Here is a 576,716-nt window from a genome sequence, read left to right as displayed (position 1 = left end):
CTCTCTCTCTGCCATTTTCTGCCATGTGAGACCCCTGCATTGCTGTAAAGCCACCACCAAAGAAGACCCTCACCAGATGTATTCCCTGGACTTTGGACTTCCCAGCCTCTGAAACTGTAAGCAATACATTTAGTTTTCTTATAAATTACCCGGTTCCAGGTATTTTGTTATAAGCAACAGAAATGGATTAATACAGATTGTTATATATATATAACTGTTCAAAACTATTTCTCAAAGAAAATTTAATTATGAGAAAAAGTTGTTAAAACATAAATGAAGGAAACAGGATACTCAGGTTTGATATGATCTCAATTTGTTTTTTAAAATGTACAAACATACATGCTACCACATGGATAAGCCTTGAAAACATGATGCTAAATGAAGGAAGCCAGTCACAAAAAACCACATATTGTATGACACCATTTATATGAAATGTGCAGAACAGGCAAATCCATAGAGACAGAAAGCAGATCAGTGGTTGCGAGGGACTGGGCTGGGGGTGGAGAGTGACTGTCAATGATTCTGCTAATGGGGTTTCTTTTGGGGATAATGAAAATATTCTGAAATCAAATAGGGGTGAGGGTTGTACAGTTCTGTGAATGTACTAAAAACCACTGAGTTGTACACTTTAAAAGGGTGAATTTTATGGTATTTGAATTTTATCTCAATAAAGCTATTATTTAAAAATGTACATACGAGGATACTTCAAAAAGTCTGTGGGAAAATGGAACTGAAAGATAGCATGAATCTTTCCATGAACTTTTTGAAGACCCCTCATATATGTAATTGAAAAAAGACTGGAAAGAAATACAATAAAATATTGGATGGTAGAGATTTTTGTTTTGTTTTTCTAGCTATTCATTTTCTTCTGTGCATTCTATACTTTTCGAAGTTTCCACGTGGGAATGCACTATTTTTTTTCATCGTTACTCACACCCATTGTTTAAGAACCTCAGTCACTGTGGTAAATCTGTAAAAAGATAAAGAAAAGGTGCAAATACTGCCTAGAACAGAGCCTTCTCGGGGACTTCCTGTGGATGTCATCTCTCTCCCAAGATAGATTCATGTGGCAGTGATCTGCGATGTTTGCCCCAATTTTCCATTCTCACCTCTCCCAGCATTTAGCTCAATCTGGTTCCTTGGGGTCAGGTGGGACCATGTGACTAACCCTCCAGTGATTTGTGAGTGGAAGTGACATGTCACTTCTGAGCCAGAGCATTTAAAATGGCCAGTGTGAGAATCCCCCCGAGCTCTCTTTCTGCTGAAGCTGCCTGTGAGCATTTAGGATGGCAGCGGCTCTGTTGTCCCAGGTCCTAGAGCGAGGGCCACACAGAGCTATCTCAGCAGACCTGAGATGGTGTGTGTAATGGCAACGAGATAGAAATCTTTGTTGTTCTGAACCACTGAGTTCTTGTGGGGTGGGGTGGTTGCTGTTGTTGCTGTTATTGCAGCACAACCTAGGCTGTACTGACTAATGTAGACAAAAGCTGGGATCTGTGAAGACTTTGTTGCCATTAGCTGTCTGTAGCTGCAGTGCAAAATGAAATAAAGCACTAACTACACCTTACATTACCATAGGGCACCCCACCTCCTTTTCTTTTCAAAATGCCTTTATGTCTATCTTTGAGCTTCTTTATCTTTATATCTTCAAAACCAATCTGGGAGATAGGAAAATCAGATATTTTACCCATTTCACAGTCCAGGAAACAGAGACTCAGACAAATCAGGTGATTTCTTTGTGGTCTCAGACCCACTTAGTGGCATTATCCAGGTCATCTAAATCTCTGCGCTGCGCCCTGGCTGCAGTAGCCCCTCATGCTGGTCTAAGAAGATCTGATCATGTGGCCCTCCTGTGGACTTCCATCTCAATCCAACTAAAAGCCAAAGTCCTGTTGATGACCTGCAAGGCCCAACACAACCTGGCCCCACCCATTTTTCTTTCCACCTTGTTCACTCTACTCCTTGCACTCATCAGGTACAGTTCCACACCAGGGCCTTTGCACTGGCTATTTCCTCTGCCTGGAATGATCTTCTCTCAGCTATCCCAGGGCTCTCAGCCCCACCTTTTTCCAAACTTTACTTAGCCTTTGCTGTGTGGCCTTCCCTGGCTATCCTATTTAAAATTCCATGTCTCCCTGAGCCTGTTGACCCCTTTCCCTACTTTATTTTCCTCAGAGCACTCATTGTGAAACTAACATACTGTTAGGTTGAACTGTATAAAGTTGTCTATATTTGGTCACATTCAACCCTAAGATGATGGAAATTAATATATGTTTTACTTATTAACTTTTGTTTTCTGCCTCCTGCCATTAGAATGTCAGCTCCTGAAGGAAGAGAGTTTTGTCTGTTCTGTTCCCTGCTGCACCTAGGACTGTGCCTGGCCCATAGATGTCCAGTAAACACTTGTCCAGTGATTCTTTTTCAGTAACTTGCTTTCCCCCTTAACACATCATGGTCATCTTTCCATGGCCATTCAAATGCATATTCCTCATCTCTTCTAATGCCTGCCTGTCCCTGAGAGCATCTCTACATCACCAAATATGTTCCCCACCACCAAGGGAGCTCTGCAGGCAGTGGGCACAGACTTGGAGTGAAGTAACTAGCCAAGTCATCCTGGCCATGTTTCTTAACCTCTTTTGTTCTCAGTTTCCCCATCTGTGAGACAGAGAAACCCCACCTTAGCTCTGGGAGGGTTGGGGGATGTTAGTAAGGTACTTGGTAGAGTGTGTGCTGAATAAACCCTTCGTGTTTCTGCTCATAATCACTTAAAGAAGCAAACACTTAAAAATCATATATATTTCCAGAAACATTTGCTACCTTATCTTCATGAGTCAGCTTTCTTTCAGAGGTTTCTGGGGATAAATCACCCCAGGCCACCCACAGCCAGTCATGCCATTAATAACTCTTGCGCTCGCCCTCTGAGATTCAGTAGTAGTTTTGTTCTACGTCCTTCCACTCTGGGTTGTGCTTTTTAAACACTATTCTGTTCAAAGCTTAGGTTCCACTGTTCTCCCCACTCCACCTCCCACCCCCCAGTTGCTTGTTTTTTGCATAGGAGCTGATGATCCCTCCCATTATCACCATGTACCTGGTGTCACTCAGGGTGTTCTCTAGACGACAAATCAAGCAGAGGTTCCCATCTTACGCCAGGAGATATCCCAGACTTAGAGGACTCACCTGGGAATTGTATCAGTTACCTACAGCTGCATGACAGACCGCACCCTCAATGTAGTAGCTTAAAACATTGACTTATTTGCACGAGTGTGTGGGTTAGGTGAGTGGTTTCTCTCTGGGCTGGGCATGGCTGATCTCAGCTGGACTCTTCCATGGATCTGAGGTCAGTTGATGAGCCGGCTGGTCTAGGATGGCCTCACTCTCCTACGTCTGGAGATTGGCTGGCTGTTGGCCAAGGCAGTGGAGACAACTGGGCCATGTGTCTCTCATCCTTCAGTCAGCTGGCCCAGGCTTGTTCATAGGATGACCACAGGGGTGCAGGAGTGTGAGCAGAAGCCTAGGCACACAACTGTCATGGTGTCACACTGCCATATTCTTGTGACCAGAGCAAGTTGCAAGGGTAGTCCAGATTCAACAGGTGGGGAGTTAGACTCTGCTTTTTGGCTGGAGGATCTGCAAAGTCATGTAAAGGGTGTGGGAACAAGGAGGAGTGAAAGACTGTGGGCATTTTTAGAATCAGTGACTACAGGATCTTTCTCAGAAGTGGGCAGCAGAGCTGCCATATTCTGGGTTATCCATGTAGATGGGATCCCCGTCCCCACTGACAGTTGCAGAGCGCTGACCTTCCTCAGAATTGAGACCCTGCAGTGACTGGCTTCTTAAACTGGGCCAGCTACCAGCTCACACAGAGCTTCTGTTTCAAGAAAATTGGAGGAAGCCTCTTGGTCCTACAGAATCCAGCCCCACCCCGTACCTGTTCCTACAGGTTCCCACAGCTCACTCTGCCTAGGCCACTCAGATTTGTCTCCCCCTCACATCTCTCTCCACCTTCTTGTCTCCCTCCCTCTTCCCCGTCCTCAGCTTCTTCCACCGACCTCCCCTTTCACACAAAACTCAAATGTCACCTCCCACTAGAAGCCTCCCTTGACCATGCTGGTCCATACAACCTCTACCTTCTTTAAATAACAATAAATAATCAGTGCTGCACATATTAATACTTAGGTTTCCAGAGCTACCACACAGGAAGTTTTTATCAGGTGTGAGGCATTTAATCTTCCTTGAGTCCATACTCTTATCACCATATTACAGCTGGGCAGCTGGGTTGAGAGGGTGGCTTTCCAAAGGTCTTGCAACTGATGGTAAGGGGTGGAGTCTGTTTTCCAAGCCTGGCCTGTCCTACTCCAAAATGCACCTGTGTCAGAGGCCATGTCACCCACCATGTCACCTTGCCCTTATTACTTCAGGGCATGGGCTGGCCCAGCTGCCAGCTGTCAGCGCCTGCATTCCTTTGCCTGAACACTTCCTCAGTGAGGTTCATGTTCTCCATGTGGAAGACTCCAGAGCAGAGGAATTAACCTCCTGTGGGAGCAGCCTCAACAAATGAGTGTTGAGTGGTGTGGAGCTACCCCAGGGCAGGTGACTTTAACTGCTTGTTCTGCACTGGTTCCCAGAATGGCCCTGCAGGATCGAGCATGGCTGCCCACAGTAGTAAACAGTGAGGGGCCACCTTTACTGGCCTCCTTCCCTCCCTGCCACACTCTCTGCTCCTCTACCTGCATTTTGGGCACCATCTCTGAATAAACCACTTTCACTCAGACCCTTGTCTCAGGGTCTGCTTCTGGGAGAGCCCAAACTAAGTCATGCCTCCCAACACTTTTGCTGTGTGACCCTCCCTCCTCCCAGTCTCCCGTTATTAAGTTGTAAGCTCCTGGCCAGAGAAATACACACTTACTTCTTTTCTCCTGCCTCTCCCACAGCACCTAACCGCACTCAAACCCTTAGACACTCCAAAAATATGAGTTGAAATCATTTATTGATTCACAGACACCTCCAAACTACAGATATCAGGCTAGGAGGAGGGGTCCAACCCCTCTTCTTTGTAGGCATTTCAGCTCCTGTTTAAGATGCTGGTCAAATTCATGACAACTGATAAATGTTCCCAGGCACCAACCCTCTCCCAAGTCATTGAAACAACTGCCCTGCCCAGTAGAACGTGCACCATTGGCCGGGCTGAGGTCTTATTTGCAAGCCTGCTCCTCTTTCTTGCACATCCTTTAAAACGCCTTTGGGGATCAGTGAACTAAAGTAACCCCATAAGATCATGGTCAAAATCTGAAATAATTAGGTTTTAAGCTGTTGTCCTTTCTTACCCACTCATTAAAGAGTGTATAGGTTCTCCTAACAGTCATACAGTGTCCAGTACTCATGTGTTGGGACAGAACTGGACTAGATTGGATAAGCTGATATCTGGGCTCTCTTCCAACTTGCAGCTGTGAATTCTCTCCCAAGTGCTGTGAAGGGACCAAGTGCTCAGGGGGCCAGGGTTCCAAGGAAAGTGATAAGAGCAGGGGCAGTGATTTATCAAGGTCTTACTTCATCACGTACTTTACATGTACTTTTTTCATCTACCTACCCTGCAAGGCAGGGTTATTACCCTCTCTCCCCATTTTACAGATGAGGAAACCAAGGCTCAGTGAGGTTAAGTAGTTTGCCCAGGATAAGGTGGTGATTGGTAGAGCTGGAATTCACACCCATGCCTGGCTGGCTCCCAAAGCAACTTTTTTTCACCACCCTGGGCTGCTTCTCCATCTGAGAGTTGGGTTGGACTTCACTGTGGCACACCTTGGCAGGGTAACGACATTTTAGACCACAAAGAATGTATCGGTTAGATATTGCTACATAGCAAACTGTCCCAAACACCAGAGATCTCTCTCAGATCACCAGCTTTGGGGGAAGCCAGATGCCATGCCATGAACACCCCTAAGGAGAGTCTCATGTGGTGGGGAACTGAGGTTGCCTGTCAATAGCCATATGAGGGGCCGTCAGCCTTCAGATGACTGCAGCCCGACTGACAACTTGTTACCTCATGAGAGACCCTGAGACAGAACCAGCCAGTCAAGCAACTCTGATTCCTGACCCTCAGAAACTATGTGAGATAATATTGTTTGTTGTTTTAAGCTGCTACATGTTAGGATAATTTGTTATGCAGCAACAGATCACTAATACAGTGACAAAATTTAATTCCTGTTCTTACATAAAAGTATCCATTCTTGTATATAAATTTTTGCTGAGAGATATTTGGCATGATATTCATCTAAGGTAGATATGCAGTTTCTGGGTAGTGGGTTTGGGGATAATTTTTCTTGTGTGCAGCCTTTTTGGTATTCTGGAGCTACTTTTATATGATGCAGGTGCATTGTTAAAGTTAAAAACACAAATCACAACTTGGAGCCTGAGTGCAAGCGGAGAAGGTGTCATTTGCCCAGGGTGGAGCAGTGAGATGGCGTCTACAGGAAGCAGGCACACCACTCCTTCAGACAGTTGGAACTCTCCCGGGCCTCATACTCGGTGGCGCCACAGCAGCGAATCATCCACTTCTGGAACTCGGATTCATTCTTGTGCATCAGAAGGAACTGTCCCAACAGGATGTAGGCCTGGGGCCGGGGACAGGACAGCAAGGAAAACGGGAAAGGTTGTCATAAACTGGCTCAGATGTACTCTTCCTTCCCCAACCACTAGGACTCACGTGAGCATCAAAGGAAGGGGTTACAGGTCAGATGCAAGGGAGACTGTCAGTCCTGAAGCCCTGATGTGGGCCAGGAAGATTGGGGGACAGGCTCCTGGGGAGTTGTAAGGCCAAGTTAAATGCCCGTCTCCCAGTGCTGGTTTGGGGTTGTCCAGCCTGGAATGAAGCAGACCGGTCCTCGCAAACTTTAATGAGCACCTGAATCACCTGGGACCTTGTTAAAAGGCAGGCTCTGACTCAGAAAGCCTAAGTCTGGGGTGCACCTGATAGTCTGTACTTCCAGCATGCTCCCAGCTATTGCTGGTCCAGATGATGTTTTGAGTAGTGGCGGCCTAGCATACCTCTGAGGCTCCCTTCAGGCCTCTGATCTAGTATTTCTCTTTGGAACACACACACACACACACACACACACACACACACACACACACACACACACACACACACACCAACATGGGGTTAGAGACACTCCTCACCCAACTACTTTCTCAGTTGCTGTAGCACAGGGTTTCTAAACCTCAGCACCGTTGACACTTTGGATAGTTCTGTTTTGTTGGGGCTGTCCTGTGTACTGTAGGATGTTTAGCAGCAGCCCTGGCCTCTACCCACTGGAGGCCAGTCACATCCTCTTCACCTTCCCCAGCAGTGGCAATCATAACCATCTCCAGACATTGCCAAATGTTCTCTTGGGAACAAAAATGTCCCTCAGTTGAGAACCACTGCACATGGGGCTAGTGGATGAAGGGCATCTTCACACTGATTTGTTTTTGCAAACCTCTTATGTGATCTCAAGCAACGCACTTAAGCTGAAGTAAGAACCTGTAGACCCTGGGTTTCAGTTTCTGCACCTTCCTAAGGCACATCAATGGACCAGTCCTGCAAATTAAATTAAGTGAATAAAATGGGAAAGCATTCAGAAAATGCAAATTTCTCTTTTGTACTGGGAGATGTAGCCCTGTGGGAGGAGGATAGAAGGTCTAAAACCTGCTAAACCTTGCCCGTCTTTCCCTTCCTAGGAGCCTCTGTAGACAAAAAAATACATATAAGATAAATACTAAGTGCACGATGATTGATATTTCTATGATGTGCTCTAGTTTTCTAACTACTTGCCCCCACAGCTTTTCATTTATCTTTTGCAATTGTATTACACCGTTATTGACAAGGAGGAAAGACCACATGGAGAAAGGAACCTTCCAAGACCATGTGACCATAAAGTGGCCAAACCACTAAATGGTGGAGGCTGGAGATTTCAGGTCACACTGAACGCCTGTCTCTCAGGGCTGGTCTGGGGGCTCTCCAGCTCAGAACGAACAAGAACCAGCGTCCACCCACACCTCTGAGTTCTGGGCCCTTTCCAGAAAACTGGCTGGTGTGTCTGTTAACGCTTAGTTAGATACAACAAAGCAAACTTCTACTTAACCAAAGGGAACATATTTTTTAAACGGAGAAATCAAATAAAAATTGAATCCCAAGCATTGGCGTTTGGTGAGGTTTTATTTTTAGTCATGGTCCAGCTGTTGAAAAGAGAAAAAAGCCAGGGTTTCACGGTAATTTTAAGCTGCTATTTAATCGCTTTTTAAAAAAGCATTATAGCTTAGCACGATCCCATTTTACTTTATGAGTATACCCCCATTTTCAGTGGTGCATTTCACTGAGATGTTTTTAAATCAACATTAAAAAAAAATTAACGTTTATTGAGTGGTAATTGAGCCAGTTGCTGTAGGTGTGGAAGGTACCAAGGTGAATACAACAGGATCAAGAGACACAGGTTTTTGTCCAAGGAAAGAAAACATTAGTTATAATAATTAATAATGATTAATAGTAAATGGCTTACACAGAACTTTGTCCCAGGAGAAAAACATTAATGATAATAATTAATAATTAAGTGACACGGGGCACTTTCATGGGCCATTCTCACACGCTGCTGGGGACACTTGACACAGTTTGTTCCATCTGATGCTCATGTGTGCCCCGCCCATCCCATTCTCAAGACAGAGTCACTAAGAATCGGAGAGGTTAAGACCCTGTTTCTCTCTCCTGTTCCTGTGTCCCAACTGTCTGCAGTATGGCCTGGAGGCTAAGGTGCCCTCACAGCTGGCATTGGCTGGCCCGGTAATCAGAGCCTCCATGTCCCCACCAGGCTTAGCAACCAGGCAGCTGGGGAATGTGTGGCACGTAGGGCCTGAGGCAAGCTTTCCAGGAATGCCACAGGAAGAAGGGCCTCGGTCTTGCCAAATTGCAACCTGACGCTCCCTCCTCGGCTTTCCCTCCGGTCTCACTCTGGTGTCTTCCAGCGGGCGGAAGGGAAAGTTGGCCTGTCTTCTGCCTTCATCCCTAGGGGATCTGCCCTGCTCCCTAGGGAAGCTGGAGTTGTGGCCTCTTGCCGTGGCCCTGCCCGCTGTCCGCTTGGTTTCTCTGCCAGCTCCAGAAATTGAATCTCTATCCAAAAGGAAAAGACACTGCCCCTCTTCCTCCCTAGGCCAAAGCTCCCAAAAATCCAGCTGCAGGGAGGATGACGTGGAAACATAGAAACCCTGAGCATCTGTCCCTGGACAGTGGCCATGACCCAGCCAGGGAGTGAATTCCTTCCTGCAGTCATAAGATGAGAAATCAAGGGCAGACTTACCCTCAACTCCAAGTCCAAACAGTGAGGTTCACCCAGAAGCTTGCCCCAAGCAGGGTGAGAGTCACCCTCCTGTTTGCTGAGTCCACTCCTTGCTAAACAGCAGCAATTTGAAACTGCACCAGCATGACCCGCGTTGTCACACAGGGGTCCACACAGAAAAGCTCTCAACTTGGTTTAATGCTCTGTTGCTGCTGTCTTGAAATTCTCAATAAATTTGAACAAGAGGCCTCATATCTTCATTTTGCACTGGATCCCACAATTAGGTAGCTGGCCCTGGTCTGCACTCATTAAAATTTTCAGTCTTCACTGTGCCCCCCGGCCTTGTCAAAAGAGACAAGTTGGCTTGACTTCTCTTACTCCCTTGTACTCTTGCTTATTCGCAGGCTTCTTACTCTTCCCTGCCTAGGTCCCCAGCTCCGTAGCACCCATATGGGACACACCTCATGTCGCCCTGAGACTCCTTGGTTCAATGACACAACTTTCTGTTTTTCTCTCACCAGGCATTGGCCCTTAAGCCTTTATGTCCACTGATGGCCAATGGCAACCTTGCAAATCCAATATCTCTCGGTCATTTCAGGTTTAAGACTCTTGCCTTCAGCCTGAGTGCTCAGTCCAGTGCTCCGTCTTTCTCCTCCTTCTCCCTGGGATGTACTTATTCTAAACAATTATGTTTACCTGAAATTGAACTGGACCCCTCGCATTTTATGTGGCACCCTACACAGGGACACCCCAAAACTTATGTGGCTGGTTCTTTGCGGGGCTCAGACGTCAGGCAGTGGGGCCTGGTGCTTCACTGTCCATGCAGCTGAGTGGATGGACAGGAGCTGGGGCCTTCAGCAGCTCAGCCTTGGGGACCTGGGAACCTGAGGGAGGCGGGGGCTGACCACACTGGGGCCTCTGGTCCTGAGCAGCCTTTGCTCCTTTTCACCAATTTTAACGAAGTGACTTTGGGAGGAGGTAAGAAGTCCCTAGAGTCTGGAGAGTCTAGAGGTGAGGAAGGGGTGGCAGCTGGCAGACAGGTGCAGGAGAGAGCGAGCCTCACAGGTAAGGAGGGAAGGCAGCCGTGTGAGAGGCTCCTTCCTCACGACTTCAGTTGTAGGAGGGCAGACAGCACAACAGAATAGTGTCCAGACTCTGCAGTCTGCCTGCCCAGACTCAGATTTCATCTCTGTCACTTCATATGACTGTGAGCAAGTCACACATGGTCTCTCCATGCCTCAGTTTCCCCATCAGTAAAATGGAAATGAATACAGGCATACCTCAGAGATTTTTGTGGGTTTGCTTCCAACCCACTGCAATAAAGCAAATATTGCAAGAAAGACATAAATTTTTTTGTTTCCCAGAGCATATAAAAGTTATGTTTACACTATACTATAGTCTATTAAGTGTGCCATGTTAGTATTATGTCTAAAAAAAGCACATACCTTAATTAAAAATATTTTATTGGTAAAAAAATGCTAACAACCATCTGAGCCTGCAGCAAGTCATAATCTTTTTGCTGGTAGAGGGTCTTTCCTCAATGTTGATGGCTGCTGACTGGTCAGGGTGGTGAGCGCTGAAGGTTGGAGTGGCTGTGACAACTTGTTAAAATAACAGTGAAGTTTGTCGCTTTGATTGACTCTACCTTTCATGAAAGATTTCTCTGTAGCATGTGATACGGTTTGATAGCATTTTACCCACAGCAGAACTTCTTTCAAAATTGCAGTCAGTCCTCTCAAACCCTGTCACTGCTTTAATGACCAAGTTTATGTAATATTCTAAATCCTTTGTTGTCATTTCAACAATGTTCACAGCAGCTTCACCAGTGGTAGTTTCCATCTCAAGAAACCACTTTCTCTGCTCATCCATAAGAAGCAACTCTGCGTTGGTTAAAGTTTTATCATGAGGGCCGAGCCCGTGGCGCACTCGGTAGAGTGCTGCGCTGGGAGCACGGCGACGCTCCCGCCGCGGGTTCGGATCCTATATAAGAATGACCAGTGCACTCACTGGCTGAGTGCCGGTCACGAAAAAACGACAAAAAAAAAAAAAAAAAAAAAAAGTTTTATCATGAGATTGCAGCAACTCAGTCCTACTTAATACGAGTTCTCTTGCTATTTCCATCACATCTGCAATGACTTTCTCCACTAAATTCTTGGACCGCTCAAAGTGTTCCATGAGTGTTGGAATGAACTTCTAAACTCCTGTTCATGTTGACATTTTGACCTCCTCCCACGAATCATGAATATTCTTAATGATGGCATCTAGAATGGAGAATCTTTCCAGAAGATTTTCAATTTACTTTGTCCGGGTCCATCAGAGGAATCCCTATCTCCCGCAGCTTATAGCATTATGAAATGTATTTCTTAAATAATAAGGCCTGAAAATTGAAATGATACCTTGATCCATGGGCTGCAGAGTGGAGGTGGGGTTAGCAGGCATGAAGACAGCATTCATCTCCTTGTACGTCTCCATCAGAGCTCTTGGATGATCAGGTACATTGTCAATGAGCAGTCATATTTTGAAAGAAATCTTTTTTTCTGAGCAGTAGGTCTCAACGGTGTAAGCTATTCGGTAAACCATGCTGAAAACAGATGTGCTGTCATTCAGGCTTTGTTGTTCCATGTATAGAGCACAGACAGAGTAGACTTAGCAAAGTTCTTAAGCACCCTAGGATTTTCAAAATGGCAAATGAGCACTGGCTTCAACTTAAGGTCATCAGCTGCATTATCCCCTGACAAGAGAGTCAGCCTGTCCTTTGAAGCTTTGAAGCCAGGCACTGACTTCTCTCTAGCTATGGAAGTCCTACATGGCATCTTCCTCCAGTATCAGACTGTTTCATCCACACTGAAAATCTGTTGTTTAGAGTCACCACTTTCATGCATTATTTCAGGCAGGTCTCCTGGATCACCTGCTGCAGCTGCTTCATCAGCACTTGCTGCTTCACCCGGCACGTTGTTGTTATGGAGACGGCTTCTGTCCTTAAACCTCATGAACCAACCTCTGCCAGCTTCCAGCTTTTCTTCTGCAGCTTCCTCACCTCTCTCAGCCTTCACAGAACGGAGGAGAGTTAAGGCCTTGCTCTGGATGAGGCTTTGGCTTAAGGGAAGGTTATGGCTGGTTGGATCTTCCATCCAAACCACTAAAACTCTCTCCATATCAGCAGTAAGGCTGCCTCGCTTTCTTATCATCTGTGTGCTCACTGGAGCTGCACTTTTAATTTCCTCCCAGAACTTTGTTGCATTCGCAACTTGGCTACCTGTTTGTCACAAGAGGCCCAGCTTCCCGCCTGTCTCAGCTTTTGACATGCCTTCCTCACTAAGCTTAGTCATCTTTAGCCTTTGATTTAAAGTAAGAGACTCTTCTTTTCACTTGAACACTTACAGGTCATAGTAGGGTTATTAATTAGCCTAATTTCAATATTGTGTCTCATGGAATAGAGAGGCCCAAGGAGAGGGAGAGAGCCTGGGAATGGCTGGTTGGTGGAACCGTCAGAACACACATGACACCTACCAGTTAAGTTCACTGTCTTATTTGGGCACTGTTTGTGGCACCCCAAAACAATTACAACAGTCACATCGAGATCACTGATCACAGGTCACCATAACAGATAAAATAATAATGAAAAAGTTTGAAATTTGCCTGAATTACCAAAATATGACACAGTGACATGAAGTGACCACATGCTGCTGGAAAAACAATGCTGATAGACTTATCCAATTTAGGGTCTTTGCAAACCTTCAATTTGTAAAAAACACACTACTGGAAAGCACAATACGATGAGGTATGCCTACAGGGTACCTCACGGGATTTTTTTGACAATGGAGTGAGACTAAATGAGATAAATATATGCAACACACTTAGAAGTGCCTGACGTGCAGCAAACACCCTGTGCCACTTCTGTTAGCAGAGACTGGGGAGCAGGTGAGCGCCTAGGACATTCATGCCACTCTGATCCTGCAAGTGCCTCTCAGGAAGAAGACTTGGGGTCAAGACTATGGCTTTATAGTGTCTGCAAAGTGCACTGAGCCAAACCGGATTCTCTGCGATGTTAAACTGACTTCTATGCTGTAGAGAACTCTGGAGTTCTCCCCACAGTAACACCCTCCCACAGGCACTGCCCCACGATCTGAATGTCTGGAAAGTCACCCTCTCCTGGGTGAGGTTTTCATAGGGAGAGGAGAACACAGACCCATCCTATGCCTCAGAGGAGTTTAGGGAGAAAACCACAGGCAAGCTGTACCCCTAACGTGGGTGTGGGCTCTCAGGCCACGGGTCGAAAAACTAGAGTCGGCAGTACAGATGTCACAGTGAGGGGCTCCCACCCAAAACTCAAACTACTTAGAAAAAGGAGTCTATTGGGTGGGGTGGTCAGAGGGAAGGCTTCCTAGAGGAAGGGGGCCATAAGTGGGGCCTAGAAGGGGACCAAAGCCCGTTTCAAGAGGGGCCCCATTGGCAGGAGGGTGGTTCCCATGTTTGTGACTCACAGACCATCTCTCTCTAGCATGGGAGCAGTGGGAGGTGGATGGGGTGGGACAGAGAACATAAGACAGAACTAGAGCTGGGCCATGCCGATGTGTGCACCATGGGCTTCCCATTTCCAGAATTCCTTTCATCCTTGCAGCCCTTCCGCCATTAAATCTAGACCCGTGCCATCCAGGAGAAGCTTCAGGTGAGCCGGCTGCTTAGATAATTTTTAATTTTCTAGTAGCCACAGAAAAATGAGGAAGGAAATAGCTGAAATTAAATCTGATATATATATTTTTCTTACATCTCCAAAATATTATCATTCCAACATATAATCAGTAAAAAATTACTGATGAGATACTTCACATTCCTTTTTGGGGGGGAAGTACTGTCTTTAACGTCACAGTGTGTATTTCACATTTCGAGCACATCTTGATACAGACAAGTGCTCAACAGGCATGCATGGCTGGTGGCTACTGTACTGGGTGGTGGAGATCTAGATCTTCAGGCCGAAGCTGACTGCCCCAGGCAGACAAAAAATAGCCCAGAGAGAATGTAGTCACATTTTTGGCTTTTGAGCTCCGTAGGAGGCTTGGGTGAATTTGGAGCAGAAGCAATAGTTGTGAAAGTCATGACTTCCACTGTGAGACAGAGACCGGTTCATGCCGTAAGTTGTAGCTCTCAGGAAGGTGGGGAAGGATGTAAGAACAGCCCCCTCCCAGCACCCTGCACCTTCTGTGGAAGGAAAGATGAAAGACCTGTGGGAGACAGGGAGAGTGGAAAAGGCGCCAGATGTAGGGGCTGGAGAGCTTCAGGGGGTGCCTGCATGCCCAGCCCTCCTTCAGGGCCATGCCCCGAGAGAGGTGATGGAATACCCAGATTGATCCCAGGGGCGTCCCGGGGCAGGGGGCTGGTGCCTCATCTTCCCTGTGCATCCAGCATCCTGGTGTCTCTGGAGAGAGCTGATGGCCGAGCAGGTATGAGTGTGGCTCACAGGTCTGCATCCCAGTGGGTGCTCAGACAGGGTGAAGAAGGAGCTGAGAGAGCCAGTGCCCATGGGACAAGGCCCAGGAATCTGTCACCAGCAAGGGTGGGACCCTAGGCAGTGTTTGCTCACAGCAAAGAAACTGAGGCTGAGCTGCAGTCTGGGGTGGAAGGGGAGCAGGGGAGAGGGGCAGCTACTCCTCAGTAGAGGCCAGCTCATCATGTAGGGACCACATCTGGGTCTCCTCCAGGATCTTACTACAGGCCCAGCTACGCTCCAGGTCCTGATATGGGGTCTCACCACCAAATCTCAGTCTAAGCCCCTCCCTGCAGGGCATAACCACCTGGCCACGGTCTTCTTGTATAGTTTAGGGCAGCGGAATCCACAGCCGTTCTCATCTGCACTCGGGACCTCAGTTAAGGCACTAGCAACCCCAGAGCCTCTTTCTCCTCATTTGTGAAGTGGAGATAGCAACGCTCACCTTAATGGTGAAGTGGAGATAGCAATGCTCACCTTAATGCTATCCAGGTGGGAGAGGCAAAAAGCAAAGGCTAATGGTGAAATCCCCAGTGTCAGTGCCTGGAATTAGTGGCTCCAGCAATGCACAGGGTCTACAGAGGAGTGCTGGTCATTGGGCTGGCCTGGAGGTCATGAACACAAGAGGGGCACGTCTCTAGGGACCAGGCTACACACGGCTAAACTGTCCTTACGGCCCTGATTCTATGTAGGCAAGTCCTCAGATGCCTGAAAATTTTCCATTACTCATTCATTCCTTTTTCTTAAATGTGTCTATCATCCCACTTATAATCCTCATTTAAAACACAGTTTACTGGGCCGAGCCCGTGGCGCACTCAGGAGAGTGCGGCGCTGGGAGCGCAGCGACACTCCCGCCGCGGGTTCGGATCTTATATAGGACTGGCCAGTGCACTCACTGGCTGAGTGCCAGTCACGAAAAAGACAAAAAGTAAATAAATAAAACACAGTTATACTGAAAAAGGCAAAATTATAGGGGCAGAAAATAAATCAGTGGTTTCCAGGGACTGAGAGCAGTGAAGGTGAAGGGCATGGAAGAACGAATATCTTGGACAGGGGATTGTTCTACGTCGATTGTGGTAATGGCTTCATGACTGTATGCATCTGTCAAAACTTGTAAAACTGTGTATTTTAAAAGGTGAAATTTACTGTATATAAATTATACCTTAATAAAAATACTTTTTAAATGATGAGTATAGATAAACAATAACAACAAAACCCCACAATTATAGAAACATCAAATCAGTGGTGGTAGATGACAGAATAGTGGTTGCCTCTGGGGATAGGAAATGGCATTGTCTGGGAAGAGGCATGAGGGAACCATCTGGAATGTTGGAGGTGTCCAATCACTGGGTCTGGGTGGTGGGTACATGGGTGTATATACGTGTGAAAATTCCTTGAGTCGAACCTTTCATGTCAATGCCTGTCCCCATAATTGTGTTCCAACACAACAGAAAAGTAAAAGGAACAGTCATTTCTTTTAAAAAATAATTTTTAATTTAAAATTTCTCCCCTAATGAGACTTGCCAACTTCACTACCTGCTTAGGAATGGCCCTATCTCCCTTACCTGGGAGGAAAGAATCAAATCTGCCTAACTGCGGAGCTCCAGTTTCCTAACACTACCGCCTGTTAGATATTAAATTGGCTGGTAGATTGGTGTGGTATTCCAAGTATTTAACAACTGGTACAGAGTAGCACATCAGGTAGAAAATCAGGTCCAATAGTTTAGGTGTGGGTACAAACCAAACTGACATTCAGCTGTGCATGCAGCAGTTCCCAGCCTGTCTGGGTGTTTCTGCAGCATCTTCCTGCCTCCTGGTGTAGACTGTCTTGAAAACTGCTGGGTATTAACAGCAACAGCTCCAGCGCTGGTCTTGACTGGGTGTGCAAAGCTCTGTGTCAGTTCCCAGCCCCCTTGTCTGTGCTCACTTTCTTTGGGTTCTCTTTAGGACTGTCTCCCATTCTCTCCTGAGGTTCCAAGCAGCTTTTTAATAGCCCCATGAAAACAAATAATTACACAGAAAAGAATGTTCAGTTTCCACTGGGTATCCTTAAGGCCATTCTCAGGCTGGAAATAGCATCTTAGAATAACTCACATCCCCTTACCCTGGTACAGACCCCAGGCTGCCGTTACTCCTCCTGCTGTTCATTGGGTGGGGAGTGTATCGATGTCATCTGTCCTGACAGCTCTGCCCTAGATTCCGACTGCCGGCCCACTCCTGTCCACCCGAGTGTTTGAACACCAAGCGAATCATGCCCAGCCCAGCTGCTCTGACATGAAGTGATTCCATTTGCCCATCATCTGCGAGCCCTTGAGGCTGACCAAGCATGTGGGGTCAGTAGCCCTGAAGCATGTGACACCCTGCCAAGCGGCAGCTTTGCTCTCTGATGAACCCTTGCAGGAACACATGGCAGGAGCTGCCATCTGGCAGGACGGGGGAAAGAGAAGCTGGAGAAGTAAGAAAAACAAATTACCTTGTTGAAACCTTTGTTGACCAAATTGATGGCCAGCTCACGGCTGATCCCGTCCACACAGCCAATATCCTTTTCTCCAATGGGTTCATAGAGGAAGGCTCTCAGCCTGGGAGACATGTGACCCATCTCCTGCAACTGCAGTGGGGAGGAAAGAGGATTAGCAGGTGTTCATGGTGTGGATGGATACTGGGGGCTCCCTCAGCCTACTGAGGGACGGGGAAAACAGATGGCAGAATTCCTTCCGTCATCCAAAGCTGCTGGGGACTTGTAAATGCCAGGTGCACTGCCCTACACTGAAGGTGGCCTTTACCTCTCCATTCACACAAAGAGAAGTGGAATGATGGCCGCAGATGAATCAAATAAACCCCCAAGAAATGGTGTGCTTAACGTTAAGAACTGCGACAGTTTCCTTTCCAACTCTTCCCACCCTCAGTGCTTAAAAAAGTGTCCCACCCCGACACTCTTGTCATACTTTTATTTTAGCATTTATCACACTCTATAATAGTTTATTATTTGGTTGCAAGTAACACAAAACTTCAAAATGACTCAAATATTAAAGAAGACATTATATAACTCAAAAGCCCAGGAGTAAGGGAGGGTGTGGTACAATCTGGGTCCAGCTCCATTTCTCTGTGATTCTTTCGACTTTCCCTCCTTGTGTTGGCTTTGGTCTCAGTCGCTTCTCATGGCAGCACTCGTATGTCCCAACAAATCCACACCAAAAGAAGGAAGAGAGAGAACTCATCTCTCAGAAGTTCCAGGCAGATGCCTCATCCATTCTCTAAGATCTACACAACGTCACCAGCATGAGCTTAGTGTCAGCCAAATGCCTCAGTCCTAGATCTGGGAGTGGAGTTAGCTTCACTAAGCCGTACAAGCTGTGAGTTCTGGTGTAGTTACCTGAACAAAATCAGGATTGTTATCCAGAGAAGGGTAGATGGGTGTTCGAGTGGTTACCATAATGTCCCATAACAGCCCACCGCCGGCTACCCAACAGCCATATACTCTCCTTCCCCTAAATAATCATCACAAATACCCACACTTGGTTAAAACAGCCTCCCCCTCTCTCTCAAAGGGTGCAGCTCCGTGATTCATCCAGTTACTAGATTTGGATTCAAGGTCATATTTCGGGGGAAGGTGCATCATACTCTCCATTGTGTCTGGTAATCAATGAACTAACTTCTGAAGTTCACCACTATCAATAGAGCTGGTAACCTGGAAAGAAAACAGCAAAGGATATTCGCAGTAAGAATTTCCATTTGAAGAAGAGAATGGGAAACGTTCCATTGTCGTGGGCTACCAGCACACGCAGTATCTTGCTGGATGTAGATATTGAGGATTCCCCGCCCTTAGGGTAAAGTAAGTTCCTCAGTCAGACAATGTGGCAGTCCCCGGTTCTGGATTCGGGTATATCTCCCTTGTCCACTACCTTGTCAACCTCTGAGTGGCCGCGGGGTTGAAGCCTTTCAGGAGTCAATGTTTTAGCGCCCCACTTCTTGTGGCTACAAGTTCAGGGATTGCCCTGAGGGATGGGTGATCTCAGGTCAGGTTTGGCCACTTTCTTTCGCAACTCAGCTCCCTTAAGAATTTAATGCATTTCTTCTATTCAGATCTATGGGCTGGTAGCTAGAGCTGGAGATCTTCCCAGGTCAGAATCCTCAAGCTGGCCACTGGCCTCCGTGCCTTGCCCAGTGCCTGCTCCTTAGATTAGTGGCATCTTCCTTCATCTCTGAAGTGGGGAGTCACCCCAGATTTGCCCCTTGCCTCCCAGCTGTTTCCCAGATATGTCTTCACAAGTCAAGTGACCCCTTTATCAAGCTTGATGTTCTTAAAATGCTTGGGAGAGACCTGGGAATTGGGGGAACTGTTTTTCTGGGGCCCCAATCTTTCCTCTTGATGAGTCCCCTATTTGTTGCCTATGTTCTGACTTTAGCCAGGTAAATCAGCTTTTCCAGCCCAGCAGGACTTGCTTGTCAATTTCCGGTAACTTCAGATTGCAGACCACAGGCAGAAAGGTGTTCTCTTAGCAAAGCTTATTTACCTACCTCTCCACCTTCAAATGGGCCACCTCCTCCCTCAATTTGAGCCTTCTGGGACCTTAATGAAGACTGCAAGAAGAAGCCAACATCCTATTTCCTTTAAGACCTCTAAATGGCATGGTCTCCATGGGCATGCAGTCTGCCTCCCACCTCCCTGGCTGTTTCGCTAAAGAAGGAATATTGTCTTCCTAGTTTGAGTACAGACATCCTTGCTGCTCTCTGCCTGAACATCTCTCCTCAGCCAATCGCATGTTGAAGGTTTGTTCATTGTACCATCCCCTTCCTGGTACCTAATTCTGTGTCACTTTGGAAAGTTTATGATGCAAGTAACAGAAAATCCCGTTCAAACCAGCTTACACAATAAGGAGGTCTTATTAGTACTTGCTACCAAAACGTCCAGAGGTAGATCAGATGTGGTTTGATCAAGGCTCCAGCTTGATTTCTCTGCAGCTGTCTTGAGTCTGCCTTCCTTTGCATCTGGGCTCAGTCCTCAGCTTAACTCCGTTATGGAAATAAGCAGCCACAGCAGGGCCTGGCATCACTTTTGCAAGACACTCTCCTCCCCCAAAGGAACACAGAGCTCTTTCCCTAGAAGCAGCCAACAAATGCCTTCTCCAGTCCAAATTGTTATGTGCCAGCACCCAACACAAAAATTATGGTCTGATATGCATGTCCTGCCTCTAGGTTCAGAAAGGGAGCGAGTGGCCCTCAAAGGTCACAGGCTGTAGAAGTGGGAGTGGGGGTACAAAAATTGGGGTAGTTGCCCTATACCATAAAGTGGGACTACACTAGGAGAGCAACCCAGTGGCTACCACATAATCCCCAGTAGATTGCGAGTCCCCAAGGGCTGCAGCTGCCTCCTAATGGCCTTTGCTCCCCACCCTGACGCCAGCCCCAGTGCCTAGTAATGTGCCTGGCACATGGTGAGCACTGGGCAACATACATGATCAGATGCACCCAATGCCTCCCTTTCACAGCACCTGTCCCCTGTCCCCTCCCCTGCCCCCACCCTCCCAATCCTCCTCCATACTTTTCTATAAAGTAGAGATCCTCTTGTAAGTCTTCCTGTCCTGGAGGACATTTTGGGACACTTCAGATAGAACTAAACTCTCCGAGAAGAGACGAATCTGAAGGCACTGATTTTAGAAGTCAGGGGACTCCCAAGGAAAGTGGTCTTGAGGTGCTAGCAGATTCTAGGAAGGGAAACACAAGACAAGAGAGGTTGGTCAGGGTCCTCTGACTCTGTGGGTCTCAAATACACATATGTGTGAGCTGTGAATACATGATTATATGAAGGGAAGGCATCGGCCTCTCTCTTCAGCAGCTAAGTAGGAAGCTCTGTCTTCATCTGTGAAAATGTTTCATAAAGACAAAAGGGTGCTCCATGGCCCTATGGGACGATGAATCGGAATTGGTGGCCCGGCTCAGGGCTGGCCCACAGAAGTGCAGGATTTCCAAGTGAGAAACAGCCTGAAAGTCTCACAGGCCACACAAACTTTGCTGAGGGAAAATTCCGTTCACTATCCGTGCTGGCCATCTGTTACGTTAAACATCTCTGCCTATTAAACCTTCTGCGAATAAATAGAAACAGCACGGTTATCAATGCTCGGCAGCATCAAAGACATAGTGATTAGTAACACCTTGCGTGTGTTTGCTTTTCTCACACACCTGATCTCACTTTGATCCTTAAAGTGCCTCAGGGGAGGGGAGGGAAGCAGCGATTTTTACTTTCCTAAGGACCCACAGCAGCGTGAGGCGTCAGACTTAAAGTTCTTTGCGTTCCTTGGGATGACATTGGCAGCAACAGTGGTTCTGAACTGGGGGTGATTTGGTCCCCCAAGGACCATTTGGTGATGTCTGGAGACATTCTTAGTTGTCACAACTGGGGGAGAGAGAATATTGGCATCTAGTAGGCAAAGACCAGGGATGCTTTGAAACATCCTACAATGCACAGGACGGTCCCCACAACAACGATTTATCTAGCCCCAAATGTCAATAGTGTCAAGGTTGAGAAATCCCAGGCTACAAGTAATAGAAAATCCTACTCAAATGGTCTTAAACAATAAATAAATTTTTAATCTCACACAGCCAGAAATCCTTTGATGAGGATTTTGTCCAGAATGTTGTCAGTCAGTGGCTCTGTGTTATCAAGGATTGGGCTAGCTGCTTGCAGGGTCCCAAGATGTCTACAGAGTTTGCTCTGGTCCCGTCCTGATGTGAAAACTTCCAAAGTGGCCATTTCTTTTGGGGTGTCCTTAAAGGGAGCCAACCTTTCCAAGAAATTCATTCCTTAGTTTTATTGGCCAGAACCAGGCAACAGTCCTAACAGTAAACCAGTAACTCCAGGGGAGTGGGACCACCGTGGGGCTGTGGATGAGGCCAGCCTCCCCTGAAGCATACGGCTGCTCGGAAAATGTAAGAAGGAAGAGAGGTAATGGTGTGGGGTAGGCAAACAACAGTGTCTGCTACATCTTCTAAACCCTAGTGTGCGCATGGGCCACCTGGAAGATTCTTGTTAAAAATGCAGGTTCTGATTCAGCCCATCTGGGATGGACCTCAGGTGCTGCAGTTCAAATCAGCTCCATTTTCTTTTTATGTTATTTTATTTTTAATTGCAGTAAAATGCATATAACATAAAATCCACCAGCTTAACCATTCTTAAGCATACAATTCAGTAGTGTCACCTGTATTCACATTGTTGTATGACAGATTTCCAGAACTTTTTTTATCTCACAAACGTGAAACTCTACCCATTAAACAGCAGCTTTCCATTTCCCCCTCCTCCCACCTCTGGCAACCACCATTCCTATAGTCTGTCTCTGAGTTTAACTGCTCTAGGTACCTCCTGTAAGTGGAATCACAATATCTGTCCTTTTGCGTCTGGCTTATTTCATTTAGCATAATGTCCTCAAAGTTTATCCATGTTTCAGCATATATCAGAATTTTCTTTCTTTTTAAGGCTAAATATTCCACTGTATGGACAGGCCACATTTTGCTTATCCATTCTTCGGTCAATAGACACTTAGGTTGCTTCCACCTGTTGGCTATTGTAAATGCTGCTGCTATGAACATGGGCGCACATATCTCTCTTAGAGACCCTTTTTCAATTCTTTTGATTATATGCCTAGAAGTGTGTCGGGAAAATATAGGAAAATGGTCAGGGCCCCTCAGATGTTCAGAATCTTGCCAAGCATTTGATGGAAATAGGCACGTGTGCCCAGTGTTCCTTGGTTATTGTCTAATGTAATTGTGCATGTGCACCCAGGTGTCCTGGGATATGACTTAAGTATAAAGGACAAGCAGCTCTGATCCATCGCACCCCACTGCCCCCGCAATGCCCCCGGGGGAGGATGGGGGGGCCACTACTGCTGCTGGAGGCTGTGGCTGTAAGCTGTTGCTGCCATTGCTGAGGACTGAGCTCATGTCATCTGCCAACGGCTCCTGGGATCTTTCCCAGTTACCTTAACATGGACCTGGCTGTGAGGGGTCTGGTGACCCAGTCTGCACAACAGGCTTGAAGGGTTGTGAGCCCTAGCCCTGACAATACAAATGGAAACTTAGTACAACTGAAATAACGAAATGTTTTGGCTTTAGTTATGAAATGCCTAGCCATACAGTTAGCATAGCTATTGCCTCAGCCTGACAACTGGCATAGTTGTGTAGTCTTACAAAGTGGAATTGCTGGATCAGGTGGTAATTCTGTTTAATTTTTTGAGGAATTGTTATACAATTTTCCAAGCAGCTATACCAATGCCACTTATTCTTAAACTCGACAGCACATTAGACTCACATAGGGAGATTTACAAATTACTGATGCTTGGGTCTCTCCAGAGTTTAAGTAGCATGGGGCGTGGCATGGACATCAGAACTTTTTAAAACTACCCAAGTGATCCAATATGTGGTGAAATGTGAGAACCACTGCTTCCTTGTCATTTTCTTCTTTCTCAGGGAATTCTGAGCAGGTTTAGTAAGATGATGAGATTCCAGCTAAGTGGGACTATGGTGGGATCTGTAACATCTGCATCGCCATATGGCATGTGCTCACCAGCTCCCAGGCACTGTCGATCCCCCAAATTACCAGGCACATCATGTCCTCATTAGCCATCAATAGGATGCCTTGACTATGACCCCTGATGTCTTTGAAGTCAGAGAACTTCGGAGATAGACCTCACTAACAACCTGCTCCCTTTTTTTTAATTAAAAAAAAGGGGGGTCTTTACTTCAAAGGAAATTTTTACCTGGAAGCCCTTTATATAAAATAGATCAAAGCAGAATTACTCTGTAATCCTTGAGAATTAGGTGAGGGCACGAGAGCCTATCCTCACCCCAGTATACGGAGGCATGCCCATGGTCCCCCTAGTACTCCCCAAGACCCCTCATTTCACCCGTAAGAAAACTGAGGCCCAAGAATTTAAGTGACCTGCTCAAAACCTTGCACTTACCAAAGCACACTCGGCTCTCTGTCTCCCAGCAGAACATCCCTCTTCTAAGGCACATGGAATTTCCTGGGTGAGCTGCAGGGTTGGCTACATTACCGTCAGATGAAGCCACCACAGGACAGAACTACTGCAAATGCCTCAATACCATCCTGCCCTGTGAAAGATTCTCAGTGACTTTATCCTGAACCACCAAGTACTACTTGGGAGGACACACTGGTGGGGAATGACCTCACTCAGTTCTGGTTTTAGATGTTTAGAGAGTCACCCGTTTAAATAAGGAATAAAGGAATCAAAGGAATTTAATCATAATTTCCAAAGGAATGACCTCCCAGTTGCAAATGTTTGACGTCCTTTAAAGGCCATTTTAGAAAGTTATATGATAGGTCTTTATGAGGAGGGGATCACAAACATGCCCCTAACACATAATGGGGTGGGAGTGGAGAGACTGCTCTAATGCCATACAAATGGGTATTCGGAACTTGGGGTACAATTTCCAGTGCAGAAATTATGCACGAATTCATAAAGTGACATCCCCAAACAACTGCTATTAGCCGTAAATGAAATTGTTATTCTCTGAAAATTACAAAATGACAGAAAAAGTGACTCCTATTAGAACACCATTGTTTTCTTGAAATGCAAATGGGAAAAAGTACAATATTTCTAAATACGATATTTTATGTAATATGTGATTTTAAATGTGAATTTGATGTAAATGCAAATTATGAAATTAAATGGTATATGTAAGACTATTTTAGCTATATCCCTAAAAGTTTGTATATTTAAACGGCAAAACAAACAAACAAACAAAAAAACACCATCTTTTGGGATTTTCTTGCTGAGAAAATGAGGGATTCTTTAATTTTTGTGTTTTCTTTAGACTGGGACATGTGTGGTGTTGCCGACCCCAGGGAACCAAGGTGCTAATCTGTAGACTTCTTGCTTTGTCCTCACGGTTTATTGAGGTTGGCAACAAGGGGTATGGCGGTGGTGGGTGGGGAGGGAGACTCTGCATATGTAGTAATGTTGCTGAGAATGCTGCCACCCGTATTTTGTTCTATAAAATATCCTGCATGACATATTTCTTTTAGAAGTTAATGCCAAGAAAAAAGTATACCTTTCAAAATTGGTATATTTCTGCCTTTATGATAAAAATAATTTATAAACATCCTATTTTCCTTTTTACTCAGCCTGCCAGGAAGCTGTGAGCTAAATATGATGTCCATATTAGAGAAACGAACAAGGATTAACCAGCCTCTCCCCCACTTTGCAGTTATATTTGCTTCTTTTGTGGAATGTCCTCATTTCCTCTTTCTACCTGTTTTAAAACTTAAATTCATGTATTCAAAGCACTCACACAACCTTTATTAAAACCTGCTTTACTATACAGCCAAAGCCTCAAAGATATGGAGAATATAAATATCTCCCAAACCAAGCAGATTTATGAGAAAAGTCAGAATCCATCCCTATGCCCTCAAAACACTGCAGCCTTGTAGCACCAAGGGAAGGGAGGAGAACGACACTGAGAATGGTCCCAGGACTGTCCCTACAGAGGCCTGGTGTGCATGAGGATGAAGGACACAGGGTCACTTACCCACTTGTCACCCTAGCAGGACTGAGGCAATGTTGTCTGTCAACACCACTTCCTGGCTCTTTGTACCTCTGTTCCCAGTCCTCAAAGCTATAGCTTCTTCCTTCAAATGACCAGTCTTTCATAGAGAAAGAATAGAAAGAAGGGTGGTGACATTCCTGTGGCACTGAGGTCTGACTCTGGGGAACCTTCTCCCCCTTAACCTGTTAAAGGCTGTGCTTGGACATTAGGAGAAGAAACGACTCCCTTTTTAGATGGAAGCTCATGGCCTCAAGAGCTTCCAAAGGGCTCCATATTCTGTAGCCAACTCAGGAACTACCTTTCAGGGTGCACTGGAGTGTCTTGGGGATGGCATGGGACCACTTTATACCTTCTCAGGCCACGAGAGTGACCTTCTCTGTGAGGATTGCTCAGGTGGGATCTGAGCCTGCTGGTGGCCATCTTTGCCACCCCCTGTGGGTGGCCCATCTGGGAAGAAAGCCAACCTGGAGGAAGGAGCTCTGAGAGAAGGAAAGGGACTGATTCCCCAATAATCATTTGCAGGCCTGCATCTAGCCATGCCTGAAGTCTTCTTCCCTCGGACTTCTCAATTATGTCCTAACTAGTAGACCCCCACAATTCATTTATTCACTAACTCATTCAACAAGTGTTTGTGCTGCACCTGCTACGGGACAAGCGCTACGCTAGGCACGGGAACATCCCCGTTCCACCCACAGACCTGGGGTAGGATTATCCCATGGCTTAGGCACCAGGAATGGGAGAAATCATTTTTCAATGATCATTAATGCTCCTTTTTCAAAAACAAAGGTAGTATTTGCTCTCCTTGCCCTTAGCTCCAATTCTACAATGGCAAAAAAGATCTTTTATTTTTCTGCTTGTTGGCTGTCTTACAAACCATCCTTTAATTATAGATCTTTCTCTCGATGGTGATAATAACCAAATAAAGTCAATGATTCCTCAGACCTTCACTCAGCACCGTCTGTATGCAAGGCCTTGAGTTAAGTCTATGAACCCATAAAGAAGGCCTTTTGCAGATTACTTTCCCAGAGAAAACTTAACTGGCCCATGGCAGGGCACACCAGGCAGGATGTTCTAGCTATACGAGGGGCATTCCCAAAGGTGAGGGCTCACCTCTTCAGGGGACTTGGAAAGAGAGAGGGCGGGTTGTCTTCAGGGACTCCAGACTACTCAAAGGGCCATCTGGGTCTGAAGGCCATGGCTAACCCCCCCTTTTTTATATATATTTTAACTTCTCAATATACATTGTAGTTGATTTTCATGACCTTTCACCCATTCCTCTTCCTCTCTCCCTCTCTCCCCTCCCCCCCACTACATCATATCTGTTCACTTGTCTTAACAAGTTCAAGGAATTGTTGTGATTGTCGTGTCTTCTTTGCCCCCACCCTTTGTTTGTGTGTTTATTTATTTATTTATTTTTAGCTTCCACAAATAATAAGTGAGAACATGTGGTATTTCTCTTTCTGTAGGCCATGGCTAACTCCTGCTGGAGTGGCTGGGCTGGTGGGAAGGAGACCCGATGAGAAATCAGCTCTGCCCATGACCAGCTAAACAATCGCGGGCATGTCACTGATTTTATAGTATTTATTAAATCAGAGTGTTGATTTAGCTGGAACTAATCATTCTGTTTTCTTCCGACATTTTGTCTCTTTGTTCATCTACAGTCTTTAGATGGTGCAAAATTCATACAGGTCCACAATCTCTTTTCTACCATTTTCAGATCCAAAAAGCTCTGGAAACCAAAATTCTTTTTTTTTTTTTTTTTTTGGCAGGAGGGGGGCACTTACTTGGCAGCAAAACCTGGCCTGAACGGACATGAGGCTATTTATAGTCTTTATTATCCCTCTTAGTGTGAATATTTATACATTTTGCCAGAGGAATATTAATGGGTTTGTTTACAGGGTGCTAAACCAGATTCCACTGGGAATGCTCTGTAATATACAGAGTAGGCACCATATTGCCTTTCTAAAGTTGTTTTTTTTCAATCTGGATTCCCTAAAACTTCTGGCCTCAGCAGTTTTAAGTAAGGTTTTACAGACCTTACTGTGCCTGCAGCCACGACAACCTGCAACGATCCACCCAAGAAGCCACCATCTCCCCAGCTTATCCTTATTCCTTCTCTTCTGTCCCATGACTCCAGGTCTCCCAGCCCCTTTCTCAGTATAATCCTTCCCCTTTCTTATAAAATCTTATCTAGGCTGGACATCCTTGTCTGGAAAGTGGTTTCATCTGGGACTATTTCCAGTTGCATCTTTCCCCCGTGAAAATATTCTCTTTCCTTTGGGGCCCTGTTCTCTGCAAGGGGCAGGAGCTGGTCTAATAAAATAACTCATAGAAAGAAAGGATGAGTGTATTAGTTTACCCTCCATGGACAAGACTTCTCTGCATTTGTAACAGGTATAGGCTTCTTCACTATTTTTAATTGTGGTAAAATACATGACATATGATTTATCATCTTAACCATTTTTAAGTACACAGTTTAGTAGTGTTAAGCTTATTCATGTTGTGCCACCAATCTCCCGATTTTTTGTGTGTGACTTTGTCATTTTGTGACTGGTTTATTTCACTAATGTTCTCAAGGTTCATCCAAGTGTAGCACGTGACAGGATTTCTTTCCTTTTTAAAGCTGAATAACATTCCATTGTGTGGACGTACCACATCTTGCTTATCCATTCGTTTGTTACGCACCCTTGGGTTGCTTCTGCCTTTTGGCTTGTGAATAACGCTGCTATGAACATGGGTGCAACTGGAACAGATGCATTTTTTAACCTCTTGGTTTATAATCTCTGGTGAATGGAGCATTCTGATTCCTCCTTTCTCTGTCACTACAGCCTAGAGAGGAGGGGAAAGCAGTGTTCTTGGGAAGGAGAAGGCATTTCCCCAGAAGAAAGAAAGGGGGAGGCAGGATCTACCTTTTCTGCCCCATGGATTCTAGAAAGAGAAAGGGGAGAGCTCACCCCATTATCCACACCATCCTTCCCAGGAGAGTGGAAGAGAAAGCATGGATGTTCGGGAGGTAGGTAACGGGGCAGGGGATTTGACCTTCCCTCTGGGACAAAAGTCTGAAAGTGAGCAGCCATGTTAGATTCCAGAGGGTAGGGTCTGGAACTCTGGCTGGCCTGTGGGAATGGTGCATGGGACTCAGTGGCCTGCCTCCCTGGGCTTACGAGCAGATGACAAACAACAGGGCCACCTCCAAAGTGTCTGGGGCAGTGGTGCAGTGACAGCCAACAGGGCTAGGTAGATGAGCCTGAGGCAGTGTCCTGGGCTTTTTGCAGTAAAAAGTGCACACATCCAGGGCAAGACAGGGTAGAAGATGCTTCGAGGGTTGATGGGTGGGTAGACTGAAGCTTTGAGTCAGGATGAAGAGGTCTCGTGAGTGGGGACCTCAAAACCATAGGCAAATGACCAGACAGTCTGCAGCAGCGGGTACTAAGATATCCCTAAAAGACAAGAAGGGGCACCCCTCTGTGGCAGCGAGCAGACCAGAGCAGCCACACTGCCACAAGGCTCGACTCCACGAGTACTCAAATTTCCTTCTCCCACTGCCGTGAAGACACAGTAAGCACCTGTCCCCACCCACTCCCTGACAGCCACATCACTCCTTAGAGAGGATCGAGAAGAGGTAGAGCAGTCCCTAAGGAGACCACATCTCCCAACAGAGACTCTCTAAAGCAGCCTGGATAGTGGCTGACAATTCACACTGCAAGGAGACAGCCTGAAGCTGAAGAGACAGTGTAGTGGTGCTGTTGGTGTCATTCCCAGGTCCCCTTGACCAGCCAGTGCCCCCATCCCCAGCTGCTACTGGTGCTGTAGCGAACCTCAAGGCAACAGTGGTTTTCTTTGGAGCTTGGCCTCTGTGATGGCAGCTGCCACACCTGGAGACACCTGGGAGGTCACGAGGTCCAGCCCCCTGCTTGAAGACAGCTAATGGCCTGGCCTGTGGACTGGGAAGTACAGAAGGCTGATCCCTTTGTCTCAAGGGTGGGGGCAGCTCTCTGGCACCATTCCTGCTCCGGAACCCTCGGTGGAAGGCTCTCTGTGGTAGCTAGTCCACCTGACACCACACCTCTTGGCTCCTTCCCTGCCCCTCCTACTTCTCTAACTAAGCCACGTGAACCTGAATCCTGGTCTCAGGCTCCGCTTTCAGGGAACCCCACCCAAGACAAACGTTTTGCCAGCTAGTCCACATGTCCCCGTCCCCATGGGGTGGAGACGCCTACGAATAAAGAAGTATATTTTCCTTTGCACATGTAAGTGTAGTGAGAGTGAATCTGTGACTGAGTCCCTGCGTAGTTTAACAATGCCTTAAGGCAAAAGTGACTCTAATGAAGGGTTTGCAGGCCCTGGAATAAGGCCCCAGGAGAGACCACCTGGGGGCAGGTTGCCTTTCTGCATTCCCCTGCAGGGCTGACTGAGGGGTCCCAGGAGGTTTGTTCCTGGTTCCCCTCAGACTAGGGATGCCAGACTTAGGAAATAAAACTATAAGATGCCCAGTTAAATTTGAATTTCAGATAAACTCCAAACTTTCTACTGTAAGTATGACCCAAAAATTTCACAGGACATACACTGGTTCTTTGCTGGGCATCTGAAATTTAAATTTAACTGGGCATCCTGATTCTGTCTGGCAAACCCTCTCCCACAGACTGACTCAGCAGAATCCCCTAGATCTGCCCATACTCCCGACCCTGGGCTATAGGGTGAGCTGCAGGGGTCAGAAATTCTACCTGTTGGGATTTTGCTCCCTCTCAGCCTCTGTCAGGCTGGCCACTTATTCCTCCCTCTCTGGATCTGATGAAAGCCACAGACTCAAGAAGCTTGAAAGCTAACAGGAAACAGTATGACAATATGTAGCCAGGGAGATCGTTGCGGCAGGATGACATGCCACTCACAAGTCGCCTTCCAGGCAAAGACTAGTTTGGATGTCAGCGTGTCCCTGTTCATCTGGAAAGACGGTCTGGTGCCAGCCTGGGCTCATGGTGGGACTAGAAACAGAATGAGGATTGTGGGCAGGCAGGAGAAACAAAACCAAAGTGCACTGGTGAGTCTGGGTCTCACACTTTGTGCCTGCCTCTTTATGGCCATCGTCACACTTAATCCTCAAAATTAACTTGGCAGCCCTGGAGAATTGTTCCTATTTTGAGAGATGGGGAAACTGAGGCCCAGAGAGGCAAAGAGGCTCACCTATCTAGTAAAAGGCAGTGAAGGGCTGCCAGCTCAGGTCTAGGGGGCTCCAAAGCTGAGCACTTTCCTCTCTGGACAGGAATCAGAAGAACAACGGCAATTTTAACAGATGCTGTCCCTCCCTGCCCATGTCCTGTCAGGGCTCAGGGTTCCCCTGCAAGCACCTGTGGCTCTTTGTACTGCCAGTGGGTGGGGCTAGAGTGAGACACCCTGGGAGCAGCCCAGGGACAAATGTGAGTAGATCGATAAGGCTCCAGCCTCACCCCCTCAGGTGGGACAACTCTGGGGCCTGTCCTGGGTGGGGTGGGCCTGCCACTGCTCATGGCAGTAACCTGCCCATCGCACCTCCCCTCCCCATCTCAGTCCCTCATTCCCCTACTCCTGTGACCTGGATCCCTTCCCAAATTAACCATTTGCACTTAAATTAGGTTCGCAGGGTTGGCGATTGGTAAACCCAATCTAAGAGAGCAGCTAATGTTTAGTCAGACTTACTAAGGCACTGTGCTAAGCAATTCACATTCTCTCATCTCATCCGCCTGCTCATGTGATGAGGTGTGTCCACTTCACAGATGAGATACATAACCGGCCCACGGCATGGCCAGGCCTCAAACAAAGTGAGCCTTAGACAGCGCCCCCCCCCCCCCTGGCTCCACATGTCTCGGGCTGGGAGGGTCTGGGCATGTGCATCTGTGAGTCTCAGTTCAGAAATCAGCTCCAAGTGACTTGCCTGATCCTCCCAAATGTGAAGACTTATTTAAGACTCTTTCAAAAAAATCACTAGGTTTGTTGGCTCTGGCTTCAAAAAGGGTGCCTCAGCGAGAGAGTTCTATCTATCTAATTTGCCTCCATTGGAAACCAGATTCTCAAGGCAGTAGGAGAGGGTTTCCCGAAGATTGCTTTTGTTTATTACAGTCTCTTGCAGAGACTGTAGGAAGGAGTTTCAGTAACTTCTTTTGATGTTTTGTAGCCATCAAAAGGTAAGCTTGTTCATTTGTATACAGGCCCTTGGTCAGAGAACATAAACACATTCCTTAGGAGGGAGAGAATCTGTGTGTCCTGGCCTGGGCAGGGCATTGTTGTGCTCCTGCTAGGGATCAGTCTCAGCATCGCATTGTCAGGGAAGAATTTAAGCTAGAGGAGATCTTAATTACAGTGACCTTTTTGAAACCAGGCACCCTCCTGAGTGTCTATTACAAGTTCAGATCAAGGGTTACAAATGCAAAAGCCGGACGGACCAGACAAATGAAAAAAATAAATCCATGAGGAAGAACAGTGCAAGGGCACTGATAAACGAGGACTGACATTGGCATTCATTGGAGGTTGCAAGAGTGGTGTGGACTGTGGCTTACTGGGGTCCCATGCACCATCTAAAGAAGGTAGACCCCTCTCCAGGATGTAGATCCCAGGTGACCAGATCTTGTGAGTTTTTTCAAAGTAAGCCCCAAATTTACATTTTTATGTTTAATTATGGGCAATAATTCAAATATTCATAACACTATGTGGACCCAACAAAACAAAGCCACACCACCAGTTCGCCTCTCTGGCTATAGACCTTTCTTCCAGAAAAATGCCCACTTGGACATATAAATACAATCTGGCATCACATTTTGGGTGTGGAGAGGCCCTTCAGGTTAGGAGACTCTGCAGTCAAGTTTCAACTCTTAGGAAACCTTCATCTTGGGCTGAGTAGTTCCCATCATCAGCCTTAGGTGTGGCTTCCTCGGGACATGTCCTGCCTTCCCCACTCAGGATACCTGCAGACAGCAAACCACCCTTCTCACCTCTACTTCTGTCTTCCCACTAAGTGGCCATACTCTACTCCTTGCATCTTCTCATTAGTTCCTGCTGGGATTTTCATCTCCAAGCATCCCCTGCTGAAGACTTGATTTCCAGTGCATGCAAATCCAGCTGAAAGTGCCAGGTGTGATCTCCAGTCTCTTTCCTCCAGGTGGCCTGTGAGTACTGTGCCATGTAGATGTCCAACCAAGTCATGCTCGGCCATGGCTCTGCTCTGCAGGGTCAGGGGCACACACCCCACCTTGCTCATAGCTAGCCTCTGTATTAGTCTGTTTTTGTTGCTTTTAACAAAGTATACTGAACTGGGTGATTTATAAAGAAAATGGAATTTATTGCTTACAGTTTTGAGACTGGGAAGTCCAAAGTCCATCTGGTGGTGGCAACAGTGACCCAGGAGTCTCACATTGCAAGATGGTGGGAGCAGAGAGAGCAGAGAGAGAGCAGAGAGAGGGAGACAGACTCTTGTCTTCTTTTAAAGCCCTCAGAACCACTCCCCTGACCACCATTTTTAATCCATTCACTACAGCATGGTCCTAAAACCCAATTATTTCTTCAAGGCTCCACCTTTCAATTACTGTAATAGGATTTCCCACCCTCTTAACAGTCACAATGGGGGCTAAGTTTATGATACATAAAATTTAAGGGGACACAATTCAAGATTCAATGAATTTGGGGGGGGGGACATAATTCAATCCACTACTGCCTCTATTTCTCAGCATGGACTTTGGATTGAGTCATCTGGAAGTGACCAAAGAGACACCCGTGCCTCCCCTCCTCCTTTACAGAGAAGACTTGAGAAAGCCCTTTGTAGCATTCTGCTCCAAGCCATGGCTGGCTGCTCACTGAATGCCATGGTGCTCTGAGTGGCCGTGCAGCTGGGTGGCTGGACCTGGGGTTGATCTTGGCTTTGTCCCTTGCCTACCAGACACCTGGACTTGATTCCACCTTTCCATTCCTGCTCCCACTTAAGGAGCCCTTACTCTGGGTGAGCTAGGCGCATTGCTATTTCACAGACATTATCTTATTTAATCCTCATAATAAAGCTATAAAGCAGGAACTCATTTAGCCCCATTTGCCAGATGAGGAAACGGAGGCTCAGAGAGCGTGATAACACACCCATGATTGTGTACTTGGCAAAGAGAAGAGCCAGAGCGTGAATCCTTCATGATTAGCTAATACCTGTGAGTTTAGCCATCTAACCAATGGCTGTTTTTCTCTTCTCGATCTATGTGGGTCTTAATAATGTCTGTGTCAGGTCACTGTGGCTTAAGATGAGCTTATATGAAGTGCCCATACTAAGGAGGTTCTCAAAAACAATGTTGTTATAAACGATCACCCCCATGTCAGCATGCCACCGCCGTGACGCACAATCTCTCTCCGGATTTAAAGTGCAAACTTGGCTCCAGGAATATTCCTTTCCCCCTGGCCTCCTGCCTGGATTTCTCAGCTTCTGACTGGTTCTGACTCTTACAGGTTTGGCCAAACTTCGAGCCTCTTCAACCTCATCAATGTGTCATCTTGCTAGTTGGGTGGCTGTGTTTTCCTAAGTCCAGACCCACGGGCCTTTCTGCACTTTTCAGTAATTCCCTCAGACCTGCAGCAGCAAGGGGCACATCCCAGGCAGGGATCAGGCACTCCGGGAGCCTGGCCCCCCTCACAGAGGGTGTGCCCTGGAAGTCCATTGAGCTGTTGTGCAGAGATGTGTGCGAGAAAGGAAAACGAACACCCTCCAAACAGAAGGAACACAACCAGGAGACAGGGCCACCCTGAGGTACAAGGGCACGCTTCTACACAACAAGAGGTATGTCACTTTTACAGTACTTGGGGTTAATCCTAGCACTAACTAGTTGCATAACCTTCCCAAGTCACTTTCCCTTTCTTGGGCTCAGCTCTTTCATCTATAAAACGGCGGAGTGGAGTTAGGTTAATAATTTTTCAAACAACATCCCCTAATCCTCTCCCATTCTTAGAAACTTACAGCGTGCTCGAGCTTATTCAAGGCTCTGACAAGTCCTGCACAGCAAGGGAATGCTGACTTGGCCTAATCCACCTGCCTCCTAACCTTTCCTGACCACACAGGCTTTTAAGTGACATCAGTTAACATCCTCTGAGCCAGTATTCTGTGGAACATGCTTTGGCTAATGATTGAATTTTTTCTGGTGCTAAAGTTCTTCTTTAGTTCAATAACCCCTCTGAGTCTGTGCTGGGGGTTGGGGGCCTGGCTAGTTGTGGGCCTTCTGGATTGATAAGGCCCCTACCCTCTGCTTTCTCAGCCATCACAAGAGGACACCAACCCCTGTTCTCACGGCCAACTGGGGTAAGTTTTTGGCTCCCCAGCAGCTCTCCCTCCTTTCCCATTTTCCATGGAGAATCATGCCTTTCCTGCTTTGATTCCATGTGGCTTGGCTGGGGCTGACCTTACCACTTGGCTCCAGGGGTATACACAGGATCCAGGCTTGGCCAATGAGGTAACGCATCTTCTTGGCCACAGTGACTGCTTCATTGTGAACATGTGACCCCAGAAGGGCCCACCAGAGAGAACTCTGGCACTTTTGCTGAAAAGATTAGGAAAAAATGGTGCCTCTATCCTGCCAGGGCTGCTAAGTGGGGGGTCATCTCTTCCTCCACTTGGGGGAAACCCTGCCAGAGAGATCCTGGGCGAAAGCAGAACTGAAGATGGTGACAAATAGTTTCTTGACAACATCATTTGAGGGCCTGGATACAGCCAGTCCTGAAGCTATAACATGATTCGATCCATTCTTTTCCTTTAAACTAGTTTGAGTCTGGCTTCTGATCCTGTAACTAGAAGCTTTTATAAGGGGCATGATGAGAATCAAATGTTAAAGAAAAGAAAAAAGGGGCTATAAAGCTTGCTGAAGCAATGTATGGGAAGGGTTTGGGAGGTGGAATGAGATGGCTACCCCATGGCATAGTATGGGCACAGGCCTGGGTGCCAGAGGAAAAGGAACTGAACACATAGACCTCAGCAAGAGTGGGTGATGCTTAACCCCATGGAATGACATCCCCCTAGTAAAATTTGGGGCACTGCAGTGGCAAACCTAAGCTCAGAGTCAGCCCTGAGAGGATGTATGCTAATACAACCTTGCTACTGCAAATGTGGTCTGTGGACCTGCAATCTTGGCATCTCCTTGGAGTTTTTTAGGAATGCAGAATCTCAGGTTCCACCCCAGACCCCAGGTGGTCCAGGTGCACATTCAAGCTTGAGAAGTACCACTGCAGAGCTATTCACAGCAACTGCTGTGGCATGCGAAGGGGGCCGCCATAGATTCCTTCTTCCATGTGTGTATGAGGGTGCTTCAAAAGTTCATGGAAACATTTGTGTTATCTTTTAATTCTATATTTCCACAAACTTTTTGAAGTACTCTCGTACATGCAGCCCCACCCATCAAGAGGTGGACAATTTCCCCTTCCCTTTTATCTGGGCTCGCCCTGTGACTTGGTTGGACCAACACAATGTGATGGAAATGGTGCCATCAGTTCTAGGCCTGGCAGCTTTCGCTTCCTCTCTCAGCAGCCAGCTGTCAAAAAAAAGTCCTACCCTAACACCTCCCTGCTGTAAGGAAACCCAAGCTAACTGCATGGAGATATCGTGTGGAGGGCCTGAGAGTCCTGGGCATGTGACAGGACTTCTTGGGCTGCATTGTCCAGCCCAGCCCCCAGCTGAGCGACCCCAGCAGAGGGAACAGCAAAAGCAAAAATCAGGAAGTTCAGAGCATCCGAGAGGTGAATGCAGAGGGGAAGGGAAGGCTGGGGTAGAGGGGATGAGATCAGATATGAAGTCATAAAAGTCTTCAGGGGCCAGAGCTGCACTGTCCAGCTCAGCAGCCCTAGCCACATGTGGCTGTGTAATCTAAACTTAAAATTTAAAAGGCAGCTCCTTGGTCCCGCTAGCCACATTAAAAAAAAAAAAATTATTGAATCAAAATTGATTATACAAATTTTTGGGCTTCAACATTGAGATATGTTGATCAAATCAATATTACTAGCATATATATTGTTACAAATCATAATTATTATTTATGCCCCTTGTCCAATCCCTCCCCATCCCCCTTTCCCTCTCCATCCCCCCCTCTAATCACCCTAGATTTCTTCTCACCCTCTGAAAGAGTAATGGTTACTCTGTTGATTTGTTTCCCAAATGATCTGTCCAATGCTGAGAGGCATGATCAGGTCCCCCAATATTATTGTAGAGCAGATGCCTCTTCCGTCACTCTGAAATGGGCTCTGTGGAGAGAGACATCCTCCTCCTTTCTTTATCTCTGCTGGTGACTTACCTTGTGTAAATGCACTCCAGTGGCTGGCAGATAATCTGCGTGGTGGTTGTGGTGTCTAGTCACCTTCGTGGCAGCCATGGTTATCGTGGTGGCTCTGGTGGGCCACCCACAAGGAGGAGATGTTTTTGGCATGCTCCTTGGTGCTGGCGGTGTGCCTGGTTGTGGAGGGTGTCCAATCCCTGGCTCCATACCCCAGGTCCATGAGTGGGTCTCAAGGCGCTGGCATGGTGTGCCTGGTTGTGGAAAGGGGGTCTGGTCCCCTTCTCCATGCTCTGGGTCCCTGGGCAGGCCCTGAGGTGCTGGCACGGTGTGCCTGGTTGTGGGAGGGAGTGTCTGGTCCCCTTCTCCATGCCCCGGGTCCCTGGGTGGGCCCCGAGGTGCTGTACTAGCCACATTTGAAGTGCTCGATAGCGACATGTGGCTGTGTAATTTAAACTTTAAATTTATCTATCTATCTATCTATCTATTTATTTAAGTATTTTTTTAATTGAAAAGCTAACAAACAGTCTAGTTACATTTCTCCCCTCAAAAAAACACAAACTAGGTAGTAACTGAGTCTCCAGGCAATATATTCAAAGCTGAGAGGGTTCAAAGTAAAAAAAAAAAAAAGTCCTCAGGTCCAATTAAGGGAGACCTGCTGCATACGGGCTAATCAATACCAGTGGTACTCTTTGACTCTAGGAGGCTGGAAGACATCCTAATAACCCCAATCAGAACATTTACTTCAAGTTGACTTTTTCCGGTTTCCAACTCATGAATATAACTTTTAGCAAGTTGTTTTATTTACAATGCCAACTTCTAAAACGTTATTAAAGTTAAATGGACAATAAACTAGGCAGAAATTGCTTTACAAAAAAGAGGGAAAGACCAAAATGTCACTTTCTATAGAGAACCCACACTTCAGTTTTATTCAAGTAAAGAAAAAAGAAACTTTTGATCACACTAGAAGAAACTCTGCCACTGGTTTGGAATCTGTACTCAAACTACACATGCAATGAGGACAATATTCCACTAATGCCATTGATTTGCTGCTGCATTTGTCTACTGCTTGTCTAATACGAACAATTATAAACAGAGCAGTGCAACTAGTATTTGGAAAAATCCTTACAGTGTTGCAGTGTCAGGCACAACCTATCACTTCTCTTCACACCACTGGTTCTCTTTGCATACCTGGGCTTCCTTCCCCGTGAAGTCATTTTTGATATTGAAGGTCTTGCGAATCTCCTCAGCAGTTTCCCCCTCGATTACATTGGCAACAGTCTTGCATGTGACATCAGGCAAACCTTTGATGTCTAAGTAGTTTGCAGCCAGAATAAGTTCAAAAAACGTTCCTCGGTCAACTTTCAGGAATTCTTGGTCCCAAACAGGGATATCACCTGTTCACTTTTCTTTGTTCTCACCCTCCTCAGGAGGAGCAGGGTCATCCTCGTGGTGGGTGCACTACTGAATGACCTTTTTTAATACTGCTGCATTAACATTTGGTAGAGGAACTGGGTCATCTCCTTCATCATGCATTCCCAAATCTTCCAACATGGTCTTGATAGTCACAGATTGTTCGGGGATTTCCACATCCACTTCAAATATCTCTCCATCAGAACTCTGCAACTTAATTGAAGGCATAGCGTTTGGTCTCAAGGAGACGGCTGGCTGGATGCTAACGAGAGTGGGGCAGCATCAGCACACGCTAAAGAGAAAGACCAAGGACAAGGCCGTTCTAAACTTAAAATCTAAAATGCAGCCCCTCAGTCCCACTAGCCACCTTTGAGGTGCTTGATAGCTACATGTGGCTGGTGGCTAGCACATTGGACAGTGCAAATTCAGAATACTCCGATGAGTGCAGAAAGGTTTACTGGCCAGTACTGGCTCTACAACAAATCGGAAGACCAGGATCAGAGTTCAAGGTCAGACCATGTGCTCTTAAGCTTGGTACTTCACTAAATCCCTTGAGGTTCCAGTTTATCCCAGGGTTAAATGAGGTTCTTCCAGCCTAATAGTGGATCCCAATTATCCACAGCAAGAGGCCAAGTCCACAAACAGTTGAAGCCGGGCCTTACCCAAAGGGCATCATCAGGTCTCATCCACAGTCACAGGCAGCAAAGAGGTCTGTTTAACTGACTTCTCTGCAACCTCATTTAAACTGCCAATTCGGGGCTCCCTGATGTGAAAGAAGACATGAGCGTGGCTACTATTTCAGGGCAACATGGAAGGGAAATTGCCACAATTAGCTGAAGCTGATCTCGACTAGCATATCTTCTTCTTCTGCACATAACATCTGTTGGCATGGAAACGGTCGCTCTGTCTTGTCCCGTCAGAGCAAGAGGCCTGGGGAATGAACCAGGCGAGCCCACCGGGAGCCCAACATCATCCAGGACAAAGTTCAGAGGGGCCTGAGCGAGCTGGGAGGCTCAGATGGAGAATGCAGGTTCTCCATGGGGTTAGTGAGACCTGCTCTGTCATTTAGTGTTTGTCACATCTCCACAATATCCTAATCTCTGGGGTGGTTACCTAACTGTCCTCATCTGAGAAATGAGGACAAAAACACCCACCTGATGGGGTTAGAGGAGGAGTACATGAAATCATCTCTGGGAACACACTTGGTGTACAGGACGTGCTCAGTGGTTGAGTCAATCTGGATAGGAAAGAGTCTTAGGAGAAGTAGAGAGGTGGGCATAGGGATATTTGATTAGCACTCAAGCTAGGTCCTTTTTTCCTTCATATTGACTCTGCGAATTGGCCCTGTGGCCTGGAACTGCTCTCTTAACAGCCTGGGCTCCTGTTTCCTGCTGGGGCCCAGCCGGGTGACCCAGCTGATCTCCACAGTTCCTTCCAGCTCTCTCTGCCTAACAAAGTCTGCAGCAGCCCTGGAAGGCCTGACCCATCACTGTTCAAACATGGAGAATTAGCAAGGCATTGAGACCCAGAATCCTACAATCTGGATTTGGAAATGGCCTTTAAAGACGTTTTGGTCCAGCTTCTGACTGATGGAAAGAGTCCTGTCCCAGCCCTGCTGGCAGGAGGCCCCGCACTTGCCTGCACACTCTCGCTGCCTTGCAAAGCAGCCCATTCTATTTTCAGAGTGCTCTAATGTAGGGGATGGTTGATACGGAGTGTATATACTTTCCAGGTCAATGTCCCTCTTTGAACGCAGTGTTCAGCACAGAACACAGCTCTTGGTTTCCATATATGTAAAATAAGTGCGAGAAAACAACTTTGCGGAGCGGTGGTGGAACTGAGAGCAGTGACGCAGGTGGTGGGTCTGGCACGCGGCAGTGCGGTGTTGGCTCCCTGCTCTGTGAATGAGGCTGCCACCAGCTGAGGACCTCAAGCCCCTTTAGCTCTGGCCCTATACTGTTCTTTTCCTTCAGCAGGGCCTAAGATGGAGCTCAAATGTTCTCAGCGTGCCCTGTGAGCCCCTGGAGTCCTGGACTCTTGTGTGTGAGTAGAGGTCAGCTTCAGTCCATTGCACACAAGATGGAGGGGAGATGGCACAGCCAAAGGGAAAAGATTTCTCCGGTCCCTTCCCTCCCTTCCTGCTTTACACAGTCAGGTCAAGCCAGGAGCCTGCTCAAAATCATGGGGTGCCCAGAAAAACCACTCCTGCGGGTGACGGGGTATGCTGCTGCAATGGCCAATTGCTCATCTGGATGCAGGGAGCCCATGGATAGACAGATGGGGGAGGCTGGCTCTATCTACCTCTCGTGGCCCCCGAGCCCATCCCCATTGTCTGTTTTAGAAGCCCCTGGGCCTCAAAGCACCTCAGCAACTGCTGGGGGCCTGGCGGGAAGAGCCAGCAAACTCCCAGCTCGATGGCTGTGGTCCCTGCCCCCACCCCTACCACCTTCAATTTACCAACTTTTCGGTGTTCTAATCCATCTACCCACTTCCCATCACCATCCCAAAGCTCTCCTACTGTTCCAAAGAGGATTTGATACCCCAGAGGGTATTGTGGAGCTGTATTTAAAAGCAACCAAAGCAAGACGACAGTCTACAAAAGGCAGGGCAGTCGTGCACGTTTTGGTGGGGAGGTGCCTTAGGCACTGTGAAGCTACCTCTGCTCACACTGCTGCGAGGTGTGTCGTGTGGCCAACGGCTGCCTCTGACCTCTATTAGGGCTAGGGATGGTGCTCTAGTGGATTTGCCATCTGAGAGCTTGTCCTCTCTGCCCCTGAGTGTATATCAAGAATGCAAGTGACTTCTGCCCTGGGAGCTGGCACAGGTGGCGCACTGAGCCTTAGAGGTGGTTAGAGTGCTACCTCCTGCAGGTGGCTACCCAGCAGGAAGAGGTTTGGAGGGAGGGATATATGCATTGGTGAGTCAGCTTTCCTAGCTAGCATTTGGGATTTGTCCTGGCACACTCTCAGCCACCAGTTTGGCCCATCCAACCCTGTTGTGAGTATGAGACCCCAAAGTGCTAAGCCAGCCAGCTATTAGCTGTGTCTCCTTCCATAATGCTTGGGAAGTTCTGAATACTCACCAGAGGCACCCAATAAGTCAGTGGCTGCAGGTGGTATCTCAGTTGCTGTGGGTCTGTGACTGCAGGCCAGCCCTAGTAGATTAAGCTTATGTCCTGGCCCCATGGGGCAAATCAGTCCTAAGATCCTGAATGGACCACATTATGATGTCACACAACTGGGTGGCCCCACTGCTGTGACTGCTGGAGTCAGAGGACAGGGTGGGGCAGGAGTGACTATCCTCCAGGAGAAATGGACACATCTAGGTGCTATTCTTGGCCGGCACTGCTCAAGCAGTGAGGGGTGTCTACGATCAAGAAAACATCAGTCTGGGAGACGACTGATGAAACCACCCACTACCGTTCCTAGCCCGCCTGGCCTGGGTTAACTTGATGAACCCAAACCCATCTTTTAAACAGTTTTCCCACACAAAGTGACTTACATGGGTACCCACCAACTCTTTGCACATTTTCTATGATCGATTTAAAATTCCAGGGCAGCTTTTTCTTCTACTGGTATACCCCTGACTTTTCCCCTACTGCCTACGTGGCGTGGCCTCAAACTAATTTAAATATTAGCTCAGGAAAACAAACAGGAACCAAAATCCACCCCCCACCCAGTTAGATTCAACATAGATAACTTTTAGGTTATCTTCTATATGTGCCTGGGCTACTTTTCATTGTTGGCATAAAAATAAAAAAAGAAAAACTCACAAAAGGGTGCAAAGTATAAACTGTTTCTAGAAGTTTCATTCCCTTTTTCCTCTGCGGTTTAGGGTTGGGGGGAGGAGCATTCTAACCAAAGAGCAAATGGTTTCACTATGGAAACTGTTGGGTTGCCTTAAATTTTAGAGTCTAAAACAGTTGGTCTCTAAAATTTTAGGGTGCATTAGAATCACCTGGGGGGCTTGTTACAGATTCCTGGGCCCAACCTCCAGAGTTTCTGATTCAGTAGGTCTGGGGTAGGACCTAAGAATTCCCATTTCTAATAGATTTCCCGGTGATGTTGCTACTGGTCCAGGGACTACACTTTGAGAACATGTAAGGGGTGCTAGTCTCCTGGGTTTGATACTACAATAATGCTGCCAGATGATGGCAGTATTCAGGGGTTGCTGGAGAATAAAAAGGAGCTGTAGCTGTGGGGACAAAACTAGCTGAGCCCTCTGGGTCCAACCAACATGCTTTATTGAGGATCTGTTCCAAGACTGAGCCTGGTGTTGGGGTGGCACAGATGACATTGCCAGTGCCCTGTCGGAGTCTCTCAGGCTTACCACTTCAGTGTACAAAGGTAGCCTGACTTCCAGCCACCAACGCCTGCATCTCTTTGCTTGGGGGCTCTCTCCAGCTGCTGGAGCCTACCCTGCCTACAAGCAGGGTAGCTGCATGTGCCAGGAATTAAAGCCTCCCAGGAACATCCTCAAACAATAACTAGTAGCAGTTGGTGTATAAGTACCCCAGCTCCCTCCCTGCTCGGGAGGGACAACTTGGAGGCATGCTCTGCACCAACTCACAGAGGTCCCCACAGGACTGAGCCTTGGGGGCATGCAGAGGTAACTGGCTTAACAACGCACCTCACACTGCTGCCCCCCTCCCCGTCTCCCGTCCCCACCCCTCTACCTGTGTTTCCTGGGATCAACCCCCAAATAAACTACTTCCCCTCAAATCCTTGTCTCAGGGTCTGCTCCTGGGGGAATCCAAACTAAGATATCATTAATAAGGAATTGTGTTTGTCCTTGATAAGTTCAAGTGTAGAGAGGGAAAGACATAAACCGGCTGGGTACATTTGGGAATTTCTGGGAATTGCTGGTGAGTGTCAGGACTCAGGGCAGATGGAGGCGTTCAGCTGTTTGCCCTTTGGAGTGTCATCCAGAATGCCTTGAGGAAATGCTGATATGCTCACGGGGAGGCCTGGCCACCTGGCCCAATGGCCTTTTCTTCCACGCAGGAGGCCTGAATGTGCTACCTGCAGGGGACTGATTTGCTACATAAATTCCTCCTGCTTTCCACTTCCCTGGACCATTCCTCCTGAAATAAGACAATGGAGGCAAATCTTGCACAGTGGCTCTTCTTGTTCATGCATTTAGGGAGTGGCAGATGCTTGCAGAGAGGGGTTGATAAGGGTTTCTGCTAGCCTGGTGGGATTAATGTGCTTTTCTAGGTGCCTGGCCTAATGCCATGGCTATGCCCAGCCTCACCCCTGCATGGTGGCAGGATTCATCCAGCTCTTCCACTGCCTGTGCACTGGGCCCTAGTTGCCACCCCAACTCTTCCCTTATGCTCCTTCCCATCATCATTAGCCTCCCAGAGTCCCCCCAAACAAACGTACAATCTGGATGAAAATACTGCTCATGGCAAGAAAATCTCTTCCAGTTCCCAGCCCCCTCCAATCAGACACTTCACATACAGAAATTCTGGAATTGCCTCTGAATGGATCCAATCGCTGCTTGACTGTTCACCTTCACAGACCGACCATTCTTCAGGGGCCAGCCACCCCAGAGTTCTTTCCCCACATTTCAACTTAGCTGGAGAGAGAATGAAGCCTGTTGTCCCAGAGCATTGTGTCAATAACAGTATTGACCTTTTCAGCATTACCCAGGGCTCAAAAAATACAGATGACAGATGCTCCTCGACTTATGATGGGGTTATGTCCCTCCTGATGAATCCATTGTAAATTGAAAATATCATAAGCCAAAAATGCATTTAAAACACCTAACCTCCTGAACATCAGAGCTTAGCCTAGCCTGCCTTAAACATGCTCAGAACACTCACATTGGCCTACAGTTGGGCAGAATCATCTGGCAACAGCTGCAGCTTGCTACCACTGCCCAGCATCACAACAGAGTATTGCACCGCACATCGCTAGCCTGGGAAAAGATCAAAATTCAAAATTTGACGTATGGTTTCTGCCAAATGCCCATCACTTTTGCACCATCATAAAGTTAAAAAATCGTTGTCAAACCATCGTAAGTCGGGGACTGTCTATAATTGGCTACAAACAGCTATTAGCTCTGCCTCTAGACAAAAGGATCACATTAATGAAAGGGGCCCAATTCAGAGACCTCAGGATAGAGCTAAGAGCTGAAAAAGGGAGCTTAGCTTGTGCTTTGGAAGACTAACAGTCTCAATGTCCATCTCATATTTTATACTCTCAAGGCCTTTCACCTAATTTCATTTCTGTGATTAACTTACAGAAAATAAAATAAAATATGGGGGGGATAATCTAAAATATGGGGGAAAATATATGCACTACGATTTTAATGCCAGTGTTATTTAGAATTGTGGTAAATTGGAAATAATTTAAATGTCAGACAGAAAAATGATTAAATAAATTGTAGAGAATTCTCTTATTGGAATATTCAGAGTCTTTAATTTAACAGTTATAAATACTGGATTGAATGTCCCCCCCAAGATCATTGAAGCTTAAATTGTGTCCCCCAGAGTTTCAAGTGTTGGAAACTTGGCCCACACTGTGACAGTGTTGAGAGGGTGGGAAATCCTATTGTGATGATTGAAAGGTTGGGCCTTGAAGAGGTGATTAGATTCTGAGTACCCTGCTGTAGTGAATGGATTAATAATGGTGGTCAGGGGTATAGTTCTGAGGGTTTTAAAAGGAGAGCACATGAGAGGCTCTCTAACTCTCTGCTCCACCATTTTCTGCCATGTGAGACCTCTGCATTGCTATAAAGCCACCACCAAAGAAGACACTCACCAGATGTGCTCCCTGGACTTTGGACTTCCCAGCCTCTGAAATTGTAAGCTATAAATTTCATTTTCTCTATAAATCACCCAGATTCAGATATTTTGTTATAAGCAACAAAAATGGACTAATACAAAGACTATGGGGTAACATGGAAGAATGCTGATATTAAGTGTAAATTTAAAAAGCAGAGACTACAAAGAATCACAACTATGAAAACACTTGCCTGTGAAAAAAATGCCCAACATCATCAGTGATCAGGTGTAGTGGATTGAACTCGGTCCCCCCCAAATTCCCTGAAGCTTGAATTTTGTCCCCCAAGTTTTATGTATTAGAAACTTAGTCCCCTCTGTGACTGTAAAGAGGGTGGGAAATCCTACTATGGTAATTGTAAGGTGGGGCCTTGAAGAGGTGATTAGCTTACAGGGCCATGCAGTGGTGAATGGATTAAAAATGGAGGTCAGGGGTGTGGTTCTGAGGGCTTTAAAAAGAAGAGGGGAGTCTGTCTCTCTCTCTGCTTCCACCATCTTGCAATGTGAGACCCCTGGATCACTGTCACCACCACCAGATGGACTTTGGACTTCTCAGCCTCAGAACCTGTAAGCAATAAATTTTATTTTCTTATAAATTACCCAATTCCAAGTATTTTTTATAAGCAGCAGGAATAGACTAATACATCAGGGAAATGCAAACTAAAACCACTATATGCTCACCAGAATGGCTAATATTAAAAGAGCAACAATACTGGCTGGCAAGTATGTGGAACAAGTGGAACTCTCATGCAATGTGAAATATTCTAACCACTTTGGAAAACTGTCCAGTAGTTTCCTATAAAGTTAAATATACTGACCTACCCTATGACCTAGCAATTCCACTCTTGGGGATGGGTTAAAGGGCACAGGAAACTTTATGGGGTAAAGAAAGTATTTTAGATATTTATCATGGTAGTTACTCAGGTGTATACACTTGTCAAAACTCATTGACCTGTACACTTAAAATGTGTAAATTTTAAGGCCTGTAAATTATACCTCAACAAAGGTGAATATATACATATATGCGTATGTGTTTGTGGTGTCTGTGTACATATGATACATGTACACACACACATTGCTTGCCTAGAGGGAAAAAACTGGAAGGAAATACACCAAAATGCAAAAAAGTTATTGTGTTTCACGGATGAGCTTATGGATAATTCTTTTTCTCTTCTTAAATTTACCAAAATTTTATCTATATGGTTCTGTTTTTTATGTAATAGAATGATAAATATTCTTTTTTTAGTTACAAGTTGCTGGAGGCAAGTGCTTCTGATGGTCTACTCATACTAGGTTTTTCATGCATATTTGTGTAATGAAGCCCTGTGGATTTTCCCCCCTTTATTTCCCCCAATCTAAGTCTTCAAGCCAGGCTCAAATCTCAGGTCCTTTACTAAGTCATCCATAATGTGCTCACCAATGGCTGAGATAATATCTTTATTCTTTTATTTCCAACAGCCCCTAGCATAGAAAAAGCACAGAAATTTGGAGAAAATAGATTCGACCTGGCTCAGGGCCCCTATGTACAGTGGCACAGGCTGTTCACTGCAAAAACTCTAAACAGTAATACAATGGCTCCCCTGCTGTGTGGATGGTGTCCTCTGGAGTTGTGCAAACAGAGTTCCTCGTTATTGTCCCTGTCCCACCACTTCCTAGTTTTGTGACCTTGAGTTAGTTATCTCGTGAGCCTCAGTTTCCTTATTTATGATAATAGGGTTACTGGGATAATTGAGATAGTGTATATTCAAAGCCCTCCGCAAACTATAAGCACTCTACAAAGTTAGATGTGATGTTTCCTGTAATAAATCATCCCCTGTTCTTCTTTCTGGCCTCTTTACCCCTTGCTCATGACCACTACTTTCTCATCAGCTTTCACTCGGTTCCCTGAAACTGCCAAACATGTTCCTGCCTCAGGGTCTTTGTACGTGCTGTTCCCTCTGCCCGAAGACTTCTATTCCTGCCTCTTTCTGCAGCTGGTTCCTTTGGGTGATTCAGATTTCAGCTCCAATGTCACTCAAGGCTTTACCTAAGCATCCTAAAATAGGGTCCTCCCTACTGTTTCTACCCGATCATGCTGTTTCACCAGTACTTGAAATTATCTTGTTTGTTTAGTGCTGACTGTCCACCTCCCATGCCAAGTCTCCTTGTACAGACGGTTTATGTCTGTTTTGTTCACTGCTGTATCTCCAGCCCCTGGAGCACGGTAGGTGCTCACAAATCATTTACAGAATGAATGAACAGATACTTATTGACAATTAGGCCACACATGGTATGCCTTCAGTTTGGCCCGCCAACTGTTTTGCAAAAAGGAGAGACTGTAAGGCAAATGCTGCTTGTTCCCACCCCAATAGCTGAAGGAATCTGCCCAAGTCGTGCCCATCAGCCACAGATCTGAACGTTTGCCATGGCCAGTAGGGCTCCAAGTCAGCCACGGTGTCGTGGGAACTCGGGCAATAACGAGGGCATTGTGCTGCCTGCAAAGACGGATGCGTTCTGAGACCGGCTGGGAAAGTGTCTCCTCGGACTGGACACACCTCTCCCAGCCAGAGGCTTTGTTCTTCTCTCCTTTTCCCCCTTTTCCCACTGTGAGTAAGGAAATCAGACCAATCTGCCTTACCTTCACTCCTCTTAGCTTTCAGTATGGGGTGTTTTCAAAGTTCTAATGCTGGTGTGAACCCTGCCAACACCACAGTGGAATTTTCTAAACCATGCCAAAGACAGAGCTCATTAATTTTTGTGCCTGAAAGAAAGAAAACACTTCTTTAGGAATTGGCGTGTTTAGCGCTCTGCTGAAGAGGGCGAAGCCTTCCTGCAAGGAAGATTAATCTAGGTTTGCAGGTGGGTCATTCAGGGAAATACCAGCACACTGCAAAGTGTGTTGCCCACACCGGTGGCTGCCCGCTGCCCCTGGGAGGCTAGAGCAGAGGCAGGAATGCAGCCTCCTCCCCCCTAAAGTGCCCACCAGTACATTTCCATAGAGTTCTTCTGCCCTGTCTCTTCCCTCTTCTTCTGAAATGTCCGCGGTTCCTGGAGGAGTCACACCTGAGTCCCACCTTCAAACTAGAGACCAGTTTGAGCCAATGTCCCAGTGCCTGGACCGGATGCCACCAGATAAATAGCCAGAATCTTTTTACACAGTGGTAAGTAATTTAAAATCATTTTACATTAAAATAAGCAATGTATCTTTATAGACAGACAATAGTGTAGAAGGGAAAAAATTTAAAATGTCACATCAGGAGATGGGACTTCAAGTGATTTTTTACATTTTTCTTGATAACTTCTCCTGTATTATCTGCAGTATATATTCATATATATTGATCTTATGTGCTAAAAATAACGATAAAACTATTTGCATTTTGAGAAAACCTGCCTATGTGGACATATTTTGGAGAAGAATGCAAAAATCACATGGGTGTTTAACATAAATCTTAACGTCTTCCTGGGACAGATGGTTTTGAGGCCAGATCCTCCAGCCTCAGTGTCCACCTTCACTCTCCCCTGCTGTTAGAGGCATTACATGGTAAGTCAGTAAAGCTTTAGTGTAAATTAGTCTTTCTGAGTTCATTTCTCTGTCATACACACACACACACCCCACAGATGGCACATAGAACTCCACGAGAATCTGTGGATTCACAAGGAAATGACACTGGAAGGAACAATGAAAGTTGCCTAAATTAAACCTGCTAACTACATTCTGCCCAGGCCTGAAGTTTTCTGACCACAGTGACCCTCACCAGTCTGGAGAAGAGTGTCAATGGGACTAAGTTCTCATTCTTCCAAATCTAATTTTTTTGCAGTGCACATTCAGATCAGAGGCTGGGACCATTGTTGTGCTGAGCTGGGACAGTCTGCCTGATCTATTAGCTGGTTGAAGGGCCTGCCAACCAAAGGCAGAGAGCTGAACTCAATAGTCCTAGTGGGCCCTTTTTGAATTTTATTATACTTTTGTTTTTTGCTTCTGGTTTAAGGACCTTCTTCAAAACTCTCACTAATGATTAAAAAATAAAGAAAAAAAACCCTGATTATCAGAGTTTGAGAAGAGCCACATGATGATTAAGTGGTTGGGGAAGAAAGGTTTAAGAAGCTGCAGTTTTTCAGTCTGGAGGGAAGAACCTGGAGAAGAAAAGCGAATAATGATTTTTAAGTACCAGGCACTTACTAATCAACTGACACGTACTTCATGAACACTCGGCAGAGACCTAGCTTTGAGCAGAGTGCCTTGGCTTTGACCTAAAGCTGTGAAGAATAAGACTTTAAGAATTAAGTACACAGTGAGGTAGGAGTGATTTAAGATAGACATAAGAGAGGACTTCCTGAAGCTAAAAGCTCCTCATTGTAGAACCAAAATAACAGGGAATTCAGAAGGAAAAAAGTACAACTCAGGCCTTTTATAAGATTTTATTGTTGCTGAAGAGTCATGATTCCTGTACACAGAATCTATCAGTGAACTATAGTGCCCAGCTGTGTTGGGGCAGCCTCCAATGAGAGCCAGCGGTGGAGGGAAAATATATTTAGAGGTTTTGTGGAGGAGACGGTTCTGTGGGCTCTTCAAGGGCAATGAATAAGCAAGTTTGATCCAACTTTGCATCCCTGCCAATGAAAGGGTGCCTGACAAACACAGCACCAGTTACAGAATGAATGGCCAAAGGCAGCACTTGAAAGATGAGAGGGCAAGGTTGGGGAAAGTGTGATTTGGACAGAGGCACAGGGTGGGTATAGACGGGAAGAGGTGGAGCTTGGCAAATGGAGGCAGGCACCAGTAAATGGGAGTCCACAAAGTTAGGCAGAGAAATGGGAACTTGACGTGGTGGGAACAATTTTAGCCTCTTACGGGGGAGGCAAGACAATATAGAAGTAGTAGTTTTGGAAGGTTAATTTTGCTAAAGGTGAGCAGGATGGATTGGAAAGAGAAAGAGGGAAAAAAGTCAGCTAGGTCCTTCACAGTTCCTGTATACCAACCTCACTCTGTGAATTTACTTTGGAGTACTTGAAGCTGAGCGTTAATCTATCAAGTGGTTGATTGCCTGTGCTCCTCCCCACATCTCCTCTAGACTGTAATGTCACTAGGGCAGGCATCCTATTTTTATTGTTCCTTGTTGAATTCTTAGAAGCTAATGTAGACTGTAGCAAGCAGCAGTGCTCCGTAAATATTTATTGAAAGAATGAGTAAAGTAAACCAGGAGTGGGGGAAGAAGTTCTAGACCACAGGTCAAAGTCCTGAGCTCTTCATCTCTGGTAATCTTATAGAAGAGCCAAGATGTCTAACCAGCTAGTCTAGTTGAGGATGCTTTCTGCTCAGGGATAGAAAGATGAAGGCTCATTGTGTCTTCCAGTCCAGTGGCCCTAGGATTTTGTCCCAAGATGTCCAGTGCGAGGCATCTAGTCATGCCAAGCTGACCTCTTGGCCATGAAGTGTTTCTCCTGACTGGTACTTCCCATTTGAGATAGAGGGGTGTGGTTCCAGAATTCCTAGGACATCATGGCTGGAAAGCACAACTGGACAGTGTCTTTGGTTCAAATCAAACATTTTTGGCAGCTTACCAAGTGCTTGCTACTATCCAAGGAGTGGCTGAGGGAAGATGTGTGGAGTCCTAGAAGGACAGTGGGAAAGAGAGTGGTTTTGTTAACTCATGTAGGGTCTGTTATACCTGCTCATTTCTCCACTGGCATTTCCAAAGGGGAGGCAGAGAGATGTATCCCGTAAAGATACTGTTTTTGGAGTCTTCAAGGTATATTTAACCTTTTCATTTATAAGAGTGAAGCCTTGGGCAAGCTACTTCACTTTTCTGAATCTCAGCTCCTCACCTGCAAACTAAGGATAACAATATAATACTTCCTTCTCATGGTTATAGTAAGCATCATTTGCAAAGCACTTTAGAAATGGAAAAGTGGCAGAGAAACATTACCTATTATTTTGGTTTTTTCTTGTTTTCTTTGGGGACTCACAGCCAGCCACTGGGTCAATCATTGTCTTTTTTATAAAAGCCCCCATCTCTAAGGTCACTTCCAACATCACTCATACAACAAAGCAAATATTTTTACCCAAGTTATTTTTCACTACCTCTAGCAATCACAATAATTGGTAACTTGGGTTCTCATTTACCACCTATTTTCTTTGTGTAAGTTTAATTTTTCTTTTGACAGTTACTACAATCTATAGAGATTTTTCTTTAAGTATACAACAACATTACTTTGGTTCTGAGTAACACTATTACAGAATTTAAATTGTCTAGGATATCACATAGTTCCTCTGCTCTAGATTTTGCAAAAGTACATGATACATGTGCTTACTGTGGAATGGAAGGATCTTCATTCTGTCTTGAAACTTTTAAACCCTAAATTTGTGTTTAAAGGAGCTCAACAGGCCCTACACTCATTCATTCATTTGTCCATTCATTCAATAAATATTTATGAGTTTTGGAGCAGACACTGTTGGTGCCCTGCCCATATCCCCTCTGCCATTCCTGTGCATATCAACAGCCTGTGATTGCAAACACCAGCAACCTAGTTCCTAAGTGCTTTCTCTGGAGTGTGGGCTGGAAATGCCAGGGAGCTAATGCTTTCAGGAGCAGCCTTTAACCAGTAATGGCTAGGAGTTGGTGAATAAGCACTCAGGCTTCCTTGCTTCTCAGTTTGGATAACTGAGGCATATTCCATACTGTCCCCCAGAGCTCCTCAGTGGGATTGCTCTTCAGCTGCCTACAATGGTGACTTGCAGATAAAGCACTCTTTTCTGGTTTTCTTTTCTTTTCTGTCTTGCTTCCCCACTCCCCTCCTGGTGATCCCTGGGATTGCCTTCCAAGTAAACTGATTTCATTCAGGTCTTTTTCTGGGGGTCTGCTTCTGGGTAGATACAACCTAAGGTGAGCTCTTATCAGAATCAAGGCATTGGGCTAGGTGTTCATAATGAGACATTGTACAGGGCCACTGACCCCAACAGTTCAGACAGGGAGATGAGATGTGGGCAGAAATGTCAACATGAACATGCACAATATGTTCTTTTTCTAACATTTTAAAATCCTGGCGGGTCTATGCACCACCCCCCCCACACACCCCTTCTCTCTCTCACACACACACACTTCACTCTGGTCCAGGTGACTATTATATTCAGTGGTATGGTGGAGCCAGCCAGCCTGCTTTCGAGAGCTGATAGTTACATTTTTAGGAATTTTTTCAAGCAGTTTGTTAAACACAGCCATTATTAAAGATTTAATTATATAAACTTACTGAAATAGATTTTATTAAAAACAAATGTAATAAATACTCAAAATCATCACTTCCTAATTATTTTACTATATTTATTGTCTACACTTGTGAGGTTATGTATGTCTATTGTGTATACTGCTAGAGACAGGATATAGTGGTATGTTACTGCAAATTTCTTCCCATCTTTACCTGCAGTGACTCAAATAGCTTGAAATCAACAAGCTCTGACCAGAGTGTTTACACCATAGAAACTGGCAAATGCTATGAATCAGGGAGTGCCCTTGCCCCTGTCTCTGAGAGCCATTTATTAAATATTTCCCAGCACATCAACCATATCTTGCCTGGAATCTTGCAATAGCCTTCTAACTTATGTCCCCCAAATCCTCCATTACTCTGTCCATTCTACTCTGCATCCCACGGTTGAAGTGATCTTTTAAAACGCAGGTCTGATGGATTGTATTACTCTTCTGCTTAAAGTTTCCCATTGCATCCTGTAGACTCCCTGATTTGGGACCTTCCTGCCTGCAGATCCCAGGGCTTTCTCTCCTTTCTTCTTGAGCTTGGCCACATAACCTTCTTTCTGTTCCCTGGACCAGCTGCTCAGCTCTTCCTTGTCCCAGGATTTTTGCACTTCCTCTTCCTTAAGTCTCAACTCAACCATCCTCTCCCCCAGAGGGGCTTTCTCTGACCATCTTCTTGACGTCCACTGCATTCCCCATGTCCAAAGCCCCTGCCCTTTTCGATCACATGAACTGTTCTCTCTCCTTGCAGCCCTCTGTACCACTTTAATTCATCTTGCGTATGTATCAATTGAATTATCTGCTGTCTCTCCCCCACTAGAATGTGAGCTTCATGAAAGAAGCCCTTGGCCTTGTTCACGGCTGTCTCCCCAGCACTCCCCAGAGCAGTGACTGACATGCCGTGGGTGCCCAGCCGCATTCGTCTATTGGATGAATGGATGCGCCTTGCTTCCACCTTTTCCCTGCCATTCATGCCTTGGCCCTCCACAATCTGGTGGCCACCTCACTGCCAACCCCCTCTCTAAAGCTGTTTCCCCAAAGTCCCTGGTGACTCCTGAAGAGTTGCCACATTGAACACACACCGCAGTCTTTATCTTGCTGGATTTCCAGACTACACTGAACGGTGCTTACCATTCTCTGCTTCTTGAAACTCTCCCGTCTGTGAACCAATCCTCTCCTGAGGGACCTTTTCCATCACCCCCTCTTGACTCGATGCTAGATTGCATCACTGGTGCCATTTCTTTACTCCTGCCTGTATTTCCCCTCCCCTTGAATCTGGGTCCACCTAAATGGCATGCTTTGGCTGACAGAATGAGTTGGAAGCAACACAGTTCTGAGCCTAGGCTTCAAGACCTTGTGTATTTCTGCTTGTTTTCTTTTGCTTCAACCATCATCATATGTAGAAATGTCCCCTCTAGCTTGCTGATCCCACAAAGAGTGGGTGAGCTAAGTGAAGCAGAGCTTCTAAGGTACCCAGGCTTGAGGCGAGCCTCCAGCCCACCCAGAGACCTATGAGCAAAGCAGCCAAGATCAGCTAAGCCCCAGCTCACCCACAGATACGGGAACTCAAATAAGAAACCATGCTTGTTTTATGCCACTGAGTTTTGGAGTGATTTGTTACACAGCAAAAGCTGATTGATACAGATCCTTTTGTGGATTTTCCTTTTTGTCCAGGATTCAAGCATTGGATTTCTCCTGTCCCTATCCACCTACTGCTCTCAGCTCTATATGCTGCGTATGATCATTTGTGTCCCTGGGGTTTGAATCTCCATTGGCATGCCTAGGTTTCCAAACTATATCACTAACCCTGGCCTCAACCCCTGCGCTTCAGAAGCACAGAAACAATATCTCCACCTAGACTTCCCACAGGCTCCTCAAATCAACATATCAAAACAAAATATAACATTCCCAATTCCTGTTCCCTACCTATTCATTCTTCTGTGTGTCTTGCCCCAGCAGTGACATCACCATGCTCCCTGTCACTCAGGCCAGACACAGGGGCTCACAGGTGGCCCCACCCCCTCCCTCACTTAGTGGTCACCAAGCCTCACCTACTTTACATCCTAAATGCCCATCATGAAGGACCCTTGTGCCTCCCACCCCTGCCACTGCCTGATCAAGTCCTTATCACCTTTCACCTGAGTTGTTGTGATGGATGGTCTTCCAGTCCAGTGGGTCCCCAATCTAGCTAAGCATCATAGTCACCCAAAAGAGAGTGTTGAGAGAGTGATCACGGCTGTCATTGATCATAAACCCTTCCTTCAGTCACCACCACCAGAGGATTAGGCTCAACACCTGCTTCCGACAGATAGAGCACACCTTCCAAAACCTGGTACTGAATGCAGTGGTTATTCGCATGGACCCTGAGGCCAAATGCTCCTCCTGTGACTAGCCCTGTGATGGTGGGCAGTTTACTCGCCTCTCTGTGCCTCAGTTTCCTCATCTGTAAAATGGAGATAAGAACTTTACTTCCCTTAGAGGGTTTTTCTGAGAGTTAAATAACTTTCCCTATTCACAAGGCATCTCAAATGGTACGTGGCATGTGATGAGACCTAAGCACGTTATATATTGTTATGATAACTTATTTTTTCATGACATTTTATTGTTTGTCATTTATCACCCTTTCTTAGTTGTTGATAAAGCAAAACCTCTTTTTAAACTGGAAGACATAGTCTTATCTTTCTGCCTACTCTTTAAAAGTAATATTTTTAACTTAGTAAGAGTAAGCAAAGCACTATCATAAGTTAATGGGCCATACTAGATAATTATTCTCGTATGTTTAATTTTTAAGAAATTCTAATAAGAATGATTTACTTGTTTTTGACACATAACAAAAACCTAATACATCCTTTTTTTGGAGTCAGATTGAAGTAAAATTTGCTTACAAACCAAATTCACCCTCTTTAAGAGTGTACACTTTGATGAGTTTTACCACAGTCATGTAACTAATCATCACTATAATCAAAACATGGAACATTTACATCATCCTAAGAAAATTCCCTTGTTTCCCTCATGCCCACCTCTGGAGACTCGCCTTTGGGCTCTGTCCCCATGCATCACACTATCTCAGGTCATCCTGCCTTTCCTTGTCCATGCTGTTCCTTGTCTGGTGTGCCCTTTTTGTCCTTCAAGCCTCTGCTGTCACCCCTGCTCCCCTCAGTCTGGCGTAACTCCCCTGCCAGGAGCTCCCAGAGCACCTTGGGCCTCCTCCTCTAACCACACTGTCCACTTTGTGCTGAAATGACCTGTTCTCACCTGAGAGCTCCTCACTGGACTGCCATCCATGGGATGGCAGGGGCCTGTTTCCTGGGTGCTAGCCTGGCTCCTTCCCATCCCGCTTCTCTACCAATGTTTCCTATGATCATTCCCCCAAATGAACCACCTGAACCAAACCCTCCTGCTAGGATGTGCTTCTGGGAAAACTTAAACCAAGACAGTGAACAGAATAAAGGGGGTCCCTGCCCACAGACAACTCCTTGAGATCTGTCAGGTCATTACTGGATCTATGTATCACTCTAGGCTGCTTGCCCAGCTTTGTAGTGTATACAGGCACTCAACAAACACCAGCGAATGAATGAATGAATGAATGAATGAATGCATTTTCTTCCTAAAACCCAGAAGAGGGAGGGTGTGTCCTAGAGGAGTACTCCTATGTTCAGAGAAGTGAAACGGCCTACTTGTGGTCAAGCAAAACCGGTTGGTAACAATTGCCAGCCAGAAGCTGAGATTCTTGACTTTTAATTCTAGCTGGGACTCACTGCTAGAAAATGACTGGGTGTTGAAAGCTAATCCAGGTTAATTCCTGTTGATTAATCATTAATACGCTAAGGAACTGCTGGGATTAAAAATAGGAATGAATGGTCTAATTTCTACCCAATCCCTCTTTATTCCCTCATGAAGGCTTGTATTTTCCTTTCTAACAAAAATTAGTAAGGTACATCTTTCTAACAAAAATTAGTAAGGTACCAATGACAAATGGGGGGAGGGTGTTGAAATTGTCCAATAAATAGATACTATGCTTGGTGTTGGTATTCTTCAGCCACAAGGGCCAGGGAAGTGGTATGGAGGGCAGATCAGTTAGCCACAGCCCGTTCTGCCTCTCAGAAACCTATGTTTCAAAGAAGCTGGCTTTGGCTCAAGTTCAAAAGATTAGCTTTAAGACAGAAGCCTAAAATTATTTTAATTGAAAGATTATTTAGTTATGAAGAGAGAATGTTGGCTAATATTGGGGGTAAAGTCATGTAATGAGAAAGTACCAACTGCTCAGTTTTCTGGAAAATAGGTGAGTTTTCTTAGATCAGAACCTTTCACCCTCACCATTACAGGGAATAAAACATCAAAAGTTCAACTGTAATGATTGCTCTGCCGGCTGTGGTTTGAACGAGTATCTCAAACAGACCCGTGCCTCAGTTTTACCCTCCCTAACAATGGGTGCAATGACGTCCGCCTCGATTCCTCCTGCACCTTCTGATTTTTCCACCCCAATTCTTTCATTTATTCAAGGAAATTCTTTCTGGTGCTGATTGCAATCTCTTTGAAGATAAGAAATTGCCCTCCCAGAGCTGGCCCCTAGCAGAACTTGTCCTCACACCCGGGGGCCTGAAGGGGCGCTGCTTAGGGGGAAGTTAGCTGGGCTTAAATAAAGCATTTTCTCTGGCTGTTCGCGAGTTGCGCAACTCTGCTCGGGGTAACACCCACTGCCACCTCAGCACGACAGTGCCCAGAGGGGCAGGCCAGGGGTCGACGGGATTCGAACCTTCCGCCACCCGCCTAGGTAGTGTTGGCCCCAAGTCTGTGACTGCGAAAAGCCCGGAGGGCCCGGAGTGGGCGGGACCGGCCGGCCCTCGGTGGGCGGGGCGTCCAGGCCCCGCCCCCGCGTAGAGCCGAGCACCGCGCAGCGCGGCCACGCCCCTCCTTGGCCCGCCCCCCGTGGCTAGCCGCAGCTCCTCCCCTCTCCCATTGGCCGAGGCGGAGACCCTCCTCTCTACCCAATGGCCGCCGCCGCAGCGCGGTCGCTTGCTTCCTGACTGGCCAGAGACTGGCAGAGTGGCGGGGCTCGGGCCAATGGAGAGAGGCGGCTCGATGAATGGCTGGCCCGGGTGGGGAAGGCAGGAGGCGGCGATCCCGGCGGAGGGGGCCGTTCGCCAGCTCGGAGGCAGAAAGTGCCACGACTCCACACGCGCGCACGCAGCCAACGAGCGGCCGGAGCGGGTGGCGGACGGGGCGGGCGGTGTCGGAGTCGCGTTGCCTGCAGCAGCTCGGGAGCGGCTTCTCGGTGGAGGCTTGGTCGGCTCTTCTCTCTCGGTTCCGCGGCGGCGGCGGCGGCTCCTCCTGCTCTCTTGCCCTCCCTCTTGCGTCTCTGGCCGCAGGTAAGAAACTTGGCCCGGCCCTGCGGTAGCGGCGGCGGCGCGCGGGCCGGGCCGTCGGGGGCCGGAGCCGGCTGCGCCACGCCGCGAGTGACACGTCTCCTTGACGGCCGCTTCCCCGGCGGCGTCGGCCCGCCTGCCCGCCGCCCGCCGTCGCCGCGGCCGCGGACCCTCGGGGTCGGGGTCTGGCTCGGTGTGGGGTGGGGCGTGTGCCGGGGCCAACCCGCGTGCAGGGGCGTCGGCCGAGCGCTCCCCGCGGTGCGGACCTCTCGCCCCTTGCGGCTGGGGGACCTGCAGCAGCCGGTGGCGCGACGTGGCGATGCCTCCCTCCCGGCCGGGCCGTCGGGCCGGCCCGCGCGCTCCGAAGTTGGGCGAAGAAAGTTGGCTGCGGGGCGGGGCTGCGCACAGCTGGCGGAGGAAGGGGTTAAGTTTCGGGAAGCCGCCGGATGACGTTGCCGGGCTGGAGTCCGGGCCGGAGGGTTGGGGGGGGCGGAAGGCGGCGGAGGGCGGCCGGGGGGAGGAGGGCGGGATTGAATGGGGCACCCGCTGGCCCGCGGCCCGGTGGCGCGGCAGGGGGTCGGGACGGCCCCGACGGGGCGGGCAGGGGCCGCGGGGCTCGCCGTGCGGGCCCCGGGTGCCGTCCGGGTCACGGACGCCCGGGCGGCCGCGGTGGCAACTTCCCGGAGTGCGGGCGGCGGCTCCCTGCTCCCCCTGGCGGCGGGGCCGGGGTGCCGTTTCCCCGGCTGAGCCTGGCGCGGGGACGGGGACACCCCGGGCCCTGCCCAGCTCTCCTCCGGCCACGATGAATGGGCCGGGGGTGCCAGGTCCGGGCGGAAGCGGACACCTCCGGCCCGGCCGGCCAAGCGTGCTGGCACCCGGCCTGACGCCCGCTCCGGGTGCGCCCTGGGCAGGGGAGGGCGGCTGGGGCCCGCGCTGCCAGTGGGGCGTCTGGGATGCCTCAGGGACCCCTCCCCGGGTTATACATCACAAGCTGTAGCTCTGTATGGTGTCCTGGCACCGTTGAAGGTGACATAGGCCAAGTTGTTTCGCCCGGGGTCTCCATTTACCTGTCTGAAATGTGGGCACCTCATCGCTTCCACTTGAGAGAAGAGTTGTGGAGATCTAGCACACAGAGGAAGTAGTCAACAAGTGTGGGCTTTTCCTGTTGGGATGCGTTTTTAGGGCATGCGGGATAAGGGGGAACGGGGGCCTGGCTTCAGCTTGCCTGCTGTGGACGCAGGGCTGAAGAAGTCACAGAGTCCAGATTCCACACCGAGGCCACTCTTACTGACCCGCCTCTGGGCTTAGGTCCCTTAAGTTGTCTGAACCTAGATCTTCTTGTCTGTATCCTGGAGGAAGCACCACCCACCCATGATAGGGTCGGGAGCCACAGAGCACGGGGAAGTGCAGGGACCTTGTACAAATGGAAGGCAGTTTGGTAATAACTCTGGGAGGTCAGAGGTCAGGAGAAAATGGGAAGCACCAAGGAAATGAAACTTTGGAGGCTCTGGGAGGCCTCCCACATCACTGTTTGCTCAACTGTTCACTCAGCAAGCTGGAACCTTCGGAGTAGGGGCCATCTGGATGGCATTTTCTGGAGTTTGGGGAAATGGGCCGAAGAAAGCCTCATATCTCAGGCTAGATATCTGCACAGAACTGCGTGTCCCTGGAGACCTGTATCTTCTATCCAGCACTCCCAGGAAGAACAACTGCAAACTTTACACCAGCCCTATGCAATTGGGGAGCATTCTCCCACCATCCCTGTCTCCCTCCTTATACTCTTTGTTGGTCTTAACTTCCTGTAAGTTAATTTGGCACCCAGAGAAATCTCCATGATCCTGCACCATGCTACTTACTGTGGTGATGTCTTAAGTTGTTTGTGAACTTTCCAAAGGTCAGTCCCACTATAGTCTGCCAACCCGTTTCCCTTCCAGAAAGAAGCTTCCGTTTCTGAGGTCCTGGAGATGCCACTTCCTTCTCTGTTTAAGCAAAGGAGGAAAGGTGGGTGGGGGCAGATCTCCTAGTACATTCAGTTTTTCCTCTACATGGAACGTTGCAAACCTGGCTTATAGGGCTCCTGGGACAGTTGAGGCCTGCAGGAGGCCAAGATTGGGAGGGGTGTGTGTGTGGTGGGAGTTGGGGACACGAAAGAGATCTTGGGATTTGGAAGCAGAGGATTTCCAGTGGGTAGAGCCGTAGGCACAATGTTATAACAAAACTCTTGTCCTTTAATACATAGCAATTGGCCTCTGATCATCTACAGTGAGATTAAGAAGTTATAGTGGTACCATGGTGTATGAATATTTTTTGGTGATGGGAGAGTTTTAAATAAATCCTGAATCCAGTCACATTTGGGTGATTATGCTCTTTGCTGAAATGAACTCCAACTCAGACAGGCTGCAGTTATTGTATAGCACCAAACTTGGCTTAAACGTTTGAATGCAAATGATTTAATTGGAGTATTGGTTTATTATGTAGCAAGAACACCTTTTAAAAGTATCAGGACTCATCTTACTTGTTCTTTTATCTGTGAGAATTTTTTATTTTTATTTATTTATTTATTTATTTTTTATTGACACATTAAAAATAATTTATTATGATCAAGTGAAGTTTATTAATAGATCTAATGAGAAAGATGATATTATCTTTTCCATAGGTTCTGAAAAATTCATGCAACAGTACCCAATACTGATAAAAAATATTCAATAAAATAAGAATTGTTAGTTACTTCTTTTTTTTTTTTTTTTTTTAATCTGTGAGAATTTTAATAGATGCATGACACAATGGCAGAGTCAACAGTTCTTTTGAGACACTAGGTTTTTCTTTGCTAAAATCTTGTTTCAGGAGAAAAAAAAATAATGATCAGAATTAAGGAGGCAGGGACTGTACTATTCGTCATATATCCTGGGCCTGGTTAAGCCTGGCCTATAACATAATAAATACTGATTACATGAAGTGGACAACCATACCTGTTCATATATTCTCAGTAGTTATCCAGCTTTCTCATTGGATGAATGAAGCCGAGCCCAGCTTGATTTTTAAGGTTTATGGTTTAGAATCAGATTCCACAACTTTGACGTACATTTAGGCCTGGCAACAATTCTGTAGAGTAGGTATGGTTGTCACCTGTTTAGTGGATGAGATCATGGAGGCCCAGCAGATCTGGGGGTTGTCGGGCCACTTCCTGTTGCCCAGCTGCAAGGCAGTGTGGGCTCAGCCTTCCCAGTGTTCACCTGTGGGCCATGTGATCCCACCTTCCTTGGATAGTAATTACGTGAGGGAAGACACAGAACTAGGAGATTAGAATTAAGAACTTCAGTGGCAAGAAGGTGGGAAGCCAGTTGAAAAGGTGGCAGTGCAGGCAGGTATTTTTCATTTCATTTTTTAATCAAGTTATCTCTTGTGTGTTGGGGCTTCGAACACTGTAAATACAAGAGACCTAGTTCTTGTCTGAATAAGCCGCTGTCTAGAACTGTGTTGTCAAATACAGTAGCCACATGTAGCAACTTAGATTTAAAACAATTAAAGTTAAATAAAATAAAAAATTCAGTTTCTTATTCACATAAGCCACATATCAAGTGCTCTGTAGTCACATATTGGTCAGTGTGTATTTAGATAATTTCTGTCATCACAGAAAATTCTGTTGGACAGCACCGGTCTAGAGGTAGCTGGTATTCTCTGAACATTCAAGTCTCTGTTCCTCCTGATCAGATAGAAATATTATTATGTTGAACCATGTGAAATTGCCCATTTTGTAGGTCAAAAACAATTGACTAGTAGCAGTTCATACACTTCGTCCTAATAAAATATTACCTTTAGAAAGCATTAGTCCCAACTTTTTGTGTGCATTATAAACTACATTCCAAGGAAAAAGGGGGCATGAGGGGGCAGCACAGATAGTGGTCCTACCCTGGAGAGATTTTTGCCTAATACCGACAGTATCAAAATGGCAAATGTACCAAACACGGAAAATAAATAGGTACTGGATAGAAAGCATATGGCTTGTAAGGAAAGCAAATATTTAAATGAAAGAGCTTGGGTAAGGAGGGGCCACTTAGTATTATAGAAAATTAACTCAGGGGTTTCCTAGGAGACCACTTAGTATTATAGAAAATTAACTCAGGGGCTTCCTAGGAGACTGTTTTTCTAGGTAAATCCAGAATGAGTCTTCTGAAACAGGCAACCAGACTCCCAAGTCTAAAAACCAGACACAACTGTGTTTCTTTTAAGTGCCTTAAGTAACATGTATCTCTTCCCACCTGTCTAGCAATGGGCAGCAACTTCAGTGTATAAGGGGTGTTTTGTAATTTCCAAATTAGATTATCTTGGCAGGACTGTAATACGTGCCCAATCTCCAAACCTTACAAGTTCCAGTAAGTTCCCAATGTACTTGGTTGTCATAAATTGTGTCCTACGCCAGTGACTATTTACAAGGCTCTGTTATACTCTGTATGACTTTGAAAAGATCATTGGGTAGTGCTTGGGAAGAATTTTTGAATTCTTGGTTGTACTAGTGGGCTTATCTTAGAACTCTGTATAGAATAGCATAAAACCAAAGCTTAACTTTAAACGAAGAATCTGAGTGATGGACAGCTACTTAATCTCTTGTTGGCTGGAAAGGAGGCTCACTGAGACTGCCGGAAGTTATCTGCTGTTTATAGTGATAATGAATATTGTCTGCTGACTCAAAAGTTGGAATAAAAAGCCATCTTGAACCCAAACCTTTAATTCCGTACCCTCACCTTGGGCAAGGTATGTGCAAGCAACGTCTGTGTTAGGCTGTCTTGAGACAAGTTCCAAGCTGGTGCCTTGTGTGGACTGAACTTGGTCTACACATGAGATTTGTTTGGCCAACCTCATGTTATTGAACAATTGAGCCACCTTTTAAAAATGGAGACTTTTTTATCATCAAAATCTAGATTTGGAGGTTCTTTTGGGAAAAATGGGAATTTCTGGCCACACCAGCTTGACTTTCTTGAGTGGCAACTGTGGACTGTGGTTGCCCTCTCTGGGCAGGGCCTGTGCTCTGATCTACCAGCATCCTACTTTACGTGACGTGCTTAGGTATTGGCAGCCCCTTGGGGCTGGAGGGCATCTGGCTGTGACCTGGCTAGCCACCAGTGTCTCCCACTGACCTGTGGGAGGGAGGGGGGAGAAGCACCAGTTGGGGGTTCTAATTCCAGAAATGAGTGGTGTGACCTTGGACATAACTTTTCTCCTCCCTGGGCTTCAGTTTCCTCTTCATGTAAAGTGAAACGAGGCCAAATAGCTCTGTCTTTCAGGCTGCAAACCTCGGTTTGTCCTTAATTCTCTGCTGTCTCATACTGGGTCCCATACACAGCAAATCCCATCAGCTCTACCTTTGAAACAGCCCCAGAGTTGACCATTCTCACCACCTCCGCTGGTACCACCCTGGGCCAGACTCCTCTCACCTCTCTCACCTGGGTTATTTTACCAGTCCCCAAAGTGGTCTCCCTGCTTTTGCCCTTAGCTCCTGCCTTCTAGTCTGTTCCCAGAGCAGATCACGTCACTCTTCTGTTCATGATCTTCTTTGGCCAAAATCTTTATGGTGGCCTCCAAGGCCCCACTCTTGCTCTGATTTCACTCCTACCATCTCCCTGTCCACTGCTTCAGCCACATTGGCCTCCTGTCTGTTTCTCAGGCATGCTTCTGCCTCGGGGCCTTTGCATGGCTGTTGCTCTACCTGGGGAGCGTTTCCCCCATCTCCAGCAGGTCCATGACCACTCTATTTAAAGTGACAACCTCTGACACCCCCCCCACCCCCACTCCTAGTCCCACTTCTCTGCGTTGCTTTTTCTTCATTACCACCATCTGATATGTCCCATATTTGACTGGCTGTGTCATCTCCCGCTCTGGAGAGGTTTTAGTTTTGTTTCCCAAGGCATCCCCAGTGTCTAGAACAGTGACAGACACACAAGAGATGCCATTCTTGCAGAGCTAATGGAGAGGTGGATTTTCTAGAACTCATATTTTGTGAGTATATTGCTATTTAGCCTGAAGTAGTCTGGATTCCTAGAGCATCAAATATAAACACAAAAATATATTCCAGAGCCAAATGCAATTGAATTTTGGATTACTTCCAGCCTGGCTCCAGTTGAGAAATTGACAGTCATGTTGTGGAGGGATGTGGACAAATGTGGACCTGCTCTGCCAGCACAGTAGAAGGCTTTGGTGTCTGCTATCTCCTGGGCGCCCTGAATCTCCAGGCTGGTTGGATTTCTCTCCAGCTGCCTGTTCCTCCACAGTCTGTCATCCACAGCACTGACAGGACTGGGCCCTGCCCAGTTATCGGTGCCAGCTCAGGGAGGAGAGTGGGCAGCGAGTGTCCTGTATTACCCTGTATGACTGATGTATGACTGATGAGCCTCAGGTGAGGCCTGCAGAACGACCGAGAATATCAGCAATGACACGCTCACCAGGAAACATGACGTTAGCTTGGTTTGAACATTGTGCTGGCTTGCTCTGAAAAGAGGTGGATTTTGTCTTTAGTGAGCAAAAGTGTTCCTTAGTAGTTGGGGGAGAACTCTTGTGTAGCATTACATTTTCTTTTCTCTTGGTCAGACTAAGGAGTGAGAGGAGTTGGTAAGGTTACTCTCCTACCTCACCTCATGGGGGGTGTCTCATCTCAGAGGACTTTTGCGTGGAAGCCAGGTGGGGGGCTGGGGGGTGGAATGATGGTTGAGGCAGGTGGTCTGGCCATAAGGAGGCATATGTTCAGCTTTAGAAGAAAGTTCCTGACCTTTTTCCCAAAGTGCTTTATTATTTTTTTATTTTTATTTATTTATTTATTTTTTTGTCATTTTTCCGTGACCGGCACTCAGCCAGTGAGTGCACCAGTCATTCTTATATAGGATCCGAACCCGCGGCGGGAGCGTTGCCGCGCTCCCAGCGCAGCACTCTACCAAGTGCGCCACGGGCTCGGCCCCCAAAGTGCTTTAGAGTCCAAGCAATATGAGTACTTGAAATATGTTATAAAATGGCTGGCTTTAAAAAGGAACCAGAATTATGTTTGAGTTATCTTTGATAATAAATGAGAAATAACTTACTTATGCTGAAGTTCTGTTTTGTCATAGAGGTGGGAATGTTTGGCCAGCAGAATTTGTTAATCAAAGGTGGGCCTTTGCAGAGGGCTTGTGAGAGTGGGTCAGATTTTATTGCCAATGAGCAAATGCTATTTCTTAAATCCACGTGGAAAAGTGGCTCCTCTCTCAGGAGTTAAATGAAGGGAGTTCTGCAGAGCTCTGATCTTGAGTTTTTCATCAGAAACTCCTCCCTCCCCCCCAAGGTGGAGTTCCAAAAAACAAAGGAAGCAACAGTTGCGGACCAGACCTCATTCAGTTGTCTCACAAGTTTGTAATTAGATAATCTGCCCACCTCCAGGGGTTAGTGTTGTGATACTCCTGAAGGAGCTCTTCCTCCCCCCGCCCCCAACCTGGTATTGAAGTATATCCAGGTCCAGTTTGGGAGTAGTCTGCTCAGAACAGGTAGCCCTCCAGTCACATAGCAGTGATGCTCTCCCTTTCTTTTTAAGAGCTTGGTTGGCTGGGATTTGGTTTGGTTATGAGTGGAAACAATGCCAAATCGATTAGCTTAAAGATGGAAGGGGGCACTGGTTTCTGGTGATAGGGTAGGTTGTGTTGTCTGGACCAGTCTTCTGACTTGGATAGACTAGGGCAAATGCTAGAGAACACATAAAAAACACCTATTGAAAAACATTGAATGGCCTGGAAGATACTGAGGAAAGTGGTGAAAGATGTAATCCAGGAGGGTAAACACAATCCTGAGGGCCTTTGGTGAACTGGGCAAAAGTTTTGATGGCAACTTCGGGCACAGGGGGCAGAGATCAAAGTGGACAGCATGAAGGGAGATGCTCCCCTAAGAATAGGAACCACAGAGTCAGAAGTAAGCACATTCCCCGTCCTAGAGCGAGGGAGGATGGGAGGGCACATCCTGAGAAGTGTGGGTATCATAAGTTGTCCCTCATGCAGATCACATGACCTGAGTGCTGGGAAACTCTCCAGCTGATTTAAGATTCTTTATTTTGAAGTCAACCTGGACAGAGTGCTCCTGGGTCAGTCCTTGAGCAAGTAGATCTTTGAAGGACTGTGCCTTTATCCTAGGCTCAGTGAATCCCCAGGTATAATTATCAAAGGAAAATGAACGGTCCATAGTTATGAATAACTAAACAGAAAGGATACAAAGCACCAGGAGTGAGGACCAGCAGGAACAGATCTGTAAAAACGTGATAATGGAGTTGTTGACACAGATTTTAAACACCAATTCCTATACTTATTAGGCAAGATTGAAAATGTCTACAAGGAACATGAAAATATAAGATGGCATAGCAGATTTGATAAAGGAAATAGGTACAACTTGTAGGCATGAAAAGTTCAATAATGGTAATAAAAATCTAACAAATGGGTTTCAGCAGATTAGGCAAAACTAAAGAGAATAAATGAACTAGAAGATAGAGCAGAAGAAAATGTACAGAATTCATCTTAGAGAACCAAACAGACAACTATTTGGAGACCAATGAAGAATGAGGGAGAATAGACTGAGAAGTGTGTTTCATTGGGGTTTCAGGAGAGGAGAGAGGACAGAACCAGTATTTGAAGAGATAATGACTGAGAATTTAATAGAATGAATGAGATACCCATTCCAAAAACAAAATAAAAAGCCAAGCAGGATAAATGAAAATAAATCTACACTTGGACAGTTTAGTGATATAGCAACTAGAGGGAAAAATTCAACAGTGAGGGTGAACAGGAAATCATTTTAAGGCATAAAGTGAGACAGCTACTGACACATCTTCACTAAAGGAAATTCTCAAGGATATTGTTGGGAGGAAGGTGATGCCAAATGGAATAAGTAAGATATAACAAGCACTGAAGAGTAAAGAAGATGGTAAATATTTGGACAATTCTAAACAAATGTTGGGGAGGCTGAAACAGGATAAGATTAAATACATGAAAACAATTGTATCTAAGTGAGAAGGATTAATGGAATTAGTGGGGGGATGAAGTTTTGTTTAACTTTGAATTTTGTGAACCCTGAATGTTGTTATTTTTTAGAGGTAATTACTGAAGGACAGAAACCATGAATTACTTCTGTAATAGTAGAGGAGAAAAGTGGAATGATTTTAAGCAATACAAAAAGAGATGAGAAAGGAGGAAAAAAGAAACTCAGGAGGTGGGAAAATAGCACAAAACAAGATTACAAATTTAAACACAGATATGTCAGCATTCACATTAAATGTAAATTGGTGAAATAGCCCACTTAAAACATAAAGATATCATATTGGATTTTAAAAATCCAACTTTAGTGCTGTCTACAAGAGACAGAAAGGGTGAAAATAACAGAATGAAAGAAAATATACCGTTGAAATACTATTAACAGAAAGCTGGTGTTGTATTATTAATGTTATATACAATAGACTATAAGGGGAAAAAAAGAAGCAGCATTATGTAGAGAGAGAGTCACTTCACAATGATAAAAGTTCGATTTAGTCTGAAGATTTAGCAGTTTCAACTTTGGGTATATCTACTAACATAATCTTACTATATAATGCAGAAATTGACAGAACTTATAAGAAATGGTCAAACCTACTATCATAGAGAATTTTAGTGCATCCGTAATTGATAGCTAAGCATACAAAAATCAGTAAGAATTAGAACTTTTGAACAAAACAATAAGGAATGTGGTTTATATATTACTATATATAAAAAAAACACTAGGGCCGGCTGGTTAGCTCACTTGGTTAGAGCATGGTGCTGATAACACCAAGGTCAAGGGTTCAGATCACTTTACTGCCAGCTGCCAAAAAAAAAAATATATATATATATATATTCATAAATATGCATATGAATAAAACACTGCTGCCAACTCTAGTGCATACTTCAGAATTTTCAGATTGGGCATATCTGTGGCCTTAAGTCTCACAAATATTAAAGGATTGAAGTTATACAGAGCAGGTAGTCAGACCATAGTTCAGTTAAACTATAAATATGAATAAAAAGAAAAATAGAAAATCTCTCTATATTTGGAAATCTAAAAATGCTTCTAGTATTTATTAGTAGGTCAAAAAAATAATAATGGAAAACAAGATGTTTTGAATGAAAGATAATGAAAATATTACATATCAAAACTTGTAGGATGTAGCTAAAATTTTACAGGAAAATTTCTAACTTTAAATGCATTTAAAAAGAAAAAAAGATGAAAGTGAATTAAGTATCTATCTTGAGATGTTACAAAAGGCAAAATAAACCTCAATCAGAAGGCGGTATCAATGAGAAAGAATTAATGAAGCAGAAAACAAATATACTTGTATAGTAGAGAAGCAACAAAGCTAAAACTTCATTCTTAGAAAAGGTGAATAATGTTGACAACTCTCAAGCAAAATTGGATCGAGAAAAGGTACAGATAATTAATATCAAGAAAGTAAAATGGGACTTTACTACAGATGTTGTAGATATTAAATAGATAACTGGTTAGAACTTGTGCTAAATAAAAATAAATTTAGAAAATGAATGCTATTGGCATTTATTAAAAATATTTCATGGATTGAGGAGAGGGGGACTACTAATACACATCATACATAGAAAATTTTTACATCTCAATATGGCAAAAATTTTGCAAGTTTTGACAACATTAATAAATTTCTAGAAAAATATAACTCATCTACAATGAATCAAGTAGAGATAGAAAACCTGCATAGTCCTACAATTATTAAAGGAATTGGATCCATGGTCAATACTTCTCACAAAGAAAATACCAGCTCCAGATGGCTTCACTGGTTAGCTCTGCTAAACATTTAAAGAATAAGCATTCCAGTTGTTCTCAAACTAAAAAAAAAAAGATTGTGCTATCTATCTCCTCGTTTTGATGCTAGCCACCTTGTTACAAAATCTGAAAAGAATAGGGGGAGGGAAAATTATCAGCCAAATCTCATACCTGAAAATACAAATCAAATCCAGCAGTATGTATAATAACTAAATCATATTTATCCCAGGAATACAAACTTGGTTTAACATTTAAAAATGAATGTATATGGGGCTGACCAGTTAGCTCAATTGGTATAAAGCATGGTGTTACAACACCAAGGTCAAGGGTTCGGATCCCAGTACTGGCCAGCTGCCCCCACAAAAAGAAAGAAAAGTTTATATTCATCTCCCACGCTAATAGATTACAGGAGTAGAATAGTATGATTATCTTACTAGTATGATTGATACAGAGGAAGTATTATATAAAATTCAGCATCTATTCTTGCAAGCTAGGAATAAAAAGCAACTTCTTTAACCTGATAAAGTGTGTCTACAAAAAGTCTACAACAAACATCACACTAAACAGTAAGACACCAAAATCTTTCCCTTTGTAATCAGAAACATCAGGATGCTTGCTGTCATTGCTTCTCTTTAGCACTGTGTTGGAGGTCCTGCCCTGTGCCTAAATTCAAGAAAAGAGAAGCAGAAGGTATGAATATTGGGAAGAAAGGAACAAAACTGTGATTCATAGGCTTATATATGTAGAACATTAAAAAAAAAAAAAAAACTATATAAATGTGTTATTAGAATTAGGCGAGATTGCTGGGGAAAAAACCACCCTACTGGAATCAATTACATTTCTGTATACCAGCAACAAACAGAAAATGAAACTTAAGAGAGACATCATTTGCAAGAGTGTAAAAACTGAAGAACCAATAAATAACTTTCCCAAAATGTGTAAGACTCTACTGTGTGCATTATTGTCCTCCATCAGGATACCTGTGTTGTTTTGTTTATGTTTGGCTCTTATAACCGTGTACATAAGCTGATACTGTCCTGATATGATATTTAGTAGATATTCATTCAGCAAACACTTGGAGTTCATGTCTTGAGGTTGGATTGGCTGCAGTGTGGATCACGCTGATCCCTGCTTTCTGGGAGATGAATGTCTACTGCGGTAAGAATCTGTTGTGGGCCAGCACATCTGAGCTGTTCATGCCCACTCTGAGAAGCCAGGGTTCTTGATTCCTAACCTTGTAGGCATGTTTTCTTCATTAATAAGCGGAAGCCTGTAAGCTTCTTGTAAGCTCTGAGACGATTTAGGTCCATTTAAGTACCCACTTTTCCAAAGACTGTAATTTTGGAGAAATACAAAAACGTGTCAATTTATTTTTTTCCTCAGGCATAGAACTTGAATCTGAAATGGCTGATGAATAAGCAAAGGCTTATAATAGAATACGTTTCTATTTTTAGTGTTTCAACTCTTCTTTAAAATGAGTAGCATTGTTTCTTTAAAGTAGGAAGTCAGTTATTTCCATCCTCTCAAAACATGAAATAAATTATTTCAGAATCCATCTTTTACTTACTGTGTTTTCTCTTAGTTTCTCTGAGTAAAATAAAAAAAAGAAATTACACTTAAAATTTTAGATTAGGTGATCTGAAACCCTCTTCTCGAAACACTTAGAAATGTTGGATGGTTAATGAGCATTCTTTACAAAGCAGAGCTGTGCTTACGAGGTAGTGAAAGAGATTGTCAGAGGCCGTAAACTGAGGGTGAGGGAAGTGACTGAGGCCCAGTAGAGGCTGATGGGGATGGGGGTGTTGGGGATATTGTCAACCACCATTGTCTTGGGTCTTTGACTTCAATGTCCAGGGGGACCAGGGATTTGTTTGAGGGTGGGGGTGGGAACTGAGCCTCCCCTCACACCCCCATGTAAAATCTGAACCCTTGGAGGGCTCAGACTAGAAAACATTTCCAACTGGCAAGGGGAGATGACATTTTAAAGCCTGTCTCTTTTGTCCTGACGCAGGGGAGGCCCGTGCCTCTAAAAATTAGGTCTTGGCTGTTGATTCCCTGATGGACTTGCTGAAGCAAAGATAAAACAGCTCTCTATGGGCAAACAATTTAGCTCATAAAACCCTACTGAAGATATAGTACAAAATCACTATTAAAGGTAGAAAAGAAGGTAATGAAAAACAGAAAAGGAAAAAACCCCATGAAAAAAAGCCAGGCACACTAGAAAAAACAGAATAACTCAAAGGACTAATTATAGAGCTGGTTAGAGTCAGCTGAAGAGAGAATTGGTGAGTGGAGCATATGTCTGAGGAATTTTCCCGAATGGTAGCACAAAGAGATTGAGGTCTAATTAGGAGTTCTGACATGAAGGAATTAGGGGCAAGACCATTTGCAAAGAACTAGGTGGCCAGAGATTTTCCAGAATTGATGAAAATCAACTCCTCAAACTCAGAAAGCACAGTGAGCCTAAATTAAAATAGATATACACCTAAAAATATTTTGTCAAATCCGTAGAACCCTAAAGATGGATCTTAAAAGTAATGAGAGATAAAAAAGATATTACAGAGGAATGACAAATTGATTGGCAGCATTTTTATCAATAGTAATCCTCTTCCCACCAAAAAAAAGGCTAGAAGACAAAATAATAACTTCATAGCAGTGAGAGAAAACTGTCAGCATGTAATTCTTTACTCAGCTAATACATTAATGAAGAATGGAGGCAAAATAAAGAAATTTTTTCAGGGCTATGAGGACTGAGAAAGTTTATCAAGGAGAGATCATTGCTGAGAGAACTAATCAAGGATATACTTTGTCAAGTCCTTAAAAGAAGGAGCCAGATGCTGGAAGCAGTGAGGAGTACATGGCAGATATTTGGGTCACTTAAACAAGTATCTGTTGCCTGGGACAAAACAGCGATGACTAGATCCTGTGTGTGTGATGGGGACGGGGGTGCAACAAGCTGGAAGAGGGGCTCATGTCAGGTGGAAGGGCACCAGGCTGAAGGCCTTCTAGGTTCTTCTACTGTTGGGGAGGAGACTGGAGGCATTAGTGAAATTTGGGCAAATATGTTTGTTAGAAAAATGTAAGGGTAAAAACATTTTAAATTATAATTTTTAAAAAGGGTACTCACTAAAAAAAATAGAATGTTTAACTTCCAAACCATTAAAGGAAAAAGGGGTATGTTTAAAGAATCTGATAGAGTACAGAAAAGGGGAAAAATAAGCAAAGAAAAAGTGTTGTAAAGAGGAAGCACAAAATAAGGGTCCAATTATATAGGGTCACAAAATAACTGAGTCCACTTATATAGGAGATCACAATAGATGTTGGTGGACTACACCTATTGATTAAAAAGACAAATTGCCAAACTGGTCTTGAAATTAAATCCAGCTATATCCTTTTTTTTTTTTTGGCAGCTGACTGGTACAGGGATCAAACCTTGGACTTTGGTGTTTATCAGCACCACGCTGTAAACAACTGAGCTACCGGCCAGCCTATATGCTATTTTTAAGAGCTCCACTTAAAACATACTAACAGAGAAAGGTTGGAAGTAAAGAACAGAAAAAGATTCAAGGCCAATATTACACCCCCAAAGTTGATAAAACTTTTTTTTTTTTTTTTAAAGATGACCAGTAAGGGGATCTCAACCCTTGGCTTGGTGTTGTCAGCACCACGCTCAACCAGTGAGCAAACCGGCCATCCCTATGTAAGATCCGAACCCGTGGCCTTGGTGTTATCAGCACCGCACTCTACCGAGTGAGCCACGGGCCGGCCTTAAGTTGATAAAACTTTTAAAATAATCAGACAAACCAGACTTTAATAAAAAAAAAAAAAAATCATTAAGGCAAGGAGGGTCACTATGTAATAGGGGAGAATATGTATAATAGCAGGCACTTTACCAGGAAGATGTAACATTTCCAGTTTTGTTTGCCTAATGAAATTGCCTCCAATTAAAGCAGAAATTGACAGATTCCAAGGAAATGTTGCTAAATCCATGGTCATAGTGGGAGATTTAAGAACTCTCAATAGCTGCTGTATTAAGCAGACAAAAAACTAGTGAGGTTGTATAGATTATGAAGGTTGAACTAATAATGATCCATGTAGAACCCTGTACTCCATAGAAGACACATATATTTATAAAAACTGACCAAATCTACCAAAATTCACGAATTATCATATAATCTAATTCAGTGTTTTTCAAACTGTAAGCCCAACCTGTTGTGGGCCTCAAAGTCAATTTAGTTGGCTGTAAAAAACCTTTTTTCATTTTTTGATGGTGTAGAAAATACCAATGCATCACACATACTAAGACTGGGTTATTTTTTCATGAGAGTTTTGTTATTTATGTGTATGTATACATATGGGATACATAAAAATTTATTTTTCTGCATCATGGTTAAAAATCTGAAAGCTTTGACCTGTATCACACAGATCACATTCTCTGATGACAGTGCAGTTACATTAGGATTTATCAATGATAGTTCAAACCCTCCTATGTCTTAGGAAAGTAGAGGACACTGCCAACTCACAAGTCAAAGAAGAGATCATATGGGAATTAGAAAATAAAACCGAACAATAATGAAAATACTGTGTACTGTAGCTTGTAGGATGAAGCTACAGCAGATCTTAGAGGGAAATGTATTGCTTTAAATATTTGCTATAAGAAAAGAGAAAGGACTGAAAATTAGTAAATGTCCATGTCAGGAAGTTAGAAAGAATAGAATAAACCAGTGGAAGATGGAAGAAAAAATAATGAAAACTAATTATATAGGCTGGATCACAAACCCAAAAGTTGGTTTTAGAATCCTCATTGAAATTGAATCAGCAGTTAAAAATCAGCATTCTACCCACTCTCCTCCCCCCAGGAAAAGATCTCAAAACATCGATCCTGACAGTTTTATAGGCAAGTTCTTCGAAACCTACAAAGAATGGGTAACCCCAGTTTTATTCTAACTGTCTCAAAGGACAGGGGGAAAAAGGCTGATTCTCAGCTCACTCTATGAGACTCGAGTGACCCTGATACCAAGGCCAGCGAACACTCTAGGAATGACCTCTTAATTTTTCTCACTGTAGAACACACACAGAAATTCCACACAAAAATGTCAGCAAACCAAATCTAGTGATGTGTTAGAAAAGAACCTTCATCAAGAAATGTTATACCATAGAAGCCATCTGTGAGTTAAATTAGAATGCATATTATTGAAATTTAACACATTTCAGGTTAAAGGAGAGAATGTCAAGTGATAAAGAAAAAGCATTTGCTAAAATTCAATACTCAATTGTTAAAAAAAAAAAAAAAAGGTAACTAGGAATATAGGACATACTGCTTAACCTGATAAAGATTTCTACCAAAAACCTACAGTTGGTACATGTGATAGTGGAAGATTACAAGTGGAAATTTAGGAATACCGCAAGGCAGCCCCCTGCCTCCCTGCAACTGTCTGGGAGTTCTCAGCCAGCTCTGTTAAGCCAAGAGAAAGAAATGAGATAATAGGTTTTTTTTGTTTTGTTTTGGGCAGCTGGCTGGTACTGGGATTGAATCCTGGACCTAAATGTTATCAACAGCATGCTCTCACCAAGTGAGCTAACCAACCAGCCCTGATAATAAGGTTTAGAAAGCAAGAAACAATAGTCTTTTTTTTTTTTCTTCAGATGATTTTTTTACCAAGAAAATCAATGAGAATCTACAAACTCTTAGATTTGACAAGAGCTTAGAATAATAGCTGGGTAAGTGATACGCAAAAATGAATAACTTTGCTGATTATAAATAGGTAGGTAATAGAGAAAGTAGTTTGCAAAAGATCTTTTTTCCAGCATATTAAAAACAAGCAGTAATCTTACCACCACCAACAAAAAGGCATTTAAGGCTTTTGTTGAGAAAATTATATAAACTTTCCAAACATGTAAAAGAAACATTTAAATCAATTAGTGCTATAGCATATTGTGTTCATTGACAGGAAGCTTCTATAGTTACAAATGTCAGTCCTCCTTGTATTCAATTGTAAGTTCAGGTTGACTCAAATAAGAACCCCAGTAGAAATTTTGGAGGGGATGCATAGGCCAAATGTATGGTATTGATGAAGGGCATAAATAAGTACAGTAGAAAAAAGTATAGAATCCGAAATGGATCTACTCGATGGCACCGAGACAGCCATGCAAGTCTGAGGGGAAGGGAGAGACCAGTCAGGAAATGGTGCTGGGTAATTAAATTGATGGGGAAAAGTTATATCACTATTTCCTGACATTTATCATCGTAAATTCCTGGTGGTTGAAAACCTAACTTCAAAAAGTACTAAAGTTTTTTAGAAGAAACTAACTTCTACACGGTAAAATGACTTTGTCACAATGGTTGTCTCCAGTTGGGTGGCCGGGTTCAGGGGTGTAAAGGAGATTTTTCACTCTGTGGTAGACATGTCACACTATAGCTTTGTGTGAATAGCATACATTTAAAAAATCTAAATGCATAGGTGTATGGATAATACTTTGTGATCTAGTTATGTGATATAGGAGTTTAAATGAATGAACCAAAAAGCTATGTGTATATATACGAGTAAATCTCAAAAAAGAGTTTAGTCAAAAAATGTTGTCAAATAACACCCAGAGTAGTGTCACTTACATAGTGTTTCCAGCACACAAAGCAGTGATATATTTTGTTTGTGGAGACACACATTTGTGATCTAAGCATAAACATGTGTAATTGGTAATTGACCTGTTCAGGGTGTTGGTTCTTTCTGGAAGAGAGGTGATACATATACATATATACAAATATAAAATATTTCAAGTAAATATGGCAAAATGTTAAGATTTGATAAACCTGGGTGGTGGATAAATGGATGTTCGTATTTTTCTTCTTATTCTTTTGTACATTTGAACTATTTCATAATATTTTTAAAATAAGATGATGTCAATTCTGATGCAGCCAGATGTGTTAGGGTCTCTGTTTTATTATTCAGTCTTAGTTCTGTACCTTCCTGGTAAGTCACCTTGTGCCCAGGAAATCGATCTGGAGGCTTGTTCGCTCTGACTGCGTGGCCTATGCAAACATCCCATGTGGTCTACGGTGGAGTAGCTGGTTAGTGATGATACCAAGCCCCAGGAATGCAATTGAGGGTCCTTTCACAAAACCTACCCAAATCCCATCTGCCAAATGGTCTAGCCATGTGACTTAGCAGGTGTATTTATTCCATGTCTAAAAAGTTTGGGTCTTCCATTGCTTTTGTTCCCCAAATCCTAAGAACAGAAGAAAAGCCATTCCCTTGGGACCTGAGCGGTGGGCCAGTGAGTTTCAGTTAGCCCAGTGCAGGAGTGGCCCCGAGCCTCTGGCTGGCCTCCTGTATCCTCCTCTCTTGGGCCTTTGTCTTTTTGCCTTTCATTCCGAGCATACTAGCAGTAAAGTGAGTAAAAGTACATATTTCACAAAAGTTTCTAGAATTGACAATATAGGTTCCCTGTGATCAAACCATATAGGGTACGGGTGGGCATGCATCTGGCCTAATTCTGTGCCCCTCGGGCATGGCACTGGCAGAAAGTCCTGGGGGAGGTTCCAGCTGGAGGGCCTGTTAGTGAAGCACTAGGAATGCTCTTGAGAAGATGTTCAAGAGATATCACTGGCTTTATCACTTCTGTGAGTCAGGGGTCTCTCAGGATGATGTTTTCCCACCTGAATTGACTCTGCAAAACCACAGAAAGGTGGTTTTTCATTTTGATTTCTTTGCTGTCTGTGGTGGTATTGCCTCAGCTTTAAATGTTTTGTTGTATTGCTACTTAAGACTGGGGCTTTTCATTTTCCTATGAAAGATTTCTTGTTAAAAATTCTTACTCAGGAATTAGTGGTGGGGATGTAATTTCTTTTTTAAGGCAACTTGTTCTACAGAAGTTGGGAAGACACATTTGTGCTACTATAAAACCTATGTGTGTGCTGCAGAGGAAAAATACTCTCCTAATTTTGTTTTTCTCGATTCTGTGCTCCTGACAGAATACATTTTTGTGTCTTGTGTTTGCCTATGTTGACTATGATTAAAGGCTGATCTTCTAACCTTGGCTTTTCTGCTGGAGTTTGGAAGTTGGAAACCACAAGGGTGCAAAGAGCTCCACAGTCCTCGGAGGCAAACAGGCCCTGCTTTGTAGATGGCCGTTCACTGCGGCAGGGTCTGGTGACCATTGCCAACTGCAGCTCCACAGAGACCACCCCTTGAGTGCTTAGGTGTTGGGAAGCTATTTAGGGTTTACAGAGCCTCAGCCAGGGTGACCCAGGCCCCTGGTGTTGGTGTGCTTCTGGAGAAGGGGAGTTTTAGAGGCTTTTTGTCATCTGAACAGACTGAATATAGTGATTATAATGTAGATTTTGTGCTTAGACATGTCTGTGTTGGCCAAGTTCTGAGAGGTCCTTGTGAGGACCCAGAGGAGTTTCAGTGGTGGATGCCTACCAAGAAACGGGGTTGACCAGATAACGTTCCATACCTGCTTGTCCCTGCCCTCCCACCCACCGGATCCATCCCAGACTGAGCAGGCTGCAGTCTGCTTTTGGCACCTAGCTTGTGAGTGTGTTCCTGGAAAGGCTAATTTGTGACAGCCTCCTTGGATTGTGGTGTATGACAGCACCCTGGCTGTGGATCACGCTGTCACTGCCCATGGCCAGAGGTCAGAATCCACGTGGAAATATAAATGCCTCCTTGCCCAGGATTCAGATGCCTCAGTGAACTCACTTGAGACTTTATTTGCAGAGGTTACAACCAAAATGGAAAGTTGTGACTTGGTCTGGCCCAAACCAGGGGGATGTTCTGTGGGGGAATGATAGAGTTCTCACCGTGGACAGCATGTGCTGGGAAGTTTTTGTCATGAGTGTATTAAACCCTCTTCCTGCAAGGGTCTTATTGCAAAGGCATAAAGAAATCATGTGTTTATTCTGTGATGAGAGCGATTTTCTTAGAATATGATGCCAAGATATTTAAAACAACCTCCCTTCTTTAATGTGTCCTAATGACAAAATTTGGATTTTTGATTGTTGTTTATAGAAACTCCCACTATTTCCCTCCCTCACAGCCACTCAAGAGGAATGGGAATCTTAGTGTCTAATCCACTAACCAGCCTGGACCCAGCCTCCCACAATGTCCAAAGATTTTGGGGGGGCAGTCCTGGGGGAGGCCTGTTCACTTCTTCCCCTCCTCTTCTGTTCCTCCCTGCCTCCCCTTACTCACCCTTTCTCACACTCGCCTGCTGTTCAGTCATTCTCTTGATGATCCTCTTTAAAGGAGCTGGACTGTTTCTCACTCTCTCCAGGTCAGGGGACTGGGGATTGATGTGAGCATCAATATTAGTTAAAAGTTGAGTGTGTCCAAATAAATACACCTCTTGGAGTTTCTCAGTGAGCTCAAGTGAATCGTGGCCTGGACTGTCAGCTGGGAAGGTATGGACCTGGCTGTCTCTGACCCTTTGGACTTTGGTCCATAGACAGTGCGAATGGTGGGTTCATCCTCCTGGTTTGGGATGTATTGCCCTACAAAGGGCCTGGTGACACTGTCTCTCCTCTCCCTGTGCAGCCTCCAGATGTGAAATTCCAAACCTGGGGTCTGGTGGGCTTCCCAAGACTGATTCTTCCTGTTTTCCAGCATGCAAATTGCAGGTTCCATAACTCTTCACGAACTATTGCTGGCAAAAGGCCATTTTCCCTCACCAAATTCTTAGTCGCTTTTAAGGATTGTAATACAAAGGTTATTGTTTTGTGTCTGATGCTGGGTAGCTATGTTTATTGGCAGTGGGGAAAGGAGAGGCCACAGAGTAGAGGTGGTACTCCAGGGGCCTGCTGGCCAAAGTGCACACGGCTGAAAGCCTACAGACATGTTTGGTTTGGCACACATAGTATTTTTCAAATCAGTCAATTTCACACTGAGAGAAGGAAAACAAAAGATTTCTGGCTTAGTACGAAAAATCAAAAGATCTCTCAACCTCGTGTTCACATTTCTAAGCAATCGGCTATGGCTGAGTGGTACCTACTCCTTAATTTAAGTGGGCATTTTTGCCACAGCCCCCATTGCTCCCCATCACTCACAGCCAACCTATGCTTGTGCTCATGTGCATCTTTGACCCCTGCTGTGGGGAACATCTCAAATTGGGATCATGGCTTCTGAGTCTCCTGGGTATATAGACCTGCATTCTGCTATCTCTCTACTGTTGCTTTGTATCTCCCAGCACTAATAGGGACTGATCATATCTTGGGTAAAAATTGCTCACTTCTAAAGAGGGGCATCTTTAATGTGTGACATCAAAGATTGCATGTTTGTTTCTTCTCTGAATTTATTAGTTTGAAGAAAGAATTAGTGAAACCTTAAGTTTGGTGACTGAATGCCTCAATTTCTACAAAAAGTAATCTATGTGTATGTGTTTGGCAGGTGAAAAGAAAGCAAGCCAGGATGGATATTTATGACACTCAAACCTTGGGAGTTGTGGTCTTTGGCGGATTCATGGTTGTTTCCGCCATTGGCATCTTCCTGGTGTCGACCTTCTCCATGAAGGAGACGTCGTATGAAGAAGCCCTAGCCAACCAGCGCAAGGAGATGGCAAAAACTCACCACCAGAAAGTAGAGAAGAAAAAAAAGGAGAAAACAGTGGAGAAGAAAGGAAAGACCAAGAAAAAGGAAGAGAAACCCAATGGGAAGATACCCGACCATGAGCTGGCCCCAAACGTGACCATCCTTCTCAAAGAACCTGTTCGGGCACCTGCTGTGGCTGTGGCTCCAACACCCGTCCAGTCCCCCATGGTCATTGCCCCTGTAGCCACGGTACCAGCCATGCCCCAAGAGAAGCTGGCCTCCTCCCCAAAGGACAAAAAGAAGAAGGAGAAAAAAGTGGCAAAGGTGGAACCAGCAGTCAGTTCTGTAGTGAATTCCATACAGGTTCTTGCCTCAAAGTCTGCCATCTTGGAAACCGCTCCCAAGGAGGTGCCTATGGTGGTTGTGCCCCCAGTGGGTTCTAAGGCCAGTACCCTAACCACCGGCACTGCTCAGGGCAAAAAGGCCGAGGGGGCCCAGAACCAGGGCAAAAAGGCCGACAGGGCCCAGAACCAGGGCAAAAAGGTTGAGGGGGCCCAGAACCAGGGCAAAAAGACTGAAGGGGTCTCAAACCAGGGCAAAAAGGCCGAGGGGGCCCAGAACCAGGGCAAAAAGGCCGACGGGGCCCAGAACCAGGGCAAAAAGGCCGAGGGGGTCCCAAACCAGGGCAAAAAGGCTGAGGGGGTCCCAAACCAGGGCAAAAAGGCCGAGGGGGCCCAGAACCAGGGCAAAAAGGCTGAGGGGGTCCCAAACCAGGGCAAAAAGGCCGACGGGGCCCAGAACCAGGGCAAAAAGGCCGAGGGGACCCAGAATCAGGGCAAAAAGGCCGAGGGGACCCAGAACCAGGGCAAAAAGGCCGAGGGGGCCCAGAACCAGGGCAAAAAGGCCGACGGGGCCCAGAACCAGGGCAAAAAGGCCGAGGGGACCCAGAACCAAGGCAAAAAGGCCGAGGGGGCCCTGAACCAGGGCAAAAAAGTGGAAGGGGCTCCCAACCAGGGCAAAAAGGTAGAGGGGGCCCAGAACCAGGGCAAAAAGGTGGAGGGGGCCCAGAGCCAGGGTAAAAAGACTGAGGGGAGTCCCAACCAGGGCAAAAAGACTGAGGGGGCTCAGAATCAGGGTAAAAAGACTGAGGGGAGTCCCATCCAGGGCAAAAAGACTGAGGGGGCCCAGAATCAGGGTAAAAAGGCAGAGGGAACTCCTAACCAGGGCAAAAAGGCAGAGGGGGCCCAGAACCAGGGCAGAAAGACCGAGGGGGCCCAGAATCAGGGTAAAAAGGCAGAGGGAACCCCTAACCAGGGCAGAAAGGCAGAGGGGGCCCAGAACCAGGGCAAAAAAGCAGAGGGGGCCCAGAACCAGGGCAAAAAGGCAGAAGGGGCCCAGAACCAGGGCAAAAAGGCAGAAGGGGCACAGAACCAGGGCAAAAAAGCTGAGGGGGCCCAGAACCAGGGCAAAAAGGCTGAGGGGACCCAGAACCAGGGCAAAAAGGCTGAGGGGACCCAGAACCAGGGCAAAAAGGCTGAGGGGACCCAGAACCAGGGCAAAAAGGCAGAGGGGAGCCCTAACCAGGGCAAAAAAGGGGAGGGGGCTCCCAACCAGGGCAAAAAGGTCGATGCAGTTGCTAATCAGGGCACAAAGGCAGAGGGTGTTTCAAACCAGGGGAAAAAAGAGAGTCCCAGTCAAGGCAAAAAGGCAGAGGGAATACCAAACCAGGGCAAAAAGGCAGAGGGGTCCCCCAACCAGAGCAAAAAGGTAGATGCAGTTGCCAGTCAGGGTAAAAAGATAGAGTCAGTTCCTCTCCAGGGCAAAACTACAGATATGGTCCAGAGCCAGGAGGCACCAAAGCAAGAGGCTCCTACAAAGAAGAAGTCTGGTTCAAAGAAAAAAGGTGAGCCTGGTAAGTCACTCTGATTTCTTTATGAACTTGGAGGGAAAGCTCTCTTTAAATGGCTTGTGGATTCCCTTTGGGGGTGCCATCTGCATCAGTCAGCTACTGCTACAATAAGGCTGCATAACAAACACTCCAAAGTCACTGTCCTACAACAGCAGTCATTTATTCTGGCCCATGCTTCTGAGGGTTGGCTGGAGATTGACTGATCTGGGTTGTCTTGGCTGGGTGGCTCTTCTTCAAGCGGTGGTTTAACCAGGTTGGCTCCTTGCTACAAGTTGAACTCAGGTCTCTTCCATATGTGTTCATTCTGGGGCCCAGGCTGATACTTCAGTGGCTCTCCAGGGCAGTGGCCCTCCTTGTTGTTACAGCAGAGGCACAGGGGCATTTCAAGCCAGCACATTTCAAGCTGGCATCCCATTGGCCAGAGTAAGTCATGTGACTGAGCCTGAGTCAAGGGGCAGGGAGTCCACTGTGTCTCCAGTGAGAGGGACTGCAAAGTGACGTGGGAAAGGAGAGGTGAGGAGTTAGGAATAGCCGAGAACAGGTCAGTGCCTTGGCAAGTCTTTCTTAAACATCTGGCTGTGTTCCATCTGCCTGTTTTGTGTTCTTACCTCACCTGCTGGTTTTGAGTCATTTTATTTGTTTATATATGCCAGTTGAACAATCACATTCCTCCATGCACCCCCTATCCCCCATTTCCCCTCTTCTCTGACCCCACCTCGGTCATTTAATGAAGCATTATGGAGCATTAATATAGATATTATGTTAGATAGATAGATATTAGATAGCATAGGGCATTGATCTGCCTTGCCTTTTGGTGCATATTACTATAGAAATTGGGCCAGGGAGTTCCTGACTGATGTTCATCACTCGTGTGATTTCATTTATGCTTTCTTTTTCCTTTTCTTCCTTTTAAAAAATTTTTAAAAAGTCTTTTGGTAGCTATTAGCTGATTTGGAATATTAATTGCATTTGTCTTGACAAATGACGTCTTAGGGGGGCCTGAAATGATTGGACCTGTGCCAGGTCGTTTTCAGCTGGGTTTCCCTATTTTGCCATTCTCTCTCAGGTTTCCTGCTCCCCCAGCTTCTGATGAGGCATTTGCTCAGGCAGAACCTTGCCCCAGGTGAGGAGACCTGTCCCATATGAGCGGCTGTGGCTGCGAGCTCCTGGGAGTAAAGGACCAGTTCACCCAGCCCTACCAGGTCAGGTCGGCCCCTCAAGCGCTTTGAAAACCCAGACCCCTGGCCTCAGCCCTGCTTCTAAAGGCTGGAGGGTGGCCACACTGCCTGTTATTTAACATGCTATTCCACTTGACCCAGAGACAGGGATGGAGCTGAGAGCTGGCTGTTCTCTGGTTCTCCCACAGCAGCTGTGTTAGAGCTTCCTGCATCCTGGGTCATTATTATCTCCTGGGGTTTTAGACATTTGAAATAAGATGTGAAACAGAAATGAAGAACCTTGCTAGGCATGAGACCTACATGTGACTTGTGTGAACCTATGTAACAGCTTGATTGAGGTGATAAAAATAAAATTTGAACTAGGAAAGTAACTACCATGTTCCAGAATAAGAAAGATTAGATATTGTAGCTGAAATGATAGTTATTCCCAAGTTAACTTAGTGGTGTATCATTATTCCAGCCAAACTTTCAATGGGGTTTCCCCCCACTAACCTGACAAAACTGTTCTAAAATCTCATCTGAGGGAAAAATAGGGAAGAATATTAAATAGATTTTCTAAGTGGTTTTGGAAGGCCAGTCCTATTTGATGTGTGAACATGTTCCCAACTATTGTAATTACAGGGAGGGGATAGAGTGGTCCTGATATCCACAGCATCACACCTAGAAACTTAAATGAGAAAAGCATAGAAAGATGAATGCTCAGTGAATGGTCTTAGGCAGCATCTTCATGATTTGGAAAAGTCTACTTAGACCCTCCCAAGCACTTACCTCTCTCTAAAAATTTAAGATTTGGATGAAATAGATTTGATTTTAAAAGAAAATAATGTTAATCAGCCCAGATATTGGAAGAAGATCACTCAGAGGTTGTAGTCAGAGGAAATCACCAAAGGCAATGTGGGGGAGCTTGACCACACAGACAGCCACGTGGGACTGTCAGACGGGACCAAATGACAGGACAAAGGCACAGGGGACTGTGTGCAGTTGATATGACACTGGAAAGGCAAATTTCTTTATTCCTCAGTGTCGGAAAGTCTGGAAATGTGGGGATTTTATTTATGTTGTTTATTTTTCATTTTCCTGAGTTTACACTGTGTAACTTCAACCCTGTTTCACTGTGGTTGGTGTATAAAGATATCTTCAGGGCCCTCCGTGGTGGATGTAAGCCACTCCCCCAAACCCCTAAACTCCACGGAGATCCTGGAGATTTCTCCTCCACGTGCTTCTCAAACTTTAATATGCAGATGCATCACCTGGGGATCCTGTGAACATAAAGATTGTGATTCAGCAGGTCTGGGGTGGGGCCTGAGAGTCTGCGTTTCTAGCCAGCCCCCAGGAGGTGCTGACACTGGGGGTCCCAGGTCCATGCTTGGGATTAGTAAGGATCTAGGGAACGCTTTCATGTAACAAGCAAACAATTTTGATAATTCACATTAAAACAAATAAACTTTCTTAAAAGCTAGTAATATAAACAAAACATGGATAGGACTAAAAAAGTGGTGGCATGGTAATAAGTGGCGGCATGGTAAATTGTGTGGCCCTTTTGAAAAGCAATTTGGTGAAATGTATCAAGAGCTTTAAAAGGGCTGGTAGTTTTCCTTCTACTCCTGGGGCTCCTCTGAGGAAGAGTGCCAACTGTGGAAGCCAGGGCTGTGGATTAGTGCAGCGGTGTCCTTCAGACCACCCAGGCACCGTGCAGCCACTCATAGTGGTGGTTGTGAAGATTCCATAGTGACGAGCAAAGACCTGCTCACCATGTGACTTTTAGTTGAAAAAGGAGGATACCAAGTTTTTTATACTCTGTGTGATGACAGCGAAAGACACAGACATTAGGTTAGTGATGATGGTATAAAAAAATAACTTCAGGAAATATACCAGATGAGAACTCCTGGTGTTTTCTGATTTTTTTTCTTCAGTGTACTGATATTTTGTCCTTCAAAAGTCTAAAAAGCAACCTCAGAGGCAGCACTGAATCTTGTGGCTGAGACAGGGCCCCCCGGAGGTGGAAAGGCCTGTTTGGAAGCCTCCATAGTGCTCCTCGGTCCCGTGTGAGCACGGCTGCATGAGCCGTCAAAGTAGATAATTTCCTATTAAACCCTTCTTCTTTAGTGGTCTTTGGAAACTATTTTAGGGGGGGACATAAAATCGGGTCTTGATATCTTAAATACTCTGTTCTTCATTCCAAAAAGTAAAGCAGTAATGACACTTCCTTAATTCCAGATGTTGATACAACTGAGAAAGATACCTGGAAGTAGGAACTGAGGAAAGTCCTGCTCCTGTGTTCTGGATACTCCTGGATGTAGCTCAGTGTGTCAGGCTTCTTCCTGTGCATTCATCTCAGTAGTTCTGGGTGAAATTCAGGAAGGGACCCGAGAGCAGGAGCCACCAAAGACAGACCTAAGAGGCTGAGGGCCATATGTAGGCTGGGAGGGGGTTACTCAGGACTGTCTATAAGGGAGCATGGACTTGGTGACTGGGTCCCGAGCTCCAGCCACGGCGAAGAGATCCTTCATGATTCTTAAGCAGTGTTAGCTCAGGGCAGATAAAAGGAAGTGTTCACGAACATAGAAGGGAGTCATTAGCTAATGAACACGGTTAGGTGGTAGGGTCTGAAATTCCGAGTACTGCCCAGTTGACATGCATGTATTCAGTCTATTCTTTTTCCCTAGAATCGGCAGTGTGTATTGGTAAGGCTCCAAGTTTATCCACAGAAAACCTTTATGTCCTTAATGTGTCTGAAGTTCCATGGTCCCAAGTGGAAATCCTCTCGCTGGGGGAGCCACATCTTTATGGGAAGGAGCATTCAGGATGCTTGCTTTTGATTCTCAGAATTCAGCTCCTGCTGCCATCATCCCTGTAATGGGGGCAGGAACTCCCTCAGCTTTCTGCAGTGGGATTACATCTGGGCTGTGGGGGGACTTTGGGTCCTTTGAACAACTGAGGCTGAGTACCTCCTGGGATGGTGGGTGGGTGTTGGCCACTGGTGCATGAGGAGTTGGGACATATGTTACATGTAGGTGTCGGTGGCCAGTCTGCGTGGATGACGATCTATGTAAAGAATCACGTCCTTTCATTGTGTCCTTTGGTGCAGCAGGCAGACCCTGTGTGGCTATTGTCGGACCAGAGCACACTAGAACATGTTTGTGAGTTAGTATTTTTTATTGCACGATGTACTTTTCTCTGGTGGCTGTCCTTGGCCAGGTGACCCATTTGGATTTGCCTCATCTGGACTCTGTCACAGTCTGCTTGTTCCCTAGCATGAGTGTATTTTTCCATTCTTTCTAGCTGATGGGCTCCAGGGACATTTCTTGACTTCCTTGTGGCTACCATCTTGCTGCTACTAGGATAGGTGGGGGACCCAACCCTTGCACAGGTGATCTGTGAAGGACAGAAACCCCGAGGGCGGGCCCAGTGAAGCTGTGTGTTTGGGTGTTCCCATGTACAGATAAGCAAGTGCAGGAAGAAGTCCCAGGGCACTGGACAAGGTAAGAATGTTGCTGCTAGTGACCTAGAGTTCCAGGTCAGGCCTCGTCCTGTGAAGACCCATTCCAGAGTCAGGTGTTGGCAATGTGCTTCGGGTTGTGGGCTGTTTTGTATCGTGAAACCGTTCTCCACTCTGGGAACTCGGTCATGTGCAGCAGTGTTCCTACCTTGTCCAACGTTCCTGTGGCCTTTTCTCTTCATTTTCAACAGTGCTGCGTTGGCCGTGATGCCTGGGGTGACTGAAGGTATGAGGCACAAATCTGTGAATTGACGGCATAGATTTCCACCAGGGGCTTATGGAATTGGTCTCACACTTCCTTGTAATTACATCATGTTTGTGGAGTTTAGCATTCCAGAATTAATCTGATTCACACTTATGATTTGGGCTGGGGCTGTGTTGCCAAGTGAGCAGGCCCGGGTGAGAAGCAACCTCGATGTCTTCATGCAGTTAGTTCTAGTTTTCCTCCCTTTGTTGGAGGCAGCCCCAACTGGTCTAGGCCTCCTTGCCCCTTGGCCGGGGCTGAATTTTTCTGTCTGTCCAGGGCCTGCCAGCCTCCAGCTTCTCTGAGGACCATGTATGCCCATCCCAAGGGAACTATGGGTGGAGTTCCCAGTGGGCTGACTGGCCCAGGCATCCAGAAACTCGGGGCCTAGAGGTATGCATGTGTTGGGGGAAGTGAGTGAGGTGGCCTGATGGCCTTGCTGCGGGATCCGGAGATGTTTAGGGAGTGGGTTCCACATCACTGGTGTGGAGCAGGCTGGGATAGGAGCTCCTCCCACAAATTGAGGAGACTTTGACTTGGGAGGGGGAGGGCTCTGGGGTCATGAGGTTTTAACAGTAGGCAGTAGAGAGTGAGGGTCTAGGGCTGTGCTGTTCAGTATGGGAGCCACTGGTCACATGGGGCCATTTAAATTGTCATTTGAATCAGTCAGAAGTAAAAAAAAAAAAAAGTTAAAGATTCCTCAGTCATACTAGCCACATTACAAATGCTTGGTAGTCGGTGTGGCAAGGTTCATTTATAGGCTGGGAGGGGTCACCCAGGACTGCCCTTTTGGACAGTGCAGAGGTAGAACATCTTCATCAGAAAAGGAAGTTTTATTGCACAGCCTGCTCTGAACAGGAGCCATTTGGAGGAAGGTGGCCTGTGAAAATGGACTTGACTTTGCAGCCCTGTGTTGCATTACATGCACACGACAGATCAGCAAAATCAGCACTGGAGCTGGGGTCCACCGGAGTCTGGTGTTGCTTCCTTAGTCTTCCAGGCCTTTCCTGCCACTTGGTCAGTCCTGTGGGACCCTTGCTGACAGGTGCCCCAGACGGAGATACAGCAAGGGTGGAGGCAGGCGCAGGACTTGCTTCTACAGGCCCAAGTTGGAACTATTTCAGAACTTCTGCTCTGATTTTCCTACAAATGCAGATCGGAGCCATGCAACAGCTTTTTACCACTTGTCTGTGACTGTCTTTGACAGAGAACACCTGCCTTCCTAATCCCCGCTTTATAAAAAATTTGTTATTGTATAAATACATGTTTCCGACAAAATTTAGACAGTATAGAAGCATGGAAGGTGAAAATTGAAAGTTTTTCTTCCCACTCCATCCCAATCACCACCCACTTCTTCTGGGGACCTCAGAGACACTGTCACATGGTCACCCACAAATGGGAGCTCTCATGCACACAGCTTAGGAACTGCTCTCTTTGCTTAACAGTATTGGTAACATTTTTCTGTATTATACCTGCAAAAGCTGCCTCATTCAACTGCACAATATTCCATAGCATGAATGTATTGTAATTGATTTAAATGACATTAGTGTGCAGTTGTTTTTTTGTTGCTAAAATTAATGCTGTAGTGATGTACATATTGTTATATGAATGTCTCTGTAAATTCCTAGATACTTAATTACTAAGTCAAAAGGTGGGTACATTTTTAATTTAGGAAGACAGTGCTACATTGCTCTCCAAAAACAATTTCACAATTTATGAGAGGCCCACATGATTGTTTTCTGATTTAATCATTGCTCCAGGGTTTTAATGTGGGACTATGGAAATCCTTGTAACTTCAGGGGGGAGTATTTTAAACCCCCGTGTGGAATAAGGAGACAACATTTGCTTATAAAAAACAAAAGGCGTGGATTCTTTTCTAAATGTTTGGAGAAGAGAGAATTGATGGAATCATAGAGAAGTGGAAATCCCCACAACTGAATTTTCCCAGGCTTTGGGGGGCCATCAGCTGAGGCACTGTCCAGGACTTGGCTGGTTCATTCTCAGCACCGTGCACAGTGTCTATTAGGAAAGCCAAGTTCTTGCACGGGAAGCATGTGCATGTAGTGGCGGTGTTTTTTAAAAAATCTATTTTTAGTCTCAGATTTAGTCTTTGCCCATGTAATTATGCCAGTCTGCCTCCCACCCTGAGCTGCACTGATGGCGTACTAATTGGCATCTTGGTGTTACACTGTCAGGAGAGCTGTTCCATCCTAGCACCTGGAATTGAGTCCAGATCATACAGCATGGGCCTGGACCCCGATAAGCCAGAGACTTCGCCTGGGGCAGTGCAGTGTGTACATTCTGGATATTCTACAATTAGCATGAGCTCTGGAACAGTGCACTTTACCTGGAGCTCTGTTCACCCTGTGTTGTTGCTGGGTGAGGCTGAGACCAGGTCACAGGCATTTCTTCTTTAACACTGCCACTGTGCCATTTGGGGGGGATGCAGAGTCCTTGTTGGTTATAGCCCACCCAAGGACCTGTGGCCTTCCTGCCTAATGGCAGAGGGGTGGGTGCTCCCACGGGCATGGCTCTTCTCTTGTGGACTGGAGGTTGGCATTCTGCAACTAGGATGAAGGAAGGTAGAGGCCAGTTCTCAGGCCTCCAGCACAATGCCAGTGCCCGTCTCAGCCCCTGGCACATAGGCACCTGGTGAGTGTTGATGAACTGAGGTGAGATGGGAAACTGAAGGGCAGCTTCCTGGGGTGGGGGGCTGTGAACTCCATGTCTGTGCAGCCTTGTCGAACCCCCACTCTCCCTCCACCAGGTCAGGTGGAGATGCACAGTGGGAAATACAGTCTCAAGTCTAGAGTCATGTTCTGTAATGGGGCAGGGGAAACAGGTCAGGAGTATGGGGAGGAGTTCACAGCCCTACCAGGAAAACTTTATTCAAGGTGTCTACAGCACAGAAGGGCCTCATCTTCACCATATTTGACTTGATGGTGGTAATAGCCCTTCCTCCTCTTGCTAGCTCACCCCGCCTGTCCTTCATGCACATGGGCTGCCGTTTCCTAGGCCTGGTGCTGGTTACCGCAGGGAGTGGGACACCACTGCTCCTCAGCCAGGGCTCTGTTGAAATGTGTGGTTTGTGAAGCTGCCTTCCATGCATCTATCCCCAAGTGATTCTGTAAGGTGGATGTGTATTTTTACCTGTTTTATGAAAGCAGAAACTAGAGCTTAGACTTCCCAGCCGTCACATGGCCAGCAGATGGCAGAGCGGGGTCTGTCTGTGGTGGCCCCTCCTCAGCCTCTGCCCTTCCTGCCACCGAGGCACAGAGAGATCAAGTCTGATACTTTTTCTTTTGAACTTAACTCAGTTTCTCAAGGTCTGAAGCTCTGAAGACAACTCTGGGCCTTTGAGCCTTTATTCACTTTTCTGTGCAAGTTCTTCAAACCCTGCTTTTCTTCTTGTTTAAAAGAAGAACTAAAGCATCCCCTGGGGAAGGAGCCAAGTCTCAGTGTGAGAAGCTGGTAGATGACGTTCTTCCAGAAATCTCCAGTTACTTTAAATCATGGCAACATGGAGCTCCAGTCGCTGTCCCCAGGCAGCTGTGCTCTGAAGGCTCATGCTTTAAGTCCCTCGTCTTTTTCTGCAGGCATTAGGTAAAATCTTGATTGTGATTTCAAACATGTTCTCCTTGCATCAGCCTTGTTGCCTGAGGAAGCTCAAGGAAGGATCTTGCTGAGGTCCTCTAGAAATTCTTTCTTTAAAAAATACTGTGATGTGAGTTTTTTTCCAGGTATAAAATTGTTTTTGTTGAGATTTGGGGTAAGAAACAAAAGTATAAAAAGGAAAAAAAGTTATTTAGTCTATAGGATTTTAAAAATTCTATTAGATACCTCTAAATGCACAACCTCCCAGTTTGGTAACAAATTACCTTTTCTTCCAACCAAAGGAAAATGCCTAATTAAAAGGCCCCAAATAGGATTGCTCATGACAGTATTTGTATTTAGCTCCAGTGCACTTAAAACTGCAGAAGTGATTGTCCGTGGCAGTCAGGGGTAAAGTACACCCGCTCCTCCTTGGCCTGCATCCTTTTGGGAGGGCTGACCTGCACCTGGGCAGGGCTTGGCTTCGTGGCCTGAGCTGGGCTTGGAGTCCACCATTCGCATGTTGCCCAGGGCTGCCTCAGCCCAGTGGGCAGATGAGCAGTGAGGGAGGACGGGAGGAGTAACAGTTTGCTGCCTGGTGCATTTGGTAGATCTTCACTTCTTCACGGGCCTCATAAGGGTCGCTTTCCCCCAGGCTCAGGAGGACCCTTCACGGTCACAGTCCACAAAACGTGCAGTTAGGGAGAAGCCAGCAGTGGTGTTGGCCTGAGTTCTTCGTTCCTAGAGATGGCACTGCCTGCCAGCTCAGGGCAGGACTCTGAAGGGAGTTGGCTGATCTGATTAAGAGGGGGGATGCCCTCTGGACTCCGGGTCAGCAGGAGTAGGAGCTTGTCTTCAGTCTCTAAATCTTCAGCTATAGATGCTGATGATTGCTTGTGCAGTGCTGGGCTTTGAAAAGGCACAGGGAAGCCCCTACCTGGGGCCTTTGCCTTCTTACGGCAGACCCGAGTTTGGCTGGAATGATGGGGAAGGCAAGGCATGGACAGCACCCTGAGTTTGAGATCCTGGCTTCCTTTGAGCAAAGCTGTGTTGGGTCCCCTGACCTGCACTGTCCAGGGTGGCCCCTGTGTGAGGCCCCAAGGCAGCAGCTATTCAGCCTGTGTCTGTGTCTGAGACCGAAGGCCTTCAGAATTGGTCCGGACATTTCCGAAGAAAAAGAGTGTCTTTGCCATTGGAGTTCTACCCCCAACCCCAAGACCATGCCTTGTATCTGCTTCCACTGTTAGAGAGTACCCAGGTTGACACCTGGGCCTCTCCCATCAGCTCAGCATCCTAAATACTTGGGTCCAGACCCTGGTCCTGGGCTCTTACCTGGGCCTGTCTCTAGCCTTGTCCCTCTGGGCATCCTGAAATCATTTTCCCAAATGCAAACCCTGCTCCCTTGTAGGCGTTGCTCTTTGCCTAGAGGACAAAATCTGGATTCCTGGGGCCTGTGAGGACTTGGACCCTCTCCAGCCTCACCTCCCTCCACTCCCTCTGCAAATCCGATTAGTGAGGCCCCGCAAGCCCCGCTGCCTTTTCTGTGCTGTTCTCCTTCCCGAAGCACCTCACTGCCTCCTGTCCAGTGGTGCTTGGTTTCACCCCTGCTCTATGCCGTTTACAGAGTCGCTGCTGTAGTTTCTTCCAGGTCCCCTGTGGGTCTCTCTTACATGATTGTCACGTGTCATCTGCCTCTCTCAGCTGCAGTCCCACCTCTCACTTTCCAGGTCCAGCATTTTGCAGACTGCTGGGTACACAGTGGGTACATACTTTGTGTCTGGAAACCACCTGGACCTGCTGGCCCTGGGCAGAGCTTTTGGCACCTGCAGCGACAGCTGGAATTGAGCTAGAGCCTTTGACAGCCCATCCCTGGGCTGAGGCGATAATCTCCTCACGCTAACCAGCAGCTGTTGCAGGCGCCCGGGAGGCAGTTCCTGGAACAGTTCCGACACCCTCCCTGTTGGTCGAGAAAGCCAGGCATGAGCAGCATGGGAGCATTTCACTAGATGGACACTGGAGGGGCAGCTGCTGAGTCCTGTGAGTCCCATTATGGCTGAGACCTGGCCACTGGGGATGCTGGTGATTATGCAGGCATAGAGAAAAGTCTCCCCCACAGGACCCCACAGTTGATAGTGGCAAGAAAGGGACTCCTAAATGCCTCTTTGTGAGACAGGTTTAATTTTAGATGATTAAGCTTTCCAGTGAGGTTGCAAAAGGGAACACACTTTTGAAATTTGGAGTGTTTCGCATGTTATCTGAGCCACTGTGTGCTGCTTGGCTTGTGTTCTGGGAGGCAGGGGGCCCCTCTCCAATGGAAAGAGCTGCCCCTTTAGCATCTTGAGAGAGGGCAATGGCACGAGGCAGGAGCAAGAGGGTTGCCAGGCTTCGGTGTTCTGTCCCAGCCATCTCCCTGGATGGGTTTGTCCTTGGAAGGGCTGCTCCTGAGTGCCACCTTCGCATGACTTTTCCACTCCATTGATGAGAGCAGAGAAAGGGCACTTGCTGTTTCTGCTCAGGGAGGGGTTACGGTCTGGTGATGGGGCCTTGAAGGCTGGCCGTGTTGATGTATTTTGCGGTGCTTTACCCTGTGCCAGAGATTGTTCCAAGCATGTTGCAATTTAGTCTTATTACCTCCATTTCACAGACAAGGAAACAGAGGCAAAGGGAGGTTAAGCCACTTGTCTGAGGCAGGAAGGAGCTGAGCCGGAATCCCAGCCCAGGCCACCCATCTCCAGAGGCCTTGCTGTGACCATGATGCCCCATTGCCTGAGGGCAGAAATGACTTGCAGACTGGACCCGGCCTACAGACATGTTTGTTCAGCTGCACAGTGGTTTTATTCATTTATTTCATTTTTATTGTGTTAGCTATCTGCACTAAAGGTCAGGAGATGGCACTTAAAGATCCCATTTCCAGTCTTTTGCACAAGTCCGTGGCTTTGACGGTTCTGGCCCTGCTTCCCCTGTGGGAGTCATCATCTGGAAGTGAAGTAACGTACCCAGGGTCACCCAGCTCAGGAGAGGCTGCCCCCAAACCCAGGCCTATGTGGTCATTGGTCACAATGCCTGACCTATCCCTGTAGGGCCTGGCCCCTGTCAGACAGGGGTGTGGATCGTGCGATTGCAGTGACACTGTGGCCTGCCTGGCCTGCTTCTCCGTGCTTCACTCTCCTCCCTCATTCCTCCCCCAGGCCTCCTGGCCCATCCCTTCCTGGTGTTTCAGACCCACCAAAATGGGCAAAGCATTGGCTGCAGGAGCAGATCCCCAGGAAGCTGACCTCTTCTAGAATTCACCATCTCTTGGTCTTTTGAAGTCTGTGGTTGAACAGATTAGATGTCGAGTCTTTGACATATTTATTTTAGCTTTCGCAATACCAGGGATTACTGGAATCTGCCAGTATTTGCTGGAGACATGAGTGGTGTACCGTGCACATATTAGGCTCCTGTTATTATGTTATTTAAATGCAACTCACCCAGAGGCCCAGAAGTCTCAGTCCTACTGCTATGTGCTTTTCTTTATTCTTTCGGTTATACTTCCCTTGATTTGGGGAGAATAGAGATAGCACGGTTCTCACCTAAAAGATTTAATGAAAAGGGTTTTGTAATGTTATATGGCTCTCTAAAAATAATTTAAAAGATAGTGTTTGTCCGAGCATGGAGAAGGCCATGGAAGTTTTTCCTGGCAGGTGGAGGGGGATGGGCAGAGGAGAGTTAAATTTTGCTCTTCATAGCTTTGGATTTGTTTCACTTGTTACAAGTTTTTATTACCTTTTAAAATTAAAACAGCTAATAAAATGGAATGTAATTACATTAGAAAGCTACAGTAAAGATTTATTAGGATGCTACTCTCAGAAGCATTCTGTGGACAGAGCATGCAGGAAGGAGAGCACACGGTTGCTGAGACAGTGCGGGGAGCATCTGGCCGGGGTGACGCCTGTGCAGGAAATGACATTCAGTCGTGAAGTGTCCTTCAGCTGCATTATCCAGATGTCTCCCCTCCCGGTGGTGCACTAGGGGCCATGAGGCCTGGAGGGGTGGTCTTTAAGGAGAGAGTTCATGAGAGGCCAGAGCCCTCAGTCACTCTGGGGCCTTTGCAGGGACAGGGGCTGCCAGGATTTCAGCAGGAAGCGCTTTGGGGATCCCCAGGGCTGGAAAAGCAGACCAGCCAGTCCAAGAGAAATACAACATGAGCTGCATGTACGAGCTGCTCATGTCAGCCGCGTATGTAATTCACATGTTCCTAGTTAGCTAGCCACATTCAAAAAGGCAAACCAGAAACAAACGGGAAACATCTTAATGATATATTTTATTTAGCCCAATTTATCCAAAATATTATCATTTTGATATGCAATTAATATATAAAATTATTAGATACTTTACGTTTTTTTTTCATACCAAGTCTTCGAACTCCCTTGTGCACTTTCTATTGTAACACATCTTGTATTGCACTAGCCTTATCTCAATTAGTCTGTCGCCACATGTGGCTGGTGGCGCCTGTGTTGGAAGGTGTAGGAGTAGGCCTTTCTGTCAGGAAAGGGAAATGTCTGTGCACCTGTTAGCTGGACACAGTCTTAGGAAGTTAAGTTGCCCTGCCCCCTCTGTAGCTCCAGTGGTATCTTTGAAACTGTGGTCTCCCTCTCCTGGAAAGTATTGGCAAGAAACATGTCTGTGCAGGCTGGAGTGGGCGCAGCGGGAGCAGGAAGCCCAGAAACCAAAATGTTAGCATGGGGTTTTCTCCTGAGAGTGAGCTCATGAGGGGCTTTTATCTTCTTTTGACTTGACTAAGAATTTTCTCTAGTGTACATAAGTTTATCATTAAGATCATTTTATATACGTGTCAATGAAAAGAGAGAAGGCTGGCTGGTTAGCTCAGTTGGTTAGAGCATAGTGTTTTAACACCAAGGTTCAGATCCCTGTACCGGCCAGCTGCCCCACCAAAGAAAACAAAGGCTGAGGGGGCATGCTCCCCAGTACCTCTTTTTGTGGCACCCATGAGCTCTTGGGCCTTCATTATCAATGCAGTTAATCTCCCGAGCTGCACCAAGGTAAGAATTTATAAAATAAAGGAGCTAATAGCAACCAGCTCGCCCACATCCCACATTGCCCTTATTAAGGTATCATGCTAAATGCTTTGACTTGAAATGGAAATGTTGTGACTAGTAAGTAAAAATATTGTGACAAGCCAGAGAATTCAGGGTTGCTATGGAAACCCTCCCCATTGATTGTCCTCATGAGGTGGGCTTAGCTGAAGGGGCCGCTGCAGGCAGCTCTGTTTTCTTTGTTTCAGCTCATTTTTGGCCGTGTGCTTTGGCTATGGGGCAGATGCAGGCCTCAGCAGAAGGCATGGCCAGGCATCTCAGGCACGGCATCTCATTAAATCCTTACTTGCCTTCAAGGCTACATGAGAGCCACAATGAGAGCGAAGCCATGTGTGCACAGGGTGGGTGGGAGGGTGGTCAGTTTTTCAGAAGGGACGGTTGTTGGCAGGTGGCTCTGTGTCCTCCAGGCAGACACTCAGGGATTGGCGAAGGGACATGCCTGTTCTGGAAGAACCCAGCCCAACCCTCCCTCACTCTAGCCCTGTCACTGCTGAATCTTCACCAGGGAGAGCTGGAGATAAAGGGTTTGAGCCTGGGTGTGCGGGAAGCAGCCCCCTCTTGCCTCCTGTCCTTCTCCCATGTCTGCTGGGGTCTGTGTATGGCGAAGGATGGATTCACTGGTCAGCCAGGGCCCGATGGGCCACAGGGCTTCAGCGTGGCTGGGTGGGAGAGCCTTGCTGGGCCATGCAGGGCAAGAACTGGACCAAGGCATTTGCTGGAAAAAGAAGGAAGGAAAATACCTTCAGCAAAAGTATGCCTTGCTTTAGCTCTGCTTGGGGTCGTGTTGATGATGGAAAAGGAGGGATGTAACTCCCAACCCAGGCTGGGGCTTTCTTTGGGAGGATTAGGAGGATGGCACAGGGACACCTAAAGCGTGCTCGCTGCCCTTGGCCTACTGGCCTGGGAGTCAGACAGAGTTCTCCTGGCTCTGCCCTAACCTTCTCTGCCGGGGCTGGGCGCGATGGACTTTGGTGTGTGAGTGTAAGCCCCACTCCTTCCCTCTCGCTGCACAGCGCCCCTGGATTCCGACAGCCCTCTCTACCTCCCCTACAAGACGCTGGTCTCCACGGTTGGAAGCATGGTGTTCAGCGAGGGCGAGGCCCAGCGGCTCATCGAGATCCTGTCGGAGAAGGCTGGCGTCGTTCAGGACACCTGGCATAAGGTGGGCCTGCCCTCCCACTGGCCATGCTTAGGGGCCATTGCAGCTGGCCCCACGGTTCTGCCTTTCCCTCCCCTCCCCCTCAGGGAGTTGCATGATTGCGGGACCTGGAGCCCCAGTCCTTCCAGGAGGTGCCTGGCAGGTTAGCCACACCCGGCCTGCCAAGCTGCAGAGAGAATGTTCATAAAAGAGCATCCCCTGCTCCTTCCTTGCCCAGGTCAGGCTACATGAATCACCCTGCAAATGCTTTGGCTTCTGCCACAGCCCAGCCACTGAAACAGGAAGGCTGATAAGGTATAGGACAGGTCTCTGCATTCCAGGGTGTCCTGGGGTTGGAACACAGGAGCTGAGGCCCAGCTGGTTTGCGGTCAGAGCTCAGGGTGTAGGAAGGAAGGTGGAGGGACACATGTGTGAGGGAACCCTGTGAGAGCCCAGAAGTACCTCTGTTTTCCCTCCCTGTGTCGGGCAAGGTCCGAGGCTAGCTCCCAGCCTCTGGTGCCTCTGGCCACTGAGCTGTCCCCAAGAAGTGATGGTTGGCACATGTTCGTTCCTTAACTAGAGTTGGAATTCTAGGTAATTTTGCTGGAGAATTCAGTGGTTAGAGATTTCGGGGGGTGTCTAGAGAGACAGGCTGGGGGCCTCTGCCTTGAGGCCAGTGGGAGCCACTCCCCTTCTGGCTGTGACTCGGTGTGACACACATCATGCACAGGCCCAGCTGTGCTGGGAGCTCCTCTGTCAGCAGTGGAGGGTCTCCTAGGCATGAGTGGCTGGAAGTGGTCAGGATGACCACAAGAGAGGCCCCTGCTCAGCTCAGGCCATTGTCCCTACTCCTCTCCCCCAGCTCCCATGCTGCAGGCCAGTGACCTCCAGCCTGGCTCAGGGTGGGCTCCCAGCCGGAAGTGTTGGTCAGCCGCTCCTCAGAGGGGTTGGGATCTAAAACTTTTGGCCCCAGAGCCCCTATACACACTGGGCCTGGGAGGCCCCAGCAGGCTGGGCTGCTTGTCCCCCCAAAAGGGTCTGGAGTCAGGATGGAACCACTCATCTTTGAAGCCCCGGCTCCCACTTCATCAGGTGCTCAGGCCTCTGCTCTTGTCTGATTGCTGGGGGTGGGGACAAACCAAGTGTCTGTCCAACCCTTCTGTTAATGCGGCTGTGTGGGCATTTCCAGGCCACTCAGAAGGGTGACCCCGTGGCGATTCTGAAACGCCAGCTGGAAGAGAAGGAGAAGCTGCTGGCCACAGAGCAGGAAGATGCGGCTGCTGCCAAGAGCAGACTGAGGGAACTCAATAAGGTACACCCCGAGCAAGCAGCTCTCCCTGTCCTCTGAGCTCTCACCCCTGGGGCTGTGGCCGGGGCTGCCCGTGGATCACAGGATCATAGGGTCGGCTCTGAGGTGTGCAGCTTCCCCACACGGGACCTCAGTTTGTGATGAGGTGGACCAGAGCTGGCTTTCACTGACCAGTCCCATGATGATGGGCCATCTCTTGGGGGCGCATATGCCTAGAATAAGGATGGGCACAGCTGACCTGAGGTCGAGCATTGGAGCACACACTTGGGGGACGGGCTGTGGGGGCTGCTTTCCTGCCTGTTTCTGTCGTCAGTGGGGAATATTGTGCAGGGAAAGGCCTGGCTCCTCAGTGTCAGCTGGCAGCTTGGCAGGTGAGACTTGTACTCTGAGTGACTATCGGTGATGGGTAGGGCTGGGGCATCGTTGAGGGTGTGCCAGGACCTGAGGCCTAGGGGGCTGCTCTTGCCCCTGCCAAGTTCACTCCCTTGCCTCTGTCTTCTGAAGGGTGAGTCCTGGTGCCCCATCCTTCCCAGAGGAAGTGCGGGGCAGGGCAAGGGACTCCTGGCCCCACGGAGCTGGTTACACTGTGTTGTCATGCTGTCTTTTCCCTGCCGTGCTATGGGTCTGCTTGTGCCTCTCCCCGCTTACCTGCATCCTCTGTCTTGGGCCAAGCTTGGCACTGTTGGTAGTCCTTCTTCCTCTGGGCACCTCTGATGCTCGTTTATGAAGAATGGGAAGTGAGACAGCTGACTTTCTGTCCCAAATTTAGGCGAACTGTACTCTGAGCTCTGAGCCAGATGGGAACGTTGGCTGGGTGGGGGAGGGGCAGGAGCAGAAGATAGGCCTTGGGATGTTTTTTCTTTGTAATTATTATGCCCAGGAACAGAGAGAAGAAAGACAGGCCTCGGGTGGCCTTCCCTAGAGCTCATGTGGGCCTGTCTTATCTCTCAAGACGTGCCCACATACGGCCTTCACTGGAGCCGTCCTTGGTTATAGGTTGAATGCAGGGGCTGGAGCAACTTGCTCATGAGAGCCTTTGATGCACGTCTTTCCCTGACACCACGCTCAGGAGCAGCACACTTGGAGTTAGGCATAGGCCGTCGTAAAAGTGTTCACAACACAGAGATTGGGAAATGCTACAAATCAGAGCCCTCCCACCCCCTAAGAGCCGGCTGACCAGCACACCACTGGTTAAGAGTCCACTGTTTCAGGGAACCATTCTTCCATACACTCCTTTCTAAACAAACTGAAAAATCACTGTGAAAATTTGTCCACCCCCGAAGTCAAGTGAGCATTTGCACAGCTGCTTGGTTGTATGGGCCTGGTTAATGACTTGTACCTGCCCCTTTAACTTAGAATGGGCTTGCAGTGTGAGGACTCAGTAGGTTGCAACCTCTGACTGTGGCTTGTGGCCCCATCTCGTCCCCACTAGGGCAGTGTGGCAGGTGTGAGAGAGGGAGAGCCCTTAGAGGCGGTCCCTTGTGCTGGTCACTCGGTAGGCAAGCTCTGCCTCAGTGGTGGCCACATGGTGTGACTTCCAAAACCACAATGGCAGTTAACCCACTCAGGGCCACAACTGTGATTGTCATTTCCCAGTTCTCCCTCCAGTGCTGGGCCTTGGCTCAGAGGCGAGAAGTTCAACAGAGCATCCAGCCACAGCCTGCCCTCCCCAACCCACATCCTTCCTGCAGCAGGGAGGTCCTCATGGGCTGTCAGTGCTAGTGCCAGTGGCTCCTGATCTTCAGACCCAGGTCTGCGCCCCCAGCACCGCCTCGCCTGCCTGCCCTGCCTCACCCCTCCCTGCACCCTGCCGCATCCAGCGTGCCCTGCCCCTTCTTGCTTCCTCTGTGCCTCCTCCTACTCTTCCCTTGGTCTCAAATGCCCTTTCCTGCTTAGCTGTCCAGAAATTTCCTTCTTGTACCTAGAGACTCATTTATTCTTCCTCCCTTGGGAACCTTCTGGAGCTCCCCAGATTCCTGTTCCACATGGAGGTCACCTACAATTAGGCATCATGTGTCGCTGCCTGGCACCTGTTGGATGTGAGTCCCAGAGAGCAAACACTAGCCACCCTGCTTCGCCCAGCCTAACAGTGCTACCAGCAAGTGCCACCGAGGCCCTAAGGCCGGCTCACAGCTGAGAGGAAGCCTTTGTTGGCATTTTACATCTTCCTCTTGTAAATAGTTAAATGTTTGCAGTTTATGCATTTGGCCATTTTCTCCTCTGTGCTCCTGGAATTCAGGGACATTGGGTTCCAGTAGCTGTCTTTTGAAGTCCTGAGCTGAGCTGATGTGTTTACTTCTTTGCTGTGTCACATCTCCTAGCCCGACACCGTGGAGGGAAACTGAGAAAATAAACGATTGAGAATGTAGAAGTTCTTACCTCAGTCCCCACAGGAGTTGGTGAGACCGATAGGACCTGCATTTCGTGTTCTAGTCTCTTCCACATATTTTATTTGTACTTGAAGAGAAGTTTTATAGTTGAAAAAGAGGTTTTGCTTAATTTCATTTCTTGGGATCCGATGCTGAAGGCACGATTTGGATGCACTGAGATTGTTTGGGTCATCTCCTGAACGTGTGAAGTCCCAGCAGAGTGGGGTTCAAGGACCAGTCCAGGCACCTTGAGAGTCTTCAGGGCCCAGTGTGTGGGTGTGAGGAATCCATGTAGGGCTGCAGTGTTGTAGCCAGGAAGGCACAACCTTCTGGAAAGCCTTTCCAGCTGTCTCTTCTACAGCCACGCTCCCAACTAGACCCATCCTGTGCTCACTGGGATACTCAGCTTTAAGGCCTGGGAGGAGATCGGGCCCTGAATCAGGTTGCAGTTAGGGAGCCCGAGGCCCTCTGGGATACTCAGAGCGTGTGCTCCTGGGGTGGGAGGAGTCCCTGTTGTCAGCTTTCCTGGTGGAGGCTGCTTCCTGTTCAAGCCTCAGCTAGGCCTTGTCTTTTTTTAAAAAAGCCCAGAGGCCAAGGAAAGGGGTAAGTTCCATTGAATTCTGGTGGCCTTGGAACCCTGACCCCCAGGAAATTGGGACCTGCATGCCTTGAGCTGGGTGGATTCCCAGAAATGCGTGAGGCCTGCCCAGGGCTGGGGCAGGGTATTCCTGGGTGTCTGGCATGTCGAGTAGAAGTGGACAGAGGACAGTCCGTGTGTGGCTCTTCGCCTGCCATCTCTGTGGCTATGGGCATGCCAGGGCCTTTCTGAACTTTGGTTTCTTTTTCACAAGGGTGGGCCATCCACTTTGAGGGACTGTTGTGTGGGAAACCCAGCAAAGAGAGGAGCCTTCCTGCTTTGCTGGTGTGTGGGGGCTTCCAGCCATCCCCACCACACCCGTGTGCCAGTGGTGGGCTGGCAGGGCCACGTGAGTTAGAGGAGGAGGAACAAAGGAGCCCTGGATTCACCGCTGACTTGTCCTCTGCTGCTTGCCTGGAGGCCTCCCCAGCCGGGACAGAGGAGTGGGCATCATCGTCACCCCCTGTCTGGGAACCTCTTGGGCTTGCATAGTCCCAGGTTCAGGCCCTGCCCCTGCCACTTGGAGCTTCTCCCCAGCCTTGGACCATGTATCCTCTCCAAGGCTCAGTGACCTCAGCTTGCAATGGAGATCACAATCCTTGTCTTACTAAGAGAGTTCAGCGAGATCATGCTTGTCCTACAGTGGGCACAGTGTTAGCTACCCCTCCTGTTTCTGAGATAATTGGTGGAGTTCTTGTGGACTTCTCATGCTGGGCAGAGCCAAAAAGATTGTCTTTGAAAAGTGGGGCCATTGGGTCCCAGGTGGTTCCAGGGGGTGCCAGGCACACAGTGGGAACAGCACTGACACCTGGTGGGCACTGATCAGCTCAGCCCTCTCCCTGGGACTCTTTCTCATCTCAGGCAAGGGGACAGTCTGGCCTTTGGGAGGGGCTGCCCTATAGCCGTAGCAGGGGAGGGAGAGGATGTCTCCCCTCCTGGTTCACTGCCCAGGACAACAAGCAAGGGGCAGGGCCTTGAATCTCGTGGGACACTTGTACCCTGGTTGTCTAGGCCAGCTGTGTTCTTAGTATATTTTCACATCAAGTAGGTGCTGGTTGGGCCAGAGGCCCACTAGGCAGGGAGTTCTCCTCCCCAGGGGCACGTTATGTTGCCCCTTCCTCGAGTTGTCACCCCTGCTGCCACATGGCATCCATCCATTGCCATTTCTCAGGGATGACAGAGACCACGCCAGCCCTTCCCACCCTGCGCTCTACCCCTGCCTGAGGCACCAGGTCCCCAGACTTGGCGTCCTGTGTTCATCCGTGGGCATCTGGTACTGAGCAGGGCAGAAGTTCCCCTGAAGACAGACAACTGCCCATGGAGACCCAGGCCCTCCAGGAATGGGGCTGATCCCTTAGCCACGGTGGGACAGGCAGCTGTCCCTGTCCCCACCCCACCCCACCCCAGCCATCAAGGTATGCCACCTTCTCAGTCCTAGTAAAGGTGCTTGAGTAGAATAGGCATTCCAGAAACCTGGATGTTGGTGACTGAGCCAAGCCATGGTGGTGTAATCACAGGAGGGCTGAGCCAATGCCCTGCAGAGCCCAGGGACAGCACAGCATGTCTTTCTGCTGTGTCCAACGCCTCCACTGTGGCCAAGGCTTGACATGGAGCCCACAGCCGGCCAGGGCCAGTAGGATTTCCCAGGGATCCCCTGCCACCACTTGCTGCTCCTGCTGCCACTGCCCTGAGTCTGTCTGAGAAGTCAGCCGGCAGGAGGGGTCTGCGCTCTGCTCTCAAGCCTCCTCCCAGCCCCGCTCTGGCAACGTCTGATGAGCTCCCGCCCCCACCCAGCTCACAAGCCTCTCTCTGCTGCTTTCCTCCCAGGAGATGGCAGCAGAAAAGGCCAAGGCAGCAGCCGGGGAGGCCAAGGTGAAAAAGCAGCTTGTGGCCCGGGAACAGGAGATTGCAGCCGTGCAGGCGCGCATGCAGGCCAGCTACCAGGAGCATGTGAAGGAGGTACAGCAGCTGCAGGCCAAGGTGGGCAACGGCCGCGGGGGGGACGGTGAACAGGGGTGCCAGGGCGGGGGCGAGGAGGGGTTGAGGATGTCCGCAGGAGGGTCTGCAGAGTCTGGTTAGATTGTAGAGGGGCAGGGGCTGTTGGATTGGGCTGGACAGTGTCAGGCAGCTCATTGTGTGTGTCTAATGTTAACAACCAGGAAGGTATAAAAGACATTTTCAAGAGCCTATCCTCAAGTGAGTAACCAGCCTGTGTCCCTTGCTCCTGGGTGCCTGTGGTCTAGTTGTCAGCCTCCATGTGAACCAGGAGTAATGCTGGCTCCACCCTCTCCACACATGGTTGGGAGGATCCCATAAATAAGAGGCCTGAAAATTGCACAGCTCCAGCACTGGGCTTGAGGCCAGCACTGGTGGCCGCCCGTCCAGACCGGCTGCCATAGTCAGAGCCTGACACTGTCTTCTGAGCCTCTCTTGTGTTCATCTTCATCATCAGCTGTGGCCTCTTTCCCGTTGCACGTCTCTGGATGGGCCATGGCAGATTAGAGGGCAAGAAATGAGTCTTCCTTGGGAGAGGTACAGACTGTGGCTGTGACCACGAGCTTTATCTGAGAACAGAGCCCGTGTGACCTCAGAGGCAGCTGTGCACAGAGCGTGTCTGAGGCTCGGAGCCAAGTGCTCAGTTGTGGGCAGGCCATGAGCAGTGGGGGAGAGGGGGCGTGTCACTGGGAGGTCACATTTGGCCTCAAGCCCCTGACACGAGCTGTGTGATTTTCAGGCCCCTTGTTTTATGGGATCCTTCCATAAAGGAAGGTGGAGCCTCCTGGGGGTTTTCTGTTGTTGGGCTGTGTCCTTGCTGACCCCAGTTGAGAATCAGTTCTCTTTGTGAGGCTGAGCAGCACTCTGATGTCCTTGTCGATGAATTTTCAGATCCGGACTCTGCAGGAGCAGCTGGAGAATGGCCCCAACACTCAGCTGGCCCGTCTGCAGCAGGAGAACTCCATCCTGCGGGACGCCTTGAACCAGGCCACAAGCCAGGTGGAGAGCAAGTAAGCTGAGCGTCCCCACTCAGACATAGCCATAGCACATCCCTGAGGGGCTTTGGAGCCAGCAAGGGGTCCCCAGGCTTCTTTACTGGGTGTATGGCCAGCATGGCAGCCATGCGTGGCCATACACATGTACATACAGGGCCATGTGTGTGGTTCTGCTCCCTCCCTGTACAGTGTCCCTCCATCTCCTGTGTGGGTTCTGAGCAGCTGAGTGTTCTGACAGGTGGCCGTGCTCCAGCCTGCAGCCTGTGCTTGCCATGCCTGGTGTGCATGGATCTGGTGTCCCCCAGGTCCTGGCTGGTGCTGCCATCTGACTCTCCTTGAAGAGCGATGATGCTTTCCCCATGTTATGAGAGGTTTTTAAAAACTCCTGCTTGTGGCCCAGAGTATAGAGGCCCAGCAGTTTGTCCCGGATGCGAGTTTGTTGGTGGTTAGGGAGCTGCTATGGGCTTTGATTCCGCACTAGGAACAGTCTCCTGCAATGGAGGGGACGTTGCTTCTGATGTATGGACTGAGTGTTGTTTCACAGTGCATGGGCCACCTTGCTTAGCACCGTTCTCCATCTCAGTGTTCCCCTGAGCAGCTGACGTGCTGGAGAGTGCACAGAGAGTTGCCAACCCTGCAGTGGTGCTGCACCTCTGGTGTTAAGTCCAGCTGTGCTTTCTTCTGCCTCCCTGTTTCAAGCATGACAGTCTCAGCAGGATGGCCCCCAAGAAGCCCGCTGCATTGTCTTCCCAGACACATTTCTTTGCCTTCTGGCCTGAAGTGCCCTGCAGGGACTTTCTGGGGTTCTGGTGGGCTGTGTCTTGCTAACGCCGGTCTAGAAATCAGATCTCTTTGTAAGGCTGAATGGCACCCTGATGTCCTTGTCAGTGACTTTGGAGCATCTGCCCTCACCAAGAGGAGGAGTGACTGAAGTGGAGTGCGTCGGCACCCTTAGTCCTTTGGCTGCGACTTGGGCAGAGAGAGCCCAGCACAGGAGCTGGACAGGGAGGGGAGCCTGGGCCACACGTCTGTTTTTCTGGTGGCCCCCCTGGTATGAGGTGAGGTCTAACGGTCCACCTCCCCCAGGCCAGTCTCTCTGTCCAGGTTTGCTCTGGGTGTGTCTGCACAGATCTTCATCCCTGTCTGATCCATTGGCGGGTTGGAGGTTTGTGGCTGCCGTTTCCTCAGAAGCCACAGCAGAAGGTGAACACAGACTGAGGAATGCTCTGGCCTCTCATGTACTCTCTTGTGACCTCCTTACTGCAGAAAGCTCTAAAGCCTGGAGACTTGTCACCCCAAGGTGGATGCTGCTGACGCATGTCAGTCTGGGAGCCCTGACCAATGTGGGGTGCTCAACAGCAGGGGTTTTCCCAGGCCTGAGCTCAGCTCCAGGTCAGTCTGAGGGGCTGCCCACGCAGGCTCCCACCTTCATCCCAGCTCGCTTGAATCTTGGCATCATAAAGCACTTGAGCTGACAGCCCTGCAGAGAGCTCTGAGGCAGCCTCCCCAGTGTAGACTGAGGCAACCAGCGTCAGAGAGTTAAGACCTGCCACCTCCACCTGGCCTGGTGCTGTCCCCCAAGGTTGTGGACAGTCTTGTCTGTACCCTTCGTCTTGGTGGTGCTGTCCCTTGGCTGGATAGTCAGTTCCCTGCCTTGAAGAGGGGGTGTCTGTGCTAGTGAAGCAGCCGGCATACTGGTTGTGCTCCTCCTGCTAGAAAGGCAGGCCTCCAGCTGCCCCACTTTTCCTGTCAGTCGAGTGTCCTGTGACTCCAGAACATTCCTCTTGCATCCTGAGGCCCAGCTTTTGAAGTGCTGGGCAGTGTCCCCGCCTGGCCATGGTCTCTTCAGGCAGTGAAGGGGGCTGTAGACTCCCGCAGCTGCTGCTGTGGCCCTGCAGAAGGTCGAGGCAAGTCGGCCTGCATCTCAGGGCTTGTTTGCCCCCAGAGCAGCAATAAAGAGAACAGCATCTGGCCTTTTGTTCTGTCTGAATTTCCAGATGCTTCTGAAATGGGCTCCTGTGGGATGCTTAGTGCACACTTCACTCTTTACTTCTCTGGTCCATATGCTGGTAAAATAACATCTTCAGTAAAATACACCCCAAACCCCACGTGACGGTTAATGCAAAAGGGGCTTTGGTAATGGCACCAAGACTCGGGTAACTACTTACAAAAGAGTAGGTGTGCTGGTGGGAAGGCTCTGACCACGGGTCCCCATCACCCTTTTCTGTCCATCAGTCAGGGGCTGATGACTGTCTTGCAGGCAGAATGCAGAGCTGGCCAAGCTCCGTCAGGAGCTCAGCAAGGTCAGCAAGGAGCTGGTGGAGAAGTCGGAGGCTGCACGACAGGAGGAGCAGCAGCGGAAGGCTCTGGAAACCAAGGCAGCCGCCTTTGAGAAGCAGGTCCTGCAGCTGCAGGTGAGTTTGGGGTGGCAGCCACTTCGGTGCCCTGTTCACCGCTCACCAAGCCTGTCTGCATAGTGGATTTGAGCTAGGACTTCCCCACCCACACTGGGTCGTCCCTTTGCAGCCATGACTGCGACAGCTGGAGATGTAGGCTGGGCTAGGGCTCAAGCCCTTGACCTGAGCCTGGTTAGTAATAGCGATAGCTAGCATTGAATGGGTGCTTTCTATGTCCTAAACATTGTCCTGGGTATTTTACAAGCATGAACTCAGCTATTTCTCATTGTAACCCTACGAGGGTACTGTTAGTGCCTGCATTTTACCCATGAGGAAGTTTGAGGCACAGAGGTGTTAAGCAACTGCCCCAAGTTCACACAGCCAGGACGTGGCAGAGGCAGAATTTGAACCCCTGAGTCTAGCTCCAGAGCTGTGTTCATCCTCCCGTACTTGCCACCACCATGGTACCTCAGCTCCCAAGTAGCCAGCCCAACTAGCTCTCCACAGACACAGCCCCTGACTTCGAGGCCAGGTGGTTATTTTCTTTTTTCTCAGCCTCTGTGGCCTCGAAGCCTGTTTTCCCAGGAGAATGCCCATTGTCCTTCAAGAGAGGAAAATTGTCCTCCTGTCTCCAAAGTGCACTGGGCAACCTCCAGCATGTTTTCCTCAGCCCAGATGCCTTGGTGCCATTGACCTGATGACTTGTGATCCTCCAACTGGCCCATGTCAGGGCAGGTTGACCAGGCATGGGGCGGCTGCCTCAGGCATGACAGTCCTGGGTGTCATGCAGCTTTGGGTTTGGCTTTTCTGGATAACGAGGAGATCCTTGTGACTCAGGGGCTTTGCAGCTGTTCCTGCTCCGTCACTGAAACCAGGCAGTAGTGCGTGAGGGCACTGGGGCTGTCTCTTAGAAGGGACTAGACTACCAGGCACAAAGTTGTAAGGATGACATCCAAATGTGTATAAGGGACTAAAAGAGAACATGAACAAGTAAACAGCCACTTGAATTTAGGTGGAATTGAGATGGGTGATGGGTTTCTGATTTTCATGTAGAGAAGATCCACCCAGACCAGTGAGATCAGACCTTTGGGATGGGCCAGGCCGTGGTTATGATTTAAAGGTTCTCAGATAGTTCTGGTGCATCTGGGGCTGGTGAACTGCTGCTCTTGCCAATGTGAGTGTTCACTATCACGTGACCTTCCTATGAACAACCCAGCCTGGGCCAGAGGCCTGGCCCTGGCTCTCACCAGTAAGCCACAGACTCCCAGCATCTCCTGCCCTCGCCAGGCCTCCGAGCTCTCATCCCCTGCCTGCAGCTGGACAGAAATCCATTCTTTCCGGTCTAATAACAAAGATTCTGTGACTGCGGTGGTGAGGGAAGCCAGGGGCGTGCAGCTGCCTCTTTGTCCCTCATGGTGATGACAGTGAGTCCTCTGGCATCAGCTGCCGGTTTCAGAGCCTCAGTTTCCCCGTCTATAACATGGGCATGACAGTAGTACCTGTCCCATAGGTGGCTGTGGGGATTAACCGTGCCAACACATGCAGAGTGCCTAAAACTAGAACGTTACCTTGCACGGAAAAAGAGCTCAGTGAATGTGAACTTCACAAGGTCCCGTTCAAGAAATCTGCAAGTTAGACTAGAAGATTAGGTTGTAAGAAGCATCTCTCCACGTTAAGCTGAAGTGAAAATGGGGCTGTTTCCATTCTGTGACTGTTCTTCCTTCACCTGAGGCCACCGCACTGTGAGCCAGCTATTTGGGGACCAGGGTGGGCGTGGCCACCTACGCTGACCTTGGATCCCAGAGTGTTGGCCTCAGAGAAGGGACCCTCACTTCCCGACCCTCAGTGCCTGTGTCCCTTTGGATGGCTTGGTGGGCCCTGCTTGGGAGAAGGTGACGATTGAGGGCACTGACGGTATCTGTCCTGGCTCCTTATTCCAGTGGATGAACTGGATTTTAGAAATCCAGGAGGGTTTTTATAAAAGTCCCCAGTCAGCCTGCCCAGCCTGGGTACCAGCTTTGAAACTGTTCAGTATAATGGCTGTGCTAACCACGTTCTTCTCCCATGCACAGAGAATTGTCATCTCAGGTCCTAAGATGTATGCAGCTGGTTTCCATTAAAGATTTTAAGTTTTTGGTTCCTAAGGGTAGGTAGGTTTTCGTTTGCTTGTTGCTAGAACCCGTGTTCTAATTAATGCTGGTAATGAATGGAAAAGCATGTGTAGTCAGTCTCCCTGCAGTCTGAGCTGGAGTCCCTTTTCTTAAAGAAAAAAAAAAGAGAGAAAGAAGCTGGTGGTTTTTTCAGTTGCAGATGTCCCTGCCCTATCTTAGTCGCTGCAGAGTTGGGAGGGCATTGGAGCCAGTGGGAGGCCGGAAGTTCCTGCGCATGATGCTGTAGAAGAGGAGAAGCAGGGTCTGCTCTCTGGGGAGTGGCTTACAGCCATTCCTCCGTTCATTTCTTCCCTTGGAGTTGGAACTGAACTGATCCCCTGCTACATTCTAATGTAGAAAACTGCGTGTCCTAAAGCCGCTCTGATTTTCTACTGCACAGTGCACATTTATCCACAGCCTTGGCAATGGCGTCACTGGTTCCAGACCTGCCTCTGCCTGGATAGCTCTTATCAAAGCAGTTAGCTTAGTGCTGGGTTCTGTAGCAGTTGCTGTAAAAGAGATTAAAAACTGGGGTGTGGGTAATATCAGCTCATTAAAGGTGTTGAGAGGGCTGGCCAGCTAGCTCAGTTGGTTAGAGCACAGTGCTGTAACACCAATGTCAAGTGTTTTGATCCCTGTGCCAGCCAGCCGCCTCCATACATACATACATACGTAAGTGAGTAAATAAATAGTAAATGTGTTGAGGGTCAACTTAGAACTTCCTTTAGTTAACAAGAATCATTGGTTGACTGGCCACTCTTACCCTGTCCTGCCCCTAGACAAGCTTGTTGATTAAATAATCAGTGATCTATCCTTTTGGGGTACTGAGTCCTTCAAAGGGCTGCTTAAATGGGAGGCCCTACTAGCACATCTGCCCCAGGAGCCCTGTGTATGGGAATCCTTGCCATATGGACTGGGATGCTGATTGGGACTGCCAGATGTTGGGAACAGCCTGCCTGCCTTGCACGTCAAGGCTCTGTGTGACTGTTAAACAGGGGCGAGGCAGACTTGCCTGTGCAGATGTGGAAATGTCTCCAGGACACTAGATTGGACCATTCGAGGTTGCCATTGCTGTAGGTCAGAAATGGTTGAACGCTGGCAGTTTCTATGTGGTTTGCTTTGGGTTGAATGTACCCCCAAAACTTAATCCCCACTGTAATTGTGGAGAGTGGGAAATCCTATTATGGTAATTGAAAGGTGGGGACTTGGAGAGGTGATTAGATTCTAGGACATGAAGTAGTGAATGGATTAATAATGGTGGTTGGAGGAGTGGTTCTGAGGGCTTTAAAAGGAGAGTGTAAGCGGAGGCTACTGTCTGCTCCACCATTCTGCGATGTGATACCCTGCATCACTGTCGCCACCACCAAGGCCTTCACCAGCTATGCTCCCTGGACTTTGGCCTTCTCAGCCTCAGAAACTCTAAACAATAAATTTTGTTTTCTTTATAAATTACCCACCCAGTTTCAAAGCATTTTGTTATAAGCAACAGAAGCAGACTAATACGAGGTTCAACCTAAGATTAAGTGAAAGAACTAAGAGAACTGCTACATAGAAGGATCTGGATCATCTGCCCCACATGTGTGCGAGGAAGCATCTAGAGCTGCGGGCAGCAGCCCACCCAACTGTCTGCCTCTGGGGAAGGAACAGAGGGCCACATGGGAAGCTTCGCTAGTGTACTCTGAATGGGTATCTTTGCAACAAGCACGCATTCTTGAATCACTTGAGAATGTAAAAGTATCGAAACCCAAAGAAGTGGGAAGTGAGTTTAGGTCCCTGGTAGCTGCTTCTCTCTGAAAGAATGTTGGCTGGGGTGAATTTTGTGCAGATTGCAGAGCATTAAGGAATAAAGTTCCTTCTTGCATAGACAAACCAGAGACCACACAGGGCTTTGGTAGGTGTAGCATGGTCAGTATATAGAGCTTTGTCCTGACCTCACCGCTACTGAGGGGCCCACCTCCTGCTCTCTTCATGGCCCTTCTCTCTGTGCCCCCTGCAGGCGTCTCACAAGGAGAGTGAGGAAGCTCTGCAGAAGCGCCTGGATGAGGTCAGCCGGGAGCTGTGCCGCACGCAGACCAGCCACGCCAGCCTCCAGGCGGATGCCGAGAAGGCCCAGGAGCAGCAGCAGCAGATAGCGGGTGAGGGTGGCGTCGCGGTGACACTCAGCTCTGGGAAGGTCCCAGATGGCCTGTGCAGGGGGCGGTCTGTGCACCCTCCCAGCCCCACTGCCAGGGCCAGAACTCAGTGTGCCAGCCCTGTTGATGAGAAGCCAGCACAGATCCCTCACTGTGCCCCTCAGAAAGTCAAAGAGGCAGGAACTACACGTCCTGTTGGGACCAGCTGGAGGCACGGGGTCAGGCCAGTAGCACACTGTCCCTTGGGCACGGAGGGTGGAGCCTGTGAGGGCTGAGCTCAGGGGCGGGACCTGTGAGGGCTGGGCATGGGTATGTTGGGGCGTGTACATCACCCCCCTCCCAAGCTGGGGCCCTACCTTCCTTCATGCCCATGGAACCCTATGACTGCGGGTGAGGCCAGGCAGCCCTGAGGTTATAGCTGGTCTCAACTGAAAGTGTGTTTATTCTGGGCCTTTCTGCTCTTCTGGCTCAGTCAGTCCAAGAGGCCAAGCCAGGTTTGGAAGGTGGGGCCTGTTGGTCCCCCTGTGCTTCATGGAGAGGGTGGCAAGGATAGGGTGCCGAGGGCCTCTGCAGAAAGGGGGCAGACAGTGCTGGTGAGAGCTGGGCAGTCACTGGCTCACCAGTACTTCCTGAGTGACTGCTGTGGGCTGAGTACTGCTGTGGGCACAGGGCTGCCAGGAGTGCAGCAGCAGTGCCAGGACACGACCACACAGCAGTGCCCTCCACACAGGGTCTTAAGCCAGGGCAGGGCTGGCAAACATTGCTGCTGTGAAGGGACAGGTGGTAAGTACCTGTGGCTTTGTGGGCTGGACGGTCTCTGTCACAACTACTCAGCTGTGCTGCTGTGGGCTAAAGCAGCCCCGAGCAGTGTGTAACAAACAGACCTGGCTATGTTGGAACAAAGCTTCATTTATAGCAACAGGCATTCGGGATGGGGTGGCCTGTGGCCCAGATGCTGGCCCCTGCTCCAGAGGGCTGGGGTAGTCATGGAGGCCTCTCTTGAGGCAGGAGGGGTTGTTTAAGCCTAGATCTGAATGGTGGAAGGGGCCAGCCAGCACAGGCCCTGAGAGGACAATGAACTTAAATTTGGCCTATACAAGAAACAAGGTTAACGAGTGGAGCTGGAATGAGAAGTCTGGTGGCTGGTGTGGGGCGAGATGGGCAGGGCCCCGTCTCCCTCTCTTGGAGGAGTTTGGGTACTGTGTAAAGCATGATAGGAAGCAGTAGGGCAGGGGAATGACGTGATCTCATTTGCCTGTACACTGTTGGTGCTGGGCAGGGAATGGACCATAGTGGGCAGGAGTGGCCCAGGGAGACCAGGGATGAGGCTCTCACAGTTGTCCAGGTCCCAGGTACCAGGGCTTGGCTCAGGTGACCACAGAGGGTGCTGGTGAGGAGGAGAAAGATTTAGCAGGTGGTGGATGTGGAATCCACAGGGTTGGACATTGGGCGAGAGGTGGAGGCAAGAGGAAAACAGAGCAGCCAGGATGAGGAGACCCTTGGGGGGTCAAGAATGCTGAGTTTGAATTACCTAATTAGAGCTTCATTTGGAAGTGGCAGGCAGCAGAGCCTGGAGCTGGGATGAGATCAGGCCTGGGGGGGAGTGCATGTCATAGGCATGCTGGTGACACTTAGAGCCATGGGACTATCTGAGGTCACCTGGGGAGGAGGACACATCAAGAGGAGAAGGGGGCCCAAGGCAGGCCCTGCCAGCACTGAGAGGCCTGGGAGAGGAGGGGGACCCAGGCAGGGAGGTAGGGAAGGTATGGACCAGTGGTGTCTACAGTCACTTCCTAAAGAATTTCTGGCCGCATCACCCTTGCCCTTGATGTAAGCTTTTATGAGAGTCTTCTAGAGAATGAGTCTTTAGAAACTTCAACTAAAATCCACTTTAGATTTCTATCACTTTTCATTAGTGGTCTGAGGGCATTTCATTCTACCCTAATGGTCCTCAATAATGACACCAGTGTGTGACTTTCTTCCCTAGTCAATAAGAAGCCCCAGTGGTCAGAAGTGTGTCTTGAGACCCCCAGGCACACACAGGAGGTGGCAGAGGGAGCCCTGGGTGCCCCACGTGTGCTGGGGAAGGAGGGGCAGTGGGTGCGGTGTCCATCCCCGCATTTCCAGTCCCCAGCTTTCTCTCTTGTGTCTCTTCTGGTGCAGAGCTGCACAGCAAGTTACAGTCCTCTGAAGCAGAGGTGAAGAGCAAGTGTGAGGAGATGAGCGGTCTCCACGGGCAGCTCAAGGAGGCCAGGGCAGAGAACTCACAGCTCTCGGAGAGAATCCGGTCCATCGAGGCTCTGCTGGAGGCAGGCCAGGCCCGGGACACCCAGGACGCCCAGGCCAGCCAAGCGGAGGCCGAGCAGCAGCAGGCTCGGTAAGCTGACAGGGAGGGCTGCAGGCTCCTTACCCACTGTCTTCTGCCTCAGCCTGTGCAGCCGACAACCCCTGGGCTGTCAGCAGGCTGCTTGAGTCCCCTTACAGAGGCCCCATCCCTTCCCCCGTTCCTCCAGTGACTTTGAGGACAGGGAACAGGCCTAGGCAGGGAAGAAGGCAGCCTTGCAAAGAGCTCTTGCCCACTCTCAAGGAGCAAAACTGTGTAGAGAGTGGCAAGTGCCTCAGAGGGGTGGGCGGACCTCCTGCCGCCTGCATCCATCCATCCACCCATCTCTTCATTGGGAAGGACTGGCTGTCAGAAGGTTCGCTCCATGTCTACAAGGCGAGGGATTTTAGGGACTAAGGTCAGTAAACCAAATAGGAAAAATGGCTGCACAACCAGAATGGAGACCTGGGATGTTGCCCTGGCTTTTTGCTGGACCACAGGTTTGGGACATTGGTGCATTTTAGAGCTGATGGCATCGCAGAGTTTTTTCCTTCGTCCATGAAGTGACTTCACTGCTGGCGAGACCTTGTTTTCCCTCAGTGTCAGCAGCAACAGTGCCAGGCCATGCCTGGGGACTGTTTGCTGTTGCTAATGGTTGCTGTTGCTAAGGCCGGAGCCAACACCTTGGTAGGGCAGTTCAAGTTGGAGGCCAGAGTCCTTGTGACCATCACCTCTGGGGCATATGTCCATGAGCAGATGCCCACAAGCTCGGGAGGTGGGTCCTGGCTGCCGTGGCCGGGAGTCCATATAGCAGCCACATGGAGGAGAGGCGTGGAAGTTGTCCTCCATACCCTCGCACATGGTCAGATATGTCCTAGGCCATCACAAAAGAGTCACCTGCCTGTGTGCATCTTATCAGATGCAGCTCCCCAAGCCACAGCCCATGTTCACTGGCATTGGGCTCTGGTTTGGGGCCTGGGGAAGGAAGCCAGATGCCCAGAAAGCCCAAAATGCCTTGTGGAAGACCCATAACCAAACCCTTTCCACCTTCCTTTCCCAGAAAGCACCAGCAAACTTCATTTCTCATGGTATTTGTTGGGGTAGACGTCTTTGTTTTTGATTTTGAATTTTAAGATCCGATTCTTGGATCACACAAAGAATTACTAGGATAACTAAGTCATGTTTTGCAGATAGGGTCGATTTTAATTTCTTGCATCATGCAGATGTGTATTGGTTTTTTAATTTCCTTTTCAAATGGTTTATCTGCAAATTGTGTCTTGGCTGGGCCATCCTGTTCTGGAGTAGAGAAGAGTGATTCAGCCCCAAACATTTTGGAACTCGGGCAGCAGCTGCGAGAGGGATGATTGTCAGAGTTTCCTTGCCACTGGCCTGTGACTCTTCCTCCTCCGGGTTGTGTTCTTTTGGGGTTGCTCTTGGGATGGTCTGCTGGAGGAGCCTGTTGCATGACACAGGGCTGTGAGAAGAAAGTGGTGAGGGGCATCTTTGAAGGTCCCAGTGGAGCTTTGAGGGTGGTGGGGTCAAGGTTCTGTGAGTCTCAGACCAACACCCAAGATGCCAACAGCTATCTTCAAAGCCAAATGCAAACTATAGGATAAAAATGTGAGGCTGTGCTGTGGCCAGAGTCCATTACCAGACAGGGTAGCCGGGACAGCCAGCGTGGCCCATGCTGAGATCATGTTCAGTGTTAGTGTGTGCTATAATGGTGTTGTTCGTAAAGGTTTTGACCATGGCCTACAGTTAGAAATACAAATACATATGTCCCCATCTGGCTGGCAGTGGCCAGACCACACCTTGCCTTCCCCAGGCTGGTGGCCTGTGGGGGCTTCTTCCCTGCCTCTCAGTGTGGCCCGAGTTGCTCTGATTCAAGTCACCATTGACCACTTCTGGACGTTAGATTTGACATATCCTGGCTCCTCTCCCATCTGTTCCAAATTTCCATGTCCAAAAGTGTCCTTTTGCAGCTTATCCTCAGAGCCACTCATGCAATTCTGCAGCAGTGTCAACCCCTCACTTTCTGGATTGTGAGGGTGGACGAACCCACTGGGTCTCTGCATCTCGCTGGTCACATGGCATCTGGGTGTCATCTCAGGGCCAGTTCCTCAGATCCCAGGGCACAGAACTGATGGCAGGAGCCCTTGGGTCTCAGCAGACTAAGGTTTTGGGCAAAGGATGGTCCATCATACTCAGTGGGGAGTCGTGGCCCATTGTGAGCTGCCAAGAGCAATGGTGACAGTGACCATGAGTTTTTAGCTCGGGTGTCTACTGAGAAGGGCCAGTCCAGCTCTTCCGAAGGCCAGGTGTGACTGTGGAGAAGGGCCAGCTGACGTGTTCTGTGTGATAGGGCAGGAGCGGGTCTAGTAGGAGCTGCATGTCAGGCAAAGGGGCTCAGTTCACTACAATAAAGAAAATTCTGGACACACGACTGCATGGGGCCCAACCTACGTTGTTCACTGCAGCCTCTCTGGCCTCCTCCAGTCCCAGTGGCCAGTGTCACCAAGTGGGACTCTGGTGACAGCCTCTGGGGTCCTCTCCCTGGCCCCTGGGCACTCTGGATAAGAGGGAGGAGGGGCTGAGGCAGCTGCTCAGGCTTCCCTGAGGCCGCACCCTGCAAGGTGGGAGCAGAGGAAGGGGACTGTCCCCGGCCGAGTGGCTCAGCCTCACAGGTGCTCCTCAACAGAACGGGGCCTTGGGCCAGTTTGGGCCCTGGGCAGAGGAAGAGAGCCCCAGAGATGAGAGCTGTGGACCCTCGGAACCTGGGCAGTGACCTTGACCTTGCTGTGTCCCCTCAGCCTCAAGGAGCTGGAGTCCCAGGTGTCGGGTCTGGAGAAGGAGGCCACTGAGCTCAAGGAGGCTGTGGAGCAGCAGAAGGTGAAGAACAATGTGAGTGTCAGGGGTGGGGGGGGGCGGCAGGAGAGGGGGCCAGGACAGCACAGGCCAGCCGGGGCGCCTCCGAGGCTGCCCAAAGGCTCTTTTTGAGTGGGACCTGCCTGGGTGTTCCTGCTCCATGGCCCACCGTGCTGCTGTTCACGGCAGAAGGCCTGCCTTCCCCTGGGGTCCATCCTCAAAGTCCTGGAGCCGACTGCCCTTGGATCAGCTTGTGTCACGTGCCCAAGCGTGGAGCCAGTCCCTGTGATGGGGACACAGTATGCGGTTGGCCTGGCCTGGGTCACCTGGTCACCCCGAGCGGAGAGGTTGGTGCAGGAGGAAGGGGTATAGAAGCCGGGCAGGTGATATGCCAGCTGTGCGCGTCTCATGTGCAGAGCCGTGGGGGCCTCGGCCTCATCCTCCCTGCCTGCCCTCCTCACAGAGCTGGGGCTGGCCGCCTGTCTGCTCCTGCCTGTGGAGACCACAGCTTCCCAAGGGAGCTGGCCAGGGGGGTCGGTGCTCACTGTTTGGTGGCAGGAACCTCTTTTCTCTGAGGAGGCAGGCTGACCCAACCCCTCTCCCCCGCCGACTAGAGGAAAGGTGCTTGCCTCTCCATGCCCCTGTGCCACAGTCACCCCCATATCATGCTGTGGCACCTTGGTCTTGTGTTAAGTGATATCCAGGAGAGGCCACATGGGCATGGGTTGAGGGAAGGGCATTTGTCCCTTTGCAGGTCCCCTGTGGGGTCTGGAGTGAGGTTGGGGGTTCTCCAAGCCCTGCCTTTGCTGAGACTGGCTTGAGGCAGCTCGTGGGGAACATGTCAGCAGCTGCCTGGTGTGGGCCGCTGACCTCCCTCATGTCTCCCCCCAGGACCTCCGAGAGAAGAACTGGAAGGCGATGGAGGCGCTGGCCTTGGCCGAGAGGGCCTGCGAGGAGAAGCTGCGCTCCCTGAGCCAGGCCAAGGTCAGAGCCCCGGCCGTCTGCAGACGCTCCCTAGTCATGCCAAGACTCAATTAACAGCACCTGACTGGTCTAACCACAGACGGAAGCTATGCCAGCTGCATGCGGGACAGCCTGGGCCCCAGAGCTCCTCATAACTCCACAGCAGGGCCTGAGGGCACTGTGTCTTCCTCCTTTTGGGGACCACTGCCTTTCTCTCTATTCCCTCCCTGCCTTTCATTTTTCCTTAAGGTGGAGGGAAGATGTGTCCTCTTGGTTGATTTTTCCCTGCTGGGCCCTCTGTCATGAGGGTGCAGAGCCAAGCACAGCTGCCCTCTGAGTGAGCCTGAGGCCGTGCTGTCTTCACAAACTTTCTTTGTGTTATTTTTGAACTGTGGTATTTTGTCTGAATAGTCCTGCTTCTTTCTTGACGCTCTGAGGTCATGGCCCAGTAGGTCCCTTGAGTAATCCTTATAGTAAGTCACAAAGGGAGGACATCTTTAGCAGTGAGCAAGTCCTCACTGGTCCCATGCTTCGTGCTGCCCAGGTGCTGGTGGTGGTGGGGTATGCGGGCATCTCTTGCTGTCTGGGGCTCCCATATGCCTCTGGAACCCTGAGCTGGCCAGGAAGCCTGAGGGTTGCATTAGATGAGGAGCCCGAGATGGGCAGATGGTCAGGGCCGGCTTCGGGCCACGCTGTTAGAGCTGTGATTAGACTCCTGGAATCTTGGGCTTTAAGCCCCAGAAGTGATCTCAGAGACCATCTGGCCACCATGTGGCAAATGCAGAAGCTGTGAGTAGAGATGTCACCTGATGTGCTGTGGTCATGCAACCAGATAAAGACAGCAGGTGGCTTCTGGGTCTTCTGTGGCTTGCCTTGGACTCCCACAACAAGAGGGCCTGAATGGTGGTCATGAGGTCAGGGGGCCACTGTAGGCCGCAGGCATTATTTGTGGATAACTGGGTTCATCCACAAAGGGTCTGCTTCTCAGGTGTGCGTCCAGACCTCAGGGCAGGCTGTGGTCAGGCTGGGCGTCCATCTGTAAGCATCTTCCACGTACACGTTCCAGAGCACCTCTCCATCCGCTCTAACCCACTTGGTGTTCCTGATGCTGCCTGGGTCTTAGGCCATGCCCAGGTGGTGGTGGGGCTGGCAGCAGGTTCAGTCTGCTGGGGACAGTTAATTAGATAAAATTTAAAGTCCCCTGCAGCCACCTCACAATGGGGTCCCTGTTCTCTGTCCCTGGGGACACTGTGGTCTTAGGCTATGCTTTATGATCCTCAGTTCTTTTTTGATTCCTTTTCCTTTTTTGTCCTTTGATTGGGAATACATTGAGGAGGACCAATGCGGGCTCTGACCCAGCACAGCACAGGGATGCACAGTTGTGCTTTGGGAGAAACATGACCCCAAGCAAAGCCCCTTATCTTCTCTGAGTTGGTTTCCCCTGTGCAGAGAAGCAGTACTGATCCTTCTTCCCTCCAGCGCGCCTGGAGATGAGTCTCCCGGCCCGACTGTGGTGGCCGCTGGTTGAGGCACCACTTCTCTGCCTTCACGCCCCACCCCCATCACAGCTCTTGCTTTCAAAACATCAGGAGCCATGACTGTCCTCCCTCCGCCCTTCCTGCCCCAACTCTCTCACACACACACACACACACACACACACACAGAGAGAGAGAGAGAGAGAGAGAGTGTGTGTGTGTGTGCTGGGAAAATGAGAGCTGGTTGAGCCTCAGAACCTGCCGCCTGGGGCTGGCCTGTTATCCTCCTTCCACTAGAGCTTAGTCTAAAATCACCTGGCTCAGGCTGGCATTGCTGGGACCTGGCAGCTGGAGTTAAGCCCCTGTCCCCAAAGGCTCCTTGTCATCGTCTTTGGTTCTTGACCCTTCCCTGAAGAGCTGAGGATGTGCCCTTCCTGGGGTGGAGACGCAGCATCTCAGCACCCTTGGGGAGGTGGCCTGAACATCCAGGCTGAGCGCTGCCCTTCTCTCTCCCTCTGCCCCTCCTGCAGGAGGAGTCGGAGAAGCAGCTCCACCTGACCGAGGCACAGACCAAGGAGGTGCTGCTGGCCCTGCTCCCGGAGCTCTGTGTCTCTGCACACCAGGTAGGAGGGGAGCAGCTCTCAGGGACCCCACTGCTCCCGGCAACGTTCCCAGGCCCCACCTTGTATGTTTCGTTGCAGAGTTATGCCGAATGGCTGCAGGAATTCAAAGAGAAAGGCTCCAAGCTGTTGAAGCAGCCACCAGCTACCACGGAGCTGCCCTCGGTAAGCATGGCTGCCACTGTCACCTGCAAATCTCCTCTGCCCCCAGGACAAGAGGGTGCCCAGAATTATCTCAGTGAGCAGCCAGAGGACATTGTTGTGTTTGGCTCACCAGACGCCTGTTCATCCCTCTGCCCTCAGGACCTGGCCTCAAAGTTGAGGGAGGCCGAGGAGACCCAGAACTCTCTGCAGGCCGAGTGTGACCAGTACCGCAGCATCCTGGCTGAGACGGTGAGCAGTGACAGTGGCCCGTGCACCTTGTTGGCTGGGCGTCCTGGGGAGGTGCCGGGAAGGAGAGCTTCTGGGGCTGGGGCGGTGGAGGCACCGGGAGGCAGTGTGGTGTTTCGGTGTTTCAGAAAAGCCTATGGACACTGTGTGACTGACCTAGGGCAAGTCACTTCCCCTTTCTGGGCCCCATTTCTTTGAATAGTAAAGGGACTATAACAAGGAAGATTGGGGAGACAGTCGTGGGGAGGGCCAGGGAAGCATTTGGCTGCCTGTAGTTGAGAGCCCCGTTTTTGTGACTCTAAGAGTGGTGCTAGGTGACTCTGAACAGCCCCCTCCAGTGCTGCTCATCTCACAGGGCCGAGAGTCCTGATAGCCTCATTCGGGTCACAGACCTCATTTCCCTGAGTGGCCCTGCAGCCAGCATTTGTGCATGCACCAGAGGCCCCCACTCCAGGACGGTGGCCACCTTCCCTCCCCACGTAGCACTGACTCTGATGAAGTCAGAATAGGGAAAGCACTGGCATTCGTCATAGAGGGGCCACGGCAGGGAGATGCAGGTGTGTGTTCACGTGGTGTGGGGTCGGGGGGAGGGCCCTGCCTCAGTGCTCATCTCACACCCACCCCAGGAGGGCATGCTCAAAGACCTGCAGAAGAGCGTTGAGGAGGAGGAGCTGGTGTGGAGGTCCAAAGTGGGCACCACAGAAGAGGAGCTCCAGAAGGTACAGACGGGCCCCTGGCTGCGCCTGGCACGGGCACGCAGCCCCACCCCTGAGAAGTCCAGTGTGACCTGCTAAAGACACACAGCTGGGTTGGAATTCCGTAAAGGCCAGGGGGATAGTCGACAGGACTGTCTCCATCACTTGTGAGACTTGTGTGTCGCGGTTGGTGTTTTTCAGTGACACTGTATAAAGTGTGATTACAGAATGACAGCTGAGCTTTTCAGTCTTAAGGAGACCATGCCCCAGGCTCATGCTGGCCCCATGCACACCCCCCAGGAAGAGGCTGCTGGAGGACACAGGGCACCTGTCTTGGCTTCAAGGGGGTGGACACTGCTCAAGCTTCCTGAGCTCGGTCTGGTCCTGCTCGGGTCTCTGTGAGGAGACACAGCCATGCATCCTGGAAGGGGATCACCCCCCAGGTGCCCATGAGTGACAGGCCTTTCCCTTGCTTTGTAGTCACGGGTCACAGTGAAATATCTCGAAGAGACTATAGAGAAGCTAAAAGGAGAGCTTGAAAATTCAGATCAGGTAGGTGCGGGGCTCTGCTTGGACAGCTACTTTCTCTTGTCCCATGAGCCTGTTTGAAAGTGAGGATATTACAGAGACCACCATGTGTCTTAAGAGAGGCTGTTTTCTCTCAAGCCAAGGGATCCTGTCCATACTGTTTTTCCTTAATTAGAGACATTTACAATCTCAGAGTGTCCTGAGACCCAGCCGCAGGCCCTGTGCGGAAGTGCCCAGCCTTGGTAAATGGTGGCTTCTGTTGTGGCCTTCACAATCATGGGAGGTGCTCAAGGTGACACCCCTGCTCTATTCAGACACCACAGTGAGCCCTGAGCTTAGAGAAGGTACCCTGATACCCCTCTTTGCAAGTAAATCTGAGAGCTGTCCTCTCCCCGGCTGCTGAGGATTGAGAACATGTCAGGACTCAGCAGCACTGGAGCTTGGGGGACCATTTTCAGTAAGGGCTCTCTTGCCTGGACTGGGTTCTCGTTGGCCTTGGTGTACCTGGTAGCTTGTGGGCCTCAGAGGTCTCACAGCCCTTGCTTATCCCAAGGCCAGTCAGACTTGATGTTCGTTGCCCTATTCCCTGTGGCTAGTGCCCCCTGCTGGCCGGCTGGAGGCCACTGACGTGGGGGCGTGCCTGTGTATCCGTGCCGTGCAGGTGAGGGAGCACACCTCGCAGCTGGAGGCGGAGCTGGAGAAGCACATGGCAGCTGCCAGCGCCGAGTGCCAGAACTACGCCAAGGAGGTGGCAGGGGTGAGCACGTCCACTCCGTGGACCGTGGTCCCAGCTCTGCACAGCCCCTGCCCAGTGGGGTCTGGGTCCTCCCCAGAGTTGCCCTATAGAAGCAGTTCTGCTTCACGTGAGCCTGAAAGTCTGATTTAAACCTTGCAGACACCTCATTGGGCTGTCAGACCTGAGGTGTGTCTCAGGGCAGGTTTCAAAAACCATTGGCCTCGCCTGCCAAGAGAAACACATGGCATTCTGGGTTACCCCCTCAGCAAGGGAATCCTCTGCCTGGCTTGCTGACATAATTTCTGGTGGGGAATGGGTTTAAATCTGCACTGTTTTCTGACTGTTCAGAAGCAGAAAGCAAAAACCTAGCAACCCCAATTCTGGTTTAATCTTAGACTTTGGGTATTTTTTGCAAGAGATGATGGGTAAACGTTTGTGAAGGCCTGAGACAGACAGGCAGTGAATACCATCCTTCGTAAGTCTTCAGAAAAAAACTAGCTGTAAGGAGCCCAGCAGAGCCCTGCACCCTCCCTGCTCTGTGTTTCTCAAGTTTGGGTTGAATGGGTGTATTAGATTTTATGTAGAGCTGCTAACTAACCCACAAGAACTGGTTCTCTCTTCTCTTCTTTTTCCCCATCACCCGGCTCTGTTTTCCTCCCCAAGTTGAGGCAACTTTTATTAGAATCTCAATCTCAGTTGGATGCAGCCAAGAGCGAAGCCCAGAAACAGAGCCATGAGCTCACCCTGGTAGGTGGGCCCGGAGTTCCCGGGGCAGGGGAGTGTGACGTGGGGGTTATGCGTGTGAGATGCACTTGCCTGTTGTGTTTTTATATCTTCTCAAAGATAATGCAGCTTAGCAGAGAGAGACCATGTCACTGATTTAGCTGCGTGGGACAGGCGTCATGGGGTCTTCCTACATGTTTGCCCAAAGCTCCAAGCTGGGACTGTGGCTGCTGGGACCAGAATGCTCATGCTCCATTACCCATCTCCGCCAGCAGCCTGGTCCCGTTCAGGGCAGTGGGAGTGCAGGGCTGGGAGCTCTGGGGGTCTGCACTCCCTGGGAGCCCACTGCATCACCTGGGGGCATCAGGCACATTGCAGCCCCCAGCAACACAAGACCAGGAGGCCTGGGGATCCCTCAGGGCCTGGCTGCCCATTGCCCTGTGGCTCTCAGCAAGTCCCTTGCCTTCTGTGGGTTTTTCTCATCTGAGTAATGGCTCAGACCAGTTCAGTCAACCCCAAAGGCGTGCAGACACAGAAAGCCTCCTGAGCACCCAGCCGGCACCAGGGGTTGGCTGGAGAGAAGATCAGGCCCCACGTACAGGCACGAGGGGCTCTGGCTGTGTGGGCCTCAGAGCCCTGCCAGTCTTGCCTGGCTTTCCAGCCATGGTGTCTGATCCCAAGTCCCAGCCCCCGGTGAGTTTAGCCCAGCCTTACAGAGGCAGTGGGGCCTCGTGCTGGGCCTGGGGGTGGTAAGCAGCACCCCTCCCTGCTACAGGTCACAGGCCACAGATGGGTTCTGTTTGATCTGCATGTTCTTTTTTAAAGTCTTGAACCACTTGTTAACATTTAGAAATTGGGAGACTTTGAATTAAAATGTGCAGCTGTGGCTTTCTGAGGAGAGACAGTAGGTCTGGTCCATGGGGCTGGTGTTCCCCCCCGTAGCACCCACTGAGCCCGGCACCTGCTCCCAATGCCTTGGAGCCCCCTTGGTCATTCGGGCCTCACCTGGGACCACCACACTAGAGGACAGTGCTGCCCAGGCCAAGTCTCCTGAGTCTGAGGGCCACTCATCTGGGTGACAGGCCCTGGGGATGGCCCAGGCTGGGGGTGCCTGCCGAGGAAGCCTCCTGTTTCTCATCATCTTTCAACTGTGGCTGTTGGGAGTGAGGGAGGAAAGGAAGGCTCCATGCACTTGGGGTTGCTCCTTAGAGCAAGGGCCTCTTGGACGGGGCCTGAGAGCACACACATCCCCTGGGGAGCTCATGCCATGGGCCCACTCAGGCCTCCTCTGATTGGAACTTTCACTCTATCTTTTCGAGTGACCCTGCTTCCCTTCAAATTGGAGGCCCAGTGGCCTTGGGGGCCACCGGACGTGTCATCTGCCCCTGGTAATGGAGCTCAGAGGTGGGGACCTTGTTAAGTGAGAATGTCATCTCATTATCTTTTCTAAACCCCAGAAAGGGCTCTGAGCAGTGGCCCACATTCTTGAAGAAACTTGAATGTAGGCAGCATTGTTGGCCGCCTCTCTATTCGGTCTGGATCCGCTAGCCCAGCAGGGGATGTGTCCACCAGGGTCACCTTGCTCCGGCAAGGGCTCCTGCCCATTGGCCTGAGCAGAGCACACAGGTCTCATTAGCCCAGAGACTTGTTGACCTCAAGGCCTCGGTTTGACTCTGTTGTGGCCCTGGCCCCTGTCCCAGCAAACCTGCAGAGGTGGGGACTTGGACATAGGCCACAGTTACCAAACCAGGTCCCCTGTAGGGGCTTCGGCTGTTGAGAGCAGCCATGGTGCTCCAAGGGGGCTCTGTGTGTGTGAGTGCGTGCAAGGTGGCCATGTGACCGGCAGTGTATTTGCAGAAACCCACCCCTCCCTGTTTCAGGTGAGGCAGCAGTTGAGTGAGATGAAGAGCCACGTAGAGGATGGTGACGTAGCTGGGTCCCCGGCTACGCCCCCAGAGGTCCCCCCAGCTGAGCAGGACCCCATCGAGGTTAGGGCGGTGAGCCGGTCCCCAGACATGCCACTAACTGCCCACCCGCCTGCTCCCATGGGCTTCTTCCCCCCAGGAGGAGCGCAGGGCCCGCTGCAGCCTCTGCTCTGACTACACTCAACACTGTGCCACCACCTCCCCTCCCCACCCCACTTCGCCCAGATGAGGATCGCCCAGGTTCTGAGACAGATGTCAAGCAGAACAGAGGGTGGGGAAGGTGGCCAGGCGGAGAGGCCAGGGAGGCGGGGTCAGGGGGAGGCTGGAGGAACAGGCCCGTGACTCAGGACTGTGCTTACAGGGCCGGGGGAGCAGCCCCGGGAAGGGGTCTTCAGCCACAGGGGAGGACTTATCTCCATTGTATCCTCCACTGACATCCCTCGCTGGGACGTCACTAGTAGGACATTTGCTCTGCAGAGGGTTGGCCCAAGTAACAGCCATGGGAGCCCTCACAGGAAGCAGGGGCTGTCACCAGGGTGGTAGCGGGCATTGCTGCTGCCGGGGTCGCCCTTGTGGGACCAGCCTTGTGTGGTGGCTCTGAGGTCTCCTCCTTGTCCTGTGAGTTTCATTAATGGTGCCTGAGGCCCTGTCAGCATCTCTTTCAATGACATGAGGCTGAGGCACCATCTCCCCCAGAGGAGGCGCATTGGAAACGACCCAAGGGAGTTGTAGAAACAGCAAGAAGGCAGGGCCCGCGTGCTCAGCCTGCCTGGGAACCCTGGGACCTTTGCGAGATTCCCAGGTTATGTTTGTGGTGTTTGCACACAGCTGAAAATGCAGCTGGAGCGGACAGAAGCCATCCTGGAGGACGAGCAGACACAGCGGCACAGGCTCACGGCCGAGTTGGAGGAGGTCAGGCCCTGCCTGGTGGCTCTCAGCCCCATCCCTCCCCGCCGGACCCCCATGTCTGGGGTGGGGCTGGGCCCGGAGGCATCAGGGTGGGGGAGCAGTGGGCACACGCAGGTGGGCGCAGGGCTGAAGACCACCTTGGGAGCTGTGAGGTGGTCTGCATCCTCGGGACTCCTGAGGGGCTGGTGCTCATGGTCACTCTGCTGCCTCCTTGTCCATGTGGGTCTGACCTGCTCATCCTAGCCACAGGCTTGAGCTGTCACCCTCAGGCTGGGGGTACCCTAGTCCCTAAGCAGGCTTGGTTGGGGTTGACCGCTCAGCCGTTGGTGAGGTGTCTCACCCAGACCCCTGCTCCCTTCTCTCTGACAAGGCCCAGACCTCGGCGAGTCGGTTACAAGAGGAGCTGGAGAAGCTCCGCGCTCCCGGCCCCCTGGAGTCTTCAGAAATGGAGGCAGCCTCGCAGCTGAAGGTAGAGGGTGGGGCTGGCCGGGAGTCAGACCTGTGGAGTCTGCTTCCAAGGCTCTGACCACCCTTGACCTTGCAGAGGGGCCAGGAAGGAGAGAGTTGACCCCACCTGGGCCAGCCCTCAGCCCTGGCTTCTTGTCACCACCTGGGATAGGGGTGGGGATGGCTCCTCAAGCAAATCCATCCTTACTTAGGGTAAGGAGTGGGGTCCTAACCCTGCAGTGTTACATGGCAGCCACTAGTCAGCGTGGCTGTTTAAATGTAAATTATATAAAATGTGAAGTAGGTTCTTCAGTCACACCAGCCACATTTTAGGTACTTTGTAGCCACATGTCTGGTGGCTGCTCCGATGGCAGAGTAGAGGTTCCCATTGTCCCAGGAAGTTCTACTGCCAGTGCTGGCAGACAATAGGACATAGATTCAATGGTCAGCACAGGCCGTTTCCTCCCAACCGTCACTGCCTTTCTCTGAGTGACCAGGAGACAGACATCTTCCTCATGCCCCTGGAGGGCTTCAATCCCAGGGTGTCTGGGTCCTGTGCGCAGAGCCAGGGTGGCCTTCCTGCTGCTATCACATGTCACACGAGGGCTAAACCCCTGCAATCCTCTGACCCCCAGGAGAGACTAGAAAAAGAGAAGAAGTTAACGAGTGACCTGGGGCGCGCCGCCACCAAACTGCAGGAGCTTTTGAAGACAACCCAAGAACAGCTGGCAAAGGAGAAAGACACAGTGAAGAAGTTGCAGGAACAGTTAGAAAAAACAGTGAGTGCCCTGTGCATGCCAGGGCGCTGGGCTGGCTCCCATGCCCTCCATGGCTCGATCACTCTGCAGTGGGTCCTGTCCCACGTCAGGGTGGGTGGGAATCAGAGCTGCTGGGAGGGACTGGTCATGGTGCTTGGGAGGCCCGGGGAAAAAGGACAAGAAAGAGAAACAGCTGGGCAGAGGTGGTGGGGACAGAGACTTCCTAATGTGGCACCTGCCCACTGGGCCCAGCACCCACCCTTTCGTGGTTCCCTTCGGTGGGAAGTGAGTCTCTGACCCCCACTGCTGACCCAGGTCCTAACTCGGCAGCCTTTGTAGCCAGTGCCCTGCCCCTGGCCCAGCCCTCTGCCCACAGGACCAGTTTCTCACCCAAACTCAAGGCCATTACTCTCCTCTGCGCTGTCCCTGCTCTCTCTCCTTCAGTCCCTGGAGTTGGCTCTAGTTCTCCAAATGGGCTGGGCTGGGCTCCCTGTTCTCTGAAGTGACTGGAGTGGCTTGGGGCTGTTCATCCAGGGAGGGGACTGAAGGCCCCTGGGTGCTGAGGCGGGTGGTCTACCCCAGCCCCTGGGCACAGCCTTTCCCTCACCCTACCCTCTATTTTGCAGGAGGACAGTAGCAGCTCAAAGGAGGGCACCTCTGTCTGAGTCTCCTCTGCGGAAAAAGAAGTTACTGTTCAACTTACCAAAATGCCTTACATTCCTTACAAATAAATAAACCAACGCAGCGTTACCCAGGCCCAACTTCCGGTAGCTCCAAGAGAAGCCATTAGAGACAAGAGTCTCTTAGAACCACAGAAATAGATCTTCCAGATCCCCACTTTATAAAAGAACCTTTGTCACATTTGATAAACACTATTTCCCGGAGCAGCCCTGGACCACCGCCGAGCAGACGCCAAAGCCCTCATCAACTAACTCTAGGACAGGCCCGCGGTGCGTGCTGGGAGGCGGGCACTCTGGGGATCTGTGTGTCCATCGTGCAATTGTTTTGTCTTTTTCCAGTGGGGTGGGAGGGCGGGAGTGGGGCATGCCCAGGTGGTGAGTTCTCGGAGGCTGTGCAGCAGACTGGAGGCCACGGCCCAGCCCAGCCAGGCCGCAGCCCCTCACCCCACAAGTTGCCAGCTAGAACTGCTGGGGACCTCCTGGATGTTAATGCCATTAAACCAACGTTGCCCGGCGCCACGCTCTGTTTGCTCTTCTGCTGGGGCTCTCCCCACATATCTGGCTGTCAGGCCCAGGATGAGAAACCAAGAGGGGCCACCCCCTCGAGGGGGAGAACAAGTGTGATTCTCAGCTCTGAAGGCTGGGGATCAGCAGCTCCGTGTAGGGGGGCAGTGAAACTTGCTGCTCCTTGGTCCCCCAATGCCTCTGTCTGCCGCCTCTCAGGCCCAGTGCCCACTGGGTGGTACCCACCGCCTGCGCTCTGGAAGCACCTCCCTGCCAAGCCTTGGGATCCTGAGCGTCTGATCGGCCAAACCTGGCTGGGGGACGCTGGGCTCTTGGGTGGCAGGTCCTGCAAGACGGCATTCTGAGGGGAGTGTGGTAGCCCACAAACTGGGGTCTCCACAGCTTGCTCCAGGAGTACTTGGTCCGGTAGGCAGGGGGCTGGGCCAGGGTCAGGCGCACTGGCTACACAGCTTAGGCCCCTTTGGGAGGAGGGTGTGGCTCCTCTTAGGGGGTGGTTGTCACAGGAGCCTCCAGCCTCGGGCAGTATGCTGGTGCATGTGGGACCACTTGTCTCCTTTCTTCAATGTGTCCCCCCATCCCCCCCACTGGGCGTCTGCCAGGAGCTGGGTGCTGTTGACCTCAGCACAGCCATGCTCTCCTGGGTCCTGGCTCTCAGAGTGCCTTTCTGGGCCACCTAACCATGCTGTGTGGCACTTGTGTGCTAATGGCTGAGTTGGGAATGGTGCTGGAAATCCTGGGAAGACTCCCTGGAGAAGGGGGCTTAAGCCGGAGTTCTCTAGAGGAGATGTTAGGGGAGAGAGGAGGAGTCAAAGCCAAGGGGATAGCAGGTGCCGAGGCACAGGTGTGAGGCAAGGCCAAAATGGCACTTTGAGGCCAAGTAATGAAGGCCAAGGGGCTGAACCCAGTGAGGTAGTAGAAGCTACTGAGGGTGTTTAGGCAAGGAGAGGCGATCATACCCCTTCTAGAACTCCCTGGAGAGGAAAGAGAGCCCACAGATCTTGGGACATAGACACCACGATTTCTGGCCAGGGGACTGAGTAGGAGGAAGTGACTGATATGAACACCTGACGCATGCACATGCCTGGCTCTTTGCGTGGCTCCCCGGTGAGGTCTCAGCCCTCCATGTGAGGTGACCCGCCTGGTAAGAGGCAGGACAAGTTTCAAACCCACCTCTGTCACCTGGCAGTGCATCGCAGCTGGGGGGCAGGGGCAGGCAGAGACAGTGTTAGACGAGTTTAGTTTGGGGGTGTATGGAATCCCATGAAGCAGCCACTGAGACCCCTGACTACGGCCCCTCAAAACTGCACCTTCTGTGTGCCTACACAGTGAGCAGGCCACTCGGAGCTGGAGAATAGGCTGTGGGTGAAGGAGGCCCCAGGGGGAGCTGGAATAGGCCAGACCTGTGCCCTGCACCAGGACTCCTACTGAGTCACCCCCAAGGGCCTGGGAGCCTGCACGTCCAATGAGCTTCCCTCCCCTGCCACACTGCAGAATTGAGAGCCCCTACACTGAGTTGATGCTCTCTGAAGGCACAGGAATGGGGGTGTGCTCATTTTAAGCAGAGAAAAGGGGAGACCTCAGGGAAAGAGATGGGACGCTGGGGATACCACACTGCTGCCTCAGGCTCTAAGGTGCAGTGGCTTCCCCTGGATTCTGGCTGCAGCCCTACTTCCTCCTCAGACCACCTTGTGGGAACCCCATGCCTACCTGCAGGGAAGAAAGACAAAGGCACAGCCCAGGGTGTGGGGCCCCCATGGGGCTGGCCTGGGGAGTTCAGGGAAATGCCACTTAGGGGGGCCTTTCTCCTGCAGCTCAAGCTCCAGGGGCCCACCATCTGTCCTCCATACCTCCCAGCAGGGTCAGGCCGGCAGGGGGAGCCCAAGTTTGCCAGGCAGCCTGGCGGGCCTTGCCCCAGCTGGGCCAGGCCACCATAGCTGTTCCTGGGCAAGGTTCCATCATCAGGCTTGCGGGGTAGGAAAGAGCTGCTCAGGAAGGTGTCTGAGGCAGCAGCCCTCAGCAGGCCCCACGGGAGCCTGGCTCATTGGCCTGGCCATTCCAAGCTTTCTGTCCTGCAAGCGTAGCACTGCTCGAGCAGCACTGGATGACTAGCATTTGCAGTCACGTGGAATGAAGTAGTTCACCACAGAGGCAGGAATCACCAGGCTGGTGTGCTAAGAGAGGAAGCCTTGCCCTTCCCAGGCCTGGCTTCACAAGGCCATGGGCTGGGGGATTCTGCTGCATCTTATTTCGCCAATACTAGAGCTCAAAGACTTCTGAGAACATCTAGCCTAAACCATTTTTAGAGTGAAGAATACCAAGGCTCCCGGAGTGGCTATGAAGCTCCAGGGTCATGCAGCCCATAAACAGCACCACCAGACCTGGAAGCCCTTTTGAATAGCTTACTTTGGTCATCTGTTTGTGACAATGTAGACAGCTCCTACAGCACCTGGCAAAGGAAGGAGTGCATGAAGACAGGGAGGGCAGGGAACCGGCAAGGCCTTGGTGACGGACAGGATGGGGGAAAGTGAGATGTCACAAACCACTCTACACCCTCCACAAACACTTGCTCACTGAGCTGCTTCCTTCAGGTTTGGATCTAACAGGAGCTTGGGGCCCAAAAGAAATGTATTGTTTTCCTTCTTGCCCCTTTCAAATCTCAACCCTAGCACTGAACAAGATCTAACCTTTGAATTCCAGATGTTAGAAATGAAGTGGAACACTCCAGAGGCGCAGTTCAAATGGCTCAGAACCAGAAACCAGGAGATACAAGTTTTTGTCCCAGTTCTGCCACTTATGAGTTGAGTGACCTTAGGCAAGTTACTTTATACCTCTCTGGGCTAGCTACTTCGGGGACTGGGCAGAGCCCAAAGAAAGCCCTGGCCAGCCGAACACAGCTACTCAACTTGGGTTACTCAAGCCTGCCTTCCACTGAAACCCTGGTTCCTGGAACAACCACCACCTGCCCACAACTGCAATTAATGTCCTTTCTTCCAGCTGCAGCCCAGCTTGAACCCAGTCTACAGCCTGTTATATTTTAGGAATTCTCCGAATCACAAAAAGTGGTGTGTCCTTGGGCATATCCAGTCTCCGATGGTCCAAAGGGTAATGGAGCTATAAAGAAAGAGAAGTTGCACTTCTTATGTCTGGACCAGCCACCACTCTGGGCAGTAGTTCTGCAGAAAGGAAACCACTAGACCAAACCTAATTCTGAGTCACTGTGTTCACTATTTTCTCAGATTAATATTCCTTGAAATAAACTTCACCCAGTCAAGCTCTGATCGAATTCTGTTAGCAGTGGCTTTATTTGCTTCTTTCTCAGGGCAAGAGTAATCACTAGACAAACCCTAAGTCAGCATTCCACAAACACATTTCTGTAACATGTTAACACTTGTAAAGATGTAAATGTGTTCTCTAGAAGTAGAATATACCTGTAGTTTTGTTCCTGACCAACATCAGCTGAGGTCTAAACCTTAATTTTACACCAGAATCACCTGGAGTGCTTCTTAGCATGATTCTTGGACCCCAACCTCAGGAATCCACTAAAGACTTCTCAAAAATTCCCCTAGGTAAAGATAAAAGTAACTACTATCTTCCCAATTCCTGGAATAAGAGCAGGGTGCTGGGAGATGTTTACCTTACATCCCTGTATACTGTCTGAAATCCTTTACATAGCATGCATATCTCTCTCTCTCTCTCTCTCTCTCTCTCTCACGTGCGCACGCACTGGTGTTCCTGCAGCACGGGGTGGTGGTTACTGAAGTAGTGCCACACTTTACAAGCTGAAACCACAGAAAAGACTTTCTCCTTTTAAAACTCCTGGCTCTAACTACATGGCTGATTCTTGAGTAGGGCAGCCTTGGGCCAGCAATGCTTCCCTGGAGGCATGTTAATGTACAGTCACTGAAAGTACTCTGCAGTAGAGAAAACAAGAAATTCAGGATGAAAGACAGACAAGCAGCCAGCACAATTTTCTGGACAATTTTGAAAGAAATATTTTGATTAAAGCATCATAACCTATTTTGTCACCCAAAAGCCTGGCATCTGGATAAACATTTGAAATAACAAAAAGGTTCCCAACTATTACACGAAACTTCTAATTCAATCAGAGGAGTAAGGAGCCGTGATCTTTAACTCTATTTTTCAGAAATACTCAAACTTTGATGACTTACCCCCACATGGAAGGCAAAATCCTTCTCAATTCACACATGAATAATTACACGAGACAAAAGTTAAAAATGCTTCCTTTATTACATAAAGCCAATACTGCTACTTCTAAAGTTCAACTGTTGTGCATCTCTATATTGTTTAAAGTGGTACACCTGTGATGTTAATGACCATCACTTCCAAGTGTCATCAGGTAGTGGCTCCCTGTGAGTGTCATCTGTCCCCATTTCACACACTATGGACAAACTGCTCTAGGGAATTCAGTTCTCCTAGGCCCCAATGTTCTTCTACACTTTCTTGTACCAGAATGTTCATATACCCAATATTCTACACCTTATTGTACCAGAATGTTCATATACCCGATGTTCTTCTACACCTCAGTGTACCAGAAGCAGCAAAGTTCTATGAAAAACATGATTAAAAATGTTACAGGTGTCCTAGCTTGTCAATATACTGTTTTATCATTTTCATTAACAAAGCAAATCACAATGGAGCCCTAATTTGCATTATAATTAGTTGTTACAAGACATTGTACATTCTCCTGACGACACACCATGATTTCCAAGATGCAAGGTCACTCTCAGAACAATCTTCCACCCAGGGAGTGGCAAGCTCACCACAAGTGCAAGGGCTGCTTCCTGCATTCCAATGACATGCTTGAAATAGTGCTCTGCAAGATCAGTGTGGATTATAAATGGACATGATTTTGAGGCAGTCTCCACTACACATTTGCTAGAATTAAAAGACTGCCTGACAATCTTACCATTGTTAGTGTATTAGTGTTGCTTTATGTTATGAGAAGAATTATATTCCATTACTCTACTTAGTTCAAGGAAGAAAGAATTTGGGCCAAAATTATAACCAGATTATGACAAATTCTCTAAGCAAAAGAAAGAAATTAACTGCTAAGGTTAACAAAGATGTAATAATTCTCTTCACGGGCCTGGTACTGTTTAGTGAACTGTACTATTACAAATCCTGAGCTTAACAAAAATCTTTTAAGTCAACAAAACAGGCATTTGGCCAATAAGAATTTAATTTCACACCAATAAAACTTTAGATTTTAGATTTATTTAAGGCCATTTGCACATGTTTATGGAATATTTAGTTTACTCTAAAAGATAACAAGACAGTCCCCCTCAGTGAAATCCTGGCCTAAATATATTTGCTTTAGTTATATAGCAAGAGGATAACATTAAACATGGAAGCTTTCAATTTGTGGCACTGAATGATAATCTACACAGGGCATCCTTCAAAAGCTACAATTAAGGATCCACCTAGCTTTTCAGCAATACAAGCTCGATTGAGGTCTTCTGGCCCATTTGCTTGACATTCATGTTTTATGCCTAGGGAAGAAAAACAATTCTATTTAGAATTATGGCAGGAGCTTACTTATTCCTGTAAAATAGCAAACTGTTTTTAAAGACCAGTTCCAATATAGATATATAAGCTGTGGTATATACAAACAGCAGAATACTAAACAGTAATCAGAATAAACAATCTGTAACTACATGCATCAAAAGGATGACCCTCACAAACATAATGTTGACTGAAAGAAGCCAGATAAAAAAGCATACATTCTGTATGATTACACTTGCATAGCACAAAAATCAGCCCAAGCTAATTCATGCTGTTAGAAGCCAGGGTATTGGCTATGGCTGTAGGGGAAGAGGTACAAATGGAAGGGTGCACAGGGAAGGCTTCTAGGGTGCTGGTCATCTGATCAGTATTTCAGTCTGACAACTGATTGAGCTCCACAATAATTTTTGAGGCATACTTTTCTATAGATATGTTGTACTTCAATAAAAAATTAAAAGGCAGGTCTAGTAATAGTTTTCTCTGAGTTCTCAAAATATAAGTAAAAATATGAATTAGATGTTTTGATTGCACAGATGATTTAGTCAACTGAATGGAAAAGTAAGAATATTTACAAATAGCATTACTTCTGCTATAGAAAACAGCTAGCTCTCCAGTGGCATTACACACTTAAGAAATCTATCACAATGAAAACTACATCAATTGTGCTACTGATTGCTTTCTTAGAAAAATTACATCACTGAACTGCAGAATAAACTCAATTATGGGATTGTGTACAGTAGCTTCTCTGTAAACAACTGCTATCCTTTAAATAGCTGCACTGTTACTCCATCATTTTAAGATGCTAAAAGCACAGCAGGTCAACTTTTGGACCACTTAGTACTGATATGAGAAAGCCAGTGATGGTTTCACTAGAAAAAAAGCAACAAAGTGACTGTCAATGCTATCAAATCAAGTCTATATAGCAGTTCTCTTTACTAAAAGGCAATGCAGAATAAGGATGATGAGGAATCCACTGAATCTTTGTTGACTACACTGTGGATGTGCTGAATCTAAGGAGTCATTTTAAAACATCAGTTGATAGACTGGTGAACATGCTTCTGGGGGATGCCCCAACATCCAACCAAATGTATAAAGACCTGACAAGGAGATGAACTACCCCACAACAGGGCTCAGAAAAGGAAGCAAGAGGTCTGTTTTCCTGACTAAGTAAACCAAGCTAGGGCAAACCTGTTCTACTACAAGAATATAAAAACCAGTCACAGTAAAACAAAACGAAACAAAACAAAAACATTAGGTCAAGCCCTTGTGACCTTGGCTCACTCAGCTGTTTAGAAACAGCCATGGCAGGACGGTGGCAATGCAAACTCTTAGATAAAGCTCACATATGATCCAGACCAAGCCTCCCATTCTACAGCCGAGAGAATCAAGGCCCACTAAGGTTAGGAAGTTTTGGCCAAGGTCACAGAGCAGTTAGATGACAAGCTTAGCCCTCAGTGCAGGCCTCTGGGCACTTGCCCCATGCCCTTTCTTTTCATCATACCAACATTTCTTCCTGGCGGGAGTCTGGCCAGACCATCTCATCAGGATCCCAATCACCCAGTGGCAAATCAAATATAACTGGCCAGCTCTAGGAATCAGTACACTTTCCTTTGGACATAGATGAATCAATTACCTAAAATCATACCATTCAACAGTAAAGCTAGCAATAAAAGCATCCCTTCCCATTTACGAACATTTCCTTTTTGCAACTTCATTATATCAGCTGCATTCAAAGACAACAGCAAATTTATTAAGTTATAACCAATGTAAACTAACTCTCCATTTGTGACATGAGAAACTTGGCAGCACCCCAAACTAGTTTAAAACCAGCCTGAACAACAAGTGATACACAGAAAATGTTGAGGAAACAAAGTTATTAACATGGGCCGTGCAGACCCAGAGTGACCAGCACAAGGAAGAAGACACACGGAGAGCTGGGTCAACCTTCTGTTTTTTTTCTTTCTCAAAACAAGCAGTGCTTCTCCCTTCTTTGTGCCCAAAGCTCTCCAAAGAAAATGTGGTGCTTCTTAGGAAAGGTGCGGTCCCCATTCCGGGGGTTCAGCATACCTCTAAATATTTGGAGGTAAACCTAGCCCATACCTTGAAATTTCTTTTTGATTGCATCCTTGGAGCTTGCGTAGATCATTTTACTTTTCAGAGGTGCTAGTTCTGGTGCCCTATATAGAATGATGCCAAAAAACAAAACAAAACAAAACAAAACTGGTTTAGAGAAAGTACAACTTACATCTTGTTAAACATCTGCATCAGTCATGGGGGAGGCTCCTCAGAACCTCCTGATTTTTCCTGACTACACAATGTTTCTATTTCCCCACCTCCTCAAGGGTAAATGTTATAGATGGGCATATGTAGAATCACACAGGTTTAAAAAAAGTAAAGAAGCACTGATTAAAAATCAGATTAGCGTGGCCGTAATGATAAAAGAACCAACATTGCACAGTTCACTGTATAACCCAATTCTTTTTCTTTAAAATGATTTCTTTTGTTTTTTATTAATAAAGGCTTGGATGCAGGCTAATATTCATATCTACACAAGGTTTTTGACAGTTTTTCTGGTTGGAAAAAAGTTTCAAAATATAGAAAAGTACAGAGAATAATCTATAAGTCAAGCATCTGCCACCCAGAATCAAGAAATGCTAGTATTTTGGCATTTTTGCTTCAGATTGTTTTCTAAAGAAAATAAATTATAAATATAAAGGTCCCCTTCTTAACCCTTTCCAGGCCCTTCATTTACATCTATTCCAATGGCAGAGTTGGGCACAACACAAGTACCTGTTTTCCATCTTGGTCTAACATAACAATACCTGTTCAATTATCAAACTGGGAGTCAAAACCTGAGTTTCAATATTTCCCTTGATAAAGTATTAAATCCACACGTATAATCTCATGATTTTAAATACAGCTTTCACGAGGATTTCTTTTTTTAAGCTAAATGGGAAGTCAGCAACAATTATGTCTTAACTGTCAATATTACTATTATTACATATACAAAATTTTAGCGCCTTCTCCCTCCCTCTTGAATAGAAACATATGCTGGAAGCATAGCATATGCCTCCAACATTTTCTTCACCAGAAATATTGAAAAATAACAGAAATATTAATGATGGGACAGGAAAACCTCATCCATCTCCAACTGCTTATACATGAATGCCTTCTTTCCCTCCATACCACCAAACCTCAAGCCTGCCTCCATGCCACACTACCAAAATATCAAATAAAAAAGTGGAGTATAAATACTTTTGAGCATTTAACGATTGATTCCATTTAGATGCCATATTTCCCAGACATTCAGTCGTCATCAGCACGGGTGTGTGGACCTCACCTAGTCTACCCCTACCCCAGTGAGCACAGATTCTATTCTGGAGAACCAGGGAAAAGCAGTGTCTATCTCTCAGATACTTATTCCTCCCAAGTCTAAGGTCCAGTGACGGAGGCAAAGCCATAACAACCTCAGGACTGGCAGATGTTTAAGCTACAAAATTAAGTGGGTACCTTTCTTATGCAAATACATCAGAGACATGAAAAAGCATTAGCTGTTCTGATTTTTACTAACCAGACTGTTAAAATACTTCAAGAGCCTCTCCCTGAGCCCTGGAAAGAGCTTGTTATGGAAAATGCCTATTATAAGATTTTTATCTTTTTTTAAAATAAGTAATAGTGCAAAATAAACCACTGCACTAAAACTGAATTTTTTTCTTCTAGTAATTTTTATTTTCCAAATGTTCTTTAATAAAAATGTATAATTGTCAGTTAAAAAAAAATACATAAAAACCAGAAAAAATTGCGGATAAAGGTAACATTCACCAATTTAAAAGCTAAATAAACTTTCAGCTGCCATATCTGCCACTTAGCTGTTAATCCCAGAAGGGCAGGAGCTTCACCTGTTTTAATTACAACTGTTTTTCCAGATTCTAACACAATACCTGGTATGTAGTAGAAAGTTTAGTGAATGTCCCTTCATTCGAATCAAAATTGTGCTAATTTTAAGTCTTATCAACTGCTATCTTTAGGTACCAGCCTCAATGAACAGCAAGCTACCCTGACCTCCTATTTGCATTCCTCACAGCACTTTGATTTAATCAAGTGCAATAAAGCCTTGCTGAAATGGAAGAGAGGTGTGATCTCGAGTTACCTTCCTTTAAACCTCAATTCTTTTGACCTCCTAGCCCCACATCCCTTACATCTCAAGCTACTGGTGGCATACTGCTCGCCCTGGCTCAGTCCAAAGTATCAGGAGAAGCCCTCCCCCCACCCCCCAAATCAGAGAGTGTTACCATTTCCCCTTCCCCCTGGAGGCTAGAGAATATTCTCAGTATGTGGCTACCTGACCATACCAAGGAATGTAGTATAATATAATTAAATGAGGGATACAGGTGTGACTTTTATCTAAGCTTAATCTCAAATATTGACTTACTTTAAAAGACCAGAATAATTAATTTAAACAGCATTTCAAGAAAATGGCCATGTAAATTACTTTCTGTACTTTTTCACTATTTAGAGCAACACTAACCAATAGTGCTTTCTGTAACAATAGCAATCATGGAAATATTCTATATCTGTGCTACCCAATACGGTAGCCACTAATCACATGTGGCTACTGAGCATTTGAAATGTGGCAATTCATTCAACTAAGAAAGGGAATTTTCAATTTTAACTAATTTAAATTTATTTATTATTATTTTTTTAATTAAAAAAATCCTACATAAAGATGACCAGTAAGGGGATCTCAACCCTTGGCTTGGTGTTGTCAGCACCATGCTCAGCCAGTGAGCTAACTGGCCATCCCTATGTAGGATCCGAACCCGTGGCCTTGGTGTTATCAGCACTGCACTCTCCCGAGTGAGCCACAGGCAGGCCCCTAATTTAAATTTAAATAGCCACACATGGCTAATGGCTACTCTCCTGGACAGTGTGAACGCAGAGAAAATTATAGTGGAGAGGGAATGGTACCAACCTCTTCAAAAGTAGCAAACCACAAAGGCACAAGTAATGGATGTACATGCAAAAGAGTGGGAGGCTGGTTTCCGGCATGGCGTATTGGAGAAGTAGGGTTTTAGCTTATAAATAGGAAATTTTAGCAGAAGTAAGACATTTTAGCTTATAAGCAGTAAGTTCAGAGGATGCATAGAAACCTGTCTCTTGCCCTTCCCCAACCAAAAAACAAATCAATTATTGAAAGTCACATTCTTTTAAGTAGACAAAAAGTGGTCAATATTTAGTTTTGGTCCCACAATAATCAATCCAGCTAGGACCCTATGAAACCTTGTAAACAAAAATTAAATAACTGCAAATAGCTTTTTGTTCCCCAGAATCAAAATTACTTTGGTTCTGGAAGTGGTTCTCCAAGTGCTGACAAGAGATTAACTCCGAGTTTTACAGAGGCTCATTATCTTCGACATGCTTACCACAAAAAAAACATCAGCTCTTCTTTTCTGGATTCCTTGGTTTCAAAGCTTGCATCATATAAAGCATAGCGACAATCTTTTTCAGGAAGCATTCCCACAAAATGCTTGAAAGGATCAGTTATGGTTACACCAATATCTCCAACCAAGATCTCTTTGCCTTCTTCTACAATGATGCACTTTTTGTCTGCGCTGAGACAAAAAATGACAGCCTTCTTTCTTTTCTTAATTTCTTCTGGTGTGGAGCATTTCCGAACTTTCATATCATAAAAAATGCGACATACTTCATCAGCAACTTGCACTCCTGAGGCCTATAACGAGAAAAGAAATGAGAAAGAGGTTTATAATTTTTTGTCATGCCAAATAATAAAATACTAACTTTTGATTATATATTGGCATGCACTTAAACTTTTTAAGGTATATTTATCATCCAATAAGAAAACTAGAAAATCTGAGCTGTAATCACTATCAGTTCCAGACATCAAACTTTTTAAAAGACTTTATATAGGTTCCGGTCAAGATGGCAGAATAGATGGTCCCCAGCATCACTCTCTCCCACAAATCAACCAATTTACAACTATTAAAAAAGCAATGACAGCTGAGCTGGGGCCACTAGAGCTCAGGGGAAGAGAAGGAGAGACCTACGGAGTCTGTGAAGGCTGGAGAAGCCACAATGAGAGAAAGAAAGGATCACTCCCAAGCCTGGCCCTGATGAGCACACAGAGAAAGAGCTGGCAAAAGCTACAGCTGTGCCCTTCGGATGAAGTTGCTTGGAGGCTGCAGAGGAGAAGAGGGCCTTGGTGATGGACCCACACAGGCGCAAGGAGCCACAAAACTGAAAAAAGGAGCCACTCAGAGTCCAGTGAGTCATTGCAAGGGACTGGCACACAGCCCGTCCCATGGGAAGTGTTTGGAGTGCGGGTGGTGAGGGTGATGGGCCCACTGGGAGAACACCAGGGCACAGTACAGACAGTTGATCTGCCTTCCAATCAGCACACAACCACTCAGAGGAGACCGGCCAGGAATATAGAACTGTAGGGGGTGCAGTTTGCTGAAAAGTCTCAGGCCCTGACCAGAGTCTCCACACAACCCAGGTGTACCAGACCTCATAAGACCCGGAAGTGTGTACAAGGTCAACCACTAAAACCTGAGCTGCACAAAAGCTTCCCCAGAGAATCAGCAGCAAAGCAGCAATGTAGCTCAACCACAGAGCTCAGGTGCTGGTCTCCACAGGAAGTTCCCCCATTTTAGATGTAAGCAAAGGACAACAAATTACTTCCAGTGCAGAGTTTAAATGGTGGGAACAGCAAATAATCTAACACAGAAGTGAAAGAAAAAACAAAATACCCACAGACCAGAGAAAAAGTTTGATATTAACTAGTAAAGGTCTCACATCACCAAAGAACGCCTATAAAACCTACAAGGACTAAAAGCTCCCTGTGCTCCCATGCCAGGGAGAGGGGAGGGCTGGGGGCCTGAGCCGTGCCCCCAAACATCTGCAACCAGTCCAGCGATGGCCACCAAGCCACTGCAGGAAGTGCCCCGGGCTGCCGAGCTGGGGTGGTGAAGGGCCAAGGGCTTCAGCAACACTCCTGACATTGGCAGCCAGCCCAGCAACGATGGAGCTGGAAGCCCCCTGGTCTCCCCTGCCGAAATGAGGTGGGTGCCACCCTATTTCCTTCCCTTTCCCCCTCTCCCCCTCCCCCTCAATTGCTCTGCAACATCTTAGAATGTAAAAAAATAATAGTAAATAAACTTAAAAAAAGATTTTATATATATAAGCCATTCATCACTATTAGAAGGGAGTAAGGGAAGATTTGGCTATGGCAGCCCCTCTTACCCTAAAACCTAGAAAAAAGTGCTTCTTAAAGTACTGGATTATTTTCTCCTTATACAGGTTGCTTACAGCCTTGGTGGGCATAGGTAGATCATCTCCGCAGTTTGTATATCAATACCTGAGGTACAGAGCTTCTGGGCTAGGAAAATTCTACTCCTACAGTATCTCTTTCTCTAATAAAAGAAGAATTATTAAAAGATCTTTGTTCTACTCACACTTCAAAATTATGTCATCAATATTCAGTAACATATTAGTCAGTTGCCATTAAAATTTCACTTACAAGGGCCGGCCCGTGGCTCACTTGGGAGAGTGTGGTGCTGATAACACCAAGGCCACGGGTTTGGATCCCTATATAGGGATGGCTGGTTAGCTCACCTGGGAGAGCGTGGTGCTGACAACACCAAGTCAAGGGTTAAGACCCCCTTAACTGGTCATCTTAAAAAAAAAAAAATTCACTTATAAAATTTCTAAGTTTTAAATTAAGACTAGAATAAATGAGAAAATGTTTACTGCTATACCAGAGAGAATAGCTTATTTGGGAATTATACTGACAAGAAAAATAACCGTTTACCATGTTATACTTGTTATTCTGGGATGAAGGACAGATGAACAAGATTTTGATGGCAAAAGATCTTAAACCAGTTTTTAATCTTCTCATTTCCTTTAAGGAATGTGCTATTTACATTAACTTTACTATAGCCATAATTTTTTATGCTTTACTAACTACTTTGGTTTGCACGTTAGCTTTTCTAAAGCAAGAATTATAAACTTCATGGAATTTAAACACTAAACAATGTAAAAAATTAATGATACCAAAAATTAATGTTTAGTAATTTAAGAAATAAAAACATGTAAGATGAAAAGGTAACCTACAGAATGGGAGAAAATATTTACAAGTCATATAAAGAATACATAAAGAACCTTAGCACTCAATTAAAAAGACATAATCCAACTAAAAAACGGTCAAAGGATTTGAATAAAAATATCTTTTCCTAGAGAAGATATACAAATAGCCAATAAGCACATGGAAAAAATTCTCAATTCAATGCAAATCAAAACCACAATGAGAAACCACTTCACACCCACTAGGATGACTAAAATTAAAAAGATGAATAATGACAAATGTTGGTGGGGCTGTGGAGAATGAGAATGCTCATACACTACTGTAAAACTAAAATGACACAGCCATTCTGACAGTTTAGCAGCCACTCTGACAGTTTAGCATGTTTAAATTTTCCTCAAAAATTTAAACATGGAGTTAACATATGACCTAGTAATTCTACTCCTAGGTATATACTAAAATGAAAACATTTCCATCCAAACACTTATATACAAATGTTCACAGCAGCATTATTTATAACCAAAAGTGAAACAACCCTAATTTCCATCAAGTGATGAACAGATTTTTTAAATGTGGTATATCCATACAATGGAATTTTATTTGGCCATAAAAAATGAGGTACTGATACATGCTACAACACAGATGATCCTTGACAAACATGATGCTAAGTGCAAGAAAAAAAGACAGAAAAGGCCTCATGTTAAATAAGTATATTTATAAAATGTCTAAAGCAGGCAAAGCCACAGACAGATAGTAGATTAGTGGTTTCCAGGGGCTGAGAGAAAGGGAAATGGGAAATGACTGCCAATGGGTATGGGGTTTCTTTCTGGGATGATAAAAATGCTCTGGAACTTACAGGGATGACAGATATACATTCTCTATAAATATACTGAAAAACCACTGAATTATACTTTATGGTATGTGAATTATATCTTTATAAAGCTATTACTTAAAAATGTATTAAGAATTCTGGGGGTAAAAATATGCTAAGATCCTAGCATTTACTTAATATTAAGGTAACTAGGCCATTTAATCATCTCATTCATTAAAAGAACTCTAAATATAATATACAGTTGACCCTTGAACAAAGCAGGGGTTGGGGCACAAACCCCCATGCAATCGAAAATCTACATATAAGGTTCTGACTACCCCCAAATTTAACTACTAATAGGCTACTGTCCACCTGAAGCCTTACCAATAACAGTTAATTTACATTTATTTTGTACATTATGTGTGTTAGATACTGTATTCTTACAATAAAGCTAGAGAAAATACTATTAAGAAAATCATAAGGAAGTGAAAATACATTTTACAGTACTACACATGGATTTTTTTTCAGTAAATACTGTATAAGTGGACTTGTGCAGTTCAAACTCATGTTGTTCAAGGGTCAATTGTACTTTGACTCCATCTAATCTAATCCACATTTTCTGTTTGTAAACGAACATTTCACTCTAAATTAATGAAGTGGCAGATACAGAAAATTAAGACTAGAAAACTCAGAAACTACACAATCTTATTACATTCTCACTTTTAAAAAGCACTTTTCTTAAACCTTTTACCCTGGTAGTATTAGTCTTTAGTAGTAGTATTTTTCTGATCTTTACAATTTATCTATTTTAAGTTAAAAATCTTTATTTTTCAACAGAGATGAATAAAATGTTCAAAGTAACAAAAATTAATGAAGAACTAGAAACAGACCCAATTCCTCTAGTCTAAAATACTGATCTGTAAGTCACATTTGATCCAACGACCAATTTTTAAAAACATGAAGGCAACATTTGAAGACTTATATTCAACCAACCAATATTTGAATATATCTGTCAACATTAAACATCTTAAACTACACTCTAAATTCCAATTTGGAAATTAAATCAAATCAACCATATACGAGTAACTGAAAACAGAAAGTAAATATGTATTATGCAATCACCATGTAGCTAAATCTCAGCCAAATCTGGATTTACAGGTACCATAAAAGTCTCAATAAGGAGTTTGGGCTTTTTCCTATCAAAAATGAGATTTCTGATGAGGGGAATACCATTAGACACATGTGCTTGAGGAAATTAACACTGAAGACTATAAAGGAGAAACTGGCACAGAAACTAGAAGCAGAAAGACCAATTTTGAGACAATTACAAATATCCAGAGGAGAAAACCCAACTACAGCAGTGAGGCTGAAAACAAAAAACAAATCCAAGGACATGTCAAAGTCAAACCAATATATAGCTGAGTGAGACATGAAGGGGTGGCATCAAACACAGGAGACAAGACTGTGATGTATGAACAGAAGGTGGAAGACGGGAAAGTACAGCACATTAACTCTGATGATTGTGCAAGACATCTAGGTGAAGATGACCAGTCAGCAATAGAAACATAAAGCACGGATCTCATAGGAAGGCTGAACCTAACACATATTTTGCGCTAGCCCATATCATTGGGGCACCAACATTAAGCAGCGAAAGAGAAACCAATCAAGGAGACTAAGAAGAAATGAACAGAAAGTTAAGAAGAGAAAGAAGGGAAAAAATACAGCATCCTAGAATCCAAGGGAGAGTATTTTTTTTTATTGAAACATATTGATTGTAGGTATTTATGGGGTACAGTTAAATGTCAATATATGTATACAATGTGCAGTGATTGAATCAGGGTAATTAGCATATTCATCACCACAAAAATTTATTGTTTGTGATGAAAACATTTAAATTCGTCTCTTCTAGCTATTTGCAAGGGAGAGTATTTTGAGGAGGGAGGTCATGAATACCAAAAACTACAGAATTTGAGAATGACTTAAAACAGATCACTGGGACTGGTAATTAGGCCTCTGAGCATTTTAGTAGATTGGAGGAAAGGGACAGAAGTCCAGGCTAATGAGGTGATTACCTACAGGTAATTGAAGAGGTAAAGAAAGAAAACACAGGATGGCTAATGGTGACAGGAAAAGAGATTGAATGCTAACTTCATAAAGGTTGTCTTATGACTTGGGAGATGTGACCATACTAGAAGTTTAACAGCTTGAAGAAACAAGAGAAGCCCAAACATTAAAACAAACAAAACAACCTAACTAATACTGAGTACTTACTCTTGCCAGACACTTCTAAATCACAATTCTATGAAATAGGTACTATCATTATTTGCATCTTACAGGTGGGGAAACTGAGGCACAGAAAAATTAAGTAATTTGCCCAGGGTCACACACAAAATGATAGTAAAACAAATTTGAATTCAGGCAATTTGGCTCCAGAAGATACTCTCAACTACTCACATAATTAACAAAGTCAGAGATTCTAAGAGACCGATGAGATCCACGGCAGAGATGGGTGTTAGTGTTACAAAAAAACACATATTTTTTCTCTAAAATGGGGAAGAGAGGAGGATGACAGTTTAGAGGGAGAGGGAAGAGACACAGCCAAAAATCGTGCCTGAAAGGCTCTATTTCTCTGGGGGAGTACTCGGTAAAGATTTAGAAAAGCCATTATGGGAGTTCCAAAGGGAATCACCTAAGGACAAGAAAAAGGGCTATGAGGACCCCCTAAAGGTTCAGCTGAGGTCAGACGGGTGATGGTAGGGCAGTGTGGCAGAAAGCAGATGCTGATGGCAGTGCAGGTGGAAGGAATGAAGGACTGCATTCTCCCTAGGAGATTTTATCCAAGCTCAAGCTTTCAGTCATCGAATCCATATGACTCACACGTTGTTTAGACTTCTGCTTTTCTGAGCTCCCAACCTTTACATCCAATTTCCTACCTAACATCTCTGAGTGGATACCTCAAAGGCATCTGATGCTCACTACGTCCAAAATCAAAAACAGGCTGATGCCCTTCTAAGCAGTCTTCCTTTCTCAGTACCTTATCACCATCCTTCTAGTCACATAAGCCCCAAACCTAAAAGACATTCTCAACTCCTTTTCTCTCACATTACTTAGCTCTCTAGATTTCCATCTTTCTCTGAGACATTCACCTCATGCCACCCTCCCAACCCAAGCTCCCATTGCCTCTTACCTGAACTGTTACAATAACCTCCCAAGTGTAACCACACTGTTTTCTCTTCCTGGGCAAACAGGAAGACTACATTCCCCAGCCTTCCTTGCAAGTTCAGTTGGGGCCTTATAACTTGAGTTCTGTGCAGCCAAGGTGGGCACAGTGTATATATATAAAACCACTTACTGTGCTGGCCCTTTAAAAGTGATCTTTAAATATATTAAATATGTACAGCTTTTTAATATGTCAATCATACTACAATAAAATGATATAAAAATATCAAAAATTAAATTAAATTTAAAAATAAGGGCAATCTTAAGCTCTGTCTTAGTGGGATGGAAAGAAGATAAAACAGTCCTTAAGTAACTGCAGTTTATTAACATCTTGAAGGCCACAGGAAGAAAACTTGAAATTAGAGAACCAAAATTATCAAAGCAACAGTCCATCCAAGTTCCTCTTCTAACTAGCTGTGTCACCTTGGCCAAGTCATTCAATATCCCTGAATTAAATTAGTTCCTTCGACTGTAATTTAGGGGAGTGTGCTAGATCAGTTATGGTGGACTTGTTATTACAAATCAACATCATGGTGAATCTAAAAACAAATCAGTGTTATCAGTTGTGACACTGATACACAGAATCATTTGTTCTTCATCTTTACACTGTGCTTTTACTTTTAATAGAAAGATCCTCTCCCATCAGTCTCATTTTTCTTTATTTCTCTAAAGTTTTAGATTATTAAGACATTAACTGCTCAGCTGTCAAGAAATCTAAAGTTTATCTTAAAAAGCAAAATTAAATTCAGTTTTTATTTTAAATTTATTTTTAAAAGTTATTGATATTCAAATACATAGCTCAAACAAAGACCATTAAAGGATACTCTGAACATATCACCAAAATTTGCTGCATAGTTGGGAAGGAAACTCTTGAGAGCAAAAATAGATTGCCATCACAACAAGAGCTTTGTGATTACCTTAAAAAGATATGTTATCCACAACTTCAGTTTCTCCATGTTCTGTACTAGTGACCACTAGAGAATAACAGCTGCTCTCAGAGCTCCACCCTCATGTCAAAATAGCTGCTGTTAAAGAAATACTTCACTACATTTTATCTCTGGATTAGTCTGTTTGCTGTCACTGATTACAGAATGCTTGAAACTGGGTAATGCATAAAGAAATAAAATTTACTTCTTACACTTTTAGAGGCTGGGAAGTCCAAGGTCCCGGGGGCACATCTGGTGAGGGCCTTTTTCTTGGTGGGAACTCTCTACAGAGTCCTGTGACAATGCGGGCAGTCACATGGTGAGGATGGCCAGAGTGTTTTCATGTGCTCTGCTTATAAAACCACACTCCACACTCATGATAACCCATTACCCACTAATGAATTAATCCATTCATTAGAGCAGGGCCGTCACAACCCAATCACCTCCTAAAGGCCCCATCTTTCAGCACTGCCACACTGGGGATCAATCTTCCACATGAGCTTTTGAGAGGACAAACAATCAACTCATATCAATCTTACTTGACTACTAGTTTTTAAACTTGTTCACGCAGCATAATAAATCTCAAACCTGTCTGAGTCTCCTCTGGCATTTTTATAAAACACTGATTCATAGATTAAATCAATACATCTGAGGCACTGCCTTTATTTTTTTATGTTTAACTGATACATAATAATTGCACATATTTACAGGGTACAATAAAATATTTGGATAAATGTACAATACAATGTGTAATGATCAAATCAGGGTAATTAACACATCCATCACTTCAAATATTTATCATTGCTTTGTTTTGGGAACATTCAGAATCCTCTCTTCTAGCTATTTGAAATTATGCAATGTTATTTTTAACTATAGTCACCCTACAGTGCTATAGAACACTAGCATTTACTCCTCCTATCTAGCTGTAATTTTGTATCCATTGGTCAATCTCTCCCTATCCTTCCAACTCCCCTACCCTTCCCAGTGAGGAACTGCCTTCATATCCAAGATTCACTCAGTGTATGTTTCTTTAAATCACGTCACTACTCACACAGGGAGGAAAATATGCTACAGAGAATATGGAACACTAGGTATTTTAAAGCTGCAAATGACAGAACACAATTTAAATCACCAATTCCCTCAATTCTAGAATCAGAGTGGTAATCTTTGAAACTTGAGCATCAAGTTTTTCAGATTTGATATCTGTAAACTGAACTAGTCCAAAAACTAAATGCAATGATGACTTATAGCAATCCATCCTAAACCAAAATATCAGAAATGGTGGTCTACTTCTATACTACTAAACTCAAGTAGGACACCTGACCTTGGCTCCATAATTAATGCCAACTACACACTTAAACCCAATCCTCATTAGAGAAAACAGGGATGAAAGCTATTTTAACCAACTAAGAAAATTATTAATTTTTTTAAAGTATTTTTGTGAGCTAAGAGAGTCTGAAATATTTTAAAGCAGAATATTGCATAGCAGACAAATACAATTCCAAATTTACAAACTGGCAGAAAACAGTCATTACTTCCTTTCTCAACCTACCTACTTCTTCCTACTTAAAGGAGTTGGACAGTTCATGGTTCTCCTTTATTTATACCATGCCTTGCACAAGGGCTACGAGAAACAACAATGCCTCACAACGAACTATGTGGGCTTCTGGCTACTACAACTGATGCCTCTAAACAATAATGTTGAAACAAGTAAAATGAAAGTGACAAATGCTTCAGGCACATTTCTACACAGAAGTGGGTAAGGGCCTCACAGGTCCTGTGTTACAATGGGGAGCTGAATGCATACATCTAATTGACCTCCCTACCAAAACTCCACTGAAGGTATAAAAAGGGGATTAAGGGAAAAAAAGAACATAACCCACCAGAATAAGGAGAACAGAAAAAAATGTGTAAGTGCAAATATGTAAGAAAGAGTGAAATTAGTTTGAGCAATACTTAGACCCCTAGATCCTCTGCTGAACCCCACCCTGCTGCTGCCACCCTTCTCACTCTGACCCTCACCCTCACCCCCACCCCACCCTGGGAATTACGGAGTTTATTCACTGGAGAGAGTAAACAGTAGATCTTTCTGGCCTGGTCACCATACTGAAATGAGAAAAATAGGTGACCATACATCAATGAATGCTAAGACACTCTTCCCACTACCACCCTGACCATGAATTACTAAGTGCTTAGTCCCACTGTTCTAGACAGCCATGCTGTCCAACAGAACTTTCTAATGGAAATGTTCCTTTCCTGCACTAATACCAGGGTACTTCAAAAAGTTCATGGAAAAATGGAATTGAAAGATAACATGGATCTTTCCCATAAACTTTTTGAAGACCTTTCATATGGTAGCCACTACCACTAGTGGCTACTGAGCATCTGAAATATGGTTAATAAATTCAGGCACTAAATTTTTAATTTAATTTTAAATAATTTAACATAAAGTAACATAAAATTAACTCTCAATACTAAAATAGCATGTTATGGGTAAACAAATTTATAAAATGTATTATTTAGTTTTCTTCCTTGGAAAACAATATATTATTTAGCTTTACTGATGATTCATGTTGTCAGGAACTTAAGTTATTATAAAAGTACTAATGCAATGACAGAATAATTCCTCCAAGGGCAAAGATTTCAACTCTAGTTTACTTTAATAATTACGGCCAACTACTTCTTGGGGCAAGGAGGCAATCTTGGGAGAAATTCAGATAGACAGACTTTTTTTCAAAGTGTTAATTTGGAAGAGTTGAAAACAACCAAAATGAAGAACAGTCATAAAGTTTCATAGTAGAGGCCTGACTTTGAGCAAAGACTTATTCTTACTGATGGCATACCAAAAGTTTTTTTATTCCTTGAGAAAAAAGCCCTGGCTATTGGAGAAGAACTGAAATAATGAATTTAAAATATATGGTTTATATAGTAACAATAAAGACAACTTCATTTTATGTAATATTATACATTGGGCTATTCCAGATGAATTTTACAGTTAACTGGGAATATGGTTTTTAAATAAGTTGAGAAAGCAAGACACTAAATTTTTTTAAAAACTGCCTGTGTTCTCCTTCTCATAAACAGAATTTGGAACATTTAACCTTAGAAGACCTTTTTAACCAGAGGAGAAAGCATACTACAGAGTTGAATCAGACTTATTCAAATCTTATAACTTGAGCAAGTTAGCTAACTTCTATTAGTCTCAATTTCATCATCTGTAAAATGTGAATTATGATACTGCTAATTCAAGAGTACTGATAAGACAACACATGTAAAGCACCTGCAATACCTGGTAATGGTATCATTCAGTAAGCAAAGACTCACTATCATTAACCAGAAAATCCGGTTAGAACTTCTTCAACTTTTTCTAGTTACTAATGTGGCCAACTTTTATTGAAGCCATTGGGCAACAAAACGATATGAATAAAGAAATCCAGACAACCTAAAACTGATATTTGAAACAGTAATTTCTATTTGTTCTCTGATAACCAGAACTATAAATTAAAAAACAAACCTAACATTTGATATATATCTCTTCTTTCTTCCCATTAATATTAAGTGGTTAAATAGAAAAGATATGCAACAGCAAAGAGAAATATAACAGTCCTCTTAACGCTGTAAGATTCAATTACACTACCTCCTACTGTTCTCCTAGGCACAACTATCACCTGCAGTCACAAATCAAAATCTACACTGATGAAAACGGGGGTCTATGGGGTGAGCTGAAAGGTTTTGTCCTAAAGTCTGTCCCTTCCCAATATATATTAGTCATGTAAACACAGAGCAAATCCCCAATCTCTTGATAAATTCAAAATGTCTAGAGCTGCTGCATGTAGTTTTACAGACTATGCTTTGCTTAAGAGTGTTTGGCCATGGGGGCAAGACAGAGCTGAATTCAAGTTCATGTTCCACTAGCCAAGTTATATGCCTACAACTATTTGGCAGAGTGCCGTCTGCTTGTCTCCCGAGGCTGCATTATCCGGCAGGAGCACCATTCTCTAATTTGTACAGTCACTTACATACGCTATTCAGTGATCCAGAAAATGTTCCAGGTTAACTCTCTACCTTAATACACTGGTTCATTTCAGAAAACCAAGGTGTATCATGTTAAATTTCCAATTATAGAAATCCTCGTTCACCTTATAGCAAAGTACAGACAATGTCCTTGAGATGATAGCCTATGTACACCAAACAGCAATTCTACTTGCTATGTATCAATGTTTAAAGAGTTCCACTAAAACAATTTCATGGTTACACCTTGCTTAGTGGGGAAAAAATTAATTCAGTAACTATACTCTAAGAACAACCTCCCTTCCCCACCAAAAGGAAGGGGAAAGGGAAAACAAACCAACCAACTTTAACACAAGTCAGAAAAATAATCTCAACAGCCAAAGTTGATTAGATATAATAAAGTCCAGTTGCTAAAACTAATCTCACTCAGATTGTATGCAATCTTATTTTATAGACAATCCTAACAAGGTTTTTTAATGGGTTTCCCACCCCAACTGGGACAGGAAGTCAGAAAGGAAGGGTAGAAACAATAAGGAGTTTTATAAGCCTGACAAAGAAATACATATTCCCCACTCCCCACCCCCCAAAAAACACTTGATAGAAAAATGGGAAGGGAGAGGGACAAGCAACCTAGGAATGGTAAGCACACTGGCAAATAGTCCCATGCCATTACTCTTTTTTCCCTATGGTTTCCAGTTTCCTTCAGGATAAAATCCAGGCTCCTTAGCATGCCGTGCCAAGCCCTGTAAGCCCTACCTCTCTAGCCTGCTCTCCCACTTCTCCTGGACATGTATCCTTGAATTCCGGTTGTGTACAACTCTCTGTGATTCCCTGAATGCACCATGTTCTCTTGCAGGGCTTTACCTTCCTCCTCTTCACTTGGTTACCCAAATCCTTCAGGGTTCAGCTCAGACATCACCTCTTCTGGGAAGGCAACTCCAACTTAGCTCCCCAATGACCACCTCTAATCTAAGTTACATGATCCTTTCATGTACTAACAGAACACAATTATTTCTATCGTACTATTTAGTACTGCGATTAACTGTCTAGTTGAATCCCTTACTAGACTGTGCTCCTTAAAAGCAAGATCTCAGTGTCTTTATCAATTCCCCTTGCCCAACACACACACACACACACACACACACACACACACACACACACACACACACACACACACACACACACACACACACAATTCCCCATCTATCCAGAATTGTGAGAATTGTGAAGCTGCTGCTTACTCAATCAATAAAAGTTCTCTACATAGTATTTCTGTTTCAAAACTTGTGGATATGTACTTTTTATTTTTAAAAATGTTTAATATGTAAGCATCACTTAATTTCAGGATAAATGCTACTTAAGAAACGTTAAAGTATAATTTAATCAACATGCAGAGAGCATGACCTTTAAGAAATCAATATCCCATAAAACACATCGACACATTTCAAAATTTCTACAACCCACAGCCTTATTAAATAGCAGTTGATTCTGCAGTTGAAAAACTGTAAAATGTACTACTTAATAATAAGATGTATGTGTCTATTAGTAGTTTTATCCAAGATATAGAGAATGACTGTTTCAGGGATTTATCAATATTAGAAAAAGAAAGAAAATCTTTACAATATTCTGCCTCTTCCTTCACTAAAACAGGAAACAACTAAAATATACCCTCCACTGGAAAATGGAGTACTACTCAGCAATAAAAAGGAACAAACTGCTGAAACACTAATGTCCTATGCTAAGTGAAGAGAAGCCAGACTCAATGTGTATAACTGTACCCATTCAATTTATACGACATTGTTGCAAAGGTGAAACTATAGGGAATATACAGATCAGTGTTTGTTGGGGTGAGAGGGGGACTAACACGTGGGAATTTTATTAGGGTGAAGGAACTATTCTATATTTTGATTGTGGTAGTAGTTACACAACTGTATACATTTGCCAAAAGTTGCAGAACTTACACTAGAAAGGGTGAATTTTATTTTATGGAAATTATCCTGAACGGAAAAAATATACTAACATCTAGTCTTTCACTTCAAAGACAACAATATAAAAAATATTCTACTCTTCTCTGAAAAAGAGCATATTGAACAAACAATAAGCTAAAGGTAAAAGATTTCTCCTTGAGTTAACAAACTGTCTTAGTTCTCTCTGGCTGGTTAGCTAGCATGTCAATGAATAGGAAACAGATTTGATGTTGTTGATTAGCTGATCTTTGTTTCATAGTCACACCCAGTTTCTAAGCCCTACCAATTCCTCCTTAAATGTCTATTTCACATCTATTCCCTCTCATCTACTCTTAAAATCTCATATCACTCCCCAAATTAAAAACCTTTAACAATTTCTAAGCACCTACAAGATAAAGTCCATGTACATTAATAGAGCATAAAAAGCCCTTTATTGTCTGACTCACCTCCTTTTCCAGATTCATCTTCCACCACAGGCAACCCTGTTACTAATACCTTTCAGAAAGCAATTTGGCCGTTTATATCAAGAACCTTAAAATAATCCATGCCCTTTAACCCTTTTACCCAGTAACCCTAATTCTAGGAATTTATTCTGGGGAAATAATCCACATAATACTAAAACCAGACAGCTCAAATAAAAGCAAGAGAATTGCAAAGTAAATTATAGTATATGGACAGGATAGTTCCTGATGTAGTTGTTAAAATCATGTTTATGGAAATATTTATGATTTACATTAAGTGAACAAAGAAGCTAGATATAAAGTTATACGTGCAGTGTGATCTCAATTATGTAACACAGTATAGAGAAAAAGAAATTCTACAATTTTATTTCTAACACTGGGAATATAAGTGATTTTTATCTTCCTTCTGGTTTTCTGTATTTTCCAAGTTTTCTCTGATGAGCATATTTTTAAAATTAGAAATACATACACACACACCCTTTTTGATTCAGTGATTTCTTACCTAGGCCTCTATTTTGAAGAAATAATACAGACGCAGGCAAAAATTTACGTGCAAAATGACAGAACATTTCTTAAATGGACTTAACACAGAATGATTTAATATCAGTGTACATGGATGATATCATTAAAAAAATTGAAAAAAAATTAAATTGTTTAATCTATAAAAAGAATAAAGTTTTAAATAGTTTTTACAGATACATTTTATATAACATCAAATTCACCCATTTAAAGTGTAAGTTTAGGGCTGGCCAGTTAGCTCACTTGGTTAGAGGGTGGTATTGGTAACACCAAAGTCAAGGGTTAGGATCCCCATGCTTGCCAGCCACCAAAAAAAAATAAAAGTGTAAGTTTAGTGGGTTTTAGTACACTTACAAGGTTGAGCATCCATCATCACAACCTAATATTTGAACATTCTGAATACTCCATAAAGAAACCCCATACCCAGTAGCAGTCAATCCTTTTTCCCACTCCCACCCACCCAGCCCTGGGCAATCACTAATTTACTTTCTGTCTCTATGGATCTGCCTATTTTAGACATTTTATATAAATGGAAATATACAATATGTAGTCTTCTGTGACTAACTTCTTTCACTCAGCATGTTTTCAAGGCTCACCCATGTTGTAGCATGTATTACTACATTCCTTTTTACTGCCAAATAACATTCCATTCATTGTATGGATATACTGCATTTTATCAATCCATTCATCAGTTGAAGCACATTGGGTTTTTTTTTCACTTTTTGACTATTATAAATAGTGCTGCAATGAACATTTATGTACAAGTTTTTGTGCGCACATATGTTTTCATCTTGTTTGGGTATAAAGTAGGAGTGAAATTGCTGGGCCATAAGGTAGCTAACAGGTTTAACTTTTTGAGGAATTATCGAACTGTTTTCCAAAATGGCTGCACCATTTTACATTCCCACTAGCAATATATGAGGGTTCCAATTTCACAGACTTCCCAACATTTGTCTTTTTATTATAGCCAGCCCAGGAGATATGAAGCAGTGTCTCAATGTGGTTCTGATTTGCATTTCCCTAATGGCTAATGATAATAAACATTTTTTCATGTGCTTATCAGTTATTTGTATATCTCTAGAGAAATGTCTACTCAAATCCTCTACCCATATGTCTAGGGTGTCTTTTTATTCAGTCAAGAGTCCTTTATACAAGCATATTCTACATAAAAGTTCCTTGTCAGATAAATGATTTCCAAATATTTTCTCCCATTCTGTGGGTTGTCTTTTCACTTCCTTGATGGTGTTCTATGATGCACAAAAGTTTTTAATTCTAATAAAGTCCAATTTATCTATTTTTTCTTTTGTCACTTGTACTTTTGGTGTCATTGCCTACAAATGCCAAGAAAATTGCCAACAAAAATCGCCTAATGCAAGTTCACAAAGATTTATGCCTTTTTTTTCTTCTAGGAGTTTAATAGTTTCAGCTCTTACATTTAGATCTATGATCCACTTTGAGTTAAATTTTGCATATAGTGTGAAAGCAGGAATCCAAATTCATTCTTTTGCATGGAAATCCATTTGTCCCAGCACCATTTGTTGAAAACTCTACTTTTCTCCCAGTGAATTATCTTGACACGCTTGGCACATCAGGACACAGGAAATAAAGTTATACACCGTTTTACAGACAAACTCAACTATATGAGAAAAGTCTATATGGTAGTCTCCAGATAATCACTCTTTCATTTCCTTTTTCCATAAGAGTATGTATTAAAATCTGCAAGTATCTTATTCATTTGTTTACTTTTTTCTTAGCAGTCTCCCTGATTAGAGTGTATACTTCATAGGGACAGGGACTTTGACTTGTATATTGTTGAATCCCCAGGGCCTACAATAGTATGTGATTCCTAGACGGTACCTAAGAATTATTTACTGAAAGAATAAGCATACATGTAACTGCCATTATGACTAAATTTTTCTTAATGTTCTACAATTAATATACATTACTCTTACATAGAAAATTAAGATATTTTAAAGATTTGTATTACTTCTAGATCAATTTATTATTCCTTAAAGTTCTAAGAACCTCAGTTTTTGCCAAACTTTTATTTTAACTTTTTTTACAGGTCCCCAAGCACAATGACACCATCAGATACTTAGTAGCTCAGGTCTACATCTTAGGAGTCATCCTTGATAGTCTTTCTTTTCCCTTATGCCACATATCCAAATTGTCAGTAAGTCCTGTCAGATCTACCTCCAAAATATATATCCAATCTAACCACCTCTCACCATCTCCACTACTAACCAATTCCAATCCAAGCTACCACTATCTATTGCCTGAATAATAGCAATAGTTTCTTAATTGGTCTTTGTTCTCATTTATAAACCTCCACACATCAGCCATAGGGATAAATCATACCACCACCACAAACGCAATGGCTTCCTGGTGCATAATAATAAAATTCAAACTCCTCACCTTTGGCCTGACACTCTCCCTGGTCTAGTTCTTGCCTTCAATCCATTTCCTTATTTCCCATTTATTTACTGAATTCTAGACACGTAAGCTTTTTTTGTCCCTGGCATATGTCACGGTCATTCTCTTCTCAATACCTTTCTACTTACAGACTTTCTTCTGCCTGAAATGCGCTTCACACGGCTAGCTCTTTCTTGCCACTGCAAGTCTTAAGTCAAATGTCCCCTAAAAAGAGGCCTTCCCTAACAATCCTAGCTAAAGTAACCAACTCTTCTCATACTCCCTGTTGATTAACTTATTTTCTTCATACCACTCACCACTATCTGAAATGATCTTGTCTTGTTTTTGTCTCTTCCTCCACTTTAGAATTTAATTTCCATGAGGAAACGACTTTTTCAGTTCCGTATCATTCCTAGTGCCTGGACCAGTTTTTGGCATATAATAATCTCTCAAATATTTGTTGAATAAATGATTGCTATTCTAAACATTGAGAGCAATGCAGAACTGTGTTTGATTCTCCATTAATTACTTCAGGAAATATATAAGAGTGAAAGACAAGATATTTTTACATCAAGAATCAAGTCACCTGGAAAATCAAATTTAGAAGTTGATGATATATAATGATTCCAAGGAAAATAACACTGGTTTAAACAATAATAATTAGCTTAAACAAATAGTAACAATTAGTTTATACAAATAATAAAACTATTGGAACATATTCTGATGCACTCCTCCTACCCTTTTCATTTGATTTACAATTACTGAAGCACGCACCAGTGTAATCAGAATATAAAGATGAATACAGGATACAAAAATTAATAAGAACTTTCAACTATTCTAAAGATATATCTAGTTAGGTGGAGAAAACATGCACAAACAGGAATACCACGTGATTAATGCTATACCAGCAGCAAGAACTCCATGCTTTGACAGCCCAGGGAATGAGTGATTCTGTGTGAGGAGAGGTAACTGGAGGGAGAGTTGTTATGTTGGGGAGGTCTTCCCAGAGCTGGCCCCTGAAGGGCACACTGCCTTTTGATACACAGAAATCTCTTTTCAAGGAGTTAAGTGATTTTCGCTTTTTCCATTCAGATAGCAAGTAATGAAAAAAGACTATAAATGTAATTAGATTTAAGGTTGCCACTATTTAATATTATCATAGCCAACACTAATAAGCACTTTATGTGCCCAGCATTGCTTTAAACTAGTTATATGCATCACCCATATTGTGTGACGGTAGGTACTACTATCATTCCCACGCGGAAGAATGATGATATTGAGGCACAGAATAGTCAGTGACTTACCTAAGGTCATACAATTAGTAAGTGACAGAGCCAAGATTCCAAAAATCCTAGCAGCCATACTCAGCTCATGCTCTAACCACTCGTCAGTATAGTTTAATAGGAATGGTAATACCTACCTCACTGGGTTGCTGTAAGAACTGAATGAAATAAGGTAACACAATGCCTGACACTTTAAGTTATGGAAGATAACTTAGAACAAGCAAACTTCTTGTTCTTTCACTTGTTAGGCCTTCGAGTGCTTTTCTATGGTTCCGGATGCCTCAATGAGAATCAAATACCACTGTTTCATTTTTAAGGAAAGGAAGGAACTGGCATTTATTGAGGAATTTCCTATATGCCAGAATCATTTTAAAGGTATTATTCTAATAATATCTGCCTTATCCATCTCAAAGGATTTTCATTTTAAGAGTCAAATTAAAAATTGCAATGTGGTATACAAAAGGGAGGTCCTATCCAATTAGTTCAGCACTTAAAACTCAATTTCTATTGTATTAAAAAGAAAGGTATGTAGCAATAGAAGGAATAAAAATTAAAGTAATCCATCTCCATGGGAATCTATCATTTATCATAATTAAGAATGCTCTCTCATTCACTCACATTCATTCAGTAATACCTGTACGGGCTTACTATGATAGTAGCCATCTTGCTATTGAAATATACAAACCATCTTAAAAGAGTTCAACAGCCTAGTTTCACAAAACATCTTAATGAGTGGTATAAAAGAAATTCATATGCTATCTTAGCACTGTTTCTTAGACATGTGCAGAAATGTAGAGAATTAAACTGTTGTGCCCACACTAACTTCCCATTACAAATTAAACAGGCCAATCCACAAACTCTAAAGCTGTTCCAATAAGGTAGCCATTAACCACATGTGGTTTAGTGAGTCCTTCAAACGTGGCTAGTGTGACCAAAGAATTGTATTTTTAATTCATTTAATTAAATTTAAAAATTCATTCTCAATTCTTTTACTGGAAAACAAGTAAGTATGTATGGAGCAACTTGGATATGTGAATCTACTTTTTCAACTGTAAATTTTACTATCTCTAAATACATATCAAATATTTCCAGTGAAAATTTAGCATTTGAATTGATATGTACTTTAACTATAAATACATGTACTGCATTTCCAACAATTTGTATGCAAAAAGAATAAAATTTCTCCTCAATTTTCATAGTGATTAAACATTCACATATTTTGAAAAGATTGGTTTAAATAAATTTCACTTTTTCTCTTTTCTTTTTTAATGAGGCTACCAGAAAATTTAAAGTACGTACATATGTAGCTTGTATTTTCTTTTAGTTTTATTTTTGATTGACAAATATGACTGTATATATTCATGGGGTACAAAGTGATATTTTGATACATATATACATCATGAATGATCAAATCAGAGTAATTAGCATATCCATTACTTCAAATATTTATCATTTCTTTGTGGTAAGAACATTTAAAATTGTCTCTTTTAGCTATTTTAGAATATACATTATTATTAACTATAGTCACCTCCCTGTGCAATAGAACACCAGAACTATTCCTCCTATCTGTTACTTTGTGCCCTTTGACCAATATCTTCCCTTTCGCAGTTCCTCACACCCCCAAGTCTTTGGTGACCACCATTTATTCTATACTTCTATGAGTCCAACTTTTTTAGATTCCACATGTAAATGCGATCATACAATATTTGTTTCTCTGTGCCTAGCTTATTTCACTTAACATTATGTCCATTCAACAACACTAATCTAAAGATTAAACATTCTTACAACAAAGCTTCAATGATTTGAGAATTCTTCAAAGCTCCTGAGCTTCAGCAATTGACTTAAAAGATAGCTCCAGAGCAAGTTGGAAGACTCTTACTTGTATTTGCCTGTGCTTTATCTTTAGCTCCTACTACATAAAAATGCCACCACCAACAACAAAAATATGAAACCATTTTAAAACAAATGCTAATTACATTTATAAGCGGGCTATTTTCTGAAAGCAAACCAAGTTAGGAATAAGGGTAGAAAATTAATTTTGCTTTTCTATAAGGCTATGGAATGTGCATAAAGCAAATGTACTTCACAGGGCCTGGTTTTCCAAAGCCTTGTAGTTTCAAATATTGACCTTGCAAAGGGCACAAAATTTTCCCCAGGCTATAGTCTCTGTTGTAAGATAAAGAATTGTAACACAGCAAGGTTGCTGGCTCCAAGACAGACAGGTTACTGACTGATATGTAAAGATACTGGGAAATTGCTGTAAGAAGAGAATGTTTGCTAAAATCAAGGTTTTGTTGCAAATTGCATTATGGAATGTCACCTTGTCTGTCTTACTGAATGTTACCAGCTTCTATTGTTAAGCTTATTAAACTATACCTAGCAAAAACTCCACCTATATTCTCTTCCTGTAACTTCCTGGTCTGGAGAATAAATGAGGGAAGAGAACCCCAATTTGTGGTTAATTTCCCAAATGGAAGGAATGCCTCTATCTTGAAGGTTCCGGGAGATTAACCCCTTTTCGAGGCTTCTCACTGCTCAGAAGAGATGGGTTTTGAGTAATCTTTGGCAGCTCCATCACCCAGGGGAAAAGGGGTGACAAATCCGTGGGAGGCAAAGCAACATAAGGCAACCAGAACTAACAACCTATAAGGTAATGTAAAAATGCTGAAAAGAATAAAGTCTTCCTTCGATGTGCTCCAAAAGCACAAACACAATGATAAATGACCTTCCAGCTGTGGTACCCACTGAAGTTTCTATCTTTCAGCAAGCTTGTCTACAACTTGCTGCAACAGAATGAGTTCTCAGACTTTTCATAACTTCAATTAGAGATTAAATTCTTAATTAAAAAAAATTAATGTATTTTTTACTTAATTGCTTTTTAAAAAACCTACATAAAAATTGATTCTTCAATTTTAATGTAACAAAGCAAATTATGGAATAGAATAAGCAGCACTAAGGATTACAATGTCAGCCACTAGAAAACTAATCTTACGAGCTCCGAATCACTCTAGACCAAAAACTACTCAACTCCATGGGGGTCCTTGTACAGCAGATTTCATGAGGAATGTAACAAGTTTGTCCAAAGTATTACTGAAATAAATGAACCCAATGTTAGTCTATACTTTTCCCACTGTAAAATTTCAAGAAAAATGAACAAGTGATAGCTCAGAAGCACAATTGCAAGAGAAAACTTCTTACTTCTAACATCAATGCAAGGAGACAGGGACAGAAGAAAAATTGTTGTTAAAATGTTTCTGAAGTGTTAGGTGTAAATCTTTGAGTATGACTTCATGGACAATCTAGAGAGGAATATTATGTTACAAGTAAGCTCAAGAAACCTTAACAATCTTCTATTTATTATACTCTGTATTTTATGTATACAAATAGCAAACAGTACAATAAAGAGACTACGCCTACTAACTCAGAGACTAAAATGTTGCTCTGCAGATAAAAACAATGTATTTATATGTTAAATTCAGTTTTTTGAGAGTTTCAAGCTTTTTTCACATTTCAAGCTTTTTTCAGATTTCAAGTGTGGAATGCTTCCTCTCAAAGTATTTAATTATTACTGAAAAAAATATAAAGTTACATTAACATAAAAACACAAATGTATGCAGGCTTCCTGTATATTAAGTTAAACACCATTTTGACTTAAACCAATTCTATTTATGAAAAATAGTCATGTTTATTTGTTTTGTATGTTTGTCTTTTAATAAACTTTATTTTCCAGAGAAATTTTATTTCACAGCAAATCTGAGCAGAAAGTACAAAGCTCCCATGTATCCCCAGTGTTTATTTTTTAACATTTTGGCTCAATGAACTGAACTGCCTCAAAAGAAGAGAGGAATAAATATAAAGAGGAAGATGTTAATCTCCATGGCCCTTGGCAAAGAAAAAACTCTATCCTGAATGACTCTACACTCTACCACTACCAGTTGTCTGAAATTGGCAGGTGGCTAAAATTAAGAGAGTATACTGAACTTCTGTTATTTAGCAGTTTAAGAGAACTGGAAAGACACTATGAGCCAGAGAAAAGGAATATTATTCCTCAGTATAAGGTTCTATCATTGACAGTCGTGTTCTTGTTAATTTTTTTTTAATGCTAGATTTATTTTATAGCTCCACAAATAAGCTTAGATGAAGACACAATGAGTATCACAAAATGTCAGGTTCACAGGATGCAGCATGTACATAAAAACATAAGATGCAATAAACATATGAAAAGATAGTCAACTCACTACTAATCAGAGAAATGCAAATTAAAATAATGAGAAACCAGTTCACACCCACCAGACTGGCAAAGATTTTAAGTATCATAATAACAAGTGGTGAAAGGAAATGGAGAAATATGCTATAGATGATAAGATGCAAACTAGAACAAACTAGTAGAGTAGAAAATACATATGGCATGTCCTTCAACCCCAGGCTTCCACTCTAGATATATACCAAGGAGAGACACACAATGGGGCTAGAGTAGTAATATATAACATGAAAATTGCCTACTGTGAAAACAGTTTACATAGACAAAACAAATAAATAAAAGAGCAAAAAAACAGGGTGATGTCCAAATGTCGATCAATAAAGTCACAGATAAACCTGTATAGGATACTATGGAATATAATTCAGCTGTAAAAATAAAGAACAATGCACCAGCCAGCTGCAAAAGGAAAAAACAAAAAAAAATCCAGAGCTACATCTAAACCAAAAATCAACCCCCTCCCCAAAAAACCCACAGTTTGCTTTAAGAAAAAAAAAAAGCCACAAAAGGGTCAAGAAGCACAACATTCATATAAATTTTAAAAACACGTTAAGGCAATACATATTATTACAGATGCACATATGTATAGCTAAAAGTATGAAAATATCAATAAGAATGAAATATATCAAATTCAGGTGACCATGTTGAACTTTACCTAAGTCTTATGCTCCTGGAAAGCAGTGGATTAAGAAATTCAGCCCCATCATTTCGTGTTCTGGAAAAGAGGCAACTGAAAAGGACCAACCTATTGCATATTCCGAGGAAAGGCCCATCCCCTTCCTTTCTCAGGGCCCCAGGTCCCCTTTTTTCTTTGAAATGTTTCTCCTTAACGAATATTCTCCTAATTGCAACAGCCTGAATAAAGTCATCTCCTTCAGTAGCCAGTACATTATGTCTTTAAACAGGAGTGGTTATCTATGGGGAGAAAAGGGCATGGGGTGAGAAAGATGTGTTTAGCTGTAAGAGTCACATAAAAATCTGAAATATGGCAAAAAGTTAATTTTTTTTTTTTTTGTACAAAGGGATCTGTTATTCTGTGTACTTTTCTGCTTAAAATGTTTCTAAATTGATTTTTAAATTATTTTAAATAAGCTTGATTGTGGAGTCAGAAAAAGTGATTTGTTACAAGTCAATCCTTTACAGTGTGTTTTCTCATATGTTAAATAGGCACATGAATACATGCCCAGCCTATTTCAGCAGGTTGTTATAAGTAAAAGTGTTTTTGCTAATCACCAGTTGTTTGCTTTTAGCTCAGTTTGTTAGAGAAGAGTTCTGATCAGGGTAAGGTTAAGAGTTAGATTATTATGAAGACAAACTCTGTTTAAGGGACAAGGTTTACAGTGCTACTTTTCAGACAGCCAAACAGCTATCCTACAAATGCATACCTTGGTTACAAGAGGAGCTAGGTCTACGTGTGATGTCTCAATCTATATCCAATTAGAACTACTAAGCAAATAACCCTAGGAACTTGATGGTGGGCTGGTAAGTAATCTTTGTATTAGGAAGCTGGCACAGCCAGTACCCACATACAAGTTTTGTTTAGGGCGTGTAAATGCGGTTTGTGTGGAGGTAGGTTTCTGGTTTTTTTTGGCACTATAAAGTGAGATGTTTGAAAACATGAAATCCCATCTTAAAAGTGCCCAGGATGATCTTTTGAGAGTTCGTTTCAGATCGCTTTATTCCAAGCTTCTAGAAGATTTGGTGAGTACCAGGAAGTGATTCTGCTAATTTAAAACCTATCAGCAATTAAAATTTAACCTTGAGAAAGAAAAGAAACTTGGAACTAAGCGTCTAACCAACAGATCTAAACAATTTCAAACAGAGTGCTAGAATCTGGGAATAAAGTAACTCTCCATCTTCACAATATGTGTAATAGCTGGACTGAATGGAAATGCGCTTTGCTCAGAAGGTTAGATACCAGAATAATCTTTAAAAATGGTTGATATCTATTCTGAACTTTCATTCTTTGAAAGCATCTCAACAAGAGTAAGTAAAAGTAAGGTTTTCTTGACTTCCATAAGGCCAACAAGTTTGAAATGTGTTTGGAATGCTCCCCGTCTTTAATTTTTACTTCTCCCTCTTCCGCCAAGAACCAGGAAATATACGACTGTTCCTTCATTTTATTTGAATGTACAGAAGTATGAAAGTTAAGCTTTAACTAAAACTAAGCATTTAACTAAAGTTAAAATGTTTGGTCCTATTTTCAAACAGAAAAATAAAAGTCTGTAGCAGCTCAGAAAAATAGAACGTCAAATCAGGAAACCCTAGAGCGAGCTCCAGTCCATTTCAAAGCACTTTTGTCAGAGTTGATGGTGTTAAATTATCAGAACTCAAAGCCCTTAGACTAAGTCTTTTAGTATAAAGTAATATACACATTTAAAACCTTAAAGAGGTTAAAAAGACTTAAGATGCTGATCTTCTCTGTAAGTTTATAGCATTAAACCAAAGAATAACCAAAAACTGAATACCAGATCCTTATTATACATCCTCAGTCATCAAAAACTACCAGTTAATCTCTTTTTCTTCCACTAATGAGCCAGCCCTCATCTTTATGAAAGATACAATACCTTAAGAAAACCAAAATTGTTATTCAGTGAAAACGTTTTGTATGCAGATAAAATGGTACCAACTGCTTCCAGGCAGGCAGATGCAAAAACAACGTAATATTTCTAGCAAAGTCTGGTATGGCTTTGCCTGCAATTCACTGACCAAAAATGGTAACAGTGCGTGCACACTAAAGAAAATGACAAAACGTTCCACTTGATCGTCCGGTTAAGAATGCTGTTTTACAGATGACAGTGACAGTTTACAGTTGAAAAAATACCTAAACTAAGAAAAATGCCCATCATCTAGAACATAGTGATGAGTATCAGTTTACTTTCTAGTGACTCGAGTAATTAATGACCTTTTAAAAAGCTTTTAAGTTTGCTGTACAAATGAGCATCCCACTATGACGCCCACACCTTGCACGCTGAGTTCCAGCAGAGCCAGACTGTTTACAGGTAAAAGAAAATTTCTAACCATCCACGGACAGATCGGGCAGGGCAGGGTTAAAAGAGACACCAACAAGCTTGACAAGCACAAGAGAGTGCTGCTGGAAGCTGATTGCCAGATACGACAAACAAAGCGGCTGCGAGGCCACCCTGCTCTTAACCATGCCAGGATCATGCTCGTTAGCGATCATCCCGCCCTTCAGGGTTGTTCAATAAAGGCCTTATTTTCCTTATTGAGATGAGCAGACTCAAGGGCCGAAACGGGCACGAGTCACCGACCGCCTCAGCGCCAGCTTTACAGAAATCCGTGCCAACAAGGAAGGTCGCCGAATTCCACCCTCCCCCACCTCCGCTAGGTCTGCGGATCCCGGATCAATTCCAGGGGGTGGAAGTGCTCGACCCCGGCTGTTCGTACCCAGGCTCGGGCAGTAGGCACCGCGGAGGCCACGCTCGGGGGCGGCGGCCTCGCAACAGCTGTAAGCCGCCCCTGGGCCGTTGGGCGCCTGAAGACCCTCCTCTGCCGAGACTCCGGGTCCCTGCCCGGACAGGGGCGCGGCCCACCCCACTCAGCCCCGACCCCGCGGCGCCCCGGAGGCCGGTTGCCCCCAGCTGCCTCAGCCCACGCCTCGGGCTGCCTCCCACTCACCATCTTGGCCGCAGCGGTCGCAGGGACGCGGTGGAGAAAGCCGACGGGCGCCGAGTCTGCGGAGCTTCCTCCTCACTGACTGCAGCGGGACCAAGAAACCCCGCGCGGAGCCCAGGCGGCGGCGCGAGCCTACCAAGGGGCGGGCGCGCGCCTCGGGCAAAACGCGCCTGCGCACGTCACGCACCGCCCGCCGTTGCTACGCAACTGGCCGGCCTGGCAACGCCCCGCCCCAGCGGCCATCCCGAGTCTGGGCGGGCTAGGTGGGCGCCCGCCCTCACCCGCTCAGGTCTTTAGGGTTTGGGAGTAGGTCCTCCCTTACCTTCCCGGAACGAGGAGGCGGACTGGGTTAGCAGTCGCCGGTGAGGGGCGGGCAAGAGATAACCCGGGGTGGGGTGGCCTTTCTCTACGTGACGCCCCGCCCACTGCGCGGCCTTTGCCCGTACTTAGGAGCAGCCACCTGGCCAGGTGTGCGCCGCGGCCGGGCCTGGGGCCTGGGAGGGGAGGGGAGGGGAGAGGAGGGAACGCGGAAGAGAAGGAAAGGAAGGGCGCGGCCGCGGCGGAGGGGACGCCGCCGCATTTTTTACCTACTTTGGTGCGATTCCCGCCACCCTCCCCTGATTGGCCCAGCCTGGCACGACGGGCCTTCGCGTGAGGGAAAAATCTGCCCATTTTTCCTCCTTCCCGAGGCGACCGTGGCTGTTGAGGGTGCTCTGTGAGTCACCGCTAATTTCAGGTCTGGAAAACACGGAGTGATTTATTTTTCTTTGGGAACAGCCGGGGGCAGGAGGCCCGGCGGCCCGCAGGGTGGAGCTGGGACACGGCGGGGCTGCTTTGGGACGATGGCGCCAGCCCCGCAGCTCCGTTTTGGGGGGTTTTAATTTGGATTGTGTCTTTCTAATGGGAGGTTGCATCAGAAGCACGGTTTTCAGAGGGCCAGAAGGAATCCCAACGTTTTTCCTGAAAGTGTTTTTGTGGGGAATAAAGGGAAAAGAAAGCATTTACAACTGGGATGATTGTTTTGTTTTACTTAATTTAGGCTACCGAGAACATCGTGGCCTCTACCAAAACTTTTAATTCTCCAAATATGGAGCTTTGGGGCAAGGTGTTGAGTATGCTTTTTGTTTTTTTTTCTGTCCACTATATATAAAATCTAGGTTGTAGGTGACTTTTGTTGTGCCCATTCAACATAGAAAACCTATTTTTCATTACCCTCGTCCTTTTTCTTTTTAAAGACAGTAAGTTGTGGCAATTTTAAACCTTTTCTACCTGGTGCAAGATTTTTGGCAGGCTAGAGCAGTGGTCTCAACTTTAGGGTGCAGCAGTCACCTGGAGGAAGGAGAGAACTGAGCTGTGGTTACTACAGGTGAGGGAGGGGAGAGGGAGGGTGGCTAGTGAGAAACTGGCTAATGGACACAAGGAATGATTCCATTTTGTAATGATGAACATGCTGATTATCCTGTTTTGATCATCACATATTGTACACAGGTATAAATATCGAACTCTGTGCTATACAAGTATGTTTAATTATTCTTCAATAAAAAAGTCAACTGGAGAAGTCACTTCTATGTGCTCCCACCCCGAGAGTTTCAGACTCAGTACATGTAGGGTAAGACCTGAGAATTTGCATTTCTAACAATTCCCAGCTGATGCTAACGCTGCTGGTTGGGAACCACACTGAGAACTCTTGGGCTGATGAGAAAGAACCCACCTGTACCCAACTGCAGCTGGAACGCTTTGTTTCTGTCTGCAAGTACTTAGTGTCCTTCCACCTCTAAATATCAGACTTCCTTTCTAGTCCAAAATTGAATTGTGCTCATTTAAGGAAACATGCCTGCCTGCTGTATCCTCACTTCAGCATTTCATCCTCCCCCCTGCCACCAGCGTTATGTCCGTACATTAGAATCTGATCCTGATACTTGCCTGCTTAAAATTTTCTATAGCTTCCTGCAGAATTCTTAGCAGGTCTGTATTGCCCTTCTGCCTCTATCCTCAGCCTACCTTTTCTGTCTGTCTCTCACATCTTCCAAAGTGCCCCCTGTTCCTTCCAGACTAGACTTGTTCCAGAGCCCTTCTTTCTCTTTCTAATTGATGATCATGGGCCTAGTTCATTTCTCAACCTGGAATGTTTCTATCACCCCTGTAGTCAATCTGAAGACATGTTTGACCACTTCCCAAGGGATCAATTGTGGTTCTTCCTTCTATAATCTCACAGTCCATCACTTCTCAACTCTTAAGAAGCACCCAAATCACCTGGGGATCTTGTGAAAATGCGGGTTCAGGAATTTAGGGATGGGTTCTCAGAGGCCCCCAGGAGATGCAGATGCTGCTGATCCTCAGACTTTTTTTTATGGTTTTTCCCCACTGTTACTGTACCTCTGTAATTGTTTATGTATGAGGAGTCTTCAAAGAGTTCATGGAAGGATTTGTATTATTTTTTAATTCTATTTTTCCATGAACTATTTGAAGTACCCTGGTATATTTGCAACTACCACCAGATTAGACTAGTTCTTCAGGTCAAGGGATACCGTAGTGAGGCACCCTCCTGCAAAAATGCACTTACACGCCACTCGTGCAGAAAAGGGCAGTTTATTCACTCCAGCTGGCCAGTGACCATCTCTCAGGGAGCAACCAAGGGAGAGAGAATGGTGTCGGGCCTTGGTCTTGTGGGGTTTTTAAAGGCAAAAACTACATCCCATTGGCACATGGTTTTGTCCAGGTGCACAAAGCAAGCTAGGGAGCTAGGTTATAGGAGCCAAGAATGAATTGTTAGAGCAATCAAGCATACAACTTTTCATTGTGTTTGGTTCCTGTTCCCATGTAATAGTTCACTGTGTATAGTTCCTGTTCCCATGTAATAGTTCACTGTGTATGGTTCCTGTTTCTATGCAATGGTTTTTGTTCCTCTGAGAAGGTCAGTGGTTTCTCATGCAGAAGGGGAGGGGGTAGTCTGCAGGTCAGATGGGGTAAAATGGAGTTACTTAGGTTAAGCAAGCAATTCTACAGAAGCAGTGTATGTTATGAGGGTGTAGGGAGCTCTATTTCAATACTTAGGCTTCATCTTTTATGAACTGGCATAGCCCCTGATACATAAATAGGTGTTTAATAAGTGTTCAGGAAATGAACCAATATCTGAAGATGTTTTTATGTTTATTAGGCATACTTCTATTGTATAACCTAAGATGAGCCCCTATTTTTCTTAAGTTCCTATTGAACTTTAGCCTATCATTTACCCTAAGTTTTCTAAATATTTTCATTCCTACTTGCTCCACAGAGGGAAAAAGTTTTAACAGAATGCTACAGGCTGAATGTTTATGCCCCGCAAAGTTCAAATGTTGAAAACCTAATCCCAAATGTGATATTTGGAGGTGGGGCCTTTGGGAGGTGATTAGGTCCTGAGGGCAGAGCTCCCATGAATGGGATTCATGCCCTTATAAAAGGGACCCCGAGACCTTTTTCCTTCTACCATTGTGAGGACACAGCAAGAAGACAGCCTTCTGTGAACTAGGAAGTAGGCCCTCACCAGACACTCAAACTGCTGATGCCTTGATCTTGCTTGGCCATCCCAGCCTCCAGAACTACGAGAAATAAGTTTGTGTTGTTTATAAGCTACCCAGTCTAAGATATTCTGTTATAGCTGCATGAATGAATGAAAACACATAGAGTTTCTCTTTAAATATGAGATGGATATATTCTATTTCTCATTTAGAAAACATTTTGAACACTTTATCTGTGAACATATAGGCACTTTCATTTAAACCATTAATATGAGTGTCAGAGAAAAATAAATTATACATTAATGAGGAGCTTAGACAAAGATGCATCAATAGATAGTCTGGAAAAAGCTCTTTTGCCAGGGGACATAACCTTGTCAGTACATAACACAGAAAAAACTATTTTTAGTCTCTCCCCTACCTTCCCACAAATTCACCTGTTCCCTATCCCCTCTCCTTTTTTATGTCTGTACTCTTTAAAAAATAACTTTAATCATATAAGCAAGACATAAATATATGTTCGTTATAAAAGATTCAAACAGTAAAACAAAGGAAAACCCCTTGAGCACCTATTCTTTCCCAAAACTCAGTCTCCTCCTCAGAGGGGACTGATGTCAATTTGGCATATGACCTTATAGAGGAATACACCTTGCACATGCATTTTGCTTTGTTTTTGTTGGTGTTTTGTGTTACGGTTTTATGCTGGATGTGTAGTGTCCTGTAGCTTGTTTTTATGCACTCAATGATTGTCTTGGTGATCCTGCCATATCAATAAATCGTTCCTTATAATTTCTTCAAAGCATGACTGTCCATTTTATTTAACCTTTTTCCTACTGATGGCCATTTAGGTTATTCCCAATTCTTAGCTATCAAAAACAATGCTTCAATGAGCAGCCTTGTGACTGGCCTCTTAGCATACATGAGCTGGTATACTTCTCAGAAAATCCTTCCAACTGAAATCAGGTCAAAAGAAATGCATGTATTTTATTTTAAAAATTACGTATTGCCAGATTGCTTTCTAAAAAGGCTATATCGATTTATAATCCTTGCTACAGTATTTGAGAATATCTGTTTACTTTCCATTAAAAGTTTGAGGCATCTTAGAAGAAGCAAAACTAACCTATGCTGAAAAAAAAAAATCAGAATAGGCATTAACTGGGGTGGGAGTGGGGATTGACTGGGGAGGGGATTGAGGGGACTTTTAAGGGTGATGGTAATTTTTTTTACCTTGGTAGGGGTTTAGGTTACATGGGTTTTTTTTTTACCTGTTTGAAGGTTTAGGTTATCAAAACTCATCTTAAGATTTATGCATTTTACCATATATAAATTATACCTGGAGGAGAAAAAAAACTTTTGCCTAAATAATACTGAATTCTAATTAATGATATACATGCTGAAGCATTTAGAGGTCAAGTGTACTGATGTCTGCAACTTATTTTGAAATGTATCCAAAAAATAAGATGGACTGATAGATTGATAGATGGATAGACCTATGATAACACCAGCTTATTAATGTTAATTGTAGAATCTAAGTAGAGGGCATTTGGGCGTTCATTATATAATTCTTTCAACTTTTCTGTATGTTGAAAATTCTTAAAATTTGTAAGGGGCAGTCTGAGGGGAAAGAAAACATTTATTGAGCATATGCTGTATGCCAGGCACTGTTCCAAGAATGGCATGCACATCATCTCATTTAGTTTTCCCAGGAATTCTTTGAAGCTTCCAGGCTACCACTCTGATCTCAGGTCCTACTGCTTTCTCCTTGGCCTAGTTTATTACAGCCACCTGGGCTTCCTGCTGTTCTTCAGATGCACCAGGCATGCTCCTACCCCAAGGCTTTTGTATTTGCATTAATGTTATCTCTACCTAGACACTCCTTTCCCAAATATTCACAAGCCTTGCGCCTTCACTTCCTTGAGATTCCTGCAGAAACATCATGTTCTCAAGAGGCCTTCTCTTTATCAGCCTGTTTAAAATGCAAACTCTCATCTGAAGCACCATCTGTATCCCCCTTCCCATTTTATTCCTGTCGTTGCATTATTACCTAACACATTATATACTGTGCTTATTTTTTTGTTTTGTTTTTTGTCCATCTCTCTTACTAAAAAGTAACTATCAAGGCTGGGGGTTTTCTCTGTTTTGTTCACTGCTTTGTCCCAAGTGCTTAGAACAGTGATTGTATTTGTTAAATGAATAAAAGAAATATATTTTAGTAAGGATTATATCTTGGCTGATTTTCTGTATTAGTCCATTTTTGTTGCTTATAACAATACACAGAATTGGGTAACTATAAAGAAAATGAAATTTATTGCTTACAGTTTCTGAGGCTGGGAAGTCCAAAGTCCATCTGGTGGTGGCAACAGTGACACATTGCAACACAGTGGAAGCAGAGAGAGCAGAGAGACCGACTCTTCTTTTAAAGCCCTCAGAACCATACCCTTGACCACCATTTTTAATCCATTCACTACTGCACCATCCTACAATCCAATCACCTCTTCAAGACTCCACCTTTTTTTTATTTAAAAAAAGATGACCAGTAAGGGGATCTTAACCCTTGACTTGGTGTTATCAGCACCATGCTCTCCCAAGCGAGCTAATCGGCCATCCCTATATAGGGATCTGAACCCCTGGTGTTATCAGCACCACACTCTCCCAAGTGAGCCACAGGTCAGCCCATGAGCTCCACCTTTCAATTACCATGATAGGATTTCCCACCCTCTTAACAGTCATAGTGGGGGCTAAGTTTCTAATACATAAAACTTGGGGGACACAATTCAAGCTTTAGTGACTTTTGGGGGGACAATTCAATCCACCACAGACTGTAAGAACAAAGACATACAAAATAGTGGCTTAAAACCACTATTACATTTTTACATGTAAAGTTTACATTATGAAGTGCAGAAGCAAGCAATTCAGATTTGGTATATTGACTTGGTGGTGGTAAAGACCCGGTTTCCATACTGTTGCTTCGCTGTATGTAGATTCCTTTTCCAAGGTCTCCTCATGGTCTGAGATGGCTGCTATAGCACCAATCATTGCTTCCACATTCTAGGCAGTAAGAAGGAAGAAAAGAAGAGGTACCCCTGCCCTTTAAAAGAAACTTCCCAGCAGTACCATTCAGTTTCCACTTTTATTTCCTTGACCAGAACTTAGTCATGTGACTGCAAGGGAGGCTGGGAAATGTGGTCTAGTCTCTGACCAGCTAAGAAATTGGGATTCCTTTATTAAGGGGAAAATGGATATTGGGAGATAACTAGTGGTGACTGCCACAGGTAGATATTATTATTGGTCTCATTCTACAAACGAGGTAAGGTAAAGAAATATTCCTTGGAAGCCCAGAGGAATAAGCAATCTGCCCCCAAACCCATGACCCTTACCATCAGGCCACATGACACATCACTCATGGGTGAGGCTGAACAAAAGAACTGAGGTGTCTCTTGCTTCCTTAACACCACAGAGAGGGATGGCAAAAACAAAAACAAATGGAAGCTGTAGAAAATACATTCAGAATGTTTCTTTACTTCCCATGGCCTGGTCCTGATGGATCAGGCAGTCCCAAGGGCCCTAGCATCTATTTTAGGAAAAGGCTAAATATATTGAAGTATATTCATGGGAATGATACAGTACCACATGGTAGCATTATGGATTTCTCTATTAGTCCTTAACGATAAAGTGTAAGTCATACACCACTATTTTATAACATTAAAGATTGAACAATTATATATGTATTTCAGGTGATAGTACGCTTCTTGAGTTAAACCATGAGAAAGTAAAGTAAAATGTGGCACAACAATCTTGAACGATAATTCTTAACCACTCTTGGGCTATGTGTGCCCTTTGAGTTTCTCACGAAAAGTGCAACCCTCTAGAAGACCCTTGTTCCTACTCACAAGGCTTGGCCTATGATTTCAGGGTGCTTATGGACTGCCCTGAGGACCATCTATTAAACTACATATTTTAAGTAAGTTTTGGGGAAATGTTCTAAAAAGGAAATCCAGTGTAGGGATAAATGAACAGTCCCATGGTCCCTCACACACACACTTACACACACCAAAATCAGAGTTGGTGCCACATTCCTTACCAGCACAAAACCTTCCGGACATTTGCAATCAAGAGGATTTAAAAAACCACAAATGATCTCAACAATACATATGGAATAGCAGCTTGTTTTTATTAATTCATTCAACAGTATGTCTTGGGCATCTATCCATGTTGTCTTCTCATTTTCCATAAATTTTTTCTATACTTCTATAGTTCTGGTTGCTGTACTTCTGAAGAAAAATGAGCCACAAAAGATTCAGAAAGGGACAAATAAGGGAATCAAGTATGTGGTTTAAGGATAGACTAAATGAGTTCAAACTTTCGTAAGTCATAAAACCATAAGGGTAAGAACGAAGTGAATAGAAATTTCGAAGCAAATTTTAGCATATAAAAGCAAGAGGGCTTCTCTTCAAGCTCAGAAGTAGTTTTAGGAAAAATAGGAGGACTATTTTACCTGGTGGTTAGGAATGGGAGGAAAATGGCAGTCAGAGGAGAAGGCATGTCACAGACAGCAACAGGCTGGTAGTGGCAAGCTGGTTGGGACCTGTTTTGCCCCACCCTGTCCCACTATTCTCTGCAGACCTCTGCCTCTCCCATTGCTAATGTAGGACAGGAAAACCTCGGATCTAGCAAAGTGCCTACCCCAGAGGCTGCCAGGTAATGTCAAGGCAGCTCTGGAGCCCTGCTGCGATATGGGGGAGGTGATACCAACACATGCAAGTGGGCTGTCCTGGCTGGTCCCAGAGCTGTCCCTCAACTCCCCTGCCTCTGAGGTCTCCATGATTATATCCTGGACCAGAGAGGGGTGGTTGAATGGGAAGAGACAGGGACTCCTGGTTGAGGTAGGGGATTGAGCCCAGTTTACATAGGTGGTTCCTCAGTCTGGTGCATCCCCACCTGTCTTCCCCAAACTTTCCAGGAGCAGCACCAGTTCATGCCCCTCCCCCAGGTATTCTGTACAAGCCCAGGTAGATGACAATCCTAAGGACATGGGTATGAGTCCACAGGTAGTGATGAGACATAGGAGGAATCCAAGCACTGTGAAAGAAAGATAGCAAGCTGAAAAAACTCAGGCAGTAGAAGCAGCAGCACGAGAAATTAAAATGAGCACAGTAAATATTCTTAGAGAGGAAAGGAAAGTTGTTGGAAAGCCAGAAACCCAAAATGAGCAGTTATGGAAAAATTGGAGACATTAGGAATATAAAATATTATTGTAGAATTAAAAGATTCAGTGGATGGGCTGGGAAACAGACTGGATATATCCAAAAAACAAGGATGGGAGTCAAAGATGAGATCAAGGTATTAACTCGGAAGGTACCAAGAAGGGACAAAGTGATGCAAAGAATGAGAGAATGGTTTGAGGCATGGAGGACTGAGGGGAAAGGGCCAATATCTGTGTAAAGGAATCCCAGCATAAGTGAAATTAATAAAACGAGGGAAGAAAATATTTGAAGAAATGACTACAACTTTGATTCTTCTGCTTTTAAAAAAGTAATTACTGAATTAGTTGTTTCAACATTTATTTTGTGCATACACTGTGCCTACTCTGTTCAGAGCCATGAATAAGACAGACAAGCTTCCTGCTGCCCTGGAGCTTAAATTCTAGTCTGCCAGAGTCTGAGAAACAACTCAACAAAAGAGTACTGGGTAGTGAGTGACAGGTGCTTTGTTGACAGTAAAACTGGGTGATTGACAGAGGGTAACAGGGTGGAGAGGGCACTCTTTAAATTGGTGCTCAGAAGAATCTTCTCTGAAGAGGTGGGATTTCAGCTGAGACTTAAACGCCAAGGAGAAGCCAGACTGTGAAGATACAGGTGCCAGCATCCCAGCTGGGGGAAGGATGTTCGGGGTGTTCAAAGACCAGAAGGAAGACTGTGGCTGGGGCCTGGCAAGCCGGGGCAGATGGACCCAGAAAAGGCTGAAATGCAACCAGCAATCTGATCATGTAGGGCCGTGTAGACCAGGGCGAGGAGATTGGATGGATTAAGGAAAAAAACTGAATTATAGCCTCAGTATTAAGTAATGTATTTATAGTTATATTTTCTGTTACATTAGGTTGAATAATTTCCTATTGACAATGTTCAACTACCTTCGACCTACAAAAATAGGAATTTCTTCTGGTTCAGTCTAATACATGCTAACAAAGTAGGAGTCTGAGCAGCCTGGCCTTTTTAAAGGACTGTTTTCATCATCCCATCCTCTATTATTACCACCTGAAATTCTCAAATGAAGGAGAGCAGCTGAGTGTTTAAAAGTTTGTGGTTGGAGGCAAAATAAGTATCTTGCTTACATCACAATGGGATGCTACTTTGAAATTTTTACACTTAGGGTTTGACAGGTGTTGACTGAGGCCCTACTGTGTGCCAGTCGTGGCCACGTTAGCTATCAGGAATACGAAGATAAATAAGTCATGGGTCCTGCCACAAGGAGATTACAAGTGAAAACAGATAAATGCCAAAAATAAACTTGGCCTGGGTTCCCTTGGGAATTCTCAGGATCCTAACTGGTAGGGGATGTCATACCAGGGAGGTGTCACCGGATCCTTAATGAGTGAGGCATCCACAGAGGAAGGAAGTGAATGAGTGTTACTCAAGCGATTTCTCACTTATGTTGGTGAATATGAGCACAGAAGAGATGGCTAAAGGGTTCGCTCAGGGTTTGATGTTTGGTGGAAGAGAACAGCAAATGTTCCTACCAAAAAATTAGACTCCATGGGCCAAGACACATGAGATAGATATCGACAGAGATATAGACACATGTAGCTATAGATATGAATGGGTTTTGTTTTGTTTGGGTGGGCTGCTCTGGCTTACTTCCTAGTTTTTCCTTCTTCTGGGAGGTGGGAGGAAGGATGTCAGATGATGGTTCAGCCAAAGAAACCTGGCTCTTCACTATGAGGGAACTCTGTTATATTCAAGGACAGCTCCACCAGAAACAGCCACAGGACAATGTTTGCAATACGAAATTTGAGTGTCTTTTAGTATAGCTGTTTCTCTTTTATCACTAAGACTCCACTATTTCTATCACCAGCCCTTCAACGAGGTATTTGACTCTGGATGTCACAAGTTCTAGCATTGCCCAGCTCTGCTGTTGACTGGCCCTGTGACCTCTGCAAGGTGTGCCTCTCTGTCCTCACCTGTAAACTGAATGTGTTGAGATGAGTTTAACCCCATTTGCTGGAACATGTGATGCCTGTACTCCACAGAAGATTCATTGTGTGCCTAGCACAGTCTTAGCAAATTGTGGAGCGTCCTATTCTAGTAATGCTAAAGCAACCCTTGAATTTTGATTAATAAACTATAGGCCTCGGGCTCTAGACACAGGGCCTGTTTTTAATTGCAGTCAGTAAATTGCTACAGTTGTACAGATTATAGATAAATGAAGTTCTCAACTCTCCACGTCTAGGGAAAGGGAGCTGATTGGCACAAAGGGACAAACTCTTACATAAATGAGGCAAACATGTCACATCTTGCTATCAGCCCTGTTCTTTTGCTTTTTTGGGGGGTGTGGGGAGGCAGAGATGGTCAGTAAAGTCAGGCCCAGTCATTAAGGGGTGGTCCCCTTGTAAGATTTTCCATGCTAGAGGTGGAAGAATCACTTGCTCATTTTTATTCTCAGTCCTGTGGAAAACCTTCCCTCCCACCATTGAGCCAGTGAGTCAGTTCCTCCCTGCAAACCTTTCAAGCTTCCTTCCTTTCTAGGCCCAGATCAGGCCCTCTGGAGAGGGTTCTGGACTGCTGGGTAGGAAGAGTGCCTCAGAATGTGGGCAGCACACCTTGAATGGCTTTTGAAATGTTAGAGAAGGATCCTTCATGCAGGAGAAAGTATGTATGTGTTCTGATAAATGCCAATTGTTGGATTCTAGGTTCAGTATTTTTCCTTTTATTTTTAAACAACTCTAGGAAAGAAACGCCCATAGAAGGTACAGCAAGTTGCGGGTTTGTTTTATGACTCATGGAAATTTTCTAAAATGATAAATATTGGCTCAGCAGTAGCCTGACATAAGAAACACTTGACTAAACCAGATGCCATGGTTACAAGAAACAAGAAGAGTGAATTCAACAAATAAACTGTGACTCCGCTTCCAGACTTTCAGAGAAAAAAGGGGAGAAAGCAAGGCCTGGATTCTGTGAGTTTTCCTTCCTGGCTCGCCAAGGTTCCATTTGTTTTTCCTGAGGCCAGAAACGTCCCTGAGGTGGTTGCCGTGTCTTCCTGGCCAGGAAGACATTTCAAATGGCTTTGGTTCTATATTCTATGGAGTCTAGATTCTTTCTGGCTAATATAATGAAAATACCTTGTCAACCATAAAAACTAATGAAGGTGAAAATGAAAATATTTTCCTCTCAGAAAAAAAGGAAGGTATGTATTTTCCTTGCTGAGTAAGAATCCCTCCATCTCTGTGTGTAGAAGACATTGGGCATCCTGGGGAGATGTTAGGAATCTGGAATATCAACTTGTTTTAGAGAAAATTTAGAAAGTATGAGCCATAAATAATGGTTGGGTTCCTCCTAAGTCGAATTTTTACTTCTTATGAAACAAAGTCAGCATTACTTTCACTTCCCATCAGCTGACTATATTTTCTAAAAAAAATGTAATATACTAATATTCATACTTAATAAAAAGGATAGTATAAACACTTACCAAGAACAAGTACCAAGTAGCTTGAATTTTCCATTCAGCTCATTTATCTTGTACGAGTGTTGCAGGTTTATTAACAGAGGAACATTGCTTATTAGCTGTGTCCTTTACAGTTGGACACACACACACACACACACACACACACACACACACACAACCATCTGGAGTCATGATAAACACATGGTAAGGAGGATTAATAACAAAATAAAATGAGAAAAGACTCAGGCCACAATTCTGTGCTTCAAATAAAACAGCTAATGGGACTGTTAAGCATGTGAGGGTCCAAGGCAAGGGACGTGGGAGGAGGCATCAAATCTGAAAAGGTGTTTCAGTATAAGTGTGCCAGGTCATGCTGATGACCCTCCTACAGCCACTCGTGGACATACGGACTTCCCTTGAGCAAGGGGAAGGCCATGTTGGGACAAATAGAGGAGCCCAGGATGAAGACTCTAGAAGACATTGTAGGGAGGTTGGAGCATAGAGACAACCAAAGCCATTCCATAAGCTTCTGCAGAGAAGCTGCCCTGAGGTGGGAGAGGAACAAGGCCTGGCACGGCCTGAACACCAGCACGAGTGGGAAGGCGTGTGCAACGAGACACCACCTCTGACTGCCCTTTGACCCAGGTGCTGGGAAGCTTCTCTCAAGTTTCTCCAGAGAGAGAAACTGTGAGAGCCATATGAATCAGAGAGATGTGACTTGGGGCCTGGCCTTGATGCTGAGGAAACGGGGCTTTTCCTTTGGAAGGTCTGGCCCTCGTGTTTTCCTGCCTTTGCTCTCTGCTCACCTTATATTAATCAGCGATGTTGCAACCTGATGGGGAGGGAGCTCTCCCCACTGCCTTGGCAGTGGCAGGAGTGTCTCTGCAGGTAGCCAAGGTGATGCTGGCAGCCACAGAGGCAGCAGTTGGGATGACTCCAGCAAGCCAAAGGAGCGGGCCTCAGTGGCTGCCAAGAGTGAGAGCCTGGGCCCTGGGCCAGGACACTGGTGGGTCTGGGTCATTTTACTGGTTGAGCCAAAAAGCATTAAAAATAATTTCAGAATGGAAATCACTTTGGTGCATTTTTTCTGGTTACTAAAAAATACAGGTTTATTGGGGAAAGAAACCCTGAAAATGTGTAAGAAAGAAAACAATTGTCCCCTATTAATTGTCCCATCCCCTTTTTATCTAATAATAAAAAAGATGTTTTGTAAAAAAAAAATTTTTTTTTCTTTGATTACACAAATTATCTGGGAATACCTTCTACTTATAAAAAACAAAAACAGAAAACATCTCCATGTAGAAGAGCTTTGCCTTCACTCCCCTGCAGTTCCTTCCCCTTCTCCAAATTAAACCCCGCCACTGGTTTGGAATGTACAGAATACACCCTTCCAGACTTTGTTCTGTACATTCACATGCATATACACACAGAGATAGACAGAGATATGGTTTTGTGTTCCTGTAATTTTTAAAAGCATAAATAGTGTCATATTTCATCTTCACTAGCAGTGCTATGGCTTGAATGTTTGTCCCCTCCAAAACTCATGTTGAAACTTAATCCCCACTGTAACACTTTAAGAGGGTGGGAAATCTGACTATGGTATTTGAAAGGTGGGGCCTTTAAGAGGGGACATTAGTGTATTAATGGATTAATGGATGAATAGGTTATCATGGGAGTGGGACTCGTGGCTTTTTAAGACAAGGAAGAGATATTTGAACTAGCATGCTCAGCCTCCTTGCCGTGTGATGCCCTATGACGCCTTGGGACTCTGCACAGTCCACACCAGAAAGAAGACCCTCACCAGATGTGCCCCCTTGACCTTGGACTTCCCAGCCTCCAGAACAGTAAGAAATAAATTTTGTTTCTTTACAAATTACCCAGTTTCAGGTATTCTGTTATAATCAACAGAAAACAGACTAAGACATGCAGTATGTCTTGGACATCTTTCTATGGCCTTAATAACAGATGTATCCCATTCTTATTTCTGCTGCATAGTATGAATACACCAGAGTTTATTTATCCATTTATCTTGCTGAGAGATGTTTAGGTAGCTTCCAATTACAAACAGGGCTGCAATTACCATTCTTGTACAGGCCTCTCTGCATATGGCTAAGTGCTGCTCTAGTGTAGATAACTAAAAAGTGGAACTTATGAGTTGAAGAGTATATGCACGTTCAATTTTTGAAACCTAAGGTAAATTGGTGTTTAAATAGACTTTCTTTCTTCTCTCACCAACAGTATATATAAGAGTACCTGTCTCTTTATATTCTTGCCCACACTGGATATCAACCTTTGTGATTCTGTCAATCTGATGAATGAAAAAATATCTCACCACTTGAATTTGCAATTTCCTGATTACTAGTGATATTGGCATCTTTTTAAATGTTTGTTTTCTTCATATTTCCTTTTCTGTGAAATACATATTTATATATTGTTGATTTTCCTTTTGCTTATTTTTCTCTTTCTGATTTTAGAATTTATTTATATGTTCTGATTATTAATCCTTTGTTTTGTTTATATGAAGAAGATATATTTCCTAGATGTTGCTTATCTTTTAACTTTGTTTAGAGTGTCTTTTATCATGTTTTAAAGATGTTAAACATATTAAATGATGATGTTTTAATAAGATAAACTTATCAATCCTCCTTTGGTGGTTACTGCACTTTTAATTTTGCCTAAGAAGGTCTTCTCTGCCATCAGGATTTCATTTGGAATTTGATTTATATATTGTGAGGTACCTAACTTTATTTTTTTTCAAATGTATATCTAATTTTCACAAAATTATTTACCTAACTAGTCTATGCTTTTCCCATTGGTATGAAATATCATTTTGACCATAACAGACCACTTGGGTCTATTGCTTACTCTATTTTTCCCACTGATTTGTTCATTCTTATACAGATACTACCTTTTTAATTACTGTAGCTTTAAAGTATATTTTAAATACCTGATAGGCCCTTATTCTTCTTTTTAAAATTATCCTCAGTTATCCTTATACATTTGTCTTCCATATGAATTTTAGAATTTGCTTACAAAGTTCTGTAAAAAAAATCCTAGTGGCATTTGATTGGTGTTGCATTGTTTTTAATAATCAATTTGTGGAAAGTCCTTATCTTTATAATATTGATTCTTTCCACCTATGAACATGGTATGTTTCTGTAATTGTTTAGGTTTTCCTTTGTGTCCCTCAGTCAAACTTTATACTTCACGTAGAGCCTTGCATGGCTTAATCGACTATTTTAAAGGTATTTTATGGTTTTCACTAACTACATTTTATAATTCGTTATTGCTTGGGTAAAGGTAAGCAACTGATGTTTGTATATTCCTCATATAGCCAGCCACCTTCCTGAACCCTCCTTAATTCTAATACTTTTCCACTGGGTTTTCTTAGATGTTTTGAGAATGGTATCACATAAGCCACATATAGTGATAGTTCTACCAGTTTGTTCCTAAATCTTATACTAAATTCTAATTCTTGTCACTGCATGGGTTAGGTTTGAAAGCATAATGCTGACTGGTGGCAATGACAGCTAGCATTATTGCCTTGTCTTGACTTTAGTGGAAAAACTTCTAAGATTTCACTATCTCTTATGCTCTTTGCGTTGGGCTTCCCGTAGATATCCTTTAACAAGGCAAGGAAATTTCTTGTGCTATTTTCCTAAGAGTTTTCATCAGTAGTGGGTATTCAGTTTTATTAAATATTTTGGGGACATCATAGGGGTTTTCCCCCTTTGATTTGTTAATATAAATTATATTAATGGATTTCTAAGCTGAGTGATCGTTGCCTTCTATGATACGTTCTACTTTGTTCTCTTGACCCACTGCTAGTTTGGTTTATTAGTCATTTATTTAGGATCTTTATACTTATTCTCAAAAGTGAGATAAGCCTATGTTTTATTTCAGTTTTATGTTTGGGATATACTGCGTCAGTTTTGGCCCCAAGAAAGAGAATAAGCTAGGACTATTTTCTTTTTTGCTTTTGCTCTGAATAGATTATGTAAGATGAGACTTACCTATACCTTAAAGCTGTGATAGTGTTAGTCTGAGAAACCATTTGACCTTATCTTAAACATAAATCTAACTTAAAGGTAGGCTTGAACTAATTTTTATATTTTCACCTGTGAGTGTTGTTCATCTCAACTTCTCTATTTCTTGAGTAAATGTTGGCCCCTTGTCTTTTTTCTAGAAAATCATGCATTTCATGTGGATTTTAAATTTGGGGGATATAATATTGTACACAATATTCCTATTTCTTATACTAAAACTATGTCTCCTGTAACTATAGTTACTTTTTTTGTACCAAACGTAATTAAATTGCGACTTCTCTTGTTTTGATTGGACTTTCCATCATAAACATATATATATATATATATATATATATTTTTTTTTTTTTTAAACAGGTCTTTTAAAACATCCCAATTCTAAATAATATATCAGATCTCTACTCAAAAATCCAAGGGGCTTTGATAATCACCTTATCTAAAATAGTTTTCCACCTCTCCCACCCCTTGCTGTCCATCCTCTTTTCATTCTGTATTTTTTTAAAACACTTGTCAGCAACTGACATATTGAACATTTATTTGTCTCGCTGTCTATTGTGTCTTTACCCCCAGTAGATCATATGCTCTGTGACTGCAGATAGTTTGTTTTTTTCCTTACTGAACTTCCAGTTAATTCCTAGAACATCGTTTAGCACATAGAATAAAAACACTACATATTTGTAGAAGTCATTGATTGAAGTGATTATTTCTCTATTGATGGATTCTTTGTCTACCCCGCCAATTTCCTTTTCTAGGTGTCAGTTCTGCTTGTTGAGTTTGGCGTCTAGTCCTCATCATTCTTTCCCCACCACTTCGTGAAATTGCTCTTGCCAAGGTGACTGAGGAACTTCATGTTGCCAAATCCAGTGGTCAATTCTTAGTCCTCAAGTCACTCAACATAGTCAATCACACCTTCTTGTTTCCTTGGAACGCTGTGCTTACTTGGCTTCCAGAATCCCACACCCTTCCCGATTTTCCACTGACCTATCTGGCGATTCCTTTTCAATCTCTATGCTGGCTCCTCCTCATCTCCTGATCTCTAATCCCTTGAATGGCCCCATACTCAATTCTTAGACTTCTCTTTACTCATCTATGCTCATTTCCTTGGTATTCTGATTCACTTTCATCAATTTTAAATATCATCTCTCTGCTGATGGTTCCCAAATTTATATCTCATCCTTGACCTCTTTCCAGAGCTTCAGACTCGTAGATGCAACTGTCTATTCAACATTTGCCCTCGTATATTTGAAAGACATCTTGACTTACCGTGATTAAAACAGAACTCCTAAGATTCCTCCCCAAATCTGCTTCACCTCCAATCTTTCTCATCTTGTATAAGGCAATTTCACTTTTCCAGTTACTCAAGCCAAAATCTTCAGATTTATCCTTGATTCCTCTCTTTCTCTCATATCCCACAGCAGAAAATTCTATTGGTTCTACATTCAAAATAGATCTGGAATGCTATCCCTCCTCCTCATCTGCATTGCTACCGCACTGGCCCAACTCACCATTGGCTCTAAACTGGATTATTGCAACAGCCCCTCAACTCGTCTCTCCACTTCTGCTTATGCTCGACACAGCCATCAAGTGATCCTCGTAAATTATAAGTCAGTTTATGCCACTCTGCCAAAACTCTTGAGTGACTTCCCTTCACTTTCATAGTCAAGCCAAGTCCTCATGAAGGATTTTGTAGAAATCCTGTGGGATCTGTCCCCTTGTTGCCCTTTCTGACCTCGTCTGACCTCCGCTCTGCCCTCTCTTGTTCAGCTTTCACATGTCTGCTTCCTCACTCTTCCCTGAACAAGCCAGGGCTTAGAAACCTCTTTCTTCAGGCATCCAAAAGGCTGGCCCATGACTTCCTTCATTTCCCTACTTAGATGTCACCTCAGTGAAGACTTGAAGACTTCCTTGACCACCTTGTCTAAAATTACCACCTGCCCTCATCCTTCCAGTTCCCTTCTCTTTTTTAGTTTTCTCAGTAGCACTTATCACCATGAACATAGTTTCACGTGTTCAACTTATTGTCTTTCTGTTTTCCCCATTTTAATATAAGCTTCACAAGAATAGGGATTTTTATCTTTTTTTTTTTTGGTTTTGTAGTCCCAGGGCACAGAAGAGTGTTGGCACCTAGTAGGTTGTCGATAAATATTTGTTGAATAAATAAATGAAACAGATTGCAGAGAGTTGGTGGGAAGATACTGCAAGTGTAGATGGGATGCTTGGGGGCAGCAGCTATCTGTGAGCATGGGCGCCAAACCACACACTGAAGATGGCAGAGTGAAGAGCTGGAGTAAACCCAGGTACCATGGCTCCACAGACCAGCCCTGCACTGCCTACCTCTGCACTCCATGTTATCGGATGAAAATAAGCCTTACCTGGTTAAGCTGTTGTTGGGGCCTGTTGTATGCATCTGAATGCAATCCTGGGTGATACCTGTTAATGAGCCAGAAAGGTCAAGAACTATTTTGAGGGTGAAAAGAGAAGAGGGCTTGGGACAGACCCCCATTTATGGGTTGGGTTTTTTTTTTTTTTTTTGGCAGGATAAAATGCTTATTTTCTATGTAGGCAAATCTATTAGTCTTTTTCTTATCAAGCTGTGAGTTACTTTTTTCTTAGTAGCTGGCTGGTATGGGGATCTGAACCCTTGACCTTGGTGTTATAGCACCGTGCTCTAACCAAGTGAGCAAATGGCCAGCCCTGCAGTTACTTATTTTAGAAATGGTGACCACATATATGGACGTTTCCCTTTTCACGTAGGAAGGACACGAATGATCAGATATGTAGAAGATACATTTCTCAGCTTAGGAATGGAGTTTATAGGTGTTAATTGTGATTATAGAATTTGAACCTCTGTCTGGAGGCATGAAAAAGTCTTGAAATGTTATTTGTCCTAAAAATTTGATGGTTTCAGTTACTGGGGAAGCTGTTACTGCAGCTGCTAAAAGCCTGGAAATTTTTGGAAAAAGAGGATTTTATTTTTTTCTTTTTCATGAAGGCTTGGCTATTCCACAGCACTAAAAAAAAAAAAAAAAAAAAAAAATTAGATACATCCCTAGCTTCAGACAATGGATACTGAGGAAGAGGTAACAGGTTTAAAGCAGAATTAGGGTTTCAACTCCACATATTATTCCCTGCTCTTGGTTTAAGTTACATAATTTGTTTTTGTTTTAGTACCTCCATTAAAACTAGCATAGAATGAACACGGTGTTTTGTTCTGTTTGGTTGAATTATTGTCTCTAGAGCGTTGATGCATTAAAACAAACACTTCCGCTAATTAATTATCTGGAGACAACAATGCAGGGCTGCAGCAGTGGCTGCCAGTGCCCTTCCTGTGTCCCCTCAGCACTCATCCCCGCACGCTGAAGACTCCTTATTCTGAACTACCTGCCATTTCCTGCCCAACCGGTGTTATGCCCTTGAAAGACACCCTCAACCAGTGATGGATATGTACTCAGCCTCCACATCATTTCGGTGGGATATCCCTGTCTATTCTGTGTGTTCTACCCCGTGTCTCAGAGCCCCCAGATATGTGGAGCTCCGGTTGCCACAGTGATGACTGTGGTAATGCAATTATTGGCTGCCCATTACTGGCTGCCTCACGTCCCAATTCCTCTACTGGTGTCCTGAGATCATGTCCCAAAATATACAGCTTGTACTCAAATCCTTGCCTCAGGGTCTGCTTAAAATAAATCGGGCCACATGTAAAAAATAATGGCTAATGTTTATTGAGCACTTACTATGTGCCAGACACCATTCTAAACACATCACTTAACCCTCACAATAACTCTTTTGGAAACTGTGAGAGGTCTTCAAAAAGTTCATAGAAAGATTCATATTTTAATTCCATTTTTCTGTGAACTTATCACCTCCAGTTTATAGATGAGGCACGTGAGGTTTAGAGAGGGTAAGTATCTTGTCTGAGGTCATGCAGCTAATGGGTCATGAAGAATTTAGACCTAGATGACTTAACTCAAGTGTCAATGGTTTTAATCACCATATGTCCTATGACACAGCATATCAAGTTACTTCAAATATCTTCACTAGTACATATTTAACAGGCTTTTGAGGGCATTTTGCTGATAGATGAGCTGACAGATGTTTTTTTTTTTTTGTAATCTATCAGCATTACTAACGTTGCATAACTTGAACTGTCTGCACTTATCCAATTGAAATCCGAGTCACATGCAAAAGCTTTTCTTTTTTCCAACCATGTCAAGAAGTTCAGCAGTGTTTTCATTTCTCCCGGCATTTATAAAATGTATGTCTGTTTTTGCAGCTATCCACTGTTCCTGCTGTTTTTGTCCAAACTAGCTGCCAAGCTTAAAATGTATTGTGTGATAAATAAAGGTCACTCTTTATGCCCTCATAGCCAGCTGAATGGATCCAGGATTTTAGCCCGTTGTGATGATGTGTGAAGCATGTTCATTACTGATTTGGAAGACAACATTTCACGGCCTCTGAATGACCCTTATTTGAACTGAAATATTCTTCTAGTCCCTGAGCCTACCAAGTTTTTTCTTTATTACAAGGCAAGATATTATTCTCTCCTTTTACTCCACTGTTGGACTTCAGAACGAGTAAAACAAATGTTTTGTGGTGCCTAGAAAATGTTATAAAATTGTTTCCCAAGTTAGGTCATTGCAATCGCAAAAATTTTGTTTTGGTAGAAGACTTGGCCAAAAACAACAAAGCCAAAGGACAGCCATTATTTCAGGGGAAAAAAAAAAAAGTGAGATTAGCTAGGGGTTGTTATCTCCCTTTGCACTGAAAAGAGACAAATTCCTCCAGCTGGGCTTAAACTATTTTTGAGCTATATCTTTTTCTTTCTTTATAGAGCTACACTTAGTTTACTGGCAGACTTCCCCAGTTTTTGAAACTTCCCCATAAGATGTTGCAAGGCATTTTAACTTTATAAGGCAATTTATTATAAATTAATTTTCAGAAACTTCTTGAGCCAACTTGAAATAAAAGTAAGCTATATTCTCAGTCTATATCCTCTAATTCTAGAGAATTTAAACTGGGCATTTAAATTCAGGGCACCATTTTAACTAATATACTCGGAAAGACTGATTCTCTTCTTTCAGCTTGCAGAGACCGAGGAAAGGAAATCAGTTACTCTCCCACAATTTCAGCCACCAGAGAGAACGGATTATTTCACAGGTAATGTGATGTCAGTAAATGTGTAACAACTAACTTTCTAGAAGAGAAATAATTTGTAGTTTTGTCATTTCCTGTGGTGTAAATACTTTCACTGTGGCTGACTTCAAGCTACCGATGAGGTGTCAACCAACTTGCAAAATTCCTGAAAATTTAACAGTTGGCTCTCATGAATTCCTAAGAGGCAGAATGCTGCAGGTGACTCAGTCAAGCAGTGTCCAAATGCATTGGGAACGCTGGTTTGTTGGCTGTGGGATGCCCTGGGATTGATCTCAGAGATATGGGACATCATGTAGCAAACCCTGACAGAGTGGCACTTTTGGATCCAGTGTGTGTGTTATCCAAAAACTCAGGTTACCTTGAAAAATGATGTACTCTGGGAGAATCTGATCCAAAATATCCTGTTTAATTGTTGTCTTTGCCAAGTTGTGCAATTAGGGTCACTGAGGGCAGTCCAAGGGCATTTTAGAGACAAGGACCTCTCACAACTCTGCAGCTCTGGTGTAGACGGCTATGTTCAGCAAAGGCTGACCTCAGAGCAAAATAAGCAACCAGAATCAGACTTGGATGCCACCCTTTGTGGTGGATTTTGTTTAGGTTTACATCTGAAAAGCCACAGACTTTGAGGATGCCTGGGAAGTGTTTTCATTACCTATCACTTAAGGACATCTCTTATTTTTTTTATCTTCTCAAAATAGAAAGCTCTTTCCCAAGGAATTAATTTTCCCTTTTCATGTGTCTTGTCACGACAGCCATTCTGCTGACTGTTTTCTTTCTTAATGAATGTATTTTTGTTCTGTCTCTATATGTTTCCTATAATGATGAAAGATGATGTAAACTAGCTATTCTAGCAGAGCAAAGTAAATTTACATTGGGGGCTGCTGTTAAATTTGACCATGCCCTTCGACAAAGCCCAGTCAGTGAATGTGGGGTGAGAGGGCCAGGCCTTCCATGGAGCTGCTGAGAAGTGACCTTGCAACTCTCCCTCCTTGTTCAAGTGATATACAGCTTCCTCATTTAAAAGTTTTGGGACGAACCTCTCAACATTCAAAGACTTTTTCCACCTATTTTTTTGTTTGTTTTGTTTTTTTGGCGGCTGGCTGGTAAGGGGATCCGATCCCTTGACCTTGGTGTTACAAGACTGCACTCTAACCAAATGAGCTAACTGGCCAGTCTAAAAACTTTATCTTTTTTTTTTTTTTTATGATTATCTCAACAGATGGAGAAAAAATATTTAATAAAATTCAAAAATTATTCATGAATTCGTGATAAAAATATTTTCACCAACCAAGAAGAAGAAGATTTTTCATAATCTGGTAAAGTTTATATGTAAAATCCTATGGCAACTACCGTAGTCAATGATAAAATAATGAAGTCTTTTCCCCTAAGGTCAGGAAAGAGAAACGGATGTCTACAATCATCACTTCTGTTCCTGTACTGGAGTCCTTGCAGAGCAACAGGGCAATGCATATAAATAAAAGTTTTATAGATTAAAAAACGTAAATAAAATTAGTATTATTTGCTGATGACAATTTTGTATATGTAGAAAATTCCATAGTATATGAAAACAAACAATTTGCAATAAATAAGTGAACTTGACAATGTCTCTAGATGCAATACCAATAAGAAAATCAACTGTATTTCTTTTTTTATATATCTCTAAGTGAATATATTTTATTTTTTTAAAGATAATTTATTATACATATATGTGGGGTACAAAGTTGACTTTCAAAACTTGTGCACAATGTGTGATGGCTGGGTCAGGGTAGTTAGGTTTTTCATTATTACAACACGTGATCATTCTTTGTGTCCATTACCCAATATCTTGTAAACCCCTCTCCCTCTCTCCTCCCTTCCCCTTTTCTACCTCTAGTAACCACAGTTCTTTTCCCTCCTAAAAGTTCAACACATTATTGTGATTTTGTTGTTTCTTTCTCTCTCTCTCTTTATTATGTGTAAAAACTTTATCTTTTATTTTAAGTTTCTAAGATTCATTCATTCTTTAATTCATGTTACTGGGTACCTACTTTGTGTCAGAAGCTTTACCGCTTGATGAATGAGATATTGTATCTCTTGGGGTTCTTGTGTAACTAACAGGAAATAAATGGCATAAACAAAGGGTTTAACTGAAGAGAATGTAACAAAGGGACAATTTCCGGAACTGTGGGCAGCGTTGAAGAAACTCAACCAAAGCATGAAGATATGCCCATGGTGAAGTAACAATAGCAGGAAGCTGTTACTACCCCCTCGCCTAACGGTGCAAGAGGAGAGAACCTTGGAAGAGAGATTATGCTTAGAGGGAGAGCGAAGCAGAAAGGGGGTCTTTCTGATGTCCTGCCAGTGACTCCCATTTGCCAAACCCTACAGGAAGCCAAAGGATGGGAGAGGCAGGTGATGCAATCTGGGAGGACCAGTCTTTTAGGGTTTAGAACGGCATGGAAAAGGATGGATGATAGATCTCTGGGGGGATCCTCAGGTGATGGCCATTGGTGAATGACCAGCATTAATATCAGCCCTGCCCTTAAAGAGCTACAGTCTGGTGAGAATAATCATATGGGAAGGTCCACCAGGATGGTGGGGAGGTGGAGCCTTAGCCAGAAGGGTGTCTTGGCCTATGAAGGACTTGGGTGTGTGGAACTGAAGACCTCTCTAGACATCTATTGGCATATATCAATATGCATGAGGGGGTGGGTGAGAGGTGCAAAGGAGTAAGGAAGACGTTGGTATCTAAACTAGGGGTGACTGGCAATAGAGAAAAGGGTGGTGTCTGCTGGGTGAGAAGAAAAGCAGATGACACAAATTTTAAATAAATGAAGAGGTGGGTTGAACACGCTAATTATTCTGATTTGATCATCACACATTGTATACAGGTGTAGATTTTCAACTCTGTACCCCACAAATAAATATAATCAATTATGTTTTGATAAAAAAGATAATGAAAATAAAAAAATAAATGAAGAGGTGGGAGTCAGCAGGGGTCGACCATGAGCAGGTGGTGGCAGGCGGAATAGTAGGGTAATATTTACATCACTTGCAGCCTCTTTAAATGAATTAACAAATCATTTGGTTGGAGTAGGTAGTTCTTTGAATTTTGGCTAGAACCTGCCAAATGGTGGCAGTCTTCTGTAAACTGGCTATTGTTAGAAATTTCAGTAGAAAACTTTATATGGAGTTTAGGTCTGAGAGTTGAAGGTGAGGGCTTAAAATGTACAGTCTTCAACTCTGTACCCCACAGATATGTACAATTATCTATGTTACAGTAAGAAATAAATAAAACAAAAAATAAAAAGATCTTTTTAAAAAGTTAAAAAAAAGGAAGTGTATAGTCTTAGTATCCCTTACCATATTGTTAAGCTGTGCACACAATCTGAAAATAGCTGATAAAATAGCCTGGGAAAAAAATAAATAATTTAGGGGAAAAAATATATAACTTGGGATAGTGTCCATCCCAGTTTCAGGTCAGAGCTGGGAAGTTGGTAAACTTTGGAAGATAAAACATGTTCTCTTATGAAATAGTTCAGTCAATCCCTATTGATATCAATAGGAAAGGAGACCCAGACCTGTAAAAACAATGGATATCCCAGATGTATGTTTAAATCTAAGAATGTATATTTCCATCAGAAATGTCTTCATGGACATGAAGTGCCCAGTTCCTTGGAATCCATCTCCTGATTGGTACAAGGCAAGGTTTGGAACATCCTCTTTTTAGGGCAGAGTGGGCATGCCAATTAGCTAACTGTGGCTTGATAATACAACAAGCCACTTGACAGTCTATTCCCAGAAGAGAAGGGACTGTGGTTCAGATGCTGGCTGACCCAACTTGAGAGTGGTGGTAGGTCTGTTTAATGATATCTTAAAGATAAGTACAGAACAGAAATATGAATACCAGGGATAGATTTATATCCACAGAAATTATAACTGTGACAGAGACTTCTCCAAATTCGGTCCTGTGGATGGCACCTGCTGGGACAATGACTCATTTCTGTATGCCTGAGGTCAGGGGTATGGCCACGTTTCATGCACAACCAGAGTGACGATGAGTTGATTTGACAATGTCTCAATGACATACCAAAGCTGTGCCCCGTCATCTTCTTTGCTGGGAAGACAAGTCCAGATGTGTGTTAAAATTCTTACCATCATAAATATTATTATATTGGTTGTTAAACTCCTACCATAGTCAATGAAATCCTGGTTGCTGAGACCATGATACCATCTGGTGAGTCAAAGGAGAATTTTTGCATTTTCTTGCTATCATTAAGAAACATCTGTTCTCAGCACAATTTTCCCAGAGGTGTTTGGGTTTTTGGAGGGGTAACTTTTTCTTCTGTTATAATTTCAAACTTACAGAAATGCTGCAGGAAGAGTACAGAGAACGCATCTATGCCCTTTACCCAAATCCACCAATTATTCACATTTTGCTCTTTTTGATTTCTTATTCTAGGATTTATTTATGTATATGTATATTATATAAATGCATATATATATTACTTATTTCTGAACCATTGAGAGTAAATTGGACATTGTCTCTGTTTATTCCCAAACTAGTGTATATTTCCTAAGAAAAAAGTCATTGTCTTACACGTCATAATACGTACAATTACCAAAATCAGTCGTTTTAACTCTGTTACAATATTATTATCTAATCCATATTCCATATTCAAATGTCATCAATCGTCACAATAATGTCCCTTAAAGCTTTTTTTTTTCCAGTGTATAATCCAATTCAAGACCATGCATTGCATTTAGTTGTCTTACCTTTTGTTGGTGCCCGTCAGTCAAAGAACCAGGAACACACCTGTCATCACACACACGTGCTTCAGTTTCTGTATTAGACCCTGAGAAAAGCAGGTTGGATGCTGTTGCCTTTAATAGTGTTTGAATCTCAGATGTCACTTTCCAGAAACTGTTGAGAGTCAACTATGCATGTGCAGTTGGAGAGAGAGCCTTGTTTCTGAGTGTGTTTCTCCCTTCGTCAGCACCCTTCATGCTGACTCACCGTTTCCAGCAGCTCTGAGCATGCTTGACTGTGTGGCTGTGGGACTGGGGCCTGACAGAAGGATCTGGCTACACAGAGCTGGGACCTGGGAGCCCGGGTCTGCCCTCTCACTCCTGCTTATCGGCCACTTTTCTCGAAGTAAGACTTTCCATGGCTGACTTGCCTTTAGAGTTGATCCAGTTTGGTGGAAAGTCTTCAAGCAGTGCATTTGTGCATCCGTCTGCCCACTCTGCTGTCTGCAACTGCCCTGGGGGACCACAGGGCAGGGTCAGCCATTTTAGTGCAGTGTGGCCCCCTAGTGGCACATATTTGTATGTCCTGGGAAATGGACTGTAAAAACGGCAGAATCAGAATCTTAAAGCCATGTATTAGTTTGATAGGGATGTGAAAACAAAGTACCCTAGTCAGGGTGGCTTAAACAACAGAAATTTATTTCTTATAGTCTGGAGGATAGAAATCGAAGATCAAGGAGTCAGCAGGGTTGTTTACTCCCAGGCCTCTCTCCTTGACTTGTAGTTGGTCGCCTAATCTCTTGTCTTCACGTGGTCTTCCCTCTGTCTATGTCTGTGTCTCAATCTCTTTTTGCTGTAAGGGCAGCAGCCAGATTGGATTAGGGCCCACCCCAATGACCTCATTTTACCTTAATTGTCTCTTTAAGACCCTGTCTCCAAATACAGTCACATTCTGAGGGGGTTAGGGCTGCAACATATGACTGGGGGCGGGGCGGACATAATTGAGCCCATAACAAGCAGGAAGGAGACCTTAGAGATTCTTTATGTCAGACCCATCATTTTAGAAAACAGGCTGACTTGTTCAACGTCACACAACCAGCAGACAGCAGAGACCCAACAGGAACTCACGTCTCTGGAATACATGACTCTCTTTATTACCCTCTGTTTCTGTATGTAGCTTAAAGCAAACTCAGGATGTATTTTAACTGAGGAGTGGCTCAAAACTCTAGAGCATAAACTTGACCAAAAGGCAAAACAGCTATGCCGATTTTACTCAGGCTTTTTTTATATTTGCTCAGTGGAGAAAAATGTTAATTAAAAACTTGAAAAAGTTTTTTTCTATATTTAAACAATATAAATGGAAATAAGATACGATGAACATAAAACCTGTTATATTTCACTATTTTCTGATTTTTAGATACATTTTTATATGGCTATAGTCAACATGCATCTGGTATTTTGTTTTTCGGTTCACCTTCATGTTTGTCGTAGACATTTTCATTTATATCATAGCATATTCCCCATGATTAAAATTCTTCAGTGGTTATAGACCACTTTCTCCTATTGTTACTGCACTGTTTGCTAAACCATTTTCCTCTCTGTCCCTCTCTTTCTCTGCTATAAAGCAAGTAATATTTATTAAATGCCTACACTGAAAAGTGCTTAAGGTATCATACTTTTCATAAATGTTTTTCAGAATAATTTCAAACTTTCTAGCAAGAATTGCAAGAACAGTACAAATGACACCATATACCCTTTAACCAGATTCACTCCTTGTTAGTATTTTGCCCGATTTTCTTTCTCTTTTTCTCTCTCCGTACTTATTTTTATTTAGGTTTATATTTATATATGTAAGATGATTTTCAATTTTTTATTTTTCTGGAGTTACTAATTGCCTTGCTTTTTTTGTTGTTGTTTTTGTTGCTTATTTGTTTGCTATTTGTCTATGCACTTATTTTTAGTCTCCACTAACTTTCTAAGATAAATATGAATCCTCCCTCAATATTAATTTCTACATGTAAAAATGCAACAGTTAATTTCTGATTTCCATTTTTTTTTTTTCTTAGAGACTTAGATTAGAAGAAAGTCTTCGTGGCCAATGAACCCACATACTATAAGAAAAATAGAGCATAGTAATTTCAATGGTTGGTGCGAGTCCATATATATCCTAGCTCCAGCACTTTTTTTTTCCTTAAAAGATGACTGGTAGGGGATCTTAACCCTTGACTTGGTGTTGTCAGCACCACGCTCTGCCAAGTGCGCTAATGGGCCATCTCTACATAGGGATCCATACCTGTGGCCTTGGTGTTATCAGCACCGCACTCTCCCAAGTGAGCCATGGGCCGGCCCTTAGCTCCATCACTTTTAACAATGGCTAGTGCCAGCAGTAGAAGCAGGATTCTTACCTACCACCAACGTGTATATATGTATCCATAGTGCCCAGATATTGGTCTCAAGATCAGTTCTTTACCTAAAGAAAACAGAACTCCTTTGATGGAAGTCAATTCCATGTGTTGGGGCAGGAAAAAAAAGCAAATGCATCTAGAATATCTTGTATTTAGAAAGCAAAGATGCTTTTAAGAGCATTTGGGACAGTGCTAGAAGGACAAAAGAGCCAATCAATGGGACTCCCAATGACCATGTTGGAATAATGTGCACATTAAATGCCCTCATTAAAGATAATGCTTCATTAAGACAAATTGAGCCGATTAAAGACTGTCTTTATGATACTGATCAAAAGGCGAGTTAAAACAAAGTATTCTCAAAATATTTGTAAAGCAAAAGCAGAATGAATGTAATAGGTGATATTTAATTTTTACAAATCTTAAAAGTAGGAAAATGTTGACACACATGGACATTTTGTTTCTTCTGTGAAGCTTGCATGAGTGTGTAATGTGTAGATCTGTACCTTGTCTATCTGTTTAAATAGGAAAGAGTGAGTCCAGGAAATGCAGGATCACATGGGGACCGGAGAGGGGGGCAACGAGCACTCCAGTTCTCCTTTAACTGTGTAGGAGCTGCTGTGGATGCTGACTACACCCCTGTTTTAGTCCATTTGGGCTGCTATGACAAAATTCTGTAGACTGGATGGCTTAAACAACAGAAATTTATTTCTCACAGTTCCAGAGGCTGGAAGTCCAAGAACAAGGTGCTGGCAGATTTGGTGTCTGGTTCATAGATGTGGTCTTCATCCATAGATGGTCTCTTTTCGCTGTGTCCTCATGATGGTGGAAAGGGCAAATAGGCCTCCTCAGGCCTATTTTATAAGGGCACTAATCCCATTCAAGAGGGCTCTGCCCCCATGACCTAATCACTTCCCAATGACCCCACCTCCTAATAGTATCGCTTTGGGGGTTAGGTTTCAACATTTGATTTTTGGGGGTGGGAGGACACAAACATTCAGTCTCTAGCACCCACAAGCACTGAACATTTCCATGCTTGCTGGCCCATCTTCCCACTGCCAGTGGCTGTGTCTCTCCCTCAGTGCTGCATCTGGCCACTGGAGTCCATGAGGAGCCCATTTGGCCCCCACCTGTGGTGGGTCAGGAGTACAGAGAAGTTAACAGGCCTTGAGATCAGCCCTCGGCCGGTGGGAGTTGTGGGGAATCTCTTACTCCCTCACCTGTTGGGCTGGTTAAGTCTGCTGCGGTGCCCGCCTACAGCATCTCCCAGTCTCCTTTCCTCGAAGTGGTAACGTGCTTGATAAACACCCTGCTTTGCCTTCCCTGTCTCCCTCCCCACCTTCCTACTGGTGCTTCCTGGGATCGCCTCACAAATAAACTAGCTGCATTTTAATCCTTGTCTTGGGGTCTGTTTCTGGGGACCCCAAACTAAAATGACTGAGTAGAAGGGAAATTCAGCTGGGGATTAGCATCAAGTTGTCATGTTTTATAAACAGTTATAAACAGAATTCAAAGCAGGTTCCAAAGCCATGGAAAAGAGCAAACTCCACCAACTTAATCTCCTTTCTTTAGGAGATGAGAACCCTAGTAATGCTAGTAAAATTCTAACAAGAAATATTTACATTTTTAATAGCATCAGCAGATGGGGTCAGGATATCATGATAGCACCATTGTCCTGGCACAGGACAATATAAATTATATAAATCTTAGTGATCTATACTTTTGGGGAAAAACATTTTTTCTTCTTCTTCTTCTTTTTTTTGACCGGTAAGGGGATCGCAGCCCTCAGCACGGTGTGGTCCGCACCACACTCAGCCAGTGAGCGCACCGTCCATCCCTATGTAAGATCCAAACCTGCCGCCTCAGTGCTACCAGCGCCGCACTCTCCCTAGTGAGCCATGGTGCCGGCCCGAAAAACATTTTTTCAAAAAAAACCCAAACAAAAACTGAAGTGAAGAGAGATTTAGAAATCCCTTGCTGCAACAACTAAAACTTTGTTATAAAATGGGTCTTAGTCTGATGACCAATGGCTTGAGTTGTAATTACCTTGGACCACACAACAATGTTCCATGTTGGGACCAAAAGCTAATCAGTCAACATTCCAAATTCAGTATCTGGAGATCCTTTTCTCTGAAGTCATTCAGTTTCTCTAGAAAATGATCTCAAATCTTCTGCCCGGGGAAATACAAGCCAAGTGATCAGCATCTCGGGAGCAAACTGGTGTATAAAAAACAGGGAAGGTACCGCTCACCCTCCACTATGCATCTGCTCCCTTAGTCCCCTTGTTTTTAATATTGCCTCATCTCTGCCCTTGGCTGTGCCCGGTGACCTTGAACTCAGGACCTCTCTGATTCAATTTCATCAGAGGATAACTTCCAGGTCACCTGTCATGATGGGGGCTGGTCAGTTGCCCGGCTGTGCATAAATGAAGTGGAGATCTGAAATTCCACCTGCTCCTTGTCCAGATGCTCTGCAAACCTCTGGTTTTTCAGCTCTGCCTTGCACCGCACCTTCTAAAATATCTCGTGCACCCAATTCCTGAGCTTTTCTGAGATTGTCTAGCATGAACCAGCTTGGTTTTCTTTCCTATTCCCCTCTGTGGGCGCCTTGGTTTCACTCCACTCTGCTAAGGCAGTCACCACACCGCTAAGGCAGTCACCACTGATCTACCTCTGTTCAGCCTTCTGAAAGTTTGTTGACAAATCTTGTCCACAGTAATCTTTCGTTTGTTCTTTTTGTGGAGGTTTTATCTTTAAAAGAAAAAAAGTTCTTGCTGTCATTTTTGGTGGGGCTTGGGAGAAGTAGAGATAATGCCCTTGTTCAGTGCAGTCCACCTGACTGGAAGGACAGCCCTCCTCTGAGCTTTCCTTTTTGGGACCCCTGTTGCCCGTGCCCGGAATGTAAGCCTCACCACGTGTGGGGAGCACGTGGCTCACTCTGCCGCTTCTCACACCTCCTGTTCACGCTGTTCTCTCCGTCTAGAATTCTGACTTGTTAGCCTACCTACACACTACTCACTGCTGTTTCTTTGATAGAACCACAGCATTTTGCTAAAATCTCTGTTTTAGAATTTACGTTGGATTTTCTTGTATTTTAATTAGTTGGGTATGAATTTGTCTCCTGCACCCTGAGGTCAGTGACTTGACCTTGTTTACTATTTAACTCTCTGAGACTATGCTTTGTGAGTACATATTTTCTAAGTGGCTTTTCCACTTGATTAAATTGAAATAATATTTTTTCTTTTGTTGTTTCTGGAATATATTTTTCTCAAATGGAATTATTATGTGTGGTAGATTGAGTTGTTGGTCCCAATTCTTCACTCCAGTGTGAGACTGTTACACACCCACACACTTGCCATGGCCTCAGGGTGGGCCATCCTTCTTCCTTGCCTCTTTTTAAAATTTAATCTTAATTTTTGTGCATGTCATCTTTCCACAGGGGCTGTACTAATCTTCTTGTTCCAATCTTAGCACACGTGCTGCTGAAGCTAGCACTTCCTGCCTCTTGACTTGGTGCAATTTGCTTTGACCGAATTGGGATGTTAGTGGACAGGATGCAAATAGAGACCTGGGATGACCTTGTGTGGCTGGGTTAGCTCTTGTGCTTCTGTCATTGCTAGTTCAGAAGGATGAGGGCATTTGGAGCAGAGCTGCTCCAGCTGATCAGAAGACCCGCAGCTGGAAGAAGAGCTATCCAGCTAACCTGGGGACTTGGGAGTGTAGTGATAAACATTTGTTGTACGGCACTTAGTTTTGGGGGCAGTTAGTTCTGTAGCAATATCTGACTGATACATGATGTCAAAGGGAAAGAATGATTTTGTAACTCTTGTTATATGTTGGTTTTGCTCTCTAGGGACCCTGAAATCAATTTGCTGTGCCATCGACATGGTATATGTGTACCTAGAAAAAATACTTATGTGGTTCTTCTTGATGTGACCATAAAATCTAAATAGCTTAAGGAGGAAAGTAGAACATTAACCACACCACCAGCACAACTTAGCACCTTAAGTAGATTTATTTTAGCCTGAATCCATTACCTTACAGGATTTTTGGAGTGATAACAAACTCAACAAAGACTTGTGTAATTTTCTTTTTATATCTTTGATATCTATGACTTTAATTTGTAGTATAAGTATGTGCAATCCATATAGTTCATAATTATATGGTACTGTTAATCCTTATATTTAAGAAAACAGCCCTTTTGATAATAATTTTTAAAATTGGAGATGTGCCAAAACATTTATATTCAGGAACATTTTCATGAAATGGTATTCATTTCTTTCAACACCCACAATTTACTTTTAAATTTGTCAAAGCCAAGCTATTATACTTAAAAAAAAAAAAAAAGCTTGTCATCAAAATACAACTGTTATTTCCATAATAAAAATTAAAATGAAACATAGTGGCAAAAAAATCCTTCCTTATTCTCTAATTGAGAGTCGGTCAATTTATTAAATCTTCAGGCTGTAAGGATTTTTCCTTAGTTCGTGGAATCTGTAATAGTAGAGTTATGGGTGGAACTCTACCCGTCCCCTCCTCTCACGAACGGATGTCCAGATCCCCGAGAGCAAGGGCGACACGCTGGTAAAATGACCACGCATGTCTCCTAAGTTATTGTACAGAGAAGATTCGTCACAAATATCCACAAGTATTAGTAAGAAATTACTTGCTACACATCTCACTGCTTTCGGAGACATGCCACTTTATTTGGCATCCACGGTTCAGAACCCTATTACAGACGGCTCTTAAATGTCATGTTATAATTATGAAAAAGAATTGCTTAAGTAATCAGAAAAAAATAGTACTGTTACAAAGTTCTGTAACAGAGCTCGACTGAAAGAGCGAGCGTGGAGACAGAGCGACCGGTCCTTGGCTCCTGAGATGGTCCTACTTTAACAAGCTCGCCTTGGGTTTCCCTCCCAGTCTCCAGTGGAATTAGTCAAAAGAACGTCATGCCTCTCTTGTCCCCTGACCCTACATTCAATCATAAAGCGATCACGGAACAAAAGCTCATTGCGCAACGTAACCTTCTAACCCCAGCGCTGTGCGGGCCGCTAATCCGGCTCACAATGCGGGCTGCTGCTCTTTTATTCTCCGGCGCCCGGGCACAGTGTGGAGCTCAGCAGCTGAGCGGCTCTGGAACGTCCCAGCAGCGCGCCGGGCCCCGCCGACGTTTATTTAGCAGGCTGCGGGCTCCGCGAGGGGCCTTCCGGAGAGCCGGCCGCTCCCTGCTCGCCCGCTGCACAGGAGCCATGTACCGGCGCAGCTACGTCTTCCAGACCCGCAAGGAGCAGTACGAACGCGCCGATGAGGCGCCGCGCGCCGCCCAGCCCGAGAGCCCGGCCGAGGAGGGCCGGCTGGGGGCGCCGGGCCTGGCGGCGCTGCAGGGGCTCGGCGAACGCGTGGCCGCCCACATCCAGCGGGCCCGCGCGCTCGAGCAGCGCCACGCCGCCCTCCGGCGGCAGCTGGACACCTTCCAGCGCCTGGGCGAGCTGGCCGGCCCCGAGGACGCCCTGGCCCGCCACGTCGAGGGCAACCGCCAGCGCGCCCGGGACCTGGTGGCCGAGCGCAGCCGGCTGGAGCGCCAGGGCGCAGAGGCGCAGCGCGCGCTCGACGAGTTCCGGAGCAAGTAAGCGGCGGCCGACCGTGGGGGGAAACCGAGGCAGGACGTGGCTGGCCCAGGACGCGCGGGTCTGGGAGCACGCTGCCCCCCAGGGGTGGAGGGCTGTCTCTGGTCCCCCTGCGACCGATGATCTAATCTCTGCAGAGGGTGGGCAGGTGGCACATTTCCTTAAGATAAGAGTAGCTTGCATTTTAATAGCACTTCACGGTTTACACGAAATGGTATCTTTTGCTTTTCAGGTATTTTTAAATTTAGGTGTAACTTACATGCCCCCAAATGCACAGATTTTAAATGCATAGTTCAATGAGTTTTGACAAATGTATATATATACCTGTGTCACCACCAACACAAGCAAGGATTATTTCCACTACCCCAGAAAGTTCCCTCCTCTCCTTTCCCAGTCAATCCCACTCTCCCCAAACCAGAGGCACCCCGTGTTCTGATTTCTATCACCATAGATCAATTTTGCCTGTTCTAAAATTCCATGAAAATAGAATCTGAGAGTATGTACTCTTATATGCCTAGCTCTTTTGCTCAGCACAATGTTTTTGAGATTATGAATGTTATTTAATCCTCACACCTTTATCCTTACTGCACCTATTTTACAGATGAGGAGACCGAGGATCAGAAAATGTAGGAATTGAGGTAATGTCACTCAGCTGGTGAATTGTTGCAGGGACTGGAATTCAAGTTTTGGGCATGCTAAGTCTGATTGTCTTCATGACATCACCGCTGACACCTGGGAATTATGTTTCAATGTGTGTCCTCTGGTGTCTTGTCACTCAGAGTGCAGTCCATGGACCAGCAGCATCTACATCACCCAGGAGGCTGCTAGAAGTGTAGACTCTTGGGCCCACCCCAGAGCTCATGAATCAGAATCTGCGTTTTAGCAAGATCCCCGGGTGATTCATAGTTTAAACAGTTAAACACTGAAGTTTAAGAAACCGCATGGTCTCTCCTCCCCACAGATGGAATTGTGTGTTAAAATCACCTAGGAACTGTTAAAAAGAAAAAAGATGCTCAGCAATCTATCACCATCTTTTCCAAGTTACAAACGTGTGTGTTCTTTGCCTCAGGGGGCCACTTCAAGGAATTTATTCTGGGATACACTCCAGCAGGGATGAAATGGCATGCCTGCAGGGATATTCACAGAAGTGCAGTCTGCAATAGCAAAAGCCTGGAACCAACCTAAATGCCCATGAATACGACACAGGTCATAAAATTGTGCTTCATCCATGTAGTGGAATACTGTGCATGGTAAACAAAACAAAAGAAAACAAAAGAGAATATGTTATTATTGTTTCCTTCTGAAAAAGAGGGGAAGAGTAGAGATTTTTTGTTGCTTGCATAAGGAAAAAGATTTCTGGAAACACACACACACATAAACACAGGTTACCTGTGCTGGATAAGGGAGTAGGAACTGGGCAAATGATAGAAGTGAGAAGGAAACTTTTAATGGAACATCTTATTTAAAATTAAAAAAAAATTGCTTAACCATATAAGAGATTTATCCATTTAAAAATTACGTAAATTAATTTAAAAAATACAGATGTCAAGGCCCAACCCTGGACCTCTAGTGGGGCCCAGGAACATTAATTTTTAACAAGCTTCACAGGTAATTCCAGTGAACAGCCAAGTTATAAGGTAGCCAGAAAGATTTCTCTGAACCTGCTCCATGTTTGAATTCCACTTTCTCAATCTAAATCTTAGGCAGTTTATTCAACACTGTGTACCGAACATATTTATCAAATCATATTCATTAGTTCAGTTATCATCAGCCCTTCTGTTTCTGGTTTTGATCCATAGAAACCAGTTTGGAACTGGTGCCTTCTTTCATTCCAGTATTACGAATGTTCTCTACCTAGGTAGTTGAATAATTTCAAAATCAGGTCTTTAGCTCATCAAAGACTAAATAAAACAAAAACTAAATAAAAACAAATAAAACTACCAAAATACAATGATGAATTGTCCAAATGTCAATTGTCCAAATTGCTGAAAACCAAACTAATTTGTGTAAAACAGTTAACTGAAGCTAAAGTGTTTTATTCACTATATGAATTCACTTATAGGAATATATATGAATATATGAATTCTTACTATGAATTCTTTATAATGAAATCACTTCTCTTTAATATGATATCTAGATTTGTCTTTACAACATGAAAATTATCCATGATATCACATTAATACGTTGATTATCAAACATGTTTTTAAGCTACAGAAACTGTTAGATGTTTCCAGCAGGAAAGAGCAATGAGAAAATTAGATTTTGTTAACAGTTTTATTCTCAAAGCTGATTATCCATTTGGAAAATAATTTGTCTCCATTAGATCCACACACAAAAGAAACTGCTAAATGTGACATCCTGGTGTGAAACGTAAAACTTGTGCAAAGATGTTTAGCTTACTGGTTACAGCTGAATTCAGGTGGATTTAGAACTGGGAGTGTGTGCACAGTGCACATATTCCTAATTGTTCTTCCCTAAGTTCAGGATTTTTAATTCTGAAAACACAGTGGCATGGTTTTCTAGCACTTTTTATGGCTATGTAGTACTTGACTTGAACCCATGCCACGGGCATGCAAGGGCACAGAAAGCTGTGCTTTGTGGGTTGGAATCAGTGTTAAGTAGGGTTAGTTTCAACCTCAAATGACAGAAACTCCAAAGTGACATTGGCCCATCTCACACCTATTAGGATGACTACTATAAAATCAACAACAACAAAACCAAATAACAAATGTTTGCAAGGATGTGGAGAAATTGGAACCTGTGTGCACTGTTGATGAGGATGTAATGTGGTTCAGTTGCTGTGGAAAAACAGTCTGGTGGTTCCTCAAAAAATTAAACATGGAATTACCATATGATGTAGCAATTCCACTTTTGGGTATACACACAAAAAAATTGAAAGCAGGGTCTTGATGAGATATTTGTACACTCATGTTCATAGCAGCATTATTCACAATAGCTAATGTGGAAGCAAACCAAGTGTCCTTTGTTGGATAAATGGTAAGCGAAATGTGGTGTATACATACAATGGAATATCACTTAGCCTTAAAAAGGAAGGAAATTCTGACACGTTACAACATGGATGAAACTTGAGGATATTATGCTAAGTGAAATAAGCCAGTCACAAAGAGACAATTACTGCATGATTTCACTTATATGAGGTATTTAGAGTAGACAAAATCATAGAAACAGACAGTAGGATGGTGGTTGCTGGGAGAAGAGGAGAATAGGGACTTAATGTTTAATGGGGACAGAGTTTCAGTTTTGCAATATGGAAAGAGTTCTGGAGAGGGATGGAGGGGGTGTTTGCACAACATTATTTAATACACTGAACTACAGTTTATGTGTATTTTATCACCAGCAAAAAAAAAAAAAATGTGACATTGGCTTGGCTTACCGGAGATGGAAGTTTCTCTCTGTCTTGTGTAAGGTCTGGGTGAGCAGTTTAGTATGGCACTCTACAGTGTTTGAGACGCAGAGGGCTCTGCGTGGCCGTCCAGAAGGCAGCATCCGTGCTTCAGGCTGCAGGATGGAGGAAGGGATGCAGGTGAAGAGATAAAGGCACACCTACACCGTCGCTTACCAAAGCTGTCAGGAAGCTGCCCCACACACTTCTGCTTCCATCCCATTGGTCAGAACTTAGTCACATGGCCACACCTAGCCGCAAGGAAGGCTGGGAAATGTAGTGTCTCGTCTAGGCAGCGCTGTGCCCACCAAACTCAAGAACTCTACCTTCTGGAAGAAGAGAATGGATAGTGGGGGCGGCCTGCAGGGAACAAGGGGAGGGGTCCTGTAGGCAGGGGCCTTCTCTCTTTCTTCAGGGGTGAAATTCCCAGAGGAAAACCGTCACTCTTACCAGAATGATTTCTGGGGCCTCTCTGCTTCCTTGGTCCCTATCATTTTCTAGAAGGGAGGAAATTAACTAGGAGAAAAAAAAAAAAAAATACACCTGCTCATAGTTTCTGTTGCTTTATTAATCTTGTGAATGTTTAAATTGGAGGTTTCCCTGCTCTACCCAGGCAGTGTGATGTGGTCATCAGAGCAGTTTTTGGTGTCAGACTCAAGTCTGAGTCCTGACTCCATCCCTTTCTTAGTTTGGAGTCCTCCAGAATCCACGCCTGAGACAGGGATTGAGGGCAAGTAGCTTATGTGGGAGGTGACCTCAGGGAGCAGCAGCAGGGTGTGGAGAAGTGAGGCAGGAGGGGAAGGCGGCCAATACCGAGTGCATTATCAAGCAAGTTGCTGTTGTGGGAACTGGGGCGACCTGGTGCGTGTAGATCGTGCCTCTGTTATCCCAGCCGAGAGGGAGGGAGCTGTGGTATTTCTGCACCACCTCGACTCATAAGAGGTTGAGGGCTGCTCCTGGGGCGGGGAGGTTACTGACTCTCCACCTGTCCAGCCTGCTCTGCCCACTGGCAGGAGTGATGCTGGAAGGATAGGGGCGCAGCAACCTCATCTTGTCACATGGAGGTAACAATAACTGTTCTCTTCCAGGGTGTTGTGAGGATTAAATGACACAATCCAGAAAAATTGTTATGTTACACGTGTTAATAAATAAAACAGTATAGGAAATCCAAACAGGGTCGGGTTAGTGGTGTTTGTTGTAGGTCGTGTAGAACGGCCTCCCTCTCTCTGTGCTGCTGCTGTACGTGGGTTACACGTATTCCAAGACATAATTTCCTCATCCTTGGGGTAGCTGGATTGGGAGGGGGGATTGGGGGCTGCTGGGGCCTCAGGCTGGGAGACTCCTGTTCCATGACAGCTCCCAACTACTTCACCCACTGTGCAAATGTTACCATTTCTGCATGTGCCACAATGTGAAAAGGATGAGGAAGCAGCAGGCTAGGAAATGCAGCATTAGCTGTTAAAATGAAGAACCTCTCCTTAAAGGAGAGGGCATAGTACTATGAGATTGGATTTAATGCTGGTTGTGTGATCCACAGATGAAGTCATGGAAGCCGTCCAACTCTCGCTTATGTGTCCAATTTGCAGGTATGAAAATGAGTGTGAATGTCAGCTGCTGCTAAAAGAAATGCTTGAGCGGCTTAACAAGGTGAGCTGAGCCCATCCTTGGTTGACGCGTTGAACTGAGTGGCCAAAGCAGTTGTTTCCCATCTGTCCTCTTTGTGTTATTTTAGGTTTCACCTACTTCCTTTGCTATCACTCTTTCTTTTTTAAATTTTAATTAATTTTTTTCATTTTACAAGTTTATGGGGTACAGTGTGTTGTTTCAGTACATGCGTATATTGTATAATGATCAAATCAGAATAGTTAGCATATCTGCCACCTAAACATCGATCATTTCTTTGTAGTTATAACATTAAGGATCTTTTCCGGCTATCTTGAAATATACAATGCAATATTCTTTGCCACTGTCACCCTAGGGCACCAGAACTTATTCTTCCTATCTAACTGTCACTTTGCAACTTTGTACCAGTCTACCATCCTTTCCCTGGCCGCCCCCCCCACTCCACCTCCCTTTTCCTGCCTCTGGTAACCAGTATACAACTCTCCGTTTCTCTTTTTTCTCTTTTTATTTTTCTTAGTTGACCCATGATAATTGTATATATTTCTGGAGTAAAATATGATATTTGAGTTCATTCATACTGTGTGATGGATATCACCTCCAATATTTATCACTTCTTTCTGTTAGGAACATTCAACGTCGTCTTGACTAGCTATTCAGAGATACACAGTACTTTCTTGTCTGTGGTCTCCCTGTTACTATAGAACCCTAGATCCCTTTCTTCCCATCTCTCTACTATTTTGTATTCACAAGCACCTTCTCCCCATCCCTTCCCCCTCTCCCCCACCAGTCTCTAGTAACCACTATTCTACACTCTTCTTCTATGAGATTAACTTCTTTAGCTTCTGTGTATTAAGTTAGAACATGTGGTTTTTCTCTCTCTGTGCCTGGCTTATTTCACATAACATAACTTTCTCCAGGCTCATCCATGTTGCTGCAAATGGCAGAGTTTTGTTCTTTTTTATGGCTGCGTGGTATTCCAATCTGTCACTCTTTCCTGACTTCTTAATTTCAACTGTGTCTTCGTGAGTGAACTCACACCCCTATACACAGTACCCCTCTACCACAAGGTAAAGGGTCTCACGATAGACACATACACCGTGAAGCTTATCAGCTGTGCTAGGCTATCAAAATGTGCCAGCATACAATGACCGAAGGTTGTTTTACCGTTCAGACATACTGGTCCCAAACACCAAACTTGGGAAGGAACTTGCTTTGGGTAGTGGTTATTTGGATGCAGTGAAACCTCTATCCTGTTGGATAAGAGTCTGGAGATTGCTGCTCCATAGGAAAACTCTGAAGGGAACAGAGTAAGCAATTTCTCTTTCCTCTCAAGCTCCCTCTTTTTGGAGCATGAAAAGTAGCCACATGGGGGGGGGGCACCAAAGATTCTTAGCTTCTTTCCTGCAGAGGTTTTGCGGAGCTCTTTGCAGGGTCACTTCATGTCTTCCATCATCATCCTAACTGATTGGATTTTCTGCTGTAGCCAGGAGAACTCCACTACCAAATAGCAGAATAATCCTAGACAACAAAGGTTGGACGAAATGAAGGATGGTGAATGCTTTAGGCACTGTCCTTTTCTGATGATTTAAGAACTCGAATGTCAGAGCAGAAGGACCCATGGAGACTACGTAGTTGAGCAGTATAGCTTATTTAGGGCACATGGGCTGCCATCCTTCATCCCTTCCATGCCTGTAACCTCATCACAATTGCTGATTAAACACCAAACTTCCTTGCTGTGCACAAATATGCCTTAGCATTCTTCATGTAGAACTCCAGACAACCACTTCAGTCAGGGTGAGCTCAGGAAGTTTGACATTCCCTGGCTTTGTCCAACCTCTGTTGTCTAGAATTACTCTGCTAGTTGGTGGGAAAATCAGAACTAGAATTTAGGGAAACCAAATTTTGCTTTGTCCACGCTACCTGCCTTCGTGTACCTTCCCTTCTCTGGGTGAGCATACACGAGTGTGTTGTCCAAACCAGGACACGTGTGTGAAGGAGGGTGCTGTCAATAATGATGCAGGTCCATTGATGTAAACTGGGACTGTCTCAGGCCAACCGGGACATGTGAGCACTCTGGATATGAGCGCAAAGAGGGCGGCGACGATGTGCTTCAGGAGAGCCCTAAAGACACAAGCCTGTTGGAAATCTGAGCTGGAAGTTGAACCTTACTAGCATCCAACATAACCCAGCTGTTCTGCTGACACCTGTGGCTCATTCCCATTCTTGTGTGTGTTGGCAATCCCAGGCTGCCAAACGGGGCCACCATCTTGTCCACAGACCACTGCCTTCAGGGTCATAGGTGCCCAACACTCTTCACTTAGGTACCAGTTCAGGCCCTCCCAAGCCCCCTTCTCAACATCAGCACGTGTTGCTTTGTAAGTGTCTGCCTTCACTGCAAGCAGGCCTTTCTCTGGACTCTCTTCTAAGGCTTTTACTCACACAGTGCCATTGTGGACACTCAAAGAAGGGGGAAAAAAGAATGGGGCTTTTCTTTTTAACATTGGTGGAAAGTACAGTGCATTTAAAAACAAGCTTAAACCTTCTGTTGTTTTTCTCTTATTATAGAACCAATACATATTCTCAGTAGAAAAATAAGACAATATAGATATTGAAAAATAAGGAAAAGGCATTTCACTATTTTACCACTCAGAAAACAGCTATAATACCATCACGTATATTGCGACATAGAGTGTGGATGTTTGAAGTATCAGCCCTGTGAAAATGTTATGAAGATTCTGGGTAAAGATGCTACCAAGAACCTGGGTGAAGGCCAGCACAGGGAACTGGCCTGGCTGTACCCTGGGTCCAGGGCAAGCCACGACTGAGCTGTGTAGTCCAACAAGGGAGTGTAGCCAGTTAACAGGACCCTCACACTACTGCCGAGTATCTGCGAGGGTGTTGGTGGATTGCCTCATCTCTCTGAGCCTCAGTTTCCTCATCTGTGCAACAGGAGCAATAACAGTCCCCACCACCACAGGAGTAGAAGTCAGTCTATGTGCCTAGTGAGAATTAACCGACATAATAGTGTATATGACTTGCTGTTACACAGTCATGGTTATTATTACAGAGCACTTGATGTGATAGATGCCAGCTTACTCTTCTGCAAAGGGTGGGGTTCACAACCCTGGTGGCATGAGAGATGATTTTAGATGGTGCATAGAGCAGCAATTTTTTTATAGTTATAATTTATTTTTATGATTACCTTTTCTTTATAACAGGTGACATAAAAAAGTTCCTTTTCAAATAAATATAAGTAAAAATGAGTCATTTTAAAGAAAAATGCAGAGTGAATAATATAGTACAGGTGATACTCAGATATGGCAGAAGTCATGAACATAGCTTCAAATGCAGGAAGTTGGGGAGTTCCTTTCACCAGCTCGTGGGAGCCTTGGAACAGTCTTGCATGGAGCAGGTTTTACCCCCAGAAATGACCTAGTCCAACCCCTTCTCTTTGTCAGTGAGGAGACTTACCCTTGGTGAGGTTAAATGACTTCAGAGTCCCACAGCCCATCTGTAGCAGGTGTAGACAGGAGTGGGGTCTTGTGCCCAGGGCTCATTCTTTGCATCCTAGGAATATCTGAGAATCTGTGTCTCTCAAAGCCAGACACAAAGCCAGGGTGCTCTAGGTTAAAGATGGCCCCAGAGCCCTTGATGTTGGTGTCCTATCCACACCCCCTAGGCCACCCCAGCAGTCACCCAGACACACTGAACACATTGATGGCCTCCTCTGTCTCCCTGGCTGTGGGAACAGGCAGGCTCTGCGTGAGGCACAGTCCAGAAGTGCTGGGTGTTAACACCCCAGGAGTGACCCTCAGCCACTGAGGAACAGGAGTGGGTGGATTAGTTCCCCAGCTGCCCCTCTTTCATAGTGATAGTTCACAGGTGATTCCACACGATCCCTCAGAGGGTCCCCGACAAGACTGAGCCCCATTGTCCACAATGATAACCTGCTCTTTATTGGGTTTTCCCTTCTCTGGGTCACTTCCCTTATCCCTACCCATGCTTCCTGGGACCACGTCCCAACTAAATGACATGTACCCAACCTTTGCCCCTGGGTCCGCTTCTGGAGAACTCATACTAAGACAGTTCCTCAAAGAGTTGGCCAGGTGAACACTGGACCCTCTCGTCACAGTCCATGGAGGTCATCAGATGAGAAGAAAGGCTAAAATGGGAGAGAAGAATTCTTATCATGTTGGCTGGCCATGTCAGTGATTTTGGTTGATAAGTCTTTGCATGTCCATTTGCATCAAATCCATAAGGTTTTGACAGTCAGCTAGGCTCAGGGCCCGCTTTCTTTGGTCTCACTTATGGAATGGGTTCATTCTCGGGTATGGCCGTGGGGACTCACTGAGCAGTCTTTGAGCCCTGCTCGGAAAGGATCACCATGTATGTGAAGGGACTGATGGCTGCTGCTTCACAGACCACCAGGCTTTCATGCTGCCCATGGGACTAAACCTCCCGAGCTTGCATCCGCACTTTCATGGCCAGAAAAGCTGAAGCAGGCCAGTCTTTGCTGTGTACAAAAATTCCTCACCATCTACTCCCATACTATGGCCAAAATCACCCAGATTTTCAGCCTTTTGATGTAATAAGAATTCCAGATGACTTTTAAATATTTGGGTTTGACTAACCTCTAAAATTCCTTGCCACTAAATATATACATATGAGGTTATTGGTCCCCAATAATGCCTGAGTTTACTTATCTTAAGGAAACTATAAGGAACAGACTTTATGGTTTCCTTCTCTTTTTTCTTTAAAATACCCCTAATTTAAAAATGATATAGGTTTTAGTCAAATGCTTTCACTTTAAAACAATTTAAAAGAATATTTAAAGGCCGACATGTGCTTTTCCATGTAATTTGTGTGCATCTTAAACTCATCTGTGGAAAAGAGCAAGAGGCTAGGGAGCTTAGGGGTGAAAGGTGGGGCTGAGAAGCTTCCACCTTCAGGGCTGCACATCTTCATGACCCCAAGAACTCCTCTGAGGCTGGCAATGAACTTCAGAGGAGAGGACAGGAAACTGGGAAGAAAGGGTTTAGGAGGAGGCTGGGGGTGGAGAGGAAAGAAGGGTGGTGGCAGAATGCAGAGGGAGAGGGCAGAGTTGAAGAAATGAGGCAGAGGAGAGAGAGGCTAGAAGCTGGAGGTGGGCAGAGCCCACCCAACACCCTGTTCCAGGCTGGCCTTAGCACATGGAAGGAGAGCGACCTTACCATTTTTGGAAAGATTTTTGACATCCAGGGTTGAAGAGAAAGTGTTTTAAATTAAATTCTAGCTAACTAGAAATCTTAATGAACTTGAATATCCATGCTTTAGCAGTTGGTTTATTAATGGAATTTCTAGAATCCCTGTGAATAAGTTGGCAAGGCTGATTTTCAAGGGCACATTGAACTCTAATTATTTCTCCAGTCCCTTTCTCAAAAATGGCTATAAAGAGTCTAGACCAGTGGTTCTGAAACTTCAGTGTGTGTCAGCGTCACCTGGAGGGCGTGTTAAAATCCAGATGCCTGGGCCCCGAAATTCTGATCCAGCAGGTCAGGGATCTGCTGGAGTATTTGCATTTCTGATCAGTTCCCAGTGGTATAGTCTGGGGACCACACATTGAAAACCACCGTTCTAGATCTAGAACATACACAATGTCAGGGTTGGCATGTTTTCTAAAATTAGATTGTTGATTCAGAATCTCAATTCGGGAAAATCTAGATGCTTCTGCTGGTGAAGCTTTTGAAAACTCAGCTGACTGCATCCAAAGCATAATAATAAAAACACAAGCGTCTACACATTCTGTGTTCTGTTGCAAACAAAAGAAAACACTTCCAAAACAAATTCTCCTCTACATATCAGCAACTGCACATTCCAGTGGCACCTACTCACCTTTGGGAGTTTTGGGGGCAGTTTATCAGGCAATTGTCTTTAAAGCAAGACAATGTGCTTGCGGAAGCATTTACTTAATCCCTATTTTAAGGTCAAATATTGACTGGCCTTTTATTATCACCACGAGCAGTTTTACAAACTGGACTGATAGGACCCAGGAGTGGTTGTTTCAGCATGATCCTAAGAGGCAGGCGGGGAAGAACGGCAGGATCCTCGCAGGGTGGGATCAAGACTCAGCACTAGACTCAGGACTAGTATAGAGAAGCCCAAGACAGATTCCAGTCCCATTGTCTTCCATTAACTTCCTTTAACTAGCTGATTGACTCACAGGAACAGTCTGGCCTGAGGCTCCCATCTGTAAAGGCAGACTCCAGTTTTTGAGCTGCGTTTAGCAGAGGCCTCAGGTCCATGGTGTGGCTTGAAGGGCTGTGAGGGCAGGAGGTTGCTGGCCGGATGGGGTGCCTGTGGCCTTGGTTAGATCCTCCAAGAAGAGCATCTCTACTTAGCTTCTACACATTGGCTCCTATGGGATACTTTGTTTGAAGGATGGCACCAGGAGCTTAAAAATAGTTTGAGGCCCAATGACCACTAGGGTTCCTTCTATTTCTAAACTTCTGAATGTTTGATCCCTTTATAAGTGATAACACAAAGCGTTCTTGAAACCCTGTTTCTGGTTCTTCAGCTCCAGTAATGTGGATCAATCGTGGATTGATGGTAAAAGTCACCATGACTGAAAATTCTCCCACTCCATGCTCAGCAGTCTTAAGAGGGGCAGAAGGAAGGTGGAAAAACATGGAGACTGGCCGGCTCCAGGTCTTTGCCCAACATGCTTTCACTTCTGCCCAGATTTAGCCCAGATTTAGCCATGCCTCTCTGAGGGGCTGTCCCCATCCCAGGATTGAGAATCACTCCATATGAGCCACTGCTCCTGAAGGGAGCAGGGATACATCCCAAAAAACTTAAATTTTTCTTCTTATCATTGTGGTTCTGCTGTCAATCAAGATAATGGTCACATGACTGATGCTGGCCCATCACTCTCTCCAGAAGTGTGACTTTGAGGGGCAGATACAGAGATGAGTTCATTTGGAGCTGGGTCACTCTAAGGACAGTTCATTAACTCCTGCTACTTAGATTCCTGGGATTGTCCCAATTTCTGTTCTTCTTGAGGCCTGGCTGTTTTTCCTTTATATTCTTCAAATTACCCAGCATCTGTCTGGTTCCTCGGCCCTTTTGCATTGTTGGAAAGACCCAGGCTTCCTTTTCTCCACCTTTTCTCTCATGAGGGGTCCTCTCCAGGCTCATGTGATAAGTCTAGGTAATGCTGAGAGCCAGGCACCAGGATCTCCAAGGGGCCTGTCTGCTTTTCTGGGGCAGGAATGTCTTGATTTGCAGAAGTATATCACTAAGGGTCTGACTTCCTGGGGTGGGCAACATGTGTCTTCTGAAAGAAGAAACACTACTATTGAGTTTCCATTAAACTCTCCCTAACTGACCCTGAGATACAGGATTTGAGGACCCACCATTAAGCCCTCAGAATAGTGACCTGCTGAAGGCAGAGCTTGTTAAAGGTCAGTGACTAATGATTAATTAATCACATGAATGATCTCAGAAGCTAAATATCCATAGCTAGATTTCACATTAATTTAGTTCAGACAACTCAGAACCATGGATCTGGAAAAATGTGTCCCTTTCTGTAATTTGGTTCATTCTTTACTTCTGACTTAAAACGAAAGCCAAAAAACTTCAGACCATGTGTGGGTTTCTTAAAGGGAGTGATTTTCGTACAAGCTGTCACTTCTCCCAATGAGCAGCAGGGCTGGTGGCAGCAGGAACCAGCTGCAGGGCCGAGGAGTGAGAGGAACCTCAGATAAGCAAGCAGGAGAGGCGGGGGGCTGTGGGTGAGCCACTGACTCTGCATATTGCTGTCCGTCCTTGTCTGTCTGAGAGTCCCTTCCCTGCTCACCCCGTGTTAGCATCCCTGGTGCCGAAAGAAGGGGTTTCAGAGACTTCAGAGGAAAGGATTTGGTAGCTGGAAATTAGAGCAGGGGAAGGCTGGGGCATTCACCCTGGACAGAAACCTGGATGAGCACTGAGGAAGAATGAAATTTTCCATGGTGCCTAAAATGAATCTTGTGGAGCTGTGCTGGCCAGGGAGGCCACTAGCCCGAGTGGCTGTGGAGCACCTGGAACGTGGGGGCTTTGAACTGAGGTGTTTTATGAGTGTAAAACACACACCAGGTTTCAAAGACCTCACCTGAAAAAAAGAATGTAAGATATCTTATTAGTAACTTTAAAAATATTGATTACATGATGAAATGATAATATTGGGGGAATATTGGGTGAACTAAAATCATTATTAAAATTAATTTCACCTGTTTTTCCTTTATTTAATGTGGCTACTAGCAAATTAAAAATTATCAGTGAGGCTTGGACAACGCTGTATTAAATTACTTGTTTGATTCTTAGTTGCATAAATATATGCAAAAAGGAATGCTTTAAGATACATCTCTAATGGTTGCGAATTGACCGATCTGATCTTGCCCAACTCTTAAGTTCTTTAAGATAAACTCTTAAGTTCTTTTGGGTAAATAAAGTAGCTTCAGAAGTTTGATTTGGGTGAGGATTAGCCACTCCCCTACAATCTTGCTAGCTTCAGACCAGATTCACACAGAGAGATATTTATTAAATAAACATTTATTCTGATTCAGGCTCCAAAAGTTTACACAGCCTGCTCTGTAGGCTCTATGAAGTCCCAGCTTTCATGCAAAGTTTGTGTGGAAAGCTCACTCAAGGCCGATTATTATTATTATTATCAGCATCAGACAATCAGAAATCTGATGTCTGATACTGAACTATAAGAACAATTAAGGAATCAAGTGCCTTTCCTAAGAATACAGCCCAAGGGCCTTGCTGGAACCTAAACCCTATTAGTGTAAGGGTGGGGCGTGTCCCCAGTTATCTTGGCCAGTCCACATACCTTGTCTTAACTCTCTTCACCCATGTGTGGAGAATGTCTTTTAAATATTTTAGCCAGACTACGTATCTGCCTTTATTAATGACAGCCTATTGCTAATATTCAACATGCTTATTAACAAGTCATTAATAAGTCAGTAAAAATCCACTTGCCAAGGCCTCAGGCATTGGCAGGAATGCATGGCCCAGGTGTCTCCGAGGGTGGGGAGTCCTGATGAGCCCACGTAATGCTCACCTGTAATACTGCCCTGAACACGCTGAAGCATTTAAGTCAGTTCCAGACAGCACAGCACATCTTATTAAGAGTGTGGACAGTTCTTTTATACTTATTTAGTTTATCCAAACAAGATCCATAAGGGCCAAGCCCGTGGCGCACTCGGGAGAGTGCAGTGCTGGGAGCGCAGTGACGCTCCCGCCGCGGGTTCGGATCCTATATAAGAATGGCCGGTGCACTCACTGGCTGAGTGCTGGTCACGAAAAAGACAAAAAACAAACAAACAAACAAAAAAAAAACAAGATCCATAAGATAAAAGTCAGTGAATTATCAGAAAGTTTGCTGAGAAAGTTCAACCTTCTGTGACACATGTGGTTTCCAACTTTAAAGGAACAAATGCTATTCACGGCAGCATCATTCTAAACAAGGCATTTTTGTGTCAAAGATACATTATCTTAAGGTAAATAGCAACAGGCCTTGGGAGAAAACTATTAAAATACAGGTTTCAGTATTAAGAGAAAACCCTTTCTCTGATGTTACTGAAATGTTAAGGTTACTTGATGTGTAAGTATACCTTAACTCTTGGATCTTTCTAGATCAAGGTTTCTCAATCCTGGCACTATTGACATTTTAGGCTAGACAGAGAATTCTTTGTTGTTAGCGGGCTCTCTTCTGTATTGCAGGATATTAAGCAGCCTCCCTGGCCTCTACCTCCTAGATTAGAAGCATCCCACCACTCAAGTGGTGACAATTCAAACTGTCTCCAGACTTTGCCAAATGTCCCCTTGGGGGCAGAGTCACCCCTGTTGAGAACTACTATTCTGAACCAGTTCCAATGGTCTAGCCCAATGCCTTGCTAGAATGCAGAATCTCAAAAACCCTCCCAGACCTACTAAATGAGAATCTGCATTTTAATAATCCTCCAGGTGCTTAAACACCTGGCCAGCCTTACACCTGTGTGCTGCGGTACATGCATCCCTGGCTCTGTGGCTCTCTTTCTCATTGCAGGAAGCTGATGAGGCCTTGCTGCATAACCTGCGCCTGCAGCTCGAAGCCCAGTTTCTGCAGGACGATATCAGTGCGGCAAAGGACAGGTATAAAAAGGTAACCATGAGCCTTCTGAAGCCAGAATACCCAGTTTGGGTTTGGTTAACAAGCCCAGGGCACTCGTGGCTGAAAACTGAGGCTGCTAGAGTGGGCTGCCTTTTGGGTGCATTTGCCCTTAACCCAAGTAGGGGCTGGGCTGGTCTCTGGATAGGACTTAATGAGCTAGATATATACAGAGGAGTAGGCAATGGTGGGGTGTTGGGGGCCATGGTGTTGGGAACTAGTATCTATATTGTACATTACCATTTACTAGGTGATTGTATATAGATCTGTCTTGATTAAGCTATAGTCCGTCAACTGTCTCAGCTCAGAAAATTCAGAAATGCAGAAAATGTAAAAAAGTATTGTTTTTTAATTTAGCTCTGCCTCTGAGCCAGTTAATTGAAGGAACACATTTATACAGGAGCTTCCTCTCCTATAGTGCTCTGGTCTCCCTCCACCCCCACCAGCCGCTCGCAGGCCTGACTTTGGGGGACCTTGGTGTACTGGAAAAATCAAATCCTGTAGCTGTGTAACCATGGCAAGGTGGCCTAATCTTTCTGAGCTGTTCTTCATCTCAAAATGCAAATGCCAGACTCCCTAGTGCAGCTGTGTGGGCTAACTATTAGCAGATCTGTGGGCGTCTGGCCCTGACCCTGACCCTTGGGGCTTACCTCTCCAGTGGGCTCTGGCCTCCCTCCTTGTGTCAGTATCTGCAGCTCTTTGCCTGAGGACTTTCTCCAGGCTGTGTGGACAGGGATGTGTTGGGGAACCACTGCCCCTGGGGGCAGCCTCAACCAGTGACTGGTGGGAGTTGGTGTATCAGCACCCCAGCTCCCTCTCACCTGTGTGGGGAGACACTGAGGCTTCTGCTCTGCACTGGCTCCCAGAGATCCCCACAGAGCTCGAGGTGCCCACAGTGGTGACTTATTGATACTCCTCCCCCCACATTGGCTGCCTTCCCTTCCCTGCCTCCCTTCCCTACTCCTCTAGTCATGATTCCTGGCATCATTGCCCAGATCAACTATCTGCACCTAGATCCTTATCTCAGGATCTGCTTCTGGGGAAACCCAAACTAAGACAGTGTGGCCATGTAGGTACCACCTGGAGCTTGGAGTGCTCAGCAAACCTTCCAGTCTCTCCCTCCTCAGTGTGAGCCTGCGTCAGTCCAAGGGCCTGTCCTGTTGCTCTGCACTGAAGTGCTTTCCAGCCCATTTTCCTCTTCCCACCTACCTTCTTGCCTTTGCTTTACCTTTTGTAATCCTGGGAGTAGTGCCTGGGGCCATGGGAGCAGCTCAAAGTGTTCTTCAAGGCCCTGTAGAAAAATAATGATAACAATAGCTCACACTGTGAAGCTTCATGCATTTTCTCATTGGATCCCAATAAGAGCCTTGTGAGACAGTGTCTCAGGTCAGATTCCTATAAGCAGAGCCCAGGTAGTGACTTTTGTGTAACTGATATATTAGTGGAGGGAGGGAAGCAAGGCAGGTCAGGGCAGGAGCTGAGCAAGGGTGTGGAATCAGCTGGAGTCCAGCCTTAGCCCTATCTCAGGATCTCACAGGTTCTGGAGACTCCTGTGCCAGTCAGTCATTGGTCTGCACTGGGGATGAGGCAGGGCCCGTGTGGCTTCCTGGACGAGATGACCATGTGTTGGCCAAGGGCTGCTCTCCGTAGAGGGCAATGTTATCAGTCATCACTCACAGAGCTGGGGACAGGCACACTGGCTGGTAAAGGGGATCAGTCATCCCTACAGTTTTACAGAACTTGCATTTTAGGAGGTTTAAATAGCTTGCCCAAGTCCCCACACAGCCAGTTAGTGATTCAGTCCAGGCCTGACTGACCAAAGCCTGGTCCTTGAAACACTGCCCTGTACTGGTGTCAGAAGTGGTTCTTTGAACCCTCCAGGGCCTCTTTCATTCTCTTCCGTTCTGCTTTCCTCTCACGTCTCTGCCTCCCAGGGCTCCATGAAGACAGCAGCAAAGCACCTGTTGTTCTTGTGAAGGTTAAAGGAGACGTGAGGTGCCCACCACAGAGTGGTCACACAGTGGGTGGGCCCATTGATGGCAGCAGAGTCACTGCCCTCTTCTTCACCCCCGGCTTGATCATGTCTACCCCATCTGTGAAGGTGGAGCTTGTGGAAGTATTCGTTCCTGGGCTAGTCCTAGAGGGAAACACTCGGCTTCTCATGGGAATGCTTTCCCTCTCCCAACAGAATCTTCTGGAAATTCAGACCTACATCAGCATCCTGCAGCAGATCATCCACGCCACTCCTCAAGCATCCACCATGACGAGTGGGATGAGGGAGGTAAGAATCGGAGCCATGGCTTCAGGGAGAGCAGGCTGGTCCCAGAGGGGAGCCGCACCTGGAGGCTTTTCTTACACCCCTGTGGGCCTAGCGAGCCTCGGCAGAGACCCAGGGAAAGACGTCAGGTGGGACTGTTCGGGGAGCCACGGTGGGTGAGGACCCCGTCCTGCTTTGCATTCACCTTGAAGTTCACCCTTCCGTTCTTACACTCCTGCTGTAGATGCTGAGACATCTGAGGACATGCACTGCACCTCTGACCAGTTTCTTAGGTATTTTCTCTTGAGAGTCGTGGGTCATTCTTCCTTGTGTACTTTATAAGAAACTGCCAAACTGTTTCCCAAAGCGGCTGGGCCATTATTTCCTCCCCACCAGCGGTGAACGGGAGTCTCTGTTCGCTCCACATCCTTGCCAGCACTTGGTGCGTTAGCTGTTTGGTTTTTTGCTCTTCTGATAGGTATGTTGTGTATCTCATTGCGGTTTTAATTTGTATCCCCTACTGACTAATGATGTTGAGCATTTTTTCATGTACCTATCTACCACCCGTACATCTTTGTTGAAGTATCTGCTGAAATCTTTTGCCGATTTTTCAATTGGGTTGTTTGTCTTCTTATTCTCCTCGATTTGATTACACATTTCAAGTACAGAAAACCTCAGACAATTAGTGAATATATTTTCAAGACCAGGCTCTGCTAATGATTGTGTGAGTCTGACATGAAAACTATGGAGAAAGAATAGAGATTATTGAAGCCAAGTTATAAAAACTGGGGATTTGGATGTGGACCATTATTCCCAATATAATGCTCCAAATTCCTTCTTCGCTCAGCTCTAGCTGCTCAACAGGATGTTGACATATTTTTTTCCTATGGTAATTTTTACTTAGGGAAATTTATGATGTATAATACGATACATATAAAAATAAACTGAAAAGGATTCAAATTGAAATGTCACCACGTCCCCTTTCCAGATGTGGCAGGCTGGTACAGGGTTTGGTGGTCAACTAAGATTTCGATTTTTGTGCAAGGATGACTTAGGACAGTGGTTCTCAACCCTGTCCTGACAGTGTTCTCAGCACTGGGAATTGCCTAGACTTGTGCTCAGGCCATGCCCTAAGTCAATGAATGAGTTGCTGGGGGATGGCGGGTGGGATCCTACTCCATGGCGCAGCATGCTGACAAGCTGCAGAACCAGCTGGCAAGGGTAGCCGGTTGCTTGAACTTTTTCATTTCAACTTAATTTTTTTATATCAAAGCTAAAGAAATCCTCAAATTTGCTTTAGAAGATACTTGTGAACCCTGCCTAACATCACCTAAGAGGCAGGAAAGTTACCTTTTTTTTGGCCTTCTTGGGGATATTCATGTCCAAATTGCCCACCAATTACCATCTCAGGATTCTGTTTTTCCTAACTGATGTAACTGAGGTTGCTACAAAGTCCTAAAATAGCTCTTTCCACAGCCTTAATTTTCTTTGTCAGAGATTCCTTTCCAGAGACATTATTTTTCAAATTAATTTTTTCCTCTAATTCAAAGATGTTTTACATTTGAGCACATTTTAAACTGTATCATCTGTTCCCTTGTAACAAAACCCTTTTAAGTTGTAAGATTATAGAGACTGACTAGATTTATTTTGATATCATCAAATCAGCATCACCTGGATCTTGTGAGAAATGTGGAATGTTCAGCCCGACCTCAGACCCGCTGAACCAGAATCTGTATTTTAGCAAGATCCCCAGAGTTAAGAAACACTATCCTAGATCGACCTTGCAAAAAAACCCAGAATCTTACCAGCTGACCCATCCACCTACTTGCTATCGGTTGACCAGGAACCAGCCTACCACACCTCTGGAGAAGGGACATGATGACATTTTTGTTTTAATTTGCATCCTGATTTTCAGTTTCATGTGCACAGGTTGTTGTGTGCACATTAAAGATGGAGAAGCACAGACTCAGAAAGCATCACATTCTCTATGAATCTTAGCTTAAACATGCTGCATACAAGTTAAACGGTTGCTTTCAGGTTTGTTTCATTGACTCTTGTTACCATCCTAGAAAATGTGGAAGTCACGTTTGCACAAATGAGGATATGATTAGTGTTGTTCCCTAAGATCATGGGCCAGCTGGTCAGTAAAGCATAATGTCAGTGTCCGCTAGGCAGAGGCCACCCGGGACACACCTAGGGTCGATTAAAGCTGGGTTTACTTTTCACTGCAGCAAGAGACTGCCCACACATGGAGATTTATGGGGCATCTTGGTGGAGGAGGGACATGGTATGGGGTCTGGGCCTGTGATTTTGGGGGAGAGGAAGATAAGCAGGGCCCTGCTCTGGATTGGGTGCTCTCAGAATGGGGATTGACCTGAGACTGAGTATCTTGGTAATTTGTATCTCAGATGCAGAGGAGTAGCGTGTGGTTAAAGCTGTACTTGATAGTGAAGCAGCGTCCCTCGTGTTAGTGGGAAGAGCAGCCTTGGTTATTTTTGTGCCTGCTCAGTGGTCTTTTGGACTGTTCTCAGACATGATCACAGAGTGGTCTTGTTTCTGGCTCATTCCCCCATGGTCTCAGAGTGACATCTTCGGGTGCTGAGTGGCATTGTTGATCAGTTTATAGCTAGGGAGCTGTGGCCTCCCTGTCAGTGTCAGCTACCAGCTGACAGCTGTGGGGCTGTCTTCCCTCCTCTTCAGTGAGCATTTGAGGGCCTCCCACGCCAGGCACTGCAGGAGGCACCCTGTGGGTGGGACCCTGGGGGTGAGGAGGGGAGGAGGTGACGATGAGCAGGAGCCAGGCAGTGAGGAGAGGCGGGCCAGAGAGTGGCAGGGGCCTGGCCAGAGCAGGTGTAATGGGCTGCACTGTCTGCTGCCATGCGAGGCTGCAGGGCGAGGATGTGTGAAGTGTAGCATATTTGCAAATCTGCCATGTACTGATCCCTAGGGACATGAGTCCCCTTCTCCCAGCTTCCCCCTTGTTGGCATCTTTGAGGCAGGGAAGTAGGGATGGAGACACAGAGAAACAAAGAAGACAGAGGCAGAGAGAGAAACAGAGACTGCGACATGGGGAGAGGGCAGGGAGCCAGAGAGAGGGACACCCAGCCTCTAGTTGCCGAGGCCCCCACAGCTATGCCTGCAGCCCCGCCTTCCCCACGTGGTGGGGCCGCAGACCGGACCTCCACTCCTTCCAGCACGTTTGTCTTGCTCCAGCTTCCTGCGCATCTGTGCTGTTGCTCCACCCACTTTGCAAGGTGTCTGTGAGGAGCGGCTGCCTTGGGCGTGTGGGCTTGAACCCTGGAGCCCTTGGCTAGACCTGGGTTTTGATTTTGCGTGGCTTTGAGTCAGAGCACTCGGGTGGAAGGCACTGCTCTTGAGCAGTCAGTCTTTTGTGAAGCAATTTGGATGTTTGAATAAGCAGTGGAGAGGCCCATCAGGCGAGGTTGAAGGAGGATTTCTTTCCAGGCCATTCCATGGAGCGTCCTGGGACGGTGCAGCGGCCTCACCAGGACCCGCTTCTCTTTCCCCGGCACTGCGCCAATGCCTTCCACAGAGGACGGCTCAGAGCTCAGGCCCACCATCCTCTTCACAGACACAGAAAATAGAGCCGAACGACAGTCCGCATTCCACGTTTTCCTTTTCACAGAAGGGAAACAGAGGCTTTGAGAGTCATCTTCTCCTGATCACCTCCGAAAGGTTCTGCCTCCTAATACCATCACCTTGGAGGTTAGGGCTGCAACACATGAATTTGGGGGGACACATTCAGTCCGTAACAGGCCCCTCACCTTTTTGCACCCTCTCCCTCATTGCATTTCCTCTGAGTCTGGCCTTCCTTGTGCAGGAGAAGCTGCTGACAGAACGGGAACTGGGCGCCCTGCGGAGTCAGCTGGAGGAGGGCCGGGAGGTGCTGTCCCACCTGCAGGCACAGAGAGCCGAGCTGCAGGCCCAGGTACTGCTCTGCACCCTCGTGTCTGCCACACGAGAGTCAGGGTTTCCCATACATTTCATGGAGGCGTCACGTGCATGCACAAGGACCCAGCTCAATGAATGACAAACCGAACATACCTATGCACCCAGCAGACATAACATTCTGAGTAGGTGAGGGGTTTCCCGGTGTGCAGGACTTTTAGCACCCACACTGGAAGGGTCCTGAGCAGATGGAGACAGGGGTCTTGCAGATTCCCGGCCCCTCAGAGGTTCCTCTGGTAAACCCTTTGAGTCACACCCCTCCCCTATTGAGCGTAAGGCTGTCCCAGCTTCTACATTGTTGATTCATTTGCCCAGGTTAAAGTTGATGTCAAGATTAAGAAGAAATGGGCACATGCCAGAATTTTTATCCTGGACTTGCTCAAATCTGTGCTTCCTGTTTTTCTTCTCATGATGCAATTTCTCCTTTGGAATTTGATTACAAACCTAGAAAGAATGGTGTGTCAGTCTTTGCCTCTAGTTGGAAATTGGTTAGTGTAAAGCTCATGTTTCCGCCCCGTCCCCGCTTTTGGGTGAAGCTGAATTTGAAAACTGAACTCAACAGAAACGCTCAGTCCTGTTTTTGTGGCTTTCCTTCTTGATTAATGAGCTTCATGGTTCATCCCCCGTGATTCCTTCCAGTTTTCTTTCTCTTGTTATCCTACAGCTGGCCATTCCAGTAGGAAATGCTGGATTAAAATACCGAACCTTCACACGGCCACGTAACCACATTTCCCAAATCAAAAAGTAAATTGACATTTGGTTTGACAAGTACACATCAGGGATGAGAGAACAAAAAATTTAAAAATTTGATTCTCTAGAAAACTTAGAACATCTGGATGTTATATGTTACTCTGTCTCTATCCTGCCATAAAATTGAGCAAAATTTAAAGCCACAGCTAGAGGTGGTGTTTTTCATGGATGTCCAGTGCCTGCATAACTGCTTAGGCTCTCATTTTGTAACCTTGGAGTACAGATATCCTAATTCCCACTCGAACATGCACTGCCCAACAATCTCACTATGCAGCAGCTCGTGGGGCCACTGGAGAGCAAACTAGGCTCTGTAATTGTCCCCGAGCCAAAGATTACAGCTGGAAAAATTAAGGAATGCCCTTAAAACTCTACCTTCTCAGGAGACAACCCAAGATCAGGGACCAGATGCCTCATCTTGTGACTTGGTCATGTGTGATTTCTTCTGAGGCCCTGAGAAGATAGAAGGAGGCGGTGTGGGTGAGAGAGATATGGTGTGTGTGTGTGTGTGTGTGTATGTATGGCGTGTGTGTGGTATATGAGGGTACTTCAAAAAGTTTGTGAGAAAAATAGAATTAAAATATACACAAATCTATGAATCTTTATTTTTATGATTTTAACATTTACATGTACATTTTTGTGGAGTATAGTGTGTTGTTTTGAATTCCTTTTCTTTTCTCTTTGGTGGCTGGCTGGTATGGGGATCTGAACCCTTGACCTTGGTGTTATCAGCACCACACTCTAAGTGAGCCAACCAGCCAGCCCACTCATGAACTTTTTGAAGTGCCCTCGTTGCGTGTGTGTGTTGTGTGTGGATCAGGTTAAGCTGTGATTAGGGAAGTGGATGCAAGCCCAGTCGTGGTCCTAGAGACCAATGTTTTCCACACTGCTAATTACAACTCATTATTGGGTGTAAAATGAATTCAGCAGAATCAACTCGCATTAAAAAAGAAGAAATCAACAACACTAGACTGAAGTAGAATAAGGAATAACAGAGCACATAGCAAGTAAAAAGTAGGATTTGTTTCTGAAAATTTTGTATTCAATATTTATGGATATATCTATTTGTTCCAATGCACACACATACACATGTGTATTTGTCCGATGTGTGTGGCTTGCAACGTGAAATGTGTTTTTTCCTGTGGCTCTGGTGATAATGTTGAAAACCACTGCCCTAGATACTGAGAAAGATGAAAGAGCCTAACCTGATACGGTAAATTCCAGTTTCAGAGCAAAAGGAATGTTTCTCTTTTATGTACTTATATGTATTTGTTGAATATAAAAATAAGAAATTTCATAAAGGATTAACCTAGTTTATTCTGAGAAAGTGAAATAAATCTATCTGGTTGGCCACCTGTTCCCACCCTTAGCTGCTACCAAAAGACTTACTGGTTTTACTGGGAGGTCCTCATCTCTCTGAAGCAGGCATCTTAACCTTCTCTTTTGGGCCATCCCCCGACCCCCTCCACCTTTGGTAGTCTGGTGAAGCCTGGGGACTCCTCAGAAAAATGTTGTTAAAGCCATAAAATAAAGTACAGTTAATTAAAAGGAAACCAATTATATCAGAACAGTTAACAAAATGTTATCAAATCATTTCATATATGATAATATGCGTTCTTATATTAAATAAAATCTAGCAGTGGGTCCAATGGAACATAAGTTGCATTAGTCTTCTGTTGCTGCCTTAATGAATTACCACAAACTAGGGGTTTAAAACAGCACCCCTTTACCATCTCACAGTTCTGTAGGCTAGAAGTCTGGGCAGGTTCAGTTGATTTCTCTGCTCTGGGTCTCACAAGGCTGAAATAAAGGTGTTGGCTGGCCTGGGCCCTTGTCTGGAGGCTCTTGGGGGAGAATTTGCTTCTAGTCTCATTCAGTTGTTGGAAGAATTCAATTCTTTGTGCTTGTGGGACTGAGGACCCCGTTTCTTTTCTCACTTCTACTTCTGCATTTCTCTGCTTCTGCTTTTAAGGGTTCATGTGATTAAGGGTAATCTAGAATAATCCCTCCTCCCTTTTTTTTAAGGTCAATTGATTAAGAACCTTAATTACGTCTGTAAAGTCCCTTTTGCCATGGAACATATGCATGGATATAACACCAAAGGGCACATATCAGGGGACCAAAATTCTGCCTAATTAGCTCTAATTAAAACTCAGACTTGGCTGGGCCCACCTGGGAGTTTCTGACTTAGTAGGTGTGTGGTGTGTCCGGAGAATGCATTTCCAAGTTCCCAAGTGATGTTGACACTGCTGGTCTGGGAACCACACTTCGAGAACCACCAGTGTAGGGGTGGGTCCCAGGTTGGGTCAGAATTTTCTGCGCCTGGTTCCCCTGAGTCCCAGGCTTGGGTCCTCTACAACCACATTCAAAATGTTCATGGCTGAATTTTTGGTGGTTTCCAGAGGTTTTAGTGGTTTTCCAAAGGAGTAGCTATAAGCTCAGAGCTCTTAGGGAGATTCGGGTACAAGGCTTCTCGGCAAGGCCAGTACTATAACTGGGGACTTGGTTGGCAGCCAGAGGAGGGAGAGCTTCTGGCAGGGCTGTGGCATCTGGTTCTGCCTATGGTCAGGGCACTGGCACTTCCAGAATCCTTCATAGCAGGAGTTCTCAAGGTGAGGGATCTGGCCCAGCAGCATCAGTGTCACCTGGGAACTTGTCAGAAATGCAAATTCATGGGCACATCCCAGACCTACTGAATCAGGAACTTTTTGGTGGGGGCCAGCAATCCCTGTTTTAACAAACTCTCTAGGTGATTCTACAGGCTCAAGTTTGAGCGACACTGGGCTGTTTGGAGCTGGGGTCCCTCCTTCAAGGAAGCTGAACACAGACACAAAGACCGCTGGAGATGGCACTTCTTGCAGGTAGAGGAGAAAGGGCAGGCAATTCTGGTTCCTTGAATTGCACCGACTGACAGTTTCTGTGACAGGGAAGTGAAAAAGTCTTACTAATGGCTAAGTGGAAAGCTCCCAGGTCTCATTTCTCATTTAAGTCACTTAGCACCATCTAGTGGTAAGTTTTGGGAAGACACTGCGTAATAGGCGAAGGACACTGATTTCTTGTTTCCTTTTTAAGAAAAGACCTTGGACTCAAAGGTGTCTGGGGTCCTAAGAGGACCGAAGCATGAGCTTGCCCCTCCATATGGGGCCCACTGTCAGGCCCCTGCCTGTGTTCCTGCCCCTCAGCTGCTCACAGCCCAGCGGGGAGACAGATTTAAACCAGACGGTCTAGCGGTCCAAGCAGAAATGTGGCTGTCACCTCGCTCAGGGTGAAGTTCAGGTTGCAGCGTGGCCCACCTCTCCACCTGCCTCCTCTTGGCTGCTCCCCTCGATGTGATCCTGGGTCACCCTCCCTCCTCTTCCTCTCCTGACTCCTTCTGTGGTTTCTGGCACCTGCTCCTTTGCTCACCACTTTGCTTTTTCTGGAAGTCTCTTTCCGTCCTCCATACTCAGGACCACCTGCCTCCTCCTGGAAGTCTGCTCCGTGTGTTCTGGGATGCCCTGGGCATGTCTCTGGGACTGAACTGCCTCCTGCTGGACTGTGAGCTCCTAGAGGACGGACTGTGTCTTCCTGTCCAGCAGCCAGGCTGGCGCTGGTGGCACTCGACCCGCGCCGAGGTGGCTCACACCACAGGCATCACCTTAACTCCCTTTCAGCTCATGGATCTGGATCAATTCAGGCAGGGCAGTCACCAGTTAATTGTTGGAAGGTGCCCGAAAGTCACTTCATGGAGCCTCCCCCAGGGCAAGAGTTCCTTCCACATCTCTGCACAAGAGGACATCAGCCTTTAAAACATGTATCCTTCAAACAAGCAGATACACACACACACACAAACCAACCAACCAACCAACCAACCAACCAACCAACCAACCAACCAACCAACCAACCACCACAACAAAAACAAACCATCAAATCGTGAGATAGAAAAGAGATTGTACTTGTCCAGGAGGGTAGAAAGAGGGTAGATGACCTAGTTTGTGAGAACCCTTTGTTATTCTACTTACAGTTTAAAAGTTTGCTAAGAGAAAATGCTCAAGAAGAGATCTGTGTATGGGTCACATTGAGTCCCCTGTGGGAACAGGTGGGTGGTGCTGCTATACAGGGGAATGCAGAGTTTTCCAGGGGCTCTGGAGTGCATGAGCATGTGTCTGTGTGTTTGCACACGTGTGTGTCTGCACACTGATCTCCCACAGCAGGGAGGAAGCTGAGGCAGGGAGGGTCCACGATTTCAGGAGGTTTCTCACCCTGTACAGGTAGTCTGAATCACTCTGTGGTATTTGTGGGCAGGTCACTTTGCCTGTGCGTCTCTGTTTCCTCATCTGTAAGGGAATAATAACAGCCACAATCTGTAAGGTTGTTGTGAGGTTAATGAGCTGACCCAGGTTAGGACCTGTCAGCACAAACCATTACTCTCTCCCTGGGCTGAGGAATCCATACCCAAAGAGGATGGTAGGTTCTCTTCATACCTAATTTTTTCTCTATATTATGGGACATTTCAAACATATGGAAAACTGAGAGATGGTATCAGAGCCCTCATGTCTCCATCCCCAACACATAGCCTCTCTTATGTCACCTCCAGCCCCACGCTTTCCCTTGTGTGATTCTGAAGCTTCTCTGAGATGCAAGCCTCAAAAGGGTTTCTGGAATCTCCTTATTTCTCAGAAACATTTCCTAGAGCCTGTGAACACTGGTGTGGCTGCACAGGAGGTGGTGGGGTGACTTGGTGTTGGACCTTACAGGTAACTGTGCGAGTAGAGATTTTTTTATGAGTCACAGAAAGCCAATCAAACTAACTTCAACAGGAAGGGCACCGTCTTGTTTTATTTCAAAGTAATTTTAGACTTCTGAAAACTTGCGGAAATACCACAGAGGTTTCATATACTCTCCACCCAGCTTCCCCAAATGTTAACCTCTTACTAACCACAGGACAGTGATGAAAACCAGGGTTAACGACGATACCATACTGTAAATAGTCTGTACTAGAATTTCACCAGTGACCCCACCTATCTTTTTTTCTGGTCCGGGATCCTATTTGCATTTACGTATTGTGTCTCCTTAGTGTCCTGCAGTCTGGGACAATTTCTGTCTTCCTTTGTCTTTCCTTACCTTGATGCTGTTGGAGAGTCCAGGTAGGTTATTGTGCGGGACATCCCTCCACTTGGGTTTTGCTGATGTTTTCTCAGGATGATACTAAGCTGCTGCTGCATTTTTGGCAAGAGTCCCATGGAAGTGATATGCATATCTCCTTATCTCCATGTGTCTTTCTCCAGGTGATGCTAACTTTGATCGCTTGGTTAAGGCAGTGTCTGCCAGGTTTCTCCCCTGGAAAGGTACTCATTTTTTCCCAAAGGAGTAGAGTTCAAAAGGCAGCGTGTGAAATCTGAGAGCAGGTTCAGCGGGAACCGGGAAGCAGGGTCTGAGGCAGCTGCTCCCTCTGTACCCCTCCCCTCCTCCCCTCCCCTCCTCTGCCTTCCCTTGCCATGGGCTCACTCATCTGTTTCTCTGTCCTTTGGCTGCATTTCTTTGCCTCTCTGAAGAATCGCCTTCCTCATTATGAAGGATCACCACTCCAGAATGGCAGCCTGAGACCCCAGCTGATGAGTCTCTGTGAGTCTAGAACCTGCCACCTACCTTGCTTCTATGTCTGAGATCTCTTTCCAAATTCCCGGGAGAGAAAGCGTAGGCTAGGCCAGTTCAAGTCAGGTCTACCCCTGGTACTGTAGCTCTGGACAGGAGGGTGGGCTCTCATTGCTGCCAGGACCCTTCCTGTGGATTGATGGAGCAGTCACCAGACAAAGGGATGGCACAGGTTGACAGATGTCTCCCCCAAGTGCTTAGTGCATGTACCTTTTCCTCCCTCCTCCCCCCATCTGGTGCAACAGTTATATTCCTGAACACCTCTGTAAGCTAAGTCTTCAAATGCCATTACTTAGGGAACTTGGCTGTTCCAAGGCCATATCTGTATAAAGTGAAAAATCGGATTGTAATGGGAGTGATCGTCCTCCATATTGTCCAGTGTGTACATTTAGGTCTGGATGTAGGAAATGCCTTGGAGAGGACATACATGAAATTGAATACAGACACCTGGCTAGCCTGGACCAGTTCATCCGTATCCCCTGTGAGCTGGTTAGAAATGCAGAATCTCCAGCCCTGCCCCAGCCTTGTGGGTCAGAAGCCTCAGGTGGTTCTGATGCATGTTGTGGTCTGAGAGATGCTGCTGTAGGTAGAAGTGGTTTTTTTGGTTTATTTTGTTTTGGAGGACACTGCATGTGGAATTCTTTCCTAGTTGAGAGTGAGATGTAAAGGAGGCATGACTACAGATATTAGGCTTGTAAGTAAGTGCGTTCATGGGTCCTTATGCGTCGTCACAAGCTCTTTAAGTGAATGTAAAACCACCTGTTTCTATTATCCTGCCTTAATTTTTACGTGCCCTGCATTCATATGCGAGGGTACTTCAAAAAATTCATGGAAAAGTAGAATTGAAAGATAATACAAATCTTTCCATGAACTTCTTGAAGTACTTTCCTATAAATAGTGTTTCCCTAATGTTATTTTATATATACAGAACTGTGCACACACATATATTTTAGCTGTCAAAACATAAATGTATCTTCACTAATAAAAGCTCAGGAGAAAATTGAAGCACCATAGTGACTGAGTGAGAACAAGGAAAGGTTTTTCCCCCTAATTATTTCAGTACAACAAGCATCTTGTATATTTAATATGTGTTCTTCTTTTTACTTTTTTTTTTTTTTTTTGGCTATTGGATTTATGCAAATTCATTAAAGCGTGAAGAATGTACTTTGTATGAATTATATGTATGGTTCCACGGACAGTAAGATTTCTTTCTATTTTTGGGTTTTTCATCTTCAGACTCCCTTTGTGGGGGCTCTGTTATGGGCTGATCCCAGAGGGTGTTGGTGTTAGGGCAAGGAGACAGGAGCTCAGTTTTCACATTCCTCTTTGGTTTAAGGAATCCGAAGTGCTTGATTGCTAATCTCTAACTGACAGAGAACAAACAAACAGAACAAATAAAACCTCATACACCAAGTCCAGGTTCTCCTGGCAAAGTCCATGTCTGGTGAGAAGGTGGGATGGATTTCCTTACAGTGTGTCTTTGCCCACAGACAACAACCCTGGAACAAGCTATTAAAAATGCCCATGAGTGTTACGATGATGAGATTCAGCTTTATAACGACCAGATCGAAACCCTGCGCAAGGAGATTGAAGAGACTGAGCGGATTCTGGAGAAGTCTTCCTATGACTGCCGGCAACTGGCAGTCGCCCAGCAAACCCTGAAGAATGAGCTGGACCGGTATCATCGGATCATCGAGATCGAAGGCAACAGGTGTGTCACGGATCTGCAGGCCCGTGACTGTAGGCCCCAGAGAACGTGCCCTTCTCCCCATCCTGGCCTATCATTCATTGCAGGAATCCTTGTTGAGTGTCTCCTGTGTGCCAGGCACAGTTGTAGGCAGTGGGGATGTGGCAGGGAATGAAACACAAAACCCCCTGACTTTATGGAGCTTGAATACTAGTAGGGGAGAAAGATGATGAAAGGATGTATGACAGAGGGAATATGACCTGTGACAAGTGCAGGGTGGAGGGGAGCGGTGATGGGGGGTGATGGTGGGAATGCTTGAAACTTGAAGTGGGGTGGTCAGAAAGGTGTACTCACTGAGAAGGCTGCTTTATGTTCATAGCCTCCTAGCCACTGAGATAATCAGGAGGACTGAAGAGGTGCTGGAGGCGAGGTGCCTAGCATAGTGCTTGGCACCTAGTTGAGTCAGTTGTGTGGCTGTCAATATGCTGCCTGATTTCCTCGGTGATGGAGCTGTGCCTTGAACCCCACTTAGTTCAAGACAGTTGGGAAATATCTCTCTACCTCTACCTCTCCCTGTTTCCACATCTGCATTTACATCATCTACATCTACATATGCATCATCTATGTCTGCATCACCTACATCTACATCATCTACCTCATCTACACTTACATCATCTGCATCATCTCCATCATCTACACCTACATCATCTACATCATCTAAACCTACATCATCTACATCATCTACACCTATATCATCTGCCTCATTTACATCATCTACCTCATCTACATCTACATCATTGACATCATCTACACCTACATCATCTACATCATCTACATCATCTAGACCTACATCATCTACATCATCTGTATCATCTACATCTACATCATCTGCATCATCTACATCTACCTCATCTGCATCATCTACATCTACATTATCTGCATCATCTACATCTACCTCATCTGCATCATCTACATCTACCTCATCTACATCTACCTCATCTACATCATCTACATCATCTAGACCTACATCATCTACATCATCTGTATCATCTACATCTACATCATCTGCATCATCTACATCTACATCATCTGTATCATCTACATCTACATCATCTACATCATCTACATCTACATCATCTTTATCATCTACATCTACATCATCTACATCATCTACACCTACATCATCTACCTCATCTACACCTACATCATCTACATCATCTACACCTACATCATCTACATCATCTACACCTACATCATCTACATCATCTACCTCATCTACACCTACATCATCTACATCATCTACATCATCTACACCTACATCATCTACATCTTATAGATCTACATCATCTAAATCTACATCATCAACATCATATACACCTACATCATCTACCTCATCTACACCTACATCATCTACATCATCTACACCTACATCATCTACATCATCTACATCATCTACACCTACATCATCTACATCATCTACACCTACATCATCTACATCATCTGCATCTACATCATCTACATCATCTGCATCTACATCATCTACATCATCTACATCTACATCATCTGCATCATCTACATCTACATCATCTGCATCATCTACACCTACATCATCTGCATCATCTACACCTACATCATCTGCATCATCTACACCTACATCATCTACATCATCTACACCTACATCATCTACATCATCTACTTCTACATCATCTACATCATCTACATCTACATCATCTGCATCATCTACACCTACATCATCTGCATCATCTACACCTACATCATCTGCATCATCTACATCTACATCATCTACATCATCTACATCTACATCATCTACATCATCTACATCATCTACACCATCTACACCATCTACATCATCTACACCTACATCATCTACCTCATCTACACCTACAACATCTACCTCATCTACACCTACATCATCTACATCATCTACAGCTACATCATCTACCTCATCTACAGCTACATCATCTACCTCATCTACACGTACATCATCTACCTCATCTACAGCTACATCATCTACCTCATCTACATCTACATCATCTACATCATCTACAGCTACATCATCTACCTCATCTACATCATCTACATCATCTACCTCATCTACATCCACATCTACATCATCTACATCATCTACACCTACATCATCTACATCATCTACACCTACATCATCTACCTCATCTACACCTACATCATCTACATCATCTACATCTACATCATCTACCTCATCTACATCCACATCTACATCATCTACATCATCTACACCTACATCATCTACATCATCTACATCTACATCTACATCTACATCTACATCATCTACCTCATCTACACCTACATCATCTACATCATCTACATCTACATCATCTACATCTACATCATCTACCTCATCTACACCTACTTCATCTACATCATCTACCTCATCAACATCATCTGCATCATTGACATCATGGACATCTACCTCTACCTCTATGGTTATACCAATATCCATATCCATAGATGTCCTTCAGACAACAGTTTGGGTATTAAGCCATGATTCTTTCTTCATTCAGTCTTGCTAATTTTCTGGGTTTCAAATGACTTGAAGGAAAAGCCCCTGAAGTACTCCACAAGCAGCAGTTCTAATGTATCTTTCATAATTCCTATTATATTTATGTGAAGGTGAATGCTTTTTGAGCAAATTTATGAAAATAAGTTATGAACTGGCATTTAAATGTCCTCCTGAACATTTTTGTTTTGGGGGCAGGGTGTCACAAGGTAAATTGGTGCCATTTTTGTTTGTTTGTTTATAACTACTCGTTTTGATATAGTTTCAAATTGGTTGAAATGTTGCAAGAATAGAACAAGGAACTTCTGGATACTCTTTACAGAGACTTACCAGTTGTTTACATTTTGTCTCAATTGCTTTATCACATTCTTTTCTCTATATATGTAATGCATATTATTTTTAAAAACAAGTTGGAGATATCATACTCTGTTTGCCCTAAATACTTCAGCCTGGGATGGCAACTTTTTAATTAAAAAACAAACAACAAAACAAAAACCCTGTCCCACAGAGAAGTGGCATTTTTAGATTATAAGCAATCCCCACCTTGCTGTGTTTCTGTAGCTGTTTCACAGTTTATGATTTGAGCTCAAGGAAATGATTATTTCTTTTATGTCCTTATTCAGTGTGTAAATTTGTATTCAGTTATCTGTTTGAAAATATATATAATTCATGAGCAATGTGATCGAGAGAAAGCTTTTATCATATTTGCTCAACATTAGGGAGAGCCTCTCTTGCCCCCAACCATGTATTTGGCTTGATGGATTTAAGATGGTGCCACCTCTTTCTGGTTCTTTCTGCCAGGCTGAGCTCTGCCTTCATTGACGCTCCTGTCATCCCGAGCCATACAACTTCTCTCAGCCTTGGATCCAGTGGGAAAGGTAACACTCCCCAACCCTGGCTTCTGCTTTTTTGGTCTTGTGAAAAATGAGGTAACCAAGTGGCTTTCTTCCTGACATTAACATTCGTGCTCCCTTGCAATCCATCAGAAATTAAATACTTTTATGTATGGGAGGTCTCCTTCCCTCCTTCTCTGATGTTCTCCCTTGGGTTTAGCTAAGTGACTGAGCTGAGAAGTTTATAAAGAGGAAAATCGACTGGAGGGATGGGCCACCTCAGGATGCCATCCCCGGTCACGAAGCATTTCATTGGGGGAAAAATACAATTCAGTAGTCACTGCTTACTTCTTCATTTCGGCAAGAAGTGAATATTGAATTGTATTTTCCCTCCCAAGTGAAATGAACTCGTCTATGCAAAGGTGCCTTCCCCGGTGTCTGGTGCAGAGCAGGTGCTCCGTTCTTGTTCATTTTCTCTCCCCTTCAAAACTGAGCAGAAACAGCTTAGTAATCACGCATGGCTTCTGCCTTCGGCGTTGGGTCTTTTCGGAATGGTTTTGCACACATATGAGATGTCACCTCCCGTCTGAATCTCCTGGTTCTGAACAAACACAGCACTTTGGGAGAACAGACCAAATGGTAATTATGATGCTCATACTTCCAGGGCCTTTCAGTCCGTGCTTCTCAGATGGCTCTGAGGGGTTGGTGGAGATGGGGTCCAGAGTCAGAATGTCATTGGAAGGGCTGTGGCCCTGGGCCAGACATGCAGGGCGGATCCACAGGGGGCAGCCCCTGCAGGGGGTCCCAGCTAGGCTTAGGGCTCTGTGGTTGCTGTCCTGAAATTCACAGTTACTTTGGACAAGGGGTCTTGCATTCTCCTTTTGCACCTGAAGTCCTGTGCCTGGTCCCATAGCTCCCCCTTGCCCCATAGCAGCTTCCATGGCTTTCCTTTGACAAGTCCCTCCTGCATCCCCTTCTCCCTCGTGGCTGCGTGACCCTTCCTGCCCTCTCTTCTCACTCAGATCATCATCATGAACCAACCTGCAATACATGCTGGGGCTTTGTCTGTCTTGGTCCTGTGGTTACTGGTGGGAGGGGATGGAGAAGACCTTTGGGATGAAAAAGGTTAAAAATCCTATGTGAGTGGAGCTGGAAAGCCTGAAAGATTGCACAGGGTGAGCTTTTGTGTGTGTTTTCTTCAACTCCCAGTTTTTCCTCTCAGCTCATCTGAAGAAATGAGGATGGCCTTGGGAACAAGGGATTCCTGTCATTTCTGAGTTCAAGAGCCTCACTTTCTTTTCAGGCTCTGGATGCCCATCAAGGGGTGATGATGTGTGTTTAGTGGGGGATAAATGTTGAGTGAGGGAGGTATACTGTGGAGGGATTCGATCCCCAAGCCTGAAGTCATCTGAACATGTGAGGCCCAGGCAGCTCTGCCGACTGTCCTTTGAGGAAGGCAGAGGAGAGAATGGCCTTGTGGAATGTGCTGTCTAGTCTGTGGATCCAGGTTTGTGCGGTGAGCTCAGCAGGGACTGTAGTTGGGGTGGCAGTGTTGCTTTCACAGAGCGTCATAGCAGTGGAGTTACGTGTCTGTGCCCGATGTGCTAGTGAACTCTGAGTGCCAGAGCAAGCAGCACCTTCCCTTCCCTCTGGAGTCCCAGAGGGACCCACTGGCTTGTCCAGTCACACAGCTGATGGGCAGAGCTGGGACCTCCACGTGGGCTGTGGAGCTGCAGATCCAGGGCTTTTTCCCTGTTGCTTTTGCCCATACGTAGGAAACTCCACCTTAGTGCTAGGCACTTGTCTCCCATATAGTTAGCCTATTTTCCAATGCATATAGCTTTTTCCTTGAAAATTATACTTGACTTACAGCCTGTGTGTGTGTGTTTTTTTCAGATCTTGCCAGGGTTGTGCAGGATATAACAACAGCAAAACCAAGACAGAAAGCCCTTCCCAAGAATGTACCAAGGAGAAAAGAGATTATAGCTAAGGCAGATGAAACGCAGGAAGATGCACCATTAAGAGGTCTGGAAGATACAAAGCCGGTGCAGGTGATCCTTAAAGAGGAAGTTGAATGTAAGCTTCAATCAGGGGCTGAAGGAGCAAGTCCCCCAACACAAGATGGGGCTCCGGAGGATGTGCCAGATGGAGGGCAGATAAGCAAAGCCTTTGGGAAACTACGCAAGATGATTAAGGAGAAGGTGAGAAGCCCCAAAGAGCCTGAACCCAAGCCTGAGCCCAAGCCCGAGCCTGAGCCGGAGCCCCAGCCTGAGCCCGAGCCCAAGCCTGAGCCGGAGCCCGAGCCCCCCACTGACCTCTACACCAAAGGGCGGCACGTGCTGGTCACAGGGGATGCCAGTTATGTGGACCCTGAGTTCTGTTCCTCCTCCCTCCCGGCCAAGGGTGGGGTGGCTGTTTCCACTGAGGAGGACACCGTGCATCCTGATGGCCATGTGGAGCCCTCTCCTGAGCAGCCCAAGCCTCCTTTGGAGAATGGACAGGGGGAATCTCATGGGGGAGAAGATGGACAGCCGAGCAACCAGCAGTCTACAGACACAGAGAGTGAGATAAGTGACAAAGAACTGAAAGGCCCCAGGGAGAAACATGATGGCCAGAAGGAGGAGGCGGGGTCCAGGAAACCCTGTCCTGGGGTCACACCTGGTCCAGAGGGACCATCTACACAGCAGTCTCAAAGGCCTGGGGCCTATCAGAATGGATCAGAGAATCACGGGAGCAGGAGCAGCAGCCTGCCAGAAAAAATCCCTCCCAGGGCTTTGGCATATAAGAAGGTAGAAGTGGTGGAATCCATTGAGAAAATTTCGACGGAGAGCATTGAGACGTATGAAGAAACCTCTGTCATCATGGAGACCACGATTGGAAAGACAAAGGCAAACAAGAAGAAACTGGGAGAGAAGGGCTCTTAAAATGTCCAGGATCAACGGGAGAAAATGTCTTTGGGCCACTGTAGGGGAAATGCATTGATATCTTAGAACAAATGAGAAAAGAGTGAGGGTTCCTTGTTTGGATTAGACCCTAGTTGACCCGTCTGGCATTGCCAGTGAAGCCTTCATTAAAAAGTTTTCTTTGCTTGCATATTCTCTGTCTAATTAATAGGGGCCTTGGAAATGTAGGAGGCTCAGCCATGCTCAGGACAAGGCTCTTAAACAGCCATCAAGCCATCCTCATTTAGGAACGAGACCTGCGGTTTATCATGGTTCATTTAGAGACGCATCAGAGAGTCCGGTGACGTCTGGATCTCACTGAGAAAAATGCTAGTTGATGACACTGGCTTGTTTTCATTTCATTTCAAGCACAAGTGCATGCTTTTGTGGATGTGTGTTTTGTTAGGGAGAAAATTATTGAAGGTATATGTCTAAGTTTGGGTTCCCCCAGATGCTGATCCTGAAGCAGTGATTTGAATGTAAAAAGTTGCAATGGAATGTGGTCCCAGTAAGCACCAGTAGGGGCGTGGAGAGGGAGACGGGGAGGCAGGCGGCCAATGAGAGGCGTGTTACCAAATCAGAGCACACCCGAGGGCCCCGGCACTGAATCCCACTGAAGAGCTCTGGGGGGCAGAGTAGAGTGTGTGCCTCAGTGTCACCTGCCCCAGGGGTGAGGGAGCTGGGTGTTAATCTGCCAGCTGTCAGTTAGTTCAGAGGCTGCTCAGGGTGTTAACTCTGGGGCCAGGAAAGCCCTGAGGCAGAGAAGTACAGGAGCTGGCATTTGGAAGTCAGACGTGGAAATATGTGGATGTGGTAAGAGTGGAGGGCAGATAGGCCGGGCACCAGTGCCATGTGCTGCAGCATGTGTACCGGATGTAGTTTTGCATGAGATACTTAAAATTTTCTTACTTGGAGATTGCGATCCTAGGTCAGGTTTCAAGAAGCAAACTCAAATGTCACTGCATAGATTCCTTGTTTGGAAGTTAATCAGTCCAACAAGCATTTATTGAGCTTATCCTGTGTGCCAGACAGTGTGCTATGCTGATGGGGTGGGGGGGAGATTTTTCAGATTTATTAATGATTTCAACTACCATAATATAACCCTGTCACACGTGAGTGTGTGTGCTCTCTAGTGTACACACACACACACACACACACACACACACACACACACACACCGTGCACACAAATACTGTCATCTCCTAAGAAACAGAAATTACTCCAAGCCAGAACCATTACAAAAATATTGATGTTGCCCTTAGGCCTCTATTTTCTATTAACAGTATGAAAATAAGTTTTTACTTATACCAACTAAAACATAACTCCTTCCCTGTGTAGATGCTCCAAAATATATTAAGGGCACTGTGAGTAAATGTACTTAAATGGATTATTGCATTGGCCTAAAAAAAAAAAAAGCATCTGTCAAGACAACTACACATTATTAGAGAAAATTGACAGAAGTACAAATTACATTCTATGATTCCTTTGTTATGAAACATAGAATACTAAATGGAGTCACCTTTTTATTTAGAGCTTTAAACAGTCTTGTTCTGAATTCATTTGAGGTTTTGATTTCAAGAAAGAAACATGCTTTTGCTGTTCTTTTAAAAAGATAAATAGAGAACCCACTCCACTGCATAGTTTTGAAATATTTATCACTTCAAAGCTTAAGAGAGAATGATGGAAGCCATTAGCTGGAGCAACCACTGCAAACCCTTTCTTTTCTCTATCAAGTCTTTTTATTTTTTAGACTATGTGTTCAGTGAATATTCCATTTAAAAAGGCAGGGGGTTGTCTGGGAAAGAAAGGTCATTTTTGTATTATATTCAATCAGTCAATGAAGAAAAATGGATTGGTGGTCTGTTCTGTGCCAGGCACAGTCTGGGCATGGGTTAGTCAGCAGAGAAAATTAGACCTGGATCTGCCCTCGCAGACATGGCGTTCTGGGGTGGGGAGAGAGGAGGAAGGAGACGCACGAGCAAGCAGACAACCAAGAGTAAGTTAGAGATAATGCTAGGAAGGAAATCCAATAGGTGCATGCTATGGTGACTGGGGATCTGCTTTAGATTGGGTGGTCAAGGAAGACTGCAGAAGAGATGACATGTGATGCGAGTGACAAGAGGGGCCTCAGGTGCAGACCTGAGGGAAGAGCACTCCACGCAGAGGGAACTGCAAGTGCAGAGGCCCTGGGGTAGGAATGGACGTGGGCTGTTCCAGGGGGAGAAACAAAGGGGACTGGAGGGGACAATGGAAGGAGGTGGGGTCCAGGTGGGAGGCAGGGACAGGTGAGCACCACTTCCTGGCAGGCTCACCTCAGCCTGAAAGTTGGGCCCATGGTGTAAAATGTGGGGCTGGCTGCAGTGGACACTTCAGGGCCCAGGAGGGCTCTTTGTCCCACCTGAGGGTCCCAGGGAATTGCCCCACCTGCTTGTTTTCTTGGCAGCTGCCCTCCATTGCCCCTGCTGGGTTCTGTCTTCCCCCAGAGAGCTGCAGGGTGGGTTTATTTCCTGGCTTTTCCTCTCCCCAAGGTCTCTGAAAAAAGCACAATACCTTTTGTTTCGTAAAAAGTGTTTTTTGTTAGTCAACTTGGTGGCTCAACAGGCTTCCCAGCAGCATTGATGACAGGGTCTCGGGCTCCTCTTCCCTCATGCAGCCTAAGTCTACTCCAGGAGTGAGACTCTCCCAAAGCCGCCGGCTCCATAAAGCGGTGGCATCGAGTTGGTGGCCAGTCACTGCTGTTGTATCAGCCATCCTGTTGCTTCTCCCAGATCCTCGACACTCACTGTCCTCGTCTGTACCTTTGCTCCAGGGCTTCTCACTGTGAGCACAGGCAACTCTGCCTTATGGGTTCCCATGGTCCTAGGAGTGTGCTTGGTCCACTCGCAGGGCAGGTTGGGAATCCTGGGGAGCCCATGCTCCCAGGAGCAGCGCCCAACCACAGGTGGGTAGGACCTGGTGAATAGATACCCCAGCTCTCTCACCCTTCTGTTGGGATAACTCTGAGGCACGTTCCACTGCCTCTTGAAGGTCCCCAGTGGGTTTGAGCCCCAGATGCCCATGGAGGAAGCCACTGGTCAGCACGCCTTGTGTTAGCCTCCCTCCCTGTCTCACGTCCCTGCTCCCCTATGCACACATGCTTTCTCTCAAATAAGCAATGTGGCCTTCCCTTTTTGTCTCAGGGTTGGCTTCCAGGAGGACCCAACCTAAGACAGCTGTTGACATCTGCTGCCCTTTCCTGTCCAGCAGCACCTCCTCAGGCAATGGTCCTGGTTTTGTATGGAGGAGTTGCCCCTCCCACACTGGGTGCAGCCCTGATCAGACTGTCAGTCAAGATACCTTGCCTTCCTCTGGCCTTGGGTGGGGGGAAAGTGACCCAAACTAGACCAATCAGATTCCCTCTTGTCAGAATTTGAGATCTGAGTCAGAGAAACCAAGACTGCAGATGCTGGAGCTTGCCCTCTGATGGGTGTGTTCTAACAAGATCACCCCCAGTTCCTGCTGTGAATCCAGGTCCCTAAACCTGCGCCAAGCTTGGTCCTTTTTCTAGGATGGTTTAAGCTGATTCTTCAGTCTCTCCTTCAGTTCTGAGCTACCCCAAGTGCCTTTGACATACTGCTCATTTGTTTTCCTTAGTTAGAGATGGTCTCTGTTGCTTGCAACCGCAAAGATCCCAAAGATAACAGCTAATTAATGAGGTTTGGGATCAGACCATAACTTGAGATTTGAATTAAGTTGGGTTGCTCCCAAAACAGACCCTCAACAAGGACTTAGGTACAGGTGGTTTGTTAAATTTTTGACTGCAGGAAGCTCAGTGTGCCTGATAGTAAACTCCTGAATCTTGCTCCAAACTGCCTTTCTCTGCTCTGTGACGTGGGGGCTGGGACTTTGCAACCTTGTTCCTGCTATGCAAGCTGCTCTCTGGAATACCTGTCAAAGGGGAGCTAGGGAAGAACGAAGGCTGGAGGAGGGACAGGGATCTGCTCCCTTTTGTTTACTTTCTGTTGCTGTCTGCATCACCCTGGCCATGCTTCTGCTATGGTCTGAATGTTTGTGTCCCCTACAAATTCACATGTTGAGATCCTTACCCCCAAGGTGAGGTAGGAGGTAGGGCCTTTGGGAGGTGATTAGATCATAGGGGCCGAACCTCATGAATGGGATTAGTACCTTTATGAAAGAAACCTCAGAGACCCCCTCCCCCCTCCCACCATGTGAGGTTAGGGTGCGAACCAGGAAGAGGGACCTCACCAGACGCTGAATCCGCTGGCACCTGATCTTAGACTTCCCAGCCTCCAGAACTGTGAGAAGAGCATTTCTGTCGTGTAGACGGTTGCAGGTCTATGGTACGCTGCTGCAGCAGCCCCAATGCACCAAGACAGCTTCTTCACCCTGGCAGTGGCAGTGTCTTCCTGTAGCAGCAGCTGAATCTAGTTTTCAGTTTTCCCAGCACATGCAGAACCAGCCTCGTTACCATCTCCTCAGAGACACCTGCACTAGGCTGTGGAGGCCTCCTCCTCAGACGTCTGGCCCCATGGGCCCCTTACAGGCTTCTTCTAGGTCATATTAATTTCATCCTCTCCCTTTAGGCTGTTAGCCAGCTGCTTCCTGAAGTTCTGCAGACCAGAAGTGACCCATGAGGCACTCACATTCCATGTCCAGCCCCATACCAGCCATCTGGGCTTCTTGGACACTGGAAGTTTGAGATTAGGTCAAGATTGTTTCAACCCCAAGGTCTCTACTCATTGGCTTTACCAGAAAGAGCTGCGTGGCTCAGGTGAGAGAGTGCCAGCTGTCCTGGGGGGAACCACGGAGAGCCCCAGCTGCCAGGTAGTGCCTTTAGTCTTTTGCTCCCATGACCCTGTACCCAGGTCAGATGACTGATTTGAATGTCGGGACAACACAGGATGCATTAATGAGCAGGCCATTGCTGTGGGCAACTGGGGCTCAATCCCACTGGGAACCCTTTCTTAGAGGGCAGAACATCTTCACCTTGTCCCAGAAGGAGGCAAGGAGGCTGAAGTATTTATCTGCCAGCTCCTGCCTTCCTGAGTTGAGGATGGCCTGGGGCGATAATGCCTGGTGCCTCTGGCGTGCTCCATCCCACGCCTGGTGTCCTCTGCAGCTGGAGAACGCCCCTGGCACAGAGACAGAGTGGCCTTTGGCATGTGTGGAAACGGTCTATAGGGGACCTCCATGGGCTAAGGAAATATAGGGCAGAGGTTGGTAAACTTCTTCTTGAAAGGGCCAGATTATAAGCTGTGCAGTGTTTCAACTCCGCTGTTGTAGCATGACAGCAGCTACAGGCAGTACAAAAGCAAATATACACGGCTGTTTCCTTCAAGACTGTGCACAAAAACAGTCAGTGGGCTGCACCAGGTCCCTGGGCTGTAGTTTGCTGTCTCCCTAGCACAGGGGATGCACTAGCAGCATCTGCTACAAAAGCCGATTTGCATCTCAGAAGGCACTTCCAACCTGGCATGGCTACTTGCCTCTTCCTCCCACCTTCAGGCTGGAAAACGCTATTTAGCTCTCTCCTTGACTTGAAGCTTATGTTATAAGAAAGGAACTTCAAGCAACTATTACAATCAAGTTTATTCTGAAATTTTTTGTTTTTTGGTTTTTTTTGGCAGCTGGCTGGTGCGGGGATGTGAACCCTTGACCTTGGGTTTAGCACCAAGGTTAAACACCTTGCCTTAGCCAACTGAGCTAACCTGCCTGCCCTATTCTAAAATTTTTCTATCGTAGACTTGTGGCTGGGATCTTGCTGGTGAATGAAGTCACCTCCAAGCTCATATGGCATTTGGCACTTTGAGGATGGAGGACAGCATTCAGCCTCCTCGATTAGAACAGGTGCCTGATTCCATTTTCTCAGGTGTGGATAAAAGCAAATAAATGCCATAAAAAAGCCATATTGACTTATGTTTTATTCAAATGCAGGGTTTTTGAGTTGAGATTTATATTCTCTCCGGAGATACATCTCTGGTCATAACTCCACTGTGCTGGTGCCTTCTCCAGTCCCACCTGCCCCCTTCACCTGCATGCTGCTTACCAGGTGGCTTACCTGTCACCTGTGGCCAGTGAGTGGTCCCAAGACATGGGGCCAGAAGAGTTAAAGACCAGTTTTAGCCTCCACCCTCCATCCAGCTTGGCGTTGCCCATGGGCTGTCCTCTTGGGTACAGAGGGACATCTTTGAGAGCAGAAAGAGGTGGGACTTCTTGTTTTGGGATGGTGAGAGCTGAAGCCTCCTTGGTGGAAATTGGTGACAGTTGACATTAGACCTAAGGTATTGCCAGCCTCATTTGGCTGTTCTGGTGTCTGAAACTCTGTGAGCTGAGATTTCTAATTACCTTCCCACCCCACCCCACCCCACCTCACCCCAAACCAGGCAGGGCTGAGCACTCGGAATTTAGCATCAGCCCTTTGGGCTGAGTGCATTTCTCACTGTGAGTTCGTTCTATCCCCATGTTCAAGAACAGTGACTCTCTTCTAAGTTCTACAAGAAAAACGAAGCTGGCAGGTTGGCTGGGAGAATTTACCCCAGATCAGACTTTGATTCTTAGTCCCTTGAGAATCCAAAATCAAATTCCATCAGAGTTTTTTGAACCCAAGGAAAAGGTTCAATTAAGCGCACTAGAGATGAGTGGAAAAACTCAAGCACTAGTTGATTAATCTGCAATGCAAAGAGTGGGGTTTCTTTCTGTAGATCCATGCTCTTGTATCCCTTATGCTGGTGTTAATATTCCCAGGAAGCTGAATAAGGCATCAGAGGCTGTGGGAGGGCCTGGAAGGGGACTGCTGGCAGGGAGATGGTTTCTGTGCATCCAGTCCGGGAGTGGCTCCCCCAGTATATTGGCTTCTATCCTCTGTGGACTTCAGCAACTCAGGGACTGGAGTTCTCCTGTTCACCAGCTGTGTGTGTCCCTACCCTGATGCTGCCTGACACTGCCAGCTTTCCTCACCCCAATTCTATGTGTTTCTGAGCCCCGTGTGCTTTCTGGTGACTTACTCCTTCTCTGGAGACAGAACCACCTGCTGGCTACAAAGCAGATCGCCTGTGTTAATCCAGGAGCCAGTCTGTGCCAATGGTTTTAAAACCCTTCAACCTCTCCCCCAACCACTGTCCCTAATCTTTGCATTTTGATTTTTAGAAATTTCTATCAAATTAGACTTTTTGTCTCTAAAAACTTACTCTGGCTATGAAGTCACCAGTTCCTCTAATTCAGCATTTCTTTTTCTCTCTCTCTAAATATAAAATGTTTGGCTATGTGTCCTGAAGGTTTGACACGGTGTGGTTTTCATGTAATCACTCCAATCAATGAATGCATTGATCACATGAAAACTATTCAATTTATAAGTGATAGTAACAGTAACATACAGTAGTAACTCTAAAAGAATTTTATCAATTTTTTAAACTTAATTTTTTGGAAATCAATCTTTGAACTTAAGTATTGAAAAGAAGTATCTCAGTATCACAAGATCAAACTTTGGACCTTATACTTTTCAATATCTGTTTTCAGTCATAGGCTCTCTTAAGATTTTAATAATTCAGTACGATAAGTATTGTATCAGAGGACAATATTATAAATTATTTTTACAATGAACTATGATAAATATAGTATATTAATATTTTATTAATAACTTAAGAATTTTCCGGACTAGTGTATGGTCACACGGGGTAAGGTACAGCTAGTTTGTAAGAATGTTCATGGTACTATCCATGAAGAGAGTGTCCATGTAAATCGGGACTGAAGAATACGTTTTAAGGGAGTTTAAGTACTCTCTGTGGTAGAGACTCAAATGCTCATCACGCATTCCATTAGTCGCCTTAAATTTCCCAGTTGCTTTGCATTTAGGCAGGGTCAGTGACCAGCAATGGCCAGTACACAGTGGGTGGAAGTGGCAAGTGTGTATCCTTCAGGCTAAACACAGAAGAGTGGATGAGAGTCCTCCTTGGGTTCTCTTCTGTGTGATGATTATAGCAGCATCGTGTTATGATTACAAATCACAAGACTGAAGCAGCCTGGATCCTTGAGTCACTGCATGGAGGTCTGTGGCCTTGGGGAGTCATCTAATGCTGGAATTTGCATGAATGATAAATTTGTTGTATTAAACTACTGAGATTTTGAGGCTGTTTGTTACTATAGTGTAACTTAGTTTAGCCTGAATAAATTATATATTTTATAACATGATATACTTGCATACTATTATATATTATTATATAAAATATATAACATAATATAGCATATATAAGTATGTATTAATATTCTAGAAGTGTTTCTAAAATATTTTTGACTGTGAACAACAATAAGAAATGTATTTTACACGTGAGCAAGTACGTACACTCACACACACACGTATACACATACACATCCCCGAAGCAAATATTTCAGGAAACAAAATTTATCTTTACTATGCATGATCTATTCTATTATATTAAAAAAATGCTGGTATTGACTTCCTAAATTGATTTTACAGCCCACTAATAGATGTAACCTGAATCTGAAAAATGCTTCTGTAGGTCATAATTTGTATATGATTTATATGCTAATTATAAGCCTTTCATGCATATTTGCTAAAGCAGGCTTTTTAGATCTCTCTTGGGCAACTTTTTATTTTCTGTCCCTAGAATGAATGGAACTATTTTCATGTAAGGTATAGCACATCCCACATAATTTCTGGAAGATCATGTTTTATTGTTGAACCTCCTAATTTACAGTGTCTAAATTTACTTATAAAACTTTGTCACAGGGAGTAACAATGTTAACCTGATTAATCGTTATTCACTTATTTTCATTTTTAAAAGTAAATGACTATAAATAACTGTCTCTTGTGTTAGGATTAGGGATATCATAAAAATGTCACTTGCTAGACATATTTTAGTGTTAATACTGATGCAAAAAATGAAAGAGACCAAATATTTATATATAGTATTATATATATTTTTATATACTGTATATTCATATCAAAACTTGCCATTTCTATTAAGAAGCTGATAAGTTACTCTCTGATTTCATAAGTTATACCACAACTGTGAAAATATGGACAGCTATTTTATATTTTTGCTGCTATATAAGACATTTAATGTTTATACAGAGAGCTGCAAAATTACAGAGGTGATGTAATGGGAATCAAAGAACATTTTCACCTGAATTTTCACTGGCCTTTTTCTTCAACCAGAATCATCTTGATATTCTCTGAATATTCTTTTAGAGATGAATATGGTGTCTGTTTCTTCAATAAATACACATACACACATTTTAGGCATATGTGTGTATATACATTTATACAAGTGTATGTATATATACACATATATACACACATGTATATAGTCTACATATGTATATATATAGTTCTGTGTGCACCTATACACACATGCACACATAATGTCCTTTGGTTTATTTTCAGACCATTAATGTGAAATGGATTTTCAATGACTTCCTTTTATTTTTCTTTAAATCTAAACTCATTTAAAAAGACGTTTGCAACAAGTATTAAATTTCTTTTAAAAATCATAAATATCATTACACTTTAAAGCGTGATATAGGAAGGTCACAAGGTGTTAGAGAAGACAGAAATTCATGCCAATACGGAGGGGAAAAGAAAGAAAATGGGGTTTCCAGAATTTTCTCTTAAACTTGCCACCTTCAGGGAATCAAACCTAGTGCTCTTGAGTTGCTGACTTTGAAAAGGAACTCCAGGCTCCTTTGGAACTACATGCTCCCATGGGAAGGGAGGGATAGAGCCAGAAGTGGGTGAGAACAAATCATTTCTTGGGAATGGGTGGGTATTGGGATTGGGGATGGGAAGCCAATCCTTGAGTAGGAAAACAAGGTGACAACAGGTCATTTTGGTAATTAAATGGTGCCTTTTGGGATTGAAAGCTATAACCTTTGGGTTGCATGTCAAACTTCTCATGGGTTTCTGAACTGACAAAATGGTAACTATGTGCTTTCCTAACCGAGGTCTTCTCTTGCTTCCTTCAAGAACTGGGGGATGAGTTGGCATGCCTCGCTCTTGGAGGAAGAGGCTCCACACAGATGGAGGTCCACGGGCAGATGGCCACTCATATGTTCAAACATGCCCCCTTCAGCCTTCACATGCCTCTTCCAGAGCAGAGGCCATTTCCCAACACATCAATGAAATCACAGCATGATGGAGTAAGATGTTTCTCTCCAATTACATTTTGCAGAAATCAAAACCCAAGTATATGGGTGTAAAGCTGTCAAAAGAATTCTCACCTCGCCTCTAACTTACATCAGATTAAGAAGCTCCAAAGCGACTTAGGAAAAGGAATATTTGTATGTTAAAACTAGGAAACTACTCTTCATCAGATGTGTTGCCAGACCTGCCTTAAATTTTTTCTTCCCTTTTGGATACCTATGTGAGAAACCCCAGAAAATTGGGGCTGGGATGAACTCGACCCAAACTGAGAGAAATCCGGGCTGCTCTAGCACATTTTACCATAACTCAGAGCAGCGGCTGGTGAAGGACAGACAAGCTACTTAGGTGTCACATTTATCATGCTGGCTGAGTAGAGTGAATTACGATCTCGGTGTTGGTGGTAAAACTTCCAGTGTTCATGCTTTTTGAATCTCTTTCCCCCCTTCCAGAAATTAGGGCTCTGTGTGCCACCTTAATCTACGTCCCGGGCAAATCTTGCTAAATTCAAAACATCTTTCCCAAAGAATTTTCAGCATTTCCTGTGCTCTAAGAGATGCAGAGCTCACCTTCTGTCATCATCCTTGATTTTCTTGTTACCCACCACCTCCTCAGTTGAGGCCACGGACAAACGTTTTTGAAGTCGCTGTGTGTGGCTTTTTAAATGCATTCTTTTCTTTCTCAGACATAAAAAAAAATGTGCTGGAAAAGCTGCCCCAGTTTTGTTTGCAGGATATCACCCATTGGAATGACAGACATAAAGAACTTAGAGTCACACATAGGACACAGATGTTGGTGGGGACACTATATTGAGGCATGGAATAAAAAAGATTGCTTCCTTTGTAATGAAAATAATCATTGACAGTGAGCAAAGCCTCAGATCCAGAAGATGGAGTTGCTTGTGTGGGGTGACACTAATTGCTAGGTGCCTGCCAGAGACGTGGAGTGAGGACAGAGGCAGAGATGGGGGAGGGAGGGCGGTGGTGGGTTAGTTCTTGCTTAGGATGCTTTTCAGGCTTCTCTGCACAGCTTCGTCCAGCTCTTCCTCCAGCTCCTCCTTCTTGGACATGGCCAGCTTAGACTGGTAATCCCTCACAACTTGGTCGATGTAGGGGGCACTCTGGGTGCCATGCAGCATCAGGGTCCACTCCTTCAGCACCCCTTTCTGGGGCATGCTGCCCACAAACCCCAGCTCCAGGGTCCAGGTTCCTCGGGCGTCTTCCCCCCATGTGTGGGTGGTCATGAAAGGCCACTTGTCAAAGCCCACCTTGGAGTCATCATCCCTCGGACGCCGGCTCAGTAAAATGGACTTGGTGCCCATAGGCGAAGTCATGTTGATGTTCAGGTCTCCTCTCCTGGATGCGTTAACCGTGATGACAGCTTGCACGTGCTCGAGGTAGCGGACGAAATTTTCCTTCCCCTCGCATGCATCGGTTGTGAGGGTCAGCACCAACTTGCCAGTGGACGGTATTTTCCTGAAGGCAAAGTGAGGAGGACAGAGGTAAGAGGTCGTGGGCACATCACATGAGGGGTTTTGAAGGCAGCTTCAGGTAGCAGAAAGAACAGGGGCTTTGGGGTTAATCAGACAGACCTGGGTTAATTCCCATACCAGCAGTGAGAGCCTGAGCAAATCACCTACATTCAGAAACTGTGTAGAAGGGGACCATAGAAGAAGCTGCTGATATCCCTCCCACATTTCCCAAGGCACCTCTGATTTCTTCTGCAGCTGCAGCTCTGTGTACCCATTTCAGACATGAGCATCTCCCAGCTGCTTCCCTGGCCCTGCACCTGTACCTGCACCATGGGAGCTTTCTCGGCTTGTGTGCACTGCGGCTCAAAGGTGTCAGGGATTTAACCCCTAAGGGGCAACCCTCTACTGATGATTGACAGGAGGTGGTGGACAAATATTCCACAGTGGGACAATTCAGGGTCCCCACTGGGATGGTGGCAACCTGTTCATTCATGCACCCTTTATCGGCCTTTTCTTCTTCCCTGTCTCGCATCTCCACTTCCTCACTTGTGTTTCCTGGGATCATCTCTCAAAAAACTATCAGCTGGGTCCACTTTTGGGACAACCTAGACTGAGAACTCATAACGCCTTCCTTTTAAAGTGCAAAGGACCATTATAAATAGAAGCTATTGCTAATATGATTGTTATTATTATTATAAAAATTGCTGAAGTTGGGTTAATTCTAGAGCAAGACATTCTATGAAAGATCAGGAGACTTTGGTGGTCTCTTTGGCCATAGAGCTGGAGCCCCATGGGGGGTCAGCCTAAGCATCCCCTAAGCCATCTTGCCTTATAACTGATCTCTGTTCTGGAGATGGCCTCCTTGAATATGAGATGCTCAAAGGTTCTTGCGCTAGATACATAAAAAGGACATGACATTTGAGGATTGCATGGTGTAGTGGAAAGACTCCAGACTTTGGGAATAAACCTATTTGGGTTAGAATTCTGCTTCTGTGCTCACTGAGAGCTTGGGCAAATTATTTAAGTACCTGGAGGTTGCACTATTGTGGGAGTTCTTGTGAGGTTAAATGAGAGTGCAAATAAAAAACCCCGAGCACAGGCTTGGTTTCCCTTCCCTGGCCCATCACCTATGCTAATATCCTTCCTTGATATACTTCTATTTTGGAGGACAGGATGGTGGCTATTTTTAAACACACATCTTGTAGGACACCTCTATCCAAAGTCACGGGTCACAGACCCAGCTCAGAGGCAAGCCTTGGTTCTGCACGGTCCTTGGAACCAAGGCCCCGAACCTGGGAGAGCTTGCTGAAGCTTACACACAGCTCATCAATTCAAGCAATACTCTCCTGAGGAACTTTAAAATTATGTACTTTATCAGTTTTCATGGAGTGCCGCTGTGTGTATGCCGCTGGGATGCTGATCCTGAATGATGCGTGAAGCATCTGTGGGTTATGGAGACCCAGTGACAGTGGTGGTCTCTCTGCTCCCAGGCTCTGAGGAAAATCATTCAGCTTGGAGAAAAGCAGGCATTAGGCCAACTTCAGAGGTTAGGGTACCAGGGCTTTTACCTGGATCTCTCAAAGAAAATGCTATTTGTTCAGAACATTGTTTGGGTTCTGCAGGTGGTCATTTGCATGGGGTAGCATAAAGAGCTTGAGACTAAGGGGGCAGTTGAGGGCAAGGCATTTGAACTATCTGAGCCTCACTGTTCTTACACGTGCAATGGGGGTATCAATTCCTACCTTGAAGAGCTGCTGTGAAGATGAACTACGGTTATATATATAGTGTGTAGATATGTGTGTATATGCACACCCACATATATAGTATATTCACAAATATCTAGACCAGCACTGGCCAGTAGAACTTTCTATGATGATGGAAATATTCTACGTCTGTGCTCTTCAGTACAGTAGTCACTGGCCCCATGAATAATTGAAATGTGGCTAGTGTTAGTGAAGAATTGAACTTTCAATTTATTTTATTCCATTTTAATTAATTATATTTGTATTAATTAATTTTATTAAATCACCACGTGGCTAGTTGCTTCTGTATCAGATAGCACAGGTCTAAATTGTGTATGTTGAACTTGAATCTGACCAGAACAACAGCAATTCGCAGAAAATTTCTCAGGTTTCTGATTCAAGAATAGTCAGTTTTTGCCTTGACTCATAGGCTCCAGGAACAGCAGTTGGGGAAGGCATACATCCTGTTATGCAGGTTTTCTGGCCACCTCTCTAGAGGTCTCTGTAATATCCAGAACCTTAAGGTAAGAGGGAAACACCACATTTTACCACAGGGTTTCTATGCAGGAAAGCAGCCAGGCCCAGAATGGGGCTTTCCTTCTAGAGTTGAGCCAGAGGGGTTCTGGAACCTTCTAAGAAGCACAGTTAGAGGTGTGCGAATAGTGACAGGAAGAGAGACCCTGGGTCTGAGTCCTGTGTTGAGTTGGAGCCCCTTTTCTATCCCATAGTCTGGGCCCTTTGAAAAGATTAAGACAGAAGTTCAAAAGCCAAAAACCAGAGACTTAGTCTGAGCAATAACCATTCTATATATTATAAGATGTCACGAATCATTTGTCAAATGTAATAGACCCTATCTATCATCATAAGCATTCAAAACACCAGCTGAACTCTAAGAAAATGTGTTTTCTGTCCCAATTTGCACCCACGGCACTTAGGCACTGGAGATACACAGTGACAGTCCCTTTACAAGTCAATTTGTAGAAACTCCTGCAGAAAAGTGACATTATTTCCCTGGGGGAGAAATGAAAACATTTCTTTGATTGGCTAAGAGTCAGAGATAGGACAGCCACTTTAGCTGGAAATCAGATCCACAGCCCACCGTGCAATGAGTTTCTGTGTGTTAACAGGAAAGAGGTGGTTCTAGTGTGGAGATCATCTCTTATGACAGAAGACAAGTCTGGAGTGGTCTTGGGACAACCTCAGGCACACCATGGCTAAAGGAGTTTCTGTAGAAGGGGCTGGCGCCCGGCTCCGTCCCCCTTCCCTGGGCGGTGCACCATCCAGCATTGAGCATTGGCTGCTGATGGCTCTCAGCTGTCCCCTTCCCCGGAGACTCTCCTCAGGGGCTGCGTGCTGGTTTTCCACAGTGGTTGTCTTGTCTGTTTTTCCCAGGAACTCCATGGGTCATAGGGTGGACATAAGAGACAAGGACAAAGGAGGGGGCGTGATGGCAGGGGTGACAAGGGAAGTAGAACGTGAGCCACCTGTTGCCTGGTCTGAGGTGCTTCCGTGGGAACGAGCACTGTGCATTTGTGAGGGCGCGAGGGAGCAGAGGAGGGAGGTGGGGAGAAATGTTGGAATCTTGCCACGCACCTTGGAAAGCTGAAAGGCGGGTTGGAGTGGGAACAGCCACACTAACTTGTATCAGGAATCCACATTTTCCTAGAGGCCTGAGAGCTGGGGTGAGTGCAGAGGTCAGAGGCCACACCAGTCACCCCAGAGAGTCAGGCTTGTTTAGTGCCATGGAGGACTTGGCTGCTTGAAAAACTCCCCCGATCCCTGCCCTGCCATGTGAACTGCTTACTGGAGCTGGGTCCCCTGGGAGAGGAGGCATTTGACTGGACTCTTCTGGGAATGTTGTTACTTTGAAATTAAATTAAGTGCCTGATGTGAATTCAAGGCAGCAAGCTTGGTAGAGAAAGGACACCGTCATTCCCTCCTCTTACAGGTGATGTTTTTAGCAAGCATGATGGCACTGGAAGAGCCTAGAAACAGTATTTGCCAGATGTTTCTTATTCTTTTTTTTTTCTCACTTGTATTTTCTGATTTTCCTAGTGTCCATATATTGCTTTTACAAGAAGAAAAGGAATAAAATTCATTCTTATTGTAGAGGAGAAAGGAGATACATGCTGGGAAAAAGTCAATCATATGAAGGTTAAATAGGAGATTGTTGTTTGTGGAACAAAAGGAGGCTCTGCAGAGATACGTTAAACAGTCCCAGGGTGTTAGTGTCCAGGCCACGCTCCGGGACTCACTGGCTGCAGAAATAAGGCATCAAGAGCTTTAAGAGCCCCTCTCTGATACTACAGAGATGATGTACAAAAGCCTGGTGTTCAAGTCCTGTGAAAGACAAACTTGAGGACTTGGGGATGGCTTGTACCTTCATTTTATTGCATATCGGTGCAAGTAAGTGGTCAATTGCCTTGTGCCTAGAAACAGGTGTTGTTTCCGGGGGGCCCTGTGGAATGCAATCTGTGTTATGAATCCTCAATTGTATGGCAAAGTTGTGAAGCTGTGATTGTTTTGTTAGAATAATAACAGCTACTCTTTCTCGAGTGCCTGACTTGCCTGCAAAGCGGCAGTCCCACGAGAGCACTCAGAATGCGGTCATTGTGAGGTGTCTCCCTCCCCATGTGGTACAGTCAGGTGGCATTAACTCATGCAGGAAGATGCTGCAGCCTAGAAGGGCTGGTCCCAGCCACACAGCTGGTTTGTGGCTGAGCACTCTTTTCTCTCTCTTCCATGCTGCTTCTGGCATTCATATCAGGCTTTAGCATTAATTTCCAAATTCACTTAAAATTTAGTGTCAGATCAAACGTGTCACCACAGTCTTAATGGAGCTGAGTGAACAGTTCTCTCAGGGGTGCAGAGGAGGTTGAGGGTGCCCTGTGCTGAGCAGTTCACTCCTGGGTTTTCTCTGCTTGTTCCCATGCCTGGCGCAACCAGGCACACAGGATGTTGTATTTTTCCCCTTGATTCTATTTGAGCTCCCTTCGCCGACTCTCTTGATAAAGTCTCTAGAAAATTGCTTTTCAAATTGACTCCTTCTCTGGGAAGATCAATGCTGAGGAAGCCCACAGACCTGACAATCGCCCCTCACTCCACCTTGGAAGCTGTTTCCATGCAGCCCTGCATGTCATGGAAAGTGACAGCTGCTCAGGCTATTGGTGCCCCTATCCCAGCCCCTGGGAAGCGTGGTTCATGCAGCGAGGGCCTCCTCTGCCCAGCGGCACAGCCTGCCCTGGGGTTGCTCTCCGGCCTCCCTGTGCAGCCTCTGAGTTTTCAGCAAGTGACGCTGTGCCGGACCTAACTCACCTGAATCTGAGAACAAGTGCACTGTGGGGGTGGACAAGGGACCAGAGGGACCGGAGGCACCGAGGGGACACAACATGGTGAGGCCTTCTTCCCAAGTTTGCTGGCTGGTCCACAAACCATTTAGACACTTTCCACCCTTTAGACATTTTCCTTGTACCCAGGTGATGACTACTTTCATTCTTTCAAAAAATATTTGTCCTGTGTCTACTAAGTGCCCTATGCTGTTCTAGGCACTAGGGACATGCCAGTGAACAAGGTCCCTGTCCTTGTGGAGGGCCCAGATGAGTTAGTGCTAAACTAGCTCTCCAGTTTCTTTTCATTGAAAACAATGCTGCTGGTATTGGAGAAAGTTCCTGGTTAGCTGTGATATATTAGGGTGATCACATCTGTGGGCCTCAGATTCCTTAAATGACGGACTAAGATATTTCCAGTGCTCCCTCTGGCTCCAAATTCTACATTTATGTGGATTATGATCAAGTGTTAAGCACATTCAGAAACTGGGAGATATCTTGTCGTTCATCTCAGCCTATGTCCCCCTTCTCTCTCTCTCCTCCCTCACTCCCACTGTGGCTCCTTCCAGCCCTCTGTTACCCCCACAGTACTGGAAAGTTGTTAGAGGTCTGTCCTGCTTGTCCAGTGCATCTCAGAAAATAAGGTCTGATAGCAACACATACCTTGACTAAGAAGGCCCCAGTATATTCCAAGCTAACTGTTCCCCTAAATATTGCAACAGTGCCAACTTTTCATTAATTGTGCATGTAGCCGACAGGCAACTAAATGTGAATGTTGCTCCAGTCACATTGCCCCCGAGGGATGTTTTGGCCCCTGCCCACTGCTGGTGGAGTGTCTGCAAAGGTGCAGACCTTGTAAGTCTTTCCCTCTTTGCAATAAGGAAAGGAGGTTCCAGGCCCCAGGGCCTTGCAGACTGGATGCACATTGGAGTTGCTGTTTCTTTGAACGAGGGCCATTTACTGGATCTTTCTGAGCCTGTTTTCTCACCTGTAAAATGAGGCTAGTGATGCCAACTCCTGTGATGGTGGAAGTGAAGTGCTGGTCCCGCAGCTCCCTGAGAGAATTTCTTACTAGAGGTTCTCGGTAGTATTCTCCCAGGGCCACCCTCAGGCTTCTGGGGTGCTGTCTGTGTTGGCAGTGAACTGTAAGCCCAGGCACCAGGGGTACCGGGGAAGGTCTAGGCTGGAGTGGACTGGCCGGGCTTTCTTGCAGTCCCAACCTCTTGATGCCCCTTCCTGGAGCTGATGTTATTAAATTTCTACTTCCCGTTCTATTTGCACTATTCAGCATCCCTCCTGATAAGGTGTATCTACTAGATGTGCCTTAGAGCCGAGCTGTCCAAGATGGTAGCCACCAGTCATATGTGGCCATTTAAATTTAAATTAATTAGAACTAAATCAAATGGAAACTTTAGTTCCTCAGTCACACTGGTCCCATTTCTCATGCTCAATAGGCATGAGGTATTGTCTTTGACAGTGCAGATATAGAACATCACCACTGCAGAAAGTCTCCCAGCCCTTCCAAATTTCACAAGAAATTATTCTGAACTCTAACAAGGGAAACAGAATCATCATTACCCACTTAATGCTGATTTTGGGTAAAGTTAGCATGGCAAGTAGGTTTAGCCTTCAGTCCCTCATTTGGACAGGGGTTCCCAGTCTTGTTTCTCTGTTCAGTTACTCCCAAAGGACATTGCAGATCCTGACAATGACAGGGCCTCTGGAAAGGCAGTTATGGAATTTGGGAGGGGCGACCACCACTAGCTGTGCCTTTCAGAGTCCCCAGGGGAGTATCTATTGGGAAAAGTCCTCCAGGCCTCACCTTCTCCAGCACAGAATCACTGAGATACTTGAGAACTTACCCATAGGGGTGGGCTCTGGAGTCAGAATTGCTGGGCTCAAAGCCCAGTCCGGCCACTCAGCTGCTGGGTGACATTTGGTGTGCCCTCAGCCTTTCCTAGCCTCTTTCCCTCATCTCTAATGACCCTGCTGAGCTTACAACAGGGCTGCTCTAACACAAGCCTGAGTACACAGTCGGAGTTGAGTAAGGTCAATGTTATGTCATGAAAAGAGCTGGGATTTGTATGCAGATGGGCCTTGTTCAAGTCCTGGTCTGCCCTTTGGGACCTTGTGCACATCTCTCATGCTTTCTGCATCTTAGCTCCCTTACCTGTAAAAAGTAGTAATGATAGGATGTGCCTCCCTGTTTTATAAGGATTAAATACAGTGTATGTGAAAGGCCTGGAATATACCAGGCACATAGTAGGTGCTTCTCCCTGAGACATGGCACAGGACCAGTTTGTTGTTAATGCTGTAAGATATTCATCACCCTGACTGCGTGAGTGTAAGGGACACCCTCAACAACAGGGTGGCTATGAAATCTACGTGTGTGTAAAGCGCCTGGCACATGGTGGACGCTCCATAAAAACTAGTTCTTTCCTTTAATTACACATACAGCCTCTGTGACCCTGACCAGGTCAGTCACCTCATGTGGACCTCAATGAAGCCTGTCTTACCAAGAGGAGGGCTAGGAGGTTGAACAGAAACAATGTATGGACACAGCTTTGAGAAAACTGTGAGACACGCCCCAGAGTAGCTATTTTTACTATAAGACATTTATAGCACCACTCGGGATGTGTGCAGCTCTGTGTTTTTGGATTATTATAGGGCTTGGGCTGAAGGTTTGCTTTCCCAGGCAGTGCTGAAGGGAGGCTGCTTTGCAATAGCATGGGCTGATCCATGGAAAAAGCACACAGCTCTGCCGTAATCCATTTGGTGCCACTACCTACGAGGTCAGAGAGTGAACTATGAGGACGCTTGTCCATGGGGGGACGAGAGTCCATGGGCTGATGCTCACCTGTGGGAGGATGGTTTAGGCTTTGAGGATTCCCAATTTGGAATTCACGTAAAAATCAGGACTTCATTTCATCGAGAATTCTAGGAGATTATTTATCTTTCTTGCTTTCCACAGGTGTGAACTAAGAGTGTTTCAAGTCATGGATGAGAGAGAGAAGCCAAGTTACATTTATTAAGTGCCTACTATGCGCCAGCGTTACACTCGTGTGACATTAAGGTCTCCCAGCAGCTTGGGGAGGAAAGAGTCATCAGTTTCATTTAGCTGGTGAGGAAGGAGAGAAGAGAAGGCTCTGTATGGGCTCCTTTGGACAGAATTCAGGGGGTCTAATATGGAAAAACCCTACATCTTAGTTTTCACTAAGCTAGAATGGAAACTTAGTTTCTCTTTCGATTACAAAAGCAGACCACAAAGGACAGTGTGTGAGCACTTCCTCAGATTTTGTCCTCAGATTTTGTCCTCGAAGAGCCCGGAGGGCCTCCTGTCCCGCCACAGTCACTGTGTGCATCTTTGCAGTGGTGTTCTGGTCACCTCACTGCTCTGAAATGATTATGAACCTTAGACTTGCCACTAGAGCTTTTTACTTCTTATGTTGAGAAAAAAAGGACATATATTATTTCATCACAAATTCGTTTTTTTCAATGATTTTGGTAACTGGTTTTCAATATAGTTGGCTTCCTTTGTAATCCTGTGTACTTTAAGGAATTAAAAAAAAATCATACTGAGGTGGGGTCCATAGACTTCACCGTACTGCCAAAGGGGGTCAGGGCATGAAGGCTGGGAATTGCTAAACTAGAGGGTCAGAGAGGTCAAAAGTATTGCCTAAGTTGGGGAAGTTGAGATTTGAGTTCAGGTCTGGGTACCTGCCTACAAAAGCTGCAGAGGATTCAGGACCAAAGGGAACGGAGAGGAAAATAAAATCTGAGAGAGGCTGGCTCTGGTCAAGCTCACATGGTCAACAGAAATAGGGCTGGAGCAGGGGGCTATTAAAGGGGGTCAGGAGATGGATTTTACTGCCATTTAAAGGGCATAAGCCACAGAGGTGTATTCTCACAGTGGAATACTACACAGCAGTGAGAATGAATGAGCTTTTACTACACACAATCACTTGGATGAATCTCACAAATCTAATGTTGAGTAAAAGAAACTGGACACAAAAGCACCCATACCATGTGATTCTAGTTAAAGTCCAAGAACTGGTAAAACTAATCTATGGTGAGATAATAATAAGCAATAGTTGTCTATGGAGTTTGGACACTAACTGAAAGGGGGCTTGAGGAATCTTTCTGGGTTGAAGAAATGTTCCATCTCTTGATTGGGTGGTAGGTGGTAGTTCCCCGGCTGTATACATTTCTCAAAATTCAAACACAGTCATGTGTCACTTAATGAAGGGGATTTGTTCTGAGAAATGCATCGTTCGGCAATTTTGTCACTGTGCAAACATCATAGAGTGTACTTACCCAAACCTAGTAAAGCCTACTACACACCTAGGCCGTATTGTACAGCCTAGTGCTCCCACCTCAGTAATGCATCGGCTACGACATTATGATGGCTGTGACATCACTAGGCAATAGCAATTTTCAGTTCCACTGTAATCTTATGGAATCACCTTTGTATATGTGAACCTTTACTGACCAAAACATCATTACGAGGTGCATGCCTGTAACACACTTAAGCTCTGTGCATTTCATAGCATGTTAGTAATGCCTCATGTATGAGAATGATAATAATTGCTATCTCCATCTTACTGATGGACCAGAGAGAAATTACTGATGGAAAGAGAGAAATTAAATAAAGAGGCATCCTTATTGTCCAATCCTTTTGCCATGATGGGGAAGATGGAAGGGAAGTAGTTACACCTGACCAGCCCACTGATTTCTGTGGGGAAAATTCCTTGCTCAGATTCCTCCAAATGGCAACCCAACTAACTCAGAATAAAGTCAAGTCCTTACATTTTCCCACAAGTAGAATGAATAAATTGTGTTATAGTCACACACTGGAACACTCTTTAGCAATGAGAATAAACTACAAGTACACACTAAATGTGGTCAGATATCACAAACATAATTAGAGCAAAAGAATCTAGATATAAAGGAGAACATAGGGTATGATTCCATAAGTATAGAATAGGGAAATAATCTATAGAGTAAGAAATGGGAATAGTGGTTACCTTTGGGGAGATGATGATGGGAGCGGACACAGGGGGCCTTGGGATATTTGTAATTTTCTGTTTATGGATCTGGGTTACGCTGGTTGATTTGTGCACTTAAAAATTATGGTGTAAGTCACCGAATCAGTTAAGGCTCACACCTAAAAGCAGGGATTCTAAGTTATAAAATTGTGTTCTATGTAAGCGGTGCTCCCTAGAGTTATGCAGCTCTATAGCTCTGCCTAGAAGCTGGTTGTCCCTGAATCAAATCCAGGGCATGCCCCTGACACAGAGAGGGAATCTGAGATCGTTACCAATGCCATGGTGCTGTCTCTGGGGTATTTACCCCATGCAGCAAAAGAACCGCTGCCCCCACTTACTCAGGGTCCTGCACGGAGCCTCCTACACAGTGGAATCTCTCAGGCACAGTTTTCCAGTCTTTAGCCATTTTCACCATGGCGCCTGCGTCAAGGACCCCATAGCCAAAGAGGTGATTAAATTCCAGGCCAACCCCATTCCGCCGCCACTGATGGACCTCGTCATGAAGCTGGTTCCTCTTGGAGGTGAGCACGGTCAGATGCTGCATGTCTCGCCAGGTCAGAGCCAGGCTGGATACGGAAGGCAGAGAGTGCGAGGGGGGTGGGGAAGGCAGGGCGAGAGAGGGGAGAGACACAATGATGAGGATGAATAGCACTCAGACATGGACCCCTTGTAAGATTCTGGAACATCTGTGAACTTCCAATTCAAGGGAGTGTGTCCATTCTCTATTTAGAACTTTATATATGTCAATTAAAAAAACCTTCTTGCTTTCCTTAAATTAATTTCAAAAGAGCATTATTATTATTATTATTATCGTTTTTATTATTTTGGTGGCTGGCTGGTACAGGGATTGAACTCTGGACCTTGGTGTTACTAGCACCATACTCTAACCAACTGAGCTCCCTGCCCAGCCCCTCAAAAGAGCATTCTAACCACACTGGAATGGCTAAAATGAAAGAGACTGACTATATCAAGAGTTGACAAAGATGGGGAGCAACTGGAACTCATGCACTTTGCTGACAGGTGTGTAAATTGTTACAATGACTTTGGAAAACTGTTCAGCTGTACCTTCTAAGGTTGTCCATATGCCTAAGCTATGGCCTAGAAATTCCATTCCTAAGTATGTACCTAGGCAAACGTGTATATGTTCACCAGGCATGTGTACTGGAATGCTCATAAACCCAAACTTCAAAGTCTTCAAATGCCCATCCAATGGAATAAAAAAACCAACTGGGGTATAACTTATAAAATGTGGGATACTATACAGCAATGAGAATGAATGAACTATAGCTACTCCAAATAACACGGATAAATCTCACAAATACAAATGTTGACCTAAAGAAGCCAGACAGAAAAGAGAACATACTTTATGATTCCATTTGTTCAAAGTATAAAAAAAAACTAACCTGTGCTGTTAGAAGTCAGGTTAGTGGTTAGTCTTGGAAGGTAGTAACGGAAGGGACAGAAGGGGGCTGCTGGGTGCTAGCTGCACTCTGCTTCCTGATCTGGGTGCTGGCTACATGGTGTGTTCTATTTTTGAAAATGAGGCTGTCAGTTCTTCAAGGGCAGAGACAGTATCTTCAGCATATTTGTATCCCCAGTGCAGTCCCTGGCACACTGAATAAAACATTCTGCTTGCAAATGTTACTATCTTTAAAAATTAGTGTCCATTATTACTCAGTGTTTGTGTTTTTCAAACTACAAGCATGACTCATTTTGGGGCCAAGAAATCAACTTATCGCACAGATTAGCTATCTGGGCTGCACATTAAAATCTTCTTGTGTGGCTCAGGCCACATCTCAGGCCAATTAATTAAGACTCTCTGAGGGCCAACCCCGCGCCTCACTGGGGAGAGTGTGGCGCTGGGGGGAGCGCAGCAGCGCTCCCGCCGTGGGTTCGGATCCTATATAGGGATGGCTGGTTCGCTCACTGGCTGAGTGCGGTCACAAAAAAAGGACAAAAAAAAAAAAAAAAAATTAAGACTCTGTGAGTGAGACTTAGATGTTGGAAATTGTTAACATTTCTCAGGTCATTCCAATAGACAGCCAAGGTTGAGAACCAGTATTTTAATGAATGGGATTATCATTAAAAAAATAAGTGGAATAGAACTAAATAAAAGTATGCATTGCATGTAGTATGGGAAACTATCTTTTCATGAAAACTTGTGTGTGTGTGTGTGTGTGTGTGTGTGTGTGTGTGTGTGTGTGTGCATGCGCGTGCATGCTGGTCTACAGGGCAAAATGTATTTCTTACTGAGAGTCCTGGCAAAACTCTGTACTACAGTTCTCTTCAGAAATGAAACAGTTAAAAAGACTAGGAGCAACATAACTTATTTGATAAAATCTCAACACATGCAAATTTCATTGGTTTGAAGCCTTGAAGAGCCAAAGGGTTCTAATGATCCTTAAACTCTTAAAATGCAGACCTTCTCTTTGAAGGAGAAAGTTCCAGGAAAGGTCAATGTATCTTTGAAAAGATTCAGAACAAATCTTGGACATGTGGTCCCCCAGACCCCGAGAAAATGGTATGAAACTTCCTGAAGTTGATTATGGCTAAAAGCTTGATGTTTTGTTGGAATGGGATTATGAATTTATCAATCCCAGAAGTGTTGACAAGCGAGGATCTAAATGACCTGAGGGTTGGGTAGCAGGTGTGGTATTTCTCATCTTTGCCAGGAAAATGTACTGTCTTCCAAGTGCCTACAGAGGGACTCCCTCAAATGTTTCTCCGCAGACTTATTCTCATGAGGTCTATGAGAAAGAGAGAGAGAGAGATTGAGAGAGACAGAGAGATATTGAGAGAGACAGAGAGAGAGAAAGAGAGAGACAGAAAGAGAGACAGAGAGAGAGAGTCAGAACAAGGAAGCTTTCACTTCTGAAATAAATGAGAGCTTTGTCTGTGCCCCGATGTAACTGAGTTGTGTCAGTGTGGCCAGACATTTGCTTATGTCTGTAAAGTAAAACTGGGTCCCTCCTAATTCCCCCTTCTGAACAATTTTAGAATTGACAGAATACACTAAAATAGCTAAAATAGATATTGCATCGACCTGCTTTAAAGCTTTAGTCCTATCATATCAGCAGTTATTAAATAATAAAAGATAAATTGACAGAGTATCTGTTGGAGGTTGTAGGACAAGTTACGAGACACGTTATTCCCTGTTCTCAAATGTTTTACACGAGAGTTGGGGAGATGAGACGAATACGTGAAAGCTACCGCACAGTGAAGTGCTCCATGAATGTCTACCGAGTGTCGACCACATTCAGGCTGTGCAAATGCTGGGCGTGTCGTAGGGAGGCCCCTGCCCTCACACAGCCTGCATCCTAGAGGGACAGACAGACAACTCAGTATTGAAAAAGTGAGGGTTGTCATGATGGGGAGCTCATCATGCTAACGGAGCCATCTGCGGAGCCCCTGTGTTACTGAGCCAGGGGTTCTCACTGTGGTCCTCAAGACCACTTGGGCACTGGTGACAAATGTAGATTCCCAGCTCTTCCTGAATCAGCATTTGGAGGTTATGGGCCTGAGAATTTGCAATTAAGACAACTCCCCAGATGAGCCTCCTGAAGTTTGAGAACGTTAGTCTGAGATGGTGGTTCTCAACCTTGGATGCAGATTTGAATCATCTGAGGATGGTTAAAAAAATAATGACGTCAGGTCCCAGAGGTTTTGATTCTATGGGCTTGTCAAGCATCTGGTATTTCACTAAGCAGCCAAGCATGAGCAGAGCTAGTCCAGGGGAGAGCTTCTCACCTTTCTGGATGGCACTGGACACGCTTGTGAAAAATATAGCTTTGCAGGTGCTGATATATATAGCCTGCCGATGCTGATTCTGCGGTCGGGGTGGGCTTGGGTGTCTGTTTTTAACAAGCACTCCAGAGATTCTGGTCATCAGGAAATTTGAGAAACTGGTCCGGAGATTAGCAAGAATCTCTTAGGAAGTGGCTAATCATGAACCTGACTTCTAACAGAATAGATTAGCTTTTCCATTTGTGAGCATTTTCCCTCACCATTCTCTTTCAGAGTACTTCTGTCCATGGCATCAAGTTCTCCTGGACCCCAATTAACGTTTTCTTACTAATTATCAAGGCAGCAAAGGGCATTTAAAGAGAGCACATACATCTTTAGAGGAATTGAAAGCCAAATGTTTTAAAGACCTGCAGTTTTAAGATCGAAGGAATGACTTCTGCTAACATCTGGTAAATTCTATGAGCCAACAGGAGAATTTTAATCCTTCTACTTAATGGATCTGATGTTTATATGAACAATGTCAGGTGTGTGAACCTGAGCAAGTGGTTTTATTTCTCTGGGCCTCATTTTCTTCGTACATAAGAAGGGATGTTTGGGGCTGGCTGGTTTGCTCAGTTGGTTAGAGCATGGTGCTGATAACACCAAGGTCCAGGGTTCGATTCCTGTACTGGCCAGCCTCCAAAAAAAAAAAAAAAAAAAAAGAGAGAGAGAGAGAGATGTTTGAAGTGCTAAAAGATCCATTTATTTTCTTTCATCTCTTTCATCTTTAAAATTCTGAGTGTATTTTCTAAATTCTGACATGATTAAAAAATAATTTGAAAGGATTGGATTATTTTCAGTCTGAAAAAAATAATCCATGTGTAAGTCAAGCTGGAATTTTCTGCAAGCCCATTTGCCCACCTCCTACGAACTTTGAGAGAAAACTCAGTTTATATGACCCCTTGGTGTAGCTGTGGTGCGGAAAATCTCATCTTAAAGTAATTGGAGACTGATTTTGTGCATGATGTTTGAGGAAGAGCTAAGTCATTCACTGTGGCCTCTGCCACATACAGAGTGAGTGGCGAGACCCTCCCGAGATGGCGGCAGTGCCCCTCCGACGTCCAGTAGTGAGGCTGAGGATGGACCCCAGCATCGGAACCCAGGCACCCCGGGGTCTAAATCCAACTGTGTGAACTTGGACAAGTTATCTTCACAATCTGAGCTCCAGACTTTCCATCTTTAAAATGGAGATAGGACCTTACAGGTTTGTTGCAGGTGTAAATGTCGATCGTGTGAAGTACCTAACACAGTGCTGGACACGCAACACAGTTTATTATTATTAAAAATAAATCTATCTCATATATTGGGAATAGAAGTAAGTTAGAAGAGAACAGACACTATTTCCCAAGTATTGGTCACAATGTTTAAAAGTATGTAAATGAATGTCTTAAGGCATATTTGACTTTAAAATCACCACATGTCCAATTAAAAAAAAACTTTTCTAAAGAAATAATATTTATGAAGCAGAGCTACAATATTCCAGGAAGTCATTATTAGTTATTAGTTATTGATAATCTAACTTTCTATATTTTGCAGATAAGGCAGTAGAGATCTAGAGAAGGTGAATGATTGCCCACTTCGATGCTGAGAGACACTAGCAGTTGTCTTTCCCCCGTATCTATTCTTTCTCCTTCCTTATTAATAAAAGCTCAATTTTATTCAGAACAGCAATGTGCTCAGTTATGAAACTACATTTCCCAGCCTCCCCTGCAGTGTGAGGTAGTCATGTGACAGTTCTGGCCAATGAGAAAAGCAGAAGCCACTGGGTGGGGCTTCTTGGAAAACTCTTTAAACAGGATTGACTCAGCTGGTGAACTTCATTTTTGCCCTTTGCCCTTCCACTTTTCCTGCCTTAAATGTAAACGTGATGGCTGGAGCTCCAGCACATCTAGAGAACATGAAGGTGGAGAGAAGAAAGCTAGAAAGAGTTGGATTTCCTGTTTCACAGTTGCACCCCAAACCAGCCCTGGGCTCCCATCTCAGTTAAGCTATTGTTCTTTGGATTTCTTGTTTTACACAGCCAAATTCAATCTTGACCTAACACTAACTCCTAATCAGAGGTAGGGTCCAGATACCCACACTCTGCACAGCAACACCCTGAGTCACAGGTTCACAGAGCCACTGCCTTAGTGGTTGTCCACACACCCCAGTCCAGAGACCAGCAATGGGCTGGCTGCTTTAAAGTATTCCCTAGGAACAGGGTTGAAAAGATGGATTCCTGGGTCATCCATCCCTAGGGATTTGCATTCAGTGAGTCTTGGGTAGGGCTTGGGAATCTATCTTTTTCAAAACTTCCTCACTGTGCTCAACTTCACTAGTTACTAGAGAAATGCAAGTTAAACTACAAGATGATTCCCCTGGCAAGGACATGGAGCAACCGCAACTCTCACATACTGCTCGAGGCAAGGTCATGGGTACACCCACTTTGGAAAACTGTTTGGCAACATCCACTAGAGCTGCATATGTATATCCATGACACAGCAATTTGACTCCCTAGTATACACCCAACAGAAATGCATCCATAGGTTCACCAAAATGCATGTACAAGAATGTTCATAGCAACATCATTCATAATAGCCCTAAAGTGAAAACGATCCAAATATCCATTTATACAATGGAGTGATATTTAACAATGAGAACTAACGACCTATAAGTACACACAACGACATGGAGTAGTCTCTCAGACATAATGTTCAGCAAAAGAGCACATAAGGGTACTTAGGTAATGGTCTGTCTCTTGATTTGGGTGCTGGTTGCATGGGTCTGTTCATTTTGTTAAAAAGTCATAGAGCTACACCTAATGATTTGTGTACTTTTCTCTTCATATACTATAATTCAATAAAAAGTGTACATTAAAAATCCATCCCCTGGAAGGTCAGTTTTGAAAATATTGTTTCAGCTCAATGTGTGGGCCACTGGACTTCAGATGATTCTCTCGAGCCCCAATTTTTCCTCCTTGTGATATCTACCACTCAAACCTATCTGAGCCCTCTAGGACCACAAAGGAAGCTCCAGGTCATGTGAGAGAAACCTAAATATCTGAAAGTGGCTGTCACCCCCCACTAAAGAAATTCTTTAAAATTTCTCTAAGATTGCTCACCCTTGGAGATATGATTACTATTCCCTGTGACTCAAGTAGGCATTTTCAAGCATTTGACAGAAAAGCACTTGATGAGATTAAACAAAAAAGTCGTGACTGGTCAGGAGAGAGGAATGGTTTCCCTTTTCCCTCCTGGGGTCATGGCACGGGGCTTATTCTCTCTCTTGCAAGGTTCTGATGGGCATACATTGAGACAGGATATTTGTTTATTGCATACAAACTGCTGTGGAAATGTTTTCTTAGTGGACCTTGACTGTGGTCACATAGGTTACTGGAGACCCCCTGCTGCCCGATCCCCAGATAAAAAGAGAGATGAACTGTGAGGACTGTTCTGAGGAGGGTCTTGTTTTCCTCCTCCCTCTGGGCTCTCTCCTCGGGCCATTTCATCCTGACCAATGGTTTTCACTGCTGGCTACTGGAGCCGCCTTGGAGACAGGTGCAGAGAACCAGAGCTGGCTTGGAGTTTACTTCTCCAGGGTAGCTCTTAGCCAGTGACTGACTAGCACAAGAGTATGACAGCCCAGCTCCCTTGCCTTGAGGTAGGACACACTCTGGGGCATAATTCACTCTCCAGAGTGCCTGCGGGATTAGGGTGAGACCAGTTCTCCCAAAATTGCAGCCTTGCTTGGATTCTTCCCCATCTCTAACCTTCCCTTACTGGTCGTTCCTGGGAACCCTTCCTTAATAAATTACTTGCACCAAAATCTCACGTCAGTGTCTGCTTCTAACCTCAGGCAGTTGGTGTTCTGAAAAATTTTAGGACTAGCTCCCACAATGGGCTTGAACCACCTACTGCCAGGGACATTATATTCCCTCTTTATGGTGACAAAAAGCATTTATGAGCATTGCTCCAAAATAAAGTGTGCCTAAGTGGCAACAGCATTCTTTGCCGTAAGGATATCCACACGTGTGCTAGAAGAATGGTGAATAATCGACGCAGAGCCATGAACCCTTTAGGAATCCAGCAGCCTCACTCTACACTTTGATTTGTTTAGGTTGTCCCTTTGTAGATGTATGGGCCTGGGCAAGTGAGGTTTTGCTTGCCCAAATCCCAGGAGACTGCGAGTCAAGTCCTGCCCTCTGAGGTTGAAAGGGAGACCAGAAGCCCTTCTTGTCTTGGGGGCACTCCTGCTCCCTGTTCCTGCAAGGCTCAGCAGGAGGCAGCAGGCTCCCCTGCCTGTCTGCTAGCAGCCAGAGGGAGCAAAGCCAGTGCAGACTCCAGGGCCCCCTCAGGTCCCGGGATGCACGGTTTCATCTGCAGGAAATGCACATCATATGTGAGTAAGTTTTGGTTTCTGTGCTTAACAGGGCAGGGGACTCTGTGGCTTAATAGTTAGGCTTTGGCCAGTGTCCATCTCTTGGTGTCCTAAATTTTCCACCTGACTTTTGTTAGAAGAATCAAAGTTTAAGCTGGTCCAAAGGGAGGAGACGCTCTCAATTTGGGGTCTTATCTGGAAAAGGATAATTATGGCTTTTCGCCTAGAAGGCAGAGGGTTGAGTTGGATAATCTTTCTAAGTCTCTTCCTATTTTAGGAATCAACTCATGCCTCCTTTGCAAGTCAGAAAGTGCACTGCATGTGTGGAGACAGACAAACAGGCTGCCTGGAGAGTGATGCTAGAAGCTGCAGTTGCCTAGCAACTGCTGCCAGGGATGGGGAACTCAGCTCTCTTCCCCAGGAGCCTGAATCCAACTTCTCATAAGTTGCTGGGGGCTGCATTTTCTGACAACTTCCTACACAGCTGGCATTTACACTCGCATCATGTGTGTGGTGTCTGAAGCCCTCGTGTTCATTCCTTGAATATAAGGCAAGCCTCTGGCTTCACTAAGAGAAGGTAGAGGAGCAGGTGGGCTGATGCTCAAATGCAAGGTGTGTGCAGCAGTAGCAATATGTTGCCCCTCTGTAGTATGGTGGGAGCTTAGGGAATGGTCTCCTCTCACCTGTAGCTTGGAAGGTTTCCCAATAAAACCTATTTCTTGGTCTACAGTGTGTGACTCTGCCCACTTTGTCTCAGTGTTAAAAAGTGGATTTACCTAATGAATTAACCAATCTTGAGTAGAAGCATCTTGTTTGTCACATGCTCTGAAATGCTTGTTAGATACCCAGCGTGGCAATTTGACATTCCTCTATTTAGCTAATTGTGACTATTACTGGAGTAAAATAGCCAAGGGATATACAGAGGATACAGGGGTGGATTTCATGAAGAAAGAAATATGTATGTGCCCCTGTGTGGTATCTGAGTAAGTTGCTGATATGTGCTGTTGGGTGTTGGATTTCTGTGTTCTCCTAGGGATGTAGTTTTTTAGTGTGTGTGTGTGTGTGTGTGTGTGTGTGTGTGTGTGTGTGTGTGTGTGTGTGTGTGTGTGTGATTTAGAAATGCCCAGAAGAGTTCACTGGCCCTGACTATTCATAAGCTCTCATGTGCACTTTTGCCTCCATGGACACCTGGTATGTGGGTGGAGAGACATGTATTAGTCCACCCTGCAGAGCAGACCCCAGGCCCAGAGCTGTAAACATACTTAGCCTCTAAAGCCAGTGCAAACACGCCAGCTGCCTCAGGAGCAGCCGCAGATGTTCCAGAATGCCTCAGAGTGCAGTTGCCATACAAATCTGTGGTTGCCTAGAAGGGAAAATATTAAGTAATGAATGAATAAATCACACAACTTTGAACCCCCAAACAAAATGGAGGAGGGGACTGTCTATTTATTTTCTTTAAACTACACCTTGTTCTAAAGAAGATTGGGATGCAGCTAAGGATAAGCTTAGCATCCATATACCTATCTCTTTTGGCATAAATTTTATCTGAGCTTCCTAGTAGCCCATGCAAAAAGGAGCACATGATCAGTTATAATAAGGCTGTCCGCAAGGTAAGTCAATTGTTCAAAGAAGCATATCTCTGGCTGTTCTAGAAACTAGAGAGACATTTATTTCCTGAATCCTAAAAGGAAACACTATGTGGTGGAAAGTGATAAGTTAATACCACCAACACAGTCAATGCATTCTGTGGCATTGGGACTGACGCTTGGAAAACCCACTGCCACTGCATCAACATTTCTTTACCCTTCATGCAGGAAAGGGCAGTATTCCCAAGGAGGGAAGAATAAACATGCTCAGCTAAAGTCCACCTAGGACAGGCTATTAAAAACAAACATTTCTTTACATCTACCATTCATGGAAATATTCTGAGACACGCTGAGTCAAAACAACCTGCTATGTGGGTGATCACCTCCACAACTCTTATTTAGAGGGGAGACTAATAAACTTAGTGTCAAAGGACTTTCACAAGGAGAAAAACCTCATTTTCAATGTTTGTGAGAGACAGAGTTTTTATTAAGATCATGTATAAACCACAGGAATAATTCTTCTTCTTTCTGAAGGATCCTCAAGAGAGCCTATTATTTTGAGAAACAAAGTGTCAGGAATTTTTCTATTGGAAAAAATTACAATATTCAGAGGAACCTCAAAGCCCTTTCCCAGTCCATGTGGAAAGAGAGTCATAGATAAGGGTTCAGGACAAAGTCACACCATGAGGAAGCTGTCGGGGTGGGAGTGGAACTTCTCCAGGGAGAGGGAAGTATCGCAAACAGGACAGGACTGGGGCCTCCCTCACTTGTCCCTTTCTGCCCTGCTCTTCTTTCTTTCTGCCCATACAGTTTGTAGCATAAGAGGGGGTTAAGCCTCCTTCTGCTTGGGAGGAGCTGGGGGACTCTATCCTCCTCAAGACCAAGGGGGAACCCAGGTGGAATCACGGGAGGGACAGGCTATTAAGGTCTGTGTCTCTTGTAGGCAAAGGGCTTCTCCTGGCTCCCATGGGAGCCTGGCCATCTTGCTAGTGTTTGGATCCCACGTTCCCATGTCAGCTCCCATAGGAGCCTGGTTTTCTTGCCAAGGTGGGAGCCCAGATAGGAATGTGGGATCCAAACACTAGAAGGCAGCAATGATTGAGTTCTGAGTTCCGTTCTCCTCTCTTGGGAAGCCCCAGTGCAGATGGGTGGCCAACCAGGGTGTAACCCGTCCATGACCATGAACCACCCACTGCATTCCTGGTTTGAGGTCTGAGGAAAGGCTGAAGTGAGCGAAATAACCAGAGATAGGAAAAGATCCCAAAAGATCCATTTTGCTTGATAGATGATATATTTTTAAGGGGGTTGGAAAATTCTCCATTATACCTAGTTGCCCAGGAAGTTGTTGTTTTTTTTTTTTCCACCTCAGAATAGAGCAATAAGTAATCTAAATCTGTAATTCTTAAACTCTTCCCCCTGCTTTTTTTAAAATCATGGATTTGTTTTAAAATGTGAAAATCACAACTCTTTCCCTGAGAAAATACACATGTGCCCAATGTTAGGGGTTTTATGGATCCAGAAACTTCCATCCATGAATGCTATTTTAAATTACTGTAATCCTTGAATAGGATCTTGGCTCACATGAGGTAGTGGTGTGATGCCCCAGTTCTTACAGTTAGTTTTTCCTTTGAGTGATGTGTCAAGGCAACTTATTGATAAACCAGAGTTCATCATGACTTTAAGCCAAAACAATGAATGAGAGAATCTATGGAAACTGAGCTGGAAAGGGTCATCACCCTTCTTCCTTCCAGCTTGCATATGGCAGGTCTCTACTTTGACAACAAACCTAATGGGCATGGGGAAAATGGACCTTCCCCTCAGAACCTGCGCTAACTCTGAGGTCAGGGAGAGAAGCCCAGTCTGTGTGGCAGCCCACCCCATCACAGAGGGGCCGAGGCCACAGGGAACAGGGCAGGCAGTGGCCGCACTCACCACGCCCGCCTCGGGGTTCCTCTTCCTCCCGTTGCTGAAGGTGGAGGCCAAGGTGGAGGAGCAGCTCTCGTCGTAGAGGGCGGTCCTGCCGTCGTTGATGGCCGAGTTGATGGAGATGGTCCACATGCTCGAGGCGTAGCCATCGCAGTTGCAGTCGTCGTAGCTGCCACCATCCCCAGAGGCCCACACGTAGATGCTGCCTTTGCCCCCGCGGCCCTGGGGAGAGCGGGGAGATGCTGCCGCCAGCTCCAACCCAGGCTCTGCAAGGGTGGGGTCCCCGGCCCGGGGAAGGGCAGGATTTGGGCTTCTTCAGCAGCTGAACAAAATGACCAGATTCACTTTTTCTCTGCTTTGGAAACTGCTATCCTTCTGGTGGGGTACCATGGGGAAGGTTTGCATTTTTTTCAGGAAGGTTCCAATAGAAAATGTCACCTGAATTTACAATTTAAGCTAGGGATAACGAGGTAAGAAAAGCTGGAAATCTCCCTAAAATTTACAAATGAACTACTTTTTAAAAATGTTATAAGCCGAACCCAGAGAATGTTATAAACTGAACCCAGCTGCAACTAGGCACGCTGTCACTGCCACCCTGGCCCACCAGGGTCCTGAGGTCCGGAGCCGGGGGAAGCCAAAGCCAGCTGCAACCAGGTAGAGAGCACACCAAAAACACCATTTCCACACGGGTAGTCCACCACAGCCACTGCAATTACCACTGCTGCTGCAAAAGCGGCTAGTCTCTATAGCAGTAGTCACAGCCACCGGGCAGATGGCACACAGACACTCGATTGCATTGACCCAAGGAGAGTCCCTTCTCTCTATAAAGCACACTCCAGAGTAATAGAAGAAGCATCTGCTATACGATAATACTGGGGGACCTGAACACACCTCTCTCAGTACTGGACTGATCATCTAGGCAAAAAAATCAACAGAGAAACAGTTTATCTATCAGAAGGAGAGAAGAAATCTATGTTTATTAGAGGGGAGAAGGGGAGAGGGATGGGGAGAGATTGGATGAGGGGCATAAATAAGCTGGATTTGTAATAATGAATATGCTGATAAAAAATAAAAAATATAAAAAAATAAAAAAGCTATAGTGGTAGTACATGCTCACTAAAAAAGTCAAAGTATATGGAAAGGAAAATGAAAAAAATCTCTCTAGAGGTAATAGTTATTATCTCATTCTTTTGTATCTTTATGTATCAGACATTTTTCCGCAAAAATGTAAGTATAGGTATGTATATTTATACTTAGTTATGTAAAGTATACAAGATATTTATAATAGATACCTACTTTTATTTTATATATAGTTACATATATCATATATATAAATTTACGTACATGATATGTGGATTTTAAGTATAAAATATACATTATACCCCAAATATATAACAATATTATATATATGTATATATATTTTATCCAGTTGGATCCTACTAGAATCCTTTTAAACACAGTATTTATTATATGGCATTTTACCTGTGCAAGGAAACACCAAATGTAGGAAGAAAGTCTAATATGATGCTATGGTCTGAATTTTTGTCCCCTTCAAAGCTCGTCTGGAAGCTTGATTTGCAATGTGGCAGTGTTGAAAGGTGGGGCCTTTGGGAGGTGATTGGATCGTGAGGGCTGTGCCCTCATGAATGGATTAATCCATTCATAGATTAATGGATTATTGGATGAGTGAGTTATCACTGGAGTGGTTCTGGTGGCTTTGTAAGGAGAGGAAACGAGCACGTTAACACGTGCTCCTGCCCTGTTGGCATGTGATACCCTCTGCCACCTTGGGACTCTGCAGAGAGTCCTCACCAAAAAAGTGCTCACCATATGTGCCCCTGGACCTTGAACATTCCAGCCTCCAAAACTGTAAGAAATAAATTCTGTTTCTTTATAATTACCCAATTTCAGTTATTCTGTTATAAGTGACAGATAGCCTACTAATACATATGATCAAGTAAAACATACAGCAAATAAAACTTTAAACACATAATGACATGCCCAATAGTTATTACCACATGCTAATTAGTTATAAACAGCAAGCTACAGTTGGCATTGCCCTTCTGGTCAAACCATGTTCTTAGTGCTTTTACCTTTTCTTTTCCTTCTCCCTGTCATCTGTGGGTGTTTCTCCTCTCTACCTTACCCACCCAGTGTTGGCCCTTTGCTTCTCACTTCCCACTTTCTGCCCTGGAAGCAGTGGGGCCAGGGGCTACTTTGTTTTCACCTGCGGGGTGGGTCGGCAGAGAGGAGAGCAGCCACACAGTGTGGGAGGCCAGGGACAGGTGTGCAACCTCCTCCCACTCCACAGCCTGCCTGAGGGCAGCTCGGTGACCCTCTAGAGTGACAGACAGAGAGAAGTCATTGGCAGAGAAAGTCTGTTCCTGTGTGGCCACCAGGCATCCACAGTCCTTACTCAGTGGTTTTAGGGCAGAGGCGCCAGAAGGCAGAGAGAAGACTGGATTACCTCCAAGGTCTCTCTGCCTCCTGATGGTGAGAAGGGACATTTTCAATTGCTTCTAACAGGACTGGGAGTTAATTAGCCTGTGATTGATTGAGTCGGTAAGTCAACAAATATTTATTCAACCACTAGCTGGGAACCATCTTCAGTGTCTTGTTAAATCTATACTGGAAAACTCCATCCAAGCAAGCAACTGCTCTAGAAACCAGGACAAAGAGGGAAACAGGTCATCCCTGCAGCTGGCGAAGAGGATCACACTCTCAAACAGATTCAGATTTGAGCTCAGTGTCAAGAAATGGCACCTTCTGAAAGTGAGACTGATGTGTATCAGGACCAAGGGGGAGGCTGACCATTTGCAAAGATTTCCCCTGAACTAGTCCGCACGTAGGCTGCCAGTGAGACGAAGCCAGCTTTGCTAAAAGTAAGTCAATGCTAAAAGTGTTTTCACCTCGGTGGAGGGAGTGTGGTAGTTTGATTGTGACCCTAATTTTTCCTGATTCCCTGTATCCATGCCCTTTGCAATCTGACTTTGCAGCCCCACCCTTCAAGAGGAGGGGTCTATTGCCTACCCCTAGAATCTAAGCTGGCCAGTATCTTGCTTTGGCCAACAGAAGGTTGTGGAAAGTGATTCTGTGTCAGTTCCAAGCACAGATCTCCAGAAGTCCTATATACTCTGCTCTGTCTCAGAACTCTGTTGCACCATGAGAATAAACCTGGGTTAGCCTGCCGGTTGGTGAGAGACACGTATTGCTGTCAAATTCACTGCCCCAGTGCACAGCCAATAACTGCCAGACATGTGAGGGAGGCCAGCCAGTCTCAGCTTACCCTCTAGCTGACTACAGAATCATGAACGAGGCCAGCTGAGATTAGCCAAGGCTGGTCCCGATTAGCACAACATCCCACTGACTTGTAGCCTCATGAACAAAATTAAATGATGGTTATTTTAAGCTATTGAGTTTTGGGGCAATTTGTTAGGCAGCTTAGCTTACTGATACACAGACAGCAAATGTCAGCCTGTTTCTGATCAGTAAGCAGCAAACATTCATTTTGTATTGGACTGTAAGACTTGTCTACAAGAATATTTTGTTTTCTGAGAATATTAAACTCCATTTTCCTAAGCCAGATAGAACACACGAGGCAATAATGATTATGTTCTCACTTCTGATGACTGGATTTTAGCACCAGATAGTCCCTGGTTTCAGGGGAAGATGGGCCAGTGAAGAGAAAACTGTAGTTCTGGGGGCAGAAATGAGTGGAGAAGGGGCATCTGTAAGAGGACTGAAACTGGTTAGAGGACGGGGCTGTTACTGATATGCCACACTTTCTTGTTAAAATGATCTCCTAAGATCCAATTCTGCCTCCCCCGTGCCTCCCCTGGGCTTCATCTGAACAGGAATCGTGCAGAAACTGAGAGAGAACAACTAAGACCCTCATTCAAGCCATAACCAGAGAGAGGATACAATGAGAGAAACAGGATGATAATCATAGCAAGCACTCCTGTGGCACTTACTGTATGCCAGGGACAAGCACTTGACATATCATCCGATTGGATTCTCACAGCAACCCTATGCAGTGGCACCATTTACACTGGCCACACGAAGGATAGAACACTTATGAAGAAAATCAATGAATTAGAAAAAAAATCTAAGTGCTAAATAAGACTTTGAAATATTATGGAAAGACACAGATGAAGACTTGACCCAATAGAAAGACTTCCCATGTTCTTAGATAGAAAAACAACAGCACAGAGATGTCAATTTTCCCAACGTTAACTTATAAATTTCATGTGATCCCAATAAATGTGCTATATCGACTGAAATTCAGTTGGGCAAATATTGCCACACTAGGTGGTTCAACAGAGGGAATTTTATCTTCAGGGAACAGGTGAGCATTACTGAAGAGCCCAAAACCCAAATGGGGCATGGGAGGTCCGGGAGAGATTAGGATCTCCCAGAGACCCCACTGGAGGACAAAGGGAGGAGAGGGCCCTGGAGCCTTCTCTGTGGAGGGAATGGGCTCCAGAGGGTGGGCTTTCTGCAGGGGCTCTTCTGCCCTTATTCTGCGGAGCATGCTCAGTGAAGGGAACTGCAGTCAATTTACCTGCGCTGTTTACCTTGGAACTGTCTTCCCTCTTCTCTGCTCCCCTCTTGCCTTTTTTGCCCCCAAGAAGGCAAATACATTTAGATGAAATTAAGTAAGTAAGGTGTGCAGCTTTACTTTGAATTCTGTTTTTGGATCAGCCAGTCTTTTGGAATTTAGCGAGATTAGCGTTGCTCAAAAGTTTTCACTCAATGAAAACTTTACACCTAGGTAATGTACTGAATGTATTTAACCACTGTCATCCTCAACCAGGGGTGATTTTTGCACCCGGGGGGGCACTTTGGAGACATTTTTGGTGCTCACAACTCTGTGTGTGTGTGTTACTAGAAACTAGTGGGTATAGGCCAGGAATACTTCTAAACTTTTACAATGCATAGGACATCCTCCTCCCATCCCCCAACGAGGAAAATATCTTGCCCAAAATGTTAATAGTGCCCAGGCTGAGAAACCCTATTCTAACATGGCAAAGGGCAGTGAGTCGGAACTTGCTAGTTTTGTAACATAAAGCAGCCTCTCACAAGCCCCAAAGTGTGTAAAAGTTGAAACAATCTTGTTCAAACTATTCACAAACGTCTTTGACATTTGTGTTTGTCCTCACTAGATCACTGGCTACCTTTTGAGTTACCTGACAGTTTTTCTAGGCTCAATGTGGTGGTCACTGGTGCTGTCTGCTAAATATTTTTAGCTGTCCGCTGTCTGGGCCCATGATAAGGCCTCCTGTGGTTGCGTGTGTGTGGTGGGGTGGTCTTGTAAACTGATTAATCAGTGAGGTGTAAGTGGGAGGGACTGATACACAGTGTCATATCTAGGCCTGAAACACTTCCTGGTCAGTGCCAGGGGCTGCAGAGCCCTGTCTGTCCTGCAGTAATTTAGCAGGTGTGGGGACTCAGGTTCTCCAGAAAGGCCAACGAAGGATGGCACAGTCGCCCTGAGGCTCTGATGTAAATCCTTAACTCTAGCCAGTGTTTAATGGCACCTGCAGTTGTCATTAATTATTGCCTGGCTTGGGGTATATCCACCTTGGAGATCAGAATCCTGTGTTATCCTGTCTTGTTAGTGGAAGGATCCAGACACATTGAAGTGATGAATTTCTTTGATGTCAAAGGTGCTGTTGAGGAGTTTAAATTCACCCATAATTTGGATGGATTTCTTGGCCCGGATGGGTCACCACCACCAGGATAGCCAAAGGGTGGGGTGCCCAGCCGTCTCAGTGTGCCCAGGATTGCACGATTCCCTTGGAGATGGAACTTCAAGGAGAGTCCTGGGCAAACCAGGATGGTTGGTTACTCCAGCTAAGGCTGGCCAATGAACAGGAAGGACCCCTGAAACCTGCCAGAGTTTTCTTCTGTTTCTCCTTATACCAGAAATGAAGGGAGGGGTTACAATGGCACCCAGTGTTTCAGAGGCTGAGTTGCAGACTCCACACAGCAGCAGCTCCTGCTCAGGGGTGAACTTTCATCTGGCTGCGGAGCATAAATCAGGCTCCTGGAGTGCTCCTGAGAGCTCCTCGGCAGGAGGCATTCATCGCCTGCTAGCAGCCGTGGCACTTGCTGCTGTGATGTCCGACCCACGGCTCTGATTAAATTTCAGCAGGTGGCACTGAGGCCTGGCCTCATCCAAGCCCGATTAATCACGGTCTCCCCAGGCAACCTTCCACTTCCCCTTTCTGGATGGTGGCTTTTGAGTTACTCTCTTGCACGGGGTTCCTCTTCAAACATCCCACCTGAGGACCTGGGATCTGTGCCTGTGACCTTTGCAACCCCTCAGGGAATAAACAATTAATGTTCTGTCTCATCTGCATCTCAGCAAATTTTCTGTAGCCTAATCTTTAAATATTTTAAAGATATTCCTTCCAGTAGCAAACCTTAAAATTTAGAGTTAAATTAAGAGTGATTAACACAAGATTGGGGTGTCATCATCAGAGCCAGCCAAAGATGTGCCAGGGTCACCCTGGGTGACTGCATTTCCTCAGGATGTGGCAAGAATCAATTGTCACTTTCAAGGCCCTCTAGTATTGTCTGAATTCCCCTTCTGGTTGCCAGAGTGAAATAAGATGCTGTGTCCCGTAATGGCTGATCTTTGTTGCTCCATCGATCTCTTTGCAAGGGCTATGTCCTTTTCCTGAACAGTAAACACATGGCCTTACTGCTGCTTTATTTATCCAGAGAGTGATGACTCTAAGTCTCAGATTAGGTTTTGCTCAAATTGCACTCCGGCGGTTGTAGCAGATGGCAGTGGGTGTTGGCCCATATCCCTTGGACCTCAGAATTTCTTGTGCCTGGGGATTTCCAAATGCCAGCATATGAATTTCTTTGTCTAAAGTCTTCCTTCCAAGACTTTGAAGGCTGCTCCGCACACCTGCCACCAGGCTGAAAGTGCCGGGGTATTTATACCTCCTGGGAACAACCTCAACCAACAGCTTTTATCCCGGCTCACTTGCCACAGGGTGGGATAACTTCAGTGTGCGCTGCATGGTTTTCCAGTTTCCCAGTGGGATTAAGCTCCGCTTGCTCACAGTGGTACCTGGCTCAATGACAAGCCCTTTCTTGGCCCCAGGCTATCCTTGTCATACCACCCCATTCACCACTGGTTTTGGTGAATATACCAAATAAATTGCTTGAACTCAAATCTTGTCTCAGGGTCTGCTTCTAGAGGATTCCAAACTAAGACTTTTAAGTCATTTATTGGACTATCTCATAATTCAGGGGTCTCTGACTGTCACTCACTTTCTACATATAATGTGAAAAATGCTTTAACTGTAAATCCAACATGTAGATTACAAAATTAAAGAGAAAAAGATCAAAATAAGTAAAAGGAAAACTATTTCCTTCTTTCCTTCCTTTGTTCCTGCTCCTTGCTGCCTCTCTCAAGTATTTATTATGCAAACTTAGGAGATGCAAACTCAAATCCCTAAGATGGTTGACATTTATGTGTGAAGCAGCCCCGAGACAATGGGAGTGGTGGGGTCTGTGGCAAATAGTGCATGCCCCGATAAGGGTCTTTTATCCCCTCTTCTTTTTCCTCTAACTATTCATCATTACTATGTTGCTCAGACAAAACGTATGAGCAGGATGCTAAAATTCAAAGACAAACACGAGAACTGCCTTTGTGTAGGAGCTAATTATCTGACTCCTTTGTTCAGGTGCAGATCACCTTTCACAGGTAGATTTTCCTTTAGAGTAGACCAGACAACTGAAGTAACCGAGAAGAAATCTCTACTAATGTACAATACACTGTCATTCACAAAATTCTACAATACTGTTCAATGAATGTCACCTTGAAGCAAGGAAAGAATCATCCCCACAGCCTGCAGAAAAGTCAAGTGAGAAATCATGATTTTTCATCATAATCACTTCACTTTCTAAAATATTTACATGCTGTCATCTGAGGATATGTCATAATAATTTTTCTCTTAAGTTTTGACATGCTTGGCATGTTTTGCAGAACAATCACACTTAAAAGGGCCTTTTCGGTTGCAGCCAGGGAGGCTACAGATGGAGGGGAGAGAAATACCCAGCTCTGGGTTGTGGTGGAGCAGTTTAGAAGTCTGTGGAAAATGACAGGGGCCACGCAGGGACGTGCTGCATTGAGCACGATCTCCATTTTAAAGTTAGACAGAGGGCAGACATCGCCAACTCACCTGACTCTCTTTTGGCCTCAGGTGTCAAAAAAAAAAAAAAAAGCCTCTTAGTGAAAATCCATGTCTGCTGGGGAAAGGGGACATCTGCCAAGTGTTTCCCTGGGGGCCTGCTGTCAGCTGGTCCTGGGGAGGGATGTGTAACCATTTCTCTCCAGCCACACAATGAATGATGTGATAAGGAAAAAAGATGTTTGTGTGTCAAAAGTTCCATCCTAAATGCCTCTTAAGGAGTCTGGGCATCGAAACAGGGCAGCAACACCACTTCCTGTCACCCAATCCTGCTGGTGGACCTCCTTTGTAAACTGCATTGTGTCACTCAAATGTCAGCATCCTCACTGCTGTTTCAGATGGTTTGAATTTCAACAGCAGATTGGCACCACCTGGTAATAAAACAGCACTTCAGTCTTTCCTAAGCAGGCCCCATCCAAGTGTAGCCATCGACATTTAGCTGCTGTTATCACGCCGTTCACTTCAAGACTCCTTCCATTTCATAATTCTGTTTCTGGGACCCTTGTGTGAATGTATGAGTGCTGAATCTCCTAAGGTGTGCGGTGTTTACCTGACTTACTTAGAAAAGTCGGCCTCTGTAGTCTTGGGGCAACTTGAGACTCTGGTTGGGAAAGGGCATTTTGAAGAAACACAAAGTCATAGGGCCAGGTGTTTTTCCTCTTAGCAATGGGAATTTCCACTCAGTAAAGCAAGATTGGACTTTACTTGGAGGGTGAATACATGGATATCTAAATGCTACCCTCTCATGCCAGTTAGACTGGCCATTATCAAGAAGGCAGAGAATAACAAATGCTGGCGAGGATGCAGAGAAAGGGGGACCTTCCTACACTGCTGGTGGGACTGTAAATTAGTGCAGCCTTCATAGAAAACAGTGTGGAGCTTCCTCAAACAACTACAGACAGAACTGCCATCCTATCCAGCAATCCTGCTGCTGGGTTTATACCCAAAGGAATGGAAATCATCATGTCAAAGGGACACCTGCACTCCCATGTTCATCACAGCTCTATTTACAATAGCGAAGAGTTGGAACCAACCTAAATGTCCATCGATGGATGACTGGATAAGGAAAATGTGGGAGATATACACAATGGAATACTACCCTGCCATAAAAAAGAATGAAATTCTGCCATTTGCAGCAACATGGATGAACTTGGAGAAAATTATAAGTGAAATAAGCCAGGCACAGAAAGAGAAATATAGCATGTCCTCCACTCATAAGTGGGAGCAAAAAAACAAAACAAAACAAAACAAAACAAAACAACCCCCCCAAAACAAGTAAACAAAAAAAGAAAGACACAACAGTCACAATAATCATTGGACTTTCAGAAGGAGAGAACGTAAACTGAGGCCACCAGACTTGGGAAAGGGGGAGGGGGAGGGAGGTTAGCGAGAAATTGGTAAAGGACAACAAAAACTGATTGCATTGTGTAATGGTACGTACAGTAATTACCCTGATTTGAGGATCATGTATTGCGCACAGGTATTGATATTCAATGCTGTACCCCACAGATATGTGTAATCAATTATGTTTCAATTAAAAATAAATAATAAAAAATAAATGCTATAATTTAAGAAAAGCCAGCAGAGTCCTCTAACCAGGGTTGTGCTGGTAAATATTTATCAACCAGTTCTCTGAAGGGGTATAAAAGCTTGATTTACAGTGTTTGCCAATTTCCATATCTAATTTGAAGCTACCAGTGAGATGTTGTTGGGAGCCAATTCCAGCTCGGCACTGTCCCTAACTCTGAAACATTTTTCTCTCCCAGCATTACATCATGAGAATTTTGGAATGCTTGCTCCTTCGAGGTGACTATATTAGAGAATGAAGGAAGGAGACCTCTCAAGGTTCCAAAGAAGAAGAAAAAAGTTGTAATTAGATTAACTATCAGCCATTTTGGCTGTAAAAGAGAAAGCCAGTTGACATCAAGGTGACCTTGAACAGTGACCAGGTCATTTCCACACTGCTAGAGTCCAGCCCAATCTCTTTTTTGACTGTCCATTCTAACATTGGAAGTGTGTATTAGTTTTCCAGGACTGCCAAAACAAAGTACCACAAACTGGGTAGTATGAACAGCAGAAATGTATTGCCTAGCAGTTCTGGAGGCTGGGAAGTCCAGTACTGACGTGTGAGCAGCGTGGTTCCTCGTGGGTACTGTGAGGAAGAATCTGTTCCATGCCCCTCTCCTAGCTTCTGAGGTTTCTGGCAATCTTTGGCGCTCCTTGGGTTGTAGATCAGTCTCTGCCTTCATCTTTACAAGTGTTCTCCCTGTGCATGTAGGTCTGTGTCCAAATGTCCTTTTCTTTTTTTTTTAAATGAGGACATAAAACATATTGGATTAGGGGCTCACCCTACTCCAGTCTGATCTCACCTTTGCTAATTACATCTGCAATGACCCTATTTCCAAACAAGTTATGGAGAGGTATGAGGAGTTAGGCCTTTAACATACGAGTTTTTGGGGGACACAATTCAATCCATAACAGAGGGGAAGCATATGGTCTTATATTTCTGTTTAGACCTTTGAAAGAATTCAGAAGCTCAGAGGAAACTTCCTTCCCAGAGGGCTGAGAAGCCAGTGGGAATATGGACGACCACCACTTGACGTTATCCAGAGAAGAAAAGAAAGCGATTTTGTTAGAAACCTCTGACTGACTGCTGACCCTCCAAGTTTTGAATCTTTCTAATAGAGCCACATTTCTTATTCTTGGAGCCTAGTCTAAGGGAGGCATGTGTCCCCTAATTTTGGGTCATAGTTGTCCTGAGAGCATGGGAGGCAGGTAGCAGCTGAAGCAGAGGCTGACAGGTTGCGGCAGACAATGGTGTCGATGGGGCCATGTCCAAATGGAAAGGCCACCTGAATACAAGCCTCCAGGAAGAGGCAGCATGGAGTGAAGGGAGGAAGCCACAAAGCCAGGGAGAAACAGACAGGGTGGGAGTGGCCAGGCCTGTGACAGCGGAGCCCAGGTGTGGATCTCCGTATGCTCTGTGGCCGGTGCCCTGCAGCTGCCCTGGATCCAGAACATCAGTCTGGTCCCAGGCTGGTTGAGGTCCTGGCCGAATCCATCCCCATCACTCCTTGTGCATCCTTATGAGAAACCCCTTTAGTTGCAAGGCCTCTGTTCCTGCAACACAGAGACAAACCAGAGCCTATGGCCCAGTCACCAGACAGTCCATCTAACCCCTCACTCCGATGAGGATACACAGAGCTGTTCCTTGTAGAAAACAAGTCACTCCACTGCCCTTTTCTAGTCATTGTGGGTTTAAAAAAAAAATATCTTGGGGTCTGACCTCAAGAAATGCATAGAAAAAGTAGCCTTCAATGTCCACTCTAATTTTCTTCAATATTCTTACCTTTCTAGGCTGATGTTAAATATAAAGTGTTTTGTACATGTACCTATTTTAGTGTTATAAATGTATAATTAATAAGTTTATACATTTTCCATATATAGACTATAAGTAATTTAAATGCATATGTAGAACATATGTATTTCATAATTTATAACAATACCGGTTTCTATATTTAAATATGGCTATAGCCATTCCATCTATTGGAAATTTGTCAAAATCCAAGAAGCAACTTTTAGAAAATTCCCAAAATGGAGTTGCAGAAGTCCACACACTGTCTTATAACCTTTCTTTCCCTCACTTAGGACCTGCTTACTTTTACTCTACACCATTGCAGTAACCTTGTGGTGTGATTCCCAACTCCACGCTGAGTGGAGAGAGTAAACTGAGAGCACAGGGAGGTCACGCCGTGAGCCTGATGACAAGGACCAATCCTGGGAACAGACAAAGGCAGACAACTCGATGCGTAGTCTGAGTCGTGCTGTGCTCCGTTCAGTGAGTAGTGCAGTGCATCACGGTAGCACATGAAGACACAGGAGTTTGGTGATTGATGTTGAAGTCATAAGTCTTCCAGCTGAGGCCCCAAGAATCGTGGAGCAGAAACAAGCCACCCCAACGTGCCCTGTCTGAACTCCTGACCCACAGGACCCACAAGCCTAGTAAAACAGGTGTGTTTTATGCCACGACGTTTGGGAGCAGTTGGTTAAGCATCAAGAATGACTGGGAAAGACACTGACCACACTATCACCATTTCACAAGCAAGAAAACAGGTTCCGTAAGGTCGTCATTTGTTGGTAGATGCTCAGGCACAGCATAGTGGAGCAGGGACCTGAGCCTGGGCAGCGTCTTGCTGTGGTGGCCCTTCCATGAGACCTCAAGCAGGAGCCTCCTCCCCCATCTGGCAGCCACTGCCCCCTTTGGAGGCTCTGCCTTGTTTGCTCCTCCTCAGCTCTGCCCACTGCTGGGCTGATCCCAGGGAGCTGCGGCCATGAGAACGTGTGGCTCAGACCTCCTGCCACTGGAGCATCGTGGACTCACAGTCCTGCCTGCTGCCCCTGAGTGTGCCACCCCGTTTGGGCCGAGACCCCCCTCCTGCCCAGCCAACCACTGTGCACATTCCTGGGGACTTTGGAAAACCCTTCGGTCTGGCTGAAGCTTCCCTAGAGTGGGGCTGCGCCTGAGACCCTCCCTCCTTCCCCACTCCCTGGCCAGGGACAGGTGATGGTCGAAGTCCCCCCTGCACCCTCCCGTCCCCTCCACTTCAAGCCTCACAGGCGTCCCCTCCAGTAAATCTGCACAGCTAAACCCCTCCTGGTGTCTGTTTCTCACAGGACCTCTGCACCCTGCCCTGTCCCTGCGTCCACTGTCTTGTCACCACACTTCACGCCCCCAGGTCCCACCTCCTGAGTGCCCCGGGCCTGGTGGCGACGGGGCCGTCTTTACCTTGTTGACGCCATCGGCCATGGCCTGGAGTGTGAGCTCCCGGGGCCCGTCCACCGTCTTGCCGTTGTCCGTGGGACCCCAGCTGGCGCTGTAGATGTCGATCACCTGAGGCATGTGACTGATGGAAGAGGCCTCGATGATGTCCGTCATGAACGGCTGGTCCAGCATGCGGATACCTGTGCACAGGGACGGGCAGAGAGAACCGATCCTTGGCACTCCAGTTCCCAGGGGACCAGGGGGTGGAGGATGGCTCGGGTCCTGGCTATGGTGGGAAGGGCTGGTGACTTAGGGTGCCCTGGGGGACACTGCAGAATCTCTGCTCCAAGCATTAAGAAAGAGGCACGGATGATCTCACTTGCTCCTTTTGGGATGCCCTTCCCCAACCCCATGGCTTTATGTAACTATTTGAAGAAAATTTTATTCCCCTAGCAAACCTCACTAGAATTCCTGTTGGGAGAGACCACCCTTGCTGTTTCTAAGTGGACGCTCAGCCTCCAGGAACTGGGTGTTGACTGGGGCCAAGTTTCAGGGGAGTAATACAGCCGCCATGCCTCACAGATGGGGCAGGCAGTTGATGCTTGATGTTGAAGGGGAAATCCCAGAAGGCAGAGGGCAGAGGGTAGGGGTCAGAGGGAGGGACAGGCACAGTGCAAGGGGTGGGTGGGGTCAGAAAGAGGAACTCCCAGTTGCACTGTAGCTGAGAAGGGACTTGAGGAGGACAGAAAGCTGAGTGGGTTATTCTAAGCTGTATTAGCAATGGGGTGTGTCGTACAGCCCCTCCCTCCCCCAGGGCATCTTTGTAACGTCTGTGTTACTCTCAGATGCCTCGTAGAGAGGACTTCTTGCCAAGCAGGGGCCTCCGTCTCAGCTGCTTCTGCCTGTGGGCCCCCGTGGCTTACATCACTATCCACAATAGGTCTCTCTGGGGTCCATCATAGCAGCCAACGGGATGGGCATTCTGTCTCCCGTCACTATCCTCAAAACTTCGCTGACTGGGACCCTTTCACGCTGTACAGGGCTGGTACCTGGGACAAGTCAGTCAATGCACTTTTCCGTGGCAAGGAGCCCAGAGTGTTAGTGAAGCTGACCTAAGTCTTCCAATCCACCGGAATTATGGAATGAAGGGGCTGGGCCAGGCACAGTCAAAACGTGGATCCTGACACTCCTTCCTTGTCCCCCGTGGTCAAGGACATTATTTCATGAGTATGTCTCTAACGTGGTATGCAAATCAGTTTAAATAAGGGCCACTCAGGTTCTTGCAGGGCACGCGAAGTTGATGTGAAATTGCTTTCTTCTTAAGGGTCTACTACTTTCAGACCTCAGGAGGCTCTAGGGTCCCTCCTTCCTCCTCAATGGCTCCTACACCACCCCTCGTGCTTCAACCCCTCAATGCACTTTCAGCCTTCTGTCGCGATTGCTTGTTTCATTCACCATCAGACGGCAAGGGCTTTGAGTGCAGGGGATGTGTCTATTTTGTTCACTGCTGTGTCCCTGGGGATCAGCATGTTTCTTGGTATTTATTGTAAGCTTAATAAATATTTGGTGAATAAATGTCTGGCATTATTACCTCATTAAGTTGATTTTTCCCCAATAGAAATAGCAGATCCAGAAGAACAAATAATAACAGGCCTCTACCATTAACCAATAAGCTAGGTCACCATTTTTGTCTCTGAACCTCCAAATATCAGTTAATGTCCTTTCTCCTGGAGGAAGCTTACCCAGAATAAGTTTAGTCTTTGGTTTGAACTCTTCAGAAGCTAAATTTTATGGTTCATTTTACATAAGGAGGTATGAAATTTAGAACTCTACATTTTGTATTTGGTCCACCTATTTTTTATTTATGTAAAAAATTTATTCAACAAAGGTGGCCAGTGGGCCACAGAGTAAACTGAACAGTGCAGCTTCTTTTTGTACGAAGTTGAGCCCACACTGTGGGTGGGAAATAAACATGGAGACAGAGCCCCTTGCCTGTCAGGAGAATGCTCAGATGGTCTTGAACTTGTCTGATACCCAGATGACCAGGGCGGAATGACCCACCTCAACTGGAAGGTGAGAGATATTCAACCCTGGCCTTCCACAAGCCACCCTGGACTTTTGTCAGAGCCTGTGCATGGTGAACCCAGCTGTGCCTTGAACCCTCTGCCTCTTTCCCTCTTCATCCCCTCACAGGTTCCCTTTGTGCTGCACAAGAACATCAGACTCAGGTGGATTAATCTTCTGACCATTTTAGCATCCAGGGAGGCAGGGGCAGCCACAGCCTGGGAGCAAGGCTGTCATTCATATTCAGGGGCCAGGTGCCCGACATCCTTTTAATCACATTAAGCTCAGGAGGAATGAGGCATGCATTAATTGAATGGGATACAGCATTAATTTGGCAAGCGACTGCACCATTAGCAGCCAAGACAGAGGCACAGGGTGACCTGAGTATTTTTAAGGAGGACCTCTCTATCCCTGGATGCTTTAGGAGATACAGGGGATGCAGAGAGAGTGTGAAAGGCAGAGGGAGAGAGGGGTGTCAAAGCAGCTAGGAGTCACTGTCTCCACATGTGTCAAATGCTGTATTGGCTGACGGGTTTGGATGGGTGAGGACAGACTGCACATCAAGCGTTTCTATCCCGCCCCCCAGGCAGGCTTGCATCTTGCATCAATGACCAGAGGTAACTCTGTGTGTCCCTCTTCCATTTATTCAGAAGCCTTACCCACTACCTGCATAGCATTCACTGTGGCTAGCCCTGGTGCTCTGCAGACTGCATAGACCAGGGCATTTGAGCTAAATCCTCTGCCTCTGTTCCTGTTACAAAAGGAGTGCTTGTGCCTGCCACCAGTAAATGCTACCTCTGCCCACACACCTCAGTGTCTGTAATTACCAGCTTTTGTGCTCATGAATAATATCCCTGGAGGCTAGGAGCAAGTTCATGCTCATCCAGGTTTTTAGGATCTGAAAAACTCCTGTTACTAATTGTGCTCATGGTGATTTTTATTGATTTATTTAAAAACTCACATGCAATATATATAAACTCACTGAAATGTTATGAGATTTATTGGCCGATAATAATAATGATAACAATATATAAAAGCAATTCATTTCTGGTAGAGAAATTTCAGGGTATTTTGACAATGGTCATCAGTGTGGTTTTCAAACTCTTTTCAAAATCTTTAATTGAAGGGCAATCTCATCCCAAAGCCTGTATGCTCTGGTTTAAAAAGGAAGGTGGGTAAGGCCAAACCCACCTGGCCTGCTCCCACCCTTGGGTTGCTCTGAGCAGACGTCCAGAGTGGTGTGGAACTGTAGAGCCCCACTCTCAAGTCTCTTGCTGTCCCTGAACCCTTACTTTCCCATTCATAGCGCAAATCATTATCTGATATTATCTTGCTTATTTGCTTCCTGTTAGTGTCTCCTTCTGGACTGTAAGCTGTGTGAGGGCAGATGCCTTGTCTACTGGCTCACTGTGTATCACATCACCTATAGCAGCACTGGGCACAGGGTGGGCACCCATAGTAATTGTTGACTACATGAATGGACTGAAGGCAGGAGACAGCATTGCCCAAAAGGTGCGGTGAAGTCTTGACCTCTAGTATTTTCAGAAAGGTAAATTTGACTAATTTGTAAGAAACATCATTTGGAAGGTTTGTTACATTTGTTGTATATTTATTTGGCTTTGTGAATTTTGAATAACACATTTTTGAATCTTAATTTTTTCTCAATCTCTTTGATTGAGGAATCCAATCATAGATTGAAAAATTTTAAAAAAGAAGGAAAGAATTGGGTTATCTGCTTAGTTACTTGAATAAAGGCATTCTCAAAATAAAAAAAAAATTAAAATGGATCTTTTCAAAATGTATAAAATTAAGTAACTGGATAAGGAAATGTAAATAATTAAACTTCAAGTAATTTTTTAAAAGTTATTCAAGACTAAGACTTTTGGTACATCCCCATATATACAGGTCTGCCCATTATAGAACTTTTACTTCCTTGGAGCCAGACTAGTTGGAATTCTCTCCTTGCCCAGGTGTTATCTAGAAGAGGCAGCGACCAACTGTGTCCATGAAAACAGGTGACAGAAATCAGAGAGAGTTCACCTTAAAGAAGAGATTTCTAAGAGTCACACTTGTCCAAAGGTGGAACAGACTTTAACGGAAGGAAGTTAGTTTCCTATCACTGAACATATGCTGTTCCAGACCCATCCAGGCTACATCAGCAGGGTGGGAAAGAGAAGTTTTTAAAGTGTTTCAGTGCAGGAGTCAAGTGTAGAAGTTCTGGGCCCAGTTGGCACCAGGTACAAATTATTACCCAACTAGCTGTATGGCCTCCCTATTTCAGTTTTGTTCTCTGTAAAAGAGGAATAACAATATATAACAAATATGCCATATATAACATATCATAACAATGTATGATAGGGTTGTAAGTGGGTTAGATGAGTGAAGCGTTTTGCACTGTGTCTGACACAGTAAGAGTCAATAGATGTTAATTATTATCATTATTATTGTTATTAATAATGCTGTTGTTATAATTATGAAAGTAACATGGGGTGTTTGGACCTTTAGGTCCCATTTGAGGCCCAGGATTTTGAGATTCTCTGTTCTCAACACCTGGATGACACATGATCTTGGTGCTCCATTAGCCTAGGGCATCGTGCAAAGGGGTCACCAGTTTGTCTTCACTGCTGGGCCCTGGGCAGCTCCTACTGATCTCATAGGTGGTGCCAGCCCTTAGGACATTACCACAGTGGCTTTGAGAGGGAGAGAGAAGGAGGAGGATGAGGAGGGCCCAGGTGTCCTTGGAACTGATTTGATTGAGATTAAGCAGCAAAGGTGAGATGGTATTGGTAGAAGAGGAGATGCTTTTGCTTCCTGGGTAGAAATTACATCAGCTTTGGGTTCTTAGATCCTTAATTCCTCAATTCCATTCATCCACCCATTCTTTCATGCCACGATTAATCTCTACCGCTTATTCACTAGCCCTTCCATCTCTTTCTTCCTTCCTTACTTTCTGTCCTTCACCAAACAGGGTTTGAGCACACATTGAGCACCAGACCCTGTTCTAGGTGCTGAGGTGACAGCAAACAGACACGGTACCTGCTCCCATGGAGACTGTCGTCTGTGGGGGACAGGAAGATATTGACCAAATAACCATGCACAAGAATATGCAATAACCAACCACAGTGAGTGCTGGGAAGGAAACACTGGGTGTGCTTTTTACCAAGTTTGGATGAGGAAAGTGTGGTTGGGGAGGTGATGCTGGAGGAAGCAATGGAGAACCTCAGAGCTGGAGGATGAAGAGAAGGGGCCAGGTGAGCAAGGGGAGGTGTTCCAGACACAGGGCAGAGCATATGCAAAGCTCCAGTAGGAGGAACATGGCTACACTTTCTAATTTACATCTGCTAGGAGGTTTTATCTAAATTCTATTTACTCAGAGACTGACCCAGGAGAACTCAATATACAATGAAGGTGGTACCACCAATCACAGGGACAGAATGGGTTATTGAATAGATGGGAACACTGGTTCACCGTTTGGACAGTAATAAAACGGGATCCCCCACTAACACCACATATAAAGGTGCGATCCAGATGGACTAGTGACCTCGTATGAAAATTTGGGAGAAGATGTTTGCACTGACTCAAATGAATCGAGGCTAAAATCTAGGACGTACCAAGAATGCCTACAAATCAACAAGAAAAAGACAAAAACTCTGATGGAAAAACGAGTCAAGTTTATGGATAGAAGAGGGACTCAGGCAACCATGCTCAGTGCTCTTTCTTCCTTTTTTCCCTTCAGAGGACTCTACTTATAATCTCATCTTTGCTCTTTATTTCTGAAGTAAGATTCAACAGCACTTTAACGTTAGGCTCTTTTTGGAAGCCAGTGTGGAAAGACACTCCCGACAGGGCTTGGGACGGCGCTGCCCGCGCCGCCCTCAGCTGTAGCCCGACACCTGGAGACAGTCGGAGATCAGCAATGATCCGCGTCGGCCACCAGGGGGCGCTTTAGACCTCCCTAACTCAGAGAGCTCCTGAAAGGAAAGACTGATTCTCTGGAAGGGTTTGGCTCATTTTTAGTGAAGAATTAAAAACCAGCCAACTTTTGGAATTGCTTGCCAGAATGAATAAAATGTTCTCCCTAAATCTGATGGGCCGAAGAGCCTGAAACGCTCCTTTTATTTGCAATTCTCGAGTAACTCTCCAGCGCTTCCTCAGGCACTTGGGCGGACTCTCCTGGGAGCCGGGAGGACACCCCAGCTTCCCCAGCCCTGCACAGTGACGAGCGGCGCGAGTGGTCGCCGATGAGCGCAGCTGGGTCACGTGAGGGAGCGGGAAAGGCGGGAAGGAGGCTTCCATCATCAGGAGCTTCCTGTGCTGGGGTCGCCTCCCGCCGGCTCCGTCCTTCGTTCCTGGAACCTCAAGGCGTTGCTGTGACGCAGGCGCTGTCCGCGGGTTTGGCAGAAGCACAGGTCGTGTATTCACTGGCCAGACAGTGTCTCTGCCCGGGGACAGCTACTCAGCCCACGTGGGCTGCACAGGCTGGACAGGGGAGGGCGCTTCCCGCCCCCCGCCCGCGACCAATGCACGACGGAGCTGGTGGGTCAACTCCCCAGCCTCCTCACCTCGGGGGACAGGCCCTCAGAGGGTCGCCTGCAGGACTGAGCCCCTGTCGTCCACGAGAATAACCAGCTGACCAACGCTCCCTTCCCTCCCTTCGCTGTCTGCCTTCCCCTTTCCCTCACTCCGGCTTCCCAGGTCCACCTCCTAAGTAAACTGCTTGCACCCACATTCTGGTCTCAGGTTTTGCTTTCAGGGAATCCAAACTAAGAGAGCAGGAGAGTTAGGTACATTTGATGAGCAGCTCAGAGGGCAAATAGTAAGACATAAGAGAAAAAGAGAAAAGCAGCAGATGGGGAAAGGGACCTCCGAGAACTTCCAGAAACCTACCATCTGCCCCTCACTGACTTTTGCAGGCAGTCGCTCTACAAGTTCCTTTGTTCAAAAAACTAGTTACCTTGGGTGAGCAGAGCCTTCACAACTATTTTGCAGACAATTATCGTGAATGAGAAATTCAGGTAGGAATTTCTCAGCTGCTTCCAGTTCTGCCCTGTGAATAGAGAAGCTGCTTCACTTCTGATACCACCCCAGGTTGGAGCCTGGCTTATAAAATATTAACCAGGTGATATTCTTTCCCCTGAGCTCATACTGGCTCCTGACATTTTAATGCCGGCATTTTGAATGCACACAAAGAGAGCTGAAACTCCAGGGGCAAAGCTTCCTCTATTTACATTTCAGAAACCTCCTGATGTATTCTTTGTGAAATTCAGCACCCAGCTCAGGCAAGCCTCTTAGCAAACTATCGAAAGAGGTTAATGGTGGGTTTGTATAGGTTACTTTTGCTTTATTTAGGTCCCAGGAAATTCAAGTGTCAGCACAAAGTAGGTTTATGATTCCATTAAATTGTCAGGAAAAAAAAATAATATCAAGACAGTTGTTATTTAAAAAAAAAGAAAAGAAAAACAAGGTTGAGTGACTCAGCCTGAATAAATTAGGAATGAATATGATGCAAAAGTTGGAATGAGACGAGCCATTCCAACCTCAGGCATCTTGTTGGAAGCTTACTAATTTCTCTCTCTCTCTCTCTCTCTGTCCTTTTTTTTTTTTCCTTTTGTGGGGGGTGTTGGTTTTTAAATTTCCAGTGGCCTGCAACTTTTATTTCTAAAGCCCCCATAAAGAGGATATTGTTAAATATGTTACACAATGAAACTCAATAACAAGGTTTTCAGTAGAATATATCTTAAAGATGAGATCCAGTGTGCAAACCATTATGAAGTGTTCTGAGCATGTTTACAAATAATTTGTCCACACCTTATATTCTACCATTTATACTTGATTCTCTTTAAAATGTTATTGACATTGACATAAAAGAGTAGCAACTGTATAATTCCATTTATACAAAGTTCAAAAACTAGAAATAACCAGGTTTTGCTGTTAAAAAACAGAGTGTGGTTATTTTTGGGTGTTCAGGTAGTAACCAGGAGCAGACATGAAGGGGGCTTTGGGGTGCTGGTGATGTTCTGTTTCTTGATGGTTACATGGGTGTAGCCAGTGAAAATTCATTGAACTGTGTGCTTATGATCTGTGCACTTTCCTGTATTTATATTACACTCCAACTAAAATTTTAAAAAATGTATTGATAGGGTTGTGCAGGTTAAAAAAAATTTTTTTTCACTCTTGCTAAATCTATGGTTCCTAACTCTGCTGCCCCAGTGGGAATCTTTGCTGGGCCCTGGCCAGGCTGGAGACCAGAGCATGAGAGACCACCTGCTGGGGCTGGCTGCGCATCATGGCACCTGCCATGTGGCAGGGATGGCTTACCTGCCACCTTGGAGTTGTATGCCACTCCGACCCCACAGATATTGTTGTTGGCTGCGGCAGAAACTTCTCCTGCACATCGGGTCCCATGGCTGTGGAGAAAAACAAAGACAAGTTTGATAAAGCATCAAAAGAATTTGGAGGAGCTTTCTCAAATTCTTTCAATTGGAAACAATTTAGTTCTTTTCCATGATCCAGCTAGTGTTGAGCCAGCACATGGCCCACCTAAATTTCTGTGTGTATATCCCAACGTCCCCTTTCTGCCCTCTCCGCCTCCCCAGTTGCCTTCTTGATCTTGGGTTGTTTCTACCATAAAGAGGCTTCTCAGAACATTTTCAGCCTTAAAACTTGATCTTTACTTTGAAGTATCTTTCTGCAGAAGGCACACAGGTTTCCTATGAAAACTAAACACAATATAAAACAAGTTTGTGCTTGTTGGAACAGCTCTGATTTTTCTGAAGCACTAGAAGTATGGGCAGGTACTTATTTGCAAGGTTGGTTCAGTACACAGGGGTGTACTGCTGCTGGTCAGTAAGGGGATAATGGTTACTTACCTTTGTAGGATCATAGCCTCCTTAGAGGACATATTGAATGCTATAGATCCCCACCTTCATCCAGGAATAAACAAGCAGACTTTTGCAAACAATTTCAAGGATCCACAGATTAAGAACTCAAAGCATTAGATGATCTTTTTAAGACAATTCTGAGCAAGGCCTTCTCAGGACTCATGTTCTAGAATGTTCTCTGCAACAGACATTGGGATTCCATTCATTTCCTCCCTTTTGCTTGTGCTCTCTTTCCCTTATGTCAAGGGTTCCAAACTGTCCTCTCTTCCTGTATGTGTTTCCCTTTCTCTTGGATTGGGCTGGCCTGGTGACTTGCTTTGACCCATAGAAAGCAGCAGAGGTTGATGAGGTGCCACTTCTGAAGAGGCTGGCAGTTTCCCTTCTGTTCTCTGGTGCCAGGTGCCATGTGGAGGCATGTGGGTGAGCCTGTAAATGGATGGGGCCATGTGGCAAATGCCACGGTTCCAGGCACCTTGGGTAAGGTGTCCGATGAGAGAGAGAAGCCACCTTTGTGCTCTAGACCCAGACAAATCACCCAGTCAACAGCACCAGGCGAGAGACAGGCTGTCCCTGCTGAGCCCTGCCCGGGTTACAGGATTGTGAGCAAATACCTGTTGGTTGGTTTTAAAGCTGCTACATTTTGGGGCGGTTTGTTGAGCAGTAAAAGAGAACCGAAACAAACATAAACTTTAAACCCATCAGAGGGTTGTGTTTTAACCCCCAAACAGAGTTCAAGATGTAGAAGATTCCAGTGTACAAGTCATCTGAAACCATTAGTCCCAACCCTGGAAAAGCCATTTGAGTGGCCCATGCTGCAGCTAAAGTGTTGATTGGGTCAAATAATAGTGTGGGCATGGCCTGCTGGAGGGATAGGGCAGGGAGGACCAGTTTTTCCACTCAAGTTTCAAATGTGACATACAGTAAGGAGATATGGGTGACGGGACTTATTGGCTGCATAGCCCTAGGAATTTTTGGTTTCTACAGTGTCGACTAGTGTACTGTTCAGTACAACAGTACTTCTGGGGGCAAGGAAAGTGACTGCACCCACCCTTAAAAATCACATCCAAGGACTGAAACACACACACACACACACACACACACACACACACACACACACACACACACACACACACACACACACACACACACACACAGACGTTTTCTTTTTCTATGTGAGCAAAAGTAAATCCTGCCTTCATAAGGGCTGCATATCTCATGGGCTCAAAATTCCTTTTGGAACAGGAATGAAATCTGTATACTGCATACAAGTAAACTCCATAGTCACTGCAGAGGTCAGCGGTTAAAAGATTTGTGAAAACTTACAGTGCTGAGCAAACCATTACCTACTTGTTTCAGTTTTGTGGAAAACACAGTTAAGAGTTTTGAGAAGGTGCTTAGTTATGGTTTAACTCGACAGGAGGGTCTATAATGGACATTTCTTTCATGGCTACTTTTTATTCCAAATGCTGAGGAAAATGCTAAATAATATGCTGAGAAAACAGCATGGAAGACCACACATATGAATACTATTTAATGAAATATACATATGCTTTATATTGATTCATAAACACTTTAAATGTGCATATTTAAGTATATATGTACTTATACCTACTTATATATTTATAGTTATACATTTTTTTTTTTTTTTTTTTTTTATTTTATTTATTTTATTTTATTTTTTTTTTTTAAATTTTATTTTGTCGATATACATTGTAGCTGATTAATGCTCCCCATCACCAAAACCTCCCTCCCTTCTCCCTCCCCCCCTCCCCCCCAACCATGTCCTTTCTGTTTGTTTGTTGTATCAACTTCAAATAATTGTGGTTGTTATATCTTCTTACCCCCCCCCCGTTTGTGTGTGTATGTGTGTATGTGTGTGTGTGAATTTATATATTAATTGTTAGCTCCCACCAATAAGTGAGAACATGTGGTATTTCTCTTTCTGTGCCTGACTTGTTTCACTTAATATAATTCTCTCGAGGTCCATCCATGTTGTTGCAAATGGCAGTATTTCATTCGTTTTTATAGCTGAGTAGTATTCCATTGTGTAGATGTACCACATTTTCCGTATCCACTCATCTGATGATGGGCATTTGGGCTGGTTCCAACTCTTGGCTATTGTAAAGAGTGCTGCGATGAACATTGGGGAACAGGTATACCTTCGACTTGATGATTTCCATTCCTCTGGGTATATTCCCAACAGTGGGATGGCTGGGTCGTATGGTAGATCTATTTGCAATTGTTTAAGGAACCTCCATACCATTTTCCATAGAGGCTGCACCATTTTGCAGTCCCACCAACAATGTATGAGAGTTCCTTTTTCTCCGCAGCCTCGCCAGCATTTATCGTTCATAGTCTTTTGGATTTTAGCCATCCTAACTGGGGTTAGATGGTATCTCAATGTGGTTTTGATTTGCATTTCCCGGATGCTGAGTGATGTTGAGCATTTTTTCATATGTCTGTTGGCCATTTGGATATCTTCCTTAGAGAAATGCCTACTTAGCTCTTTTGCCCATTTTTTAATTGGGTTGCTTGTTTTCTTCTTGTAAAGTTGTTTGAGTTCCTTATATATTCTGGATATTAATCCTTTGTCAGATGTATATTTTGCAAATATTTTCTCCCACTCTGTTGGTTGTCTTTTAACTCTTTTAATTGTTTCTTTTGCTGTGCAGAAGCTTTTTAGTTTGATATAATCCCATTTGTTTATTTTTCCTTTGGTTGCCCGTGCTTTTGGGGTCGTATTCATGAAGTCTGTGCCCAGTCCTATTTCCTGAAGTGTTTCCCCTATGTTTTCTTTAAGAAGTTTTATTGTCTCAGGGTGTATATTTAAATCCTTAATCCATTTTGAGTTGATTTTAGTATATGGTGAGAGGTATGGATCTAGTTTCATTCTCCTGCATAACGATATCCAGTTATCCCAGCACCACTTGCTGAAGAGGCAGTCCCTTCCCCAGTGAATAGGCTTGGTGCCTTTGTCAAAGATCAGATGGCAGTAAGTGTGAGGGTTGATTTCTGGATTCTCTATTCTATTCCATTGGTCAGTGTGTCTGTTTTTATGCCAGTACCATACTGTTTTGGTTATTATAGCTTTGTAGTATAGCTTAAAGTCAGGTAGTGTTATGCCTCCAGCTTTATTTTTTTTGCTGAGCATTGCTTTGGCTATTCGTGGTCTTTTATTGTTCCAAATAAATGTCTGAATAGTTTTTTCCATTTCTGAGAGAAATGTCTTTGGAATTTTGATGGGGATTGCATTGAATTTGTATATCACTTTGGGTAGTACGGACATTTTCACTATGTTGATTCTTCCAATCCAAGAGCATGGGATATCTTTCCATCTTCTTGTATCCTCTCTAATTTCTCTCAGCAGTGGTTTGTAGTTCTCATTATAGAGATTTTTCACCTCCTTGGTTAACTCAATTCCTAAGTATTTTATTTTTTTGGTGGCTATTGTAAATGGGCAGGCTTTCTTGATTTCTCCTTCTGCATGTTCACTATTGGAGAAAAGAAATGCTACTGATTTTTGTGTGTTGATTTTGTATCCTGCTACTGTGCTGAAATCATTTATCAATTCCAACAGTTTTTTTGTAGAGGTTTTAGGCTGTTCGATATATAGGATCATGTCATCTGCAAACAGGGACAGTTTGACTTCATCTTTTCCAATCTGGATGCCCTTTATTTCCTTCTCTTCTCTGATTGCTCTGGCTAGTACTTCCAACACTATGTTGAATAGGAGTGGTGAGAGTGGGCATCCTTGTCTAGTTCCTGTTCTTAAAGGAAAAGCTTTCAGCTTTTCCCCATTCAGGATGATATTGGCAGTGGGTTTGGCATATATGGCTTTAATTATGTTGAGATACTTTCCCTCTATACCTAACTTATAGAGGGTCTTTGTCATGAATGAGTGCTGAACTTTATCAAACGCTTTTTCAGCATCTATAGAGATGATCATATGGTCCTTGTGTTTGAGTTTATTAATATGGTGTATCACATTTATTGATTTGCGTATGTTGAACCAACCTTGCATCCCTGGGATGAATCCCACTTGATCGTGATGAATAATTTTTCGTATGTGTTGCTGTATTCTGTTTGCTAGTATTTTAGTGAGGATTTTTGCATCTATATTCATCAAGGATATCGGCCTGTAGTTTTCTTTTTTGGTTATATCTTTACCTGGTTTTGGTATCAGGATGATGTTTGCTTCATAGAATGAGTTTGGGAGATTTGCGTCCGTTTCAATCTTTTGGAATAGTTTGTAAAGAATCGGTGTCAATTCCTCTTTGAATGTTTGGTAAAATTCTGCTGTGAATCCATCTGGTCCTGGGCTTTTCTTTGTTGGGAGCCTTCTGATAACAGCTTCAATCTCCTTTATTGTTATTGGTCTGTTCAAATTTTCTACGTCTTCACGGTTCAGTTTTGGGAGCTTGTGTGTGTCCAGAAATTTATCCATTTCCTCCAGATTTTCAAATTTGTTGGCGTATAGTTGTTTATAGTAGTCTCGAATGATTCCTTGTATTTCAGATGAATCAGTTGTAATATCGCCTTTTTCATTTCTAATTTTTGTTATTTGAGTCTTCTCTCTTCTTTTTTTTGTTAGCCATGCTAATGGTTTGTCAATTTTATTTATCTTTTCAAAAAACCAACTTTTTGATTCGTTGATCTTTTGAATTGTTTTTTGGTTTTCAATTTCATTCAGTTCTGCTCTGATCTTAATGATTTCTTTCCGTCTGCTAACTTTAGGATTGGATTGTTCTTGTTTTTCTAGTTCTTTAAGGTGAAGTGTTAGGTTGTTCCCTTGCCATCTTTCCATTCTTCTGAAGTGAGCATTTAATGCAATAAATTTTCCCCTCAATACTGCTTTTGCAGTATCCCACAGGTTTTGGTATGATGTATCATTGTTTTCATTAGTTTCAATAAACTTTTTGATTTCCTGCTTGATTTCTTCTTGGACCCATATGTCATTAAGTAGAATGCTGTTTAATTTCCATGTGTTTGTATAGTTTCCAGAGTTTTGTTTGTTATTAATTTCTAGTTTTAATCCATTGTGGTCTGAGAAGATACATGGGATAATTCCAATTTTTTTGAATTTATTGAGACTTGATTTGTGACCTAATATGTGATCTATCTTGGAGAATGATCCATGTGCTGATGAGAAGAATGAATATTCTGAGGTTGTTGGGTGGAATGTTCTGTAGATATCTGCCAATTCCAATTGGTCTAGAGTCTTGTTTAGATCTTGTGTTTCTCTACTGATTCTTTGCCTAGATGATCTGTCTAATATTGACAGTGGAGTGTTCAGGTCCCCTGCTATTATGGTATTAGTGTCTATTTCCTTCTTTAGGTCTAATAGAGTTTGTTTTATAAATCTGGCTGCTCCAACATTGGGTGCGTACATATTTATGATTGTTATGTCTTCTTGATGGATCAGTCCTTTTATCATTAAGTAGTGTCCCTCATTGTCTCTTTTTATGGTTTTTAGTTTAAAGTCTATTTTGTCAGATATAAGAATAGCCACTCCAGCTCGTTTTTCTTTTCTGTTTGCATGGTAAATCTTTTTCCATCCTTTTACTCTTAGTCTGTGTGAATCTTTATGGGTGAGGTGGGTCTCTTGTAGGCAGCATATAGTTGGGTCCTGCTTTTTGATCCAGTCAGCCAGTCTGTGTCTTTTAATTGGGGAATTTAAGCCTTTAACATTAAGAGTTGTTATTGAAAGGTGTTGATTTATTCCTAGCATTTTATTGGTTGTTTGGTTGTCTTAGGTGTCTTTTGTTCCTTGCTTTCTGATTTACTGTTTGGTTCCTTTGTTTGTTGGTTCCTTAGGTTGTAGATAGTGTTTTTGTTAGCTTGTTTTCTCTTCATGAATGCCATTTTTATTGTACTAGCAGGTTTAGATTTTTCTTAGGTTTTTATGGCAGTGGTAGTTATTTTTCAGGAACCAAACCCAGTACTCCCTTGAGGATTTCTTGTAAGGGTGGTCTTGTGGTAGTGAACTCCCGCAGTTTTTGTTTGTCTGAGAAATATACTATTTGCCCCTCATTTCGGAAGGATAGCCTTGCAGGGTAGAGTATTCTTGGCTGGCAATCTTTGTCTTTTAGTATTTTGAAAATATCATCCCATTCCTTTCTAGCTTTTAGGGTTTGTGATGAAAAGTCTGATGTTAACCTGATTGGGGCTCCCTTATAGGTGATTTGACGCTTCTCTCTTGCAGCTTTTAAGATTCTCTCTTTGTCTCTGAGTTTTGCCAATTTGACTATGACATGTCTTGGAGAAGGCCTTTTTGGGTTGAATACGTTTGGAGATCGTTGAGCTTCCTGGATCTGAAGATCTGTGATTTTTCCTATACCTGGGAAGTTTTCTGCCACTATTTTGTTGAATATGTTTTCAATGGAATCTCCATTTTCCTCCCCTTCTGGAATACCCATGACTCGGATATTTGAGCGCTTGAGGTTGTCTGATATCTCTCTCAGATTTTCTTCCATGTCCTTGATTCTTTTTTCTTTCTTTTTGTCTGCTTGTGTTATTTCAAACAGCCCATCTTCAAGTTCAGAGGTTCTCTCTTCAACTTCGACAAGCCTGCTGGTTAAACTCTCCGTTGTGTTTTTTATTTCGCTGAATAACTTCTTCAGTTCAGCAAGTTCTGCTACATTTTTTTTCAGGACATTGATTTCCTTGTATATTTCCTCTTTCAGATCCTGTATACTTTTCCTCATTTCATCATGATGTCTAGCTGAGTTTTCTTGTATCTCATTCAGTTTCCTTAGAATTATCACTCGAAATTCCTTATCAGTTATTTCAAGGGCTTCTTGTTCTATAGGATCTAGAGTATGAGATTTATTAACTTTTGGTGGTGTACTTTCTTGATTTTTTGTATTTCTGGTGTCTTTTTTTTGGTGTTTATTCATTGTGGCAGGGGGTTTCACAGTCCACCGGTTTAAGACTAATGACTAACTAGGATGTTGCTGTGGTTGCCAATTTGGTATGGCTCCCGCCGTGGCTGCTCAGTTGGCCTCTAGTGTCTTGTGTGTGTGGTTGCCTCGGGTCTTGGGCTTCTCCGGGGATCCACCTTTCTGGTCAGCTTGTACTCTGCTGGGCTGGTGGATCACGTACCACAGGGTGTGTGATCTCTGTTGAGCTTTCACTTTCTGTACAGGACTTCTCCCCGTTCAGTGTGCTCTGGCCCAGGCTGTTAGATCGTGCAGTGGCGACCCCACCGGGTGTGTGGTTTCTGTCCAGTCTCCGCCTCCCTGGCCGCACGTCTCCCCCCTCTGTGCACACTGTGCTGGGTTGGGGCGTGTCTTCTGCACCCCTCCTCTATCAGCTGGGCCTTCAAGATCCTGCTCAGCACCGCCTCGCCCAGGAAGTCTACCAGGTTTCTGCTAGGCACAGACGACCAGTCTCTCTGGGTGCCTTTGTAGCACTGTGTAGATCTTTCTCGGGTCTTGTTCACCTTTGTATCCCCCCGGTATAAACCGAGTCTAGTGCCCGCCTGCAGCCTGCTCTCCGGCAGGTTCAAGCAGACCTGGGAACTCTCCTACCACACTATTCCCAACCAGAAATTCGTTAGGCTTTTTTCCAAACTGGTGGTCGCAGAGATGGTATCTGCCTCCCAGTAACAGGAAGTTTACCGGGGCCGGAGTCCAGGGTGTGGTGGAGTGACAGTCGGCCCGCCCGTACTTCCTAGCCCTCCCAAAACTGGTCGGGACGCCCCACACCCCCAGCCCTGCCAGAGAACCGTGGAGGGAGTGGGAGAGGAGGTCGGCCCGCAGGGTCCGGAAAGCCCCGCGCCAGGCCAAGCAAATGGGCTCAGTGATGGCCGAGCAGGGCGGAGCTGCCCGCACCTGGGAAAATGGAGGCAGCACCGGGGCAATGAGTGGCCTGGTGGTGCAGGCGGGGAGCCGCGTGGGCATCCACCCCCCGAACAGAGCTTTGCCAGGGATCACTCACAGTGCTGTGCCAGGTCGGGCGCTCGCTCTGTCTCTGGTTTGTTGCCTTCCGTGTTCTCGGCGCTGCCGCCTCGGGCTGTTCAGTCGCGGCGCCGCTCGGGCGCTCCCAGGAGTCTTCTTTAATGCCGGCCTGAAACCTCGAATCCTGGATAGGGCAGCTGGCCGCCTTCAGTGCGGCCCCAGCCTCCGGGATCCTGGCTGCATCCACAGCAGCCCTGGCGCCGTGTTCCCTGTTTCAAGACTCGCTTTTGCAGCTAAGAATCAGTTCTTTTCCTGCTCCACACTTCAAAGCTGTTGCCTGTAAATGAGGCAGCCTCTCCTGCCGGGGGCAAAGTGGCGTTGAGCCCCCACGACCGGCCAGCAGCAGCAGTCCTCCCTTAAGAGATGGCCAGAGAAAGGTCCACAAGTTTCCCGGCTGCCTGAGGCCCAGTGGCCACCTTTTCCACCTCAGCTACTCCGCGCCAGCCGCCGCAGCCGCCGCCATCTTGAAACTCTAGTTATACATTTATATGTAGTATATACTAGCACATTAAATGTACATCCAAATATTTTATATTTAAATATATATTTATATCAAATACATATCATGTATAAAGTACACACATATATTTTATATATATGTACATATAATTTAAAATGGAAATTTAATGAAAAATAATTAAATTTAGCTTGCTTGCTTGCTGTTTGGATCATGCTGAGCAAATAAATATTTAAGTAAAAGTCTAAAAATCCATCCTATGTCTAATTTGACTGAGCACTAATTTGTTAATAGTCAACCCTGACAAGGTCTTCTTTCTGAGACCTGAAACATGCCTGAGGACTTCCCTGGAATAGTCTATACCTTCACCACAATCTGTGAGGAGTACAGACGTATGATTGAGGGCCTCCCGTGTGTGCAGTCCCATGGGATGTGTGGGTGACTAGGGACCAGGAGGGAGCTGAGCCCCATTCCTGGGTAGCTGCACCTTCCCAGATTCTGCACTCAGCCTTGGCCCCTTTAATCCTCACAGTAGGGCTATGAGAAGGCACGGCCCCATTTTACAGATGTAAAAGCTGAGTCTCAGAAGGGCAAAGTGCTTGCCCAATGCACACACTGAGAGGGTGGCTGGTCCAGGGCTAAGACCAGCCCTCTGTTACCGGGCCACCCACTCCCCTCCCTGAAGGCAATCTGTCTGTGCCTTCCCTAAAATTGCTCACTAAAGGCTGGGGACAAATGCATGTGAACTGGCTTGAACAAATTAAGACACTGGATAATGCTTCCATATCTTTAATTTTGGCCTTTAAATGGGGAGATGAATGTCCTGGGCTCTCCAGAGGAACATATGGAAAGACACATTTCGTTGTTAATTAGGCGACACTAATTAACTACAAGCAATGAATGGAGGCTCCCTTCTGTTGTTTGCGCCACCCTGGCCTTTGCACGCTCTGTTCCCACTGCCTCGAGTGTCTCCTTCTCTCCTGCCTTCCTGCTCATCTCAGGCAGAGGTACTTGCTCCCCTGAACGTCAAGAAAATCTTCATCCAAATCCATTTTCCTTTGGTCCCCTTACTTTCTTAAGAACTTTTAGTAGCTCTCTCCTGCCTCTAGAATCAAACATGAGACTGTGAGAGGGGAAATAGCCGTAGGAGGGGAAGGAAAATATCTGCTGGCTGATCAGCGTCCTTCTTCTGAAGGTGAATGGAGGCAAGTGACAGGGGTCATGGGTGTGTTGCGTTGCCCAAGGGGCCACAATCCACCACTCTCCTGGGTCCGTGTCCTGGGCACTGTGGTTTTCTCACTCCTTCTGTGAAGATGTGAAATGTTTCCCCTGCCCTTGCGTTTGGACTGCTCTCATCACTTGCCTTGGCCAGAAGAATGTGGTGGGAGAATATGGCAGGGCTTCAGGAGGGGATGTGCAGCTTCTCCTCTCTCTCTCTTGAAGCCCCGCCAAGAGCCATGTGAAAAAGCCCAGGCTAGCCTGTTGGATGATGAAGGACATGGAACCCATCATGCCTGTCACCCCGGCCAACAGCCATCCATGTGTGAGTGAGGCCACCCTAAACTAGTGAGCCCCTAGCCAACCTGCCAGCTGACCATGATGCACTGGTGAGCCCAATGGAGACAAGCTGAGCCTGGTCCAGATCAACAGAACTCTCTAGCTGACCTATAGACTTCTGAGCAATAACCAACACTTCAAGCTACTGCATCAGATGATTTGATATGTGGCATTATCATGGCAATAGATAACTGATGAGACCGAATAGGGTTAGGCCTGTGAACCAAACTGACTCCATTCTCCCTGCAGAGGACACTTTGTTACTTTTCCAGTTCTCAGTCATGAGAGCCCCCAGGGCACATGATTACCCCATGGCCCACCCTGAAAAAATAAACCAAGATAAGAGGAGAACAGATATTCACTGAGTTGCAAAAACCCTCCCAAAGTCTTGTTTACCATAATTGTACAAATTAAGTTACAGATTAACCTTAAGAACCCTTTAGGAATTCCCGCATGCACACAAAGCTTCAAGGTGACCACTACAGTGACCCTCCTGGGGTGATGAAAATGTACAACACCATCATCTTGGACCTACTGAGCAGGTGCAAGGACCAAAGCCCTAACTGAGCATGCACCCATGATGCACCCAGGAAGACCAGAATAGACCACCTCCAGTGATGCTGGCCTGTACCCCTTAACCTCTTTCCCTATAAAAGACCCTGAACAGCTCTCCTCAGGGGGCTAGCTTTCCTGCAGCTATCCTCTTAGGCATGTCTATCTTCTCTTTTAATAAAGCATTGCTTGCTTTACTGCTGGGTGCACTGTTCATTTCTACGACTTTGGGACCCAAGAGCCTAATTTGGTAAAAATACAATGGATAAGCAAGAGGGACAACCCATGGTTCATGGAGGCGGGATTGGGGTTCAAACCTGGACTGTCATAGTGACTGTAGCAGGGCTTTCTTAAACAGCCTTCAGTGGCTGCTGGGGTATCCAAGTGAACACCTGAGGCCCTGCCCTCAATCCTGCAGATCTCCAGAGAGACAGCACAGGCACAGTCCATCCTTCTACACTGCTGGCCTTTGCACTAGAGTCATTTGGTCATCCCTCTTGCCTTTTCCATCCAAAAGAATGTATTTCTATATATTCCACAGTCAAGGCACAGTATATCAGGCAATATGAATCCCATACCTCTCATTTATTGATACGTACTATAGGCCAGGCACTGTGCTGAGAGTGCTCCATGCACTTTCTTATTTAATCCTTACAGCAGCCTATTATTATCCCCATTTTAAAGTTGGGAAAACTGCAGCATAGAGCTATGAAGTCACTTTCCAAGTAGCAGGCAGAACCAGAATTCAAACTCAGAGCAGCTGCTTCCAAATCCCTGCTCTTAACCATGTCCCTTAACTAACATCTATTTCTGACTACCAGAAATGTGCAGAAAAAAGAGCTGGCTGGTAAGCTCAGCTGTTTAGGGTGTGGTGCTGATAACACCAAGGTCCAGGGTTGCATCCCTAACAAGCCAGCCAACCTCCATCCCCCCAAAAAGAAATGTGCAGATAAAAAATTTGATGGCTACTTTTATGTGTCAACTTGGCCGGATGTCAGCCTATCCAGATATTTGGTCAAACATTATTCTGCGTGTTTCTGTGAGGGTGTTCTGGATGAGAGTAACATTTAAATTGGTGGACATTGAATAAAGCAGACTGCCCTCCATAATGTGGGTGGGCCTCATCCAATCAGCTGAAGGCCTGAGTAGACAAAAAGACTGGCCTCCCCTGAGAAGAAAGATTTCTCCAACAGACTGCCTTTGGACTTAACCTGCAGCAATGGTACTTCCTTGTTCTACCCCAGACAACCTTCAGACTCGAACTGGAACATCAGCTCTCCTGGGTCTCCAGCCTGCTGGCTCACCCTGCAGATTTTGGACTCACCCATCTCCAAAACTGTGTGAGTCAATTCCTTACAGTAAACCTCTTTCTCCACATATACACTTCCTATTGGTTCTGTTTCCCTGGAGAACCCAGACTAATACAAAAAGTAACCAAATAATTTAAGCCAGTTTTCACTGGTTTTTTAGTTCAATCATTTGTGAGGACCATTGGCCTAGGTTTTCTGGTACAACATTGCTTCTCACTTTGCAACATGTTTTTTTTACTGGCAGAAAATGCTGGTGGATCACCAAGCTCATTTTCCCCTTCTTCCTGGGCTCCAGTGAGGCTCCATTTCCCAGCCTCCCTTGCACTTGGATGCGACCCTGTGACTGAATGATGGCGAATGTCATGTGAGCAGACAGGATGGAGCTTCTGCTAGTTCTGGCCCATAAATACCACCCATGAGCAATGATCCATGCTCTTTCCCCTCACATAGCTCGATGCAAAAAAGCACAGCAATGTTGGAAACGTATGTCAAAGATGCAAGGAGCCTGCGTCCCTGACTCGCTGCTTGGAGGAGACAGGTTCCACCAGGGAGCACAGACATGCACAGGTAGGTGAGTCATAAATAAACTTTTATTGTGTTAAGTCATTAAGCCACTAAGATTATGGGGTTTATTTGTTATAGCTGCTACAATAACTTGAATTAGTGCATTTTAATTTCACTCTTATTGACTGGTTCTATAATATTATTAGATGCTACTTAACACCTTTTCTTTGGAAGGAAAAATTCAAATAATAAGTAAATGCAATAAACTAATTTGAAAGGTGCTACATCAAGAGATGTGTGGGTGATGAGGATCAGAACAAAGCAGTCGGTGGTGAACAGAGAAGTAGGACTGCCTTGTCTGTTATCCCCTTGCTCTCTTTCTAGGTGCGCGTAGGTGGATGAAGATGACGGGCTTTGGGCATTTGTAGACTTAATGCATACCTTGAGGCTGGTGTGTAGAAGTGGTTCTGTTAATGGTCACTAGGCTTGGCTTACACTTGCTGTTTGCATTTTGGTTCAGGTTTATTATTATTATTAAAAATTTTGAAATTATGAAATATTTTAAAAATGCAGTTTCAATGAATAACACAATTAATCTCATTTATTGAAGCCGAATATTTTCCATACTTGGAATTTTTTTTTCCAAGAAATAAGGCCATTCCCCTCTGTGCTTTCTCAGAGGTGACCACTGTACTAAGTTTGATGGTTGAAATGCTCATACGTATTTTTATGTGATCACCTTGTAGTTAGACATACATATGCATATATGCCACCATTTGCTTGTTTTCAAACTCTACATGAATATTTCATAGTATATGATCTATCTAAAATTTGCTTTATTCACTGGGATTTCTGAAGTTTACTCATGAATTCTGGTTCATCCCTTTTTAGTGCTGTGTAGTGGCCCATTTATAAATATGCTGCAATCTATTCATGCTCCTAATGATAGGCATTTAGGTTGTTTGCAATTTGCTTGCTATTCAATAATTTAAAAAGAAACATTCTTGTATATTATTTCCTTATGCACATATGAGAGAGTTTCTCTGCGGTATTTTGTAGGAGTGAAAATAGGTTGTATGGATATATATCACCTCTGGAGGGTGGGAGCGTTCCTGTTACTCAATATCCTTGCTAACATTTGGTATTGTCAAACTTTACCATTTTTGCAAATTCAACTGGTGTGAAATGGCACCTCATTGTTTCATTTTGCATTTTTGTCACTACTAGCAAGGTCATCTTTTCATATGCTAATTAGCTGACATGTTAAAGAGGGAAGATCCTCTTCTGTGAATCACCTGTTCATAAACTTGCTCCATTTCTTCTACTGAGGTTTTCATCTTTTTTTCATTGATTGGTAGCTGTTCTTTATAAATTCTGGATACTATTCCTTTTTAAAATAACATTTGTGGTACGTATCTTCTAGTCTGTGGCTTACCTTCTAGTTTTGTTTATTGTGACTTTCGTTGAACAAAAGTATTTAATTTAAATGTAGTCAGATTTATCAATCTTTTCCTTGTGGTTTAGTGTCTTGTTTAAGAAATACATGTCTATGCCAGGATCATAAAGATTTTTAAAAATATTTTATTATAAAAGATTTATATACATTTAGGTCTTTGATTCTCCTGGACTTTATCTGTGCTCAGTATCTGGGGTGGATGTCTATTTTCCCCATGTGAGTCCCCATGTGTTCCCCTTGCACTGTTTATTGGATACTGTCATTCCATCCTTTCCTCATTGCTTTGATTGCTATCTTGGTCATATATTGAGCTTCCTTTTATGTGGGGTCTGTTTCTGGGCTCTCTACTCTGTTTCTTTGGTATTTTTGCCTCTCTATGTGCTAGTCCTACCATCTTATAATTATCCTGGTTTCATAATGTTTTGATGTCTGGTAGGCAAAGCTTCTCCACCTTGCTGTTCTCTTGTTGCTGATTTCCATCTTTTTTCTTCACCTTTACTCTCCCGCTCTTTCTCCTCCTTCTCTGTCTTCTTCTATTCTTGGCCCTTTTCCTTTCTTTCTTTCTTTTTTTAATATCAATTTTAGGATCATTTTGTCTATTTCCACTGAAAAACACTACTGGAACTTTAATTGAAATTGCATTGAATTAATAGATTAACTTGACATTTTAATATTGTTCCATCTTCTTATTCATGAACTTAGTAAATCACTGTATTAATTCGTCTCTTTTCTGTCTTTTCTAAGCTTTATAATTTTCTTTTTAACTGTCTCACATTTTTCTTCGATTTATAATTATTTGATTGGCTATGACACATAGCACGGTGTCAAATAAAAGAGATAATGAGCAGCATACTCAATCATCCCAAACTTTAGGAGAATGCCGTCAAAGTTTCAACATTAAGAATAATGTCTGCTGTAGGTTTTGACAAACAGTGTTATCTTGAATTCAATAATTGACTCTTCGACTGCATCCAGGCTAGATTTTATTTGTCTCACTTACTGACATTCTTTTCCAGAGGCTGTATTTTTCAATTGCAACTGGTTCTTTTTCATATTGATGTTTTTGTTTTTGCCTATGTTTCCCTCATCGTGTATTTCTCTTTCTAAATGGATGTTATCCATGCATATAACACACTGAGCAAACTAAAAATAACTTATTTTGAAGTCTTTTTCAAGACTGCTTCATAAAGTCAATTTCATCTGGTATAAATTAATGTCCTAATTTTTAATTTTGTTGGGTGTATTTTTTAAAAATTTATTTTATTTATTGAGTCAAAATCGATTATACATATTTTGGGGGTTGAACACTGAGATATGTAGATCAAATCAATATTACTAGCATATATACTGTTACAAATCGTAATTATTCTTTATGCCCCTTGTCCAATCTCTCCCCATCCCCCATTCCCTCCCCCTCCCACCTCTAATTACCCTAGATTTCTTCTCTCCTTCTGAAAGAATCATGGTTACTCTGTTAATTTGTTGCCTACATGATCTGTCCAATGCTGAGTGATAAGATAGGGTCCCCCAATATTATGATAGAGCAGATGCTGCTTCTGTCACTCTGAAATAGGCTTTGTGGAAAGAGACATCCTCTTCTTTTCTTTGACTCTGCTGGTGACTCTCCTTGTGTGAACGCACTCCAGTGGTTGGTGGACCATTTACGTGGTGCTTGTGGTGTCTAGTCGCTTTTGCGGCAGCCATGGTTATTGTGGAGGCTGCAGGGGGCCACCTACATGGAGGTGCTGTTTCTGGTATGTTCCTTGGCACTGGCGGTATGCCTGGTTGTGGGGTGTGCCTGGCCCCCTTCTCCATGCCTCTGGTCCCAGGGCAGGCCCCAAGTTGCTGGTGCCGTGTGCCAGGTTGTGGGAGGTGTGTCCAGTCCCCTTCTCTGTGCCTCGGGTCACCAGGTGAGAACCAAGGAGCTGGCTTGGTGTGCCTGGTTGGGGGAGGGGTGTCCAGTCCCTGTCTCCATGCCTCAGGTCCCTGGGCAGGCCTCGAGGTGCTGGCACGGTGTGCCTGGTTGAGGGAGGGCGGTCTGGTTCCCTTCTCCATGCCCTGGGTCTCTGGGTGGGCCCTGAGGCACTGGCGTGGCATGCCTGGTTGTGGGAGGAGGGTCCAGTCCCCTTCTCCATGCCATGGGTGGGCCCTGAGGCACTGGCATGGTGTGCCTGGTTGTGGGAGGGCAGTCCGGTGCCCTTCTCCATGCCCCGGGTCCCTGGGTGGGCCCTGAAGCACTGGCACAGTGGGAGGTCTGGTCCCCTTCTCCATAACTCAGGTCCCCAGGAGGGCTCCGAGGTGCTGGCATGGTGTGCCTGGTTGTGGGAGAGAAGTCCGGTCCCCTTCTCCTTGCCTCAGGTCACTGGGCAGGCCCTGAGGTGCTGGCGTGGTGTGTCTGGTTGTGGGAGTAGGGTCCAGTCCCCTTCTCCATGCCTCGGGTCCCTGTGCTGGCCCTGAGACACTGGCACAGTTCGCCTGGAAGTGGGAGTGGGGTCCAGTCCCCGGATCCAAGCCTCTGGTTCCCAGGAAGGCCTCAAGGTGATGGTGGTGTGCCTGGGCTGGAACAAATTTTTTGTCCTTTGCTTCTAACATAGAGGAACTTCCTGTGGGAACCAGTACTTGAGTGTGTGGTTGTTTAAATTGCTGCTTTGCTGCTCTTTCCCTCAGGAAGGCTTTTTATGCAGCTCAGAATTTAGTGGTTGACCTTATAGATACTTCTGGCTCTCCAGAGACTCAGTGGATCTGTGTTCCGTAGAGTATCTGATCTGGGTCTGAGTTTTTTTCATCAAACTGCACCCCATGCGATTCTGTATTCCTGACCAGTCTCCTCTGAATGGTCCTGTGCTGATTGGGGGGCAGGTTGTCTGTCCTTGCTGTGTCCCAGTGTTCCCCTGGTGTTCCCATCTCCCCCACCGCCCACGCTCCAAACACTTTCCATGGGACCGGTCAGGTGCCATCCCTTGCAATGACTCAGCAGCCTCTGAATGGCTCCCTTTTTTCAATTGTTCTGGCTCCTTGCTCCTGCATGGGTCCATGGGAACCCTATTAGTGGTCTTGCTGTCCTGGGGGCCGCCAAGTCCCTCTTCTCCCCTGTCAACTCCAAGTAACTCCATCTGAAGGGCACAGCTGCGGCTTCTGCTGGCTCCTGCTCCATGCGCTCAGCAGCTCGAGCCTTAAAGCAGCTGCGGCCCAAAACGCTCAGAGCAGTTTTTTTCTTTCTCTCATCGTGGCTTCTCCCACCTTCATGAACTCCGTAGGTCTCTCCTCCTCTTCCCCTGAGCTCCAGTGGCCCTAGCTTGGCTGATGTTACATTTTTGTAGTTGTAAATTGGTTGATTTGTGGGACAAAGTGATGCTGGGAACTGTTTATTCTGCCATCTTGACCAGAACCTCTTGTTGGGTGTATTTTTTCAGATATTTTGGAATTTTGGACTGCAGGCTAATTTGGAAGTGGAGATTTTTTCTCCCTCTTCTTTCTCTCTCTTCCTTTGGGCTCCTTTCCTGGCTGCTGGCCCAATGGTTGCTTCAGTTGATTCCCTGGTTCTGTATCCCACCCCCAGGCCTTATAATGGCATCTCAGGGCTCCAGATTCACAGAGGTGTTGGAGGTGAGGCAGATTCAGTCAGCAGCCAGCATGCAGCGTGGCCAAGCTCATGGACGTGAGGCTGTCTTCGTCTTCCAGTCCCCAATCTCCCTAGGTCTACAGATTCTCAGACAACCAAAGACTCAAGGTGGTCAGCTGTAGTCTGTTCATTATCTTCTTTGGAGAAAGAAGCTTCAATGTTAGATATACTTGAGCTGAAATGTAGAGATTTCCCAGCTATTTTGGCATGAACCATGTTTACTGGCTCACGTCCAATGCACTCTACAGGGTAAGACATAGGGGCTTCAAAAGCCTACTGGTTAGAATAGGTGAGAGACGAATAGGTTAGACTCAATAGGTGAGAACAGGTGATAGGTGAGACTGTGCAAAGCTGCTTTTGGGGAAAACCCTGGGTCTGCTGGCAAGCACCCAGTGATCTCTGGAAAAGTGAGGAGGCTCTCCATCTTTCTGAGGCTAGATGCTAGGTTTTTGATTTTCCTAAGAGGTCAACCTTGTCTCATGCATACAAGGTATCTTTGGATGTAACTCTTCTTTCAATCAGCAATGCAGAAACACAGGCACTAGACTTTTGCCAGAGGTTGAAGCTTGAAGTGCCTGTTATCTAGTGTCTGTCAAAAGTACACATGAGGGAGAGGATGTCCGAGAAAGATGGGTGAGTGGCTGGGCCCTCCAACTACTCCTTTGACATAAATTCTCCATCTTTCATATCTAGTTGAAGAATATTTGACTTAGCCCCTGTAGAAATCCCTCTACCGAATTTCACAGTTGTATTTGCTGCCATTTAGAGTTCCTACTACATGCCATGCTCTGTACCAGATATTCTGTATACATGTCTCTAATCCCCAATACAAAATTTCAAGGTGGTCCCATTTTATAGATAAGGAGGCTGATTTAGGGATCATTTATTCTATACCACGCAATTAACATGAAACTACATCTGTCCACCATAATCTACTGTGTTTTTCTCTCTTAAGAAAAGAATTATGGCCACATGAAGACCATCAAATCCCCCCATATGGCATGCACAACATTAGCTTCCAAAGTAGAAATGATTAAACCAATATATTGGTATTTCTTTTACAGTCTTTATAATTTTCTCCATAACCCCCAAATCTGTATTATGTCTATTTCTTTTAGCTGGAGGAAAAATGTATTGTCTAAGCCAGGTAAGGGACTAGAAATAAAAAACAAAACAAACAAACAAACAAAAACTGTGGTGTTTCTTCAATGGCTCAGAATAGCTAACAAAATGAAACCCTGTTGGATTTTACTGTGCTCTGGTTTGGATATACAGAGGGTTGTTTACAAGCAGCAACCTTTGAGCTAATATTAACGTGTGAGGTATTCTTGAAGCTCACATGAAAAAAATTTAGATTAGATCTTTGAAAACAGTTTGAATTTTATTATCCAAGAGGTGATCTCAGAATTACTCCATGAAGACATTAAGGGAAAGATGTTCATCTGTTCTGAAACAATTAAGTGTCACCAGGGTAAGGTATCAGTTTACATCAGTGTGAAAATAGCCAACCAGAGAGGGCCATTTTCTCACATGTTCTTCCATAGCCTGTTGTATAATGTTCTTCAAAATGAAATATGACTTTTAACAAGAAAAAAAAGTTAATCACTGAAAATCTTCTTTATTTGAAGGTTTAACTAATGCTATCAATCAAATTAGCTCACATACAGATAAATGCTCTACAGCATTCATTTATCCTTCTTCCTTCCCCCTGTTTTGGTTGCTTGAGTAGTAAATATCTGCTCTTTCTCTGAATTTATTGTAAACTTTTTGCAGCCAGGAATTGCATCTAATCCAGAATCTCTTACTCTTTAGGGCTTAATAGATAGAGCATGCTGCATCCTCTGATGCTTCATAAATATTGCTGATGGCAGGGATGACATTTCAGTGGTGAATGCTTGTCAAAGAAATGCTATGCAAGAGGGATTTTTATGGACAACAGCACAGTAATGGAATACAGATCTGCAATGCATCACCAAACATTGACCTAAAACTGAGCAAGGCTGCAAGATTATTGACAAAATGTGGGCTGCAAACCTTGTGAGCAGAAGGCAGCTCAAAAATGGACAGAGGTGAAGGCCACTCAACATCTTGGCATGGCTTAAAAGACATGCCACTCATCCATCAACCAGCCAATCAATATTTATTGAATGCCAGCAAGGAAAAAAAATGTGACACTGATACCTCACAGCAAATTAATTCTGTTTTGCATTGCACATTATTGATGCTCACTAAATGTGTATTATTTTCTACCTTTTTGCAATTATTATTATTATTTTGTTTGGCCAAATGTATTTCTCTGATTGCAGGCTAGGAGAAAATTGTACTTCTTTTGCAAATTTCTCAATCGTGTATCAAATATATCCCTGGAACTCAGATACTGTGTGTAGTTATTAAAAGGTTCTCAATAGAATACTCTTGCTCAGTTTAAAAAGGAACCATCCTACAAAATCAAATCAAGCACAGGGCAAGATATTCTAATATACGTATTCCCAAAAAGCAATTCTGCATATGTATGAAGTTTGTTTTCATAAAGAGTCCTTGGCTTTGAGTTTTAAATATGTTCTTAAAGAAATGTACACTTGATGGAAACCAAGTTGATAGGTAAATACAGAGGGTATAATATGATGGTTAAAGTGTCAGGAAAACCCAGGAGAGATGTGCTGCTATTGAACAGGGTTTCCCAACCAAGGGGAACATTTTACTTGCTGGTTGAGAGTGTCCCTTGTAGTGCATTCTGTTTTCTATTTGCCGCAGCAATGAGAATCCTGTGATGGAGAGCCTGGCCTCGGTGGCAGGCACGTGGCTGCAATAGTCATAGCAGCCGGCCCATTGCTGGGCCGTGTCAGTCAGCTCTTTATTAGAGTTTTGGTGCATGCTGAAACTGGCATTTCTCAAGAGCCCAAGACTTTAGACAGAGATGGGGCATCGACTTTGATGCCTGTGACTTGAAGAGAACACCTGGAGAACCCATGGTATGTCTTGGTAGCTGCACAGCTGGTGAGAGGGTCATGCTGGATCAACAGTGGACCCTGTGCCAGCTAAAGGTAAGTGCTGGGCTCAAGGGTCCTAGGGCCTCTGGTAGCAACAGTCCTTAAGTGCAATGGGAGAATGATCCTCATCTATACTCTTGGGCCCAGTTTCTGGCCCAAATATAAAATCTCTCCTTCTCCTATCAACCTATCCAGACCTTTCATGCGCCACCTCTTCTGTGAATCCATCTTAGCATGTTGCTGCTGCACCAATCTCTGGCTCCTAGAGCAGTTATCCAGGCCACTTCCTGAAAATATCCTGTCCCTAGTTACTTCCCCATCTTTGTCAAAATCGCACCCTTGCCCTGGAATACCCTTGCCTCTCCTCCCCCAACTCCACCTATTACCTTCATCCAAATCCTAGACAAATGACACCCTCACTGGCATCTAATTTTGCCTCCACCACTTATTATCTGTGTGACCTTCCACACATTACTTAACCTCCCTGTGTCTCAATTTCCAAAATGGCAATAATAGTGATAATAGCCATTTCAGAGGGTTATTATGAGAATTAATTGAATTAATACATGCAGAGCACTTAAAACAGTGTGTTAAAGATAGCCACTGCTCAATGTGCATTAGCTATCCTAGTTGTGTGATTTCAGCCTTGGTTACATTTTGCACTGTAGTGATGTGGGCATCTGTGGCCTCCCAGTATGACATTGCCAGCTCTTCAGAAGCTTGCACACCGAAACTAGTAGTTTCATGATGCCTAACTAAAGTTCCAGTTTTGTTTATTGCCTCTTTTTATGTCCTACACTTTTAAAACTTACTTGTTCTTTTTTTTTTTTTTTTTTTTTTGTCTTTTTCGTGACCAGCACTCAGCCAGTGAGTGCACCGGCCATTCCTATATAGGATCCGAACCCGCGGCGGCAGGAGCGTCGCCACGCTCCCAGTGCTGCACTCTCCCGAGTGTGCCACGGGCTCGGCCCAAAACTTACTTGTTCTTAAAAAAAAAAAAAAATCAAAGATGTACAAAAATAGAATGAAATCCCATGTATCCATTTCCTGGCTTAATAATGATGACTTCATCACCGATTTTATTTCCTCTGTACCCCAACCTATTGTTCTCCCTCCTGCCTCAAGTCATAGATAATACTGTAATACCAGGCATAATATCATTTCATCCCAGAGGGAATTTTTAATAAACCTATCCTACACTTACGGGAAGGATGCTTTATTCAAATTCTCTTTATGCAAAGCAGGAATCATCTCCAGGATGGTGCCAACCTTTTGAACCAAGGATTCTCCTAGTGCTGTGGTCTTGAACTTGGAACTGCCATCCTTCCACGATCACTTACAATAGTAGTTATGTTTTGTGAGGTCGTGGTTTGCACTGGGGCATCACCCAGTCATGGTAGTAACAAGCCACAGTGGATGACGATCTTTGAAAATGTCTTGATAATTGGGAAAAACCCATTTGTTGGTCAAAGTGGACATTCTGTCTTCAGTCATTGGCTCCCTGAGACACAAGGATCATACTTGCCTGAGTCCCTGTGACTGTGTCTCGGGTAATTGGACACTTGGGAATTCTTACTGCTGACAGTGATGAATTTTATTACACTCAGCACTGATTAGTCCTAATTAGAGGTTTATAGCTGGTTTAAAATGGTACTTTCAAGAACAAGTTTGCAAATGAAAATATGTAAGGGAGAAGACATTTCCTTAGTGTTTTTGTTTCTTTAGGAGTATTCTTATAGCACATCACACAGGAAGATTTGGTCGGGGGAGATTGTGTCTGGGTTCAGAAAATGGAGTTGGGGGAAACCATTCTGTTGATTATATTTCTATGACTGGATCAATCTCTCAAAGATTAATTTTGTGCCTACTAGCTACAGAGAGACAGCGGGGTGCTGGCACGCGTGTTACTGCTGTCCTTTCAGATGTTTGTGTGGACAGTTAGTAATCAGCCCTCCTGAAGCCAGACCATTGCTCTTGCCCATCTCAGCAGTTTCCACACTGCTATTGCCAAACATGTCTAATCCCTGGCTCAGTGGCATTTATTTGGTAGTTTCATATCCCTGTGTCTGAAAATGGTTTATTTGCTGAGGGTATGCTAGGATCTAGTGTTATAGGTCATGGGGGTAAGAGATATAAATCATGGGGGGTAAGAATGCCAAAAGTTCTCAGACCTTTTCAATACATTCTCACCCTCCAAACACACATCCCCAAGCACTGCATAATTTTTAGGCTGAAGATGAAATTAGTAGAGAGTAAATCGTGCTACTGGACGTCAGCAATGATCTTTTAAAAATGTTACAAATTTTAATTTTATTTCTTTATTCTTTTCTGCATTTTCTTTAAGCCCTGGAACCACCCCTGCCACTCCCAGGTCAACTTGCTAACAGCTGAATCTAAGCTACCTGGTCCACTGTGGATCTGCCCCTGGCTGCTCTCCGGACATCATGATTCTTGTAGATACTTACAAAATAATGGTACAAATTTGCATTTAGAAACAATTTGTAGCATGGGTCTAATCTTGGCTTTGACTTGAACACTAATTTTTTGACCAGGGAAACCATTCAAATTTCTGAGCCTGTTTTCTTACCACTATACTGAAAATGACACTTGTTTTTATCTACTATTAGGTTGCCATGAGAAGTGAAAAAAAAAAAAAATGGCTAAAGTGTTCTGGACATATTTTTATACCACTAATTGAAGTTTATATGTTTTCATGAACTTAACCCAAGGACATCAATAACAGAGAGGCACCAGGCTGAGCAATTACAGGATTCTTTCATTGAGCAAGCCACGCATCTTTATTTCTTGATATTTCTTATAGGCAATTAACCATCTGAGCAAGATATTTACTTGAAGAAAAAAGAGACTGCATTTACATGTTTAGTAGCAAACAAGCTTGAGAAAAATTATATCTTTGAATGTACTATTTGGATAGTTTTACCTTTATCCCATGTAATACTTCAAATTTCTGCCAATCACACTTACTCTTTTGTGGAAAGGGACCACATGAGCTGTTATAGGGTTATAGCAGAAACACTTTTCAAAAACATACAGATGCAGAACCAAGGGGCAGAAATGTTCTCTGCAGTTGTTTCAACAGAACAAGTGAAATCAGCATGTTTTAAATCACCTCGCAGTGGGTTGAAAAAGGACTTTTTATTTCTGTTTTCTTTATCTTTAGTAGATTAAAGTGGCAAACGGTTTCTAGTTGAACACAATGAATTAGTCAAAAGATAATTCTAGAGGAGCCCTGTAATATTAAAAACCCCACAAATTGAGAGAACGCAGCTCTAAGAAGAAAAATCACAATACAATTTACTGAAGCATTGGGATTATTTTGCTGATAATATTCAAGTTTTAAACAAAATAAAGCCAAATGAAATCCCAAAGCCTAACATCGAAGATACTTCCCAAGGCGCAGTTTACCTGTTAAACCAGTCGTCGGTGTATCGGGGATAAGGATAGGGGTCGTTGCTGCTGAAGTCATAACTTGCTTCGGCGTTCTGAAACACACGAGATATCTCATTAGGTCAAAAAAGCCAGAGACACAGTAAAGGGAAATGCTGAAGGACTGTTTTATGTTTATAGTTCCTCCCTGGAGTGCTGTCTTGATGTTCCACACTGGACCAGCTCCTGCAAGACTGAGACAGAGCTGACATGTGTCCTTGGAGCTTTCTAGCCTCCCTTTACAGCCTTCCCCGGGCTTCCTTGTACTATTTGAAGCCTTCTAGGGGTTAGCAAATTTGAGCCCCGTGTTCTCCAGGACTGTCTTCACTTTAAGTTGTAATGGATTTTGCCTGGAATCCCGGGCTGAGGGAAAGCTTCCTTATGCTTCCTTGGGCTGACGGCCAGAACATTCTAGTTCCCATGTCACAAGTGAGATTGCCTCTGGAGTTTCCTTGCCTTAAACAGAAGGCTCACTTCCAGCTCCTTCTTTCAGACTGGCATAAGGCTTGTCTCCTTTTCCCTTACTGGGTGTTAAAGGCCTGCCCAAGCCCCTAACATTCATTGTCCACAACTGACCTCTTTTATTCACTCAACAAATAGCATTGGGTCTAGTGTACGTCAGAGTCTTTGCTAAGTATGGGAATCCAGTGGTGGCATCCCTGCCCTCTGAAACTTACAGTCTACTTGGGGACAGACATCAATCAAATGATCGAACAAATAAATATACAATTATGAACTGAGATACATATGTACTATTACACCCTACAGTATATGATTAGAAGTGTAAAATTCTATGTAATCCAACACCTCCATTTTTTTTCCCATTGAGAGTCTTTTTTTTTTTTTTTTTAACATTTAGGTCTTTCTTTGATCTGCCTTTTATTTTGGTCTACGATGGGCAATGGCCCACCATCATTTGACGAAAAATCCACTCCTTCCCTTTCTCCTTCTCTGATTGCCCAGGGATGTTGATCTCTGTGAAATGCCTCTCTCAACTCATTCTCCGTTTCTTCGTTTTGGGGTCTGCAACAAAGACCCCAGATGGTTTCTTGGTCCTCAGTATCCATCAGGCTAAGAAATATTGGGTTAGATGCATATTCCAGCTTTTTTCATATTCTTAATTCCATGGGTCCCGAGTGGTATGAGGGAAAACACTCTACTGTGTGATACACTTTAGTTTGCAAACCTAATGTATTAGTGGCATAATGTTTTTAAGAGAAAATTCATTGACTTTGTTAATTTTTGTTTTGATTTGTTGGATGACAAAGGGCTGCTAGCCACTGGTAGTGAGAATGATCAGAATTATAGTACTAACTTATGTAAATAAAAGTTATACTTGGGCAGGAATCACCCTGACATTTGGACCCGTCTTTTTTCCTTGACTATTAAACTTATCTAACCTTTATTCCACAATTAAGGTCTTATTCAACACCAGGCCTTTAGAGTCTTCCTTTCTCTGCTGACCATAATTATTGACAAGTTCCCAGTTTTTTTCCTCCTTCCCCACTTAGATCCCAGATTACTGTCATTCACTTTTAAAGTTAAATTCCGTATCTGGTCTGGAATCCTTGTCTCTGGGAGACACTCTCAAATTTGGCATTTTCCCCCCCGACTTACCTCGAGATATTTGTATTTCAGTTTTTTCAGGGATACTATTTTGAGATAGTAACTTATTTGTCTTCTGAGTATGTTTGGTTACTTCTAACCTTCTCTGAATTTTTTAGAGGTAAGAGCACTTTTTTTTGATAGAGTTAGTGGGGTAGGAATATTGAGAGAAATACAAGTTAATACTTTTTCTTTTGGGCTTTAAAGCTGATACTGAAACTTAAGCAATAGATTTGGAAGACTATTTGCTAAGTCTGCTTTGTTTCTCCATAGATGAGATTGAAATTCCCTGGTCCAAGGAGGGTTGGATAGGAGGTTCAGTATGGGTAGCCACATGAGTGCTACCTCCTTCTTCTGAGCTGCATTCTTGGGGTGCAATGGGGGGGTCTGTTGTAATGTCCAACCTCAGAGAGGTCTGAGACTCAGTCCACGACAGGGACATGGAGTCGCAGATCAGAAGTGGCTCTGGGAGGTGTCTTAGCTGACAGGCTTGGGGTGGCACCCTGTGTTTCCCTGGTTCTCAGTGCGGAGTAGGGAGCAGCAGAATATTCTGACCCTGACCCTCAGCAGCAGAGCAGGGAGGCTGAGAATGGTGACGACATGACATTGGGAATCAGCTGGCCTAGAAAGTTCTGGAGGTCAAGATAATGAGGAGCTAAGGCTTAGGCAGGATCTGTGTGAATTGATGACTGAGGCCAGTGGCAATGGGTACGCTGCAGAGAAGCCAGAGTGGACAGATGATGGAAAATCCACATCAGGGCCTCTGTCTCTCTCTCCTTAATGCTGTGTTATTTCTTTGAAGCTTGAGGGAAATTCTGGAGACAGGAAGAGTCGGGGTCAAACCTGAGATGACCAAAATCAAGTTTCTGTCATCAGTGTAATTAGGCTGGCAGACGGAAATTAAGTTCAATTAGAGGAAAATAGAGAATTTCTGCACCTTTGCACTTGCTGCCTGAGTCACTGGTTTCACGAACTTTCCACTCTGGCCTATCTTTCTGCTTCATCATTACCATCTGGGTTTGCACTGAGGCTTCCTGCTCATCCTGAAGGGGGTGGGACAGGGATTCTGACAGCAGACCTTGTAGCCCAGAACCCACAGGACTTGTGACCACTTTTATAACAAGGAGAAAGGCCATGTCTTGTCTGGGGTCAAACTCATTCCTGAATGTTGAAATGGGTGATAACTTAGAACCCCCAATTATTTTGTTGTCTTTACAATTAATTTAATGACTAATGCTTAATTCCTTGAGTAACAGTCCACACTGAGCATTAAAGAAGGCAGACAATTGTTCTTGTTTGGCTGACTGTTTTCTGGCTAAAAATCAAATGGTTTATAGCAAGAAAGAACAATGAGCAATATTTTGCAAGGGTTCTGTTTATACTGCTATAGCCAAACCGAATCATTTATTGATTTGAATCACAATGTTGTCTCCCATAAAATTATTTGTGTACAGAAATAAGTTAAACTGGACTCGAATTATACTGGACTTTTCTGTAATAGTCACTAACATGGACATTTGGGGGGAGTAGTGTTTTAGTAAATTTAATGTTGGCATCTGAGGCTAAGCCAGGTGCTTGTTTTGTTTGGACTTCTCTAACTTCTTTCTAAAATGCATTAGTCTAATTTTTTTGTGTGTGTATGCTTTAGATAATACTAGCTGTTCAGTGAAAATAATTTAATCTTTGATGATTCAGGGTCAGGATGATTCAGGGTCATCATCAAAGGCTTGAATTGTCATAGCACCATCACACGGAAAGTGAGAAGATTGGGTTGCATCCAAATTGACCTCAGGGCTTCCCTGGAAGTTATTTCTGGAAGAAATGTCTGATAAAGGCTTGTTTTCTCCTATAAAAGTTGAGTGCAGGGTAAACAAACAAACAAACAAACACCCACCTTTGCTATTTAATAATTCCAACGTTTAATTTCTGAATATTTGAATACATAGACAGGAAGGAAGACTAGACTTGCTCTTAGCTAGAAAAGTTAATAATTACTGGTTTGGCCTTGTTTGCATGATGCACTTTTCAAACAGGTGGCCTGCATGCACAGTAAGTGGGGAAAGGACAAGGGGCTTAGCCATTTTTATGAAATCCTCTGACTTGTTATATCTGAGGTGCTGAATTTGTGTAGCTGGACTCACCATGAAGGCTGGTGGTGAAAGATGGAGGTTCCTGAACCAAGCAGTACCCATGCCCACCGCTTACACATCTGCAGAGAAGCCTCTGAGGCACCTGAGATCAACTCCAGCTCTGACATTGCCATCCTTACCCCCAAATCTGGAATTTAATGCCTCTGTGACCAGTGGGCCTCCCTCTGCCAGGCTGCACACCACCAGTGTGTCTGCAGGTACCAGCCTGATGTATGGGAAGAAAGAGAGGCATTAAAGTCAGATAGACCTGGGTTTGAAACTAGGCTGTTTTTGGCCTTGAGAATGGCTCAGTGTGGGCATTCTCTCACCTTTCTCTTCTCCTTCTCCTTTCTTTGATCATCTAAAGCAAAGGTCTTAAAATAGGTCTCACAGGCCAAATCCGGCCCACATCCTGTTTGTGTAAATAAAGTTTTATTGAAACGTAGCCACATCTTTTTGTTTACAAATTGCATATGGCTGCTTTGGCACTACAACAGCAGAGTTAAGTAGTTGTGACAGAGGCCTGCAAAGCCTGAAATATAGATGGTAAGTACTATCTGGCCTTCTACCAGAAGGTTTGCTGACCCCTGACCAATGTCCCAGGCTTCTTGGACTCCCAGCTGCCCTCTGATAGTCTACACTGTAGTATCTCACCCAGTCTTTGTCTGCCTGGGTACTCCCTTTGCTCTGAGACATACCTGTCTCATGGCCTGTTCCCTCTACATGGGCACAGCTGCTAAAATAAATCTAATATAAACTAGTCTAACTGCACTGTTAGGAGTTTGAAGCTTACCCCTCCTGTGTCTCATGCCAATCACAGGAGGGTTATCAGGCAAGTCACTGCAGAAAATTGGGGCTCAGCCCACCAAGGCCCTGATGGAGGCGGTGGAGAGCATCCTGCTCCCATGGGGAGGAAGTTTTGCCATCACTTCCACCACCCTGCTGCCAGCCGTTGGTTGAGGGCAGCTCCGGGGGGCCACCAGCTCTCTAGCTCTTCTGTCTTTCCACCTGCAAGGGTCTCATTTGTTCCCATGGTCAGAACATCATTCTGGCAGAGAGTGGTGGGTGATTGCAACACATAGCCCTCTGGCATGCAGAGGTAATTGTCCAGGTGATACAGGTGTATAAGGTGTTTGCTGCACAAGTCACACTCATCTTCCATTTTAAAAAGGGCTGCTGCATCGACATTCTGACAATACCGTACTCTTGTAACAGACCAATATATTTAATATGGGCATCTGCCAATGTGATCGAGTAGATGTTTTTAGAGCACCAAGGGGCGAACTCTGCGGTCCGACTAAAAATTGGGAAAGTAGCTTCTGCAATCTAGGCTGTCATGTATAGTTGTGTCATGACTGCACAGGGGTGCCTGTCCAAGGGGAGCAGCTGGGGGCTGCACTGGACTCACCAAGCAGTGTGCCCTGGGGTGTGCCTTAAAAAATAATTGGTCAGCCAAGAGGACTTTTCCTCATTCGTCTGCCCAGAAAGGGGCAACTTTTCTATTTTGTTTGCCCAGAGGGAGGGTGCTGTTTTGCAATTCACCCACTGGTAGGGGGCGCCTTTTTCCATTTCAGAAAAATGCACTATGTGTGTACTAGCCTGACTATGAGCCATGACACGGAATAGGTCTCTATAGTTACAGTGATATACAAGCCCAGACCTCAAAGAAATTGTACCGGTGAGACAAGATGCCTTCTGTGAAACATCAAATAACAGGAGACTTAAATAACATCCCAAACAATAGGAGTTTGTGATTGTGAGTACAGTGTGGCATATGATTAACTGCCAGGGTGATTCCAAAGCTATAGGAGCACAGAACAAGAAACTACGTTGCATTTGTCCTTTTATTCTGTATTGTTACTTTCCTTGAAGGCATTTAATCAAATAACCCAGCTAGGAGCTGTGTGACAATATTAGCTAAAATTGCACTGTGCTCATGGACTAATGAAAGAGAAATGAGCTTCCCCAGATAGACTCTCAAACTGCAACCATATTGCCCCAGAACAAAGCTCATCTGTATGGAAACTGAACAGCAAAATAGCCCAGTCCATTACAGTCTGCAGAATTTTGCCATTGTGCCTACTTGCATCTAATATGGTCATGAGTGAATGTTCCCAACTGTGCCTATTGTGATTTTCCTCAAATAATTCTCCCACATGCACTTGGTTTAACGATAATGTTCAGCTCACTTTTGACTGAAACCAACATTAAAGGGATTTATGTCTATATTAAGTCTGGCTGTAAAACTTAATGAAATTTAACATTTCTCCAGCACTCTAAAAATTAAAAAAAAAAAAAAAAAAGATGCATAGGCAGAAATTTCTCTGAAATCCTTCTGCCGTACTCCTAAGGTTTCCAGAGTTGTATCTTTTTCCAGTGACACAGTGCTCTCCAATTGTGGATTTGACACCTCTTCCCATTACTTCCTTCTTGTTCCTTGGAATTCTGTTAGCTTCTCTACTCACGAGAGCACTCTCCAGACAAAAGGAATAATGCAGTCTAACAGTCAGATCATATAAGTATCACCACACCCCCAGCCAAGTCCTGGGCTACCGGACTTATATTTTCCAGAGCTGAGAAGCTCCATCCTTTGGCCCTCATTGCCACAACTGTCATCAGACTTGGGAGAGGTTCTAAGCACTAAACATAAGAGGAGATAATAATATTAATTCCTAATGTTAACACAATGCCCTAAATTAATAGAGTGCCTTTAGCTTTTTCAAAGGAGTTCAAAGTCTCTTACTTTATTTGATATTCTCCAAAACCCTGTGGGGCTTTGTACTGATGCACTGAAGGGAGGACTGGATAGTTCCTCTAAGTACCAGCCAGGGCAGCACCCTGGCTCTTCTTGCTATTTTAGAAGGTTCATGAAGCCTGTATTAGTTTAGGCTGAGGCTTATTCCTACACATGGATTTTAAGAGCTACCCTAAAAGCAAGAATTCTTGGAGCTGACCTGATGCATTGACGAGAAGCTGTCACTCATTGGAATTAATCTCTAAGTGCCCTCTCCAAGACAGGCTCCAAAACTCGGGCAGAAACAATTTACATCTTTATTTTCATGAGCTGCCTCCTCAAATTGAGCATTTCCTTCACTTACAGATGTGGAGTACAATCACAATATTAGCAGTACCTGTGAGCTTGTCACCAATATATATTTTCATACCACATTACAGTTGTTGCAGATATGCTGAAGTATCTTTTCAGCAAACCCCTACTTGCCACTAGATTTTGTTATTTAATGCATTAATAAAGAAGAACATAAGTTACCATTTCACAAATGTGTATTTTTAATCTTTTGATAACTGTATTTCAATATAATTGCTTTCCTTGGTGCTATGATCTGAATGTTTGTGCTCTTCCAAAATTGGTGTGTCAATATCTAATTCCCAAAGTGCTGATATTAAGAGATGGGGTCTCTGGGAGGTTACTAGATCACGAAGACAGAGCCCTTGTGAACGGGATTAGGGCCCTTATAAAAGAGGCCTGAGGGAGCTTGTTTGCCTCTTGCACCATGTGACGACACAGCAAGAATGCGTCTCTATGAAAAATGGGCCCTCACTAGACACTGAATCTGTGAGTGCCTAGATCTTCGACTCCAGCCTCCAGCCTCCAGAACTATGAGCAGTAAATTTCTATTGTTTATAAATTACCCAGTCTATTTTGTTATAGCAGCCTGAACAGACTAAGGAACTTGGTTATGCTATGTATTTTGTTTTATGTATTTAAAATATTATTTTGAGAATGAGGGGACACAGGCAGTTGTGTACAAGGTTGCTCAACGTGCAAGTTGGTGTGATCTCTTTGAAGAGAAATTTGGCAATATCTATCAAAATAAAAAGTGAACTGATTGTTTGACCCAGTGATCCTACCTCTAAGAATCTACTCTAAACAATATTTGCATGTATGTGGAAGATGTATGTTTAAATATATTCACAGCAGCCATGACGTAATAGTGAAAGACTAGAAGCAACCTGAATGTCTGACATTGGGGATGAGTTAATACATTGGTGCACCCGTATGATGCAAAACTGCAGCTCTGGCAAAGAATGAGACCCAAGGCTTGCAATGAACTCATTCCCAAGAAATCTTGGTAAGTGAAGGTAAATAGGTGAAGTGAAGACTAGAGTGCATAGTGAGTGCCCATGTGCATTGAAGAAGGGGGATACTTGATGGTGAATGCGTAGAATATTTCTGGAAAAAAACATGAGAGCCTTTTTATAATGCTTTGCCTCTAGGAAGGGGCATGGAAGGAAGACATAGTATTTTCATTGTATAACATCTTGTATTGTGTAGTTTTTTTTTTTTTGCCGTAATAATGACAGGTAACACATATAGAGTGCTTATTTTGTGCAAGGCACTCTTTTCGATGCATTGGCTCCTACTTATGATGTCCTTATGTGGGTAGTACTCTTATCACCCCATTCTATGAGCAAGGAAACTGAGACACAGAGAGGTCGAATACTTTGCCCAAACCCCCACACTGGGACACACTTCACTAAAGATCCGGGGAAGCCTGTCTCTTAGCTTGTATGGTCCATTCAATTTTTGTTTTTAGAGCATGGTTTTAGTTACTGAGTTCTCTCATTCAAGGGTGGTATAACACCTCTGAGGCCTAAACCAGCAGATTTGCCTCCAATGAGAAGCTAATTCTCCTGCTTTCAACAGTAGGGTTCAACCTGTTTCTTTGTTCTCTGTTGATGATGCTGTTCCTTATAGAAGTAAGATTTTTTAAAAAAACTTGTAATTTACTTAAGACAAATAACATTGATGATGACTGGATTTCTCAGAAACTGAAATCATGAAAATACTTTCTTTTTTCTGAAGGCTCTTCAACACTACCTGGTGGCCCTGGGGTTTCTGAGCACAATTTGAAAATCACTGCTGAGAATGGAGTTCCATGAGATGCTTATGTGTGGGGCCTGCTTCCCACCTTAAATAACATGGCATTGCAGGGCAGGACTGTGGCTCCCTTCAAAACACTCCTCCAATCCTTCTTACTGTGCCACTGACATAGTCTCTGTCAAGCGCTCCAAGCGCTCCCGTGGCTTTAACATCTCCTTATATTTGTTAATCTGTCTTATCTGACAGAGGCAAGCACTAGCAGGCAGAAACATCCAGCTTCCGTTGCTTCCACTGCATTTATTTGGACAGTCAATTCTACCTGTCAAGGGATGTTGGTTGTTTTTCTATTTGAAATAGTGATTTACAGTTTCCCTTTAAAATGCATTTATTTATGTTAAAAAAGTGAGTCAATTTAAGGAAACATACTAGGTAAATAAAACCAGCAGCAAAAATAGCGGTGTGTTGTGACTGATGGACATCTGGGAAACACTGGAATAAAGTAATGGTAAAATTTATGGCTTCCACTTTTTCAGTTATCAGCAGAGTCAGCCTTAAAAGTGGCCGAGAATTGAGTTCTATAAGAGGGATCTGAAGGAGTAATGGAAAACACTTTCTGTCCTCAAATCTCAATCCTGCCACTTGCCATTTTGACATTATGGCTTTAATCCTTTTCATTCTGTAGACTGCAGGCTTTTGAAGGTCTTCATTTATGCATGCATTTAGCCAATCATTTATTAACTTTTTTTCATTGATCAAATATTTATTGAGTACTAACAATTTTCCAGGCATCGTGCAATAATAGCAGGTCACTATTGATTGGAGAGGAAGATGCCCTTAGCTGGGGGGTCTTATTTGCCCTCACGAGCTATTTCATTAGTTATAGAGTTTCTAATGAGGTCTTTAGTTACCAGCTAACAGCGGTTGCTAACTCAGGCTGCACAAGAAAACCGCCTGGAGATCTTTTAGAAATACAAATGCTTGAGCAATCTCTAGATTCTGATTTAACTGATCTGGGGTGGGGCTTGGGCTTTAGTAATTAGAAAAACAAACAACCCCCCCCCACCTCTTCAGGTGATTCTGATGTATGATGAAAGTTGAGAACCACTGAACTAACACCTTTGCTAATTGCTCCTACTCCAGCCGCCTGTGGCCTGTGGATCAGTAGCACTGACATTACCTGAGAACTTGTTTGACGTGCAGAATCTCGGCCCCATCCCAGACTGACTGAGTCTGCATTTTAACATGATCCCCAGGGGATTCATGCACACACTGAATCTTTTATTTGTAAAACGAGTGCCAGGTTTGCCTTGTGCCTCCACTTCCCTTTATGCATCCATCATCTCCAAGTTCTAATCTTCTCCCACTTCACCTCCTCTCCCTTCCGCCTAAACTCTCAGACTGGAAGAAGCTGAATTTGATAAGCCATTCATATCTTAGCACGAATACATTCAGTACATTGCCCTTGCCAATATTATTCACTTTAACAGATGAGAATGGACATTTGAAAAAATAAAAGAACTCAAATCTCTAATAGGAAAGATTGAAAGGTGCTATTTTGGGAGCATCAAGAACTTCTTGGCATGTCGACTGAAGTTCTTTCTATGGAAAAGGACAGATTCCTTTGGTTCTGAAAGAGAGGATTGATGAGCCAAAGAAAACAAAACAAAACAAAAGCAAGATAAAGTGTGTGATGATCATGCATAATATGATGAAATTTTCTGTGCTTCTGGCAGGTGAGGACTATTGGAGGGATTGATTCTTCATGAAAGAAGACTAAAAGTTCAGAGTGAAGGGTTCCCTGCTGTTAAATAAATTTTTGATGAATATTAAGGTCTGAGTTATTTCTGCCTCCTGCTGCTTAAAATAAGGCTTCTGTTAAAACTTTACAAATACACCCAATTATAGACAAACTAAATGCCAAGCTGTATGAACGGCGACAGGAGTTAAAACATTTCTTTTAAAATGTGTTTATATTTCAATACACACTTCTTTTTACAATCTGCCTCTTTGCTGAAAAGAAATGATATATGTTTTCTGGATTCTAACAAGTGATATAGACAAACTAAAGCTAACAGTATAGTAAGATATAATTTGGATTTAGTAAAAACGAAGGTGCACATAGGTAACCCTGAGTGTGCTGTGATTCTGTGCTCAGTCATTCGCCTCTTCATCCAATTTTGATCTCTTTGAGTATCTGTAGATACAACTTGAAGCAGATGCCAGCTCCTGACCCATTCCACCTAGGCAATTGCCCTAGACCGGGTCAATTCTCCCAGTCTGTGCAAGCCCTGCTGGGCTTCTCCCCTCTCCCAGTGGTCTTCACTGCTGAGGTCTCTCCGTGCCCCCATGATGACAAAGTTGACCTTGAGCAAGCTGAATGAAAGCAGCCCCAGCCACGGTGTGAGCCATATCACTTCCTCATCTCTCATGTCAGGAGCAGGTGATACAGCAGCAATAGCTAATTTGAGGTTGAAGGAAAAGAAGAGATGTGGGTTTCAGAAAGGGAGTTGAATTTCGCCTTGATAACTTAATGAGAGGGTAAGGTGAGCGATCACAGAAGGTGACTGTAGGGATGCCCTCGGGACTGAAAGGGGACAGCCAGCAGATGGGGTTACACTAGCTGCTGCTACGGAATCGCAGGTGGAAGGTCGAGGGGCCGGGCGTAGCTGGCTCAAAAGGTGATTCGAGCTGCTTCTGGCAGTTGCTTGAAGACTGAATGTGCTGCCAAGGCCCTGGAATAGCAACCGTGTAAATCAGCTCAAGGAGAGCAGAACGCAGTTCTGGGAAAGGAATCCAAAGGCAATGTGGCAGCCAGGGTCTAAATTTGTGTTGTCAAGGTGACGAGATATAAGTCAATTTGTGTTTCTCTCTTTTGACTGGGAGTTCTCCAGTGCTGTAGAGATGCTCCAGGCTCATCCACCCTTGCCTGTGTTGTGAGTTTCTGCCCCCCTTTGAACGACTGGGGAGGTCAGGCCACTACCTTTGAGTCCAGATATCCTGGGAGAGAGGGAGACACTGGTTTATGTCCCCTCCACCACCCCTGTGACTGATCACACAACTTCAGTGTCACCTGCCTGTCCTTGTTCAGCACTAAAAATAGCAAAGATGAGTTCACTGATAGCTGAGTCACCTCACTGAAGGGGTTGTTGTGCCCAAGTATCATTTATTGGGCACTTTGTTAAGACTTTGTCTTAAACACATCTTACACAATGTTTCTTCCTCCTGTCAAAAAGCACAGCTATATGGATAAGTATATCATGCAGGGGTTGTTATTGTACAGAGGCATATAAGTTTTATATGTAAATTACATATGTGTATGTCAGCACAAATTAATTATATTTGAGCCTCATCACAGTTTTGAGAATTGAATATTGTTAATCCCATTTTACAGACAAGAAAACTGAGGCTCAGTGAGGCTATGTGATTTGCTCAAGGTTTTTCAGTTGGAAGTTGTGAGTTAGTACTAGAAATGAGATCTTCTGACTCAGAACACATTCTCTTCTCTTTGCCCTGCATGGCATCTGCAGCTCATTCCTAGGATAAAAGGTAAAGAAGAAAAAAAAAAAAATGACGAGACTATGAACACCTTGCTTATTCCAGCACACTTGGTACTGAGTGGGAACGTTAAGACCTAAGATACGAGGGAACTTCAAAAAGTTCATGGAAAGCTTTGTATTATCTTTCAGTTAGATTTTCCACAAACTTTTTGAGTATCCTTGTAAGTTAAATGACAGCAAGATGGGGGCCAGCAACATGAGGCAGGTATGCAGGGCTGCGGGTTTCCAACCACTTTTGCATCCCTGATAAACCAAGCTCAAAAATGTGTCAGCAATCTTCTCTCTTGTTTCTTTTTGCTTCAAACAATTATCTCTGCTTTGGCGATCCTATTCAGGATAACCTTGCTGAGAGGAGACTATGGAAATAGTGTCATGACCTTGGGAGATAAAGGAAGCATGAGGCACATTGTAAATATCTCGGTGTTTACAGCTGAAAAAAAAGCTAAGTGGATCAGTTCCCTTTCATGAAGAAGTTGAGTCTTACCTTTGAACAAGACCAATTTTATGTTCCCAGCTAATGTGAAATGTGACAAAAAAAGAGACTGATCCCCAACTGTTCTGGAGAAAGATTAAATGCACTTCCAGTTCCTTTCACAGCTATTCATCATTTTAATTGGTTTTGAAGCCAAAAAACTTTGACAGCAATTTTGATGGGAATCTAACTTCATAACTCATAAACTATGGAAAAGTGATTATAGCCTTCATCTGGAGGCTGTGCACATACCTTATTAAGTTGCTACAAGATGGAACACTAGAATCCACGTTAATCACACAACCCTCCTTTTTTAAAAATTGTATTTTATTTTGTCAATATACAATGTGGTTGATTATTGTGGCCCATTACAGAAACCTTCCTCCCTTCCCCCTCTCCCCCCCCCAACAATGTCCTTTCTGTTTGCTTGTCCTATCAACTTCAAGGAATTGTAATTGTTGTGTTTTCTCCCCCCCCACCCCCCTGGTTGTATTTATTTATTTTTAGCTCCCACAAATAAGTGAGAACATGTGATATTTCTCTTTCTGTGCCTGACTTGTTTCACTTAATATAATTCTCTCTAGGTCCATCCATGTTGTTGCAAATGGCAGTATTTCATTCGTTTTTATAGCTGAGTAGTATTCCATTGTGTAGATGTACCACATTTTCCATATCCACTCATCTGATGATGGACATTTGGGCTGGTTCCAGCTCTTAGCTATTGTAAAGAGTGCTACGATGAACATTGGGGAACAGGTATACCTTTGACTTGATGATTTCCATTCCTCTGGGTATATTCCCAGCAGTGGGATAGCTGGGTCATATGGCAGATCTATCTGCGATTGTTTGAGGAACCTCCATACCATTTTCCATAGAGGCTGCACCATTTTGCAGTCCCACCAACAATGTATGAGAGTTCCTTTTTCTCTGCAACCTCGCCAGCATTTATTGTTCACAGTCTTTTGGATATTAGCCATCCTAACTGGGGTGAGATGGTATCCCAGTGTGGTTTTGATTTGCATTTCCTGAATGCTGAGTGATGTTGAGCATTTTTTCATATGTCTGTTGGCCATTTGTATATCTTCCTTAGAGAAATGCCTATTTAGCTCTTTTGCCCATTTTTAAAATTGGGTTACTTGTTTTTCTGTTGTAAAGTTGTTTCAGTTCCTTGTATATTCTGGATATTAATCCTTTGTCAGATGTATATTTTGCAAATATTTTCTCCCACTCTGTTGGCTGTCTTTTAACACTGTTAATTGTTTCTTTTGCTGTACAGAAGCCTTTCAGTTTGATATAATCCCATTTGTTTATTTTTCCTTTGGTTGCCCATGCTTTTGGGGTTGTATTCATGAAGTCTGTGCCCAGTCCTACTTCCTGAAGTGTTTCTCCTATGTTTTCTTTAAGAAATTTTATTGTTTCAGTGTGTATATTTAATTCTTTAATCCATTTTGAGTTGATTTTAGTATGTGGTGAGAGGTATGGGTCTAATTTCATTCTCCTGCATATGGATATCCAGTTATCCCAGCACCATTTGCTGGAGAGGCAGTCTCTTCCCCAGTGTATAGGCTTGATGTCTTTGTCAAAGATCAGATGGCTGTAGGTGTGTGGGTTGATTTCTGGGTTCTCTATTCTATTCCATTGATCAGCGTGTCTGCTTTTATGCCAGTACAATGCTGTTTTGCTTATTATAGCTTTGTAGTATAGTTTAAAGTAAGGTAGTGTTATGCCTCCAGCTTTATTTTTTTTGCTCAGAATTGCTTTGGCTATGTGTGGTCTTTTGTTATTCCATATAAATGTCTGGATATTTTTTTCCATTTCTGAGAAAAATGTCATTGGAATTTTGATGGGGATTGCATTGAATTTGTATATCACTTTGGGTAGTATGGACATTTTCACAATGTTGCTTCTTCCAATCCAAGAGCATGGGATATCTTTTTATCTTCTTGTGTCCTCTTTAAATTTCTCTCAGCAGTGGTTTGTAGTTCTCATTACAGAGATTTTTCACATCCTTGGTTAACTCTATTCCTAAGTATTTTATATTTTTGGTAGCTATTGTAAATGGGCAAGCTTTCTTGATTTCTCTTTCTGCATGTTCACTATTGGAGAATAGAAATGCCACTGATTTTTGTGTGTTGATTTTGTATCCTGCTACTTTGCTGAAATCATTTATCAACTCTAGGAGTTTTTTTGTAGAGGCTTTAGGCTGTTTGATATATAGGATCATGTCATCTGCAAACAGGGACAGTTTGACTTCATCTTTTCCAATCTGGATGCCCTTTATTTCCTTCTCTTCTCTGATTGCTCTGGCTAGTACTTCCAACACTATGTTGAATAGGAGTGGTGAGAGTGGGCATCCTTGTGTAGTACCTGTTTTTAAAGGAAAAGCTTTCAGCTTTTCCCCATTCAGGATGATATTGGCAGTGGGTTTATCATATATGGCTTCAATTATGTTGAGATACTTTCATCTATACCAAACTTGTAGAGAGTCTTTATCATGAAAGAATGTTGAATTTTATCAAATGCTTTTTCAGCATCTATAGAGATGATCATATGGTCCTTGTGTTTGATTTTATTGATATGGTGTATCACATTTATTGATTTGTGTATGTTGAACCAACCTTGAATCCCTGGAATGAATCCCACTTGATCATGGTGTATAATTTTGCATATGTGTTGCTGTATTCTGTTAGTTAGTATTTTATTGAGGATTTTTGTGTCTATATTCATCAAGGATATTGGCCTGTAGTTTTCTTTTTTAGTTTTATCTTTACCTGGTTTTGGTATCAGGGTGATGTTTGCTTCATAGAATGAGTTTGGGAGAATTGCCTCTGTTTCAATTTTTGGAATAGTTTGTAGAGCATTGGTGTCAATTCCTCTTTGAATGTTTGGTAAAATTCTGCTGTGAATCCATCTGGTCCTGGGCTTTTCTTTGTTGGGAGCCTTCTGATAACAGCTTCAATCTCTTTTATTGTTATTGGTCTGCTCAGATTTTCTACATCTTCTTGGCTCGGCACACAACCCCTTTGTACATGGGGGTTCCAGCAGATGAATTACATACAGTAGTCCCTTGGGAAAAAAACACTTTGCTCTAGACCTTCTGGAGATGACTCATGGTGTTCCTAGCCCTCCCTGCTACTGACATCACTCTCAGTATTTTTAAGAACCAGGAAGAGAGCTCCTCTGACCCCCTTACCTTCCTGTCCCATGACCCTTGCCCCCTTCCTAACATCTCCCCTTCAAATCTGTGGTGCTACTGCTAATGTCAGAATCCTGTTGACATTGCCAATTATAGTGCTCTTAATCCTGTTCGTGATGCCAGTTGTAAAGATACTTAATCATGCTAGTTGTCAGGCTCTTTTACCTACCAGTAATCCTGCTGACTAGGCTGATGGTTGAGCTAGGGCTGGGTCTGGAGCTCCCAGACCCCTCAAACGCATTCACAGACTGGGTGACAAACCCTTCATACACCAGGCTGGGTCATCAGACCCCACACATGCAGGTCTATGAGCTAGTTAACTGGCTAAAAGGTCCTTGGAGCCATAGGTTGGAAAGCATGGCTGTGCAGGGCAAACACCTGAGGCAGATGTCTGCCTGCCTGCATCACTAAAACTCCTCTCTCTCTCTCTCTCTCCCCGAAGAACACAAGAATAGCAACAAAACTAAAAAGATACACTGGCGCACATGCGCACTAACTCCACACACACACACACACACACACACACACACACACACACACACACACACACACACACACACACACGCAATCTGCTTACAAAGGATGCTGAACAACACCCAACTGGACCCAAGGCAAAGGCCCTGGCCAAACTATTCTATTTTCCCAACAAAGTCCATCTCAGCATCTTCCTTGGCCTTCTCAAAGCCCAGAACAGTGACCCTGTCCAAATCCAAAGGCCAGCAGTTCCTTCTCTGCCCTCCACAGTGTGCTCTCCCCCCTCTCTTGTTTTCTAATCACCAGAGCATCTCATCTGGGCCTGTAAAAGTTTCTTGTCCATTCCCCCCACCTTTCTTTTTTTGAGAGTTCTCCTTTCGGTTTTGCATTTACATGCTTCTTCTCAACATTGGACTGCATCACCCAGAGTTTCAGGGTCAAGTTCTCACTCCTTTCTAGCTCGGGGGTCACCAAGCTTTTTGTTTTCCTTTTCGGAAAGGGCCAGATGGTAAATATTTTAGGCTTTGTGGATGTTATGGTCCCTGCTACAATGACTCATATCTGCCTTTACAGTGGGAAGGCAGTCATCAATGATATGTGGCTGTGTTCCCATAAAACCTTATTTATCAAAAAAAAAAAAAAAAAAAAAAGAGAAAGAAGAAAAGAAAAAAGACAATGGGTGGGCTGTAGTTTGCAGAACGCTGCCAGTTGTGGGTTGAATTGTGTCTTCTAAAAAGGTATATTGAAGTCATAACCCCGATGAACCCATAGCACTGGTTAGGGCTGATATAAAAGCCCTAATACCCTGCGAATGTGACCTTATTTGGAAATAGCATCTTTGCAGATGTAAACAAGTTGAGATGAGGTCATACTGGATTTTAGTGTGTGTCCTAAACACAATGACTAGTGTCCTTAAAAGAAGTCCATGTAAAGAGACAGAGACACAGAGAGGAGAATGCAGTGTGCAGATGAAGACAAAGATAGGAGTGATGGGTCTGCAACCCCTGGAATGCCAAGAGTTGCTGGCAACCACCATAAACAGGGAGAGTGGCATGGATCAGATTCTCCTTCAGAGCCTCCAGGAGGACCAATCCTGCTGATACCTTCATATGGGACTTCTGACCTCTGGGATGGTGAGAGAATATATTTCTGTTGTTTTCAGCCACGCAGCCTGTGGTAATTTGCTATGGTAGCCCTAGGAAGCTAGTACATAGCTCTAGCATGATCTTTCCCATTCCCCTGTATGTGTCTACATCTACGCCTATCCTTTTATGTTGTTCCATCTGTCTGGAATCCTCTCCTCCCTTAATGTGGCTGACTTGAGGCGAGAGTGAATAGCACCCCATTAGGAAGACCCCACACCACATGACACTCTGCTGTGGATAGGTATAATATCTGCCTTACTCTTCCATCCCCTCCAGGTCACAGTAAGTGGTTCAAGGATATGAACTGGGTCTTTTACTTGTATCACAGCAAACTCTCAATAAATGTGTTGAGTGAATGAATAAACTAATTACAAGAATGCCCCAATTTATTTTGTTGATACTTGTATCATTTAATGTTATGTGAGTTTTCAGGTAGAGCTTGCTTATTATCTATACATTAAAAAATTATTAAAATAAGATATTTTGTTTTTGGAATTGGGCAGAACATCACAAGCATGCTTCCAGGGGTTTCTAAACCTTTAGACATTCAACTTTTCATTACTTGTATTTTGTACATTAAATGTTGATATCCCCAAACCTCCTTTTTTTATGTGTCAGCATTATGCCACTTTAATTTACACCACATTTAGCTATGGTGGGTGTTCTAAGCAGCATTATTTGCATATTTTAATTGCATTTTGTTGTTATTTTAGAAAAAAAGTGGAAAATGGAAAAATAGAATATGCTGACACTAGAGATAAAAATAAAGGTCTCATAAACTTAATACAATTGAAACAAGAAAAAATCACTAGGTATGCTGTAAACAGTATGTCTTTAGCCCCAATCGAATACTCATTGGATTTAACTCAGTCATGTTCAATTGTGATAGGAAAGAAGAAAAATTAAAAAAAATATTTCCCTCTCTTTAAAGATAAGCCATGAAAAACTATGTCTGAGAGTTGAGGTATAACAGGGATTGTAACGATAATTTTAACTTTTTTTTTTTAGCTTTCTGGGAACATAATCTTACATTATAAATGCACATTTACTTTTCAAATTTGGAGACTGCATATATTCTCAAAATATTTCAGATGGAAAAATAATCAGAATCTCATTTAAATTTATTTTATATAGTTAGAAATCCCAAGATCTATATGCTTATAAAGATTTATGAAACTTTTCAGATACAAAAATAGATGGGAAAGGAAAGGAAATAAGGCATCTTGGCTTAGCACGACATAGAACCTAAAATAAAGATGGACAAGTGATTTTCCATACTTGTTGGACTGAAGGCATCAGAGTCCACCTCTTGAGTTCTTCATTTGGCACTGGGGACACAGCTGGGATGGATGGCTAGACAAGGCCAGATCATAGCCTGCTCACTCCCAGACCAATGCTACATCAGAAAGAACAATATTCACTGAAGAGCATTCCTGGAGGCAAATCAGACAGTTTCTAGGCTCCATGCATTCTGAGGAAAGTTACATTTTCTAGAGATTAAATAGCAATTGGTTTAACATATGACCCAGCAATCCCAAGACAGAGGAAATCTTAATTCTGCACAAAAATCTCTGTGTGAATGTATATGGTGATTTTATTTATAACTGCCCAAACTGGAAGTCATCCAAGTGTTCCACGACTGGAGAATGGATAAACAAACTGTAGTATTTTCATACAATGGAATACCACACAGCAATGAGAAGAAACAAGTTGTTGACATACACAACCACGTGGGTGAGTCATAAATGCATGAAAAAAGCTGGACTCAAAAGGCTGTATACTGTGTGATTCCATTCATTTGACATTCTAGAAGACAAAACTATAGGAATAGAAAACAGATCTGTGATTACAGGGACTGAGGGTGGGGCTGGGGAGGGGTTGACTACAAGGGACAGCACAAGGGAATTTTTTTTGGATGAGAGGGATGTTCTACCTCTTGATTGTGGTGGTTACATGATTTTATGTGTTTGTCAAAACTCATAGAACTATGCACCGAAAAGAATGAATTTTACTTTCTGTAAATAAAAAGTGAATTAAACAAATAGCAATTGGCTGCTGGACTAGAGTAACTTTATGTGATGATTAGTAAAGTGCTAGAATTATATGATTTCTAACCATTGCTTTGGGATGTAATGCATTTTCTCTCGCATCTTTTTTTTTTTTTTTTTTTTTTGGTCTATTCTAAAGAACTATTTCCAAAAAAACTGACTGAATTGATGACTGGGTGGATCATGAATTCTCTCTAACTTGGTCAGCAAGATACTGAAGTGCTGCCTCTTGTGTTTTTCCTGTCTGGGCATTTCATCACAGGAGTGGGCTTAGTTTCCTTCGTGGTCATGCTCTCAGGTTCAGAAAGAGTTTAACTCCATTTAAGAGGAAAAAAATGCCTTGGGGGATTCAGCCAAAATGTGTTAGTTGGAAAATGTCCTATTTCCTGAAGGATGAGCTATATGAGCTAGGAGTTCTTTGGGGTGCTTCTGCAGCACGGGAATTCTGTTTCTGAGAGCCTGGCACACACTTTGGGGAGTGAGAGTTGCTTCCTAATCTCAGTACTAGCCAGTTCTTGCCTTCTGGCCCCATCAGTAGCTCATTACTCAGCATTTAAGTTAAGCCTTGGCTGGCAAGGAAGGCTGCCTTCAATTCATCTTCGTTTCTGGTTAATTACAGTAATTGACACAACACTGTTTCTCTGCCTAAATCTATTAACCAGCAAATGTTCAAGTCATAGGCTCTCAACTCTCATTAACCTCCTGGTTTAAGAGTTTTCTTTTCTTTTCTTTTTTTTTTTAAATCATGTGTTTTATTTCCTCATTATGGAAATTTCAAGTCAGCAGTAAAAATAAGGTCATGTTAGCCTTAGCTGCACCTCTGCTTTTCAAGGGTGTTGGAGTCTTTAAATATTGCTACATTCTCTCAACTTTATTTTCCCTCTCTTTTAGATCAAAATCTGAAGAGACTCCTTTGAGGACTACAAATTGTTTCAGTCTTTTCAGAGAATAATTTAATGAGGTTTATCAAAATAAAAATTGCATGTATTCCTTCACCCTAAAATTTCACTTCTATATATTTATTCTAAATGGATATTCACATAAGGATTCAAAGATCTATATTCAAGGAAATATATTCATCCCATAGTTTATAATAGCAAAACTTTGGGAGAAAACCAAAATGTTAATCATTAGGGGCTTGGTTAAATAAATTATGATGTAGCCGTTCTGTGGGAGAGAATGTGCTGTTAAATAAAAGAGCAGGTTGCAGAATATGATATGCAGTATGATTCCAGTTTTGGAAGAAAAAAAATCTGGAAGTGTCCACACAGAACTGCCACACCACCAAAATTGGAAAGTGAGTGGGATTTATAGAGGAGTGAAAGGAGAGGGGACAGAAGGAAAATTTTAATTTTATCTACACTTTGGTAATGTTTGAATCTTTTTATGGTGAGCAAACCTTGCTTCTGTATTAAAATGCAAATATGGAATAAGACAAGAATGTTGCATTTCTAAGAATATAGTAACAATGACTGAACGATGCCCCTTTCAGCTTGGGCAGTGCTTGGAGAGTTTCCAAGTACTTCAACGTCTGTAATTTTCTTTTATGCTTCAGACACTGACAGAGGTGGGTGTGCAAATATCTCCCAACTGGGCAGTGGAAATACTGAGGCTCAAGTGTCCCAGGACATGAGCATGTCCCCACATTCACAGGGCATTTTCCCTAGTAACTGATTTCTAAATGGGCTCTTTTGCTGATAGTTATTTTTGAAATTGCTTTTTTATTGAGGTTTAATTTATGCATAGTCAAGTATGTGATCTTTAGGGTGCACCTTGATGTGTTTTGGCTGTGTATACCCCCGTGTAACCATCATGCCGATTAAAATATAGAACATTTTCATCACCTTAGAAAGTTCTCTCACATGATGCCCTTCTCAGTTAACCTCAGGCAACCACTGTTCTGATCTCTTCGCTGTAACTTAGTTCTGCCTATTTTAGAACTTCATTTAAATGGACCTAGAGAGTACGCACTCTTTCGTGTTGCCTTCTTTAGATAACACAATGTTTTGAGATGCGCCTGTTTTGTGAATGCATCAGAAGTTTGTTCCTTTCATGGTGGAATAGCATTCCACTCTATGAACATATCACAATCTTATTTATCTGTTTGTATGTTGATGAACATAGGAATTATTTCCAGTTTTTGCTAATATGAATAAAGCTGCAATGTATACGTCTTTTGATGAACATATATTTTCGTTTCTCTCGCATCCAGACTTAAGAGTGGGATTGCTGGTTGTATGCTAAGTGTGTGCTTAACTGTGAAAGAAACTGCCAAACCTTTTCCCAAGGGGATTGCACATTTTGACATTTGCTCTAGCAATGTATGAGGTTGCACTAGGTTTTGTCCTCTCAAATACCTACCTTTAGATATATATATAGGTATTGCCCTCTAGAGGAAAGGCTATAGGAACCTTCCAGCAGCAGTAAACACTGTACCAAGCCCTTACCCATTTCAGTCTTCACTCCTCCCTAGATTAGAGAGACACAGGGTAAATGAGTCCTGGTCCTTGCCCTAGGAGGTGAGTCCAGAAGACCAGTCTCTTTCGATTGGGGTTTTCCAGACCTGAGTGTGCGTTGACACCCTTTCCATGTACCAAAGAGCATTTGCTTCTTCAGGTTCAGTCCGTATTCGTTGCTGTTCACTCGAGAAATATCCCTTTCTTTCTTCACCATTCTTTCCCTATACCTATCCCTGTGTGTGGACATAGACACCCTATGTCATATATATCCTATATCATGTAAGAACGTATTCCCCATATCATAGCTCTGTGAACTGATGACCCTGGCTACTCCTTCCTTACTACTTAAGCACATCCAGGTACAGCATTTCTCAGGGTGTGCTCTGCTTACCATGGGTTGCGCATGGGGGAGTTCAGAGGGAGACTGTATTTTTATGATTGTCCTATTTATACGGCAAATGAGGTTTTCATCTATGGTGGTAATTTACAGTTAACTTTAAAAACAATCTATTAAGTTAAAACAGCGAAGCAACCAAATTAAAATGATTAAATAAAAGCACAGTGGGTCATGAGAATCCAGGTTCAATTTCATATTTAGAAAATCCCGACTCTGGTGCAATTCCTCGTTAGCTGTTAAAGACACTCTGAGCTACTTGGTTGATCATCATAATCAAAAGAGATTTACTAAGCACCTGTTGTCACTCAGAATATAATGAGCCCCAAAGGAGATATGGGTCCCTGCTTGAGACTGAACATCAGTGATTCTGTTACTAAATATATTTCTGTCAAAGTTTTTGTAATATCTAACTCTCCATGATGTGTGAAAAATACGAGCATCCAATTAATTTCCAGATCAGTGCAGCATGCTTTCTGATTAAGCTCCATAAATGCTATTCAGGGCGCTCTGTGGGTTGGTCTGCTGATGGGGGAGCAAGGCTGAGCTCACTGCCAACTCCTCTCTGTGTTTCCCACAGACAAGACCCCTTCAGGACCCTGGTGCCGGAGCTTAGCAGGTGCCAAACAAGGCCTACACCATTTGACTGTTTTCGTGTGCTTTTTTTAGAGACAGCTGTTGCAGAGATCATCTTATTTTAAGTGTTCCTGGGTGTTTGTTTTTTTTTTTAAGAGGAAGAGGGAAGTAATATTTAGCAAGCATCTCCTAAGTTCAGGGAACTTTTTCATTTTCTCTCTCTTTGTAAACCACAACAGCTCTTTTGCAAATAATTTTTCTCCCAGAAAAGTCCTCCTATATGGTCTCACAGCTTCCATTCTAATCCCTCTCCACAGCAGACAGATCTTTGAAAAGTGCCAAATTCAGGCCTGGTATTCCCTGACCCCTCCAACCCCCCACATGCTTCCCTTTGCTCCTAGGATGAAGTCATAAATTCTAATGGTTCACACAGTCCCCACGATCTGCTCTCTTCCTACTTGGCCAGTGTTGTCTTATGCCATTTTCTCCTTGGATTGATACACTTCTCCCTTCCCGCCAGCACACACACACCAGCCTTCTTCAGATCCTTGAAAGTGCTGAGCATGTTCTTGCCTCATGGTCTTTGCACAAACTGGTCCTTCTGCTGCCAGATCTCTGGCTAACTCCTTCTAATCTTCAAAGCATTAGCATAGGGATCTCCTCTCCAGGGAAACCTTCCTTTACCCAGCCGCTGATCAAGTTCCCCATGTTAAACACATTTATAGCAAGCACCCAGTACTCTTCCATCACAGCAGAGCACCATGGTTGTAACTAAATGGTGATTTCTGTAATTATTTATCTGGAGTTTGTTTTACCCTCTAGATGCTGAGGTCCTTGAGGGTAGAGACTGTGTTGGCTTTATTCAAATCAACGCTTCTCCGCCTCCAAGCGGGCCCCCAGTGATGCTTGCCTGCTGGTATTCATGACCTTGCTTGTAGTCCCCACAATGAACAAGGCTGACCCTATAAGCAATAGGGGATTGCAAAATAGCAGTGTGTGATGTGTGATGCTAGATCATACAGGACATTGGAGCTTCTGTTCCTCTCTCAGACCATTCATGCTGGGAAAGTCAGCTGCCATGTTGTAAGGACACTCAAGCGGTTCATGAAGAGCCACAAACAGGAGGAACTGTGGCCTCTTGGCAACAAACACCACCACATGAACCATCTTGGATGTGGATCCTCCGGCCCCAGTTGAGCCTTCAGATGACTGAGTTGAGTCCTGGTAACGTCTTGACTTCAACCGCTTGAGAGACCTGAGCCGCCCAGCCAAGCTTCTCTGGAATTCCTGACCCATAGAAAGTGTGTGAGATAAAAAGCATTTCCTGTTTTATGCTGTCGTGTTTTGGGGGTAATCTGTTATGCAGCAATAGGTAACTAATATAACACGGTTTCTGGTATAGCACAGCACTCAGTAAACAGTTGTTGAATGAGTGAATGAAAATATATTACTATTGTTCTTCTACATTTGAAGAATGTTCAACTCAGAGAAGTTGGTTAACTTGTCCCAAATCACAGTAACCAAGCAGCAGAGGCAGGACTGGACCCAGATCCTCATTAGTGCCATGTTTATTATAGTGTTTTATCTCCCTTGAAGAGAGAAACATCAACAAGTAGTTAAAGGATTTTTAAAATACAGAGCCTTTTCCTGATCACACTAAGGACAGGGCTGCACACTGGCTATTTGGTGCAAAGGTCTCTAAAGTACGTTGTGCTCACTTCAGGGGGCGTTCAGGATCATCCACTGGGACACAGGAAGAAAATGTTATAATTTCTCTTTTATGAGCTAGATTTTTTTCAAGTTTGTATTTATTTTAATTGTGATAAAATGCATAACATAAAATTCACCATCTTAACTATTTTTCAGTGTACAGTTCAGTAGCGTTAAGTACATTGCTGTGCAATTAATCTCCAGAAATTGTTTGTCTTGCAAAACTGAAACTCTACACATATTAAAAAATAATTCCCTATTTCCCGCTTCACCCCAGCCCCTAGCAACCACCACTCTACTTTCTGTTTCTATGAATTTGAATACTGTAGATATTTTGTGTATGTCTTTTTGTGATTGGCTTATTTCACCTAGCATTGTGTCCTCAAGGTTAATCCAAACTGTAACATGTGACAGGCTTTCCTTCTTTCTAATGCTGAATAATATTCCATTGTATGTAATAAATACCACATTTTTCTTATCCATTCATCTGTCAATGGACACCTGGGTTGATTCTACTTCTTGGCTATTGTGAATAATGCTGCTGTGAACATGGATGTGTATTTTAACTTTTTTAATATTTATTTTTATTTTATCCCTTAAAATGGTCTTTCTTGGATATGCTTTAAATGCACATAGTCCACTATTCCATACTTATCCATATTTATCTATGTGGATAAATAACTATGCTTATATTGGGAAATTCTGCTCAAAAATATTTAAGATAGGGATGCATGATTAAAAAATATGGAGACTTTTAATTTGGTAAGTATAGCAGATGCTGCTGGATGCTTCATCCATAACCCCCTGCTTTTAGCATTTCAACACTCAATTTCCAACTTTCAGCATTTCATCTCTTTATCTCTGGAGCCCAATCTGCACATAATTGTGCCAGCTCAGAAGTACAGGAAATTGCTCCCTACTCCATCTTAGTATTAGTCCTCAACCAATACCCTCACTTTTTCTCCCTCATGTGTTCTAACCCACATTGCAGGGTTGCCCAGCAGAACTGAGCTCCAGTTTCCCACAGTGTAATTCACTTGTTACACATCCTGTGCTGACTCCCCCACTCCCGTACCCACGCTTCTTGGGGCCAAATCTCAAATAAATTGCTGGTCTGTGAATCTGTGTCTCAGGGTCAGCTCTGGGGGAATACCAGCTAAGACAGTTGGTAGATGCAAAACTCTTTGAAATCACTCACCCTTAACGATTAATGTATAGAGCATCATGCATGGAAAAGGAGCATAACTTTGACTTAATGTCTGTCATTCTCATAAGCAAATTAAGTAAATTCAGACAACTTGACAATTTCACTTCCTTAGAAAACCAATTCAGCTTTTGTTTTTTAATCAGTGATTTTATTGGAAGGGAGAAGAATTTCATAAGAGTTGAGAATTACCACAGGGAAGAGTCCAATTTTCTCAGCTTACACATGAGAATGCTATGCCCCTGAGATGTCACACAGAAGAACATGGTCCAGCTGTGACTGGACCCACTTTGCAGCTTTCTTGACTTATGTTTCTAGCAAAACCATTGTCCTATGTCTCAATACATAGCTGGCTAGATTAGGGGATTTCAGCAGACTTTTTCTTAAAGGGTGAAATAGTAAAAATTTTAGCCTTTGCAGGCCATATGGACTCTGCCAGAACAACTTCACTTTGCCATTATAGCATGAAAACGGCCATAGACAATGAGTAAACAAATGAGTATGGCCCTGTTTTGATAAAACTTTATTTATAAAAACAAGTGATCAGCCTGTGGATAGTAGTTTGTCAACCCCTAGGTTATATTATAAGGAAGGTTTTCTTTGTCTTTACATATAAGAGAAATATTTTAATTTTTAAGGCTCTTCTTACAGCTCTTTAGAATTTGTGAAATAATTTATTTAAAAATAAAATGTAGCTAAATGTTAATGGATTGAACTCCCCACTCAAAAGACATTGACTGGCTGGATGGATTAAAAAACTGGACCCAACTATATGCTGTTTACAAGAAACCCACCTAACCTGTAAAGACTCTGACAGACTAAAAGTGAAAGGATGGAAAAAGATATACCATGCAAATAGAAACCCAAAACACACAGGAGTAGCTATTCTTATATAAGATAAAATAGACTTTAAGTCAAAAACTATAAAAAGAGACTAAGAAGGCCATTATATAATGATAAAGGGATCTATCCACCAAGAAGATATAATGATTATAACTATATATGCTCCCAACATTGGTGCACCCAGATTTATAAAGCAAACATTACTACAACTAAAGAGAGAAATAGACCTCAATACTGTAGTAGTTAAGGACCTGAACATCACCCTCTCAACACTGGACAGATCATCTAGGCAAGAAATCAACAGGGAAACACAGGATTTAAACTACACTCTAGACCAATTGGACTTGATGTGTGTGTGTGTGTATATATATATATAACATTTCACTCAACAACCAGAGAATATACATTCTTTTCATCAGCACATGAAACATTCTCCAAGATAGATCATATATTAGGTCATAAATCAAGTATCAACAAATTAAAAAAAATTGAAATCATTTCATGCTTGTTTTCAGACCACAATGGATTAAAACTAGAAATTAATAACAAATGACACTTTGGAAATCACACAAATACTTGGAAATTAAGCAACATGCTTCTGAATGACATATGGGTTAAAGAAGAAATCAAACAGGAAATCAAAAAATTTCTTGAAACTAATGATAATAACAACACATCATACCAAAACCTATGGGATAATGCAAAAGCAGTACTAAAAGAGGAAAGTTTACTGCAATAAATGCTTAGAGCATAGAAAGATGTCAAATAAACAACCTAACTTTACACCTCATGGAACTAGGAAAACTAGAACAATCCAATCCAAAAGTTAGTTGGCAGAAAGAAATAATTAAAATCAGAGTAGAACTAAATGAAATAGAGACCAAAAAATGATACAAAACATCAATGAAACAAAAAGTTGGTTTTTTGAGAAGATAAACAAAAAAACAAACCACTAGCCAAACTTACTAAAAAAAAAAAGAAGAGAGAAGACCCAAATAACAAAAATCAAAAACAAAAAAGGGGATATCACAACCAATACTGCAGAAATATAAAGAATCATTAGAGATTACTATGAACAACTATATGCCAACACATTTGAAAATCTGGAGGAAATGGATAAATTTCTAGACACATACAAACTACCAAGATTGAACCAAGAAGACACAGAAAAACCAAACAGACCAATAACAAGTAATGAGATTGAAACAATAATCAGAAATCTTCCAAAAAAGAAAAGCCAAGGACCAGATGGCTTCATTGCTGAATTCTACCAAACCTTTAAAGAGGAATTAATACCAGTTCTTTCCAAACTATTCCAAAAGTTGAAAGAGAAGCAATTCTCCCAAACTCATTCTACGAAGCCAGCATCACCCTGATACCCAAACCAGACAAAGATACAACAAAAATGAAAACTACAGGCCAATATCCTTGATGAACTTAGACACTAAAATCCTCAACAAAATTCTTGCAAACAGAATACAACAACATATTAAAAAGATTATACATCATAATCAAGTGGGATTCATCCCAGGAATGCAAGGATGGTTCAACATATGCAAGTCAATAAATGTGGTATACCACATCAACAAAGTCAAGAACAAAAGCTATATGATCATCTCGGTAGATGCAGTTAAAGCATTTGACAAAATTCAACAGTCCTTCATGATAAAGACTCTCAACAAATTAGGTATAGAAGAAAGGTATCTCAACATAATAAAAGCCATATACAGTAAACCCACTGCCAATATCATCCTGAATGAACAATATCAGGAACAAGGCAAGGATGCCTGCTCTCTCCATTCCTATTTAACATAGTATTGGAAGTAATTGCCAGAGCAATTAGACAAGAGAAAGAAATAAAGGACATCCAAATAGGTAAAGAGGAAATCAAATTGTCCCTGTTTGCAGGTGATGTGATTCTGTATATAGAAAACCCAAGAGACTCTACCAAAAAACTCTTAGAGTTAATAAATGAATTCAGTAAGGTTGCAGGATACAAAATCAACAAACAAAAATCAGTAGCGTTTTTACACTCCAACAACAAATGAGAACAAAAAGAGATCAAGAAAGTAAGCCAATTTATAATAGTCACCAAAAAATAAAATACCTAGGAATAAATCTAACAACAGAGGTGAAAGATCTCTACAGTGAGAACTACAAATCACTTCTGAAAGAAATTAAAGAAGACACTAAGAGATGGAAAGACATCCCTTGTTCATGGATTGGAAGAATCAATGTAGTAAAAATGTCCATACTGCCCAAAGCCATCTATAGATTCAGCATGATTCCCATCAAAATACCAATGATATTCTTCACAGAAATAGAAAAAGCAATCCTTACATTCATGTGGAACTACAAAAGACTCTGAATAGCCAAAGCAATCCTGAGCACAAAAAGTAAAACTGGAGGCATTCTACTTCCTGGTTTCAAACTATATTACAAATTTATAGTAACAAAAACAGCATGGTACTGGCATAAAAACAGACATGTGGACCGATGGAACAGAATAGAAAACCCAGAAATCAACCCACGTATTTACAGCCAACTGATCTTTGACAAAGGTACAAGAACATGCATTGGGAAAGACTGCCTCCTCAACAAATGGTGCTGGGAAAACTGGGTATTCATCTGTAGAAGAATGAAACTAGATCCATACCTCTCACCATATACCAAAATCAACTCAAAATGGATTAGAGACTTAAATATAAGGCCTGAAACTTTAAAACTCTTAGAAAAAACATAAGGGAAATACTCCAGGATTTAGGTCTGGGCAGTGACTTTATGAATAACACCCCAAAAGCACAGGGAACCAAATGAAAAATAAATGGGATTATATCAAACTAAAAAGCTTCTGCACAGAAAGGAAACAATTGAAAGAGTGAAAAGACATCCTACAAAATGGGAGAAAATATTTGCAAACTACTCATCTGACAAAGGATTAATATCCAGAATATACAAAGAGCTCAGACAACTTTACAGCAAAAAACCAAATAATCCATTTAAAAAATGGGCAAAGGAGCTGAGCAGACATTTCTCAAAGGAAGGCATACAAATGGCCAAAGGTATATGAAAAAATTCTCAAAACCACTAAGCATCAGGGAAATGCAAATGAAAACCACTTTGAGATATCACCTCATCCCAATCAGATTGGCTATTATAAAAAAGACAGAGAATAACAAATGCTGGTGAGGATGAGGAGAGAGAGGGACCCTCCTGCACTGTTGGTGGGACTGTAAATTAGTACAGCCGTTATGGAGAACAGTATGGGGGTTCCTTAAATAACTACAGATAGAACTTCTATGTGATCCAGCAATCCTACTACTGGGTATATATGCAGAGGATTGGAAAACATCAGGTTAAAAGGATACCTGCCCTCCCATGTTTATTGCAGCTCTATTTACAAAAGCTAGACGATGGAACCAACCTAAATGTCCATCAATGGATGACTGATAAGGAAATTGTGGTATATATACGCAATGGAATACTACTCAGCCATAAAAAAGAGTGAAATTCTAGCATTTGTAGCAATGTGGATGAGTCTGGAGAAAATTATTCTAAGTGAAACAACCCAGGCACAGAAAGAGAAATACCACACATTCTCATTTATAACCGGGAGCAGAATACATAAATAAACAAATGAACAATAAAGAGAGACAGAGAGAAAGAAAGAAAGAATGAAAGAAAGAAATAACATCATAGTAATACATTTCACTTTTAGAAAACTAGAGGTAGAAAAGGGGAGGGGAGGCGAAGAGGGAGGGGGGCTAATGAGGAATTGGTCAACAGACACAAAGAATGACTGTGTATTGTAATAATGAATAAGCTGACGATACTGATCTAACCACCACACGTTCTACCCAATTATCAAAGATCAACGTTGTACCCCACATGGTGTATAATAAGAAAAAATAAATTGTTGATACTTGCAAAAATAAATAAATAAAATAAAATGAAGTTACTTAAATATGTATTTAAGTGTGCTTTTTCTTAGATGTGAAGAATAGCTTACTCGGTCCTAAGATGTATACTTGCCATTTCTCTTCCCCCTATATTTCTGTCCTGTTAATCCTGCATGTTTGCTCTGTTAGACATTGGGGGTGTTGTGTTCTAGTTACTGCTTATAGTACACAATGGCACACACACAAAACACTTCCTCCTTCAAATATTGAAATGAGAGTGTATATTTTTCACTGCGTCAATGTTAATTTCTTGTAATTTAGCATTTGATATTATTTTCTATATTAATTTCAACACAATGGAGTGAGTCTAATTTGGAACCATGAGATTCATTTGCATTTAAATTGATATTTTAAGCATTCCTTGTAAGGAACAGATAGTGTCCATGATTATAATTGCATGCCTTGTTTCCAGGGCAGGTTTATTTTCCTTTGGAAGGATTAGTAAATATGGTACATGGAGTTTAATATTAATAAAGATGACATAATAACACCATGTTTCAAAAGAGAGACCTGTGAATAGAGTTCCCATATTTTGAGAATTCCCTTCTCCTACTGGAATAGTAGATAAGCAAAGCTTATTAGCTAAGAACATGCCCATGTATATCTTTTTTCTTTTTTAGTTTTCAAAATCTTTTTGATACTTAACAAATATTAAAAAGGCTTGAAAATGCATGCTTTGAGAAATCAGATGGCTATTGTTAATTGCATGGAACACAAACGAATGAATTAAGAGATCAAGAAAATCATTCCTGCTGCTTTCTCTAGTTCTCTCTGATTTCTTGGGATGGACAAAGCAGTCTTGGACAGAGAGCCCTTCCGTTCCTTAGTTTGTGGCTATGAAGAAGTATACCAGATCTCCCCAGAGCCCAGAAGTACAAAAAGTTAGTGTTCATTTCCTGGGTGGATTATCTTCTGGGTGGCAATGACCAATGGCTTTGCTTTTATAGTGAAATGCTGGATTGAAAGAGAATGCAAATCTTTCCATGATCTTTTTGAAATACCTGTGTAAATAAATAATTTCTACTACAAGCAGAACAAAAAGAAGAGCATAACAAAGAGAGAGAAGCTATGTGAGGATAAGGCATGGCCAGAAAGAATTAAAGGGTGAAGGGTGAAAGAAAAGGAGAAAAGCAAAGCACCCACCCAACAGCCATCGGAGACACCCTTACTGGTCATTTTCTCTGTCCCAGCCATTGTGCTGTGCTGAGGATTAAGAGGAGAAGGCAGATCAGATGCCCACCCTCCTGGGGCTGACATTCCAATGGGGCACACACACTCAACAAAACAGAAACAAATCTGTAATTATGGACTATTTTAAGAGCTAGGAAGGCACTAGACAGGGTGTGACATCGAAGTTGAGATGGAGTCAGCAGTGGGAGGAGCCAGGGTAAGAGTCTTTCAAGTCTTGCATTAGGGAAGGATGTTGGATTGGAGTGTCTGTTGCATTGTGAGTGAGAGGACAAAGGCAGGACACAGGGAAGGAGAAGGGGTGTGAGCTAGGGGCAGGTGGGTTTAGGTGGAGCTGTGACATGGCCTCCTCTACTTTTTTCTTGGTAATGACCTTTCTAGTTGTTTTGGGGAGAATGTATTGGACAGGTAAGAGCAGAAGCAGGAAGCTCTCATGGAGTCCAGGACAGAAGTGATGTTGGCTTGGTCTAGGATGTCTGTGGTGGCATCAGAGAAGCAGATGTGTTGCAGAGCAGGGCTAGCAGCAGATAGGGTGTCGGAGGGGAAAGAGAAAGGGGGAGGAGTCGAGGATGACTCGAATATTTGGGACATTCATCATTGAGTCCACGGTGGTGCTATTTGCTGAGATGAGGGAGACTGGAGGAGGCCAGGTTGAATGAAGTTAGCATGACCCCTGGTGACTGTCCCATTTTGCTTCTTCACTGGCTGTGTGAGCTAGGGCAAATCACTAACCTCTCTGATCTTCAGTTTCCTATCTGTGAGAGGTGGGCAAGAAAGTGCCCACGTCACTAGTTTACTATGCAGATTGGAGGTGATAAGGCATGGAAAACACAAGGCCACACACACACAGTGCTCAACAGCGCTGGGTATGAGTACTCCTGCTATTAGAAGAAGTCATCAAAGAAGAAAGGGACCAAGTGTCAGGGGCCAAAAATAGAACTAAGGCAAGGAAAACAGGTCAGAGACAAACCACAGATCGCATACTTTGTTAACCAACAATCAGCTCTCCACGTGAGGGAAGATGGATTTGTGAGCGAAAACCAAACAAGCAACAAATCAGAACTCCCCAATACCACTGCCATGTAGTCTAGGGTAATTGTGACTATTTATTAGTGGTTAATTGAAGGGTTTGTGAACCTTGGCCACAGTCTTCTTCACAGAGAACATATTCTCTGTGTGTAAAGTGGCTGGTGAGAATCTCAACAAGGCACTGACTGTATTAAACAACTCAGTGCCGGGCTGAGCCCGTGGCGCACTCGGTAGCGTGCTGCACTAGCAGCGCGGCGACGCTCCCGCCGCGGGTTCGGATCCTATATAAGAATGACCGGTGCACTCCCTGGCTGAGCGCCGGTCACGGAAAAAAAAAAAAAAAAAAAAAAAAACAACAACTCAGTGCCAATCTGGTCACCTCACAGGTACCTGCACAGGCACTGGCTCCTTCCCACTGAGTCTTCTGGAACGTTCTCTAGAAGTTATACAGAGGATATATGTGTGTATGTTTGTGGGGTATGGTGGAGAAAGGTGAGGGTGGTCCAGAATCTACTGCAGAATAGCCTCAATGCCTTTAGCATTCTGGGGGGTTTATATACATATAACCTGTTCTCTCTCTCTCTCTATATATATTTATATATATAAAATCTATCTATCTATTTATCTATCTAATACGTGTGTGTGTGTGTGTGTGTGTGTGTGTGTGTGTGTGTGTATTGCAGCTGGCCAGTCCAGGGATCCAAACCCTCGACCTTGGTGTCAGTGCCACACACTAACCAAGTGAGCTAACCAGCCAGCCCCGTATTTTCTGATAGATCAATAAAGACCCAGTATCCATATCAGCAATGTGAATAATCATCATATACTCCTTTTTATTCTGAAGACAACCAGAATCTTGTTGGGTAAGGCAATCATTGCTGTTTTATAGATAGGGAAACTGAGGCTCAAAAAGATTAAATGATGCATTTCTTTTACTTAAAATGACTCAACGGGAGTCCATGAACCAGTGCTATTTGAATAGCTTAGATTTCCACTAAACCCCTTATTTAAAAAATTGGCAATGTTGGAGCTATAAAATATAAGCCTTCTCTTTCCACAGCTTAACGAAAACATCTCCCACACACTGTAATGCATCTCATTCTCCTGCCTAGCAGAGCACTCACTGTGGAGAGGTGTGTGTGCCACATTGAGCGTGCAGACCTCGCCATGAGACTTGGTATGATGCTACAGAGCATTGCTAGGAGCCAAGCCCCTGGCTTCCTGTACTTGGCTTCAGGTTTTAATTGTTGGTTAGTAATTAAGGGTTTTTTCTTTGCGAAAAATAATTTCCCGTAGGTTGAGAGTCAGCAGGGTTACCATGGTTGAGAAGCTAATCTTATTTTTACGTCAGAGATTCTCTCTGCCTTGGCCATGTAGAATGGAAAATTCTGCTTTGCCCGAAGCTCCAGACTGCTCAAATATAAGAAAGTCATTATTCCTGGAGCCAACCCTAAGATGAAGGCTGCTGAGCGAGTGATGTATTAAGGGTATGCTTGCAGTGGAAACCAGTAAAGGAGCTGGGGAGGAAGGATAGGGCAGGGGAGGCCAAGTAAAGATGTAATTTCAGACAAAGTCCTGCAGGGGTAGTTTTTGCCTGATCCTGCAGGGGACTCTGGAGGGTCAGTTAAATCTCAGCATTTTCCCAGCCTGAGACAAGGAAGGGTTCATACTCTCCAGTGAGTCGCAGCTTCATGGCTGCTAGGAGGGGTTGTAGATTCTCAGACATATCAGTTTGCCATGCATGGGAAGCGAAGTAGGTTCCAGTAGTCCTGGGGCAATTCTCCAAAAAAGAGCAGTGGGTACTGGCAGTTGGAGGCAAAAACGGACAAAAGCAGGGGTGGGGGCTCACAGAAAATAGTACAAAGACATCAGAGCAGGTATAACCTGCTCCAAAGGGCTCCCTTGGGTGGTTGAATGCAGGGGTTGTAGGTGGCAGAGTGTGGGCTGGGCTGGGAGGACTTGGCATGGGGAAGGGTGTACGAGAGGTGTCAAGAGGCTTGGCGCTCTTACAGTTGGGTCTCTGCCAGGGCCAGGTCTTGTCTGAACACCTGGAAACATCTGCTTACGTGCCTCAGTACTGCAGTGTGAACCGGCATCGTGAGGGTGGGCACCTGCAGCCAGTGGGGATGCTGGAGACCTGGGTTCCAGGACTAGCTCTGCTCTAACCTGCTGTGTGACCTCTGATAATTCACATTCCTGCTGGTCCTCAGTTTCCTCCTCTGTAAAGTGAGGAACAGGATGAGACCACCTTTAAAATCCCTCGATGTTTTGGCCTTGACTTAAGCACAGCAAAGCCTATCTTTCTGTGTTCCCAGGGCATTGGTTTCAGCTGTGTAAACTGGAGAAACTGAAAGGAGATCAAAACACTGGTAAATGCCCTCAAAACTACACCTAAATCAACCCACAGTGGAGGCTTTTCAGCCCCGAGAAAGCACGTGATGGAGAAATGGGAAAAGGATGGGCGCTGTGGATCTATCTGAATGAGGACTGGGGATGGATTTTGGTCACATGGATCCATCTTGAAGTCCATGCACTTTTGCTCACTGTGCCTCGTGAGGGGCTTTTCCTGGACTTCCATGTGGAACAGTTTTGGGCTCATCTGGGCCATTGCTGACCTAAGAACTGGTTTTCCCATTGAGCTTGTAGTGCTGGGATAGTGGCTGATAGGTAATGTCCTTTCCTACACCGCTTATGAGAATTGGATGTTTAGGTCTCCTTCAGGTGGAGAGAAAACATCATTTTCAATGAAGATGGCTCATATTAGTTTTCTTTCGTTGCCATAACAATTACTACAAATGTAGGGTTAAATGACACAAATTTAGTATCTCACAGTTCTGCAGGTCAGAAGTCTGACACAGGTCTCACTGGGCTAAAATCCAGGCATCTGCAGGGCTGTATTTCTCTTTGGATGCTCTAGGGGAAAACCTATTTCCTTGCTAATTTGGGTTGTTGGCAGAAGTCAGTTCCTTATGGGACTGAGGTCCCTGTTTCCTTGCTGGCAGTCAGCTGAAGGCCATTTCCCAGAGGCCACCTGCACGGGGGCTTTTCTCCCCCTTTCTCTGTCTTCAGAGCCAGGAAGGATTCAGTGAGCTGAATCCTTCTCATGCTTCGAATCTCTTCCACCCCTTCTCTCTTCACATCTCTTTCTGTCTTCTGCTGTCCTCTTCCTGTTTTTAAGGAACATGTGATTGCATTTTACCCACCTGGAGAATCTCCCTATCTTACGTTAACCTTAAGTCCATCTGCAAAGTCCCTTTACACATGCCATGTAAACTAACATGGTCACAGGTGGCAGGGATAGAGGCATGGACATCTTTGGGGGCCTTTATTCTGCTGACTGCAGGACCATTCTGTCTTCCATCCTACCCTTGGTTTAGATGGATCTCTTCCCTTCAATCTTTGAGGTTAAATCCCTCTCGACTTCATTCATGCATTCAGCAATCAAATAGTCATTGCACATCTGTAATGTCCCAAGTAATTTGCTAAGGATTGAGGACCTTAAGATGAATGAGGCATGAACGTCGTCCTCGTTCAGGAGGACCTCAGAGATGCAATGCCTGTGGAGTGCGTGCTGCTGGTGGCTGCCCCGTTCCCTTTATCTAGCCAGTACACCCTGACCTCAGCTCTGGGAGGTCAGCTGCTGCAAAGTCACAGCTCTCTCCTTCTCTAGAAAATTGCCCTTGGACAAATGAGAATCACTAAGCCTGGGAAGTTACACATGTGCACTTCTGCGGGGACCACCAAAGGTCAGTTACTGACTGACACGGGGGTGCAAAATGTTGGTTCTCTTCTTCTGGGGGCAACCTACTCTGTGACATGATTCATGCTCCAGAGCTCCCCGTGGGATTAGGTCAAGGCCAGACTCTAGCTGCTCCACACACTTGCTCAGCTCCTTCCCTGCCCTGCCCTGCTTTCCTCTCTCCCCTCCTCCTGAGAGCCCTCACCCAGTAAAATCACTTTCTCAGGAATCCTCATTTCAGTCTGCTTCCAGGGGATCCAATCTAAGGTAGTCAGAAATAATAATAACCAATCTACTCTCTTTCACCAAAATTCTCCATGTAACTCTGATGTGTATGTGTGTGTGTACGCATACATACATACATATTATACTTTTGTAACAATGAGGAAACACAAATATCATGCCTTCATAGGTCTATATCTAACGAGAATATATTTATAAGGTGACCTTCTGAACTAAAAACAGACAATGGGTCAAGAACTTTGTCGTTTGCAATATCTGGGACCTGGCTTAGAGTTAGATTTCTCATGAAGTTTTGGCATACTTTGTAGTAGCAGGAAAGTGGAAGGAAAACATGAAAACTTAGCATGACACACCGATGGCCCTTTTAATTTCATTTTCAAAATGGTTCCTGTAAATTTATTATGTGACCTTGAGGTAGGAAGGGAGGAGGAGCTTAAGAGCACAGACTTTGAGGTCTGACTGACCACTTTAGGCTTGCAGTCTTCCTTTCCTAAATTCTAGCCATGCAATTTGGGCAAGTTACTTAATGGCAGAGGAAGCTTACCAAGGGTGCCCTATGTGCCAGGAGCAGTTCTAAGGGCCTTATGTGCACTACTTAATCAAATTAACACAATCACCAGTAAGGTCAGTGTTATCATTAACCCATTTTATAATTGAGGAAGTTGAGGCACAGAGAGATGAACTTGCTCAGTGTTACACACCAGGGTACTTCAAAGAGGTCATAGAAAGATTCATACTATCTTTTAATTCTATTTTTCCAAGAACTTTTTGATGTACACTTGTAGTTAGCAAGTAGTTGGGGTGAGATTTGAACTCAGGGAGGCTGGCTCTAGAGCTCTCAACTTCACACTAACTTTACCAGAGCCTCTAGCTATAGCAGAATTATTATTTAGGAAAGAGCTCTATATGGAAATAGGTATTTATTGTTGAGATAAAAGCAAATATATTTTAAAAAAAGTAAAACCTGAAGAATGGTCTATTTTTATTGACTCAGAGAAAAATGTTCATGCTCAAATATACACTATAATTAAGAAGGCTGTATTAGTTTTCTATTGCTTAAACCAACACAAATTTATTATTTCAGAGTTTCTGGACACGGCTTAACTGAATCCTTTGTTCACGATCTCACCTGGTTGAAATCAAGGTGTCAGCCAAGGCTGAGATCTCATCTAAGGCTTAGGGTCTTCTTTCAAATTAACTGATTGTGCCTAAATTTCCACCAATGGATGATTAGGTAAGGAAACTGTGGTATATATACACCATGGAATACTACTCTGCCATGAAAAAGAATGAAATACTCCCATTTGCAACAACGTGGATGAACCTGGAGAAACTTATGTTGAGCAAAATAAACAAAGCACAGAGGGATAAGTACCACACGTGCTCACTCATATGTGGGAGCTAAGAGAGAAAGGAAGGAAGGAAAGAAAGACCACAGTAGTGCGGTTGTCCAACAGAGGGATGGAACATTCCTAGGGCTACAAAGCGGAATGGGGGGCAGGGGGGTGGGGCAGGGAGGTTGGGGGATAATTGGGTGGGTACACGGGGTACTAAAGTAATTTCTGGTAACGGGTGTGCCCCCAGTATGAATATGGCCCTCACATCATGAGCACAAGGGGTGACAAGTAGCTTTGCATCTCATGAATATTCTTAATAAATTAAAAAAAAAAGAAAAAAGTTAACTGGTTGTAGCAAAATTCCGTTGTCTGTGGCTGTAGGAGTGAGGCCCTCAGCTCCGAGGGGGCCTGCCATTCCCTGCTAGGTGGCCCTTTTCACCTCATGGCAGTTGCTTCTTCAAAGGCAACAGGTGAAAGTCTCTACTGCTTAAAATCTCTCTGACGTCTTCCATCTCTGACCTGTAGATGCTCTTTTAAAGGGCTCAACTGATTAGTTCAGGCCCATCCAGGATAATCTCCCCTTTGATTAGCTTAAAGTCAACTGATTAGGAACCCTAATTATATCTGAAAAATCCCTTTAACTTTGCCATATAATATGATCTAATTGTGGGAGTGCTATCCCATCATAACCACAGGCTCTGCTCACACTCAGGGGAAGTGTTTACACAGAGTGTTTACAGCAGGAGGTGGGAGTCTTGGGGCCTATTTTAGAACTCTGCTTACCACAAATGCTTTACCTTCAAGGAAAAATGATTGAGAGAGTTTAAAGGGAAAAATGGGATATAGTTGAAAGGAAAGTTGTAGTCCTCATGATTCTCTTAAGAAAGTGACAAAAATATATCAGAAATTAGAAAACTTTTCCAATCATCATTGATAGAGGGTAATTGTATGACTCAGGGTCTGATCCTATTTAATTGAGGCCTGGGTATTGCTTCTGTGTCTTTGTTGTCACTTCAGGAAACTGGAATTGGATGATGGCCAGACCTCTGGTTTGCCCTGGCGATGACCACAGGCTGGCTGGGCTCTGGTAGACACACCCATTTGGGCCCCATTGCTTGGCAATAAGACATGGGCAAGCAGTGCAGATGGCCCCCACTTTGCTGCAGCTTCACCCCACTACTTTCCTTCTGGATGGGGCACATGGGTTCAGAAATCTCAGACACCCAGAACTGTGGCTTTAAGGAAGTGCAATGGGAAACTAGGCACATGAGGACAGGGAAAAAGTAATCATCACAGCTACAGCAAGGCATTATTGGTAAATTAATTATTTTGTAAGGTCTCCTTCAGCAAGGCTTTGTCACCTATAGGTTTTTGGTTCTCCGAAGTACAAAAATGAAGAATAAAACTAGTGAAATGTTTCACATTTTGGGAATTCGGTGAGTATATACTAATAGTGAGGATTAAGAAAGCAACAAAGACTGCAGAAAAAAGTGATCTTTCAAATATTTTTGGTATTTGTGTAAATGACTTTCTTGTGGCTTATGTAACATTGCTACACTATTTTTTTTTTTTTCTGAAAAGGTATGTTTGGTGATAAACAGAATAAAATCCTAATAGTCTTACTAGCATCCTTCCAACCTTCTGTTCATCCATCCATTTATCCACTCATCCATATTTCAGTCATTTATTTATAGAAGTAGTTTATAAATTATCTTCTTGGGGAATGAGGTTTCCAGTTGATTCTCTCATGAACAAAATAATTGATGACATTATCCTGGTCTTTAAGTCATTTAAATTTGGTCAAAGAGATGAGACTCCATCAAAGGCCTTTAGGGAATTTGAGGTAAGGAAGTAATTTCTGTGGGCTTCTCAGTGGAAGCAAATGTCCAGATGATAATCCAATCACCCACTTGGCCAGTATCATACTGATTAAACTTCTAGATGAATTCATATGTTGTATTGACCCAAGAAAACTAGTCCATCCCCCATGTGATCAGCTGCTGCTCCTTTAAATGCATTTGAATATCTCTCCTCTAACTTTTAGGGCCAACATGCTTGTTATTGCTGCTGCATTTCCAAGTGGGCAGTACTTTAGTTCCAGGATAGCACTGAGCACATTATAACGTAATTATATTCTTACAGGTGAGCTCCCTGAGGGCAGGGACTGTTTTTTTCACATTTCATAATCCAGGCCGCCAGTACAGCATCTTGCACACAGTAGGAGCTCAATACAGGTCTCTTAAATGTTGACTAGGTTTAATGAAACAAAAACTAGTGAATTGAACAATTTAGAAAAATTGATTGACCAGATATTTTTCTTTGCTTTTGGCTGTAGCTGTGTGTCTAGGTTTAAACAAGTAGTTTCACTTCATTAAACAAGGTTTTACATTTTACTTTTATACCAAAATTTGTTCGTACGAAAAGGATAGTTTCTTCTAGCACATGGGTTGAGCCAGATGATAGCCATTTGACTTACGGTTTATCAAAAATGATTTTAAAGAGTTCTTATCACCAGTATTCAGCTTGGCCTCCTGGTGATAAAGTGCTCACTATGATCTGGCCAGCATTCACTAGTACATCAAAAAAAAGCCAGTCCCTCCTTTCAACAAGACACAAAGGTTATTTAAACCTCGATTTTATATGCAATATTAATGTGCTTATTTAAATATTAATAGGTCTGAAAGCCTGGAGCAATGTATCTGATCAATACTTCATTGCATGTGAATCATTCAGGGCTGAGGACTGTTCCCATCTCCAGCAGTCACCTTTTTATTATGGCAGCTGCAGGCCACCTGCAGCCCTGGTGTGCACCCTGCTCATGGAGCTTCCTGGAAGCTCAGCACTGCCAGCTCTTCAGAGCGCTCCACAGGACCTTTCTTCAGAGACAGTCACCTGTTAGGATCCATCAAACGAATGGAAAAGTGTGGATCCTTCGGGGTGGGCTCTTTTTTCTCTTATGAGAACTTCTGTTGGTGAAATAACAACACTAGAGCATAAAGAATGTTCCAAATTTTGAACTGAACCAAAAATATAATTTGTCCTCTCCCACATGGGAACCTAATTTCATTTCCACCAACCTGAGGGGTTCTCAACATTAGAGAAAAGAAATAGTTTTTTGTTATCTGCATGGGGATTAGCCACACCGAGAATCATATTCTCTCCAGTCCTGCAGCTATGGGACCTCAGTTAGGTTCCATGGTCCTTCATACCTTCATTGGTGACATGCACTATGGGGAATGAAATGGTGGCATCCACCTATGAGGTGGTTGAGATCTGGGAGTTAGAGGGTTCTGTGTGCTACATTTTCCAATCATCATTGATAGAGGGTAATTGTATGACTTCGTTCCTGATTTCATATTAGTATTGATGGATTAATATTCAGTGCAATTTAATAAATATTTATTAAATGCCTGCTTAATAATGTGCTAAGAGATTAGGGGGTACAAAATATGTACAAAGTACACACTTTCCTACAAAGAACTTATGATCTAGTTGTGATATAATCATGTGTTATAGGTGAATAATATCATCCAATGAATGAATAAGTGAATGACTGAATGAGTGAGTGAGTGGAGTGCCAAAATGGATGTCAAGGTTAATCATCAGAATCTTGAAGTTTGTAGAAAAACACACATTATGAGGCCTATCCCTAAAGAGTTTGATTCAGATAAGGCTAGAAATCTATATTCTCTTTAGGCTGGGGTGGGCATCGAGTACTTCGGGAGGGCTGAGGAGGGTCTAGCACGGGTAACCGTAACAGTCAGTGCATAAAAACAACCATAATACAGTAGTCTCCCCTCTCCTCAGGGGATACATCCCCCAGTGGGTACATCCAGTGGAGGCCTGAAACCCTGGGTAGCACTGAACCCGACTGCTGTCAATCAGAACACGTTTCTGTTCATGTTTTTCATCCACAAATCTAATGCCTTTTCCATCCTAACCAAGCACTTACACACTGGCTGTAACTTTTGCAGTTTGAGGTGCAACAGCAAAACCAGCACAAATTTCTTTTTCCATCTTCACGATGTCACTGATAGGCTGGTTCTTACCATAGATTGTAGCAACCTCAACATACAACTTTTTTCCCTTCCTTATTAAGTTGAGCGCTTTCACTTTTCCACTTAAAGGAGGCACTTTATGGCTTCTCTTTGGCATTTCTGAATTGCCAACATCACTACTCTTGCACTTTGGGGCCATTATTAAGTAAAATAAGGGTGACTTGAACATAAGCACTGTGGTACTGCGACAGTCGATCTGATAACCGCGATGGCTACTAAGCGACTGACAGGCAGGGAGCACGGACAGCATGAACACCTTGGGCAAAGGGATGGTCCCTGTCCCAGGTGAGACGGAGCAGACATGCTACTCAGAATGGCATGCAATTTAAAACTTATGAAATGTTTATTTCTGGAATTATCCATGTAGTGTCTTTGGACTGTGGTTGACTGTGGGTAAGTGAAACTTCAGAAAGTAAAGGGGAGACCACTGTATGTCAGCAGCACGTAATGATAAGGATTTATACAGCTTACAAGTCTAATTCAGCTGGAGTGAGGTGATCCAGGCAGGGCACCACTGGGCAGCTCTCCACTGGTTGGGCTTGCTTGTTTCTGCAGGTTGGCTGGGGTTTGGCTGGCATTGGTTGGGCTTGCTAGGCAGCTCTGCGTCTCACTGCAGTTCTGGAGGCTGACTTGGGGGGTGTGCTTTAGGCTGTGGCAGCTGGAGCAGCTCTTCTCCATAGCCTCCTCCTGGGTACAGCGGGCTAGCCTGGGAATGTTCTTGTAATGGTGATGGCAGAGGTATAGAAGGACATGTGGGAACGCCTCTTAAGGCGTAGGCTCCGAACTGGCCCACTGTCAGTTTTGGATTATTATGTTGCTCTAAATAAGTCACAAGGCCCAACCAAAGTCAAGGGGTAGGAAACATACTTCCCCCCTTTAAAGAGAGCTTCTGCAAAGTACTATGGTAGAAGCTGGAGGACTAGGGAAGGATGTGGAGCTGGAGTTAATGCCATCTTCTGCATTTGCTGCCCTCAAGAATTCATGGGAAAACTCAAGGGAGAGCACATGCTTCTGGACAGATTCTCAGCATAGGACCTTAGAGCTGCCCAGACGATAACCCATAGTTCCCAAGCTAAAAGATAGAAGCCCTCAAGCAAAAAGTGGCCCATCCTCCCTGCCATCAGGACAGGAGCCTGTGTCCCACTCTGTGATCAATTAAACACCAGGAGATAAATCCCATCCCCTGGCCTGGAGGAAACCTCACTCTTACAATCCCTTCACCTTGGAGATTAGCCCTCCCTTATGACTGTCCATGAATATCCTCTCAGTTCAAAGATCTGTGACAGGGAAGGGGGTGTAGATCAGAAATTCTGTCTCCTCTGGGGCATCTCTCTTCAATGCATCCCTGGCCATGAGCACTGGGTCTTCTCTGTCCCTTTATCTTCTCTTTGCATGGATGCTGTTTTTCAAAGTCATCAAGATTTATTTTGGTAACCTCCACTTTTTGCCCTTAACTTTGCTGGCCTCACAATCTTACCCTTAGCCCGGATTTTCTTGTCTTTTGATAACTCTGAGCTCACTGGGAAGAACAGTGGGGAGTCACAATGACTTCTTGAGGACTGCCCCTGCTTCTCCTCCATCAGGACAACCTGAAATTGTGCAGAGTTGTAATCTCAACTCTTTTGAGAAGGAAGGAATGTTCATTGAGCATCTATTTTATGCCAGGCCCGATATACATGTTATTCCAGTGATACCTCACAACAAACCTCACAAGACATCCATCTCGCCCATTTCATTTTGAGGAAATCAAAGTTAAAAGGTGTTTAATACACTAGTATAAGGTTGTACAACTATGAGGTAGGGAGCCAGGAGTCACACTCAGGTTTGACTCAGTTTCCATTATCATCACACTGTGGGAACCCTACTCTTGCACGCTGGCCCGTTTCCAACTGTCAGCACAAGCAACTCCTTGCCTGAAGACTGTCTGTCTGCTGGGCCCTATTCTGCTTGTCTGTAGGGCTGGCCAGAAAACATGGGAATTAATCCCCCATCCCTCCACCTCACCCCTGCTCCTGGGTGGCAGCCCTCAACCAGTGATTGACAGGAGCTGGTGGGTAACCGTGAGGCAGGCTCTGTCTATACTGCTTCCCAGAGTTCCCCAGTGAGATAATGCTTGCATTGTCCTCAGTTGTAATTTGCTTTCCTGGGGACCTTCCTGTTCTGGTGTCACCTCCCTTTCCTTAGCCGATGCTTCCTAGGATCTCCTCCCAGATGAACGACTTGCCTTCAAATCCTGTCTCAGGGTCTGCTCTGAGAAGCCCCAACACACAGTGAGAAGCCTCTGCTTGGGTTCTAAAGCTGCACCAGCCATTTCTTCACTCCTGGAGCTGCAGCAAAACAGGCTTTTGAAGCAAAGCAGGAGATGCTCTGGCCCCCACCCCCACTCTGAAAGCTGCCACCTAAGCCACACTTCGCGTGTTCTTGAGGAAGTCTCTCTCTATTCTACAGACCTAGCAGAATCCCTGGAGGCTCAATACACAGCGACTATATTGAATTAGAAAACAATATCCAGACTGTATAGAGAAGATGGGTAAAGAAGACTCTGATTTTGACTTGGTCTAATATAGTCTCTTGGCCATACTCAATTAGTAGTATTACTATTGGGGTAGAAAAAGGAAAATTTTAATTATTTGGAATAGTGAGCATCTACCAGTGGGACTGGATCTCAGATTAAATTCAATCATAGAACAATAGAATAATAATACAAGTGGCTATTATTATCCTCTGCTTCTAACACTCAACTGACTCAATGTAGATTTGTTGAATTAAATTAACCCTAACAACTTACATTTATATATTGATTTGCAGTTTTCAAAGTATTTTTAATTCTCAGTTTAACGGAAAGAGCATTGAACTACCAGCATACTCTGATCCTTCTCTTTTAATATACAGAATAGCCACGCTTTGAAAATGAGCCTGCTTTGGGAAGCATTTTGCCTGGTTTGATTATGAAGAAATTTTCTCAAGGACCTTGGGTAGAGCTTTCACTTCTCACTGAAAATAAATCAGTAATAAGAAGGAGTTTTTTCAACACAGAACACTTCTGATTTTAACCATTAATACATTTCGAAGGCATCCTCTCTGTGGCAGATGCTGCTATGTACCCCTTTGGCCCGAGACCCTCATGTCCCTGGTGAGCTCCAGCTGCCAGGGCTTTCTCCCAGGTGTGGGGAGGCAGGAGGAGCTGCCATGTTAACATCCCCCCAGACCAGCCCTCAACCAATGGCTGATGGAGTTGGTGTATAAATACCGCAGCATTCCCGAGCATCCCATCCCAGGTGAGATAACTCTGACACACATATTCCACACCATCTCCCAGAGTTTCCCAGTGGGATTAAGTTCCAGCCTCTGACTGCGGTAACTTGTTTCATAATGCACTGTTTATTTTCTTCCTTCCCTTCCTGTCCCGTTTGCCTTCCTGACTCTGCTTCCTGGAATCGCCTCCTACATAAAGTACTTCCACTCAAACCCTAATCTCAGGGTCTGCTTCTGGGGATACCCAAAAAAGACTCCTCAAAGCACCTTTCCCAGGAAGGGGTCTGGGCTAGCTCATTACATCCAAGCCACTAAGTCACTTAACAAGGTGTGGAGCTGCCTATTAATCCTCTGCTCCAACAATTTTTGAACCTATCCCTGTCCACTGATTTCATTACTCTCCTGGGCAGATTTATTCCACCTGCCGGTCTCACTCTGTTAATGATAGTGTAACATTTTTAATTAAAAATAAAGAAGATAAATGTAGTTAGTAGCTGCAAAGCTGTCACTCTCAATGCTACTCAGGGTGGGAGAGACACTGTGACTGGTAAAAACCACTAGGCTCAGGCTCTCTGCTGAGGAATTAAGGATGAGCTATTTGGCTGTTCAGTTTTCTCACCTACACCAAGGAGGTAGACAATTTTCACAGCCATGTGTAAATATATATAACTGCTTCGTAAGGTTCCAAGTTTTTGATAAATGTTGAAGACTTAGACTTTACTCTGGATGGAAGTTGTCAAGAATGTGCAGTTTTATACAGAAGCCACATTATCTGTTCAATTCTTAGATGTCATCTAATTTAAGTGTAGATGTTGTCATCTCTTCACAAACAGCCCCGTCAAGTGGCCATCTACCCTCTGCTTGAACACTTTCAGATATGGAGAATTCATTACCTTAATTTTTTGTTTTTCTTTTTTTTTTCATTAACCTCAATCACTTACAGTTATTCCTTTAATGGAATTGAAAACTTCCTTCTGTAGTTACTACTTTTGGTGGGAATTCTCTTGGAAGAAATTACTGAACAAGTGGAATGCCTCATCCCACAAGGGAAATTTGAAATATTTGAAAACGTACTTAATGTGCCTCTTAAGTTTTTTTTTTTTTTTTCCCCTCAGAATATACTTTTCCAGTTATTTCAGCTCTCCCTAGGAGGTTATGGTTTGGAGTCCCTCTACTACGCATGTCACTGTCTGTTACTCTGAGACACTCATTGGAAACAAACTAATTGCCCAACTATTAGGGATCAGAATGTTTAAATAAATGATGGCGTGGGGTAATACTATGTAGCCCTAAATACCATGTTTTGAAGAATATTTAATAATATAAAAGTATTCATGACCTACCAAGTGCAAAGGGAGAATATATAAGAAGAGCCCAATTTCATTAAAAAATATACACGTAGAAATGAAAGTCCAAAAACACGTCAGAATATTCAGAATGGTGGTATTATGTGTAGTTTTGAATCTGTTTTATGCTTTTCCAAGTTTTCAACAGAGAACACGTACTTATTTCTTAATTAGAAAAAAATGTTTTTGGAAAAGAAAGAAAAAAGGAAAAAAACAAACAAAAAAAACCCCACAGTGCTCATACAACCCACGGAGTTTTTCAGGTATGTCTCAATTTGGATGGATCACTTCCCAATTTCAGATGAGGGTTTTTGGCAGATGAATCACACTGTCCGCTAACATCGTACCTGCCGCTCATCAGAGCCCCGGAGGATTTCCTCCAACCTGGCGTTGGGAACAGCCTGCCAGGAAACGCCCGGGCTGGGCGGGGCACAGGCCGGGATCAGGACCCGGTCAGGACCACGAGCAGGAGGGAGGCCGGGCGTGGCCAGCTCTCCAGCTTGAAGTCCACCGGTGGCAAGACGGAGAACCCTATGTGGCTGTCCTGCGAGGTGCTGGGTCCCGGAGCTGGAGGGAAGCGTGCAGAACAGCTGCCTGTGTGTGCAAGGGGCAGCCCTGCAGAGCTCGGTAAGGAAACGCCTCAGATGTATCAGAGCCGTGGAGAAAATGCAACGCACGTGTTTCTCACTCTCCCCATTGGAGACATCTCCAGGGCCCTGCAGTTATTGGGGATGCAGAGAAAGTCTGGAGGAGGCGAGCAAGGACTGCACTGAGAATGGTGCCTTTAAGGAAGCGAGCAAACAGCCAGCGCACGCGTGTTTGAGGGGAAGGGGACACGGGAGAAGGGGAGGGGGACACAGGACCGCTGGGGCCTCTGCATCTCACAGGCACTTATCGTTTTCTCTACAGAAGTGGATTATCATCACTGGGAAGAAGGTTTAACTTGTATCACTTCTCTCTGGGGCCATATGGCTGGAATGTGCCAAATATCCATTTAACATTATTTTAAAATATTAAAAATGATGCTTAGCTCAATCTATCCTCTTCTAAATTTATAAGACCCATGCATAAATACAAAACATAAAACATCGGTGCCATTTCCTGTTTCCTAAACCCATGGAAAATCCCCACTTTCTTCTTTGCAATGTAGATAGATACACCTTCCAGGGCAAGTGACCCAGCATGTTGACCTCCAAACACTTCTGCTTGTTAACCATCCTTTCTCCTATTTAAACCCTTGTTTTCTTAAATATGAGTCTCTTCAGCTACTAATATTTTTTATAGCTAGAATTCTGGAGGTTATGGAAGAAGTATAGTTTAGGAATAGTTTGGATAATTTTAAGTGAACACACCAATGCTTGAATATTGTACTCCCTGGGTTAAAATAAAGTAATTGATTATGTTTAAAGGGCTTGTAGATTTCATCAGGAAAGCAGCATGTGACTTACTGAGTCAAAAATTAGAGTGTGTGGTTGTAGCCCCAGCAGGGTTTTACTGTGATTCTCCTTTAACACTTTTTGTTTGTCAAGGGATACTAAATGCTCAATATCGTGGAAGTCAGCGTTAAGTGGTCATAAACAACAAAAATAACCAAAAAAGGATAATGTTCTTACTTTCATAAAGCTATGGTTGTAAGGTGAATTGCAGCAGTTTTTTTTGGCTTTTTGCCATTGATTTTGTCTGGCAAGAACCTAAATGGCTCATTTCCACCCTTCAATTCAGTAACATCAGGCTCAGGGTTGATTTAAGCCTTGCCAAGTCTCTCTCTCCTTTGCTCCTCCCTTGCCTATCTTCTTGGCACTCTGTTCTTTCAGATTTCAGGTTTCTTTCTTTTCTTCTCACAAAGCCACTGTCATGGCCTGTTGCTAGGCCCTAATCCTAGTCCATTTGTTGTTGCCCTGACTGTGGCTCTAATAAGATGGGCAGTTCGTGTGTGCATGTATGTAGAGGATGCATAAAGTATATGTACTTCACAGGGCCTGGATTTCCAAAGCCTTGAAGTTTCAAATATTGACCTTACAAAAAACTGGAAATTTTCCCCAGGCTATTGAGTCTCTGTTGTAAGATAAAGAGTTGTAACACAGGAAGGCTGCTGGTTCAAAGACAGACAAGTTACTGATTGATATGTAAAGATCCTGGGAAATTGCTGTAAGAAGAGAATGTTTGCTAAGATCAAGCTTTTGTTGGTGGATCACTTAACTGCCTAACAGCATGTCATCTGGCTTGTTTCACTGAAAGTTACCAGTCTATATTGTTAAACTATAACACCACCTATGTCTCTTGCTGTAACTTACTGGGCTGGAGAATAAATACAGGAAGGGAACCCCAATTTGTGGTTAATTTCCCAAATGGAAGGAATGCCTCTCTTGTGAGTGTTCCACGAGATTAACCACTTCAGGGCTTCTCACTGCTCAGAAGAGATGGGCTTTGAGTAATCCTTTGTGGCTCCATCACCCAGGGGAAAAGGGATGACAAATCCGTGGGGGCAAAGCAACACGTGTGTTTATACATGTTTGTCTGTGAGTGCATGTGTGTGCACATTCTTGTGTGCATACGTGTGTGCACATGTGTGTGTTCTTGTGCATGTGTTCCTGTGTGCATGCGTGCATGCATGAATGTTCCTAATAACCAGGGGCACCAGAGCACTTGAGACACATGGATTTCCCCACCACAGCTGGTTTGTACTTACATAGTTGGAGGCCAGGTCTGGGTGGAGATAGTCAATTCCTGTGAAAAGACAACAACAACACAGGAACCAAAGATTAATACCTGCCACTGTGTCCTCAGGAAAGCTGCTCAAGAAAGCACTCTTGTTGTGGGGCTGGCACCAGAAGACTTGCTGCAGGGGTGAGCGTCCATCCAGAGCCCCCAGTCTTGCACTCACTTCTCTTACCAGGGGAAGGTGGGCTGTGCCATCTGATGGAGAGACAGCTGCCCGCCGACCCACTTCACAGGAGTGAAGTCAATTAGACCGTGGGGGCCACGGATAACACTTCTGACATAAATGTCAGCACTAAGGGGCTTAGTGACCGCAAGATGGATGGCTCATCAGAGCAGTGATCTAAAAGATTTGTAGAAATCCTGACATTTCTAAAGCATCAACTGGCATTTTTTTTTTTCTGAAATGAAACCAGCCCTGGGGAGGAAAAGCAATTATTATTTAACAGGGCATAGACAGCAGTGGATTAGGAGAGTGTTCTCTGGCATGGAAATAATAAGAGGAACACGGCTCGGCGAGAAAAGCCATTAGGCAAAGGGCGAGTGATTTTCAGTGAGGTGCTCTGGCTGGGAATTGATGCTTGTCTCTTCAGAATGTGGCTTTCCCAGAAGCCCGAGGCCTGGAATCTCTTTGAGAACTCCTGTGCTTTCCCCTGGATGCGGGCCTGTCTTGTTGCCCAGTGGTTGTTCCCAGGGCAGATTTATGGTCTCTGAGCACCACTGAGTTCCATCAGACACTTGGATCCCAGAAAGTGCCGTGGAGGTTCAAGGGCAATCGAGAAGCTCTCATCCGGGTCTGCAGAGCCATATAGTCTTGGCAGCAGTCACACCTGAGTGTCCAGCCCTCTGAGAAATGGGGCGGGTTCCTGATATCGCCTAACGTAATTGTTGTGGGTGGAGGGTTTTGGAGTCAATGACCCAAGTTTCACTCCTAACCACCTCCATAACTGACTGCTGGACTTTGAGGAGGTGGCTTGGCTTCTTGGCGCTTGCTTCCTGGCGGTGAGAACATTGCAGGGATTAAAGAGACTAATGCCTGTGTGCTTAGCCCAGCGGCTGGTGCATTTAATAATGACATTAAGATGCGACAGTTCAAAAGTAGAAGTACCCTGAAGTCCCTCCCCTAGTTGGCATCTTCACTGCTTGCAAACCAAGGCTATGCCACTGTTATAGCTTTGCCCTGCATAAAATAACATGTATGAAGATGCATATTTCTAAAAAGAAATTTTCTTTTTTTTCCGGTTATACAAATAATTCTGGACTGGGAGTAATGTGTTAGTTTTCACTGTCAATATTTTTACAGGTGAAGCAATTGCTGGTATCATGGCTGCTTTCTACAGCTCGGGAGAGGATAGCCAGTCACTTGCCACTTAGAATCATTATGCCTTCTCTTTCCACTCCCCTCTCAAGGTCTGCAGAAGAAAAGAGGTCAGAAAACTCAGTGACCGGGCTGGCCGGTTAGCTCAGTTGACTAGAGCGCAATCTTGCAACACCGAAGTCGAAGGGTTTGGATACCTGTACCGGCCAGCTTCCAAAAAAAGAAAATCTAAAGACTAATATTTTTAAAGATTGTTGACTCTTGTTCTGCACCCTCATTCAAAGATGGTTGATTTAGGCTGTGGGGTGGAGTTGGGAATGAGCACAGGCTTTGAGACCAACAGATAGATCCAGTTCCATTTAGACTCAGACACTGTAATATTTGTGTGGCTTTGGCCAAGTGACATCATCTCTCTGAACTTTGGTTTTTAATCCTTACATTATTAATATATTCGTTCTTATTTTTTATACTTTTGTTTATTTTTCATCAAGGAATGCTAGGAAGAGACAATTTAGACACAGAACCTGAGCTACACAACTGTCTATGACTCACAGTCTTTGAGGGGGACTGACCCATCACCAGCCAATCATAATGAATGTGGCACACAAATGACAAATTCTTGGTTATACTTTTGTTCATAAGTCATTAGTATACTGTTATCAGTTTGAATCTTTTCAGAAAGCCTAATCTACAATATTGCAAATTCTTAGGAAGCTCTGACAGTTCTGGAGACCTCAGGGAACTAGGAAGGAGTTCCATGTGCATATTTCTAGTTAAGTGCTAATAGTTCAGTTGGGATGTGTAACATCTCAGGACCCTGGCCTTGAACTCACTTCCTTCCACTGTCCCAAGACAGCCAGCATCTTGCACCCCATCCCCACCAAATTATATGTTGATGAGGAGTAGACCTCAATGAACATATTGTGTTTTCCAGATGGCTGCACATTCTCTCCTATTCTGTATGATCTTCCACAATGTGACAATGCCATACCTCCCACTGAGAGGTGGGTCTGTTGTCTCCTCTTCAATCTAGGTGGGCTTGTGATGGCTTCAGTCAATACAGTGTAGTGGAATGCCGTTGTATGACTTCAGAGGCTAGGGCAGAAAAGGCCAGGCATCTTTCACCTGCTCTCCTTGGATGCTCGCTCTGGAGGAAGCCAGACGCCATGTAAGAGCCATATGTAGTTTAGTGAATTACTATTACTTTATGTTGCCTCAGCATGCATTTTGAGTATAGGTTTAACTTTCTCATGTCAGAAGCAGGGCTCAGTCACCCTTGACACAGTTTCCAGTTCTCTGCCTCCTCCCAGTTCCTCAATGTGATCAATCCAGATATTGGCCCGTCACTCACAAAGTCCCACACACAAAGGGTGAGTTTCAAGCACTGAAGATGGTGGCCAGACTTAGTTGTGATGCTGTGGGCAGTTTCTTGCCTCCCTAAACCTCAGTTTCTTCATCTGCAAAATGGAGATAACAGTAATACCGATCTTAGAAGATAACTGTGGCTGTGTTTCCAAATACTAAACAGTGTCTAGCACATAATGAGACACTGCCTTGCTGACCTTCAGTCTTACTTTCTTGGTTCCATCTTATTGGCTAAAGGCCTTGACCCATGCTTTCCCTGACCATCTTTGACCTTGATAGCCAGCCACTTGCCCTGAATCATGCCTGGGCTGGGAGACTCCTGTCATCCCTATCTCTTGCTATGATGATATCCCATTTTCCAGGTCAAGTTTCCAACACCAAACGATTTCATTGCAATAGATGGAATGAAGTTGTCATCAGTAAGCAGTGTCCTTGCTGAAGTCCCTATGTCTGGAATATCCCAGTGGATCCGTAGGAAGTGTTTTCTGCTCCTTCGGTCAATAGCTAGCCATGGAGGCACTATCCCAGAGACGTGTAGCATATGGAAATGATATCATGTTGTACCTAAGTGAAGACGGCAGATATTTGTTGAGCATTTATTGAGCCACTGGATCTGGCAGAGGGGGTGATGGCCGTGTTTTGAGTTGGGTAACTAGAGAGGGGTGGATGGCTATTAAAAGTGGGTCATTGACAAATGGAAACTTCCACATGCAGATAATTGAACATTTGCCAGACAGGCCAAAATACAGAGAACCAATGTTTTCAAAATATTACATTATTTTTTCCCTTAGGTATCGGAGTCAGCATCTATGTCTGTCTTTGACCTTGTTTTGGAACATCCCGCGGAGAGACATTCTGGGAAGGGATCCCATACTGTTGTGCGTGCAGGCAGTTAAGGGAGAAAATGCAGTGCTGGTGTGGCCAGCCCCCGCCTTCACCGCAGAGACTCTCAGTTACGTGGCGAGAGGCTGCTGAGCACCCGTCTTGTCCTTGTTGCATGGGAGGCTGCTCTTGCCCCAGTTGTGCTCATGCTGATATTCAACAGTGGGTTTGGAGAATGGCTTGGTAGTTGTTCTTTTCTTCAGTAGTCATACTGGATAAGCATGGAGTGAATTAGGGATGGGCACGAATCCGTTGTCTCTCTCCACACCAGGAGGCAGAGTCTATTTCCCCTCCTCTGGTGTCTGGGAGGGCCCTGTGACCATTTATGCAAGTGGCAGAGTGATGCTTGCCCTTTCCAGGCAGGACTGGAAGCTTCCCCCTTTTCTCTCTTAGAATGCCTGCCCCTGAGAGTTCTGAGACACCCGCAAGAAATCCACCTACCTTGCTGGGAACAACATGTGGAGAGGAGAGGCCCTGAGACTGTATGGAGAAAGAGGGAGGGAGAGAGGCCAAGCCCTTTTAGCACCCCCAGTTGAAACTCCAGTTCATTCCAGCCCTGGCTGTTTTCTGACTCCAACTGTATGAGAGACCCCAGTGAGACCTGCAGCAGAACTGTCCAGCAGAGCCCCATCGTCCCACAGAACTGTGAGAGGTAATAACCTGATGTTTTGTTAAGTCACTCAGTTTTGGGGTGGTTTGTTCTGCAGCAGTAGATGACTCAAATAATGAAGTCAAGAATTGTAACTGGGGGGCAGAGTTCACTTTTTTTGGATTCCAAAGGCCACTAATCAGCTGAAGAAATAACATTAAACAACAATTTCTTCTGGGAAGGTAAAATGGAGTCAGAAGTCATCCTTTCCTTTGCTGTCTTTGGAAGCGATGACTTCAGACTCGGTCAAGGGGGTTTAGTGAAAGAATTCTGAAACGGGCATCCGCAGTGCTGTGTGTTGGAAGTTTCATAAGAGCAACGTGCATGTGTTGTCACTGTACTGCCAGATCTCCAGCAGGGAATAGAACTGGTCATCACAATATATCCTATCTAGATTCCCTCAAACTAGATGCATCTTTTTCCTGGGTGAGTTGGCCTTAATCCCTATTGGAAAGGTTTCCAAACCAAAGTATCAGGAAGGAAGAAGCATTTGTAAGCTACTGACATCCTTACACATAACACTTTTGTGCAGAGCTCCTTTCTTCTTGTGAAAGCCGTCGGCCACTGGAAAAAGCTTTTACATCCACTTCAAAACATCTCACACATCAGAAAGCACCGAGGCATTGTTTCCGTGTTGATATTTAATGAGCCCACACAAAGACAACGCAGGTTTTAAGCACGCGGACTCCTCTTGTTTTCCCCATCAATTCTGCTTCAAAGGCTCGCTTTGGAGAACACAGTGTTCTTTGAGGATCTTCAGAAGGAACAGGCTGTATTGTTTCATCTCTGTACGGCCTTTGTACGGAATTGAACCAATAATGCACAGTGGGGCTTTTTGCCGGGGAACCCAGAGGCTGATGAAGGGTGACAGCATGTCCCCAATGAAATGCCTACAGGGTGGCAGTTCTACAGAATCTTGGCACGGCCAAGGTCATGTGTAGTTGGAAAAACTATTCATCAAACCCATGGGTTTTCATACTGCAGAAACTGAAGTTTTCAAAGTATAGAAAATAAAGCTCTGCTGAATGTCAGGCAGGCATACAGCATAGAATAACATAGAGGAGGTGTTGCAAATAAAGTTATGAAAGTCCGCTTTGTAAGGGTTCATTCTGAAAGTAGCTATAAAATCAAATTTTCCCAAACCCCAATCATGTTACCAAAAAGCTGTCTTATGGATCTAGAGCCACACCATCTAACAGAACTTCTTGTGATGATGGAAATGGAACCGGATTGAGTTTCAGCAGCCCCTAGCCCTATGTGGCTGTCAAGAACTTGAAGTGAAGCCAGTGTGACTGAGAAATGGAATTTAAATTTTATTTAGCTTTAAGTAATTAAAATTTAAATTTAAATAGTCACATATGGCGAGTGGCTACTGTATCAGACAGTGTGGACCTAGGGAAATCAATGGCAAATGTAAATATAAGTAGGCTTACGAGACATTTTAAGGAGAGGTGTAAGCAGTGGCTCAATAAGTGAGTGATGGGCAGCTTTCATTTGTTCATTTGTTTAGTTTTTTATTTATTAATTCAGCAAAATACTTGTTAAAGACACCCTCCAGTTTGAGGACCACTGATCCGGAAGGGTAGGGTGTGGTCACACTGTGGTGTCGTCACACTGTAGTGTGGTCATCAGGCCCAGTGTCTGGCTATTCCGTCTCTGATCAGTATCTCCCAAACAATGAATCTTTTATGTTCCAGAGGCATGTAAAGACACGCTTCCAAATGCTGTAAATACTTTGACATACTCACCATCGTCCATAATTCCAATGGTAACTCCTTTCCCTGTGAATCCCAGTTCCCAGGCTTCTGCCACGTTCAAATCAAGGCCAGGAGTGCCATCAGCTTGCCCAGTATTGATCTGGTACGAGAATTCCAAAGCAGAAGAACGTATTAGGTGGGTGTTGGAAATGCTTGCAGGCAACTACCTAATCTTCCAGAGCCCCATCTTCCATGAAACAGTACTTTTCAGTGTCCCTCCTCCTCCACCTCTTACAGATTTCCCTCTCCATTTTGTTGATATAAAAATTCATGTTTTCTGTTCCATGTAAATACGCAAACACAGTTTCAATCTCCCTATCTCTTATATTTAGATGCTCTCTTTAAACTCCTTCTATATTAGAACCTTAGAGCTGCCATTGCCAGAAATGCTCCCTGATTTCATTTATACCTCGTGGTTTAAATTTAGCATGTATTGTCTTGGATTATTCTTATTTGAATATAATTTCCTCACTAAATAACAATATCCTTTGCAGGAGAAAGCCAGCATGTCCTATTTACCTTTGCGATGTCAGTATCGCAACGCTATATCTTGCTCAAAAAATATTTGTTAAACTGAATTAAAGATAACTGGCTCACCTTTAGTGCATGATCTAATGCAGAAAAATAAAGACCTCCTCTCAAAAAAAATTCAAAAATGAAAGAAAGGAAAAAGAAAAAAATCCCCAATTAATATGTTTACCATCACTCTCTTTTCATGAATCTTTGTACTGTGCAGATTTTCTCAAAGATGGATCATAAAAAAATAATGAAGTCAGAGGGCTGTATTGGCAGAAGCCCACAGTGGTTGGTGGCTGTTAAGGTCTGGCTAACACACTGTGCGAATGTCATTAGTGCTCTTTACAAACATTGCTGTCCTTCTCCTTCTAGGCACATGTTAAGACTACACCTCTCTATCCCTTCTGAAGGTAGAATGGTCACATAACTGGTTTTGGCCAATGACATGTGATCTCATGTGCCATTTGTCACATTCAGGCAGAAGCTTTAAGAGCCAGTGTACAAGTTGCCCCCTTTCCTTGCTGAGGGACTTATGAAAGCAGTGTTGGGATGCAGTTGAGATGGAGCCACATCAGCCTGAGTCCCTGAGGGATCAGGAAGCATCGGTCACAGCAAGAGTGAGAAACAAACTTTGATTTTTATAAGCTACTGTGAGTTGGGGGTTATGTGTTACTGCAACAAACTTAGCCTATCCTAACACACGTAAGCTTGTTCAATTACGTAGATCAGATTCTCAGACTTTCATGCCAAAAAGCACAAGGCACAGGCAGGCTCTGAAGTCCCACGAGGGAAACTGTGATGTGTTCCTACAATGCAGCAGTCCACAGGGCTGCCAATTAGTTTTCTCTCTTGCTTATCACCTTTTTAATCTTAAATGAAATAAAACTTCATTCACATTTATAAATTAGTCACTCTCTTTTCCGCAATATGCCCTGAAGTTCAGGTTGGTTTGGAGTCTCTGAGCCCCTCTGAAATATAACCCAAACAATCCAAATGGATCATGATGGACTTGATAAGCTGGAAAGTTCTCACTTTCCAGACAGACTGGGTTTCAGTGCCTTGAAGCCCGCATCCATTAAACCCCATGGAATTGATTTCCTGCCATTGTTTTAGGAGCACTAATAGATGCTACTTTTGCCACTTTGGTCTCTGAGCTTTCTTGCTTGCCTCTTGTGAAGTCACCAGATTCTTTCTCTTATGCCTGTGACTTTATTATGTCCTTCAGTTACTCTGCCTGTTGAGACCCCTGGATTACTCCTCCTGAACCTTTGATTTGACTTTTACATATTTTTGCAAGTCTTCACTCATACACTGGAGCACTTTTTCACAGTCTAAGAGAATTTGATCAGCTGTTAGTAGTAGTTTTGACCCTGGGAGATCATGGTGATTTATCAGTTCCAGAAGAAAGCAGATTAGAGAACAAGATGCACAGGTGGTGATAGAAAATCAATACGTGTCGAAGTGGACAGAGATGTTTGTTGAGTCAGGCACTGGCTAGCATCCTGATGAATAATGAAGAAGCGGAAATACATCTTTATCTGGAGTCTCAAGAGGAGAAACATTAGAAACAACACAGAGACACTTACCAGATACCATTGCTTTGTAAAAAGAGGGTCGTTCATGTTGATGTCAATCTCATTGATGTCTCTGTACCCTCGCTTTTTTCGGTCAAATCCTTCCTGTTGCAAGGCCATCTTCACCTGGAATGACAATACTGGTACATTACCTGAACGTCATCTCAACTCCTCTCTTCTGGAATTTGTTTCCACAAATTCAAATTTCATTTGTACATAGTGTGTTTTTTTCCTCAGTAAAAGCAAGTACATCTCATCTATTTCCCAAGAGCATTTACTTATGATTGCACAAAACAAACAGGTCTAGGTGATGACTCAAAGTAAGTTTCCTTAAAATAAGAATTATATGGAGGAAAGTATTCTCAAGGAAGAAACAGTGGTGGGGTCATTGAGTGAAATAAAACAAAACAATGGAACATTTCTACCAAGGAAAGGAGATTGATCTGGGTTCAGGGAGGTGAGAATGAAAAGCCCTCAGACCATTTTTTCTGGAGGTGTCCCCAGTCTTCACATTTGTTGACAGTACTGAGCTATATCATGTTTGGGAATCTGCCACAAACCCCCCCAAAACCTGCCCAGAGAGCCAGCAAGTCCCACAGCAAAGCCCTAGAAGGTAAGTGAGAAAACTTTGAAAAGAAACTGCTGGGTGGTGCTGCTGTCCTTGCACTGATGTTTCATTTTTAGACAGTCAGACAGTACCCCAAACTCTTGGATGGAAATGAAACTTAGGAGCTGAGTTAGTTTAAGCAGACTCCTGGCAAGGGCTAGGGGTTATCCCGGTGGGGAAACTTTCTTTCACTTGCACGATAATTTATCATTCAATAGCTGTGGTCAGTCCCGGAGCATCTACAAACTCAAAGACTATGCACACGTATAAAAGGGTGTGTGCCAGATATCAATTATTTTTATCACATGTTGTGACCCAACATTTATTTTTCCTCTTTCCAAGTCTCCCCAGTATATTTGGGGGAACTACCTCAAGTCCATTGGCTTCTGTGTTGCTTGGAGTGAAATTCTAGGCCCCTGCCTGCTGTAAAGACCCCGAAGACCCCCTCTACCTCAAGGGTACCTCCATGGTGTCTCTCTTCCAAGATTTGAATCTTAGGGAGGTGACTCAAGGGCAAGGAACCCCAGAGCTTCACTCACCAGACTCCCTTTAAGGGATCCTCAAGCAGTTCCTACAACCCTGCCCTGGAGCCCGCTCAAGGCTGATTGCTCAGCTCCCCATGGACTGTGAATCCCTGCTGTCTCTGCAACAACTTCTCTTTTGCTGAAGTGATCCAGAAACAATTTCTGTTGCTTGCAATCAAGAACTCTTAATTGATAGAAGATGAGAGTAGGACGACAGAGCGCAGGTCAAGAATGGCTGCGGGAAATGAAGAATGAAGAGACACGGACCGGTGCAAACCCCTTCCCTTCCTTGCTGCCCTGGTTGCTCCTCACTTGGGTCCCCCCCACCGACCCACCAAGGCCTGGAGCTTCTTTGCCAGAAAGATTTTCTATCAGGAAATCTGTACACGTGCAGAAGAAGAACCAGGTGTGGCATTGGCACTGTGAGTTCTTTGGAGGTATTCCAGCAAGGGACATTCACTGTGGCACAGCTTAAAAAGAAAATTCCCACCCAAGAAATAGTGAAATAATTGGAAAGATGGGATAGATTGGCATTTTTATAATGGCAAAAACCTGGACACAACTAATGTCCATCAAATGGAGAAAAATTATGATTCAAACATATATACCCATGTGCATATATGTGCATGTATGTGGGTGTGTACATATATAATTATGTATGAATGTGCATGTGTATGTGTACACATATATACCCTCTAAAAAGCAGATGCCAAGATGGGATTAAATGTGCAAGGATTTTATTAGAAGAGAAAATACAAGAAACTATGTTGTTAGTCTGACCCGGAGTGAAGGAGAGTTTAAACAAAGCTGGGCAAATGGTCCTCGGCTGCCCCATAGTCTAAGAAAAGGGTGGCAAGTCTGTTGGGGATCGACATTTGGCTGTTAGAAGAATCCTGTTTCTCCCAGGGATGGGTCTGCCTCAGTACCCCTGCCGCACCCAGTCACTGGCTGGAAGCAGGGAGCAACTGTGGCCAGTGCGGCCTTGTTGCCACACAGTGGTAGATTTCAGATTTCATGTTTATATATGTGTGTGTATTTGTTAATGTAGAACACCTCAATGTCAAAGTAAATGTATAGTTCTCAACCAGAAAGATAGGCAAGGCACACCCCTCTCGAAACCTTCCTTTACTATGGAAGCAAGTATTCCAACAAGAGTGTCACCTCGGCTTGGGAAAGAAGGAGCCTGAATTCAGCACTTGCATCTTCTCATTTTGGTCCCACTGTGAGACCTTTACCTGCTCTACTCACTAACGGGAAGCCTTGATTGACTTCCATTGAGGAATTCCCATTATATTGGGTTTATTGCTGTGAGTCACTTTCTTAAGGTAGTGCCTTTCCTTGCTAGGATCTTCAATAAACAAGAGCAACAACCGTGTTTCCTGGCAGCACAAGAATAAAAAGACTCGCATCGGATTTACCTTTTAAAATAGCAGTGCAAGAATGGCTATTACCATTACTCCAAACTTAATTAGACCAAGTACACTCTAATGAAAAGACTGCTTACATTCATTTCCATAAAATTAATTTTTAATTCTATAAATTAGGTTTTAATGGAAACCACTGAGGCTTTGGAATGCTGTACTCTCCGGACACCACGCTCCTTGCATCGCAGGAATTTAGAAATCCCAAGACTGGGGGAAGCTCTCTGAGTCTATTAAATTATCTTCCTATCCTCAGTGAAGATCACAAGCACACTTCAAAAGTGATGAACACTTTTAAAAATATATATTTTTATTTGTTACCACAAATAACAAGAACAGTTTTTTTTCACAAGGATACCATGTAAACCCATCAATTGTTTTTATTTTTCTGGGTTCTTGTTCAATCCTAATTCTTATTCACACTTAATTTTTACACAGTAGTAATCACACTATAGATAAAATTGTGTATTCTTTCTTCACGGAGTATCCTACCATAAGAATTTTAATATGCTGCTACATAGCTCTCATATTTTAATTTCAAATGGCTACCTAAATATTCCAATATTGAGTCATACACCAAAATTTACCCAGCTATTTCCTTCTTATGGGTCATTTAGACTGTTTTCTACTATAAATGAAATTTTCATGACCAGGGACATGAGGTTATGAACTATTTTTAAAGACCTCTGGGGAAGACTTTAGTGTTACAGTTCTACATGTGATAAAAAGCCTTTAATGTGAGAGAAATATCTCCTAGTGTTGAAACTATATTTCTCACATTAGACCTACAAGGCCACTGACTTAATCTCTCTTCCCACTTCTCTGAATTTTAACCTTTTACACATGATGCCTTTATTACCATTTAGATGTGATACCAATGGCACGTGTGCAACTTAATTATAGCTTCTTTCCCTTCCCCCAAATAATGTGCAGTTAACTTTGGTATTTAGTTTTAGAATGCTTCCCCATATTGGGTTGTTGATCTAAACATTTGTACAAATAAAAAATATAAGAAAAATATATAATTCAGGAGTTTGTTACTGGGTATTATTTTATTAAAAATGAACAGATGTATATTCTACGATTCTGGTTTAACTAGAAACTTCACAGAGCGTGTCCCTGACAGCACCTTGATTTCAGACTCCTGGTCTCCAGAGCTGCAAGAGAATAAATTTCTATTGTGCTAAGCCACTTAGTTTATGACACCTTGTTACGGCAGCCTGAGGAAACTCATACAACCACTAAGGATTAAACTATGTCGCAATGCTTTCTTCTCATTTGGAAACTTTATTTTGCACTGAAAGTGCTCTTCTAGTTTTATTTGGACAAAGATTTCTTTTACTGTAGGTACTCAAGAAATGCCAGCAAGGCGAGGCTGTGGAGAAAAAGGAACTCTCATACATTGTTGGTGGGACTGCAAAATGGTGCAGCCTCTATGGAAAATGGTATGGAGGTTCCTTAAACAATTGCAAATAGATCTACCATACGACCCAGCCATCCCACTCTTGGGAATATACCCAGAAGAATGGAAATCATCAAGTCGAAGGTATACCTGTTCCCCAATGTTCATCGCAGCACTCTTTACAATAGCCAAGAGTTGGAACCAGCCCAAATGTCCATCATCAGATGAGTGGATACGGAAAATGTGGTACATCTACACAATGGAATACTACTCAGCTATAAAAACGAATGAAATACTGCCATTTGCAACAACATGGATGGACCTTGAGAGAATTATATTAAGTGAAACAAGTCAGGCACAGAAAGAGAAATACCACATGTTCTCACTTATTGGAGGGAGCTAAAAATTAATACATAAATTCACACACACACATACACACACACACACACAAACCGGGGGGGGGGGAAGAAGATATAACAACCACAATTATTTGAAGTTGATACAACAAGCAAACAGAAAGGACATTGTTGGGGGGGAGGGGGGGAGGGAGAAGGGAGGGAGGTTTTGGTGATGGGGAGCAATAATCAGCTACAATGTATATCGACAAAATTTAAAAAAAAAAAAAAAAAAAAAAGAAATGCCAGCAATTACTACTATCATGACTGCTATGCTGTCATATTTCAGGCCCTGTGGAGAGGCAGTGGGACGGTGCTTTCCCTTATTCCAGCCTGCATCAAGCAAGGCTTGTCTTTTTCCAAAGCGGCCCAGAGTTTGCTCCATTCTTCCTGCTCTTAGTGAATTAAAGACAAACCAAATTAAACATGGATAGAGAAATCCATTGGAGCCCACTCCCATGTGTGTCCCGAATGCGGAAGTCCCCACCTGCAGGAACAGCACATCTCCACCTTTAAAAAACAAACAAACGAAAAAAACCCCCAACACACTTTATATTTCGAGAGCAGTTCCAGCTTCATGGTAAAATTGAGCAGAAGGTACAGAGAGTCCCCACGTACCTCCTGTCCCTACACACGCACAGCCTTCTCCATGATTAACCTCTCCCACCAGAGTGGTGCATTTGTTACAACTGATAACCTGTGTGTACACATTATTACCACCCAGTGTTCATAGTTTACTTTAGGGTTCATTGCTGGGTGTCCACCTTTTTCTGACTTTGCCTTTCCAAGGCAGTGTGTTATCTTATGTTTGCACTGATGAGCCAAATACAGCTCACCAAGCAAGGAACCCCTAAAAGCCCTTGCTGGGGGGATGCTGGAGATTATGGAGGAAGGAAGCCACTCCCAGGCTCAGATGTTCTAGCTCATTTGCTTTACACCAACTGCTGGTCTTTCTGGTCAAGATCCTCACAAGGATGTAGAGCTGAGAGAGGTTTGGGGACAGAAGACATGATCTGGGGAGGTCGAGCACCTGGAGGGAGGGGACAAGCAGCCGGAGAGTCTGGCTCCTTCATTTCCTCTGTGAGCAAGCAAGTAGGACTTTTTGGAAAGCCCAATTATAGGCAAATCACACAGCTTAACTTTTCAAAGAACACCGAGTTAAGCCGCAATTACGGCTGAATGCACAGTATCGATTGCCCTCATTTAGAGAGGTTTGCCCACCTTGCAAGAATGAAGATGATCAATTGCGGATGTGGCTGCGTGCCTCTGACCACATTTCCAGTTACTGAGTCTCAGTGACAAGATATTAGCAAATTGCTATCTATCATCTAAAGCCCTTGTATATAAGGTATACCACGAGAGACCTCAATGTGATTAGGGAGGGTATGGGAAGATGGTTTTAGTGGAGTAAAGTGCAGAGGGAACCAACAAGAATGCCTTTAGAGGGTAAAATCCCAGCTCCCACATTTGCTGGAATATGTGATTGTCATTGGGTTTGTGCTTTAGCATGATCTCGATCTCCCTCTTGTTCCTGTTTTCAGGATGGTGAGGAAATGTTAGGAATGGATTTAGGAGATTACAGTAAGAAAAATGGTATTGGAAGGTGGTAGCAAGTATGCCAAATGTTGAGGACTGGATGGTTAGCCTGGGTGTGCTCGAAAGGGCAATTTTCCAGAGAAGCCTGAAACCCCTAAATGCTGACCTTGGCCAAAATGACACAGTCCTCTCAGTGAGGTTCTACTGAGAGGTGATTGCAGAAAAGGGGCAAAGCCAGGCCATGTCACTTTAGAATATGAAGGGCTTTGGCCACTAACCCAGTACGGCATCCTGGAGGTCCTGCCTGGGCCATGTGGACAGCTCTGTTTCCCACTGAAGGCGGGCAGAAGGACCTCAGTCTAACAGAAAACGCTCCTGAGAGGGCACATGGAAGGAGGAGCAGGAGGACGGGGGAGGAGGGGGAGGAATCAGGAGAAGGCTGTGGCCAGCCAGTGTCCCCACATCTGACGAGCCGATGGAGCACTCCACCTTTCTGGGAAGGCACTCGGGGGTGAGAGGTGAAGTGAGGACAGCAGGGCCCACAGAGAAGGTGCTTATGGCACAGGAACACAACTTTCAAAAGTTTTGTCTTTGCAGCCTACATCATGATGTTGGTGCATGTTCTGGTTCTGCCAGTGAAGGAGGATGCTGGGTGGAGACGTGTCTGGGTTGCCTAGTCCCCAATCTGTGCTGGAGGGAGGGCTCAATAATGTGCTTCTGGAAGGCACAGGTGAATCCAACTGAAAATATAGTACAGCTTTATTCAATTATGCTGTCTGTGGCTGGCAAGCTTCACTGAAGAGAGCTAATAGTATCAGGGTCGCCCGGCTTGGTCCTGTGGGTCAGTTACCTCAACTCTATTTCCATGACCACAGGCTAATGATGATACCCCAGCCTCAGCTGCTGCCTCACAAGTGTGGGTGGTGAAAAGAGAGGGTGAGTGGAGAATGTGGTTGATTTGATCTGATGTTATGACTCTCCTGAGTGCTGAAGACTATGCCCCAAACTCAGTGTGGTGCAGGGAGCAAGAACTAGATCTGGAATCAGAAAAGAACTGGGTTTATGTCCATGATTTGCTTCTTATTTGTGCATGTTCTGAGGTAGGCTCCTCAAATTCTCTGAGTCACGTTCCTTCAACTAGAGCAAGGATTTGGCAAATGAAGCCCTCTGCTTGTTTTTCAAAATATAGTTTTTTTTTTGGAACACAGCTATGCCTATTTATTTACATACTGCTATGGCTGCTTTCATGCTACAGTGATATAGTTGGATAGTTGCAACAGAGACCATATGACCTGAGAACCTAAAATACTTACTTCCTGGCCTTTTATAGGAAGTTTGTTGACACCTGATGTATACATAGCATGAAGATGATGGAATTCTTGACCTTACAGGCTTACTGGTGAGGAACATGTAAAATAAACTTTCCTTGTCGGGGACAATGAAACGTACTGTGAATGCTACTGCCTATAACTGAAACGAAAATATGTCCATGGAATCTCTTTCATCTATCAGGGTGGAAGTAGGCACAGCATTCTGGGTGGTGCGGCAAATGGTGTGATTTGAGGGGCACAAAGAAAGCCTCCACTGACCCAAATCATCCCCCTGAACACTCATGCACTGAACTTCAGCCATGAAAGGTTGAGCTTTAATTTTAAGCACTCCTTATCCAGGTTGATTATGTCTCTCTTAGGAAAGATTTGGAAAGTAAGTCCTCTGGGAAGGGCAATGCAGCCAGGTGTGTTCACTTACCCACACTTGTGCATGAACTAATTAATTAGGTAGCTTTACATGATGATGCTGGTTGAGATTGGTGCAAGGAGGGAATGGGGGTTTCTGGAAAAGGCAATTTTGAAAGCATTGGGCAGTATTACAGAAATCAACAACAAATGGTCCAGGTCTTGGATTGGGTGCCACCACAGGAGGAAGGATTAAGACGAAGGAGGTGAGAGGGCACCGGAAAAAACTCTCCCAAAGTCATTTGCTCTTCTAGGTGCATTCTTTATGTGTGGCATGTTTGCAACATGGAGGGATACACCCACCATTTATGCGCTGTAGCAAGGGTGCAGTATTGTTTCTTCATAAGTTTTCAGTGGGAACCAACAAAAAAGCTGTCTGCTACAGAATACAAATAAGTTCTTGGAAATTCAGTCTCCTTTTCTTAAACTAACAAACTCTGGAGGTTTGATTTTTAGATTAGGACAATGGACTAAAGAGTTAATAAAGAGAGAAGATTCACTTCCTCCTTCTTTCTTCTTCAAGGGTACATATTTTTAATTTTCCTCAAAGATGGTCCCCTTAGTCAACAACATTGCCTTGTCAATTCTTTCCTCCTATTGGTATTTCATGAGTTGTTAATGGACCAGATCCAGGGTGACAGGGTAGATAAGTGTTGAAATTGCAATTGGCATATGTCTGAAACATTTGGAAGCTGGTGACTGCATCCCCAGCACCAGGCAGCTAGACAGTAATTCATATGTCAAGCCAAGCAGCCCACGAATGACAAAACACCAACAAAGAATAAAGGTCAGAGCAATTGATTCTTAACACACTTCTACTTATGCATGGAGAACCCAGTGACAGGGCGTTAATGAGCCCCAGCACAGTGATGCAGAACAAGGGAAGAAAGCAATGAATTGACTTTGCAGTCATGCTCCTGGAAGGTGCAGAACCATCCATGCACTTAGATCTGCCCTTTGGAAAATAGCAGGAGAAAACAGCTTTTCATTCTGCGGTGTCTTAGTTGTCTTAGTTATCTTGGCTGCTGTAACAAATTGTCACAAACTTTGTGGCTTAAAACAATATTAATTTATTCTCTTCCAGTTCTGGAGGTCAGAAGTCTAAAATCAAGGTGTCAGCAGTGCTGTGTTCCTCTTAGAGGCTCTGGGGGAGGATTCATTTTCTTGCCTTTTCCAGATTGTAGAGGCTTCCTGCATTTTTTGGCTCATGGTCTCCTTCCTCTATCTCTTCCAAGGCTGCAATAACAGGTCAAATTCTTGTATGGCATCACCCCTACTTTCTCTTCTGCCTTCCTCTTATAAGGACACTTGTGATTTCATCGGACCCATCCAGATAATTCAGGATAATCTCCCTGCCTTAAAGTCAGCTTATTAGCAAACTTACTTCCATCTATGGCCTTAATTCTTCCTTGCCATGTGATATAACATATTCACAGGTTCTTGGGATTAGGATGTGGGCATCTTGGGGCGGAGGTGTCATTATTCCACCTACCACATGCAGGCAGGGAACTAATATCCATGCCGGGGAAGTAAGGCTGATTGTTGGCAAGATCTACTGAAGATATCTGTGCAGGGATGAAGGAAGTTTGATGGAGATATGGAGAACTCAGAATTTTTCAGGAAAAAGAAACAAAGCAGCCACATTCTTGCATGAACCACAGTTGGTAAAGTGTTTATGAAGTGGCCCTTATTTAGTGGTAAAAGTCTATAGTGGGGTAATCAGAGATCTTTCTATCAACAACTGATGCATGACACTAATTCAGGAGGAACGGCTAGTTTACAGAAGCAGAATCAGCCAGCATCCCAAAGGATATAAATAGGTTGAACCGGTTGGCTTAGATCAATTAAACAAAATTCGACAGCATATAGGTGTCATACAAAATTTTACAGATAGATATGAAATGTTATTATCAGGTTGAAAAAAATTCCTGTATCTGCATAACTACAGGAGAGAACAGAGCTGCCTTGATGGGAGGGTAGTGTCTTAGCTGATGACCAGCTTAATGTAAAAGAGTAATATTAATACCAATGGCTGAAAAAGTAAACTAAAACTCTGGCTGCTTTAGAAGAGGGAGAATCCCAGAAAAAGGGAAGAGCAGATGTTGTTGAGACATCTGGCGAAACAATCTGATGCATGAGCTGGTCCAGTTCTGGAGTCCATTTTCAGAAGGGCATTGGAAAATTTTGTGTTCAGAGGAAGTTAGCTAAGATGATGACAAATCTGAGAAATAACATGTCCGGGAAACTGGAGGTGCATAAACCTGGCTTATGGGGTGGATTGCAAATAGTGATACTCAGATGGGGAGGGTCTGCTGAGTGTTTCAAATGGTGACCCAGTTGCACAAAAGTCTTCCAAGGACTGTTTCAGAACCTTTTGTAGTTGGGCTATGCTATTTGTGGTGCGGCATTTACTCACTACCCCTGCCTCCCTGAAAGGAACATATTTCTCTGCTCCATTGACACTGGCTTTGGCCATGTAAATTGCTTTAGACTCATGCTAGGAAAAGTATACTTGCCCATCCCTTGACCTCTTGCATTTTAGCCATGGCTGTGAGAAGAACATGCCTAGTGCACTCTGCTGGGCCCCACAGACTGAAGCTCTATTCCCAGCTGGCCTGCATATTTTCTCCTTGCAACTCAAAGCAAAGTTACTCCAGGCAACCCACAGACATGTAGTTGAGAAATAAATGCTTATTGTTGCATGCCACTAAATTTTGGCATAATTTGTTACACAGCATTTTTGCTGTCATAGCTGACTGATACTGTTATTATGTATTCTCTTTTATCTTATGCTGTATCTTTCTATTCTGGTAGGGTATAATTGTATTTATTCCAAGGCCTTATGCATTCTTACTAAATATTCACTATGTAGATTCCAAATGCTAAGGAAGACATATATGATTCTTTTTTATTTTTAATTTTTAAGTTTTTTTTTGGTTGCTGACCAGTGATGTATATGATTCTGCACAAACATCCTAGAACTGAAATATCTGGCACGTCTTATCCAGATGGTGACTTTTATATATGCTGATTTGAAAGTGCAGCTATAGGTACAAGAATGCTCATTGTAACAATACCTGTATTGAAAAAGAGGGGAGAGGGGAAGAAACTACATGTTCATTAATAGAGGAGCATCTTCAAGAAATACAGCAAAGTTATCAAAATGAATGATTCAGTATCAATTAAAATAGTTGTCTATGTTTTACTTTAGGCAAAAACATAAGCTAGAAAAAAATATGTATAGCATTATCTTATTTTTATAAAAATACCAGCACAACAATTCTGTGTGTGTGTATGTATACACATATGTGTGGTTAAAAACAAAAGAAAGTCTCAGGTAATAGTGGCACATATAGGCTCCCTTTAGAGAACAGCATTGGAGAAAAGAGAAAGGGGCACTTTTTGTTTTTTTTGATGCATCTTCTTAAAATCAGAAAAGAAAAGAGATGGGTAATTCTACCTTTTCCTTTAAATGATGGGTCTTTTCTCTATTTCCAAAATCTCAGTGATGAACAGACATTGCTTAGGTAAAGATTTTTTCTTTTTATACATTGTAAAATGCTGATTGGTTGGGTTTTAATGATATCTTAGACTAGGAGGACCCACTAATATCACCGGATGAAGCAGAGACAGAGACAAATGTGTACGTCACAGGTTTGTTAAGAGAAGCTTTGGGTCTTTTGTTTTTGTTATTCCATCGCTTTGTCTTGGAATAATGATAAAGAGCAATCTCATTTTCCTCGCAGAAGAGGCTTCTTCTCCCACACTCAGGGAAAGGCCCACTCTTTTTAGGTGAACACACTGATAGTCTTCTTGGAATTGGTGGGGAGACCCCCACGGAATGGGCTCCAGTATCACTGGGTGGGCACTAAACTGCCTTCTGCGGGGATGGGAGAGGGTGGGCCAGATATTTTGGAGGCCGTGGTTTTGAATTCACTGGCATGCAGATTGAGGCCAGAGCTGCACTGTTCCTTTCTCTAGAGGACATTTCAGTGCTGGAAGACAAGGGGGTTCATAGAGAAATGGCAGAGGTTAGACAGCTGGTGGCTGCAGAGGGATTTTGGGAGAGGAATGGAAAAAAATCTAATAAGGATTTTTATTAATTTATTTATTATAGGAGAGTGTGATATCAACCCATTCTTTCCTTTTTACAAAGAATTTTCAGCTAACCTAGGTCCTCCTTAATATTTTGTGGAGTAGATTTGCATTTTGGGGAATGGCAGCAAAAAATTGAGTCCTGTTTCATGGCTGGCAGAGGGTGAAAGTAGAGGCCATGTTCAGGAGGACAGTTATGTGCAAGTTATACTAGTTTCTTATATGAGTCAAACTAAACCCACTAAAACTGTCTTATTCTATTCATTTCCACAGACATTTGAGGTGGGCTTATTACATATTAGGTCTTGTGGTGGTCCTTGGGAATTTGTAAATAAGTAGATCTGTCTCCTGAATGCAACTGATGTGCATTGCATTAAATTCAACTACAGTGCACGTGTATTTCTCCTTGTGCAATACAGAGAGTGCTGCATAAAGGAGACACTGAAAGGTAGTCACTGGAGAAGTACTGTCCAGGCCCAAATACTGGACCTACCACCCGCTAGTTGTTTAACATTAGTCGAGTTTCTTAAGTTTTCTATACTTTCATTTTCTCATCTATAAAATAGAGATACTTACAGTAGGAACTTGTGTTGAGATGAAAAATAAATGTTTGTAAAAGAGCTTTATGCATTGCTTAGCACATAATAAGTTTTAAATGCGGTATCAAGAAATAATAATACCACTACCTCAACAGAATTTCTTGGAAAATATGTGTGAAGAACTTCTGAATGATGCTTATTTTGATATATGTATGTGTGTAATTTGCTGGAATTGCGCATGACATGTAGCCACGCCTTATAACTCAAGAACATTTACAGTATACAGTCCACTCGTTAAACTGTTCACTCCAATTTTCCTTCCTGTAAAATGAAACTGGATAGTCCTGTATACAATCTAATCACAGCAAAATCAGTTATCCCTATGGCTGGGGTTAAACTTGCGCTTGTGGGAACCCATGTGGTTCTCAGTGAGCCGCAGCCAAAGCAGCTGGTCAGGAACGGAAGGTTGCAAAGTGCACATTGCCCATGTGGGCACTGAGAAGTGGCTGTGGGCCATTTGCATGGAAGACTGAGATTTCTCATGAAACAAAGTGTGACTTTTGAGAGCACATGTGGTTATTATGATCCTGTGTCTGTCTTGCTTAAAAATGGTTTTTCTGCCAGAATCATTTGTCTGAAAAAGCCTTCTGGGCAGTAACTCCTTGCCCAGTGCCTTGAGTGTCTCACCAACGTACTCAAGACATAAGGAAAAAAGATGAAAACTCCCACTGCCATGAAAAGTAGGACTCACAGTTCATCCAACTGCCAGAATTCAAAGGAATTGCTATTAAGTACTAGGTTAGTGCAGCTGAACAGATAAACACATTTGGTGGCCCGCCTCTGTAATATCCTGAAAACAAGAGAATTTTTCAGAAAAAAACCCTGATTTAAAACCCTTGGTCCTTGCCCCGTTGTCTGCCTCACCGTTTGAAAACACATCTCCATTAACCAGTGAGAGAGCTGCTGTGCACCCCTCTTTTCACTCTCCTCCTCAGCTGCCTCCAGCCAATACTTCCTTTCCACATATATTAAGAAAAGTGTGTTTCCAAAATACACAACTGAGAGAAAGAAGGTAGAGACTGGTGGTGGCCCATTCACTTTGGGAGCTAAAATCTCAGAATTCAAGTGCCATTGCATGAGTAGAACCATGAAGAAGAGCAGTGGTGGCAGTGTAGAAAGCGTCCTCATTTGTTCAGTGTGTCAGAGAAATCTGCAGTGAGTGTAGGAGGAGACTCCATCTCAACCCTGCAAGTCCTTTTGACGTTGGTCATCTGGCAAAGAACTGTGCACCTCCAACAATGCTATCTCTATCTCAGAAGGTGATTAAACTAATGGACAGGGCAACCCAACAGTAGGTCTGGTGGAAAATTCTAGTTTTATACAGAAGTTATCTTGTTCAAAAATAAGTAAACCAGGAGAAAGAAACCCACATAGGAAAACTGGAAAGAAAAATATTAACAACAAGGGATGGAGCACATCATGCTGAAGACTCAGGAAAAAAGCACTGAACTAAAAAATTACCAAACGCCAGTGCCAGATGGAAGTTTCTTGGTATATTGATTAGGACATTAATCAAGATTATAATGAAATGGGAGCCCAAATCCGTAAAACCGAGAGGAAAAAAACACATAAAGACAAGAGCAAAAGGTAAATTGATGAAACATAGAAACAAGAAGAGGATGCCAAGCATAAAAGCAAACGCAAGCTTTGTTTTGAAATTAGCAAAGAGCAGGATTGACAGTGCAGAAACGAACGGCTAACAATAAAGGTACATTTTAATGGTTTTACCGGAAAGAGATCAAAATGTTGAAAGAGAAAATTATAGGTGTGTAAGACACAGAACGGACAAACAGAGACTGAACATAAAAGTTGTAGTTAATTTGGGGGATGGGAACAGTCCTGAGTGCTTTCTCAGTAACGAATCCTCCTGACATGGAATCAGTATGGTCTGCAATCAGAAACTGTCCTTAGAGACCAGGACGATTCTACCTCCAAGTTGCCGGTGTGTTTTTACTTCAGAAGCTTCACTCTCTCCTTACTGATAGCCTCAGGAGGAAGAGTTGAAGAGTGGGTGTTCTTTTCCCTTTTGTATTTTTTGGTGCCAGCATTTGGGGTAGACACCTTGCTTAGGAATTTATAGCCAGAGAGTTACACATTTCTGAAGGCTGAGAGGAGGAAGGTGTCCGTAACAGGCAGCATCATACACGGTTGGGATATAAAAGGCAATGGATGTTATAAAAAACAAATGCTGAGCTTTAGGTCTTAATACCCAGAGGTTCAAAGTATTTGCTCAAGACACGTCCACTGCTAGTGTTCACTGTAACCTGGAGAAAACCAAGCCCATAGTGCGCCCATAGGTAGAAGGCTACTTGGCTCTTTTTTTAAAAAATGTATTTCTTATTACTATACCATTATACTACGTAATTATTTTTTGTGTTCCTTTACCAATTTCTCACGATCCCCCCTCCTCTTTCCCTTTCCCACCTCTGGTGGCCTCAGATGCATTCTCTCCTTTTGAAAGTTCACTGAATTAATGTGATCGTTGCATCTTTCTTTTTTTTGTTTATTTTTTTCAGCTCCCACTTGTGAGTGAGGACATGTAGTATTTATTTTCTGTGCCTGGCTTATTTCACATAACATAATTTTCTCTAAGTTCATCCATGTTGCTGTGAATGGCAGTATTTCATTCCCTTTTATGGCAGAGAAGTATTCCATTGTGTATATATACTAGATTTTTCTTATCCAGTCATCTGTTGATGGATATTTAGGTTGGTTCCAATTCTTAGCTATCGTAAATATGGTAGTACAGGTATCCTTTCAAAGTGATTTCCATTCCTTTGGATATGCACCCAGCAGTGGGATTGCTGGATCGTATGACAGTTCTATCTGTAGTTGTTTGAGGAACCTCCATACTGTTTTCCATAATGGCTGCACTAATTTACAGTCCCACCAACAGTGTGGGAGGGTTCTCCTTTTTCTGCATCCTTGCCAGCATTTGTTATTTTCTGTCTTCTTGATAATGGCCAGTCTAACTGGCAGGAGTTGATATCTCAATGTGGCTTTGACTTGCATTTCCCTGATGCCTAGTGATGTAGAGCATATTCCATGTGTCTGTTGGCCATTTGTATGTCTTCCTTTGAGAAATGCTTATTGAACTCCTTTGCCCATTTTTTAACCAGGTTACTTATTTGTTTTTACCAAGTTGTTTTAGTTCCTTGTATATTCTGGATAATAATCTCATTGGATGCATAGTGTGTGAATATTTTCTCCCATTCTATAGGTTGTCTTTCTGCTCTGTTAACTCTTTCTTTTGCTGTGCAGAAACATTTTAGTTTGATATAATCCCATTTGTTTTTATTTTTCTTTTGTTGCCTGTGTTTGGGGTCTTATTCATAAAGTCTTTGACTACTTCTACTTCCTGAAGTGTTTCCTCTATGTTTTCTTTTAGTAGTTTTATAGCTTCAGGTCTTATATTTAAGTCTTTAATCCATTTTGAGTTGATTTTGGTACATGGTGAGAGGTACAGGCCTAATTTCGTTCTTCTGCATATGAATGTCCAGTTTTCCCAGCACCACTTATTGAAGAGGCAGTCTTTCCCCAAAATATGCTCCTGTTGCCCTTGTCAAATATTGGTTGGCTGTAAGTATATGGGTTTGTTTCTGTGTTCTCTGTTCTGTGGCATTGGTCCAAAGGTCTGTTTTTATGCCAGTACCATGCTGTTTTGGTTTCTACAGCTTTGTAATATAATTTGAAGTCAGGTAGTGTGATGTCTCCAGCTTTATTTTTTTTGCTCAAGATTGCTTTGGCTATTTGGGGTCTTTTGTTGTTCCATATGAATGTTAGGATTTCTTTTTTTCTATTTCTGTGAAGAATGTCATTGGTATTTTGATGGGGATTGCATTGAATCTGTAGATTGCTTTGGGTACTATGGACATTTTCATAATGTTAATTCTTCCAATCCAAGAGCATGGAATGTCTCTCTATCTGTTTGTGTCCTCTTTAATTTCTTTCAGCTGTGACTTGTAGTTCTCATTGTAGAGATCTTTCATCTCCTTGGTTAAATTGATTCCTAGGTATTTTATTTTTTTTGGTGACTTTGTAAATGAGCTTGTTTTCTTGATTTCTTTTTTTCTGCTAGTTCATTATTGGAATATAAACACACTACTGATTTTTGCATGTTGATTTTGTATCCTTCAACTTTTTGAAATCGTTTATCAGCTCTAAGAGTTTATTGATAGAGTCTTTAGGTTTTTCTGAATATAGGATCATGTCATCTGCAAACAGGGATAGTTTGACTTCATCTTTTCCAATCTGGATGCCCTTTATTTCTTTCTCATACCTAATTGCTCTGGCTAGTACTTCCAATATTATGTTAAATAGGAGTGGTAAGAGTGGGCATCCTTGTCTTGTTCCTGTTCTTCAGGCAAAAGCTTTCAGCTTTCCCACATTCGGGATGATATTGGTGGTGGATTTGCCATCTATGGCTTTTATTGTGCTGAGGTACTCTCCTTCTATACCTAATTTGCTGAGTCTTTATCATGAAGGGATGTTGAATTTTGCCAAATGCTTTTTATGCATTTTGTTATTTGGGTCTTCTCTCCTCTTTTTTATTTAGCCTAGCTAATGGCTTGTATATTATGTTTTTTTTCTCAAAAAACTAATTTTTTGTTTCACTGATCTTTTGTATCTTTTGGGGGGGTCTCTATTTCATTTAATTATGGTCTGATCTTAATTATTTCTGTCTACTAATTTTGGGATTGGGTTTTTCTTGTTTTTCTAGTTCTTTGCAGTTCAGTGTTAGGTTGTTTATTTTAAATCTTTCTATTCTTTTGATGTAAGTGTTTATTGCAATAAATTTCCTGTTAGTACTGCTTTTGCAGTATCCCACAGGTTTTGGTATTATGTCTCTATTTTCATTAGTTTCAAGAAATTTTTTGACTTCCTATTTAATTTCTTCTTGAACCGATAGGTTGTTCAGGAGCATATTGTTTAATTTCCATATATTTGTGTAGTTTCCAGAGTTTTGATTGTTATTGATTTCTTGTTTTAATCCATTGTGGTCTGAAAAGATACTTGAAATGATTTCAGGTTTTAAAAAACTTGTTGAGACTTGATTTGTGATCTAACATGTGGTCTATCCTGGAGAATGATCCATGTGCTGATGAGAAGAATGTATATTCTATAGCTGTTGAATGAAATGTTCTGTAGATATCTGCCAGGTCCAATTTGTCCAAAGTATATTTTAAATCCTATATTTCTCTGTTGATTTGCGGCCTAGATGAGTTTCTCTCCTGTGCTGAGAGAAGGGTGTTCAGGTCCCATACTATTATTGTATAATATCTCTTTCTTTAGGCCTAAAAGTGTTTGCTTTATATATCTGGATGATCCAATGTTGGTGCATACATATTTATAATTGTTTGTCTTCTTGCAGGATAGATCCCTTTATCAATATATAGTGGCCTTCTTTGTCCCTTTTTATGGTTTTTGGTTTAAAGACTATTTTATCTGGTATATCTTTTTCCGTCCCTTCACTATTAGTCTGTGTGTGTCTTTACAGGTGAGGGGAGTCTCCTGAAGACAGCATATAGTTGGTTCTAGCTTTTTAATCCAATCAGCCAGTCTGTGTCTTTTGAGTGGGGAGTTTAACCCATTTACATTTAGGGTTGTTATTGAAAGGTATTGTCTTTCTCCTGGCATTTTATCGACTTTCATTTGGATGTTTTCAGTACCTTTCATTTCTTTCTTCCCCTTTTATTGTTTGCCTTTTATGTTTGTTGGTTTTTTTAGGTGGTAAGATTTAGTTTCTTTTTCTTTCTGATTTGCATTTTTGTTCTACCAGCAGGTTTCGTTCTTTCTTATGTATTCAGGGTAGTGATTATCATTTTTTGGATTCCAGATGCAAGACTCCCTTGAGGATTTCTTGCAGGGCTGCTTGTGTAGTGATGAACTCCTGTAGTTTTAGTTTGTTTGGGAAATACACTATTTATCCCTCATTTCTGAAGGATAGCTTTGCTGGGTATAGTATTCTCAGCTGGCATTTTGTTTGTTTGTTTGTTTTTTCTTTTCAGAATTTTGAATATATCATCCTATTTTCTTCTGGCCTGTAGAGTTTCTGTTGAAAAGCCTGCTGTTAGTCTGATGGGGTTCCCTTATAGGTGACTTGATGCTTTTCTATTGCTGCTTTTAGGATTCTCTCTTTGTCTTTAAGCTTTGCCAGTTTGACTGTAGTGTGTCTAAGAGAGGATCTTTTTGGATTGAATCTGCTTGTTGATCTTTGAATGTCCTGGGCTTGAAAGTCCATGTCTCTCCTTATACCAGGGAAGTTTTCTTTTATTATTTCTTTGAATGTGTTTTCAATGACTTTTCCTTTCTCCTCCCCTTCTGGAACACCCATGATTTGAATTTTGTGCACTTAATGTCTGCTAGCTCTCTTAGATTTTCTTCATTTAAAAAAATTATTTTTTCCTTTTTTTTTTGTTTGCCTGGGTTATTTTGAAAAGGATATCTTCTTTAAAATTCTTTTTTCTGCTTGTTCTAACCTGCTGCTTAAGCTGTTGGTTGTGTTTTTTATTTTGTTGAGTGAATCCTGCAGTTCCAGGAGTTCTTCTACATTCTTTTTTAAGGCAATTAATCTCTTTGTAAATTTCATCCTTCATATCCTGCATATTTTTCTCATTTCATTATGTTGTCTGAGGCTTCTCATTTCACATTGGGTTTCCTTAAGATTGTTGCTTAGAATTTCTTTTCAGTCATTTCAAGGGTTATCTGCTCTGTGGGGTCAGGTACTTGAGAATTACTTCATTCCTGTGGTGGTGTCATATTTTCTTGTTTTTTGCATTTCTAGTATCTCTACATAGATGTCTGATCATCTGGTACAGCAGTTGCTTCTTCTATTACTCTGGATTGTGCTTTGAGGTGAGAGACTTCCTTTCTTTCTCTGTTGTCTGCTGGGGGCTGTCCTTGTGTTAATGCAGTTGAGTTGGTGGTGGGCCATCTGCACAGTGGCTGTGGTTGCTACTGTGACAATGAGCCATCCTTGCAGTGGCAATGCCTTTGGAGGTGGCTGTGGTGGACCATCCATGTGGGAGTGGTGTTTTTGGTGTGCTCCTGCCTTCTGCCAGGTAGTGGGGGCTGCCTGTGGCTCCTGTACTTGGCTCTTTTCTCTTGCTGGTCCAATAACAGAGGAGCTGGGCAGTAGAGGGGAACAACTTGAACTTAAGGTTCCAAAATTATCAGTGGGGACCAGCTCCTCAGCTTGGGAGTAATCCTAACAATAATACCAGAAAACAAACAAACAGAACCACTGGAATAGAGACAAAGTAAACACTTGAGTATATAGACTGAAAGGCTCATCACATTCTAGGCAAGATCAATAACATGAGAGCTATACTTTTTTACATTCCAGGGAATATTTGAATTGCAGTGATAGAGACAAAATCCCAAAAGCATTCAAGCAGAAAAAACAAAATATAGCAAAACATGTTAATCATAAAGGAATAAAAAAAAAATCAAACTGGCTGGGCCTTCTCTGCAACACTAAGTGATAGAAGCTAATGATAACATGTAGACAGATCAAGAGGGCATTGTTTGTGTTCCAGCTGCTGTTGCTGCACAGCAAATTACTCCAGGACCTGGCAGCTTAAAGCAACCATTTCACCATGCTCACAGGTTCTGTGGGTCAAGAATTTGGAGATGGCACAGAGGGATGGCTTGTCTCTGTAATATTATTTCTGGAGGCTCAGCTGGAAAGACCCAAAGGCTGGGCATGGCTCAAGAGCTGGAAGCTGCATAATACATAAGGATTATCATTACTGGGTTAGGATCTCAGGATGAATCCATTCAAAGGAAAAATACTTCTCCTTAGCCCTATACCTTTGCTGCCTAGCTCATTTCCTCTTTACAACCAGGGATTTGCAGATGAGACAGAGGGTCAGCTAGGAAAGTTGTTTTGGTCTCTCAAATGTCTAAGTTCTAGATTCTTCTAACAGCCACAAGCATCTTTTCTTTCTCTACAATGCAACAGTGCTTTAGCCTGGATTTAAGGGCACCAGAGTATGGCCCATCCCATATTTCCAGTCTTCGTTACCATATCACATTCCCTCCACCATGATCTGGAAGGCTAGTCTCATTACCAAATACTCATGTGTTCCCATGTGCCTCCTGCCCAGGGCACATTCACTCACATCTCAAAGCTTTTGTGTCAAAATAGCAATGCACAAACCACTTCTCATACCCTCCCAATTCTGTAATATCTGCTATACTCCCTGACAGCAGCCATCATTATTTTGGGTGACTACCACAGTAGTGGCTTGAGGAGTCATTGAGCACTAGACCATTGGATGTTTCCTGCACTTTCATGTTGCATCTGCCATTAAACTATAATTCCTTTGGGGGAACAACAAAACCATGTGTTAATATATATTTTGTCCCACTTTCAGAGAAAAAAAGACTTCTACCACTTCTGTACTCCAACTTTGCTTTCATGGAACAGGGGTGTATGAGAATACTGTTAGCACCTCCACCAGCACCTCTTCTACATGTGGACAAGCCCTTCATGGTTCTCTGATGGGGTGTGATTTCCATGCACTTTTCTCCTCCAGTTCCAAACATGAAGTGGATCATCCCACAGTCAAACAAACAAATGAAAGTCCCCAGGTTGCTTGTGCCTTGTCAGCATTTTAGAAAGCTGCATTGTGCTTCATTTCACAATATGAAATTTGATCACTTTTATGCAATCGTCTTATGGAAACTGAAAAGTGCTGCATATCCCCAAGAAGCCTTCTAGAGGAAGGTCTTGCTGTATTAATTTTGAATATGCTGTTTTTAATGAAAAAATACATGGCGTGTCTTGATAAGTCCAGCGCAGTTACTTCAAAAGCAAGATGCTATGTGTACATTCTTATATCCTTTCTGGGAGTGTTGTCTTGAATTTTAATGAGGGTCAATTTACTCAAAGTTCTGTTATCAATTTGGACATACCTGTCATACTAGCATTTTGAGATGCAACAGCATCTCCCAGTCACTCCATAAATAAGGCACATTGTTTACTCTCCCAGTGGCACTTAAGGCTCCTTGAAGGTACCAGCCCTGTTCCCCAGTGCTAAGCCTGTCCCTGGGTATGAGCCCTCTCCCCTTTTGTCTCTGAGTTCCCAGAAGTGCCAGGTGCAAAGAAGGAACCCAATAAGCACTTATTTGATTTTTTTTAAAGTGAAGTATATGTTGAAGAGAAAGGCAGTCTTCCTCAGGGTTGCTACTCTCCCAAAATGGTCCCAACAGAACAGGTAAAAAGTTCACTTTAAGATAAAAACAACTGGATAAGGAAAATGTGATATAATACTTCTCAGGAATGCTTCTCAGCCATAAAAAAGAATGAAGTTCTGCCATTTGCAGCTACATGGATGAACTTGGAGAAAATTACATTAAATGAAACAAGCCACGCATAGCTGTGCCTGTCCTTACTCATAACTGGGAGCTAAAAAAAAAAAAAAAAAAAAAAAGAAAGAAACAACAATCACAATAACACGTTGAACTTTCAGAAGGAGAGAACAGAGCTGTGGTTACTAGATGTGGGAAGGGGGGGAGGGGGAGAGGGTCTAGCAAGAAATTGGCTAATGGACACAAGGAATGATTACCTTTTATAATGATGAGCACGCTGATTATCCTGATTTGATCACACATTGTACACAGGTATTGATATTCAACTCTGTACCCCGTGAATATGTTTAATCTGTTATTTTTCAGTTGGAAAAAGAAAAAAAACAGCAAAAACAATATTAAAAAAAAAATCAAGTTTCTTTTCAAAAGAAAGAACCTGAACCAGAGAGACTTCAGGTGTGGAAGTGCCTGAGTTCTGGGACAGGCATAAATGACTGGCCAGAGTTCCAGAGCCTGCCTGACAACCCAGGCACACCGTGTGCAGAACAGGGACCTTTAGACCTTAAGTTCCTCTTTCTCCTCTCCCGATGCTTTTAAACAACTTTATTATTTGCTGTAGGGAAAACAAAGGAATTAACTTTGTGAAGGAATACCAGGTGGTATTCTCTTGGTTTCTTCTTGGATAGAAAAGCCAACTTTGTTTTCTGCTTTGAAATAAAATTGCCCCATCCTGTTGTCATTTACAGGTAGAGTAAAATGGATATTCTGCAGACGAAGGGCTGAAAGTGTTCTGCAAGGACAGAGCTTGGCAAACCTGCCCCGTTAAAGTCATTCCCTAAGGACATTGTAAAACCCTAAAACCAAGCTCAAGAATGCCCCACTGCAGCTTTCACCATGTTCTGTTGGAAACAATAATCCATTTAAATTCAGAAAATCTGACACAATCCTTCTTCTTTGAGTTAACTTCTCTGGGACTGCACCGACTTTCAGGCAATGCATATTGGAAAGGATCCAACCAAAATGCCAAGGGCTCTTCTCTACCCTCGTCGCTGGTTTCCTCCCAGTGGTGCGAGTTGCAGGTGGTTTCCAGTTTGCGTCCTTTGATTGCCTGACGGAACCCCTGGCTTTTTTTCTGGGTGAAGAAAATCACACTTCAGTTTTCTTGGGCATTAAGAGCAAATGGTGTTGATGAATGGTTTCTTGGTTGTTCTCTATATCCAAGAAACCCAGAAATTTCTTATTCTTAACCTGTATTTATCTGTCACCAATGAGGCAGACTAAAACACACCATCTTTGTCATTTCCAAGGGTATAATCAGTTCTGTACATGGACACCTAGAATGCATACCCCGTCCTCTGAAATGTACTGCACTGCCCTGTCATCGGTACCAATTCATCTCAGCCTTCAGTCAGCTCTCTTTAGACAGGGCCTGATGTTCATTTCCATGGCCTGGTGGGGAACATTTTCCAAGATGCTACTTAGTGCCATCTGGATGAGCTGTATTATCAATTGGCAAATAATAAAATGTGAACAATGCTATGCCTTTCCAATCTAAAACCAGAGTGTGTGTGGTGGTGGGGGTGGGGTGGGCAACTGATGCTTAACCAGCTTCATGCTCAGAAAGCCGTAACTGCCTTTGTTGCTCCTCCCTTGATCCATTCTACATGGTCTGCCATTTGCTGATGTTTGCTCAGCACCTGGTAAGCAGCGAGCTTTCAAAAAGGGTAGAAAATAAAATCAATATCTCTACCCATTGAGACAGCCTCTCACCATTCAGTGACATTCGCCCAGTGCTGGGGAGGAAAGCAGGAGATCAATGCTTCTTAGGAAGCTGCAGAAGGCATTTGGTCCATTCATCTGAGCAATCGATGGCATTCAACTAGTTGCTAGCCTGGATTCAAGTGACCAGGGTTTTATAAAACTGTGGCTTGAAGAAATGACACCACATATCTGTGTTTCTCTCTTATAACGTGCATCTCTCCAAATGATGAGAAGGAGACCCTGTTACCCTGTAGCCAATAATTATAAAAATCTCAACAATAGCACCCAATACAAAATACTTAACAGTTGTTACATATCTAATCCTTTCAACAATCTTATAACATGGTAGTATTATTGTGGAAGTGTTAAAACACGTCCGTAAGTTCTTTGATGTTCTTCCCATCGAGAGGCTGGACCTCTGAGTATGTCCTCCCCTTGATCTGAGTGAGCTCCTGACTGATTCAGCCAGTAGAGCATGGTAGAAGTGATGCTATCTGACTTCCAAGATTAGGTCAGAAAAAGCCACCTGTTTTTTTTTTTTTTAATCAGTGGGAGGCCAGGCACCAACTACCACAAGACTGGGATGCTGGAGAGCTGTGCACAGGGGCTCTGGTTGGACCCTCAGTTGGGCTCCAAGCCTGGAGCTGTGGGAGCGGGCCATCCGGGACATTCAGCCCTGCCGAGTCTTCAGATTACTTCAAATACCTCCCTCCCCCGCCACCTGACTACAACCATGTGAGACCCCACGTGGGAAGTGCCGCACCCTTCCCAAATTCTTGACCCACAAAACAATGTGCCAAGTAAAACTGTTGTTGCTTTACATCTCCAGGTTTGGGAGTAATTTATTACACAGCAATATTAGCAGAACAATTATCCACCATTCTATAAGTGAAGAGACTGAGCCTCATAAAGTTTCAGTAACTTGCCTAGAGTCACGCAATACCAGATTTGTCCCAGTCCAAAACCAATGCCCTCGGCCCTATACCAGATGCCTTTCTAATTAGCCAATTAATTGCAGATGAAATCCAACAGGACTGAGAATATGTGAATAAAAAGATGAAATATCACTATTTTACATGCTTCCTTGAAGATCCCATTTGGTGGTGAAAATCTCCATCCTAGGCCTGTACATGTGGGAATGAAAAGTACTGGTCACATGATGCTAGGTCCTCTTTACTTCTCTTGGGGCAGAAACCTGGGCTTTTCTTCCAGGTTTTGCTCTTCATCCTCATGGCCCCTTTCTATTGGCCTTCTCCAGCCTCAACTTTACTATAAATTTCTTCACCCAAAAGTCATCCATCTCCTTTTTTGAACAAACAACAGTCACTGACCATCTACGGTCCCAGACACATTCCCCCAGAGGGTATCTCCCCTGATCTTTGTCACACACTGGAAGAGCAGTGCTGCTAACTGCACTTTGTAGATGCAGAAATCGGGGTACAGAGAAGACAAGTGACTTGCCTAAGTTAATCGGTAAATTTAAAACCACAGTTTTCTGCCCCTCATTGTACTGTGTTCCTTCCCTTGTCCTTAAAATCCCAAACATTTAAAAAATGCAGTACAGTGTGCTACCAGGCAATGTTTCATTCTGATGGCTCTGGGGAGAGATATTATTCCCAAGTCAGGAGGTGCCTGGTACCCCCAAGACAAAACTGTTCTTACCTAAAGACCTTCTTTGGAAAGCCAGAGAATTGTCAAATGTACTATGAATACACAACTGTCTGGATTTGAAGCCATAAATATACGAAGCAGCTTGTAACGAATAAGAGTATGGAAATAATAGCACAGTAAACATTGATTGAAAACGTAACACGTGCTTAGCATGGTTCTTACCACTTTACACTCATTTAATTCACACTGTTATTGTCATCCCCATTTCACAGATGGGAACACAGGTAGAAAGTGGACAAGACAGGACTTGAACCCTGACTGTGTGGCCCCAGAGGCTGCACTCTTAAGCCACTTCTTAATACTGGCAGATAAGCATTAGTGTTATAGGACAGACAATAATGTCATAGGAATTTGGAGGAGAGAGGGACTTTCCCAGCATAATGCCCCAAGAAGCTTGTAGTCGTGTTCTACCTGCTGCCTGCTGACCACTCTGTGTCCATGGGCCTCTATGCATGGGCATCTCCTACTTCCTCTGCAGGGAAGAAATTGACACCCTAAAACATGATAGGACATAAAACTCAAGACTCTGTGAAATCAGTTGTATACACTTGGAGCATAAACCGTGGCAGATCTATTTTTTTTCCTTTGTAAACTTTTCATTTTGAAATAATACAAAAAGTTGGAAAAATATTGCAGAGAATTCCCACATACTCTTTCTAAATATTCACATCTTACCTCATTTGCTTTATTATTCTTTCTCTGTACATATACATACATGCACACATACACACCCAACACACACAATTATTTTTTTCTGAACCACTTGTAAGTTGCAAACAGTATGCCCCTAAGCTTAAATATTTCAGTGTTTCCTAAAAAACAATCACCTTTTTTTCATAATCACAGTTCAATGTGAAAACCTTAACATCGATACAATATTATTCCTTAATCTCTGTTCATTATTCAATTTTCATCAATTGTCTCATTATGTTTCTTAAGGCAAAAAAAAAAAAAAAAAAAAAAATCCAGGATCCAATCTAGGATCCAATCCAGGATTCAATCCAAGATCCAATCCAGGGTGACTTATGTGCTTTTCAAAACTTTTCATTTCTGGAGAAACCGAAGCCATAGATAAGGTAGGGTCTTCTCTGCAGGACAGGGACTGAGAAGACTAAAAGCAATCCTAGCTATTGTACATGACGTAAGGTACAGGCAGGGCTCACCCAACCAAGGATATGAATGCTGCAGCGGAAAACCACGCGCTTTCTAGCGGGTCAGCGGTAGTGAACGTTACACATAGCTCTGTTTTCCTGTGCTCTCAGACTCTTCTAGCACAGTGGTTCTCAAATGTAGAAGCAGCCTCAGAATCCTCTGGAAAGCTTGTTAAAATACAAATTGCTGGGTTCCATCCCCAAGTTTGTGACTCAGTAGGACTGGGGTGGGGTCTGAGAAAATTCTAACAAGTTCCCAAGTGAGGCTGGTGGTGCCAGTCCTGGAGATCACAAATTGAGAACTCCAACTCTAGAGAAACCTGTGTCAGATGGTGCCCTGCCCAGGACTTCATGTGATGGCTTAATCAATGACCTCCTATTTATCAAATCCAATGCCCTATTCTCAATTCCACTTGACCCTTTGATAGAGGTGGCTATGGGGGCATTTCTCTACTTGTTGAAGTCCTCCTGTTGCTACCCAGACACTCCAATTCCCACTCAGGAGTACTGGGAAAACAGTATTCATGTGTGAGATCCATTGAGCAAGAAGTTTTCAAACTAGATGTTATTTATGTTAATCAGAAACACACTTGAACCCAGCCGTTGGCTTAGAGCCATGTCTGGCTGAGCCCATCCCAAATCATCTGAACCACAACCAAACCATATACACATCAGGAGGAAATAAGTGTCTGTTGTTGTGGATACCTGCAAGTTTGTTTGTTTGTTATGCAGAAATAGATTACTGGTGCAAAACTTTTTAGGACTATTGTGAAATTAAACAGGTTAACAAACGTAAAGGGTTCAGAACAGTTCTTAGTATCTAATATATGCTCTGTTAAGCGTGAGTTTAGTTATTGTTTCACCCAGTGCCTATGCCATTGGGAAGATTTTGATGATAGGGGAGAAGAAACCCTTCCTTGATCTCTGGTGTCCAAGGCTTTTCTCATATGTCTTAGCATCCAAGACGCTGGTCCTAGCCCTCACATTTGATCTTGACCCAGTCACATTACTTCTCTGAGTCGTAGTTAGCATCTAGCAAATAAGTTCAGACACTTCTTCCAATCTCATGGGTTGTTTTGCGTTTTGTTCTTTTTTTTTAATCATATGAGATGACAGGCATAAAAGTGCTTTGAGGATTATAAACCACCATTGCCTTCATTATTTTTACCATCTGTTCAAGAATAAAAGCTATCCTGAGCAGTTCAAGTAGGGAGCTCATTCAGTGCCTCCAACATCTGTTTTCCTGGAGGTCAGTCAAAGACTGGTACCTATGGCACCAGAGCTTGTGCTGGGAAGGAATTGAATCTTCCACTGGGTTTTCAAACTGGTCATAAAATTCAGTTTGGGATTTTTCAATTATACTTTCAGTTTTCACGAACTATTCTTTGCTTGTCAGGTGGATTGCAACTGAGAGTGGAGAAGCAGCGAGTTTGCTGATAGAAGACCTGGATTTCAGGGATGGTTCATGGCTCAGCCCCTCCTTGGCTGTGACCTGGGGAAATTAATCAACTTCTGGATAAAATGGAGGTGATATTCACAAACGTGCAAACTGTACAGGGTTATTTGAGAATCCAGTAATGCCCAATGCTGATGCAGATGTGGTGAAACATTTTCTTGCACATATTTTGGAGGAAGCGTAAATTGGCACAGCCCATGTGGAGTGTGTGTTGGAAGACTCCATCCATCTGTAAGGTGGGCATGCTGTATGAGCCAGGCATTCTACTTCTAGATCTACATGTGACAGTTCTCTGGATGCCTACATATTAACCATTCTAAGCCCCATTCTCCTATTGCTCCTTTTCACTATAGACACTAAAATAGACAGACACTTGCTTACCCAGCTTCCCTTGTGACTGGGGAAGGCCATGTGATCTGTACTTGCCACGTGCTATAAAAAGGGGCATCTGGGAAAGACTTTCCTCCCCCCATGAATAAAGTGAGAGGTACCTCTCATGTTCCCAGCCATCCTTCTGTTTCCTGTCTCTGGAGGCTGTAGGAGGAAGATGTGCTCTCAGGACCTGCAGCAACTATCTTCCAACCACAGGGGATGGTTGAGGAAATTGCAGAGACACTAACCTGCCAGGTGGATCGTTAGCTGCTAGGCCAGCCTTGGAACTGCTCCCCTCCAGACTGCCTGTTACAGGGGCTGTTTAAGGCCTTCATTATTTAAGTCATTATTAGTTCTATTCCTGGTGGCAAAAGAACTCCTAACTAATACACCATCCTACAGTCTTTCTCTCATTTAGAAAGAAAGGTCTAGAGCTGCATTGTTCAATAGGTAGTCACTGTCCCATGTGGCTATCGAGCACTTGAAATGTAAAGCTAGTCTGACTCGAGTTGTGCTGTAAATATAGAATTTATGCTGGATTTTGAGGACAGTACAAAGAAAACAATGTAAAATACATATCTCAAAATTTTTCTATTGATTACATGTTGAAATGATAATATTTTGTAAATATATCATAGGGCATATTATTGTTAGAATTAATTTTACTCATTTCTTTTACTTTTGAAAATGTGGCTACTTAATATTATGTACCTAGTTGTGACTCACATCACGTTCCTACTGGACAGCACTGTTACAGAAAGATAGATACCAAACTAGTGGTCACCTCTGGGTGTGGAAGTGAAAGAGGGGCATGATATTGAGGGAGATTCTTTTTTCTCTGTATGTGTCTTGAATTTTCTACACTGAGCATGTATTTGTAGATTGCTTCTGTGAGTTTAGGAATATAGGTCAAGATCAAAACAAATGAGTTAATATGTACAATCATGCTTTTGTCAATTATAAAGGTATGTTTAGTTGTCAGGGTAAAGTTTTTAAACTTGATAACCATTTATTTTGAAACATTATATGCACTTGAATATGTGTAAAGTCATTTTCAATCTCTACAAATTTAAATAATAGGCAAAGCATAAAAGAAAAAAAACACCCAGGGAGGAACCACAGTAATGAAACGGTGTGTCTGTTTTCAACAGCAGAACCCTATATAAAAAATGAGCTTCCTTTTGAACAATTGTGGGCATATTTGTGAGACCCATAACAAAAATAAAAGGGGACTTGTAAAGAAATCAAGATGTTTTGGGGTTAGCTCATATATAACTAGCAATATTTATGATAACTCTTTTTTCACTGGTCAAACATAAAACCTGTAAAACAGCCCCACTTATCCTGTCTCTCGCCTTTTTGTGATGCATTGGTAGGTTTATTTTTCTCCCCAAATCCCCGAGTCATTAAATTTTACATTTAACATTGATTTATTTCTTTTGAGGATTTGCCAAATACAAAGATAAATTACTGGGCCTAAGTGATTAAGGAAGAATAATGGTTTGTTTTTAGTCAACACTGTTTTGTATTTTAATTATTATTATTTTTAATTAAAAAGCCAGCACGCGATTCCCAACCTGCTAATGGAGCTGCAGAAGAAAATAGCAACCAGGGTTCTGGAAACCGATGGAATATGATTCATCAGGCCAGGCTGTGGGGACGGAAGAGAGCCACGGGATGGTTTAGCAGTGCTGCTTGCTGTGTTCTGGCAAAGTTTAGATACTAGTTGGTATTTAGATGTATGCACCGGGGTCTTCAAGTGTTATTTCATGACTGTCCACAATTCCAGTAGAAATCCATGTGCTTTTGCTTCAATTTCATCATTTTCCTCTCAGCCCAGCCACAGGTTGGCTGTGTGCTCTTGGCCGAGTCAACTTCCCCTGTGGACTGCATCTTCCAGGCCAGTAAAATAGGGCACTGGGATGGAGGATAATCTCAAAAATCTTTTTCAGCTTTGAACTTGCCTCCTTCTGCCCTCTTCCTTTTCCCTTTTGCAGCACCCTCTCAGCAAATGTTCAGTTTATCAATAAACTCATAGATTGTCTGACAGTTAAAGCCACAGTTAATGATCTGCATTACAAATGTCCCTAATACTAATATATATATAATGTATATGTATGTATTTTATATATATTAAAAATTACATATAATTTTACAATATATAAAATTACTTGTAATTTTATAATTATATGTAATGGTATAATATATAATTATATAATATATACACACAGGATATAAATTATATACATCATATTTTAAATATTTATATATTATATATAATTTTATACATGCTTTAGTTTTAACACAGACACATACATGGAGAGAGAATTCCACTGTGAAAACCATGCACATAAATTCCCAGATCATAAAAACTTCTCTGGGAGAGGTCAGAGAAAAAAAAAAAAATTATATTTCCAAATCTGTAATAAATTCTAAATTTAAAAATGCTTTATAAGTGCCGTTTGGAAATTTGACTTTGGGGAATAGATGGTGACCTTAAATTTCCTTTTAGCCTCTTTTGTTTTTTCATTTTCCTGCCATCCCTAAACTTGAGGTCTTTAAAGGATGAGGTAAGAATTCTTCGCTAGCATTCATCACATTGTCAACTAGCATTTTAGTACAATTGTTCTAGGTGTATAGTCAGATCCAGGACTCAACAAACACAGCCTATTAGAAAATTTCTTCTCAACATGGGTCTAGTGTTTGTGTATAAAAGCATGATTTAGTTGGATTTATTGAGGCGGCAATAAATAAATTTGGAAGCACTGAATTGTATTAGAAAAACATGACTGAGCATTTAAAGCTATTTCTCAGTGAAATAAATGGTATGTTTGCTGACAATCTCTTTCCCATGCATTAATATGGAAAAAGTGATTTACCGAAAAGGGTAATAGAAACCAGCAAATACCTTAATTTGTGTTATTATCCCAGCCAATATAAAATTCAGGGAAGCAGAAATGGCACCGGTGGAGACACAGCAGTAGCAGCTGCTCGGCGACACCATGGAGCGTGGTCTACTTGAGGGATGCCAGTTGCCATGGCAGCGAGCTATGCCTGCATGCTGCCTGCAGCCTCAGACAGCCAGCTCTGCCCTGGGGAAGAGGCAGGGAAGGGGCGAAGAGCACCCCTGAACCTCAGGTATTAGGCAGAGTGGGGTGAGGGCATATGGCCCAGCATTTTGTTCAATCTTTGGAGGATACAGGATGTATTCAAGTTGGTCCCTGCCTTCAGGGAATAGTCTGGCACTCTAGCAAAAGGTATATGCCTATGTAATATAAGGGCTTCCTGTATCCAGAAGAAGCGCAATTTATGAAGGCTGTAACAGTCAAGGAAGCTTTTACAGAAAGAGGTAAGACTTAAATTAGATTTTGAAAATAAATGAAATTTAAATGGGGTATCCTTAGCCATGGGCTACAGCCCATTTACATTGTGTTGCTCCAAAACCATAGAACTTTGGAAATGGGACTAGAATTAATCCAGTCTCATTTTCTGGACACATGAGAAAGCAGAAGAAGGGGAGGAATGAGTAGAGGGCATATGTGCTGGCAGGAGGATCGCAGCGGACTGAGGCTGGAGGGAGCCTACAGGGAAGGGAGGGCCAGCAGCTCCACATCCCAGGCTGCGGGTGGCTGGTCTCCCCGGCTGACTGGAGATTCTGACAGGAGCCCTCTCCACGTACCCCTAACCCCTTTCCAAGTAGATGTATCAGGGGGTATAAATCTCTGGTCCCAGCATCTCAGAAAGGGGGCTTCTTCCCCCTTCCCCATAGCAAAGCTGACATTTGTAAGGCAGTAATAAGGTTAAGAACTTGATGAGTCGAGACAGGAAATGATTCTTGCTGTTGATGGGGACCAGAAAATAATACCCCAGAGTACGGCACTGTGGCGTGCTGAGTATGTTGAACTAAAGGAGATTGGAAGGCCTCTGAAGGAGCCTCCAAAGCAAAGTCTCCGTTGACCTCTTCCTACCCTCCTGTCTCCTGTCTCCCGCCCCTCTTTCCCCTCCGAAGAAAGTCATAGAAACCAGAATTCCTCTTCCCCCAGGCAGGTATAGAAACGAGAACTCCTCTCCCACAAAGCAAGCCGTAAAAAAAGGTCACTCTCTCCCTTCTCCCTTGAAGACTCTCAATCCAGAGGGATCCTGCCCATACCCAGCAGGAAGGAAAGCTGCACAGAGAGGCCGGCAAGAGTCTGAACAGACAGGCCTTGCTGGGTTTCCCCCTCGGTCTGTTAGCGTTAGACCAAACCCTTTTGTCTAATCACATTTCTTCACGGCTGTTCATTCTTCATGGGACCTAAGCATAAACATAGGAGTGGACAGCTTCCCCCAGGTCTCTGGGTCCTCATTTCTTAAGGCTCCTGTGTCATATAAAACTTTGATTAAATAAATTTGTTATGCTTTTCCCTCGTTAACTTGTTTTTTGTTATAGGAGTGTCAGCCATGACCCTTATGGTAGGAGAAGAAGTGTATCACATCTTTCTGCCCCTACTGTATCATGAATCATCTCTGACTGCTTTTTTGTTTAAATAAACTTTTGATCTTGGAATAGTTTTAGACTTACAAAAAAGTTGAAAGTACAGAGAGTTCCTATATACCCCTTACCCTATTTCCCCTATTATTAACATTAACATTGGTATGGTATATTCTTACAACCAATGACCTAATAGCCATACATTATTATCATCTAAAGCCTGTACTTTATTCAGATTTTCTAAGTCTCTACCTCGCATCCTTTTTTTCTGTCCCATTATCCCATCTGGGATTCCACATTACTTATATTTGTCTTGTTTCCTCAGATTCTTCTTGGCTGTGACAATTTTCAGACTTTTCTTGCTTTTCATGACCTTGACAGCTTTGAGAAGCAGTGGCTCTGACTATTTTAAAAAAGAATTTAAATCTACATGCTGACTGAGGATTTGATCGCCCTTTGGCCATTTGCTTTTCTAAGTGCTTCTTGTCATTTACTTTACTCCAATCTTGTGGTGGATTGCATTTCACCCCTCCCTGCATCCACACCCTTGCTGTGGCCTCATTATGGATGGAGTGTACTTCCCAACCTCTGGACTTTGGGACTGATTGTGTTAAGTTATGTGGGCCAGTGGCATGTGGGCAAAGGTGATGTGGGCCACCAACTTCACCTGGGGGGGGTTCCCATGTAGCCCTTGTTCAGGGTAGATTGGCATTTCTGGGAATTGAATACTACCCCCACTCCTGGAGTAGCCCTCAACCTGTAATTGATAGGAGATGGATAAATACCCTAGTTTGCTCCTCCCTCACGGGGAATAACTCTGTTCCTAGAGCTCCCCAGTGGGATTGACCCTCAGTTGCCCACGGTAGTAAGTGGTCTGGTAACACACCTGTGTTTATGCCTTCTCTCCCCCAGTGGTGCTTATCTTTGGCTTGTAGATGGCTGTCTTCTTTCTGTGTCTTCACATGGTCATCCCTCTGTGTGTCTGTGTCCTGATCTCCTCTTCGTATGTTAGGGTATGAATGCTCCCCAAAATTCGTGTGTTGAAACTTAACTTTCACTGTGGTAATATTAAGAGGTGGAGTGGGAAGTGATTAAGTCATGAAGGCTTCATACTCGGGAATATATTAATGCCCTTATAAAAGAGGCTTCAGAGAGAGTTGATCTCCGTTGCTCTTCTGACTCTTCCACCATGTGAGGACACAGTGCTCCTCCCCTCCAGAGGACACGGCAACAAGGCACCATCTTGGAAGGAGAGACCAGGCCTCTCATCAGACACTGAACCTGCCTGAGTCTTGATCTTGGGCTTTCCAGACTCCAGAACTGTGAAAGATTAACTGCTGCTCTTTATAAATTTTCCGTGTATAGTATTTTGTTATAGCAGCAAAAACAGAATTAAGACATCAGTCATATAGGGTTAGGGCCCACCCATGTGATCTCCTTTAGCTTTCATTACCTCTTTGAAGGCCTATCTCTAAATACAGTCTCATTTTAAGATAAGGAGGATTAGGGCTTCAACATATGAATTTTGGAGGGACACCATTCATTCTATAACACCAAATAAACAGCTTACCTGTCAAGATTCACAACTTATCCATCAGGATTCCTTTCAAGACCCTGACCTCAATGTGCCCACCAACCCAAAGTAGATAATAATGCCACAAACTTTTCCCAGTCCCAACAAGTTCCCTGCCTTGCAAGTGCCACTCCAAAACCACCCAACTCAGGCCTAAAACCATTCTCTGTCAAGGTAGAGCTCTCCCTTACTGCGGTAAGTCTAATAAACAGCTTTGCCTGGTCAACAGGCTTCTCTGGTGCTTTACAATACCTTCATAACTAATGTATTGTCAAGTTAGTCACATGATCTTGGGCAAAAAAATTACCTCTCTGGATTTAAGTTGCCCCATCTGTCAAAGGCAGGATTTGAAGACACCTGAGATTCATTCTGTCTCACAATTGTAAGATTCTAAGTCCCCAGTTTTTTGGTCTGATGATACAGGTAAAGCCATTTCCAAGAGTAATTCTGTAGGAGATTGCTGGCGTAATGGTCCTGATTTATTCCTGCCTCCCTCTATACACTCCCTTGAGTATATCCTGCCCACGCTGATCCTGGGCCTGACCATGTGACTTGCTTTGGCTGGTGGGATATAGCAAACATGCCATAAGAAGATGCTTGAAAAGTACTTGTGTGCTAGGGCTTGCTCTCTCTTGCTGCATCTTGAACACTGTGACCACCAACATGTGAATAAACCTGGGCTAGCCTGTTGGACACACAAGGCCCGTTCCCTTGCACCTCCCCAGCCAACAGCCAACATTAAAACCAGAAATGTGAGTCAGACCACCAGAGACCAATCAGTTCCCAGCCACACCTCCAGCTGACTGCTTCTATACGAGTGACCCCTGGCAAGACAAGCAGAAGCTCCAACTAGCTGAACCCCTCCTAGGCTGCTGACCCAGATGATTGTGAGCTGTAAATGCTGGCTGTAATCTATTACACTTTGATAGTTTGTTCCATACCCAAAGCTAATTTGCTGCAATTTTTTTTTCTTATTCTCCATTTCAACTTTCAATAGGGGTACAGTTTGCTAAGTATTTACAATGGGAAATTATAGGCACCCCGACATAAATATGTCATTTTTATCATCAGAAATTAGTTTCCCCCCTAACAGTTGATTCTTTGATGGCTTGCTAATGATTAATTCTTGGCTGACTACACTCTATCTTATGAAAAAGAATATATGTTTTTTTCACAAAGCATGCTCCTTCCTCAAGCACTGGCTCAGAAATGCACATTGCACATAACGAGAGGGGGCTTTTCTTCTCTCTTTCTTTTTCCCCCTCTTTCTGATTGCAGCTGAATTGAACGATCCTGCACCGGCTGTTCTGATTGTGTGTGTACTCTTCCCATGGCTTCTCCTCTAAAGTAGCAGATGTATTTCTCTCTGTCTCCCTGAAGAAATTACAATAGAAGTAAATTGTGGCCCTGTAGCTTATTCAAAGCTGCTGAAAGCAGAGGAAGGCTTCAGAGAAACCCAGCAGAACTTTGACATTTGTAGGCGTCCCTGGCAGATGGCAGTTGTTGGTTGGAATGCCCCATGGAGATAAAAGACCACCAGCCACAAGTGGTTTTGGGCCACAGTTTTTAGAAAATGAAAAACATGTTCATTGTTTCCTGACTTAAATCAAAACAAAACAAACCAAAACAACTCCCACGCTGCAACCATAGCCACTTGGCATCACGCAGCTCATATACAATGCAGAATACATTTTGCTTTTGAAAGAGGAGCTGGTAATGTTGTTTCCCGTCTATCTGAGACTCGGGCAAATGAAAAATATAATGACAAACAGTCGACCTCAACACATTTTGGACCGCAAATGTCCACTTATCCAGAGCCAGTCACATCCCTCATCTCTCACAGAGGTCAGGCATGAAGCCCCCGCAGAGTCTCTGAATGGCGCATAACAGATTGGAGTGCAAGTTTAAGGACTGCGATTTTCCTTGACCACATTGTGGATGGAGATGGAACTGGAAGTATTGTTCTGTCCTCAGTTTTCTTTGGCATTTGAAACTGTATTCCTGCTGGGAGTTCACTGTAAGCAAATAAATCAGCATGTAACCTGGATGGCAGATCTTAAACTACATCCAGTCATCCAACTAAGTTTTATCCAATCCTGGGGTGGATGCTAGAGGTGTCTGGCACATCAAAACAAGTTTGAATGACACATACAGTTTTTAAGGACTATTTGTAAAACAGAATCAGGCACACATTTTTTTTTTCTCTTCTGATTTATACCCTTCATCTCTGCCGTGGGCTATCATCCATCTACTTGGTTATTCATCTTTTCAACCATTCCCTAACTGCCCTTCCTGCATCTAGATCTTTTATTTTTTGTTATTTTCCAACCTGTAATGTGTTGTTTATAGGTACTTTTTGCTTTAAAGCTCTTCTCATGTCTATTTTATTTTGGAGTAGTGTTTTATTATAATTTCTATTTTGCTTTACTTTTTATTTCTCTTCTATCAAAAAATGTTTGACAATTGAATGTGCAAATGAATGAAGAGCAATTGCAATAAAAACATCTCAAGAGGGTATTGGAAGGATGGGAGGGCAATTTATGTTGAGGTGGCGAGGAACAGATGGCAGCTGCCTGTGAAAGAAAAACACCTTTAATAAATGCGGGTTTAGTTACCCATTTTTCAAATCCACGTTTGCCAAGAGGGACACTAATGGACACAGCCAGAATCAGCCAGGCAACACATTGGGAAATTGCAGAAATTATGCCCACTCCAGTGAGAAAAGTAAAGGAGAGACAAATCTGCTGGGAATGGAAGGAGCTTTGGATAATTCAAACAAATATTTGACTTCTATTTGCAGAGTTCACAAGGATGTTCCAGGGACAAAAATTTAATAAGGGCAAAAATTATTTATGGGTAAATATTCACATTTCTCTCCCTCACACCCACCACTTTGCACTGGGCAACAGTCGAGTCAGCTCTCAAGTTCTTCTTCATTACAAAGACTTTGGAAGCTCAGAGAAAATTAATGCATGTGAAGAGGCTAAGTTGACTTACCTAACTAAGAGCTAGCTAGAGAAAGAGTTTGTTGAGAGAGATAAAAAGGGCAGAATGTTTGGGGAGCTGGGAGGTGTTAGGACAGGAAGAGAGGAAGTGACACTCGCAGTTAGCTGGGGAACAGGGAGGAGAAAAATGAACTTTAAGAAATACTCCCCTCAGCATTCTTTGAGAGAGATTAGGAAATATTAGAATTAATTTTTAATGACTTTCGGCTGCTTGGCTGTGTTTCTTTAAAGACAGGACTATGTGGGGCCTGATAGTTACTTACGTAACAGAAAATCTCTTTATGCATTCAATTCTTACAATCTAGCTGCCATATCACAATATTACATACCATGCAATATCCCACATCATAACATGGAAAACATGGAGGTGGTGGAGAAAGGGGGCATTGTTAGTTTAATGATCAACAACAACTTAATGCTATTCTATTATTCTAATGCTCCTGTATAGATGTGTTTCTCCGTATATAAGATATCATCTTGAATCCCAGGAAGGGATGCTAAGTTGTCAGAGCTCTAGGTTCCCACGGAATCAGACCCCACACTGGGATTTGAGAGCAAGTAGTTCACTGGGAGGAAGTCCCAGAAAGCTCTGGAAGGGGCGAAAGGAAGGGAGACAGGGAAGGAAAAGAACCAGCAGAGGGTATGTTTTCAATCAAGCCTGTTATCTCAAGAAAATTGTTGCTGACATGCTTGCTGAGATGATATGTCACCTAGATTTGCACTTGCAAAGGGATTGAAACACACAGAGGCTGACACGTATACATTCACGTGTGTGTACATACGTACACATCTAATTTTAACACATTTGAAGGACGGGGATAAATGACTGGTGTTTTTCACTTTCATCTGCCTAACTCTGGGTCAGTAACAATCTGGATGGAAGCAGGAACAGAAATGTGTGAGGGCAGCAGGAAGAGGGGCAGGTCCTGGGCGCTGGTAGCTAATATTTACTGAGCAGGCACAGCTTGTCCCCGCACGGCGCTGAGTGCTTTCCGTGCATTAGCAGCCCTGTGAGGTCAGGACTACTGTGATTCCCACCCGGCCGCTGAGGAATGAGCCGTAAAGAGGATAAGGTTTAGGAGTGGAACCCGGGCAGCCTGACTTAAGAGGCGGCGTTGACCTCCGCGCTGCACTTGCCCGGCAGGAACGATCGAGCTGCTCGGAGAGGTGCCCGCCAGGCCCGGGTGGCTCATCTTGCACGCTGGGAAGTGGACAGGGCTTTCGTGTTCACGGAGCCCGCAGATACCCGTGCTCCGGTGCAGACCTGGCAGAGGCGTCCAGCCGGCCGTGAATTCACACGGCTGTGGTGGGACCCCCGTGGGGTGAACCCGCCAGGAAAGCGTGGCAGTCACGGAGCGTGGGAAGCCTCATGCCCTAGAGAAGTCTCGGTGGCAATTCATAGGAACCCAGCTCCAGCTTTCCCCCCACGTTTGGTTTTCCTTATTCTCATTTACTGACTAAACAGATGTATGTCATGAGCCTGTGAAGACGGGTGGGCGTGTTCCCACTACGGGCACCTCCCTTCTTCCCCTGCGGGTGTGGGGCCAGGGCAGCTGTGTCTACGCCTGCATGGGAGGGGGCGGGAAGGCGGGGCACGGAAGAGGTGAGACAAAGGCAGTGACTCTGTGTCTGGACTGCAGACCTCTGCTGGCCCTCAGGCACGTGCAGGGACGTCTGGACTGCAGACCTGTGCTGGCCCTCAGGCACGTGCAGGGACTTCTTCAGGGTGGTGTGAGAAGTGCATCCTGCAGCATTTCGCCCAGCAGTGCGCCAGGCTCTGGAGAGCAGCAGAGTGATCTGCCCCCCCCCCCCCCCCCGGGGATTCCCTCAGGCCAGAAAAGCATCAGCTATCAACCAAGTTCACAGTTCACTTCTGCAAATAACTCTGCGAAGACCACCATTCCTCGTGCTTTTCTGGATTCTGAAACAGCTAATTTCCGATTTTTCTCTTCCCCCTCTTCTCTATCCAACTCCCTTGCCCAGCACCTCCCACCGTACCCCCAAGCTGCACATTCACCAAGACGCACACCGTCACCACCGCTACCGCACCACGGTTTGGGAGTCAGCAGTTACGTGGAATCCAGGTGTCAGAACAGGAATTAGCCCTTGGAGGGACCCAGAAGTTACATACTTGGCACCTCGGGTATCGGGTACAGACAGGGCTGGACAGACTTTTGGGGGAGGCTCTGAAAGAGTGGTCTAATTGCTTCATTCCCTGGCTTATTGCAGAAGGAATCTGAAGAAGATTTTTCAGCACTTAATGTCTCTTGTTATAAGGAAGTCCTTCCTTAGGTCTACTCTAAGTCTCTACTTCTGCAATTTAACAATCAGCACATCTCCAGACTGATTTTGCTAACACAAAAGGAACATTAGACACCGCAAGCCCGAAAGAAGCCACACTTAGATGAGTAAACATTTCAGGGAGCATCTGATAACGTTAAGTGGCAAAGGCAAGCTTGGAAAATATAAGTTTTGAGGCCAGTGACTAGCAGACACTGGAGACTTGGAAAGGGTCTTAAAAAAAAAAATCAATAGGACAAATCAATATCCCCTACTACATATAGAATTTTAAAAATCATTCAAAAGTAACGACTGTTTTATTTGGGTTCATCTGATTTAATGTGCGGTAAAAACAGAGAAAACAAACCCACCTTCACAGACAAGCCAGAAACCAACCTGTACCTCACTTTAGGCCACTTCACATAAACCTGTCCTTTCCCAAACTGATCACGCTAGAGACGATAACTGCAAGGTATTCAGAGCATAAGTCAGGCAGTATCCTTTTAGTCCTCAACTGTCCAAAGAGGCAGTTTCTACAATGAGGTTTCTACATGGATGGTCAACATTGCCTGGAACGGAAGTGTTTTCTGTAGGAAAAATCTGCCTGGCTCGATTCGTTCCCACTTTGTGTTTGGGGGTTGAATCTGGATGCTCAGCATTGTTTTCCAGTCTGACTCTGGTTTTCCCTTGACATTGCAAAATTGGTGCCTGATGAAACACAAAATGAAAAGCTACATAGAAAGGAAATCAAAGCATATTGGAAATCCTGAAAATTGCTAAATGTGAGGTCCACTTATCCAGTGAGGTGCTATTTCAAGATAGAGTTTAAATGGCTAAAAGTGCTCAGTTTGGGTCACCTGAATATTTGTTTGGCAACATGTGTCAATGCTGGTGGTAGTTCAATCTTTTTAGGGTGGGTGGTGAGGGGGTGGAGAGGTGGGAGTTAGGTCTATTTCCTGCTAAAAAGAAGCACTCAGGCTTGGGTAGAAACAAAAGCATGTTATTAGTCACTGCTATCTTGGCTGAAAAATAGAGTTTTCAGGGTTTACCTTGTGCATGTGAGCTATTCATTTACAACCAGGTACACATGATTTGTGTCTCATTTATCTATTAGGAAATGTTCTGTAAGTGCGTTTTGGCCTGGAGTTTTCAATGGGATGATGGAACAAACATCCACCCTTTTATCTTCCAGCCTGTTGGCATCAACATTAATGTGGCCTGCCATTAGCAATAGTTGACTTGCAGAGAGAGACCTTATCAATTATGGCCCACTATTGGATGAATCACCCGGCAGTGACCCAGAAAGCAACTCTGCAGATCGCTCCATCTCAGGATGCAAATAGGCTGGGCAATGAGGGTGGTAGGGAGGAGGATAAAGGGGGCTCATATTTGCCTGTTTGCAGGCCTCTCTCTGCTGTCCTCATGAAGTGAGCCACTATGAGGTCCTGGGTTGATTGCTTCCTCCTCAGCTTCAGTGCTGCTAGTGATCCTCCTGGGAAACAAAAATATGAGTTGTTTTGGGGGTTCCTTCTGCTGATGGAGGTCAGGAAAGGCAGGGATAGGAAGGGAGGGTGGGAACATCCCTGAAGAGGGTTTTATAAAATCTGAGGAACAGCTCACAAGGGCTCTTGGAGCTATGCTGGCCACTACTGGCCATGTTTGGCTTTGAGGTCGGTGAAATGTGGCCAGTCCGAATTGAGTTGTGCTGTGAATAGAAAATACACATGGATTTTGAAGACAATGGATGCAAATAAGAGTGTACATATCTCATAATGTGATAGAATATTGATTACATGTTGAAATGATATGCTGGGTTAAATGAAATATATTATTATAATTACATTTTAATTGCATGTCTTACTTTTTAAAAATGCACTTACTAGAAAATATAAGATCATCTACATGGCTCCCTTATATTTTTAGTGGACAGAGTTTGTCTTGATGGTGAACTCAGAGAGGAAGACCCGTGACTAGGGTAGTGACCCAGATTCTCCTTTTGGGAAATAAAGTTAGTGCTTGTGGAAAGAGTCTGAAAAGAGAGGAAAAAGACTTGGGTTTGGGACATATAAATCTAACAGTTTTAAAGTTCCAGACACAGAGTTGTGTCTGCTCCATTTGCTGGTTTAATTGCCGTTTCTTTGGGGCTGACTTGGTGGCTATAGCTAAAACATTCTTGGGAACACTTTGTACTAGCTCACTGCTCCATAGGGACTGCACCTTTCCTCTCATCTGGAAGAGAAACTGTGCATAGAGAGTGGAAAATTCCCCAATTGGGGGTCAGGTCAGATGATTTTCTGTTGTCCAGTTAATACCTGGTAATTCTTGGGTTAGTTGTTTGAACACTCTGTGCCTCAATTTCTCATTAGCTAAAAATGTTAATATTTGGCCAGTTGATGTCATAGGATTGATAACATTAGTTGAATGAGTTAATGGGTTTGGAAATATATTTGGAAAGTATTAAATGATTCTTAATAAATGGGCTGTTTCTGGCCCTCAAAAGAGAAGAGCACGGGTCAAGGAAAAGAAGATTTACTTCTTGAGAAATTACGAGTAATCAGAAGCTCCATTTCCCAGCCTGGGAGGTTTTGGTCACTCTGTGGTTACTTCCACACTGATTTCAGAATTTGGGGCTGGCAGGAGGACTGGGCCGGATTTGAGATCTGACTTCTGAGTTTTGAAGTTCATAAAATCTAGTTTCTAAGTCTGAAAAAATGAGGCTGCTTTTCAACATCATCCATTTTGTAAAGAACCTTTGGTGAAATGTCATGTTTGCAGCCAAAATAGATGATTCTCCATAATAGAGGTTGCAGAGTAAAGAAGTCAGATTATAAAACTGAATGAAATATCTTTTATTTATCTGGGTCCCTTTGTTTAGTTAGGTCTGCCGTGGGCACATGCTGAATGAGGCAGAGGGAGAAATGCTATCTCTACAGGTATTTTGAGCAAAATGGTTCCAATGGCATTTAGAATGTATGCCAATTACAGAAGGAGGGAAAGAGAAAAAGAATTATTCTCTGGAGATATTACTAAGTCTATAAAATGAGGTTTGGAACCATTGTTTGATGTCTTGTAAAACTCATAGCCTCCTGTTTCACTCCAGTCTACATTCCTTGCAGGGTCATCTATAGGGTTGTACTTCCTAAAAACAGACTGTACCAGGACCAGAAGAAGTAGATTCCTGTTTCAGCCCTGATCTATCCATTATAAATCACATAATGAAGGCACATCCATCATGGTCAACATGCACTTTAATGGTCCAAGGTGCATCCTAAAAGCTGAGAATTTTTTCATATTCTCCCAGAATGAAATGATAAATCACCCACTTTTAGGTTTTGTCACCTACTTGCTGGGTCACCTTGGAAGACCAGTAGCTTACAACCTTGGTTGCATGATGATAACACCACCTGCCCTTTCATTGTTCCTATTGGGATAACAATCAGGTTACAGATGCTTAAACTCCTTAAGAAATAAAACATATGAGATATTCATGTAATAGTTATCAGAAATTATTAGAAAATAAATTGTTCCTCTTAAGGGAACTTTTCCAGGAGCTGAAACATTTATTTTGCATTAAATAGATTTAAAAGTAGGTGTTTTCCTTGGAAATCTTTCCAAAATATACTATAGTGCCGAGCAGAAATTAACCTTTTTTCTTAAAGGCAAAGAATTTTCATTATGATGCTCAATTAATGCAAAGTGATAAGACTGGAGGGTGTCAGAGGAGATTTGCCCTGTGCTTAGTGGCTTCAAACTTCTATGATTGTGAATCTTTCTGATGGCTTTTTATTTTTATTTCCTCTGTCCCCAAGGAAGATTATTTATTCATTCGTTCATTTATTTCATAAATATTTTCTGACGGCCTACTTGCTACAGGGTGCTATCCAACCTATTATGTACATTCTACTTCAGACCTCAAGGAAATTACTGTGTAGTGAGGAAACAGACCAGTTTTGAGAATTATGTTTCAATAGAAGAAAATAAAATTTGAATAACTGCACATGCATGGATTGGCAGCATTTATTTTTGGCATTTCAGAGATCAAGGTAAGAGGAGCAAGGCAAATTTTCAACCAGTATTAGCTATTATCTTATTATTATTTCATTAGATCTTCTAAATGGTTGGGGATACCAAATAGCCAAAGCAATCCTGAGCAAAAAAAATAAAGCTGGAGGCTTAACACTACCTGACTTCAAATTATACTACAAAGCTATTGTAACCCAAACAGCATGGTACTGGCATAAAAATAGACACTCAGACCAGTGGAGCAGAATTGAGAACCCAGAAATCACCCCTTAGGTTTACAGCCATCTGATATTGGACAAAGGCAACAAAAATCTACATTGGGGAAAAGACTGCCTCTTCAACAAGTGGTGCTGGGAAAATTGGATATCTATATGCGGAAGAATGAAACTAGATATGCACTTCTCACCGTATACCAAAATCAACTTAAAATGGATTAAAGACTTAAGTACAAGACCTGAAACTGTAAAATTACTAAGGGAAAATATAGGTGAAACACTTCAGGTACTAGGTTTGGGCACAGACTTTATGAACATGAGCCTGAAAGCACAAGCAACAAATGAAAAAGTAAACAAATGGGACTACATCAAACTAAAAAGCTTGTGCACAGCAAAGGAAACAACCAACAGAGTGAAATGACAGCCTACAGAGTGGGAGAAAATTTTTGCTAACTATGGATCCAATAAGGGATTAATATCCATAATAAACAAGGAACTCAAGCAATTACACAGTTTAAAAAAAATATGTAATCCAATTAAAAAATGGGCAAAGGAATAGAATAGATAATTTTCAAAGGAAGACACACAAATGGCCAACAGGTATATGAAAAAATGCTCAACATCACTAGTCATCAGGGAAATGCAAATTAAAACTACATTGAGATACCACCTCACCCCAGTTATACTGGCTATAATCAAAAAGATAGTGAATAACAACTGGCCAGGGTGTGGAGAGAAGGGAACACTCCTGCACCATTGGTGGGACTGTAAATTAGTACAACCATTATGGAAAACAGTACGGAGGTTTCTCAAACAACTACAGATAGATCTTCCATACTATCCAGCAATCCCACTTCTGGGTATATACCCAGAGGAATGGAAATCATCATGTTGAAGGGATACCTGCACTCCCATGTTCACTGCAGCTCTGTTCACAACAGCCAAGATATGGAACCAACCTAAATGTCCATCAATGGATGATTGGATAAGGAAACTGTGATATATATACACCAAGCAATACTACTCTGCCATAAAAAAAGAATGAAATTCTCCCATTTGCAACAACATGGATGAGCCTGAAGAAACTTATGTTGAGTGAAATAAGCAAAGTAGAGAGGGATAAATAGCACATGTATTCACTCATAAGTGGGAGCTAAGAGAGAAAGAAGGAAGGAAAGAAAGACCATAGTGATGCACTGAACTTGCCGAGGGAGGGAACATACGTTGGGATACAAAGTGAAATCAGGGGGAAGGGGGGGAGGGAGGGAGGATGGGGATCACTGGATGGGGGACACGGGGTACAAACGCAATTTGTGGTAATGGGCATGCTGCCAGTATGGATCTGGCCTTCACATCTTGGGCAGTAGAGGTGACAATCAGCTTTGTATCTCATGAATATTCATAACCAAATAAATAAATAAGTAAATGGTTGGGGATATCAGATGATAAAATTTCCACATAAGGAAATATGATCATGAATGAATGCTTATTATCATCAATGATTTTTACTGTGATAACAAGCAAACATTCAGACATAGTGCCCGGGGGAAATGACCCAACTGGAGAGGTCTGCTTCTGCTCTTCTAAGCCTGTTAGGTGTCAGCAAACATCTCAGAGTGCCTTTAATCAGGGAGACACCATGGTGGATGGAATAACTCCTATATAGAAATTACGGGGCCTGCTTTCAGACTTCAGCTCTTCTGTTAGCTTTCTGGACTAGAGTAAGGATGAGAAGATTGCATTTGAATCAATGAAGTCTTTTCCAGCTTGTCAATTATATAATAATCATTACTATAGGTTTTATTTCCTCCTTGCTACTATAGATCTAACTATTATATTAGGGTCACATGAAAAGAGAACCTCCCTTCATTGACTCACTTCTCTTCTGGTCATGCTTTAAGTAGCAGAGGTAGAAAGCCCTCCATAATCTGTCTCTAGCCAATCTCTGATTTTATGGTGGACTATGAAAAATGTCACAATACTTCATTCACTCCCTTTGCAATGTGGCTTTTCAGCTCCTCCTATCAAGAGGCAGTCTATTTCCCCTCCCCTCGAATATGGGCTGGCCTTACTAATTGCTTTGATATTTATTCCATGATAGAATTTGGCAGAAGTGGTGATGTGCCAGTTCTGAGGTTAGGCCTCAAGGGGCTTGCCAGCTTCTGCTCTCCCTGGGACCCTATGCAGTCACAAAGCTTGGCTAACCTACTGGCATATGGGAGACCACAAGTAGCACAGTTGAGTCTGCTCAGATGTCCCATCTGAGGCCCCAGACATGTTAGGAGTCCAGATCAGCAAAGTTGCCTACAGGGACCCATAGCTGTTCACAGATGCATGAGGGAGCCACCTGGCTGAGCTCAGTCTAAATTATTGACATGCAGAATAGTTAGCTAAATAAATCATTGATGTTTTAAGCCATTAAGTTTCGAGATGGTTTGTTATGCAACGATAGCTACCTCTTACATGTGCAAAAGTCCCTACACTCTAGGTACCCTGGCCTTCTTTTATTTCTAAAACATATTGAATTTATTTTCTCTCAGGACTTTGCTCTTCTCTCCGAAATGCTCTTCCCTCAGATCTTTGCATGTTTATCTCTTTTTTTTGTGATTCATGTCTCAGCTTAAATTTAAGCTCTTTGGAGAAGCCTTCCTTAACCTTCTTTTCTAATTGTACCACCTAGTTATCTTCTATCACATTACAAAACTTTAGTATTCTGCGTAGTATTTCTTGATATTTTCTGTTTTACTTATTGCTTTTTGGGTTATTGTCTATCATACCTAATTAGAATGTAAACTCCATGAGATGAGGGGGTGTGCTGTATCCCAGGGCCTGGAATATTGCTGGTACCTGGTAGGAAACTCAATAAAACCTTGGCAAAAGTATATAAGGCATCCTTCAGCTTGCTACAGTTTGGCAGAAACAGCATGTAAAATGTGGACAGTTGTAACCCACCTGTACTACAAAGTTCTTATAGATCCTGTTGTGGCCCCAGCCATCTCTCAGGCTGCTCCTGCTACCACCACCCTTTGCACATGGGGCTCGTGTGTCATATTCCCTAATGGCTCATTACCTCTGAGTATCCTGTTCACTTCACATGGCCGTTGACACACTCCCATTCATGCCTCAAGGCTCTCTGCTCAAATTTCAACTCCTCCCTTTATTCATGTCTGGTCACCAAGGAGAATTAATTATTCTTCATCTATGTTTTTAGAGCCCATAACAAATATTTCTATGATAGTCTTGTCCATTAGCCTGGAAATTAATTGAGGTTAGAGACTATTTCTCATTCAACTTTGTATTCTCCGTGCTTGGCAAGAGGCACCGCCAAAATCAAATTAAGATAATATTTGCCAAATTAAATAAGATAAAGTCGGTGAAAAAACTGCATGGTATAGGAAATTATAATCTATAAGATTAAACAATCTTACAATTTAACATGATTGACACTCTCATTTCTAGGTTGACCTAGCTAGTAAGACATTAAAAGAAAATAAAATTAACATCTCATTAGGGAATGAATGAATAAGCCAGTTGGCATCTAGACTTTTTTTCCCTCCCAATTAGCTACCCAAAAGAGAAATACATGACATTTAGATTTCAAAGCTTTTTCTAAGTATAGTTTCAAGAGAGACTTTTCTCTATGACTTCTGGCAAAAGAGTTATAATTAGGTCTGACATCAATTTTTTCAGAAATATTATCCAGGCTGAAAGAGCTTATAGGCAGTTCATCATGTATTGCTCTGAACTCTTTACATAGCACATAAAAAAAGATTCTGGAGTCATTGTAAATATTTCTGTTAATGAACCCAGTGGCTTAACCAGGCCTTGCACAGATGGAGCACTAATGAGAAATGGGAAGGGGGTACCAGGAGGTACTGAGTCACCGTTCCCACGGGGCAGTGCCTCTCAGGGGGCCCCCCATTTCTCATTAGGGTTCCACCTGTGCAAGGCCTCGTCAGACCTTTACACATTACATATTTAAACTTAGAGAAAATCAGTTTCACTTTCAAACTCCAGTGCCCTCTATACACACTAAGTCCTCACCTGCCTGGGGCCATTTTCTGTTTGAGGATTCAAATGGTTCTCTTTGGGAAGCTTCCACCTTTTCTATCAGTCGGTATGCAGACTCACTCACCAAAGGGCTTATTTTTATACTTTTTTTTTTTGCATACTTTACTCTTTCAGTGTCAATGCCAAGTTGAAAATGAATCGTCTACTTAACATAATAATTTATCTACAAACCAAGAAACAACCGAAGAGCTAAAGAAATTCACATAAACTTTGCACAAATTGCATTGCCAATACTCTTTGGCTAAAAGGAGATAAGATTATTTTGTCCATCCTTATGTCCATATAACCGTGTTTTAGAAAGCCCTATAAAAATAGCTTATTCTAATAAACCCAGTGCTTAGTACCAAAATGTTATTCATGCAAATTCTGCCCTCATTTTGGAGGTAACACGTTTGCAGAAAAATGTCTGGCTAAGAAAAGACTGTGGCACTCACAGTAAGGATGCCGAACAGTAATGAAGTGCATCATGTTAAACTTAATTACAATAATAATTTCTTAATAATGTTTGTGTATACGGCCCAGTGCTAAATCTGCAAAGGTTTGATTAATTACCTATGCAGCGAATGAATAAATCTTTTTTGTTTATGTATTTGTTTAACAAAGATTTTAATAAGTGCCTACTGCTGTAGATGCCATGTCAAATGCTAGGAATGCAAAGAATAAATAAGAAAAATAAGGGAGTTTTCTATATTTACTTTATGTGTAAGCTTTTCTTGTCTCAGAACATGTTGGCTAATGTGCCTCGTTATTTCTCTGATTAAATCTTCATAATGACCCTTCGAGGAATCTAGTAGCATCCCCATTTTAAATATGAGAAAACAGCTTCTTAGAGAATTGAAGTGACCAGTTCAAATCCCCTGGTTGGAAAGTGGCAGAGCTTTGAAGTCAAACCTGAGAATTCTTCTTCACTCAATTACACACACTGCTCCTCCCCCTCTCCCTGCAGTCCTCCTTCTCATGCACCCGACCCCTTCTGGATTAAGCTCCATCAGAACATTCCCCAACATATGTCCTTTCATAAAACTACTTCTCTAGATGCCACAGAAAGTGTTTTCACGTTGCAAGCATCTTACCCTATTTCTCTTTTTAGAAATGAGACAGAACCTTCTTGTATTTAAAATGTCAAATAGTCTTGGAATAAAGACATCTGTTTAATATTGTTTAAACAAGTGGCCTCCCAAACTCCTGGACTGTAGAAACATTTTCTTGCCTAACGTTTATTAATAAACATAATTTGGAAAGTGCTGCTTTGACATAATTATTTTTTAATGGACCAGAAACTGAACTCTCTCTTAGAACCTCCTGGATCCCAACTAGTAGAAAGCTGAAAAATGGTACCAGGAGAAAGCAATGAAAAGGCTACAAGGAGCTGTGGCACATCCAGGAGGACTGAACTATGGGATGACTTAGGCAGAAACAAAACAAAACGAAACAAAACACAACACAACACAACACAACACAATAGGAGGCAGGGTAGGATTACTTTTGACTATATTCTTGCTACAGTTTCTGGCTACTGCAAATTCTCTCCCTACTATGTCTTCTTTTTAAAAACAATTAAGCAAAACCTTTTGCTATTTGACTATTTGTTTTTAATATTGTGGGAAATACTGATAATAATAGCTAATTTTTATTGCATGCTTGCTATGCGCCAGGCCCTATTTCAACTGTTTTGCATAAATTACCTCATTTAATTTTCACTATGACTCTGAGGTAAGCACTATTATTACCTGCATTGTAAAGATGCAGACACAGAGTCACAACTGAGCTCAAACTGTACATGAGCATACAAGTAAGGATTGAGCTGTGATTAGAACTAGGAAGCAGTGACTTTAAAAATCAATTTTCCCACTGAGTTCACAGATATTTTTAAATGTGTAAGTTGTCTTGTGGAAATTACACAAGCTCATGGTAAAGTTTCCAAGTAGAGAAAATAGGTAAACAAGAAAAAGGAAAAGTGAGCCTCCTGACCAGACTGCTGGTCCAATGTCTCTGCAGTAATTTCTTGTGTACCCTTCTTAAAATTCCTTCTATATGTCTATCTATGTATCTAGCAACCAGTAACTGACTCCTAAAAATATACGCAATCATGAAGTGCAAAAGCTGATCAAAGAGTGCTATGCTGAAATTTCATCTCCCCAACTCAGAATATACTATTTTTTTTTCATTTAGGCTTTTGAGCTGTTGGCTGTCATTCCTTCATAAGTATTCATTGAGTGACTACTATGTGGCAGAATAGATCTAGACATTAGGGGCATAATGTGAATCAAAATGCAAAACCTTATAATTGGTCATCATAACATAACCAATGTTTATTGAATGATCATTTTGTGCTAGCCATTGTGCTAAGCACTTTTCTTACTGTGTATCATTAGTTCTCCAAAACAACCTTAAGAAATTGTTATGTTTAGCACCCCCATTTTGCAGATGAGAAAATTGAGGCTTAGAGAGGTAAGGTAAGTTTCCCAGTGGCTTCTAGTTTGTTAGTCACGGATTGATAGGTATTGTTCTAGAAACCTGCAATTTTTTATATTTTTATTTTTTAAATTTTTTAATCACTAAGCCATACCAATCCCATTGCCCAGCAAAAGACTGAACACTATGGGAACAAACAACTTGACATTAGAGATGTGGGGAAGTTCAAATGGGAAATGATCAGAATTTATACAAAAAGGTTTGGGAGGAAAAGATATGAGAATATAGAAGCATTATAATCTTCCAGGCCCTCTGGTTCTAGAGGGCAGATAGAGCCCACATAGAACTTTCTTCTCCCGTTCCAAACATAGAATAGATCAAACACAAAAAGCTATTATTAAATATATCACCATGTTCAAAAACAAGAAGGGGCTGTGGATTGAATTGTGCCTGCCAAAGTCCATGTATTAGAAATGTAATCCCCCACTATGACAGTGTTAAGAAGGAGGAAAATTCTCTTATGGTAATTGAAAGGTGGGGCCTTGAAGAGGTGATTAAATCGTGAGGACTATGCCTTAGTAAAGGGACTAATAAGTTGATGGTTTAATGGTGGTCATGCATATGGTTTCAAGGGCTTTAAGAGGAGACATAGTGACGATTTAGCTCTTTCTTACTCTGCCACCTGCCATGTGACGCCCTGAGTTGCTGAATAGAGTCACCAGCAAGAACAAAGCCCTCACCAGATGTGTCCCTTAGACTTTGGGCTTCCCAGCCTCTGAAACTGTAAGCAATAAATTTTGTTTTCTTACAAATTACCCAGTTTCAGGTATTCTATTATAGGCAACAGAAGCAGACTAATACAGAAGATAACTCTTCATCATCCAGAAAAAGCAGACAAGAATAACAACAGCAATTATCTATTGGGAAAAGGGGAAGGTGTGAAGCTTCTCTTGCTATTTGTAAACCATACTGGATAAAGCCAACAAAGTGGGGCCTTCAAAGCCTTTGTGAGGATTAGGGTCAAACAAATCTCATTCGCAGTATGGGCTGGATTCTGGTTCCCTATCTGATCCAGGAACTGGGACAGGGCTATCTAACCACGAGGAGGAGAAGAAAGGCTCTGTCACCTCTTGAGGTAAAGGAGGTGATCATAGAATTTTATTACCAACTAATCTATTAATCGAGAGTGAGTGTGACATGAAGATTATTTTCAAACATGTAAGGGCTTCAGTGATGTATTTGCTACAGACCCTCACTGGGGGAATAAACAAAGGGTGTGCTTCAGCAAGAAAAAAATGAGACCTGGAGGGGAGGAATGGGATATAAGAAGCAATAGCGAACAATGAATCATTTTTTAGGAAAATCTGAAAAAAACTGGTAAATTTAAACGTGCTAAGGGGGAGTGGTAAAGAATAATTGACAGAAACAAACATGGGTTGGAGGGGAATTCTGGAGTGAGTATTGGGTCATGGGATTCCAAGATTATGGAAAATTAAATATTAGATAGCTGTTTTCACTTGAGTTGGGTGTTACTACTGGAACCCAACAAGAAAATTCTTGTTTTCTCAAGGGCCTGGGTTACCTGAATTTCTGTGTCAAGTGGGGATAGCCTATGGAGAGAAGTCAGACAATTGTACGATATTTTTACTTGTCTGCATCCTAAACCACTTAACATGTAGGTCAAGGCTGCGGTACCCAAGTATGTGAATTAGGAGGATATATGTAAATGTCTTGGATCCTGGTTGTTGATAAATGTGGGAGATTTTCCACTTTGAGGATTCTTTGCCATAAGCACCGTGTGTGTCTATGTATATGTATGTGTGTGTGTGTATATTTTTGCTAGCATCGAAAATTATACAGGGCAACGAATCAAATAACCATCATACAAGGAGCTGAGGGCAGCCCCCTCCACTTGGAAGGAGGCTAGAGAGCATGCTGAAAACACCACTTCTGTGTGGGTGGCCCAGCGCAGCCACTGCCACCACCATGGTTGCCATAGCAGTAGCCTTAGCCACCATGTAGGTGGCCCACCAGACACTCAACTGCATTGACACAAGGACAGTCACCAGAAGAGACCAGAAAAAGAAGAGGATATCTCTCTCCTCAAAGCCCACTACAGAGTAATAGAAGAAGGAACTGCTCTACCAGATGACCACACATCAATATGGAGATAGCAGAAATACAAAAATCCAAGAAAACATGACACCACCAAAAGAATACAGTAATTCTCGAATACCAGACCCTATAGAGCAGGAAACCCTTGAAATGACTGGAAAGGAATTCCAAGCAACAACCTTAAGGAAACTCACTGAGATACAAAAAGACTCAGACAACGTAATGAGACAAGAAAAAGAAAAAAGTCCAGGATATGAAGAAGGAAATTTACAAAGAGATTAATACCTTAGAAAAGAATGTAGCAGAATTCATGGAACTGAAAGATTCACTCAACAAAATAAAAAACACAACTGATAGCTTAAGTGGCAGGCCAGAACAAACAGAAGGAAGAATTTCTGATCTTGAAGATAGTCTTTTTGAAATAACCCAGGCACAAAAAAAAAAAAAAAAAAGGAAAGAAGAAAATTTGTAAAAATCAGGAAAATCTAAGACAACTAGCAGAAAGTCTTAAGCACACAAACATTTGAATTATGGGTGTTCCAGAAGGGGAGGAGAAAGGAAAAGGCATGGAAAACGTATTTAATAAAGTAATAACAGAAAACTTCCAGCTTCCAGGTATAGGCAGATACACAGATCTTCAGATCCAGGAGACTCAAAGATCCCCGAGCAGATTCAACCCAAAAAGATCCTCTCTAAGACACATTATAGTCAACTGGCAAAGCTCAAAGACAAAGAGAGAATCTTAAAAGAAGAGAAAAGTGTCAAGTCACCTATAAGGGAGCCCCTGTCAGACTAACAGCAGACTTCTCAACAGAAACTCTCTAGGCCAGAAGAAAAATCGGATGATATAGACTCAAAATATTAAAAGAAAAAAACTGCCATCCAAAAATACTATACTCAGCAAGGCTGTCCTTCAGAAATGAGGAAAAAATAGTATATTTTCCAGACACACAAAAACTATGGGAGTTCACCACCACATGACCAGCCCTATGAGAAATCCTCGAGGAAGTCTTGCATCTGGAACCCAAAAAACTAAAATCACTACCACGAACACACAAGAAAGAACAAAACCCACTGGTAGAACAAAAATGCAAATGAGAAAGAAAAAGAAACTAAATCTTACCACCACAAAAAACCATATGACAATGTAGTAATGTCCCTGCTTTATTTCTGATTTTAGTAATTTCAGTCTTCTCTCTTTCTTTCTTGGTCAATCTAGATAAAAGTTTTGCAAATTTTGTTGATCTTTTTAAAGAATCAACTTTTGGTTCGTTTATTTTTTAAATTGTTTTTAATTCCCTAGTTCATATGTTTCTGTTGTAATCTTTGTTATTTCTTACTTATATTTGCTTTTGGTTTAGTTTGCTTTTCTTTTTTATTTTCTTAAGGTAGAAGTTTACATTACTGATTTGAGATTTTTCTTATTTTTAATGTAGGTGTTTACAAGTGTAAATTTTCCTGTAAGCACTGGATGAGCTCTGCATCCTACAAATTTTTATATGTTGTGCTTTGATTTTTATGTCAAAGTACTCTTTAATTTCCCTGTGATTTTTCTCTTTACACATTATTTAGGAGAATGTTGTTTAATTTCCACACATTAGTGAATTTCTAAATTTCCTTCTGTTATTGTGGTCAGACAACATATTTTCTATGATCTTAGTCTTTTTAAATGTATTAAGACTTTTGTGGCAAAAACAAACAAACAAACAAACAAACAAAAAACCAAATAACCATCGTCCTTCAAGCTCCTTAATTAAAATTAAAATAGACAAGACACTCCATTAAGAGCAATTTGCAACTTGCTAATAAAGATCATGACATACAGCCAAATATTTAATGTTTATAAGCTGGCATTTTAAAAGGTCAAAAACAGAATTGGGCTATAAGACAAAATGAAAGGGCTTCTTTTTCCTTAAAATGTATTAATCTATTTTAGGTTTTATGACAGTATTTATACCGAATCTGTCCAAATAAGAAGTGACCTCAAATACGAGGTGAGGCTCCATTTTCCCAAGAAGACCGTCCATAAAATATGTTATGGGCAACTTGAATACAAAAGCTTTTTGAAATATGGGTAAATCAGTCAAATGTCTCCTTATGGAAATTAATTTGTTTATCCACACACATTTAAAATTACCTATATGGAGCATTGATTTCAAACCATTGTTTTTTCACTCTTACAGTTCATGACACTATTTTATCCAAACTCTTCTCATGGGCCTTTGACATTGTGGTCCCTCTTCCTCCTCTGAGCTGCTTTTTGAGTCATCAGAGCGGAGCTCCTAGCATTTTCACTTCCATTGAAATGATCTGAGATACAGCACTTTTGAATCCATCAGCCATTGCTGGAAATTTCACTCTAAATCCTAAATTCCTGTTCCCAAATCCTAACATCAAACAGCATTTTTCTCTTCATTTATCCTGTAGGTCATGATCTGCACTCTTAGTGTCTTACTTTTTAAATTGATTTTAAAAGGTGTGTTTACAACGACACCCTTGAAGCGTGAGGCCTAACTGCAAGCAACAATGACTACGTCTTTGTTAAGTTCCTTTGTATCCTTTTTATCGCTTAAAGTACTGATTCACTTCTATAAGCATCCAAAATTAGCATTGATTAAGATTAAGGCAAATTATGGCTCTCCCAAATAGAAATTTGTTTTTCAAGTAACATAATTGCGAGAGCACCTTATATTATAAGAGGCTTTGTGAGGACTTCACCTTAAGACAACTGGTTCCTTTCTCAGAGTAACTGTGGTAAAACCTCAACTTGCATTAAGACAAATTCAATATGTGATGAGTTATTTTGAATATTATTGCTTAAAATCCTTCTGTTTGTTATTAACTGAAAAAGTATAAAATGAGAAAGCCAGCCCAGCACCCCCACCTTCACCTCCGTTTCCCTCCCACCCTCCCACTTGCCCCTCCCTCTGCTCTGCAACATCATCTTTGGATGCAAAAAAATAACAATAATAATAAATAAATAAATTGAAATAAAAGTAAAGAAAAATAAAAAGTGAGAAAATAAGAAATGAAAAAAATGAAAATGTTATTGTAAAAATTGAGACATAGATAAAGCTTAACTTTCAGTTGACCTTCCTCTGCTTCTTAAGTGTCCAGAGAGTGGGTTGGACACAGATATCAAAATCTGACCCAAATTCCTCTGGAAATGACGAAAAGGGATGTAAAAAGAGAAGTGTACCTCTGGGCTGTAAACTAGGGAATGTGCCTAGTTTAAGCTAGCTAACATTTCCCCCTATATTCAGTGCAGATCAGTTGGGCAGGGACCTCCAGAGAGCCCCTTCATGCCCTGTCACTCAGTCAGCCAGGTCCTGGGGAAATGCATTTTAATCCCATCAATGTCACTCAGTAGCTGGCGCCCACTGCAGTGCAGACTCTGAGCTACCATGAGCACAGATGGCTCTGTCGGGAGGACAGGGCTGTGGACTTCTAATGAGGGCAGCTGTAGCCAGTGAACCACAGAGATCCTGCTGGGGCTAACTCATGGCTGCCTTGGAGAAGGGGGTAGGAGGCCGGCTCAATGCTGCAACCATGCCTTGGACTCTAGCACTTGCCCCTGGGTCTCCGAACAGGTGAAATTAAGCCAGAACAAATCTCAGCTTTTCACTCCTTCCTTCTCTGGGCCTGAACTATGTGGACAGCAATCTCCCAGGGAGACACCTCAGATGGGAGCAGAGGAGGGTAAATAGATAACCTGCCTCTGCAGGAAGAACTGAGACAACCCAGATAGAGTTAAAGCCAATTCTTTCCATCAAAATAGATTTACAGCAAGGAAAAGGAGAAAGAATGAGTGTTTTTCTCCTTCTCAATCAAATTTGAAAAAGTAGAATTGGGATTCCCCTAAAGGAAATGCTTTGATATCAGTAAAGATTTCATGAAGAACATAAGCAAGATGATTAAATTCAAAACTGCTGCACCAGAAGAATGGTGGATTGTGCAGAAAATTGGATTAATGAAGGAAAAGGTAAATTTGAGAAATTCTTGCAGAACTCAGAGGAAACGGTGAAGATATAAAAATTGTGGAAGGAAAGAAAAATGGAAGATGGATCTGGGATATTTAGTAACTGCAATGGTTTTCTTTCCATATTTAAAAGTGTAATGCAATTCCAGTCAAAAGTCCTAAGGAGTATTTTCTGAAATTAGATAAAATTATTCAGAGTTCTCCTGAAAAAAGAAATGGGCAAGAAAATTTAAAAAGCTGGTTGTTAAAAGTAATTGTAGTAAAGGAAGCCTGGCAGGCTATGAGACATATTACCCAACCAAAATAATTAAAATAGAGGGGTTAGTGCAAGAAAAGATAGATTTGATAAAATAAGACAAACTCCAGAAAACAGGCACTTGTGTTTAGTACATGATAAAAGTGGCATTTCAAGTTGGAAAGGCAAAGATGGATTGTTTAATAAACCATACTGTGAGAATTGCTGAACGATTCGAGGTTATCTTATCCCAAACACCAAAATAAATCCTGATGGGTTAAAATGATCTCATGTAAAAACATAATTTGAGAAAATTAGAAAAATATCTGCTCTTGGGCTGGGAAAGGACTTTCTGACAAAAAAGTGAAGGAAGAGATTATGAAATAAATAAAAAGAATAACTTTTCTGTACATAAAAAATTGGAAATATGATCAAGGTATCAATGACATCTTAAATTTCATAGGTTAAATATTTGTAGTACGTACATTAGACATGAGGCTAATCCTCACCAAAATATTTTGTAGTAGGTAATAGAAATAGAAAAACGGGCAAGATAAAGACAGGCAGTTAACAAATGGAGGTCTAAAATGTGCAAATATATGGGAAAAACATCTACCGGAAAAATATCCCTTCTCAGAGTGGGTTCGTCTGCAAGGGTGTTGGGAGAACGCGCTCCAACACCGAGCGCTTAGGCCGTGTAGTTCCTCTTCTCTATAGAGTCTACCAGAAAAAAATTACTTAAAAGCGTTTTCTAGTCAGTCAAGCAATAAACAGCAATTAAAAAACTTAGGAGGAGGATATATAAGTACTGGCGGTAAAAATAGATATGAAACAACCATAATAGCCACAAAAGCAGAGTTAGTTTCTCAGTCTCAACACTATTGGCATTTAGGGCTGTCATTCTACGTTGTAGACTCTGTCCTGTGCATTGTAGTGGAACGCTGGGCAGCATCCCTGGCCGGGGAGATGCCCGAAGCAACTCCTGTCCCCCACCCGCCCCCACCAACAGTGACAATTATAATTGGCTCCAGACACTGCCAAGTGTCTCCTGGAGGCCCAAATCCCCTCGCTTCTCTGTAGTAAGAGCCATTGCTCTAAAGCTGAGTTGTGAAACGTAAACTGGTGGGGGTAGGGAGAAGGTGGCAGGGAGCTAAGTCTAAAACTGCCCCCATATCAACTGAAATTGGAAAAGAGCCAAGTGGAGAGGCAGGAACAGTGTGCTGAAATCTAGTCTCTCACTCCGGGAGGATGTAATAAATGTTATAAGATAGTTGACATTTCATAATGAGAGAAAAATGGGTTCAAATATGTTTAAATTTTTATGGCAACCACAAGGAGAATAAAGATGGATAATAGCTTTCAAAGCACAAGAGGAAGGAAAAGAGCATTAAAAATACAATCCATAAAATAAAAGACAGGAAAAAAGGAACTAGCCTAGAAGTCATAAGAACAAATATACTAGTTTTGATAACAAAAAATGCCTTAAAGTACCTTACTAAAAGGAAAATACTTTTAGTTAGATCAAAACCCCAAATCCAATTGCATACTATTTACAAGCATTAGTTAAAAAAAAAAAAATTGATGAGGGAAGGCAAAAAATAAAGGAATTAGTAGACGTATATCAGGCTCATGTAATAATAAGACAGGAAAGGTGGCAGTATTAATATTAATATTAATGGACAGAGTAGATTCAAAGGCAAAAAGCATTGAATGAAGTGTCTGGCTGGTTAACTCAGTTGGTTAGAGTGCAGCCTTGTGACCCCAAAGACAAGGGTTTGGAACCCTGCACTGGCCAGCTGCCAAAAAACAAACATAAAAACAAAGCATGGAATGATATGATTTTATATTGACAGGAAACTCCATTCACAATGAGACTGTAACAATGGTGACTGCATCAAATAATCTCAAGTCAAACCACACACCCACTCGTGCTATTTCCATGTCAAGGTCAGGCCTCAGGGAGGTGTTAGTCCTGGAGAAAGAGACACGTGGAAAAGACCCGAGCCCAACTGGCAGCCCGAAGCACACGGGCCAGCCAACCGTGAAGCCAGTGCTTCTCCACACGATGGTGGTGTCAAATCTAGATCCATCTGTGATAAATCTGTTCCCAGTTCCCCAGATGACGCTCTGACATTACACATCTCTCTCTGCCCGAGCAACTTGACCATCGCTAGCACCTGAAACCCACCAGCATTACCCTGGTGGGTTCCCCTCCTCTGGAAGCTCAATGGAGCCTCCAGATCACTCTCCCACATCCCAAATTTTCTCACTTCCCTTGGCAAAGAAAATCCAAGCTCACTGCTGAGGCTTATAGGGCCCTACATAACCTGGACTGTTCATCTTGGCCTGATTGTCGTCAGTCCCTGTCACTCTCTGCTTCCTTCCACCTTTGCTTCCTTGGCCTCATTGCTAGTCCTCCAATGTTAATGGTTCCTTTTTTGACTTTGAACTTGGCTGTCCCCACTGTGTACAACACCCCGTTCACTAAATTCTCTGCTCAAATCTCAACTCTTTTAATTAACGTAGCTTGTGTAACTGTAATAAAACTCACATGTCATGGAAATATTAATCCTTTAAAATACCCTTACAAATAAATATGTAAATATAAAGGAAACCCTTTGGATCTTATTTAAGCTTAGCTTGCTCTCCGGGTATACTGCTTCCTCATTTTTAATGAAATATGATACTTTACAGAAATAAATGTCATCTTTGGGCTAAGGAATGGAATATTATTAAAACATATATTAACTTATTGTTAGGAGCTGTCAAAAATGGGCTTGTTTGCTTACTTTTTAAAGTAGAAGTGAATTCACTCAAACTTTTAGGGTTAAAGTGACTTCACCAAAAAAAAAAAATCTTTCCTATACTCTCTGATTAAAAAAATTATAATTAATTAGTAGTGTGCAACACAGAATCTGCCAGAAATACAAGACTCATTTTCAAGGTGAGGATTTGAGCTCAGGTGTTCTCTTTCCCTCCCTACCAAATTCTACTGAAATAACCAAAGGAATGTACATTTAAGATAAAATATGCAGCATAGCTGGAAAACCCAGAAGGCCAGACTTGACAGGCCAGGTTGGAAGACTTTCTGGCAGACAAGAAACAGATGGCATCAAGGTGAGTGCAGGTGACGTCTTGAGGGGTGGCGGCATGTGTGGTTCGGCTGTGACTGCAGTAGAAATGTCTACAAAAGTCCCTGTGTGGGCTCTTTGCATTGATTCTGCATCTATAAAAAATTGGTCATTTCTTTTCAGAGTTTTAGATAAAGAAGAACCTATGATTTATGTTTTACAATTGCTGTAGCTGATTGACTCTCTCTCCTTCTGGGATATTGGGAGTTTTTGAGACACCGGGGTAAGTAGCAGACTCCAGCCACATCCTGCTCACAGGCCCTGGCACTCAGCACTGCCAAGCTGGTCTGGCCTGAGGGAGTCTGCTCTGCTCAGCCTTGTGGCTTTACACTGGCAGTCACATCTCAGCCCACAGGCCATTAGAGGATGGAGCGGTGAATCAGTCAGACACCAGATCCTGGAACTTTGCAACTTCTCCAAGCCCTGCACCCTGAGAGACTGGCACAGCTTTTACCCAGGTCTATGCCATCCTGGGACAAGCACTTTTGTGGATCCCCTGCTATCATCTTACTTTGCTTGGGGAGGGGCTGGGATATAGACCACACAGGTTACCAATATAGATATATTTATGAAAATGAGGAAGATGACAAAAAACCATGGACGTATCTGTAGAAGCAGCAGCTTGAAATAGGAGATCCAACTGAGCACAAAGAGCCAATGCTAGCGTCGCATTTTGTAGAATGTTCCAGGCTCTGGAGTGAGACCACCTGGCTTGGTTTCCAGGTTCTGCCCAGTCTCCTTTGCATGAGAAATTTTGATAATAATATTCATATATGTAGTAACCATACAATCCTCACAGGGTTGGTTGCTTGAGATTAAGTGAGATAACACATACACAGCATTTAAAATAACGCCTAGCATGCATTACACTCTTGGTTATTGTTCGCTGAATATAAATGTGAACCTCACTGAAACAATGCAGAAAGCAAGGGGATATCACCATTTTGAATAATCTCAACAAAACTTGAGGGATACTTCTATCAGTGTGATAAGAACAATTTTCACTGAGAAATAGAATACGTAGGAAACAGAGAACCCTGTAAGAAATGAAAAACAATTAGTATGTTCCAAATTTAATTTAGCAATAAATGACATTGCTATACATCAAGTTAATGAATAAGAAAATGAATTCAAGAAATTATCCTAGAGAACAGAGCAAAGAGAGAGAAAGAAAGAAAGAAAGGAATGGTAAAGGGCATGACAGAGAGACCCGAGTACCTTGTAGCTGTATAACAAGAGTTTGAGGGTGAGGAAACAGAAGAGAAGAAAAATAAGCAAAAAATATTTTTGAAGTGCAGCGAAGTTCTAGTCTTAAGATTGGCAACCCCCACTGAAGGACAGACAAGATTATTAAAAATAAATCTTGTCATGGGGAATTTCTGGATTTCTAAGATAAAGAAAAAAAGTCCTATAAAGATTTAGACAAGGAGGAAAAAAAAAAAAAAAAGAGAGAGAAAGATAAACAGTATAAAAGAGGAAGAATGAAACCGGACTTTTCAGGTACTGGATTTTTCATTTTAAATACTCAATGCTGGAAGAAAATGGAATATGGTTTACAGAGCTCAGAGGAAAATGGATTGCGGCTCCTGAATTCAATTTGAAGCTGTCTGACCTTCAAGTGTAAGGGCAGGAGAAACCCAGCAAAGTTGGTTATTCCAACAAAAGACAGGAAAGGGAAAAAAGAAGACATTGAAAAACGTATAAAATACATAAGACTTAAAATGGGGGATATGAGGTACACACAATCAGTAGTTACGATGAATGTGCATGACCTACATGCCCCATAAAAGACAAAGCTGTTAAACTGAATGAACTAAAGCAAATGCCAGTTATACACTGTCAACCAAGAGACACGCCTGTGAGAGGAAGGTTGAGCATGAAGGGATGGTGAGAAAGAAGTCTGCTAAACAAATGCAAAACAGCCACAACCTCACAAACAGGGCTGGCGATTCCAGGATCAGGAGAAAGCAAAGCTAAGTGAAAAGTACTGGAAGGAACAAAAAGTACTATTTCACATTGTCAAAAGGAATATCCACTGAAGAGATGCACCGACACAAACCCTTAAGCATGCATCATAGCTCTGCAATACATGAAGCCTCGGAAATAAACACCCTGAGAAATGAAATCAACCGAACATCAATTATAGTGAAGACTTCACATGCTTTTTTCAGAATCTGGCAGATCAGGGAGAACAAAAAATCGTAAGATATAGAGGATTGATGTAGCACAAGCAACATGTTGAATTTAGTAGTTTTGCAGAAAACTTGGCAATCATCAAGCAGATACAGCACATTTTCTTCAACTACAGTACTCATTGAAAACATAATTATAGACTACTTAAAAAGGAATAAAAATCGAAGATCTTATTTCAAAGCCTGCAAGACAAATTCAAACCTTGATTCAAAGGAAACATTTCTAATGAAATATTATTTATTAATAAAACATACACAGCTTTTGTCAAAAATAAAAAAAGTAGCAGTAACCCAAGAAACAAAAAGAATAATTTCAAAGGAGGCAGAAAGGAGGTATTATTAAGATAGAAACAGAAACAGAATCTCCCCCTGCCTCACCCCAAAGATAGTATTGCTAAATAAAAGCAAGTTTTGGTTTGTTGAAAAGGCCAACATAGTAGGCAAACCTTTTAAAATCCTAATAAAAAACCAAGAAAACAGCAATACACTACATTAGGAATAGAAGCATATAATTACAGATATTGAAAGGATTTTAAATGTTTAGAAAATACTGTACACGAGTTTACAAAAAATGTGATAATTGAAAGGAATAATACTCCTCAAGGAACATATAAATTACCAACATTGACTCAGAAAGTGGTAGAAACCTGAATAGACAGTACACTTAGGAACTGAAAAGTCATGTACTTTAAAGAAGGGCCAGGACTGTCCAGTTTTAAAATGAGTTTTATTGACCTTCAAAGAACATTTGTTTCGTTGCTATTTACACTATTAAGCACCGGAAAACACAGAAAGTTTCCAGTTCATTTTATGGGTTTATCCATTCCTGAGAAAAAGACTGCCAGAAAAGGAAACTAAAAACAAATATCTCTTAGGAATATAGATTTTTAAAGTTCTGAATAAAATGTTAATGAATTGAATCCAGAGTGTAATAAAGGATAATTTTACAAAGTAAAATTTAACCTAGTAATTTTGGGTGCCTTTATATCGACACCTGTTTATATAATATACTTTATTAAATTATTTGGTTAAAAGAAAAAACAATATGATCATTTAGATATGTGTTTCATATCAAAAGTATATTTGATATATTTGATAACATTTCCATTTCTGGTAAATACTCTGTATAAATTAAAAATGTTAAAAACGTTTTGGAACATGAGAAAGGGTATTTGTTAGAAAGCAAATGACATAAAGCATTCCTATTAAAATCTTGAACAAGACAAGGATGCCCACCCTGACAACTGTTACTCATTTCTCTAGAGGTTGTAGCCAAAAAATGGCAAGAAAAATATATGAGATATAAATATTATCAAGGACATGTCAAATGATCATTATTTATACTTCGTATGAGTTTCTTCCTAGAAAATTCGAGAGAATCATTTTACAGGCTATCATAATTAATAAGAGTTTAGCAAGCTGGAGAAAATAGATATTAAAAATTTCACAGCTTTCCTATGACTAGCAATAGTTTTGTAGAAAAAGTAATATGGAAAAAAGTATTCATAATAACAACTCAACTATAAAAGCCCTGGGAATAGATCTACAGAAAATATGCAAGACTTAAACAAAGAAAACTATGAAATTATACTCAAGGACCCACAGGAAGATGTGAATAAGATGAGAGACATACCGTGTTCTTGAAGGGGACAACCCAATATTGTAAAGGTGTCAATTTTGCCCCTTCCCAGTAATCTAAAAGCTTACTGGAAACTCAGTCCAAATATTAGATTTTAAACCATTTGTGTATAATACATTCAAATTATCAGGGCCAGATAAATTAATCAACAAGTGATATTGACTCAACTAAAAAAGAAATTCCTATATCACATCATGCACAGAGATAAATTCCATATAGATTAACCATGTGAATGAATATATATAGTATTTACTAAATATTTAGGAGGTAGTGCATTAAGGATTTCTTTTTCGTATACTACATACATATCACTGCATTGCAGATAGCATAGAAGAGTTAAGTATGGCAGTAGATACAACACACTTTTTAAAAATCCTAAAAAAATGAACTTCGTCTCATAATACTTGTGACTTTTTTGAAGATTATGGGGACCTAACTGCTATGTTTTATGTCAGATATTACTTGTACCTGAATCCTTCTAGTCATTTCACTGTTTTTCTCCATTCTCTAGGAAGATAGAGTTTAGGATTTGAAATTTTCATAGAATTCTTCCTTCATTGTACATTTTCTGCTACATAAATTTACTCAAAAGCAAATAAGCTGCAAGTCTTATTCTCCAAATATTTTTTCTTTTCTTTTACAGCATCATTTTAGAGGTATCGAGAACAACCATCGGTTGCTTCACCAGGAATGAGGCGGTGGATATGTAGGTAAATGTCATCCCTTTTTATTCTTAAGAGTAAATTATGTTTGTAAGAGCACAAGAACAATGCAAAAAGCCAAAATTCTAAGTACTAAAGCTTCAAAGCCACACAGATATAAAAATATACATGTCCTTGTTTTCATATGTCACTACTTCATCACAAGGGGTGTTTCAGCCTCATGGTATCAGCCCTGCTGCCAAGCTACCTTATCTTAAGCTTATCTGTCTTGCAGCTCTTGGATCCCTTTTTCAAACACACACCTCACCAGAAAGCTAACTCTAAAATTGATTTGTAATATGGAGAGCAGAAAACCTTCACTTTGGTTTGTTCCTTCCTTTCAATAACCTCCCCTGGTTTGGGTATTCCCATAAGCTTGAGCGACGTCCCACCTGCACCCTCGGGGGACATAACAATCTCTAACAAATTTTTTTTTTTAGTTCCCTTTTGGAAAAACTGAATGGGGAAAATGTTTCTATATGGACTTTCTTTTCCTCCTAAAAAAATACTTAAAAAATAGTATATACCAAAATAAATTAAAAATGAATTAGAGTTAAAATTGATGCCATAAAAGAGGTAAAATAAATGCAGGTAAATATTTGTTTGATTTTGGAATGAGGACTCTATGGAGAAAAGATGAGATATGTGACACGGTAGTGGAGACTGCTGCTTGTCTACTCAATGTCCATACTTTCTTCTATACCTTCCTAATAAACCCCTATATTAGTGAGGACATCTGTATGCTCAGCCAAAAAATTATATGCTTCCTAGCGTTTTTTGCAAGTAGGTGTGGGTAATAATATTTTTGAACTTCTGTGAAAGCCACCCTGGATTCTACACCTGGATTTTTCTTGATGTTCTTGTCTGGAATGGAGATGTGACCATGGAGTTTCAGCAGGCATTTTGTAATTCTGAGATTGGAAGTCACATGTTGAGAAAGACAGAGCCAAAAAAATGAAGAAGCCTGGGTTCTTTTTGACTCATATGAAACAACAAAAACCATGAATAGCCAAAGCAACCCTGAGCAATAAATAAATAAATACATAAATAAAGCTGGAGGAATAGCACTACCTGACTTCAAATTATACTATAAAGCTGTGGTAACCAAAAGAGCATGGTACTGCAATAAAAACAGACACTCAGACCAATGGAACAGGATAGAGAACCCAGAAATCAACCCACATGCTTACAGCCAATTGATGGCTGACAAAGGCAACAAGAACATATATTGGGGAAAGACTGCCTCTTCAATAAATGGTGCTGGAAAAATTGGACATCCATATGCAGAAGAATTAAACTGGACCTGTACCTCTCACCATATACCAAAATCGAATCAAAATGGATTAAAGACTTAAATATAAGACACAAAACCATAAAGTTGCTAAAGTAAAACCTAGGGGAAACACTCCATGAAGTAGGACTGGGCAAAGACTTTATGAATAAGACCCCAAAAGCACAAGCAACAAAAGAAAAAATAAACAAATGAGATTATATCAAATGGAAAAGCTTCTGCACAGTAAAGAAAACAATCAACAGAGCAGAAAGACAGCCTATGGAATGGGAGAAAATATTTGAAAAGTATACATCTGACAAAGGATTAATATCTACAACATATAAAGAACTCAAACAACTATACAGTAAAAAAACCAAATAATCCAATTAAAGAATGAGCAAAAGAGATGAATAAACATTTTTCAAAAGAAGACATACAAATGGCCAACAGGTACATGAAAAAATGCTCAGCATCACTAATCATCAGAGGAATGCAAATCAAAACCACATTGAGAACCATCTCACCCCAGTTAGACTGGCCATTATTAAAAAAACCAAGAATAACAAATGCCAGCAAGGATGTGGGAAAAGGGGAACCCTTCTACACTGTTGGCAGGACTGTAAATTAGCACAGCCATTATGGAAAACAGTACGGAGGTTTCTCAAACAACTACAGATAGAACTACCATGTGATCTAACAATCCCACTACTGGGTATATATAACCAAAGGAATGGAAATCATCATGTTGAAGGGATACCTGCATTCCCATATTCATCACAGCTCTATTTACAATAGTCAAAATATGGAACCAACCTAAGTGTCCATCGATGGATGACTGGATAAGGAAAATGTGGTATATATACACAATGGAATACTGCTCAGCTATAAAAAAAGAATGAAATTCTGCCATTTTCAGCAACATGGATGAGTCTGGAGAAAATTATGTTAAGTGAAATGAGCCTTGTAGACAAGAAAAGAGAAATACTGCATGTTCTTACTCATAACTGGGTTCTAAGAAAGAAGGAAGGAAAGAAAGAAAGAAAGAAAGAAAGAAAAAAAGAAAGAAAGAAAGAAAGGACCACAACAGTGCATTGAACAACCTAAGGATACTAGAGATGGGGGGGAGGGAGAGAGGGGGTTTGGGGAATGATAGGTCAGGTAAAGGGCGTAAAGAAAAATCATGATTTGAAACAATGAATATGCTAATATAAAGAAAAAATAAAATTAAAAATCCAAATGGGATTATATCAAACCAGAAAGCTGCTGCACAGCAAAGGAAACAATCAATAGAGCAGAAAGACAATCTACAGAATGGGAGAAAATATTTGCAAAGTATACATTCAACAAGGAATTAATATCCACAATATATAAGGGACTCAACTTCACAGTAAAAAACCAAATAATCCAGTTAAAAAAATGGTCAAAGGAGCTGGATAGGCATTTTTCAAAGGAAGACATACAAATAGCCAACAGGTGCATAAAAAAAATGTTCAACATCAGTAATCATCAGGGAAATGCAAGTCAACACCACACTGAGATATCATCTCACTCCAGTTAGACTGGCCATTATCAAAAAGACAGAGAATAACAAATGCTGGTGAGAATGTAGAGAAAAGGGAACTCTTATACACTGTTGGTGGGACTGTAAGTTAGCACAGCCAGTATGGAAAACAGTATGGAGGTTTCTCAAAGAACTACAGAGAGAACTGCCATACAATCCAGCAATCCCACTTCTGGGTATATACCCAAAGGAATGGAAAGCATTATGTCGAAGCGATACCTGCACTCCCATGTTCATTGCAGCTCTATTTACAATAGCCAAACCATGGAAACAACCTAAATGTCCATCAGCAGATGAGTGGATAAGGATAACGTGGTATATACACACAATGGAATACTATTCAGCTACAAAAAGAACGAAATTCTGCCATTTGCAGCAATGTGGATGAGTCTGAAGAAAATTATGTTAAGTGAAATGAGCCAGACAAGAAAAGAGAAATACTGCATGTTCTCACTCATAACTGGGTTCTAAGAAAGAAGGAAAGAAAGAAAAATAAAAGAAAGAAAGAAAGAAAAAGAAAGACAGACAAGACCACCAATAATACATTGAACTTTCAGAAGGAGAGAACAAATCCATGGTTACTAGAGGTGGGAGAGGGGAGAGACTGAGTAAGGGACATAAAGAGTAATGATGATTTGTAATAATGAATATGCTAATAATATAGATTTGACCATCACATGTTGTACCCAGATGATGGAGTCAACACTGTACCCCCCAGAATATGTATAATCAATTATGCTTCAAAAATAAAAAAAGATATGTTAGAAAAAGGAATGGAAGTCAGATATATTACCCCCACCCCAAAATTGAATTTTTATGTAAAAGAATATATGTTGGTTATAAACCTTTAAAACCAACATCTCTCTGTTTAACCAGAGGAAAAATCATTTATATTTGGTGATTATAATTATGATTTCCTTTATTTTGGCATCTGGGCATCCTTCTTATGATAGAGGATGCTGTGAAAATGCCTTTTAAAAAGTATTATGCTTATCATTTCATAAGGCTTATTTGCATTGCCATGTTGTTTATTTCCTACTGAAAATTAAAAACTCCCTTTTTAGCCAGCAAGCTATCAGCTGTGACAGTAGAATGAAAAAAGGGAAAATTCCTGAAAGGGGATGAAAGATCTGAATCCTTCCTGGGAACAGTTGGTCTGAAAGCTAGTTCTAAAAACTCAATAATTTCTCTGGGGATGGAGGGTTTAATTTTGTCAAAACACTGGCTGCCTTCATTTACGAAAAAAACCCCAAAACAAATCCACTGCCAAAGTTTGAGCTAAAACCATTGAGAGCCATCAAGAATCAATCAGATGGCAGCCTACCTACCTGCCTTGATTAAACTGAAAAATTAAAACAACATGTGAGCAGGAACACTTGCAAAAGAAACAGCTTGTCAATATGGCTGTTTCTACTTGGAGCACTTTTTAAGGGAGCAAATATATGCAGGGCCACAGCTTAAGTTTAATGCATCTTTTAATGATATTTCGAAACATGAGTAAATTTCCAAAAGATATTCCAGTGGATAAATTGAGAATAAAAGATAGAGATTGATCTTTGGTATGAAATAAAACTGAGTTTCAATTATTCAGCAAGTGTTTCTCTACTTACAGGCTACTTTGTACCTTACTAACAGGTGTGGAACATTATGTATTTGCTATTATGACTAATCCAGAATAGTTTCTTGGTCCTTTGAAAATTTATTTTTATTCATTTAGTTAACATATTTGAATACCTACTGTGTTCTAAATGTTAGGGGTACAAGAACAGATAGTTTCCTGCCTTCATTAACCTTTAGGCCTAGGTCAGGTGTCAGCAAACTATGGTGCATGGGTCAAATCTGGCCTATCACCTGTTTTTGTAAATAAAGTTTTATTAGGGCACAGCCATGCTCCTTGTTTACACATTGTCTAGGGCTGCTTTTGTATTACAACCATGGTGTGAGTAGTTGCAATAATAGATTGTTCCTCAAAGCTGAAAATACTATCTGACCCTTTACAGAAAAATATTGCTGACTCTGATCTAGGTTCTCCCTGAAGCAATAAATCTAAGATAGAAAAAGAAAAAAGAGACACAAAAATGGCAAGCCCATACATTAAAAAATATCACAATGCCATACATATAGTAGATACTAAAAAAATATTGATTTTAGTTGGATAAGAAGTGTCTTCTGTTGGCTAGCTCAAACAGTTATAAAACCATGTTAAGAAGTCGAATGCCAGGTACTTGATCCTCATGTGGGACAGTTATCTTCTCTCTAGTGATTACAAAGTAGCCTATGAACACAGACAGCCATCAACACAAGGAGACTGTGGGGCAAATTCGTGATGTTTGTCATAAGGAAGGCAGGTTGAAAGAGTGTGACTTAACCAGTGCAAAATTTTCAGTATGGCAAAACCAATACTTTAAATTATATCCTTTCTAATGGTGGGCTCGTAGTGTCTTTTTTAGGTTAGGCTGAGAAAGAAGTGTTAGGGAAGAGTGATCACAGACAAGAAAGAGACTGCAACCAAAATGGCAGCACCTCTAAGATAGTCTTTCTGTCCAATGGGGGTGGCTGGTGTGACAGGCAGATCACTATCTCCGTGGAAGCTATTTTAATTGAGAAAACTCAAGGATCTTATATTCTCATATTGTGAGATAGAATTCAGGGACAGAGGCATAGTACCAGCTCTTCACACACACACACAAAACCCCCTGATAAAATAAAAACCTACTATACCTCAAAAAGCACCAGAAATATAAGTTCACAGCTGCTGTGGAGGACAATATGGTTATATCTATCAAGATTACAAACGTATACTATATACCCTTTGAGGTAACTGTTCCATTTCTCAAAATTTATCCCACAGATTGGCTTGCACATATGGAAAACAATACATGTAATACTGTGTGTTGTAGCAAAAGATTAGTAGCAACCCAACTGTTGTGTAATATTTGAACTGGTTAAGTAAAATATGATTTATTCATACAGTGGAATATTATTTATCTGTATAAAGGAAAGAGAAAGCTGCTCTTGAATTGATAAAAAAAGTGCCAAAAGGAAGATGCACAATGATGTTTATAGTATGCTACCATTTGTGTAATAAGGGGGGAGATGAAATATATATTTATATTTTGTATATACATAAACAAACTCAGGAATTTTGTACAAGACATTAATAATATTGGTTATTTAAAGTAGGTAGGGGTGTGGAAGTGCACAGCCCCTCCCCCCCCACTGCTGCCACAGCAACCACCCTGGCTGCATGGGCTCTGCCACCACCACACACTCAACTGTAGTGACATAAGAAGGGTCATGAGTGGAGCCACCTAAAAGAGGTGAGTGAGCACAGACCTGCATCCCAGTGGCCCAACTCACAGGGGGAATATGCAGCCCCCATGGTCAGGCACCCAGGGGTAGGAGATGCATGTGCAGCCCATGCAACTGACTTGACATGGGGAGAGAGACACATAGATTCTCTGGACAGTGCAGAAACCCAGGATAGCCAAATAGAGTACAGAAGAAAATTCCCAGCCACCACCAACCCATCCCCCAGCTGTGGGAAGCAAGGACCCAGGAAGAGCCTCTGCTTGTAGGAGCGAGGAAAGAACCTCTCCCTCCATTCAAGAATAAGGAAAGAGAAACCCCAACCATTCTATCTGTAGAGCTCCAGTATACCACAGTGCACCTATCAGGGTCACAGGACACTTGTCTGGATGGCCATAAGCCTGCCAAGGGTCACTTATCCAGCCAAAGACAGGGCACCCAGGCACTTCTACCAAGGATCTGAGAGCTTACCATGTCCTCAATGACCCAACACAGAATTACTAGCCTCAGCAAGGAACCATTAAGTGTCCTAGTGCCTAGGCTAAAGAGGCACTCATGTGTGACTCAACATCAAAGTAACCACATGGAGACTAAACTACTGCATCTACCTGGAACCAAAACTAAAACACCCTACTCAACAGTCAATATAAAACACATCTACAGGAGGGAGTCTCTGTCCTCAAAGACACTCCAGAGTAATAGAAGAAGCAATTGCTCTACCAAATAACCAGATATCAATTAGGGATACTAAAAATATGAAAAAAGGAAGAAAACATGACACCACCAAAGGAATACAATAATTCTCAATTACCAGACCCCATATAGCAGGAAAAACTTGAAATGACTGAAAAGGAATTCTGAGCAATAATAATCTTTAAAAAAAATTTTTTTTGTTTTAACTTCTCAATATATATTGTAGTTGATTTTCATGACCCTTTACCTGTTCCTCTTTCTCCCCTCCCTCTCTCCCCTCCCCCCATCATATCTGTTCACTCTGAGCAATAATCTTAAAAAAATTTAATGAGATACAAGAAGTATAAATTAGATGACACAATGAAATGAGAAAAACATCCAGGATACGAAAGAGGAAATTTGCATACTTTATGAAAGAATGTAGCAGAACTCCTGGAACTGAAGGATTCATTCAACAAAATGAAGAACATAACTGAGAGCTTAAACAGCATGCTAGAGCAAGCAGAAAAAAGAATTTCTGGTATCGAAGACAGTCTTTTTGAAATAACCCAGGCAGATCAGAAAAAAAAAAAAGACAATAAAAGGGAAAGAAAGGAACCAAAGATATTTAAAAGAACAAAATGAAAATCAATCAAATGCCAAAAGTAAGACAATACCTTTCAATCAAAACTATAAATGTAAATGGATTTAATTGCCCACTCAAAAGATGTAGAATGGCTGATTAGATTAAAAAGCTAGACCCAACTTTATGCTGACTACAGGAAACTTATCTCACCTGTGAAGACTCACGCAGACTAATAGTGAAGGGATGGAAAAAGATACACCCTGCAAATGGAAACCAAAAATGAGTAGGAGTACCTATTTTTATTTGTATAAAATAGACTTTAAGCCAAAAATAATACAAAGAGACAAAGAAGGCCACTACTTAATGATAAAGGGATCTATCCAGCAAGAAGACATAACAATCATAAACATATATGGACCCCACACTGGAGCACACAGATACGTAAAGCAAACACTACTAGACCTAAAGAGAGAGAGAGAAACCCTAATACAATAGTAGTGAGGAACCTGCACATCCCTCTCTCAGCACTGGACAGATCATCTAGGCAACAAATCAACAGAGAAACACAGGATTTAAACTACACTTTAGACTACAGAATAGGAGAAAATATTTGCAAACTATGCATCTGACAAGGGGTTGATATCCAGAATATACAAGGAACCGTAACAACTTAACAGAGAAAAAACAGCTAACCTGATTAAAAAATGAGCAAAGGAGCTGAATAGACATTTCTCATAAGAAGATATGCAAATGGCCAACAGATACATGAAAAATTGCTCAACATCACTAAACATCAGGGAAATGCAAATCAAAACCACATTGAGATATTATCTCCTGCCAGTTAGACTGGCCATTATCAAAAAGATAGAGAATAACAAATGCTGGTGAGAATGTGGAGAAAGGGGAACACTCCTGCACAGTTGGTGGGACTGTAAATTAGTGCAGCCATTATGGAAAACAGCATGGAGGTTCCTCAAACAACTACAGATAGATCTACCATATGATCCAGCAATCCCACTGCTGGGTGTATACCCAGAGGAATGGAAATCACCATGTCAAAGGGATACCTGCACTCCCATGTTTACTGCAGCTCTATTAACAGTAGTTAAGTTATGGAACCAACCTAAATGTTCATTGACGGATGACTGGATAAAGAAAATGTGGTACCTACACACGATGGAATACTACTCAGCCATAAAAAGAATGAAATTCTGCTATTCAGAGCAACATGGATGAGCCTGGAGAAAACTATGTTAAGTGAAATATGCCAGGCACAGAAAGAGAAATGTCATTACTCGTAAGTGGGAGCTAAAAACAAATAAACAAATAAATAAAAAAGAAAGAAAGAGAGGTACAATAATCCCGATAATATGTTGAACGTTCAAAAGTAGAGAACTGAACTGTGGTTAGTTGGTAGAGGTGGGAAAGGAGGAGGGAAGAGGTGGTTAGTGAGAAATTGGTAAAGGGCCACAAAGAATTATTCCTATTTGATCATCACATATTGTACACAGGTATTGATATTCAACTCTGTACCCCACAAATATGTATACTCAATTATGTTTCAATTATCAAAAGAGTAGGTAGGGGTGAAAATGGGCAAATAGAAGGAGTTTTGTGTTTTTTATTTTTGATCCAGGTGAATATATTACCTACTTCAATAAACACACGTGACTGTCATTTAAAAGGAAGCACTATAGCATCATGGGTGAAAGCTAATGGAATTTCATACAGAACAGGGCTCTCCTGTGTCTTGAGAGTGTGACCAGGGCAAGTTATTTAACCTGTGGGGGTCTTCATTTCTCCATTAGTGAAGAGAATGATAACATCTACCTCCTGGGACGGTGGTGAGAATTCAATGAGATGAAGCAGGCAGAGCACACATCCCAGGCTGGGAACATAGTGATAATTAGTGGTGATGAACATGATTATTAGAAATTTGAAAGACAAAAGGGACAATCTATTTTCCATATAATGATAGAAAAGGGCTAATGTTCTTGTGATAAAATGAGATCATACAGATCCTTAAGGAAAAGAGGAACACTCCCCCAAAAGATGGCTAGAACATAAAAAAGCCAGTTGCTCATTCAGTCATTGATTGAAGACCTACTGTGTGATCTGTGATGCAGATACAGTTGCAAGCAACAACGCAAGGTCATTGTCTTCTTACCAAAGAGGAAATATAAATGACTGAGAAATATTTGGAAAAAGTTCACTTTCACTAAAAACCAAATACATGCAAAAACTAGAATAAGGTACCATCTTTGGCCTGCCAAACTGATGAAGATGAAAAATTGTAATATCCTGTTGATAGAAATGTGTTAAAAAAAACCTAAAAAAAAAAAAAAAAAAAAAAAAGGGCAAACACAGCAAATCTACTTCCAGGAATTTATTTCCAGCAAATAATCAGAAGTCCATTAAAAAGTACATAAAAGAATTTATTTACAGCAGTGTTCTCTAAAACTCATTTACTATTAAAAAAAGAGATTTGGCTATTGTTCCAAAACAGAGAAATTGTTAAATAAATTACGCTATAACCGTGCAATGAAAACCAATGCAGCTTTCAAAACTGTATTATAGAAGAAAGTAAAACAAATATTGGTTATACCATAGGATGCCAGTTTGTGAAAATAACCAAAAAAAAAAAAAAAAAAAAAAGAGACAGAACACTAAAAGAATATAAACAAAAAATGTTAACTGATGTTTAGCTATTGGTAAAGTTACACTCTTTAAAAATATAGATAGATAGATATAGATAAATCAGCATGCTAGTTCTTTTAATAGTACCAGTATTTATTTTCAATTCTTTTTTCTAAATTAATAAACATCTTTTAGAATAATTTGTGGGTTCATAGCAAAATGAGCAGAGAGTATCAGAGGGTTCACATATACACCTTGTCTCCAATACATACACAACCTCCCCCTCTACTGACATCCGACACCACAGTGATACATTTACCACAATCAATATGTTAGTTTTTAAGAGAGAGCTTCACACTGACACTTTAATATGCATCTGTGACTTCCTGTGTTATTTTTGTATGCAAAACTAATATAGCTGGTTTTAGGTATATAAATCTAGACTTCAAGAAGACCAACTCCAGCACTCACTTAGCTCATCAACCTAGATATTGACTAATCTAACAAGCCTAAGAGATCAAGCAAAGTTGAGAGGTAACATCACTGAGTAAAGTTATATCCAAAATGATAAGGTACTTTATCACTTGTTTATTCCATACTGTCTGGGACTCTGCTGCTGCTCCTCTATTGAGTGAAATGAAATATTTCTTTTCAGGAACAAGGTGGTTTATAGCAACATCTGTCACCCTTATTTCCTTCAATGATCCAATAGAACCGCACAACACAGCTTTTCTTTTCCTTTTAGGATAGCTTTGTGTGGTCTTAGAATTGCTAACTACAATCCGATTTAGAGTGAAGCCAGGTGTATTAGTTTGTTAGGGCTGCTGTAAGAAAGTGCCACAGACTGGATGGCTTAAACAACAGAAACTTATTTTCTCATAATGCTGGAGACTAGAAGTCTGAGATCAAGTGTTGGATTCTTCTCAGGCCTCTCTCCTTGGCTTGCATGTGGCAGTCTTCTTGTGTCTTCACATGGTCTTTCTTCTGTGTGCCTGTGTCCAAATTTCCTCTTCTTATATGGACACCTGTCATATTGCATTAGGGTTCAACCTAGTGACCTCATTTTGACTTATTCATCTCTTTAAAAGTCCTGTCTCCCGATACAATCACATTCTGACTTACTAGGGGTTAAGATTTCAGTATATTAATTTTGGGGGGACATAATTCAGCCCATAACATCAGGAATAGTGTTGCTGCAGCCTTTGGTGGTAGAGTAGGTGAGTGGAGATCCACTACTGCTGCCTCTCTGGGCACCTGAGAGTTGTCTTCTGCCCTTGGAATTGCACGTGCCCTGGTCTTGCTGCCCTCCTATGCTCTCCATCAAAGCTGCCCTCTTCTGAGCCAGACCATGTCGCTAAGTCCCTTGTCATTCCTCTTCCTGAAATGCTGTCCTGGATTGCTGCTGCCTTTGGGAGCATTCTCATATGCCTTAGAGTATAGCATGCTACTTGCTAAGGCAGACGTTAGATGGAGACCCCATTAAACAACATGTTTGAAAATATTGCCAATATCATTTTCCAAAAGAAAGGGTCTCCTGAGCACAGAGTTTTCTGTTTCTGGAAGGACCTGTTGAAGGGCTCCTGCTTGGTCAGGTAGATTTTGAATGGGAAGTGGGGAAGGACATGCACAACTGCATGATCCAGACTGCGACACTGGCCCTTGCATGGGAACTGGGTCACTTCTCACAAGGAAGGCAGGGCATTTTGGGAGAGAAAGGAAAACCATCTAACCCCCAGATTCCCAGTTGGGTTGCCCTTTTAGGATGAGCTGGGTGTGGGTACATCAAAGTCAGGTGTAAAACAGGGCAACAAGACTCCCAAAGTAAAGCCACTTTGAGGATAAAGGCAGGCAAGCCTTAAGGCCAGATACTACACAAGGTCCCCGGGGCTTACGGAGACTCCCCAGGCTCCCCAGGCTGGGCACGGGTGGGAGTTTTAACTGAAGGAGTTGCAGGTCGGTGCTGGGCTGAGGAGGAACAGCACGTCCTGTGGCTGTTAGTGGCCCTGCTTCCTCTGAATCACTAGACCTCTTCAAGAATTGAGGACCTCCTTGCTGTAAAGTATCCCACTACTTAAAAAATAAAATTAAGTGATCACGTTTGCTCCTGTGCTTGAGTTGCAAATCAAATTGGACAAGAAAGAATAAACCCTCCCCTCCCTGGCCTATTTACTTCTTCAGGTTCACCTGTATCACTCTTTCGTTCCCTCCCCATTTCGACACAACACACACACACACACCTGCTAGTGTGAAATCCTTGCAATACCTCCCTGTCCTCATGGAGAAGTATTTACAAGTATTTTTTGCTGGGCATTCCTCTCCCTAATGCTTGGAGGCTCCTCACCGTCTCTCAGCAGCCCTCCCCAACACCCCTGCATATCAACTGCTATTTGATTAGTTTGCCTTGCCCACTGGACTGTATGATGGTTAATTTTATGTGTCAACTTAGTTAGGCCATGGTGCCCAGCTGTTTGGTCAAACCCCAGTTTACATGTTGCCGTGAAGACATTTTTTAGATGTGATTCCACATTTAAATCAGTAGACTTGCATAAAGCAGATTGCCCTCATACTATGGGTGAGTCTCCTTCAGTCTTTTGCAGGCTTAGAAGAAAAGACTGTGGTCCCCTGAGGAAGAGGGAATTCTGCCTCCAGACTGTCTCTGAACTCAGCTGCAGCATCAATTCTGGCATTTCCAGCCTGCTGGTCTGCTCTGCAGATTTTGGACTTGCCAGCCCCCACAATTGCATGAGCCAATTCCTTTAAATCTCTCTTTCTATATACGTTCTATTGGTTCTGTTTCTCTGGAGAATCCTGAATAATAAATACAGACTGTGAGCACAACCCCCTCCATCAGGGTAGAGACAAGGGCTGAGGCTTGGGCTATTTTGCAATTTGTGAAGCATAATAGATGGGCTCAAAAGCATTGCAAACTGTTACTGAGTGCCTAACAAAACCAGGATTTACACAAATATACAAACGTCGACCAAAATACGGCTGAACAGTAATATCCAAACCATTATAGTAATTGCTACATTTTTCTCCCTCCAAGTATATCTTAGTAGTTTTGCTTTTTATTGGAAGCTTAAGTTCCTAGAGCAACATTTAGTACCTTTCTTACAAAGCATTTGACACATTCTAGGTGTGAAAGAAAAGGTTAATTTCCTTAAAAAAATTCTGTGCAGAGAGCATGTTCTTCCAAGTCATATGGAGGCTGCACCTAATTTTCCCCTTTATCTCCAACATTCTTCCTCCTGACTTTGAAACTCTTTCATTTAATATTAGCATTTGATTAACCTTTTATTCAAAAGACATCTGGTTTTTGTTATACACTGTTATGCTGATCCTGGCTTGTTTTTATTTCAGATAATTTTGAAGTAGCCACTTGTGTCAGGTAGTAAGGTCTTCTTTTATTGCTATTTTTTGGCAGTGGGGCTCCAGGAAGAGCTGTTGCCTCATTATCCAGGGCTTGTTCATTGTGAAGGAAACAGGAACAATTGAGTAATGACCGCCAGATTTTATTTTCCACGGAGAACTATTTTTAGAAATGCCTTGGCCATCTTTGCCTTACATTTATTCATTTTCTGCAGGCTTTGAAAATTATATTTTCCATCAATTAAAATTCACATGAAGTACAATTTAACTGAAAAGACTAAAGGTATATGTGTAGTTCGATCATAGGAGATTTTCTTAGTAGTTCCTGTGGGGCCTGGTAGTTAGAATTTTTCCCAAATGTCCCCCAAAGCCAGTAGTACTAGCCCACAGGTGGATCTGTGATGTGCTAGGGCCTGGATGAAGTTGACTTTTAGATCTGGAGGAAGGAAAATCCCACTCCTAATTCTTCAACAGTAATGATGGATCATGGTCGCTGGGGACAGAGCCGACGCAGGATTTGTGCATGCTTTGGCACTTCCTCAGAGCTTTGGTCTGAAGGTTCTTGCTCTTGTTGGGGCCATCTGTCTGCTCAAAATACAGTCTCTTCAAGAATTCAGGGCTCTTGAGAGATTTACAGCCTGTACCTGCCTGCTCTCCCACATGAGGAAATGACAGAGAAAACACAGAAGATGCTTCTGGAAAGTAGAGCCAAATGGTTGTGGTGGTGATGAGGATATGGCTTATGGGAAACTGAGAAATGCTTGCACGAAGAGGATGAAAGCCACTGTCAATAGCATGCTGTACCTCAGTTAGCCAAACCCATGGGGCAGTTCCAGGAGATCGGTCAGCCCTTCTACTTATGAAGCAGTCAGAGGCCATGGATACAGGGCAAGCAGGTGCTGCTGAAGACCCGGCTGTGATTCTCACTCTTTGGATTAGCTTTGTAGACCTCAGTCTCTCCATCCAGTGTGGGAACAATGTTCCCATGTGGGAACAACAATTCCTTTCTGGTCTATCTCACACAGAGCTCAGGAGGATGAAAGAGCTTTGTCAACTCCCAACCCAGGTGAGATGGTGATGATGGGGCGGAGTTGATACAACAGGATGCCCAAGAGAGCCAGGGCTATGTGGATGCATGTCAGAGTTCTCAATATCAATGGAGGCTGTGGCTGGAACCACACATATTAGACATGGGAGATGTGGATTCCAGCCGTGGCTCCAGCAACCATAAACTGGTCATCTGAGGAAAGTCCAAAAACTTCTGGGAGGCTTATTTTTCTCACTCGTACCCATAAAGAGAGGCTTGGAGAGAAATGAAGTAGGTAAGCAATTTCTGCTCTGGCCGATCCTGGGCTAGGCGAGGCTGCTAGTTTGATTTAGGTGTGGCGAGCAACCCGAAGTGCCAGCACCTGACATCATGTTGTCCCTGCGTGTTTCCTCAGCATGACAAGACTTCTAGTGGCTTCAGTACAAGAAACTGAAGCCTTAAGCACCTTTCAAAAAAGGTTTACCCTTGAAATCATACAGTGGTCATACTCTGGCTTGAGAGAGAAATAGTTAGAAATCAGTCCTGACCTAAGAAATCTTTCAATGACATGTTTTGGCCCCCAATATGTGGGTCCTGAAGGTGTGGAAGACCAGCTCCACGTGCCTTTCATTTGGTCCAGCTGTGCATGGGATCACTGCATTGGCCAGATTCTGAGGCTGTTGCTGTGTGTAACCATCATGATGGGATGTGGCCAAATGTGCTGCGAATAAGATCTCAATGTATCACGCAAAGCCTAGATATCACTCCATGCCTCCTTGAAATCTCCCTAAGGATTCAAACTCACCCTGAGTGTGCCCATCTGTGAATATGTTTTTTTTCATTCAAGGCCTCTCTACAGAGGTTAGCCCTCAATTATTCTCTAGTCTCTTTTTCTATCTATCTGTATCTACATATCTATCCGTGTCTCCATATCTTTCTATCCATCTATCCTTCTATCTATTGTAGCATCTTTTACCTTTCCTCTTTGAATGCAGCATCTTGAGAAAAGTGACCAAATCCCCTGCCCAGCTGCTCAGTGGGGCGGGATCTATAGAAGGTGCTCTTGGCAAATGATTCATCAGTTAACTGAGCTAGTGGGATCTAAGCCACCACCCTTGTTTTGGCCCCCAGGACATAGGTCCTGAATGACTCCCTATGATCCCCAATTCTAACCATTCTTCAGGCAAGGCAATGAGCAATGAAGAAAAATCTTCCCCCAGAGCAGAGAGAAATAAGAAGTTTGAGATCTGAATAATCTTCAAATCACGGTAGTTTACCTACAAGACTCACTCAGGCTCATTCTCTCCCACTTGTGTGATTAACAGTAAGAAGACAAAAGGTCTCATTTTAAAGAAAACAGCCTGGCATAACACTTTTTCACAGCATGTATGCCCTTTCAAAGGAAATGTTTCCACTAATGAGTTTCCTTCGCTTGCCCATTAGTTATTAGGCACTTCTCAGAAAAAAAAAGAAAAAAGAAAAAAAAAAAACCCTTTTCCTTTAATTAATGTGGCTGTTCTTTAGGCCTCCTTTGGAGCTTTTCTTCTTATCCTGTGCTACAGAAATAAGATGAGGAGGAGGTATTACATCATGGCATGAGCTTATGTGCATTTGATACAATGGATGCTTCTCTCTCTTTCCTTGAGTAAGTTTGTCTTAGAAGAGTCCATAATCTAAAGAGAATATATGGGCCAAAAGCAAGCACAGCCAATGAAAGAAATAGATGTTTCCGCTTTAAGTTACATAGGAATCAACACAAATAGCAGACTGAGAGCCACTCCCCACCTCCTTCTCTCCTCCAGATCCTTTACTAGATATTACAGGATGGTATATGTAAGAAAATAATCTAAGTGATTCATTTTCAGAAATGACTTATCTGAGGGTGTTTTATAGAGATGGTAATTAGTTACTAGCCCCTTTTGTTTTCTTCATTTTCCCAGAGGGTCACTGAACAGATAAGGCTCTCCTTGAGATGGTAATTAGTTGCTAGCTCCTTTTATTTTCTTCATTCCCTGGTGTTTCTCCCTTCACAGGGCTTCAGTGGGCCTTTTTCATGGGCTTGTTCTGAGCCCCCAGACAAAGGAATTCCTTGCAAGGGGGTAATAAATTTTAGGCATTGCTCGGGAAGATTGGGCACCCTGTAGTACTCAGCCAATGAGGAAGTTGGGGGAGGGATTTGCACAGTGGGGAATAAATTGCTCAATGTAACTGTTTCATGTGTGCCTGCCCTTCAGACACCTGAAACTTGCAAGGCTGTAATTAAAGACTCACTTTGCCATACCTCATGTCTCCGTGTCCGTCCTTTGGCATTGGACAGGTGAGGGCATTTCTCACAGTATACATGTATTAAAATCCTTAACCGCATTGAAAAACAAGAAAAGGTTCCCTTGGTGGATTGTATACCACAAGAAATTTCTGAAAGATGGTCAGACTAGTAGAGAATATTCCAAGGCGGGAGAGAACTGTTACAAACTATGTGCACAGCACTGGGAATCTAAAGTTTGAGAATGATATAGGAAGAGGGTAGTATACAAGGGCAAGAGTTAAGTGGTTTATTGGAACATCATACCAGGAATAGCCAGGTGGGATAACAGCTTCCCTGCAATTCCCAGAGAGGGCCTTTGTCCATGGGTAGGAGCAGTGAGCATGTCAGGTGGGAGTGGCAGGGCAATGTCCGGATGGTTCAGAGACATCCCATTCCTACAAGAAAAGGTAATTGAACCCCTGCTTGCTGCACAAGCTGGCCATGGTATGCAATTGCTTTGTAACAGAAACAGCATTCACAGGGATTTATAACAACTGACAGGGAGCTGCAAACATAAAGATAAGCATATGATAAAAGTCTGGCCAGGGATGAGAAGCCACATCAGCCAAGTTAGGTGGGTGGATTAATTAGAATAAAGAGAAACATTTATATGTGGTCACTTGCATGTTCACACCAACCACCCTGAACTCGTGTAATAGCTGGGTGTGAGGTCCTTGAGACATTCTCAGCATTGGCATGGGAACGAAAGTGTCATAGCAAGGGGTGAAATCAATTGAATAAAGGACTGAAATTTAGGATCTAAATCTTATTGAGGTTTGCTTCAGTGGGACAGGAGCCCCTCACTTTAAAGTTCATTGGCTTTTCTTCTGGACCACATTCTCCACCAGGGTCAGGGGGAAGTGGCAGGATAAAAAGGGAGTTTTAGGAGGGCTGAAATTAGGTGAGGGGCCACTGCAGATAAGGGAGAAATCTAATTCCATTACACAGTCAGAGGACAAAGAGGTTGGTGGGCAGCCAGCATGGGTGGTACATCAGCTGAGGACTATTACATGCCCAGCTTGACCCCAGATGAAGGGCCTTGATGATGAACTTCACCCAGGTCACTACAGATTCAAGCAAAACCACAAGTATTTACTTTCAGAAGGGAATTGAAGGAAAGTCTCCAGGGAAAAGAGGGAGAAGGCAAAGATGGCAGGAGATCAGACTTGGCTACGGGTTGTAGTCATATCATGTGTAAGACCTGCCAGGTGAGTGAAAGTGCAATGGAATAATCTGGTGACAATTACTGAAAAGCAAATCGGAACAATTGATTTTTGCAGCAGACACAGGGTCCCCACACTGTTGATTTGGCAGTTTATTGTTTGCCATACTTTACTCGCAGGTGTGCTTATTTGGTCAGCTAGAAAGCCTAATGACACATGGAGACTGCCCATTAATCACTCTGGTAACATTTTGTTCTTAAACACCCTGGCACTAGGTGTACCTCATTATCACTTCCTGATGAGAGGAATTAAGGGAGAACCTTTTATTTGTCTTATATCGATCTAATAGACACTGGAGCATGTCCTTAACCAAAGAATTTTCGAACAGAACTACCTTGTTGTTATATATGGTGTGCTATATTTAGGCATAGGTCCCCTATGCCTTTTATAATTCATTACTCTGCTCCATTGAGTGTTATGACAGGGTGCACTGGCTGCAGCATCCAGTTTACTGGGTCTAAAGTGCTTGTTTATAGGCGACTGTCAATACTGGGAGAACTGGAGATCAAATGTCTTAACAGTTCGTGTTTCATCCCAAAGTGGAAAAATATTAAATGGAGACAAGACGTAATTAGTAAGGGGACCCAGTGAACTTCCTCTGGTGTGGCTCTGAGGATGAAGGGAAGGCTCTGCCATACTTTCTGAAACACAAAGGGCCCATATCTCTGATTTCTAGGTGGCATCATTTTGGGATGAGGCATAACCAGGACCAAAACACAACTTTGACCCATCAATTCCATTTTTGGTGTCTATCCTAAAGAAATAATTACACATGTGCACAAAGAGGCATGTGACATTGTTTATGTAGTGAAAAACTTGGAACAACTTATATACGTTAATCGACAGTTTAATAGCTAAATAAACAGCATACATACATTTTAAAACACTGCAGTGGATAATAAGAAAAAATTCGATACATGTGTACTTATAAGTCAAGTTCTCTACAATACACTACTAAGTGGAAAAAAAGATTTGCAAAATATTACATGCAATATAATCCCATTTTGGTTAAAAAAGCCCTCTTGACACACAAAAATGAAACTCTCTGTTGCCATATGTACATATACATGCTTGTTGACATATAATAACATATCTGAAAGCTACACATTAAACTAGTGATAGTGTTTTCTTCTGGGGAAGAAACTGATAAGGTTGATGGAGGCCAAGGTGTTTTTTTCTTTATCTTCTACATTTGTTTGGATTTTTAGCACAAAAATATATTCATATATTACTAGTGTAATTCAAAATAACCAAATAAAAAAGTATTAAAAAAACCCAGTTTGAATCAACACTTCAAGAGTAGAATCAGCAATTTTATCAGAGAAACAAGGATATTTCCATGTGGATGTGCCATATAGACACACCCTGAAACCCTTTGTTTTTAAACATTTTAAAGCTTTGAAGTGAATATTCAAATGTCATGCCAATAATGAAACACCTGGCTTTCAAGGAGAAAAATGAGAGTAAAACAAAAGGAAAATAAATAAATAAATAAAATGGAAATGAATTCCACTAGAAAATGCAGAGAACTAAGAGCAGAAAAAAATTTTAAAGAGAAAGAGAAATGTAAGAAACAGAAATCAGAATGATCTCATACCTATCACTGGCACCACTGTAAGCAAAGATAATGGAGCAGAACTTAAAAATTCTGAAAGATATTTATTTCCAAACAAATCAACAACAAGCCCTTAAATTGAATATCTTAATTTGAATATTTATATTAATTTGAATATAGAATAAAAGTCCTAAAAAATCATCTCCCATGAAGGACATTCTCCATCAGAGTGAGAGAGTAATCTGAGATAGGGAAATGTAGGAGATCCCAGAAAGAGGGATCCAACACTGGACAGCTAAAAGGGAATTCCTGGGATGATGTGAGCTAGTTCAGAGAGCAACTATTACAGAGTGAAGCCAAGGCAGGGTGGCTCCAGGACGGATGACTCAACTACATAGTTTATCAGATGTGTCTGACCATACTGAGAGGAGATTTAGGAAACTATTATACAATGTAGGGGACGAATTAGGCATAGAGACATAGGAAACTGAGGAAATGAAAAATAAGGCCATTATTAACTCCAGGGAAAACAAAAAGCAGTTTGAGAAAGGAGATGTTATTGGCATAGGTGGCTCAACTGCGAATGATATTTAAGTGTTCATAATAATATAAACACTGAATACTGACTTAGCCCCCATTGCAATATAACTATATTTAAAAACTGGAAGAAATATAAACATAGTATATGTGTGTGTACTTGTGTGTGTATTGCATCTGAAATAAACAATGTCTGAAATGAAACAAACCAACATGTTTTAACACAGACATTGTAGTGGATTGAATTATGTCCCCCTAAAACCCACTGAAGCTTGAATTGTGTCCCCCAAATTTTATGTATTAGAAACTTGGCCCCCACTGGGACTGCTAAGAGGGTGGAAAATCCTATTATGGTAACTGAAAGGTGGAGCCTTGAAGAGGTCATTGGATTATAGGACCATACAATAATGAATGGATTAAAAATGTGCGTGGTTCTGAGGGTTTTAAAAGAAGAGGAGAGTCTGTCTCTCTCTGCTCTCTCTGCTTTCACCATCTTGCAGTGTGAGACCTCTGGGTCACTGTCACTACCACTATATGAACTTTAGACTTCCCAGCCTCAGAAACTGTGAGCAATAAGTTTTGTTTTCTTTATAAGTCACCCAGATCCAGGTATTTTGTTATAAGCAACATAAACAGTGGAGTTAAATAGCACAAGGAACAGTTAACGAATTGGTGGACAATGCCTCTGAGGGACTGATTCTTGGGATTTGGGACAACTGGGACAAAAAAGTGCTGTCTTTAATTATAAGCTTTCCATTTGATTTTAAAACTGTGAACTTTAATTATTTCAGTAAAATCACAATGAAAATAAAATCATCTATTCATGACTAAATGTGATTTTTTTTATGACATGTAAAATTGTTAAAGGACAGAAGTGAACAAAGATGCTAACACATAGGTAAATTTCAGAAACCAATATCAGTCACTATGTAATTAAATGCTAGAGAACAAAAATATTACTAATCATGGCTATCATCTTTTGAACACTTATCTCAGCATCATCTCATTTAATGCTCATAGCAATCCTTGGGATAGGTGCTATTATTATTAATCCCATTTTATAGATGAGATTATGAGAAGTTAAATAACTTATGTAAACTTATGCAGTTGGAAAGCGGAGAGGTGGACCTGAGATTAAAATCAGAATCTACACAAAGCTCATATTCTTGGTCACGAGCATACTCCCCAGACTGGGAGATTACAGGAACCCAAAGAAGGGCAAAAGCTCTGGATTCACACTCTTTTTTTCCCAACCAAGCAGTGTGAGGGATCCCAGCAGATTGCAAGTTTCCTTATACTTCAAAGAAAATTTAAATCCCATGTAATTTGCTTTTTGATCAGGTACTAGTTTGAATTAAAAAAAAAAATTTTATTTGAGGTTCTTTTAAATTCGGTTCCTACACATTTTAGTCAGGTTATTTTTAGATTTGTCAGCACAAACTTAAAACGCCACCCTGAATCTCTATGAACGACAGTAACGCTCTAAAGTTTTCAGAGAACCTTCCTTTCCATGACATTTGATTGCTACAGGAACCACACACATAAGTATGGCTGATATTATTCATCATTTCACAGATGGGGACAGTGAGGACCATGAAAGCTAAGTGGTTTTCTGGAGCCCACACAGACAATACATGACAGAGCTGTGATTCGAACTCACAACTCCTGGTTCTTCCTTCTCTTTCTTTCACATACATTGTCCCTCGTGTGACACCTGCTGACATCACTCCACTGAAAGGAGAACACTGCTTTTGTCTCATGCCAAAGTTCACCCTTTGAAAAAGCCCATCTCTTTTAGATCTTTTTCAAATGCATTGATTTCTTAAACTGGAATGAACTTAAACAAGGACTGAACTCTTTTATAAGCAAAATAACTTTTCATTGGCTTCCCAATATTGATATGCTATTTAAAATAGGCACAAAATAAATAACTCCTAATGCTTATAGTTCCTATAAAACTAAAACAAGTTTACAAGTTAAATATAAACAACACCACAGATGCAACAACATCCAAAGAAACAACACTAACTTAATGACAATGTGAATATGCTGTAGACTGCAGGGGTGTAGTGTCTTCAGTGTTTAGCCTGTCTGCCTGTTTAAACATGCTCCATGCCATGACTTCCAGATCTGAACAGGTGGAGAAATCTGTTTGTCTTCTTGTTATCTATTGCTGCATAATAAACTACGCCAAAAATTAGTGGCTTAAAATAACCATTTTATTTGGCTCAAGATTTTGGTGGTCAGGAATTCAGAAGGGACATGACAGAGTGGTTTGTCTCCAGGTAGCAGCAGGTGGAGTGTCTGGTGCTGAAAGATCCATTCCCAAGCTGACTTCCTTACTCACTTCACTTATTTGTTATTTCAGTGCTCCTTGGCCTTTCTCTCTCCCCATGGCACATTAACCACTCCACCTGGCTTCGCCTTCTCACAGCATGGTATTCTCAGGGTAGCCATGCTTCCTACACAGCAGTTGGCTTCCAAGAGGAAGGATTGGAAACCACCAGACAGGTAGGGGCTATACCCAAAATTAGCACAGCATATCTCCTACACATCTGCTCAGTAACAAGTAACAGAGCCTTCATATGGGTGGAGAAATAGGCTCTACTTATTACATTGCAGAAGAGCACACATGATGAGAGGCATTGTTCCAACCATCTTAGGACAGTACAAGTGCCCCGGTTTGGCACAAATGCCACGTTCTTTCTCAATAGCCAGAGGCTGCATGTGATTGTTGCCAATACAATTATTAGAATAAGTGCTGAGTTTATGGGAAAGCGTCAATCTCAAGGAATCACCCAGAAGAATAGAACATGCTTTTATTCACATTTTTATTATTGTTTTGGACAAAAAATGCACTGTGCAAGGGACTTTTACTGCTCCCCATATGCAGTTTGTCTCTCCTTCCTGAGCACTTGGGAGAACTACACTTCCCAGCCCCTTCACATTAAGACATTCATCATGTCTAATTCTGGTCAGTGGGTGGTAAGGACAGTAACAGGTGCCATTTCCAAGCTGAGGTATTTACGAGTGGGTTGAGCTCATCATGCTACCCCTTCCCCTTTCTCTTTCAGTGGTCTGGAAGCCATATGTTAGGATGGTAGCATCTCAAGATGGTAGAACCTTCAACAGCACCAGTTACTGAAAGATTATGTTAATCAGAGCCCCTGTTGTCCCAGTGCTGGACGTGTGGCATAAGTGAAAAGGAAACATTTGTATATTAAACCCTCAGGATTTAGAGGTTAATTTGTTACTGCAGCATAATCTAGCTTATCCTAACTAATACTTTTATTATTCACAACATTCTGGTAATAAATCCAAAGACTACACATAATACAGTTTGAGAAACATTGTTGAAATTCACATTAACATTTTCATGGAGTAGGGGCAGGCAAGAACAAGTAGAGAATTAAATAGGAGAGCGTGCAAAAGAAACAAATGACACCATCACCTTCTCTGCCCTGGCAAAGTTACAATTTATGAAGCTCATGTGTACTTTCAAAGATGAAGTCACCTTTCTAACTTTGAAGCCTCAGGCACTTATTTGCAGATATTTGTACATCCATTGTGATTCTATGATAGAGATTAAAAATTAAAACAATTTATTTCCAGACATTTGAACTTTCATTGTTATATAATGATAGAGATGGTAAAATGGAGATAATTAGTAAAGGTTAAGTGACTTGCCCATGTCCCATGAATAAGTGTTAGACTAATTTTTTTTAGTGCACTGATATAAGTCAAATGATAGGTTATATTTTAGCCATGGAAAATATGATTCTTGGCTTAATTAGTTTATTTCTGGAGATGTATTGACTTATTTAAAAGAAATCACTTTATCAAGTTTTATAAAAATTTGATTTGGTCCACACTTGAGTGCCACCTGGTGCTCTCATGATTAGCAATTACCCATTGTTTTTGATTCTCTGATTACATTTTTTCATGATTAAATCTCAACCAGCTGCAGGTGTGTGGCCAAGTTATCAACTGAATTCAAACAGTCTCAAAGGACCAGATTGAAAACTGGTTGGTCTGGTGATCTTGGTCATGTGAATGACTAAATTAGATTGCTCCATGGCAAATAAACTGATTTCTCAGAGAGGAATATACACTAGCAAATCAGCTAGATTCAGAGTGATGCAGTTAAGCCATATAAACACAGTCTTCAAATAGCCTGCTTGGCGAGACACTGTTTTTCATTTAACTTGAATAATGTTTCTGGGACTTTGGGTGATTTACAATTTCCTTTTAATATGGGGTCGGTGTGAGATACTCCTTAGAGTATATATTAATAGATTTATATCATCCTGGACAAAGGTTTCTGAGCCTTGTCATTTTTTTCTGTCCTATTCAATATTTTTGTTAAGAACTGGTGGAGGATATTGATGCTGATCAAAATCATAGATGACAAAAATGTGGGAAGGAGACTGGATAAGGATCCAATAAAATCTTGACAGGTCAGAATAAACTCTAATAAGATGAAAATTTGAAAAGTAAATCCAAGTCCCTTGTTTTAGGACTGATACATCAATCTTTTATGGATGGAAATGTTGTCAGTGTATTTGAGAAGGACCTAGAATTTTTAGCTGATTGTAGCATCAGTATTAGTCAATAATAAGATCTATGACTTCTCAAAAAAAAAAAAAAAAAAAGAAAAGAAAAGGCTAATCTGATCTTAGGATGTGTTAATAGAGCAACTTTCAAAATATGGAAAAATATGGGAAGTGAGAATCCAGTACTACTCTGACATCGTCAGATTATAGCTGGGTAGGGTATTTAGTTCTCAAATAATGTTCAGAGAGGTGTGATCATGAAGGCACGAAAAATAAGCACCAAATTCAATGAAAACACCCAAAAGAACTTGGAATGTTTAAGAAGGTCCAGGGAAAATGATAACTATTTTCAAATGATTGAAGGGTTCTCACATGGAAGACGGAATCATTTGGCCTCAGAAAGCAGAACCTTGATTGCAGACCAGGGCTACAAGGAGGTAGCTTTGGGGTTACTTTAAGGAGGAATTTTTATGTGGATTATCTTGGCAAATAGTGAAGTCAAGGATTATTCATAAAAATATCTGAAAAGAAACACAAGTAGTGCTTCTCAGATGCTGGTAATATTAATGTTTCTTCATACGGAGGTTGCATATTACAATGAAAATTGTGAAAATTCATCAAGTTGTGTATGTTTAGGATATGTGCACTTTTTCCCTATGTAATTCAATAAAGAGTTTTTAAAAACGAAAAACTAAAATATAAATTTAAAAAAGGACTATTCAAAGAGGTGTCTTCCCATATGCTGGGTCACCCTGTCCTGGGAAGTTGTGGTATAGGGATTGCAAAATGGCAGTCCATGAAAAACTTTGTTCTGCTGACATTTTCTTTAGCTTGGACAGTGTTAAAAAGTTTTGACTTAGTCATTAATATTTTTTAAAAGATCAAAGATTCTGCACAAAGACTGTTACTTCTTGCTTTTCTTTAAAAATTGGTAGATCTAGAAACCATCAGCTTGCATTTTTGAAGGTAACAATCAGCTGAGGGGGAGTATCTTATTTCTCCTTTTGACAGGATGTGTACTCTCTGGTTCTCCACAGTCCCCACCACTCCTGGTTGTGCTCCCCACAGAAAAAGCAGACTATTATCTTGTCATTTATCCTACTGCTTGAGTTGCTGCTTTGCTTACACCTGGCCCACCTCAATTTGTAACTGATTTGCCTAGCCTCTCTAGACATTTGGTTTGTGATCCCTGCTGGACATACAGATTGGCTGGATTGCATAATGGGACTTATTTAAAATCAATGATTTTCAAACTTTATTTTTTAATTGCAGAACCCCCACTTCTTCACACCTGCCATGCCAAATGAAATCTTATATGGAATCCCAATTTATAGAACATGACAGAAAAGCTATTATCTTTGATGTGGATGAATAACCTCTACCCCATCATGGTTTTTTTTTTGAGACAAGAAATGGAACTTTAAGACTCTGCTGAACTGGTTTGAACAACCCAGCATTTGAAATTCTCTTCTAAAAGATGAGGATGCAAATATATAAATGGTAGTTCTTCCAAACACTTTGGAGTATTGGTTTCTCAAATGAAAATAAAGATATATAAATATCTGGGTTTTAGTCCTAGCTTTGACATTAAGCAACTGAAGTGGTTTCAAGCTTGTCCCTGGAATCTCAGATATTAAGACCCAAGGTAGGCATTTTAGAGACCAACTGGTCCACACTCCTCACTGTACAGATAAGGGAACTGAAGACTGGAAGATAATATCATTTGTTCAAGGAAAACAGCTAATTGGTGTCAGAGAAGTATTGGAACTCAAGATTGGAGCTGCTGCACCACAAGACCCAGCCAAGGAAAGTCCCTGCCCCTGAGCGGCTTGACCTGCTGACCCCCAAGCCCCGAGACAGTAGTGCTGAACTGACAGCTGCCACAGGACCCAGCCCAGGTGAGTCCCTGCCCCTGAGAGGTTGACTCACCAATCCCCAGGCCCTGAGGCAGCAGCACTGAATCAGCAGCCCCTGCAGGATCCAGGCCAAACACTAGGGTGGAAAGAATAGACCTTGAAATCCTATGCCACAATGACTAACCACCAATGGAGAGATACCAGAAATATGAAAAACCAAGAAAGTATGACACCACCAAAGGAATGTACTAACTCTCAAGTTCTAGATCCTACAGAGCAGGAAATCCTTAAAATGACTGACAAGGAATTTCAAGCAACAATTTTAAGGAAACTAAATGAGATACAAAAAGACTCAGTTAGACAATACAATGAAATGAGAAAAAATATACAGGACCTGAAAGAAGAAGTGTACAAAGAAATCAGTGTCCTGAAAAAGAATGTAGCAGAGCTTGTAGAGCTGAAGCATTCATTCAATGAAATAAAAAACACAACACAGAGTCTAACCAGCAACTAGAACAAACAGAAGAGAAAATTTCTGACTTTGAAGACAGCCTATTTGGAATAACACAGGGAGACAAAAAAAAAAAAAAAAAAAAAAAAAAGAAAAGAAAAAAGGAATTTAAAAAATGAACAAAATCTAAGAGAGATAACAGACAACCTCAAGCACACAAATATCCAAATCATGGGTATTCCAGAAGGGAAGGAAAAAGGAAATGGCACTGAAATCATATTCAATGAAATAATGGCAGATAACTTCCCAGGTATAGGGAAAGACACAGACTTTCAGATTCAGGAGGCTCAAAACTCCCCAAACATATTCAGCCCAAAAAGGTCTTCTCCAAAACACGTTACAGTCAAACCGGCAAAAGTCAAAGACAAAGAGAAAATCTTAAAAGCTGCAAGAGAGAATCATCGTCACCTATAAGGGAGCCCCTATCAGACTAACACCAGACTTTTCACTGGAAACCCTAAAAGCCAGAAGAGAATGGGATGATATACTCAAGATACTAAAAAGCAAAAATTGCCAGCCAAGGATATTTTACTCAGCAAGGCTATCCTTCCAAAATGAAGGACAAATAGTATACTTCTCAGACAAACAAAAACTGCTGGAATTCACTACCACACGACTGGCCTTACAAGAAATTCTCAAGGGACTACTAGGTCTTGTACCTGAAAACCAACCATCACTACCATGAATACTCAAGAAAGAACAAATCCCACATGTAAAATAAAAATGCTGACAATAAAGAGAAACAAAGTTTATCTACCATCCTGAGAAACAAACAAACACAGAAGACGAACAGTAAATCAGAAAGAAAGAAACAAAAGATATTTAAAACATCCAAACAAAAATCAATAAAATGCCAGGAGTAAACCAACACCTTTCAGTAATCATTCTTAATGTAAAAGGATTAAATTCTCTACTCAACAGACACAGACTGACTGATTAGATTAAAAAGATGGGCCCAACAGTATGCTACCTTCAAGAGACTCACCACATCTGTAAAGACTTACATAGACTAGGAGCGAAAGGATGGAAAAAGATCTACTATGTAAACAGAAATGAAAAACAAGCTGAAGTACCTATTCTTATATCAGATAAAATAGACTGTAAACCAAAAGCCATAAAAAGAGATAAAGCCACTATATAATAGAAAAAGGATCTATCCAACAAGAAGACAAAACAATCATAAATACATTTGCACCCAACATTGCAGCAGCCAGATTTATAAAGCAAACACTATTAGACCTAAAGAAAGAGATAGACACAAATACCATAATAGTAGGGGACCTGAACACCCACTCTCAACATTGGACAGATCATCTAGGCAAAAAATCAAAGGAGAAATACAAGACCTAAACAACACTTTTGACCAATCGGACTTGGCAGATATCTACAGAACATTTCATCCAACAACATTGGAATATTCATTCTTCTCATCAGCACATGGAACATTTTCCAGGACAGACCACATGTCAGGTCATAAATCAAGTCTCAACAAATTAAAAAAAAAAAGGAATTATTCCATGTATTTTTTCAGATCACAATGCATTAAAATTAGAAATCAATAACAAACAAAACTGTGGAAACTATAAAAACACATGGAAATTAAACAACATTCTACTTAATGACATATGGGTCCAAGAATAAATTAAACAAGAAATCAAAAAAATTATTGAAACCAATGAAAACAATGACCTGTGGGATACTGCAAAAGCAGTACCAAGGAGGAAATTTATCACATTAAATGCTTACTCCAGAATAATAGAAAGATGGCAAGTAAACAACCTAACACTTCACCTTAAAGAACTAGAAGAACAAGAAAAATCCAAACCCAAAGTTAGTAGATGGAAAAAAATAATTAAGATCAGAGCAGAACTAGATGAAATAGAAACCCAAGAAATGATATAACAGATCAATGAAACAAAAAGTTGGTTTTTTAAAAAGATAAATAAAATTGACAAACCATTAGCAAGGCTGACTAAAAAAAGAAGAGGGAAGACACAAATAACAAAAATTAGAAATGAAAAAGGTGATATTACAACTGATACCTCAGAAATACAAGGAATCATTGGAGATTAGTATAAACAACTATATGCCAACAAATTTGAAAATCTGGAGGAAATGGATGATTTTCTGGATACACACAAACTGCCAAGACTGAGCCAAGAAGACATGGAAAATCTGAACAGACTAATAACAATCAAAGAGATTGAAGATTTTATCAGCAGTGTCCCAACAAAGAAAAGCTCAGGACCATATTGCTTCACTGCAGAATTCTAAGAAACCTTCAAAGAAGAATTAATACCAATTCTCTACAAATTATTCCAAAAAATTGAAACAGAGGCCATTCTCCCAAATTCATTCTATGAGGCAAACATCACCCTGATACCAAAACCAGACAAAGATACAACAAAAAAACTACAGACCAATATCCGTGATGAATATAGATGCAAAAATCCTCAATAAAATACTAGCTAGTAGAATACAGAAACATATACTCAAAATTATACACCATGATCAAGTAGGATTCATCCCAGGGATGCAAGCTTGGTTCAACACATGCAGATCAATAAATGTGATAAACCACATCAATAAAATCAAAGACAAAAACCATATGATCATCTCTACAGATGCTGAAAAAGCATTTGACAAAATTCAACATTTGTTCATGGTAAAGACTTTCTATAAATAGGGTTTAGAAAGAAAGTATCTCAACACAGTAAAAGCCATATATGACAAACCCATTGCCAATATCATCCCACCAATATCATAAAAATAGGAACAAGGCAATGATGCCCACTCTTGCCACTCCTATTCAACATAGTGTTGGAAGTACTAACCAGAGCAATCAGGAAAAGGAAGGAAATAAAGGGCATCCAGATTGGAAAAGATGAAGTCAAACTGTTCCTTTTTGCAGATGATATTATTGTACATAAAGAACAGCCTAAAGACTACAAAAAAACTCTTAGAGTTGATAAATGATTTCAGCAGAGTTGCAGCATACAAAATCAACACACAAAAATCAGTAGCATTTCTATACTCCAACAATGAAGTAACAGAAAAAGAAATCAAGGAAGCTAGCCCATTTATAATAGTCACTAAAAAAAAAAAAAAATACGTGGGACTAAAGTTAACCAAGGATATTAAAAATCTCTACAATGAGAACTACAAACCACTGTTGAGAGAAATTAAAGAGGATACAAGAAGATGCAAAGATACTACCCAATATGATCTACAGAGTCAATGCAATCCCCATCAAAATTCCAATGACATTTTTCTCAGAAATGGAAAAAAACTATCCTAACATTCATATGGAATAATGAAAGACCATGAATAGCCAAAGCAAACGTAAGCAAAAAAAATAAAGCTGGAGGCATAACACTACCTGACGTTAAACTATACTACAAAGCTATAGTAACCAAAACAGCATGGTACTGGCATAAAAACAGACACATGGGCCCATGGAACAGAATAGAGAATCCAGAAATCAACCCATGTATTTACAGCCAAATAATCTTTGACAAAGGCACCAAGTCTACACACTGGGGAAGAGACTGCCTCTTCAGCTAGTGGTGTTGGGAAAACTGGATATTGATATATAAGAGAATGAAACTAGACCCATACCTCTCACCATATACTAAAATCAATTCAAAATGGATTAAAGAATTAAATATACATCCTGAAACAATAAAATCCTTAAAAAAACATAGGAGAAACACTCCAGGAATTAGAATTGGGTATAGACTTCATGAATATGACCCCCAAAGCACAGGAAACCAAAGGAAAAATAAACAAATGGGATTATATCAAACTAAAAACCTTCTACACAGCGAAAGAAACAATTAACAGAATGAAAAGACAACCAACAGAGTGGGAGAAAATATTTGCAACATATTCATCTGACAAAGGATTAATATCCAGAATATACAAGGAACTTGAACAACTTAACAGCAAAAAAATAAGTAACCCAATTAAAAAATGGGCAAAGGAGCTGAATAGGAATTTCTCAAAGGAAGATATATGAATGGCTAACAGTTACATGAAAAAATACCCAACATCACTTAGCACTTGGGAAATGCAAGTCAAAACCACTTTGAGATACCATCTCATTCCAGTTAGGATGGCTAATATCCAAAAGACTGAGAATCATAAATGCTGACGAGGTTGCAGAGAAAAAAGAACTCTCATACACTGTTGGTGGGACTTCAAGATGGTGCAGCCTTTATGAAAAATGGTGTGGAGGTGCCTCAAACAATTACAGATAGATCTAGCATATGACCCAGCTATCCCACTGCTGGGTATATACCCAGAGGAATGGAAATCACATTGGAGGGACACATGTACTCCTATGTTTATTGCAGTGCTATTTACAATAGCCAAGAGTTGGAACCAGCCCAAATGTCCATCATCAGACAAGTGGAAAAGGAAAATGTGATATATCTATACAATAGAATACTACTCTGCTATAAAAAAAGAAAAAAGAAATAGTACCATTCGCAGCAACATGGATCAACTTAGAGAAAATTATATTAAGTGAATGAAGCCAGGCACAGAAAGAGAAATACCACATGTTCTCACTTATTTTGGGGAGCTAAAATAAATAAATAAATAAATAAATATACAAACAAATAAATGGGGGCGGGAAGAAGACACAACAATCACAGCAATTCCTTGAAGTTGTTAAGACAAGTGTTGATGGGGGAGGGGGAAGAGGGAGAGGATAAAGGAGGAATTGGTAAAGGGACACAAAAATCAACTACATTGTATACTGATAAATTAAAATAAATAAAAACAACAATAACAACAACAACAACAACAACAACAAAAGAAAAAAAAAAGAACTCAAGAATGACCTTAAATTGGGCTCTCTGTCATGCTCCTTTTTTCCTTGCTAGATAATTATTTGAGTCTCTTTCCACACAATAGGTTTTAAGTGCTTTTCTTTTCTTATTTCCTTTGGGGGGTTTTCTCCTGTGGATTCTCTGAGTTATCCTAAAAAACTAACACCCATTAAGTAATTCTTTACTTAGGGTGGCCTGCTCTCCCTTTTTAGTCGGGAATGGAAAATGGAAAATTGTTTTATGTTACCTGTTTTCTCTCAGGCAATAAGTTCTTTATTGTAAAATGGGACATATTTGCCGTAGAGAAGATGGAAAACATAACATTTTCAGTACAGATAATGGCAAACCAATGAGATAAACTCCAGCAATTGGGCTGTTATTCAGACGTGAATCTCTTTGTCTATCTGCTGTTTACTCATTTCTAGATCTGGCTTCCCTCTTATCCTCTCCTGAACCCACAAGGCTTTGAAGTTACTGGCAGAAATTCAGCTCCACTCATTTTCCAAATTCTCTTGATTTGGATTTAAGAGCTTGAAGCCTGTTTATAGATGGGGATGTGATCACGAACATGTCAATGAGCATCATAAAGAGAAAATGGTTCAACCAATTAAAAAACGCACGAGCAAGAGTTCTAAAGAGATTTTAAAAACTGTTCTAAGACATTCCCAACTGCAAACCAACCTTTGCCTCACGAAACATTGTCTTAGGAATATTCAGTAGCTCAACATATTTATTTTAACCATTCATTTATGTCTCCGTTAAAGAACATTTATAATCTTAGCTCACTGTTGAATAAAATTTATCTGGAGCAATGATTCAAGGAGTGAGAAATTACTTTCTAGATAGATTTTTGACTCTTAACAGGAAATTATTTTAAGAGCTCCATCTTTCTGAAATCTTTGAAAAATGTGATCAGGATTCAACCAACAGAACTTAGATTTTTATTTTCTTTAATTGTAGGTTGAGGGTTTTTTTGGTTTATTTGTATAAAGTCAAACTTGATCTTCCTCATGTTTCTTATAGTTCCTTAAAATTAAAAAGAGGTGCCCAACTCAGGTTCTCCTCTTGCATGTGGAACAGAGGATGTTTTCCTAGTAATTTCACCTGCAGCTTGTGGAGCTGTCTTGGCTCTGAGATATTACCTAGGTGGGCTTGAGGTTTTAAGGGCTTGACTGCCATCATTCTGAGTCAAATGTGACTCCCTGCTTTAAAGCACACTGCCCAGCCCAGACACAGCCATGTCCAGTTGAAACAAAATTCATGCCACCTTTTTATTTCATGAGCTCATGTGTGCACCATGAATATCAATACCCTTTGAGAAAGGGTTTGAACAATAGATTAGGGAGGGCAAAAGTGAGCAAACACTGAAATCTCTAATAAGAAATAAAAGGGATGGCAAACTTACTCTGATAAAATGTGGATGTGGTAGGACATACTGGTCAGATAGGTCTCCTGACTTCTGATCCTCTTCCTACGTTACTGCCGCTTCTGTCTCCTTTGCTAGTCCCCAGTTATCTTCCCATCTTCTAAATTTTAGAGTGCCCTAGGGCTCAGTCTCACATAATTTCTCTTCTCTATCTACACTCATTTCTTAGGTAATCTCAACTAGTTTCATGACATTGAATGCTCATACTATGAGGGTGACTCCGAATTTATGTCTCCAACTCTGACCTCTCTCCTAGATCCTTATGTCCGTTCGTTTATTTTACATCTCCACTTGGATGCTTAATACAAACACCAAATGTTACCATGCTTAAAACCAAACTCTTAATTCCCTACCGACTCCCCATCAACCTGCTCCTTCCACCATCTTGCTCATCTACATAAGGGCTATCTCTATTCTATAGTAACTCAGGCCAACACCACTAGAGCCCCCTTGACCTTCTCTCTTTCTCTCCCATTCCTCATCTAATCCAGCAGTAAATGCATCAGCAAATCTGAAGACTCCACCTTCACAGCATCCCACAAATCTATCCTGTTTCTTATCACCTCCACCACTTCTACTCTGGCCTAACCCCCTAGCCTTTCTCTTCTATCATCTTACAATCATCTTGCACTGAATTATTTCTTATACCCACCTCCACCTCAAAGTCTATTATTTGTCCAGAGGCAGAGAAATCCTATCTTATTTAAGTCAACCCAGAGTTCTTACTCTGACCTTTAATATTGTCCATGGTCTTATGCCCCTGTTCCTCTCTGACCTCATCTCTTTCCCTGTTCTACTGGGCTCACTCCTTCACAGCCTTACTAGAACTCTTGCTGTTCCTAGAACACACCAAGTGTGCCCTGGGTTCCAGGCCTTTTCCCTTGCTGGTTCCTCTACCCAGAAAGCCCTTTCTCCAGATTGGGTCTATATTTAAATGTTACCTAACCAGAGTAGCCAATCCTGGATGCTTTTTACTGAAAAGAAACACCCCTCCTGTGGCATTCCTTCTTCTCCACTCTCTGCTTTATCCATCCTCATAGCACTTCCACCACCAGTCATGAAGTTGCTTTGTCTGTCGTTTTTTCTTTCTCTCCTTTATCTCCATATTATTTGTACAAGACATGTTGGAGGAGGACTTGGTCTATTTTGTTCATTACTGTGTCACAGTACTCAGAACAGTGCCCAGCATATAGCTTGGGATCAGTAAATACCTGCTGAATGAGTAAATGGTTTTCTACCAAGCAACTAGATAAGGGAGTTACATTGTGAGTTTAATAAGCATACACAAAATACTCATTTTTAAAAGATATTATGGAGGCATTTTGATATATGAACAGATTTTCTTTTGCATTTTAGGGAAGGTTAGGAAAGGAGCCAGGTGAGGGAGGTCAGGAGAAATTTGCCTTACAATCTTCTAAAATATTTCCAGGAAGTCCTAAAAGTTCACCAGCCCACCCTTTAAAACTCTTAGTCTTGTGAGTTATAAAGATGACACAGAGCCACCCTTCTCCATGTTGCTTTTCTCTACACTGGAGCTTACTAGAATACTCCTAAAGAAAGCTAAAACTCCCCAGAGATCTCTGAGCTTGCTGGCCTCATACCTACCAGAGTGTTCCTGCTTCTTTAGTAAGCACAGCAGCAAGAACAGTAGCCATCACTTAAAAATGTGCTCTCAACATCTAGGAAAAAAAACAGGCTTACTCATTAGCAGCTTTCCCTGTGCCTTCCTGAAGCTGTTGTAAATAATTCTCCCCTGTTCCCTACAAATAGTTAACAATGCACTAGCAGCAGCTCTTTGAGGCGGGAAGCCAGGCACATCTGCAACGCCCAGAGAAAATGCTGAAAGTCGCTCCCGCTGCATAATAAAACCAGCAGATTGAGGCAGATGAGCTTTTCCCACAGGTTGGGGTATCAGTAAAGACACCTCTCGCCTGCTTCTCTCCCACCCCCCCCATCACATTTCTCCTTATGATGCTGCCAAGTCACTCACAAATGTATCACCCATGAAAGGCTTGCACCTGTTGACCTCTTGACATCATGTCTAGAAAACGAATTTGGCCACCAGATGGGAGGCTAAGTCAGAATCTGCTCTACTTGGATCTCTCAGCTTCACCATTTGGGCCCAAAATGTCGTCAAAATTATGTGCCTACAGATTGAAGTTCTCCTCCAAGTTCAATGAAATTTCTGGGAAAGGGCAGTGGGGGTGGAGAGGGGGAGCTGGACTGTGTGGGCAAGAGCCCCTGACTCTGGAAGGCACGTCAACTATTCCAGAAAGGTCAAGGGTCAGGCAGAATTTTGACCCCCATGGTCTTCAGTTCCTGGTGTTACTTTCATGGTTATGTTACATTACATGGTAAAAGGAACTTCCAGATATAATTAAGGTTACTCTTCTGCTGACTTAAGAGAGGGAGATTATCCTGGTCATCTGGGTGGTTTCAAGGAAATTACATGAGCCCTTAAAAGCAGAAGGGGAATTCACAGAGATGTGAAGCACAAGGATTTGATGTGCTGCTGGCTTGAAGATGGAGGAAGCCACATAAGGAAAAATGCAGGTGGCCCAAGGAACAGAGCACAAACCCTGGCCGACAGCTGGCAAGGACACAGGTACCTTTGTCCTACAACCCCAAAGAACTGAATTCTGCCAACAGCCCGAATGAGCCTGGAGCAGATTCTTCCCTAGTCTCCAGATGAAAAAGAATCCAGGCTGGGCAATATTTTGATTTTAGTCCACTTACACCCTAACCAGAGAATTCAGCCATACCATGCTGAATTTATAATCTACCAAAACTGTGTGATAATTTCTTGTTTTAATTTGCTATGTTTGTGGTAATTTGTTATATAATAATAAAAACTGATAAACAGTGACAAATGCTTCACCTGTCTTATGACATTTGATCTTCCCTTTGATCCTATGAGCTAATTCCTATCATCACCCCATTTTATAGATGAGGAAACTGAGTCCTCAAAGATTAGGTACTAACCTGCCTAAAGTCACACAGCTGGCAGGAATCACATCATGGCTATCTGACTCCAGGTCTCTTTTCTACGCTAGGATTTCTCAAACTTAGCACTTGACATTTTGGGTTGGATAATTCTTTGCTATGGAAGGATGTCTTGTGCCTTTAAGATATTTAATAGTATCCCTGACCTTGACCTTGTATGATGCCAGTAGCACCCCCCCCCCATCATGACAATTCATACTGTTTCTACACACTGCCAAATGTTCCCTAGGGACAAAATTGTCACCATTGATAACCACTGTCCTATACATTAAGCCTTACTGTTTCCCTGGACCTTAGAAGAAAATGCCTATTTATGGGTCTGGGAATAAACTGGAACTTTATTTTACATCTTTAGAAGTGCTAACATCAGCCTGAGCTCTTCTAGGGGCATTGCAGAGGCTCCCCTGATCTGTGTCTAGCCAGGAAATGTGAAAAAATGAGGTCAGAGTGGGATAGAGTGGACGCCAGGGTTAGAGTGGGTCAGAACACAGTCCTCCAAGATTGCAAGTCTCTGGAAGGGAAGGTAGTGCTTAGTTCATGGTTGTGTTCCCAGATCCACTTGGGGCTTATCCATGGATGGAACCAACTTCTGGAAAATGCCTCTTGAATCAAATGTGAGTTCGCTTCCTTCTTTGAAGACTGTGCCAGTTGGATGCTGTGGTGTGCCCGACAGACCTTTTTAGAGCTGTCCTATAGTTCCCCAAGCTGCTAAATATAGCTTAGAATTGGTCTTTCACTGAGAATTGCCTTTGGTAGCAGCAGTTGACTTGCCTAAGACTATGCCCCCTTCCAGGGAATGCCCCTTGCCGATAACTTGTCCATATGGGGTCACAAAAACCTGGTCCCTTTGTCTTGCGTTGGGGTAACTCTGAGGGGCCTTTCCTGCTTCCAAATTTCCTGAAAGACTGACTGAGGCCTCTGCTGCAAGCATCTAAGCGATGATACTCAGCAGTCTGCTCACCTTTGAGCAGAAAGAATTGGAAAGACACGAGGAACACCATTAACAGACTCCATCAGAATCTATTTTCTTAGCAATTGCCCTGCATGTTGATGAACAATGATGAACATATGGACAGGAGCACTTTATGATCCCTTTCTAGTCTTTTTTCTTGTTTTCCCTTCAACATAAAAATCAGCGGCTATGTGAAAGACAAACATCATTGAATTTCTGTTCTGAAGCCAAAACAAAACAAATTGCCATCTTGGTTGTCTATCTTCTTTATTTCTAAGGTTGGTAGTAGATTTTGGTGGTTTCTTTGGCCAAAAAACTACCTATACAGATCCAGCCCTGAGAGTCTGTGGCAAGTGAGACCATTCTGCGCTTGCGTGTGTGGTTCCCTGGGCTTTGGATTCCCCTTCACAAGCCCGCGGACAGCGAGAGACCAGGAAGTCGTGCAGACGCAGGGAGGAGAGGGAAGCTGGAGCTGCGAGCGTGGTTAAAGTTGGTAGTTCCAGGAGAGAGCACATTTCACAGAATAATAAAACAACTTATTCGTAAGGTCTTGGTTTACAAAGCAAAACTTGTAACATCTATGCAAGAGAGAAAATCCTGGATTATATCACACTGTGCCCCTTTAACACGTATGATTAGTATGTGTTAATTATAAACAAACAAACAAACAAATGAACAAAAAGCCTGGATCAATCTGGTCCTTCTCCTTTCATCTCCGTACTTCTATTTACTTTTCTTTTTGTGCTCTGTTTGAATGTGCTTGGAAATCCAAAAATTGGGGTATCCCAACACTAGACATATTTGCCATTTTGTTTAAGGTCTGTAAACCTATAGAGCAGAATCCTCATATTGCTACTCTTGCACTGTTCATAGCCAATAATTTTTGTTTAAGAATAGTTGTCACCATATTTTCTACCAACAGATGCCAACATTAGAAAACTACATGAACATCATGAAGGAAAAACTCAGGCCTTAATCTAATATTTTGAAACAAGGCAGTCATCAAGAGTAGTTCTTTTTTTCTTTTTGCAAAGAATTATGAGATTTTTGTACTTTATTTCTTTTCCTAGAATGAGTTTATTATTGACAACATCTCTGACATTTAACCTCGGTGACAAGACAGAGAACACGTATAGGAGACTTAAGATCTTATTTAGTTTCCCTGCTATTTTCTGTTGGCCTTCCTGGCCTTCTCTGACAGGTGGAATCAATTGGACACCAGGACTCCTATAATGGGTAATGAAGGCAGAACTGATGTCCCTTTTAGTAATCACAGACAATATCTGGAGAGAAACACAAAGGATTATAATTCTTCCTTATTACTCAACCCACCTCATTTTCTCCCCTTTTGAACACATCACTCTACACTTCAAGGATCAGCATTTCAGAGATCATTTCAGAAAGGGCCAGAATGAAAAATGTCATCCTTGAGGTCTCAAATAGTCTCTCTGACCCAAATAATGTCTCTTTAGTTTCATTGTTCCTTGGTTCTCTTTTCCAACACCAGCCTTTTAAGCATTTCTTTCTTTCTGTCCCCCCAGTTTCTTTGGTGTTTCTTTCTGAGTGATCTTGGGGCAATGCCTTTAATCATGGAAGAAGAAAAACCAATGGGACTCTTAAGCAAATACATAAATAAAAGGGAAACAATTAACCATAATGGGCCAGATCATGGGGCAGGGTTGAAGTGTGGGAAAAACCAGTGTCATAGTGCACCGGAGTGGTCTTTGTCTACTGGTGCCCACCTTGGGTTCATAGATGAGACAGGCAAGATCTCTGTTCATATGGCTGCCCAAAGGCATCCCCAGGCAATATATTGGTATAGCCAGGACCCAGGATGTTTTCACACAGAAAAGAGAGCTTCTCCCTTATGTGGGGTGCCAGCTTCTACAACAGACACTGCAAGAATGCTTGGCATTGGCTGGCAGCACAGGCAGCTTCGTCCTTACTATAAAGGCAAATATCATTTCTCAGAGCAGAATGTACAAACCCCTGGGTTGAGTAGTTAAAGAAAAATTGCCTGTGGCCTGTTAGATGGTGATCTGCTGGGGAAGCTGCTTCATCTGCATTCCTAATTAAAGCCTAAATTAAAATTGGGGAAGTGTTCACATGAAAATTCCCACAAGAACGAGTTTCCAGATTCCATCAGTTCAAAAGGAGTCTCATGTGAAAATCTCTCACTCAAATGTCTGACCCACTTTTCATCAGCTCTTCCCCAAGAATCTTCGGAAAGAGGTTATGCTGCCTTCAATGTATAGAGAGTAGCTTGCCTGGTTTATTACTTTCTCTCTTGGTGAGTTGCATAAGAGAAATCATCCCAATTGGTTGAGTGTGTAGGTACATAAGGATGGTGGAAGATTGGAAAAGGGAAGATTCAGTGATGACTCAAGCTCCTATTCTGAAAAGCAGGGAATGGGAACCTTGGAAGAGGAGCTGCTTTGTGGCTAAGATTATATATTTGGTTAGAGGAAAGTTGAATTTGAGCTGTCAGGGAGAGCAGGAAATAGGACTTGGAACCCAAGAGTGAGGTAAGGATAGAGATAAAAAATGTGGGTCATGAGCCTCAAGAAGACAGTTGAGGCATGGGGGCAAATTAGGTCAGTGCGAGAAAACACAGGGTGAGAAGAGAAGCTGAGATGATCATGGCCACAATCATGCATGGATACTGAGAAGCCTGCTGCCTGTCGTGAGCTGGTCGCTTACTGGTCCGTTCATTCTTCCATTCACAGCATGGGGCATGACACCCTCCTTGGAGAGTGTGGATTCATCAATAGAAACCTTTCATAAAATGACCTTAAACTGCTTGGTGTCTTCCCATCCATCACAGGCCAGGATATGTTCCCAGGCAAACCTAAGTCCTCTGGAGACAGTCCCACAATAACTCAGGAGAAGACAACCAGTAAAAGGGTAGTATCCGTGTTTTCTTCTCCCCCAATCCTATAAAGGGGCCTAGGATTGTTTACTATGCACAAGACAAAGGAGCAGATTGTCCCTAGTGCCATTCTGCAAAAGGTCCCTCTGGTCTATCACAACACACTAAGTGCCTTTACTTCAAAATCCCCTGCTGGCTCCCACCATACCCTCCTCTGGGCTCGGTTGTAGCAGCAGAGGTTGGGAGACAGGTATCCAGGGAAAACTCACCCGGGGGTCTCTTTCCAGCCGCTGCTTGTGGTGTAGGCTGCGTCTTCTCTTGGCCTTTGCCAGGCCATTGTGATAAAAGTGGTAAAGACCTTCAGTGAAGGGGAGCTGTGGAGAGTCAAAGAGATGCAAAGCATGATTAGCTTCTGAGGCTGGCCCAGGGGCAGGGACAACAGGGCTGGGGCTGCATGCAGGAGCTCCATTGGGGGGGTTCCTATCAGAGCTGGCCCTCTACTTTGCTGTCACTGTGCTCCTTCCCTTCTTGCCTTTGCTTATGTGGTGCCCATTCCCCTCCTGCTCCCCAAATACATTCTATTCTTTCCCCCATTTCTTTAGTTTCTACACATTCTTCAATTGCTTCCCCACTTCTGTGGAGGCTTGTCTTTACATTCATACCCTCATCAAATTCTCCACTCTCCACTCTTGGACTAGTGTTTCTACTCCATGTGCCATCCAGTTGCTCCAGAATTAGATTGTGATCTAGTCATATATTCACAGATGGATTGTCTGTCTTGTATCTTGGGCTTTCTCTGTGACCTCTTGGTGCCTCTTATCAGACTGAGTACAGTATGGCCACCTAAATTTGGAAAGTCCCCGTGGGACGACAGGCCAGGTTTTCCTTCATCTTTCTATCCCAAGGATCCTTGAAATCAGGTATGAATGTCAGAGCCAGTTAGAGAAGCCACAACGAGAGCTTATCTTTGGCAGAGGGCCCATAAAAATATTGGAGAACCTAAAGAAACTGCCATTTGTTCTGTGATTTAAGGTAGCTTGGTGGGAAGAGCCTTGACCTGGGAGTTGGGTGACCTGGATGTGGCTCATATCTATTATCAGTGTGCCTTGGGCAAATCATTTCCCCTCTGAGCCTCTTTTTTTCTTCTGTAATATCCACATGTACAGCTTTAAAACTCTCAGATTTCTACCCTTTCTCCACGTCTTCATATTAATGGAGATGTGTTCTTTGTAGTTCTTAACCGGATTAATGAATTTAATCATATGCTTGAAAATTACAGGTAAAACAATGTATATATGTACATTTTGGTGGAAATAGAACAAATGATTTTAATCATAGTCTCAAAGGGGTCCCTGAACCAAAAAAAAAAAAAATTTCACTACTCAAAATATTTGCTGTTGAATTTTTTTTTCTTGGCTTTTTTCACTTGGCATTTATTTTCACAATCATCTCCATCGTTGCATGTATCAATAATTTATTCTTTTTTGTTGCTCAGTAGTATCCCATTGCATGGATATGCCACCATTTGTTTATCTTTCACCTGTTGATGGACATGTGAATTATTTCCAGGTTTTTAACAATTACAAATAGTTTTTTCTTTTAATTTTGTAATTTATTTTATTTATTGAATCAAAATTGATTATACATATTTTTGGGGTTCAACATTGAGATATGTTGATCAAATAAATATTAGTAGCATACATATTGTTACAAATTGTAATTATTCTTTATGCCCCTTGTCCAATCTCTCCCCATCCCCCACTCCCTCCACCCCCCCAATTACCCTAGATTTCTTCTCTCCTTCTGAAAGAATAATGGTTACTCTGTTAACTTGTTGCCTAGATGATCTGTCCAATGTTGAGAGGTGTGATCAGGTCCCCCAATATTATCATAGAGCAGATGCTACTTCTGTCACTCTGAAATAGGCTTTGTGGAGAGAGACATCCTCTTCTTTTCTTTATATCTGCTGGTGACTGTCCTTGTGTCAATGTACTTCAGTGGTTGGTGGACCACCTGCGTGGTGGTTGTGGCATCTAGCCGTTTTCACAGCAGCTGTGGTTATTGTGGTGGCTGTGGTGGGCCACCCACGTGGAGGTGATGCTTTTGGCATGCTTCTTGGTGCTGGTGGTGTGCCTCATTGTGGGGGTGTGTCTGGTCCCCTTCTCCGTGCCTCTGGTCCCCAGGCAGGCCCCAAGGCACTGGTGCAGTGTGCCTGGTTGTGGGAGGGGAGTCCAGTCCCCTTCTCCATGCTTTGGGACCCTGGACAGGCCCTGAGGTGCTGGTGTGGTCTGCCTGGTTGTGGACGGGTGGTCCGGTCCCCGGATCCATACGTTGGGTCCCTGGGCAGGCCCTGAGGAGCAGGCAGGGTGTGCCTGGTTCTGGGAGGGGGGTCTGGTCCCCTTATCCAGGCCCCAGGTCCCTGGGCAGGCCCTGAGGTGCTGGTACAGTGTGCCTGGCTGTGGGAGGGGGGATCCAGTCTCCTTCTCTATGCCCTGGGTCCCCAGGCTGGCCCTGATGAGCTGGTGTCTGGTTGTGGGAGGACCATTCGGTCCCCTTCTCCATGACTCGGGACCCTGGGTGGGCCCTGAGGTGCTGGCACAGTGTGCCTGGTTGTTGGAGGGGAGTCTGGTCCCCAACTCCATGCCCTGGGCCTCTGGGCAGGGCCCCAAGTCCCTGGCAGTTTGCCTGGATGTAGGAGTGGGCCAGTCACCTTCTCAATGCCTTGAGAATCTGGGCATTCCCCAAGGCCCTGGTGTGTTGTGCCTGGTCATGGGAGGGGGATCCAGTCCCCTTCTCTATGCCTCAGGTCCCCGGGTGGGCCCGGAGGCACTGGCATGTTGTGCCTGGTTGTGGGAGGGGGGTCTGTTCCCCTTCTCCATGCCTCTAGTCCCTGGGCGGGCCCCAAAGGACTGGTGTGGAGTGCCTGGATGTGGGAGTGAGGTCCGTCCCCGGCTCCAAGCCTCCAGTTCCCAGGCAAGCCCCAAGGTGCTGGTGGTGTGCCTGGGCTGGAACTAATTTTTTGTCCTTTGCTTACTTCTAAAATAGGGGAACTTCCTGTGGGAACCAGTACTTGAGCTATGTGATTGAGTTAAATTGCTGCTTTGCTGCTGTTTCCCTAGGGAAGGATTTTTGTGCAGCTCAGGGCTTAATTGCTGACCTTATAGGTATTTCTGGCTCTCCAGAGACCTGGTGGATCTGTGTTGTGTAGAAACTCTGATCTGGGCCTGAGTTTTTCATCAAACTGTACGCCATGCAATTCTGCACTCCTGACCAGTCTCTTCTGAGTGGTCCTGCACTGATTTGGGGGTGGGTTGGCTGTCCTTGATATGTCCCAGTGTTCTCCTGGTGGGCCTGTATTCCCCACCATCTGTGCTCCAAACACTTCCCATGGGATGGGCCCTGTGCAGGTCCCTTGCAATGACTCACTGGCCACTGAATGGCTCCCTTTTTTCAGTTGTTCTGGCTCTTCACTCCTGTGTGGGTCCATAAGAACCCTATTAGTGGTCTTGCTGTCCTGGGGGCCACCAAGGCCCTCTTCTCACTTACCACCTCCAAATAACTCCATCTGAAGGGCATAGCTGTGGCTTCTGCCGGCTCCTGTTTTGTGTGCTCATCAGCTCTAGCCTTAAAGCAGCTGCAGCCCAAAACACTCAGAGCAGTTTTTTGTTTCTCTCGGTGTAGTTTCTCCCACCTTCATGAACTCTGTAGGTCTCTCCTCCTCTTCCCCTGAGCTACAGTGGCCCCAGCTTGGCTAATGTTACATTTTTATATTTGTAAATTGATTGATTTGTGGGAGAGAGTGATGCTGGGAACCATCTATTCCACCATCTGGATTGGAATTCTCTGCTGTTGAAATTTTTGGTGTGTGCTATCTCCCAGTGTTTGAAAGAAAAGGGAAGGGGAAGTGAATGCTTTGAAAGTAAGGTTTTCCAACATAAGTGGGGTCAATTTGAGATTTTTAGAACAAGTAGAGCCTCAGTGTGGCTCAAATATTTCTTAAATAACATTTATTATTATGTTTTAATATAAGAGAAATATAGTAAAATTGGAAAACAGAGAAAAACACAAACAACAAAATAAAAATTCTCCACATTTCCTTTTTTGGTAGTATGGGATTTAGAAGGTTATCTCTTTATGTTTTAGGCCTACCCCCCTCTCAAGAACAAATTGTTATTTCCTTAATATTAAAATGAGTTAGACAAAAGGTCATTATACTAGCTGTATAGTATTCTACTACATAAGATATACCATGATTTGTTTAGCCTTTTCATTACTGATATATATATATATGTATATATATATATATAAAGATGTTTTCATATTTTTCTCACATTAAAAGAAAGTGTTGTATGTTGAGGTGGGGGGAACTTCAAGAATGACAAAGTAAGAACCTCCAAAAATCCACTCTTACATAAAAACAACTAGAACACTGTAAAAACAGCCAAATCAACATTTTTAGAACTCTGGAAATTAACAAAAGGCTTGCAGCAACCTGAGAAGCATTTATTCAAGAAAAACAGTAGAATCTAAGCAATAACAGCAAGATTTGTGGTATTTTAAAATGCCCTATTTCCATCCACATCTCCCCAGCTCTGAACTGGTGTTTACAATATCTTTGAAAACCAACAAGCTTGCAATTACAGTGACTGTAAAAACCAGTAGCCTAATAGACAGTGGATGGTGCAGACTGGGTTTGGAATTGTAAAGAAAGCCCCACCCCCAGATAATTGTCTGGAAACTACCAATTCATAAGGCTTATGGTTATTTGCTCTGACTCAGAGTTTGCTCAGTGGGAAAAGTCTTATCTTCAGGGTGTCTGTAAAAAACAATCAGTGGGAATGGTTTAACATTGCAACTTCCTGAGGCAGCAATACCCATTGGGGCAAACAAGAGGCTGGCCATAAAGCTTAAAAGAAAGATCTGAGAAATGAGATGTTCACAGAGGGCTTTTCAAAGCTCTAACATATTCTTAGAGACTTGGAAAGACACACACACACACACACACACACACACACACACACACACACACACACACAGGCAGACATGTGCATATAACCGGAAAATATCTAAGAAGGCCCTAAATGCTCACCTTTGGTTGACTTGGAGGCTCTATGAAAACAGAAAGTAAAGGCCAAAGCAGGGTTGTGAACAGCCTACCTGAACATCGAAACCATGACCCAATATACACATAGAGCCCCTTGGCAAAGGGAAAAAACCCCCAAATCAGAAAACTAAAACAAAAAACAAAACAAAAAAACCCTTTATTGATTCAAGGTGATTACAAAAATCTGTATCCAGTTATTAAATGACCACTAGGCTAACCAAGCAAAGATTCAATGGTACATTATAGGAATTACAGACTTTACGTAATTAGTCCAGGAAAGACATTAAACAAACAGCAACAGTAACAAAAATAAAACCCATAAGCAACAACAAAAAACCTGAGGAGAGGGTTAATCTGATTTCTGGGGTTGCCACCTTATATTATTTAATATGTCTCCTTTTCAAGAAAAAATTATGAGGCACACAAAAATAAGAATATGTGGCCCATGCATGGGGAAAAAATTAAAACTCTCTGAGGAAGCACACATTTAGGACTTCCTAGACAAAGCCTAAATTAGCTATTATAAATATGTTCAAAGAACTAAAGAATACAATGTCTAAAGAACTAAGGGAAAGAATGAAAATAACAGTAATCAAATACAGAGTATCAATAAAAAATTAGAACTTATGAAAAGAACCAAATAAAAATTCTGAAGGTGAAAAGTACAATAACTGAAATAAAAAATTTATTACAGGACCGTAGCAGTTGGCAGAAGAAAGAATCAGTAAACATAAAGATAGATAAATTGAGATTACCCAGTTTGAAGGACAGAAATAAAAAAGAATGAAGAAAGATGAACAGAGCCTCAGAGATTTGTGGTACATTGTCATGCATATCAAATACTCATGCTGGGAGTCTTAGAAGGAGAGGAGAGAGAGAAAGGGGCAGAAAGAATATCAAAGAAATAATGGCAGAAAACTTCCATAATTTCATGAAAAGCATAATGTACATATCTAAGAAGTTCAGACAACTCAAAGTAGGATAAACTCAGAGATCCATTCTTAGATGCAGCGTAGTCAAACTGTCGAAAGTCAAAGACAGAGAGAATCTTGAAAGCAGCAAGAGAAATGTTCAGGAAGATTAACAGGTGACTGCTCATTAAAAGCTGTGGAGGTCAGAAGGCAATGGGATGTCATTCAAAGTGATGAAAGAAAACAACTGCCAACCAAGAATTTTGTATTTGACAAAACTATCCTTCAAAAATGAAAAAGAATTTCATACATTCCCAGAAAAATGAAAACAGAGCCTTTATCACTAGCAGATCTACCCTACATGAGGTACTAACAGTATTCTTTCAGGCTAAAATGAAAAGACACTAAACAATGTGAATCCATGTGAAGAAATAACAACACTAAAGGTAGATACATAGGTAAACATAAAAGACAATATAAATGTATTTTTGTTTGTAACACTTTTTCCCTCCTACCTAACTTAAAAGACAACTGCATAAAGCAATAATTATAAAATTGTGTTGATGGGTTTATAATGTTTAATAATCTAATTTGTATGACAATAACAGCACAAAGGAAGAAAAAAAGAAAATAGCTATATTGGAGCAAAGCTTTTGTATACTATGAAATCAAGTTGGTATTAATCTGAACTAGATTATTTAAGAAATTCACTGTAATCTCCAGAGGAGACACTAAGACAATAACAAAACAGTATGTGGCAAAATTAACAGCAAGGTAAGTAAGATGGTACACTAGAAGATATTTAACACAAGAAGAAGAATATGGAAGGACAGAAAAAACAAAAATTATATAAGACATATAGAAAATGCATAGATAAATAGGAGGTGTATATCTTACCTCATCAGTATTACTTTTTTTAAATTTAATTTTATTTTGTCAATGTATGATGTGGTTGAATATTGTGGCCCATTACCGAAATCTCCCTCCCTCCTCCGTCTCCCCCCTCCCTCCCAACAACCTCATATCTGTTTGCTTGTTGTTTCAACTTCAAGGAATTGTAATTGTTGTGTCTTCTCCCCCCCCCCAGTTTATTGGCATATTTATTTATTTATCTTTAGCTCCCACAGATAAGTGAGAACATATGATATTGCTCTTTCTGTTTCTGACTAGTTTCACTTAATATAATTCTCTCTAGGTCCATCCATGTTGTTGCAAATGGCAGTATTTCATTCTTTTTTATAGCAGAGTAGTATTCCATTGTGTAGATATACCACAGTTTCCATATCCACTAATCTGATGATGGACACTTGGGCTGGTTCCAACTCTTAGCTATTGTAAAGAGTGCTGCGATGAACATTGGGGAACAGGTATACCTTCAACTTGATGATTTCCATTCCTCTGGGTCTATTCCCAGAAGTGGGATAGCTGGGTCATACGGTCAATCTATCTTCAATTGTTTGAGGAAACTCCATACCATTTTCCATAGAGGCTGCACCATTTTGCAGTCCCACCAACAGTGTATGAGAGTTCCTTTTTCTCCACAACCTCACCAGCATTTATCGTTCAGAGTCTTTTGGATATTAACCATCCTAACTGGGGTGAGATGGTATCTCTGTGTGGTTTTGATTTGTATTTCTTGAATGCTAAGTGATGTTGAGCATTTTTTCATGTGCCTGTTGGCCATTCATATATCTTCCTTTGAGAAATGCCTTTTTAGCTCTTTTGCCCATTTTTTAATTGGGTTACTTGTTTTTTTGTTGTAAAGTGTTTCAGTACCTTGTATATTCTGGATATTAATCCTTTGTCAGATGTATATTTTGCAAATATTTTCTCAGACTCTGTTGGCTGTCTTTTAACTCTGTTAATTGTTTCTTTTGCTGTACAGAAGCCTTTCAGTTTGATATAATCCCATTTGTTTATTTTTCCTTTGGTTGCCCATGCTTTTGGGGTTGTATTCATGAAGTCTGTGCCCAGTCCTACTTCCTGAAGTGTTTCTCCTATGTTTTCTTTAAGAAATTTTATTGTTTCAGTTTGTATATTTAATTCTTTAATCCAGTTTGAGTTGATTTTAGTATGTGGTGAGAGGTATGGGTCTAGTTTCGTTCTCCTGCATATGGATATCCAGTTATCCCAGCACCATTTGCTGAAGAGACAGTCTCTTCCCCAGTGTATAGGCTTGCTACCTTTGTCAAAGATCAGATGGCTGTAGGTGTGTGGGTTGCTTTCTGGATTCTCTATTCTATTCCATTGATCAGTGTGTCTGTTTTTATGCCAGTACCATGCTGTTTTGCTTATGATAGCTTTGTAGTATAGTTTAAAGTCAGGTAGTGTTATGCCTCCAGCTTTATTTTTTTTTGTTCAGAATTCCTTTGGCTATGCGTGGTCTTTTGTTATTACATAGAAATGTCTGAATATTTTTTTCCATTTGTGAGAAAAATGTCATTGGAATTTTGATGGGGATTGCATTGAATTTGTATATCACTTTGGGTAGTATGGACATTTTCACAATGTTGATTCTTCCTATCCAAGAGCATGGGATATCTTTCCTTCTTCTTGTGTCTTCTTTAATTTCTCTCAGCAGTGGTTTGTAGTTCTCATTATAGAGATTTTTCACATCATTAGTTAATTCTGTTCCTAAGTATTACATTTTTTTGGTGGATATTGTAAAGGGGCAACCTTTCTTGATTTCTCTTTCTGTATGTTCACCATTGGAGAATAGAAATGCTACTGATTTTTCTGTGTTGATCTTGCATCCTGCAACTTTGATGGAATCATTTATCAACTCTAGGAGTTTTTTTGTAGAGGCCTCAGGCTGTTCAGTATATAGGATCATGTCATCTGCAAACAGGGACAGTTTGACTTCATCTTTTCCAATCTGGATGCCCTTTATTTCCTTCTCTTCTCTGATTACTCTGGCTAGTACTTTCAACACTATGTTGAATAGGAGTGGTGAGAGCGGGCATCCTTGTGTAGTTCCTGTTCTTAAGGGAAAAGCTTTCAGCTTTTCCCCATTCAGGATGATATTGGCAGTGGGTTTATCATACATGGCTTTAATTATGTTGAGAAACTTTCCATCTATACCTAACTTGTAGAGAGTCTTTATTATGAATGAGTGTTGAATGTTACCAAATGCTTTTTCAGCATGTATAGAGATGATCATATGGTCCTTATGTTTGATTTTACTGATATGGTGTATCACATTTATTGATTTGTGTATGTTGAACCAACCTTGCATCCCTGAGATTAATGTCACTTGATCATGGTGTATAATTTTGCATATGTATTGCTGTATTCTGTTAGCTAGTATTTTACTGAGGATTTTTGCATCTATATTAATCAAGGATATTGGCCTGTAGTTTTCTTTTTTAGTTGTATCTATACCCAGTTTTGGTATCAGGGCTATGTTTGCTTCATAGAATGAGTTTGGGAGAATTGCCTCTGTTTCAATCTTTTGGAATAGTTTGTAGAGAATTGTAGGCAATTGCTCTTTGAATGTTTGGTAGAATTCTGCTGTGAATCCATCTGGTCCTGGGCTTTTCTTTGTTGGGAGCCTTCTGATAAAAGCTTCAATCTCTTTTATTGTTATTGGTCTGTTCAGATTTTCTTCATCACCTTGGCTCAGTTTTGGTAGTTTGTGTGTGTCCAGAAATTTATCCATTTCCTCCAGATTTTCAATTTTATTGGCGTATAGTTGTTTATAGTAGTCTCTAATCATTCCTTGTATTTCAGAGGTATCAGTTGTAATATCTTTTTCATTTCTAATTTTTTAATTTGGGTCTTCTCTCTTCTTTTTTATTTAGCCGTGCTAATATTTTGTCGATTTAATTTATCTTTAAAAACCCCCAACTTTTTGATTCATTGATCTTTTGTATCGTTTTTGGGTTTCAATTTCATTCAGTTCTGCTCTGATCTTAATGATTTCTTTCCATCTGCTAACTCTGGGTGTGGATTGTTCATGTTTTTCTAGTTCTTTAAGGTGAAGTGTTAGGTTGTTCACTTGCCATCTTTCCATTCTTCTGAAGTAAGCATTTAATGTGATAAATTTCCCCCTTAGTACTGCTTTTGCAGTATCCCACAGGTTTTGGTATGATGTATCATTGTTCTCATTAGTTTCAATAAATGTTTTTGATTTTCTGTTTGATTTCTTCTCGGACCCCTATGTCCTTAAGTAGAAGGCTGTTAAATTTCCATGTGTTTGTATAGTTTCCAGAATTTCATTTGTTATTGATTTCTAATTTTAATCCATTGTGGTCTGAAGAAATACATGGGATAATTCCAATTGTTTTGAATTTGTTGACACTTGATTTGTGACCTAACATGTGATCTATCCTGGAGAATGATCCATGTGCTGATGAGAAGAATGAATATTCTGAGGTTGTTGGATGGAATGTTCTGTAGATATCTGCCAAGTCCAATTGGTCTAGAGTGTTGTTTAGATCTTGTGTTTCTCTGCTGATTCTTTCCCTAGATGATCTGTCCAATATTGATAGTGGGGTATTAGTGTCTATTTCCTTCCTTAGGTCTAACATTGTTTGCTTTATAAATCTGACTGCTCTGACATTGGGTGCATATATATTTATGATTGTTATGTCTTCTTGATGGATGAATCCTTTTATCATTATGTCGTGACCCTCATCATTTTTTTTTCATGGTTTTTAGTTTAAAGTCTATTTTATCACATGTAAGAATGGCTACTCCAGCTCATTTTTCATTTCTGTTTACATGGTAAATCTTTTTCCATCCTTTCACTCTTAGTCTATGTGAGTCTTTATAGGTGACATGGGTCTCTTGAAGGCAGCATATAGTTGGGTCCTCCTTTTTAATCCAGTCATTGTGTGTCTTTTGATTTGGGAATTTAGTCCTTGTACGTTAAGAGTTGTTATTGAAACGTGTTGATTTACTCCTAGCATTTTATTGATTTTTGTTTGGATGTCTTAAGTGTCTTTTGTTCCTTTCCTTCTGATTTACTGTTTGTCTCCTGTATTTGTTGATTTCTTGGGTTGTAGATAACTTTTTTTTTCTCTTCATTGTTGGCATTTTAATTTTATTCATGGGTTTTGATTTTTCTTGAGTTTTTATGGCAGTTGTATTTATTTTTCAGGTGCCAAACCCAGTATTCCCTTGAGAATTTCTTGTAAGGGTGGTTGTGTGGTAGTGAATTCCCACAGTTTTTGTTTGTCTGAGAAATATACTATTTGCCCTTCATTTCAGAAGGAAAGCCTTGTGGGGTAAAGTATTCTTGTTTGGCAATCTCTGTCTTTTAGTATTTTGAACATATCATCCATTCCTTTCTGGCTTTTAGGGTTTGTGATGAACAGTCTGATGATAGTCTGATTAGGGCTCCTTCATAGGTGATTTAGCACTTCTCTCTTGCAGCTTTTACGATTCTCTCTTTGTCTTTGAGTTTTGCCAATTTGACTGTAACATGTCTTGGAGAAGACCTTTTTGGGTTGAATACGTTTAGGGATCTTTGAGCTTCCTGAATCTGAAGATCTGTGTCTTTTCCTATACTTGGGAAGTTTTCTGCCACTGTTTTGTTGAATATGTTTTCAATTCAATCTCCTTTTTCCTTTCCTTCTGGAATACCCATGACCTGGATATTTGAGTGCTTAAGGTTGTCTGATATCTCTCTTAGATTTTCTTCAATGTTTTTAATTATCTTTTCTTTTTTTTGTCTGTCTGTGTTATTTTAAACAGCCCATCTTCAAGGTCAGATGTTCTCTCTTCTGCTTCTGCAAGCCTGTTGGTTAAACTCTCTGTTGTGTTTCTTATTTCATTGAATGAATTCTTCAGCTCGGCAAGCTCTGCTATATGTTTTTTCAGAGCATTGATTTCCTCGTACATTTCTTCTTTCAGGTCCTGTATACTTTTCCCCATTTCATCATGTTGTCTAGCTGAGTTTTCTTGTATCTCATTTAGTTTCCTTAGAATTATCACTCAAAATTCCTTGTCAGACATTTCAATCGCTTCTTGTTCTATAGGATCCATAGCTTGAGAGTTATTACCCTTCAGTGGTGTACTTTCGTGATTTTTCATATTTCTGGTATCTTTCCTTTGATGTTCAGTCATTGTGGCAAGGGATTTCATGGTCCACTGGTTCAACACTACTGTCTGGCTAGGATCCTTCTGGGGCTGCCAATTTGGCATGGCTGCCTTAGTGTCTGCTCAGTTGCCTGCTGTGCCACAGGGCGCATGATCTCCGCAGGTCTTGGGCCTCTCCAGGGGTGTGCACACTCTCTCTTGTCGGTGCACACTGGACTGGGCTCAGGTCAGGTTCCAGTGGCAGCAAGGCTTACCTGTTAGGTTGTGTGCTGGTGCCACAGAACGCATGGTCTCCATGGGACTCATGCCTCTCTGGGGAAGCGCCTCTGATTGGTGTGCACTTGGCTGGGCTGGGGTTGGGGTCCAGCAGTGGTGAGGCCTACCTGCTCGGCTGCGTGCTGGTGCCATGGGGCATGTGGTCTCCGTGGGTCTTGGGCCTCTCTGGCGGGGCACCTCTCTGGTCAGGGTGCACTTGGCCGGGCTCGGGCTCATCAGTGTTACTTTAAATGTAAGTGGATTGCAAACTTGTATCAAAGGCAGATATTGGCAGGATGGGCGAAAGCAAAATAAAACAAAACAGTCAACCTATAATTCAACTATGTGCTTTCTATAAGAGATGCACATTAGATAACTCTGTAATAAATTGAAAATAATGAGATGTGAAAAGATATATTATGTTAATAGTAACCAAAAGAGAGGTGAAGTGGTTATATAAATATTAGAAAAAAATCTATTTTAAGACAAAAGTTGTTACTAGAGATAAGGAATAGCAGTTTATGATGAAAAAAGGGTTAAACTATCAAAAACACATAAGAATTATAAACACATGTGCCACCTAACAACAAAGTACCAAAATACAGAAAACAAAAATGACAGATTTGAAGAGAGAAATAGACAGTTCATCAGTAATAGCTGGAGACTCTAAAAACCCACTTTCAATAATGAATAGAACTAGTAGGCAGAAGTTTAAAAAGTAAATTGAAGAGTTGAACAAAAGTATAAACTAACTATTCCTAACAGACATCTATTGAACATTTTACCCAGCAATGGCAGAATACATTTTCTTCTCAAGCCACATGGAATATTCTCCAGGATAGATCATATGTTAGGCCATAAAACAAGCTTCAATAAATTTAAAAGGAGTAAAATAAGACAAAGTATGTTCTCTGAACACAATTTCTAATTGCATTAAAAATCAACGACCAAAGAAAAATTGGAAAATTCAGAAATATGTCGAAACTAAACAACATACTCATAAATAATCAATGGGTCAAAATAGAAACCACAGGGTTATTAGAAAATACTTTGAGATAAGTGAAAACAAACACTGGAATATGATAACTTAAAGCAGTACTTAGAAGAATATTCATAGCCATAAAATGTCCATTAAAAAGAAGAAAGATCTTAAATTAATAACTTAACTTTGCACCTTATGAAACTAGAAAAAAAAAGAGCAAACTAAATCCAAAGCAAACAGAAAAAAGGCAATTAGAGAAAGTAGAAGGTTCAAGTTAAAATAAATAGTATAGAAAATATAAAAACAAAAGAGAAAATAAGCAAAACCAAAAGTTATTCTTTGAAAAATCTGACAAAATTTACAAACCTCTAGCGAGACTGACCAAGTGAAAAAATAAATATAGAGAGAACCTCAAATGAATAAAATAAGTAATGAAAGAAGGGACTTCACTATCAACCTACAGAAATAAAAGGGATTTTAGGGAATACTATGAAAAACTATTTGTCATCAAATTAGAAAACCTCGGTGAAATAGACAAATTCCTAAAAATACATAAATTTCAATAACTGATTTAAGAAGTAATAGAACATTTAAATAGTCCTATAACAAGTACAGAGATTGAACTAGTAATTTAAGAACTTTCCATACAATAAAGCCCAGGTCCAGAAGACTTTACTCATGAATTCTACCAAATGTTTAAAGAATTAATACTAATCCTTTAAGAACTCTTCCAAAATATGGAGGAAGAAGAAACACTTCCCCACTCATTTACTGAGGCCAGTATTACCTTGATACAAAAAGAGACAAAGATATCACAAGAAAAGAAAAAATAGACCACCATCCCTTACAAATATAGACCGCCCAAAATCCTCATCAAAATACCAGCAAACTGAATCCAATGACATAATAAGCATTATGCATCATGACCAAGTAAAATTTATCCCAAAAATGCAAAGTTGTTTTAACATCTGAAAATCAATTAATGTAACAGGAATGAAAATGCATAATCATCTCAATGTATGCAGAAAAGTATGTGTCAAAATGCAACATTGTTTTATAATAAACATGTTTTAAAAACTAGGAATGGAAGGGAAATTCCTCAATCTTATAAATGAATCTATGAAAAACCCACAGCTGAGATTATATTTAATGGTGAAAAGCTGAATGCTTTCCCTTTAAGATCAGAACAAGAAATAGATCTCTTGCCAGTTCTATTCAAGAGTGTACTGGAGGTTCTAGCCAAGGCAATTAGGCAAGAAAAAGAATAAAGTCATCTGGATTGAAAAGAAAAAAGAAAAACTAACTCTATTTGCTGAAGACATATCTTTTATGTAGAAATTCCTAAGGATCCTACAGAAAAAGTATCAGCATTAATGAAAGAGTTCAGCAAGGGTACAGTATATGAGATTAAAATGCAAAAATCAATTATATTTATATATACAAGCAATGAACAATACAAGAAATAAATTAGGAAAACAAGTCCATTTACAACAACATCAAATAAATAAAATACTGAAGAATAAATTTAACGAAAGAAGGGCAAGACTTGTATACTGAAAAGTACAAAACATCATTGAAAGAAATTAAGGAAGATTTAAATGAATAAAAAGGCATCCCATTTTCCTGGATTTTTAAGATGGCAATAGTCCCCAATTTATCTACACATTTTACATAAATTCTTTCAAAATCTGAACTATTGTTTTTGCTGTTCCTAAAATTCAAATGAAAATACAAAGGACACAGAATAGACAAAAAAAAAAAAAAAAAAAAAAAAATCTTGAATGAGAAGAACAAAGTTGGAGAACTCACATTTTTTTACTTTGAAACTTACTGCAAAGCTATAGTAATCAAGACAGTGTGGTACTGGCATAAGACAGTCATATAATTTAATGATATAAAATTGAGATCCCAAAAATAATCTATAATAAACAACTTATGATTTTTTAAAATCGATAAAATTGATTTTCAGCATGGGTGCCAAAAAAATTCAATGAAAAACTACAGTCTTTTTCAACAAATTGAGTTTGGACAACTGGATAGCCACATGAAAATAAATGAATTTGGGTCCCTATCTTACACCACATATAAAATTTAATTCAAAATGAGTTATAGCTCTTAATGTAAGAGTTAACACTATACAACTCAGAATAAAACATGGGAGCAAACCTTCATGACTTTGGGTTAGGCAGAATATTTTCTTAGATATGACATCAAAGCAAAAAGAACAAAAGAAAAAGTACATAAACTGGACTTCATTAAAATTAAGAATATTTGTTCTTCCAAAAAAAAAAAAATCAAGAAAATGAAAGGACAACCCACAGAATGGGAGAAAATATTTTTAAATCGTACCTCTGATGAGGAACTTGTACGGGAATTTTTAAAACACACAACTCAATAAGAGGGTCAGATAATCCAATTTAAAAATAGGCAAAGAATTTAAATAGCTATTTCTCCAAAGAAGATATACAAATGGCCAATAAATCCACAAAATGTTCAATGTCATTAGACATTAGGGAAATGCAAATCAAGACTGTGAGATATCACTTTACATCCATTAGGATGTGTAAAAATATACACTTTCCTCACCTTACCAAAGCAGCAGGTGTTGCCCTGGCTAGGGAGGAATTTGAACCCTCATACATTGCTGGCAGGATGTACAATGGCACAGCTCCTGTGGAAAACTCTTTGGCAGTTACCCAAAATGTTAAACATAGACTTACCATATGACTCAGTAATTTCACTTGTAAGTATATATCCAGGAGAATGAAAATGTATGTTTACACAAAAAGTTGTACACAAATGTTTCTAGCAGCATTATTCATGACAGTCAAAAACAACCCAAGTTTCTGTCTACTGATGAATGCGTAAACAAAAAGTGATACATATGTACAGTGGAATGTTATTTGCAAATAAAAAGGAATTAAGTAACGATACATGCTAAAACATGGATGAACCTTAAAAACTTAATGCTAAGTGTAAAAAGCCAAAAAAAAGGCTACATATTATATTACTTCCTTTATATGATAACGTCCAGAATAGATAAATCCATAGAGACGAAGAAAAGTAGATTTAACAGAGTAGAATAGTGGTTACTAGAGGCAGGGCTAAAGGGGGAGGGATGCCGAGGAAAGGTTGGTAGACTAATACAAAGTTACAAAGTGATAGTTTTGTAGGAAGAATAAGTTCTGGTGATCTAGGGTGACAATAGCTGATAATATTGTATTGTATATTTCAAGATAGCCAGAAAAGAGGATCTGGAATGTTATAACCACAAAGAAATGATAAATATTTAGTTGATAGATATGCCAACTATTCTGATTAGATCATTATTCAATATACGCATGTACTGAAAGAACAAGCTGTACGCCACAAACGTGTAAGATGAAAAAAATAAAATTAAAAAAAAAAAAAAGAAAGAAAGAAAGTAGATTAGTGGTTGCCTGAGGCTGGGAGGAGGCAGGAATGAAGAGTAATTGGTAATGGCCCAGGGTTTCTTTTGAGGGTAATGAGAATGTTCTAAAATTAGTGATTGCAAATCTTTGTGAATATACTAAAAATCACTGAATTGCACATTTTTAAAGGGTGAATTTTATGGTATGTGAATTATATTTCAGTAAAGCTGTTATTTAAAAAATGCTATGACGAACAGTTCTGTAATTATTAGGATATGTATAGATGAGTGTTTTCCTGTAGGATCCATCTGGAGGATTCAATCACTCAGTCATAGATTAGGAACATTCATTGTTTTGGAAAATACTTCCAAAAAGTTTACCAGTAATATCCACCAAAAAGTAAATAAGAATAAAAACATGCATTTTCCTATACCAACACTGGGACTGATGTTGCCAATTTGATAGATAAAATATGCCATCTTACTTGAGTTTAATTATTTTGAAAGTTTGAGGATCTTTTTATATGTTCACTTGCATTTTCAGTTCTTCTCTTCTGTACATTTTTCTATTGCATATTTTTATAACCTTTGTCATAGCCAGGCACTGTGTTTGGTACTAGAGAGACAGTGATAACTATGACATGATCTCAGCCTGAACATAGCTCACAATCTACTAGGGGAGGCAGATTTACACATAGCGGCATATTAATGGTATTCTGTGCTAGAGTGATTTAAGAATGTGAGTTCTGGAGCCAGAATGCCTTGATTTAAATTCTGGCTCATCTACTTAATAGCTATATGACCTTGGACAAATTATTTAACGCATCTGGGTCTCAGTTTCCTTACTTATAAAATGGGGTGTCCCCTTTCCACATTGTTGTCATGGGACTTAAGTGAGATAATGCATAAAAAGTGCTTGGAATAATGCTGGGCACATTGTAAACACTCCACAAGAATTATTTATTATTGTCATTGTTAGAGTACAATGTGCTGTTAACAGAGTTATGGACAAGGTGCTATAGGGACCCAGAGGAGAGGTTATCTCGGTCAGTGGGATACCTAGGAAACGTTTCATAGAATTTCTGGAGGCAGGGAATGGCATTCAGACTAAGAGAATATTTTCCATTTTTATTAAAGATTATATTTCCCTAGTGTTTTAATTTTGAAGGGTGTGGCTGTTTTAAAAACACAGCCACAATTCGTTAATGCTCTTCATATCAAGAGATGAGGTCCATGATCCCAGCCCTTGAATATGGGGAATGTGACTGCTTTGATTGAGAGTATGGTGGAAGTGATACCATGTGACTTCCGAATCTAAGTCCTAAGAGGCCATGGGACTTTTGCCTTGTCCCTGGAACACTTACTCTTAAGTACAAGGACTCTCAGGCTGCCATGCTATGAGGAAGCCCAAGCCACATTGGGAAGCATGTGTAGTGCTTTGGCTGACAATCCTGGCTGAGCCCAGCCTTCAAGTCATTCCATTTCAGGTGCTAAATATGTAAATAAAGAAGCTTCCAAATGATTCCAGACTCCAGCCATTCCAGTTGTCCTCCAGCTGTTAAGTCTTTATAACTGAGTCTCCAGACATTGTGGACAACAGATGAGTCATTCCCACTGTGCTCTGTCTGAATTTCTGATCCCCAAATTTATAAGTATAATAAAAAAATTTTTTTTGTACTACCAAGTTTTGGATTGGTTTGTTACTCAGCAATGAATAATAGGGCTGTGTTAACTCAAAGCTCTGTAATAATATTAGTTCTGCCTGTCAATTGATGACAGCAACCTGGAGCAGCTCAGACAGGGTCCTTAAAATGACATCCCTGGCAAAGGGGACGGGGCCTGGGGTCAGAGCAGCAGATACTGGATGAACTTCAAGGGCAAAGCCAATTTAACTAGGGGTCTGGTGTGTGAATGAAAATCTTTTAGGACACTGCAGCTTTTGTGATTTAGTTTCTGTTCATTAAAAGCCCCAGTCTCTAGGGCAAACTTAACATAAATATTTCATGTGCATTTTCTAGGCTCAATGGTTCTTAAATGTTTCTCTACTTAACCCTGCTGATATACTCAGGATGATGTTAAGATTTGATTTTAAAAAACCCAAAACTGGTGGGTGGGGGAGGGAAAGAAAATGTAAGCATGCTGTCTTTTGCTCTCCAAAGACCTGTGCCTTTGACACTGTCAGGTGGTATACGCACTTGAGGTTTTGTCTCCTATTGGAGAAGGCACTACAATTGTGAGAATTTTTCAAACTAGAAAGGAGGTTGGGAGTTATTAAGTGCCAGTGGGAATCGGAGGGACATATTTTACGATTACTCTGGCTTTGTTTTACTGATATTTCAGAAATTAAATTTGAATGAAGTCTAAAGGAAGACTCTTCCTTACAGTGGAATTCCTATTAATAAATGTAGAGGAAATGATGGAAATTGAATATCATTATTTAGGAAACACCTCAGTAATAATTGCAGCTGGCAAGCATCACCAATAGATGCTAAAGTTAATGGATGAAATATAATGATAAACAAAGGAAAACTGTATCTTTATAGTGGAGAAATCTGGCAGAGGCCACTTTAACCAAGTGAGCTAAGGTAACCACACGAGTGATGAGGTAAATCAAACTCATGTGCCTCATGATACAAGGCACTGAGAAAGGACACAGCATCCCTTATGTGATTTTCTTGCCAAAAATGCATAATGTATATTCAATCAGGTAGAAATGGCAGACAAACCCATAACTTGCTAGTACTCTTTAAATCATTTATGTTCATACAAGTCAAAGAAGGACTGCAGAATTTTCCAAATTGGAGGAGACTAAGGAGACATGATAATTAAATGAAATACATATCCAAGATTGGCTTCTGGATCAGAAGATAGGACACAAGTGGAACAATTGGAAAATTTTGAATAAGGTCTGTAGATTAGTTAATATATTAATGTTTATTTCTTGGCTTTGGTAATTGTACTATGGTTACGTAAGATGTCAACTTTGGGGATGCTGGATAAAGGGTATGTGGGAACTCTGTGTGCTAGTTTTATTAAAGTAATCTTTTTTTTTATTGTGGTAAAATATACATCACATCAAATTTTCCATTTTAATCATTTTTAAATATGCAGTTCGGTGGTATTAAGCACATTTACATTGTGCAACCATCACTACTATCCATCTGCAGAAGTTTTTCATCATTCCAGACTGAAACTCTGTATCTATGAAACCACAACTTCCATTTCCCATTCCCCCCAGTCCCTGGCAACCACTTTTCTACTTCCTGTCTTTATGAATTCGACTACTCTAGGATCTGCATGTAAGTGGAATCATACAATATTTGGAGTGCAGACCCCTCCGCTGTCCTCATAGCTTCTGAGAAGCAGGTGCTGGAGAACACTGTGCAAGCAGGAGCCCCACTGCAGGGAGGGAAAGACAGGTGTTATGTGACTTACAGTAGTTAGTGTGAGGTGCCTGCCGCCCATGCAGAGCTCAATGATGTGATGCTGGTGGAGGCTTTCCTCAGTTTCTTAATGAAGTAGAGTCCTAATCTTACAAATAGCAAAGACATACTGAAAACAGTGGTCAGTCCCCAAACACTCACCTGAGTGTCCCAGTGAGATGCCTCTCATACCACAAGCATTTAGTATATTTTCAGTAAAATCATTTATCAAAACATACACACTCACACACCCTTCTTTTATACCATCACCTTGCTCTTTTCACACAAAATATGCATAGTTCCAGAAGGAAGGAGAAAAATAAGTGAAAGAAATATGCACAGAAAATTGTCAGCCTGAAGGTTCAGACAGGGTGACAGTGTAACAACGCAGCTAACAGACTTGCAGAGTTTTTAGAAGTTCTTATTATGCAGCAACAACTTATGGATCCCACCAATGCTTCTCATTACCTCCCCTTCTCCCCTTTTATTTTCTTTCCCACCAGTTGCTACGGCTCCAAGCGAAAGCACCTCTCTGAACTCACGTACTCCTTTCCCCCAGCAGCAGAGGACCCCAGGATACTGCAACTGATTGTTAACATATAACCAGGCATGTTAAATTCTCATGGAGCCCATAGCCTGCTTTCCTTTAGACCAGAGTTCTCTCCCCTTAGGCAATCTGCGGATGCTCCAGAGGGTCTGTGACAAGGCCTCCACCCCAAATTTTGTGCTTCTGTGCATTTACTTGTTCTCAGGAGAGTCTGCTGCTTATTGCAGATTCTCAGATGGATCTAGAACCCCAAACCATTGAGACTCCTTGGATCAGACCCTCCCTGGATTGCTTCCCTTTTGGCTGCTTTCTTTGCAGTCACTCCTTGTGCTGGTTTCTGATTCTCAGTCAGGCTCATTTGGGAGTCTAGTCTGATAGGACATTGGACATCATTCCACATGTAAAGGTTTTTATAATTTTCTCTTCAGGAGGAGCTGCTGTCAAGAAGTTTAAGGAAGGAAAACTGGGAGACAAAATAATACATCAAGGATTAAAAACTGGCTCAGCTGATCATTGCTTGTCAATTTCATTTTGGGGCCTGCATTTTACAGATAGGGTAGCCTCTGCACTTTACTAACATTTCCTAGAAAGCATTCTTTATTTGCCTGGCTGGCATGCAGCCTCTTACCAGCAGGACATGAAACTCTACCATAAGGATGGGAAAGAAAGGGTACTGGAGGGGCAAGAAGGTGGGTGTCCCAGGCGCTGCTCTAAAGGTGCTTATAGGCCAATGAAGAAAAGCACAGACAGGAAAATTATTTTGGAAAATTAAGAGAGATGTAAAACATTACAGAAATAAAGAAGAATAGAAGTAGAGATCTCAGCTGTGAAGTAGGCAGGGGAAAGCAGAGAGAGAAGAGAGGAAGGACAGGCTGAGAACTACGGGAGAGGCAGGGTGGGTTGGTTTGATTTAAATACAATTAAAAGGCCATTCCTTGCCTCAACAGGTTTCCTCTCAGCCCTGATATAAATTTCATTTTCTGTGTGTTGAATGCCTAATTTCATGAAAGTGCAGTTATCTCTGGGAGAGGTAACACCCTAAGCCAGGGGCAGCTAATGATTCAATTGAGATTTACAGACAGGATGAAGGTCTCTGGGGCCAGAAAGGAAGAGAAGAGAATTAAGAGAGGCAGGAAGCGGGGAGGGTACCAAATGCACAGTCCTGCCTTTATTGCAACCATGCCTTAGTTAGCCTGAATATCTTGTTCATAAGTTCTAACTGCTCACCTGTACTGCCCTGCATCTTTTCCTCAACCAAAGTTTCTTCTCCTTAAAGCCTAGAACTGAGATCATACTTCTCAGCTATTCGAATCCTGTCACTTCTTTCTGTTTTACCTTGGAAAGAGAAATAGACCAAGAGTGGGTCTGGAGAATGACAGGTAAAGCCACCTCCTCAACTGCTCGGCACTCTTCATTTGTCTTATACCTCCATAGGAGCGATGTCAACTGCCTCTGTTGTCAGGCTCTCAGGGGCTGAACACTGGAAAGGGAGGTAAACTGTGGAGCAAGGCTGCTGCTCGGATGGGTGAGGAGCCCCAGGGGTCCCCATTAGGTTTCTTTAGGACTAGGGGGAACCTCTTGGTTGCACTGAGGATCAGCCACGTATCACCATGACAGTGTTGTGTTACACACCTCGAACAATCTTTGTAGCTTGAAAACAGCCACCATATATTTAGCCCACCATTTTGTAGGTCAGCAACTTCATCTTATTGAGTGGGTGCTCAGGTCTTGACAGGACTACCTCATGCATTTGTTGCCAGCTGTGGTTCATCTAGTTGGCCCTGCTTCTGAGAGTTGGTTGGCTGTTCGCTAGGGCACCTCAGTTCTCCTCCACGTGGTCGCTCATCCTCCAGCAGCCTGGCCCTGGCTTGTTCTCATGGAGGAGGCATGGTTCCTTACATAAATCCAGTAGTGCAAGAGACTAAATGGGAAAGTGCAAGGTCTCTTGAGTCCCAAACTTAGAACTGGCACACCAGCACTTGTGCCATATTCTTTTGCCCGAAGCATGTCAGAAGTCAGCCCACAGTCAGAGTAGGGGAGGACTACAAAGTCCCAAGGTGAAAACAGGGAGGATGATAATTGGGGACACAAATAACAGCAATCCACCACACTCAGAGTGGATCGGGAGGCCCTCGCTGAAGATGTCTCACAGGCCAGCACCAAACACGTGGAAAGGTGCTGGCTGCTGCTTTGGGACATCCTGATTGCCATCTCCCCTCAGAAGGCAGGACACAAATGACAGCATTTTCAGATCTGCTAGATGGGATCATTGATGCTTGAGGGAAGCCATCCTCCGTGAGAGGCCACATACCAGGGTGTTGCCAGTTTCCAGCAGAAAGCAGCTTAAAGAAGAGACCCAGTTGTAAATTCACATTGACGCAGTATGCCAGGATCTCCACAAACGTTACCCCCCAAACACAATCACGGCAGGTCGTCTGAACTTAGGTCCAGCTGATTCTGAAGCCCATGTTCTTCTCCCATTTTTCACTCTCCCTAGAATTTCATTCCTACATAGGACTTGTCTTCTTCCAGGTCGGTCAGGGGATGAGTCTTGCACATTACTGACATCGGCTCAGAGAACGCTACTGATTTCCCTGAGTCATGTGCAAGGTGGGCTAATCTCAGCAGGAATTCCGAAGCTTACCCACAGATAGACCTGAACTTCAACTTCAGACAAAGGGATGGAAAAGAACAATGTCCAGAGTGGTTTTATTTCTTAATTAATAACAATAAAAAGTGAATATTTAACCTAATACACAGATTAAATATCTATTTCCATCATAAAATAGAAAATATTTTTTTCCCACGCAGACCTATAAAATCACAGCTATGAAATCACAGCTGCCTCTCAGAGAAAGGGTTGAGATAGTCTGATTGACAGCCCAAGATCATGAGGGGACAGACCACACTCCTCAGGTCCGCTTTGGGCTACCCCTGCCCCTACCATGAGATGCAGTGGACCCAATAGGCTTCCATAGCACAGAGTGGAGGAACCATTTATTCAGGAAGTTTTTGGAGAACATCCTGCATTTACTAGCCTACCCTTAAACCAGGAGTCCTGAATCTCTTTTGTCTCCATAGTTTTCAGATTAGACCTTCACATTCTCATTTTTAAGTTTGTGATTTACTATCAAAGGCTGGCCATGAATAATTACTCTAATTTCTCTGATCATCTGTTCTCATTGTCAACCCACCAGCAGAATATCCCCAATCTCAGCAGAGCCACCCAACCTGCAGCCGAGGGAACCACACACAGTCTACGCTGAGGAAATGCTTTTTACAGGAAGATTAGTACTGAAGGCTGGTTTTGTATGTAATAATAGGGATCAAAAGAATCTTAAGCTGAAAAAGAAAATTAAGCTACTGACATGTTGCCTAAATCATCTTTCAGAATTATCCTGGTATGCTGAAAAGATCACTCTCTCAGAAGACAGACCTGGGAACAACTCAACTACAAGCTCCATGGGCACAATACCTGTTTTTCTCACAAGTGTTGGGTACAGGACATCTATGTCATAAATGCTTGCTGAGTGAATTAAAAACAAACAAACAAACACAAAAAACAGGAGGTTCTAGATTCTGGAAGGAGTCTCTAAGCATTGATGTGACTCAGTGTGGATGACTAAATCTCTCTGGGTATGAGATTCTTTGGACGTTAGTAAAACACTTAATGTTTGGGGATCAAGCAGGCAATATAAGTATGTGAATCAGGTGTAAGACAATAGGGAGTGGTGGGGCTTGGAAACTGCAGGGTACGTGCCCCTTCTCAAGACAGTCAAAAGCACTTTAGCGGCCAAACAAAACTCAATTTGAGATCCAATGAATGATGAGTTTTGCACTGGCACATCTTAAGAGGTTTGGAATTAAAAGAAACTCATGAGATTGAACTGGGAGTAGAAATACTCTCAGGTATTTTAGGAAAAAAAAATTTCCAATCAATTACAGAGGTGGCTGAGACTCTCTGCTACTTTTGGCTGTAGCTGGGCACAAGCTCTCTGGAGCAGCTGTGGAAGACAAGATGGATTAGCCACTCCCAAACACCAGCTGTGGGGGTGGAGTTATCTCTGAATGATAAAGGAGAAAGCAGATGTCTAAGCCATGAAATTACATGCCGGCATCTTCACAAGCAAGCTGTCCCTTTAAAACCTGGAATAACACAGCAGAAGGCTACATTTGGCCAAGTCAGTATTAAATATGATTTCCTAATGGGGCTTTATTAGTACCCTATTAAATTCCGTGTAAAATAACAAGGTCTGAGGAAAAAGATTTGTTTGACATCCACCTGCCTATCTATCTATCTACCTACCTACCTACCTACCTACCTACCTACCTACCTGCCTGCCTACCTACCTATCTATTCAACTTTGTATATCTGAGAGCAGTGGTGTCAAGGACAAGTTCAATATTGAAATATAAGCTTCAGTCTCACTGGGACAAAGTTACAGAGAACATAGAAAAGGTTGTGAAGGAAGAAAGGGCGCTTACAGGAAAGAAAATTTATTGCACTTTGAAGGAGTGAAGGCTGGAGTGCTGTGCAGCCTTTGGGAATGATGCTGCATTTCTCTTCACTGGCACAGGAAGACCTTCACAATATATTGATTTTAAAAAAGCAAAATTGCATGTGCAGGTAGGCTTCCCAGGTGAAAGGATGCTTATTCAATGCTCATCTAAATCTTAATAACAGGTGGTAAAATTTAGGATGATTTAATTTTCTTCTGTTCACCTCTCTATATTATTTCCTACAATATACTTTGTATATTTTTAAACATTAAAGGTAACTTCATTTTTAAAAATAAAAGCAAGTGCACTTCATTCCATCTCAGCATTTTGCTGGAAATGTTCACCAAGAATACCTAGACCTATGTCTCACTTTACAGAGATTGTGCAGGCAAGAATTTTATTATCTTACCTGACACTCGCGTTCCTCTTGGGAAGGGAACTGTCTATATTTGGGAGGATCCTGTGATGGTTGGTAGGGCTCTGAGGCTGTGAGTGCCTAGAGAACAAAAAGATCTGCTCTGCCTGGGAAAAATTTGCCTTCACCCATGAGAGGAGTGGACACTAAAGGAATCAAGGGGTGGAAAAAAGACAGGGGAGAGGATCCAGCAGGTGGTGTGAGGCTGGGCATGAAGGGGCCACTACTCCCGCCTGGCGTGGAGGGGACTAAAGCACTTGTCAAAGCATGTCTGGTGCTTACCTTAAAGTTGCTTGTGTTTTGCAACATAAATCCCCTCTCTGCACCCTTGACATCTTCGGTAAAATACGTTCCAGCCACAAACACCTTGGGTGAGTGTTAAGGGTTTTGCTGGTCTGGGGAAATCAAGGTAGTGGCTGAACTTCACACCTGAGCCACCATAGTGAAGACTGAAGGCTGCATGCTTGGGCTTGAGATGTAATTGGTGGACTGGAAAATTTTAGTGGGAGTAGAAAATTGGATCCAGAAATGAACTGAAGATTTATAGAAATCAGAATTTACAGAAATATTGGGAAAGACTTAGGATTTCTCCAGGACACATAATGGGGGTCTGAGTGGATTTTTTCTAGATCTCAAGGATCCAGGTATTTCTAGCTGGCACCTGGATTATACAGGTAAGAAAAGTGAGGTTTAGAAAGTTAAATGATTTGGTTACAGTCACACTGCTCTACGGTGATAGACAAGGGACAAAATCTCATGGTTGTTGAAGAAGTTTAACCTAGCTCAATTTCATAGAGGGGTAAACCTGAATGTTGGTTTTGAATCAATGTGCACATTTTGGGGGGTAATTTTTTATTGTTGAAGTAATATCAGACTTACAGAAAAGTTGCAAGAATAGTGCAAAGAACTCTTATAGACCTGTCACCCAGAGTCTCCCAACTATAAACATTTTACTGCATTTTCTTTATTATATTTTTTATACATATATATTAATTTTGCTGAATCGTTTGAGAGTAAGTTGTAGATGACAAGACAGTATAAGTATCAAATGCAGAAAATTAACACTGATATAATATTGTTTTCTAATTTATAGACATCACCGAGGTCTTGCCAATTGTCTTAACGGTATCATCTACAGCAAAAAAACAAAAACCAAAAAGGCAAAAAAACAATGTGGCCCAAAGTTCAATCCAGGATTGCATGTTGGATGTAGTTGTCATTTCTCTTTTAATCTGAGAGTTCCTTAATCTGTCTGCCTTTGTCTTTCATGACCTTTATACTTTTGAAGAGCACAGACCAGTTGTTTTGTAGAATGTTCCTCAATTTGAGATTGTCTGCTGTTTTCTCATCATTTGGGTGAAGTGATGCACTTTGGCAGAGGTATTACCCATTCACGGTATGTGCTTCTTGATGCAATGTATGTAGTCTTTTAAATGTGGCTACCTCAAGTTCAGACTTGAACTTGAAACTGTTCTGGTGTCACCGACCTAATAGTGATCTTACAAACTGAGCTTGAGACACAGTTTGGGCACACTCAGTGCTCCTTGCCCACAAGTTTCTGACCATCCAAGTGTGAGGATGTCAAATAATTAAAAACTACAGCCAATTTCAGTGGACTCCGGTTGCTGTAATTACCAATAGGAAGCAACTCACTGGGAATGGAATATAGAGCTCTGGCTTCTCTTTATTTATTTTTATCAATCTTTTCCTTTTAGTTTTGGAAGGGGGCATGGCTAAGCAGTGGAGAAGAAAACGGGGGAGAGGAGCTGAACATTTTGCTTAAATCCAGTGACTACAAAATTATGAAAGGATGCAATAATTAAAACTGCAAAACAAGAAGCCATTCCATTCTCAGCAGAGTGGCATATGGATGCACAGAAAATCATATGCTGTCTCATAAAAATCAATCAATGAGAAGCAGCACTAGACAATGTGATACAGAAGGCAAACAAGGCACATTATTTAGATGAATAAAGTAAATACGATTTCACTGGAGGAGAGGGAGGCTTGACAGCTCCTTTAAACAGATGCCTTTCATGCAGTGGAGAAGCCTAATTGCTTATGTGCCTCGTCAGCTCCTCTGTCAACAGGAGGAGGTCTGTGGAGTGAGGACATCATTCCTTTGAGTAATCAGATGTGACAGAAACATTATTCGGCCTCAACTTATTAGGGTGTGTTATAAGGTTAGCATTGTCTGAGAAGGTCCTTTGCATGTAGGACTAGAGAACAACTGCTAGAATAGAGAACAACTGCAGTTCACAAAATAGGTATTTGTAAGAGCTGGATGGAGACACCAGGTCAGGTGAAGTCTTGTGAACTAGCCTATAGAATTAACAATATGCTTTCCTTTGCACATAAACTTGAACATGTCACTTTTCTGTCTGTAGAACCCCTCCCTTTCAATGTGACTCATTTCTATAGGGCTCAACAAAAACGTGTTAATAAAATAAGAATGTATGGATGGATGTTTCTCCAGAATTAACTGATTTCTAAGGGGCAGCATGGAAAAAGAACCAGAGCAGAGAGTGGAAATTCATTGACCTTGCACCCAGGACACCTGGCTGTAGGCCCACCTTGCCCACTCCTAGGCCTCTCTTAAGCACTTGTTCTCCAAGGAAAACACTCAACTCTCTTCTGTGATCCTAGGAGCCACATATGGAAACATATAGGTTTCCCTATAACCAGGAGCACAACTATATGAAACAGCTTGGATTATCTATGGTTTTCTCTATTCTAGGATGAGCTAGAAGTTTGCAGTGGGATTCAAAGTATGATTTGCCTTCAAGAACTGAACAACTGGTTTATATAAAGACTAGAATGACAGCAAGATACGGGAATACTTTGGAGATATATGGGTTCAGTGCAGACCACTGCAATAAAACAAACATTGCAATAAAGTGAGTCACATGATTTGTTTGGTTTCCCAGTGCATATAAAAGTTATGTCTACACTACACTATAGTCTATTAAGTGTGCAATAGCATTATGTCTAAAAAAATAATGTGCATACCTTAATTAAAAATATTTTATTGCTAAAAAATGCTAACGATCATCTGAGCCTTTAGTGAATCAATCTTTTTTGTTGGTGGAGAGTCTTGCCTCCATGTGGATGGCTATTGACTGATTGGGGTGGTGGTTGCTGAAGGTTGGGTTGGCTGTGGCAATTTCTTAAAATAACACAACAATAAAATTTGCCATTTTGATTGACTCTTCCTTTCACAAAAGATTTCTCTGTTGCATGGGATGCTGTTTGATAGCATTTACCTACAGCAGAATTTCTTTCAAAATTGGAGTCAGTCCTCTCAAACCCTGCCACTGTTTCATCAACTAAGTTTTGTGATATTCTAAATCCTTTGTTGTCATTTCAACAATATTTATAGCATCTTCACCAGGAGTAGATTCCATCTCAAGAAACCACTTTCTTTGCTCATCCTGAATAAGCAGCTCCTCACCCATTAAAGTTTGACTGTGAGATTGCAGCAATTCAGGCTCTACTCCCAATTCCATTTCTCTTGCTTTTTCCACCACATATGCAGTGACTTCGTCCATTGAAGTCTTGGACCCCTCAAAGTCATCCACAGGGCCGGAATCAACGTCTTCCAAACTCCTGTTAATGTTGATATTTTGATACCCTCCCATGAATCACAAATGTTCTTAATGACATCTAGAATGGCTAATCCTTTCCAGAAGGTTTTCAATTTATTTTTCCCAGATCCATTAGTTAAATCACTATTTATGGCAGCTTTAGCCTTACAAAATGCATGTCTTAAATAATCAGACCTGAAAGTTGAAATTATCAAGGGATCCATGGGCTGCAGAGTGGATATTTTATTAGCAGGCATGAAAACAGCATTTATCTCCTTGTACATCTCCATAAGTGCTCTTGGGTGGCCAGGTGCATTGAGAATGAGCAGTCATATTTTTTCAAGGATCTTTTTTTCTGAGCAGCAGGTATCAAAATCGTGCTAAAAATATTCAGTAAACCATGCTATAAACAGATGTGCTGTCATCCAGGCTTTGTTGTTCCACTGACAGAGCACAGTCAGAGCAGATTCAGCAAAATTCTTAAGGTCCCTAAGATGTTCAGAATGGTAAATGAGCACTGGCTTCAACTTAAAGTCCCCAGCTGCATTAGTCCCTGACAAGAGCGTCAGCTTGTCCTTAGAAGCTTTGAAGCCAGGCATTGACTTCTCCTCTCTAGCTATGAAAGTACTAGATGGCGTCTTTTTCCAATATCAGGCTGCTTCATCTACACTGAAAATCTGTTGTTTAGAGTCACCACTTTCATCCATTATTTCAGGCAGGTCTCCTGGATCACCTGCTGCAGCTTCTTCATCAGCACTTGCTGCTTCACCCTGCACGTTGTTGTTATGGAGACGGCTTCTGTCCTTAAACCTCATGAACCAACCTCTGCCAGCTTCCAGCTTTTCTTCTGCAGCTTCCTCACCTCTCTCAGCCTTCACAGAACGGAGGAGAGTTAAGGCCTTGCTCTGGATGAGGCTTTGGCTTAAGGGAAGGTTATGGCTGGTTTGATTTTTTTCTTCAGAGCACCCAAACTTTCTCCACATCATTAAGGTTGCTTCACTTTCTTATTCTTTGTGTGTTCACTGGAGCAGCACTTTTAATTTCCTTCAAAAACTTTTTTTTTTGTATTCACAACTTGGCTAATTGGTGGAAGAGGCCTGTTTTCAGACTATCTCAGCTTTCAACATGCCTTCCTAACTAAGCTTAATCATTTCTAGCTCTTTTTTTTTAAAGCTTTTTTTATTGTGGTAAAATATATGTAACATAAGGTTTTCCATTTTAAGAATTTTAAAAGTACAATTTTATAGAATTGCATTCACAATGCTGTGTGACCACCACTTCTATTTTCAAAACTTTTTAAAATTTAATTTTTTAAAACATTTAACTTTAAATGTTTATAATATTTTCAGGCAAATTAAATTAAAATCTTTAAGAAACCTCCATAATCTTTTTCATGGCAGTTGTACCAATTTACATTTCCACTACAGTATGCAAGTCTCCTTTTTTCCACATCCCTGCTAACACTTTTATCTTTTGACTTTTTTTTCATTATGCATACACGTAGAGTGCAATGTTGGTTTTCAACAACTTTGTAGAACGTGTGGTGGTTAGATCAGTCTAGTTAGCTTATTCATCATTACAATATACAATCATTCTTTATGTCCGCTGACCAATTCCTCATTAGCCCTCCCTCCCCTTTTCCACCTCTAGTTTTCTAAAAGTTCAACGTATTTCTGTGATTGTTGTTTCTTTCTTTCTTTCTTTCTCTCTGTGTCTCTTTATTTTTCATTTGTTTATTTATGAATTCAGCTCCCAGTTATGAGTGAGAATATATGGTATTTCTCTTTCTGTACCTGGGTTGTTTCACTTAGAATAATTTTCTCCAGGCTCATCCACGTTGCTGCAAATGGTAGAATTTCATTCTTTTTTATGGCTGAGTAGTATTCCATGTGTATATATACCACATTTTCCTTTTCCAGTCATCCAACAATGGACATTTAGGTTGGTTCCATTGCCTGGCTATTGTAAATAGAGCTGCAATAAACTTGTGGGTGCAGGTATCCCTTCAACCTGATGTTTTCCAATGCTCTGGGTATATCCCCTGGGGTGGGATTGCTAGATCATATGGAAATTCTATCTGTAGTTGTTTAAGGAACCTTCAAACTGTTCTCCATAATGGCTGTACTAATTTACAGTCTCAAAAACAGTGCAGGAGGGTCCCTCTCTCTCCATATCCTCACCAGCATTTGTTATTCTCTGTCTTTTTTATAATAGCCAGTCTGATTGGGGTGAGGTGATATCTCAGAGTGGTTTTGATATGCATTTCCCTGATGATTAGTGATGTTAATTTTTCATATACCCGTTGGCCATTTGTATGTCTTCGTTTGAGAAATGTCTATTCAGGTCCTTTGCCCATTTTAAAAATTGGGTTATTTGGTTTTTTTGCCATAAAGTTGTCTGAGCTCTTTATATATTCTGGATATTAATCCCTTGTCAGATGCATATTTTGCAAATATTTTCTCCTATTCTGTAGGATGTCTTTTCACTCTATTGATTATTTCCTTTGCTGTGAAGAAACTTTTTATTTTGGTATAATCCCATTTGTTTATTTTTTCTTCTGTTGCCTGTGCTTTTGGGGTATTATTCATAAAGTCATTGCACAGTCCTAAATCATGGAGCCTTTCCCCTATGTTTTCTTCTAGGAGTTTTAAAGTTTCAGGCCTTATTTTTAGGTCTCTAATCCATTTTGAGTTGATTTTGGTATTTGGTGAGAGGTATGGATCAAGTTTCATTCATCTACAAATGAATATCCAGTTTTCCCAGCACCATTTATTGAAGACACAGTCTTCCCCAATGTATGTTCTTGGTATCTTTGTCAAAGATCAGTTGGCTGTAAGTACATGGGTTGATATATGAGTTCTCTGGTCTGTTCCACTGGTCTATGTGTCTGTTTTTATGCCAATACCATGCTGTTTTTGTTACTACAGATTGTAATATAGTTTGAAGACAGTAAGTGAATAAATGTGATATACCACATCAACAAAATCAAGAATAAAAAACATAAGATTATCTCAATAGATTTAGAAAAAGCATCTCAATAGATTTAGAAAAAGCATCTGATAAAAATTCAACAGTCCTTCATGATAAAGACTCTCAACAAATTAGGTATAGAGGGAAGGTATCTCAACATAATAAAAGCCATATACAGTAAACCCACTGCCAATATCATCCTGAATGGGGAAAAGCTGAAAGCTTTCCCCTTAAGATCAGGAACAAAACAAGAATGCCCAATCTCTCCACTCCTATTTAACATAGTATTGGATGTACTTGCCAGGGTAATTAGACAAGATAAAGAAATAAAGGGCATCCAGATAGGTAGAGAGGAAATCAAATTGTCCCTGTTCGAAGATGACATGATTCTACATATAGAAAACCCAAGAGACTCTACCAAAAAACTCTTAGAGCTGATAATGAATTCAGTAAAGTTTCAAGATACAAAATCAACATACAAAAATCAGTAGCATTTTTATACTCTAACAGCAAACTAGAAGAAAAAGAGATCAAGAAAGCAAGCCCATTTACAATAGTCACCAAAAAAATAAAATACCTAGGAATAAATCTAATGAAAGAGATGAAAGATCTGTATGATGAGAACTACAAATCACTTCTGAAAGAAATTAAAGAAGACACTAAGAGATGGAAAGATATTCTTTGTTCGTGGATTGGAAAAACCAATGTAGTAAAAATGTCTGTACTACCCAAAGCCATCTACAGATTCAGTGCAATTCCCATCAAAGTACCAATGGCCTTCTTCACAGAATTAGAAAAAGAAATCCTAATATTCATATAGAACAACATAAGACCCCGAATAGCCAAAGCAATCCTGAGCAAAAAATGTAAAGCTGGAGGCATAACACTTCCTGACTTCAAAGTATTTTACACATCTGTAGTGACACTTCTAGGTTTTGATTTAAAGTGAGAGATGCCCAACTCTCCTTTTCACTTGAACACCTAGAGATCATTGTAGGGTTATTAACTGGCCTAATTGTAATATTGTTGTGTCTCAGGGAACAGAAAGGATACGGAGAGAGATGGGGAAAGGCTGGTCGGTGGAGCAGCCAGAACACATAGTGTTTATTGATTGTGTACCATCTTCTATGGTCACTTTCATGGTGCCCACAGAAAATGACAATAGTGACATCAAAGATCACTGATCACAGATCACCATAACAGATGCAATAATAATGAAAAAGTTTGAAATACTGTGAGAATTACCAAAATGTGACACAGAGTCACAAAGTTAGCACATGCTGTTGGAAAAATGGCACCAACAGATTTGTTCAATGTGGGGTTGCCACAAACCTTCAATTTATAAAAAATGTAATATCTGTGGAGTGTAATAATGTGAAGCACAATAAAACTAGGTACGCCTCATGAGACAAGCAGAGGATCTGTGACTCAGCCCCACTCACAAACCATTCCTTTTTACCCTCGGGCAAAATTCCCATATATCATCTAAGAAAGGAAAATTTAAGGAAAAGCATCATTTGTTTGATATCACTATCAGAGAGTAATCTACCTGTCAGGTGAGGTGGAACCACAGAGACACACCACTGTCCTTTCTTTTTGGCATTTAAGTTAGGAGGACTGTTCTAGATTTATGTATTTATTTATTGGGGGAGAAGTAGGATGCATTTAATTATTTCATTCTTAGCAGGACTAAACTTTGTGGATAATGGCCATTCATTGTGGCTTCGAGGACAGTAATTAATCAAACTTTGAGTAGTGGCAATGGGATCAAAGACACATAACCTGACTTCCTAGTAGCATCACCTGTCAAAACGGATGGTGCTACATGCCGCCAGGACATGAATGATTCTTCAGAACAAAGGCACCAGGCTGAGATCTAGGTTCCTCCAGCTCAGTGTCTGACATCATACTTGCTTATTGAATATACTCAGTACATGTTTGTTGAATGAACTGAATGTTCTTCTGCTTCTATATTTTCCCTGGTATGACTGTGGCTCTTGTTAGTGCCTTGTTCATTGGTTAGGAACTCCCATAACTCTTATTTGATTCTTTTCTCCTCTTCAGTTAATGGCCAGGATGGTTTGCTCCTGGCTTCAGCTGCTGGGTCCAAATTTGGGTTCATGACAAACCTTATCAAAGATACAACTCTCCAACGTTCCCTTCGGCCTGATTCCTTTCCTCCCTCTCCCGTAAAGTGCTGATCCTGGACTTGAAGAGATCACAAATGGCTTGTTTCCTGCCCTTCTTCCCACATCTTAGGCCCTGCAAGTTCTGTCTTAGCCTCCCATTCTTGGCTGACAGTCCCTAGAAGCACAGCCAGCAGGAATGGACTACATCTTAGATGTCAACCATCTTCTTGTATTTGAACTTCCACCAGCATTGAAGAGAATTGATAGTCACCTGATGAAATTGTTTTTTTTTTTCCCTCATAGAAACAGAAAACAAGTTGAGAGCAAAGAAGGATATAATTTGTGGATCCATCTGTCACTGGATTCTTAATTGACCATTAAGTGACAAATTCCTAGACTATAAAGGGCAGTTAATTAATGGAACAAAATAGGATGTTCATGTAATCCTTCCTAGCACACTTGGCCTTCTTGTTGCAACACTCATGACACGTCTGCCTGACATGTGCTGAGCATTTAATAAAAATGCTAAGCCTTTAGATTTTTCTAATAATTTACTTTGATATTTATTGAGTAATTAATACATGTACAGCACAGTGTTAGTCACTAAGGAGGCAGCCAAAGAAATATGAACTCCTGTTTTGTTTTTCACCAACTGTAAATCTCATAGGTTGTTGCTGGTGTGGAATCCCTGAATTTATAAGCAGCTTTGTTTGGAAAACTGGAATTCATAAAAACCTTAGGGGTAAAATGGTGAAAGGCAGACCAGGAGGACCTGAATTAAATTGGCATGGTCAGACCAAGTTGTTTATGTGGCTAATCACTCATAGGAATCTCACCTGGTCTCATCTAGTCTGAAAAGCTGGTTTAATGGTTATGACAATTCATCATGTAAACCACAGCCAATAAGCAAAAGGGCTCAGATGCTCTTTGCACGTAGTTAAGAACATAAGCATAGTGATCGATCTCCTTTTCTTCATGTGGAAAATGAAGGATTAAACTAATGTTTTTTTTAAGATCCCTTCCTGTTCTGACAGGCTGTAATTCCATAATTGCAGTAATTATTTGTAAAAATTTAAGTGACTCCAGATAAACCAATTAGAATAATGCAGACTTGATTAGCCAGGTGTGTCACAATATTTTGGTGGGAGAGCAGTCTCCAAGGGGTCTGACAAGTATTAAGAAATCATTATTCATAAAAAATCATCACAACCACATCAAGTTACTGTAATACTACTTTTCTTCTTGCTTTTCCTTTACCACTACACTTTCCTTCAGCTTTCTCCTATTATTCCCAATTTACCTATTTTTCTATTTTATTGATAGTCCATTTTTGGAGTACTCCTTCTCTTCCTACCCCACCCCAAATGAATGCTGCTTAACAAAATGAGTCAGCTGGTGCTAATATAAATCCATTCTCCCTCACTCCTCACCTCAGCACTGCCCAGAAATCATTCTTCATCAGCTCCCTTTCCCATTCCCATCAGCAGTGACAAAAATTTTATCTCCCTTGAAACCTCCACCCCGTCATCTGCTCCCTCACTCTAAATGTTGACCTTACCTCTTATGCCTTTGAAATAATTGTGACTCTTACGTGGATATTATTACTGTATCCTTCTCTGCAACTCACAGACAGAGCTTCATCTGTCCATTTTCTTCCTTTATTCTCAAATTGAGGAGAGCTCCCTTTTCCTGAGTAGGGTAATCCTTTCACTTTTCAATAAAACCCAGCCAACTGCAGGATGAATAAAGATGAAAAGTTTGGGATTGAAGAAGTTCTGGTAAAAAAAGTTGTGATAAAATGAAAAGCCATTTTAAGATAGAACTAAGATAAGCAAGACTACGGATTATGGTTATAAGTAAGAGCTTAGTATTTATTTGTAACATGATGCAAAAATGATGATATACCTAAGAAACATTGGGATGTGGAAGCAGGGGAGGTGAGAGGGAGTGTTAGGATGCTAATTCTAATTCCCCCAATTGCAAAGTACTAATTTTATAGCTAAGTTGAAATATGTGATTAATTAAATAGTTAAACGTGTAATTAAGTTTATATAATCTATCATTTATGTATAAAATAGGAAATCACAAATTCCTAGACAGTGTGAACAATAATTTTTTCTTAATTTTAGGGAGATCTATTAGGAAATAATATTTCTTTTGTGATGTATTTATTTGAAGTTTGGCAACTTAGTTTATCCTCAATTTTTTCTTCTTCTGTATAATTCTATGATAATTAAATTGAAAAATTTAAAACTTAAAATAGCATGTGTGATGTGATCTCAGTTTTGTAAAATAATTTATATATCCCACTTCTCTCCATACATATCCATACAGAAAAATCTGTAATAAAGCTTATCTAATGCTGGAAATGGTTATTTTTTTTAATCAATTTTGAGGATGATTTAAAAAATACTTCTTCCAGTGCTTTTTCTGATTTGAAAAAAATAACAAAGTTATTATATTTTTCATGTGATCAGGAATTCTTAATATCTCAAGTTATTTGAGTTGATTATTCCAATTCATAGCATTTATGAATGCCATGATATGTAATAATATAGTCCTTACACTGAGATGTTTACTAAATCCCAAATAAAAAAACTTATTTTGTTTGTATGTTTGTTTGTTTAAATCTTAAGAGATTGCTGCTCTATTGTCTACTAAATCTACTGCCAGAATAAATTAGATTGTTCATTCAGTAAGGATTCATTGTAGCCTTAGTTTTGCTAGCCTTTGTGTTTACATAGAAAGCAGGACTGAGAATGTCCTTACCCTTAGCTTATATTAAAACTTTAGAAGAGCAAAAACCCAAGTATTCCAGTCACAAGTGTGTTCTCTAATGACATCATAATATTTTGTAAATCGTTTAAACCAACTTAATTATCTTCATTTTATTGATGCCCCCAAATAAGTGGTTCTATGTCATTCACTTTTCTCTGAACTCTTTTTCCCTTGGTACAAAGTGAGTGTTAAATGAATCTATTTAGGAAAGACTAAGAGAAGAATTGCATGTTTACTTAATGCCAAATTTAAAGTTGTAAATGAAGAGCAACTCCCAGGGTCCTATGGTTTTCTTCCCATTCTGGTCAACTTTCTAATGGAGAAACGATCAATCATACCCTGTAACATTCTCCAGTCTATTTTGCTCTGTGTCAGAAAATCAAGAGTTTGTGTCATTATTTCACTTCAACATAAAAGTTTATTGTGTCTAATTATTCTCATCAGAAGATCTCAGCATACTATAGCACTATCCAAAAAGTCAGATCAAATTAATTTTAGGGACAAAAATAATTTGTCAAGGCAGTTTAATTCTTTGTTTATATGCCTCATATAGAAGCCATCCACTAATAAGCAACTATTACACTGAGGACAGAGGGGTTAACTCAAATGTAATGTCTTGACTCCCTAATTATTTGTGGACTTTAGCCAGTTAATGAACTTTAGCTACGACAAAAATATCTTAATAAAGAAAGTCAAACTAACTCCTGTTTTTGAACTGTCTTGTGATTGCTTGTATCTCAGATAATCCATTAATTCCATGCAGGGTTTCTTTATGAATTATGGATCTGAGCTCAAACGTACAATGAAACCACTGCTTTAGTCAGGAGAAAAAACTTGAATTTCAGGTTTCACATTTTATTCTTAAAGCTTAACTTTGAGCAGTTAGAGCTGAATATATAATTATTTCAGACTTAACTATATCATCAGTCTCCAACATGCTGTAACATTATGATCTTTAGATAATAAGACCTTTTGAAATAGAAATTGATTTCTAGATATTCATTTAGTTGAGAAAAGGAGGTGTAATTCCCCCTCTTTCTTTTGTGTTTTGATTATATTTTAATTGCAAACTTTATCTTCTCTGCTCAAAGAGCTCATCTATTCTACTACTGATAATTTCTGAGTTGGGAGTTTAGGGAAGCATGGAATTGCGCCCGTCACCCACTTGCTAGTTGCTTCTTCTATTTTCTAGATGAATTGTTACCTTCAGAGAAGTGGATCCTGTAGGGATAATCTCCTGAAGAATAGTTCTTCCAGCACCTTCTCTCTGAGCATGGCCAACCCATCATCTTGCCGTCCAAGTGTATTCATCCGTCAAGAAGCACATATTAAGCTCCTATTATGAGTAGGGCATATTGGTTGCCAGTGAGAGGGACAGAGTGTTGAATGGGTTATGTATTCTTGCCGGAGAAGACAAATCACAAATAATTGAAAAGTTGCTTGGCAATATATGATGAAAACGTAAGAGCTCTCAGGCTTTGTAAGATTATTTTTGTTGTGATTTGGCTTGCTTTGGCTGAAAGGTTTAGAGTTTCACTCCAGGAGTTTAAGAAAAGTTATATTTATTGACAGTATATTTGGATATTACTGGTCGCTCTAAAGGTAAGCCTCAAAATTTCAGTGCCTTAATGTAATAGCAGTTTATTTCTTATTCATGTAAGGTTTTCTAAGGAAGAAATCAGGGAGAGACCTGGCTGTTTTTATCTTGTGACCCTGCCATTTCTGGTGTTTGGCTTGCAGAGTTATTGCTGTCAACCATATTAAGCTTCAGAAGAGAGAATAACATGGAGAATCAATTGATAGGGGATTTTTATGCAATAGGGAATTTTTATGCAATCAATTGATAGGGAATTTTTATGCAATAGGCATGGAAGGAGGACACGTCACTTCCGCTTACATTACATGGGCTAGAATGGTCACGTGTTCACACTTATCAACAAGGCATGCTGGGAAATGTGGTCTTGCTGTGGTCCATGAAGAAGGGGAAATTAGTTTGGTGACTGGGTCTTCAGCCTCTTTCTCAGGTGTCTTTTGCTGGAAAGTGGGGCTGCAGAGTTATCAGAAACTCAGATGAAATGTCTGAGTCTCCCACAGCCTGGATGGGCTCTCTCATGGCAAGTCTACTCCATTCTCCTCTCTATAGCAACTAGCTAGTCAGATTTCCTAAGGAAACCGGTATGATCAGCCGCGATAATTACCACCGCCTATTATGAATAAAAATTCACTGAATTATTTGAGCCGGGTTATCTCGTGGACCATGGCTAGCTTATGAATAGGTTGCTATTGGCCTACGTGTTTATTCCTCACCCAATCAGTTGTCACTCCTGGAAAAGTACAACCCACAACTGCTTTCTTGACTAAGAGTACTCCTAGAAAACCACCTTTTATTAGTAGTATTACCCATAATAGCTACTTTATTCTCTGCCCTCAGCACTGTGCCCAGGATCTTATATGTACCACATTATTTACTTTTTACAATCACATTTTATTAACTTTTTTCAGAAGACAATGAATCTCTGAAAGATTTATTAACGCAGCCAAGTTTCCAGTGCTATCTGACTCCCAATCCCATTATCTTTACCTTTCAACATTGTTCCTTGTTTCCTTCAGCCACAAGAGGAGCATTGAGTTTAGTGAGTGCTGTGATGTTATGGCTGGTGTCAGAGGAAAGGAACAGATTATATGCAAGCAAAGTTCCAAAAGGACAGAGAGTGCTCTGACCTACGTCAACCAAAGATGGCTTAAGGGATGAGCTTTGACTTGACCTAAGGCATAATGTATTAAATTGGGATCCAAAAGGAATTAATGGCAGTCATGTCTGTGGAAGCAAGATTACAAGCTGTTAGTTTACCTGGCTACCATGGTAGTAGATCTTGTAGTTCTGAAAGAACTGTCCCTTAAGGGATTCAGAGATAGAAATTTTTTTTGGAAATGCTTAGGATCAAATCTATATCCTTTTTATGTCTATTTTTTCCCCTCCAAATCATGTCAACTTTGGTCTAGAGAAATATGTGATAGGGGATGGGAAATATTACTAGAGAAATTTCTTTTGACTGACAATTGACTACACGATGAAGTGAGAGTAAAATGATAAAATCTGTCTCCAGAGTTACTGGAACATTAACACACCATTAAATGGGTGAGAATGTATATTCAAAATACATATATCTGACAAAAAATTCCTATCCTTAATAGGCAAATAAATCATACAAATAAGAAATGAAGATAGACATCCGAAAAGAAAAATGTTTCAGGGCAAAAGACTGGAAAAAATATTGTATAAAGAAAGATAACCAAATCATCAATAAGCGTGTAAAGAGGTGTTCAACTTTAATTGATCATCAGGGAAGTTCAAATCAAAATCATATGAGACACTACTATGTATGCATCCGAATAGCTGAAAGAATATAGGTGCAGAATAACAATGCTGTTGAGACTGTATGGAGCAATCAGAATTCTCACACACTGCTGGTGGGAATGTAAATTGGCCTAACTACTTTGTGCTGCTGTTTGTCTGTAGCAGGCATAATTCTCAGATGGCTTGTGAGATTTTTACTCCCTGGTGTCCAAGTCCTGTGTAATCACTTTCTCTTGAGAATGGACAGTGTGGGCAAGACTGTGAATATGATGGATTTCACTTCTATAATTAGATTATACAAAGGTGAAGAAATTTATGAAATGTAATTAAGGTACAAATCAGTTGACTTTGCGGGTCGGCTTTAGCTCAAGCGGTTACTTCCTCAAGCCAGACTTCAATCAGTTGACTTTGTGTTAACCAAAAAGAAACAAGAGGGAAATTATCTGGGTGGGCCTGACCTAATCAGGCTAACCCTAAAAAGGAACCAGGCCCTTCCCGAAGGAAGTGATCTGCAGTGAGAGGGTCTATGCACGGGGTCATGAGGATGGCCTCCAGGAGCTGAGAGTGGTTCCGGCCCAGCAGCCACAAGAAAATGAAGACTTCAGGTCTAAAACCACAAGGAACTGAGTTCTTTTAGAAAGCTGAATAGGAAGTGGATTTTTCCCTGGTCATGTATCTTTGTGAGAACACAGCAGGTTGCTACCTTGATTTCAGCCTGTAAGGACTTGAGAGGAGAACCCAACCAAAATGTAGTAGGTTTCTTACCCATGAAAACCATGAAATAACTATGTTTTTAGTGGTTTTAGGCCACTAAGTTTGTAGTGATTTGTTACACAGCAATAAAAAACGTGTGCAGTCTCCTAAAGCTGAAACTATATGTACCTTCTGACTTAATTTCATCCTAGTTTAATGCTGATTAAACATTTTGTGTTTTTACTGGGTCTCAATTTGTGAGCTAAGGCCTGTGGGAACACAAGTATCTTTCTTTATAATCTTGTCGCTTAGCCATCCCAAAATGTTGGATTATGCAAGACTAAGCACATATTCACCAGGGGAGGGTGGGGGGAGGGGGGCATTGGGGACTGCTTCTTTGGATCTGAAGGGGACCCAGGAATCTCTTGTAGCAGTTTTCCCAGGTGATACTGATAGGAAGTGAGGTTTGGAAATCATTGCCCTGTCTTGAATGGAAGATTAAACAATAAATCACGTCTATTTATTCCTCAGTAGGGATATTTCCAGTTGAAATGTTATGCGTAGATTCAAGAGTTTCAGGAAACAGGAGAAATATGTTATAGAGGGAAGACTTACAATATATCATTATTCATTGTCTTCTTATTCAGACACTTGTAAGTAATAAATATGTTAGAAGTATTCAGAACCTCTCTGAGATGTTTTTAGAAAGACCACTGATCTGTTTTTTTAAAATAGCTTTTTTGGTTCCTTAAAGAAAATAGAGAAAAAAAATTCGGAGTGCAATATGTCAGATGCGGGGTCAGTTATACATTTATTAAATGCAGTTTCAAGTGTCTTGAAACAATAGTTGCCTTATTGTATTTTAATATTTAATAAAAGAAGATTAAATAATGATTTTTACTATAACAATTATTCTTCTATACATTGCCAAAGCAACCCTTTTTTGTCTATTAAAGTCTGCCTAAACTGTTCTGGAAAAACAAAACCAGAAACAATATCATTCCTAGGAATTCCCAACAGAAAGGTATATATGTGTTTACCAAAATATGTATACTTTAATATCTACAAAAGCAATATTTACAATACTCAAAAATTGAAAACTACCCAAGTAAGCAAGAGGGGGACTTATGGGATGCTGATAATATTTTGTTTTTTGGTCTGGGTGCCGGTTACACACGTGCTCAGTTTGTCAAAATTTATTAAGTTGTGCTTTTTCCTAAATTATATTATACTTTGATTAAAGTAAAATGACCAGAAGTTTATTCTTTCCTTACCTGACAGTACAGTTATTACTAAATTGTTTTTAGAATTAAAAAAATTCTTACACATATAAAAATGGTCACATGATTTTACTTGTATAATCATTCTAGCATCAGTCCTCTATGGATAAAAAACACAACATATTGTAATAAAACAAAAACACTTAATTGTCAGGTTTTTTTAAACCTTAACTCTTACTTGATTTTTGACCAATTCTCAACACATGGCTTCAATAAATAATTTTTGTTTTCTGTTTCAAGGAAATTAGAATTAGTAGTGTATTGAAAATGTTAAGACACTATTTGGAATAATGCCTTTATCATTATTGTAAACTCACTCACTCTCCTAGACATATATTTTTTCTCTGATGGACAGAGATCTTTGGGCCGTGGCTAGGTCATGATAAAATAGAAAGCCTTAATCTTTATACACAATTCTGAGGTAAAGTTATAGGCATTTTTACTCCGTTTTAGAGAGGAAACATAATGTTTGTTCATGGTTTTGTAAGACTAAGATAATCAAATTATTGACAAATATTTATTGAATATCTCACATACAGGCCACCATGCTAGACACGGGGGCTATAAAAAGACAGCATATCATTTCTCCTCTTGGAAAATTTATAGTCTACCTGAAGAAGTACGTACACATACATATTAGTTAATGACATATGTTCATATGTTAATATGGAATTAATGCTAGAAAATTATGGAAAAATAAAAAGAAAAAACAAAGGAAAAATATGGGAACTCTAAAATGGTACCCCAAGGGTAGAATTCTTGTTAATCAGGGAAGACTTCCTGGAGGCAGCATGATGTAGAAAAGCAATTATTTTTAGCCAAGGAAGTTTGGCTTTAAATCTGAGATCTTTCACTTACCAGATACGAACAGTTAGTTAACCACTTGGAGTTTTAAAATTTTCATCTGAAACTTAGGGCTGATGCCAACAATTTCTATCCCAGGTTTGTCAGGTTAGAATACAATAATTTAGTACAATAGGTTGCTCTAGTCTGTACTGTGGACCCTTTACATGAATAAATAATCATTGAGAATCTTTGGTGTTTGACACTGAGCCCTGGAGTGGAGCAGCAGAGAGTTGGGAAGCCTGCTAAGTGTCAGAGTGTGGAAAGAGAAGGACTTACCAGGGGTTTAAAATGCAAAATGAGTAACAAATGTTGGCAGAAGTACAGAGCAGTGTGACGAAATCAAGACAGGACAGTGTTTGGGAAACGTGAAATAGTAAATAAAGACAAGGAAGTTTCCTTAAAGGCTGGCAAGCACATTAATGTGCTGGTTATGGTGAGGAAACCAGAAATATAGAAGATATCATCCCTGAACATTTACCTTTCAAGTGGAAAGACAATACCTACAGTCATATTTACTGACATCCATGAAATGACTGAGGACAAGAGATGGAATGCACTAGCTTATGTCATGTAGGCTTTACCTGTTGGTCACATACAAATTTAGAGAAAGGAAAGCTCATTGTGGCCCATAGATAGCGTCAGGGAAGGTTTGGGATCTAGGTCTTGAAGGGTGGGCTGGACATGGATTCAACACCTCTAGACAGGTGTTGCACCATGAGACTCATCAGGCAGAAGTGCCTCATCATAGATGGATTGTTACTTCAATAGGTAACAGGGCAAAACTCACTGGATTTGGTTAGGAGGTGAGGTAAAGGAGAGGTCAGGAGAGAGGTGGTAAGGTAAAAGCCCATTTTTCCCAGATAAGAATTGCAGGTTTGAGGCTGTGATGCAAAATTAGTGGGTTCTTCTCCAGGAAAGAATGAGGGAGGAAGAGGCCTAGTTATCGAATTACAAAGTACAAGTTCCCTGTGATTTTAAGGCAAGAGTATCACATATGAGATTGTCTCTACACCTCCTTGTTTAAATTCCATCATCAAAACTGTGAATCCCTCATTAAGCTATTTATTCCTATGCAAAAACCAAAACCCAAACCAAAACAAGATAAAAAACAACCTTTTGGAGAATTAATAAGTTAAGCCATACCAGTCTCAACTACACCTAGATTTGATTAAGTCTCAAACATCAGATCCTAAAGACATATTTTCAAGGGGAGAGTCAAAGAGGAGAGCAAACCTCTAATGACAATGTCTGCCTACCCTATGAAAAGGTGCGTGGTGGGGAGGGAGCCGCAGGTATTTCTGCACCACCGCAGCCCTCTTACACTCAAGAATTAAAGGGCCTGGTGCCACATCCCTTTTCAGAATACCCCCACGTCCACCATACCCCGCAAGCACCTAGTTTTACTGAGAGGTAAAGAGAATGAGTTTACTTCTAAAAGATCCAGGTTTAAATCCTTGCTTCTTGTTGTCTTGGGCCCCTGTCTGAACCAGTTTCCTCATCAGTACCATAGGCTCAATAATAATAGCAGCCTCCTCAGAGTTAAGATTAAATAGGAATGCATGCAAGGACTCCAGCACGTGCAGGTTTGCTATAACTGTCAGCTAATAATAGTCACTATTCTGTTCTATACTGGCGCCTGGGTCCTGGGTCTTGCCAAGTTTGGGGTGGGTGGGGGAAAGAAGGATCTGCTTGTTTACTGTGTTGGGTGTCGCTCTTGAAGTAGCCCCCAGGCCCTGGGCCCAAGCTAAGGCGGCTGCTCCCTCAGCTGGCGCCGTCTCTCCGCTGCTCTACCCACGCTTCCCGGGAGCAACAAGTTCCTTTCTGCAAGACCCGCCCGCGAACCACCAGCGGACCGGGCACCTCCTCCCAGACCTCAGTCAAACTCGCTGCCAAATCTACCTGGGATGGAAATCGCGGCTGCTGCCCACGCCCTTTGGAGGCGGGAGAGCCCGCCGCATCTAACGGAGCCCTTTGCGGTGGCTGGGAGAGAGGCGGCAGACGTGGGAAGTCGGGACAGAAGGGACAGAGGTGCCCCAGTCCGCACGGCTCTTCAAGGCAAAATCAACAGCCGAAAGCACCCACCGCTCATCTCACGCCTCTCTCCTCCTGGCACCGGGAGGGACGAGATGGGGCCTGAAATCTCACTGACCTCCACCCAGCTGTGGTAGCCAAGCTGCATCCCTCGGTCTTGGTTCCCCTCCACCCCGCTTCAGGTCCCCTGAGGACGCTTGAGATCTCTGACACAGATAATTCGCAGGAAAGGCGAGCTGGTCAGCCTCGGCCCCCTCCCAGCGCTTTCCTCTCCCTGCCCTCCCAGGATGGGTACCCTGGAGTCTCTATAGGAGTCTCCAGGCGTCCGAGGCTGGCAGCCTCCTAAAGCTGCCCAAACAGCTGAACTCTGACAACTTCTTCGAATGGGGATCCCTGCGCTCTCTGGGAAAGCCAGGCTGGCCTCCCACAAATCAGGAGAGGACACCCCGACTTCTCCGGAGGGAATCTCCCTCGGAGTCTCTCTCGGGTTCCTGCAGCCTGGAATCGAGATCTCCGGGGGTAGGCGGTCGTGGGCAGGGGCGGGGGCGCGAAAGTTCCGCCCCGAGTTTGGATAGAGAGACCAGTTCAGGTCTCCAAGTCTCCTAGAGTCGGAAAGCTGTCGTCCCTGCAAAAGCGCGGGGACCGAAGTCGTTGCAAGGGACGACCTCTCGGCGCGGGTCGGAGAAGCACCGAAGTGGACCGCAATGTCCGAGCTTCGAGCCCTGTTGGTCGGAAACTATTCTTTCTCTGGGGTGGGGGTGGGGAGACGTCCTAGCAAAGCAGCCTAAGCCAAGCCCAGCTGTTCAGGGCTTCGTCCCTCCATCCCCAGGCAGCCTCGATAACTTGGTACCTCGGACAGCAGCCCGGGAGCACGGCATCCTTTGAAAGGTGTTATCCAATTTTTGCCACCAAGTCAAAGAGCAATAAATTATTTTGATGACCTTATGATACAGATGAAGGACGTTTTAATTACATAACCCATGAAAGATCACCGGAGGCAATGTCGTGTTAAAGAGCCGATGGCAGAATATCTGCATCGCACGAGAAAGATAAAACTTGCAAATCTGCAACGAGATTGCGCAGGCTGCCCACCCCCTCCCCTTTTGAAACAGCATGCGAAATGCATGAGAGGTCTCACCTTTCGGACTCCGAAGCCGTGTTCTGCTGCAACCTGGCGAGCTTCTTCCTCTCCCCCTTTCTGCAACTCCACAAGAAAATGATTCGTGAAGACCGCTCTCTCGGCAGATGCAAAAACCATGACACAGAAGAGGAGCAAGGCGGCCGCCTTCCACTGGGAAACACAAACACCCTTCATCCTTCCTCGGGAGCGAAAAGTGGTGCTAGGAGGCGCGCAGGCTGGCGGAGCAGGGGTCCGGAGGAAAGGTGCAAATTTAAATATATAGACACAGTTTATTTCCCCCCCAGCCAATCTTTGTATAGAGAAAGAGACCGAATAAGGGCTTGCAAAGCAGCAAATCAGCGTGTGTTCTCCGCCAGCCTCTGGCTGGCGGGCAATCCGTGCAGTCGGGCGGCCTGGCTTGCTGGCAGGGGTGCGAATGTGGGGAGCTGTGTGTATCGGAGAGAAGGAGCGAGCGTGTATCTGTGCTTGATGCTAAATCTGCATTTTCGGCTCGTCCTCAGCTCCGATTCCACAGGGTCTGGAGGAGAGCACCAGCCTGGGTGACGTGCGCCCGCCAGCGGCCAATGACGGCCGGAGGGGCTGCGCGCCCCGCCCCTGCCCGCCCCCGGCCGGGCCCGTCCGCCTCCGCCGGCTGGGGGCGCCTCTCCCGGAGCCCGCGCCCCCGCCCCTTGCTGCACCCGGAGAGCTCCTGCGCCTCCGCCCCGGCCCGCCGCGCGCCCAGGAAACCCCCCCCAGCTGTCATCGGGCCGGCGGCGCCGAGTGATGTCATTATCGTGGAAATCTGGAAGGCTCCGGAGAGGGAATTACGGCGCGTGCCGCTCTCGGAAGCCCCGAGGGGAGCCGGGGCGCCGGCCTCTCGCACGCGACATACTTGCCTCCTGTTCTCTCAATAACAAAGCAAATGTCAACCCTCCACTTTAGGCAAATCCCGGAGGTTTACTCCCTTTCCTGACGCCGGGAGGTTGGGGAAAGCAACCCTGGAGGGTGACTCACGGGGGCGAGAGTGCGGGAACGAGCTATTTTGTCTGCTTGTTTTTGTAGGCTCCGGACAGGTCAGGAACTGAGCAGCCGGGAAACCCAGCAGGAGACCAGGCTCGCCCCCATCAGCGAGTGTGACCAGAATGCACCGCCGAGACTGTCGTGAGGAGAGGCGCGGCCGGGATGCACCCGCCTGCAGGTGTATTCTCAGACCCGGGGACCTTGGCTGCGCGAGGACAGCGACAGTGCGAGTGTGGGAAGGTGTGGCCACCGATCCCAGGCGCCGGGCAAGACTCCCGCCGAGCGTCCTCAGCTGGACACGAATTCAGGCCAAGTGGCAGGGAGTCCACGAAGTTGTCCAGTTTAGAAACGTGCACTCACACTCCACTCTGCTAACTGCTGGTGACTTACTTCCCATTCTTGCCCAAGTGGGAGAAAGCAGACAGGCTCTGCCTGCAACGAAATGAGGACGATTGTTTTCGATCAACGTAAATATTGTTGAGTTACAGAGTATTTACACTGATCTCGTTTATTATGTAGTTCCAAAGTTCAAAATTTTGCGTTATTGGATAAGAGGTAAGAGATCTTTCATAAGAGGCTTAAGTATGGAGTCCAGAAAGGGAGGGGGGGGGAGGCAGAATTTATAACATTGACATATTACACACACCCCACATATATACAAACGCCTCCCTTTTCATTTTAGCATGAAGTCAAAATTTACACAAGAAAAACACTGCTGGCAGGAAGGCATACACTCTTAATGCCATGGGTCATATTGTTTTTAAAGTAGATCTGGTTGCTAACATATTTGGTTCCCCCAGAATCCTTTTAAGTATTGCCAAGTAGCATGTGGGCATTGCTGAAGGTTTTGATTAAAACATAAGAAATCGGGGTGACATTATTGTTATTGTTACTTGAATTTCTTTAAGAAAAGCTAAATGAGGTGCTGAAAATGTGGTAGAACATAGGCTAAAGATGAGGGGACAGACCAGCTCTGTATCCCTCAGTTTGTTACTGCTCAGAGGCTCATTTCTGCCAAGATTTTTTTTCTTTATCACCCTGTCTTGCTCCACGGCTTACCCCCACCCCACCTTCTGTATAAAAGAAATTTTTCTTACTCGGACACCTTCAGCTCTCCCTCTCTCCCTCTCTTCCTTATATTTAAGCCATATTTTGAATAAAAATTACCAGGTTGGTACGAAACAACACAACATGCTTCCTGCCCTGTATTGTCATTTGAGAAAAATGGCACCGAAAGTGAAAATTACATTAGATAGATTCACAATCATGGAGAGCATTTCAAAAGCAGCAACAGAGATAACATGTAAATCTTTAGAAAATAGATCTGAAGAGCATCAGATAAGTCAATTTAGAAGATTATAGGTGTCAGGAAATAGCTTCTAATGTAGCTAAATTTCTCTGAAAATGAACATAAAATTACCATCTGTTAAGAGATATTTATAATTTTTTTCTGAAACCAAAGAGCAATACTTTATTTCTGAAATAAATTCTGAAGATTAAATGTTAGTAAATGTTGAATCTTAAATATCTACATTTTAAATTATTAAAACTGTAAAATTGAGTACCAACTAAATAAAACCTGGATGAATGATTAAAATATAAGTTATTTCTAGTGGTTATATCTAATGGTTTACAGTTCATCATAATATTGTCAGAACCACATAGCAAATGAAAAGAAACTTTTTTGGGATGCAAATGCTAAATTCTTTCTTTTTTAAAATTTGGGCTTCATGTTTATTTTTTAAATTTATTTTTTTTTATCAAAAGATTATTTAACGTATTTGTGGGGTACAAAGTTGACTATCAACAGTTGTTTACAATGTGTGATGGTCAAATCAGGATAGTTTTTTCATCATTACAATACGTAATCATTCTCTGTGTCCATTAACCAATTTCTCATTAATTTCTCATTAGCCCTCCTCCCCAAATGCTAAATTCTTAATGGACAACAATATAGTAAGCAAGTGGAGGAAATGTATTAATACATTGGATTGTTATTTGAAATGCAAATACACATCCACATGTCCACATATTATATGTCAGCCATATTTTTTATTGCTCTTTTAGATAACTATTTCTCAAGCTTCCTTTTCTAATACAAATACTCCAGCTTTGGAGTAAGAAGGTGAACAGGAGAAAGGAAGGCAGCAGCATGTTCTGAGGACTGACCTGCAAGCCAGTTGCCAGGAACTCTACTGTAGACTTTGCTATCACTTTGCTACTATATCACATACTGGCTATGTATGCCACCTGGTCCAAACAGCTGCACCTCTCAAAGCCTCTATCTCTCCATCTGTAAGAAGAAAGAGTTGGATTAGATACCTTCCACATTCAAAAGCCTATAATTTCAAAGAGATGCCAAAGCACAGACTATGACATAAAAAGCATAGGGATAGCTTGAGAAATGTGGAGGACAGTCATACTTTTTGATAACATTACGGTGGCCAAAAAGACTTACTTATTTTTGTATCATCTTTCCCAAATCATTTCATATTCACTAATTTTGTGAACTTGAGGAAAGAATAACTAACACAAACAGATTGACATGAACCCAGACACAAAAACCACCAATGTCTTGAGATTCTTTTGATGTATCTGTATCTGTAGTGATAACATTAGGTGTTTGGTTATGGTTCAGATTAGCTGTAGACTCCCACAGTCTCTTTGAAGATGTTGTCTTGCAAATACTACAATATTCCCACTTTATGGCTATGAGTACTGTGAATTGAATGTCCTGCCAAAACTCATTGAAGCTTGATCCCCATTGTAACAGTGTTAATGGAGTGGGAAATCAGACTATGGCAGTGTTGAAAGGTGGGGCCTTTAGGAGGTGATTGGATTGTGATGACTATGCCCTCATGAATGGGTTAATCCATTCACGAAGTAATGGGCTAATAGTTTAGCGAGTTGTCATGGGAGTGGCACTCATGGCTTTACAAGGAGAGAAAGTAAGCACGTTAAAGAACTCTTGCCATCAATGGCAATCACAGCCATGTGATTGCCTGTGTTGCCATGGGACTCTCAGGGAGTTCCCACCTAGAAGAAGACCCTCACCAGATGCACTCTAGAGTGGACTTCCCAGCCTCCAAACCTGTAAGAAATAAATTTTACTGTCTTTATAAATTACCCAGTTTCGGATATTCTGTTATAAGCAGATAATGGACTAATACAATGGGAATATATTATTATGGAAGAATATGTAAAATATTTGGACTATATGAGACCTATGAATGATTAAAAAAATCTAAACCACCCAAGGGGTGATTGGGATTCTTCCATTCAGATGTACTTCTAGGGGGAGGACTTAGTATCCACAGATCACCAAGTCAAGTAAAATTTGTCACTGGGGGTAAACAATCTAGAAGCAGTCCTGGAGATGCCACTGGACCTCTGAATATTCTTTGGACCATTAAGGAAAAGATCTCATTTTTCTGTTGGTTTCTCTTAAATTGGGTGGGATATAAACTGGAAGAGAATAAATTATATACAACTAAGGTCACAATTTAAAATACAGCCTTGTTAAAGATCAGGTTGGGCTTTGCTATTTCTGCCACATTCATTCTGAGCACTTTAAATGCAGTAATGATACTTTCATTGGACGGCACAATTCTCCACTATCATGTTGTACTACCAACTCTTTCAAGTAGGTTCTTCCTAATAACTCTGCCCTCTCTGTTTCCTTCATCCCAGTCCATACTCAGGCTTTCTGCCAACTTTTAAACTCAACATTGATGAAGTTTTTTTCCTACATATAATTCTTATTTTTCAAGACCTCACCTCATTTTTCTGTGCAATTTATCTACATTCTTGCTTTGTGCTGTAACTTAAAATGCAGGTGCTTGGGAAATTTTAATTAGTTCCTGAGTATGCACCCATTCCTTCTAAATCATTGGGATTCGGTTGGTCTTACCTCATTCCCGTAGCTTTTGCCAGCTTACACCTTTTCCTTAAATGACCTATCTCTGTTTTTCCTTCAGTTGAAAATTCTCAGCTGACTTTTGTTATCTAAGCCATCTTAAATTAATATAGTGGGGAGAAATCATCGTGCTCCATCAAGTGTTTTATTATCATCAAGTCATTGAATCTAGAGTACATTGGGTTATATTCATTTTATAATTTCATCAACAAGTCATCAGATTTATTCAGACTAGTTGTCTCTTCATAAACAAAAGCTACTCCTTGCTTTCTCATTTTCCAGGACAGTGAAGATTTATTTCTCATGCTAATTTAGGTTCTATTATTTTTATAGGATTTGAGGTAGCTAAACAAAGAGGACCGAGGGCCCTCTTAATCTTCTTTTGAAAATTAGAAACACACTGCTGTTTGCTATCTTTAGATTCCTCTTTAGTCTACAGGACTACAAAATAATGTTTGCTCACTTGGAAAATTAATTAGTTATTTCTCAGGACTTATTGGAACATTGCTTATTGTCTGTAGAAAGTGATTACCTACTCATAAATTCTCTACCTTGTATTATTTCCCTTTTCTTTTTCACATTCTTTAAAAAAAAATACAGTAAATCTTTCTTAATTCACTTTTTGGATGATTGTGGAAATGATCATGGATTATCTTTAACAGGGAGATGTTTTTGTACTTCTCAAACTAGCTATCATGTAGAAATAATTTAGGCAGAACAAAGTACATGGCTTGTTAGCAAATATAGTGAAATTTTAAAAGAGAAGAATTTTATGTATAAAATTAAAGTTCAAACATTAAAAGGCATATATAAGATCAACTCTTAAGAGGCTAGGAAAGTCCTTACTTTGACCTGGATGCTTTGGGTAATTATACACCATTTAGAACTGATTTGGATGACTTAGCCCTAGTAGAAAAATTGATGTATAGTGTTATTTAACATGCTGAAAGAACAATTATAAATTTATGGCTGTGCTGTCAGTTATACCATTTTCTATTCTTTTGAAAATATTCTATCCTTTTATGGTTTGAAGAAACAGCATAGTCTATTTTTAGGAAACTTCATCATACAATATCCATTTTATGTTCTTATGATACTGGAGGGAGTGAATCAAAAAGTACACACTTACAAACAGATATTTCTAGAACTAGACATTCTACACAATCCTTAGTGGCTTTGCAGTGTTATTTTCTCATTTGAAATTCTACAACCAAGAGATAATAATTCACATAGGATCTAATCAGAGTATTCTTCATTTCTAATAACACTGCACTGTGCATTAATTTATACTAGAGGTGGCATACTAGTGACATCCAGCTCACGGGCATGTTTTACATGAATCACAATATTAACAAAAATAATCACTATTCCTTAAAAATTGATAATTTCCCATAAAAAATTTAGAGATGTGGCTTCTTTTGGAAAAACTGAAGATTTTGCAACATGTTTGCAATTAGCTAGAATTAGCAACTACTGTCTTCCCACCCCATGCAATAGGGCTGAGCTGCTCAGTTTGCCACTGTCCTCATCCACGCTTCTGATTCATGTGTTTCAGATTCCTGACCTGGCCGCTAAAATCAAGAGTTTGTGACTTCTGGTTTAAATAATCTATGAAGTCTCAATTTATTTTGCTACAAAGATTTTCTTTTCAATAACGTCTTTAATAGAACATATTCAGGTAACATGGAAATACAAGTATATTCTTTAAACAATTGCTAGCATAGATGTAAACAAAATTAAGCTCAGAATATTTTGTATTAGTTTATTTTATATTTAATATAAAAATTAAATTCCAGTATATAACCCTTCAGGGAAAAGAAAGTAGTTTTGGCTAACAGCAATCTTTGTTCACGTCAGATAACATAGAACAGACGAATTGGCATTACCTCCATTATCTGGTAGTGAAAAACTTTGTAAATATCCAATATGGTTAGTTTTCATGCTCTGTATTTTTCTGCATGTAGTCCTTAGAGGAATTTTAGGAGAAGACAAAACCAGGATTACCAATATGAGAAGAGTGAGATGTTAAGGAAGCATATGAATTAGTCTACAAATGTCCAAGAGAGGTTAACGTGGCATTGTGAGGGGATTGGGGCTGGAAGTAAAAACTCCTTGTTTGACATTGTCTCTGTGTCATTTTAGTCACGTGATCTGAGGTAATCACTTCACTATATTGGCCTTAGTGCAAACTGGGGGTGGGGATTATTTGCTTAGACTGATTGTGTCTAAGATTGTGTCTAGGGCTAATATTTAATGATAATATTCTAGACCAAGTGTTTATTTTTCTCGTGCATCTCATATCTCTTAAGGTATACTGGCTATATGAGCTATGCAATGGCACAAGAAACACAGAAAGTGGTTTAAACAAAGTATATCAGTCAACTACTGCCACTATAATGCTGAATAACAAATCACCCCAAACTTAATGGCTTACAACAATTGCTTTATTCTTATGTTACAGTTTCTTGTGTAGTTTGGCTGATCTAGGCTGAACTTGGCTGAGTGGCTTTGCCTCAGGCTGCAGGTAGACTCAGCTTGGTTCCAGCCTGTGTTTGGTTTAGGTCTGTTTCACATGTATTCATTTTAAATCCCAGGCTGAACAGGCAGTGGCTACCCAAGGCATGCTCTTTTTATGCCTTATTACTGGAGCTCAAAACCCAAGCCAAGCCATGCAACAACACTTAAGGACTCTGTGGCATCATGTCCACTAATATTCTCTTGGACAAAGAAAGTCATATGGACAAGCTTAACACTGTCCATAGTGGGAGGATGAGAGAAGAGAATATTTACTGAACAGTAATCTAAACTGTAGTACCAAGCAAGGTCCAGCATCTACAGACATTTTTATTAAAATTTTCACAAGTTGGTATAATTTAAGCTCTTGGCTCAGGAACCAGTTTAAAGTGTTAATATTAAAGATTAATATTACAATGCATTTGGGGAGCGTTGTTCTAAAATTCTTGAGAAAGAACATTCAATAATCTCATTGCTGTGTGGAAGAATGTATCACTCTCTTTTTAGAGGACTGGAGAATTAGAGTGTATGTTCTTTTGTACATTTTCTATAGAATAGCCAAGTAAGCCCAGAGTTGGAATAGGTAATGGAATCTAGTTATGTGACCTTAGATTTTTGGACATATTCCAGATTGTAGTTTCCCAGTTGTATTAATCATAATTCTTTCTTTGGGTTACAAACAATAGAACTACAACTCTAACCAGCTTAAACAATTAAGGAAAGTTATTGTTTCATACCATTCAAGAAGTCAGAGGTAGATACAGATTCAGCTATGGCTGAATCCAGAACATTTTCCATCTTCACTTTTAGTGTATGTTGTCCCTCTCTCTCTCTCTCTTTTTTTTTTTTGGCCTAACCTCAGAGAAAAGAGAGCCTCTTCTTCCTAGTAACTGCTAAAAAAAAAACCCTTGGAATAGCACCTCATTAGCTTGGCTAGTAGCATATGACCAATTCTTCTCCAGTTGCAAGGTTCAAGTATTAGAATCAGCTACCTGGCCAGGCCTGTGTATTGTGCCTTCTCCTGGAGCTGACACGTGACTTTAGCTTAATTTAAACCATGTGGACTGAGAATGGTGAAGTTTTTCTTAGACAAAAGAAAACAAGGACGATCTTCTCCAGAAAAAGGGGTGAGAATGTTAGACAGATAAAAATAATACTTGTCTATTAAAATTTCTGTTCTTCAAAGATGGATAATGCATTAGGGTGAAGGACAATTTATGAAGCAGAACTAATTGAAAGGTGTTGGCTAAAATAAAACTAAAATGTTGTAAATGGTTTGATACTATACTAACACATCCTCTAAGTGTTGGATAGAGAGAGTGACATTTGATGCACTGGTTATTTATTTATGGATGTGAAGGACCACTCCATTTTTATGGGCCCAACAGCATAAACATGTCACTAGCTCATGTCTGGTGACTTGCTGATGATGGGTTGACTCAGCTGGTTAGAGTATGGGGGTGGCATAGCCAAATCATGGGTTCAGTCTTCATGAGAGGAAGTCAGTTAGTCATTTTATCACTATGTAAATGCCAGGACTCAAATAGTAGTATAAATAAATCTTTAAAAAGATAGGTATCTATGCTAGAATGTGTCTTCCTATTTCTTTCACGGTCAGGGGAAGGCGGGCTCTTGTGCTTAGTTCCACATGAGATGGCAAAATCATCTCAGCTTTCACCACTGCTCACAGTACTTTATACACAATCACATTGTTTCTTCAAGGTGCCCTTATTATTTCTCCTCTCATTTTCCCCAGGAGACACGCACCTGGAGGAGCTGGCAAATTTCCATAGCAAGAACAGATGAATAAATAAGTAGCATGAGCTTGCGTCTTTTGGCTGAGGTGATTTGTCAAAAACCACAGCACTGTGGCTGTTTTCAAATTTTTAAGGATTGTGTTCAACTTCAATCAAGGGGAATTTTAAAAACAAAATCACTGAATAAATCGAGGAAAAGATTTTAGTGGCACATGAAGTCAATTGTTCACATATGGTTGACTATATTGGTCTGAGTATTTCAAACATATGCTAGAGTGTTCACCAGTGGTGAATTACATACTCATGTTTGTCTAATTTATTGAGTGGTGAGTGGTACTGAGTGAGGAATTTCATGAAGAATAATTGGCTTTCATATTCAAGAGGGAACAAAGTATCTGAGCAAGAGACCCCTGAGGATCATACACTTAGTATAAGTACCAGGTGGTAGATATGGATAAATTGGGTTCTAGAATATGATCCAAGTTTACACTATCTTTGTAATTTTTCAACATTATTATGTATTGTTGTGTAGATCTCAACCATGCGTACTATATGAGTCTGGTTATTTCTGTTTTCCCCTCAAGATCTTTTTTTCATCCTTCTTTACTGTGTGACTTTTATGGACCACATCAATGAGATTCATTACTCTATGGCTTCCCATTGGATTTAGCCAGCAGTAGGCATTGTTTAAACAATTGGAGAGTGGAGTAGGAGAGTCAATTCAGGGTTTTCATTTTCCAGGCTCCCTTCCTGCTGGGTTACCACATATGGATTTCATCTCTTTACCAAATGTTGGAGCTCCCATCAGGGAGTCCTCTCCAGATTCTATAAACCACCCCCTTTCCTCATCTCTTTAGGCCTAGCAGGATAATGGCTCCAGTATGTTGCTAGTTGCAGGGACTTCACTAGGCCTCCTTGAATTTTCTTGCCCATCCATACATGTATAAACAGTACCTTAATAAACCCTTCACAATTACTCTATCTGTGTGTCCCATCTCTTTTTCATTGGCACCCTGACTGACATATTACCTATGTAATATCTGACACATGCTAAATATTTTCAGGACATAGAATACATTTACATCCAACTTATGTATTTAAACACAGCACTTGTGATGAATATTAGAGAAAAACAGACAAATCTCAGCCTTCTTGGATATTGGCTGGGTAAACACAGTAGTCAACATAAAACAAAACAAAACAAAACAAAACAAAAGAACACAACATAGAAGAACAAAAATGTGACATATATTGGGGCAAGAGGAACAATATTAAGAAAAACCATGTTAAGAGGCATGGAAAAAATGGGAAAATCAGGATTTTGGGGAAAAGTTGACAGGACCAAACAATTGGAATTCAAGTTGTACACAACCAGGAAATCCAACACCTGAAGACTAGGAAATTAACAACAACAACAACAACAACAACAACAAAGTCACTGAAGAAAATATGTGGGTGGGGGTTGGGGGAGAGCTTAAGGAAGTAGGATGAAGGTTACAGGATCCTGCTGGGTGACAGCACTCAGAACCAATGTTGCATCAGCGCCCTGGCTCTGTCCACAGTGCTGTTCAAATCCGCACTGCTGCACATTTCATCGTCTGCATATCAGGCGAGCTGGAAGAATTCTTAGTGCCTAACTGATGTGCTTTCAGACTTCCCTGGAAATTACTTTGTACCAAAGTCATCTTCCAGAAGAGCAAACTGTACCAGTCTAAAAGAAGAACGGGAGCATCTCATTTGTCTCCCAGCTATTACACGTTTGTCCATGATGGATGCTAGCATTACTGCCACTGGCACTTGATCTGAGTGTATTACTATGCTAAAACAATTTACCATGAAGATAGGTACAAATGCGAGAACTCTGAGAAGCAGTTTCAAAATAAGAGGCCAGGGTGAAAATAACTTGTAAGTTAACAAGATGAAAATACTCCAAATGCCTGTGCAGAAATATAGGACTGAGTTTCTTCTATTTCTCCTATTATTTTGGGCTAAAAGATGATTAGCCCACATAATGACATGTTCCAAATATGAGAAAAAAAATTGTTGAAAAGGATAGAATAATAATAAATTAGCTGACACAACAAAGGTTTTTTTAAAAAAATTTTTTTGGAAGAAATCACAATGTAAATCTAAGGTTTGACGTGATTATATCATTATTATTTATAACGGCACTAATCGAGGGAAAGAAACAGTTCTTTTCTTTAAGCTGTCTTCCATCGGATCATTCTTAAAAGAAACAAAACATGTAGTTTCTCAGAAAAATATAAAATGTACAATCAATGAGAAAAATTTGTCCATCTGGCACTTTTGCGAAGTTTTGCAGCCCTTAAATTAAAGATCTTAAGTTTAAAACAAGGATTGAACACTAATGGAAGTATTGCTATGACTTCTGAAAACTTCTTGGATTAGAATGAATGGTATGAAGGTGGGAAAAGAAAACTGGAACAAATTGCGACAATGAGGAGAATATTAAGCAAATGAGACCACCAAACAGAAGCAGGCGGTATCTTCCCAGTTTTGTGATCAAATCCTGAAAAAGCACAGTATGGATTTACAAATACATTTCCAACCATCATCACTTGGAAACACAAGAACCTGAAAGTCACCTTGTGTTCCACCTCTGGTCTTTTATCATCTGATTTTGGAAAAGTCTCTGAGTGTAATGACAAGAACATGACACAGATTCTCAGCATTATCAGAATGATGTTGAACAAGTTGTGTAAAGTTTTGATACTCAGTTTCCCCCTCACCCCCATAATAATACTTAAGCTATCAGGTCTACAAGGTTATCTTGGGTTTTAAATAAGCATGCATAAATGTAAAAAATACATACATAAATAAAAAGTAACCCAGAGATCATCAGAGTCTCTTCAAATCCCTAGGACCTGAATAGAATTGTCCCAAACCCCATTGGATGGCCTGGGAGAATCTTAGTCCTTCCGAAGGTATCTGAAAGTTCCTGGAGACTACTCACTCATACTTGCCTTCACTGCTGGGCTCCTGTGTACCCACTGGCCATTCTTCACAGCACTGTGTTAACTCAGACACGGAACTCAAGACCTTCTGGAATTTTCTCTGTCAACCCTGCTTATACAAACCCATGCCTGTCCAACCCTGCCTATACAAAGCTACTCAAGAGTAGTTTTGCTGTGGAGGTACAGAGGGAGCAGGAGCCACCCTCCATAGAAAGCAGATGAGTTAAAAAATGCAAAAATACTTTTTTCCTGTTATATTGATTCTGATGATACATTGAACATACAATGGAACCATGGTCACTTCCTTAAAATGGCAGAAATGTAAATAGCTATAATACACAGACTGCCCTCAAATAATGCTGTATAAATAGTAATTGGTGCAGTTCAATGAAATGCTAAAGGGAGAAAACACTAAAAACGAGAGACAGAATTATCCCATCTCTGTGATGGTTTGTTCATGTTAGTAGAGGAAAAGTAGAACAAACCTGTGACATGGCCGTCCTTGAATACTCACCAGGTGTTTTAAAGCAAAAATAAGTTAGAGTACCTGAACAGGCTTTGCACTGAACATGTAAGTTGCTTTTATTTAACTGCTCCTACTCCTCTTAGAAGCTTGACTTATTAGATATGTCTCTACTCATGAACAAACTAAAGCAAAATCCATGTAATAAATTTCTTTTTGAAACAGTGGCCTGTTTTTAGGAGTTCCTGGGCTCTTCGTTGAGGGTTCATTTTGATGATTTTGGTCATAATTTTTGGATAATGATGCTAAGGAAGATGCAGAACAAGGACTACCACTCTCCCTCACCCTGCTCCAGAACATGTTATTGGTAGTTTGAACCCATTAGTGAAATAAGAGGGCATACTTTCACAATCAGAACAAAGTCCCACCTGCCCACCAGAGCCTGATACATAGATAATAAAACAAAGAACTTATGATACAAAATCTTAGTTATACAGGAGAAATAGGATGTCTATTGTGCAACATGTTGACTGCAGTTAATAACAAAGTATTATATTCTTGAAAATTGCTAAGAAAGTAGATATTGAGCATTCCAACACAAAAAATGACAAGTATGTGAGGCAATGTGTATGCTAATTAGTTTGATGTACCCGTTCTATAATGTATATGTGTTTCAAAAAAATTGCTGTACATGATACATATGATTTTCATTTGTACATTAAAGAAAAGAAGGAAGAAAGTAAGGAAGGAAACCAATGAAGGAAGGAAGGAAGGAAGGAAGGAAGGAAGGAAGGAAGGAAGGAAGGAAGGAAGGAAGGAAGGAAGGAAGAAAGGAAGGAAAGAAGGAAAGAAGGAAGGAAGGAAGGATAAAATTACCGAATAGCATTAGGAACAATATATTAACACAGATGTCTTCCCATGGATAAGTGGGTAGGTATATAATGTCCTGGCCCAAAGACCAACTCATGGATTGAATTTATGTGACTTTGGAGGAGGAGCATTTCAAGTGTTTAGCCTCCCAGCCATAACTGCCATGAATCCTGAGAATCAGGAAATCAGTGACGGGATGTTTGGCAGCTCCAAACAAGCATGTAGAGTCACTTATCTTACTATTACACAGCCCTTGGCAGGGAAAGGAAGCAGGCAGAGTGGCATTGCCTGCATTAGCTGAGAGCTATCACATTTATTGCTTGCTGTGATGGCTGGAGCCAGAGCAGCAATCTTGGATCATGAGATAATTTTGGATATAGAGTTAACATACAGCTGGCACAAGAGAGAACACCCCAGGCAAGAGCCAGTCTTGCATAATATTGTTGGCTAAGTTGCTAACACAACTCTAACGCCTTCGAGAATTGAAACTTGCCTCATGCCTCTCCTTCATGCTGAGCACTGGCAGTGCTGGGAGCTTTACTAAACAGTTTTCGAGGAGACAAGGAAAATGAGGATGGGTGCGATGAAGTAGGTCAGGTCAGAATTCGAGACCTGGATTGACACATGTTAGCTGTATGACTCAGAGCAAGATTTTCACACTTGTGGAGCCTCCATCTATTCTTTTGTGAATGCTTTTAGGATTGTGAAAGTTAAATAAGATAAAACATACGTAGTGTTTTGAATAGATTGAATCCTCAGTAAAATTATTATATTTTTATAAGAATAATTAGTATATTATTAAATAGAAAAGCCACTGGTGCTATCACCGTCTCATTAGAAGCCTCATTTTGGGTCAGTGCACCCTTGTGTTAGTCTCTCTTACCCTAGTACAGACATATTTTTGGACTCTGCTTGATCCAATCAGGCCGTGGAAGGTGATTAGGTTTCAGAGCAGCCCATAGGTTTTTGGTTAGGTCAAGCATTAAATCAAGTGATTATTCAGGGCTTCTCTGCCACATCTTGGAATTTTACCTGAAAATCAGGATGGGATAATTTGGTTACAGAAAGATCTAACTGCTGGCCATCGTAATAGAAGCAGAAATGATACAAGCAGTTTCCAAAAATAATACTTATGAGAAAGGAGGAATTCTCTCTTAGCTCATTTTTTTCTATTTTGTCTCTTCCTTTCTTTTTGCTGACTAAAATACACCCCTGTATGATTTTTGTTCAGGGACCACTTGGCTAAGGGACCACGAAGCTAAGCAGCAGCCATGGTGCTCTGAGGGTCATGGTGGTCAGATGCAGAGAGACAACGGCAGAGGTAGGTTCTGGTTTCTCTTTGCCCTCCTCCTGACCCCACATCCAGCTTTCCTTTCTGATTCCCAGTCCTGCTGATGTGGACCAAAATTAAGGCTTTTGAGCAGAAATAATTGTATGAGAGTATGGAGAGCCAAATGTGAGGATTGTCTGAGAAAACATAAACCAACAAAGTTGGGAAGTGCTCTGAAGTCTATTATAAGCTGAAAGATTTTTATGGAAAAGTTTGGGAAATGGAAGGTGACTCCTAATACTGGAGTTGCCCCATTTTCATTGGAGGGTTAAAATAAAGAAGTCATAACGATTGGTTACAAATTGTACCACACAAGCAACAATGTCTAGGTACAGAAGGAGCATCTACGTGCAAGATGAGCAGCAAACTTTCATGTTTTGGCTAATTTTAAAAATAAATTGGCAGCTTATTCAGAGTCAGCAGGCTGTACCACAATTTTAAGAACTTACATGAATTCTTTGTTTAAGAACAGATGTCTTACCCAAGTCATGAGGCTGCCCTTCAAGGCAATTGATATTTTTCTGAGAACTGCTTGTGTAGCTGTGTCAGCTACAAGTCATCACTGGCCAAAAGCAACCCCAGGCTACTGCTAGACATTCAGCTGCAAACTCACAAAGGCACTATCCATGAAGAAGCGGCAGCTTCCACTGACTTCGACACCAGCCCTGGTCCCACTCAGCTTGCTGAATGTACTTGGCTTCAAAGATCCCCCGAGAGTTCCAACACATCTACTTGTGACAGTGCTAGAGGAGGCTGGTTGGTGACTTTTTCCTGATCATCCAACTTCCCTTTTGAATCCTTTCTTCCTTAGTATATCCCACAATTAAAAAAACCTTATTCCATAGCACTCAGAGTGGTTGTGCTTTCCTGATTGTGCTTTCCTGGTTGTGCTTTCACTGCCCTTCTATTATGTTTGATTGCTGTCAGGCATCATTTTTCGATCATATTAACTTAATCCACTCCAGGATCACTTGAACAGAAATGCAGATTGATGTTAACCTCTCACTTGTTATTCAGGTTCCTCATTCAGACATCCAAGCAAAAACCTGGTCTGCATTTTAAAAATAAAATGGATGTCAGGAGACCTCTATCATGTCACTCAATGTTACTTTTATAAGGTTTTACATAAGAAATGTCTCATTATTTTTTGCCACTGTATTTCTTTTGGAGCACTGATATGTTTTCCTTTTTGGGGGAAACACTTTGTTTTCCATCTTTGCCCTGACTTCCAGGAGGCTCAGAGTCATATATGATGCCTAATTCCAGGAACTATCTTAGCTCTCAATGTATTTGGTTATTTCTCTCTTTCATGCATGTGATTAATTCTGTTTTACTAATCTTGAAACATTCTTGCCTTTTATCGAATTGGAAATGGTTGAGACAGGACAAGGGACTGAGGAGACTGATTTATTCAGTACCTACCTAGTGTCGTCTGTGCTAGACGCTCTGCCTACATTTTCTCTCTGTTATTTTTATTCCACTCCATATATAAGGAAACTGAGGCTCAGTCATATTAAGGGTTGGTAAATGGTTCTCGACAGAACCTGAAGGTGGATGCATTTGACCTGTGGTCCATTCTCTCCATTGTGTCAGGCTGTCTTCCTGGCTGAAAGAATCAGACATAAACAAGTGAGGACAGTGGAATAAGCATCTCTGTCCCTCTTAACCTGACTTAAGAACAAAGACCTCAACATGGGTCCTGTTCTCATCTAGGGGAGCAGTTTATGAGTGTCAGTGAAATATGAAGCAAGTGTGTTATGAAATGGAAGTTGGCGATGATGTTGATAAGAATGATGGATCATTCTGGTGCCATGGAAGACTGTGATGATTCTCAACCACTTTCCTCTACTCCCTCATTATGCATCATGTTTTCAAGGGATCCAGCATATGGGAGGTTACACCTTAATTTGCACATTTTATTACCGGCTGGAATATACTCCCTGACTCTAATAATCATATAAAATAGCTAAAAGGATTAACTGAGCAGATGATTAACTGGGTGCTCACTATGTATCAGGCACTTTTGTAAGTTCCTTACACACGTTAACTCATTTAATACTTAAAAAATTCTTTGAAGTAGATATTTTTCTTATCTCTATTTTACATATGCTAAAACCAAAGCACAAGGAGGTTAAATTGCTTCCCTCAAAGATCACAGAACTACTAAGTGGTGGAGCCAGAATTTAAACCCAGGGAGTCTGAACCCTGAGCCCACGCTCTTCACCACGACATTGTGCCTTATTCTCTCTCTCCATGGCCAGGGGAAAGAGCATGCACTTGTTAGTTAGACACATTGGGATTCATATCTGGCTTCTATAACTTCCTAGGTGTGGACCTAGTTACTTAACCTTTTTAAGTGTCAGCTTTTCTGAGAAATCTTTTACATGCCGAGTGGTAGAATTCTTTTGAATTGACCATTCATTGATTTGTTGAGTGCCTGTGAGCTTAGAACTAATTTAGGTGCTATGAATTAAACCACCTATTAGCAAAGAATTATACCACCATTCAAGAGTTTTGCTCACAGATACAAGCATAAAGATACTCAAAATACTTGCTTAATTGGAATACATTTTCCCGCAGCTGGCCCTCAAGCATTCCAGCTTCCCTTAAGAAGACAAGAAAGGCTGTAATTAGAGAAATCCTTCTCTTTTGCTCTTTACTCTGTCCCTGCATGCCATTGCATTCCTTTCTTAGGAAATTTTCTTTATGGTATTCTTTTGCCAATGTTAAGTCTGTTGAAAATCTGCCATATACAGTCACCTTTGCAAATCACTAATGTACGACAGGGCCCTTCTGAAACCTGGACACTATGATTATTTAGAGGCCTAGTGGGTGACTGATGCATGGTAGGATAGGAAGGATGCCATTCCATATCTCTACATTGGCACTACTGGGATAATAGCATCCTCGCTGTGACGCGGCTGCAAGTGTAAGGATGGAAGACTGATTCCAAGAGGATAGGAGAGGCTGTGTATTGGCTCTGGGCAAGGAGAAGGCAGCAGTTCCAAGAGACAGATTGTGACTATTCTTTTCCCCTCTTATTTGAGTTTGGTGGCAAGAAGGCACATGACATGGATTGCCCAGCCTGATCTCAGTCTCATGTTGCTAAATAATCTTCAGGATTTATGAAGGCAACACACACATGTCCAGAGAAAAGAAGCTAGGAAAGAAAGAATGCAATTATTTCCAATGACTGATTCTGTCCCAATCTGTGTAATCACCAAAGCTTTTTCAAACCAGGAGAGGACAAACGAAAGAGAAAAGTTTAAATGAATCTGCAGTCTGAGGCTTCTGGGTTCAGGCTCGGTTGGCACAAACTGGGCAGCAGAATGGAGACCTGGTTGTTTTGAGGCTGAGCATCATTCAGGTGTGGGTTAAATCAAGGCCAGGTGCTTCTTCTTTAAATGATGAATTAATTTTTTAAATACTATGTTTTCTAAGCATCTATTTTTTTCCAATTGTGGAAGCCCCTCACCACTGAGGGGAGGCATCCTCCTAATGGAGTCTGAAAATTTAGGAAAGTCAGCTCTAGCTTCCCTCTTCCCCCTAAGGCTTCTTCATCCCCACGCACTTTGACCCCACCTTTTCACTTTAGCATAGGGGGACATGGGCTGGGTTGGAATGGCACCCCCATTGGATGCTGTAGGGAAAAGAGAGAGGATCTGGCAACACTTTCGTGGGGTGGGGGGAGTGGGGCACACCCAAGATCTAGGGTTGATTGGCAGGTGGGTAAGCAAGTACAGTAATACTTGAACCTGAAGTAGGGAGCTGGGATTTGGGGGAAAGCAAAGGAGAGAGTGCAGGCTACCTGGTTGGGGGGAGGGTGAAAGGTGAAACCAGTGCTTTTTAAATTTTGTAGTTGCTCAATAAATGACTGTAGAATTGAATTGAGACCCTCAACTGCACTTTTCTCATGGGGATATAACGAGGACTAACGGGGAGATGGGAGACTTATGGTCTACTTTTCCGTGTGACAGAGAGACTCTTTGTTTGGAACTATCTAGGTCTGTTGGACACTTTCTAATTACAATTTTTCTCTACACTTTAGGAAGCTGGGAGCATGCAAACCATTCTTATCTTGAATTTTGGTTGAATGTTACTGTGAGAAAGACCTTCAGATGTAAACGAAGATCTATTAAGCATCCTTATTATATTATTTTTCTCATTTGATTTTCACAACTGTATATGTTGGTCATTACTATCCCATTTTTGTTGATAAGAACATTGAGGCTCAGGGCACTTTTATAGCAGGAGACTGTAATTCAAAATGAAGTCTCTAGGGCTCCAAATTCTTAGACCATGTTTTACCTTAAAGCCTCAATTTCTATACGGCATAGCCAGCAATATTGAAGAGAGAAAAATAATGAGTCTCATTACATCTTCTGGGTAAATCAACTGACCACAAGTCAGTCTTTTATTAACAAATATTTGTTTGCAATTCTATAGTGTGTCCCTTTTTCCGTGGGACACACCCAGGGAAGCATCAGTCCTGGTCTGTCCATACCCCTAGGAGCCTAATATCTAGTTGGGAGGACAAAGTTTGGACACATGATAAGGTAAGGTAACCATTGGCCAAGAGTTGGGAGTGCTATAGGTCAAATCTATACACTATACACAAGTGCTATAGTGTAAAGAGGGACTGAAATAGGCAGAGAGAGCTTCCTGTAGGAGGCAAGCCTTGACATGAGCCAGGAAGGAAGGAAGGGATCCAGATATGAAAAGGTTGTTCCAGAGAATGATATCAATTTAGGAGCAAGGACGAGATGACTAAAGAGACAACACAGTTAGAATTGAGGTTTTAATGGATGGGAGAGAGGGTGATGAGGCTGGAAATGGAGATTTGGGTCAGATTATGGATGGGCCCTAAATGCCAAAGGGTGAAAGTTGACTTTCACCCAGTACACAAAATTTTCTTGTCCATATATCTTATCAGCAAAATACATTGGGGTGCATCGTGTGTGTGTGTGTTTGGTATATCTATACTAATTCATTACATATATCATGAAACATACTCTAAAATAATAGTTAAAAGTAATTAAGATGAAATAGTTTTAAGGGTCTTGATAATTGAAGTGGCCTATATATGCTAAAGTTGAGGTTCATTGTTATGAAAAATATGGATTTAAATTCATATTTTAAATCATCTTCTATTTGGACACATTTCTGTTTTTTCTTCTGTTTTCATAACTTTAATATTATAAAATACTACTGATTTGAAAGATAAGCACTCTGTTTTTATTGTTCAGGATTTACTCCCAACATGTTAAGGTCAACTAAGTTGATTTATCCTTCAGTGTCTGAAGCTTGTCAATAACTGTGTCGTTGCTCGGCGGAAAAAGAAGAGTCATAAATTTTTGTTTGGTCCCTTACTCCACTTCTAGCCATATTGGATTAATTTGAAATTTTGGTTGAATACTTTTACAGATATATTTATTTATTAATTATTTAGTCAGCAGTAAACATTACACATTCTTACTTCGCATGTGCTGCTGTTTTTTCCCGAACAAATTTTTCTCTTTTCTGGAGAAGGTCTCAGTAAAGTGGTTTTTTTGTATACTGTTCTCCCGAGACCACATGTGCCTGAGAATACTGATATTTTGCCTATTTAATTAAATTGTAGTTTTGTTGGATATAAACTTCATAAGAATATGAAGTTATGAATGGATATAAGTTTTTAATTTTGGAAATATTTCATTTTCTTGCTAAATTTTTTTTTTCATTTTTTCAATTTATTGAAACATAATTGATTGCACATATCTGCGGGTACAGCATTGAATATCCATACCCATGTGCAATATATGATGTTCTAATCAGGAGAATTAGTTTAATCAACATTAGACATGTAATCATTTTTTTGGCTCTTTCCCTACCCTTCCTCCTTTCCCACTTCTGGTGGCCTCAGTCCTGTTCTCTCCTTTTGAAAGTTCAACAAATTATTGTTGATGTTGTATCTTTTCTTTCCTTCCTTCCTTTCTTCTTTCTCTTTTTATTTTTTTAGCTCCCACCTATAAGTGAGGACACGCAGTATTTCTCTTTCTGTGCCTGCTTTATTTCACTCAACATAATTTTCTCTAAGTTTATTCATGTTGCTGCGAATGGCAGTATTTCATTGTTTTTTAATGGCAGACAAGTATTCCATTGTGTATATATACTAGATTTTTCTTATCCAGTCATCTGTCGATGGACATTTAGGTTGGTTCCAAGTCTTAGCTATTGTAAATATGGTAGTACAGGTATCCTTTCAAAGTGACTTCCATTCCTTTGGATATGCACCCAGCAGTGGGATTGCTGGATCATATGGCAGTTCTATCTGTAGTTGCTTGAGGAACTTCCATACTGTTTTCCATAATGGCTGCACTAATTTACTGTCCTACCAGCAGTGTAGGACAGTTCCCCTTTCTCTGCATCCTCACCAGCATTTGTTATTCTCCATCTTTTTGGTAATGGCCAGTCTAACTGGTGTGAGATAATATGTCAATGTGGTTTTGATTTGTATTTCCATGATGCTGAGTGATGCTGAGCATTTGTTCATGTGTCTGTTGGCCATCTATCTGGCTTCCTTTGAGAAGTGCCTATTCAGCTTCTTTGACCATTTTTTAATCAGGTTACTTGTTTTTTTACTGTTAAATTGTTTGAGTTCCTTGTGTATTCTGGATATTACTCCCTGTCAGATGCATAGTTTGCTTAAATTTTCTCCTGTCCTGTAGATTATCTTTTTACTCAGTTAACTGTTTCTTTTGCTGTGCAGAAGCTTTGTAGTTTGATATAATCCCATTGGTTTATTTTTTCTTTTGTTGCTAAAGTCTTTGCCCAGTTCTGCTTCCTGAAGTGTTTCCCCTATGTTTTCTTTTAGGAGTTTTATACTTTCGAGTCTTACAGTTAAGTCTTTAATCCATTTTGAGTTGATTTTGGTATAGAGCTAAGGTACAGGTCTAGTTTCATACTTCTGCATCTGGATGTCCAGTTTTACCAACACCATTTATTGAAGAGGCAGTCTTCTCCCCAATGTATGTTCTTGTTGCTTTTTTCAAAGATCAGTTGGCTGGAAGTATGTACTTTGATTTCTGTGTCTCTATTCTGTTCTATTCGTCCAAGTGTCTGTTTTCATTCCAGTACTATGCTGTTCTGGTTACTATAGCTTTGTAGCATAATTTGAAGTCAGATAGTTTTATGCCTCCAGCTTTATTTATTTATTTATTTTTGCTTAGGATTGCTTTGGCTATTTGGGGTCTCTTGTTGTTCCATGTGAATGTTAGGATTATTTTTTCTATTTCTGTGAAGAACGTCATTGGTATTTTGATGGGGATTGCATTGAATCTGTAGATCACTTTGGGTAGTATGGACATTTTCATAATGTTAATTCCACCTATCCAAGAGCATGCAATGTCTTTTCATCTTTTGTGTCCTCTTTAATTTCTTTCCCCAGTGATTTGTAGTTCTCATTGTAGAGATTTTTTGCCTCCTTGGTTAAACTGATACCTTGGTATTTTATTTTTTGGGGGACCATTGTAAATGGGCTTGCTTTCTGGATTTCTTTTTCTTGGAGTATAAAAGTGCTATTGATTTTTGCATGTTGATTTTGAATCCTGCAACTTTACTGAAATTGTTTATCTGCTCTGAGAGTTTTTGGTAGAGTTTTTAGGTTTTTCTACATGTAGGATCATGTCATCTGCAAACAGGGACAGCTTGACTTCGTCCTTTTCAATATGGATATCCTTTGTTTCTTTCTCTTACTTGATTGCTCTGGCTAATATTTCCAATACTATGTTAAATCCTTGTTTTGTTCCTGTTCTTAAACTTTTTCCTGAAAACTTTTCCCCATTCAGGATGATTCTGGTGGTGGCTTTGTTATATATGGCTTTTACTGTGCTGAGATACTTTCCTTTTATACCCAGTTTGCTGAATCTTTATTATAAAAGGGTGTTGAATTTTGTCAAATGCTTTTTCTGCAACTATTGAGATGATCTTATGGTTTTTGTCCTTGATGTTGTTGATGTGATGTATCACATTTATTGATCTGCATCCCTGGGATGAATCCCACTTGATCATGCTGTATAACTTTTTTGATGTGTTGCTGTATTCTATTTGCTAATATTCTGTTGAGGTTTTTTGCATCTATGTTAATCAGGAATATTGGTCTGCAGCTTTTTTTTTTTTTTTTTTTGCTGTATTATTGTCTGGTTTTGGTATCAGGGTGATGCTGACCTCATAGAATGAGTTTGGGAGAATGTCCTCTGTTTCAATTTTTGGAATAGTTTGAAAATAATTGGTATTAATTCCTTTAAAGATTTGGTAGAATTTAATTGTAAAGTCACTTGGTCCTGGGCTTTTCTTTACCATGTTTTGAGGTGGTAAGATATAGTTTCTTTCTCTTTTTCATTTGCATTTTTTGTTCTACTAGTGGGTTTTGTTCTTTCTTGGGTATTAATGGTAGTGATTATCATTTTTTGGATTCTAGATGCAGGACTCTCTTGAAGATTTCTTGCAGGGCTGGTTGCATGGTGGTGAACTCTCATAGTTTTATCTAGGAAATACACTATTTCTCCCACATTTATGAAAGACTGCCTTGCTGGGTATAGCATTCTTGGCTGTCAGTTTTTTTCTTTTAGTATTTTGACTACATCATTCCCATTCTTATCTGGCTTGTAGAGTTCCTGTTGAAAAGTCTGCTTTTAGGCTAACGGGGACTCCCTTAGAGGTGACTTGATGCTTTTTTCTTGATGTTTTTAAGATCCTTTGTCTTTGAGTTTTGCCAGTTTGACTATAATGTGCCTTGGAGAGGACCTTTTTGGATTGAATTTGTTTGTTGATCTTTGAGCCTCCTGTATCTGAAGGCCCATGTCTCTCCTTATATCAGGGATATTTTCCATTATTATTTCATTGAACATATTTTCAATGCCTTTTTCCTTTCTCTTTCCCTTCCAGGATACCCATGATTTGGATGTGGGTGGACTTACGGTTTTCTGATAGCTGTCTTAGACTTTCTTCATTAAAAAAAAAAATTCCTTATTCTTTTGTTTTTGTCCACCTGGGTTATATAGAAAAGACCTTCTTCAAGATTAAAAATTCAAAAATTATTTCTTGTGCTTGTTCTAGCATGCTGCTTAAGCTCTCAGTTGTGTTTTTTATTTCATTGAATGAATCCTTCAGTTCCAGGGGTTCTGCTACATTCTTTTTTAAGGTATTAATCTCTTTGTAAATATCCTACTTTATATACTGGATACTTTTTCTCATTTAATTGTGTTGTTTAACTGAGTCTTCTTGTATCTCATCGAGTTTCCTTAAGACTGTTGCTTGGAATTATTTTTCATTTATGTCAAGGTTTTCCTGCTCTATGGGGTATGGTACTTGCTGTATTTCTTTGGTGTTGTCTTATTTTCTTATTTTTTTTCATATTTCTAGTATCTCTCCCTTCATGTCTGGTTATCTGGTAGAGCAGTTGTCTCTTCTATTACTCTGGGGTGGGCTTTGAGAAGAGATACTTCTTCCTGTAGATGTGTTTTGTTTTGCCCCATGAGTGGCATGTTTTAGTATTTGTTCCTGGTAAACACAGTAGTGTAGTCACCATGTGGGAACTTTGGCTGTATTCAGTGTTGGAGTTGTGCATGATTGAATCTGTGGCTTAGGTACTTAGTTATTCCTTGTTGAGGTTAGTGACACTGTGTTAGTAAGTTGAGGATGTGGGTGAGCTCTGGAGTTCTTGGCAGAAGTGCCTGGGTGCCCTATCACTACTTGGCTGGGTGTTGCTGGGTAGGCTTATTGGCACCCTGGATTGTGTCCTTCACCCTGATGGGTGCACTGGACTATAATATAGCTCCTCAGTTTGAATGGGTGGCCCTGGGAAATGTTTCTCTTTCCTCTTTCCTATATGCAGAGGCTCCTCCTGGGTACTTGCTTACCCCAGGTGTGAGATGGGTTAGTGGTGATTGGAAATTTTCTTTCTTACTCTATTTGTGTATCTGGAGTTTCTGCACTCTCAGGGGGTTCTGAGTGTGTCTCTCCCTTGCTCAACAGAGTCATGTGGGCTGTACACATACCTCCCACTCCCAGGGGTGCTACTGATATGGCAGTGTAATTCCTCTTGTGGTTTGGGCCACTTGATTGTGGGTCTGTGCTCACTCATCTCTTTTCCTGGGCACTGCTGGTGACTCTCCTTGTGTCAGTGCAGTCTAGTGGTCAGTGGGTGCATTGGTCCATTTTTGTGTTCCTATAAGAGAGTACCTGAGACTGGGTAGTTTATAAAGAAAAGAGGTTTATTTGACTCACTGTTCTGCGACACCTGTATCTGGTGCAGGCCTCAGGCACTTCTACTGATGGTGCAAAATGGCAGGTAGCCAGCAGGTACAAGCAGATCATATGATGAGAGGAAGCAAGAGAGAGCGAGAGCAAGAGGGAAGGTGTCAGGATCTTTTAAACAACCAGCTCTCATGGGAACTAAAAAGTGTAAACTCACTATCCCCACTCCCAGGGAGAGCATAAATCCATTCATGAGGGATCTGCTCCCATGATTCAAACAGCTCCCAACACTGCCACTTTGGGGATCAGATTTCCACATGAGTTTTGGGTGGACAACATATCCAAAGTCTATTAGTGGGCCACCTGCATGGTGGCTATGGATGCTGCTGTGGTGGCGAGTTGACCTTTCAGTGGTGGTTGGTGTGACAGACCTCCATGTGAAAGTGTTGTCTGCAGTAGTGGCAGGAGCTGCCTGTGGCTTCTCCTGTGGTCCCTGGGTGTGTTCCTGCAGTCTACCTGATGGGAGGACTGCCCACAACTTCTCCTGAGGACTCCAGGCATGCTCCTGCTGTCTTCAGGGCAGGAAGTCTGCCAACGACTTCCTTCACTAGATTTTTCAGCAAGAATTTTTTCTGATACAAAAACTTGTGCTTATATTTACTGAATTATTTTTTAAATAGCCTTAGGAAATCATTTGGCTATACAATTGAGGGAAGATACCAATAATATGGCTTATCAAAGTATTTCAGCATCCTTAGACATTTTCTAACATTTCAATATTCTTTTCATATCTATTTTCTTAAAAATTAAAAAAGACTTGAAATTATACTATCTATGAGAATACTATTTTCACATCTGAAATACCTACAATTTAACAGATTATTAAAATAAAACAAATAGCACACTTTATATTTTAATTGAAAAATATAACTCTTAATGAAGTCAGCTAGTTTCAATAAATTTGTGGATGTTTTTGGACAGACTCTTAGAAGCAGATCAAGAGAGAAGGATTCATGTGTAATTGATTTATGAACAATGTGCTCCTGGAGACTCCAGTAAGGAAGTGGAGGAAGCAGGACAGGGAAGGGAAAGGGAGCAATTGTGTGATTTCAGACCAAATCTTGACTTTAGCTTTATCTTGCAGGGGAGCTCTAGCATGTCAATTACATCTTACAGTTAATCTCAAGTGGAGGCTAGGGGTTATCATCAGCTAAAGACTAACTCATGGGGATACAGACTCCCAGGGACTTCCAGCTCCTTGTGCAGGCAAAATGGGTCTAGTATCCTGAGAGCAGTTACTGTAAGAGAGTCGGTTACTGTTGCAGCCTTTAGAAGTAAAAGCACACAAAAGCAGGGGAGGGCACACAGAAATGGTAAAAATTGATTCCAAGGGGTTCTGGGTGGAGAGTGCAGACACTGTCCACTTCACCATTCTTCGGGTTCTTGTTTTTATCCTCTGTCCCTCTGTGTCTCTTGTTAGAATGTACAGCACTAAAGCTCCAATTCCTCCAGAATTTCAGACCTCAGTCCTGGAGAGGATCAGGATGTAGATTCTCTCCTATCGTGAAATCTTTATTTTTATTTCCTGTTTACCCTCTATCATGATAAGGCTATGGTTCAAATAAATCAGGTATTTTTATTTCAAATTTACAAATGAGAAAGACTATCAACGAGAAGTTGAGTGATTCACTATGTTTACACGGTTTAACTAGAGGCATCCCCAATCTGATTCCCACATCATCATTCATTCCACTGACTACAACATTTTCCCTAGAACCTGCAATTGGATGTTGACCTCTCTGCTTCTGGTATAAATTCATTCTTCCGTATGATGTATACCCAAGAAATCAGTGAGCATTTGCTCATTAGGAAATGGAAACGTTCAGGACAAACAAGAGGTGCCCCTGAAAGTGATAACTTTGTGTGGTTCATCCTTACTTTTTAATTAAAGCCTAGATTGATTTGTCACTCTTGAGTTAGAGGCCCCACACTGGTGGCCCCCAGACGTGTATAAATTATTTTGAATTAATTAGCAAGTTTATAATTTGGGAAAATTCATATCAGTTTTTGGATTTCTGGCATCTCTGCACAAGTTAGTTCAGCTACTTATGTTATATCTGTGTCCTTCTCTGCCAACGGTTTGTTCAAGCTAAGCAGGAGCTGTTTCCTTTAGATTTTCTCTTCAATTTGCCAGTCTCTACCCAAGCCACGTTGCTCAGTTCTGTTACCTGCTTGGCCCAAATAGTCATCTGCACTTGCTATTCTTGCAAGACTTAGGCTGATGAGAGAAAAGACAGGTAATTTTGAGGGACTTGCTTGCACTTTAGTTATTGCTGCTAACAAACATAGAATGACAAATAACTTTATGAACTAAACAGAGATTGGAGAAATCTTTGTTGTCAACTCATGAAAATATCCCGAATCCTCCATTCTTCAAAGGCTGACTCCTTGCTTTATAAACTGCTTGGTCTACTGGATGTACTTTTTCTGGCATTCCTTTGAGCTACATATTTCTTAAGCATTTCGTTGCCAATTATCATTCTTTATGAGAAATGAAAGGAAACTGTACAAAATAAAAAATATTGTGTCTGAAAGTAAGTCAAAAGCTAATTGGTTAAATTAAGCAGTTGTCTGTCTATAGCAGTTATTTTTTTCTGCCACTCCTTGTTTCATGAGCACATTTGAAGAGTCTATTCTCTGTGTATTAACTAGTTTTATAAACACACACCCATTAGACTTTTGCATGTCCTGTGCTCAATGTAGTTATACTCCTTGTAATTTCTTTGTGACTTAATAAGAAGAGACATGGATTAAATATCTAGAGATCTACTGCTTCACCTTTAAATCAGTGACCATGGCCTTGTCACTAAATCTCCGAAGGTTTTGGTTTCTTATTTGATAAAATGAGTAGTGTAGGCATTTGGGCAAGATGCTTAGGTAAATATCTCCTGGATTTAAAAACCATGATTGCCCAATTCTTCTGGGATTGCTTGAAAGTGCAAGCTATGCATTTTCTTATACCTTGACTGAGAGATGCCCAAATTCCAGACAGCCAACCCCTAGTGAGGAGCATCCTCTAAGGAAGCTTATGGTAGCCTTGGCAGTAAGCCTCAAGGACTGGAGATGGAAGACTAGAAATTATTTTCTCTGACTGTACAATTATTGGGTATCTCCTTGTGCAGCTTTTCCAACCAAGATCCTACATTATTGAGGTGTTATCACATGAAGAATTAAAATATAGCTTAAATATTTGCATCATACTCTAAAATATTAACTTTATCCTAAAGTTCTTCCTAGTACAGGTCTGGGTTCTATATATTTTGCCATGAGACATCAACACATTTGATGTGTTGAATTCAGTTCATCAATCTTATCCAACTGTGAGAAGGAAAAAGGATAACTCAACAACAACAACAAAACTACTGTGAAAGAGATTTTTTAAAAGATGGAAAATAAAATCAATTTGGTGTTGCTTTAATTTTTGATGATTTACAATAAGAGTTCTAAAACCCAGCAGGTACCATTTGACATTTTCATCTCCAGTGCTGTGAAGAGATTAGCACTTACTGGTATTGATTTAAACTAGGATTTACACCAGGGCTGTCATTTTTATGGAAAGCACAATAAAAGCGATTAGAAAGAAATTGCCAAGCAGTCTGGGTCTAATCAATTGTAGAACGCTTTCATTGGGAATTTGCAATTTTACCAAACTGAAAGTTAACATGCACTGAATAAGTAAGCAACAGGAATTGAAATTCACATCAGGACTTAAGAATTGTAGCCAGGCCAAAACCAAACTACATCACATAACAGGACACAGCATCATTCTGCTATTGTTCCATGGAATTTGAGAAAATATTTGTGAAAGACAGCATTTTAGAGCCTACTGAAGTGGTACAGACCCCTACTGAAGGACCAAAGGGAAACACATGACGTATTTCAAGAAAAAAATATTTAAAGCTGCATTTGGGGAGAATTTCTTAGAGCTGAGATCAAGGTGACTCAACAACAATATGTGACTTTGATTTGATTTTGATTGAGAGGGAAGGAGTTAGTCTAGAATTGGTAGGAGATTGGAAAGTCTGATGTCAGTGAACTCAATGTTTACTGCTCAATCTGAACTCAAAGCCCAGGAAAGATAGAAGATAAAGAGAAATGCAATTTGGGGGCAGAATTTATTGCTAAATTCTGAATCAGAGCTCATAGGACAGTATGACATGTGAACATTGGGATAAAAGCATCAATAGGAATGTCAGCATAGATTCTTGAACTGCTAGCAAAGAGATACCCAAACAATCTCAGGTAATCTGCTTGACTTGAAAAATTACCCTGAAAGAAGGTTCTGTTTACTATTACATTAAATTAATTACAAGTTAAACACATACTCGATGTCAGTGATTGTGCAAAGGGCCCGAGATCAGAAATTTTAAATATGGGAGCACTGCACAAAAGAAGCTCACAATGTACAGGATGAATGGTGTAAAGGTGGATCATTGCAGGACAGAGTGATAAACAAGATCACAGTTTTATGGCCTGGGGGGGCAGTGACACCTCAAAAGAGAAGATAAAGTCTTTCAGGAAGGGGAGAGAGAAGGGGATCGAGAATGGCTTCTAAGGGGAGCTCATATAAAACAGAGTTTTGAAGAATAAACGGAAAGAGAAGAGAGACAGAACATTCCAGGTGGAAAGATCAGCAGGTGCACAGGCACCGGATCATGATACAGCATGTAAGACATGAGTCGGGAAAGGGGTCCAGAGTTCAGACTTCATTCCATGGGCAACAGGGAAAACTTTGGCTGATTTTAGGAGTGTGTGTGTGTGGTGTGTGCATGGGCCAGGTAGGGAGAGCGACCTGATCAGAACTATGTTTTAGAATGTCTACCTGTTGCCATCTAGTCTTCACTACCTGGGCCCACGTGGTGGTGATCTACCTGGTCTCTCTGCTTCCATCCCTGCCTCCAGAGTGTGTGATGTTCTGAAAATGTCACCCTCTGCTCAAAGATGACAGTGGCTCCTTGTGGAACTCAGAAAGGGCCTGTTACACGGTTCAGTCTATGATGGCTGCTTGAACCACATCTCCTAGCACTTGATGAGCATTCTCTGCCTCCTTACTGGTCCTCAAACTCTTCTCACTTAGGGCCTTTGTGAATATCATTTTCTCTTCCTGGAATACCTTTCCTCTGGAAATCTCCGTGCTCATTTCTTCAGCTGATCCAGGTGCTCAGTGTCATCTCTTCGGAGACACGTCTTCTCCAGCCACTCTGTGTACTCGGTGTCATTGTGAGTGAATGCATGAATGGATGGATGAGTGAATTGAAGAGGCAACAGTAGAGGTAAATGTCCCACGGGAGGTTTAGGAGCATCTGAGAGAGATAATACAGGCAGGTGGGAATTAAAGATAATGGACGGTATTTGGCAATTTCTTAAATATAGCGGAGATGGAGGTGAAAGGCTGTGGGATTCGGAGGTGCAGAGGATCACTCTCAGGTCTGGACTAGAGGACTGAATGGATGCAGGAGGAAGGATGTAGTTTTTGGGGGAAATGGGGGTCATTGTGCATTATATACATTATCTCACTTAGTTCTCTATGATAGATGGTTGCTCTATCAACATTTTTTTTTTTTAAGCTGAAGAATACGAGGCTCAGGAAGGTTAAGCCACTTGCCCAAGGTCACACAAGTAGTGAAAGGCAGAGCCCAGACTTAAACCTAGTTCTATCAGGTACAGTTCATGTAAACATAAATTACTTTGGCTACTGCCAAAGTGAGAACCAACTCCAACAATCTATATGGAAGTTTAGAAGGTACGTAAATTAGATGTAGCTATGGATTATGAATAGCACTGCTCCGACTACTATTTTGGAATTTTTAGAGCAAGAAATTCATTTATTGCTTAACTTGTATCCTTTATGCAATAGACTTAACTCATTCCCTTTCACCCAAAACCCGTAGAAATCTTAACACTAACTCTTCCTCTCAGTACTGGCCAGGCTGCTGCTCAGCTACAGGGAGTTGCCTGATGTGAATGTTCCCCCCTCCCCCTGTACTGTACAGTAAGGAAGTGCCAAAATTCTTGTGACACCTGTTCTAAAACTGTCATTCACTGTACTTATCACTTGTCAGTGAAGTAAAGGTAAGTGGAATATTTTCAAAGAGAAAGAGGAAATGAAAAAAAGATTAAAGGCATGGAATTTGACAACCATGGACAAAGGGCTCACTTTTCATAGACAGGATGTGGTGAAAATATCCCTGAATGGCACTGACGTCACCATGGGCAAGGCAGGTCATTAACATGTTACAAGGTTGGGTGGCTGGGCACAGGTGGAGAAACAAAGAAAAGCCAAGGCCATTTTCATAAATATTTTATTCACAGCAAGAACACTGACCTTTTTGCTAAATCTTTTACAAACATACAAATGGTTAGTCATTTTCTACAAAATTACCTATCAAATCAGGGGGTAGTTGAAAATATTGCCAAGTATTTGGCTTTTTTTTTCAGTTAGGCAAAGAACATCAGTTTTGCCTGGTGGAACAAATTTTACAAAGCTTCTGTTTTTCCTCTCTCCCTCCCTCCCTCCCGCCCTCCCTTCCTTCCTTTTCTTTTAATTTGTATACAATTCACCTCTTAAACCCCTTTTGTTATGAAATAGAACACACATTCAGAAAAATGCATAAAACATAAGTGTACATTTTAGCCAATTATTGTAAACACTCAAGTAACAGCCACACTCACTGAGAAACAAAACATTGCCACTACTTCTGAAGCTCAGTCCCCCATTTGCCCCCTCAATTACATTTCCTTCTCTACCACCTAGAAGCGGCCATTCTCCTGACATTTTTGCTAATCATGTCCTTGCTTTCCTTTATAGTTTCACCACCTAAGTGATGAAAACTATGGTATTGTCTGCTTTTTGCACTTATGTCAATGGAATTATATTAATGACTTTTCTTTTAATCCTGCTTTTTTTTTTTTGCTCAGGGACATGTGTTGCAGAGCCAACCAAGTTGCTGTGGGCAGCTGCAGTTTAGTCATTTTCATTTCTCTGTAGCAAACTGTTTCTTTAAAGGACCAAAGAGTAAATTCATTAATCTTTGCAGGACATATACAGGCAATCCCATATTTTTCTTTCTTTCTTTTTTAAAATAAGCTTTAAAAATGTAAAAACTACTCTTAGTTTGCATACCGTAAAAAAAAAGCAGGCTCCAGGCCAGACTTGGCTTGTGGGCCGTGGATTGCTGAGTCCATCGTATGATTAAATACTAAATTCTAGCATTGAAGGACATTCTGATTGATCTTTTTTGTTTTTGCTGTTACCAATAATAATATTATTATCATTATTAATGGGTAATACAGTCAATTGTCACTAAGATTCACCCACATATTTATCTCTGTTTTTGATATTTATAGAGTCACGCTTATTCTTGTTTGTTGTTTCTGCTGATTCTCACTTAATACTGTCTTGTCTTTTTGTGTGCTTGTTTATTTTTGACTATGTGCTGGACATTATATTGGAAAAATTATTTGTGAAAATAATTTGAAGTATAGAATGACTTTTTTCCTTCAAAGAAGATTTTCCAATGATTTTCCAGATTCCTAGGAGCATTAGCAATCAGGAATAATCCTAATCCAATTTTAGGATTTGAAATTTTCTAGATTACCTAGAAGAGTTGAAGCTAGTCTGCGGTCTGTGTAAGGGCTGGCTGCACAGGGCTGGTTTTATTTTACCCTGACTCTTGGAATCTTAGACCAAAATAGGGAATAGTTTACCTTGACAGGCCCAGGACTCTGGACTGTGTTCTCTCAGTCTGACAAGGTTTTCAAACATGCAGTTCAGATTGTCAGCCTTGTTTTGAGGATTGGCCATTGTCCTCAGGATTGGAGTGGTCTGGAGTGCTAAGTTCACCTCTCTTGATTACCTGATGTTTTATGCACTTTTCTGCTTTTTTAATTTAAGCAATGAATGACTTAGTCATTCATTACTGGAAGTTGAAATTCCCCTAATTCATGCTTTTATTTTAAAAATAGTAAATTTTAAATCAGTTTCCACAGAAGAAAAGAGTATTGTAAGAGACTTGGAAAGTCATTCTAATAGAATTAAGCCCTCTTTCCCAATACAACATTCTGTAGCTTTTTCTATTTTCACTGCCAATTCTAAAAAATTTCCAATCTATATACATTGTTTTTTTTTCCTAGTAAATCAAAGTCAACTATGTTAGAACCTTTTTGAAATTAATGTTTTAGCATAAATACAAAAGATTATTCTAAGTCCCTGTTGTCTATTTGTGGATTTTTTTCCCCTCACTCTTTTTATCAATTCAAGGAAAGAATTGGATATGTGAAGCTATTTATTTCATACTAATGAATATAAACATCAGTGTATATGGCTCTTTGATTTATTTCCCCAGGGAATTAAACTACAAAGTGAGCCTGATAACTCAGGTGAATAAAAAACATGGGGATCCTAAACATATATTACCACTGTTTTAACAGTTTCAGGATGTTTAATGAAAGACCAAAAGACTTCCCAAGATTTGAGAAGAAAAATAATATGACAAGTCAGACTGAACTAGCTTACCCATGGAAGTATAAAAAAGAGGTGGAGTTTGTATTTTATGATCACTTGTCCTTGATGTGGCCAGATGAAAAGCACTAGACATGTCAGAACAGAAGCATTGAATATCATATTTAGATAGATACTGTGACAACTATATCTATTAATTTGTATCAGATAAAAAATACAAATGAAATAGTAAACAAGACCACAAGGCTGAGAAGTACAAAAATTTCATGGAGACTAGGGTGAAAAGGACGGAACAAGCACGCGTTTTGTTTTCCTTCCTTGGTCTGGGCTCTAAATTCAGCCTTCCCTCTACATCACCCTGGGGATCAATGATCTTTGTTATATAATGGAAAAAGCCGGAAAAGGAAGGCTTCCACCTAACACTGGGCCTTTAATGCATCCAGACCGAACCAATGTTTTGGCTTAAAGTGCCAATTTGCTGGTAATAGAGTCCTTGTGGCTTTCGCTGTGTGTGTTATGCAGCCAAATCAAGGACAGAGTGACTGTGGGAGCCTTAAGACTTCCATCATTAAATAGAAATAAAAATGTGGGGCCGAGCCCGTGGCGCACTCGGTAGCGTGCTGCGCTGGGAGCGCGGCGACACTCCCGCCGCAGGTTCGGATCCTATATAGGAATGACCAGTGCACTCACTGGCTGAGTGCCGGTCACGGAAAAACGACAAAAAAAAAAAAAAAAAAAAAGAAATAAAAATGTGTAGTACCCTTCCTGGTCAGCTAGGTAAGCAGTGGCTATAGCCCATAGAAAGAAACTTGAGTGAAAGTCAGAAAATGCCCCTACTTTGGAAAGCTTCTCGGCGTGACTTTGCGCAGATCATCTCACTCTTCAGCATTCTTAACAAATGCTTAGTGTGAACCTCTTAATACTCTATGCCCAGGACTGTGTTGGATGCTACAGAGATCGTGCCCCAGGGCCTGGCATTAAGAAGCTGACCTTCAGCTGTGGCACATAATGTAGACACTGGTAGCCTGTTGTCTTGCAGTCAGGTCTGTGTTCTGCAACTTCCTAGCCAAGAAGCCTTGGACAAGTTATCTTCCCCGAGCTTCAGTTTCCTCGTTTATAAAGTAGAGATAATGAGTCCTACCTTAGAGGGCTGTTTTCAGAATAACAAAGGCTATTTCTCAAAGATGAGGATAGGTCTGACTCAAGTAATCATGGGATAAACACAACTGTTACTGTTGCTGTAGTTGTTGTTATTGTAATTACTATTATTTAGACACTTGCACCAGAAATAAAATGATCAAAATAAAACAATAAATGATAAGCACCGGATGAAAATACAAAAGAAAGATGCTGCTTGAGAAACAAACCATCTTCACCCACACAGCTTAATGCCTACATCAACATGACTTTATTCCACTATCGTCATCAATTTTGCCTGAGAAGTTGCAAATCACTTGATTCTCCATTCCAGAAACTTCCTGAAAGATCTATCAGCTCTTCAATAGAAAGCACCATTGGACGGTTTACCTCCGTCTTTGAACCTGACACTACAAATCCCTTAGCCTGCTGTGTTCACCAATCTTAAACTATTATGTCATGATCCTTGCCCATTCCTAGCCAAGCCCACAGCCCCCCACTGAAAGACCTACTTTAAACCAGACTTCAAAGTCTCCTAAGTATCCCTTCTTTGCCTTATCCCCTCTGAAATGCTAAGACTCTTTTTTTAAAAAGAATATTCATGAGATAAAAAGCTAATTGTCACCCCTCGTGCCCATGATGTGAGGGCCAGATTCATTCAGGGAGCATACCCATTACCAGAAATTACTGTCACTCACTGCAGAAGAGCAGTCACAGGTTGTTTTGGAGATATTTTCAGGAACCAGCATTTGACATAGAGGAAGAGAAAATTGGGAGAGAGGAAGTTATGTTTTTTGTATCCCTAACAGCTAACGCTGTGTTTTATTCCTAGGAAGTGCTCAATAATGCTTCAGTGGACACCTGAAATAACAGAATACATGAAAGCTGTCTTCAAAGTACACCTTCTCCAGATGAATTTAAAGGGTGACTCAAGAGTCATTTTAAATATTAGTAAGATTACTATTGGAAGAGCTAATATTGATTATTTATTATGGGCCAGGCAGTCTTCAAAGTTTCTAGTAAGGGATGATTTTTTTTTAAAAAAAGGTAAAATGATGACTCTTATACAGATACCAATGAGCACCTGTTAAAGACTTACTTAACTCATTAATTATTGAGGGAAATGGTAAGATGCTAAACCAGTTCAAAGGAGCATCCAAAGCACCACACGTTTATGGGTAGATAAATGCTAAAATAAAATTACAACTAGATGCAAAACTAGTCAATATTCACAGGGTAATAATCAATTACATTCCACAGGACTCAATTTGCATTTCACAGACAAGAATAATTTGCATTACTGTCAGTTTTCTACAGTCAGAGTTGTTAAGTAACTCAAAGACAATAAAATGTGGCGATAACCCAGAAGGATGAGCTATTCAGGACCCCAGTAATCTTTTTTTCCCCCCATCTTGAAACTTTTCATACTCCAAGTATTTACAACAAGGCTTCATATAAAAACAAATAGACAAACAAAAATGCTTAGGACAGTAGGAAGAGAGGAAACTTCATAAGGCATCTCCATATAAAAACCTACAGCAAACATCAGCCTGTCTAGTGAAAGACTGGAACTTTTCCCTTTGAGATGAGGATCAAAACATGGATACCCCCTTTTGCTGCTTTCATTTATTATTGTAATAGAGGTCTTAGCAAGTAGAATATGGCAAAAAGAAAGAATAAAAGAAAAATAAAAAGGAATGACCTACTGATACATGAATCAGCTTGGATGTATCTCAAATGCTCTATGCTTAAGTGGCGAGAGCCAGATTAAAAAAGCTCTATAATGTATGATTCCATTTGTGTGACACTCTGGAAAAAGCAAAATGTAGGGACAGAAACTAGATCAGTGCTGCCAGAGAATGTCAGGAAGGCTTAAAGTTAACAGGATATCATAGAAATAGGGTATAAAACAGGGCAGAAAGTAAGAGGTCAGATGCCCTCAATGCCTTGAGAGCTCAGGCCAAGTAACCTGTCTGGCTTCTTTCACACAGTATAATTATTTTGAGATTCATCCATGTTATTGCATGTATCAATAGATCATTCCTTTTAATTGCCATAGTTTTAAAAGTTAATTGTTTAATATAATTAATCAGGGAAGCCATCAGGGCCTGGAGTTCCATTTGTGAGGATGCTTTTTATTATAAACTCAATTTCTTTATTAGATATAGTGCTATTCAGGTTATCTATTTCTCTTTGAGTGAGATTTAGTAATTTGTGTCTTTCAAAGAATTTGCCCATTTCAATGAAGTTTTCGGTTTTTTAAAAAAATTTTATTTTATTTTCTCAATACACAATGTGGCTGATTATTGTGGCTCATTAAAGAAACCTCCCTCCCTCCTCTCTCTCCCCCCTCCCTCCGAACAACTTCATATCTGTTCGCTTCTCGTATCAACTTCAAGGAATTGTAATTGTTGTGTCTTCTTCCCTCCCCCCTGCTGTTTATTTGTGCATTTATTTTATTTTTAGCTCCCACAAATAAGTGAGAACATGTGGTATTTCTATTTCTGTGCCTGACTTGTTTCACTTAATATAATTCTCTCTAGGTCCATCCATGTTGTTGCAAATGGTAATATTTCATTCTTTTTTATAGCTGAGTAGTATTCCATTGTGTAGATATGCCACATTTTCTGTATCCACTCATCTGATGATGGACATTTGGGCTGGTTCCAACTCTTGGCTATTGTAAAGAGTGCTGCAATGAACATTGGGGAACAGGTATACCTTCGACTTGATGATTTCCATTCCTCTGGGTATATTCCCAACAGTGGGATAGCTGGGTCATATGATAGATCTATCTGCAATTGTTTGAGGAACCTTCATACCGTTTTCCATAGAGGCTGCACCATTTTGCAGTCCCACCAACAGTGTAGGAGGGTTCCTTTATCTCCAAAACCTTGCCAGCATTTATCATTCCGAGTCTTTTGGATATTAGCCATCCTAACTGGAGTGAGATGGTATCTCAGTGTGGTTTTGATTTGCATTTCCCGAATGCTGAGTGATGTTGAGCATTTTTTCATGTGTCTGTTGACCATTCGTATATCTTCCTTTGAGAAATGCCTATTTAGCTCTTTTGCCCATTTAAAAAATTGGGTTACTTGTTTTTTGTAAAATTGTTTGAGTTCCTTGTATATTCTGGATTTTAATCCTTTGTCAGATGTATATTTTGCAAATATTTTCTCCCACTCCATTGGTTGTCTTTTAACTCTGTTAATTGTTTCTTTTGCTGTGCAGAAGCTTTTTAGTTTGATATAGTCACATGTGTTTATTTTTCCTTTGGTTGCCCATGCTTTTGGGGTTGTATTCATGAAGTCTGTGCCCAGTCCTACTTCCTGAAGTGTTTCTCCTATGTTTTCTTCAAGAAGTTTTATTATTACAGGGTATATATTTAATTCTTTAATCCATTTTGAGTTGATTTTAGTATATGGTGAGAGGTATGAGTCTAGTTTCATTCTCCTGCATATGGATATCCAGTTATCCCAGCACCATTTGCTGAAGAGGCACTCTCTACTGCAGTGTATAGGCTTGGTGCCTTTGTCAAAGATCAGATGGCTGTAGGTGTGTGGGTTGACTTCTGGATTCTCTATTCTATTCCATTGATCAGTGTGTCTGTTTTCATGCCAGTACCATGCTGTTTTGCTTATGATAGCTTTGTAGTATACTTTAAAGTCAGGTAGTGTTATGCCTCCAGCCTTATTATTTTTTTTTTTTTTGCTCAGAATTGCTTTGGCTATGTGTGGTTTTTTGTTATTCCATAGAAATGTCTGGATAGTTTTTCCATTTCTTAGAAAAATGTCATTGGAATTTTGATGGGGATTGCATTGAATTTGTATATCACTTTGGGTAGTATGGACATTTTCACAATGTTGCTTCTTCCAATCCAAGAACATGGGATATCTTTCCATCTTATCTTGTCCTCTTTAATTTCTCTCACCAGTGGTTTGTAGTACTCCTCATAGAGATTTTTGCCATCCTTGGTTAACTCTATTCTTAAGTATTTTATTTTTTTGGTGGCTATTGTAAATAGGCAAGCTTTCTTGATTTCTCTTTCTGTATGTTCACCATTGGAGAATAGAAATGCTACTGATTTTTCTATGTTGATCTTGCATCCTGCAACTTTGATGGAATCATTTATCAACTCTAGGAGTTTTTTTGTAGAGGCCTCAGGCTGTTCAGTATATAGGATCATGTCATCTGCAAACAGGGACAGTTTTACTTCATGTTTTCCAATCTGGATGCCCTTTATTTCCTTCTCTTCTCGGATTGCTCTGGCTAGTACTTCCAACACTATGTTGAATAGGAGTGGTGAGAGTGGGTATCCTTGTGTAGTTCCTGTTCTTAATGGAAAAGCTTTCAGCTTTTCCCCATTCAGGATAGTATTGGCAGTAGGTTTATCATATATGGCTTTAATTATGTTGAGATACGTTCCATCTATACCTTACTTGTGGAGAGTCTTTGTGATGAACAAGTGTTGAATGTTACCAAATGATTTTTCAGCATGTATAGAGATGATCATATGGTCTTGTGTTTGATTTTATTGATATGGTGTATCACATTTATTGAGTTGTGTATGTTGAACCAACCTTGCATCCCTGGGATTAATCCCACTTGATCATGGTGTATAATTTTGCATATGTGTTGCTGTATTCTGTTAGCTAGTATTTTATTGAGGATTTTCGCATCTATATTAATCAAGGATATTGGTCTGTAGTTTTCTTTTTTAGTTGTATCTATACCTGGTTTTGGTATCAGGGTGATGTTTGCTTCATAGAATGAGATTGGGAGAATTGCCTCTGTTTCAATCTTTTGGAATAGTTTGTAGAGAATTGGAGTCAATTCTCTTTGTATGTTTGGTAGAATTCTGCTGTGAATCCATCTGGTCCTGGGCTTTTCTTTGTTGGGAGCCTTCTGATAAAAGCTTCAATCTCTTTTATTGTTATTGGTCTGTTCAGATTTTCTTCATCACCTTGGCTCAGTTTTGGTAGTTTGTGTGTGTCCAGAAATTTATCCATTTCCTTCAGATTTTCAAATTTGTTGGCATATAGTTGTTTATCATAGTCTCTAATCATTCCTTGTATATCAGAGGTATCAGTTGTAATACCTTCTTTTTCATTTCTAATTTTTCATATTTGGGTCTTCTCTCTTCTTTTTTTAGTTAGCCATGCTAATGGTTTGTCAATTTTATTTATCTTTTCAAAAAAGCAACTTTTCAGTTCATTGATCTTTTGTATAATTTTTTGGGTTTCAATTTCATTAAGTTCTGCTCTGATCTTAATGATTTCTTTCCATCTGCTAACTCTGGGTTTGGATTGTTCTTGTTTTTCTAGTTCTTTAAGGTGAAGTATTAGGTTGTTCACTTGCCATCTTTCCATTCTTCTGAAGTAAGCATTTAATGTGATAAATTTCCCCCCTAGTACGGCTTTTGCAGTATCCCACAGGTTTTGGTATGATGTATCATTGTTCTCATTAGTTTCAATAAATTTTTTGGTTTCCTGTTTGATTTCTTCTTGGACCCATATGTCATTAAGTAGAATGCTGTTAAATTTCTGTGTGTTTGTATAGTTTCCAGAATTTCATTTGTTATTGATTTCTAATTTTAATCCATTGTGGTCTGAAGAAATACATGGGATAATTCCAATTGTTTTGAATTTGTTGACACTTGATTTGTGACCTAACATGTGATCTATCCTTGAGAATGATCCATGTGCTGATGAGAAGAATGAATATTCTGAGGTTGTTGGATGGAATGTTCTGTAGATATCTGCCAAGTCCAATTGGTCTAGGGTGTTGTTTAGATCTTGTATTTCTCTGTTGATTCTTTGCCTAGGTGATCTGTCCAATATTGATAGTGGGGTGTTCAGGTCCCCTGCTATTATGATATTAGTGTCTATTTCCTTCTCTAGGTCTAACAGAGTTTGCTTTATAAATCTGGCTGCTTCGACCTTGGGTGCATATATATTTATGACTGTTATGTCTTCTTGATAGATGAATCCTTTTATCATTATGTAGTGGCCCTCATTATCTCTTTTTATGGTTTTTAGTGTAAAGTCTATTTTATCAGATATATGAATGGCTACTCTAGCTTGTTTTTCATTTCTGTTTGCATGGTAAATCTTTTTGCATCCTTTCACTCAGTCTATGTGAGTCTTTATAGGTGACATGGGTCTCTTGAAGGCAGCATATAGTTGGGTCCTCCTTTTTAATCCAGTCATTGTGTGTCTTTTGATTTGGGAATTTAGTCCTTGTACATTAAGAGTTGTCATTGTAAAGTGTTGATTTACTCCTAGCATTTTATTGATCTTTGTTTGGATGTCTTAAGTGTCTTTTGTTCCTTTCCTTCTGATTTACTGTTTGTCTCCTATATTTGTTGATTTCTTGGATTGTAGATAAACTTTTCTTTTCTCTTCATTGTTGGCATTTTAATTTTATTCATGGGTTTTGATTTTTCTTGAGTTTTTATGGCAGTTGTATTTATTTTTCAGGTGCCAAACCCAGTACTCCCTTGAGAATTTCTTATAAGGGTGGTTGTGTGGTAGTGAATTCCCACAGTTTTTGTTTGTCTGAGAAATATACTATTTGCCCTTCATTTCAGAAGGGAAGCCTTGCAGGGTAAAGTGTTCTTGTTTGGCAATCTCTGTCTTTTAGTATTTTGAATATATCATCCATTCCTTTCTGGCTTTTAGGGTTTGTGTTGAAAAGTCTGATGTTAGTCTGATTGGGGTTCCCTTATAGGTGATTTGATGCTTCTCTCTTGCAAATTTTAAGATTCTCTCTTTGTCTTTAAGTTTTGCCAGTTTGACTATAACATATCTTGGAAAATACCTTTTCGGGTTGAATACATTTAGGGATCTTTGAGCTTCCTGAATCTGAAGATCTGTGTCTTTTCCTATACCTGGGAAGTTTTCTGCCACTATTTTGTTGAATGTGTTTTCAATTCAATTTCCTTTTTCCTCCCCTTCTGGAATACCCATGACTCGGATATTTGAGCACTTAAGGTTGTCTGATATCTCTCTTAGATTTTCTTCAATGTTTTTAATTCTCTTTTCTTTTTTTTGTTTGTCTGTCTGTGTCATTTCAAACAGCCCATCTTCAAGGTCAGAAGTTCCCTCTTCTGCTTTTGCAAGCCTTCTGGTTAAACTCTCTGTTGTGTTTTTTATTTCATTGAGTGAATTCTTCAGCTTGGCAAGCTTTGCCACATTCTTTTTCAGGGCAGTGGTTTCCTTGTACATTTCTTCTTCCAGGTCCTGTGGACTTATCCTTATTTCATCGTGTCATCTAGCTGATTTTTCTTGTAACTCATTTAGTTTCCTTAGAATTATCACTCAAAATTCTTTGTCAGACATTCAAGGACTTCTTGTTCTGTAGGATCTAGAGCTTGAGAGTTATTACCCTTTGGTGGTGTACTTTCTTGATTTTTCGTGTTTCTGGTATCTTTCCTTTGATGTTTAGTCATTGTGGCAAGGGATTTCATGGTCCACTGGTTCGACACTATTGTCTAGATAGAATCCTGCTGGGGCTGCCCATTTGGTATGGCTCCCTCAGTGTCTGCTCAGTTGCCCTCTGGCACCTCATGTGCATGGTTACCATGGGTCTCGGGCCTCCCTGGGGGGTGCCTCTCTGGTTGGCATGCACTTGGCCAGGCTGTGGACTGAGTCCAGCAGCAGCGAGGCCTCCCTGCTGGGTCGCATGCTGGCATCATGGGGTGCATGGTCGCCCCGGGACTCAGGCCAGTCTGGGGGGGTGTCTCTCTGGTTGGCATGCACTCGTCTGTGATAGGGATGGGGTCCAGCCACGGCCTCAATGAACTTTTCTAATTGATTGGCATAACACTGTATTACTTTGTTATCTTTTTAATATTTGTCAATTCTCTAGTGATGCTATCTTTCTCATTCCTGATGTTAATCAGTTTTATTGAGTTTATCACTGAACCAACTTTTGGTTTCATTGGTTTCCTGTATTGTTTAGGTAACAGAAAAATTTTTGATTTCTAATTTAATTCTTTTGTGGACAGAGAATGTACTTTGTATGACTTGAATACTTTTTCTGTTTATTTGTTCCATCAAGTATTAAGAGAGAGGTATTGAAATATTTAATTAGGATTGTGGATTTGTCTATTTTTCATTGTGGTTCTATCAGTTTTGCTTCATGTATTTTGAAGCTCTTTTACTAGGTGCATAACTGTATAGGATTGTTATGTCTTTTTGATGGATTAGTCCCCTTTTTACTATGAATTGACCATCTTTGTCGCTGATAATATTCTTTGCTCTGAAATATACTTTGTCTCATATTAATAAGGCCAACTCTGTCTTTTTTTTTTTTAAGTAGTGTGATGAACATACCCAAGGTGACTCCCTGGTGTCATGTCATGCCATCCTCATGAGTGGGGGTGGAACTTGTGCTTTGCTTCCAAACAAAAGAATATGGAAAAGATGATGGGATGTCCCTCCCATGGTTTTTTTGTTTTATTTTGAATAGATTGTATTGCCGTGTCTTCAAGTTTATCTTTTCCTCAGCAAGGTCTAATCTCCCATTAATTCTGCTCAGTGTATTTTTCATCTCAGACATTTTAATTTTTATCTCTAGAAGTTAGATGCGGCAATTAAAAAAAATCTTCTATGTCCCTACTAAACTTTTGAACGTATGGAATACAATTATAATAATAGTTTTATTGTCCTTGTATGTTAATTTGAACATCAGTGGCAGTTCCAGGTCACTTTCAATTGATTGATTTTTTTCTCTTTGTTATAGATCTATTTTCCTCGATCTTCCCATGACTGGAAATCATTGACTAGATGACAGATGTAAATTTTACCTTGTTGATGGATTCTTTTTATTTCTATAAATGTTCTTGAGTTTTTTTCTAGAATGCAATTCAGTTACTTGGAAACACTTTTATTCTTTTGGGTCTTATTTTTAAAATTTGTTAAGCAAGACCAGAACAATTCATGTTTCTCCACTACAAAGATAAAACCCTCCTGAGCACATTATCAAATGCCCTTATGAATTATGAGGTTTTCCAGTCCAGCTTGTGGGAAAAGGCACTATTCCTGGCCCTGTGTATTTTTCCTTATATTCTTTTTGGATGTTTCTTCCTCTGGCCTCAGGAAATTTCAAGTATGTGCTGATCAGTATTTTGCTGAGTATTTAGCACGACTCTCTGTAGATCTCTGGGGTTCTTTCTCTGGGCAGATCTCTCTCTCTTGGGACTGTCCTGCAAACTCTTGTTGACCTGGTCATTCTGGGCTCTCAGCTGCAGCTTTTAAACTGAGAGTCTGCTGGCTCCATCTTGGTTCCCCTTTACTGTTCCATAGATGGAAGCCAGTAAGCTGAAGTAATCATAGAGGTGATTTGGTTTGTTTTTCATTTCTCAGCGATCACTGTCCTTCATTGCCTGAGGTCTAGTGGTCTTGAAAATCATTGTTCCATAAATTTTACCTGTTTTTGTGTTGTTGCTTTGGGCAGGAAAATAAATCCAGTCCCTGTTATTCTATCTTGACCTATAGCAGTTTTAAAATGTGATGTTTAAAGGAGAGATCAGTAAGAAATCAAAAGCAAAATCTGTTGTGCCTGGTAACACAGTTAAGAAAGGAATCTGTGTATATATGAGACACTTTGTGGCCTTCTTGTTTCTGTGTTACCCTTGATCATTTTCTCTAATAATAAGTCTGCAACATCAAATGTGTTGGTAGATATATGAGTGCTTTGGATATTTTATAATTTTTTGATATTAACTTCCATTTTTTTCTTTATCTTCTTTCCCAGGAAAGGATATTTCTCCTCTTTGCTTTTAATAAAAGAAAGGAAGACATGACAGCATTAGAATTTTTAAAGGAAAAGGATGAAAAATGTTCTCCAACTTAACTAATTCTTGATTATGCAAGATATAGAGTAAAGCAGAGGTACTATACATGGTGTGTGTGTGTGCATGCATGTGTGTGTACATATAGGAACAGATCATCAGGAATGTGTATTTTTAGATTCCAAGTTGCACAGTCTCCTATTTTACTTCCCACTCTTGTTCCAGATGCCCAAAGCTCTCCAGCTAACACTTTGAGCATCTTTGCAAAACATATATAACCTCTTTAAAGAAGAGTTAATAGCTCAACGTTAGAGACTGTCAGGGAAGAAAAATGTTACTGTGGGAAGTTGCTATTGCTAGGTCTGGGATTTGGCTGAACGTGTTTGAGCTGCAGAACCTGTGGTCTGTGTTCAGCCTCTCCCATCTCTAGCTTCCTCCTCTCCCGACTGACCCCAGGCAAATGTTCCTCTCACTCAGTTCCCCGGGAGCTGTACAATTCCCTGAGCCCAGTGGATAATCCTTTCTGCTTTAAAAAGTGAAGGAGGAAAAATTTATCTTTTGTTTCCTTCTTAGCTATAATTTTCACAGGGCCTTCTGCTGCTATGGTTCCCCTAAGATAGTGGCCCATCTAAAATAACTAGAAGGAGGGTGGATCTCTTTTTGCTCACAAGCTCTGAAGCTTTATCTTTTAGCCTGTGCAGGTTTTGCAATACTTGGGTAGCTCTGTGTGTAGCCTCTGGTCTCTAAGGCAATGCTTAAGATTGATGATATCATGGAGTGGATTGACAAGAGCTTCTTCCACTGTTCCTGCCTGTCTGGATTTGCCTGCCACTGGCATGTACCTAACTGACTTTCATTTTTTATTTTTTTAGAACAGAAACACCTGAATACATCAAGTCATCTTATGCATGCCTGTGCATTAACAGAGGCTTAAAAAAATGAATAAATAAGGAGAAAAAAACTTTCAAGGAGCTGCACACAGCATAAAAATGGGACAAAATTTGTAGACAATCATGGGAAAGGGAGATGTCCGAGAAAATGCTTTACATCTCCCCTCTCACATTTGGATGTATGGGAAGCAGAGGTCAGTGTGTCCAGCTGCTGTTTTTAACACAATTTCTGCCTTTGATGCTGGGTACTCATGACCCTTTCATGCCAGCTTATTTTTTATTCCCTGGACGGCTTCAGAGATTTTATGGTTCCTGTGGAGGGAAGCTGAGAGGATTTCTGAGACATACCGCCACTCTGCATGGGCATGTCACCAGCCCAAACTGTAATTTTGCATCTATGTAACCACTTCGGCAAAAACAGTGGTGGTTTTTATTCACTCTCCTTACAAGTGCCTTACAATTGTTGCTACCTGACTTATGCCTTGTTCCTTCAATGGGAATCTTCTTCCCTGATTCTAATGGGGTGTCACCTCTCCCCCAGGGTGATGGAGACACAAAGGATTACTCAAAGCCCATTTCTTCTTAGTAGTGAGAAGCCCCAAAGGGGTTAATTTCCCACAAACCCTCAAGAGAGAGGCATTCCTTGGAAAATTAACACTGAACTGGGGTCTTCTCTCAGTATTTATTCTCCAGGCCAGAAAGTTACAGAAAAGGAACATAGGTGGTTACAAAAGAACAGTAAGATAATTGTCATGGCAACAGTCAATAGGTTTGGCTGCACCCAGGACATCTGCCCTTAGAGCCAGCAATTTTGCTGTGTTACAATTCTTTATCTATAACAGAGACTTTAGCCTGGGGAAAGTTTCCTGTCTTTCATAAGCTTAGCATTTCTATGTGTAATTCTAAAAAGTTAGTCTATACCTGAAACTACAGGTCTTCGGAAGCTAGGCCCTGTGAAATACATTTGCTTTATAAATGTTAGTATCCTCCACAGTGGAGGGTGTCTGCTAACATGCCCCTCCCTCTGTTGCTGTCTAACCACACCAGAAACATAGACAAGAGCACGAGACAGCCAGCCTGGGGCTTGTCTGTGGGGAATTCCAACAACAAAGTTCCCACAGTGTCCTAGGCTGCAGCCAGGGGACTAAAAGGACCCTGCACCAGAACTCACTTTTTCCAGTTTGCATTATTTTATTTAAAAAAATATGTGTAAGCAGAAAGATCCCTGTAGTAGAAGAGAAAGTCCAAAAAAAGACCCAAGTGCATTTAGGAATTTAGTATATAAAAAGATCAAAATGATGGATCATTTTTAGTAGATAGCAGGATAGATATGAGGAAGAACAATAAAATTTAATCTATCTCTCACACCTTATACCAAAATGAATTCTAAAAGAATCAAAGGTTTAAATATGAAAACTGAAACCATGAGTAATTTGAAGAAAATACTTAAAAAAAAAATCTTGAAGTGGAGAAAACTTTCAAAGCATGGCTCCAAACCCAGCAGCTATAAAATATTGATTAATTTAATCACATAAAATTAAAAAATATATTTTTATATTTTTCATAAGTAAAGTCAAAAAGCAAATGACAAATGAAAACAGATCGCAAGTATAATATGAGGAGTTAATTACCTGAACATATAAAGATTCCTGCAAATTCATTAGACAAAGTATCTCAAACCACAATGGAAAAATGGCAATGGACATTTCAGGAAAAAAAATGCAAATGGCTTAAATAACAAACCCGTCTAACTCATAATATTGAAATTTAAATTAAATCAAAGCATTTAATAACTTCGAGCCAGCATATAGAAACTTTTATACTTTGCTTCTGGGGACATCAAATGGCACACCCAGTATGTGTGCAATTGAAATATCTATAAAGGTGACAAATGCACATTTGAAGCCCACCATCTTTTGCAAATTTATTGTAGAGTTTTACTCATATACAAGTACAATTTTTTATGTCCAAGTGTATTAGTTTCCTGTGTTGCCAAAGCAAATTATCACTAACCTGGTGGCTTAAAACAACAGAAATTAATTTTCTCGTATTTCTGGAGGCTGGAAGCCTGAAACCACTCTCAATGGCTCGAAACCCTGGTATGGGCAGAGCCATGCTTCCTCTGGAGGCTCCAGGGGAGAGTCAATCCCTTGCCTCTTTAAGCTTCTGCGGGCTGCTGGCATTTGCATTACTATGATCTCCAAGACCAGCTTCTTCAAATCTCTCCCTGCTCTGTCTTCACATTGCCTTTTCCCCTGTGTGTGCACTGCAATCCCCTCTGCCTCTCTTATAAAGGTACACGTGAGTGCATTTAGGGCTAACCAGGTAATACAGAATAATCCCCTCACCTAAAGGACCTTAATTTAATCAATCACACCTGCAAAGTCTTTGCCATATCTGGAAACATTCACGGGTTCCAGGGATCAGGACTGATGTCTTTGGGGGACCATTTTTCAGCTTATCATGCTGAGGTTATATATGGCAGCATTATTTGTCATAATTCAAGATTGGACATGGGCATGAGGGGTGACAATCAACTTTGTATATCATGAATATTCATAACCAATAAAAATAAAATACAACAAAATAAAATAAAAAATAAAAAAATAGAAAGACTGGAAATAATCCAAGTGTCCATCAATAGAGAGCTGATTAAATAAATTATAGTATATCCATAAAATGGACTGTTACATATATTCTGATATGGAAAGATTGCCAAAATGTTAAGTGAAAAGTGCAAGATACTAGATGTCTGTGATGTATGCTTCCTCTGGTGTTACACACCCTCCATATATACATATCCACTTATGTTACATATATGCTTGAATATATATTGGACATTGTTCTAAATATATGCAAGAAGTTAGTGACAGTGTTTGTCTATTGGAAGGGAAATTGGAAAACTGGGTAGCTGGGGATAGAGATAGAAAGCAGGACTTATTTTTCATTCTGTTCCCTTTAGAAACTTTTTGTTCCTCACTTAAAAATAAAGTATTTGAAAATATTAATCAGACATCATGCATGTTCATGGTAAAACACTTCTGTGCTAGTCCCAACTGGCTCTCATTGTCCACCATGTGGCTCACCTCTCTCCACTGCATTGTCCTTCACACAGGGCTCCCTGCCCGGCTCAACCTTTCTCTGCAAGCTCAGATCTTGCTGCTGGTAGCTGGACAACACCCTAGTCTCTCACCTGGTAGACAGCCTTCTGGTAGACCAGTTACTTTCTTTATTGTCCACTTGACTGATAGGAAATTCATCTCTTGTTGACACAACAGCCAGTGGAAGGGAGGCCTCCCTTCTGCTGTTTCCTCATCTCCTTCCGTTCTATTCTCCACCTGCTCCAGTAAGTGAGAGGCAGGTCAGCAGATCTGCTGCAAAACTGACTCCTGCTCAGCAATGGAATGACATCTCCCTCATCCTGAGAGAAGCCAGCCCCTTACCTTGTCCTGGGGCAGGAGGAATGGAGCCCCCTTGCAATGGGGAAGGATATCTGTCACTGCTAACACTGTCCCCTCCGCAAAGCTGAGACTCTCAGGGCTATCCAGTAACACTCCTGTTTCAGGACTGAAGGTGGAGGTGGGAAACTGCTTGTCTAGAATATACCTTTACAGAGCATTGTATTTAATGGCATTTCCTTAGTAGTACAGAGATCAAGTACCTCACATCTTCATCTATCTGGAACACAGTTGAAAACTTGTAATAAACATTTAAAAAAAGTCTTTTCAGTATCCAGAGTAGATATATTCAAGTCCCCAGCCTTTAATTTACAAGAAAGCACAGAGTTCCTAATTCCAAGCCTTTTATCCCTCACTTTACCCATGTTTGTAACAGTCCTTATCACCTGATTTCCACCCTTAGCCAATCAGAAACAGCAAATTAGAACTGGGAAGAGGCAGACCTGGTAAATGCAGGTGGGCACTACGAAAGCAGCAAGAAAGTTAGAACTTGCAACAAAGGGAAAGGCAGAAACAACACAAAATGTCTTTATCCCCATATGTTTAGATTTCTTTCAATGAAAAATTTATGTAAACATCATTTATCTGTGGCAGCCTATTTCATCTGTGATCCCAGATACTCATCCTAGCAGTTAGGCATTTGACACATTGATGGGCACCCTGGGAACAGCCACAAGCTATTTGAATAGACACCTCAGTTCTCTCACAACAGATGCAAATGGAACCAAGTGCTGTGACTGAAAATGGAGTTTCCATATTGGGCCCCTCCAGGCTCCTGTTCCTAGATTCTTATCTCTCACACTGACTGGCGTTTGTTGTATGTAATTCTCTCAGTTCACCCTCTCTTGTGCTACCAAACACTTGTTTGTTCCATACTCCCGATACTTGTCACTTTCCACCTTGCAGAGTTCACAAGTTTTCATGTCAAGGTCCAGGTAGGTCTGTGTCATCTTCTGTCTGAGATTAATACACCTTGAGTACATGCTCATTGCACGATATGAATAAATATCCAAGTTCGCATGGCTTCTAACTAATAGCATTTTAGGGGTTTTACTAAACATGCCTATGAGGCACAGATGATTGAATAGGGGTGGACACAGGCCCAAGGAAGGACAAGGCATAGGCCCCCGTAACTGGCCTAGAAGACACTGAGGGAAGTTCAGCTGGTGCTAGGTGTCAGAAATGAAGAGTCGTGCAGAATTGGACATGGTAGTCACATTGGACCATGTTCAAAATGATTAAATAGAAGGGTTCTAGAATGACCAGTTGTGAGAACTAACACATTTAGGAGGATGTGCTTAAAACCTGCAGATTTGAAAGTATAGCAAGCATAGATGCATAAACATCCAAGCTGCCTAAGCATCTCTGTCCCACAAACTCCTCCTGATTCACTATACAAAGCGAAGATCAAACGATTACTTTGTGTAATGCTGACTATGCTAATTATCCTGATCTGAGCATTACATATTGCACACAGGTATTGATATTCAACACTGTATCCCACAGATATGTAGAATCAATTATGTTTCAATTAAAAAATAATAAACATTATTTATATACAAAAAAGATAACCATTTGGAAGAGAAGATATTGGAAGAGAAGGCACGAAGATTAATTTGATGACAGTATTTTGAAACTTGGGCTAGAGTTCTCCTGCTTGAAGGGACTTGGTTTTGTATGACAGCTCCAGCAAGACATAAAATGCAGATGCCTAGACCAGAAGGTCAAAGACAACAAGGCCAGGCATTACTCTGTAGGTCTCCTGTGCTGGCTTTAGCACCACGTCAATGAAGCAAGAACTGGGTTTGCTAACAGAACACATCTATGGCTCACTTCTTCATCATCAGGAACTGGTCCCTTCAGCAGATTTGGCTGGGCTGTTGAGGGAGAGACTTTGCACAATTGGGCCCTCTCCACCCAGACACAGAAAAGCTATTTCTGGCAGTTGGGGATGGTCTCCTAATCAGAGGAAGCTGGAGACAGACACCGTGGCCCCCAGAGACATTTGTGGTTCTTGGCTTCAGTTGTTTCTGCCTTACAGGTTCCTGGCCTTGGTCCCTATGAAGCCCAGATGGGTTTCTTGTCCTTGGACATTTTCATTTATCTTTCATTTGCACTATATTGAGTTTTTCTTTCTTGCAACCCGAAGAGACGTGACTAGAATGTGGGTTCATTTGATGATACTCTTTTTCCAAATGGAAAGTATGCATGCCACATAATCTGAAATCAATGCTTGTAACATCTAGAAGGGACCAATAACATTGTTATGTGAATGCAAAATTGCAATTGTAGTAGTGAAAGTTGCCAAATACTAACAGGGGAGTGAGAGGTAGTGAAAGAAGTTCATTTAGACTCAGGGGTATCTGTGTTTTAATTTAGACTTGCTTCATGGCTTTGGGCAAATAAGCTTTCTGAGACTATTTTTTCATCTGTATGCGGGAGAAATACCACCTATTGTGCTGTTTTGCTGAGAGAACAGAGATAATGTGTGTGCAGAGCTGAGCAATGAATGGCATCTAGTAGATGCTTGATAAAGAGCTGCTAATCATTGTGACCATGAGTGCATGGGCAAGGAATTAGTTGATTAATTGCAACTGTCATGGCAAACATGAGTGAAATGAAAAACATGTTTATGTGAATAGACTAATCTGAAATTGACAAATGTAGAATTGTCAATGATCGGGTCTGTAAGAAAAGAAGAATTGCAATGTTATGGATTGCTCTAAGCAGATACTGATTGAATGAGGAAACTGCCCAACACAGAGTAAGGATATCAAGGAATTAACCTACAAAATGTACTTTGTGTAACATGGAAAATTTATGAATAACCTCAACTGGTGTGGCATGTCATGACAGCTCACAAAGAGAGCAGTAAAAGAAATCTCCCCATACTGGATAACAGAATGACACTAACTGGTTACTACAGTAACTACACTAACTATGATGGAGATGTGCAAAACAGATGGGTTAACATCCAAATGCACTTTGGGGATTAAGAGATCTTCTAAAACTCAGAATTCCACATCTTTGTGTTGTTTCATCTAAGCTTCTATGTCTATGTGATCTGAAATCGCAAAATACATTGTTTCCCTTGAAAAAGATAAAGTGCTTTTCTCCAGATTTCAAGGTGTATAATATTCCCCTAGGGATGCGAATCTTGTTAAAATGCAGATCCTGATGCTGCAGGTCTGGGGTGGGCCTGAGGTGCTGCATGTGTAAGGTGCTCCCATTGATGCTGTTGGACTGAGGACCACAACTTTGAGTAGCGAGGCTCTATATTTTTCTACAGTGACAAAAAATTATTGGTAAAGATAACTTTTCACCATTTTTCTATTTTTCCCACTTCAACAGGGCAGTGTTCACATAAAGGAGTTAAGACTGGAATATATCCCTGACCAATGTATTCCACAAACCCACTTGCAGTACCTTAGGCATCGGAGAAGAACCTTGAGCTTGAACCTTGGGCATCAGCCTCAGTATTCCACCTGGTGTTAGACTGACAGTCCTGTTGCCTGCTCTTGCTCCTCCATACCTGGGCACTTCCTCCGACCTTACCCTGCTCTTTAATGCCTGTGCCATATTTAGAAAGTGGATGGATATGATTTTCAGGCAATGACAGGAAGCAGCCTATGAAATTATGTCACACTGGGGTCTGTAATCCTTTTAACTGTGACAGTTCATTGTCACTTAGCAGAAATTGCTGGTTATGAATATTTAACAAATTTGCAATTAGCTCATCTACCAACATGATTACTGAAGCGGAATAAGCCATTGAATAAAGCTGCTAGGATTATGTACATAATGCCTTTCTGATTATACATGCTTACACATCTGTTTTTGTTTTTCCTTCTCCTCTGGCACCTTTTTTACTAATTTTCATAAAACCACAGGCTATACCTCACTGCCTTTGATAGTCTCATACTGTGCTAAGTAGATAGATGAAGGCATTTTCCAGATTCTGGGTAGAAAATCTAGTATTAAGTTTCTGAGGTGACATCGCCTGATGCAGGGTTATCCCGCAGCAAGAGTGTCTGGAATTTTCCCCTAATTTCTCACCAGTTTCATCTGTGGTCCAATTACCAAATTGCCCAAGTTTGTTTCTGTTTCCAAAAAGGCATTATGTATTACCTGCTTGATTCATCCTAATTTGGTTGTAATACAGATTAATTAAAAACAAACCCAGAGAAGAGGGGTGAGATCACTTGATTTAAAGTTGGGAAATCTTGCAACTCACTGGCCAATTGACCTTGTGCTTAATCTCTTCACCTCTCTGGGCTCCAGATTCCATAAACTGAGAACTGTAGCTATTACTTCCTGGAATTTAATTGTTAAGATGATAGGCTGTTCTTATTCTTTTAGAATTAGCTTCTTGCTACTCCTTTGGAGAAATAAAAGAAACAAAGAAAAGTAGATGAGATATTACATAACAGTAGGTGGTATGGTGCAGAAGAAAATCATCTTTCTGCCTTCTATCTGGTGGAAGCTTTTTCCTCTGTTGGTGAAAACAACTCATAGAAACAACATGGGAATACTTGTGCTTGATCCACAAAAAAAGAAAAAAAAAAAAAAAGGAAAATATTGCACCCCTCAAAGCAGACACTATCTATATGCTTTGACTATTAATCAGTTCTGCTGTTAAAGGGTTTTTATTTTTCCTAAGTGCATTTCAAACGTCATTGAGGTGGGGCAGGTCATATTATCCTTGAACTATTTGCTGAATTGTGCTCCTTTTTTGATAGATCCCATATACTGTTTTTCTTAGTGTTTTTAGAAAATGATCTTGATTATTTCTCTCATGCAGCTTGGATTCCTAAAAAGCTGCTGTTTTGGAAGCGCAAAAGAAAATCAGGAACATTATAAGAGTCTCCATAAGCTGCTGATAATAATAGTCATGTTATTTTACTTTGTGTGTGAGTGTGTGGCATGCATGTTTGTAAAATGCTTCCACAGATATTAGATCACACATTTTGCTGATACTCCCAGACGCACTCCACTTTTTAGGATGGGCTTTTCCCAGCTTCTGTTGATGGAGTCTGGGGCTTAGCATTTGGAATCATACCAGCACTGATTATACTCTAAGGGCCAGGCCTATCAGTTGGCAACTTGCTTGTCTCCTCATTTCTTTCCTATTGCTTATCATTAGTCCTAAAAGAATATTTGAGCACTTACTCACTTATTCATTCACTCAGCTTGTCTTTCATCCAGTAATTACAAGGTACCCCCATCTGCAACTTGCTAGATTATGGAGAAACAGAAATTAACATGACACTGTTCTTGCTCTCAGGGAGCTCAATGTAATGGCAACACCAGACAGGAAAATCCAGGCCCACATTACATGGGATAAGAGCCATGCAGCAGGGAGGCAGGGACAAAGGCCTCCCAACCAGCTCAGCCTGAGGGTGGCCAACAAATGCTCCAAGGGGCATGTTATTAGGGGTGAGCGTTGTTGCCCAGGAGAATGGGTGGTGGATTGGAAGAAGGGTGTTCCAAAAAGGAGGTCAGAAAAGCAAAGCTTTGGAACCTCCAAACAGCATAGCCTATGAGCAACTGCAATACAGCAATGCAAATGGATGTTCTACTAAGACAAAGCTATCTGTTTAACTCTTTATTATAAAAATAACAATTAACAAAGTAACAATAATTAACATTATTATACACACAAATAGGGGGATAGTATAATGAAGTCTTGCAGGCCCATCACCCAGCTTCAGTGATTTGGAGTTATGAAGGAAAAGTAAAATCCATATATATTATCAACTTTATGGCTTCTGGAGACCACACGATGGAACAGAAGAGAGGACCCAGAAACAGGTGCATGCGGACGTGGAAACTTGACAAATGGCAGAGCTGGCACTGCAAGTCTGTGGGCAAAGGATGGAATATTCAACAGTGATGTGATCATTACTTAACTACATGTAAAAAATAAATTTGGATCCCTCCTCCACAATCTATGTAGATAACAGTTTCAGGTTGGATTAAAGATATGAATATAAAAAGCAAATTGTTAAATCTTTTTGAAGGAGCTTTAGAAAAATGTCTTTATGAACTTGGGGTAGAGAAGGATTTCAGAGTTAAAAATCACAAACCTTAAAGAAAAAGCAGTAAACTCAACTTTACTAGGACGAAAACCTTATATTTTTTATAGGCTAAAATGAGAAATTAAAAAGACAAGACACAGTCTCGCGAAAAATATCTGAAATGTATATGATTAGGGTCCAGTTCCAGAATATATAAAGAACTTTTACAAAGGTGACCAATCAGCTAAGAGCATTGGCTAATTACAGAAGCAGTCAAGTTTTAGGGAGGAAACATGAGTGGTCAATGAACATATGAAAAGAATCAAACATTCAATCTTAAGACTAATTCTTAATTTGGAAATTCAAACTAAAACCATAAAGCTTAGGGTGGATTAATAGGAGGATTCACTGATATTTTTAGTGTTTTATGTCTTAAGCTGGACGGTGGGTACATGGTGTTCATTATATTACCCTACGTGCCTTGTATATCTGAAGCTTCATAGATACAAGGGTACTTCAAAAAGCTTGTGAAAAAATATAATTGAAAGATAATATCTTTCCATAAACTTTTTGAAGTACGCTCATACATATTCATGTATGTATACATATATATACATATATACACATACATACATATTATATATAAGTTGGATTTCACTTAATAAATTACAATACTTTGCAGGGTTTTATTATCCACTGTGAATACCTTACCTAAGAATTACATTGTATGGAACAATGCAATTGAAATTTATTCTTCCCCAGAAACCAAAATTGGTATAATTCAATAGGCGATCTGGACTAGTGGAAAAGCCTGAGGCCTGAGGCATGCTCTGCCGTAACTGGATGCGTGATTCTGAGATCTGTCACTGAACCTCTCTAGATCTCAGTTCCCTCAGTTGTAAATTAAAGGCATCCTACCAAAGACTCACCAGTACTGCCTCTTGCTTTACAATTCTATACTATGCCAGCATTTCTCAAAGTGTGTTGGAGAGAATCCATGAGATGCTAATCAGGATTCCCTGAGAATAGAACTGTGTTATCAAACAAGTTGCAAATCATTTATCATTGTAATGTGCTGTCCTTTTGGGAGTGCAAATGTGCAGTAGGGAGGTGGGGAAGGAACAGAAACACTTGTGTATGGGAGAAAGAAACCAGGCATGAGGATTTAAGCACCTAGGGCATGTTCCTGTGCACTGTCCCACTTCTGGCTCAGGGGCATGGTAATCTTTTATTTGACAGATATTTATTCAATCTCTTTGTGCAGCAATGATAATGAGAGACAGGAGGAGGGGCCAGGAGACCTTCTGTTCTACGCTTCCCGGTGCCTTCTTTGGAAGGATGCTTAGGTCGAGGGCATATATTGCTTTGGCCTGTGAAGAAACAAAGCCATCTGGTTACACCTGCTTCCTGCTCAGAACTCTCCAGATGCAATTGAAATCAGGAGAGGCTCACACGCAGCATGGGTGCCTTTCTTTGTGAGCCTGGTAAACAGGCCAGGTTTTTAAAAAGCAAGTGTGCAATGAATAGCTGGGTGTTCTAGGACACTTCATTCAACCCATCCTGGGTTTCGGATTCTCATTTTTGAAAAGAAGAGGTTT

At 42.6% G+C, this 576,716-nt stretch overlaps 5 protein-coding genes and 2 pseudogenes across 12 annotated transcripts; 2 read left to right on the top strand and 5 right to left on the bottom strand.

The window, feature by feature from the left end:
* Positions 1-6,461: 6,461 nt before the first annotated feature.
* BANF2 (BANF family member 2) lies at positions 6,462-17,386 on the bottom strand. Its single transcript, XM_063087440.1, has 2 exons — positions 17,261-17,386; positions 6,462-6,608 (listed from the first exon to the last, which is right to left on the bottom strand). The coding sequence occupies exons 1-2, from the start codon at positions 17,384-17,386 to the stop codon at positions 6,462-6,464; spliced, it is 273 nt and encodes a 90-aa protein (XP_062943510.1).
* Positions 17,387-37,754: 20,368 nt separating this feature from the next.
* Positions 37,755-38,247, bottom strand: LOC134360995 (S-phase kinase-associated protein 1-like; annotated as a pseudogene).
* An 18,927-nt stretch (positions 38,248-57,174) lies between these two features.
* Positions 57,175-125,896, top strand: RRBP1 (ribosome binding protein 1). 6 transcript variants are annotated; one of them, XM_063108156.1, is made up of 23 exons: positions 57,175-57,394; positions 78,574-80,626; positions 95,245-95,393; positions 96,559-96,681; positions 101,512-101,664; positions 102,571-102,689; positions 104,935-105,088; positions 109,217-109,355; positions 111,516-111,729; positions 114,486-114,576; positions 115,432-115,524; positions 117,509-117,601; positions 117,680-117,763; positions 117,902-117,991; positions 118,615-118,707; positions 119,164-119,235; positions 119,873-119,968; positions 120,611-120,694; positions 122,551-122,658; positions 123,424-123,507; positions 123,875-123,973; positions 124,587-124,730; positions 125,336-125,896. In XM_063108156.1, the coding sequence occupies exons 2-23, from the start codon at positions 78,595-78,597 to the stop codon at positions 125,372-125,374; spliced, it is 4,353 nt and encodes a 1,450-aa protein (XP_062964226.1). In that variant the 5' UTR covers positions 57,175-57,394; positions 78,574-78,594; the 3' UTR covers positions 125,375-125,896. The 6 variants fall into 6 exon arrangements, with proteins under 6 accessions (XP_062964226.1, XP_062964234.1, XP_062964243.1 ...); XM_063108164.1 differs by lacking the exon at positions 122,551-122,658; XM_063108173.1 differs by lacking the exons at positions 119,164-119,235; positions 119,873-119,968.
* Positions 125,897-130,139: 4,243 nt separating this feature from the next.
* Positions 130,140-163,174, bottom strand: DSTN (destrin, actin depolymerizing factor). Its single transcript, XM_063101384.1, has 4 exons — positions 163,042-163,174; positions 136,861-137,168; positions 133,538-133,614; positions 130,140-131,424 (listed from the first exon to the last, which is right to left on the bottom strand). The coding sequence occupies exons 1-4, from the start codon at positions 163,042-163,044 to the stop codon at positions 131,315-131,317; spliced, it is 498 nt and encodes a 165-aa protein (XP_062957454.1). The 5' UTR covers positions 163,045-163,174; the 3' UTR covers positions 130,140-131,314.
* A 31,740-nt stretch (positions 163,175-194,914) lies between these two features.
* LOC134365588 (U6 spliceosomal RNA) lies at positions 194,915-195,011 on the bottom strand (annotated as a pseudogene).
* A 1,757-nt stretch (positions 195,012-196,768) lies between these two features.
* BFSP1 (beaded filament structural protein 1) lies at positions 196,769-232,948 on the top strand. Of its 2 annotated transcripts, XM_063076462.1 has the most exons (9): positions 196,769-197,145; positions 202,136-202,196; positions 212,239-212,334; positions 214,529-214,621; positions 218,439-218,546; positions 226,438-226,658; positions 229,993-230,069; positions 231,921-232,239; positions 232,318-232,948. In XM_063076462.1, the coding sequence occupies exons 1-9, from the start codon at positions 196,769-196,771 to the stop codon at positions 232,946-232,948; spliced, it is 1,983 nt and encodes a 660-aa protein (XP_062932532.1). The 2 variants fall into 2 exon arrangements, with proteins under 2 accessions (XP_062932532.1, XP_062932538.1); XM_063076468.1 differs by lacking the exon at positions 218,439-218,546.
* An 11,162-nt stretch (positions 232,949-244,110) lies between these two features.
* On the bottom strand, positions 244,111-520,413 carry PCSK2 (proprotein convertase subtilisin/kexin type 2). Of its 2 annotated transcripts, XM_063113126.1 has the most exons (12): positions 520,237-520,413; positions 474,130-474,234; positions 369,728-369,841; positions 367,617-367,725; positions 361,626-361,663; positions 312,107-312,183; positions 287,712-287,800; positions 279,354-279,529; positions 266,364-266,579; positions 264,108-264,208; positions 255,045-255,272; positions 244,111-244,597 (listed from the first exon to the last, which is right to left on the bottom strand). In XM_063113126.1, exons 1-12 carry the CDS (start codon positions 520,411-520,413, stop codon positions 244,111-244,113), a joined length of 1,917 nt encoding a protein of 638 aa, XP_062969196.1. The 2 variants fall into 2 exon arrangements, with proteins under 2 accessions (XP_062969196.1, XP_062969201.1); XM_063113131.1 differs by lacking the exon at positions 474,130-474,234.
* Between the last annotated feature and the right edge of the window lie 56,303 nt (positions 520,414-576,716).

Source organism: Cynocephalus volans, chromosome 1 (assembly GCF_027409185.1).
Source record: "Cynocephalus volans isolate mCynVol1 chromosome 1, mCynVol1.pri, whole genome shotgun sequence".
NCBI classification, from domain to species: Eukaryota; Metazoa; Chordata; class Mammalia; order Dermoptera; family Cynocephalidae; genus Cynocephalus; species Cynocephalus volans.
The sequence above is the reverse complement of the archived record's forward strand: the minus strand, read 5'-3'. Positions and strand labels throughout refer to the sequence as shown.

Excerpts from the sequence above, each read along its gene's own strand:
- BFSP1 (XM_063076462.1), top strand. The coding sequence starts at position 196,769 with ATGTACCGGCGCAGCTACGTCTTCCAGACCCGCAAGGAGCAGTACGAA. Across the intron at positions 197,146-202,135 it reads CTCGACGAGTTCCGGAGCAA|GTATGAAAATGAGTGTGAAT; the intron begins GTAAGCGGCGGC and ends TCCAATTTGCAG. Across the intron at positions 230,070-231,920 it reads CCTTGGATCCAGTGGGAAAG|ATCTTGCCAGGGTTGTGCAG; the intron begins GTAACACTCCCC and ends TGTTTTTTTCAG.
- DSTN (XM_063101384.1), bottom strand. Across the intron at positions 133,615-136,860 it reads GAGCTGATGTTTTTTTTGTG|GGCACCAGAACTAGCACCTC; the intron begins GTAAGCATGTCG and ends CATTCTATATAG. Across the intron at positions 131,425-133,537 it reads AATCAAAAAGAAATTTCAAG|GCATAAAACATGAATGTCAA; the intron begins GTATGGGCTAGG and ends TTTCTTCCCTAG.
- RRBP1 (XM_063108156.1), top strand. The coding sequence starts at position 78,595 with ATGGATATTTATGACACTCAAACCTTGGGAGTTGTGGTCTTTGGCGGA. Across the intron at positions 111,730-114,485 it reads GCCGAGCAGCAGCAGGCTCG|CCTCAAGGAGCTGGAGTCCC; the intron begins GTAAGCTGACAG and ends GTGTCCCCTCAG. Across the intron at positions 118,708-119,163 it reads CAGAAGAGGAGCTCCAGAAG|TCACGGGTCACAGTGAAATA; the intron begins GTACAGACGGGC and ends CTTGCTTTGTAG.
- PCSK2 (XM_063113126.1), bottom strand. The coding sequence starts at position 520,413 with ATGAAGGGTGTTTGTGTTTCCCAGTGGAAGGCGGCCGCCTTGCTCCTC. Across the intron at positions 367,726-369,727 it reads TTACAAAGCAATGGTATCTG|ATCAATACTGGGCAAGCTGA; the intron begins GTAAGTGTCTCT and ends TTCTCGTACCAG. Across the intron at positions 287,801-312,106 it reads ACCGACGACTGGTTTAACAG|CCATGGGACCCGATGTGCAG; the intron begins GTAAACTGCGCC and ends TTTTCTCCACAG.
- BANF2 (XM_063087440.1), bottom strand. The coding sequence starts at position 17,386 with ATGGGTCACATGTCTCCCAGGCTGAGAGCCTTCCTCTATGAACCCATT. Across the intron at positions 6,609-17,260 it reads TCAACAAAGGTTTCAACAAG|GCCTACATCCTGTTGGGACA; the intron begins GTAATTTGTTTT and ends CCCCGGCCCCAG.